Source organism: Sarcophilus harrisii, chromosome 3, assembly GCF_902635505.1.
Source record: "Sarcophilus harrisii chromosome 3, mSarHar1.11, whole genome shotgun sequence".
In the NCBI taxonomy this organism is placed as follows: Eukaryota; Metazoa; Chordata; class Mammalia; order Dasyuromorphia; family Dasyuridae; genus Sarcophilus; species Sarcophilus harrisii.
In genome coordinates this window covers 11,084,590-11,661,305 of record NC_045428.1, presented here as the reverse complement: position 1 = coordinate 11,661,305, position 576,716 = coordinate 11,084,590, and the positions used below count along the sequence as shown (strand labels likewise).

Below are 576,716 nucleotides of genomic sequence, written 5' to 3'. Positions count from 1 at the left end.
GGCATCCCAGTGTGTTAACTGCTAGACAGGTAGCAAAACAGGCCCCTTGGAAAAGCGTAATTAATTCATCCGTTGATCCGATAAGCGTTTGTTCAAGCAACATTTGCATCCCAGCCATGTGTGGGATACAGAAGAAAGCAGTGTGCTGTAGAACAAGTCTGGCAGGGCCTCTTCATGATTCCTGTGCAGCAAGCAAATAATGGAGTGATTGTGGGAGCTCCCTCCGCCTTGACCCTAGAGTTGACCGAGAACTCCATGTAAAAGACTCTGGTTATCCAGCTGCAACCCTCCTCGAACAAAGATGGTGATGTCAGCTTTGGCATTCTGATCCGGTGAAAGGAAGCCGTTGTCCAGAAGCTCCCAAGAAGATAAATCACCCCCCTCCATTGGGTATTTACAAAGATGTCAGCAAAAAATACATGAACCTTCTTGCTAAAAAAGCCTTAGCCACATATGTGCACATAGAATAAGATGAATCCTTCTTTTGTATTTCCCACTGATTGTTTTGAAAATGTTCAGTATCAAAAGGGCCCTCGTTCCTATGCTTTTGATTTACTCCAAAGATTGGACCCTTGGTCCCTTGGAGAATAATGTTGAATATGAAAATCCGACTCTAACTTTTTTCCCCTATGCTACATCCTTTTGTATTTCTTTCTATTGCCACAAACACCAATTAGTGTGTGGGCATCTTCTCTTTTGAAAAGGGGAAAGGCAAAGATCATTCTTCTGACAGTATCTGGGTCAGTCTTTTTTTTGAAAATCCCCATAGAGGTCCCTGGCACCTCTATCAGACTCTCTTTTTGCATGGAGCACAAAGCTTCTATCTGATCCCCTCACTCATTTTCCCTCATGTCCCAGTGCTCACTAACTACATCAGTGTTTTCCTTTCTTTTCCCTTTTTCCCCCAATTCTATGCCAACCTTCCAAATAAATAACCAAGCCTTTCCCAATCACGTCCATTAAACAGGAATTCATTGGATTCTTTAAACAAGTGCCTAATTGAAGATGTATTTCTTTGCCAAATGTATAGAACTCTGACATCTCAAAGCGGGGAAAGAGGCAAAAGGTCTTAGGGACTTTGCGGTATTAATTTTATTCAATTTTGCAAGCTAAACCTTCTACTTTTATAAAAAGTGAAAAACAAAACCCACTTAAAACCTTACAGTTCTTGTGCATCGCAATGAGCATTTTTGGTTTGGGTTGGTTTGTTTATTTCCAGCAAAACACCCAGATTCCTATGTGGTTTGTTTGCCTTAGGGCATTTTAAGAATCCGAGGAATAGTAACTGGCAAACTGTGGTAGGAATACTATACCACAGAAATATGTTTACAAAGTTGGCAAGCAGATTTGTTTCTTGATGACAAACTAACCACTGAGGAGCTAAGCTTTCCCCAATTAGAGAACCGAACAGTGGATTAAAACCACTAATGAGTTATACGTGGAGTTCTACCTCTAAGTATTCCAAAGTGAGTTTTAGATTATTCTCACTGATCCTTACTATTCGCATAATACTGACCCAGAGTAAATATGATTCCCTACAACCCGAGTTTTCTTATTGGAGTCAGGGGATCACGAATGACACCAGTGCTTCACAATCTATATTTTTGATATCACTGAATTCAAGGGATTTAGGTTCAAATGCCAGTTCTACCATAGACTTGCCCAAGAGCAAGCAAGAAAACAAGAATTTATTAATCACCGACTGGGTCTGGGGCTATGACAGATACTGGGCAAAGTGACTTAGTTTCCTCCTCTATAAAATGAGTATTGGACAGATAACTTTCAAGGTGCCCTCTAGCCCTAACTATCCTGGCATCCCCTGTGATGTGACTTGGGGGTTCCCTAAGAAAATACCAGGTCTGGTAGGATTTTTCCTCTGAAATCATACATGTGAAATTGTGCGTGTACGCAAAACCCTTATTATATGGGACAGTATGAAAACTGGCTTAATGTCCTCTCAAATCTGGGCAAAACTTCTCGCCTGCCTCATTTGTCCTAAGGGGAATTTCACACCCTCAACTCTGTGGCCAACATTTGTGGCTTCCAATGAGTTATTTCTAACCTAGAGTTACACCGTGGCCAAATTAGTTTCAGGAATGCCCCATTAAATGATTTCTAGAGTCCCTTCTAGCTATAAAAGTCCTCAGAATATTAAAAGTTTTTTTTTTTTTTTTTTTTTTCACGGATGTTAGAATTTCCCTACAGGGAAGTCCAGTGATCTGTTCTGGGACCATATTATGGGTGATTCAACTGTGTAACCGAGCAGTAATCCTGGCTATTTTTTGTCTAGCATTATGCATCTGCCTTTAGCTAGAGAGTTCCAACTGTTATTTTCCTACTGTATTCCAAGTGGAGCGATTTGGTTTCTTCTCAATTCCTGAAAGTTCTCTCCAACTTCTCTGAACCCAGGAAATCCCATTGTGTTTTTGTGGATTTCTTTGCATTTGGGGACTGTTTGCCTCTCATTTCCCTTCTTTGTCTCAAGGCTTCATTGTGATGTTATCAGTTTCAATGTTACAAGATCAACATAAAGATATTTAAAAGACGTATTTATTATTATAGATTATGGATCCACTTTAGAATAAATAGGAGGCTAAAGAAATTAATTATTGCAGACATTGAAGTTTCTAAGGAAGTTTCTAATTCTAAGAAGTTCTATAAGAATACCTTTACTCAGAACAATGGGCCTAGAATTAGGAAGACAAGTTCAACTGAAGGCTGTCATCTTCTCAATATGTGACCCCAGGCAAGCTACCTAGCTACTCTCAGCCTCAGTTTTCTCAGCTAAATTAGGGATAATAATAGCATCGATCTAATAGGGTTATTTTGAGGATCAAATGACATAATATTTGTTTAACTTTGCAAAACAAAGTACCATATACGTGTGAGTTATTATGATTATGATGATGTTTTTTAAAATCAAATATTTTATCACATTTGGTAAAGTGGGCGAATAGAGGATGATGAAGAAAGCAAACACATAAAATAATCATGATAAAAAGTGTCATTGAAACTCCTTAGGTCTGAAGCATGGTCGTATTTGATCAGTTGTTTCTTAGGTGAGAGGTGTTTCTACTGTTTAAGTTTGGAACCACCTAGAGGTATGAAGCCTCCCTGCAGCCCTTTCAGAACATAAACATGACTTATGGGCATTGTCTTCTAGTGAGAGAAACAACATAAATATAAGTTGCTCCCCAAAACTTAAGGCAGTTCTCATTATTGAAGCTAAAAGCTGTTCTAATCCTTTTGAGATACATATAAAGTAATTGTGGAAACCTGGAAGGATCAAAGGAGACCTTTTGGAGGAGGAGATTTTAAAAACTGTCTTGAAAAGAGGCTGCCCTGGAAGGAGACTAGATAGTGAGTCAGGCAGCCGCTTACTTGGAGCCAAAGTTAGATAGAGCCCAAGTTTGGAGTCAGGAAGACTCATCTTTCTGAGTCCAACACTTACCCAATTGTTTGACACTAGGCAAGTCACTACACCCTATTTGCCTCAGTCTCCTTATCTGTAAAATGAGCTGAAGAAGGAAATAGCAAACCACTACAGTTTCTTTGCCAAGAAAACCCCACTAAGAATTGGATACAACTGAAAAAAAGAGATTCAATAACAAAGAAAATGAATCAGACAGAGGTAAAGAAATAAAGTAGAGCTTTAAGAGTTGTTGAGGCAACACATGGAGAATATAGAATATAGAATCTTGCATAGAGGGATTAATAAGGAGTTCAACTAGATTAGAATGGGAAGGGGGTGAAGAAGGGTACTAGGTCATAAACCTGGAATGATAGGATAGTTAGGAACCAGCCTGGTAAGGACTTTAAATTGAGGGGAAAAAGGAATAAAAGAAGAAAAGCTTGTGCTTTAACTTAGAGGCAATTTGGAGATATGAAAGCTGCTCAAAAAGAGCAGTGATGGGGTCAGGCTTATAGTTTAGGAGAATAAACATGACAAGATGATAGATGAATTGGAAAGAGGAGAAACTAGAGTGAGAAGACAAATGAGGAGATGCTGACAATAGAGGTAATAAGGTCTTGACCTAAAGTGGTGACCATAAGAGTTTGGAGAAGGGACTAGAACATAAGCATGTTATGAAGTTACAATTGGCCAAACTTGGAAACTGACTTGTTAGTCAGTTAAGGTGAGGGAAAGAGAAGAGATAAAGATGCCTGTGAACATGTGTACCTGGGTAGCTGAAAGGATAGTGGGTCCTTCAATGAAACTACAATATTTATAAGAAGGGAGGTTTCGGGGTAGAAGGATAATAAATTCTTCTTGATATGTATTCTATTGAAAATATATTTACAAGCTCTAATTGTAAAACAATTACTTATGGGAAATGTGGTATCCTAAGCAAAATTTTGATATGTGCTGGTTTTAGATCTCCAGGACTCTGCAGCCTTCCTCAATGAGTTCAGTGTTTTATTTACAATTTTGTTCTCCTCCCCAACTCCCGCATTCGAACTTGGGGATTTTAACATATATATTGACACTCCCTCAAATAAACTAAATACTCATTTTGCAGCCTACTCACTTCCCATGAGATACTTCTGCACCTTAATGACAATTTAAGTGATGCTTAATAAATATTTATTGACTGACTGACTGACTGCCGCCTGATGAAAATGTATCTAAGGAGAGACTAGAATCAGATTTATGGCTATATGAGATATAGACCTAAAAGTGAGAATTAAAATCAACTGAGATGATTTTATCAGAAAGGGAAAGTATAGAGGGATTCTGGGCCTAGAAGAAAGCCCTTGAGTACGTTATAGACATAAGGAAAGATGGGGATATGAATGGTGATTCAGCAAAAGAAAGAGAGAAGGAGGTAGCCTGAAAAGACAAAAAATGATTAGACCAAAATGGTGGCTTAAAACTCAGGGAGGAGTTCATCAATTAGATAATCAGTTCAGAGACTTTATTAACCTCCCAGGGGTGCCTGGGCCAAGCACTGTGGTTGACATTGGGGACTCAAATATAATGAATGAAACAATCCCAACTCAAAAGGAACTTACAAACTAATGAGTATTGAAGAAATGGAAGAAGCCATGATCATCAATGTCAAGAGATCAAGAATTGTGGAGATAGAAAAATGACTACTGGATTAACAATTGAGGCATCTCTGGCAATCTTTGGTTTATGAGAAACCAAAAGAATAGAACGGAATGAAGGATCAAACGAAGAGGGAAGAATTGAAATTGAGAGGCATATATATGAAGCATAGATTAAGTATTTAGTATAAACTGGTCCTTATGTGAAGGGCTAAGAATACAAATAGAAGCAAATACATTCTTGTTATCAGGAAACCAACATTCTAATAAAGGAAGACAACACATAAAATAATGCTCGGGAATGGTGGGAGCATATCGCAGGGAGGGCTGTGATTTCTGGTCCCCAGGGAAGCTCATCTCTCATCTCTGGGAAGGGGCAGGGCTAGAGTCCAGGTTTTACATGAGACAGAGTTCTAGGGCAATGGAGAAGAGATTATAGAGTTGGAGAGTAATGGATTATAAGACTGGAGGGCACCCAAATCAAACTTTTACTCTTTTCTAGTTTTGCCCACAGTTAGTCCCCATTGCCTCACACAATGTTCATCACCATGGAGTGACTTGAAGATCTTTAAGAATAGACATGCCAGTGGGAAGCTAGGTGGTGGAATGGATAGAGCACCAGCCCTGAAGTCAGGAGGAACTGAGTTCAAATGTGATCTCGGACACTTAACACTTCCCAGTTCTATGACCCTGGGCAAGTCACTTAACCCCAATTGCGTCGGCTATATATATATATATATATATATATATATATATATATATATAAAACAAGAAGAAGAAGGAGGAGGAGAGGAAGGAAGGAAGGAAGGAAGGAAGGAAGGAAGGAAGGAAGGAAGGAAGGAAGGAAGGAAGGAAGGAAAGGAAGGAAGAAGAACAAAAGGTGTTTTCATTGTATACAATACTGGGGCTGCCATTTGCCACTAATGAACTTTGATGCTTTTCTTTCTAGTTTTATCTAAGTTAATCTCTGGAGCATTAAAATGTTGGGGTGACTCCAAAGAGAATGGTAAGATCCATGAAGAGAACAAATGGCTGTAATACAGTTTCAATAAAGAATTTCTCATGAAATCTATCAAAAGACATGGTGAAGGAAATGAAGAATCAGACAAAAAGATGGATAGATCATCCATCTTCATGATTTCACAGATTTTGAAGTAGAAGTAACCTCAAAGGTAATATAATTCAATCTTCCCATTTTCAAGGTAAGGAAACTGAGATCAGAGAGACTAAACAATTTGACTGAGATCATAGAAGTAGTATATGTCTCTTAGCTCTAAGCTCAGCTCTTTTTCACCATTCCATGATACAATGGACAATAGGGGACAGACCAGCTGGTGCATTAGTATTTACAAAACATTAAAACACCAAAGTGGAGAGGTCTGAAATATCGAAGGGTATTTTATGGGGGGTTATGGAAGGATGTGGGCAAGTGCTGACTGCAATCTGTACCAGTGAAGAGACTTGAGAGAGGACCTTGAGAGAGAGAGACCAAAGTACTCTACTATCTGGAATAGTATAATATATTCTATCATAACTCATGTAAATGAATGGAGGTGGTTTTTACAAGTGGATCAGGGCTTGAAGCTCCTTCCTTTATGAATCCTTTGGATACCAGCAGCTCTGTTTTACAGTCTGTCAAGTTTCATAGAAGTTGAGCATTTTGTTGTGTGTAGCAAAACCTATCTGACTCTTCTGTGAAGGCTGGATGATTACACAGACGTACATTAACCCTCTGATTTATACAGCGCTTTCTGTTCCATGCCTAAAAGAGTTCCAAATACCCACTCTAATATGCAAAGCATTCACAGCTGCCCCTCTCCACTCACTTAATCCATTAGAGGAAAACACCCTAAGAAAGAGCATCTATCTTGCTGATCGACTGCAACATAAAAATTTCAGGAGATATACTCAGCAAATGCTGAAACATAGCTAGGTCGTTGACTCAACACTGTGTGGCTTGGAGGGAGCTTCTTTTTGTATAATTTAGAAGCCAGGCACAGGATGATGAGGATTCCACAATAATCAAGACATAATCAAAGTGAAGAAGGAGGAGATGAACTTTATGTTGTGCTAAAAAGAATGAACAAAGCCCTTTCTGGGATGCTCCTCCACCTGGAAGGCCAGAAGACCATTTAGCAGGTTACTCCTTCCAAGGCACTAAATGGTATTTGGCACTTCACCAAGGTAATTAAAAGAAACTTGTTCATCTACTCAGTTTATTTCCAGAGATTGTTTTATTCTGTCTGGTTTCCCACTGAATTAAACTCAGGTGAATTATCTTGCCTATGGGAAGCTTAGTATTATTTTTTTCTAGCTCACCATTATCACTCCCCACCCTTCCTGCCATAAGTGTTAGCATCTTTCAAGACTCAATTCAATTCATTGCCTACCAAAAAAACCATCCATGGACCATCCCCACTTGTTAATACTCCCATTTGCTTCACTGTGTCCATGTCATTTCCTTTTGGCAGAATATTAGCTCCCAAAATACAGAGATTGCTTCTATTTTTGTGTTTCTGTATTCATGATATCTAGCACTAGTGTGCACCATAGTGCAATCTTAAAAACATGCATAGAACTCGATTAAATTGAAGTTCTAATTCTTTTTTTGTGAAGGGGAGGAGCCTTTTAATTTAAAGCCAGTGTAGCTAAATAGACAGCTATCTTCTTCCTTGATAGGGAGACCTGGGTTCAAAACTGGCTTTGGATACAACTGTCTACAGAATCCTGACCAAATGTATTCATCACTCAGTGCCTCCATGCTCCCTAAAATATCAACTGAAGTGTTGCTAGAGGGAGTTTCCTCACCTGCAATTTCCCTATTCAATAAAAGTTCAAGTTCCTTTGCAATCTCTAAATTTAAGGCTTAAAAAAGGTTCGAGAATAAAGATTCTGACTGTTCAGCATCATACATTTCTTAGGATAGCTAGGTGGCACACCAAGTCTGGAATCAGGAGGATCTGAGTTCAAATCCCTCCTCACACATTTAGTAGCCGGGTGACTCTGTTTGCCTTAGTTTCTTCATCTATAAAATGAGCTGGAGAAAGAAATGGCTAATCACTCCAGTATTTTTGCCAAGAAAATCCCAAATGGAATCGTGGAGGGAATACCACTAAAACAACTCACCAATAACATGTATATTTTCTAATGCTGATGTAAACTATAGGGTTGTTTGATATGAGCTGTAGATCTTAATTCCCCTATCTGAAGTAGTCATGAAAGGAGATAGATACCTTTGAAAAACAAGTCTGGACAGAACTAAGATGGTGGAGTAAGCTAAGATGGTGGAGTAAAAAGATGGTGGGAGTTCTCCCCCACCCTCCCCAGTCCCTCCAAATGTTTTTAAATAATGATTTTGAACAAATTCTAGAACAGCAGAATCCACAAAAAGATAGAGTAAAACGATTTTCCAGTTTAAGACAACTTAGACAGTTGCCAAGAAAGGTCAGTTGCACCAGTTTGGAGAACAAACTGGTCCAGCACAGATCATTTCCATATAGATTAAACCACAGCAAATCAGGAGCCGGTATCCTAACCACTGAATCAGTGGCAGCAGCCATGGTTTCCAGATTTTTCATCCCATAAGTGCCAAAGACAAGTTAGAAAGTCAATAGAAAGTCTCACACATCTAGATGAGAGTGGAGCAGAATCCAGAACAGACCACACCAGCACAGCCCCTGACCCTCAACAACCAGGATTAGATCATGGAAGCCATCACACTGTTTCTGGAGCTCACAGCTCATAGAATAAAAACTGATCAGAAGGAGATTACAGGAGACTCTTAACTAGCACTGGCATAGGACTTAGATGCTTTGTCCATACTCAGATCTCAGTCAAGTCCTGGGTGGCAATCCCAGGGTGAAGAGAAGCACTAGTTTATCAGAGCTTACAGCCACAATGGAATAGGGGACCTTTCTCAAAATTCTAGGGCAGAAAAGGGCATTTGTGGTCAAGCACAGACCAGAGCACAGGCCAGGAGAAGAGTAATCACCTCTTAAATTATACCACATTGGAAGGACTGAAAACTTACAGATCCCTAGAAGAATCTCTAAAAACAGCTGCACAAGAGCCAGAATTTATACCCAAGCTCCTCAGATTCAAAGCTGAAATGTATCTAAGAATTTTTTAATGAAATTTAATTCAAGCCACATTTCTTTTTCAACTATATTATATTTACTCGTTGTACAAGTTTTAGTGGGATGACAGTTTGCTATGACTTTAAAACTCTTCTATTTCATTCTTCTGAAAAGTCTCTTGGTTTGTGCCAGGTTATACTTCCATTTGATTATTATTGCCTATAACACAATACATGATAAATATAATACAGTTTAAATAGAAAATATTGGCCTAAGCTAATGTGGAAGGAAGTGTCCCAGACAGATGGAAATCTTACTTTCTGAGTGCAACAAGAAAAATCCACTCTTGGAATTGACTTGTGAATTCCTTTCAGATTATGAAACCAAGACTATTTCTATCAATTGCATCTGCATCATAGTGTTGTGTGTTCATTCTTTTTTTTGTAAAGGAAGCCTCGCATTAAAGTTAATTTTCATTGTAAATTTTAAAAGAAAAAAATCAGCTACACAAAGTCCTTAATTTTCATTGTAAAGTCCTCAAACTGCACAAAGTCCTTAAAGCTTAGGACAGTGCTCCCTCCACTCTGGAACAGAGCCCTACTTTAACAAAGAGTTAAAAAGTCAAATAACAGCCTGCAAAAATGAACAGACAACAGAAAAAAATTCTGATCTTAGAAAGTTACTATGGTGACAAAGAAGATCAAATTATACTCTCAGAAGGAGATAGCAAAATCAAAGCTTTGCTATTCAAACTCTCCAAGAAAAAATATGAATTTGTGTCAGGCCATGGAAGAAATCAAAAAGGATTTTGAAAATCAAGTAATCAAAATAGAAGAAAAATTAGAAAAATAAATGAAAGTGCTAAAAGAAAATCATGAAAAATGAACCAACAGTTTGGTAAAGGAGACATGAAGAGAGATACTGAAGAAAAAAATCTTGAAAAACAGACTAAGCTGATTGATAAAGGAAGTATAAAAGTCAAGAAACAGAAAAATGTTTTAAAAAGAATGCTGTTAAAAAGCAAAATTGGCCAAATGCAAAGAAAAGCACAAAAATTCAGTGAAGAAAAAAATAAACTCCTTAAAAAATAGAATTGGACAAATGGAAAAGAATGTACAAAAGCTCCCTTAAAGAACAGAATCCCTTAAAAATTAGAATTTAGCAAATAGAAGCTAATGATTTTATGGAAAATCAATAAACTATAAAACAAAACCCCCAAAATGGAAAAAAATAGAAGACAGTGTGAAATATCCCATTGGAAAAACAATAGAAATTCTGGAAAATCCTGGAAAAATAGATCCAGAAGAGATCCAGAAGAGAAAATGGTTAGATTGCTTGAAAGCTGTGATCAAAACAAAAGCTTTGACATCACCTTTCAAGAAATTCTCAAGCAAAACTGCCCCCATTTTCTAGAACCAGAGGGTAAATAGAAATTGAAAGAATCCACTGATCATCTCCTTAAAGAGATCCCAAAATGAAAACTCCTAGCCAAATTCCAGATCTCCCAAGTTAAGGAGAAAATGTTAAAAACATGCAGAAAAAAATAATTCAATTATCAAGGAGATACAGAATAACAGGAGATTTAGCAGTTTCTACAATACAGAATATGATATTCCAAAGGGCAAAGGAAGTGAGATCACAGTCAAGAATCACCTAGCCAGAAAAACTAAGTATATTCCTTCAGGGGAAAAATGGATATTCAATAAAACAGAGAACTTCCAAGCATTCTTGATGAAAAAATTGAGAGCTGAATAGAAAATTTGACTTTCAAATACAAGACTCAAGAGAAGCATAAAAAGTGAATAGGAAAGGGGAATCATAAGGGACTTAATAATGCTAATTCTTTACGTTCTTACATGGGAAGATGATATTTGTAATTCATAAGAACTTTCTCATAATTGGAGTATATATAGAAAGAAGGTACAAGTGTGAGTTGAATGTGAAGAAATAATATCTTTTAAAAAAATTAATGGGTAAAGTAAGAGGAGTTTACTGAGAGAAAAGGAAAGGGAGGGATAGAATTTTCAAATAAAAGAGTCAAGAAAAAGCTTTTATAGTAGAGGAGAAGAGAGGACATGTAAAGGAAAGTGAATGAACCCTAATCTCATCAGAATTGGCTCAAAGGGGGAACAACATTGAGTTATTGGGTATAAAAATCTATCTTATCCTACAGAAAATTAGGAGGGGAAGAGGAAAAGAGAAAGGCAAGGGAGTATCTCTATTGGGCCTGTATCTCAGTGAGATCATAAGAAAGGGGAAATGACCCGCATGTACAAAAAATGTTTGAATCAGCCCTTTTTGTAGTGTCAAGGAACTAGAAACTGAGTGGAAACCCATCAGTTGGGGAATGGCTGAATAAACTAAGGCATATGAATGGTATGGAATATTATCATTCTATAAGAAATGATCAAAAGGATGATTTCAGAGAGGCCTGGAGAGAGTTACATGAACTGATGCTAAGTGAAGTGAGTAGAATCAAGAGAACATTCTATCTAGCAACAAGATTATATGATGATCAATTCTAATGGACTTGGCTCTTTTCAACAACCAGAGGGTTCAGGCCATTTCCAAAGTTCTTTTGATGGAGAGAGTCATCTGCACTCAGAGATGCACTATGATGACTGACAACGTAATATTTTTTGTTGTGATTTGCTTGCATTTTGTTGTCTTTCTCATTTTTTCCTTTTTGATCTGATTTTTCTTGTCCAGCATGATAATTGTGGAAATGTGTGTAGAAGAATTGTACATGTTTAACATATATTGGATTACTTGTCATGTAGGAAAGAAGGGAGGGAGAACAAAAGTGGAACGGAAGATTTTACAAGAGTGAACATTGAGAGCTATATATGCATGTTTTGAAAATAAAAGGTTTTAAAAAGAAAAAAAAAAGAGATATCCATTCTTTGAGAGAGAGAGAGAGAGAGAGAGAGAGAGAGAGAGAGAGAGAGAAGGAAGGGTAAGGTGTGATATAAGGAAAGGTGTATTGGGACAATGGATAGCCAGAAGCAAATCACTTTCAAGAAGACATAGGGTAAAAGGAGAGAGAATAAAATAATTTGGGGGAGAATATGATGGAAAATTTGAAGCAAGTTTCTCTGATAAAGGCCTCATTTCTCAAATATATAGAGAAGTTTGTTAATTTATAAAATAAGAGCCATTTTCCAATTGATAAATGATGTAATGATATGAACAATGTTCAGGCAAAGTAATCAAAGCTATTTATAGCTATAGAAAAAAATGCTCTAACACTATTAATTGGACAAATATGAATTAAAATAATTCTGACGTACAACCTCATAACTATTAGATTGGCTAATAGGACAAAAAAGGAAAATGGAGAAATGGAAGTGAGGGGGGAAGGAGTCATTACTGCATTATTGATGGACTTGTGAACTGATTTAACCATTCTGTAGCACATTTTGAAACTTATGTCCAAAGGGCTGTAAAATCAACCATTCCCTTTGACCTAACAATGGCACTACTAAGTCTGTGTCCAAAAGGAGATAAATAGGGAAAGGACCTATTGCACAAAAATGTTCATAGCAGCTTTTTGGGGGGGACAAAAAATGGAAATTGAGGGGATGCCCATCAATTTGGGATGACTGAATAAATTGTGGTATGTGAGTATGATGGACTACTATTGTTCCATAAGAAATGATGAGTAGGATGCTCTCAGGAGAAACCTAGAATGTCCTCCATGAGCTCATGCAAAGTGAAATGTACTGCGTATAAAGAAGTAGCAATGTTGTGAGATGATAAGCTGAGAATGGTTTTGCTATTATCAGCAGTAATACTATGATCCAACACTACTCCAAAGGACTTAAGATGAAAAATGCTATCCATACCCAGTGGAAGAAATGATTGCATCTAAAGACTGATTGAAGCATACTTTTTTTAAACTTTATTTTTCTTGAGGGTTTTTTGTGGGGAGGGAGGAGACATAATTGTTTTCTTTCACAACATGACTTTTATGGAAATGTTTTGCATAACTTCAGATGTGCCTTCTCAATGGGAGTGAGATGAAGGAGGAAGGGAGAGAATCTGGAACTCAAAACTTGAAAAACAAATGTGAAAAATTGTTTTACATGTAACTGGAGAAAAATAAAATATTAAATTAGATACAAAAATATTTTTACATGTAGCTGGGGAAAAACAAAATACTAAAAGATTTAATTAAAAAAACTCATTGAATCAAATTCCAGAATGTGCAGCCAGAAAAACTGCTGTCCATGTAAATTTTATTAATATGGCTCTCTCTGGCTTGTAGATGTGGATAAAAGATGAAAAAACACCTCTCTTGTGAAGTGTTCAAGGGGATTTTCAAACTCATTATTCTTTTCAATATCAGATAAATATGAATAGAAGAAATAAGCAAAATAACCGATGTTTTTTATTCTTTGGGTCATCATTTTGAATCAACACGGCACTATCTGATATCAGGCAATTTTATGGTATTGCTTATGAACTGAGGAAATCTACTCAAATCTAAATCTCATTAGAAGGCACCTTGAGGGTCATATATTTCAAGCTTTTAATTTACAGATGAGGAAACTGAGGCCCAGGGAACTGAATTTAGTTGCTGATGCTCACACAAATAGTATTGACAGTTCTCAGATGTGAACCTATGATGCTTTTTTCCAACCCTTTCCACTTTCCACTGAACTACAATATTTCCCTTGAGTGATATAACCATGATTCCATAGTTATTAATAAGAAGTCCATGTGGTATCTAAAGAACAACAAAACAACACTTCTATGGATTTTAACCTAGTTTAAAGATGAATCACGTAAGACTGAGGAGTGTCCAGTGAAACAAGAACTGAACCAGTAGGAGATTTATAGAGTCAACCACACTGAAGACCCTTTCATGTGCTACATGATCAAGGGAAAGCTATTCTAAAAGACTTCCTGAGTCTCAGTTGCCTGATATGTAAAAACAGGACTAATAGGATTTGCATCTCAGAACTGTTATGAGTCCACAATGAGAAAATATCATTAAAAGTTTTTCAAATTTTAAAAGACAACATAAGTGCCAGCTTTTCATTTTCCATTTTTTTTTAATTCAAATTCATGGTGTAATGTAATAGAAAGAGCCTTCTAGGCATTGGAAGTCATATTGTCCAGCCCTTTGATTTGATGGATGAGGAAAATGCGAGCAAATAAAAAGGTTTGGTAATTGGTCCAAGATCGTGTAGGTAATGATTAGCAGAAATGGGATTTGTACACTTCCTCCTAACTCCCAATCTCAGCATTTTTTCCATTATGTTACACTAAGGATAGAAATATATTTTAAGCATAGTGTATAGTGTGACTGCCATAATAAATAGATATATCTGCAATAAATCAGAATGATTTTAAAATCCTAATAAGAGACAGAAAAATAGTGTCAATCCCCAAGGTCATTACTAACTAGCTATGTGACTTGAGATAAATGATGCAGTCTCCTTAGTCTTAAGCTTCCTTATCAATAAAATGAAAGGGTTCAGTGAGATGATATGGAGGGATCATTCATCTCTATGACTGTAAATCTGAAGTGGAGATTTTACAGATATCTTAGTCTCTCTTGCTTCTGGGATCCTACACTATTCAAATTTCTCTCCTTTTAGGGGTTAATTTTCCTAAAAGAGCTCTTGTAGTGGAAGATTCCTATTTCAGGTGATGTTTGGACTGGTTGACCATTGTATTTTCTTTCAACTTTGGGATCCAATGAATTTCATTTACGACTTTTCATTTCCAAATCATATATTGTTGTTGACCCACAAATATGCCTTTCAAAATCCATAATGAGTGTATCTTCTGTTCTTGAGGCATTATGAAAAGCACTCATTACTTTCATGATTTTTTACTTTAAAAAAATCTATCCTTATCATTTTATTACCAAGGAGACTACTTGAGTAGAAATACCTTTTTAATCTGTAGATCAGAAGTTCATCTTTAATGTATAGTCTTAAATAGTTCCCTTGATAATTGTAAGTATAAGGGACTTGTCTACTTGGATGTCAAGGACAGGAGTTGAATCCAGATCTTCTTGCCTTTCTGGCCACTCTTCCATCATAAGATCATAGATTTGCTATTGAAAGGAACCTTAAAGTCTATGAAGTCCAAGTCTTCTTCTTTTTTTTTTAACATGTTCCAGAGAGCTAAAACAACTTGTTCAAAACTACCTGGGTTGAAAGAGCAAAGACAGGATCCAAATCAGATCCTCTAGGTCCCCAGTGTCTAGTGACCAACACTACCTCCCAGTATGCCAATGGAGATGAGCAAGTCACTGCTATTCTCTGGCAATTTTCTACAACTAGAAAATCAGAAAAAAAAATTCTGAGATCCTTTTTGAAAAAAATTGAAATCTACCTTTTACACTCAAATATCTGGACTCCAACATCAGCCTTCTTATGTTTTAGTCATTAGCTATACACTGTTCTAAGTTATTACTCTTTCTCATGGCATGAAGATTATTTTGAATTTTAAAAGATGATAAAAGGGGAAGTTTTAGGAAGTATGAGCAGGGTTGAAAGGGTTCAAAAACAAGTTCAGGGACAAATTAAAGTTTTGCCATCTATGTGTTATCCCAGAGAAGTTCAAAGAAACTCATCACTTGCTTGGTTCTCAAGGTGCCAAATCTTCTATTAGAACACCTCTTAAAGATCATCTACTAAATCACAACAGAATCACTGTCTGGGATGCTTTGAATGGTTAGCCAATATAATCATGACTCCTTGAGCATTGATCTCTGATCAAAATTGAGTGAGCTTCATGACTTTACCAAGTTAAATCTGTAAGATCAGAGAGTTCTTAAATGCAGCCTGATTTTATTTCATGGTGATACATGAGCCTTAATTGTTTTTCACATGATTCATTCATTCATTCAATAATCCCTTGAATAATTCTTGCAAGTATAAATAGTAATTTTCAAAGGATTGCTAAAGGAATGGGTTAATAGGCTCCTTGGAACTTGGTTAAATGGATAACTTTCTGAGAAAAATGGCTCCTGAGCTAAGTAAAAGTAGCTAATTATTGAAGCCCCAAGGAGATTTATTCCTATTTTTCTGTTCACATTCTTCATCCTTCAGGACATTGGGGAACTGGATTATTTGTCTCTATAAGCAGCAGAGCCAATAGCAAATGTGATGGACAATTAAGTCTAGACAATGCCTTGGGCTCAGCATATCAGTCAGTGTAACTTGTAATGAGCCAATCTCTGGTAGGGCAACTAATTCCCACTCGAGACTCTGTCTTTTCAATTGTCCTGGGACAGTATTTAATACAGAAACAAAAGTCCATCTTCGAATAGCTTTGGACTGCCTTCATTCACCCATCACTGAGGAAAACATCTCCAAAATCCTAGACTGACACTAAGACTAGGAATAGGGAACTGAGCTTGTAATTCGATTGACATAGAAAACTCCTTGATTTATAATGCCCTTTCTTACCAATGCAGGCAAATACCTTCTCTCCAATTTATACAACAGCCAAAGGGAATTCCCTGCTGGATCCATCCAAATTTGATGTAAAAAAACTCAAAAAGATTTCTATCCAATTATAAAACAGATTTACTTATGTGGAGAGACAGAGAGAAAAAGATATATGGCTGCATTGGCAGAGGGAATTCCCTCTATCCTCAGACAATCCAAGAGCTAAGATTGAAGTTGATAAGATACAATAAATGTTACAAATCCATCTTATGGACCTGCTTACCATGATATTCTAAACAGGAATGACAATATTCTTCACATTGCTACCCCTCTTAAGGTTCAACGGTAATATCTATGAGTCAAAGACTGTTTTTTGGGGAAAAGTTCCAAATTTTTTTTCCAAATTGCTTAGTATGTTAAGATTTCCTTAAGTCTTTGCTAATATGGGCAAAGGTGCATATTTTCCATTAAGATAAATAAATCAAATTAATACCCAACCTAAAAAAGTATTTTGCTCCAAATTTTATTTATAAGTTGGTTGTATTGTACTAAGGTGGGGAAAAATGACAATATGAAATTCTGATAACTTAGATCCAATTTTTCTTTTAAAAATAATTTAATAAATTATATTTGCCTACCACTATCCCCCAATTTGAACAATTAAAAAATAAAATCTTTATAACAAATGTGTCCAGTAAAACAAATTTCCATGTTGGCTATGATCTCAAAATGTATATTTCCTTGACACAGATTTTAAGTTCATCACATTTTTGACAAGAGGTGGGTGATGTGTTTCATCTTGTCAGCCTCCGAGTTCATTATAAAGTAGGGACAATTCATTCCAATGAGAAAGAAGTTGTGAGTGTGTGTGTGTTAGGGGGAGAGTCAAAGAAGTTGTGAGTGTGTGTGTGTTAGGAGGAGAGTCAATGGCAGTTAGTTAATCAATTAACATGTATCAAGTGTCTACTACATGTCAGTTACTGTTAAGTACTAAGACTACAAAGAAAGGCAAAAGACGGTCCTTGTTCTTGAGGAGCTCACAATCTAATGCAGGAGGCAGTGGGCAAACAACCAGCAGAAGGAAGACATGAGCATTAAGGGGGATTGAGAAGATTTGTTATAGGAGGAAGGATTTTAGCTGAGATTTGAGAGAAAACAGGGATACCAGGAGGGCATGATGAGGAAGGATGCTCTAGGTATGGGGATCAACCAGTGAAAAGTCCAGAGTATGGAGATGTGGTGCCTCAAACAACAAAGGCAGGGTTACTGGATTGCAGAAAATATATGGGGGGGGGAGGTAGAGGAGGTAAGCAATAAGCAGATTGGGAAGGAACAGGTGAGGGCAGATTATGAAAAGAGCTTTTCTTGAATGCAAAAAGCTTTTAGATTTGATCCTAGAGGTAAAAGGGAGCCACTAGAGTTTATTTAGTGTATACGTTTTGGGGAAAAGGAGGACAGTAGGGAAATGATTAGACTTTCACTTTAGAAGAAACACTGACAGTCAAGTGAAGGATGCACTGAAATGGGGAAAGATTGGGGTCAGGGTGGGGAATACTGGAGAACAGGCTGTTGTTCTAGATGTTAGTCAAAGAGAATCTGCATCAGGGTAGTGTTAGTGTCAAAGGAGATAAGGGGGTGTATATGAGAAATATTACAATGGAACTTAGCTTCAGATGACATAAAACAGATGGAGTCAGAGAGAGAGGAGAATAAAAATAATTTCAAGAGATCTGGTAGAATCTGAGAGAATAACATCAGAAAACCCAAAGCCCAGGGACAAACTAAATCTTTTGACAAATGTTAATGATCATAAAAGAGGGTTTTAAAAAAATATATATACTGTGTATGCAATAGGGGAGGGAGCAAAAGTATATTTAAAGAAAATCTAGAACTAATACATGGAACAAGGAAATAAATAATGACCCCATCCTCCATCTGGCTTCTGTTTTCTCTTTCACAGAGAAGGATATTTGTAATAAGATGATGGAACGAACTGGCAAGAAATTGAAATCTAAAATAAGTGAAGAGATAATAAGAGAGCATCTAGTTCTCCTCAATGAGTCAGTTAACTAACCTGTATCAACAATATCCCACTGAACTACTATTGGTGATATCTAAAGATTGAGAGTAATCATGGTGAGTAGGAGAAATAGTAGAGGCAAAAAACTCAATTTTTAGATCAGAGAAAATATTTGAAATTATACACTATTGTTATATATTATACATACAAATACACATGTATAACACGCATATACATGTATGTAATTATGCATGGGAAGAAAGATAGAATGTGAGTCCAAGGATCTGGGTCGAAATTTCTTCTTTGTCACTCACAGAATGCAATCTTAGACCAAACTCGGACACCTTCTTCTTCATCTGTAAAATAAAGAGATTGGACTACATGATCTTTGTGTCCAGCTATCTCTAACTCTGTTGATCCTATGAATTTAAAGTCTTTCCCCACCCTAGTTGTCCTCCTTGTTCACTTTCCACCTTATCAGTATCCTTTGTAAAATGTGGCACTCAGAGCAGACTGCCACATGAGTAGGTAATCAATAAATATGTGTTGAATATAATCTTTCAGCAGCAATAAACTCAATTTCACCAGGTTTCTCTTATCTTTAAAATTCTTCCCAGATGAAAAGACTGTCTGTGGAGGAGAAACAGGGAAGCTGCTACAGACTCTTTTTTTCCCATCTGAGATGTACTGAAGCAAGAAATAGAGGCTAGAACTTAGCCTGATGCCTGAAAGGAATTACTAATTAAGAAAACCTGACCAAATCGACAATTGGGATTTTTCGATGCTTCTCCTTCTTTTTGAAAACAAAAATGAGAAATTAAGTCAGACCATTGATGGGACTCCAAATGTAATTGCAAGATATATTTATCCCTTGGCAAAGGGGAAAGAATATTCTTTTACATTAAGAAAGATTGAAACCAAAAGAAAAGCCTAATTCATTCAATTGATAAATGAAGACTCTACTGTTAACTTTATGAAAAATTCTTCACAGAGTTCCTTAAGTCATAATATCCCCTAGTGAGCTGAAAATACTAAAAATACATCAAATGTTTCAAGCACATGTATATTGCTGAAAACCATGCTTGTAAATATTTTAGGGAAACTCAGAAAGGCTTAGGATTACTAGCTCTAATGTGAGATCAGCATAAAAAGCAATTTTTTTTCCATTTGGAGGAAATTTCAAAGTCTTTTAAATATTTATTAAGCATCAACTCGAGTCGATCTTGTGTAGAATTGCCAAAATATCATTCTTCTGTTTGGAATCTTCAATAGCTCCCAATTGCCTTTAGGATGAAATGTGAACTCTTTCACACATCTGTGAAATGTTTGTACCATATAGATTGAGCCTATCTTTCCAAACATCTTTCACACAATTTCCTTTTACACTTTCACACTTTAGCTCCAAGGGCTTCCTGGTTATTCCTGGGCTCAACATTTCATCAGCCATTTCTGGGCTTTGCCTCTGTCTGACTTCCATGTCCTGAATACATCCTCTCCTTACATCAGTGTCTTAGCATCCTTCCTTCTCTTCAAGGTTCAGGCCAGGCAAAACTTTTCATGTGAAGTATCTCCAGAAGCTCCAGGCTGTTGTTTTTTTCCTCTGAAAATCTTCTTATAACTTTCTTAGCTCCTTGCTCTTGGAGGAAAATTTGCATGTCAAATTTGAAAGTTTCATCTGATTAAGAACATTTCCCTCATCACTTTTTAAAAATCTAGTTAATAAAAACATCGAGAAATCAAACCTTCATTTGTAGTGTTTTCTGGTTTCTGAGATATAAATAATCACAATGAAAATTTAATAGCCTACATGGAGTTGTCTACAGCACATCCTTGGAAATCGTACATAAAAATACAAAAATATTCTTTCAATAGAATGCAGAAGTCTTGAGAACAGCATTTTTATGTTTTTTTTTTGTTTTTGTTTTTGTCCCCTCTATCTTCATCCTTCCTCCATTTCCTTTATATGCCCTCTACTTCTGTAATATAATTTCACAAAAATCATTGCTGAATCTGTAGGCAAGTATTGGAATGTTTTGTCCCTGAGGTTTCAGGTCCATGTCTCCACTCTCACTTCTATCTGAATTCTACTATTATATCTGTCTCTTCTTTTTTAATATATGAAACAAAACAAGAATTACTAAAACATGATATCATTTTAAAAGATGATTTCACATGAAACTACAAATCTATGCATAACTTGCTATTTCTTTCAAATATACAATAAAATTAATGTGAATTTCTTTTTATTACACACACACACAGAGTTACATAGGTAACCATAGAGATGGTTACCATTAGACTCAAATAGTTGTGTGTATGTATGTATATATCTAGATATTCTATACATATTTCCATTTATGATTTCTTTCTCAAGATAAAGATAACATTTTATATGTCCTTCATAGTTAATTTGTATATTTAGAATATTCAAAGTAACTTATTCACTCAAAGTCATTTTTAAAACAATATTCCTATTATTGCCTATACTACTTCATCTCAAAAACATTAAGGAAGATATTACTTAATGATTGCTGTTGTTATTGTTGTTCTTTGTTGCTGCAATTAAATGTACATTTCTTTTAATCTGGAGTGTTTGAAAAGCAAATAATTTCTTTAAACTAGTTACCTTTCCAAAAATGTTTCAAATGTCTCTTTTTTATTGAATGTCCACCTTTTTTTTTTCCAGTTGTGGTGAGTTTCAGATTTTAGGATAGGTCATCTTGAGCTGCACTTAGAGGTCCTTGTTCATTAGGAATATATTATTCCAACTCTCCTGATGTTCCTGGTAAGGTACAAAATAATCTTGTGTTACTTGATTTTTTTTCCTTTGTATTTAAAGGTCTATCTCCTAGTCACTTGCAGAATTTTTTTGTTTGTCAGTAAAAATGCTAAGTTAACCACTAGATATCTTAGATTATGCAGTATAGGATTTTTTAAAATCTAGAAACAATCTATGGATTCTTTTAATTGACACTCTGTTTTCTTAGTGCTCAGAAATTCTAAATAATTTTCTTGTATCATTTTTAATATTATTGTGTTCAAGATTTTGTATTTGCTAGCATTCTTCTGGGAGATTGATCATCCTAAAATTATCTCTACAATCCTGTCTTTAAGACCAATATATTTTGCTTAAATGATAATAATCCTTTTTTAATGTGATTTTTTTTTTGCTTCTCTTATTCCAGATTATGCTTAACTTCCCTATTTTTGCATTCTCAATCAGTCATCCTGTCTTTTATTTCTTTAGTGAGAGTGACTACGATGGATTCAAGTTGTTTTTTTTTTTTTTCTATTCTACCAAAAATGGCTGTGCAGGCCATAAATTTTGCTTTCATTATTTTTATTTCTCTTTTATAGCATTCAGGAACATAATGTTGTGACTTCATACTCTCTTTAAAATACACAATATCCTCTGCTTTTTCAGGTATTGATTCATTCTCTTTTGTCTTGCAATATTTATTTATATAAGTTTGAACTCTTTTCCCATATTGGACACCAAAATCTCGTTTGCCATTACTATCTTCTCCACTGCTTAATGTCCTTATGCTCAAGTTATTTGAGTTTTCTTCCTCTGGAGCTATTTAGAAATTTCAGTCTTTCCCCCATTATTTTCCCCTGTTGCTCACTTTCTGACTCCTTCTTCTTTGATAGATGTTTTTTTCTGGGTGCTGGATCTAAAAGAGTTGTGGTGCCTTCCCGCAGTGAGGCAATTCATGAAGAACAGCTTCAGTTTCTGTTCTAAATGATGCCCGAGAAAAGGGCTGAAATGATAATACGAAAGAGAAATATGAAGTCGATTTATTTTTTTTTATTTAATAGCCTTTTATTTACAGGATATATACATGGGTAACTTTACAGCATTAACAATTGCCAAACCTCTTGTTCCAATTTTTCACCTCTTACCCACCCCCACCCCCTCCCCTAGATGGCAGGATGACCAGTAGATGTTAAATATATTAAAATATAACTTAGATACACAATAAGTATACATGACCAAAACATTATTTTGCTGTACAAAAAGAATCAGGCTCTGAATTATTGTACAATTAGCTTGTGAAGGAAATCAAAAATGCATGTGTGCATAAATATAGGGATTGGGAATTTAATGTAATGGTTTTTAGTCATCTCCCAGAGTTCTTTTTCTGGGCATAGCTGGTTCAGTTCATTACTGCTCCATTAGAAATGATTTGGTTGATCTCGTTGCTGAGGATGGCCTGGTCCATCAGAACTGGTCATCATCTAGTATTGTTGTTGAAGTATATAATGATCTCCTAGTCCTACTCATTTCACTCAGCATCAAGTTCGTGTAAGTCTCTCCAGGCCTTTCTGAAATCATCCTGTTGGTCATTTCTTACAGAACAGTAATATTCCATAATTTTCATATACCACAATTTATTCAGCCATTCTCCAACTGATGGACATCCATTCAGTTTCCAGTTTCTAGCCACTACAAAAAGGGCTGCCACAAACATTCGTGCACATACAGGTCCCTTTCCCTTCTTTATAATCTCTTTGGGATATAATCCCAGTAGTAACACTGCTGGATCAAAGGGTATGCACAGTTTGATAACTTTTTGAGCATAGTTCCAAACTACTCTCCAAAATGGTTGGATTCGTTCACAACTCCACCAAGAATGCATCAATGTCCCAGTTTTCCCGCATCCCTTCCAACAATCATCATTATTTTTTCCTGTCATTTTAGCCAATCTGACAGGTGTGTAGTGGTATCTTAGAGTTGTCTTAATTTGCATTTCTCTGATTAATAATGACTTGGAGCATCTTTTCATATGACTAGAAATAGTTTCAATTTCTTCATCTGAGAATTGTCTGTTCATATCCTTTGACCATTTTTCAATTGGAGAATGGCTTGATTTTTTATAAATTAGAGTTAATTCTCTATATATTTTGGAAATGAGGCCTTTATCAGAACCTTTGACTGTAAAAATATTTTCCCAGTTTATTGCTTCCCTTATGAAGTCGATTTAGAAGAACATAGTGACTCATATTACGGGACAAGCCTGGCATAGATGCCATCACAGGTTTGCCATTTCTTGGTTGAAATAGCTCATGGATTTATCAAACATGGCTCAGCAGACTCACATGATTAAGCAAACTGCTTTTGAGGGGACATGAATTGAAAGTCTCAGATCTAGAAGAACAGGGGTAGGGCAGGATCTAAGGAGGAAGAGGAGGAACCAGGAAGGAGTTTGGTTATCTAAAGTTATACTAATTAAGAGAAACTCCAGCTTCATCTCATTCTAAGCTAAGGGAACAATCTGGAAGAAATGACTTGATTATGATAATAGGAATAGGATGGAGGGTTTGCTTTTTTAATCAATTCCTGAGAATAAGTTGGTTTAGAGTTCACATCAAGGGAACAAAACCAAATCCTAACTGGATGCTGGGCCCTTTTTATTTAGGTTTAGTGGAGTGTCATACACCTTTCTGGCTCTATTCCCTCTGATCCAATTCTTTTCCTAGTGGCAAAGAACTCTGTGCACTATTATACATTGTTATTGCAATGTGGGCATATTTATGCTATTTGGACCTGGGCAAGGAGAGAGAAGGAACAGAAAGGGGAGAAGTGGTGGAGTATAGAGTTGGGTTGTATTTCAGTCCTATGAGACAGAGTGTGCTGCCCACCAAAAATACGGTGGGCATGGAGAACAGGGTATTGGATCTTTGCATCTTAGAGGTTAGGAATTATTGGTCTTCTTTTCTATTAAGTTTTATTTTGAGTGTATTCTTGTTTCTTATGGGGACAGATGAAATTGTTTCATCTCTGGCACATAATTCTGATTTTTTTCCCCTGAGACAATTGAAGTTAAGTGACTTGCCCAAGGTCACATACCTAGGAAGTGTTAAGTGTCTGAGGACAAATTTGAACTCCAGTCCTCCGGACTCCACGGCTGGTCCTCTATACACTGCACCACCTAGTTGTTCCCAAAATTCCGATTTTGAAGTAGTCTGAGTGATCATGAGAATCAAAGAAAATGTCTAGTCCCCCATCTTGTTGGCTATGTCCTCTAGAACCCCTAATAGCTCTATTTCAATAGAAATGACTTCCTTTGTAATCTTATGGATTTTATTCTGCTTGTTCAAAAACAATTTTGAATTTTAAACAAATTTCAAGAAACATTATTTGAAACGCTGGGCTTCTGCAAAAGGTCCATGGTACAAATAGGGTTATTAGCCCCTGCTCTAGTCCAACCCATATTGAAGGAAGCTCTTCCTCTATAAGATTCTCAATAAAAGGTTTCTTGGAAACCACTAGGAAGAAAAAAACTCACTACCAAAGACCCGGTTAAGCTTGCTGTAAGGAAATACTACCTAACAAATTTGTTTAAAAGCAGAATGGGCCAAGTTGAAAGGCATTGAGGCCCCACTGAGCCCATATGGCCACTTTTCAAATATGGTGACTGAAAAGAGACAGAGTTTTTGGGTGATTAATAATAAATTTAATTGATTAATTAAATTAATTACTATTAATTAAATCAAATAAATTAAAATAAATTTAATTAGGCTAGATGATAATACATTGATGGTCAATGGTTTCTCTTGCTAACCAAAGATAAAACCTTGAGAATTCCTGAATGTTTAAATACCTTTACAAAATAGTACCCCGACAGGTAAAAACCAACCTTGTTTAATGAAGAGGGTTGAACTTTCAAATAAGGAAGTGGGCTAAAAGTATTCTACTCCTCCTGCTAAGAATATTGTTTGATCATGAGACTCAACCGCCTTCAACAATCTAGACAAAGGAATCTATCTCTATCCAGATTGCTCTGGCTGAGTTTTCCTGGACTCTAATAGAGAGTACAATGACACGGGCCTGACACTTTAGTACTGGAATATACCTAGATTCTTCGATTTATATTATTATAAACAGAAATAAGTTCCTCTAGTTGTGTGGAGTCTGTCCAAGGTTATGGAACTTTTACCCCAAGGATTAGATCAATTTCATTTCGCAGCTTTATCCTTAAGAGACTGGCTGAATGACCACCAGGGCTTTTCCTTGAATGATGAAATAGAAAAAGAAAAACCTTAATCCTAATTTAGTAACTGATTATTAATAGGACAATAATCATTTCTTTCACAGGTAGGCTGTGGGGGGATGTTTTCATTCAGACATGAGTTGTGCTATATGGACTCTGAGAACCATAATAATTCTGAAATTGATTCAGGAAGCATCAATGTTCTGATTTGTGAGTTCTAATCATTAATGGGTAGCCAGGGATTTGGTTCCCCCCCGGAGTTTTTATACATGATTTTCCTTTAGCCCAACTGCTATTGTAGAAATGGAAGTGGGATAGAAGAAGGTGAAAGCAATTTTTCTTTCTTATAAGCAATTAAACTTTTAGGTGAATGAGAAACTTTGGGACAAACTTTTTGAGAAGGAAAATGGACAGTTGCCTAAGGCAGAGAAACTATTGAATAAAACCAAAATGAACATAAATAATTGGTCGTTTTGCTTAAAGCACAATCAGCCAGTGTCAGGTTCTTCTCCAATAGTACATTTAGAGACAGACCAAAATTGCCTAATGTCCATGCTACATTTAAAAAGAAAAAGATCAATTGGAAGAGGATATCAGATCTAGACAGTCAAGTGAAAGATTAGTTAGGACCAATTTTGTGCATCTGGCCTCAAGTCACTTTCAAGCTAAGTCACTGTGCTGGCGAAAAGAGCAAAGGGTTTGAAGTCAGAGGACCTGGCTTTAAATCCCAGCTTTTCCATTTGCTAGTTTTATGACCCTTGGCAATACCACAGGGTCATAACTGACAAGCTAGAATCTTAAATACCCAAGCCCTCATTTTAGAACAGTTCCCAAAAGTTTAAGTTACCTAGACAAGGTCAAGGTCAAAATTCCAACCAAGGTGGCTCAATATCTCTCTGCCTCAAGTTCTTTCACTATAAAGTAGTGGATGACATGATAGGATGGAAAGTGGGATGAATCAGGAATCAAAGAACTTTATAGTTCTTCTTATGATAGCTAACAGGATGAGAGCTTTAGAGTTTTTTAGGAAGGAACCCTCTACAACAGGACTCTGGACTTGAAGTCAAGATGTCCTGTATTCAAATCTTGGCTCAAACGCATTGATCTTGAGTTATGTCACCTAGAATCCTTAATAACAACTCTAGTGCAATAGAAGTACCTTTCTTTGTAATCTCATGGCTTTCATATTCAACATCATCCATAAAGTGAGGAAGCTGCGATTAATGATTCTAAGGTTTTTTCCAGCTCATTATCTATAATTATATGATCCAATAAATGAGCCTTTCTGTAAAGTGTGTTTGTGCCCATGTCTGTATACTTGTGTGGAATGTCAAGAGAAATTGGTTGGGGACAAGAGCTAAAAGAGACCATATTATTGAGCTACTCTTTAGTCACTTTGGGATTTTCTTGGCAAAGATAGTGTAGGGGTTTGCCATTTCTTTCTCCAGCTCATTTTTATAGATGAGGAACTGAACCAGAGAGGGTTAAGGGACTCGCCCAGAGTGATACAGATAGCAAGTGTTAAAGGCTAGATTTGAACATAGCTCTTCTTAACTCTAGATTCAGCACTCTATCTATAGTACCACTTAGCTGCCCCAAAAGGGACTATAAAAATTATCTCATATAAGAAAAATAGGGCTACTAAATCATACATAAACATCTCTGCAGGCCATACATTGGCTTACTTTTAAAATGTAATATTATTTATATTTCACTAGATTTTTATTTATTATGTTAAATATTTCCAGATTCTACCTTAATCAGGGTTCAGTTCCATTTGCAGCCACATGAGTTTGGCTCATGGCCCTATGTTTGGAGGCTCAGATCTAATGTAGCCCTCTTATATTTATGGATGACAAAAACAAAGAACCTCTGGAAGATGACAGGTAGTAAACAATAGAGTCAAGCTTTGGATCCACCTCATCCACTGCCCCAAAGCCAGGGCACATTCTCCTTCACTGTACTTGGATTCTTCCATTGTTATTGTTACATGACTAACTTGAGGCAAGCCAGGAAACTCTTCAAGCCTTAGTTTCTTCATCTCTAAAATCATCTACATCAAGTGGTGATCACTAAAGTCTTTGCCAGTGTTGATCCCATGTTCTCTGCAGCCTCCTTCCTTATAAGCTCAATATTTTAGGGCGTAGAATGTAATAGTTTCAATCAGGAAGTTCTGGATTCATTCAAATCTTGCTCTGGCTATTAGTTCTGTGACTCTAGATAATCCATTTACTCTCAGTCTGTATCCTTATCTCTAAAATAACAAAAACAACAGCAACAATAATAAATAACTCACTGGGTTGTTTCAAGGATCAAAAGAGGAAAAGAAAACATCAAAATGATTTATAAATGTTAAAGTGCCCCCAAAATGTTAATGTTGATGATGGTGATTATGATGACAGTGGTGATAATGAAGCATCATAAAAATCAAAATAAATAATATGTAAAAGTGATTTTAAGCCAAAAAGGAGCATTGTGGAGAAGGGAGAAGGGAGAAGGGAGAAGGGAGAAGGGAGAAGGGAGAAGGGAGAAGGGAGAAGGGAGAAGGGAGAAGGGAGAAGGGAGAAGGGAGAAGGGAGAAGAAGAAGAAGAAGAAGAAGAAGAAGAAGAAGAAGAAGAAGAAGAAGAAGAACCACCACTACCACCACCACCACCACCACCTTGGATTTGGAGCCTAGGCTTGGATTCCATTTCTACCACTCACTACATTTGTAAAGCCATGAAAGTAATGGCTTGCATGACTGTATGGGGTCTTGTAGGATTAATTCTATCATTTTAGGGCCTATCCTTTAGGAGAGAAACTGTTTCTTTTTCTTTTCTTTTCTATCTATCTTTTTTTTTTGTTTTGAATTACCTTCACCTGGCAGAGTCCCCTATATGAAATAAACACTCCTGGAATATTCACAGAATGGAATATAAATGTTAACTATTACGATGATCACTATGATAATTTTAAAATAGCCCCAAACAGTCTATCTTTCTGTTCAAATGCATTGGCTTGTCTATTTCCCAGACAGAGCAGTACTTGATCATAGCATCCAAAAAGAAATAATGAGAGAGAATGTCAAGGAAAAACTAAAATACATATTGTAGAAATTGCCAAGAATATGGCAAACTCACAAAAGCTAGACAGTCTAAACTTTGGCTGTCCTGTTCTTTACTTAACTATATGAAACCTGACACTATATTTCCTAAAATGATCCCCTAGAATGTTTAGTGACATCTAAAAAATATCTATTTGTATCCAAGTTTATTGTGAACTACTTGAGTTTCAAATTTTAGGGCTAATAAATCTTATTATATCCAGGTATTGTTCATTTGGTTTTTAATGACAAGAGGAACAATAATATGATTGTGCTTGACATTTTTCTTATACATTCAGGTAAGTAGGAGGCAAAAACCCGTGAGGCTAATTGAGCTCTGCTCTGAACACCAACTTTAATGGGGATTCACAGATAAGCTGTCAGCTTGTGGGGAACACAGAAAAAGAAAAAGTGAAGGTATTGACAAGCAGAATTTCTTAGAGAAGTTCAATCCATGCAAATAGGTGCTATGGTTAGAATGCTCGGAGAAGCTGTAATATGAATTGAATGAGGAGAAACTTCATTCAGTTCAGTCTTAACTATCAAGTAAACTGCACAAAAGAAAGTATGAGAGAAAGAGGGCAAAAAGGAAGGAGGGAACACACCTGTCAGATTGGCTAAGATGACAGGAAAAGATAATGACAAATGTTGGAGGGGATGTGGGAAAACTGGGACACTGATACATTGTCGGTGGAACTATGAAAGGATCCAACTGTTCTGGAGAGCAATTTGGAACTATGCTCAAAAAGTTATCAAACTGTGCATATCCTTTGATCCAGCAGTATTACCACTGGGCTTATATCCCAAAGAGCTCTTAAAGGAGGGAGACAGACCCACATACAAGAATTTTTGTGGCAGCCCTTTTTGTAATGGCAAGAAACTGGAAACTGAGTGGATGCCCATCAACTGGAGAATGGCCAAATAAATTATGGTGAGTGTTATGGAATATTATTGTTCTGTAAGAAATGACCAGCAGGATTTCAGAGAGGCCTGGAGAAACAGGAACTGATGCTGAGTGAAATGAGCAGGACTAGGAGATCATTATACACAGCAACAAGATTATAGAATGATCAACTCTGATGGATGTGTCTCTCTTCAACAATGAGATGATTCAAACCAGTTCCAATTGTTCAGTAATGAAGAGAATCAGCTACACCCAGGGACAGAACTATGGGAAACGAGTGTGGACCACAACATAGCATTTCCAATCTTTTTGTTATTGTTTGCTTGCATTTTCGTTCTCAAGTGTTTCTTTTTCTTTCTAGATCTGATTTTTCTTGTGCAGCAAGATAACTATATAAATATCTATATGTATATTGGATTTAACATATAATTTAACATATTTAACATGTATTGGACTACTTGCCCTCTAGGGGAGAAGGTGAGAGGAACGAGGGGAAAAGTTGGAATAGAAGGTTTTGCAAGGGTCAATGTTGAAAAATTACTCATGCATATGTTTTACAAATAAAAAGCTATAATAATAATAATTATAATAAAGACAGAAGGAGGGAAAGAGGAAAAAAGAAGGAATGAAGGAAAGGAGGGAAGAAGGAAGGGAGGGAAGAAGGGAGAGAAGGAGGAAGGGGAAAAGTGAGAGAGGGAGGAAGGAAGGAAGGAAGGAAGGAAGGAAGGAAGGAAGGAAGGAGGGAGGGAGGGAAGGAGTGAAGGAGGTTAGGAGGAAGAGAAGAGGAAAGTCATTATGTATTGACATACCCATTCTCAGTCCTATTTGATATTTCCATTAGACAAAAAGATCTGGGCTCAAATGCTGCCTTTCATTTATTAACTATGTGACCATAGTCAAGTCCTTAACCTTAGTCAAGCCTCTAAGATTATCTCCTTTGCTATAATCAGGTCACAATCTCTGAGTCCTGTGCACTTTCTTTGTCCTCCCATAAATTTGATCTAAAACTGGACAACTGCACCATAGTATTTATGATACTGCCAGGGACATGTTGACTTCTATGGTCTCAAAGTGTGTGTGTGTGGGGGGTAGTTAGAAAGGCCTTTAGAAAGGCAAAAGCACAGGTACTGACTCACATAATTGAGAAATTGCTCTTCTCTCAGATAATTTCTCCTTTTCCTTCAAATACAGAATGTAGTTTGGTGGGGCTTGTTTTCCATTTGCCAAATTTCTCCCACTTTCTATTAATTTTTGTTGGGTCCTCAGTTTATCTACTTGGCAGAATCCACCTAAAAAGCTTTCCTGTTGGGTCTCTCATTTTAATTCGAGCTTTTGACCATTTGTGTTTCTTTTATAAAGTAATGAAGCAGCTCCAACAGACTTAGGGGTCCTGTGCCTAAAACCACAGGAAATCCACAGAGCTGTCCAAACATTTTCCCGGTACATCTTGCACAACTTCGCAATAGAATTTGGTTCCTCTTCTAGCTTATTTCTCATACTAAGTTTCTAATAAGTTCCCTCAAGGATTGATACAATGCTTTTATGTTCAATATCATTTCAAATGAGAAAAAAATAAGGTTCTTTCTTTTATTTTTTGCAGAGTCATGTTATTTTACTTTTATTTTTCCCCTTCCAAACCAGACTCCTTCTTAGCATTTATACCAGCATTCATTTTAAGGAGCTGAAAGGAAGCATGGCGTGGTATATAGAGGGCTGACTGTAGAGTTAAGAAGACATGAGTTCAGGTTCCACCATATTGCTATGTGTGATCCCAGGCAGATCATTTAACTTCTTAGTGCAACCAGGTAACTAACCTGTGGGGAAGACATGGACCTTTGACCAAGAGAGTTTTTCCTAAGAACTCTGTATATTGATGACCTCATGGTTCTGTGCTTAAAAGGGGAAGGAGGGTGCTAAAAGAAGCACCAGGCAAGCAAAATGTGCTCACTTCATTCATATTCCAGAATGTCAGAGTTGGAATAATCCTTAGAGATGAGATGGGTCAATTAGAAGAGTCCTTGTATAAAATTGGGGTTATGGAATCATCTGGTTTCTCCTTGAACATTTGTAGTGAGAGGAAATCCCGCTCCTCCTTAAGCAGCCCTCCCTAACTTTGGGAAGTCCTTCTGGTTAAGAAGGTCTCTCTTCTACCTCGCCCAAACTGGCCTCTCTGAACTTCCCCCTTGTTTTTTCTCTAACTCCTTCCTTCTGGAACTAAATATAAAAAGTCAAATTCTTCATCCACATAGAGCCTTTCACGATCTTCCAAACATATAGCATTTCCTGCTTTGAGCATCTTTTTTTCCAGTCTAATTTACCCCAATTCTTTCAACAGATCCTTGGAATGGTCAGACTTTCCCTTCTTTTGTGAACCTGACCATCATCTTTTAGATTCATGAGCTTCTCAAAGTCTTTCCTAAAATATGGCACCCAAAAACAAATGAGGTTTTCTAGTTGTGGTCCTGTGAGAACAAAATGCAGCATTGTTATTAGTCTAATGCCATTATCAAATGAATATGTGAAAGTTCCAGTCTGGACAACCCCCAGCTGACAAATCTAGCCCCCTTCCTTTTCCTTGTCCTCAGGTTTATGAGAGTCCTTTTCCTATCCAAACTTATCAGGTGCAGCATGACATCTGTGATCCTATGATCCATTTTGTATATATACACTTTCATCCCATTGGGTTTCTTTTGGAGGAGGTGAAATTTGCCCATAAAGGAGAGACTCGTTGTTCCTTCTATAGCTGGAATTTGGACAGCTCTGAGGCATTATTAAGTCCTGGGGTTCTCAATTTTTTTTTCAGGTCGTGAGCCCCTTAGATAGTTTGTAAGTACCGATGAACCACTTCTTAGAGTTTTCTTTGAAAGATTTTAAATATAATGATGAGATTTCAAAGGAAACCAATTATATTGAAATATGTATATTTAATCTGTATGTTTCCATGCAGAGTGTAGTAAACAGAGCCATGGAAATAATATAAGTAACGATGACAATAATGTAAATGGAAAGAATGCCCACTAAACAATGAGAAACAAATGTTTCAAAATTACAAAAAATAAGAATATTTTCTAAGAAGATTTAAATGAGGAGCCATCCCTACATACACACACGCATGCACACACACACACACACACACACACACACACACTTCAGCAAAGGTGATGGGATCACAGGCATTGCACAGCATAGATATTTTTAATGTGTTGAGAGTATTTGCTGATTTTTAAAATTTTCTTCTTTCTCTTTAAAAAATATGACTTGTTCTAAGGGGTATGTCTCTGAGAAGGATATGGGGAAGACTACTGAGAAAAATCCTGGTGCTATTACAATTTCAATAAAATTTATTTTAAAAACAAACTTTTCAAAACATCTAATTTGTCCATAACCAAGTTCATGAACCTCATTAAATTCATCGATGTTTCCTTTGGGATGTCAGATTAAGAAACCCTTGTTTTAAAGTGTCTGTATCCACTAGGGTGAAGCAATCAGACTCACCATCTTTGTGTGTGTGTGTGTGTGTGTGTGTGTGTGTGTGTGATGTCCAATGCCTGCAGGTCAAAAAGGGGAAAGCAGCAGTCCTCCCCATGGGCAAAGCATTGAGCTAGGAACTCTCTGTCTGTCTCTTCTGATCCTGGCCTTGCCTTGACTTGCAAAATGATTCTGAATGAAGGACTTAATAATGCCTCAGAGCTGATATTTTCTCCTCTGCCAATATCAGGGAGAGATGAAATCTTAGGGTTGTTGGGGAAACCAAACAACCGGGAAAACTGATCTGAATGTCCCAGTGCCCATTTATAGCAACTACAGACAGCTGTGTAGCTAGCTGGGAGAGCCCTATAATTGGCAGAGGCAGGTGGAGGGGTAATTTAATTATTGTGGTGACCTTCCAGTGTGGAAATCCCCTTCTTGGTACAAATCAGCTGTAATTTTTGTCTCAGAACTCCACTCTGGGCACACTAAGGGGACAGAGACTTCTCCACAATCATGCAACTAAAATGTGTCAAGAATAGCATTTGAACCCAGGTCCTCCCCACCCTGAGACCAATTCTTTCATGCCTAGGACACCACAGTAAAAGTAGTGATGCCATGGAATATTGCTCCAGGAACAAGAAAGAAGAGGGTCTACACCAAAGCAATAGGAAAGTTCTCATACAGTGAGAAACTCCTTAATATCTAGTTGATAACAACTAATTACTTGCTCCTGCGCACAAGAGGTCCTCCCGGTCTCTTTGCCAGCTGGCCATTCCTTGTCCACTAGCCCGACAGAACAACACTCAGGAACAAGTGTTTTAGGTGGCCAATTTGGGGGAAATCTGAGGCATTATTCTTGCTAACCCTGCAATGGCTGAAGACAGGCTTCCCTGACTCTCCCTCTTCAAATTCTGCAAATAATGCCTGAGTCAGTAAGAATAAAACACACAAGTACTGCTCCATTTCGCAGACTGATGGGACATGCTGAGCTGTACTGAGGGGCTACAGGTTGGGGAGAGAGGATGAGACATAAGAACTCTGCCCTCCGAAAAACCTCATTTGGGTGAGCCAGTACATGCAGTATGTGAATAGGACCTAGTCCTGTCTCGATCCACATGTGCTTTTGAGATTGCCTAAGAGAAGGAGATAAAAAATTATCAGTGTTTTCTTCTCTTCTTCCTGCTTCTGTCCATCCCCGTCTCCTTGTCTTTTAGTACTTTGTGCATATTTGTATTTCTTTATTTTCTGTTTAGGATACACATTTGCCCACTATATAAAACACACATGGCCACGTATCCATACACATATATGTTTTAAGCACTTTTATTGTAGTTTACATATGTAAAAACTATATATGTTCAATGGAATTATGTGTAGCTTACATATATTTACATATACATGTATTATGTTCAGTGGATTTATATGTGGCTTATATATTTTACATGTGCATGTGTGTGTTTTATAAACTTATGTGTGACTCACATATTTATATTGACTGTATGTGTATTCTGTGGATATATGTATACATGTCTGTTCTTCAGGCTTATATATGACATATGTTTACATACATCTTCATGTGTGTTCTATGGTGTGACTTAGATGTATTTACATATGCATGTCTCCACATTCTGTGGACTTATGGTGACTAATATATATATATAATGTTCTTTGGGCTTATATAGGACTTACACATTTATATATATCTACATATGTGTTCTATGATGTGACTTACATGTATTTGCACATACACATATGTACTTCTATGGACTGCTGGTGACTAATATATGCATGCTCATATGGTCTCTGGATTGATAAGTGGCTTACACATTTACATTTTTATGCATGTATTCTGTGGACTTATTTGTGACTTACATGTGTCTACGTATGCATTCGAGTTCCTCTGGATCATTTCTTATCCCATGTGGCAGTTCCTACACAAGGTGATATTTTGTTCTTTTCATGTTGCCTTTCTTTCAAATAGAGAAACCTATGTTGTTTCAAAGTTTAAAATTGTTGCTACTTTCCCTCTCCTAGTTGCTCTTAACAAAAATGTTTAGTTTTGTATTTAAGGCAAGCTTCTTGCAAGTAGGGATTGTTTCTTTTTATTTCTTTCTATGTACACACATCCCTAGTACTTTATACCATGCCCGACACACACGAGGTGCTTAATAAGAGCTTGCCCATTGTTTGATCCTCCCTCTCCTGGACATCAGCCCAGACGGTGCCCAAGACCAGGACGGATGCTGCGTGCCTTCCGTGGGACAGATGGTGAGGGTTAGACAAGTGTTATCAGACTGCCCAGTGGGAAGGAGTCCATTTGTAGACTGAGATTTTCGGCTCATTTGAGGACAGTTGGAAACTAGAAAGTAAATGACCTCATTGTGTTCGAGCCCCGGCAGTGAAATAGCAAGTGTGGGTGTTCCAATGAAAGACGAGTCTTTTCTCCCTTGGGTCTGCTTCCTGGGAGCCCAATTATGTGAAAGGGTCCATTTGTAAGCTAAGAGAAGGCGCCTGTTAAAAAAAAACCTCCAGCAGGCATTATAGCAGGATTACAGCTGGAGGGATTCTGAGCTCCTCCAGTCTAATGCCCTGATTTAAGGTCTGGGGGAGTACCCAGAGAAGGTGCAAAGTTAGAACTGGAATTGGGAACTTCTGAGTCTGAAACACTACATTAAATCCCCCGTAAGGTAGAATATATATATATATATATATATATATATATATATATATATATTCTTTTAAACAGTTTATATGGGTACCAGGATTGCAGGCCATTCTGTACAAAGGAACCAGAATTCTAGATCCAAGAAAGAACCTTGATTCAAATTAGAGTCCAGTTCCAGTCCCAACCCTGCTCTTTGCTACCAACAAGGCCATGTGTGTTTGGCTAAAAGATCACAAAGGTCTCTTCTGGCCCATCATGGATGATCCCCAAATGTATTTTTTCAATCTACTTATCCAGAGAGGAGGGTGGTCCCATCAAGACAGTCTAGCCATTGAGCAAAGAGTCTAGAGTTGCTCCCAACTCAAAATCTTCTTGCGGGCAGCAGCAGACTAAACATTCTCTGCTCTTTCTTGCTAACAATAACTTAGCTCTGGTTACTGAAAGCCACAGCCAGTTCCGGAAGGGCTGAAACAGCAGTCTCTGTGAGATGATGCTCACCACTGGATCGCCGTGTCAGCAGCATCTGCCGGGCCAAGATCAGGTGGGCAGGGGACTGTGACCCATATTTTAAGCAAAGATGGGCCATGCAGTGGGAAAGCAATCTACTCACAAGTCTGCAGGCTACCAAGAGATTGGAAGCTCTATTGCACAGGGTGAGGAAAAAAACAAAAAACAGGTTCCAACCTTTCTGGGGTTTTTCCTCTAAAAACATTCAGGTCAGTGTCTGCCATGCTCAAGGGAACAAGAAAATAAAACCAATGGGTTTAAGCTCTCATTCTGCCCAAGAAGCCAGGGATTGGGCACCTTCTCATTAATTGACTTTCATATTCAATCAGAGCAGGGAATGTAAGTCAAGCGTGTGTGTGCTTGCGCTCTCTCTCTCTCTCTCTCTCTTTCTCTCTCTCTCTTTCTCTTTCTCTCTCTACCACCTACCACTAAATATGAGCCTCTGGCCTACTTGCTGCAACCTGATCTTGCCATTCCACCCCCCATCTCCACCCTTTGCTCCTGGCTTCTCCCTTCCTCCTTCTTTCCCTCCTAGCAATAAGAATTAACATTTACATAGCTCTAACTTCTGTGAAGCCCTTTATGTTTATGTTATCTCACTTGGTCCCTCCAAAAAGCTGGTGGGGTAGATTGTAGTGTTAAACCCATTTTACAGATGTGGAAAGTGAGGCTGAAAGAGATCAAATGGATTTCCAAGGGTCACCCAGTAAGTGTATAAATGTATAAGTGTCAGAGGAAAAATTCAAATTTAGATTCCATCTCCTCTGGGAAGAATTTCTCCCCCTGCACATTAGTTCATCTCTGTGTCATGAGGAGGCCATTGTTCTTCCTTACCAGTCCTCTGGGATATGGTGGATCATTTCATTGGTCAAAGTTCTTGAATCTTTCAAAATTATTCATGTTAATAATATTATATAATGATATAGACATATAGGATAAATTGCTCTTCTCATTCTGTTTATTTTCACTCTGCCCCACACAGATCTTCTTAATTTTGACTGAAATTGCCCTTTTTTATCATTTATTTATATAACATTATTTATTCAACTATTCCTCAACTGATGGCCATTCCTTCAATTTCTGGACTTTTTTTTCCCCATCCCTCCTTTCCCCAAAGCTACTATAAACATTTCTTCACATTTAATACCTTTTCTTCTCTTTTTATCTTTTTGGAATATAGAGGTTCTCCAAAGTCTTAGGTCATGTACCATTTAATGACATTTTATGCATTATTCTAAACTGATTTCTGGAATATTTGAACCAATGCACAGCTCCACCAACAATGCATTAGCATACTCATTTGCACACAGCCTCTCAAAGGTTTCTTATCTTCAGCAAAGGCCTGGTTGTAAGAGGAGGTATAGCAGAAGTCATAAACCTTGTCTTCATGACAGGGCAATGATACACCGGAACTAAAATAGTCCCACCCGTGGGCCCAGGAGAGAGGTTCCATAGTGAAAACACTATCAGTAGCAGTGACACAGAAATGGTCAAAAATATAGAAAACCCTGTTGTAGGACTGAAGGAGGACCTCAAAGTTCATAGCAATTGCTAGGGTAATGGGCTATAAAGCAACTGGTATATAGTCCTGATTGCCTCATCCAATTTTTTTTCCCTTTCTTTTTTAGGGAATCATTATCGTACTCTGCATGATTTTATAACCACTTATAATCATAATCAATTTATCAATAATTGGTAAATATAAACCACCTTCAATGGACCAGAAATGAATCCAATCTCCATGTTGTTATACATATTTTTATGAAATCTTATAATTATAGCAATTACTCTTACATTCATTAAAAATATGAGAGTTGTCAAGGGAGAAGGAGCCTTTGATATTTTAGGGAATTTTTTTTTTATGTATGCAAACATAACCTGAATCACCTTTGAGAGATCCAGCTTCCTGGCTACAAGGAGAGATGATCGATAGATGTCATTGGTTGAGAAGTGTGCAACACTATTCAAAGGAAGAAGGTAGTGGGAATAGATGCTTCCCTGCTGAGGAGTAAGGAAGCAGCAATTACAACCATGGTCAGATATATGACAGCGATCCACCTGAGAACTGCAGACCTGATGATAATTACCTGAAAAAATATGCAGTGTAACTGGGACAATATAAAAGTGGAAATTATTGACATAGAATAAACCTTTCTACTTTCTACAGCTTTTAAAAACAACTTTTCATCTGTAATAAGACTTTTCACTACAATCATTTGTTGAATATGATTTGGTGTCATGTTCACAGCATTTTGACTCCTATTCTTTGATTATTCATCATAAAATCAGATATCACATGGGATATTAAGGATTCCTTCAAGGAACAGTCCATTTCTGCAAGGCTAACTTTAACCATCCACAAAGATTTCTGATGGGGTTTAAATCAAGTAAATTTCCAGGCCACTGAAACATATTTTTGTTTTGTTTCTTAACTTTTCATGATATGTAGCATAGTGCAATGTCTTATTATTCTACTCTTTCTCCTGGGAATTTCAATAAGTCTGAAATGATTCTGTTTAAGACACCAATACTTTTATCAGAATTTGTCATCCTTGCAATGAGAAGAAGAATTCTAGGCCAGATGAAAGTTTAAAAAAAAAAAAACAGGGAGAATGATTGACATTGGGATGTAGATGCCCAGATCCAACAGGCCCATTTGGATTTCTCCTAAAAACAACTGGTGTATAGGCTTGGATGAAAAAAAAAAGAATTCCATCAGTAGAAATCACGTTTTTCTAATATTTAATATTCCTGTCTTTATATTATAATACTTCTGACAAGTGCTGCTTCTTCAGAGCAATGATTAGCAGTATTTTAAAGTAAAATCTAAAAACTGACTTTCTTGCTATTCCAATTTTGCTAATTCTATGCTGCACTGCATAAAAATCAGTAATTAGCCCTCCAGCCACCAGCTCTTTCTAATGATTAATTATGTTTGGCAGCAATTATTTCTCAATTATTAGAATTAGTTTTATTTTTGATTTTTTTTACCACACTTTACTTTCAGTCCAACTAATTCAATTTGATTGTTTGATTGAATGATTCTTGAAACATTTGATTCCCCCAAACCAACAGACACAATAATGTTACTCATAATCACTGAAGTATATTCTTTAAAAGATAAAAAACATTCCTATTTTAAAGCAATTTTTTATTGTTCAATCAATTCAGCCATGTCTGATACTTTTTGAGATTTTCATGATAAAGGTACTGGAATGGCTGGCTGGCCATTTCCTTCTTTAGCTCATTTTACAGAGGATGAAACTAAGACGATCAGGGTGAAGGGAGTTTTCTGGTATCACACAGCTTGTTAGAGTTTGAGGCTAAATTTGAACTTAGAAAGATGAGTTCTCCTGACTCCAAGTCTGGCTCTCTATCCATTGTACCATTTAGTGGGGTCCATGCTTTGGAGCAATATGTATTCTTAAAAAACAAAACAAAAAACAAGACAAAAAGAAAAAGAAAGTGATGAAATAGGCATTTGACATAAAATCTAGTACTCATCCATCAGAGAACTAACAAAGGAAAAAAAAAGCTCAGCCAAATGTCAGTAGAAGTACAGACACCACACACACACACACACACACACACACGTGACCATTACTCTCAGACACTAAAACTATATTAAAATTATTGCTTATCCATAGTTCTTCTAATAATCACTGAAGGGACACAGTATCTCACTAAAAGGGATATGAATCCTAAGTAAAACAAACTTAAGATAATAATAATAAATAGCATCTATAGAATATTTTTAAGGTTTTCAAAGCACTTTACAAAATATTCACATCTGACTATGCTCAAAAAGTTATCAAATTGTACATACGCTTTGATCCAGCAGTGTTTCTACTGGGTTTATATCCCAAAGAAATCTTAAAGGGAAAGGGATCTGTATGTGCAAGAATGTTTGTGGCAGCCCTCTTTGTAATGGCTAGAAACTGGAAACTGAGTGGATGCCCATCAATTGGAGAATGGCTGAATAAATTGTGGTATATGAATATTATGGAATATTATTGTTCAGTAAGAAATGACCAACAGGATGATTTCAGAAAGGCCTGGAGAGACTTACACGAACTGATGCTGAGTGAAATGAGCAGGACCAGGAGATCATTCTATACTTCAACAACAATACTGTATGATGATCAATTCTGATGGACATGGCCATCTCCAGCAATGAGATGAACCCAATCAGTTCCAATAGAGCAGTAATAAATTGAACCAGTTACACCCAGTGAAGGAACTCTGGGAGATGACTATGAACCATTACATAAAATTCCCAATCCCTATATTTTTGTCTGCCTGCATTTTTTTTTTCCTTCACAGGCTGTTAGTACATTATTTCAAAGTCTGATTCTTCTTGTGCAGCAAAATAACTGTTTGGTCGTGTATACTTATTGTGTATCTAATTTATATTTTAACATATTTAACATGTATTGGTCAACCTGCCATCTGGGGGAGGAGATGGGGGAAAGAGGGGGAAAATTGGAGCAAAAGGTTTGGCAATTGTCAATTCTGAGAAATTACCCATGCATATAATTTGTAAATAAAAAGCTTTAATAATAATAATAAAAAAAAAGAGTATCAACATTCTGAAATGGAAGCATTGCACAAAACATCATCTCGTGATTAGTATCCACTATTGTCCTCTACATATACCTTGCATATATATATATATATATATATTTTTTTTTTTTTAAGAAGACTTAATGGTTAGACCTGCCTCTTTTTTTGGAGCCTTCCAAATTATTGTTTTTCATTTGTACTTTTGACAGGTAAATATTTAATTTAGTAGACTTTCATAAAGCAAAAAAATATTCTCATCTGATTCTCACAGCTATCCTGGGAGATACATACTATTATAATCTCCATTTTACAACTGAGGCAGATAGAGGTTAAGTGTCTTGCTTAGAAACACACAACTACTAAGTATCTACAGCTAGATTTTAATTTATATCTCCATGTCCAGTGCTGCTCTACTACCTACTGTCCTCAGTGATCTTGGGCACACAAATCATATTTTCATCACTTTGATCAAATGAAGGGAGAGATTCAGCACAGAAAGGCAAATCTAAGATGTAAAAAACTTTCTACAGATGGTGTTCAATAACTGAATCTGAATTTCTAAACCATAGCTTAAAAACTAGCAATCCTGGACTCTTGGCAAGGGATAGACTACAAATATCATTTTTAAAAAAATATTGTTCTAGCACTTGACAAATCTAAGAAAAGAAGTCTTTAAGCTAAAGTGGGGAGTAATATGACCACAAAAATCAGACAGACACAATACTAAAAAGTAAGGAACAATGAAAGAAGAAGGGATTTAGAAAAGAACAATTGACCTTCAAGGGAAATGGTGTTAAAGAAGACAGGCAATAATATAAATTCACAGGGTAAATTATTAAGAGAATAAACTAGAAAGACAAGAGAAAAAGGACAAGCTTAAGTGAGAGACACATAAGAGGGTATTTGGGTGTGGATGGACATGTCTTGTTCAAAGCAGATAGAAGAGACAAAATAAGTTGGAGGAGCCTCACATATTTATGTGAGGAAATTCATCTCATCAAGGGGGAAAACTCAGTTGACAACATTTGGGTGAGGATGCATAGGGGTGATGACATTGTTCTAGAAGTCATCGATGAGAAATTAGATAAAAAGTTTAGGAGATGATTCACAAACTTGGCATGGAAGTATATCATAGTGATAAAGAACTTTAATGCTTCAGACGCCTGCTGATCAAAGAATCAATCAACGAAGCCATCAACAGACATTTATTAAGAACTCAGCAGGTGACGGGCACTTGGGACGATATGTGCCGAGGATGATCTCTGCCAAGAACACCTGAAAAATTCATGACTTTCCTTAATGATAGTTTCATGTCTTAAAAAGTCAATAAAGTGGTTTAGAGAATGGTTGTTCTGAACCCACAGGAGGAAGCTGGTACTGAAGAAAAAGTCAAAGGGGACTTGGGGACACATAAACAAATCACAAAGTTTACAATAGAAATGAGAGAGTTCTGACACCATATTTTTTATTTTTATTATTAATTATTATAGCTTTTTATTGACAAAACATATGCATAGGTAATTTTTCAACGCTGACCCTTGCAAAAACTTCTGTTCCAACTTTTCCCCCTCCTTCCCTTCACTCCCTCCCCTAGATGGCAGGTAGTCCCATACATGTTAAACATGTTAAAGTATATGTTAAATACAACATATGTATACATATTTATACAGTTATTTTATTGCACATTTTTGCACATATGGGTCCCTTTCCCTTCTTTAAGATCTCTTTGTGATACAGGCCCAGTAATAACACTTCTGGATCAAAGGGTCTGACACCATATTCTATAGGAAGCCTTTCCTGATACCCTCAGCCACTTCTGTGCTACCTTCCAAACTATCTTGCATTTAACAACTTTATTGGCTTTATATTTATGTTGGAAGTATTTTTAAATGTACTTGCAGACCCCCCCCATTAGAATATGTTTCTAGAAAGTAGGGATTGCTATATTTTCATACATGCGTCCCCATATTAGCACAATGCCTAGCACATAGTAGATGCTTAACAAATATTGGTTCATTGATAGCTTAATGGACCCTAGATTTGGCTAGAGAAGTTTTAAAAGGATTCAGAGAAAGGAGAGGTATGATGTAGTAGTTTGATGTCATACAGGGACAATGGTCCGAGAGTAGAAATAGGACATTCTCAAAAGGGAAATTTTAAAAACCAAACAAAAATTATTTTGTGAGAGTGAAAAAAGAAACTGCTTAAAGAGACTGAGGAGGATGCTCTGATTTTTAAAAGAAATTAATGAAAGATGGAAAAGAGCAAGTTCAACATGCAAGAAAAGGTTGGATTGCTTATAAATTTTGAGGGTAATATTGACTAAAAAACCAAAGTAATTTTTTATTTTCTTTGATGATTAATTATACCCATAATGGCTAGGAAAGTTTGCTTCTGAACATTGAGCCTTGAGCATTTTTCTAAGGCTGTCTCTTTTGTCTCTCCCTTCACATCTCCACCTTCTAGCTCCTTCATATTCTTCAAGTCTGAGGTCATCTCATCATTTCTAAGCCAACTTTCCATTCATACTTTTCTCCTGAGATTACTTTCAATTTATCACGTATTTGTTCAGTGTATGGGAAGTCCACACAGTGGACCACAGTGGATAGAGTTCTAGGCCAGGGGTCAGGAAGACTCCTCTACCTGAGTTTAAATCAGGCCTCAGAAACTTCCTCACTGTGTGACCATGCACTAGTCACTGTAATTTGGCTAGCTCCATTTCCTCATCTCTAAAATAAGTTTGAGAAGGAAATGGCAAACTGCTCCACTATCTTTTCCAAGAAAACCCCAAATGGAGTCCATAAAGCATCAGATATAACTGGAAAATGGTTTAAGAACAATAGTTACAAATCCTAAATGAGGCAATAATAGAACAGAACAACAACAAAAGCAAATGCTATCAGTCTTAGGTTGTGTCTAGTGTACAAAATGATGAGCATGAAGGTTCTGGATTCTGTTCTGGTTGAACGACATATGGAATACTGAGGTTATGAGACAAAAGAAAGTCTAACATCTGGAAGGGAAAAGATCTGAATACATTTTGTTACTGGTTTTAAAACCTTATTTTATTTTTCTCTGTGTCAAGTTGCCTCATCTCTGGGTCTCAGTTTCCTTAGCCATAAAATGAGACTGTTGAACAAGATGGCCTCTGATGTACTTTTCTCTTCAATCTCTATGAGCCTATGAGTTATGCTCATTTTGAAGAGAATCCCAACGGTATCCCATGCTACCCCTTGTTCCCTCTTATAGCAGCACATACAATACTAGGTCTATAGTACTGGGAATTTGGAGTTTATCTGAAGCTAGAAGAACTAATTAGTCCATTGGCCTTCACAACATCCCATTCCCTTTCATCTGCAAAGTCAGATTTGGACAGCTCACAAAAGACCGGCTTCCTTGGGAGCCTCCCAGGACCTCTGTCTGCCTGCCAGAAACACAGCAGCAGCAGGCTGTCTTGGGATATACTTTGGCCCCCAGCCAAAAACTGAGGGTGGAAAAAAGCAACATCTTCATGTTGATTTCTGATTTTTAGAAAAGACAACATTCAGACTGAGCAAAAATATAAGAGAACATGCCTTTTCTTTTGGTAAATTCTATTGGCCACCAGGAAGGTTAAACTGCAGATGGAAAAAAAACTAACGGAATCATAAACTATGAGGGAAAAGACCGAGCAAAATCTCAGGGGCATCTGACTGCACTTGAATAAGACCAAGATCAGTCAACCCTTAGTCTTGTTCCCTAATTTTAAAAAGAGTAGAAAGGAAATGACAGGTTTCTTCCTACTTTTTCTTGCTTCAAGGAAAAGGCACTTCATGCTGGTTTTAATTAAAATGGGAGGTATAGCTCATATATTATTGAAACTATACCATCAATACATAAAATATATTCCCCAGAAGTGCACAGTGATGCCAGATTGAAGGAAAGACAGATAAAAAGATTGGACTGATCCTCACTGGTGCCCATGGAAACATGACCCAAATGTTATTGCTGGTGAGCCAGGAATACCCCAGAAATGAGGCTTTGTGGCTTCAGAAATAGATTTTTTTTCTTTCTTTTGAGATATGGGAGTGGAGAGATAAAGTGACCACTGCATTTGCACCTGCCATGCATGGGATCGGCGAAGTGAAGAAACAAGAAAAAAAATGAAATGGTAGAGCAGATTTGCAAAGCTGTCTGGGATTTGGAGAGGAGATAGATTGAGAATAGGAACAAGCATCTTTGCATTTCATTCACTCGCTCATGTTCTATGCTTGTGAGCTCTGCACTAGAGATTGAGGAAGAGGTAATAACAACAAAACCAATGTTTAGTGTTTAGGTCGTACTTTAAGGGTTTACAAAGCACTTTCCAAATATGATTTCATGATTCACAACAACCCTGGGAATTAAGTGTTGGGATTATCCCCATTATATAAATGAGGAAACTGGAGGGAGGCAAGAGAGTTCGGGTACCTTACCAGGCCCACAGCTGGTAAATATCTGAGACTTCCTTGATCTTATTCACTGTCACAATGAACTGCCTCACAAACAGTTGCAATGAGACGCCATCCTCTTCATGGAGTTTACTTCCTCTTAGGAGAGTAAGATACTAATAGAAATAACTATAAAACAATATAATGTCCAAAAACTGTTCTGAAAATATCAAGTCATTCTATTAAAATGCCAGTTGTTATTATTAATTTACCTGATATGATAAAATACTTTCTTTCAAATATGGAAAATCATTTAATTGGTATCGGCAACTCCCAGCATAAAAACTCTTTTTACTTGAGGCTGACCAGGAGATTTTCTAGGTGGCTTAGCTGATAGAGCACTGGGCTTTAATAAAATGGGGATGACAATGATATCTGCCTTACAATGTTATTGTGAGAATCAAATGAGATGATATTTGTAAAGTGCTTAGCAGTGTCTGGGCACATACTTGTGCTTATTTATTTTCCCCTTCTTTATGTGAATTTAGAGCTGAAAGGAAGCTTGGAGATCTAACTTAACTGTTTTGCAAATGAAGAAACTAAGATTAAGTCATTCATTCAATATCACATAAGCAGGGAGCATCAGAGATGGGATTTGAACTCAACATTTCCAAATCCATATCATTCATTCTATTGCAGTGTGCAGATGTTCTGAATCTTAAATTACAGAGAAGTGCCCAAGTACACTGAGAAGTCACACAGCTCCCACATGTCAGGACTTGAATCCAAGTCTTGCTGATTCTACAGTCTGTACTGTTCTAGTCATGAAGGTCTTTTCTCTGGGTCTCAGAAAGGCAAGTTTAGCTCCTTGCTTGAGGTTACCTTCCTTTCTTGCTTGTTGATGATTCATACATACTTAGTTGTCCAGTCATCTGAGGCCATGACTTTTATCCTTGTTTCCCTTCTTGGATTTTACCTCTCATGATCTTCTGGGGCCTCAACTGGTATTGAGTTTTCTGTCAGATGTAGAATAAAAATAGATATAGATATATATGTATATGTATGTGTATGTATATACAGGAGTTTTTCTTACCCTCCTTTCCTTTGGACACGCAATTCCAGGATAAAGCTATCCTATACAAGTCCTTCCACTATTTGTGGTAAGGGGCTTTCTGCCCCCTGACTTTCCATGGTCTGCACAGATCCCACCACAACCCAGAGGCTGTCTCTCCCTACTCATCACTCCACTTTTCCCTCACCACAGTGATGCAGGTGGTCAGTAAGAGAATTGAAACCACATTGTTGAACATATTGTTCCCAAGGAATACATTTCTGTTTCAGGCTCAGACTTTGGACTTGGACAGCTCAGTCTGTAACAACAAATTTCAATGAAGCACTTGTAAAAGGCAGGAAAAAAAAATCTTCCCTTTAATTTTTGGCTGCAATTTTATTCTCCAGAAAGCACACAGGAAGGACAAATAGCACTCACTGGGGTTTGGCACAGATGCACAGCTGCTTGGGCGAGTAGCATTGACATTTCCCACCCCCTGACCTTCTATAATCTCTTGCCTTATACTTCTAGGGCACAGTTAAAAGATCCCACTGATTTTGCTAAATTATACAGATATACCCAGCTGTTAAGAGACCAAACTGAACTGATGGGAGTTCATGGAGGAGGCTCGCATAAGTTAGGCAGCCATCTTTACTGACTATGTTACCTTGAATAAATCAGTTAACCTGCAAAGATCTGCTTCATCGAGGATAAAATGAGACGTTGCACTGTTGTTCTTTTTTTTTTTTTTTTTTGGTCCATCTTTCATTTTCAAAAAGGACCGATGACATTACGGGGAGATATCTTGATTTGTCCATGAATTGAATTTAAGTGAGGTAGAATTGTACAGCCTTCAGCCTCATTCACTCTTCCATCAGCATCAAAGTACAGTAGTAGCACAAGAGTCAGGGCAATTGGCAATAGCCTGGGCTGCAGAGTGGATGACCTTGGCTTCTTCCATGTCTGACTTAGTTCTAAGCACTTATTTCAGCCACATTCATGGCCATTGGAACAAATTGTTCTAATCTTCCCATTCCTCCAGAAGGAGACTTCACATGTTTGTGATAGACATTCCTCAAATTCACTAAGGATTTGAAGCTTGATGGCTACCTTTAATCTCATTTATTCTCTTTGCTGAGTCGATTTTTCCTGGGGTGTGACCACAGCCCATACTATAGTTTCTTGGAGCCATTGGTGAAAGTTAGGTGAAAGATGGACACCCAATGTGATAGATAGCCCTGAAAAAAGTGCACTAAGCCCTCACAGCAGAGATGCTAATCTTTTCTGAATGCCCAGTACACAACCTTTTGATTTTAATTATATATGTGTGAGATCATGCAAAATATATTTTCACATTAGTAAAGTTGAAAAATAACACGCAAACAAAATAAAACAATTAAAGAAAAAATGTAAAAGTATGTTTCAGTTTATATTCAGATCTAATCAGTTCTCTCTCTTGAGGTGGATAGGATTTTCTATCATGGATCCTTTGTAATTATTTTGGATTATTGAATTGATCAGAGTAGCTAAGTTGTTCCCAGTTGATCATTATTATAGCATCACTGTTACTGTGTACAATATTCTCTTGGTTCTACTCACTTAACTCTGTATGAGTTCATATTAGGCTTCCCAAGTTTTTTCTAAAAAAATCCCAATTGAATTTTTTTCTAGTACAATAGTATTCAATCACAATCATATATCATAGCATGTTTAGCTATTTCCTAATGGATAGGTATCCCTTCAGTTTCAAATTCTCTGCCACCAACAAAACAAAACAAAACAAAACAAAAAAAGCTAAAGGGATTTTTATACAAAGAGATCCTTCTTCCTTTTATTTTATGTCTTTGGGGTACAGGCCTAGTAGTAGTATTGCTGAGTCAAAAGGTATGCAGTTTTATAAGTCTTTGCCCAAAATTCCAGAATGCTTGGAACACAACTCCACCAATAATGCATTAGTGTCCCAATGTTTCCACTACCCTCTAGAATTTGTCATTTCTTTATAGTCATCTTAGATAATCTGATAATTATGATATGACACTTTAGAGTTGTTTTAATTTGTACTTCACTATTGAGTACTGATTTAGAACATTTTTTCATGTGATTATTGTTTCATTTTTTTTGAAAACTGCCTATTTGAATCCTATGACTACTTATCAATAGAGAAATGGCTTATTTTTAGAATTTATCTCAGTTCCCTATAGATTTGAAAAGTGAGACTTTTGTCAGAGAAACTTGCTGTATAAAATATCCCTACTATCTTTCTAATTTTGGTTATGTTAATTGTGTTTGTGTAAAAGTTTAATTTTGTACAATCAAACTTATTCATTTTACTTCCTGTGATCCTCTTTATCTTTTGCGTGATCATACTTGTATCTTTGGATTTATCAAACAATAAATTACTATAGCCTTTTACTACTGTGCATTGTGTATTGAATCTATTCTACTATTCCACCAATGTGTTTCTTAACTAGTACCATATTACTTTTTTTGATTACAGTTTGAACTTTGGAACTGATAAGCTGCTTTCTTAAGATTCTTTTACATTAACTAAATTGATATTTTTGATATTTTGTTCTTCTAGATGAATCCTTCTGATGTTTTGCTCAGCTCTATAAAATATTTTTAGTACTTTGATTGCTATGTCCCTGAATAAGTAAATTTATAGGTAGATGTATCATTTTATTATATTAACTTAGACTAATCATGATCAATTAATATTCTTCAGTTAGTAAGATTTTCTTTATTTGTGTGAAAAATATTTTATAATTGTGTTAAGATGATCCCTAGGTTTGTCTTGATGGGTAGATTGTCAAGGATTTTATGTTGTCTACAATTAGTTTAAATGGAATTCCTCTTTCTGTCTCTTTCTGCTGGTTTTATGTGTACTATATTGAAATGTTGATGATCAAGTAAGTCTATTTTGCAAACTACAACTTTGCTAAAGTTGTTAATTATTTCCACCATTTTTTTTATTGATTCTTTAGGGTTTTCTAAATGTACCATCCTATCATCTGCAAAGCATGAAGGTTTTGTTTGCTCATTGCTCATTTTTATTACTTCATTTTTTTCTTGTTTTACTGCTATAACTACTATTGCTAGTAACAATATTGAATAATAGTGGTGATAATGGAAATCTTTGCTTCACTGCTGAGCTTACTAGTACAGACAATGCTTATTATTCTTAGTTTTAGAAAAATAGTATTTGTTTTAAGAAAAGTTCCATTTACTACTTTTTTTTCATATTTTTTAATAGAAACGGTTGTTAAATTTTGTCAAAAAAACTTTTTTGTTACCTGTTGATCTAATCATATCATTTTACTGTTATTGTTATTAATATGATCAATTTTGCTGATAGCATTTCCTAATATTTCCAATACTTGCTGCATTCCTGGTATAAAATGCACATGGAAATAGTATATAATCTTTGTGATACATTGCTATAATCTCTTAGCTAGTAGTTCATCTAAAATTTTCTCTCCATTCTTCATTAAGGAAATTAGCTTATAGTTTCTCTGTTTTTTTCTCCCTGATTTAGGTGTGAAAACTATATTTGTATCATATAAGAAGTTTGGTAAGATTGTTTATCCATTTTTCAAATAGCTTATATAGGATTGGAATTGTTTCTTAAATGTTTAGTATGTTTCACTTGTAAAATTTGTCATATCCAGGGAATGTTGTTCCTTAGAAAGCTTACTGATGGCTTGCTCAATTTATTTTTCTATGACTGGGTTTTTAAAGGATTCTATGTTCATTTCTGTTAATCTCGAACAGTTAATATATTTTAAAATTTTTTCATCCATTTCATTTAAATTGTTTGTTTAACTGGCATATAACTGGGCAAAATGACTTCTAATAATTGCTTTGATTTTATTTTCATTGATGGTTCATTCACCCTTTTTATTTATAATAGTAGTAATTTGGTTTTCTTCTTTCTTCTTCTTAAATCTAATTAACCAATGGTTTGTTTATTTTGCTGATTCCCTCCCCCCTTAAACCAGCTCCTAGTTTTATTTATTAATTCAATTTTAAACTTTAAATTGTATTAATTTCTCCTTTGATTTTCAAGATTTCTGTTTTAATGCTTAAATGGAGATTTTAAACTTGTTTTCCCTAGGTTTTTTTTTTTTTTTTAATTGCAGCTCTTTCTCTCTTTTATTGATTTTTGCATGTAGAGAAGGAAATTTTCCCTGAAGTACAGCTTTGGCTGCATCCCACAAATTTTGTCTTAGGTTGTTATTCTCTTTAATGAAATTATTGATTGTTTCTTTAATTTGTTCTTTGATCCACTCTTTTTTTTTGTTTGTTTGTTTTTGTTTTTAGGGTTGGATGATTTAGTTTTCACTGTATGCCTCTATAGCCTTCTATTAAATATAATTTTTATTGCATTAAGATCTGAAAAAATCTATTTGATACTTTGCTTTTCTGTATTTGGTTGTAAGATTTTTATGCCCTAATACATGGCCAATTTTTATAAATCTTACATGTATAGCTGAGAAAAAGCTATATTCCTTTCTATTCCCATTCAGTTTTTTTTCAGAGGCCTATCATAGTTAGTTTCTCTAAGATTCTATCATTCATCTTCTTGCCTTCTTTCTACTTATTATGTGATTAGATTTATCTAGTTTTGAGAAGGGAAAGCTGAGGAGCCCCCCTACTGTAATTTAATGTCTATTTCCTCCCATCATTCATTTAACTTTTCTTTTAAGAATTTAGATGCTATGACATTTAGTGAATTTCGGTTTAGTATTGATGGTACCTTTTAGCAACAGGTAGTTTCTTTGCTAATCCCTTTTTAATTAGGTCTATTTTTGCTTTTGCTTGGCCTGAGATTAAGATTGCTATCCCTGCCTTGTTTACTTCAGCTTGAACATAAGAGACCTTGCTCCATCCTTTTATTTTAACTCTGTGTATCTATTTCGAATATGTTTCTTATTAATAACATTGTTACATTCTGGTTTCTAATCCATTCTGCTATCCTCTTCCATTTTATGTATTGGTTCATCCCATTCACATTTACAGTTATTACTAACCATGCATTTCTTTGTTTTATTTCCTTCTATTTAATCTTTTCTCTGCTTATTCTCTAAAGTCTATTTTGTTTTTCACCATTGCCTTCTCTTATCTATTCTCCCTTTTATCAGCCCCCTTCTTCTTATCTTCCTTCCCTCCTACTTCCTTACTTATATCATTCTTTAGACAACTCTCTATCTTCCTCATGTAGATCACTTCTTCCATTATCCTCAGAATTTTTTCTCCCCAGAACTTCTCATACTACCATTGTCATGAAGTAGAATACTAATCTTGATGAAATAAGAAGGATTTTACAATTAGCTAAGATGATTTCTGAAACTGGGACTTCCCTCTTTTGGGATAGATTTTTGTTACCAATTGAATATATAGATGTAGATGCGTGGATGCATGTGGATACACACATATCTATCTATCAATAGATATTCCCTTTTGGAACCAATTAGATGTGAGGTCCAAGCATTGGCTGTTCCCCCAGTATCATTTTTTTCTTTATTGTAAAGATATTCCCCATTCTTTCATTCCCTTCTTTTTTTTCTCTCTCTCAAGGCATTTGTCTTTCTCATTTATCCATTTTTTAAAACATTATTTCAACATATTTGACTTATTCCCATATTTTCTATGTAGAATTTTCATAAGTGCTCCAATAATTATTAAGATCTTAGAATATACATGAATCATCTTATTGAAAGATACATAGTTTAACTTTATCGAGTCCTTTATAATTTCTATTTCATGTTTCCTTTTTCATGTTTCTCTTGAGTCTTGTACTTGAAGTCAAATTTTCTAATCACTTCTACTCTTTTCATTGGAAATGATTAATATGTTTAAAAAAAAGTGTCATTTCCTTCTCCAGCTCATTTTATAGATGAGGAAACTGAGGCATACAGAGTTAAGTGACTTGCCTAGAATGACACATCAAGTAAGTCTCTGATGTTGGATTTGAACTCAGGGAGATGAATCTTCTCAATTCCAATCCTACAGCTCAATCCATTTTATCTCCTAGCTGCCCACCTAAGCACTTAGTAGGTGCTTAATAAATGCTCCCTCTATTAAAGTTCTTATCTTAACATTGATAATATCATAGACTTGTGACTAGGACTTTCAAGATTTTGGAGTTTTGTCTTTTGACAAAATGAGCCCAAAGAATGTTAATGACTCATTCAGATGCAGAGTCTGAACTGGTCTTCTCTGACTCCAACGACTTGTCCACTATGTATATTGCCTTCCAATCCCAGAAGGATATATAAAAATAATAGGAAGAATTGAAGAATCAGACTGGCAATGTGGGCGCAAGATTCTTTGAAAGTCCCATTGTGCATTTAGCAGAATGCCTGGAACATAGTAGGTGCTTAATAAATGTTGATTGATTCCTTTCAGAGAGGTAAATCTTCAGTGATTGACTTCTAAATCTCTTGGTTAGCAGGAAAATGAATCCAAATCACAATCTCAGAACTGAGAAGCGATATCAGAGACCACCTTCTCCAGTCTCTTTCTCATCAAGATTTCTATCCATGACAGACACAACAGTTGCCCATTTGCCTTTGCTTAAATGCCTCCAGTGAAGAGGCATCTCTTACCTCCTAAAAACTCATGGAGCTGTTAAGTGCTATTAAGGTTCCTTTACATAAAGTCTAAATGGATTACTTGGCAGTTTCCATTTAGAATTCCTAGTTTGTTTCCTGAGAACATTTCATTCATGTCACTCATTTTGCTGTTGAGGAAATTGAGAAGTGGAAAGGTTTGCCCCAAGATCTCACAGGTATTAATGGCAGATTGGGGACTTGGATCCCTGTCCTTTGCTTCCACAGCCAACATTTTCACTGCATTATCGCATCCATATTAATCTTCTGACCTTTCTCTTTTTTTTTTCCAAAATAAATGTCTTAAAAATCCTTTTGCTTGTCTTCAGTTTGCCTTCACAGCTCTAGTGTGCCTTGAGATTTTAGCACTTTAAGGATTATTTGTGCAAGACAATGTTATCCTTTCTCCTTTATTCATCTTTTATCTCTTCTAGATTCCAATTTCTTTACCTCTTTTTTAAGCCTAAATTTAATATTTTATTTCATTCTTTAGACAACTCTCTATCTTCCTCCTGTAGATTACTTCTTCCATTATCCTCAGAATTTCCCCGCCCAAGAATTTCTCATCCTACGATTGTCATAAAGTAAAATATTAATCTTGATGAAATAAGAAGGATCATAAAATTGGCTAAGATGATTTCTGAAACTGGGATTCCCCTCGTCTGGGATATTTTCTTGTATTCACCTAATTGTTGCAGATTTTACTTATCAAATGCTCTTTTAGGTACTCATCCGAGGATAGAGTAAGATAACTTTTGTAAACCATTTTGCTAATCTCAAAGTGCTATATAAATGCTGGCTATGATTATTATTTTTATTTACATATGAAATATATTCCAATAAATGTTGAAATTGAGTCGTGTTTGTCTTCATCTCTCCTGCTACCAAGCTTTACAACTGATTCTTATTATCTTTTGGGGGGAGAATTGAATTAGATTAAGAAATATCTATTCAGTCACTATCAAACAATTAAGAGAAACTAGGCTTAGCAAGTTTAAGGTGCATTTTATAAGTCAAGGATTTGCAGTAGGTCCCAGAAGGGATACATGTTCCCCTTCTACACTGCAGCATGAATGGTGAACAATCTGCTTCTGTAGATATAGGAAATGGACTCCATGCTGCACTTGGTGAAAGGCTGGTTGCAAGAGAATTGAGGATAAAGGGATTTTGTAATTGACAGCAGTAATTGAAATGCCGGACAAGTGATCAGGAGCAGAATAATTTTAAAACAAATAAAGCATCCATTCCATCATAAATCAGAGATATTTGGAATAGCTGCAAGACAGTTTAAAGAAGAATTTAAATTGAAGAGTTGGCAAGACCTTAGTCGATTTGGAAAGGAATGAGAAGGGCACGTGTTGTCTCTCAAACTCTTTAAAGGGTGGTTTGAGCCTGGATGTGGATGAGGCTTGCTGTTCTTAAAGGGATCACCTAATTAGCTCTATATGGATCCTTTATCTCATCATACAACCTGAAATTGGAGTCTCGGGGGATTATTTCTTTATTAATTATTCTGTAAATTGGCAGCCTCTTCTTAGTGTCCTTGCCTTTCTGTTGATATGTGGGCACAATCCCTCTGTCTCTCACCCCTTACTTCTGTCCACCTACTTTCTCTGCTTGACTCTAGGGTGTAGGAGGTGGTGTTCCAAGTTAGAAAGTTTTCTGATTTAGCCAATTTAGCATTACTAGTGAAGGATGATTTGTAGATTTCTCTTTAAGCTAGAATTTCCTGGAAAGATTGAATGTCTGAATTAATTTTCTATGCCTAATAAACTTAATGCTCTTTTCCCAAAGAAGAGTTGGGGTGGGCTGCAGCCAAAGCTCCATGACTCTGGGATATTAAGACTTGATGGTGTTTGTGCCTCCCTTACCCCCTCAAAAAATGTCTTTTCATTTCATTTGAATATATTTATTTTGGATAAAATGATATTTGCCCATATTTTTTCCCCTTCCACCTAGAATAGAATATCTTTACAAAAAAATATTTCATTTATCTTCATGTATCTCTAGCACCTAGCACAGGCCTTGGTACATAATAGCTTTCTAATAAATGGGATGATCCCACCATGTATGACATAACTGGGATATATCAGGTGAGAAAAGTTTTTACTTCAGTCAGAGGACTTCAGTTCAAACCCTGCCTCTGATACTTACTACTTGTGTGACCTTGAGCATGTCCCTTCAAAGTTTTACTTGGACCTCAGTTTCTTTATTTGTAAAATGAGAACTCTCATTGGGCCTCTGAGTTTTCTTTAATCTTTAGTTCTACAGTGTTCATTGACTGCCTCTCCCCATTCTCTCCCACTACACACAAGGAAAAAAACAGTAGTGGGAGAGGAAGGGAGAAGGGAAGGAGGAAGGTTAGGTGGGAAAGAAAGATAATGAAGGAGGAGAAAGAGGAAGAGTAAAAGGAAGAGAAAGAGTAGTGATAAAAGATAGTGGCAGTAGTTAGTAGCGGTAATAGTAGTAGTAGCAGTAGTAATAGCAGTAGTAGTAGTAATAGTAGCAGTAGTAGTAGTAATAGTAGCAGTATTAGTATTAGGAGTAGCAGTAGTAGAAGTAATAATAGTAGCAGTAGTAGTATTAGTAGTAGCAATAGTAGTATCAGTAGTAATAGTAGTAGTAACAGTAGTAATAGTAGGTGAGTAAAAGAATACTTGATCTCACTCAGTTATCTTTCTATCCCTTCCTCAAAAGTTGGTCTCTCTCAGTTATCTTTCTACCTTCCTCAAAAGTTTGAGTTTAAATCTATACACACTTTAGAGAAAAGCCATTTTTGGTTCGGTCCATTAATTCATTCATCAAGCGTACCTACTATCTGCCTGCTGCCATGCCAGTAAAGCAATATGGAAATATCTGCCCTTAAATAGTTTTCATTCTACTGAGGGAAATACCAGATCGCAGAGAAGAAAACATAAAATAGATTCAAAATCATTATGAAGTCATTTTGAAATGGAAAGGGCCCTGACAATTGAGGCACAAGAGGGAGAATCATGGTGGGCCTTATGTGTAAGGTGGGACAAGAGCCTCCTTGACTTTTGACTACCAGTCTTCAGAACTTTGAGTTGTAATGACACAGAGACGGCCTCCATGCCCACAAGCTCTGAGTCAAAATATATTTGACTATATGAGTTTGGGCAAATCATTAAACCTCTCAGTATCCCAGGATGTCTCTAAGCAAGTTAAATGGTTAATACTGAATTGTGTTGACAGAAGAAGCTTTCTCACTAGGTAGTCCCCTAGATTCATTCATTCAGTGAATAAACATTTATTAAGTACCTACTATATGCCAGGCACTGTGCTAAACGCTGAGGATAAGAGAAAGGCAAAGGATAGTCCTTTCACTTGAGGATCTCATAGACTGATATGATCATGTGAACATCAGTGAAATTATAGGTTTGCTCCAAAATAGAAAGAAAAGCTCTCCAAATCCCAGTGCCCTTAAGGATAACCCTTCCTTTATCTGCTTTCATCTTAAATGACTCATTTGCCAGTAGTACGCTATCTTCGGCATATCTGGAGACCATTATTCCTTCAAGTCTTGACCTGACATTTGGTGAGCCTTACTTCCAGTCTGTGTGACTTTGGCTAAATTGTTTAATCTCTCTGGGTCTCGATTTCCCCAACTGTAAAATGAGAGGGTTGCAGTAGAAAGTGTGTGAAGTTCTTTTCAGCCTCACATCTACCATGCTATGAGCCTTCTGAACCAATCTCCAGATGGGAATTGTCAGCTAGGAAGGGAAAGAGACATTACAGCAGCATTTCCCCCATTTCCATGTGATTCACTTCAGCTTGTCTGGCACCCCTCTCGGTGATGTGTCAGCCCCAGAGATCCTTATTCTTGACTGAACTGGAGCAGCTGTGCTGGACCCAGCGCCAGGCAGATGGAGGTGAAACGAGAAACTTGATCCTCTATTGGCCAGGAGCGAGAGGAAGGCAGGATGCTCCGGATGCTCCAGAAGCTAGTCAGAGCATTTGGTTTCTTCTCCGTATCTCAGCCCTTTGCTGCTAGGCACTGAGTTAGATGAAACACTCCACCAGATCTGACAGCCCCTTAATTACAGGCTTCTGGTGACCCAGCAGCTCAGCTCCCTTGATGTGCCCTGCATGTGAACTGATTTCCGTGACAGCTGAGCAGCCTAGCAGGGCCACTTGTTCTAGGTGAAAACATTTGAGGACAGACAGATCTCTAGATCAGCAAAAGCCAACTTACACAAAACAGTCACTTGATGGTATCTGGAACTCTTGGAAGTGCCCACAGGGAACAGCTTGGGAACACTCGAAGCTGGAGGGCAACCACAAAGGATGTGGTCACTCGCTGTTTTTCATTCTGAGCTTCTCGGGGAATCTGCCCAACTCCCAAGAGGATAAAACAGACCCAAAGAGCAAATAAGATATTCTGGCCCGGAGAGATCACTTGGAAGGCTTCTGGGAACAGACACAGAGGTGGGTGCTTCCAAGGTCAGGGGTATGGCTATTCTGTTTTGTTTGGTACTCGTCCTGGTGGTCAGCTTCTAGCTTGTCTCTAATGAAATACAGACTGTGGGGTATCAAGCCATTGACAGCTGAGCCTCCCAGCTGCTCCGCGATGAATGGCTCCCAGCTAGAGCCAAAGTGAGTGTCAGAAGCATGTCAGAGTGGAGCACCGTTTGGCAGCTTAGGCTGGCGAAGCAGTTGTGGCGGGAACGAAGGGGGGGGGGGGGGTAAGATTTCTTTCTGCCTCACTTGATAAGGACTTGTGCTTCCTGTTTTTCCTGGAGCTCCAGAAAGCTACAAGGAAATCAGTAGCCTGAGCAATGGAGAGTCAGAAGATGTTTAGCTCAAAACTGTTTTTTTTTCTTTTTGCAAAATAAAGAAAGAAATGAAGTCTGCGATTTCATTGGTACAGGGAACATCTGGATAAGGAGCTTCTTCCACTAGTGCAGGGCAGCTCCTCCTTTGAAGATCTTTGAAGATCTCGGCACTGGAAGCAGGGCCATCAAACTGAAATAAAAAATGGGCAGTCCAAATGTAAGGATCCCTAAAGGGGACGTGGCACATAGTTTTAAAATGTTATCTATATATTATTGCATTTTTTTTATTTCTTTTGTTAAAGATTTCCTAATTACATTTTAGTCTGGTTTCTGACCCAGATTTATCTTTCTACCCTTGAAAATTGAGAAGGCATTGAAAGATTTCCCTAATATGCACCAGAGCCAAAGAGACTTAAGCTCAGGACTTACAGCTTTCCATCCACCACATCTATCTCCTTCTCCTCTTTTTCCTCCTATTCCTCCTCCTCCTCCTCTTCCTCCTTCTCATTCTTCTTCTTCCTCTTCCTCTTCTTGTTCTTCTCCCTCTCCTCCTCCTCCTCCTTTTTCTTCATTTTCCTCCTCTTTCTTCTTTTTCTTCCTCTTTTTTCATCTTCCTCCTCATGCTCTTTCCTCTTCCTCTTCCTCTTCTACTTCTTCCTTTTTTTCATCTTCCTCCTCATGCTCTTTCCTCCTACTCTTCTTCTTCTTCTTCTTCCTTTTTTCCATCTTTCTCCTACTCTTTCTTCTTCTTTTTCATCTTCTTCCTTTTATTCTTCTTCTTTTTCTTCTCCTTTTTTATTTTTCATCTTCTTCCTCCTCCTTCTTCATCTTCTTGCTCTTCTTTTATTTCTTCATCATCTTTTTTCTTTCTGTCTCTTATTCCTCTTGTATTTCTCTGTTTCTATATGTCTCTCTATGTGTCTATCTCGCTCTCTGTTTCTTTTTATCTCTATCTCTCTGTTTCTTTTTATCTTTATCTCTGTCTCTCTTGTCTCATTAGTTGCATGACCTTTGGCATCTCAATGAGCTTCTCTCTAAGATTCAGTTTCTTTGGCTACAAAATGAGGGTAAATGGCAAGATATGTCCAAATGGCAAGATGTGTCCTCTGGTCTCTTCCGACATCTAATCTATCAATCAAGCAACAAGCATTATTAAACACGTACTTTGTACCAGGCCCTGGGAATATAAAGACAAAAGTGAAAGTCTCCACTATTAAGGAATTGGAGGAAATGACATAGACATTTAGACAGATAAATAGACTGGTAATTAGGAAGAGAGATGAATGAGTAAGTAAATAATGGATAAGTGTATATACAAAAAGAAAGATGAATGGATAGACATATAGATAATGACTGTGTGTATTGAGAGACAGAGAGAGGATAAATAGATGTAGATAGAGAGATAGATGAAAAAGAGAATAAGCATTTATGTAGTACCTACTATATGTCATTGTGATACATGTTTTACAAAAAGTATCTTGTTTGCATATACAAAATAAAAAGAAAGTAGTTGAATGGGGAGGCAACAACACTGGGTGAGATAGGAAAGTCATAATGTAGCAAATGGTACTTGACCTGAATCTTTTTTTTAAATTTTTATTATATTTTTTTATTGACAAAACATATGCATGGATAAATTTTCAAACATTGACCCTTGGAAAAACTTCTGTTCCAACTTTTCCCCTCCTTCCCTCCACTCCCTCCCCTAGAGGGCAGGTAGTCCCATTCATGTTAAAGTATTTATGTTAAATACAATATATGTCTACATATTTATACAGTTTTGACCTGCATCTTTAAAAAAAAAAAAAAACCTGGAAATTTTAAGGGCAAAGGGGAGGGGAAGGGCATTTCTAGATATAGGAAGAATAACTAGTTCAATGAAATGGTAAAGAATCGGAAATGGAATGTGTCATGTGCTAATAAAAAATGCCCAGAGAGGATGAGAGAGTAATAATGGATAATGAGGGTGAAAAGAGAAGGAAGCGCTAGACTTTAAATGCCAAACAGAGACATTTCTCTTTATTTACTCCCAGATTCTTTCCACATGGGAAAGGCTGTTATTGGTAGTACCTAGACAGGGGAATATCTGAGGGGACAATGTGCAGACAGCTGGATACAAGCTGATAGATGAAAACAGCCTTAATTAGTTGAAAACATCAAGGACTTGCTATTTTTTTTATTTTAAAAAGGATAGATGTTGTTTTGACACATCAGTCACTTCCTAATCTCCAAATTCCCATGGCATCATCCCATAAGTAAAACAAATGCAACTGATCTATGTGTCAGTATTTCCAAAAAAAAAAAAAAAAAAGATAACTTGGAAAAATGTTTATGGAGAGTCTGCTTCTTATTCACTAGCATATTATTCCCATTATGGACTCCCTATGGATGCTGAGAGACTCCAGTCTTCTGTTTATGGGAGACATTGTGTGTATCACAACAAAATCTGGGATGCTAAGAAGCCTCCTGCAAGAGATCCACAAGCACACCTTCTCCCAGGTAAAAATAATTGGATAAAGAAGGAGTTTTTTTCATACTATGATGAGTTGTTGCTTGGACAACCTATCAACTTTCTCAATCAGTATATGCAAGTATTATATATGTCAGCACACACATGTGTACACATACATATACACATATACACTTATTGTCTTGGACAACTCAAAACTGAACTACAAGAAGAGAGAAGGTTGGATTGCCCTGGGAAATTACAGCTTTGTTTTATTTTGGTTTTCTTTGTTCAGTCATTTTTCAGTCATGTCTGAATCTTCAGGACCCCAGTTGGGGCTTTCTTTGCAAAGATACTGGAATGGTTTGCTATTTCCTTCTCTAACTCATTTTTACAAATAAGGAAACTGAGGCAAACAGAGCTTAATAACTTGCCCCTAGTCATACAGCTAAACGTCTGAGGCCATATTTGAACTCGGGGAGATGAGTCTTCCTGACTCCAGGCCTGGTATTTTATGTACCATGTTGCCATCTAGCAGTTCTTTTGCAGAAATTAGCAAACCAAGATTTATGATGAAGCATAGAAAAAGATGTCATCAAAAGAATGGCAGAAAGGGAATTAATGAAAAAAAAATCAAATGAAGGTGGCTTAGCTGTACCAGATCTAAAATTATATTGTAGAGCAGCAGTTACCAAAACTATTTGGTATTGGCTAAGGAATAGATTAGTTGATCAGTGGAATAGATTAGGTTCAAGGGATAAAACAGTCAACAAATATAGCAACCTAGTCTTTGACAAACCCAAAGATCCCAGCTTTTGGGATAAGAACTTACTGGGAAAATTGGAAACTAATATGGCAGAAACTAGGCATTGATTCATACTTAACACCGTACACTAAGATAAGGTCAAAATGGGTTCATGACCTAGGCATAAAGAATGAAATTATTAATAAATTAGAGGAACACAGGATAGTTTACCTCTCAGACCTGTGGAAGGGGAAGGTCTTTATGACCAAAGAAGAACTAGAGATCGTTACTGATCACAAAATAGAAAATTTCGATTACACCAAACTGAAAAGTTTTTGTACAAACAAAACTAATGCAGACAAGATTAGAAGGGAAGCAATAAACTGGGAAAATATTTTTACGGTCAAAGGTTCCGATAAAGGCCTCATTTCCAAAATATATAGAGAATTAACTCTAATTTATAAAAAATCAAGCCATTGTCCAATTGAAAAATGGTCAAAGGATATGAACAGACAATTCTCAGATGAAGAAATTGAAACTATTTCTAGTCATATGAAAAGATGCTCCAAGTCATTATTAATCAGAGAAATGTAAATTAAGACAACTCTAAGATACCACTACACACCTGTCAGATTGGCTAAGATGACAGGAAAAATTAATGATGATTGTTGGAGGGGATGCGGGAAAACTGGGACATTGATGCATTGTTGGTGGAGTTGTGAACGAATCCAACCATTTTGGAGAGTAGTTTGGAACTATGCTCAAAAAGTTATCAAACTGTGCATACCCTTTGATCCAGCAGTGTTACTACTGGGATTATATCCCAAAGAGATTATAAAGAAGGAAAGGGACCTGTATGTGCACGAATGTTTGTGGCAGCCCTTTTGTAGTGGCTAAAACTGAAACTGAATGGATACCCATCAGTTGGAGAATGGCTGAATAAATTGTGGTATATGAATATTATGGAATATTACTGTTCTGTAAGAAATGACCAACAGGATGATTTCAGAAAGGCCTGGAGAGACTTACACGAACTGATGCTGAGTGAAATGAGCAGGACCAGGAGATCATTATATACTTCAACAACAATACTATATGATGACCAGTTCTGATGGACCTGGCCATCCTCAGCAAGGAGATCAACCAAATCATTTCCAATGGAGCAGTAATGAACTGAATCAGCTATGCCCAGAAAAAGAACTCTGGGAGATGACTAAAAACTATTACATTGAATTCCCAATCCCTATATTTATGCACACCTGCATTTTGATTTCCTTCTACAAGCTAATTGTACAATATTTCAGAGTCTGATTCTTTTGTACAGCAAAATAACGTTTTAGTCAGGTATACTTATTGTGTATCTAATTTATATTTTAATATATTTAACATCTACTGATCATCCTGCCATCTAGGGGGGGGGGGGGGTAAGAGGTAAAAAATTGGAACAAAAGGTTTGGCAATTGTTAATGCTGTAAAGTTACCCATGCATATATCCTGTAAATAAAAGGCTATTAAATAAAAGCCAAAAAAAAAAAAAAAAAAGAAAGAAAAATAATAGCTTAGGGATAAAAAAAAAAAAGAATGGCAGAACATGTTTAATTTATTTTGGATCGCTTGTTGTCTTGAGGAAGAGAGGAGAGGGAGAACAATTTGGAACACAAGGTCTTGCAAAGATGAATGTTGAAAACTATCTGCATGTATTTGGAAAAATAAAATTATATATATATATATATATATATATATATATGTATGTGTGTATGTGTGTATGTGTGTGTGTACATATATTCCTTTAAAAAGAGAAGGATGGCAGAAAGCATGAAAATGTGGAAAGATCCTTGGATTTGGCGTCTGATGAATGGTATCGAATCCTATCTTTATCCCTATGATCCGGGGCAAAGCCCTTAATGATCATTATAGCACTTACAGAGTATTTTAAGATGTAGGAAGATCTTTACACATCATCTTGTTTGAACTTCACCAACAATTCTTTGAGCTTATCATCTCTATTTAAGAGCTGAGGAAACTGAAGCTCATAAAGGTTTAGTAATTAGTACAGTTGCACATAGCTGGTGAGAGATGGAGGCTGGATTCAAACTAATATATTCCAGACCCCTAGTCCAATCCTCCACTACTCCATCCAGCTTCAACTAAATCTTAAACCAAAGACGAGGGCTTTGATTGTCTTATCTGTAAAATGATAATTTTCTAATATTCTATTGTACTATAATTCTATGATCATCAGGATATGTGAGTAAGAAAGAAAAGGGACTGGCCACATAGAGGGAGGCCTCGGTAATGTACAGCAAAGCATGCTCCATCTGTGTCTTTAGGATGTCAATAAATCCTCTTGCAACACTGAAGGCATTCCCTGGAGTGAATTTATGGGAAGACAAGAACAAGAAGTACAGAAGGAGATTGTTTAATGAGTTGTTATCAGCATCAAGGGAGGGAATACCTACATCAGTGAGGTCACAAGTCCATTGATGTACAACATTATGGAAACCCACATCCACTTTAAATCAAGAAAAAGATCTGAGGGCATTCACCTTTTTTATAGAGGTTCATGTGTTGCTTTAAGAGATGACTTTTAAATGGCATCTAACTTTTAGATTTAAAGGTAAAACATTAATGGATTAAACACTGTTGCCTTATAGTTGGTTCCTAGTTTTTGATAGCAACTAATGGTATCTAGCCTTACTTTTCCCTTCTTTCATAAAAAAATACATTATTCATGTAGAAATTGCTCATCTAAATGTAGGAAAATTCCCTTCTACAAGATTTTGATTGATCTGAATATCCTCAATGTAAATAGTGCTTCTAATGGTGCAGATTTAACCCATTTGTACTATGTGCCTCTGCCCATACCCTTTCATAAATCCCTCCCTGGAGCTACTGTCAACATGCTGAGGGGCTACCTGTAAATCTACTCACATTTTATGGACATCAGTGCCCGATGCATCCATCGCTTGCTCTTGCCACATTTGACCCGCCTGCCTTAAAGGCATGGTAGCCGTATGTTTAGATTGAGATGGAAGTAAAATACAAACCAATAGCATGTGATGTTACTGCTTTTGAATTTGTTGTTGTGTTTGTTTTTAGTATGGAAAAGGTTGATCTAGTCTGTTGCTAAGGCAATAGATCCTAAACCTTGCAGCACCAAAAGAAAAGAGCTCAAGGACAGACCCTTGAGGTATACCCCCCCCTTTTTAGTTCAGGAAGAACCTAATTCCTGATACAGAGAATAAGGAATGAAAAAGAGGAGAAAAAAGGAGAACCAGAGAGACTTGTGTCTCTTCCACCAACTAGAGAAGCTTATCTGTGAAAAGCAATACTATGAGGCAACAGAATTAATCCATTAATGCTTTATCTTTAAATCTAAAGGTCAATGGCATTTAAAAAGTCATCTCATCTCTCCTCCTACTCCTTCTTCTCCTTCTCCTCTTCATCATTCTTTTTCCTTCTCCTATTCCTCTGCCTCTTCTTTTTCCTTCTTTTCCTTCTCCTCCTCCTTCTTCTCTTTCTCTTCTTCCTCCTTCCTCCTTTTCTCCTCTTCATCATCTTCCTCCTTTTTCTCTTCCTCCTCCTCTTCTTCTTTCTCTTCTTCTTCTCCCTCTTCCTTCTCTTCCTCCTTCTTCTTTGTCATGGCTCACCAAGCTTCCATTATAAAATGTACACTTCTCCACCCACAAAATCAAAAGCAAATTGAAACAAAGATGCAGGCAGGGCATTCAGGGTGCATAATTCTAGAGCATCACCTATCACAGATTTGGGTAACACTGTTCTTACCATCATCTGAGTTTATGGTGCTGGACAGGGTGATGGGCTGGCTTATTGTATCACTCTGCTCTGAACATTTGGATTTCTAAACCATGGCCCTGAAGTTCCTCACTTTGGATGTGTTTCTCTATGTAACCCCATGTTATTTGTTTTCTTCCTCCAGGAAGGCAGTATGACATAGAAGAGTCAGGGTTCGGGATGAGATCTTAAGCACAGTCTCATTGGCTGAAGTTGGCTCAGTATAAGGTGAGAGATGGTATAGGATTCTTGAGAAGAAAAAGAAGGACTATCTGCCATTGAGAACGTGATAGAAGAGAATATATAGATAGAAGAGAAATATAGAAAATTATAGGAATAACTTTGTGGTAATGAGAGCCAAGTGGTGACAGATCACATCAAATTATAGTAGGTCCAGTCAGCATGAGTGTGTAATTTTGTTTAGCATATTCAGCAGTCCTTGGGTAGGCTGTTAAGAGGCACATGGTAAAATAAACCTGGCCTGGGATTTAGCAAGTCACAAACAATTGTAGGACAAGGGTGCAACAGATTCAAGGGTAGAGCAGAAAGTTGAATTTATAAGCCAAAGTCAAGATTGAGAAGGGAGAAAACGAAGCCAGAGCAGAAATCATGATCTGAGAACTCCCTGAAGGATGGCAGGATTGGAGGTCACAGGGAGGCTCCATTAAGAGTATCCTACTAAAGAGATAAGAAAACCACAAGGAGCCACAAAGTATTTGCTCAGAAAAAAGTAAAAACAAGAAAATAAAGCTGTTTGTCTAGAGATTTGCAACTGTTAAGAGTCTTTACCCCAGGGTTATTGAAATTATATGATGAGTCTAGTCTTGTTAACCCTACAAAAGGTCCTTGATACTACTTCCTTGACATAAATAATTCTATCCTGATCTGCAATATTTTACATAAACCATAAAGAAATCTTAAACATCAACCAGGGTTTGTCTTAAGAATGTATAAAAGCTGTCAAAAATGCATGTTAATCTTGCCTGGGAGGCTATTCTTTTTGGAATTATATTATATATAACAAACGTATATGGCTCTAAACAAAATATGGAAGTTCTTCCTCCTCTCCCTCCCTGCCCCCAAAAATATATGACCCTAATAATCTGACCCTAAACCCAATATTTAAGATCTTTCTCCTCTCCCTCCCCATTGCCCATAGTATTAAAAGCTATTTTTTTCTAGGTCAGGCACAGTTACATTGAGAGGCATGTGAGGAGATGACCCCTTTTGGCAGAAAGCCTCTAATTCTATGTCTTCCTACCAACCTTTCACCCACTGACCAATAGGCACCAGCTTTATATTCCCCTAAGTATTTTAAATGCCCCATTATTAGAGAATTCTTGCACATGATAATGTGACTTTTAGCAGACATCTGGGGGCTAGGGAGGACTGTCACTCATTATTTTTGGCTTTTCAATTCATTATTCAGTGGAAAACAACAGGAACTCAAAAAGAGATATATGAGAATGAGAAGGCTAGAGAGTGAAGTTACTAACCATCAGCCAAAAAAGAAATATTGTGAAAGCATTTATCTATGAATCTTAACATAAGAGGGTGTCAGAATATATTTTACACACGATTAGCTCTGCATCTGATTTTACAAGGTTAAGGTAATATCTCTGTATGTCTCCTGTCCCCAAAACAGCACAAGAAGAATACCTTCCATTTGACATCCTTTTAAAATTGCTGTGCTAAAAGAGCTTTATTACTGAAACAGTATCATATCATATCACGTAGTAACGATATCATTTGGTAGATTTATTTGACATTAAGAGCCAGAAGGTCATGGCAAAAAGTGAAAGTTCACATCATGACCTTGGGTGCTTATGATTTTGCTACTTAGAATTTCCTTTTTTGGAACTGCTTTCTATATACTTTACAATACTTGACTTTTGAAACCTGGTACGTTGGCAGGTCTTTGTATCTTTTATGATCCAGCTTCAGCAGCAGCCAGTGCCCACTTCTCATTTTTCCTTGCTTTCTCTATCACTAATTGACATTGATCATATGTAAGAAAGACTCATCCTTCACTTCTCATCTCCTTTTGCTTTGAAGTCACTAGTTACTGCCAATTAAGGCCTAACAGAAGAATACAACTCTACAAGCTCGGCCTGAATTTTCTTTCTATCTGTTTATATAAGCTCAGTTTCTTCAGGTGATTGGAACCCAGCCAATAAGGCATGAGAAGCAGACATCTCCCGCTGCAGGCACGCGTCTCTTACTTCCCTTCCACAAACCTTTCCTTTAGCTCTAGTCTAAGTTCATTCTCTGGAAGTTTTCTGGTGACTGTCAAACACTGCAGTTTCTCTGCTTTTGATACACTTATTATGTTCCTCATTCTAGATTGTCTATAGGATGTCAGAAAAGAGAGTGATTTGGATTAGAAAACGTTCCAATTTGTATCCTGTCTAAGAGAACCTAGATTTATGCTTCTGCTCTTATGGGCAAATTTTGAAGCAAAAAAGATATTCAGACTGATAAGTCTGGATCCACCCCTCAATCCACAGAAGATAGCTAAGACTCAAAACATGTCTTTCATCACTACATATTAGCGTTTCAAGTAGTTAAATCCTTTAAATCTCAATGAGAAAATAAATCTCAATTCCATCTATGTTTAATAACAAGATAGCAAGATTAAAAAATAAAACAGTGCCCGATGGCTTTTTTTTGTTCATTTTCCTTTATAGTTATTGGCTCTGAATGCAACTTGGTTTCATGTTCACTCATAGTTTCATGCATAAGTTGAGTTATTTGAAAATCTTACTAATATAACTAGAAGAGATGTCAGTGGGAGATTTCCTCATGCACTAAACAAGCTTATTTACTATTTTGACCATCTTCAGTCTTGTCTAGTCATACCTTTATCAGTGTCATCTTACAGAATTATTGATATACCATGACAGATCCCTTAGGTCATCACAAAACCCAACTCTTATTCTGTGCATTGGATTGCCTGAGGCAGAGATCAGAAGGTCTTACTGGAACTACCTCTTGTAGCATTGATCAGCTTAATGTTGTATCTTCTTGATCCAATTAGTGATGTTTGCTAAGAACCCTTGGGGTTCTTAATCATGTTACCATAGTTATCATCCACAAAACATTTATTGACGTTTATTCTTTGTAGGACGTTATGCTAAGTTTTGTACTAGACACAATGATGTATAAGATGCGGTGTCTGCCCACCATGGCTTTGCATTCTGGTTGGGAAGATGAGAAATAAACAAAAATAGGGCAAAGATACAAGGCTGCATTGGTTAAGCAAGACCCGAAATTAAATCCTCTTTCAGATGATTACAATCTGTGTGATCTTAGACAAATGACTTAAATTCTTTGCTCCTCACTTTCCAGATAAATAGTAAAATTTATTTTATTTATACTATTTATTAATATTAAAATATTCCATTTTATTCTATTATAATATTTATTATTCTATGCTATTCTGTTATACTATTATTTATACTATACTATTGTTATTTATTAATAGTAAAGTAGTTATGACCTACCAAGCTGGTTATGAGGATCAAATGAGATAACATGGTAATCATTTGACACATTTTAAAGACTATGTAAATAAATGCTAGCTATTATTAGGAAAAGGGAGTGATCAATGAGGGCTAAGGTTTGAAAAGGAAATGGGATATGTGAGGCAGAGCCATAAGGATCAATTTTTATAACAGTTCAAGTATTTGAAGTGGTAGCCAGGTGTTACAGTGGATGGATTGCTGGTTCTGGAATCACAAGACATCTTCCTGAGTTCAAATCTGACCTCAGACACTAGCTGTGATCCTGGCCAAGTCAATTAATGCAGTTTGCCTCAGTTTCCTGGCCTGTAAAAATGAGCTGGAGAAAGAAATGACAAACTCCTCCAATATATTTGCCAAGAAAACCCCAAATGGGGTTATGAAGAATCAGCCGAGACTGTAAAATGATTAACAAGAAGCACTTGAAACAATCCTAAGGCTAGTGATTCCAAAGACACTGTCAGATATTGCTGTGTAAGCATTAGGCAAAATGATCATCAGCAAATCAAGGAAGAGTTTACAGGAAAGATGGCGCAACAGTTGGGAGCTCCTGTTCTAAATAATTGCTGTTCTTCTACACTGATGAGAAACAGTAGGGACTGTCACAAGTCTAAACTTTTAGTACCATGAGGCAAAGCCTCATTTGTCCCTACTTAGTTGTGTCTCTAAAATTTTCAGTAGGACAACATGAGTCTTGAAAATCTTTCCAGACAAAGGGAATTTTGGGCAAACCATCAGTCTATGGGCTATGCATTCTATGTGTGTGCACGTTTTTGTGCACAAGTATATGAGTGTGTTGTGATCTACGTGCTGAAAATTGCTATGATTCTAGTTTGTTTGTAACCGTCAAATTAAAACAGACTGAATAATACATGTTTCCTTCTCATGTTATTTATGTGATGACAAAGAATGAATGTAAATGTTATGGAACAGGATAAAAGCATCTGGTTTTTATTATGATTATATTTGCAAATATTTAATTTCGTGCAACCAAAACCTTGGGGAGGAGAAAGAGAAGCAAAATGATTTTGAAGAAAAGGTAAAGTACGAATCTTCTGTAAAGACAAGAGGGCAAGTCTGCCAAAGTCTGAGCAACTTTCTGCAGTTCATATTGGCAACATCTTTTTCTCTCCTTGAAGGATTTTTTTCCTTCCCTAAAAGCCTAATTTTTCAAGTTCTCATCTCTGCATAAAAGTGACATTTGCCAACCATTAAAAAATGAGGCAACAGATGGATTCAGAAACATTTGAGGGAAAAATTGCCCAAACTGATGCAGAATGGGAGGAGTAGAACTAATACAATATATGCAAAAACATTTTAATAACAAATGTCTTGTGAGGCAAAAATTCTGATCAAAATGGGAACCAATAGCAATATCAAGAGACCAATCAATAGTGAAGCATTAGGGACATCCTGACAGATGGACAGATGGACAGAAGGAGGTATATAGACATTTCTGAATGGGGCCAATAGGTGGTTTTGTTTTACTTGATTATCATTGCTTATGAAGAAAAATGTTTTGTTTGTTTTTTTTTTTAATGATAAGAAATGGAAATTAAGGGAAAGCACGAAGCTAACAATATTGGTACATAGAAGAAAAAGCCCAGTCATTGGAATAGAGTTCAGAAGGAAACACTGGCAAGTAAGCATCTTTGAAATAAGTCTATTGAATTTATTCTGTACTTTTAAAAAAGCAAGTGATATATCATATTTGCCTGCTTTTAGTTTTAGTTATCATTTCTACAGGTTCTTTTGTTTCTAGCTTATCTATTTTTCCTATAATTTAAAATATAACCTCCTTAATTTTTAGTTTAGATTCTCTTTTGTCAGCTGCTTATTTTTAAATGCATTAGTTCAATAATCATTTTTTTGATATTTTGTTAATTTCTATTTATAAGAATATGATTTTTCCTCTGAGTAGTGCTGTAAAATGTAGTTCAAAAACAGTATCATTATATTTATTATTATCACTATTTGTATCATTTATCATTATAATTTTAATTAATACTTATAATTAAATAATTAATATAATGATAAATTAATGGTGATAATTAAATTAATTTAATATAATTATTGTTTCTATCCTTTAGAAGTCTCCAGGAGATACTGACACCTCCTTTGCTCACTTACTTCAATGTGGAATTATCTTTAATGTATGGTGCTATCCCTATGAGATGACCAATAGCTGGCAAGCTACCTCTCCAACTATTCTAACATCTCCAGCCATCTTAGAGAAATTGGACAATACATTTCCCACCACCAACCCCCCTCATTTCTAAGAGATGAGTCTTTAGATTTATCCTGCCGGGGGCTGATTTCATGCTACTGACACTTTGTGAAGTCTCCTTGTGTTACCCTCCCTGGCCAAAATACTCCTTTCCCCCCACCCCACACACACCTTCACCATCATTAAAATAGATGCTCCTTACCAACAGGTAAGTAGGTATTATTTTACTTGTTTTTATATTTTCAATGCCTGGCACATAGTAAGTGCTTAGAAAAGTCTATAATGTATATATTATGCATTACATATGTATATCTATAATAATAACATAATATTTGTATAGCTATAATAATAATAGCTAATATCTATATAGTGCTTATATATACTAGACACTGTGCTAAGTGCTTTACAATTATTATTTCATTTGGTCCTTACAACAATCTGCAGGAATAGCTACTATCATCTATCTATCTATCTATCATCTATCTCTATCTATCTCCATTCATCCAGCCACCTATCTATATCTATCTTTCTTATTATTTTTCTTCTTTCTTTCTTTCCTTCCTTTCTTTTTTATTTGCTTTTTTCCTTCCTTCCTTTCTTTATTTCTTTTTGTTTCTCTTATGATTTGGGATTCAATGGAAGCCAATAGTGACAGCTCATTGTGGAAGGACCAGAAAGATCCAATTAGAGCAAAACCCCATCTGCTTCACAGCATGGGTCTTAGGGACAGAATTCTAGCAAGCCTGAATTAAACTCACCTTTCTCTAGGACAAATTACTTTTTTGATTTGCATAATTTCTTCTCTCTCTTCATCATTATTCACTCAAGAGGGGAAGGTTGCTAGTCCAGTCTTCCTCTGCATGTTTTATTCATCTTTGAGAACTTGACCACTTTACAGCACACCAATATGCCATCAAGCACAGGAGAGAAACCCAGTGGCAAAAGCATAAATCTAAAGTTCCTTTCTTCCTTCAATTTTTTTTAAGCTGCTGCTTGGAGCAAAAAAATAAAAAAAAAATTACAGCAGGCTATCCCTATGTGTCTGTTTTTGAAGGAGATTATAAGGGGAATGGATTGTAAATAAGTAGAAATTATTTCCTTTCAACTTTCAGGTTGGAATTTAGGAACATTTGGTCCTCCACCTCCTGCCCCTGGAAAAGACCACACAAGACTAGAGCCTTAGATTTCTGCTGGGGTCTCCCCTGTTGATAAATCTGTGGGATCCTGATAGCTCTCTAATCCCAGCCAGGGGGAGGGAGAGAAGGAAGAGTGAGATAAGGATGGAGTGGTTAAAAGCAGCTGCTAGCTGTGGAGAAAGGGATGAGTATCACATGTTCACTTGTGAGTGGCTGGTTGCTTTTTTAATTTAACCCTTTCTTCCCCATCTCTTTTTTTAAAGTCTTTTGTCACTTGACATGTTGAAGTCAGAAATGGATGGTAAAATTATTTTAAAATTTTCAATCAGTTTGACAAATATTGATTAAATATCTACAATGGCAACACAGAGGGATACAAAGACAAAAATGAATTTGCCTTCTTCAAGAAGCTCACAGTCTATTGAAGAAGAAGGCAGCATTTACACAAATAATTATAAAAAGAACTATGCTTTAATATATGAATGTGTGAATATATTTATATGTACATTTTTATGTGTCCTTAGACACGAGTTCAACTGTGTGTGTCTGTGTGTGGGGGGGGATATTTGTACCCCCACATATACACATAAGCCCATATTTCAAGTGGGAAAGAAACTAATTGAGAGTGATGAGGAATTCACACAGAAGACAACACCTGAGTTATGGATGCCCTGAAGGCAGCAAAGGGTTCCCGAAGGTAGATGTGAAAAGGAAGTCTATTTCACACTTAGGGTACTTCTGTGTCTTTGCAGAGAGTTAAGAAATAACTCCATATATGTGAGGAATATCAATCAAGCCAGTCTGAGTAAAAGGGGAAGTGTTAAGGGGGGAGGGGGGCAGTGAAACAGGAAATATAATGAGAGCTAGATTGTGGAGGGCTTTATGGCACTGCCTAAGAGCTTTTACCTGGAACAGAGATGTCAGACACAGGAACAGAATCACTCTCTAGTGCTGGCTAGACCAGATTAAAATATCATTGGAAAATATTAACAAAATATATACAAATCCAATAGAATATGAATAATATTATTATATTGTTTTCTAAATCAATAGGCAGCCACAAAGATCCTTGTATATGCTTTAATATTTGTGTTTGAGACCCTTCTCCTAGCAGTAAGAGGGAACCATTTAAATTTCCTGGATAGGAATGTAGCTAGATCTGTTTTTGTTTGTTTGTTTAGCCATTTCAATTTGACACTAAATGGAGGATGAATCAGTGATGAGAAAGACTGGAAACAGAGAGGCCAATTAGGAGCCTATTGGAAGAGTCCAGTGATTGAAATAAGGGAAAGGTTGTAATAAACAACAAATAATGTAAATAGAGAGGAAGTGGGCACAAGAAAGTGTCCAAAAAGTAGAGGTATGGGTATTATAGAAGTAGAATTACAATTGGCAACTGGCTAACACTAGAGGGGGCAGCAGAGTCAAGAGTGGAGAATGATGGGATTGCCGGGAGAAGGAAGATGGTGCCTTCAGTGTGGTGGAAAAATAGATTTCTGTGTCACAGAGCGAAAACATGCATAAATATAAAATTGAATTAGGACATTTTCATCCACGTTTCCTTCCAAAAGCTGAGAAGCTATGAAAGAGCCTAACCCTTCCTTGGCAGACAAAAAGGGATCCCATCTTCTACTGACATAGAGTCCTCACTTCAAAGCTCCCTAACTGAGGAGAGCATGCTTCCAAATGAAACATCTGCTGCCCTCTGCTGGAACCAATAAAACCTGAGGGTCCCTTGCCCTTTGGGGCTCACTTCTCCCAACCCAGTTGACCTTATCATCGGTAACACAGAAACCCCATTAACTGAGCTCTTGGGTCATCTCATTCTCCCCATTATCTTTAGAGCCCTTGTTGGTGCCTCTTCCTCTTCCAGATCCTAACTGGAGGTGTTCATTCCCCAGGGCTTTCTCTTGGACATCACTTTTTCTCACCATTCCTTCTCTTGGTGATCTCATCCATTCCTGTGGCTTAAATTAAAATATATATGTTCCCCCAAATTATACTCATAGTCCCAACCTCTGGCCCCTACTCTAGGCTAGCCTTCTCAGCTGGTCATTTTCAACCAGATGTCATGCTAATATCGGAAATTCCTCATGTCCAACTATGAACTCATTTTTTTCCCCAAAGACTTCTTCGTTTTTCCTTTTTTGTTCATAATACCTTGATTTTTCCCCAGACAACAAAACTAAAACTTTTGGTCTGAAATCGTTAACTCATCTCTCTCATTTTCTCTTCACATCTAATGAATTACCAATTTCTACTGATTCTTTCTTTAAATTACACCATAACTATCTTCTATTCCTAATGTTGCTGCCAAGTTGAATTTCTTCTTATGGCTTGCCTGGATTATCTTAGTAGTCAATTAACTAGTCTCTTTTATTCCAGCTATTCTAGGGTTAAGATGGAAACATTGTACCTCCATTTAAATTCTCTACTCCAAGCTTTCCCATAGCCTTTCTTCCAAGTAATACTTGAGAAAGAGAAAGGAAATACATTTGTGTATGTGATGAGTTCAACAACACTGCTGATGGTAAAGTCCTTAAACAGTATGGAAGAAGATACCCCATAATTAGTTTCTACCTCTTGGAGTCCTGAGCAAACTGAAATCTGAACTGTCACTGAACAAATCTCCTCAAGGAAGACATTCATCTCAGTTGGGCTGATCAAGAAGACTTCATTTCAATACAAGGTTCTTTTTTAATCAAAGGTATTTTGTTTTATGGATGGTTAAAACATCCTTTTGAGAAGGAGTCCATAGGTTAATTTAATCAGACTACAAAGAAAAGATTCATGACTTAAAAAAAAATATTTGAAATGCCCAATCTAGTTCACTTTCATTTACAAATGAGGAAAATGAGATACAGAGGAATAGAAATGACTCATCCAAGGGTTAGAGGCAGAGGAAAAACTGTCCTCATTTGGAAGCTAAATTACACTAGGGTACATTCAGCCCCAAACAATATCAGCTCCTCTCGAGACTTTTAAGAAAAGAATGAAGACCTGTCTTCGATGGCACAAATTCACTGACTCACAAAGCCAAGCAAATAGGCTAAGATCTTTTGAGGATTTCTTTCTTCTTCTTCTTCTTCTTCTTCTTTTTTTTAATTAAAGCTTTTTATTTACAAAGTATATGCACGGGTAATTTTTCCAACATTGACCCTTACAAAACCTTCCAAATTTTCCTCTCCTTCCCCCCACTCCCTTCCCTAGCTGGCAGGTAGTCCAATACATGTTAAATATGTTGAAATACATGTTAGATCCAATATATATACATATTTGTACAGTTGTTTTGTTGCATAAGAAAAATCAGATCAAGAGGGAAGAAAAAGAAAAACCGAGAAAGAAAACAAAATGCAAGAAAATAACAACAGAAATTATTTATTTCAACTGAGAGTAAGGCTGACAACAAGAAAATCTTCACAAGAAAGGGTGAGAATGCTTTGTTGTATTCCACATTCAGTTCCCCAATCCTCTCTCTGGGTGTAGATGGCTCTCTTCAAGGATTTCTTAAGAGATCCCTATGTCATTCTCTGAATATTTAGGCTGCATTCAATGCGTTAGTTATTATGAGAGTTAACATCCAAGACTCTGCTTTCTTCTGCTTTATGGGATAAGGTAAAATGTATTCCTGGCAGATAAATGATTCAGTGAAGGGAGAGCTGGGCCTGAAGTTGGGAAGAATATTTCCTGAGTTCAATTGTGGTTTCATTTACTAGGTTGTAATTCTAGACAAGTCACTCAACCCAGTTTGCCTCAGTTTTTCATCTGTAAAATGAGCTGGAAAAGGAAATGGCAAACCACATCTTTACCAAGAAAACCTGAAATGGAGTCACAAAGACATAGTGTGCATAATGTGTGTGTAGTATATTATATATATCTATATGTTTATAAAATAGAAACACACACATATATATATATATACAAATTTTACATATAGTATAGATATGTGTGTTTATATATTATGTATTTATTTAATATATATAAGTATATATTTTGTGTGTGTGTGTATATATATATACACATAATATATATGTGTATATTTGGGAATAGTACTAGTGCCATTAGTAGCTAGAGAAATCAAGAAAGTATTTATAATAAAATTGTTATCATTAATGTGGAGTGCATATATACATGACTGAATCACAACAAAGTAGCCTATACCAATTCTAAAAATTATACACATAAGGGTTTAGGTTTTTGTGAGTCCAACATCATCGTCCAAAGCTAGGCTGATAGAATCAAATGGCAATGCCTTGCTTAAATGATTCAATTACAAAAGGAAATGATTTATTTTGAGGGAAATGACAAATGAAGCAAAGCAAATATATTTGGAGAGATGGAGTTACAGATGCATCATCAACACATCTAGACCAGGAATATGCAAAGAAATACATTTTAGCATTAAAATGATTTCAAACTCCATGTAAAATTTTACCTCTCTGAGAGAGATATATCCTACAAGATTCCTGGTCATGTATCAATTGTGTGCATAGGCATGTACACACACACACACACACACACACACATACACACACACACCTTGACCTGCCCTCCCCAGGGAGAGGCAAAATGCTGATTTATCATAATGTAATACAGTATTCTCTCATGTATATAAATGAAACTATCCCATTAAACATACATGTAGACCCTCAGCTACATAATTTAATGCATGAGTCTGTGTCACTATCGTATTAGATTCAATTCATTATCTGAGACAAGAAAGATGCTGAATTGCCATTGTATCCATTGTCTGAGTTGTCACCTACGTACAAACTGGAAATAATATACAAAATGACAGAGTAACAATGTCTTTCGTTGTGCAGACACCCAAATAAAGCGTGAATAGGTTACATGCAAGTTATCTCAATGAAGAAACCAATTGAAAGAAAAGACATAATGTATATAATATATGGGTATGTGTATGTATGTATATATATATAAACATGTGTATGTATATAAACACAAACCACAAACATATATGTATACAAATTTCATATGAACACATAACGTTATATATAAAATATATATGTTTGTGTATCATATATTTACCTAATATACACATATATCCATCTATCTATCTATCTGTATGTATGTATTGTATAACAAGGTACAAAAGTAGTAGTAGGGTACTACTAGCTGGGAGAAATAAAGAAAATCTTTAAAATAAAAGTGTCAGCATTAACATAAGGTATATATGTTTATATACACTCTATATGAACATATTAATATATACAACACCACACACTCAGAGTACACCTAGGTAGTGAAGTAGATAAAGCATGGAACTCGAAATCAGAAAGGCTCATCTTCCTCCAGCCTCAGATATTTGCTAGTTGTGTGACTGAGCAAGTCACTTAACAGTATTTGTCTCAGTTTCTTCAACTATAAAATGAGTTGGAGAAAGAAATCTCAACAAGGAAAACTCCAAATGTGCTCATAAAGAATTGGATAAGACTGAAATAAATGAACAACTATTTATAAACAGACATATGCACACATTACATATTACATTTATTTCTTGTGACAGCCCTCATGACATTAGGTATTCTTCTTATTCCCATTTTTTAGATGAAGAATGAAGACTAAGATTAAATGACTTTTCTAAGATAACACAATTAATAAGCATTTAAGACAATATTTGAGTTCTAGGTTTCCTAATGTGAGGTCCAAAACTCTAGCTAACATTCAGCCTCACAACCTTATAGAGAGGAATGCAGTTCTGAATCATCTTACTGAAAAATAATGGCTTCCCAAAGGTAGAAATGAGGAAGAAGTACATTCTGAGAATAGAAATGACTAGCACAAAGGTATGGAGATGGGAAAGGAAGTGTTATAGGAGAGCAAGGACACCTATCTGTTTGTCCCAAGAGCACAGAAAGAAGAGTAAGAGTTTTGTTGGATTTTTTAGCTTTTTGTTTGTCTGTTTTTAATTTTTGCTCATTAATCTTTAATTGTAAAAAATATCTTACTTGCTCAATGACATTGCAATGACTGGATAGGTTTGATGGATACTCAAGAGAGAACATGTTTTGCTGAGTGCTTCCTTTGGAAGAACAGACTGGATCTGTCCATTACAAAATCTAAGTGATTAAATGTACTTATTTCTAACTAACAAAGTTTACTTATTGCAGTATGTTCCATGGTGTCCTTAATGTGGAGCACCACCAAAAACTAAAGACAACTCCATTTTTTTTGAAATGGTAGAGGGGAATAAGAATTCATCATTACCTACTGTCTCTTTCACCTCAAAGCTCATTCAACTTTTTTTTTTCAAAAAAATTGAAAAGTAAAAACACATCCTCATGAAACCCAAGTCTTAGACCCATTTTCCTTGGCCACATTAAGTGCCATCCTCGTGGTGCTTTTGTATCTGGATAGTTGGATCCACAGCCAAGGAACTGCAGCAGCTACACAGCTCCCAAAGACAATGCACATGGTAGATTTTTCTTACAGACATGAGAATGTCACTGGTGCCTGTTTCTTTTAAGAGGCAGTCTTTGTTTAGTCTTTCAAGTCAGGAGGCTTAAGTACATTTAAATAAATAAATAAATGACTAAAGCTAGAGAACTAAATAGTACTTGGCGGATAGCAATCAAAGGCCATATTGGACACATAAGAGTTATTGTGCTTCCGCTTGGGACACCAAGGGAGCCCTTGCTTTCCAATTTTCTCTTTTGCTTTTTCATTCATAGAATCCCCTGATCTCAGAATTGTAACATATTCTACTGATCTCTAACATAATTTATGTCTAAAAAAGAATTCCCTCTCCATCCTCTTTCCCCTGCTAGTGATGGCCCATCACTTCCCCCATAATACTGTTCTACTTTGGGATAGTTCATTTAATTGTTAGGAACTGTGTTCCTCACAACAAGACTAATTTTGTCTCTGCAGTTTTTATTCATTCTTCTGATGATTTTTCCTTTTTAGTTTGAGCAGAGGAAATGTAGACCTTCTTCTATGTGATAGACCTTCAAATAAATAGGTTTCAAATTTCATCATTTCCTTTTTTTCTCTAAAGCTTAGTTTTTTCAGCTTATCCTCATATGGGCTAACCTAAAGATCCTTCACCATGGGGGATGTTCTTTAACTTACCTAGGTCTCTCCTAAATGTGCCATCAAGAACTAACATGAAGTGACTAGGAAAGTAGAGATACAATTTCCTTCCTTCTTCCTTCCCTCCCTCCCTCTTTCCCTTCCTTCCTTCCTTCTACCTGATCTATAATTTCACTGGTGTAAAAAAACAAAACAAAACAAAACTCCCTGTAAGAAAATCTCCTCTACTGTATATATAACTATTCAGTTTCAAAAGAAACTGAAAGTCTTAGCAAGTTGTATGGGGCTCCTGAGAAACTAGGTAACTTAATTTGGAATTTGGACTGAGACCTTCCTGACTCAAAGACTGACTTATGTTTGATCTCCCTCTCCCTTTCTCCCTCTCCTTCCCTCCCTCCCTCCCTCCCTCCCTCTTTGTCTGTCTCTCTCTGTCTCACACTCTCTTCTCTCTCATTCTGTTTTTTCATCTCTTTCTCTTTTTACAAAGCCTGTTTCCTCTCTATAATGAGACCATTACTTCCCTATACTCCTTGAGAAAGTGCTTCTCTTTTTTCAAGGTTTGATAATATATTCCCAATTACATGTAAAAATATTCATGCTTATTTTTTAAAATTTTAAGTTCTAACTTTTCTCTCTTCCTCCTCCCCATCCTCCCTCATTGAGAAGACAAGTAATTTGATATAGGTCATACATTAGCAATCATGCAAAACATTTTCATAATTATCATGTTGTGAAAGAAGACACAGACCAAAAAAAATGAATGAAATAAGGTGAAAAATAATATGCTTCAGTCTGCATTCAGATTCCCTCAGTTCTTTCTCTGATCATGGAGAGTATTTTTCCTTTGTGTCCTTTGAAATTTTCTTGGCGCACTGTATTGCTAAGAATAGCAGTCATTCACTGGTGATCATCGTACACTGTGGCTCTTACTACGTACATGTTCTCCTGGTTCTCTGACAGTCATATACCCCAACTTATTCAACCATTCCCTAATTGATGGACATCCACTCAATGAAGATCTGTCTCTCTTAACAGAATCTAAGTTTATACTGACTTTCTTGATTGTCATTTGAGACAGCTAGTTCACACTGAAGTGCATTGAATGCTGGGTCTATAGTTAGGAAGATGAGTATAAATTCAGCTTCAGACACTAGCTGTAGGGGGGAGAGAGAGAGAGGGAGAGAAAAGGAGAAGGAGAGAGAGAGAGAGAGAGAGAGAGAGAGAGAGAGAGAGAGAGGAAGAGAGAGAGAGAGGGAGAGGGAGAGAGAGGCGCAATCTTATGGGCTAAAAAATGTCAGTATGGAAGGCATGAGAAGCTCTCAAGCATGAAATTCTGAAAACAGGAAAAAATAATTAATTGAGAAGGAAAAAAAAGTTAATGTCTAAATCAAGGATTCTCAATTTTTTGGTCTCAGAATCCCTTTATACTTTTGAGGAAAGCTCTTTTATTTATCTAGGTTATGTTACTTGATATTTATGGTTGTTATTGAATCATTTCAGTCATGTTCCACTTCTCATGACTCCTTTGGGGTTTTTCTTGGCAAAGATACAGGAGCAGATTTTCATTTCCTTCTCTGGCTCATTTTACAGATGAGGAAATTGAGGCAAATAAGGTTAAGTAATTTGCCTTCAATCTATAGGATTGTATAGTAAATGTCTGAGATTGGATTTGGACTCAGGTTTTCCTGACTCCAGAATTGACACTTAGCTACTAACAGTATTTACTATCTTAGACATTAAATTGTCTTAATATTATTATGAAGATTATTTTGACCTGGCAGGCCTGCTGAAAGAGTCTTGGGACCCTCCGGAAGTCCCAGAGAACACATTAAGAACTACTGGTCTAAAAAAAAACCAATGTGGATGCATAAGGAACTCATCAATCAAGTTAAATTTTTAAAAGACAGCCTTTAGAAATAAGAGTATACAACTGTGAGCTTATAAGTACGTAGAAAATATGACAGCCCATACAAGTCATCAGTTAAGTTCTTCCTGAATCAAAAACTTAAGGTCCTTGACAGAAATTCCTCCTATAAGTAGCCTGTCAGACAGACCCCCAATATTCTAGTGCCTTCCTACTCTTTTACAGGCACAAGAAATGAATTGTTAATTTTGGCCTTTCTAATGTGGTCTAGTATGTCTCCATGGCAGGAGTGCTCCATCAGGTAGATCTTAGTTATTAACATTCAATCAAATCCCACAGTTAAACAGAAAGTTCATTCAATTCATAAAGTCATAGTAAAAATAAAGAAGCATTAAATATAGTTATTATAAATTGCAACATTTAAAACTTTTGCAGATCTGCCATTCATGTCTAAAACCCCCTTTAAGGTTTGAGACTTTACTGTCTCTTTTTTCTTGAGTTGTAATACTGATAACCCTACATTCATCATGTTATCATAGACCTCTCACCTCCTAGTAAAGTTGAAATGGAAGGCAGGTAATTTAACTGTGAATCAGCCAGGCTCAATCATCTGTCTAAGTTCTGTAGTACAAAAGGTCCCAAATTTAAGGTTGGGAGCTAAGTTCAAATTGTGGCTCTGCTATTTAGTATAGGTCTGCATTCAGTCAAGTCACATCCCTTTCCTAGTTATCAGTTTCCTCATTGGCAAAAGATACCTGATCTCTGAGGTCTCTTCCTTCTCTAGCCCCATGATCCCAGGATTTTATTCCTGAAACTCCAACTCTAAAAAGGAGCCCATTTAAATATCTCATTAAGCTCATTTCTTTTCTCCTTTTGGCATCACAAAGTTGGCAGATCAAGAACTGGCTATAAATGTAGTTCATCTAGGTTACAGTGCAATATTTGACCAAATATCTCATCTTGTTTGTTGTCCTTCATTCTTGAAGAAGACCAAAATGACCTCACTATGATAGAGTCTACTCATAGTGTGTCCGACTGTGACTGAACAGACTCGTATATGCTCAGATTGCTCTACTACAGGTCAGATGCAAATAATCCCTGTGAACATTTGGGTTGGATTCTCTAACTTTGCACATCTAGCATTTCTTCTGAGCTAATTCAGTTCTCCTTTGTTCACAGAGCACAGCACCTTCTCTGATGAGGGCACGCCATGTTGGGCAGCCCTGTGCCAGAGTCTCTCATATCTCCCAAATAATTCTAAAGTTCTTAAGAGAGATCTTGAGAGTGTCCTTGCATCATTTGTTCTGACCACTTTGTGGGGACTTGTGTGAATTCTCTGTAAAATAATCTTTTTGACAAACGTACCTTTGACATTCAAACAATGTGGTCAACACAATGGAATTGTGCTCTCTGCAGTAGAGTTGGTTGAGAGAGAATATCATAGTTCAATAGATTTGGAAGTGTATAGAATTCAGAGAGTAGTCACAAATGGATCAACATCAACATGGAGGGAGGGAGGGAGGAAGGAAATATTTTTTCAGAGTGACCCAGGTACTCATGATTTTTATATATTTTTCATGGCTTATATAAACATAGAAAGCTTCCCTATCAAATTTGTAGATAATGCATAGTCGAAGAGAGTTCCTCACTCAATAATAAGAACCCAAATCCAGAAAACTCTAATGATCTAGAATGTTGGGTTGAATCTAATAAGATGTAATGGATGTATGGATACATTTATATTCTTATGCTTTGGATCAGAAAAAAAAATTGGTCTCTCTAGTTCAAGATGGAGTAGGTATGGTTAGAAAACAATTCATTTAAAAGAAGATCTGGGTGTTTTAGGAGACCAGAAGCTTAAGTCAAAGGTACTTGTTGAATGATCTATGGTCATCGATGTCATTTACCCTCTTATAGGCTCAAATTGACAAGTTTCTAATTCTTTGTGAACTATTCTAGGTGATATCCAGTTAAGCCAAGTCTTTGGTAATTGGAGAGGCATTTTAGGGGGAGGGATGCTTTTGGTTCCACTATGGTCCAGACATAACTGAGAAAGGAGCAAGCACAACCACTAGACTACTATCCCTGGGGATTTGAACACAAATTGTCACTCAAATAACTGAAGCTTTTCCTTCCATATTGCTTTGTTTTTGTTTTGTTGTGTTGTGTTTTTCCTTAGCAAGCAAAGCCCACTTTCACTGGATATTGAACCCATGGTTCTGTGATCCATTGCATGAGTCCTAGATATGTGGATTCATTTCTTAACTTCAAAGACTCTTTGGCCTTGACTTTAACACATAATTCTATTTATTCTTTTGTCGTGGCTTAAATAATATTCCTTTCCTTTACCAGACATATTCTGTCCCTCTAGATTTGTTTATTGTCCTTAATCACCAGTATGATGGCCATCCTCTGTATTTTCTAACCTGGTAGAGGTCTGGTTAAGGAGAGGAAAATGTGTTGAAATCAGAGTAACTCTGAGTTTCATGTAGGATTTTCAGTGCAAAGGAAGACTGGGGCAAAAAAAAAGATGTGTCACATTCACTTACAGGACCTGGGTTCAAATCTGTGCTCTGCAATTTGCCATCTTCATGAATTGAGAAAAGTACTCAGCTTCTCTGGACCTCAATGTCTTTATTTGTAAAACTCAAGGTTTGGGCTAAATGATTCAAAGGAATGAGTTTAATTCTCAATTTGTTTATCATAAATATCTTCTGCTACTGGAACTTCTCTGATAGGAAGATAGAAACTACCATTTCAGGAGACACTCAGGCCACTCAACACTTCATTTCCCAGCTGGCTAAACTCCTTTGGAAGATTCTGCCATTTTGCCCTCAGTCTCTTTTTGTTGCCTTTCCCTAATATATTACAAACTCTTTGAGCACAGAGGCTGCCTTTATTTTTTTTTTTGTTTTTGTCTCCCCAGTTATTAGCACAGTGCCTGCTCCCCAGTGGGTGCTTGATAAATGTTTATTAACTGTTCATTGACTGACTGATCTAATGAACGCTAAGAATCCTGCTAAGGTAATTAGAGAAATATACTGCTAGATAACTGAAGTTTTATCTAATGAGGGTAATGAACATTAAGTAGAATAGGCAGTAGTGTAAGTCTAAATTAGTCTTTTAGAAACTCATACTGGAGCTCAATGTCTCTTAGTCTATTAAAAAAATATACATCGTTATCTGTGATTGCAAGGGAACATTTCTTAAAGTTGTTTAGTATTTAACTAACTCCTGAAATAAAAAGAATCAAATTAGCAGGAAGGCTTAAAAATTCTCAGGTACTTAAAAAGGGTATAGGATTTTTTTTTAAAGAATTAAACTTAATTAACCAAATTAATGAATGTAACTAAATAAAGTTAAAGCTCTTTCAAAAGAGAAAGTGTCTAGTAATTAGAGCTATTTCTAGAATAGTTAAAGGCCTTATAGGATGGGTAATGGATATTTCACTTTAATTTTAGTCTATTCTAATCATAACATGTTAGAGCATCTAATCCAACTTTTTTTGTTTTACAGATAAAGAAAAAGAGGTCTACAAAGTTGAAGTGACATAGCCAAATTCACAGTCAGGGGCATAATTAGGGTGGAAACATGTCTCTCCAGATGGGGCTCTTTTCAATAGCAAGGTGATTCAGGCCAGTTCCAATGGTCTTGTGATGGAGAGAGCCATCTGCACACACAGAGAGAAGTATGGGAACTGAGTGTAGATCACAACATAGGATTTTCACCTTTTTTGTTGTTGTTTGCTTGTATTTTGTTTTCTTTCTCATTTTTTTCCTTTTTGCCCTGATTTTTCTTGTGCAGTATGGTAATGGTAGAAATATGTATAGAAGAATTGCACATGTTTAACATATATTAGATAATTTGCTGTCTAGGGGAGAGGGTGGAGGAAGGGAGAGAGAAAAAAATTGGAACACAAAGTTTTGCAATGGTAAATGCTGAAAATTCTATATGCATATGTTTTGAAAAGAAAAATTTTAATAAAAACAAAGAAACATGTCTTCCTCTATGTTATACAGCACTTTTTCCCCTTATTAAGAAAAAGAGAATCATAGAATTATGGAATTTCAGAGTAGAAAAGGCTCTTGATGGTTTTTAGACTGATCTGTACTTACATAGGAATCTCTTCTACGTGACTAGCAAATGGTCATCCAGCCTTCACTTTAGAAAACCACTAAGGACCCACAGCCTACTCATTAAAGCAGGACATTCCAGTTTTGGACACCACTAATTGTTGGGCAATGTTTCCTTACATGGAGATTAATTAGGACTCTCTATGTCTTCTCCCCATTGTTTTTTTATTCTGCTCTCTGAAACCAAGATAAATGAATCGAATCCCCTTCTCAAAAGATAGCTTCTCAGTGTTTTGAAGACAGCTGCCATGTTCTCCTTGCCCATGTCCCCAATCTCCTTTATCCAAGCCTTCATAACCTTTCAATGATCCTCATGCAGCATGATCTCAAGGCCCAACTGATTTCCCTCCACTAGGCTTTTCTACTTTATCACATGTTGCATGGTCAGGGATCACAATCAAGATCACTATTCTCCTGACCTCACAACCTTAGGCTTATGGATTTTATGCATTTTTTTGATATTGTATAAAATTCTAATAGCTTTATAAAATCATAAAATACCATTGGAATGGTACTTGTTCATTACTCAGCTTGGAATCCTCTAAAATCCTTAGTTAGATTTGATATTCCATTATGACTGACAGCACCCCTAAATCCTCCAAACTTTTGTGTTCCATTACCAATAAATCACCCAGTGTTGTACTAACACTCAAATGACTTCTGAGGATTTCTTGAGGTAGATACTACATGCCAGCCTTGCCTCATTTTTGAAATGTGGGGTAGGCCTCCATACCATACGAAATTTACCATTCCTATTATAAATCAAGTTTACAAGTCTTGTTGCTGGAAATCTATCTAAGGCATGTCACTGCCCCCTTGAGAATGGAGCATGTGTTAAGAAAAAAAAAAGCACATATATATTATGTGTGTGTGTGTCTTTTCTTCTAACAATTTTTTTCATGACTTTAGCCTTGACAGTCTGTTAGAAAACAATTTAATAATTTTGTATTGTATGTTCTAGTAACTTCAAAACATAAAAACATACCAGCATGTCTTAGTAAGATACCCATGAGCCGACAAGCTCAAATTGAGTTGACAAGAGCCCTCCTTTTGGACCAATAAGTTTATTCATTGGTGGGGTAAAACTGATGAAAGAATCATTCCTATTGTTTGTTGTCAGAGTGACTTTCCAGTCAGTTATTATGAAGTCACTTAGACACAGACTCAGAGAATTTCATGCTCTTGTTCTCCTCCTGGAGTCACTCAGAAAAAACCTATTGGCCTTTCTGTAGCCAGAAAATCAGGAAAATATAAAGCATTCTGAGCCAATACTCAAAATCCTCATGACCACATGAAGGAAGCAAGAATCTTCATTTTGATCTTAATATACTCCAGTTGGAAGCAAATTAGGAAAACTGAGAAACTTAAAAATCTACAATTGACATGTGAAAGAAAAAAAAACCAATGTTTATTTTACTTGAGTTTACTTGAGAGAGAGAGAGAATTCTCCCCCTGTTACCCAGGCTAGAATTGAGAGGTCATTCATTCAAGAACCAGATCCCAATACTTAATGGCATGGACTGCTCCACTTGAACTGCTCCATTTTTTTGAAGCTGAACTGATTTGCCATTCCTTAACTAGTTTGGTGACCCTCCACCCCAGGAGCCTGGATCTGGTAGAGCCTCCCAATTGTCTTAGCACACTGCAGTTCAGAATACCCAAGCTCAATTGATACCAGGCATAACATCTTCTACTATAAGAGATGACAGGCATGCACCTCTACATCTAGCTAACCACCAACTTTAGAAAAGACTTTGTCCTCAAAAAAGTTATCACTGATTATTATAATCTTGGGCCAGTATTTCATGGCTTACCTCCCCTAATTGGGTAAACTCAATGACTTTGGGAGACTAACTAAACAACTTAGGTACAAAGGATAGCCCATGCAATATCAAGAGAAGTATAGGAAAGTTTTAAAATTTGGATAGATCCCTAGAACCAAAAAAAAAAAAAAAGGAAAATTTGGTGTGATTCACCTGATATGAGAAGGAACAATTGGGTTATAATCTTCATCACTGGACGTAGTGTTCAGATGGACTCTAAGAATCCTCTAAATATCAATATCTTGAGAGAGACAGACAGAGACAGAGAGAAGGAAGCAAAGGAAGATAATGGAAAATAAGTACAAAAGATCTGAAGACCATCTTCTCTTCTGTTACTAATATCTTCCCTTTTCAATTATATGCTTGTACTCAAAGTTTGAAGTTTTCCTCTCACTGAGATTTTCGATAATGTCAATCTTTTGTTCCTTCATTCACCTTTTGTGTCCTTCTTTTTTTGATAATAGATATTCTAAGTGCTGGATTTCAAAGCTGTCTCAGAATTAAAAGGTAATTCTTCCCATGATAGGTAATAAACTTATCACTAACTTCAACTTTAGTTCCAAATAACTTCTGGGGAGGTCAGAACCGAATTCACCAGTATGCTAATTCCCACTTAGGTTTGGTGGAACAATGTCCTGGTTTCCTCTGTCCCTTACTTCTTTTCTTGAACACCAATACACCACAGCGAGGATGCTTCCATCTAAGACATATAATAGGCTTCTACTTTACTGAATCTCAACTTCATCTGAGGTAGGGAATGGAAGTAAGCTTTTATGGCTTGTATCTTCAAAATGGTAGAATGAAGAGAGGGGATAATGGGAAGGATTATCCATAAGTTCTTCTACTGCCAAGTTAAGAGCTAAGTGGATCCCAGAACATAAGACAGTAGGTCCCATTGTGCAACCCTGTCAGTGTGTTGAGGGTAAAAGAGGGGGTGCTAAATTATCATGTTAGAGATTAAGGATTAGCCTTCTTTGTTGTTAATTCATCAACATAATCTCATAAATGTTCTTGGAATCTAGTCCACAGTAATACTTTTAATTCTTTTACCTCTTGTATATAATTTTTCCTTTGCAGAGCTTTTACATGTCATAAGGATTGGAGAAAATACCCACTCTTCCATCATGTTGATCACATAATCCCTGAGTCTAATTTTCTTTAAAAACAGAATATTTAGCCTGGAAATTTTAGGTCAGATATTAACTACCTGGAAGCTGAAAACTAGAATAAATAAGAAAATATTAAAAGAACAGTTAGTGACCCAGAAAATTGCATTCCAGAATAATGGATTAGCAGAATTGTAATAAGTATACTTGTGATGGCTGAAAAATTGAATACAATTATGTACTTATGTAGAGCTGAAAATGAGTGAATGTTGTCTTGATTTTCAAAAGAAGTTTGGGAGTATGCGATGAATTATACTCAGGTGCCCAGGAAAATTCTCAGATTTTAAAAAGACAGTTAATAAATATCTAGAGGAAGACCAAGGGAACAGAAGAAAGATACTTTATCAAGACAGAGTGACGGTTGACAATCCCCATTTCCTTTTTTGACACTTACTAGAAGAAAGATCAGAGAATTGCTATTGATTCAGTACTACTTACTGGATCTTATCAAGGGATTTTTTTTTAAGTCTCTCATTCTGGGGTAGAATGAGGATATGTTGAATAGATGATGCTATAACTAGAAAAAAATTACAACTAATAACATGCCTCGGCAAGCACATTTCAAAGAGTATTCAACCACTTCTCCTTGTCTACTTGCTAGAGGAGTATCCTAGGGATCTAGTCTTAGTCCTATACTGTTCATCATTTTTGTCAATAACATAGGTATAAGTACAGATAAAAGTTTACCAAACTGAGAGATGATACAAAGTAGAAAGGATTATAAAAGGAAATCTATTATGGATAAATATAAAACCTGACACTATTGTTTGAAAAACAATATGAGTATAGAATGGAATAGTCTAGTTTAAACTAGACATCTTGGGTTTTGAGTGGATTGTGACTCAATGCAAGTCAATAGTATGACATGTCAGAAAAATAAATCTATATTTAGATATTTATATTTAAACTATATTTAAAAAGCATAGCATTCAGAATAAAGGAAGTGATGAGTCCCTGGTGCTGTGTTCTAGTCACACTGTTTCTGAGTGCCCTATTTTAGGAAGGATGTAGAAAAATGGACATGTGTCCAGAGTAATGAGTCTGTTAAGTTGTTTATCCTGATTTTTCTTCTGCTAAAAGCCATGCTGTATTATGTTTGTTCTAAGTATGTTTAATCAGGGAAAGGAGAAGGGTGTCGTAGCTAGTGCTACAGTGGATAGGACACTGGTCCTGGAATCTAAAAGATCCGAGTTCAGTCTAATTTCAGAGACTTAGTAATAGTGGGACCTGGGCAAGCCCCAAGCCCTATTGCCTCAGAAAAACATACAAGAATTTAAATAGGTCAGTGAATTCAATCTGAGTTGTCAGGGTGATCAGAATTCAAGACTGATCTGGGTCACCTTGGTCTCAATTCTTCCAAATTTTGTGCTTCAATAAAAGCATAATAGGCTTTTGAATTAAAATAAACTCTCAAATTCAGTCAATATGGTACATTTCACAGACACATACACACTCAAACATACTCTCTCATACACAGTCACACACACTCACACACACACACACACACACACACACACACACACACACCAGTTTCTAACTTATTGCTCCCTTCATCCAGGGTCCCTGTCCCATTTTCTCCTGCACACTCACCACAAATTAATATTTCCATTTTTATTATACTATGAATTCAATGATAATATAACAAACTTGTTAAAACCCTTAAAGAGTACAGAAGAGTCAGAGTCCCCCATAAAATCCCAGAAACCCTTGGCTGAAAGTTTGTATTCTAATTTTGTTCAAAATTCCAACTGCAGTCCTAGTACTTCCTTGTCCCCATCATCATTCAAATGAAAATAACCTTCATAATTACCATTCCTGATTTCACATGATCACTTATTTGCATAATTCCAGAATTACAGATTTTTGAGTCAAATGAAACCTCAGAGTCTAAACAACACTTGAATAAGAAACCCCACTAGGATATACCTGAGAAGCAGACTTTCAGCATTTGCTTGGAAAATTTCAACTAAGATGAAAGAGGAAACTTAGGGCAGTGAAAAAGATACCACTTTAGAACCAGAATTTCACCCCTGTGACACCCTGTGTGACCACAGTCGCATCATTTCATTAGCTAGGGCCTCAGTTTTCTCAGTTGTAAAATCAGTTGCTGACCTAAATGGTCTCTGGAGTTCTCATCTAGCTTTAGATCTGTGATTCGATGACCTCTGGAGGTTCCCATTCCACTTTTAGATAGATCAAACTTATGGGTCACTGAAAGGGCAACGGGAGATGCATAGTGGGTATGGGAAAGTATAGCATATCACCCAGATATGCTGGACATAAGAAGTGAGGTAAAATCTGCCATCAGAAAGCTATATGACCAGAAGAGAAGGTAGGATAGGCAAGAGACCACTAATAGATATCCCCCATTCTGGCAAAGCTCCCCCATAATTCCAAAGACCCAGAGAAAGGCACATAGAAGATTTAGACATAGAAGATGACAGTGGATGTATGAATGAGTCAGTCAATCATTGAGTTCTAATTAAAGGCATATATTATAGGCTAGGTATTAAGCTAAGGGAAGCAAGAAAAAATGAGTTTTACCTTCAAGAAGCTTATATACTAGTAAGGGAGAAAACATGAAAACAATTATGTACATCTAGCTATGGTATAAATAAAAGAAATTTTCAGAGGGAACGACAATGTGGAAGAAAAGAGGATGTGGCTCTGGGAAAAACCTCTTGGACAAAAAGTATTTTGAATTATGTTTTCAAGGGAGCCATGGAATCTAAGAGATGAAAAAGGAGAAAATTACAGGCCTGGGGGACAGCCAGTGCAAACATGCAGAGTCAGGAGATTGTTTTGTGCTTGAAAAACAGCAGGGACAGTATTACTGGATCCTAGAAGAGATAGAGGAGAGTAAAATGGAAGAAGAGTAGAAAGGTAGAAAGAGACTCAGCTGTAAAGGATGGATTGGGAATTCCTTCATGATTCCCATATACAAACTATCAAAATTCTGTTCTAAATGTACATGTCTACTTACTGAGGACATCTATTTAGAATTTACCACTGATTTAACAAACTATAAAGAACTGTATGCATCCTCAGTTCACAGTCTCTTATTGTTTCTAGTAATCTATTCTAGGGCATCAAAAGAGAAAATATAATTTACAAAATAACAAAGGCAATTAAAATGGAATCAATGCAGATTAATAGGATTTTGAATTTTCAGTGATTCCATGATGATCTTAGTTAGACAATACTATAAGTTTGGGAGGCACGAAGAAGAAATATGGCAAAGAGTATATATTGATCATTGTATTTGATTTTTTAAAGCAATTGAGATAAATTTAAGGGAATTATTGTTGCTTTTATGTTGTAGTATGTCAATGCTAATGCTTGCTAAGTTTAAACAGGAAAATACTAAAAAGTAACAATTTTTAAAATTCTATTTTACTTTATGCATCTTAAATTATGGATTTTTGAGCAATTATTTGTCTACCAATATTTTCCAAATTATTTTAACACATTACCACTTTTTAGTGTCCAGGTTTGGGACATTGATTTTTGGTCCAAAAATGAAGGATATAGACCCCTGGGAGTTGGGGTTGGCTGAAGCAATCTGGAACTGATATTTTATCTGCATATGGAATTCTAAGTGTGGACATATTCTTTCTCAAAGTAAATCAAATACATTAAAAATTAAGGAAAAATATTTTGATAGAGTCATGGAATGTTGGAGCTTGGAGTGACTTTAGCAACAATCGGGTTTAAACACATAGTCTTACCAGACCCATTATTCCTTGTTTGGCTATATTATTAGGATAACTAGGATAGCAAGAAATCGGCATGCATTTTGACTGACACTAACTGTTTTGATTTCATCAAAGCATCTGATGTTTGTGAGGTTTTTTTTTTTAATTTCCTTGTGGATAAACCAAATTGACAAGGCTTGATGTTGGATAAATCAAGAAATGACTGGAGATTAAGGGAATTTTAGCTGATGATTCAAACTGTCTAAAAATGCAATTAAACACCTTACAGATCAGTGTATTCCTCATCCTTAGAGAATTTCAAATTGTACAGTATATTTTCCTTTATAATTTGAAGAAAACAATTTTAATTCTAAAAATAAAATCTCTAAACTTCCTCCAATTTCTTGGAAGGTAAAAAAAAAAGGTACTAACATATATATTATGGATCTGGTAGAAAAAGTCTTGAAGAAACAAAGAAATCTTGTCACATAATAACCACCAGGTGGCAAAGTTACTGATCCTTCCATAAATGACTCATTTTTAAGTTAATGAGATTGTAGACTTCACATTGCATGTTGAAACCACTATTTGCATATTTTCTCTTCCTAAACAGAATTATCAGCATCCTCATGGCAACAATTGGCTTTCTGATCAACTCATCTCTGCCATTTAATGCTCCCCACTGGAGAGGCTTTACATTTGACTATTTCTAGCATCCATACACATATACTCACATCCACAAATACACTCACTCTCACACTCTCACCCTCACCCTCTCTCATTCTCATATTCTCTCTCTCTCTCTCTCTCTCTCTCTCTCTCTCTCTCTCTCTCACACACACACACACACACACACACACACACACACACACACACACACCAGATGCTAAATTTAGGTTGTTTTGTTGGTTCTTTAAGTTATTCATTAGCTTCAAACAACTACATGCATTTCCCTCAAAAAGAACATTATGTTACAGTAGAGAAAAATGTTTGGATGACCTGAAGTCAAAGACCCTGTTTTGGAATCCAAAACTGTCACTTTCTATGTGCTCTTTACAATTCTGAACCTCAATTTCCTCATATATGGGAAAATAGGGGTCTTGGACGGGATGGTTTTTAAGGCCCCTTCTTGTTCGAAAATCTGTTCTTCAAAGATGAATTACTGATGAGATCTGGATTTCTGGCCAGAGGATCTGGGTTACACTGCTGCACTTAGAAACTATATGATCTTGGGCAAATCTTTTGTCAGTCTCTGCTTCAGGGTTTTTGTTTTTGTTTTTTGTTTTTTGGTTGTTGTTGTTTGTTTGTTCTAAATTAAGATGATTCCTTAGGCTTTATTCCAAACTAAAACCAAAGACCCTATGATCCCATGAAGTTTATGATTTCCAGATGTTTACTTGAGCTCAAGCAGACATGATATTTATACCTGGACAGATGAGCATTTTTTTTACTCCATGAAGAGAAAAGCTAAGACTTTTGAACCTGTTTCTGAAGCTAACCTATGATTTTTCAATACTCTATAAATACCAGCATCCATGTGTTATTACATAATTCTCCTTCAGCTATATCAAGCATTTCTACTGGGAGTGTGGGGTTGATAGTAGAAAAACTGAGCATAAGTGATCTTATTAATAATAAAAAAATTAAATGATGTGATTATTTCAATACAGCTTAAAAAAAACTTTTGACAAGATACAAATTTTATTCCTGCTCAAAAGAAAAAAATATACTAAATACTAGGAATAAACAAAGCTTTTCTCAATATGATAAGTAGTGTCTAAAATCTAAAGTCATAGTAGGGAAAGCTAGTGAACTTTCCAATAAGATTAGGATAAATCAAGGATGTCTTTTATTATGACTACAACTGAATATAGTAGATAATATAACTAGCAGAAATGCTATCTAAAGAATGACAAAATGAGAGAATAAACATAAGCAAAGAAGGAGCAGGTTTTCTTTTTTCAGTTGATATGATGGTTTGCTTAAAGAACTCTAGAAAATCCACAAGAAATAAAACTCAAAACAATTAAGAATTTCAGCAAAGATGCAAGATATAAAACAAATCCACACAAGTAATCACCTTCTGAATATTACCAACAAAATCCAGAATGAAGAGATACTATTTAAAAATAACCACAGATAATATAAAATACTTGAGAGTCTTCTTGCCAAGACACACACACACACAGGAACTATATGAACACATTTATAAAATACTCTTTACTCAAATAAAGACAGATCATACAAATGAAGAAATATTTACTCCTCATTGGTAAACTGAGCATATATAATAAAAATCACAATATTACCTAATTTAATTTATTAATTCAATACCACATCAACAAAATTATATGGATGGCTTTATAGAGCTATAAAAATAATTTGATACAAGCCATTCTCCAATTGATAAGTGGTTAAAGGATATGAATAGACAATTTTCAGATGAAGAAATTGAAGCCATTTCTAGTCATATGAAAAAAAATGCTCTAAATCACTATTGATTAGAGAGATGCAAGTTAAGACAACTCTGAGGTGCCACTATACACCTCTCAGATCGACTAAAATGACAGAAAATTATAACAATAAATGTTGGAGGGGATGTGGGAAAACTGGGACATTAATATATTGTCGGTGGAGTTGTGAACTAATCCAAAGATTCTGGAGAGCAATTTGAAACTATTCCCAAAGGATTATCAAATTATCATAGCCTTTAATCCATCAGTTGGGGAATGACTGAATGATTTATGATTTATGAATGTAATGGAATATTATTGTTCTAAAAGAAACGATCAGCAGGATTATTTCAGAAAGGCCTGAGAAGAGACTTATATAAACTGATGCTAAGTGAAGTGAGTAGAACCAAGAGAACATTGTACGTGGCAATAGCAAGATTATGTGATGATCAATTCTGATGGACTCAACTGTTTTCAACAATGAGATGATTCAGGTTAATTCTAATAGACTTGGGATGGAGAGAGCTTATCTGCATCTAGAAAGAGGATCATGAGGAGTGAATGTGGATCACAATATAGTATTTTCACCTTTTTTGTTGTTGTTTTATTTGTTTGTTTTATCTTTTTTTTTTCTTTTTGATCTGATTTTTCTTGCGCAGCATAATAAATGTGGAAATATGTTTAGAAGAATTGCACAATCAATCTATATTGGATTACTTGCTGTCTAGGGGTAGGAGATGGGGGAAAGGGAGGGAGAAAATTTTGGACCACAATGTTTTGTAAGGGTGAATGTTGAAAACTATCTTTGCATATATTTTGAAAATAAAAAGTTATTATTTAAAAAAAAAGAAAAAATAATTTAAAAATTCATCTAGAATATCAAAGGAATTAATAGGGAGAAAGGGAAAACCACAATTCAAGTTATACCCTAAAGCTATAGTCATCAAAACAATTTGTTATTAGTTTAGGGTAGATGAGATTGGGTATACAATATGCAGAAGCAATTGAGCATAGTAGCCTACTAATTGATAAACCCAAACATTCTATCTAGATCCTAGAATTCACCATTTGACAAAAACTGAAAAGCAAAATGGCACAAACTATAACTTATATTATGTACCAAGATAAGGCCCAAATGGATAACTAGTTTAGATGTGAATAGTAACATCATAAACAAGTTAGGGGATAATGGAATAAAAGATTTAGTGATGATGTTAGAAATAAGAACTAGATTGCAAAAGATCTGGTTAAGGAGAGGATTATCTAAATTTTAAAAGTTTGTACAAAAGAATCAATGAAGTTAAATTAAAAAAGAAACTGAAAAAAATTACATCATATAATAGGGATTTTATTAATAAGATGTATATGCAATTGAGCCAAATTCATAATCAAACGCTTCAATCCTCAACTAATAAATATTCAAATGATATGGATAGGCAGTTTTCAGAAGATACCTAAGCCAAAATAGTCAGATGGAAAAAAAATTACTCTAAATCATTAATAATTAGAGAAAGAAAAATGAAAACAACCTCAAGGTATCACTTCATGCTCATTAAATTGGGTAAGTTGGCAAAGAAATGAAAAAGATAAATGCCAAAAGATTTGTAGTAACACATTACATAAATGCATTGTTGGTGGAGCTGTGAACTAGTCTAACTATAATTGAGAATCATTTGGAACTAACGCCAAAAGTGTTATCAAAATGTGTATATATGCCCTTTGATCCAACAATATACCATTATTGTATTTCTCTTAAAGAGATAAAAAAAAATCAGATGAATTGAAGTCAAATCAAAACAACTAGATTTGATGTTTGCTGCTCAAAGAATGGTTGTCACTCAGATAATAATGATAATGGTTAGCACTTAAATTTTAGGATTTCAAAGTGCTTTATAAATATTAACTTATTTAATGCTCCATACAAAAGTCCTGAAAAGTAAGTGATACCAATAACCCTGTTCTATAAATGAGTAAACTAAGACAGAGTCATCAGGTGACTTGCCTAGGATTTTATAGTTAGTGCCTAAGGCTAGGTTTGGATTCAATTCTTTCTGATTCCAAGTCCACTTTGATATCAACTGAGCCACCCAGCTGGCCAGCTAACAGTTAACATTGGAGCTAAGCCATGGAATATATCTTCAAGAACTAGGCAGAATGAGTTCAAACACAGTTATCTTTTTGACAACAACCTTTTGTTTTCTGCTGCCAGAAGAGGAAGATCACAAAAGGATCAGAATGATAATTCATCTGTTGGCAGATACAGATCATGGCATCCTTATCAGACAGGGTTGGAACATGCAACTGCCAACAATAATAGAAGGGAAAAGCTAGAAAATGTCTGTTTTGGGGTAGCTGAAAACAGGTCACAAGAAAATTGCCAAAGCCCTTCCCCTGCTAGCAGTCCCATGAGGTCACTGAAAACATGTCCCTGTAGGATCCCAGAACTAGGACTGGGCAGGACTTCAAAGACCATCTCACTTAACTTCCTCATTTTGTATTTGAGAAACTTAAATGATTTCTTCAAGGTCACATACTAATAAGAGAGTGAATGCACATTTAGTTTTTGTTTTTTTATTTTAAATGCATTCATGTGTTTTTCAAACATTTATTATCTCTCCCACTCACTCCTCCCACTGAAATATCAACAACAAAAACTTAAAAGCAAAATCCTCTTAACACACGTGTAGAACAACAAAACAAATATCCATATGGCCCCTGTCCAAACATCTCATACACATCATTGTGCCAGACAGACTTTTCCCAAGATCCCAGGTACGTGACTGGAAAAAGAAAGAAAAATTATGGCTTTGATGCCACTTTGGGAAAAATCCAAGAGGTTGAAACTTTGAGCCAAGATCCCAAAGGTGCTGAGGGAAGGAGAAGTCATTCATTCTATAACTACATCACTCAAGTGGAGCTCTGTCTATTTCTGCTGACTTGTATAATATTTACTTTTTCTTTTTTTTTTTTTCCTAATCTTCAGTCCCTAGATTTTTACTTGCATTTTCTCTCCCTTTCAATCATCTTTCCTAGTATTGAAAAAAATGGAATATTGTTTAGGATTCAAAATGAAGCAAATACTGGGGGAGGAGGGCTAAGCTAATGTAGAAGCATTTTAGTCATACTCACAGCTATGTAAGGGCAGCTAGATGGCATAGTGGTAGATGGAGGGAAGACATCTTCATGAGTTAAATCTTCAAACACTTAATTGCTGTCTGATCAAGTCACTTAACCACTATTCACCTAGTTTCCTCATCTCCAAAATGAGCTGGAGAAGAAAATGACAAACTGGTACTTTTGCCAAGACAATCCCAAATATAGATTGTCAGATAAAGAATCAGATATGACTGAAACAACAACTATATAAGATACCCAAAAAGTCTTAGTGAAGCTTTAACCTTTCCACTTAAATTTCTTTTTATGGTCTACATAGGGAAAGCTTAGATATTAGACACTTGTCAGTGATAGGATTTTTTAATAATGATTTTTCCTACTTTGCTCTTTCTCTTTTTAAAATTTCATTAATTTTTCTGTTAAAGCCTTTTAATTTCATGTCATTAAAATTATTTCATATTTATTTGGTAATCATTCATATCTCTTGTTTGGATAGGAAAAATATGTTCTACCCACTTCTGTGAAAGGTAACTGATCTGTTTCTTCTCTAGATTTCCTTTATGATATAAACTTAATACTTAGATCTTTTTAATTAATATTTAATATTCTGTGATGTATGGTGTAAGTTGTTATTACAAATTTATTTTCTTCCAGGCTGTTTTCTAGTTTGTCAAGCAATTAAGGAATTTTCTTTTGGGGTAAATTGGATATTGGTTAATATTTTTATTCCTAACTTCCTTTACTTTCTTCTATTAATCTGATATATTTCAACCATTAATAGATCATTCTGATGATTATTCCATGATATGTTGAAGTCCAGGAGTGCTCTTTTGTTTTTATTCACATTCCTTTATCATTATTAACATTGCCATGCTCGACTTTTTGTTCTGTCAAATACACTTTATTTTTTTTTTGACTAACTTTTTGTTACAATAGTTTTGCAGATCTTATAAATTAATTTTTCTAACATTTTTATTTGATTATATCAGAGTGATCTACCCTTATACACTGAATATGCACTAGACATTGTGGCTGTTCTTTTGTTAAGTGCCATTTTATAACTAGATTTGTATAGGTATTTACTGTGTTTTGGTAGAGTGACAAAGACATTTTACTTATTTCACAGTTATTTTGAATGAACTTTCTCTTTCTATCATTCCCTCCTGGATTTTGTTATCATGGTATATGCTGGTGATTCTTATTGGTTTATTTAGGTTTCCATTAACTTCTTTGCAGATTTCAAATGATTATCCTCTTCTTGTCTTTCTTTATAACTTCAGTCCCTTGAGAGAAGGAAATATTTCATTCTTTGTAATTATATCTCCACCATCTAGTAAAGCAACTGGAATATAGATTCTTAACTTTTTGATCATATTTTCAGCTCCAATCCTTCCCTCCAACCCTATTTCAAACTAAGGCCACCATTTGCCACATTTATGTATATCTGTCTACATATTCACACACACATTTAGTTTTATTTAAACTATTTAAGGTGTTTTACAATGTGCCTGGAACACAGTAGGAATTTAATAAATGTTTATTTCTTCCTCTATACTTCCAGTTTCTTCTCCTTATCTTTCCAGTTCCTCTTGCCCCTGTACATGGTATTTTCATTCCAGCTTTCACACAGATCACTCTTTCTACTACGGATGGTACCCTATTTAATTTTTTTAGATAACCATAATATATTACTAAAAAGAAGGTAAATGATTCCATTATATTCAGGCAATTTTGTGCAATTTGTCAAGTACTTATTAAACACCAAATAAATACAAGACACAGCTAGGATTTGGAAAAAGACAACACAAAGATGAACCAATTTTTACGCTTAAGTGGAATGTATTCTTATTGAAGAAAAATGTGTACACAAATAAATATAATGAAAACGGAGTAATGCAAGGTGTTTATTTAAGGTGTTTATTTAAAATATTTAAAGTATGTTGTGGAAATATGTATAGAAAAATTGTATATGTTTTTTTTTCTTTTTCTTTTTTTTTCTTTTTTCTTTTTTTATTTTTTATTTAATAGCCTTTTATTTACAGGTTATATGTATGAGTAACTTTACAGCATTAACAATTGCCAAACCTCTTGTTCCAATTTTTCACCTCTTACCCCTCACCCCCTCCCCCAGATGGCAGGATGACCAGTAGATGTTAAATATATTAAAATATAAATTAGATACACAATAAGTATACATGACCAAACCGTTATTTTGCTGTACAAAAAGAATCAGACTCTGAAATATTGTACAATTAGCTTGTGAAGGAAATCAAAAATGCAGGTGGGCATAAATATAGGGATTGGGAATTCAATGTAATGGTTTTTAGTCATCACCCAGAGTTCTTCCTCTGGGCGTAGCTGGTTCAGTTCATTATTGCTCCATTGGAAATGATTTGGTTGATCTCCTTGCTGAGGATGGCCAGGTCCATCAGAACTGGTCATCATATAGTATTGTTGTTGAAGTATATAATGATCTCCTGGTCCTGCTCATTTCACTCAGCATCATTTCGTGTAAGTCTCTCCAGGCCTTTCTGAAATCATCCTGTTGGTCATTTCTTACAGAACAATAATATTCCATAATATTCATATACCACAATTTATTCAGCCATTCTCCAACTGATGGGCATCCACTCAGTTTCCAGTTTCTAGCCACTACAAAGAGGGCTGCCACAAACATTTGTGCACATAAAATTGTATATGTTTAACATATATTGGGTTACCTTCTGTCCAGGTTAGGAGATGGGAGAAATGGAGGGAAAAAAATTTAGAACATGAGATTTTGCAAAAGTGAATGTTGAGAATTATCTATGCATGTGTTTTGAAAATAAAAAATCTTTAATAAAAATAAAGTATTTTGATGCAATTCAATTTACCCAATTTCTTTTTTAACCACTTTTATTTGCCTATATTTTCCTTAGTTTGGGAATTTTACTTGACTAAATAAAATATAGACAAAGAAATCAACAATATAACTAGTTCTTTCCTTCTTTTGTTTCTTTTCTTTTTTTTATTCAATTAAATTAGTTACTCAAAATCTCTTCTCTTCTTCCTCTCCTCTCTAGAATAATGTTTCATTTCTTCCTTCATATCTATTCCTATTTGCCTTTCCTGGATATTGGTCATTTGCAGTGCTAACAAATCAAACTTTAAACTGTCTGCAGTTTTGTTATAATACCTTCCATACCTGTCTTTGATAATAATTATACAATTGGTCATTATAGTGAAGTTGGTAAGGTCTGTAAATGTGAATTGCATTTTCAGTTCCTTGATTTTTTGCTATATATATTCTGTGGTTTCTTCTGTAATTTCCCATGAGTGTGTAGAATAAGGTACTATTCAAATTTCCTTTCTTTTTTTATCTAAAAATCTTTATCTGATCACTTGCAGAATTTGTTGATTGTCATTGAAACTGGTATCTTTACCAACTATAGGTTTACAGTGTTATTTTTCTGGAGGCAATCTCTGTATTCTTTAGATCTAATCTTTGTTATTCTATATTCAGAAGTTCTGGGTAGATTATACCTTATGTATTTCTCTGAATTCTGATGTTCATATTTTTGTATTTTTGATGTTCTTTTGGAAGACTGATTATCCTCAATGTACCTCTCTTGTCTTCACCGTTAATTGCTTTAGCTTGTGTAGAGTTTGCTTTTAAAATCTTTTCTATTGTACTTCTGCAAAATTTTCCTCCATTTCCATGTTCATCTTTTTATAACTTCTTAAAAAGTGTTTTCATACTGCATTCATATTTCTTTAATCTGCTAATTGACATGAAATTCTGACATACACATGTCACTAATTTCTCTTTTTTAGGGATTTCATTTCTTCTTCTTTTTTTTTTTTTGAATAATTCTGGAGTTTCTCATTGCTATGGTTCCATGTTCTCTTGGGAGTACAGAGGATTCTACTTTCCATCAGATATTATTTCATTTTCCTTTGTCTCATTATGCATGTTAAGAGAATTAATGCTCTCTTAGAATTTAACATATTTTTTTATTTCTCACTTTAATATCTTCTTTATTAATATGTATATTTGTTTCAACTTTGTTTTCTTCACAAAATCTTTGGTGTTTCAGTTCTTTTATTTTTATATTCCCCCCCATCCACTTTCTGAATTGTTCCTTTTTGCTGGTAGTATTACTTGGGGAATGTAAAGCTGCCATAACTTTTATGAATTAGGGGATTTGGATTTCACAAGCCTTGTTTATTGTCCTGAGTAGCTTCTTGGTTGGGGAAAGGAGAACAGGACTGAGATTATACAGGGCCAGTCCCTTTTCCTTCAGGTCTGACACATCTACACATGCTCTGTTGATGTTGTTCAATCATATCTAACTCTTGGGCTTTTCTTGTCAAAAATACTGAGGTGGTTTGCCATTTTCTTCTCCAGAGCCTAATGAAATATGCTACTGAAATGGAAGCAAATAGCATTGAGTGACATATCCAGGTCACACAGCTGGTGTCAGGGATCAAATTTGAATTCAGAAGGGTGAGTCTTCCTGACTCCAGTCCTGGTGCTCCAGACACTGCAGCACATATCCCTTGGCTTGCAACCTTGAGTATCTCCACTTATGTCTAGTCTATTGTTGGAAGGCAACGTGTTTTTAGTCCCCACCCCTATGTATAGCAAAATCAGTGTTTAACCTGTATCTTGAAGAGTGTAATGAGCTAGCAAGGTTTCTGCAGCAGCTAGGATCCCAAGATGGTCCCGAGCATAAGCCAGCAAGTCATTCTGCATCCCTGTATAATCCTATGTAGATCAAGGATTGAAGGAAGGGACACTGAGTGAATGTTATGGATTAAACACTTCCACTGTTGACTTATATGAGTTTTCAGGTTCTCTTTTCTTGATCTGGTAGATTCATATGTAATTCTTTTGTAAAGAGCATAATTCCCTATTTTTTAAATTAAGGAAAGAAAGAAAGTACATTAGAAAACATGATTTTGCCACTCAGGTGAGCAGGGAGACTATCTTATTGGCTGAAGGATACACTTGTCACCATCAAGGATCTTCTCTTTCCATTCTTGCATCTTAGCTGTTTCACAGGCTCCACCTGGAGGTAAATTGCATTTAGACACATTTCTTAAATGCAAGAGTGTGTTTTCCTGGAATTGGTCTACAAGTAAGATTCATGCCCTCAAAATCAAAGCAAATTTTGAAAACTTAGTCTTAGCAAGCCCATCCATATTCTTCTCCAAGCCCTTTGAGACATGAAAAAAGACATGACAAAAAAATTGAGACCTGAAAATCCCTGTCATCCATTTCTGAGTATGTACCATTTCCAGAGCTCAGATTAACTGCTTATTTTCAGTGACTTTGAGTTCCTTAGTTTTCTCCCTTCGAATTTTTGGAGATCTCCAGTGAGGAAACACCTTCCACCAGTTCAGATCATCAATCATTCTGCAACTTAGAGACTTAGTGTGGTCCTATAGGCATGGAAGAGATCAGGTGGATTACCCAAATCAAACAGCTGGTGTGGGTTGGAAGTGGAACTTGAAGCGTGTCATCCTGACTCCAAAGTAAGTTCTCTTATCTTCTCCGCTAAGCTTATGCCTAAGCTTCTAGTTAAAGCTTAAAACATGGAAAAAATCCACTTGTGAGTTGTTGTTGATTTTGTTTTTTAAGTACCAGATACATTCACTGTTCAGGGCTGAGTGTCTTATTGGGGGGAATGTGTTTTATTGGGAATGAATAATGGGCAAGGATTATGGAGACCCTCGCTGTGCACTATTAAATGTACCAAAAGCCTAGGGAAATCACCTTACAGTTTTTAAGTCAGAAATTGCAGAATCTTTGGACAAAGTACTCAATTCTTGCTATGAATTCTGGAAAACCCTTTATGTGAGGCTGAATTTTCTCTTCAGTGGCTATTTCTCAAGGCATTTTTCACATTTGAAATGCGTGCCGATATCCATTTCACCCCTGTAAATCTATGAACTATTATATTAAAGAAGAAAAGCAAACAAAAAATAAATCTATGTGGGCTTCTAAAACCTTTTTCCTCCTAAATACAACCTGGATTGGAAAGGTTAATGCTTAAGATTAGGGGAAATGATGTCTTCCCAGCTTTTCTTTATCAAAGAGGACAGAAAGTCCTTTTCATTTCTCTTATGCCATTGGCATTGTTTTTGATGTTGATCAAAAACAACTCATTTGAGGGATCACCAAAAGATATATATTTTTTTCCCTGATACTACATATCTTTACCAATTTCTCTCTGTGTCCCCAACAAAAAAAAAAAAAAAAACACTTTAAAAAGTGTTTGTGTAACAGGGAATTTGTGTATCCAAGATTTGTGTATCCAAAATGGGATAGACTGCTTTCTGAGATTCCCTGTTACACAAATCTGATCATGTCACTCCTGTACTTATTAAATCCCATGTCTTCCTACGGCCTCCAGGTATAATTACAAAATGTTCGTTTGACAGTTGAAGTCCTTCATAGCCTTCAGTCTTCATATCTTTCCAAACTTCTTACAACTTACTCTCCTACACAGAATGTTTGATCTAGTGACCTCCAGGCCAATTCATGCCAAGTCTCCTTCTCTCAGCTCTCTGATTACCTACCACATTTGGAATGCTCTCCCTCCTCCACTCTCACTGCTGACCTTCCTGACCTTTAAGTCTTAATTAAAATCCCACTTTCTACGGAGAGCCTTCCCTAACCCCTCTTAGATCTAGTGTATTCCCTATGCTATATTTTCCTATGTATCATATCATATCTTTACATATATATAGCTTCATTTGTATATAGTTCTTTGCATGTTTTCTCCCCCATTTTATTGGGTTTTTTAAAAAAACTTTTTGTATCTCTAGTGCTTAGCAAAATCCCAGGTACATAGTAGGTGCATAATAAATGTTTATTTAATTCAATTAACTATCTACCTTACTGAAAATGTTCAAAAGGAGGTGCACAGGAATGTTGCACAATGTATTCCTGAAATGGAGAAGAAATTGGACAAAATGATCTAAATGGTCTCTATCCCTATGATTCTGTAACTCTGTGATCCTAAGAGTTCCTAACTGATAGATTATCTTTCCCTGCCTCCTTCCCTCCTTCTCCCCTTTCCCCCCTCTCCCTCTCTCTGTCTCTGTCTCTCTCTGTCTCTGTCTCTCTCTGTCTCTGTCTCTCTCCGTCTCTGTGTCTCTCTCTCTCTATCTCCGTCTCTGTGTGTGTCTCTCTCTATCTCCATCTCTGTGTGTCTCTCTCTCTATCTCTGTCTCTGTGTCTCTCTCTCTCTCTATCTCTGTCTCTGTGTCTCTCTCTCTCTGTCTCTGTGCCTCTCTCTGTCTCTCTGTCTCTGTCTCTGTCTCTGTCTCTGTCTCTGTCTCTCTCTCTCTCTCTCTCTCTCTGTCTCTCTCTCTGTCTCTGTCTCTCTGTCTCTCTCTCTCTTTCTCTCTCTCTGTCTCTGTCTCTCTCTGTCTCTGTCTCTCTCTGTCTCTGTCTCTTTGTCTCTGTCTCTCTCTGTCTCTCTCTCTCTCTCTGTCTCTGTCTCTCTCTCTCTCTGTCTCCCTCTCTCTGTCTCCCTCTCTCTGTCTCCCTCTGTCTCCGTGTCTCTCTCCCTCTGTGTCCATGTCTCTCTCCCTCTGTCTCTCTCCCTGTCTCTCTCCCTCTGTCTCTCTCCCTGTCTCTCTATCTCTTTCTTTCACACACACACACACACACACACACACACACACACACACACAAATACACACCAATTTAACTATTCCCAGATATTAAGTGAGCTTAATTCAAAGTCACATGAGAAAAATGGAAAAATAATAAGTAATCTATCAAAAGTAGAGTCAGCTCAGAACAGAAACTACGAATTTACATTGGTTGTACACTATCTTTATCATATACCTCCTCACTCTACTTCTATGACCTCTACCATGTCAAAATTTAGTTTCTATCTAGGTCTCTAAAAATGGGGGCCAGAAGAACCCAGAGATCTCACCACATAATGTTAAATGTAGAATAAGTTTTATTTTAATTGAATAAAAAGCAGAAAACACAAAAGACTCAGATCTCAGTTCATAAATAGTCTAGAAAATACATCTTCCTTCTCCATTGGGTCCCCCACTTGTTCAGGGACCTATGAAAGTAGTTCTTTTGACTTATAGAATTATCCTAGGAAGGAGACCTACTTGTAATGGGAAGGTACTTAATATTCTATAGAATTTGGGCCTTTTCTTGAAGCTAATCAATCCACATAAGTCATTATAAATTAGATTTTAAAGACTGGAGTGCTCTGTGCGCTGTTGCTTAATCATGATTATTGATGGATGAAGATAATGTTGACCCCAGATAGGAGGGTTTCAGGTAGGAGTGCATTGGTGAATGTTAACAACTGGCTTTCCAGAACTCCACAACACACTTAAATTTAATCTGCGTAATCCACATGTCTTATTTTCTCCATCACTTTCCTAAATCTAGGCAATCAACAAAGTATATCAGGTCCTGATTTCTCATATTTGCTAATTTCTGACATGTAAATACTTACACTGAAAATTTTATAATCAGCTCATGAACTGGTACAAACTGGTTCCAGCACACCCATTTTATCAAGCAACTTGACATATTGAATGGTCCCTTTCCAGTACTCACAAATGAATTCACATGTCCATCTGTTTATCAGATAGACCCTACAAATGGTAGCTTTCAGGACCCCCTAATCTTAGCTTATATTACACACCCGGGAGTGTGCATGTAAGATGTTTTCTTATTAGAGCACCTTTTTCTAACTCATCCTCATATAGCTGCTGCTTGGTGAATCTTTGTCATCCCATTAATAATCCAGAGCAGGTGACACTAAGGAAAGAAGCAGCCTTTTGAGACCCAGACATCTCCAAATCAATCCCTGTGTCCAAATGTCCAATATTCCGAAAGTCACGCAACATATCCATTCAATAAATGACATTTCTATCTCTCTCTTTTTTTCTTTTGTCAAAATATCCACCAATATATCCCGACTTCACCATCCATAAAGTAAAAAGGTTAATGAGATGCCTAAGCTTTCTGCCCACTCTGACAGATCATGAATCTGTGATCAGATTGAGTGATGTTTATTATTAGACATTCTGGTCTTTATATCTAAATATAAACATTGGTTGGTGTAAATTTCACAAATATTAAAATGGAATCGACTCTACATAAATGAGTATAAATCAGAGAACAATGACTCATTCCCTGTAGAGCCCTCTTCTTTCTCCCTTTCATTTTCTCTGGCAGAAATCGATGTCATTACAATTAGCCTAAAGTGTCTTCATTACTTCATTATCTTGGGGAAAATGACCTATAGGCCAGCTACAGCAGTGAAGTAGCAATTTACCAAAGTTGGCCATGTTTACTAGGCAGCTGAATTTGTGTTCTAACAAAGCAAATCATGACCTGAAATCAGACCTTTCCAGTCTGATAATGAATGGAGATAATGAACTCCTGGTCTCAGTACACGTCCCCACACTTTGGATTCGCAAGGAACCTCCTGGCCGAGCTAATGTCTCTTAAACAATTATTTTAATTGGGAGAATTTGCAGGCTGTGCATTTTTATTAACCTTTTCCACCTTGGTTCCATTGCAGTTTGGGATGACACCATTAGGTGGCAGTAGGAGTTTCTTTGTTTTTTGCAGTGAAATTGATTATTTTCTAAGTTCTATCTCCTGGTATCTTAAAGACTCTGGTCAGTTTAACCTTCCCAAGTCTTTGTGACTTAACAGTCACTACAGATCACTAATTGGTGATCTATCAGTCTGAGGGATGTCCAGAAACATTAAAAAGGAACAAGAAACTCAAGGACTTCTAGAATTTCCACTTCACAACTGGGTGAAGCTGACTCAATCTCACAAATGGTTTTATCCCCCATTTTCTTCATCATTCTTCTTCATATTTAAAAAAAAATCCATCTCTTATTTAATAATTTATAGTAGTAATTGAATACCCATGATATTTCACAGCATTCCATTCTCTTTTATCAGAATGATGCTTAGAAGGCTCAAGAAGGCAGAGCCCCTGACATAGTGCTTATATTCAATAAAAATATATTGTTTTACTACTAGAAATAACACAACATGGTGCATAGGTAATTATTCTATGTCAAGAAAACTGGTTAACTTACCTTACTACTCAAGCTTGAGGTTGCCCCAGGGCTAGTTCTAATTCAATACAGCAAAAATGAGTACAAAATTTGAAAAATCAAACCAAATCGTATCTAATCCAATAAGCATTTATTAAGGTTAAAAAGGAAAGAAAGAGTTGCCCTGCTCTCTAGGATTTTCCATTTTACTGGGGATGGGTGAGAAGAGGACTAAGTTTAAAGTGTAAATAGATTAAGGATTCCCTGGTTATTTGACGCAAGAGGCCACACTAAAATTTGGGTCAGTGGCATATAACAGGTAACACAATGGAAAACTGGGGACTCTAAGAGAAAAGAACAAGGGGCTCTAGGCATGGGGGACATCTTGAAAAAAATCACAGAAATGGTACAAGCCGTTCTTGGAACAGCAAGTAGATTGGAGTCCAGACTTTGCAGGGACTTACCCTACATTAGAGGTGAATATACTTAGAAATCATACAAGTGTCAATGTAATAAGCAGAATCCCCAGTTTTCCATTATATTAATACATAGATTTGGGTTTTGAACTACAGGAGTATCTTTTGTTAATCTATGTAACAGCATTCTTGGAAGGAAGTAGAGATACAGATTCCACTGCCCATCCAGCTTTGATGAATGACCTGAACCTGAATCGACTTCTGGAATTGAGTTTTCATTCATCTCTTGAGGGGGAAAAAACAGCATAGTTTTTGTATCAGAGTAAGACCTTGAGAATCACTCTCAAAAGAGGAAAAACTGAGAGAAGCGAGTGATGGCTTCTCCCTGCACCCACAATGGCAACATCTGGAGAAAGGACAAAAAGCTGCTAGGAGAAGTGTTTTGTTTTTGTTTTTCTCAGCAGCAGAGGAATGAAAGGCTGAAGCCAAGATGGAATTTCCTCTCCTAGGTCAATGAAGAGAAATAAAAGAAAAAGGCACAAATAACAGTCATTCAGAGAATCGGTTTGCTTGACTATGCATATTAGTTACAAGAAATTCATTTTTCTCTTTATGTTTTTTAATGGGACCAGGAATGGGAGGGGGGCATAAAATGAGTTTCTGGTCTTTAAAAAACAATGAGAGCTAAGAGGCTTCTGCTGCCTGTGCTTTCAAATGAGGTCTCTATATCATTAATTTTAAGCCTTTTACTTTTATACATGATATGTCTGAGAAAGTGAGAGTTATCTATAAACATAAGATTAAAACAAAACACATCAATAGAACTTTAAAAATATAAATGCTGAGCCAAAAGACTGAGGCCTTTCCCTGAGACATAAGACTTCCCAGAAGAGAAAAATCCAGAGTCTAACCGATTACGGCAGTGTGTCTATTGGAAGCAACAGCCAAAGGAATCGATGAATGAGGTTAAGAGATCAGCACTGAAACCGATAAGCTTTTTTGAAGGCCTCCTGAGTCAACAAATGAGACTTCTAAATAAAGACCCGTTGTTAAAGTATTTTTTCCAAGCTAAAGCACAATGTGTTATTTATTTACAACTTTGCTCTATAAATTCCTTAAAGCATAAATAGAAGATATTATACTCCCAAGACAAACAAGTTGTCAACTCAGTTAGGAAAGAGAAGTAGAGGAATGGTGCGATATATTTCACTTCTCCCATGACCTTCCAAACCTTGCTCTACAGCGACCCCTAGTGTTTTAAGCTGGATCCTAAAGGATCCATTCATCCATCAGTATCTTTGCTGTTTCTTATGTGGATCCCTATTCCTTCATATACACCCCCTATTCACTCCTCTGTGACCTACAAATACCAAAGTCCAGTAGTGAATCTTACACACTAGAGGGAGTCTTATTTCTCACCATAGTCCCCTTGTTCTGTCTGCGAAAACATCATGATCCTCTTTTATAGGAAAATTAGTGACTGAAGTATCTTCCAATATGAGACGAGGATTTTTTTTTCAACTTTGTGGTAGATTTAGCACAAACCCCGCTGATGGTGAAATGAGAAGGAACCAAGATTTATAAAGATCTTTGTCCTCAAGCACAATGGATCAACATAGAGAGGAAATATACTGGAGAAAAATGTGCCATCCACCAAAGTCATAGCCAGCAGTAAGGAGCAAATGATAGAAATGAAGCACACAGGACAGGAAGTGACTCACAAGGATACACAGCTAGCTAGTGACAAAACAAAGGAAAGAACCTCCTCTTTTGAACTCCACTCCAGAACTCTTTCCATCATAATCTCCATTCAATAAGTAGTTATGGAAGTATGGGACATGGTAGAACAGTGGAAAGGTATACTGGGCTGAGAGTGAAACAGACCAGAGTGTAAATTCTGCCTCAAACATACCCAATTCTGTCATTGTGGAGAAGCCATTTAACCTTTCATGCCCTCAGTTTGTTAACCTTTAAAATGGGGATAATAACAGCACCTACCTCAGAAGATCAGGTTTTAAAAAAAAAACAAATGAGATAATGCATCTAGGGTTGGGCAAACCTTAAATTATTACATAAACACAAAAGCTATTGTTGTTATTACTCAAAGAGATTATAATTTCATCAAAGACAAGACATGACATCATTAAAATTAACACAAGGTATTATTTGATAAAGCATGAAATGGAATATGATCACAGTTCTAAGACAGATGCTACAAATAGCATGTCCTAGAATAAGTTGAAACTCCTGAACCCACTACTTTCCAGTACAGGGTCATCCAGTTTCCAGTGATGGTTAGGCTGAAAGTCAATTGTCCTTTACATCTAATTAAATGAAGATCATATGATTTATGGTAGGAAGGAACCTTAAGTATCTATCCAGTCCCACATACAGATTACGGGACTAACACCCACAGAGAGAAAGTAATTTCCTAGAGACAGCTTGGTGGGTAAGTCAATAGAAGACAGGGTTCAAATCCTGCTCACATATTTATTTACCATGTGACTCTGACCAACTCACCTAAATACCTGCCTCCATTTTCTTTAAAATGGGAGATAAAACCAGTATTTCCTAGGATTGCCATTAGAATCAAATGAGATAATTCATATGTGTTTTGCCTTGTGCTTGGCACACAGTAAGTACTTAATAAATGCTTGTAATGTTTATGTTAAAAATACTAAGACCATTTATTTACATGAAGTATTTACCATTAAAAACATATTTACCATTCATTTCAATATAGTCATCGTGCAGCATAGCAATAACCACATATAGCTTTAATGCATCAGCGTCTTAATAGCCAAAGATTTTTGATTATAACTTTTATTTGACTACAGTATTAAGTTTTATTTATTTTTTTGTTGCTGTTTTTGTTCATTGTTTGTTGTTCATAGGTCACAATTGCTTCTTGGGAACTTGAAACCCAACTAAAAGCATCATGCGTTCTCTAAGAGCTCCCTATAAATCAGATGCTTCCTGACTGCCTCCATGGGGGACCAGAAGTAATGCAATATCCAGCAAATTCAAAGAGCAAACAAATCTCCTTTGTCACTGCTGGAAACCTCTAAGCATGAAACTGTGTACTTACTCATATTATACAACTCACACACACACACTCTCTCTCTTTGTCCCTCTCTGTCTATCTGTCTCTGTCTGTCTGTCTCTGTCTCTCTCTGTCTCTGTCTCTCTGTCTCTCTGTCTCTCTATCTCTCTCACTCACACACACACACACACACACACACACACATGACAGATAAACTTAGAAAGTTCCTTTTTAGAGAGAGCATTTTTTTTCCATTTTAGATGTCACCGAGAGCCAATGGGCTCCTATTGCTTAATACAAAGGTTTTGATGGGGTGTTGTCAAAAGAGCCCTCACCAGGGAATCAAGAGCCCTGCTTCGATCACTGACCACTTGTTCATCTTACAAGACTTTAAAGTCTTTGCTCTCACTTTCCACATCTGAAAATGGAACAGGATTCAGATTTATTGCTTTGGAATCCACAGACCACCAAAGGATTTACACATAGACTTCAAGAGGGCCTATGAATTTAGATGGGAAAAAATAGCATCTTTATTTTCACTATTCTTCTTTCTTTCTTTTGAATGGTTTAAAAGCATTATTCTGATTTCTCGAGTGCCCAAGGGGTCTATGGCACAAAAAAAGCATGAGCTCTAAGACCCTACAAATTGTAAGCTTCCATTATGAGAGACAACACTCTCATTCTAACTTGGCGAAAGTGATTTCTTCAATTAGTCAACATAAAGGATCTTCAATCTATTCCTCTCGGCAGGTATGAAAGAAAAGGTAACAGCTTCTCCAAGAAAGTACATGCAGTTCCCTGGTCTCTCCTTTATAAATATATATATATATATATATATATATATATATATATATATATATATATATATATATATATATATATGGAATAAATGGCAAAGAAACAAGGATTTGATAGAGTCTGGAAGAGCCTGAAAGAAACAGAGACATTAGGGAAATGAGTGTTTCTAAATGAACCTTCAAAATCAATATCATCATCACACTCAGTGGTCCCAGAAGAGGAATGGAAATTTTTACTTGATTTTCATCGATTCAGCCCTTTTTTATGATTTTTGGGCTTCTATTTTGAGGGAAGAGCAGAAAGGTGACCCAGTAGTTACAGAGCAAGCCTGGAGTCAGGAAGACAAATTCAAATCTGGCCTTGGATACTTCCTAGCTGTTTGACCCTGAGCAAGACACTTAACTCTGTTTGCCTCAGTTTCCCCATCTGTAAAATGAGCTAGAAAAGTAAATGGCAAATCACTCCAGAATCTTTGCCAAGAAAACTCCAAATGGGGCCTTGAAGAGTCAAACATGAATGAAACAACTCATAACAAGAAATAATTTTCAAGAGTCCACATCTGTGAACAAGAGGCATTGCATGCTGTACTTTAAGTCAACAAAATGTAGACAGAAATCCCACATCAGACCATTGCTGGATCTTAAATGCTCTAAGCCCATTTTCTCATATATAAATGAAAGAAATTGACCCAAGGATTTCTCTGGTTCCTTCCAGCCCTAAATCTATGATCTTATTCATTAAAGGACAAAACCCTTCTGATAATACCATTCTTAAGAGTCTGTGGACAACTGATGAAAATATTTCTATTTCTGTCATTTACATAAAACCCTGAAAAAGAGAGTGGAATCCTCACTCTAGTGGGATGTCTGACTTAGTTTGGATTTATTAGCAGCAACCCAGGAGAGAGAATTGTATAAGGGATAAGGCTTTGGGCATCTAAAAAATACAAAGAACTGAAACAAAGTGAGCAACTGTTGATGGGGGGATGGCTAAAGAATTGGTTTGAACTGTTATAAAACTTGATTTCATCATAAGAAAGAATGGGGAAAATATCTACTAAGTGTACCAGACATTATACCAGATGCTGAGAAGTACAAATACAAAAGTGAGAGTCAGTGTGCTCCTTCAAGGAGCATTCTAATAATAATTCTAATAATAATCTTCCCATTCTAATAAGGGAATACAATTCATAAAGGGAGTGGTGGCCGGGGATGGCAATTTTCATCTGGAGAATAATAGTCATGGTGTTTGGAACCATAAGGCAATCAATGGATATGTTAAGCAGTGTTAATCTTAATCTGATTACGATTCCCAGGGCAGTTGGAGGAAAGCAGGAGGGATGGTGTGTACCAGCATAGTGACAGGGCAGACGAAAACATGACCCAAGATGTTTCTAAAGTGAAGCATGATTGGGGTGACTTTGCGCTCATCCAACAATTGAAGTCCCCATCACCTTGCCCCTAATCCATTGCAGTAGCCTTCTACTTGACATCTCTGTCTCAAGCTCCTCCCAGTCCTGACCTCCACCCAGCCATCTCCTCTCGCAATTCTGTGTCCATAATTATATTTTTTTCTTTTACAAAATAAGGGGAATAGAGTGATTGTTGTCAGATGGTTGGTTGATTGATCTTTCAGCATTACCTCTTCCTATTTTACCTAGGCCAGAAGTGTATTGGTCACTCTCAAAGCCACCACTGTTGATGAGTATGAAAGCTATGACCTGCCCCATTTCCAATCTGGACTGGTTTTCCTTGTTAGGCAGTCTGGTGGTCCCCTGTTTCCAAGAGCTCACTATATAGATGTCGGATTTAGTGAAGATCCCTGAAAGACTTAAGCCCCACTGTAGCAACAAACTGAAGCTATTTACTGCTTCATCCTCCCCATTATCAGGGATTAGGCAGGTGCCCCCCTACCTGGCTCTAAAACATTCAGAACACAAGAAATGTCCATCATCAGTATCATGAAACTAAAGAATATCAGCTCTAGGAAGGGCAATAGCCATCATCTGACCCAATCCCCTTGATTAATGAAGAACCTGAATAAAAGGAAAGTGACCTTGAAATGCATCTTTGACGATCACATCTGGATGTATTCCCTAACCCTCCCACTCTGACATCTATTGGTGAAATTCAGGTAGGACTTTTTATGAAATTGTTTACTCCCTGAAAGTGTCTGGTGACCCCTGGGAATGTTTGCATCTCCAGATGAGAACATTGACACAGAGCAGTGGAAACAGTGCTAGGTTTGATGGGAGAGCTCATGAGTTCAGATTCGATTTCTGTCACTTCCTGTTGGGCAAGTCCCTTAGCCTCTTGAGGCTCTAAATTCTTCACTGAAAATGTAGGATGTTGAATAGGACCCTTTGAAGCACTTTCTGATGCTTCTCTGATTGATGATTCTGATTCTGAAACAAAACCATTCATCCTCGGAAACCACTCGTCAACTGTTAGCTACCCACATAGACCTAAGGAGGGTTCTTGTCCATTGAGGTCATTCCTAGAGCCCTTGCAATAAGGTCAGTAAAGCAGTCACTTCTGGCTCCAAAGAATGGACATTACCTCCTCAGGCAGGGTCTCTGCCTCCCATACCCCAGCCCAGGATTCATGAACAATCCATGACCAGTGAACATCCACTGATAAGGACAAAAGGTTAAGTACAGGAAATAGTGATTCATTTGGCAACCTTCCAATGTACCTTTGTTTTATTTTTCTTCATAATCATCATTATCATCATCATCATATAATTAAATGTTTCCTGATGCTCAGACCTGGAATTTTGCTTGAAATTCAGAACAAGTCTGAGGTAATATTTCCCTCCTTTGAACCCCTTTCCCCAGTTTTATCTGTGTCATTTGTTTCCACATCAAGTCCCCTTCAGGATATCCCCTTCCCATTTTCCCCCTGCAAGACCATTGAGCTTTCTCATATAATAAAGAGAAAAAATTAGGCAAACCCAATAAACACAATTGGCTCATCTTGCGACAGTATTGTAAGTCATTAAAACTGAGTGGAAACTGGTTTGAAGAAAGAACAATTGATAGTTAACTAGAAGTGAACCTTCATGGGCTTGTCAGTCATAGTTATTATGGAATAGAGTAGAACAAGATAATTGGATCAAAACGCCGGGGCAGGGTGAAGGAAGGAATGAAGCACTATGGGAAGAAGGGAGAGGAAGGATTCTTTCAAAGTCATTCCTTAGCTTTGCCTCAAAGCTTAATGATTTGATTTTTTTAAATCTGAATTGTATTGTCATTAAAGTATGCAGAAGTAAGATCACAGGGTCCCCCAGTCCCTCATGGTTTATATTTTCTTCTGCACTTCTTTCATTACAGAAAATCATTCTGACCAAATAAGGAATGCCATTTAAAAAAGGTTGATTTTTCACTAAGGGTTATAAAATGGGATGGCCATAACATCTACTCTTTCTCAGTAGGATCCCTGGATTTTTGATTTCTCCCTGTCCTCCCAGGGTTCTTCCTTCATGAAAGTTTCCTTTTCCTCCAGAAACTTCAAGATATCTTCCCTTTGCCTCAGCTTTGTCCAGAGAAGCTTAGCAGAGTGTCTGGCATACAGAAGGTGCTTAATAAATGCTTGTTGACTGACCATGCAGGATACATTTGAGGAGACCTGTCTCCAGTCACATATCCATAATTAAGAATTCAATTGTGTGATAAGATCTAAAGAATTTGAAAGGCATGAAGGAAAATGTACTAAGGTTTGGACTCAGAATTTCATGAAATGGACTTAGAAGATAGAATGCTTATAAAGGAAATTGAAAATTAATTGCAGTAGATGGTGGAGAAGACACATGTGACTTTCTAAGCTCCTCTCATCCCCTCACAACCAACTATTAAATTCAGCCTCAAAAATAGCCCTTGACTGGTAAAACCCATGAAGATTAGAAGCACAATAACTCACCAGCCGAAGATAATCTGGAAGATTGCCTGGAAAGGTTTGTCCTGAGGGGCCAGGAACTGACAGCGCAGGCAGCGAGAGACTAGCATCCTAAGCAGACCAGGGGCAGGCGTGATCTCTGTGGCTAGAGATGACTCTCCCATAGGCTAACTGCTCTGCCTTGATTACAAAGCAGTAAACTGGAAGAGATAATTACAGGGTTTATTTTCTTTTTAAGATATAATGCAGCTGGGGCAGCTAGGTGGCATAGTGGATAGAGCACTACCCCAGAAGTTAGGAAGACCTGAGTTCAAATGTGGCCTCAGACACTTAACACTTGCCCTGGGCAAGTCACTTAACCCCAATTACCTCAGGGAAAAAAAAATTATATATATATATACAATGCAGCTATATTTTCTCCTAAATTTTCTTTCTTATTTGACCACCATTATATTCAAAATAGAAAAAAAAAGATGTTTTTTCATTAACTGAGAATGATTATGTAGGCTAGGTATCCTTAGCTAGATGCATTTAGGTCAGGTGATTTCAGGCAGACCAGAAAAATCTTGACATTCAGTTAGTCTTATTCATAATGTACAAAGCAGTTCAGCAGGCACAGATAACTATATGCAAAACTGTACATGATATATGGACTTTTCATTTTCCTGACATTCTGAAGTCATCACTTTGGCTTGGGGGTAAAATCCCTGATCATTTATTTATGCAGTTCCAGGTCTCCTCTTTTCTTGTGGAAAATTAAGTCTGAGCAAATTAAGTCAGCTTCTTTCAGACTCTTCATTTGGGCTGTGCTGAGACCCACCTGGTTTGACCTTCATGATTGACTTAATCAAGTTGTGGAGGCCTCTGAATCTCCAAGGGACAATGATTCCAGAGTCCTGGGAGATAGACTCCAGTTGCTGCCATTGACATCCAAAGTGGTCCTTCTCTTATTTTGGAAAATGTGAGAAAGAAATGGCAAGTAGAACAAAATTATTGTTAATGTGAAGAGCAAGTGAGAGGTCAACAACGGTAAGCATTCAATGCCAGGTGATGTAAGGTAAGCATGCACAACCCATTTGTAGGACAGAACGTTCAGAGCTGTTCAGGCTGGAGACAAAAGAAGGTAACTTTGGAGTCTTATCCCCTTTTTGCAGTCTTTCTGAAGAAGTCTGGTATGTTTCCTTGGTATGTTCATTCTGGGCTTGGGACATATCCACCTGTGATTATGAAAGGTTATCTTATTTCTTAAACTGGCAAATATGATAAAACTGATTGAAAGAAAAAAAAACAATTGTTAAAATTGCTCTGGGATGGGAAGTCCTAATAATATTATCCAGCAAGACCACTCTCAAACTGGACGAGTTATCTAGGATCAGAGCCTCACAATGACTCTTCTTGGGCCCCCTTAAAACAAAGCTGTTCCCCAAACCCCTTCTGAGAGCACCTATTCATCATCTCTAGCCACAAGCCAATCAGGCAGGACCAAAAGCTTATCAAGGATAAAAGGGTTAGATGACTGTATTCCTTAAGACCCGGTAGAAAGTTGACAATGTAAGCACTGGCGAACTGTGTGAAAGTTAAAACTAAGTCAGCCAACCCATTAACTGCTCCATCTTCTTTCCTCCTATTTTCAAACTGACATTTGATTGATATATGGATAGTCTATGCTGCTGCAAAGATAAGAAGGAAATAGAACTGATCCCATTCCCAGACTTTTCTGTGAGAGTCAAGAAAGAAGCTGGGCTATATAAAGCTACAAAAGAAAATTAGGTCCAAAGAAAAGGGGAGACACGTGACATGAGACCAGAAAGCCTGGCTCTGGGAGGCGTGTTTTGCTTATTGTTTTAGGAGGTAAAAGAGGCCATTTTTTGCCTCATTTCTTACCTAGTTCAATTAATGAAGATAAGATGTAGTCAGATAAACTGAGACCTGGGAAAGATCTAAGCTTAAAAAGACCAAGATCTCCTACTGCATCTAGGGCCATGTACAGTTATCTTGTTATGTATCTTGCCACTGAACCTAGATGACTGGAGGAGAGAGTGAGGCTGCCGACTTTTCACAACCCTGCCTTACTTAAATGGAATTCGCTTGCAAGTCAAATCATCACCCTCCAAATGTCATTGGTCATCTTACAGAACAAAGAATAGAAACAATCCTATTCTCTCATTTCAAGATGGATCTGGAGAGACCAATACTTCCTCCCATGGTGGATTATCAGGGATTACGTCTTTGGTTTGAAATTGATCTCCAAATCTCATCCACCTTACATCGATATCAGAACAGCAGAAGTTGGCTGGTGCTTGTTGCATGAGCATTGGCTGTTTTCTATTCAAGTTCAGTATTAAAGAATGTTCCCTTCTTTTGTGCATCCTTCTATGTTAGGTATCAATGTAAACAATGAAGTAATTTGAATAACCCAGCTAGCTAGCTTCAAAAACTTATTAAGACAATAGAAGAAGATGGATGTATTGGGTCAAGCTTCTAAACCATGGGAAGTGCCAAGTTGGAAAGCTGAGAGTGGGGGAAAAATCTACAATTTATGAGTTTACACTGACCCTATCTGGCATCAATGACAAAGACTGTTGGGAAATGGGAGGAGTAGCTTCCCAACAGAAGACAGACATTTTTAGACACTGCTGATTGTATACATGCATTTGTTTTTTGTAACTCTCTGTTGTTTACAAGGATTTTTTTTAATAGAGGGAAGATGAGGAGGTCATGTATCACGAAGAGGGAAAAAAAAGGAGAAAGGGTAAGAGAACAGAAGGGAGTTCAGAAGAATAAAAGATCAAGATACTGCTTTGACAAGCAATTGCTTGACAATGTCTTGAATGTGTTAAATGCATTTTTAAAAGCCAGCTATTCATAATAGATGTAATGATCTCACATATAATCCTCTTTACCTGTTCTGGTTTATATAAATAAATGTTCATTGTTTATTGGGTAGATTCAAAAAAGAATTATTTAAGAAATAAGAAAAAAATGTAAAATGTTTTCAAAATATCAGGAAAAGAATAGAAGGAAATTTAGCAGATAAACTTATAAACAAGGTAACGTTGATACTATAGAACGAAGGAGCAAATGAAATATTTGTAAAGAATTTACTACAGTATCTGGTATATAGTAAGCTTGGTCCCTTCTTCCTATTCTCGTTATCATTTTAAATGTAAAATGAAATTTAGCAGAAAAACAAGTTGTTTTATAAAGATTTACAGTTTCTCATGAAAGCCTCTTTTTCTGTCCTCTTTGTTTATGTTCATGTTTGTTGATGTTTGACAAGTTCCCAACGAAAAAGAAAATTTACCAAACCAAACAAAACAATATGAGAAGGGTAAGTTTCCATTCTTGGCTACTTTGGGCCAATCTTTGGAAGGGGCAAAAGACAAGGGGAACCTTAGTGTCACAATGGAGAGACCTTGATCCAGGGCTCCTTCATGTGAGTCCTAACAGAGAGCTACCCCCATTGCCACTTGGGGAAGACAGAAGAAAGATTTGTTTTTACTTTCAAAATATACTGACCCCCATCTGCTGGAATTACAGAGGAGCAAGTCAAGTCCCTCAGAAGATTTTCGTGGCCACAAAAGGGAGGGGATGGAGAAGGACACCCTGCAATTCTTCTGGATGGAAGTTGGGAGCTTCTAGAGGAGTGGCAGGTGACATCTGCTGAGAACCACAGTAAAAAACAGGCACTAAGGAGGTAGGAGAGAGGGGTAGCACCTTTTGGGAGACTTATTCAATGTTTGATTGTTGGTGACTGAGGTAGTGCAATTGTTTGGAAAAGGACTATCCATTAGGGGTATTGATAGTTCTCATGAAGAGTTCTCGTTGTTTCCAACCTGCAAACAGACTGTTGTTGTTGTTGTTGTTTTCTTGACTTTATAAACTATAAACTTACAAGGGGATATAGTGAAATTTGGGAAGTGGGGAGACTCAAGAGAGTCCACATTTATCACTCTGGGTGCTTGAAGTTGGAGTGTGATAATAGCTGTAAGGAGTCAATTAAAAGTGAAGCAAATAGCCATTTATTCTACATCATAACCCAATACCAGGGAGTTTGATAAGGAACATTAAGAAAAGGGAGGTGCATTGGAAGATACCAATCTCAGGAAACCTGTTGAAGTTAATCTGCAGTTCATGTTCATTTTGGTTGGGCGAAAAGGGGATAATTTTGTCACTTTTCCTACAGAGAACTGATGACAATATCCTCAGTTGTGTTTTATATTTAAAAAAAATAGGGGTAGGTGAATAATAAACCACCAGTGTGAGAAAACACCCCAAAGCAGACCCAGACACATTGTTATGGGAGAGCCTTGGACACAAGTTTCCAGATTTCAGTTTATATGTCTTTGAAAACCCAACTAGAGATAAAAATATAAAATTTTCTGATCTAAAGATCATTTCCTAGGTTTTTCTTTCCCAAAACTATGAAGAAAGAATTAATTGTTTTCTTTCTTCAAGGATACAATAAAGACAGGATGGAAAATTGGTCATGAGGTTCAAAACCAGTGTCATAGAGGCCATCCAATCTAATCCCCTGGTTTTATGGGTGAAGAGACTGAACTTCAGAGAGATTATATCATTTGTCTAAAATCCCACAGGTAATGAGTAAGGCAGAATTTGAACTCAAATTCAGGCCTTTTTATTCTGCCTTCTCTAACAGGACAGATCGGATTAAAGTCAACAGCCAGCAGACTGAATGAGGTACAGGCTAAATGAATAAAGGTCCTTTTGAAAAGTAACCCATTTAATTATGATCAGAGAGAATTGGTGATGAATTTCTTGAGGGAAAAATATTTTTAATTATCTTCATAGATTCTACAAACTTTATTCATATAACTATGAGGACAAGCCCCAAAATATGAATACCAACTCCAAATCTGGAAACATTTAAAGTTTTTTTTTCTCTATTCCATCCCACTTTTTAAAGTTGTTTGTGGCAGAAGCAGTCAAGTAAACAGCCCAAGTACTTCAGAAGATCATTTATTAGCATTTCATAGGGGAGAAGTCATATGAAAAACACTAGGGGGGAGGGGAGCCTTCAATGAAGGGATGATCTTAATCCAGTTGAGAAATGTCAGCTTTTTTGACTTGATGAAAAATAACATGTTCTGAATGAGAACACTTGATTGATGACTTTGAAAAGACATAAAAGCTCTGCTGAGTTTTGTTCTTCTGTCTTTTGTGATGTTAGTGAATCATATAAAATAATGAATGTGCCAAGGTTGTTGGATGGTATTTGAGCAGGCAGAGCAACAGTGAGATTCAAAATTCTCGTCGTCGTTTTTGTTCACATTTGTGAGATGTCCTGGAAGTTTGATGTGCAGTCAGATCACTCACAAAATTCCAAGGAGAGGAAGACAAGCAGGATTTGAAGCAAGAGACAAAGAAAAGACTTATTAAATGCAAGGCTCAGAACCCACTTCCACAAACCGAAGATGCTTTTTTTTTTAATTGCTCGATTTTGTTCATTTTAATATAATGTCTTTATATTTATATCTACACTAAGACAGTCTAGAAGGGTTCTTTTGTTTTACATAGCTACAAAAAAACAAACCATAAGAAAGACAACACACATTTGAGGTCAATTCTCTATGCATTACCATATGATTTATAATTATAGGAGTAGGGATAGGATTGTGGAGAAGGGCGGTAATGGGACCTGAAAGAATTGTGATAACAAGAACAATAGGCAGTAAGAAAGAATGAAAACAGAACTGGGCTCCAAACCAGACAAATATGAATATGAGTCTTGCTTCTGGTACATATTGGCTATAAGGCATGGAATTGCCAGAAGGAGTTCCCCCCACACCTCCCACCAAGTTCCTTATATCACTGAAATCACAGGACTAGATCCAATCCTTATTTATTTAGTCAGTCAGCTAATATTTATTAAGTACCTTCTATGTGCCAAGAGTTCTGGAGATACAAAGAAAAACAAACAATAAAATGAAAGAAAAACCAGTCAACTCTCAAAGAGCTCACAGTCCAATGAATATAGCTTGATCTGTTTGATTAAGCTATAGACAGGATAAATCACTGTATAAAATCCATCTACTTTGAATGCATGATCTACATTATTATTTTTCACATATATTATTAGATCAATCTATGTCCTGTAGTGTCAAAAATTTATTTCCTGGCACATAATAGCTGCTTAAGAAATGTTTAATGATCGTTTTGCTTATTTGTTTTGATTGTTTTGTGGCTATTTTCTCCAGACGTACAGTCTTCCTTTCATGTTTTTAGTCTGTAATTTTAGCCCTTGCCACATTCTAGATAGGCCAGCAGAAACCTAAATAATAATTTTAAAGACCTTTAATGGTCTTGCTTTTACATTTATATCCTAAGGACTTATAAATATAATGAAATATCACTGTGTTGTAGGAAATTATGAATATGAACAATACAGGGAAGGATGAGAAGGTATATAGGAAGTGATCCAAAGTGAAACAAGCAGTAACAGTGAAACAATACATATAACTGCAATGCAAAGGGAGGAAAACACCCAAATGTCAAGTCTGTTTAATTCTAATGACCTAGCTGAGTTGTGCAAAAGGGATGAAAAAATTCACCAATGTTTCTTCTTTGAAAAGTTGGAGGAATAAGGTTATGAAACATTTTGTATACAGTAGCCAGCTAGTGATACTGGCTCCCTCCCTTTCTTTGTGTGTATCTCTCTCTCTCTCTCTCTCTCTCTCTCTCTCTCTCTCTCTTTCTTTTTTTCTCTCTTCCACCTCCCCTCTCTCCTCCCTCCTTCTCCGTCTGTCCCTTTCTTCCTCTCTAAAGTATCACCTCTCTTCTAGTCACTCAGTTTTACAACTCAGCAATCATGTTTCCCTCTTCTCATTCTCGTACCTGTGAAAATGTAAGCAGCTATCAAGTCTGATTTTATCTCTTGAATCTCTCTCATATCTGCCTCCATCTTTCTAATCACATGGTCATCATCCTAGTTCAGACCCTCAATACCTTTCACCTGTTCTATTGTAAGACCCTCCTAATTGATCTTCCTAGTTCTAGATCCTCTCCTTTCTAACCCTAATGGGGTCATGAAAAGTTGGACATGATTGAAACAACTGAACAACAAAAATGAATTTGCTTGCTGACCAGATTGTGATATGCAATCAGATGGACAGCTCATAAAACCATTATACTGGTACACAAATTTTGGACTAATCCTTTTTCAGTCATTTTGGGATCTTCTTAGCAAAGATCTCAGGGTGGTTTCCCATTTCCTTCTTGACCTCATTTTACATATGAAGAAACTGAGGCAGACAGGGTTAAATGACTTGATAGTAAGTGCCTGAGGCTGGACTTGAACTTGTGCCTTCCTGATTCCAAGCCCATCACTCTATCCACTGTCCTAGCTTCTGTGGACTAATCATGAAAAAAAAGGAAATAAATCAGAATCAAAATTGAAACAGAAGAAATTGGAAATGATCTTAAGAAACTTTCTGATTCTTACTTTTATAGTTGCCTGCTCTTCAACTCCAGTGTGTCACGACCTACCAAAAATTATCCATGTATAAGTTTTGAAAATAGTTTTAATAAAAAAGCTAAAAAAATTGATGCCTAATTTTTTATACTAAAACTATTTTCAAAACCTATACATAGATAATTTTCAACATTCACCTTTGCAAAGGAGGAAGAAAAATTTGGAAAAGAAGGTTTTGCAAAAGTCAATGTTGAAAATTATCTTTACATGTATTTGGAAAAATAAAATATTGAAAATTTAAAAATGCAATTGCTTAGAAACATAAATAAATCCTTGAAAACATAAGATAAAATTATTGCCTTTTGCTGATCAATAGTGATTTACACCATTTTTATATGATTACAGATAGCTTTGATTTCTTTGTTTGAAAACTATCTATTCATATCTTTTGATCACTAGGAAGTAACCAGTATTTTCTATAAATTTGACTCAGTTGTTTATATATTTGAGAAATGAGACCTTGTATCAAGATACATGATATAAAAATTTCCCCTAGTTGCTTGCATTGGTTTTGTTTGTGCAAAAATGTTTAAATTTCATATAATAAAAATTATCTATTTTGTAATGCTCTCTACATTTTCTTTGGTCCTAAATTCTTTCCTTTCCCATAAATCTGACAGATAAACTATTCCATGCTCTCCTTATTTGTTTATATCACCCTTTATGTGTAAATCATGCACCCCTTTTTACATTTATATCCTAAGGACTTAGAAATATAATGCCTTTTGACTTTATGGTAGTATACATTGTGAAATGTTAATCTATACCTAATTTCTGCCATACTGCTTTCCTGTTTTCCCAGAAGTTTTTGTCAGATAATGAGTTTTTGCTCCAGAAGCTTGGATCTTTTTTCTTTATCATGTACTAGATTGCTTAGGTAATTTACTATGATGTAATTTGTAATTAATATATTTTACTGATTCACCACTCTATTCTTAAGTGAGTATCACATTGTTTTGATAATTACAGATTTTATAATATAGTTTGAAATCTGTTATGACTAAGCCATTTTCCTTCGTACATTTTTCCTTGATTTCCTTGATATCCTTCAATTTTTGTCTTCTAGATCTTTTTTTTAGCTATATAGAACAATCTTTGATAATTTAATTGGTATGGCAATGAATAAATAGATTAATTTAGGTAGAAATGTATTTTTTTACTTATTTGTCTTGGTCTCCCCATGAACAATTAATATTTTCCCAATTGTTTAGATTTGACTTTATGTGAAAAAATGTTTTATCATTGTGTTCCTATAGTTCCTGGGTTTGTCCTGGTATCCCAAGTACTTTGTACTGTGTACACTTATTTTAAATGGAATTTCTTTATCGCTTGCTGCTGGATTTTGCTGGTAACATATAGAAATACTGATGATTTGTGCGAGTTTATTTTGTATTCTGCAACTTTGCTTTGTTAAAAATTTCAAGCACGTTTTTTTAATTTCTTTTTCTTTCTGTTGATATAGCAAACATTTCTAATACACTATAAAATAATAGAGGTATAACGGGCATCTTTGCTTTATCCAGATTATATTGGGAAGTCTTATAGCTTATCCCCCTTACAGAGGATACTTGCTAATGGTTTTAGATAGATGCTATTTATCATTTTAAGGGATGGAGTCCTCCTACTAGGATGCTAGGGGGCTGGCAGGCCCCAATGGCAAGAAGCAGGGACTCACTATTTCTCAGCAAAGGGGCCAATGCCTTGCTAGAGGTTTGTGCTGAGGATGGGGCCCAACGATTGGGCCTTGCTCTGCTATACCTTTCCCTAGGGGTTTGCTAGTTTGCAGAAGAGGTAGAGTACCCCAGACTTGAAGCCTTGCTGCAGATCCCCCTGCTGTGAATCTGGCTGAGACTCCCAATGTTTCTGTTGCTGCTGCTACTCTCCTCCCACCTCAGAGACACTAACCTTTCCAGATGCTTCCCTGCTCATAGACCAGTTCTAGAGTAGTTTTCTCAGAGAATTCCTTCCTCACTCATCATCTTGGTGACAGAAGTGACACGGACACTTTTTGAAGCACTCATGCCCACAAATAGTTGATTAGAAACGTGACAAGGGGAGATAAATAATCTCTTGCCAATTCACAATTGAAATATGCTATCATGTTCCAAATGGAGAGAGTTTTGAATTTCAGACTGACTCATTAATCATTAGAAGACAACTCCAATCAGTTGGATGTGCATCTAAGTTTCCTTTAGTTCAATTGAACTTGATTGAAAATGCAGCCAATTAAGAAAGACAACCATAAATGATTGGTAAGGGAGGAGATAATAAATACCTTGATCCTACTCATGATTTCATTGATTATTAAAAAATGAGTTCTTTGAAACTCCTAAAATGTTATGACTACTCTGAATTAATGCTGTACGTATTTCTCTCCCACCATTAAACAGTGAACTCCTAAAAGTTGGGTGGTTTGGGGAGGATGTTTTGGGGATTGCTGTTCTTTGAAGGCACCCTTCTTATTTTTGCATTCACATTTCTAAGGATGTATAGATTACTGTAAACCTGCAAATTATTTAACTTACTACATCACCCAAGATGATGATCCAGTTGGGTTTGGTGCTCAATCAATCGGTCAATCATTTATCATCTCTATGATGTGCCAGGCATTGTGCTAAGTGCTGGGGATACAAAAAGGCAAAGTCAGACCCTGCCTGTATAAATGGGAACTAATTAAGAGAGCAAAGGAACTAGAATGAAGAGAAGTCGGGAAAGAGTTCCTGTAGAAGATGGGGTTTGGATTGGGACTGAGAGTAAAATGGGGAAAGAAATAGGAGAAAATGGGGAGGGGCAGTATTCTTGGCATGGGGGTGGGGGATAGGCAGAGGAAATATCCGGAGCCTGATCTGGGACTTTATCCCTGGCTCACTCCCCTTCAAGGCCATCTTCATGGGATGCCTTTGCCCCCTCTCCTTTTTGCTCTCTTTTTGACTCCACAATCTAGCTTCCAACATCACCATCCAATGAAAATGACCAAGGATCCCTTAATTGCTCAATCAAATGACCTTTTCTCAATCCTCACTCTTCTGGTCTTCACTAAAGTCTTTGATATTACTGAAAATATCTGCCCATCCCGCTCTTACCTCTCTCCTAACTTTCAGACTCATACCCCACATTATGTATTTGGACATCTCCAACTGGAGATGTCAATGTCTTAAATTCCATATGTCCAAAACTGAATTCATTATCTTTTGTCAGAAATCCTCCACTTGTCCTTACTTCCCCCTTTACTGTCAAGGAGATAATTATCCTGCCATTCATGCAGAAAGGATTATTTTCTCCTCCTCCAACTCTTGCTGTCTGTCCTCCCCACATCTAAGTTAACAAATCTTGTTGATTCCACCTTCATAATATCTCTCCTATATACCCCCTTCTGTCCTCTGACACATCTACCAAGCTGGTGCCCTCCTTACCTCCTACCTGGACCGTTGCAGTATCTGCCAGAGGGTCTCCCTGTCACAATTGTCTCCCCACTGCAGCCCATTCTCTGCTCAGCTGTCCAAGTGATTTTCCTTAAATTCAGGTCTGTCCATAACAACCTTCCCCCATTCTGTAAAACTTTTTAATATTTAATTTTTTTTATTTTAATAAATAAATTTTTAAATAAAATTTTATTTTATTAATTTTAATAAAATTTTTAATAAACATTGTTTTAATAAAAAATCCTCTGCTTGGCTTTCAAAGTATTTCACACTCTGGCCCCTAGTATTTTCCATCTAATCTATTTTCCAAATCTACTTTTTCAGTTTTTTAATACTTTACTCCTCTTTACCAACTCTGTGATTCAGTGACACATATGTCCCTGATAATCCTTACCCAAGATGCTCCAGCTCCCAACACCAGGCATTTACTCCTCTCCATATGGCTCTCCCCCAAAATGGTCTCTCTCCTGGCTTCCCTGACTTCATTTAAATCCCAGATAAAATCTTATAAGCTTTTCCTGATCTCTTTTAAAGTTTCCGGCTGTGGATTAGCTCCTACTTAACCTATGAATTTTCTATTTGTTTATATTTCCCTCCCATCATTAAACTGTGAACTCCCCAAACGTGGGAGGTTTGGAGGGGGTTGTTTTGTGGATTGCCTTTTTTGTTTCCCTTAAGGCACATGGTGATCAGTATATTGGCCAAATGACTAACCATTACTACTCTTACTCCAGAAGCTGAAGATGATGAAACAGAATGCAAAGCCATGGGTATTTGTGGGTTGATAAGAGACTAGATAATAAACATGTCCCCTAGAGCAATGTGGAGCTATGTTCAAAAAGTTATCAAACTGTGCATCCCCTTTGACCCAGCACTGTTTCTATTGGGCCTCTATCCCAAAGAGATCTTGAAGGAGGGAAAGAGACCCATGTGTGCAAAAATGTTTGTGCCTCCCTTTTTGTAGTGGCAAGAAACTGGAAACTGAGTGGATGCCTATCAGCTGGGAAATGACTGAATAAATTATGTTATGGAATATTGTTATTCTGTAAGAAATGATTAAGAGGATGATTTCAGAGAAGCCTGGAGAGTCTGACAGGAATTGATACTGAGTGAAGTGAATGGAACCAAGAGATCAGTGTACATGGCACCAAGAAAATTATAAGAAAATCAATTCTGATGGATGTGGCTCTTTCCAACAATGAGATGATCGGTGCCAGTTCCAATGTTCTTGTGATGAAGAGAGCCATCTGCATCCAGAGAGAGGACTCTGGGAACTGAGTGTGGTTCACAACATAATATTTTCACTCTTTTTGTTATTGTTCGCTTGCACTTTGTTTTCTTACTCATTTACTTTCTTTTGTTGATCTGATTTTTCTTGTGCAACAAGAGAATTGTATAAATATGTTTACATATATTGGATTTAACATATATTTCAACATATTTAACATATCCTGGATTGTCTGCCATCTAAGGGAGGAAGTGGGGGGAAAGAGAAAATCTGAAACACAAAAGTCTATGCAAGGGTCAATGTTGTCAAATTATCCTGCATGTGTTTTGAAAATAAAAAGCTTTATAAAAAAATAAATGTGTCCCCTAGCCAACAGCCTGTTGTAGACAAACCTCTCTTTATCCAGATTTTCACAGAATCGCACATAGAACTGTGTGAGAACACAAAGGTTTTAACCCAATCCTTGGGTTAAAGGGGATGGGGAAACTGAGGCTCTGAGAAATTGAAGGATGGCACTAAGATTTAAAACTGCATCCTCTGATTCATGACTTTTTATCACATCACATAATCTTCATAAGGCCATATTGAATCCTTGCTTGAAGTAGTAGAATATTAGAGATACCCAAATCATTTCCACATGATTGGCCATAGCAAGGTAGTGAGTAATCTCTTTTCAATCTTTTTGTTTAGTTCTCGAGAGCCTGTTTCTTTTTGGTTATAGATGTACATATAATTATATAATTATGTTTCTATTAAATAAGTATTTAATTTCTCCTCATTCAGCTATTTCTCCTCAACACCTTCTACCTTCTCAATCTAACCCCCCACCTACCCATATGCAAACACAGCCATCAAGGACTCTTCCTTGTTAGAAAAGAAAAACTCCTTTTTGATTCTAGAAAATGTTAGACAAGTACCTTTAACCCTTAATTCTACATTAGCTTGTTCTTAATGCTAATGGATGTTTTCTCATTTAACATCAATGTTAAATGCCAATGTTAAAAACAGCCCTTTGAGAGCATCACAATAATTCAAAAATGTATAGTGTCTTTGGTTCTTTTTACAGTGGACCAAGGAAGCAAACTCCTATGTGCCTCAATTTTCCTTTTCTGTAAAATGGGGATAATAATAGCACCTACTCCTAAAGTTGTTGTGAGAATAAAATGAGATAATAATATAAATTGCTTTGCAAACCTTAAAGCTGTGTCTAAATGCTAGTTGTTATTGTTATATGATCCCCGAGAATGTAGTTTTTGAAAATCCTTGTAGTAACCCAGGTCCAATCTGGGAATAAGCTTCTCTGAATTTAGATGAGTGGTCCTTGGATAACAGATACTGCAGCCCATCTGTGGGCACACCATCAGTCTTTTCTTCCCAGTTTGCCAGGACCCATTAATCAATGCTTGTGTTTGGCTGAGCCCTGCCAGCGACCATGCTTTTTTTCCATAGTTCCATTCTACACGAGAGTTTGACTTTGCACCATCTGTTAAAGAGGTTATTGATGACTCCTCTGGGTTTTGTGTCCTCTAAGCAAGGCGCTCGTTTTTGTCAGAAGCATCATTCATCTTTGGCCTAGATCTTGCAGAGATGGCCCATTTTAAAATATACAGCAAACGATGAGGTCTAGAGAAGATGCTTAGATGGGCTTGAGGACCCACCCCCCCTACTCCCCAGAATGCTCTTTCCCCTCTTCTGGATGATACATTCTAGGGCTCCCCTGGTGGTGTAGATGAACACATGCATCTACCTGCACCTATGCCGATCTGACCTACACTCAGGGTCAATGTAGCAAGATTTCCCTGAGTCCAGACTAACTCATAAACCAGTCCTTGGATCTTTTCTGTTTAACAAGATTAAAAGGAAGACTGCTTGATGGCTGTGTTTGCTATGGATGGGTGGGGGTTAGATTGAGAAGGTAGAAGATGTTAAGGGGAAATAACTGAACAAATAAATAAGTTTTTAATAGAAACATACTTACATAACAAAGATTCAACCTGCTTAAGGTACAAACAGATATTATCAATTCACAACAATCCTGGAAGTGAGATGTCATTATTAGCCCCATTTTGTAGATTAGAAAACAGAGTAAGTGACTTACCCAAGCTCACTTAGCTAGCATTTGAAAATGCTGTTAAACTCAGGTCTTCCTCCCTCTAGGTTTCTTACTCTACCCATGGCTACTTCTAGAACATAGATAAACCTAAATATATATCCTACTAAAGTCACTTATTAATTATATGCTAATAATAATAACAATTTCTAACTTCTCAGAGAATTCGTAATGTTTTTTGTACCATGTCTCTAATTTCATCCATGTTGGGAGCTCTCCATGTTAATGAACATAAACTAACCTTGTTGGAGAGTGGGGAAGCTCAGAAAGGTAAAGGCACTGCCTCAGGGTCACACAGCCAGGCTATATCTGAAGCAGGACTTGAACCCAGTTTTTTTTGGCCTTTAGGGCCAGCTATGCCATAGTAGCCAAGACTTCCCTCCCCCCTCACCCAAGGTAACTTTACCAACAGCTCTTGCTATACCACTTTCATGATCTAAATTCATACTAAATCTCAAGATCAAGGGAGCTTTAGCCTTTCTGCCAAAGGGAAGGATTTTGTTAGGAGGTAATTGGTTTTTTTTGGACCTTCTAGTTGTTGTGTGTGTACTTTGCTGTGTAGAACTTTGCTTCCTCAAATGCAAAAGGAGACCATAGGGCCAGAGGATCTTTGCAACATCTATTATTCACTTAGACACTGACTTCCAAATAATTTGATCACAATTATTGTGGTGGGAGAAGATGTCTCTACTTGAATTTGTGCAAATTTCAAGACTGATTTAAAAACCGATTAAAGATTTAAAAGACTGATTACATAGAAAGGCTGCCTGGAATAGTAGAGGTTAACTCATCTGCTCATCACAGCAACACAACTCCTGGAGGGAGGTGCTGCTCTCATGGCCATTTTACAGATGCGGAAATTGAGGTGGAGAAGTACTTTGCCCAGGGTTACATAGGGAGTTTTCTGGCCCAAGTTTTACTGATCCAGAGTCCTTCACTAGCTCCACTAAGCTACCTGGACAGATCTGCTACCCTTTCCATGCCTCCAGAAAATCCTTTAAGACAATAAGTGAAAGAAGAGTTTCTGATCTGTAATGGAAGAAGGAATTTTTTCACAAGGAAGTCCAGTGCATACTTGTGAGATCACACACACACACACACACACACACACACACACACACATAATCAAAATAATACAGGCTGCAAACCAACTCCAGTTTTATTTATTTGTCTGAAAACCAAAACACAAGAAAATAATTACTTCATAGAAACTAATGCCAGTTATCATTTCTTTGGCGTATGGAGGTCTCTTGGGGATTTTCCTGGGGAAAGGAATGGCCTCCCCAACTTAAAAGCATCCAGAACTTCGGAGGTTTGCTGTTCCCTTCAAAACAGTCTCTCAACAATTCACAGATTTAGTGTCTCTTCTTTCAGGCCCATATGGAATCATTTAGAGTAACATTTTCAATGGTCAACAAGTGTACCAGAAACAGCATCTCAAATGAACTCAAGCAGCTGAACGGGAAATGTTTGTGGATATCATTTCCTAAGAAAAGAACAAATATAAACTATGGGCAGGCCACCCAATCTGCCCTGTTTGTGAGCAGGAGCCTCACTGAAAGATGAGTCATTGTTTCACTTGTCTCTTAAAGACAATGTAAATCCTAGAAACCTAATAGCTGGCATCTATGTCCTAGTATTTTAAGATTCATGAGATTTTCTTTTTGATTTTATCTCATCTGATCCTCCCAACAGCCCTGGGAAGTTGCTATTATGGTTGTTCTAATTTTACAGATGAAGATACTGAGGCAAGTTTGAGTGAGACTTGCCCACAATCATGTAATTGGTAAGGGTGTGAGGTAGGATTTGAACTCACGTTTATCTCATTCTAAGTCTACTGCTCCACCAAGCTATTGTCTTATTATCTGATAAAGAGTTTTTAATAAGGAAGACCCTTTTTCTTAGTTTGTTAGTTATTTTTTAATTCATCCAGAGGTTCCCTGGACACTGAGAGGACCTTACAAAGATATAGGGTGAGAATGGCCAAACTTCACCTGGAGCAGTTCAGCCAGAAGAGCACAGCCGAGAGAATTTGCCAGATGACTTAAGGGGCTCTCAGCAACAATAAAAATAATGATAACAATGACCATGATTAGAGCTCACATTTATGGAGGGGTGTGTGTGTGTGTGTGTGTGTGTGTGTGTGTGTGTGTGTGTGTGTGTGTGTGTGTGTGTGTGTCTGATCAAAAGGCAAAGATGGTGTAGGTCTGTCAGGCAGTCCAGATTAACCAGTATAGGAGCTGGTAGATGAGTATCATTATCAGTCAATAAGCTTTGATTAGAATGGGCTGAGGTAAATAACCATCCAGCCCCAATCAGAATCACAACAATCTTGTGATTGAAAGGATTTCCTGAACATTTCTGATGTGGAAGAATAAGTCTTCAGAACAAAGACTTGTTTTTGCCTCAAACTAAGAGAATCAAATGAGAAAATCAAGTATTAATCTAGTATTTCATATTTGATTCCATTTGGTAATGGATTCTAGTGTATCATTGTCTGAGCTCTGTTTCTTTGTCTCTGAATTAAATTCAGAAGTTCATGAGTCCAGAAGTGTGTCTTCTCTCTAAGGTGAGTTTCTCTATAAATCACTTTAGCTGAAAGAAAATTGTTCTCTCTGTACCATGAGATGCCCTTGTATAATTAGAAGGAATCTGTTGACATTGAGGAGCACAGGCAGATGCTAGGGAGGCTGGTTTGCTATCTCGGCCATACTGACTTTCCTTCAAGAAGGTATTGTTAGGAGACACTGCCTTGCCATGGAGTGGCAAGTCCTATTCAGTTTCTTGCTGTTTTCCATAGTTTTTGATACTTTAGACTTTATAGTCAATCATACTGTTTTCCATCTGTGATGCTTCCTAGTTTTTTATTCTCTTTTACTTTCCCAGGCTATATGAAGGTTAGTAAACTAATCCTTTGTCTTATTTTTTTGGGGGGGGGTTAACTAAAGAGCTGGGAAACTCCTTTAATGGTAATTGTTAGATTTAACAATATTTTTTGTGCTCACAATTTGATTCCTATTCACATATTGCCAAATAGAGATAAGGAAATCATCTGAGACTACAGAATCCACTAGTTATCTAATCTTAAATGAGCTCTCACTTCAGCAAGGCAATCCCTTTACTTTTCTAATTGATTTTTCTATCCCACAAAGACTCTCAAACATTATCTTCTCTTCTCAGCCTTTACATGATACCCTCTCATCTTAGCCAATGGATTCATCTCCTAATTTACTGAGAATATTCAAAGGCAATTTCTTGTAAGATGTCTCTTCTCCATTTATTGATATCTCAGAATCCTTTAATAGCATCCCCATACTTCCCTTCTTTACTCTCATTATGATGAATGGGCAACTCTTCTCAAGGACATGAGTTTCTCTATGTGTACCCTTGATCTTGTCCCCTCCCATTTTCTCCAAAAAACTTGCTACCAGTCTTTTCTGGCTGTTATGAAATCTTTCTGACTAGTTGTTTTTCCTTTACTGTTTATGCACACACTTGAGTCTCTCCCATCCTGGAAAAAAAGAAAATCCTTCAGCAAATGCTACTGCCCCCTTAAAAATAGTGTCTTAAATGTCTTTTCACTTTAGCAGCCAAACTTCTAAAAAAAAAAAAAAGCTGTCTACTTATTACCTCCATTTTCTCCCCTCTCTCTCAATTATCAGCCTCCACAATTTGGCTTTTGCCCTCATCATTCAGCTGAAACTGTTTTCTCAAATGATCAGTGATCTCTTAATTCCAATCTGATCCTACTCCTTGACCTCTTTATAGCTTTTGATCCTGCTGACCACTGTCATCTTCAAGACTCTCATTTTTAGGTTTTCATAATATAATTATTTCTAGGTTCTCTCGCTAGCTGGCTTCTTTCACCTTCTCAGCACCCCCATGCTGGTTTATGATCTTCCATATCCACATGCTCTACCCAAAGGCTTGATTATAAGCCCTCTTCTCTTTGGTCTTATGCTTTCTCATTTAATAACTTTATCATCTTTCCTAGATTTAATTATTTTAATTATCATTTGAAGGTAAATCAGAAGGCTTTGACAATAGCTTACAAATGGAGGAAATGTGCTTAAAAAAAAGAGTGAAGAATCCAGGATCTAAATTTGAGTCAAAGGGATGATTGTTTTGCTCTCTATATTAATAATAAGGAAGGTAGGATGGGGGAATTATAAGCAAAGATCATGAGTTCTGTTTGAGTTTAGGATGCCCATAGGTCATCCAGTTTGAGTTGTCTGAAAGGCAGTTGAAAAAATCCCCCAGATGGATTCATGAAGAGTGGGGCAAACTGAAAAATGACTGAACAACAAACTTATTTGTATATAAGTTTTCTCTCCCTATAGAATGTGAACTCCTTGAGGGCAAGAAGTATTTTGTTTCTATCTTTGTATCCCTAGCCTAGTACATATATGAAAACAGTGGCTGACAATAATAGGTGCCACATAAATACTTAGATTGATTTTTTTAAAAATCTGATCAGCACTGTGTACATAGCAGAAGAAGGGATGTGCCTTTATTTCCCCCCAGAAAGTATTTGTTTTTTACTTAGCCCAAGTCCTTGCTTACTGACCTCAATTAGCTTTTCATGATTTACAAAGAGATTTCCTATTTAAAGATGAGAAACCATCCTCCTCCTCCTCCTCCTTGACACTTTTATCTTTGTCTTAACTGGTTCTCCTCACACAGGAACTGTTAGAAACTGAGAGAATTAAGATCCAAGACCTTAAGAAACAAAGATATAACTGAAAATTCCTCAGTTCCAGATATCAGGAAATATCTTTGTCTTGTGTGTTTAGTGTTTACCCCCTTAATTAAGAAAATAGCCACAGAAAGACTGTTGCTTTTTCAAAAGAAGCCTCTAAACATAAAGGGCTTGACATCAGACACAGCGTTCAGACAAACTATCACGCTTCATTAGGTAACGTGAATCATCATTCCGGATGTTTATCATTTAGGATAAGTTTACATATTCCATTGCATACCGAAGCATAATCGGGCCTGTAGCTGATCCCACAGTTGCTGTGGTTTTGAGTGAACAGACAATTGATTCAAAAGGAATGCCAAAGAATAATGGGAAAAATGCATGAAGAGAAGGATTTCATCCTTTGCTTTTCATTTTTAAGAACTGGAATGCCTCTTTCATTCAGATAGTAAGCCAGTTATGCTAATTGGCTAATGTTCTGAAATCGGAACCATCAGTCAGCCCTGAAAATTCAGAGGATTATGTGGTATTGAGTAAAAGCTTTCTCTTGGCACCAGTCTGCATATGATATTTCATAGGAATCTGGTTTTATATACACATTCCCCCAACTGCGGTCAAAGAGCGTGAAGGGATCTGAATTTTTTATGGGTCAAAAGAAGAAATAACTTTAAACAATATAAAGATGAATGGCTCCAAATGCCGCTAGAGGTATTTTTGTTTTTATTTGCTTGGCAATATAATTTTTGGCCAAGTTATTCTTTAAAAACTTTTTTGTATTTTTTTCTGGAATTTAAAATTTTCCTACATTAAAAGACCATATATCAGACTTTGAAAAATTCAAATCCATTCATCTGCCTTCTCAAAGCGATGACTGAAGATGTCAAAGTGGAGTGACTCTTGTAACTCAGACTTAAGTGGCTTCAATACATCGCTCAAGGAAATTTTCTTCAGTCAAGATTCCCTAGGAAACGCAATCCTTTTAGAGAGCTAGGAAATATAATAATTATTGTTGTGATAATTATTATAAAAAGATCTATTATTTGTATTTTGCATTATGGTCTGCAGAGCACTTTACAACTATTATCCTGTTTTATCTTCATAATAACTGTGAAAGATGGATGTTATTATTATGCCATTTTGTGGAAGGGAATAGACTGACAGAGGTTAAATTTTTATGCAGGGTCAAAAGAAGTACGTAAGGATGACCTTTTCTTCATTACATCCTTGAATGAAAGCAATGGCTTCCTTGTAGTAGAAGATATTGAATCCTGAACTGAAATACTTCCAGGTAAGTCCCTTTCCAGGGATATAACTTTTTTTTTTAATTTTTACAAAATTGCAGTCCACGGAAACTTTCAGTGTCTGTTTAAAGCAACCTACACCTTGAAAATTATACCCTTATTTCCTACCATTGAAGAAGTGATTATCCAGTTCTTGCTGAAATACTGTTATGAAGAACTCACTACTACTCACAGAAATAGCCCATTCTATTGGTAGAAACTGTTGTTTTTAGGGGCAGCTAAATGGCACAATAGATAGATCATTGGTCCTGAAGTCAAGAGGATCTGAGTTCAAATCCTATTTTAGACCCGTAATTCGAGCTATATGACCTTAGGCAAGGCACTTAACTCCAATTTCCTCACAAATATATATATATATATATATATATATATATATATATATATATATATATATATATATATATAATTTTAGAAAGTTATTTTTCCTAATATCAAACTTAACTTTGTCTTTTTTTTCCAACTTTAACTCATTGCTCCTGGCTAGGGATTAGCAGAAAAAGTCTAATTTGGCTTTCACATTATAATTCTTAGAAAAAGCAATCCATACAGAACCAGTGAATGCAAGTTCCATGTCTGGCAGCTCATAAAATGTGCAATGTCTGTTTTTCCTTGTCCTGTTCTTACAACAGGAGGGAAGCAGATTTAACTATCTATTTTCCATGATCAGAATTGTGCATTAAAATTAGTCTCAGTTTGACTACTTTTGAGTGGTGTTTTCCTTTGTGTCACTATGGTCATTGTATGTATTTTTCCTCTGGTCTTATTCATTCTGCATCAGTTCATTCAGATCTTCTGATTCTCCTTTGAATTTTTCTTAGTTCTTAATGGTGTCATAATATTTCATACTCATAGTCCAATTTTTCAAGTCATTCCCAATAGATGGGGACCTACTTGATGTCCTGTGTTATTTGCTACTGAAAAAGTACTGCTTTGAATATTTTGCCATATGTAGAACCTTTCTGTCTTTTGACATCCTTTAGAAATCACTAGATAATTTTTCTTGCCTGAATAAATCGTTTTCCAAATACTTGGTCCAATGCAAAGTTCTGCCAAAAGTATATGTGTTTCTTCCCAAGCACCCATCACCCTGCTCCCTCTGGAACAGACTATTTCCACCTTTTACAATTTTTGCAATTCGATGGGTCTCAGGTAGCACTGTAGCCTAAGCTATCATTATTGGAAACCTTGGTTCTATTTTCTCCTCATTCATTGTCTTAATTGGCAGTTGCTTAAGAACTTTTAAAACCACTTAGGCTTGGAAATTTTCCCATACTACATTTCTAAAAACAAAACCAAAAAAACCCCAAATCCTTATATCTTCTAAAATCTCCATACTGAAGAAGATGGGTTAAATGATTGTAAATAAGATGTTTTTTTGTTTTTTTTTTTTAATCACATACTGTTAACAAGATTGGATTCCGACTCCTATAAGATCAGGGACTTTCTTGAAAAGCACACTGTAATAACCTTGTGGCTCCTGTCTCGAAAGTGAATGCTACCAGTCTAGCTTTCTTTTCTGCCCTTTAACTCAATGTTCTATCTTGACAGAGACTGTGAATGTCAGTAGCATTTCATTATGTCATCCCTGATATAGATTTCTAATTTGGATTTGACTGCTTTTTTTTTTTAAAGCATTGGGTACCAAGGCCATTATTGATAGAATATCATTACTTCTTTCAGCAGTATGATTGAGGGAAAAATGCCTAATAGGGCTAATTTCTATTTTGTTTCTTCAGGATGGTTTAATTTTGTTGGGGGCTTCAAATGGGTTAAGGATGATGTTTGAAGAACTGAGATAATCTGGGTTCTCTTAGCATAATCACTACTTGTCTAAGAGTGATGTAATTTGGGTCTTTACCTTCAAGAGAGAAATATAATTTTCCTCCCAGGACAGAATTTGCTTCTTAAAGTGTTTTTGTTTTTATTTTTGTTTTTTTATTACTGTTCTCTCATTCAAGAGATGGGAGAGAGATGGTTCTGAAGTAGAGAAAGGCTCAGGATCCTGACATGTAAATTATTTGGGCAAAGTTAACAATTAAGCGTCAGGTGTTAAGTCAACATGCAGTTGACAATTAAGGAAAGCTTTTCTATCTCTCCTTAGAATATTGATTTCAGTTATTGTTTGGTTGGGACTTAATAGACTGATGTTCACTTAATTAAAATGACTACACTCATTCTTATTTAACAATCAGTTTGGTGTCTCCATTTACAAACTACTTTTCCTTTATCAATGGGTAATTCATTTGGAAAATGGAGGCGTTAATGACTATTTCCGAGGTCCTAAACTGTAATCTATCAGAATTATATCCAGAATGTGATTTCCCTGCAAGTTCTGTTGGCTTATGCTGTTGTGATTGTTGTTGGAGGACCATGATTTTGGGGGGAGGGGTGCGGATGCTATGACATGCAAGTGAATTGGATTTAATAAAACCCAAAATTGCCTTTTTAATTTGCTCTTTGGTTTGTGAGGATCAGGGGAAAGGGAAAGGCAGGGAAGAAAGTGAGAATTTTTATATATATTTAAGGATAAAGTAGACAATTTTGAGAGATTTCCTAGTTCACGCCTCCATTGTCTCTCAGCTAGACCAACTGTTCACAAATTGTAATCTGAGACACCCCCCAGAACCTTCAGGGAGCCCATGAGATGATACCAAGACCTTTTAATTTGTGACAAATAAATATCAATAGGTCAAATCCACATTAAAAGGGGAAAAAAACTTTTTAGGGGCTTCAGTATCTAAGTAAAAAGAACCTGAGACGAGATAGTTTGAGAAATACTGATTTAAAACTATTGCACCCGTCTCCTAAATTGCCTTCCTGCCCCATCATGGCCCACTCTAAGCCTCCTTTTTTCAGCTGCCAAAATGATTTTCCTAAAATCTAAGCCTCTGACCCTATCCCTATCCAATTAGCTTTTGTGATTACCTGTTATCTCTTGTATAAATATAAATGTCTCCATGAAATGTCTGCATGAGGCCAAATTTTCTTTATACGTTGCATCCAAAATGACAGAACAAATGCAGGGGAGCTATGAGAATCCAGCTGCCGGACATCAAAGAGATTTGCATAAATATAGAAAACAATGTGACTCTTCTCACAATTTTATTTTATTTAGGAAAATGAAACAATATGTTAACATATAATCCAAAAGATAGGTTGCATTAAGTTGACAAGATGAAATTTAATATTCCATCCTAATTAATCTTTACCAATTCATTATGACCCATGTATAATAATGCATTTATATTTTAGAAATTGGAAAAAGAAAAATATTAGGAAATTATATTTTAATGGAAAATATTAAGAAATAATAACATTAATAGAAAAATATTAAGAAATGATACATTAATGGAAAAATATTAAATAACATTAATAGAAAAAATATTAAGAAATGATAACATTAATGGGAAAATATTAATAAATGATACATTAATGGAATTCTTGAATTCCATTTTGCTATTCTTGAATAGCAATAAACACAGAGTCAGACCAGTACCTTAGGAATGTCACTGGCAATTTAGATCCAGGAGAGATATGATTTAGGAAGATCACTTGGAAGGTTGTTTAAGTAAGGCAGAAAAGCGGTAAGCAGAGTCTGGACTAGATTGGAGGCTGTGTGAGTAGGAGGGAGACAGATGCAAGAGATGCTATTGGGTAGAAATGGCAACATCCAATTATTGATGGGATGTGTGAGATAGCGTTAGGAGTTGAAGATGACTCCAAGATCATGAATCTAGGTGACTAGAAGGATGATGGTGCTTTGAGAAAATTAAGATGTTCAGAAGAGGAGTAGATTTGATGGGGGGGATGAGGAAGAAGACAGTGTAAAGAAATCTGAGATATAGATAGCAGTCTATCCACCCCTGCTTTTTCCATGAGACTCACTCTTTTCATATGAGAAAAAAAAGTCATATGGAAGGTAGAGAGGAGAGAAGGCAGTCTTACTGATTACTATTCCAGACACTCCTGATGGTACCTGCCAGAGTCATAAAGTATGGTAAGTATGGAAAAGGGGGGGGGGGGCGGTAATTTCCCATTGTCACTTTAACAGCCATAGATGAGGGTACCCAGGTAGTGGATCAGTTATAATTGCCATAAAAGACCCATGTCTGACACAGAAAAGGTGAGGTTGAGACCTCCATGGATGGAGGAACTACTGAAGGATGAGGGTAGGTGTGATTGTGTTGGAGGCCAATGGCATGTTTGGTCATCAAAGGAAGAGGGGTATATAACCCATCTTTCCACTCTCATACTGGTTCTCATATATCCCTTGGGGTTAAGTCACAGACCTCACTTTGGAGATCACTGTTTTAATAGAGTGACCCAGTGCTGGTGTCCTAAGATTCATGCTATTTAATATTTTACTCATGTTTTAGATTGACATTGGTGACATGCTTTTCACACTTGCAAATAATTCAAAACTGGGACTAAGAGCCCAAATATTGGTGGTCAACACATAGAGACTAAATAATTTCAGCAGGCTATAATTCAAAAGTAAAAATTAATTAAACAAAATTCAGTATCAATAAATGGAAAGTCCTATATTTGGGTTTAACATGAACTTCACAAGTATCTTACAGAGAAGTCATGGCTAAAGGACCATTCCTATGGAAATGAACCTTGGGGTTTTTGTGGACCATAAATTATTGCTAATGACCAACCAATTATACCTATTCAAATTGTTAACCCAATAAATTTTTTCCCTAACTTTCTATCCCACATTTTGAGGGAAGAAATCAAATGTGATGTGATCAAGCCTCAGAATCCATGCAATTCAACAGAAAAGGAGTCAGATGATTCTGCATGTGAATATTCAAGGTTAAATGAATCCAAGAAGGTTAGAAGGTGGTCCAGAGAGTCGGTATTAACCTCAGGAGAGCTTTCTTTGGACCACACGATAGAGACCATCAAGAACAAACCCATCATTCTGTAGATGAGAAAAGTGAAGGAGGAAAGGGGCAGGGATTTGCTCCAAGTCACCCAGGAAGAGGCCCAGGGACTGAATTCAAAGACTGTCTTCTCTTAAGAACTCTTAAGGACGGCTTGTCTGCTCTCACAAGTGTTGGAAACTGAGTCATTGAAGATGCCAGGCTGAAGCCCCCAAGAAGACAACTTTCTTTTGCTTAGTATCTTGGCGTATGCTTTTGTTTTCCAGTACAGGAGAATGGGACAAAAGAAATGGTGCTGTTTTTTAAAGAAAAAAAATCATAACTCTTTCTTTGAATTAATGTGTTAAATTTGAACTTGAAATGACAGTCAACTTTTGTATCAGCAGAAAATGAATTTATATTGACTAATTTATTTCTTCTCTCTCTGTCTCTCTCTCTCTGTGTGTGTGTGTGTGTGTGTGTGTGTGTGTGTGTACTTCTACTCATCAGTTCTCTGCATGCAGAAAGTATTTTTTGTGTGCTTTGTAGTTAATTTGGGTATTTTATAGTTAATTTGGGACTTATTTGCTCAAAATTGTTCTTAAAACAATATTGCTGTACTCTGTATGATATTCTGTTTCTGTTCATTTCCCTCGATTATTTCATGCAATTTTATTTTTCTAAAATAGTTGAGCTCATCATTTCTTACAGCATTAGCATTTTAAAAAAATCTTTGATCCCAATAACTTTATGAAGAGATGTGATTCTAGAACCCAGACACTATTATATACATATGCATGTGCATATATGAGTGTATGGTCACATGTATGTGCGACGCTATTGTGTTATAAGATATGTGCTGTTATTTGAACATATACTATTTACATATATTCGAGCATTAATTGTCTGCTTCGTGCCAGTCCCTGCCCTTGAGGAGGTGACAGTCTAGCTGGTATATGCACAAAACTGATTAGAAGTGGATGCCCATCCACCCATCCCACCACCATCCCTCCCCTGAATTCTAGGATCACACAACCTATGATTGAGGCAGGATCTGATGGAAGGTTTGAAGATCTTGCTGTCTGTAGCTAATAAATAAGAATAAAGGTGTGCCAGCAACCATACCTTTTATTTCATTTGAACCTGACACAAGGTGCAGTTTGAATGTCACAGAAATCACGAGCCCCATTTTGTGAACCGGACACCTGAAGTTGAGATTGAGAAAGTTCTTTGTTCATGGTCACCCAACTTGGCATCGGAGGAACAATCACTGGATTTGGAAAGAGGGAGAGAACCTGGGATTCAGTTCTGGCTCATCCCATGACCTTGATTTCCCTCAGCCATTCTCCACAATGAGTGACCTGGACTGGATGACCTCAGAGATCCTCTTCAGACTTTAAGTCTACAATGCTATGTCTTTCCGCCCTAAATTCAGAGCTTAATTGACCCTTAAGCTCAATTAATGGTCTTAGAGATGATCTGGTGCAACTCCCTCATCTTAGAGATGGAGAAACTGAGACGGGGGAGCTCATTATTAAGCAATGGAAGTATATACATGCAACAAATATGTCTGCAGGGTCAAATCCTTCAAATCCATCATTCTTTCTAGTAAGATATCCGTATGTCCATGCATTTGAGACATTTGCATTTGGGAGCTCATCTTGAGCTCACACCAAATTGTATTTTTCCTAGTGGAGGAAAAGAGAATAAAAATAACTATAAAGGAAGCATGCCTTCAAGCCCAAGGACCCTTCCTGCTTGACCAGAGTTGAACAGCTGAACACAGTGTTCATCTGTTCATGGGACCTTAGAACTGTTCATGGGACCTTAGAAGATGGCTTCCAAGGGCTCATTGGATTACAACACTGACATCTACTGGAACTCAATTGTGACCCAAGATGCAGCTCTTGGGAGCAGTTGGTGGAAAAATGACCAAGCTGGAACGTGGCGGCTGGAAAAGAATATTTGCAATAAAAACCCTGCCATGAATTCGCCCCCCAGAGTGCAAAGGAGTGTGAGCATCTCCTGGCCCTCCTCGTGTTTTATTGGGAACATGATGGTGGCAAACGTGCTATGAGACAAAATGTTATGTAGACTTATTGCTTCAAGTCACTAAAGTCTCTATAGGTTACCTCAACTACAATACATAAAAAATAAAATAAAATATATCGGGTTACAATAACTAGCTCTGAACGCATACCCATCTTAATTCTATCTGGATTAGTATGATTGTAGTGTTTGCAAAAATTCCCTTAGAGCTTGTCCTATCTGATTAAATGAAATATTTGTAACTTTTAAATAAACTGGCATTCTAAGGGTATAAGGACTTATTGAAGCATGGACCCCTCAAAGAGTAAAAACTTGCATAAGCAATAGATCCAGCTCTGGGCACCAGCTTTAAGAGCTATGCTTACTAAGCAGAGAACAAAGAATATCTGTGGGAGGGCAAGTGAAAGGTTAGAGATCATGTAAGATGAGAAAAGTGGAAATATTTAGCTGGAGAATGGGGGGAAAAATATAGTTGGGGGGAGACTATCATATGGAAAAGAGATTAGACTCATTCTGTGTAACTCCAAAGCTAGGAACAACAGATGGGAATTATAAGGAGGCGGATGATTTCAACATAATTCTAACAATTAAAGTTATACAATTGAATGAGCTAATATTAAGTGGTTAATATTATAAGTGTTCAAGAGAAGTCCAAATCATCATTTGTCATAGATAAAAATTCTGGTGTTGAAAGGAGTACTGGACTAGATTATCTTTATGAACTCTGACATCAATCCTAAGGCTCAATGATTAAAACTTTTTTTTTCAAAAGCATAGTCACTCATAGTTATGCTATTAATTACCAACTTAATTGAAATTGGAAAAAAAACATAATGAATATGAATTTACATAAATTTTCATTAAAAAAATCTGTTATCTGAGGGGAAAAAGAAATCAAGGAATTAAGATCAAATTTTATTATAAATGACATTTCTAAAGAATTTACTTATACTACTTACATTCGTCTGCAGTTAGGATCAGAGTTGATGTCCTTTCCTTTAACCATTTCCCATTTTTAGCATCAGTTTCATGGAGGGAGAGGAAATTCAGATCTATAATTTTAGCATGAGTAACCAAACCTTCTAGGGAAAAAAAAGGGGGCTTCTGGGTACTGCCCATCTAGAAGAGCTACATTGTGGGGAAGCAAACAATATATAACTGATAGGGAAGAAAGAAAGTTCTTTCTCTTGTATTTCTAGATTTATTTCTTTATGAGAGTAGGTATTATCCGAGTTCTGTTAGTCAAAGGACAAGATTGGGAGTCTTTTTGGCTCCCTCTAGAGAAGGGGCTGGGTTAATCCAGCACTCCCTGTCTCTGTTGTTCAAACAGGGCACTGCTGATGGAAAAGTCTAATTTCTCTACTATCTCTGTTTCTTTCTGGGAGTTAGGGTCATTCTAGCTTTTTTTTCCTGAGGCAATTGGGGTTAAGTGACTTGCCTTCGGTCACACAACTAGGAAGTTAAGTGCCTGAGCCCAGATTTGAACTCGGGTGCTCCTGACTTCAGGGCTGGTGCTCTATCCACTGCACCACTTAGCTGCCCCTATCCTAGTTTTTAAGATAACATAAGAAGATTGAGCACCTTTATGGTGAAAGTATGACATAGAATTACGAAACACTTATTTACCTTTCTAAAAGCTTCATGTTTGGTTTTCCAAATGGGGAACTAAAACTTGCCAATATTTTGAGCTCATGGAAGGAAGACAACTCATGGAAACATCATGGGGTTTCTTGTGAGGATATTCAAGTCCATTTCCCTTCAAAGTCACAGGGTGACATTCTGGGTAGAAAGGATCTTAAAGGGGAAGGGAGGAAAGTGGCACTCACTGAGATCAAGGAGAATTGGGCTGACTTTTTGTGGGCTCCTGGAGAACTTTGGATTCTCCTTTTAATGTTTGGTGGGAGGTAAGGGCTGGGGGGAAATAAACACCATCCTGTATTTAATATGCATTGATATCTTGAGGGACTTTACATGAGCTGGAGGCCCCTTTAAACACATCTGAAAACCTAGACTTGAGTTACAAGAGGAATATGCAGAAATTAGAAGAATCCCCAGGGGAAGGAAAAATGATCAAAAACACATGAGTGTTGAGAAGGCCCCAAGGTTGAACCCAGTTTATGCAAATCTAGAGTCTGAGGTTCTGGGTTGCAATTATGAAGACACTTTTAGTAAATCCAATGGGGTTAACATAGATTTACTGTGCACCTGTCTTCCCAAATCCTGGAATTCTGGGGAAATGATATCTTGCTCAACAGACTTGAACTTGTTTCTCTCTTTTTTTTCCCATTGTTTCTTGTAACAACTTATCCCCATTCCCTCCCCCCCTCCCCAAGCCACTTAAATGATGAAAGCTCATTCTCTCCCTGTCTACACCTGTTGTAGATGGTAATTTGTCATTCTTTTTCATGTGCTTTGCCTTTCACTGATCTAAAATAACATTTCGCGCCCTGGATGACGGGATGAGCTCAGCTGCCTTAACTGCCATTAAGAACATGAGGTTTGTTTAGCTTCGGTTTCATGCCCTGACCAGTGAGCATCTCGGGGAGGATTTGGGACCAGCTGCTCCAGAGAAAGAAGAGAAAGTCATGAGGGGCAATTCCTTCAATGAGTACTTTCTCTGTCTCTCTGTCTCTGTCCCTCCCTCCCTCTCTTAGTGGCTCTCACTGTTTCTCTCTATCTAGGTCTCTGTGTTTGTGTGTGTGTCTCTCTCTGTCTCTCTTCTGTGTGTGTGTTTGTCTCTCTGTGTGTCTCTCTGTCTCTCTGTCTCTCTGTGTCTCTCTCTGTCTCTGTCTCTCTCTGTCTCTCTGTCTCTCTCTCCCTCTGTCTCTCTCTCCCTCTGTCTGTCTCTCTGTCTCTCTCTCCCTCTGTCTCCCTCCTTCCCTCCTTTCCTCCCTCCCTCTCTTCTCTGTGTCCTTGTCCATCTGTCTCCTGTGTGTGTCTGTCTCCTTTGTGTGTGTGTGTGTGTCTGTCTCTGTTTCTGTGTGTCTCTATCTCTCTGTCCAGATCACTCTGTCTCTCTCCTCTCTTTCTCACACACGTACACAAGCACACCTGTAAACAAACCCCTTCTACTGTAACCGTTCTATTTCTTGCTCTTGTTACCACCGACTTGATTAGTGACTAGAATATGCTGGAGAGTCTAGGGATTAATGATAATTATGTGATCATTGCCAATATTTACACAACACTTGATATGCTTGATCTCATTTGATTCTGTCAATGACTTCACAAGTCAGAACTATGTAAATCCTCATTGGACAAATAAGGAAATTGAGGTTTGGGACCTTAAAATAACTTGCCCTTTGTTGTAGAGTAAGTGTCAGAGGCAAGATCCTCCTACTCCGTGTCCAGCCTCCGTCCCCCTAACCTCCCTAACCCTCCAGTCCTCTGGGTGATTTTTGCTGTGGCTCATTGATCCATCTCCTCCTAAACATGTGACAAATGAAATGGCTCCACCACTATCTCTCCACGTACCCACATCTTGTGTTAGCTCCTGCACAGATCACTCACTTCCCACTGTCCTCAGAGCAGCTGTGTGGTAATTGTTCAGTCCTCTCTCCACAGGGGGAGGGGAGGGGGCTTGCCTGCATAGTTGGTTGAGACAAATATATCCGGGAATCCTGCCAACGCCGTTCCAGCCCATGAACTGAAGACATTTCAGGGCAGCCTGGGGTCTTGACTAGCATTAATCATTCCAGAGAAGGGAGAGAACCATTTTAGTTCCCAATCCATCTTGCCTCCAACGCTAGTGGGATGTGTCCAATGTCTGGACTCCCAGCCTGGGAGTTTCAGTAGAGAGCGGAATTCTGACCCAGACGACGATCGGGGTGATTCACATGATGACGTTCTAGGGCCAAGTGGAGAGCTGCTTCTATTCTTTTCTAAACAAACTTCTTGCCCAGTACAAGGGTCTGTTAAGGGCTCACTAGGAGCCAAACACTGGGAGTCCTCGGGGGAAATTTAAGAAAAAAATGAAGAGAATCCTCCTCATCAAGTAACTTAACATTGGCCTGGGTGGAAATCAATCACATTGACACGAATAATAATAATAATAGTAATGACAGTATCAGACATTGATAATAAAAGGCAGCATTTACATAGCACTTTAAGGTTTGCAAATAAATGATGCAAATCCAAGATATGTAAAGTTAATATAAAATATAATGGTATCTATGTATAATTATTAGATCTCTCTCTATATAAGGTCATATGATGTATATTTAATATAGGTAAACAAATAATATCCAATGATATTAGGAAGATTATATTAAGTGAATTTGTAGAAGCTGAGCCTTGAAAGGAGCCCAAGGGGCTCCAAAAGGTGAAAAAGGATATTGCAGGCACAGGAGGGCTGGATGATAATTGTATAAATATGTATGCCTATATAATGGATTTAACATATATTTCTATATTGTTTAACATATACTGGACTACTTGCCATCTAGGGGAGGGTGTGGGAAAAGGGAAGGAAAATTAGAACACAAAGTTTTGCAAGAGCTCATGTTGAAGAATTGTCCACGCATATGTTTTTAAAAATAAAAAGATTTAATAAAAAAAAAAAAAAACTGGCTGGATTTGAGCCACATGACTTGGCTTAAAATCTTGGGTTTGTTTTGGAGAGCAATCTGGAATTATGTTTAAACAGTTATTAAGTTTTCTGTATCCCTTGATCCAGCAAATTTCCAAAGATGATTGGGGAAAAAGGAAAAAGAACCTTTATGTTCAGAAATGTTTATAGCAGCTCTCTTTGGGATGGAAAAGAGCTGGAAATTGCAGGGATGCTCAGCAATTAAGGAATGGTTGAACAAGTTGTGGTATAGGATTGTGATGGATTACTAGTGTGCTATAAGAAATGACAAGGTCGATGATATTAGAAAAACATGGAAAGACTTGCACAAAGAAATGAAGAATGAAATGGACAGAATCAAAAGAATATTGTATATAGTAACATTACTATTTTTAAGAACAATTTTGAATAAATTAGTTATTTTGACTAGTATAAGTACCCAAATTATAATGGATCTATGAAGAAAGATACTATCTACATCCAGAGAAAGAACTGATGAATAGAAATATGTAGATATGTCTATTTGTATCTAATGGTTAGGAGGAGGAGTGGGGGAAACTTACATGATATTTTTATTATATGTTTAATAACAATAGTTTCGAATGCAATGATTTTTCCCCTTATACTACACTATGGAAATGCTTGTTTTATTCCATAAATTAAAAATAAAATTTTAAAAAATCTTAGATCAGTGGCTTATTACTTATCTGACTTTGGCCAAGTCATTTAACCTCATTTTTTTTTAATTAAAAGGTTGGATTTAAAAAAAAAATGAAAAGGTTGGGTTTAATTAATTTTTCTAACTCTAAATATAGGATGAGATATAATCTGTACAGTCCACAGACAAACACATATCTGCCTGTCTAAAATGTCTTGTTGGTTTGTAATTATTTGCCTCCTGTTCTCATTAGAGTGGGAGCTTCTTGAGAACAGAGACTGTATGTTTGTTTGTATTTCCAGCACTTAGCACAATCCGTGGCACATGGTAGGCATCTAATAAATAACTGATTGTCTAAACCTTATGACAACTCAGGGAGCTCAAGATATTATAGATTCCTCTGATCTTATTTTAGAGATTAAGAAACTGAAGTTGGGGAAGTCAAATAACTTGAACATGGTCACATAACTAGTCTCAGAAAAAATAAGTTGGACATGGTTATATAATCAGTCTCAAAGAAAAGATTTTAACTTGGTTCTTTCTCGATTCCAATGCTGGAATTTTCTGCTATAAAATCTTGTTCAATAACTGTTCTAATAACGTCGATCTGTGTGTGCTTTGCAAGACCTTCTTCCGTATATTGTACATTTAAGGCAACTGGACACGAATCCATACATGAATGATTGAATGGCAGCTTCTCATAGATCTTTTGCTTCCAAGTGGACACAAAGATATTGCAGTTATGTTCTTTGAATGTTTTCAATTCATGGAATAGGGTGGTTACAGGTGGGAGAATATCAACTAGTTTATAGAGTCTGTGTTAAAATGTGAAAATTGATTTTTAGATATATTTTTTAATTTTTTTGATTGATTTTGATTTTCTTTTTTGATATTTTGATTGATATTTTGGGCTAGTTCTGAACCAGATTGAAAGATGGAAAGGGAACATCTCACAACTGTTAAATTATATAATTGTATGTTGGAACTGCAGCACGAAGGGAGAATTCAAGCAGAGAAGTCTAAAACTATTCTTTGTAATTGATGTAGGAGGAAGAACACTCTTCAACGTGAGATTTGGACATAGTGGTGGTGACTCAATTTCAGAAATGGTCAGAATCTAATTATCCAGCTAATGCAATCATCCATTGAACCAAGTAACCCTTCTACGCATTGAGTCATATGGCCTTTGTCCCAATAAGGGAAACCCCAAAGCTTCAATAGCAGTAACTTGGAAAGCTTAAGATCCTCCCTCTCCACATTCCTCCCTGAGGCAGTGAGCAATTGATATAGGCTATCCATATGTGGTCATGCAAAACATATTTGTTGTGAAAGAAAACACAAAACAAAACCCCAAAAATGGAAGAAAAAAGGTGAAAATAGTATGTTTTAATCCACATTCCAACTTCACCTGTTCTGGAAAACAGAATTTTTTATCATAAGTCATTCAGAATTGTCTTAGATCTTTGTATTGCTGGAAAAAGCTGTCACTCCCAGTTGATATCCTACATATAATATTGCTATTACTGTGTACATTTGACTCTCCTCACTTCACTTTGTATCAGATCATATAAGTCCAGGATTTTCTGAGAATATCACGTTTATCGTTTCTTATAATACAATATTATAAGAATATACTATATTATAATCATATAACACAAGTTGTTCAGCCATTCCCCCAACTGATTCACACCCTCTCAATTGCTTAGCCACTGCAAAAAGGGCTGCTATAAAAATTTGTACAAATATGTCCTCTACCTTTTTAAAAATCTCTTTGGGATACAAGCCTAGTTGTGGTATTGATACATTAAATGTGTGTGGTTTTATACCTCTTTTGGCATAGTTCCAAATTGCTGTACAGAATGGTTAAATCATTTGCAATTCTACCAATAGTGCATTACTCTCCCTATTTTCCCATGTTCAATATTTCATTATTTATTATTTATTCACTATTTATTATTTTCCTTTTCTGTCATATTAGCCAATCTGATGAGTGAAGTAGTACTTCAGAATTATTTTAATGTGTATTTCTCCAATAGATAATGGTTAAGAGCATTTTTTTTTCTTTGACTAATGGATAGCTTTGAGATCTTCATCTGAAAATTGCCTGTTAATGTTTGACCCCTTATCAAGTGGGGAATGATTTGTATTTTGGTAAATTTGACTCAGTTCTGTATATATTTGAGAAATGAGTCCTTTATCAGAAACACTTGCTATAATTCCCCCCCCCCATATTTTCTGCTTTCCTTCTAATCCTGACTGCATTTGTTTGTGCAAAAATGGTTAGATTCAATATGATCAGAATCATCCATTTCACATCTTGTAATGTTTTCCATTTCTTGTCTAATAAATTCTTCCTTTATCCATAGATCTGACATGTAAACTATTTTATGTTCTTTTAATCTGCTTATGTTATCACCTTTTATGCCTAAATCACAGACCCATTTTGGCCTTTACATATGATGTGAAATGCTAGTCTATATCTACTATCTGTCAAACTGCTTTCCCAGCTGGGAGTCCATCTCAAAAGCTTGGCTCTTTGGATTTATCAAACAATAGATTATTAAAGTCATTTTCTACTATGTTTTGTGTACCTAATCTATTCCACTGATCTACCACTCTATTTCTTACCCAACAACATATTGTTTTGATAATTACTACTTTATAATACATTCTGAGATCTGGTTCAACTAGGCCACCTTCCTTCCCTTTCTTTCCACTAATTTCCCTGGATATTCTAGACGTTTTTTGTTTTCCAGAAGTTATTTTTTTAGCTCTCTAAAATAATTTTGATAGTTTGATGGGTAAGGCACCAAATAAATAATTTAATTCAGGTAGACTTGCCATGTATATTACACTGGTTTCTCCTACATGTGAAAAATTGATATTTTTCCAATTGCTTGATCTAATTTTTTGTGTGAAAAGTGTTTTATAATTGCATTCAAATAGTTCCTGATTGTGTTTTGGCAGGCAGACTCCAGATGTCCTGTATTATCTACAGTTTCTTTAAATGACATTACTCTTTTTATTGCTTATGGTTGGATTTTGTTGATAATATATAGAAATGCTGATGATTGATATGGATTTATTTTATATCCTGTAATTTTGCTAAAGTTGTTAATTATTGCATTTAGTTTTCAGTTGATTTTCTAAATTCACCATCATATAATCTGCAAAGGGTTATAGCTTTGTTACCACATTGTGTATTCTAATTCTTTCAATAGTAGTGATTATGGGTATCCTTGATTCACCCCTCATCTCATTGAAAAAACTTCTAGCTTATCATTATTTCAGATAATGTTTGCTGGTTATTTTAAACAGATGCTACTTATGATTTTAAGAAAAGCCCCACATATTCCTCTGCTTTCTAGCATTTTTAATATGAATGGATATTGTATTTCTTCAAAAGCTTTTTCTCCATCTATGATTTTTCTCCATATGATTTCTGTTGGTTTTGTTATCGAGATGATCAATTATACTGATACTTTACCTAATATTGAGCCAGGCCTGCATTCCTAGGATAAATCCCATCTGTCATAGTGTATGATCTTTGTGATGTATTGCTGTAATCTTCTGCTAGTATTTAAAATTTTTGCAGCAATATTCACTAGCAAAATTGGTCTAAAGTTCTTTTTCTTTCTTTTTTTTTGCACTTATTTAGGTATCAAAATCATATTTCCATCATAAGAAAAATTTGGAAGCACTCTTTTTGTCTATTTTTTTCTAAATAATCTTATCTAATTATAAATTATATAGTATTGGAGTTATTTGTTCTTTAAATGTTTGGTGGAATCCATGAGAATCCATCAAGTGTAGGATATTTTTTTCTTAAGGAGATCATTGCTGGATTGTTCTATTTCTTTTCTTAAGAGAGGGTTATTTAACCATCCAATTTCTCAAGAATTTATATATTTATTTAAAATATTTATTTTACTTAGATTACTGGGTCTATTGGTATGTAATTGGATCAAACACTATTAACAATTGCTTTAAATTCATCTTAATTGCTAGTGAACTCATTCCTTTCCCTTTCGATATCGATAATTTGGTTTTCTTCATTTGTCAATGGTTTATCTACTAATATTGGTCATTCCTCTGGAAATTCTCCAAGGATTATTTCTCATATCCTGTCTCCCATACCATCATGGGTGGTAATAAATTTCTGGCATTGGTATGATGGGACAGGGAATCCACAAAGAGAAGTCAAGTCTCCATACTTTCTCACTAATAATGTTTAGCTCTGATATCTACCATAACCTCAAACCCATTTTGTTTATATGCTGTTGACTATGTGCCAAGTAAAGTGCTAGAGACTTAACAATTATCTCATTCAGTCCTTATAACACTGGGCGGTAGGTACTGTTATTATCCCCATGTTGCAGATGAGAAAATGGAGGCAAACTGAGGCTAATTGACTTATAAGCACCTGAGGTAAAATTTGAATTCGACTCCAGGCCTGGTCCTCTAGGCCTCAGCTATGTATGTAATCATCTCTCATCTACCTACCAGCATGGATTCTACCACTCCTTTGTGCTTCAGTTTCTTAGCTATCATTCCCAGTTTTGTTCTTTGGATACTCCAGGTTGGCAGCTCTGTACCTTTCATTTGGAAGGACCTCTGTTTAACACATCCGTTCACTGAGACCAATCTTTCTAGGACCAAGAGATGTCCTGAAGTCTTCAAAAATAATAGTAAATCCTTAACTGAGAAAATACCTTATGAATCATAATCATTTAGATCACAGATTTAGAACTGAAAGGGACCCTAGCAGATTTATAATATGACCATTTCATCTTACTGATGAAGAAAATGATGTCCAGAGAGAGTCACTTTGTGTATGATTGAAGTGAGTAAATGGAAGGACTGGGGTTAGAACTCAGCTCCTCAGATTAACCCCATATTTAGAATCGAGACTATCTGCATATGGGTGACAATTAAATACAAAAAAAAAGAATGAAAAACTCAGGAAATTGGTCTCCCCCACTGCCTCAGTTTCTTTTTATGCCTGTGCCTACAATAAATGAGAGTTTGGGACACAAAATGAAATGCTCAATTAAACTTGACTAAGAAGAGAATAATTTTAATTCAATTTAACTATTACAATATTTTATTTATTTTTTTTAATTTCAAACATTTTTAGGTGATAGATGTTCCACAAACTTTGGACCAAGATATAGTAGTAGAATTGATTTATCAGAGTAGCAAATGATCCATAATGAATTTAGAGGTGTGTCATCTTTCTTTGTACATTTGAGTATGTTCGTTAGTCATTTATAAAGTTGTCATTTTTTAGAGCCTAAATGGGAGAATCGACCTCACTTTCAGTCCTATGTTTATAGGATCTACATAGACAATGACCTAGTGTTTCCATCATGAAGTGACTTGTCAAGGGTCACACAATAGCATGCATCCTATCTTCCAGAAGCCAAGACTAGCCCTCTACCATTTTTACTAGGCTGTCTCCCCTTTGTGGTTATATTGCCACAGATGAATTTGATATATGTTTTGTCTCTCTGACTCATGTATCGTGACTTTGTTTCAACACTGAATTATTTATTGACTTTGGAGATCTCATTCAAATTCATGTTTTCACTAAAAAATAAGAGGACTTATCCCACAGCCAGGGCAAATGACATATATGCCATTTCTCTCTTCATATTTCTTTCTTGGACCTAAACTAAAATGTGACCGCTAGAGTGTGAATATGAAACAATTGTTTTTCAAGTAAATAAAAATATACATATTTTTAGAAAAAGGTGAAGCTGTAGGGTTGAAAGTCTCACTCTATGTGTGAATAAAATTTGTCTACTTTCATAAAAATTTAAAATACTTTAAGCTGGTACATTTCATATTGTCTCAGATACTGAACTGAATGTGGTATCAAAACCCAAAAGTTGGAGTTTGCGTATAAAGAATTTTTTTTATGGAGATATACGAGGAATACACAAAACAGACACAAACAAAAATAATGTAACTTTTAACCTCCAGTATAAAAATATAATTAAGAAAGAGAAGTTTTATTAGGGCAATTTTTTACTTTATTTTTCCATACAGCAAAGTCAACTATTGCAATAATAATAAAATAAGCATAAAAACAAATTGCAGCCAAGGACAGAATACATAATTCAAAGCGACTACAAGCAAAAGTAATTCTGTGATTACATAATAGTAAAATCAAGCACGTCTGTCCTTTCAGCAGATGAAAGTTGCAGGGTTGCAAATAAGTGCAACATCGTCATCACCTGATTGGTGTGACTGTCGAATAATACCAATTAAAAACTAGAGCCGAATATCATGTGATACGTGGCTTTTAAATCACAACGTGCTTAATGACGTTGTTCTGAGTGCTTCTGATTTTGAAAATTAAAACTGTAAAATTTGAGGTTTATTTGTTTTCACCTGCTAAAAGAACAGCTCACTAATAGCAATTAAAAAAAAAAAAAACAAACAATCACATAACAACATAGCTACGGTGTGCTGTTTGGTTTGCCTGTTCATGATTTTTAACTTTTTGTGAGAGTCAATACTCATTTTGTAGATTTTTGTTTTGTGAACAATAAACCACTGAAATTGTCAAACTGGTTTGAATAGTATATATTCTTAATATAGTTCTCTTTATTTTTTTTTGATAGTTTAAACATGCAGTAGTTTTGAATAATGTAAGGACTATCTGATCCATGATTTCACCTTAATGGTTGAAATAAGTACCTGCTATTTTTGGCAATGATCTTCAGGCATATTTTGGACCAGAGGAACTGTTGTCAGTCATGAGATCTTGGAAGGATGGCATATCTTTCCAGCTGAAAAAATCCTGGCAAACTACAAGCTGTCCACAAAAAGCAAAGCCGTTTTTTTGGGAGGGGTTTGGAGTGCTAACTCTGCCATTTTTGCAAGCAATTTTGCTCAGCCTGTCATTTTTTTTTTATTAGCCTTAACAAAACTCCTTGTAATTATAGACGTTTTTATTCAAAATAAGATCTCACTATTATACAGGTTTCTCTCTTTTTTTTTTTTGACTATATACAGAAGTGCAAAAAGTCAACCTTCTTTCCTCAACGTTCCAACATGCTAAACTGCAGCATAATCAACCCTCAAGAGTTTGCACACACTAAAATTCTTGTTACGTAAACTTTGAGTATTTGGATTATCAACAAAAAGTCCCTTGATCTATCGATTATGCAGCTTAATTATAACAAGGCCTGATATTCAGGGATTTCAAAAAATATTTAAACAATATTTTAACATTTGAATTGGATACAGTAGAAAATAAATTTTATTCTAATATCTAGGATCTAGATTTTCTTATAATAACTAATTACAAACAAAATAAATCATCAAAATATTACTCAATTGTCTGCCAGGATTGTTGCCATAGCAACAACTTAACTTCTTACTTAGCAATGATTATATAATTATAAGATATCCATATAAAAGATCTTTGTTCTTTTAATGAAAACTAGACAAGAACTAACAATGACTGACATTCTTACACTGTAATATTAAATCCGTAAAATATAAATCATTTAGTTAACAATAATACGAATCCTTATATGACACTACATGTAATTCAAAACTGAGTATGTTATGAAAGAAAAAAAACTAATTTTTTTGTATTTTGAAAAATTCATCAGTAAAATCTAATAAAACAAAATTTTATAAACTGAAATGATATTCAATTGTTAATAGAAAATGAAAACAATTTTAATAAATGTAGGAAATTAAAATCTACCTTTTAACAAGGAAAAATAAGTAATATTCTATAATGAAACTAACTACGATAACATGTGAAGTCACCTATACTTTCTTAACACGATTGAAATTACATTGGTATGGGGTCCAACCCGTAATGTAATAATCTAAGGCTTTAATAGATGTACAGTACAATCAGTAAAATCAACACATCATTCTTATACTAGAAAGCATTTCTCTCGAGCATAAAAACTTGCCGTAAACGTGGAAGTATGGAAGGTTCTATAACGGAACCTCCTCCTCTTCCATTCCACACCACACTACTAGTGACCTGGCCCCCACTTCAGCAATGGTCAGAATTGCTGAACAGGCAAAAAAAAAAATTATACATATACATATATATATATATATATGTACATATACATATATATATATATGTATATCCTCTACTAGCTGCAACATCCAAACCACAAAAAAAAAAAAAAAAAAGAAAAGAAAAAAGAAAGAAAGAAAAAAGGAATTCCTTTGGATGAATCTATTTTTAAAAACTGAATGCACATCTATCTATCTATATTTTTTTTTAATTTTGTAAAAGGCTTTCTAAGGCTATAAGCAGTTAATCAAAACAAAACAGGAAAAAAAAGGAAAAAAAATCACATATAAAATTCACCCAAGTACTTAACCCGCCCAAATACTACTTAATTAAACCTTTACCATATTCATATTTTGGTTTAACATGCATCCAATGACAGTGCTTCTGCCTTCCTTTGTTTAGAGTCACCATTTTGAATGTGACTGTAATGAAGAATAGAAACAAAGTGAAACTATTTTTGCAAAGCATTTATAGTCTTTTGACTTTTGACAGGCTATAAATAGAAGCAAAACAAGTTCCTCAAACATTGTTTTCTTGTTATCGTGTCTCAGAAATGGCATTTCCCTTTTTTTTTCTTTTTGAGTATAATGTTATACAGTATAATATGCATAAATATTACACTACAATGCATTAAAATAATTATATATATAATCTATATATATCTATCTCTTTCTATATCTCCAGTATGTGTGAATTTTCTGTGTTTATTTGAGAATTTGTCTTGTGCTGCCTATGGTTACTGTAAGGTTAAATGGGCCATTTCTGAGACAGCTTTGGTTTCGAAAAAAGAATGGTGCCCTTTGACTGATCGGTATTAGCGAGTAAGCAACGAAACGTGGCTCTGAAAATAATAACACTGAAGAAATAATACTCTACTTTGATGTACAGTCTATGGCACTTCATGAGTATCTTCAACAACATGGTTCTTAAAGCCATGATGTGCTTTAAAATATACACAGCTATGGTTTTGCTTGGCACATTCATCTCTGTCAGATCCCTCCCTCACCACCTCTTACAATCTATAACATTAAAAATATTACTCTTCAACAAAAATGACTGTGCATGCACACTTTTGTCTATAATGGCAATTTTAAATACAAGGTGCACCTTTGTTATTTGTAAACCTTGAAAGAAATAAACTTATTTTTTTTAAAAAAAAATTATATCTTGGTCTACAGACGTACCAATACATGAGAGAATCATGGTTACACCATAGTCTGTCTTTTCAAGATGGCATGAGTATGTAGGAAATTAACTAGGTGGATGCATACCAAAATCCATATGCATCTCTCTGTGCTAGAAAAGAGAGACAAGGTTGTTCTTTTAGACAGGAAGATCACCTCAGCACAAATATCAATTCAATATACAAAATATCTAGGCAACAGTGTGCAGTGGGTTTCCATGTTGTCTTTTCGTCTCGATAACATGCAATAGGTGGATGCTTTACGGCTGAGGGTTTGGCTGGGTGTGTTGCTTGACGGTATATACATTATGGCTAGCGACCTTGTCCTTTATTCTAAACAAGCACACTGTCCTCTTCTCTTTAGGATGATCTAGAGGAAAGGGGGGAGGGCAAGAAAAAGAATCGGGATGAGAAATCTTGGCGGAACCCACAGTATCCCCCCAATTTCTTTCCCCAGTGTCATTCAAAGATTTCATCTGAAAGGATGGACAGTTTGTTGGTGGGAAAGACATTTGTTATTTCTGAATGAGCCCAGCATATCCCCAGTGTTGGAATAGTAAATGGAGAAACTGAGGAAAATGGAATTGGGCTTTTCTAAACAAAGGAAAATGGGCACGGTGCTAAATGGCTTTCTGATCCACGTCCCAAACCATCCAAGAGAAAGGGAGCAAGACCTCTTATGGTTAGATAAAGCACATATTGTGTGTGTGTGAGAGAGAGAGAGAGATAATACTGGTATTAAGGCCCAGTCTATACAGAGTTGTGTTTTAGGAAAAATGGCTGGATTCCCTGCATTTAGTAATTCATGGAATAATGCACTATGTTTCAACAGGAAATCATCTTTACTAATCAGTTGCTTAATAAGTAAAAGAATATAATGGACTTTGGTATGGAAAAACACTTTTTCATTAGTACAAATAATTTAAAGTTCCTCTCTAAAGCTTGAAAATCTCAGAGAAGTTGGTATCTTCAAATCTTATACCAATATCCATCAATTAATTAGTAGACTGTGCTTTTTCCTGGTGTCCATTCATTAACTCATAAACTGCATGACTTAATCAGTTACCATTAAACACAATTCAGTGGAAGAGCAGAGACAGTAGTTTATCATGCATTCCCTGGTCCTTTAGAATGGCAAGAGGTCTTGGAGATAATCTAGTCAAGATACAGCCTTTTATAGATGAGGAAATGAACTTGAAGTCAGGTAATGATGGAAAAGATGCCTCATTGTGTCAGGACATATTTATGAGGCTGTGGTAATTTTTCAAGGAAATGCATGGATCTAGCCAATATGATGCTATTGGGAAGGGAAAAACACTGTGCTCAGAATCAGGGTCTTGAGTTCAAGTGTCTGCTCTGCCACTGGGTGACCTTGCCATCCATTTCCTCATCTCTAAAATGATTGTGTCTAAGAACCTTTTAGCCCTAGAAGTTCAGTGACTCTTATAACTTGAGTCACAATAAAAACTGATATACTAACTTTATCACTGTTCTTATTGATTAGCATTTTTATGTAAGTTTTCTCATTTGATCTTCCTTACAATCCTATGAAGTAGGTGTTCTTATTATCACTGCCCTTTTACATTTGAGCAAACTGAGGCAAACAGAGATGAAGTGACTTGCCCAGTCACCCAGCAAGTTTCTGAGGTGGAATTCACATTTAAGTCTTCCTAATTCCAGGCCCAGTACTCTGTTTACCATACAACTCAGTTAGTTCAGCTCCCGAAAATAGCTTCCTAATGAGAAGTATAATCATTTTCGAACTAACACTTTTTTTGAAAATTGTGATAACTATAATATATAATATAATCAGTTCTTTGTTATTTTCATAAAATGAATTATTCTTGAGAAAAAGAAGTAAATAGTTCTTTAGTTTTCGAATGATTCTTTTCTCACAAATGGACTTCAATATTTAGTATTAAAATTTAATACTGATAGCTAGCTACCTACATCTATAGCCACAATTATACACATCATATATGTAAAAGAATAGGACTAAATTTTTAATACACTATAACTTACCAATCAGGATAAGTATTGCCCTTTCAAAATAGTCACCCTGGGCTGTCTAGACACTTATTCCTACAATGTATTTGCCACTAGAACCAGTATTTAACCAAATAATTAGTTTAGTGCCATTAATGAATATTAATGAATTCATCTGAAGTGGTCAGAGCACTCCTGTTTACTCACCTGATTCAATAGATTTTCTTCCTGACTTTCTTTAAGAAAGGCTCAAATGTCACCTTTTTTACCTCATCTGTCTTAAAACTAATGCCTTCCCTCCAATTCATCTCCCTCATTGAATTCTGAGTTTCTTAAGAACGGGGAACATTTTTGTCTTTTTCCCTTTTTTTAGAAAAAATCGCATTCCCAGTGCTTAGTGCACATAGTAGGTGCTTAACAAAAGTTTGTTGAGTTGTATCACTTATCCCTCTTTCCAAAAGTTAGCCTTCTGAGTCCAAAGACTTCACTGCTACTGAAGATATTAAAAATGGTCCAAGAGGCTTTTCTGAACAACACGTTCAAAGGTGAGATCTAAAAAGTGGTTCACCAAAGTTGCTTCTACATTGTTCAAATAAAGTTTTAGCTTCCCAACATGATTAATTCAAAGAGACAAGACTCAATTGGTTGTGAGCATGTTTGCTTAAAAAAAAAAAAAAAAATGGTCACTTGTTCTTGTTCCCCTCTGACATTATCTCATATCTTATATCTCCTCTTATTTACATGTGGTTTCCCCTATTAGAAAGTGAATTATTTGAGGGCAGAGACTCTCTTTGCCATTCTTTGTATTCCAAGCACTTGAGCACAGTGTCTGGAACAGCTTAACCACTTAATAAATACTTTGGGATTAATACATGAATATATCTATAGTCTTTAAATACAGGGTAGGTATATATGGGGGGCATAAATTATATATAATACATATTTTCCCATTATCTTTCAATGATCTAAAATAGAATTCTAAGATAATAATTCTAAATAACAAATTAGGGCTCAATATTTCTAAATTTTACCTCTAAATTAGAATTAGGATTCATTTTTTTCCTCCCTTCTTATAGTAATTTCATAGCATAAAGGGAAAAAAATTATTTCATATTGCTCTATGGCCTTGATTTAACTTATTTTTTTATTTCTATTATGATTTTTATGACTTATAAGTTTTGGATGTAATCAGCATTAAATACCTGAAATATCTATGGCACAAAACATAAGGGTACTGAAAAAGTAAATAGATTTTTCCCCTTTCCAGAACATATCTAATGTCTATTAAGAGCAGTATTGTATGCTTATGTAATCTTAAAAAAATTACAAGAAGTATACAACTATATATAGTGGATGAGAAACTTACTGTTTGGTGATGAAATTTCTACATCTGGGTAACATACTTGTGGCTAGTCAGATGTTCGGCAGATATTATGGGTATCTAGCAAATAAAAAATTTTTTTTAATGAATGGCCCATGCAAGACAGCCAACAACCAAGCGAGATAACTATCTCATCATTATTAAGTTCTAAGAAAAGTGAAGTTCAGCTGTGAGGTGATAGTTCTTAATCAATATAACAATAAGTTAATGTCAACTTGAAAGCCAAAGTAGCAACTTCATTTTTTTTCTTGGTTTAACAAATCATTGTTAAGTACTACTCCACAAATGTAGGTAAGTGTTACCAGTTGTTTAGGAAGTAAAAGAAGTTAAAATTACAAAGTTCATGCAGTGCAGTCCCTTTTTGTTGGCCTACACACATCTGAGATTTCCTTGGCTTAGAAAATGATGAGGCATAAGAATGTTTTGCTTAAATTGTGCGTCCAGACCTCCGCTTTCCTCTCAACCTGTCCACAAAGGTTTCCAAAAGGAACCCCCAAAACGCAGCCACGAGTGGTTAATGACATGAAAAGTGTGGCCACTCAAGGCTCCAGACAATTTGCAAATGGAACTTTCTAAAAATCTACTTTACTATCGTTCTATTTGAAATAGAATAAAACACGCAGCTGAGATATCAATGTCTTAAAAAACAGACGTGAAAATAGCAAGTTTCCACAATTCAAAAGGACTCTGAACTTTCAATTTGCAGTTTTATCTTTCTCTAAAGCAAAAAACTAGAGGAACTAAGCTGTGTAAGGAAGCATAACCTGATGGGAATAGTTCTGGATGACTTCTGGAACTTTCTGGCTCTCCAATGACTTGATCGTGACAAATCACTTCATCTCCCCTAACCTAAATTTCCTCATCAGTAAAAATGGAGAAAACCATATGTGGCCTACAGATTTCCTAGGTAGGATAAAAAGGACATGGTCTATGTGAAAGCATTTTTCCAAATATTGAACACGCTCTGCAAAGGCAAGGGTGGCCATTAAGTGCTACTCTATATTCTTGCTGGGGCAACTGATTGGATTTCTCCTCGAATGCACATCCTTCAAATGACATCTTGACACAATAGTACAGCATTGTCAAATAGCACTGAAATGGGCTCCAAACAAAATGAAGCTTCTCATACCATTTTTCCTGCTCTTGCAGGACAGGATGTTGTACCCAACAGTGTAGAAGCATCAAGAATGAGACTGCAGAAACATACCAGGGACCTTCAATACCCATCAATACCGATGAAGGACCAGAGAGAACTTTCTCCATGCATGCAGGTTACATTTGGTGGCAATGGCCATCCCCCAGCATTGCTAATGTACTGTTGCCATATACATTGCTATGTATATGTAGATATAATATATATGGTCATATATATGTATATCTAACTTTTCATTTTTTGGTCACGATATTTTTGCCATGTTATGAGGAGCCCGAGAAAGTTATGCGTGAAATGGTCATAGCAAAATGCAAAAAAATTCAGTGTCCCTTGAGCCCAGATGGCAAAGGGATTGTGGAAATTTGTTTCGCCTGGATTCTGCTTACACCAGCAATTCTGCAGTCATACATGGCACATGGGGAAAAGACATTTTGATTCACTGATCATTGCTGTAAACAAGCTGCTTTGGATGCATTTAGAAATGGATTCTATAGATTATTCCTGAAATGCCACATATGCCCAGCTAGTGTTCTTGTAAATGAGTCTAATGGGTTAGTGCAATTGGAAATGAGGGGGAGCTATTGTGACGAGATTTAACTAAAAAAGGAAAAGTAAATGTTTCTTTGCTAAGAATCTTTAAAGCTTGTCTGTCAGAACTTAACAACAAAGTCATTGACTTTTTTTTCATTTTAGGATTATTTATGTGAAGAATAGATAGCTGAGAAATTTGGAATCTGGGGCAAGTTCCACAAATTATGTCTGGATTTGGGAGCCAAAAGTACACTCTCACTTGAGATTGAGGGGAAGATGAGGCTGTGTGGTAGGGAAAAGAACTGACTTGAACTTATTAGGTAGCTTCCTCAATTAATGAATTATTCATGCTAACTAGAAAGAGAACACTACTGTTTTTATACAGCAAGTTTAGTCAGCACTTGGGGCTTTTGTCAGAGGACATTAAATTTACTATCATTCCACCCTAGTTACAGTTTAAAAGTACACTGAACTGAAAAATCCAATGGATGAAATCTCTTACCAATAATTCAATATTTTTTTGACCCTCAAATGGTCTTCCCTTGAAATACAAGAGGTCTACAATGGCCTCTGGCTTGAAATCTTGTTGAATTACACTTTTCCTCTGGAACTTTGCTTTCATAATGAGCAACCAAGAAGGCACTTTTTTGTAACTCCAAAGCTCGCGAATGTAAGCAATTAGTGACTTTGTTTCACCCAGTATATTCTGTTCTTTCTTAGCAGTTCCATCATGAAACCCCAGTTCTGGACAGAGGAACTTTTTCAAAGAGCTGGTCACATTTCTCATCCCATAATTCCCTAAATCTGCATGATTAACAGTGGATGAGAAGCCAATCACTATAGTTATCAGGACATAAGATTCTATTGCACATTAAGGACTATTTAAGATAGGATTCTTCCCCGAATTCTTAGAGATTCCACAAATCTCTTAAAGAGATGCTTCAGAAAACCTGATCATTTCTGTTGAACAAGCTAACTTTCAATTGGATCTGTTGAGCTATGGGGGTCATTTTAAAGAACTCAGTTTACAAGTGTGGTCATTTGTGGCATAAAGAATTGAGTCTGGTATTATTTCTTTCTTTCCCCACTCTTTTTATGAAGAATAGTGTGGGTATAAGCTGAAAAATCCCCTGCACCAGATGGATTTCTTCTCATGGGTACTTTGAAGGATCCCTTCAGATGTCTACATATGGTGCTAGGAATCTCTGCATGAAAGGCTAAGACCAAGTCAGAAATGCTAGTGTAAATCCAATTTAATTTAGGAATGTTGCTGCAACACCCTTGGAGCACTGAGCCAAGGCACAAAAGCATTCTGCCACTCATCTTAGAGAGAAGGTATAGGCCAACAAGAGGAATAGTTGAAACCCCCATGCTTATTAAAAGCACCACCCACAGCCCTCACGGACATATGGTTCCCACTGATCTCAATGGGAACGCCACGTTGCGTAAGGACTGTTGGACTGAGCCCCATTAGAATTGTATTTTGTTTTTGTTTTTGTTTTTTTTTTTAAGAAACAAAGCTGTAAATTAGCAAACCTGGTTGGCTGTGGCTGTTGCAGCGAAGGGAACACTTGTGGCGGATGTTGTTGCAGCGGACACAGTGGCTGGCGTAGCACCGTGCACCATGGGAACTTTCGGAGGGAAAATCATATAAGCAAACATACAGAAGAGTGAAGCAGCATGGAAACCATGGTAACATGGGGAAGACCATCGGGCAGGGCATTTACCACAGCGGTTAAGCCACGTGACGAGGCATCATCACCAGCAAATGACATGCAATCACAGTGCAAAGCAGGACAACATTCCGGGGAGGAGAATGACAGGAGGAAAGGGGAAGGGAGAGGGGAAAATGAAAGAGAAAAAAAGGGGAAAAAAAAGCTTGTTACCATCAAATCAGGAAAACAACACAAACAGCTTATTTGGCTAAGTCAACTTAAGAAACTTAAAATGAGCTCACATTTAGACATTCAAAATCTCAGTGAAAACATAGGTGTTTACTATAGCATGTAGACTCCATTTGAATAAAAGTCTATTACCATATTAACTACTATAATGATAACACAATATATTACTTTTATGAGATAGATTTTCTATAATACCCACAGTCCGATCAAAATCCACTAAAAAGATGACCAGAAAAAAAAAAACAAACCCACTACTGTTTGTAAGGGAAAACATCAATTGCTGGATTTTCTTGATCCGTGTCAATTAAAGACGGACGGTATTTAATTGACAGGTGGTTGTCAGGTCAGGAGAACCGATTTGCCCAGGAACCACACGGGTTAAACTAACAGTGGATTTTGAGGGGCTGTGGGGTGTACCACCAGTTGAAGATAAGAAATGAAGCTGGCACCTACCAACACTTGTAGCGGGTGTCATGCACAAGATTGAGCCTGCCCATCATGCATTGCAACAGGAAGGTGGATTTGAAAAGGGAAAAGAATTAAAACAACCCATCACACGTGTAATTAGGAAATTCATTTGAACAAAGAAGAAACAAAAATGTTATTATGGGAACAGTGGCATGTAACTGTCAGCACAATCCAATCATACAATGGCCCAGTGAGTGAGTGCCCTGGTCCCAAGGGAAGATTAAAAGCCAACATCAGAAGGGGCTGTTCCAATTTGCTTTTTCTTTACTGCTGTCTAGTATCAGTTCATCACTAAATATTATGAGGGTGGGGGAACCCAAACATTTCTAGGCTGCTGTCCAAAAACTGGTATGATAAAGGCTTGCTTTCCTGAATCTGGGCATATAGTAATCATATGTTAACTCTTCCTTTGGATTGTACTTATACTAAATTATTCAAGATGTCATCTTCTCACAAAACGTTCAAGAGTACCATAGACGGAATTGACTTAATCACATAATGATATTAACCAAGCAGAAGTAAGGGGAGTCCAGTAAGCTTACTTCCAAGTCCTTGGTCCTTAGGGCCTTGCATGATAGAGGCACATCACCTGGGGATGGGGCTGTGCAGGGAGTGGGGTTAGTTGGTGGTGGTGGAGGTGAATGCAGTCATTTTCTATACTTGTGAACTAAGATATGAAGACACCATGCAATATAAACTGAGCAAAAAGTCGGAAACGCAAGTCTGGATTTCCTTGGTGGTCAAAATTTAAAGATATGATAATAAAAAAAAGTTTAGTTTCACGTAGATCCAACCTCCTTTACTAGGACTTATGGCCCCAGGAGAGCAGTGATACATCCATGGCAGCGTTATTTCCAGAAGACTCGGATGATCACCTGAGTTACCCATATCAAGGTGGACATTTTGCTGAGTTTATGCTACTTTAAAAAGTGACTGGACTTCAATGCAAGCCTCATGATGCATGCTTTGGGGAAAACAGGTGAGGTTAAGCAGTGAGCAGATAAGGCCTGGCCATTATTACTCACAAATCCTTCCACCAGCATATGTCAAAAGAAATAGGATGAATACCAAGCAGTCCTCTTTTTTTTTTCCCCTTGACACATGAGCAATGAAAATCTAATTCACTTTTAAAAAACCCTCCAGGAAACATTTTCCCATATGAAGAATGATTTTTGTTAAGACAGAGACCTTTTGAAGCAGCTGCATATAAAAAGATCGAATGGTGTTATTTTTTGACCCTGAAACTTGGCATCTTCTATCTTAAATATGATCTGATCGTGGCACCTGGGGTCAATTTTCCTTCAAAAAGCATTTGCTAATGGAGCCTTTCCAGAAACAGTCCTTCAGAACAGCATAATAAATGGTCATATCAAATGAATGTAGCTACAGTGAAAAGAGCAGCTATTGGACTGTAGTCCTAGTGAAGAGAGAACAATCAAAGAAAGCTTGTACCGACAGGCTAACTGGTGTTGTGTGATGGTTTGGGAGTTGGAAGGCATTTTCCCCATAGAAACAGTGTTATACAAGGTGGTTATGTTCTTAGGAAAGCTCTTAATTCATATTACACCTGAATTAGAAGAGCAGTAATAATGGAAATGTCATTATTATTTATCACTATTATGGCCATCATCTCACTAGTAAACTGCCTTATGGTTACAAAACAATTTTCTCCTGTGATATGGCCCAGTAAATTAGTCTGTGCAAAGATTATTAGCCTCATTTTATAAACTAGGATTGAGGAAGAGCCAAAGTAGCTTGCTCAAGGTCACACACCTTGCAAGCGATGTGGCCGTCAAGGGACCAGACTTTTTGCCTCCAAGTCTGCCATTTGCCATGTTGTTTTGGGTGAGATGCAGCACAGCAAATACTTTAGAGAACGTTGGGATTCAAAATGGCAAGTGGAGAAAAGTATTAGGTTTGTAATCTGAAGCCCTACGTTCAAATTTCAGCCTTGTTATTTATTCTCTTTAAAACTACAGATAAGCGAATTAATCTTTCTGGACTTCCATTTCCACCTCCAGAAAAAAAAAGAGTTATTTGGAGTATACATCATTCCCTAAAGGTCCTTCCAGCTTAAAATCAATCATCGACTAAAAGTAGAAATCTATGAATCATCAGGTATGGCAAGGCTTTTATGAGAAAATGCCTTCTGAGTTCCAGGAATATACACCATTTCTCCCTGCTTCCCTTACCCCATCTGCTCTTTTCCATTCATTGAGATGGGTACATTGTCAAGCAGACTACAATAAGCCAGTGGGAAAAAATGGAGGGGCCTACAGGACTTTGTCATTGCAATCCATAAAATGGGCCAATTGGATCTAAAGAAAACCAGGACTGCCGATAGGATTTCAAAGGAAAGATTTTCCAAAGTAGAATAAGATGACACTGCAGACAGTAAATTAGGGTGTCTGGGGGATTCTGCCTCATTATTCTGAGGGGCAGTATTTCAGAGACACTGTCCTTTCAAAAGAAAATAGATACAGAAGTGATTTAGACTGGTAATAATGTGAAAGCTAATGCAAGACAAAACCACAAGCAAAATTTAAGGCTGTAGGGCAGGGAGCGGGAAGTCATTAGTTCTTCTAATTATTTTGATGAAGGGGGGAAGAAAATGTACACACAAAGTATTTACTGGTAAAAAGCAGTTTGGAGATTGTGGAATATTAGATGTTTCTAATTATTCTGTCTATTTCCATATTATAACTCACCTAGTGTATGTCATTCCACACATAATTAGATCTGCGTGCTAAAAACCAGTTAACTTTGCAACGTGGTTCCAAAATGGAATTGTAAAGCTCTTCATTTTGAATTTTAGTCTGTTATAATCAGCATGAAGATGACAATACATGCAAACACTTTGGGGAGGGATCAGTCACAGATGAACATAAGGCAGCAAGGAGAATACTTGCTAGGGGCAATAATTCACCACCAGGAAGACCTAATAGTGTAGGATCCAGTCACCAAGAAAACAATCCCTCGTGAAAAAGACCCTTCATATTCCTCTTTACTTTCAATGGATTGGTTTGTTAACAAGGGGATACAGAGCGCATTGTTTGCTTAACCTCTTTCATTCCCCAGCCTAAGGCAAAACGTTCCAAGTATATTTTCCCTTCACTTAAGAAGTCAAATTGGGAATTGATGACAGAAAGTTTGTTTTAAAACCAAATTTTTGTTCTGATGAAAGGAAAGAGACAGGACGTGTCATTTGACAAATTCCCAGGTAAGGAAACTCCCTGTACCAAGGGCCCCTTCTCTGCCATTTAGCGTCTATGCTAACAGTGATCCAGAGATTCATTATACTAAACTTTCTTCCTCTGATTTTCTAAAGCGTTTCCTAATTGTGCATGAGCAGGGAAAGGGAAAATTAATTTGTAGGAAGGTACTTTTCAAATTGGAGGCTTTCATATAAGGGCAGCTTGATGGATAGATCATCTGTCCCAGGTTCAAATCCAGCTTCAGACATTTACTGGGCAAGACACTTCACTTTGTTTGCCTCAGTTTCCTCATTTATAAAATGGGATTAATAATAGCACCTTCCTCCCAAGGCTGTTATAAGGATCACAGGAGCAGATGATAAAACGCAGAGCAGAATGTCTGGCACAAAGTGAGTTCTATACAAATCTCAGCTATTTTTGTCACTTAGAGATATAAATATGTGTGTATACATGTTTGATACACACAAGTTATCCCAAAACTCTTAAGAGCAGTTATAAACATTAAAAGCTTAAAACTGCCCTAAGGTTTTGGTACATGTACATTTCTAATGAAAGGGGGAAGGGGGGAATTGGAAGAAGGAAAAAAAAATTTGTTTCAGATGGAAATGGGCCAACTATCTGTGATTTCACAGGTGAGGTGCAGATTATAATCGCTCTATATCTCAAAATCAAATGTTTTTTATGTGCTGATGAAACTGAAAAAAAAATTCATCATTCATTGGCCAATATTCTAGTGAGGAGATTCTCAGACCTAAGCAAGGCTAGGGTTCCAGCCAAAGGTCTCATCCTCATAAAGCCCAGATTCACAGCCTTCTGTTCTGTACTTGGGAGGACCACCCAGAACATGCTTGTATTCCACTGCCTTAGTCTAGGAGTTTATAAAGGCCATTTTATCACCACAATTAGATAATAAAGTAAGACCTAAATGGAATGAATGGGAGTACAAATGGGGCAATTTGGATTTAACTAGGTTTCCCAGGACCCTTCTTACACTATAAAGATAGGTAGACATGACAGTAAATGAAGCTTTTATCATAATAAAGTTTTAAATGTACTCAAATTTTGAACCTTTTATTGACCTGGGGTTCAAGCTACAATACTTTCCTAACCAGTTTCAGAACCAGAAAATTTTAATTGTATTAGTGAATTGAAATAAATCATTTAAACACTATTAATTTCTTTATACCCATCCTCCCCTATTTAAGCCAATAGCCTGGAGGACATGAATTAGAATTCTCATTCACAAATATGTCAATTAACATCAGTAGTTACATATATACATATATATAGATACACATGTATCTGCATATATATGTATATAAATTGGACTCATGATTTCTTTGGTATAGAAGGTTTTCAATGAGGACGCTTTCTCCATCAATGCAAACTGGTACTTACTCTACATGGAGTGTTGCTTGGGGCACTGAGAAGGCAGGTGATTTTACCAGGGTCACAAGGCCAGTATGTGCCAAAATTAATCTTATGCCCAGACTTTTCATATTTTTAGGATATATCCTTTAACTATTATGTCTTTTTTCTAGGTATAATAAACCTGTTTTCACTTTAGGGATAAACCAGAATCACAAATGATATTGTTACCTAACTAAATTAATAAATATATTTCTGGAAAAAATTTTCATGGAAGGAAAATAAATTCATCTTCAAATGTGCACTTATAGTTCCAGCTGGTTTAAGGGTGGGGCGGGAAATAAAACCATTTTTGAGTTTTCATCTTTGAAGGAAAATAATCTTGACAGAGTTTTTATCTGTGGTTAAGTTTGAAATTAACTGAGATCCTGGCTTTATGTATTCATGGGGGCAAACAGGGAAAAAGAGTAAAAACTCTTTGTTTAGGGAAGAATAGTAACATTTATTTAAAGAAATAGAGTGATTGGATCAATGGACAATCTCTTTGCAGATCTATGGAATAGCTATGCCTGCTCTTCAGTTTTTCTGTATCTACCTTACAAGGGAGATAAACAGAAAAAAAAAAAAAATCAACCCACTAACAAGGGGCCACTTCAGATATTCCTAATGAATAATTATGAAATTGGTCAGCATTTTAGAGTGAAAAAATATAAAATTAAATAGCTATTTGCACAGTGAACAGCGAGGAAAAGGAGATAGGGGCTTAATTAAAACTTTCAGTTTAAAGAAGATCCTAAATTTCATTTCATATAGTCCATAACACACTAAGGAAAATTCTAAATTCCAAAGAAATCATCTCATGGGAAGTCAACATGAGGCACAAAGTTATTATTCTCTTACTTCACAATCTTGATAAAACAGGACTTTCACATTTGATATTATCTAGTTCTGAAAATGTGTTTGTGAAGGTGGATTGTTTGGTTCATTACAGTGTAACCAGCTAAGCTACAGAAAGGTCATGACAACTCTCTGTAGACAAAGCCCCAACTCCTTACCTGGTGGGAGAAAGGCTGTATGCTGTTGTAACTGCATGTTGGCAAGAGCCTGCTGGTATTGGAAAATACCAGTGTTAAAGACCGCCGTGGCACCATTGGTTTTTTCAAGAGCAGGCCTCTTTGGTAATGGGGGAAGAACAGCTTGAGGGATTCCCTGTGTGGTGAATGAGTATAAAAAACAAAGACCAGTAAAAAAAAGAAAAGAAAAAAGAAAAAAATCAGTAGAAGGCTCAAATAGTTAAGAAGCACCATCTTTTTCCATGAGCAAGCAAGCAGCAGAGCAGACTTAACTAACCAAAAAAAATAAATAAATAAAATAAAAAAAGCAAGATAAAAGCTTTAAAGGAAGCATTACTTTAGTCTAAGAAAAAAAAACACACTAGTTAAAGAAAACATGTTGGAGCCATATGTTATTATGAACTAAAGTGCTTCAAGTTACACAATGCTTCAGGCTTACAGTAGGAAGCCATTATTTTGGAAAAAAACGACGAGCTGGGCTGCTAGCTCCATGAGCATCAACAAATCCAAGCAGGTTAATCATCATCTTACTGATAGAGTGACTGCGACAGGGAAGCTCCATATTATACTGCTCCCACCTGCCCCGGCCCACCCCCAATCTAACTAGACATGCAATCTGTACCAGGGGCATGCAGGTACCTTACCCCTGAGCTACTAACGTTAAAACTATGTAAGAACCTTCCTAAAGCCATGCCAACCAAACCGATCCATCCATAGTCAGTAATAAATAGAACTGTAACGTCCTCTACGTGTTTTTATCAAAACATCTTACAATGCAGTTAAACTGAATGTGGGCCAATGAACTTTAAGAATCTTTGGTTGGTTGGTGGACATACATAGATTTACTTTGTAGCTTTCCCCACTAATCATATCAGGAAACCACACTCAGTTTTCCATTGTATCTTAAAACTTTTACAACAGAAAAAAAGGAATATTTATTTTTAAATAATTAAAAAAAAAAAACTCATATCTACAATAAAGCTACATGCCAAGCTAAAAGGTGAAAGGTCATAGTACCAGGTCAAAGGTTGCCTCGAGGGGTCGCTTCAGTGATTTGACAGCCGACTGAGTCTTAATTAGCAGGCAGCGAGCACATGATGGCAATGGGCCAGTGGGGTTCAAGCGCATTAACATAAACAGCAAGCAGAGGTGCATCATGGGGGCAGCAGTGCATTTTTGGGTAGGTGAGAAAAAAACAAATAAAAAAACAAATCATCGGAATGCCATATACAACGAATAACAAGACTAAGCATGCACAATAAAGGCACTACTAAGTTGTTATTGTGAGGATACCACCTCTATGTAGTTAATTACAAACAAGATATTCTAACAGAAAAAAAGAGTGAAAGAAGAGATAGGAAGAGAGTCTAACTTCTGCATTTTTCTCTCAAGTATCCAACAAGAAACACACAAAAAAGAACTCTCATATCTTACTGGGCTATGAATATCACGCAATAATATTTAACATAAACATTTTCATAATCAAATTAAGTATTTATGTAAAAAAGACAACATTAACAACAGCTAAACAAAGAACAGAGAATGAACCTATAAAAATCAGCTATTAGATCACATTATAAGGTACCTTAAGAATACATTTTCTTTTCATGGTTAACCTGAAAGTTTCTTCAGAAGTACTGTGATCCTTCTACTCTAGAAAATGATAGATTTATGCTTCTCCAGGTTGCAGTTATTCTTAAGTCATAATATTATTCAAGGCATTCAAAATAGTTAAATTTTTTAAAACATCCTACTTAAAGTTAGAGACAATTTGCTTGATGCTGTTTTCCTAAAGTGTTCCAGACTGCATTATTGTTACAAAGCAGGGTAAAGGAAGGAAGAATCTCTGGTGTGTACAAAGCACATACACCAAGGGGAAAAGAATGACCAATTAGAATGAGTGCAGGAATGATGGCAATATGGTTAAATTTTGAAATAAACATGCTGCTTCTTACACTTCACAACTTTTAGGAATAGAGCTGTAACTAGGAAGGTTTATACCTAGAGGAAGTACCAAGAACCATGGTCAATGCAATGTGCATTTATCTTCAGTGAAAATGGTAGGGTCGGATTAGGAAAAAATTCACTTCAAGCCATTCTTTTGAAATCTTTCTCTTTTGTCTAATTATTCTTGCTCATTAGGAGGTAAATTCTATTGCATATATATCTTCCTGAAGCATAGCAAATGGTGCCTAAGACCTCAAAATTTAGCCTGCTAGGGAAAAACCCGGATTGTTCCATCTTAGTTACAGCTCTCAGAATAGAAGAGTGAGTTATAAAGGGTTTTTTAAATTTTAATTTTAAAAATCAATCTGAAACTGTTTTAAGTTCTCTGAAAACATTGGGACACATCTGAACAACTTCATCTCCAGCAAAAATGTTTTTTTTTTAAATACAACAAAAAATAACAATTAATCAACAGTCTATTGTATTTTCTTTTTCAAATTTCTTTGAAAAGAGAAGCTGCTTCTCAGACTTACCATAGCAGCTGCGGTGGCTGCAGCCTGGGCAGCCGCAGCTTGGTTGACCTGGTATTGGGCAGCCTTGATCTTGGCTTGTAGATGGGCAGGAGGGTGGAAATATTTGCACTTTTCCCGAGAGCATCTCCCTTTAATGTAATCCATACACACAGTGACAGTGTTGTCATTGGTATCGATCATAGCACTGTCAGCAGGATGGGCAAATCGGCAGTCATTTTCTCCTCGGTTACAATTACCCCGTTGATACTCTCGACATACCTGTAGGATAATGAAGGGAAAAACAATCAGGAAAGTCCTGCCAAACAGAATTTTTCTCAGCTTGGAATTAAATGTTAAAAACAAAAAGAATAAGAAAATTAACAAATTAACAAGACAAAAACAGAAAGATTCATAATCTGAATCTTGTAGCATTTTATAAATGAAGTACTTGAGTAAGCTGCCAATAAAACTTCAGAAAGAGAAAGATAGCTGAATTGTTACTTAGTTCTATAATTAGTATCCATATCCAAAATCTATCTTTCAAAAAAGAAATAAATGTATTGTCTTAACCATAATGAATAATCTAAGCCATGTACCCTAACTTCTTTCAAATAATCAGAGATCTATTAAGCAAAATTTCTAATATACACTGCCATTTTGTCAATCAACAAGTGCTTATTATGTTCCAGTCATTATGCTAATCACCTAGGACACAAAGAAAGACAATACTTTTCTGGCCCTCAAAGAGTTTATATCCAAATGGTCCAGAAAACATAAATAACTACTACATAAAAAAAAAAAAAGATTTGGGGGAACTCAGGAAGCAAGCTGCTGAAATTAGTGATATTAATACTTCATCTAGGAAAGGGCTGCAGGCTGGTGCATTTTCTATCACAACCACTGTGGGACAGCACCTGCTAAGCTACAGAGGGATTGCAAACTGTGTTAGTGGAAGCAGGAGGACCTGATTGACAAAATTATGGATCCCTGAAATACAGGAGAGGAAATGAGTAAGTGGAAAATGAAATTTTTTTCTATTCTGTTAATTTTCAACAGACTGAAATATGGGTGGGAATGATTAAGGTTAATTAATTAATTGATGATTAATGACTTTTCATTGTTGCTATATACATTATTGTGTATTATAACAATCCTCTGCTATTATATCTAAAGTTATTGTCTTGTATTCAAGGTTTCCATGACGTTAATTTCTAAAATAAAATATTTTTAAATTAGTTAAAATTCACCTTAGAGACTGGGTCACCTTCCAACACATCCCCGTGGCTAGTACAGCGCTTGGCCCCCATCAGGTACTTACTGAGAAAATGCTTGCTGAATAATTTATTTAAGTTCCAATCATGTTGCTCCACATCTCACTACTTAATAAATTCCAAGGACTCTCTATCATCTCCAGAATCAAATATAAAATTGTCTGCAATTATATCTAAAGGTATGCCCTTGTATTTAAACATGATATTAATTTCTAAAGTAAAATATTTTGAAATAGTTAAAATTCACCTTAGTAACAACACATATCCCAGTGGCTGGTATAGCACTTTCCCCCTCATCAGATACTTAATTAAACAAATCAATTAATCAATAAGCCTTTACTCATTAAGTCCAACCATGGCACTTCCCACCTCACTACTTAATAAACTCAGTTGGCTTCCTATCAACTCCAGGATCAAATATAAAGTCCTCCATTTGGCATTCATAACCTACTCCCCCCAACATACACCTTTCTTGTCTTCTAACTGCTTTCACTCTCCTCCATACCCATTGAGTTCTTGAAGCAGGGATACTGGTCTCCATGCTGTTCCACAGGTACTTAATTTCCCGATCCCAACATCATCCTTGTCTATGCCCCTTCCTGGAATGGTTTTCCTACTGGCTTCCAGTATATCCCAGATAAAATCCCAACTTCTTACAAGAAGTCTTTCATCACTCCCCCACTCCAACCCTTAATTCTAGTGCCTTCCTTCTGGTGGTTATCGCCAATGAATGCAGTCTCTATTGTTTGTATGGTTGATTGCAGTTGTCTTCCCATTAAACAGTGAGATCTTTGAGAACAGGGTCTGTCTTGTTCATTTGCATCTATATCTAAAACCAGCACATAATAGGCACCTAATAAATGTCTAGTGACCAACCTGGATGAGAAGGAGTTGCACTGACTCGTCTACTTAGTGAGTTATTCCAACCTTTCCCCACAAGAGGGCCTTCCAAAACATATAATCTCCTAACAACCCTTTTCCATTGGTCCTTTTCCAAGGAAACATTTTCACTTTTGGACTTCCTTTTTTTGTATTTTGGGCCAATAGAGACCCTGAGTTCTTTATTCTTATAACATACAAAGAGGAACTTAAAGCTTGTAGTGCCTTAAAAAGTCAAAGTATTTTCTGATTTACCCAGGCTGAGAAATTAAATTGAAAATCTTTCCAGTGTTTTGTTCCTATGATTATGATTAAAAGCTATATGTCATTGATTAAGAAAAGGGTCAAAAATGGTAGCCCACAAACCTGTGTGCTTCCTTTCATTATTAATTCAAAAATGCTAAGTGAAGAACTGCTCATTTGTTTATCAGTTGCTTGGAATTTGGGAGGCATTTTTGCTAAGGAACATATTCTTTGAGAGTAGGGATCTGTGTGAATCCCCAGGATCTGTACATTTCCTGGCACGTGGGATGCACCACATAAATGCTTGCTGATTGACTGCCTGGAGGAAGATTTCCCAGGACTCATAATTACGCCATCACATACCTGAACATCTGAAGTATGACACTGTAACTATGAGTACCAAGAACATTTCTTCCTCTGGGGCAATGGAACAGCCAGTCCTTCCTTTTCTCCCCTACTGGCTTAGAGATCGGAAGATACCTCAAAAGGCATCTCCCCAGAAGGGTAGAGGCAGGGCTGGTAGGAGGCCTCAGAATCAACTAAGCATTCAATAAATCAACAAAAACATCACAAGTTAGAGATTTTGCTAGTGAGGGAGATGATTAGCTGGAGAAGGATTTGATCCAGAAGTTTGCAATAAAGATTTGCAGAGAGAGATTAGGGCCTCCGGCCCAGGGAAACCTTTGGGCATTAGCCCCTAGGAATACTTTTCAGTGATGTGGCTCCCTATAATATTCCTTGGGGTCTAGAACCTGCCTTCTTCATGGTTCACTGCCACTATTTGCATCTTCCAGCAAGGATTTCTCTCTGTTCTTTGTCCCATCAAGAAACAGAACAAACCTAGCATATAACTGAGTGTTCTAAGTTATTTTTCCAGAGATAAAGAGAGGAAAGAACAAAGTATCCCCCAATGCTTTTTCGTTTGTTCAGAACTTTTGGAAAAATAAAGTCACACAAAGGATGTTAAGAGTGAGTGCTCTGTATATAAGGGATGGCGAAAAGATTGATATGAAATTCAAAGCTAGACTCAAACTGTCACAGCCATTTTAGCTGAAGTAAGAAAGGCAAGGTGAGGAGTTGGGGGCACTGCCCATAAAGATACCTTTAGAGGTGGAGGAACAAGTTAAAAGCTTCTGAAAGTAGGGGAAGAATATTTTTAGCCTTACTCCAAAGCTCTTCCCTAAGGGGGTAGGGGGGGAAGCAAGAAAAAACATGGCTTGGCAATGATTTGAACAAAAATTAAAACGTGGACAGAACAATAACCTGTTGATATAGTAGAGACAAAGGCACAGATACCTACAAGTAAAGGGACCAGGATGTCATAATGACAAAGCCCAATGAAAATTAATGATTGATCCCTATTTGGTTTGGATAAAATTAAATGAGACAACCATTAAGGAACCATGTGCTGATGAACCCAGAATAAACCTGCTAAATTGGATTATGGTCCGTTGATTTGAATACTGTTGGGCCAATGGCACAAGACAATGACCATTGGGACTCGGGTGAGGGAACCTTGGATTCTGTCCCAGCTATGCCATGTACTGCCTGTGAGACTTTACGCAAGACACATAATCAGCTTCCATAAGCCTCGGTTATCTCATCTGCAAAGTGGACACTGAGGTCCCTTCCAGGTCACATTCTCTAATCTTACAATTTAAAAAGGATCCAAGTCAAACATATACATTTTGTTAACAGTTTGGATGACTGATTTTCAACAGGCAAAATAACTTACATTACAAATACAGAATTCTGTTATTAAACTGAGTCAGGAAGTGGCAAACACATTTAACATGTAGCTTTCATATTAAAAAGAATGATACGATATGTGTGATTTTTTCTTTCATATTATTAGCTCTTCTGAGGTGAATGATTTGGGGTCATCTTCTAATTTGCTCACAAAGGAATAAGATGGCAAGTGAATTATTACTCTATCTGATAACTGGTCTTCCCCAGACAAGGCTATCAGGAAAAATAAACTGAAGTGGGACATTTTTTTTATGGGAACTTTTACATGATTTCAAAAACCAAAAATTACATTATTTATTCTTTAATCATTTCATATCCAAACATTTGTGTTCCCATTTGGTGTTTTAGAGATAGAGAAGTAGTTTGCCATTTCCTTCTTCAGCTCATTTGACAGATGAGGAAACCGAGGTAAATAGGGTGAAGTAACTTGACTAGGATCATATACAAGCAAATTTCTCTTGCTGTATTTGAATTCAGGAAGATAAGCTTCCTGACTCCAAGACCAGTGCTTTGTGACTATAGTACCACCTACATTACCATATGATTTAGAATCAGAGACTTAGATATGAAAGGAAACTTAGAAGTCATATAGTAATACCTTTTTCTTCCTGTGAAAGAAATTGATAGCAATGGATTCTGAAAAAGCTTTTGATAAACTTCAATGCATCTTTCTATTAAAAACTATAAATATCAGGGACAAATGGACCTTGATAGAGTAAGTGGCATTTATCAAAATCTAATCACAATTATATGAAATCAAGACAAAGTTAGAGAACTTTCCAATCAGATCAGGGATAAAGCAAGGACACTTTTTAATTAATATCATTGTTTAACATAGGGTTAAATACTAGCAAGAGCAATCAGACAAGAAAAAGAAATCCAAGGAAAAGGCACAGGTAAAGAGAAAACTAAATTATTATTTCTTTAGATAATATGAACATTATGCAGTGAAACCTAGAGAATCAATTAAAATTAATTGAAATCATGTTTTTAACAAAGTTATAGGAGATTAAGATTTGAGATCTCATAAGAAATAAGTTGTATAGCCAGAATGGTGGACTGCAAAACAAGTATTCTTTCCACTATAGTAAAGTAGAAGATTTTAGTATAATTCTTTCAATCTCTATATTCAGTTCTGGGGCTCAGTTATTATAAATTAAATTTTTTTCTTTCTTCTCACAAAAGCTTATTTTCCTGAATTCTTATTCTCAAAAGAATGGCAGTATTTTTCCTTGACACCTTATGTGGCATTCAAAATTCTCAGCATATTGCATTTCTGTCCGGTTCCCTTTCTTACCTTCCATGATAGGCCTAGAAAGTACTATGTTCTCACCTCCTCCTCTCAGGATCCCTAGTTTGTTTTCTTTAAAGCTTATCTTAAGTGCCATCTGCTATAAAAAGCCTATCCTGACCTAGCTTGGTGTTATTGCTACAATTACGTTGTAAATAATTTATATTTACTTATCTGTATATGGTATTATTAGGTCTCCTTTCCCTACCATAGACTAGAAACTCAGTGAAAGTAGATAAATGTCATTAGCATTGAAGGTACATAGTAGTATCTTAATAAATGATGAATGAATGGTTAGATTGATTTTAGAAAATAGCTTTCAATGATTTTCAGTAATTTTCAGAAATGTGTGAACAATAGATTTGATTAAAATAATTTTATTTATATATAAATATAATATATAAATATTTATTTATTCATATTATATAACATATATATATAATTTTGAAATAAAGAAAATTATTAAAATAAAAATGAACAGAATTCAAATCAATTTTAGCTTTTTTAAGGCTTTAAGGAATTCCACATGTTCCTTTGATCCTGATTAAATGGCTGGTTTATTGGATTAATTGGATTAATTAGATTAATGATCAATACTGAAAAAAATTCTCATCTTATCTGAAAACAGCCCAAAGTACAAACTAATTTCACTCTTTTCTAAGGCTTTAGGGAATTCAGCTCACTTTTTAGACTCATTTTCTCTTCCTTCCTAAACTCCTTTATTACTAATATTTCCTATTTATCTACATTTTCACTTAGATAGGCACTTGGAATAGATTGCAGTGCTGATGGGGAAAACAAAACCACATCTTCCCTTTATGAACCAGATTGTGGACATCAAGGGCAGCCTTTAGGAGAGCCAGACTTAAGCCACTGAAGCTGGGGAATTTCAACAAGCATAAGACAAATCCTAGAAGTTTTAGAACCTCATGCCTCTGGAAATCATCATCCATGGAACAGGGGACCAGGCTCTGATTGCTGAGTCAAAGCATCTGACATTGTCTATAATAAAATTGCACAAAACCATGAAGAATGTTTCACGTACGAGAGAAACATCCCTGACATATCATTAGCAAATGACATTAGACAAAGAAATGTATTATTTCTAGAATTTGAGTCATCATGCAAAGGAGGAGAATTTTCAAACCTGTATGAAATAAATTTGGCCTCTTTACTGAAGAGGTACAACATTCTGATCTTTAGAAATGTGGTGTGCCCAGCTCTATGCTGTAGCTAATTAGAAAGCAGATGTTTAACAATGTATTTGAGCCATTAGTGATAAATATGAAGCGAATGCCTATGTTGCATGCTAAGCCAAATTTATATAAAGACATTATCCTGAACAGTATACATTTGTATGAATTAAATTGAAGTGTTCTACCAACAAAACTAATGGGCTTCTTTTATACTATTAAAATAATTATATTAAAGTGTATAATAAGACTATTTTAAAATACATTTCCATTTCTGGGCAAATGTCAGATGAGCAATTCAATATTCTATAAAATTGCAAAGGGAAAAACAGTATTAAAAGATGGTGGAAAGAGCCCTGCCTCTGACACTGGGGTATTTCAGTTTAAAATCAATGACTTCAAAATGAACAGTAGTTATTTTTGTCATTTTCAACTCTCCAAATTATGGTGATTTGAAACCATTAACAAAACAAAGTGCCGTGATATTCTGGCAGATTGGCAAAGGGGAGCACAGATAGATTTTAGTCAAGGTTGAAGAGGTTGTGGGAAGATGGCAAACTAGATACCAGCAAAGCTGTGACTTAATACAACCATTTTGGAACATGCTTTGGACTCGTGCTAGAAAAGACATGAAATCATTTCTACCTTTTCAAACCTCAATCCTATTTTTAGAAATATATTCCAAGGAGCTTTAGGGAAGAAGGAAAAACACTCTATCCTTCATATAACTTTAAAGCAAACACCTAGAAACAAAATGGGTGCTTATTACTGAGTAATGTCTAAACATAGAGTGGCAAGTGAACATGAGAGATATTATTAGATACAAGGCATTGTGTGCACAAGGAATTCTGAGAAGTATAGGAAGATCTACTTAAACTGATGCAGAGAGAAATCAATAGAGCAAAGGAAACAAATTCAACAAAGTTCATAAGACTTAAAAAAAAAAAACAGCATTGAAAAGAAAGAAAATCCAAATTGTGATCATCTATCTTGATCCTAAAAAACACAAGATGAAACACTTCCTTTCTTAGAAGAGGTGAGAGATTATTGATACAGAATATTGTATATGTTGTCTGACAAGTGGTCTGAATGTTGGTCAGTTTTACTTAATGATATATGTTACAAGGTCAGCTGGGTGGTACAGTAGACACACACTAACTGTGTGACTGTGCATGAGTCATTTAATGCAGTTTGCTTCAGTTTCCTCATCTATAAAATGAGCTAGAGGAAAAAATAGTATACATCTCTGCCAAGAAAACCCCAAATGGAGTCATGGAGAGTTAGACACAACTGAACAATAATAACAACTTCCATTACAAAGGAAGGTTCTGTGCAATAGTAGGTATGGAAGAAAGTAATGGTGACATAAAATTATAAAAGGCAATGATCAAACTTTGCAATTGCTTCTTAAAGAAATAGAGCACCAGCATGATAAGTGTGGAAATATGTTTAGAAGAACTGCCCATGTTTAATCTATATTGGATTAGTTGCTGTCTAGGGAAGGCGGGATATAAGGAGAAAGGGAGAAAAAATTGGAACACAAGGTTGTGCAAAGATGAATGTTGAAAACTGTATTTATATTTTGAAAAATAAAAAAGCTATTATAAAAAAGAAAGAAATATAGCATGAATATAAAAAATATCCAGTGCAAAAAATCCCAAAACAAAACAAAAAAATGAATCATACAAGAGGAGGAGATTGAGGACAGAGAGTGGTGGCTAGCAGCAGAGAGCAAGGACACTGCAGAACAGGTGGAGATGACAACAGCCTTCCTTCCCTCTCCTTGCTATTATGGCTAGGAAGTCATTTCCTCCATGATTTCCTCAGTAGAATGATTTCCCCCTAAGTGGCCACAAGTCCTACTTCCTATCCACAATACAGATACTTTTCCAAATAATTGCAAATTTGGAACCTCCTTGATGGTGATTTTCTCTTGCAGCTGCTCTGCCATGCCCACAGAACAGAAATCTCCCTGTCAAGTTCCTAAGAAGGGCGTGACTAATACAATTCCCAGAAATATCTAGAGGGGGCCAAACGATGTTCAAAATCAAGTGAACCCAAAAGCCTTTGGTGCTTCCAAAATGATCTGGTAATGATTAGAATGATCAATGCCACAGCTTTCAAAACTCTACCCTAGCAGCTAGATGGTGCCATAGTGCACAGAGCATTGGGCACAGTAGGCACTCATTAGCTGTGTAACCAGTTTGCCTCAATTTCCTGATCTGCAAAAGGGGATAATAATAGCCTTTACTTCACAAGGTTGATTTTATGTGTCAAAGAAGATAATAATTATAAAGCATTTAGCACAGAGCCTGGCACACAATAAGCCATTAAGAAATATTTTTTTTTCTTTTTGCACATGCATATCAAATTGCTTATTGTTTCATGGAGGAAGGTAGAGAATTTTTAAAAAATGTTAAAGTTGTTTTTATATGTAATTGGGAAAACATAAAATATTATGGGAAAAAAAGACAATTGTTTACTTCTTCATATCAACTTCCTTCTATATTATCCAATCATAGTGGGAAAATGCTCAGAACATCAGAAGATTAGTGTTCTAGTAATGTGAATATAAACTTGGTAAAGGCTCACAAATTTTCATTTGGAAGGAAATTCATGGTCATTTAGTCCAGAAAATCTTGATATTGTTAATTTTTTGAAACTACGTGTACATATATGTGTGTATATAAATATATCATATGTGAACTCTATGTATATCAGGACAAATTGTATTTCAATATTATGAGTTCTCTTTGTAATATTATGTATTTTATTTCAGGCATTTGAAAACATAACTGTGATAAGACATCTATGGACTTCATCCAACTGGCAACCCAAGGGATCCAAAAAAAAAAAAAACATGTGGAACCTTCCAACTGCAGACCAATGTCTTCCTTTTACATTTGAAGACATACAATCTCCTTAAGGATAATTCCCTCATCTCTAGCACAATGCCTGATATACAGTGGACATTTAATAAAATTTTACTGAATTAAGGAGAACACTATGGCATTTACATCATTTGGTTCCCAATACTCAGTTCTCCAATTTCAAAAAAATTAGTCACAGAATGCAAAATACTAGAGAAATAATGAGTTTTGTCTTAGTAAAGAAGTGACTACATTTCAAAGACCTAATTCTAATTAAAACAATTGATTTGCTTAATTTTTTTCTCATTAATATTTTATTTTTCCAATTACATGTAAAGATAGTTTTCAACATTCATTTTTGTAAGATTTTGAGCTCCAAATTGTTTCTCCCTCCTTCCCTTACTTCCTCCCTCCCCAAGACAGCAAAAAACGCTGATATAAGTTATATATGTACAATCATTTTAAACTTATTTCCATATTAGCCATATTGTAAAAGATCTTCCTCAAAGACTACAGTGCAATTTAAGAAAATGAGGAGCACCCCAAAAACAGATTTCAAAAATGAATAAAACTCAAGAGCCCCCATGACAAAACAAACCATCCATTGACATCATATGGTATTCATCCTGCTTTGACTAAAGCTAATTAGGTACTTTTCCCAAGGATCACCTTTTTTTCATTTTCCTACCCACCAATCAGTTCATAATGATTAAGAAGTGACTAATGTAAGGATCAATTTCAGAGAGCGAGTTATAGTTATAAAGAGAATCTGTGGTCACTGGTAGAGGGAACTCTCAATATGGAAACTTCATCTACTAATGAAGGTAAGCACTTCTCTTCCATGTAGCTTAAGAGCCTAGATCACTGAAAGTTTGAGTTATCTACCCAGGATCACCCAGGAAATATGTACCAGAGGTAGAAAATTAATCCTATTCTTCCTGGTTTTAAGACCAACTTTCTATACAATATTACCTCTGCTCTCATAATATAGAAAAGGAAATAGATAGTTTTGCTGTCAAAGGTTTAATGAGTTTTTTTTTTTTCAATCATCTGGGATGGGACCCTATCCCAAAGATTCAAAGTCTTGCCTATAAACCTCGTAAGAAAGGAACATAGTCTCAAGTTCATTGTGGCCACATGATAAAATACCTGTGCCTGAGAGTACAAATATGTCCTAGATCAATTTTATTCATATTTTCTAGTCACAGATGAAAAATATGAAACAATACTGACTTCTGTTTTTAACCACAAATCATTATTTGGGAGGCAAATTTATAACAAGTTGTCAGAGATACCAATATGACTATCTTAAATTCTCAATGTTCACCGGTTCTTTCATCCATCAAAAAAGGCTCAAGGTCATATAACATACGGTTACTGCTGTTAGGCATTTAAATAAAGAAGAAATAACTTTTGCTTCAAAATTGCTGGCAGTCCTATAGCCATTGATCTGCCTTTGGGGTATGTTGTAATCTCCCAGAGAAGCTGAGAACAGTTGAGTTATCTATATACACTCTTGACCACCACAGTGGAATTAGAATTAGAATTAGAAAATGAACTGGGGATTCTGATGAGGCAGAAAAAAAGAAGAAAGGTAAAAAGAACCCCAGTTAACCTACAGTTACCCTAGGGGCAATTTAAGAACCGGTCTGGGTATCGGTGGTGGATGTTCAGAAGACAATTAATGATCCATTCCACAAATATTTACTAGTACAAGATGTCATGATAGTACGAGCTATCATGACAGGTTTTATGAAGGACAGAAAAGTGAATACAACATGGTCTTTGGTCTCAAGGAACTAATGGTCTGTTAAAGGAAATAGGAGGCAGTGTGGTTCAGTGGGAAGAAGAGGACCTGGCTTCAAATGCCATCTCTATAATTACTTCTTGTGTGATCACTGCTTCCCTTCACTAGAACTCAGTTTCCTCATTAGAACAATGATCTGTGGACCCTACAGCTCGAGATCTATGCTCCATTGATTAATGAGGGTTAACCATCTACATAAAGACTCCAGAAGAAATTCAGATGCCATTTGCCCAATGAAGTATGAGAAAGAAAAGGGGCTACTGTCTAGAGAGCCCATTATATCCATCAATCAATGAAGAGGACTCACTGAGAGTTCTCCCAGGAGAACTCATAACAGATTTTTATGAGAATCAGTGAGAACTCATTGAACCAATTTAGATTTTTGAAAGCCACGTTCAAATTGTAGCAAAGGACAGGCAATGGAGAAGGAATACACATGGATGATCGGATTTTAAAAGAACTTCAATACGTCATCACCATGGACAGTTTCTTCATGGGTACTTTCCTCACCTTATTAACTGCTATCCTTTCTATCTCTTTCCAGAAATTCTTTTCATCAAGAATTCCTTCACCATCTAGAGGTTATTCTAAATACATAGGTTATTTAATTCTGCATCCTCTATTTTAAGAATTCTAATTTCTTTTGGAAGATTCAGGCCAAAGTCTTTTCTCCTTATAAACATTCGATAGCTATGAGCCACTGGAAAGACCTTGGGATTTTATTGAACCTTGTTTGGATATCCACAGGATGACTACATGTCCTCCAAAAGTGTTTTGTTTCCCATCTGCATCTCTAAAATAACCTCAGCATCTTAAAGGCTGCCTCACATCAGAGAGAATACTTAGCTCCTTGGTCACCTTACTCTATTGATTCTGTTAATAGTATGATAATGGAAAGGATGGGAGTTTTCTCCAGAGAGGAGTGGATTTCCAAAATCCTATTCCAGTCTGCAGATTTTAAAACAAAGTTTGTCCAAGACTTTTAATAAAATTATCTGAGGAAAGATTTCAACTGTTAAATTTCAATATTTCTCTGAGTATTTCAGGGTTCAGGTATCTGAAGTCGGTTCTTCACTCAGTGATATTATACCAAGAGGTAGACAAGAGGCAGATGTATGTAGAGTGACACATGCCAAACACAGTCCATGGCAAACACTTTATCTCATTCCTTTATGACTTCTTTGGTTTATATATGGTACTATTCCATTATATATTCTCTTTTTCTTACATATCCATGAGTAACTATGATCTTTTGTATTTGAGCAAAATCTGAAAAGGACAGAAGCCAAATAGTCTAACCCTGAGCTATTCAGAATAATAACAAAGCATTCTTAGATCTACACATCGGCCACTGACATCCACAATGTCCACTGAGCCAAATAAAATGAATTTTCTACATATGCTACAAATTGCTTTTCTGCTAAACACAGTTTATAGTTTAGATGACATTACTTATAATATTTTCATTCTAAAGCACCCAATGTCCTGAAACAAAACCATGAATTAAATTCAACTTTGATTAAGTCCCTATTATGGAAAGCAATTGGGTGTTCAAAAAGCAAATTAAGATGATGATCCTTTTATGGGCCATTTGATGTAGGAATTCATATTCCTTGGGTTAGAGGAGATAGTCACCACAAATCTATAAATAACTAATCATTCTGGTGATTTTCAAATACCTTTTTTTTGGTTCAAAACCAGTGGTGACATCAAGGACAGTATCATGTAGGAGTGGAAATTATATCCAGAATACATTGTATCTAGAATGCTCAGAATGTAAATGTCCTCCAAAAAGGAATGTTAATAAAGGATTAAAAATCCTTATAAATATATGTGGGATATTGTGCACATGGCCGAGAAGTAAACTAATAGTCTCAGTGAGCTGGCTGACCCATTTTGTGATATAAAGAGTCAGTCTGGGAGTATCTCCCAGTAGGGATTTTATAAGCATCAACATTTCCTTTAAAAAAAAAAAAATGACTGACTTTTTAACCCCTTCATGGGTCTTGTAAATTAAAGAGCTGAAAAAGAAAAAAAAAAGATAAAAAGATAAAAATCAACTCATTGTTCTGAAATTATACAAAGAAGTGCCAAGATCATAGAAAGAAAAAAGACACCTTTTTAAGGGTCTATACTTGTTTTAGGATCTTGGATTGTCTTCAAGGAATCATTGGGAAATTGGATTTAGTAGCTTGGTCACTCAGAAAATATGTTATTATATAAAGGCTTGAAAGAGTTGTTCATCCCAGAATGAAATATCATAAAGTTGGTTATAACATTAAAATCCTTCTCCTAAGACCTTTAATTAAGCTGTTGGCTGAGGTTAGATGGCTGAGGCATAGAAACTGCTTATAGAATCTATAAGGATCCAAAGAGATCTTTTGGTCTAGTGAATGATTAATGAGGAAACAGGAGAAAGGAGGTTATGTCATTCCCTCGGGGCAAATAAGCAGCCAATCGAAGAGAATAGAATCCAGGTGCCTTGAAAGATCTTTTTACCAATTTAAATCTCCATCTTTTCTCTATTCAGAAAGTTATCCATTGCAGTGAGTTTCATGTCTTAGCTAAGGTCACCTAGTCGAGCTGTGCCAAAGGTAAGAATCAAACCGAGCCCAGATGGACATTAAGGTGGCACAGTACATAAAGCATCAAGCCTGAAGTCAGGAGGCTCTGAGTTCAAATTTGGCCTCAGTCATTTACTAGCTGTGTGATCCTTGGCAAGTCACTTAACCCGTTTACCTCAGTTTGCTGGTCTGTAAAATGACCTGGAGAAGGCAGTGGTCATTTAAGTATCTTTGCCAAGAAAACTCCAAATGGGGTCCCAAGGAGTCAGACAGGACTAATCGACTAAACAACAAACTTTTGGACTTAACCACCCAATTCTCTCTCTCTCCACTGCACCATGAGGCCCTTCTAGTACACTTCCCATTATAGATCACTGCCTGCCCCTATTGTTGTGTCTGACTTGGCAGTTTTCTTAAAGCAATGTGCCTGACTTTTTCTAAGTAACAAAACAAGGACTAGAAGGAGGATGATTTATTTGAAAAGTATTTTGAAATTCTTCAATGATTAACAAGTTGTAGCAAAGCAATCCAATCCAAAAATAAGATAGGACAGAGGGAGAGAGTCTGGCAGAAAAATATGTAAAAACTGGCTAAGATCTTATGAACCAATTTAGAAAAGCAATTTTAAAAAAACTACCCCTAAAGAGCTGTGATATGCTGGAATGTTAAAATATATTGCAACTTTACATGAGGGAACAGGTTTTACCAAAAATAACTGAGCCATGTATCCAATTAGCTGAAACATTGGTGCATTTATTACCCTCTCATATAAAAACTCTGAAAATGAAATAATTTCACGTATAAGGAGCCAAGGTGGATAATAACAACAACGAATGATGTTTATACAGCAATTTTTAATTTTGCACAGTGGTTTACATATATTATTTCATTTGATAAATCCCATAGGGCAGGTTTAAATCATGAGCTCCTTGAAAACAGACTGTCTTGCCTATCACCAAGAGCGTAGCACAATGAGTGCATAGTAGGCACTTAATATTTATTGATTGACCAATTGCATTATCCCCATTTTACTAATGAAAAATTGAGCCTCAAATGAGAAAAAAAAAATGAGATCCAGAGTCCTAAATGTTTTCTTCATGCTCTGACAGCTATTAAGTGTCTCCAGTTCCAGGACTCCATTTTCTAAGACAGCACAGCATGCTGTTAACAGAAAGAGCACTAGATTTAGATTTGGAAGACCTGGATTTGATACATACAGGTTTGCGTCCCCCTAGCAAGTCATTTCTCTGTGGGCCTCAGCTTCTAGGTCTGTAAAATGGGAGTAATAAATGTCAGAGCTCTGAGGAATGTGTTTGTGCAAGCCTAAGAGCACTAGAAAATGTGAGTTATTAATACTAAACCAAAATGCAGGCCCAGAGGTTCTCCTTGTACACAGCATAACGATGTGCTCAAGCCTCATAGTAATGCATTTTGATGACAGGTTATATGGCACTGGTTATATGGTCTCTGGATGCTGAGACTGAAAATGCTACCGGGGATCTCAACGAATAAAGGTACAAGACATGGACAAATAACAGATTAGAGCACTAATGGCCTTTCTTACAATCTTGGTAAAAAGAGGTGAATAAACCTGAAAATCAAGCAGGAGCTCCAGTGGAAACAAGTAAAATAGACAGAAAATGGCCCTGGGCCTGCTCTTAACAGTGGGCCATGCCCCACTCTGGGCTTCAAGCCTCTAGAGGGGACAGCGTTTTATGCCAGGAGTGACAGCGCCCATCAGATTGCCTCACAAACAATAACTTCATAATAAATATTTGATTTAGATCCAGAAGCTACCTTAAAGTTGCCCTTGCCAGTCCTCTTTATGTGTTGATGAGGAAACTCAAGCACCCAAGAGTGGGAGTTCCATCATGTCCAAAGGCCCACAAAGGAAGTGTCAGAGCTAAGACCAGAATCTGTTTTTCCTGAGACCAAATCCAAAAATGTCTGCTAATAAGCATGCAATGATGGTCATTCTCAGATGCACTCTTTATATCACATAATTTCCTGGTTGGAAATGGCCTGGCAAATCAACCTCTATCCAAATCAAAATACCCACTATCCCATAACTCAGTCAATCTTTGCCTGAAGATCTTGCATGTGATAGAAGCTAAGAGTGCTCCAGAAGTCGACCATCCTTGGGGATGACCCTCCCCATTAGGAAAAGATTAGCTTCAATCTTGTAGAAGATTTCTTCTCCTTGATATTGTTTTATTTTGTTTTTCTTGTCTGGTGAAGCAATTTTTTTTATTCATCTATATTTCACTGTTAAAAAAATTTAAATATTGTGAACAGTATTACATGATTTCCTCTTTATTTCTTTTTGAGAGGAGAGAGATAATGAAAAAAATGTTTTGACTATGCCATTCTATTTGTTGGCCAGTGTGCAAATTTTACAATTTAAATAAGCCTTGCCAGCTACTCCTTATTTTAATATCTTCTTTTATCATTCTGATTTTAATTACATCAATCGCTGTTCATATTTTCTCCCTTTAAGCTGTATTTTATTTGCCACTGAAAGAAGACAATTATTTTAAAGGAAAAAAAAATCTCATCTATTTACTTGCCTCTTAGTTATATTAATTTTAATTGTATCCCTTTGATTCATCTTATTGCATATTTGTTTTCATAGCCATAGGTACAGTTAAATTTATAAAAACAAAAAAAAAAAAAACATGAAAATGCAGACAAAAGAGAAAAAAGACACGTACAGAAAAAAACAGAGAGGAGAAAAGGGAGGGGAGATACAAATGGTGTGAGAGATTATATGCCAAGTCCTTAGTGCTAGCTAGGGTAAAAAAGAAGGATAGCTCCTGTCCTCATGGGAGTTTGTATTCTAATAGGGGAAGACACACTAGGGGGTATATGAAAAACTAGGATTAGGGATAGGTAGCAAAATCTGGAAAATCAGAAGGAGAGATAGGATAGAGGCAGAAACAGAGTGAGAAAGATAGACTGGGAAAGAAAGGGGAGGGGAAAGAGAGACAGAGAGATAGAGATGGATAGAGTCACAGAGAGAAAGAGACACATACAGAGACAGAGAAAGAGAGGGGGAAGGTGATAGGGAGGAAAGAGAGACACACACACACAGAGACAAAGAGACAGATACAAAGAGAAATAGAGAGAGACAAAGAGACAGAGAGACAGAGAAATACACACAGAAAGACAGAAAAACAAAGGGGCAGAGCCAGAGGAAAATGACAAAGAGATAGAGACATAAAGAGAAACAGAGATAGAGAAAAAGACAGAGAATGAGGAAGAGAAAAGAAAAAAGACAGACAGGACAGAGAAGAAATAAAGATTTAATAGAGATAAAAAGTTCCCTCTGTTCTGATTCTTATTTTTTTTAGAATTCTATGATTTTCACTAGACCATTTTCATTCATTTCATTCTACATGAATAGGGGTGAACATGGAGCCATGGTCTTCCCTGATATTCCAGAATTGGAGTTGGGTTCCACTACTGGCCATTGCAGGTTGGTGAGCATCAGTTCCTGTTTTAGGTACCAACTACATAGCAATGCAAACATGGAGCCATGAGCAAATTAAGGAAACAAACAAAAAAAAAAGGGAAAAAAAAACATTAATAGCCACTTTAGCTTTGCTGGTCTGCAGTTTTTCCAGACAACTTTCCTTTGAATCACACCATGATGGAGCTAGGTAAACAGGACAACAATAGTATATATGAGTATGGCATCAAATGTTCTTACTTCAGAATTGATCGGCACAAATATCCCCACTAAGGGCACAGATGATGCCCTCTCTCTGATGGGCTAGCGGGTCCCCAAGAACTGGTGGGGCCAAAAAATTCACCAGCTCAAGGCCAAGCTGGAGATGAGCCTCCTAGCTAAATTTAGAGAGCCCGTTCCTTGGACAATCCGTCCCTGGGCCATCCTTGAAGCTATGCCCAGATTAGTGAGATGGGGCAGACCAGCTTGCACACGTGTATACTTCAGTAACCCAGGGTCACCTCTACCCCATGACTGAGGTGTTAGTTGAGTTTTATTTCCTTTTATAAAAGGAAAATAACTATCTGAAATGTAAGTGGTCATTTTACATTTCTGCTATTCATTACTTTCATGAGGCAAAAGTGACTCGATTGTTCCTTTTAAAATTTTGTGCTCCCTCTGACTCGGTTTGCTTCCATTAAAATAAATCTTTACTTATGACGTAGTTATAAGATTAAGTTACAAGCACATGTGGAAGAAAGATTTTATCCATAATCCCCCCCAAAATATTAGCCCCAGAGAAGCCACACAGTATTCTTATTTTTAAGAGCTATGCTTTCTTCCACATTTGTTGCTGTTCAGTCGTGTCTGGGATTTTCTTGGAAAAGACACTGAAGTGGTTCACCATTTACTTCTCCAACTCATTTTATAGTTCAGAAAACTGAGGCAGTCGGGGTTAAATGGTATGTCTAGGGTCTCACAGCTAGCAAGTATTTGAGGCCATGCAGGATTCAGGAAGAGGCCCGGCACTCTATCCTCTGAACCACTGAACTAGCCTTTCTTCCATTTCAGTGGTTCATAATTTGGGGGTTGAATCCTTGTTTTATGATGTTGCTTTAACTACTTCAAAATAATGGGTTTCCTTTGAAATCCTATATACCTTATTCTATGCATTTAAAAATATGATTCTGAAAAGTGGTCTATGGACTTCCCCAAACATTGTCAATAAGCTCCTCTTGGGCTTTAGCTTCAGAATCCTCAGCCAGGTGGATGGACATGAGGCTCTTATTACACACTGGGAGAAAAATGCAAATACCTCCCGAATGAATGAATGAATTAGGGGATTGGTCTGTTTGAACTTTTCCCTGGTTATTAATATATACAAATATAATTTACACAGAGATTACCCAAAATTCTTTGAGTGTCCATAAGTAAGTCTTTCAGTTTCCAACTGGTCCTCACCATTTCACGTTAGTTGATTCTTGCCCAAGTTCAAAATACTAATTTGAGATGGCATGGCAGGCACCCATTTTATAGAATGAGAAGAAAACTAGGTGATACAAATGGACATGGTGCTGACCTCGGCATAAGCAAGTTAAAATTGAATTAAAATCCAACTTCAGATATGCATGCTAGTTCTGTGTATTTGGGGAAGTCACTTAATCTCTGTCTACCACAGTTTCCTATACAGTAAAATGGGAATATTTTCATTGTACCTACTTCCTAGGGTTGATGTGAGGATCAAATAATATATTTGTAAAAGTACTTTACACGTAATATGACAGAAATGGAAAATGACAAATGTTGAAAGGAATATGGGAAAACTGAACTAGTCCAACCATTTTGGAGAACAATTTAGAACTCTGCCAAACAGCTAGAAAACTGTGCTGACCCAGTAATTCCACTACTGCTCTGTCTCCCAAAGGGATTTTTAAAAAGCGTAGGGGGAAACTTATTTATATAAAAATATTTACAGTTGTTTCATGGTGGCTAAGAATTGGAAATTGAGAGGATGCCCATTAGTTGGAGAAAGGCTGAACAAGTTGTGGTATATGATTGTACTGGAATATTGTTGGGCTATAAGACATGACAAGCAGGGTGATCTCATAATAATCTGGAAAGACTTGCATGAACTGATGCTGAGTGAAATGGGCAGAACCAGGAGACTATTATTGCACACAGTAATAGCGACATTTTACAAGAACAAATGTGAACAACTTAGCTATTCTTAGCAACACAATGAAATGACCCAAGATGATCCTAAAAGGACTCATGATAAAAATGCTATCCACCTCCAGAGAAAGAACTAATGTCTAAATACAGCCTAAAGCATACTATTTTTCACTTTTTTTGAGGGGGAGAGAGTGATTCGAGTTTTCTTCCACAAAGTGACTAATATGGAAATGTTTGATATAATTGTATGTGTGTATAGGATTGCTTTCTTTCTCAGGGAAGGGGGAAGGAATACATGGAAGGATAGAATTTGGAACTCAAAACTTAAAAAAAAAAAAAAACAATGAATGTTATAAATTATCTTACATGTACTTAGGGAAAATAAAATATTCTTTAAAAAGTGTTTAGCATGGTATCTGGCACATAGATATTTAATAAATATTTGTTCCCTTCTCATCTCTTTTCTTCCTTTCTCTTACTCTTAAAATTTCCTCATCTGTAAAGAAGGGAATAATAATAGTTCCTATCTGAACTATTATTCAGATAATATATATCATATATATATGTATATGTATATGTATATATATATATATATATATATATATATATATACACACACACACATAGTTCCTATCTCTGAAAGTGGTTATGGGGATAAAATGGGACAATATTCACAAAGCATGTCGTAAAACTTCAAGTGCCATATTAATGTTAGTTGTTATTGTCATTATTCAGCCCACAAAGCATTCAACACTTTGATTAGCACCAGGGACATAAATACAAAGAATAAACTCATCCCTACTTGACAAGAGCTTAAATTCTAATGGACAAGGAACCTGGGGCCCAAGGGGACACCAGAATTTGCCCAAAGTCAAACAGTTCCTAAATTGTGGAACCTCCAGGGGAAAACCAGGTCATTTGCCTCGAAATGCTGTGTTTTTCCCACAAGACCACACTGCCTCTATTCTTCACCATGTTGCCTATGTGGATAAATGAGATGATGTTGCGTTCCTTTTAGTAATTGCTTTCAAAGGGGAAATGATCCCAATATAATATGCAAAATTACGTCAAGTTTCTCGATGTGAAATGCTGAAGGATGCTAATCAGAAAAGGGAACCAGGGAAAAGTGGAAAGTAACTTAATTCTTTTTTTCAAAGCCAATGCCAGATATCCCGGCTTATGTTGCCAAAAATATAATTTTCACTTGCCATGTACTTATCAGAAAGCTTAAGACCTGATCTTTCTCCTCACATTTATAGCAGCCACTTCAAAAGTTTTGTGCTTTATCTATTCCTTCTGATTCATTCCCAGAAAAGCCTGGGTATCCAATTATTATCCAGGAGAAAATATTTCCTTCCCTATTCAATGGCTTTTATCAGGTAATTATTAGATAAACAAAAATGCCATTAACGAGTCATCCAAATCATCCAAACAGTAGTTATCCTATGTATGATATTCTGCCCATGAATCTTGGAGATATTTTGCATACATTATCTCATTAATCTTCATAATATCTGATTAATGAATCATATTAGCGGACTGGTATAATTACCCTCATTTGCACAGCGATACACAGGCTTATTTAAATAGTCACGTTCCTCTAAAGAAAAGTAGGGCTGTTGTCCTAAACACAAACTTGAGTGAATCAACAGGGCATATCCTCCTCCTGGCCCTAGAACTGCTGAGATTACAAAGAACAACCACCAATCATAGCCATACTGTTTCCTACCTCCAGTCTATCTGTCCTCATTAATTTCTGTGCAGCAGCAGCTGCTGCAGCAGGTACTGGGACGCCAGGATTCCCCGTAACCAGCATCGGTGCGGTTGGCAAGATGTCTGCCGGGACCAAGCCTGGGGAAACAGGTCCCAGGTAGGGATTGAAGGCGGCTGATGCATTAGTGGCTAGGCTTGGGGCAACAGAAAACATTGGCTGAAAAAAAAAAAAAAGAAAAAAAACTCTATTAGTATTCATGCTATTTAATGACGCACACATGTTACTTTCTAAATCCCTAGGGCAATGGATTATGGGTATCATTCCAGTCAAGTTTCTTTTGTTTGTTTGCTGTTTTATAAATACACATTTATTGTCAAAAAAAAAAAAAAAAGGCATAACAAAGATAAAAATTTCTTTTTTATTTAAGCAATATGGTCTTGAAATTTTCCACCCTTCACCCTCCCCTCCACAAATTTGCAATCTATGACAGTAATAAATTTTACTTGAAAAGGGATAGCTGTGCTTTTCAGGGCTAAAATACCTTCTAGCCATTGTCCAACTCTTCAAACCTGACCTGATTTAACCTTGGTAATGTATCACAAAGAATTCTTCACAGGGCTATCTGAAATGCTTGAAAGAACTGCGCCTGAGTGCTAATAAGCAATAAGCATCCCATTTTTTGAGAGAATAAATAAGTTCAGAGGATAATGCATTGATATTTCTTCAGTATCTTGAGAAAGGTGACATAACAATATGCCTTCTTAGCAAATGGGCCAAGTCAGTTAGTCAACAAGCATTCATGAAGGGTTTACTATATGCCAGATACTCTAATATGCTAAGGATTCAAAGAAATGCAAAGTTAGGGGTAACAGGTTTGATTGGTCTATCAGTATATTTATGTTTTTGTCAGATATGTAGCACAGCAGATATAGTACCAGGTATGGAATTAAGTGAACAGTTTCTTTCTGAATTCCAATATGGCCTCAGACACTTAGGACCTGAGTGCCTCTGAATAAGTCACATAATCTGTTTGCCTCCGTTTCTGCGTCTATAAAGTGAGCTATTTTCCAACAATGAGATGACTGATGTCAGTTCCAATGGTCTCGTGATGAAGAGAGCTATCTACACCCAGAGAGAGGACAGTGGGATCACAACATAGCATTTTCACTCTTTTTGATGGTGTTTGCTTACATTTTGTTTTCTTACTCATTTTCTTTCCTTTTCTATCCGATTTTTCTTGTGCAATAATTGTATAAATATATATATATACATATATTAAATTTAACTTATATTTTAACACATATAACATATATTGGATTATTTATTCATGGTGGCCCCATTCATTCCCCCATCTGTGGGAGGGGAGTAGGGGAAAGGAGAAAATCTGAGCCACGTGGCTATGCAATGTGTTTTGAAAATAAAAAGTAAAAAAAAATAAAATAAAATGAGCTAAAGAAGGAAATAGCAAACTACATCAGTATCTTTACCATAAAAACAAAAACAAAAAAAATAGATTTACAAAGAGTTAGGCATGATTAGAAAAGCAAATGAACAATATAATATTTAAAAATCACAAAATTCAATTTTTATTTGTTTGCATATGTTTGTTGCTCTCTAAGCATAACATTTCACACAGTGAAAATAGAACACTAACATTTATATAATACATTATTTCCTAAAATGCTCAATTTACTAGACCCATTAGTGACAAATTCAAGATAAGGTTGTGATAATTCACATGTTAATTAACAAGACTTTGAGGCATGAAGTTTTAGTGTCCTATCTAAACAGTATGACTTTGCTCTACCATAATTGTGAAATAAATATATTTGAGGTTAAGAAATAGACTTTACTTAAATTAATTAATTCAACAGACATCTATTAAGGAGAGAGGGAGGAAATTTCAAAGTCAAATTTGTTTTAAACATTAAATGTCTATATTTTTAAATGTTAAAAATTACTGTTTATATGTAATTGAGAAAAATATAAAAAATAAGTGAAATCTCAAATAAAAAATAAAACTATTAGTGTACAAAGCCCTAAAATTTTTTGTCCTTTGTTTATAATATTTAAAAATACAAGATGTTAAATATTTCAGTAGTTGTCAGAAAGATCTGAGTTCAAAAATCACCTGAGAACCAACTACCTGTGTATTAGTAAAGTCACTTCACTCCTGTTTGCCCAGTTTCCTCATCTATAAAGTGGGAATAATAATACCTCAGATATTATTGTGAGGATCCAGTGAAAAAATATCTGAAAAGTGTTTTGCAAACCTAACATTACTAAATAAATGCTAGATCTTATTACTGTTTGTTGAGAATTATAATAAAAGATCTTTTCAGTCCATATATACAACTTGGCTACAAATGAGCATTTTCTTTCAGGAGGGTTCCTGTCTCTCCCACTGAATACAGAAGCCTATATTTTGAATGTTGTAGAAAGTATATGAACTACAATTAGAGATACAAAATAGGGTTTTGAAAAGAGTTGACTAGAGCTAAAATGCATACAAGGATCCTCATTTTTAAACAAATGCAAGGAGGAGGAGAGAAGAGAAAGAGAAAAAAAAGAGAAAGGAAGGAGGGGAGAAAAAGACGAAAAAGAAGGAGAGAAGAGGAGGAAAAGGAGTAGGGGAAGAGAAGATGAGAAAGGAAGAGGAGTAACAGGAGGTAAGGGAAGAGGAAAAAGGGAGAAGAGAAAGAAAGGGAGGAAAATAAAGATGAAGAAGAGAAAGAGAAGGAAGAGAGGGGAGAAAAAGAGAGGAGGAAAAGAAGAAGGCTGCCAATGGCTTCTCCATCCACTCTTCCCATGTCCTCATTACTATACATTAAATAGCAGAAATATTCTTATTACCATTACACGTACCTTGCTAAGTATACAACACTAATGTGTGCAAAGTACTCAGTAAACCTCAGGGAATAAGATTATGATATTAAATTATTAACAGAATAATTATTAATCATTGATCATCATTGTCATTAATTATGAAATCAAAAGGACTTTCCATTGAACTGCTTTGGTGTGAATCCAAAATGATTCAGATGCCTTTATTTTTCAAATTCACTCCAACAGGAATAAATTCTTTCCTGCTGCCTGCTTAAAAGACAGCACAGGAAAAGAAAGACATATTGACAGTAGTTTTCAAAAGGGCTGAAAGTCCAACTCATCCATCTCACATTATCTCAAATTGCTCCCACTCAGAAGAACGAGAGTGATTTCATGAACAGTCAGATTCCCCATCAAGAAAAATAGCTGAAAACCAAGGGACTTGATTCCCACTGGCTGCAAAGATACAATTTCTTCATTTTTAAAAATATAGATTTTAGAAAGCTTTCCTTGCTCTTTTTCTCCAAAGCTCTGTGGTTAGTCCAGGGCAGTGGGTTCTGATCTGGGCAGCCTGAAGCAGAGATCAGTGTGTCCAGCTGCTTTCTGACCTTCAGCCCACCTCCCTCACCCCTCCTGATCCCTGTCAACTGCTAGTGTCTCACCTGTCAAATGACTTTAGAGCTGGCTTGGACCATTTTGTATATATATGTGTATGAAGGTTTTTTTTTTTAATTTGTTTTATTTTTCTCCCCCAATAAAATTTGAAATTGTTGAGGGGGAACGATCATTTTACTTGTCTGAATGTCTCTAGTACTTAGAATGCCAAGCACATTGTTGATTGCCCAACTGATTCCCAAAAATATTCTATAATAAATTCAATTTAATCAGGATTTATTAAGCCCCATGTGATGAGCCCAGCAGGGTACAAACTGCTTGGATATCCAAAGACTAAGCAGCCTCTACCCTCAAAGAAATGAGCTTCTCTTGGAAGGCAATATAGATAATTTTATAGAAAATAAATGCAGAGTAAAGTCAAGTCAATGTGGTGAGGATAGAGAGGGCCCACTTACAACTAGAACCAAGACCTGCCTCTTGTAAGAGAGGCTACTCAAGTTGATTGCTAACACTTCACTAGTACAAGCAGAAAAGAGAAAACTAATTCCAGGCATGGGGGCAAAGGCAAGGTGGCAGATGGGATGAGCAGTCCTGAGCGAAATAAGGTCAACTTGACTGGAACAGACGGTTCTGAAAAGACAGTATGTACAATCAGCCTACAGTGGGCTCACAGAGGAGATGATGGACATTGGACAGACCAAGCATACTCCATTTTATCCTTAAGGTAATCAATGAGCTCAGGAAAAATTATTGGATGGAAGCAGTGAGTTAACTGCGGAAGCTAGAGAAAGGGCTGTCCAAGTGCCCCAGTGAACACTTACTGACATTATAAATGGTCAAAACAAAGACAATGGCTGGATGTAGGTCTTGAACTGGCAAAAGCCCAATGTAAGGGAAAAACAATTAGCAATCTGGCTCGATTCTGTTTACACTCCTATTTTCAAGGCTAATCGCTTGTTGGTTTGTTTCTATTTTGACAGCAATGTTTTACTGTACTGATTGAACCTGGGGCTATGATGTGAAATTGAAAAAAAACATTCTCATTGACTAATTAATACCCACAGCTTCCAAGGAAGCTCAGCATCTCATTGAAAAACAAATCAGTGATTAAGCCTGAAAATAAACAGAAATTTACACTGGACCCTAATTAATGACCGTGTTCACTGTTCTGCTCTACTGCAGAAATTAATTGCTAATACTTGGTTTTTAGACACTAAATGAACCATTTTCCAAATATGTATTTAAGATAAAAGGGAACCTGACAATTTCTACTTCCTTCTTTCTTTTTCCTAAAACTTTCACAACTGGATTCTAATACTATCTAGTCTTTGGGCATTTTCCCTCACCATCCCTCTTGCTTGCAATGCCCTCTGATTCTTTCAAGTCTCAGCCAAAATCCCTTCTTCTCCAGGAAACTTCCTTTTCTGCTCCTTTTTTAATTGTGAGAGAATAGTCTTCTCTCTGTTGCCCATCTCCACTTTATCTTCTACATCTCTTGTTTGGAAATGGTTGTTTGAATGCCATCTCCCCTATTAGGGCACAGAGTGTATCCCCAGGGCTAGCACAGCACCTGGCATATGGTAGGTGCTTAATAAATAAACATCTGTCTACTTAACTTGTTTTGGAATAAATGTTTTCAGACTGTTTGTTGGTCTCTTTAGTATGTATTTCAGTCTAGACAACCTTTTTATGTGGTCATCTTTAAACTCATATGAAACAGGCATTTATTGAACTCCTGTTGTATGCAAGACATCATACTAGGCACAGGCAGCAAAAGGACAAAACCCAGAAGTTTCTTCCCTTATGGCTGTCACTTTTGGGAGAAATATCATATGAAAAGAGAAATAAATGTGATTTAGGAAGGAAGAGAATCCCCAAACTGGGAGATAACACAACAAATATTGCAAATAACAAGAAGCACAATATTCATTCTCAAACTCTACATGACAGTATCATGATTTATGGAGATGGAGTCACTTGAAATTAAGGAATAACATATCAGTTGACATACACATATGTAGCTGCTTGTGTGTAGTATGTGTCTGTTCATATTTCATGCAAAGCTAATAAAATATAAATTGTCTAAAAATGATCTTTTATATGATTCTCCTTCCATAATAAAAATAGAAAATGAAAACTGATTATATTTTTGAATCAACTCTGCCAATCAAAAACCCAGAAATCTTCTTTCTGAGTGTGCTTTAACATTTGACAGGGCTTTCTGATTGGATTTTTTTCTATAACCATTTCCACTACATAGCGAAGACTAAAGATCAGTGAGGTTATTTTGGACACGGGGGCTTCTATAGTAATTCAATAAAAAAAAAAAAAAGGCAAAGTCCCTTCATTGCTTACAAAAGACTACCAGAGGGTCAGAACAAAACAGGCTGTTTAGGGAATGCCTTTTGTCTCTCCCTGCTAATGTTTACCAATTATTCAAATATTACTTTGCAAAAATATTTAAATACAAAAACAGGGAAGTCAAAATAAGCTTTTCCATGAACCAGTAGGAAAGTTTCAAAGCCTTTTAGAGAGGATTCATTCTAATCACATCATTTTAGAGAAAAAAAATTACCTGAAATCCAGTTGGTATTTTCTACTCTACAATATAATAATATGCTTGTTCTCCCTACATCTCTCTGTCTCTCTGTGTGTATGTGTGTCTGTCTCTGTCTGTATATCTCTCCCTCATTCTTTGTCTCCCTCTTTCTGCATTTGTCTCTGTCTCTCTTTCCCTGCATCTGTCTCTCTGTGTCTGTCTTTCTGTCTCTCTGTATGTCTCTTTCTCTCTCTCTTACACACATACCCCTTATTCTCCTATATTCTTTCTGCTTCTCCTCTTTTTCTATCCTCCTCTCTTTCCTCTCCCTCTCTCTGTCTCTATCTCTGTGTGTGTCTCTGAGTGTTTGTCTGTCTATCTCTATGTGTGTGTGTCTGTCTCTCTATCTGTGTTCTCTGTGTCTGTCTGTCTCTCAGTCTCTCTCTCTCTCTCTCTGTATGTGTCTGTGTCTCTGTCTGTGTCTATTTGTGTGTTTGTGTCTCTGTGTCTGTCTCTGTGTGAGTCTGTGTGTGTGTGTCTGTCTGTGTGTCTCTCTGTCTGTGTCTGTGTGTTTGTGTCTCTGTGTCTGTCTGTCTCTGTGTTTGTCTCTCTTTCCCCTTCTCTCACTCCCTCCTTCCCATTTATTATCGAAACACAAGACACAATTATTCCATCATACCATACTATAAGGTTTAGAAAGCATTTGACAGGTACTGTTTTCTTTATTAGGATAACCCTGTGAGATGATTGTTTGATCCAATTTTGTCACAAAGACTCTTCTTCCTGGCTGCCAGGCCAGTACTCTTCACATCCCAGCAAGCTGCCTCCCTTCAAACAGTTCTCCAGTAAGGCTGGCACATTTTCCCCACATTAAGCAGTCCTGCCCACATGACCCAGAGACATGCCGGACACACTTTTGCACAGTCACACTCCCTACAGCAGGGTGGGTGAAAGGGGACACCCTTTTTAGATAAGGAGGTGTTTACTCGGGACACTCAGGGGTAACAGTAAAGCCTCGTCTGGACCACTCCCTGGGCACAGCGAGAAGTAAGCTCTCGAAAACAATTTAAGTATTCTAGGTATTCCTGGAAATATGACAAAGGATGAGCAAAGAACATTCCGCATGACACTGCTAATGCTGACTGAGGAAACAACAAAATGGAGGTGACAGTCAGAAGAGAAGGAAAATGGGATAGAATCTGGGATTTGGGGAATACTAAGACCAACTCCCAACATTTGACAGATGAGGAAACTGAGTTACACAGTAAACTGCCTCAGTACTAAATATCAGGGCAGAATTTGCACCAAAGACGTGGCTGCAAATCCAGAGAGCCTTTCTACACCATGCTCCTGATGAATCTTACCTGACATCATGAAACTCATTTAAAATTATTTCAAGGACTCAGAATGGCAATCCAGCTGCTTATTCATAACCCTGGATTACCCACAGTTGATTCTCCATACTATGGAGTACCTGAAAGGATGCTATTTTACATTTTTTTTGGAATCCCAAGTCAGGTCAGGGGCAGAATGGGACAGAAAATGGAAGATTGGCTTTGGAATCAGCTAGCCTCAGGGTTAAATCACACCACAGGTTGGACAAGTCACAACTTCCCTGACGTTCTATTTTCTCATCTAAAAATTGAGGGTAATGATAGCTCCCACTGTCTGAGTCTCAAATTAGTATCTCTAGGGTTCTGTGTACATTAAATTTATATATAAATATCAGCAATTGTTAGAGTAGAGGCACCCATTGAATGGACCATTCTGTGGACAGACACAGACATAGAATTTAAAAGCCATTCTGAAGTGCATGGTAATAGTAACTGTCACACAGAGACCAAAAATGGTCTATCACACCCCTATTTTTTCCTGGGAGACAGCAGTATCTAACAGGTTTCCCAAAAAATCCAATTTCTCTAAAGGTTATCTGATTTGAAATATACTGCTATTATCTCTTTTAGCTTACATTATGCTATATGGATACACACACACATATATGTATGTACATATTATAGTATAGTATAAGAAGAATTAGATTTTTAAACCTCAAAATTTTAATATAACTCAATTAACAATTGTAGGCAATATGGTTTTGTGGATAGCATACTGGATCCAGGAAGCCTTGAGTTTGAATTCTGCCTTAGAAACTGCTGTGTAACTGAGCAAATTGCTTACCTGGCCTCAGTTTCTCTCATCTGTAAAACATAACAGGGGGACTTGATGTTCTCTAAAGTTGTTCAGATCCAGAATCTCTGATCCAAAAACATTGTGCACATGTCTTTGAAGTACATGATCAAAAGTCCCAAATTAAATAATAATAGCTGGCCTTGACTTAGGACTTCAAAGTTTGAGAACCACTTCCCTAACATTGTATCCTTGGAACATCACAACATCCCAATGACACAGGAACTCCAGAAGTAATAATCATACCCATGTGATGGGTATAATCCCACTTATGATAGGGCAGTTTAAGTGCCTCTCCCATGATCCCAAAAAAATAGGAATCATCAGGGACTTTCCGATTCTAAGTACACTGTATGAACATGTACGATTCTATTTCAGATTATGACCAACTTTGGGAAAAGCTCTTGTGTCTTTGTAGATCAATGCGTCTTCAATTAAACTTTGTCACTGGTTATTTCATCCCTAGCACAGTGGTCTCAATACTAACAAGGAAGTGGTAAGGTCGAGCTTAGTTATTTAGAAATGGAGAAAAAGCTGCCTTGTGGGTTACCTGGTAGGAACGCTCAACATGGATCACCTTCCAATTGTGATAATAGAATAAGATTTGAAGAGTAAACTTGTCGGTCCTATTGTGGATTATGATTAACAGAAGAATCAAGCCCAGTTAGACATATATTGATGTAGTTATACAACGGAAAGGGGATGTGCAAAAATGAAGATGAACTTTTGGTATGTTTCTAACAAAAAGACGGTCTTCCTAAAAGGCAGGAAGGGAAATTTCCCATGAAACACTATGCTATTTGCCTTTTGCTTCTAGACAATTCAAGTATTGATGAAATACTTAATTCTTACAACAAAAGAAAACTGAAAAACCCTGGTGGCTTCCAGGGGATGCTTCATAGATGGGTCAGTACTGCCCATCAGGAGGCATCATGGTAGTACTCAATATTAAGGCAAACAGCGTTTCCTGGTTCTAGTAATGCTTCCTATTGCAATCTGATGCAACAATGTTTTAAATACTTAATTCATGCAACTTATCTAACATTAAGGGAGCTATCATGTTATCGGCAAATTGGGAGCCACTTATAATGTACCTATCAGATCTCCCCAAGACTGCTGGCAGGGTCCAAGAAGTAGAAGGAAGAAATCTGATCATCCTGTGCCAGGAGGGAATATATCTGCATGGATTTCTTTAACAAATGAAAACTAAAGCATAGTAGTTTGAAAATGAGTGGGTTGGCATTTGTGTAAATTTAAATTATAAATGTTTGAGCTGGTGTTTCTGTTAAATTAAAATATATACCACTTAAAAGAAAGTATTCTGAATCATATTTTCTCACCTCAGTCGTATGGTACTGCTAATTGTTATTCTCATTCTGTTCCCAACAAACTCCCTTTCAGATCGATAGTCTAACCACCTCATTTTCAGGAGAATCTGACTCTCCTCTAAAGATCCTTCCTCCCAACTATTGTGAACCCCTTCTTCCAATACTCTACCTTACAGGACCAGAATAGTGGTCCACAAAATAGTGGACCATTCTGCTGTTTCCAGAGTTTCTCTCTCACCATTCCTTTGTCGCCTTGCTTCTCTCATGAAATAGATACAGCAGCCACAGTTGGACCTTTCCAAAGATGGCCCTAGTTTGTGATTTCTAATGGCAAAATGACCATGGTAACTATCCACATACTTGCCCCCTGGATCCACAATCCCAGAGTTTCACAACAAGTATGGCTATTTCTATATTAGTTTTAAAAACAATCTGGCTATCAGGGGAACCATAGTTTTGCCTCTGTAAAAAGTATACTCATTCTCAAGGATGGACAACATGCATTACGATTCTATTTCAGATTATGACCAACTTTGGGAAAATCACTATCATTACAAAGTGATTTCTGTATGATATATTCAACACATGACTGGCAGGCTTAATGACTTGGAACTACTAGAGAGATTAACAAAACTGGAAAATTTTACTATCTTGGACACTAATTTGGAACTTGGACACCATTTGCAGTAATTACGGGAAAAACAGGGTTGGATGCTTGGTGCCATTGGTTTCCAGCAAGTGTTGAACACGTCACATACACCATTTTGATTCAGTTTGAATTCTTCTCCAATGGCCTATTTGAAAAGGTATTGGATGCCAAGACATGGTTGGATAATGAGAATACTATAAGTGCCAGCTTACCACAGGTTGTAGCGGGGCGCCAGGGATCATGGCATTAGCAAGTTGCATCTGTTGGGCCAGCATGGCCATGTTCTTCTGCTGAATCAGGTTGTTGCGTCCATTTATTTCCAACTGTGTTTTTAAGTGGGGAGGTGGGTGAAGATATTTGCAGTTCTCTCTTGAACAGCGACCCTATAACAAAGAAACAATAAACACAAATTTGAAAAAAAAAAACCTGAAATCTCTTCCCATTATTTACAAGCAAACAAGACAATATTCTTGATATTAACTATCTTCATATCTGCAGAAAATATAGAAACAATTCTCTATAATTGTAAATGAAATATATTCTATAAATTGATAAATTCATTGATACTATAAAAATAACTTATTAAGAAATTTAAACATTTCATGATGAAGTTGATTAACGATGACAGTCTTCCCTTGAAACTGCTAGCTATACTATGACATCTGGTTTTAGAGTGTCAAGAAGAGATACAAAATGATTAACTTTGGTGCCAGAATGTGCCTACTGTCAACTGTATTGAGTCTAATCAAACTGAATGCACAACTTCGCAGATTCACAGTTTTCATTCTATCTCATTCTTGAGAAATAACAGCGATTGAGTGACACTGACAGGAAATATAACTTTGGCAATGAGTCCTCAACCAGTATTCTGAAAACCAAAAGAAAAAAACTAGTACCATTACTCATACAGAATGAGATTTTCTGAAATTTCTAAACATCTCATGGCTAGAAAAATGCAATAGCTTCTGGCTGGTCTTTCTGGCACAACATTTCCCACTCCAGTCCATCCTTCATTTAGCTGTAAAAGTGATATTCCTTAAGCATCAGTGTGACAAACTCCAATGGGTCCCTAGCACTGCCAAAATTAAGTGAAAAATACCATCCTCACCAGCCTCATCCCCATTGTCAGTCTTCCCCCACTTTATATACACCCATAGTCTAGGTTGCAATTATTATGATCTCTACTATTTCTCAAATGATTTCCCAACTTCAGGCAATTTCCTTGGCTGCCCAATGTTCCTGAGATGTTTGTTTGACCTTTTTCCTCCCTGCCTCCTGGTTCCCCCAGCTTTCTCATATCCCAGCTAAAATCCCATTTTATATCAGGAGCTTTTCATGAACTGCCTCGATATTGTGTCTCCCCTGTCAATCATTACTTGAGGATGATTCCCAAGTAATCCTAGATGTTGCCCATATAGCAAATCATACGCAGTCAATGTATATTTCTTCCTCCATTGGAGCCATCAACTCCAAGAGAAAAGAGACCTCTCCTTGTATCAGCAATCCTTGTGATATATGCTTAATAAATGTTTCTTAATTCAGCATCAATGACATTAGATGTTTCAAAAGGAAGATGTGCTTGAATTCTACCCCTGGAGATTACTAGCTATAATAACACAGGCAAGATATTGTCTCTTACTGAGCCTCATTTTCTTTACCTGTAAAATGGGCACAATAATACCCCCCAATTTAGATGAGATAGTAGATACATAGTGCTTCACAAGTCTTTAATTTGCTATAGTATTATAGAGAGGGATCTGATCTTCAAGTGAGTGAGTCCCAGGTTCCCTTCTAGCTACATGGTCCCAAGGCAAGATCCTTAACCTCTCAACACCCCAAGACTATAACTATTTACAGCTCTTATCTAATCCACAGAGAAAGTTTAGACCATTCTCCACACCAGAATGGCTTATAGAAATTCTAGTTATGATCAGTATTGGGGCAGTTAGGTGGCACCATTACATACAGAGCCTTGGAGTCAGGAAGACTTGAATTCAAATGCTACCTCAGAAACTTACTAGCTGGGTGACCCTGAGCAAATCACTCCACCCTCTTTACCTCATTTTCCTCATTTGTAAAATGAACTGGAAAAGAAAATGGCAAAACACTCCAGTATTTTTTTCCAGTAAAAGCCCAAATGGAATGATGAATATCAATCAAAATAACTATTATTACTACTATATTATCATACTACTAGTAAAAGTTCATATACTGCTACTATTTCTACTATAACGTCTACTACACTATTACTTCTACTACTACTACTTTTACTATGACTATTACTATACTATTACTTCTACTATTACTACTATGACTACTACTATATTATTACTTCTACTACTACTATTACTATCTCTACTTTTATTATTACTATTACTATGACTACTATTACTACTATACTACTACCTCTACTATTATGTGTACTATTACTACTCCTTCTACTATTATACTATTATTTCTACTACCACTACTACTATTACTACTACTACCTCTACTCTTACTACTATTATTATGACTACTACTACACTATTACACCTACTACTACTACTACTTCTATTACTATTGCTTCTACTATTACCACTACTATCACTATGACTACTACTACTGCTATGCTACTAGTAGTAGCACTACTACTGCTATACTATTACTTCTACTATTAATATTACTATTACTACTACTACTATATTGCTACTTCTACTTCTACTACTACTACTACTACTACTACCACCACCACTCCTACTATCACCACCACTACTACTACTACTATGCTCCCAAATCCTCTTACACCAATGATTCTAATAAGAAGTAAGAGTATGGATAACAAGAAGTTTTTATTTTGTAATTTAACTTAGCAAATCCTGATACTTGTGGTAATTACAAAATTTGCCAGGAAATCTAATTTGAATGATCTGTTTCAGCTCCCTTGGAGTCAAGGAGACAAGGATTTTTCAGCCATCTGTCCCCATACTTGGCAACCTTAGCAACATACATGACCCTCATTTTCACAGCCAGCCAAATGTCATTTTAATAATCTCTGCATAATAAAGCATATCTAATAACGAAAAGGTGCTAGATAATAACTTGAAAACTCTTTTTACACTGTGTACAAACAAGAAATCCTCTGATGAAAAATAGACAAGAAAACCTATAGGTTTTTTTTTTATAATAATCTTTTTTTTTTTACAAGTAGCACTGTATCACAAGGGTCTTAGATCCTCTTGGATTGCCATCTCTAGCATATTTGTGGATCATGTATATTTGGATGAATCATTTAACTTCCCTGATCCCTATTTTCCTCATCCAGAAAATGGGAATCATCAAAGTTCTAAAAATTTCACAGGGTTGTTTTGAGGCTTAAAAAAGGTGTTTTGGGAAAATATTCTATAAACAGTACTCTGCTAAAGTGAGGTATTTGTCTCAGGGCAAAAAACAAAAACAAAATAAAAACCCAGTGAGGTTGGATGCCAAGTCAAACCCATGGGGCCGAACTGCCAACCTCCTGAAAGCCGCAGCTGCTGTGGTTCTGGGCAGGCCAAGAAAAAAAGAAAAAAAAACATTTTATTATAAAAGGGAATCAAGTAGGAAACTTTGAACCAAAGTATTCCTGTATCACATGTCTAACTAAAAATGAGTCGAGATAAGAACAGAAGAATTAAGTGAGACTACGTTCGGCCTTGTTCAATTTTCTGGGCACATTCTATAGGGCTCGCTAATTAGTGCCACTCTGAACACCCTGGTTGTAGTCTTTGCCAGCCAGGCACAGCAGGGAGGTCTACATTAGTAAAAAGGCAAACACCAGCTACTTAGGATGAGATTAGGGAGCTATAAAAATGAGAAATGAACCAGCTCTTGCCTTTTCCTTCAAACACAATCATATTTAAAATCATCAAAGAGATAAATTATTGATGTGGCAGACAGCCCCTGTATCGTCCATGGAGCTGATCTGCTTTTCCTTTGAAAGTGTGAAGAAATGTCTGAATAAGTGATGGTTGGTTATATTGGCTTGGCTTCTTGGAGAACTGAGAACTTGCTGGAGCCACAGCCTGAGGAGAAACTAAGGAGAAACAAAAACCAGATGTGATGCCCGTGCCAGGCTGATGGATCAGCTACAGGGCAGCAGGCAGAAGCACAGGAAAATAAAAGAAAGTGTATGGTGCATATGGTGTGCTACCAGCGCCTTGGAGCAAAGGGCATTAACATAAATAGTGGTTGACTTTTTCCCCTCTGAGCTGGAAACAATGGAGATGGCCCTTGTGAGGCAAAAGCCTAAGTGCTAACCCTCCATATAAACATGGCGTGCTTCCAAACTGGACTGAGCTAGGACCAAGGAAAGGCATTTCTTTTAGATAGGGTTTTGTTGCTCATGTGCCAAGCTGAAGATGCAGCTAACAGTCAGATGGATGTGATTCAACGGGGAGAAATTCCATTCCATTTGCTCCAATATATATAACCTCATCCAACTCAGTATATACTCATTTGCTGCAAGCGTACAGAGCCCTGAGAGAAATGCAAAATTTAAAAAAGATGGGCCTCCCAGAACTCAAAATCTGAATTCAGATCCTGCCTCAGTTCCATATTTTTGGCCAATTACTCAAGCCTTCTTTACTTTTATTTTATTGTCTGTCAAATGAGATGACTGGGTAAGCCTGACCCTAACATCTCTGAAAGCTGGACCTCGAGATTCCGAAACTTCACTGACGGAAAATCCAATGGACACTTTAAGGCAGGCAATAAATAAGAGACATTATTACCTCCAGCAGGACATTGATCTACATGACTCCAAAAAGTCAACTGGGGATTGGCTTTCAGCACCAGGAATCCTACTGAGCTGCTGGGGACAGCACAGTACAAAAGCATAATTCTTATTCTGCATTAACAACCAGAGGTCAATTCCTCTGCTGCTATCATAGGACACGGGTTTGATCCAAAGGTCCTGAGGCAGTAACCACAAACAACTGCTTGAAAAGAAGACAAAAAGTTCTTTTTTCCCCCTTTTGGTTATTATTTTGGTGCCTAGAATCTGTACTTCTCCCCTTTGCTGTTACAGGACATTTCCACTAGGGAGCTTGGGCTTGCTATGGATAATGCCTTCGTTCCATGTCTGGTAGGGAAAATAATGAGAGACATGAAGGAGACATTCGGGTCACCAAATAGGTCAGTACACTGGAACACTCAGAATTTCCAAACCGCAGCATCTGTATGTATGCTTCCTGCATTTGCAGATACCTCCCTTATTTTCACAGGTTTAAATTAAAAACAAGTGTATATTTGCAGGTTTTGTTTTATCTGTTAGAATGGACTGATGATATCACTTAATATAACCACGACTCCATTTCTGGACCTGGTCTGATTGTGATTAATTACCCAAACACTGAATAGAAATGTTTGGTTCCAAGATAGTTCATGGTAGGATTCTGAGGACAACATCCACAACAACACAGTGCATTTTGGGGACACTAGAGACCAAAAAAGCAACAGGAAAACAAGAAAAATCCTAAAAAAGAAGGAGCATCTACTTTCCCATCCTTCTTTCTAGATTTTAGGTATTCTGCCCATGTTAGGAATTCTTTTTTCCTGAATTCTTGTCAAGCCAAGTCCAAAGGAATATGGGATCAGGTTAATGATTATTGTTGTTGAACAGTCGTTTCAGCTGTGGCCAAGCCCATTTTAGAGTTTTCTTGGCAAAGACACTAGAGTGATTTGCCATTTTTCCCTCCAATTCATTTTACAGATGAGGAAACATCAGTAAACAAAGTTAAGTAACTTGACCAGAGTCACACAGCTTATAAGTGTCTGAAGTCAGATTTGAACTGATGAAGATAAAATCCTGACTCCGAGCCCAGTGCTTTTTCCACTGTACTATATAGCTGTTCAAGGAACCATGAGTTTCTCCTTGATTTCAACTGTGGAGAAATTATTTCTTGGTCAAACCTCGAAATTTACATTGAATACAGGCTGACCAAAGCATGGCAGATGGCTACTCAGCTGAAACATCTGCTCTTTTTAAGAGAGAGGCTGTATATTATTTTTTAAACTTCTTTCAACATTATCTGACCAAAAAATTATCAAAAGTTGGTCAAGGAGGGCAGCTAGGTGGTGCTAAGATAGAGCACCAGACCTGAAGTCAAGAGGACCCAAGTTCAAATCTGGCCTCAGACACTTAACACTTCCTAGCTGTGTGACCTGGGCAAGTCACTTAACCTCAAATGCCTCAGCCAAAAAAAAAGTTGGTCAAGGATTCATATACACATACTTTCACAAATATACAAATGGGGAATTAGCAAATAATAAAACATATTAATTCTAACAAACCCATGGGGAAATGGGGCATCAACATAGTTGTCAAAGTAACTTCATCCATCTGGGCTTCAATTTCTTTATGTGAAAAGTAACTACTCAGGTTCTTCTGAAATTATAAATCTATGAGTCTAAGAGACTGTGGAAGTAAAAGTTTCTTTTAGCCACATGGGCTTTTTAAATTTCAGTTTCCACTTAGGGGAGGATTAGCAAAAATATTCTTTATTTCCTTCCTATATAAAGGAGTTCTTAATTTGTAATATATTTAAAGGTTTGGAACTTTTGAATATGGTTATGTCTGATATACTCAATGTCAAATAAAAACACATCTCTTGTATGATAGCTGTGTGTGTATATGGGGGTAGGAGGAAGGAAGGGAAGAAAGAAAGTGGGTGGTAAGAATTAAAACTCTATCTGTATCAGGTTACAGAAATTTTCCATTGAGAGGGAAAAACATAATTATGTCTTAAATGCCCTCCTTCACATCCACTTGTTGAATTCTACCCATCCCAAATATGGGCTCTAATATAAAAAGAATATTTTACTGGGTCAGAATTTAGAGGCACATGATCTTTAACTGCCAAATGGAATACCCCAGCAGGAATAAAAATAATAATAGTAATAATAAGACTGGCCATATTTGTGTACACTGTGGAGGTAAGGGATTCTTGCCAAATTTACAGGAACACTGTCTACACTACAAAGTATTTTTCAAATAAAATAACTCCTCCAGCCAATTTCCAATTGAAATGCTGGTTTGTCTAGAACAGAAATGTTTCTTTCGATTGTTGAGGCAAAACAACATTTCCTTTGAGATGGTTGAGATACTCAAATGTTTTTTAAGCATTTTCACAAGCCATCCTCTGCTCTGAGACATGCTGTGAACTTCCCTATTTGCCAGCAACTCTCAAGGGAATTCATGGTCTTCCTACTTAAAATACTTGTTAAAAGAATTTTTTTCAGATAGGATGACAAAACTATTTAAAACTGTTTGCTAGGAAACCATGTTGGCAGTCAAGATAGAGTCATTTCTGGAAATGCTTCTAAATTGCTTTTTGCTTAGTATTTCTATATGAGAAACTATGATTTTTGGTTTTGAAAAGGTTAAGATCCAAAAGTAAATAATTTTTCGATATATAATTGTGCTGTCTGATCTTATGTGCTCATTGAGGGCTTTAGGAAAATTTTTGCACACAGTAAACCTTTGGTAAAATTTTGTACAACTAAATAGGTATCTCTGGCATTATACTTTATTAAGTTCCCACAATATTGAAAATAAATTCATTGTAATGTGGAGCTGTATTATTTCCTCATATATTAAAAAAGTTTAACTAAAATCAATAAATTATTATCTTCACTTAAAAGATGTGAATGGAGGGATGCAAAAATAGCATATGGCTGATAATCTGAAAATCATTTATTTGTTACTTAATTGCCCTCTACTGAAAGGGAATCCTGTCTGATTTTCTTTGAAAAGTATTTGCATATTTTTTGAGCTTTCCAATATGTCTGTGTCTGGTATTTGGAAACTTCCAATAAATGAATAAATAAAAGATAAAATTCCATCCTGAAGACCTGATTCAAGAAGAGGGGGAACTTTCTCAGCTAAGCCAAGCTGAGCCTCTCTCTATAACCAACTCCTGTCTTGGAATATATACATGAATTCTCCTCTGTGTCTCTGTGTCTGTCTCTTTGTGTGTGTGTGTGTGTGTGTGTGTGTATCTCTTTCTTTCTCTCTCTCTCATCAAAGAATGGCTTTGTATCAAAGGGAAAACCAAGAAAGTATCAAAGGGAAGGCCAAGTACATATAATCAACAAAGGGGTTTGAGAGTGGCGTACCCAGCAATCCTTCCTTCTAGGAATGATACCCAAGGCTGCCCAGCATGATCCTTACTATAGATCCTTTTAAGGTAGGAAGCAATTAAGAAACTTAAAATGGAGATCTACTCAACTGGATTCAATGATCCTAACCAGGATATTCCTGGTTGTTAAAAAAAAAAAAAAAAGACATTTGCTTTCTTGAAATTTTTTAATAATATATGATCTAGAGTCATCAGAATTCCATAACAATTTCTTAGTTATGACTATGACTCTCTTAAAAATATGACTCTCTTATGAATGACTCCCTAAAAATAATGAGCATTATAGACTTTTGTTGACCTATAAATATAAGACCTTGTCTATTCGATACTAAAAATGATTATTCCATTGTGACAACTGAAAATGTTCTTATTGTTTCTGTGTTTTTTTTTCTTTAATTCTGTATATAAAGATTATTTAGAAAAGCCCAGCACTACAGAAAAGGAACAGACCTTGGAATATCATCTGGCTCCATATTCAGGTAAGCAAATAATCACATTGCTTTTAAGCAATGCCTTGCATATAATAGGTGCCTAATAAATGTTTACCATATTGTTTTCTATTGATTTTTTCTCTTCTTAGGAGACCTCTGGAGAGAGAGACTCCAGGGGGTTTATTATATAGTTAGAATTGCACTATGATGCATTACACATCAGAGATATATTAAAATTTTATAAATGGATATATGTATAAACATGTATTTCTATACTTATGTAGAGCACTAATCTTGGATTCAGGAAGGCCAGAGTTCAGATCTAACTTCAATAATTACTAGCTGTGTGATTCTGAGCATTTCACTTAACTTCTTCCTGCCTCAATTTCCCCATCTGTAAAATCTGTAAAATCAAGATCCTATAAAATGGGGATATCTCCCTCTCATAGATGTTGTAAGGATTAAATGATATGATACTTGGAAAGCTTTCTCTAAGCCTTGAAGCACTCTAACTTATTACTATTAATACTAAACCTATCCTCCTTTCCCAAATACTTTTCTTTTTATATTTCTTTCAAGTCCTTGCCATAAATCCATCCCTCTTTAACTTAACCAGAAATGAACGTTCTATCTTTATAAAGTCCACTTCAATAATTGGTGCCTTGAAAGTCAGGTATGTTCTTGAATACAAATATTTATTTAATATTTTAATTTAATTGTTAATTTTAATTTTTTAATATTTTAAATTTATCTCTTATTTGGGGATCTAAAGTGGAAATTAAAAATAGTTTGGAACTTCATCACAATCTTCCATAGACAAGGTCCTCACCTATCCCACACAGCTTTAGTCCTGTCTTTTGAGTCTCAGCTAATATCCCATCTTCGGCAAACTGTCCCAGTCTTTCTTTCCCTCTGACACTGTCCAGATTTTATCTTATTCATGTTTTTTTTTAACATGGATATTTGCATATTATCTTCTCACCTTATACCATGAGCACCTTAAGAGCAGAAACTGGTTTTTTTAATTCTTTTTATTTTGTTGGAGAAAGAGATTGCATTTAGCACAGTGGCTGGCACCCGGTAAATGCTTAATAAACTCGGTGACATGATGTATCCTGAAGTTAAAGCACTGATAAAATGAACATTTGAATAATACCCATACAATGTCACCATTTCTTCACACAATATACCATTCCCATAAAACCATTTCAACCCAAAGAACCTGTACACTTTTTCTAACAACAAAAGAAGATAGAAATGGATTTTAAAAGCTTTTTGAACCATTTCCAAGTAATAATAAATCATTTTCCTCTAGATTTAAAATGTTTTTTAAAAAGAAAATCTATTTTGGTAACAACTTAAGGTTTCCAAGCTTTCATAAATTCTATGTAGAAAAACAAAACACAAGCACAGAAACATAATTAATTTGTATATTATCAGTGGTTCTTCTAATTAAGGAAAATTCTAACAGTCAATAGTTGAGATTCTGCCAAAGTCAAAAGATCCAAAGTTTAGTTGGCCTTTGTGAGTTTTGTGATCAAAGTCCAATCTAGATTAGGAAAATGAGATTTTGGCCTAGATTTTTAATCAATTAAAAAAACTCAAACTTTCTTCCATATGTAGTCACAATCTCTATCTCCCTTTTATGGAACATTCCTGAATTTGATGAGGATTTTTGGACCCTGGACCTAAAGACATTAGAGCACCCCAAAATAGATCCCATGCTGACACAATAGCATCACACTCTGACTCAAACACCAAGATATCCATAACCGGTTCCCAGGGGACTCACGAGGTTTTGATTGCACAATTCTCATTAATCATTTTGAAGACTGCCCAGCTGAAACCCTAAACAACTACATAACTCTCACGTTAGCCCTCAGAGTCAAATTCTGTGCTATAGATAGGAGAAATGGAAAGGAGAAAAGGAACTAGCTAATTCACAGAGATCATTAAGCTTTCTGGTAACCTATTTTGGCACCAGATCGTATCTACAGACATTAAGGACTGCAATTAGTTATGTTCATCTGTTGGACCTCTAGTTGGAGAACATGACATCCACAATCTCATCATCATTGGAGAGAGCATCAAAAACTAAGCCCAACAGTAAGCGTACATTAAGCCTTTACTATATTTCAGACACTGCCTCAGAGTTGAAAATTCAAAAGCAAAAACAGGCCCTGCCCTCAATGAAGAAGAAATATTTCACATATTTTAGTATGCCAGAAAACCATTTTCCCCTTCCTTTCCATTACTATCACTTCCTCTTTCCCCATTAGAACAGGAAGGGAGTTGCAGAATAACGATGTAACCAACAAACGTACTTTTCTTTGTGTCCAGTCTCATTCTCTTCAAGGAGAGGATGACTCAGAATGGGTTAAGCTCACATCACTAATCCAAGTACACCATTTCTTTGACCTGCCCCGTGCCCTGTTTATACTTCAGTGACATTTTGTGGATGCTAGTATCTTTAAATCTTCTGACATTTGTTGCTCTGGCCATCACAAGGCCATAAAATTGGAAGGGCTAGAGCTAGGTATTTTTCAACCATTTACACAGTTCCTGATCCCCAATATGGTCTACAGGCTAAACACTTCTCAAGATGATGGTCATCTAAAGTAGACATTGTTTCGTCTTTCCAAAAGAAAAACATATACATAATAAAAATAAATGGTATAATTATATGACCTGCATTTCTACTAATAAATCATCTTTATTTCAAGGTTTGTTTTTTTGTTTGTTTGTTTGTTTGTTTTGGCTGAGGCAATTGGGGTTAACTGAGTTGCCCAGGGTCATATAGCCAGGAAGTGTTAAGTGTCTAAGGTCAAATTTGAACTCAGGTCCTTCTGACTTCCACTGCACTACCTAGCTGCCTCTTTATTTCAGTTTTTAAAATTACATGAATTATGTATGGACCTATGGAATAGGCTGCTAGAATCCAAACTGTCCTCTCTATCCATGACTCAGCTCTTTTTCATGACATTGCTTCATGCTTCATGATCTTATGCATTTTTCAGTTGACTTCCCAGATTGACTAAAATTATTCCCTGAAAATCATTTGCTTTTTCCCCAAGCTTATGTTTTACATGACTAGAAAAAATGGATATTCCTCTCATTATGAGATTTCAGTGACGGTGCAAAACATTTTGCACAAGAAACATTGATGGCTCTATAGCACTCCAATGGTTCACTGCCATTGAGGTTTGTCAATGGTATTTATTATATTGTGTGATGGAAGATTATTTTTGGAAATGCAAAAGTGATGAAGATAGGAAGACTCCCTCCATTAAAAAGTCCCCAAAAGATTAAGATGAAAAAAGTAAAGCGCTATTGAGTTATTCTTTTGTACATTAGCAAAAGGAAAAAGGAAAAAAAAATAAATGAGGGGGGAGGGAAGGGGGAAGCCAACTAGACTTCCAGATAGCACTTCCAAAAAAGGGGAGACATTATCAACAGTTTGCATTTACGCATTCAACTAAATGTGTGAGAGGCAGCTTGACATACTGGACAGAGATCAGGTCTTGGAGCGCAGAGGGCTTGGGTCTCACCTGACCTTTGACATCTAACAATCCTGAGCAACTCATTTATCCTCTCAGTGAGCCAAGAAAATCTCAAAGACTATAAATGGAAGAAAAGACATTGCTCGACACTGTTTTTTGTTGTCCCTATTCAATCCTATTTGATTCTTCATGGTCCCATCTTGGGTTTTCTTGGCAGAGATACTGAAGTCGTTTCCCATTTCCTCCTCCAACTCATTTTATAGATGAGGAAACTGAGGGAAACAGGGTTAAGTGTTCTTGCCTGGGCTCACACAGCTTTTCAGTGTCTGAGGCCATATTTGGACCCAGTCTTTTTTATCCCAGGCCTACAGCTCTATCCACTGAAATGCCTTAAAGTAAATACTTAACATTTGCAGAGGATTTTAGCTAAATAGATGCAGGAATGACAGAGGGGCATTCGTGATTAATTGAATGGTAAGAACACATTCATTTTTCAAAAGCATGGAATATAATTTCCTACACAAATGGAGAGGCCCACGTAAGCGCTCTCAAAGGAAGCCCTTTAATATATTTTGCTAATCATAGAATAAATGGCCACTGAAGTCCCTTCTCTTTCTACCTCTAGAAGTCTCAATATGATAAGATGACACTTATTATATGATGATAATAATGATAAAATTACAAAATGCATTTGTGATCTGGGCCTGTTTATCTCAAGAGTCTATTTTCACACATCTTGTTACTTCCTCTGTGAGTAGTAAATTTGCAAATCTACTGGATATAAATTTGCAAATATACTGGCAACTGTATATTCCCACAACTGGCTAGTCTTTAATTCACATCTAAGTGAGATTAACAACAATCCAGGGATCAGGCTATCAATGATATGAAAAACTAGTCCAAGAAAACTCTCTCACCTGCTTTGGTGAGACTTTGCTAGGGACTATTTGGGGACATGGCAAGTAGCTGCAAACATTTTTCCCATCACCTTTCTAGCTCAATCCCATCTATGCAACATATACACTGACATCATGACCTACATCTTTGTAACACTGTAGTTAAGAAAATTACAGAAGCTGAGATTTCTCCAAAGTCAAGATTCCCTATAAGTTTCCATTCAAAATTCTCAGCTGTTTCCAGAGTCATGGAAAGATCATATTCAGATAGTTATATTGGTATAAAAAGTAACAAAAGGGGCAAACCCCAGCATTTGGTGTCTTAGGGGTAACATGTTACCAGAATTCACAGATCCTCTCATTTTCACTCTAGCATTCTCTCTCCTCCCATAAGCTCATGGGGATTGTCCAGCTGGAAGTGATTGCTGCTGCTATCTGACAGTGGAAATTGTGTTTTTCCCTCTTGTTGGGAATAATAGAGACAACACAAGGAGAGAAGAGGTGATAAAGATGGAACCACTTCTGGCTTTCAATCTGTTCTCACCTTCTTGAGGAGGCTCAGCTTTGTGCTTTCACAAATCAGGCTTAATGCTATTGGATCTTGAACTGCTTGGAAAACATGTCTTTACCTAAGTGACAGTTCCCTGAAAATTCACTCAGATTATTGAGGATACTGCTGAAAACCAAGCAAGCATGGCTAGCAAGTAGAGACAAACTGGTTGTAGTTCTGGGTCTTAAAGAGTTGGGAACTTTAGCTATTGGGTATTCAGAACAACACACAAATGCACTGACACACAAAGACTTTTTTTTTTGCCCTGGAGGGGAATTGTAATACATATATATCTAGATGATATTGTTTTATTAAAAAAAAAAACCTTGTTTCTTTTGGCAAATCTAACAAACATTTGGGTAGGTAAGACAAAATGGGAAAATTACAAAGTGCCAAAGGAATCCAGTAGAATTTCTAAAAGCTACAACCAATCCATTTTTTTTAATGAAATGAAAATTTCAACAAAAGAAGCAAAGTAAGATTAGCATTTCTGGAAATTAGCACAGTATGGAAGGAGGAGCAGCTCAGGAGACAGGTGACTTTGGTTGGCTTAGCTCATCTTTGGGAGATTGCTTCCTCATCTGGACAGTGAAAGAACTGGACCAGACAACCTCTAAGGTCCAACTCTAAATCTATGATCTCATCTTGGTATACCTCATTCAGGAAAATTCAGTGAACAAAAATTTAGAAAATTCAAAAGGAAATTTTAAATGCCAATATTACTAGCTCTATTAAGATAGAGCATAGACCTGGATCAATAATTTCTCTACAAATATCTGCCACTTTTAACCTTGGGGAACCCTGAGGAAAAATGACATCCCCGAGATCTTGGAGCCCCTTTTTATGGGAGCCAAGACATAAATTCTAGCATTCCTGGCTCCATGTCTAGTTTTCTGCCCACCACACCACAGCTTCTCGTCATTAAAAGCCTAATATACAAAGAGAAGCCAACTTTTTATCTTGTGATTCACAGAGCTCATTTTCTCTAAACCAGGAGTTCTCATTCCCTTTTGTGCCACAGATTCCTTAAATATCTAGGAAAGAAATACTTGTTGTTCTACGCACTCCTTGTCAGAATACCGTATTTTTAACAAGTGAAGGAAATCCAAAGTTTTGCTTAGATGAGAGTGAAAATATTCAATATCATTTCCCCAATCCAAATTCACAGAGCCTCTACAAACTATGGCCTGACCCTTTGGGAGCCCATGAACACATATAGGCCTAAGAATCGATCAATGTATCACTTAGAACCTCTCTGACACGAGGGGGACTGGTCTGAAATGTCCAGCATGAGATACTGCACGGAGTATTCGCAAATACTTGTTTAAAGATGGGAAGTCGGGAGATAGTGTGACTCATAGCCGTGTAAGCCATAGCAACACATTATTTTAATAAGGAAGAATGTGAAAGTGAGAAGAGAAAGCAGAAGACTATCACATGATGTTTTTCTCTTGCTACCATATCAACATTCAGGCTCAGGTCCCAAGATCGGCTGAACAACCAGCTTGGGAGCCTTAAGCGAGAGTCTCCAGCTCCAGCCAATGAAGGCCCTGAGCCTATTGGGAGATGCCTGTCGTGAAGCTGCTTTGGGAGCCTTTGGGGCACCCTGGAATGCCAGGGGAGGGAGGGCGCCCCACTGGCTCTGAACTGGAGCTCCATAACTTATCTGCTTTTAATATGCTGATAATTACATTTGAATAGAATTGCTTTCTTGGCACTCTTCTGCACTTTATTTTATTTTCTGCATTTCAGATTATTCAAAGGCTTCACCACATTGTCCAAGCAATCCCTGATGGTAGGAAGGTTCTCTTCCAATATCCCTCAGCCATGCTTGACTTGGATACTTCTGATGATGAGGGGCACACTACCACCAAAAGGCAGCCCATTTAATTTGGGGATTACCAGATGGGCTTTCCCAAAAGGACATCCTCCCCCCAGATGCATGCCATAATTGGGGGAGGAAGTGCAGCTTTGTTTACCCAGTATGAATAGTTAGAACCATGATTTTTTAAAAGAAGTCCTAACAACTGAATATTTCATGTTTTTTTTTCTCTCTACATCTGTTCAGGGAACAGAGACACAGCCAGATACATGACCTTGGGGAGGACTGGGTACATGGGCCTCCAGGCCACCATCAGCCCTTTTTATGGCCCCATGGTGCCATTTTGGGTCACTGTCCCCATCACTGCTGGGCAAAGGACCTGGGATTAGACCGGTGTCTACTGTAGCATTGTACCCAGAATTGAATGTCCTCTGCCCATCAGGAAGATCATTGGCATTAGAAGCAGAAGACCTGAGTTTTAATTGGCTGCTTTACTCTACCCTGTACAACTTTCAGCAAAACTCTTCACTCATAAAGTAAAGAGGCTAGACAAAATCATCACTAAAATCCCTTTAAGAGTCATGGTCTAAATAAGGAAGACTTCCTTTAAAAAAGTATATCAAAGCTCCGTAGTCCTTCCCAACCTTTCAGTTCTCTGTCTGGTTCCTAGCTCAAAGACTTAGCTGTGGGAACCTGGGTAAGCTACTCAACTGCTGTATGCCTCACTTTGCTCATCTATAAAATGGGGATAATAATAACAGCTGCTGTCAGGATCAAAGGAGATAAAATAAGCCTTCCCTGGTCCTGTTCCTCACACTACACGATTACTCCTAATGTTCTCATCTTCTCTCACCTTCTGCTTTTCTAAGTCTGCAGCAAGACTCCAGTGCCATCTGACCACATACCCTTGGGCTTTGAGTTCCTCCAAGGCTTCTACCACAGCCTCCTCAGTCCCCAAAGGAGAGGTTGGGAAGTAATGGAACAGGAATAGCTTGGTCCAGCCCCAGTTGTGCATCCCCAGGATTTTGCATAGAGTGGGATCCAAAAGAAAATATTTTTGGCTACCTATGCTGATGCTAAGAACAAGAAGCAAGTCCCAGTTGTTATGGGGGGGGGGTGATCACAGCATTTTGTGAACCATGGGGAGATGTGGTGGGAGGACCAAGGGGAGGGGGGTGGGCATTCCTGCTGCTCTTCCCACAGGGTTCCTGACTAAGCCATGGCAGGAAACAGGTGCATGGGGGACTGAGGGATCTCCACAAAGCCTCCAGTTGGACAGCATAGTAGAGAAATGCTTTTGCCCTTTGGTCTAAATTGCTTTTTTTTTTTTTCTGTTCTGCCCCGAGGTCTGCATTTCTAAGTGTTAAATCTCTAGCCCTGACTGCCTTTTCTTGAGGGGCCTCAGTCATGCTTATTTGCCTCCAGCTCAATTCACTCCAGAAGTCACCAACTTCTCAACAGCCACCAGCTGCATTGTGTCAAGGGCTGATTACTCCCTGTGGCTCCTACCTGCTCTGTACCCCCTTCTCCTCCCGAGAGACTCTCTGGCCCTTAGGGCAGAAGCTCTTTAAGGGTAAAAACTGTCTGACACTAAATACAGTAAGGTGTAATAAGTGCTTCATAAATTCTCTCTCTGTCTCTGTCTGTCTGTCTCTCTCTCTCCCTCCCCCCCCCCCAGTCCTCTTCTCCCTCCTCCTCCCTCTCCACTCAGCTCCCTACTTCCTAAGGACTGACTGCTGGAACAATCAATTATGCTCCTTTCTCGCCATGCATATCCAATTCCTCACTGAGCCACTCCACTGCAGACTCCAGCTGATTCTTCCAAGCCAGAAAGGCTTCAAGTATGAACCTGGTGACAGCTGACTGTAATCAGTGAATCCCGAGATTCAGGCGTCTACCAAGGGATTTGGGCCCATGGCAACTCCTGAAAACAGTCGGGAAAGGCAGAGTCATGGAGGAAGCGAGCACAGTGATAAAATTACCTCGGAGAGACATACATTCATTCATACATTCACACAAACGAACCAAAGAGAGACAAAGGATCTCTTGTGTGCAAACACTATACTTGGCTGGAGGAGACACATAAGGTCCAGTCCTGGCCCTCGTGGCGCTTACACTCCGATATTCGTCACGGAACCTAGTAATATCTCGGTACACGTCAGTGACTCGGTGCCGGTTTATGGAATCGGTGAATGGAGGAACGAGGGGAGATAGTGGAATTGACTTGACGGACATTTAAATATACCCCTTTTCTTTTCGTTTGTTTTTGCCAAATATAGCAAACAGTGTGGCTATTCTTCAGAGACAAAAGTGAAAACAGATGTTCACCAGCTGCCCCAACAGAAGTCACTGAATGTGGAATACATAATGCTTTGTGTGGCTTGTAATAATATTACAGCAGAGAGGCAATTTGACATTATTCATCGGGAACTGGATTTGCATCTTGGCCATCGGATAAATGACAAAGACACAAGGGGAAGCAGCTGCAAAAAGGAGCGATTATGATGGTAGCCACAGAGCTACTAGCCGGGTGTTTTCCCAACTTAGTTGCTCCCGATTGAGTGACCCAGAAGGCAAGGGAAAAGGAGAAAATGGGACACATGGGGTTAGGCAAAAATCACACAGTTCTGCTCCAGTCTCAAAATCTTTCATAAAAACCATCAAAAAACTACAGGGAAAAACAGTATCCAAGCACTGGGATACTTCTTCAAGTCTGTGTCTTTTTAGTCTCATTTTGATTCACAGAAATAGATTAAATCTACAAACTGTTTTTATTCTCAATCTCTAATAGAAAGAGAAAAAATCACTGATAAATTCAAAGATCCGTTTGGTGAAGACTAGACAGAATCAAGAGTTGTCATCTTAGCTTTTGATCTATCAATGAACATAATAAATAATAGTAATAGTAACAATAGCTAACATTTTTATAGCACTTTAATGTTTGCTAAGCAATCAATTTATTTAATTCTCATAATAATCCTGGAAGGTAGGTGCTATTATACCCATTTTATGGATGAGGAAAGTGAAGAAGAGATTGAATAAGTGACTTTTGCATGGTCATATAGCTAGTAAATATTTAGCTATTGAAAGTTCAGGACTTGAAATAAAAAAAAAAAAAAAAAAAGATCAGAAGCTGAATCCTATCCCATGGAAGGTCACATACTGATGTTGAAACTAAAAACTTTTGGCCACATAATGAGAAGATAAGATTCACGGGAAACGATCCCAATGTTAGGAAAGATTGAAGGCAGAGGATGGGATGAAAGAAGAGATTTAGATGGATCACATCATGCTTATGCTTATTCCATAGAAACAATCAATGTAAACTTGGACAGACTTTGGGAGATAGTGGAGGGGCACTCTATAGTGCATGGGGTCATGAAGAGGTGGACCCCACTGAACAAAGGAATAACACCATTTACATCAAAAATGATCTTGAACATATCAGTTCATGAATCTCAACTTCCCCTGTAAAATGGGGACATTTGTAACACTGATTTCCCAGAGCTGTAATGAGGACAGAACGAGATAATCTTTGGAAAGCACTTTGTATATAATAAGATGTTATATTAATGCTAGCTATTATTACTTCCATAATATCCAGTATATCTATGGAGCTTTGGGAAAGTCACTTTGTTGCTACAAGACTCGGTTTCCCCAAATGTAAAGTGAAAGGATCAGCTAGATGACTAATTTAGCAAGATGCTTCCACTCATAGGATTCCATGACACACCCTGAGTATGTATCATGAATAGGAGCTAAATTCTTTTATTTTCAAGACAATCAGCATGCTTTGAGTTGATTCATGAAAATAAATAGAGGATGATTATGTTTCAGGCACGGAAGGTGCCAGGTGTTCACACAAGAAAAGCTCTGATTCAAAGAATAACAGCCTTCCTCAGAGGAAAGAACAGCATGGACATTTTGACAGACCAAGGAGGCAAGGTTTAAAAAGATTTTTCTTTGCTAGCGCACCTCCTCAGAAACTTTCATTTCCTAAAATTTAGACTATAATTACAATGATTATATAAGTAGATTTAAATTCTGGGTACTTAATTTGCCAAGGGTAAATAAAATATTTTCTGAAAATGTGAACTACGAATCTCCTTTCATCTAATGCAAATGCTATACTTCAAGCTATTTTTAACAAGCACACAAAAGAAGAGAATATGAACGCACCCTTTTACTTTCCCATAAACACTCTGGTTCATTGTATATATCAAAACATAAATTTAAAAAATTCTACCCTTCCTAAACTAAAAGCAGAAAAATATAGCACTGCCAGGGACTTTGATTGAGTATTGAGTTCAACACCTTCCTAAGTATTCTCTATAGCTTTCCAGTCGTCCATATTTTCTTGGATACAGACAGAAGAAAAAACTCATTACCTCTTCAAGCAGCTGATACCATTCTCAAAAGGTTTTTCTGGATGTTAAGCCTTTCAATTAAAAAGTCAACAAGCATTATCTACGAGAACAACAACTAAAACATATGTCCCATAGTCCTTACCCTAAAGAAGCTTACACTATATCTGAAGAGAGAACTGTATAGAAAGTGGTATGTACAAAAGAGATCAAAAATAAGCAGCTGGGAATACTAGCACCTAGAGGTCTGAAAAGGAGGGACATTGGAGGAGAATCTCAAAGGAGATGAAGAGTTGGAGGTGCAAAGGGGGAACTCTCGAGGATGGGGACAGTCTGTAAGTCTGAAGAAGAGTAAGAAGGTCCATTTGACTAAAACAGAGAGTAATCTGCAATAAGGGCTGAAAAGATAGGTTTGGGCCATGTCATGCAAACTACTGTTGATTAGGGCCATTACTAAACATCACTCAAAATGGTTTCCTTTTTCTCCTAAAAAGTAATAGGGAGCTACAGCAGTTTATGGACATGATGAAATTTGTACTCTGATGCATCCAGAGAAAAGTGAAGTGAGGAAACACAGCTTTCCAGATGTAAGCTGGTCATAAACAGACTTAGGGGAGCACCATGTCTCAGAGGTCTGGACACCATGATTACCCCAATATCAATGAAGATCACGTTAGCTTTATGAGCTGCAATAATCCATAAGAATCAAGAGAGAACACAAAGTTCAAAAAAGCTTGGTCCCTTAGAGTATCACCTTATTAATGACTGATATTCCTTCTGTTTTTGTCCATAGCATAGTCTCCATATCACTTATAGGTCGAACCAGGCGATGTAGTCCGTAATTGGGGATTGCCCTGAATGTATTTTGTCTCTGCTGCCCACAAGAGTGGGCACGAATGAGGAAGCATTGAACTGATTTTGAAAACAAACTGGATCAAAACTATCTGGGATCATAGATTTTGAAATAAAAGATATTAGAAATCAAAGAAAGTGACCAATTATATCATTTGAAGGAGGTTCCCAAAAGCCACTTTTGTGCCCAAGTGGCAAAGCTGCAAGTCAAACCCAAATCCATTTCTTTCTCTCTGAATGATTGGACCTGGAGCCAAAATCTGAATCCTGCTACTTCTTTGCTCTATGGCTTTCAAGAGTCACTTTTTTAGAATCCTTGGCTACATAATACTGTAGTTAGACTACTTAATCCTGAAGCTCCTGTCTGGTTCTCATTCCCATGATGGAACATCAAGGTGGAGGGAGCTCTGGAGTTCTCCAACCCTGGCCAACATCCCAGAATACCAGCAGCCTAAAGAAACATGGGGCACTTTCAAGAAGGCAAAACTACAAAGTAAACATCTTTCCCCTCCTTAGTGCCATCTTTCCCTCCACCTAACTTTTAGCACCTTAAAGGTATGATTTCCCATTGATCTGGATTTCTAGCCCCACAAATTAGCCTGCTTCAAAATGATGCTTCCTTTCCCCTGAAATCAAAACTTCTGTTCACTGCTGCTGATCTCATCTCTCTTGATTAAATCAAGTGGCATTAAGGTGTGAGTGAAGGAGAAGCTTGTTCTACCTCCAAGGAGAATTTGCATCCCCAAAACACCAAATGAAGCAGGGGGGATCTTTGTTTTCTGTGTCTGTTCCAAGAGAGTAGACAAACAGGTTCAACCAGAAGAAAATATTGGGGAGGGGGGAGATTAGACTTCTGCTAGCTTGCACTGCTCTGTGCTGCCATTACACCTAATCCATCGTGATCTCACCCCACCTTTCATGATGTGCTGTGGATTTATGAACATGACTGAAAGGTTTGTTAGTGAAGTGAGTAAAGGAAGAGAAAATCAGTTATAAGCAAGGCTGGAAGGGCTCGTGCTCTTAAAAAGAGGGAGCACAAGATTTAGGGGCCTAGGATCCACATTTTTAGCTGCTCAGAGGGAGCATATTTCCTGGTTCTTGGCTGAATTCTAGGTATGTTGGTTGCCAGATGGTTGAATAACAGAGCGTTACCATTTAGGGAATTGGGACTACTTAATGCTATTCAAGGCATTGCACCATGCACTGAAAAGCGAATGTCGACTACCCAAGACATCCAACCTTCTCATCAAAGTCCCTCATTTTACAGATTACAAAACGGGCTCAGAGACATATGGCAAGCCAATGGGAAAGTCCGGACTAGAATCGGCTTCTTCTGAGGTCCAGAAGGCTCAGCTCACCTACACGTAAAGGTATCCATCCCCCTGCTCAAATTTCGGTTAGAAATGCTTTTTTGTTTGCTGTTTTCTCTCCAGAAGCTTAGAGCATCCCTCTGTTCCAGAAGTGCCTTTGTTGACCAACTCAAGTTTAAACTTCTCTGACTGGTTGTTAAGGCCCTTCTTCACAACTGAGCCTCCCACTATTGCCCATATCCAATCTAAACATCTCTTCTCAGATTGGATACTGTTCCTTCCGCACGGGTGGATCTGAGTCTTGCCTCCCTGGCTAAACCTCCCATCCCATCTTCCCTTTCTCCCTCCTCTCAAAGACAATAAGTTGTGCAAAAAACATTAACCCATTCTGATAGAGGCATTTTCTCAGTCCAAACTCCTGCCATTAATGAATTCTCAGGTCCAGCGTCTGGTCTTTATGCTAACCCGCAAGCATCTGCTCCTCATCCATCATCCAGCCAGCCTCACCAGAGGGCTACTTCTTAAGGAAACTGTACCTGGCTGCACTAATGTCTCATCTCAGTAATTCCTCCTCTGACTTACAACCACACAATTTAGCACCTAATTAGGGCTGGCCCTTCAATGTGCTCTCAATGTTTCTCTCTTCTTACACTGGCCTGGAAATGTTTCATGGACCAGGATTGTGTCTAATAATTCTCTTTTATTGCTACAATGCCTGGCTCAGTGCTTACTCTTAATACATAGAGATGTAATATGGCAGAAAGATTAGAATATGATACTTGGAGTCACAAAGATCACAGCTGCTAGCTAGATGATCCTAGTCAAGTCAATGTAAGCCTCAGGGACATCATCTGTAAAATGGGGATAATGAAAATACTGATTTCACAAGGATGTTTGGGGTACAGGTGAGGTATGGCATGGAAAATATTTTGCAGAACTTAAAGCAATTTTACTACTAGTAACAGGGTTTGTAAAATAAATACTTATTTGAGGGAAGCTAGATGATACAAAGGATAAAGCTCCAGGTCTGGAGTTAGGAACCTCATCTTCCTGAATTCAAATCTGACTTATTAGCTATGTGACCTTGGACAAGTCACTTACCCCTACTTGCCTCAGTTTCCTCATCTATAAAATGAGCTGAGAAAGAAATAACAAACCACGTCAGTATTTTTATAAAAAACAAAAACAAATGGGGTACTCCAAAGAGCCAGATCTGACTTAAACTACTGAACAACAAATGTTTATTGACTGATTTGCATTTTTATAAGCAATTTATAATTAAGGAAATTCACTGTAAACCTTGCATAGCAAATTTCATTATATTCTGGCATTCTTCAAAAGAAAGAATTCATGAGAACAGAGGGGAAAGTTTCAGAGAATTTGGCAAAGGCAAGCAGTGTATATGACTTTTCTGACTCCCCTCTTACAGTCAATAAGAAATATTTTTTTTCTTTTACTTAAGAGCATCTTCTTTGGCCAAGTAGATAATTAGATCAGCTGAGGATATGGATTATGTCAGACTGCTACAGCCTCACAATATTTATCACTACAGAGGTGCCCCCAAAGTATTCAGAGTAAATTGAAGCGATTTAAAATGAAATTGTTCTATGATTTTGGGGTACACCTTGTGTTGTACATACCACAGGTACTTAATCAATACACTTAAACTGAATTTGACAACTGTGTGTGTGAAGACTCTTTTTGGCCCTCATCATATCCATAGTATTGAGCATCCATCAGGACATAATCATTTATCCATTGCCAATATTTCACAAATTAACAGCAAATATGTACTTCCAACACTGATATGTCACATTGAGATTCACCATTTATTTGATCTAAAACTACACATTTTTGCTATTCTCACATCAGGAAAGAATTAACAGTCATTAAAATTAGAATCTCTCAGGCTGAAATAAGTTGCTTGCAAGCACCAATGAGCCTGGCAGTGAAGCAGGATCACTGGAGCATCAATACAAGGAAATTCAACAGAGATCATTAGCCACCACCATTAGAAAGTGGGGACTGGCTAATGACTTTTTTCTCAGCTGCAGCAAGCAGGTCATATTTTTATGCACACTGAATTTTCTCCCTCACTCCTACACACTTGAAAGTACTTCAGAAATAAACCTTTTTGATGGCCTCCATTTTTCCGCCCTCCCAGTGGTAGCTTCTTTTAAGTATAGTGGGCCCAGAAGGGTAGCATTTTGAAATGGTCTTTGGAGATAAGATTCTGAATTTACCTCCATCAACAAAGATGATATCAAGGGATGTTTTCCTTGAGCTAAAAGGATTCCACAAAGTAGGTGAATTTTAATTGAGCTAGAGATCTACTTCATTAACACAAAACTTTCTTAAACTCCTTCATGCCATTGTGAAGCATGTCTTATGTACCTAACATGTGCAAGACACTAGAGACACAAAGACAAGAGATGACATTATATAGGGAATGGAAGGAGGGCCAACATGCACACAGATTAAAAAAAATACACAAAGCAGTTTCGGAAGGAGGAGAGCACTAATCACAACCACAACAATAATAATGTCACATTTTTAGAGCTCCTACTATGTGCCAGGCACTATGCTAAATATTAACCAGTGAGAGAACCAAATTTTGTGACAAGAATAATGGATGGTATTGACCTTGATAGAAACACAGCAATTAGGAAGAGGAGAGGGTTTGAGGAAAACAATATTGAATTCCCTTTTGAACAAGTTGAATTAAGATACATATTTGGAACATCCAAGAGTCATTAAATAAAAAATATGAATTTTCATTTATTGAGCATGTATGAGGTGAAGTGATGAAGCTTGAGAGAGACTTTAGATTACTGCAATCACATCATTAAGAGCAATTAGGTGGCACAGTAGGGTAAGGAACTCATCTTAATGAGTTCAAATCCTTCCTCAAACACTCAAGCTGTGTGAAGTCACTCAACCCTGTTTCCCTCAGATTTCCTCATCTATAAAATGGATAAAAGGAAAAAGCAAACCATCCCAGTACTTTTGCTGAGAAAACCCCAAATGGGATCACAAAGACAACAACAAGAGCACATATTATCTGTACAGGATATTTTATACACATTTTCAGACCAAGTTTTATGACTGAAAAGAATATAACTTTTATAACATTAGCAGTGGCTCAGGATTTCCAGTTGGGGTAATAGAGAAAGGATGGGAGACTAATGTTAAACAAACAACCACATGGAGTTACCCCTCCACCGAAACCACAATCCATCGGGAGCAAAGGCCATTGCATCTTTTCTTTATTTCTTTGAGCAGCTGGCCCAACGCTTTGCACGGAACACTTAGGAGATGTTTGCTGAATCAAATTCTCTGGTAGCAAGTTTCTAATATCAGCATCCTCAGAAGTCAAAAGTATTCTGGCCGGTACTGATGACAAGCAGATAGACTGCTTATGCAAACACAGCTTAAATGGCCCCTGAACCTCAGCCTTCAACATTGGCAAAACTCATCATCCACCGCCTTGGGAATGCAGGCTGGTATTTGAGACCACAAGTCACAGGGAGGGAGTTAGCTTTTCTCAGAAAAGGACTTGGGTGTAATTATTGGGCAGTTGGATCCAATCAAGCTTCATAATACAGCGTAGGAGGTTGTATCCATAGCTTCCATAGCTTCATAAAAGCAATAGCAAAGTCTTGTTTGGGATAGATTCGGGCCCAAACCAATGGGATTACAACCCAATGGTTCTCTGGTTCTGAATGCACAGGTTCAATATATTGTTTAAGATCACGCACTTCAGAATTATCAATGCTCACCATTTTGGTCCCAATTTTCTAAAAGATGGAAGATTTTACAAGCTTGCAATAGCAGCTTACACTTACATAGTTAAATTCTTTCAGACATTTAACCTTGTAAGGCTCACAAGGACTCTCAAAGCTAAATAGGGCAAATATTACAGTGGCGTCTGTAAGATAATGGATTTTTTTTTTACTATGGTTTTGGTCACAATTTCTGTCGATTAAAAGGTTAACAGCAATACATCCAAAAAGCAAATAGCTAAGCATTCTACAAAAATGGAAAATCACTCCTTAGAAAAGTCAAGATTTCAACATCAAACCATTCTAAATTAGACTTAAGATTTTTCAGGGTGACCTATCAAGAAGAAGTGGCCACAAATATGAACAGAATTTTTATAACTTGATTTAAAATAATTGGAATAATTATATAATGATATAATGGCGCTGGCTTTCATGAACACATCCATTTATCCATAGTGACTACTTCTGGCCTGGACCTCAATAATCAAATAACTACAACTATTTTGTTGTAAACATACAATAGGCCAAATCCTGAGCAGAGGAGATTATCAAAAAGAGGTATAAGTGGGGATGTCCTGAAACAACTTCTTAATGTCTTGATATGGCTAAAATTTCAGCAGGAACATGTGAAACTTGATCATCAGCAAAATTAGAAACTCAGGCTTTAGCTATTGTTTTGATACTTGTCTAAATTTAATAAAATGTTAACAGAGATTAAACTTATAAATGTGCCTTGTCAGAGATCTGGTTGTTAAACATTTATACTACAGAATACAAGATGTAGTACATACCATGAAGTGACCTGTAATAAGACTGAAAATCAGGTCCATATCTCAATAGGAACAGCATGTGCTAAGTACGACACGAGCAAGGAAGACTGGGAAAATCCATGTTCAGAAAGATCACTACTGTGAGCTAGAGAGATCAGGGTAAGTTTCTTGGAAGTGGAATTTGAGGTGAATTTTAAAGGATAGGGAGGCTTCAGATAATCAGAAAAAAAGGGAATGGAGAGACTTCAAATGACCAGAGAAAGGACGATGAGGACTCCAGGAGGAGGGGAAACATGAAGGAAAATATGCAAGCAGGGAGGTTCATGACATGCATTTTAGGATCCTGCTGGTGTAGGGTGGAGAGTTCACAGAAAAATATCCTAGGAGACCAGTATAGAAGTGTTTGCTTGCTCTGGGATGACAAGAGGGTCTTGAAGGCTACATTCAGAATTATAAGATCATGGATTCACAGATTTCAAGCTAGAAGGGACCCCAACTACATGCAGTGGAAATCCACTGAAGGAGAGTGGAATGATCAAAGAGGTATTTTAGGAAGACACTTTATATTAAATACGGCATAAATCACATAGATGGTAAGTGATTACACAGATGTTAAGTGACCTCAAGAGTTCAGATACCTCCAAGTAGAACCAGATTATCTCAGACTAAAACAGCATGTTCACCAACATCTGCAAAGGGAAACGATTATGTAACCCGCCTCTGAAATTTAACTGGAATTTGAATGTATGATGGAGGAAAGAAAAGATACCACAATGCTTCAAATTTACCCTTAACGTAGCAGAACAGCCAACAGTGTGCTTCAGAGTATTTCCAAGATATTTGTCTTTCCTAGACAGAAAATGGGGGGAAAAGTGCATTTTCTCAAAATTAAATATAGCTGATCTGGAACATCAGTTCATTAACGTGGAATCTGATTAAAAATGTCCTGTTGCTAAAAGGTTAAAAAATTTACAAATATAAAATTAAATGATAAAGAGAAAAAATAGTAAATTAGGTGATGGAGGGTGGAAATTGGTTTACTTTGACATTGTATTTCTGGGAATGGCACAATAGTTAGTCTGTCCTAGGCACTTAATAAATGGAAAGAAGAAAAATCAAAATGTGGCTAAAATAGTTGGTATATTCTATTTGGCACACAGAATTTTTAAAATGCAAGGAGAAGAATTAAAAAAAAAAAAGATCAAAGAAACTCCGAACTAGAAAGCAATGGAGGGAACACTATTTAATTTCCCAAGTCTGACAATGTGTCCTGCCATTTCTCTGCTGTCACTTGCTAATATTCAGCCCTGTCCCAACCTCTTCCTTCTACAAAGGGAGATGATGAGGTCTGGCGATGAGGAGGGAAGTGCCTTTCTCCATGTCTCATAGCTAGTCAGTTAATGGTAGAGCTGGGCCTATCACCTAGAGATGACATGGGACGAGGCCTATTTTTATATCATAATTAAACCCTAAAGTCGTCTGCAGAGTCTAAACAAAAGACAAATTCCCTTTTGATAATGAAATTCTGCAAATGCTATTAGCAAATGACATTGAATAATTGTACTGTGCCCAGAAACATCCCAGATCCCCTGTGAAATCACAATCACAAAAACCTCTCTCTAGTAATCTTTTCCCAGTGATTTTCTATGGCTACAAATATATAAAATATATAAAATCCAATTCAGCAGGCATTGGACACCTGGGGCATATAAGGTTACAGGGAACCAAAAAGGCAATGGATAGATTTACTATGGATTTGACTTATTTAGAACGTAAGCTCTTTGAGGGCAGGAAATGTTTTCTTTTTCTCTTTGTTTCTATCTTTATATGTATGTATGCATATGTATGTATCACATATGCTATATAAACAAACCAAGGAAATATGGCATTGCCTACTTATCTATGTACATACATACACACACATGTATATATATGTATGTATCATATATTCTACATAAATGAACTAAGGAGATATGACATTGCCAACTTATCTGTCTATACATACATATATATCATCTAATATGCTACATAAATGAACCAAGTAAATATGACATTACTTATATAGCTATACCTACATAATACATACATACATATATATGTATCACACATGCTATATTAATGAACCAAAGAAATGTGACAGTGCCAAAAGCTATACCCATGAATAAATTTATGATTCCTCCATGTACTCTTGACTCTCCCCATTTGGTTACTTAAGGCTTCAGTAGGGGAACAGAATTTGTTGGGGATAAGGACTGATAAATCCAAAAGGAATGGAGGATTACCATTGTAAGAGATGACATGAGAAGTATCCAGGAATGTAGAAAAGGCAGCAGAGAAAGGGAAATAAAAATTATTAACTGAGTCTAGTCCTGGTCTTGCTGACTATAGGGTGTTTTCAGGTCCTGAGATCACGCTAAGTCTCTGGGTAGCAAATGTGCCAACTTGTGCTGGTAGAAGCTATTCTTCCAGGAGCTCCTTATAGCCCCAAAATTGCAGGTCAAAAACCCCAAAAAGAGGCAGCTGGAAGGAAAGAAGAATAATTTTGGGTGTGACTATCTTAGGTTGTACACAGAGTCGTATACCAAAGAGTCAGGATGGTAGATTTTTAAGGAATCAGCAGTGCAGCCTACTGTATTTGGATAATGGTTACGGATTCAAATGCTGACTGCAATCTGTTACCCACGTGATGATGGAGATGAATTTTCATCTCCATTTCATCTGGACTTCAATTTCTCCATCGCTAAAATGGGGAAAGGGAGTCTGACTAGATGTTCTCCGAGATCCTTTTCGGTTCTTGGCATATGTTCCTCTAAGAAGAAGGGGATCAATCAAGGAAGAAATAGGAACTGAGAAGAGGGGAGCTGGGTTGCTTATAGGGGGCATGGAAGATTCATTCCCTTCTCAGGTCTGTCGTTCTTCTATTATCTCACTCCATATGTTATTCCCTGTGTGGAGTGGGAAGTCCTTTATAAAAATAATTCTAACGTGCTATTTTCAAGGAGCAGGACAAAAAGAGAAAGGAAAAAATGACTGTTCTCTTTCACTTCCTAAGTTAGATAGAAGGTCCCCAGAAAAGGGAATAAATGTCAACAAAGACAAGGAAGACATAAAGTGGGCACCAGTGAGTCAAGTCAGACACAGGACAAGAGGGTAAAAGAAATAAATGTGTGGTGTTGGTGCCCTTTGGCCTTGAGCCATCGCACTGATCTTTAGGAGAGACTCAGAACCTGGAGCTCAAACACCAGCCACACTTACTATAAACAGAGCATCAGCTCTTAGTGGTCTTGAAATTGTATGAATTTCAGGAGCTAATTTGGCTGGTTTACAAAGTATAGGCTGGTCTTGGAAAACCATGGAAGAATGAATTGAAGATTGTCAGGAATAAAAATAGACAGATGCTAAATTGGTTGCTCTTGATAGTCTGACAAAAAGACTCTGCAAGTGAAAAACTATTTTTAAAAGAATTGTTTGGGAAGCTTTTGCAGAGAAATCTTATTTAAAATATTGTCTTTTCTCCTATTGAAAACCACAATGTCAGAAAGATCTCTCTTAGAGAAATAGAGGAAGGAGTCCCCTTATTGCTAAGTTTTTTTTCAATACCAACTCCCTGTAGTCAGTGCAGTTCTATAAGGGAAAGAAGAGTAAGATTTATGGTCACCTTTGGCCATCCCCTGCACCTCCAATTAGTCAGTGCTTTGAGGACCTGAGTGTGTGAGGGATCATGTTAGCTAGATGCTATAGGACAGAAAACCACATTTCTGACAATGAGATAGATTGTGTTGGAGAACAGATTTAGAGATAGAAAAACAGTCATGTGGCCCAGCCCTTCCATTTTAAAGATGAGAAAGAGTTCTAGACACTTTGGACTGGCCCCAAATCACAGAGGTAGTAATTTAGGCTCAGAATCCAGGGCCTCCAATGCCAGAACATAAAAGCTCACCATTATGCCCCACTATCTTGGAATAAAACAATTGGTGAAGAAAAACATACTATGTACTAATAGAACATATTTTTATACATAATTTATCTGATAAGCAACAGATGCCGAAACAACTAGGAACCTCCAGAAAGTTTTCACACAGAAAGTGGGGATGAAGAATGGGCAGGATATAAAGAATAAGGAAGCAGAAGGGGGACAAGCAAGAGGAACAGGGGTCACATCAAGGGGGAAAGCACAGAGATGCAATTAGGTGAGCATGATGGATAATAGAAATTATGGGACCAACCCAACTAAAGGATCTTATCACTAATATCAGAGAGATGCAAACACATAGACTACACTGGATGTTATTTAAAACAAGCCAACAAATGAACTAGTTTCTTTAACTAGAAAAAGTCCCAGGCCCTACAGGAAAGGTCTTACTCAAATTGAATGGAAAATCTAATTCTAATTCTATATTATACTGTGTCACAGTTCTCTTATATGTGTTCACATCCTGGATCTTTGACTTATATAGGAATAATACCTGTTCATAAGCATATAACACTTTAATGCTTTTTCAAGTGCTTTACAAATATCCTCTCATTTGATCCTCACCACAAACCTTTGATCTAGGTGTTGTTATTATCCCCATTTTACAGACAAAGAAATCGATTCTCAAAATGGTTAACTAACCGACAAGGTTCATATAGCTAAGAAGTATCTGAAGTGGAATATGAATCCACGGTCTTTTTGAATTTGTGTATTGCTTTACATAAACTACCCTAACTTAATGGGAAAGATGAGCCATTCCACTCAACTGCTATCCTCAAATGTCATAGTGCTCTTAAGGAAACAATCGGGCTATTACTCTGATCTGCAAACGCTCTTCAAGGCCTCAGAGATACTGTGAAGACTGAGAGAAAGACAAGAGAAGGCCCAAGATTTCCAATGCCATCTTATACTCTGTCTGATGGAAGAGAGATTCCATTCAACTTTGAAAGAACTATATGGCTCACTTGAATGAGTAAGCTTAACAACAGGGAATTCATAATAACCCATAAAAAAAGAAGAAATGGTAATTATGTTAAATCTCTAACAATCCTTGGGAGCTTTGGGGAAATATTCAGTTTATCAGGGATCCAATTCGAGGAAGTTTCTCTCTAGAGCAGATCTACTGGGGTCACCATGTACTAAAACCATTTCCAAAGATAGCTCATGGTCTTAAAAGGTGAAAGAATGAACCAGGGATCCAAATATCAGTTAATTCAAGAGTTCTTAAATTGATGAAGACTTACCTCTAGAGCCCTACAGGAGGTGATTTCTAAATTGCTAATTTCCCTGAAAGCTTCCACTCCAAGACAGAGATCAGGATCTCAACAGATTACTCATGGTATTGAAATGCTAGATAAGTCAGGAAGCCATCTGCCCTGGCAAGTAAATTTCACCAGAAATAGAAAAAGGTGCTTCAGAATTCTCTGAACTGAACATTCTCAGAAATTCTGGGTTTGATAGAAAACGGTTTGGGTTTGAGGTCACAAGGCCTCAGCTGGAATTCTGCATCAACATGTCTTGTGCAACTGTGAGCAAGTCACTTAATGTAATCTGTGTACTGCCTTCTTTACACGGTTGTTAACAAACTAACCAAAGAAAAGCATGAAGGACTTCAAATCCAATAAAAGCTATATAAATTTAAACTGAAAATGATTTAAGCTAAAAAATTAATTTTGGGTCAAGCGTGGCTCTGCTTTTTCCCCCTTAATTGTGTGATCTTGAACAAATCCTTTCAGTTTTGAGGAATTCCATTTTTTCCACTGCAAAATGAGGCCCGTTCTATCTGTGGTCCTGGGTTAGCTCTGAGCTTTATATCAAGGAGCATGCTGGCTCCCTGCCGGTGTTCTTCATTCTTATCTGAATGGTAGAAGAAAGCACCTTCCCCGCCTTCCTGGGGTAGGTCATCGGTTGATATTCTAAGAGCCCTCTAAGGTGAAAGCACAGAAATAGGTCTCCTTTTGTTACATGCACTCCTCTATTGTGAGTATTTCCTTCTCATGCAGAGATCATGGCTCACGCAATTGACTGCATTACATAATTTTGCCAAGGCTGCTAGAAATAGAGAGGGATATCGATAGTAAAAAATAAATAAATAAATAAAAATAAAAAGAATAGAGACCTAGTCTTTCAGGAATGAGATTCATACACTTAGAAGATTTTGCTATTCTCCCACTATTGTTTACTTAAACAAAACCAGAATTTCAAAGAAATTTGTGTAGGCAAGGAGATGGAAAAGTTATGCTTTCAAAAGCAAATAAAAAATTGAAATATGTTTTTGAAAAATAAATTAATTAAAAAGAGGTAAGACTTGAGGCAGGGAACTCAATTAGAAGGCTACTTCAAAAATCTAGGGAACAGGTTATAAGGATCAAAATTATGAGGCAACATTGGTTGGTGCTCCATTTATGCTAAATGCTTGAAGAGTGGTAGAGTATATGGGAAAACAAGCAAAGCAACAACAACAAAAAAGAAAAACCTCATCTATTAACTAAGTTGATTTAAGGCAAAATGCTACCTTTCCATTTCAGATCCATTCCACAAATGGAAGGCATTTATTAGCGTAAAGCAGCTCTTTCCTTACATGAATTTAAGTAGTATATGATATAGGCTCTAGTCAAATCAGCTGTGAAACTATGAGAAAAAAATAAACAAACAAATAAAGGCAGCAAGCTGCAGGCAGTTGTTTGTACTATGCACAACCTTAACGTCAGCCTTTTTCTATCCAGCTTGTTTCATGGTTTCCAATGTATACTGTGCCTTTCATCTTGAAGACTGCCAAGGTGCTTTACATAGGAAAAGCCAGAGGGAAGGCACCCAGCATATGCTTAATGGAATATCAAGTTAAGAGAAAACAGGAGAGAGACTGGAGGTAAAATGTGTCCTGAAAATATAAGTGGGAAGCAGACGTCTAAAATATCATGAAGCTTCTGAAAGCTTCATGGGATCATAATAATCACTTCAGTTCTCTACACATATTGCATTAAAACAGTGTGAACCCTAATTTAGAGGAAAGAATGGAACATGAAAAAATACATATCATGGTTATGGGCATCTGTGACTGGCAAACATCGCCTCAAAGTCAAGATGATGAATGAGCAGATCCTTTTGGGATCCCACATAAATCTTCCTAAGGATCCTTATGGAACCAAGAGCCTCTCTTTATGTACTCAAATCAAGAAAGGAATTAATGGAAAAATGCAAAGGAAGTATATTAAATCTCTATCATAAAGTGGCAATTATCAAAACTATCTACTTTTTGGCTAAGAAATAGAAAAGTGGGTCAATTTGATAGAATGGTTTAGTAATCTTTTTTTGATAAACATAAAGAGCTAAACGTTTGGTTTAAGAACTCATTATTTGGTAAATAATGTTGGGGAAATTGGAAAGCAATCTGATAGAAACTAAGAACAGATCAAGATCTTATACCATTTACCAAGATGAGGTCAAAATGGACACATGACCTAGACATAAAAGGAGATGCCGTAAGTAAATTAGAAGAGCATTGGTAAGGAGGCACTGTATGACTTTATCTTCTTCAAGTTAATGTTATTTCAAACTGTCAACAGTGCTAATTTTCTTTTAATTCACATTTGGCAGTCAATGTAGCTAGGTGGTGCAGTGAATAGAGTACCAAGTTCAGAGAGCCGAGTTCAAATCTAACTTCAGACAACCATTTGTGTGACCCTCAGCAAATCACTTAATCCCTGCCTTAGTTTCTCACTTGTAGAATGGGGATGCCCTGGAGAAGGAAATGGCAAACTCTGCCAATTTCTTTGCCAAGAAGACCCACAGACAATAGAAAATCAGAGATGACAGAATGTCAGAATAACCAACAAAAGCCATTGATTTCAGGCACAGGTTAGACCAGAGAACAGACCACTAAGGCCCTTGTACCTCAGACTGAATGTGCCTGTGAACAACGATTTTAATTCTCTAATATATCGTGCATATGATTATGTTACTGCAGTGACACCAATGTGGCAAGGAGAAATGTGCTCAAATAGCAAAAATATCCAGAAATAATTTCATAAAGGGGATGATGGGAGGGTGTAACACCACTAAAAAATTAATAATCTGTCATATTAATCTTTTTGAAAGAGATGCATTCTTTGTCCAACGGTGGCTCTTTCGGAGTTGAAGTGGATCTGGGAAGGGTTCAGAATTAAGCTGCATAGGGCCTGCTGGGTCTGTTTATTTAAGCTATTTTTATAACTCTGCAGTAGCCTCATCCAAGTCACCGAATCCCTGGTCGAGCATTTGGCCCCATGTTTATTCAAGACCTATAAGTTATAAAAAGCCAACTGGCAACAACCTAGTTTTTCATAAATCAGCCAGCGCTATAACATTAAAGCAGACCTGTGGATGTTCATGGATACGATCAACTGAAAACTCCAAATAGACTCTTCATAAAATCTGGAAACATCATCCGAATAAAAGCTCATTCATTCGGCCAGGTGATAGACCTGTCGACTTGGACTACCCGGGCAGGGGGTGAAGAGTGACTCAATTAGTTATTCTTGGAATATCAGCCACCGGTGTCTCTCCCAATGCTTATGGAGCTAGGAGAGGTGGGCACTCTTGGAAGCCCCTTCTGACACACACCGAGTCCAGTGAAATTATTCAATAAAAATAAATTCTTGGCCTTGACTATCTATTATGGCAAAGAACAATGCCAAATCTAACAATTTAAGGCATCCAAGAAAAATATGCCAGAGCTAGCAGAGTGCAATGGTGGCTCTCCAATTAAAAATGGTTTCCATAGCAACCAGATTTAAGATGCACTAGGCAAAATATGAGTTGGTCACGCTATCTTTTCAGTCACTTACGTCTGAGCATTAAAACCTGAAAAGTGTACTGTATACAGAAGTGTGAAGTTCCCTGGGGGAGAATTAAACACATTCTCTTGTTCCCAAGAAATAAAAGTTCTTGGTTACACAGACAGCCTCCATTGGGTTTCTTGAATTTTCATAGGTTAATTGAATAATATAGAGTAAAACATTCTTGATACTAGGCTTTTCTTCCCCTTTCAAAAATATATTATTGGATTTATATTTTCTAAAAAAGCTTTCAAACAGAGCTCCTCCTACTTCTGTGACTGTGCACTCTTTGAAAAAAAATCCAATTTGTTTTGACTAGACTAAAAATCCTTACAAAGGCTCCTTTGTCCTACTATATATCATGTGTCAAATAAAAAAAGATGTCACCCAATATATGTGCTTATTGACACAAGGAATTTATACTGGTTGCCCCTGGGCAAACAAACGGTTCCTCTGCTAGAATTCAGAGAAGACAGACTCTCCAAACGGTTAAATTCTTTAGTGGGATTTAAAATTACTTCCCTTTTATTTTTCCTTAACTACTATATAACTAATCACCCTATGAAAACTCATGCATGAAAATATTATTTGTTCTCCAAGGTGGTAGAGAATGAATAGTAATGTATAAACCTCAAAAAGCTATGTAGAGTATTGTTGATATAATGATGATTAATTCAAATGAATAGACTGAGCACTTGTTAATCCTGTTACTGCAAACTGCAAGGTCCATCTTTTTTATTTCCAAACTCGGCATTTGAAGTGAGACAGCATGATATAGTGGACGTAGAGGTATCCCTGGGTTCAGATCCCATTTCTGATATTTACTACTTGATTGATCTGGGGCAAGTCACACACTCTGACTGCCTCAATTTCTTCACCCATAAAATGCATCTTACTCCTAGGGTTGTTGTGAAATATGTGAGAAAACCTGAGTAAAGTACTTTATACACTTTGAAAAGCTATATAAATTCTTACTACTATTACTACTGTTGCTATTGCTCTTACTATTGCTGTACTACAACTGTATTACAAGTACTACTGCTACTGCTACAAGTATTACTGATATAGCTGCTGCTACAAGTACTATTGCCATTGCTACTGCTACAAGTATTACTGATATTGCTGCTGCTACAAGTACTATTGCTATTGCTACTGCTACAAGTATTACTGATATTGCTGCTGCTACAAGTACTGTTGCTATTGCCACAGCTACTAAAAGTACTACTGTTACTACTGCTGCTTGTACTACTACTATAATAATATTATTGCTGTTGTTGCTACTGCTGTTGCTCTTGCTGCTGCTTTTCTCTACTGCTAATGCTGCTACTATTACCGCTTCTGCTACTGGTAGCAGTATTACTTCTGCTATTGTTGCTGCTGCTGCTATTACTGCTAATAGTACTTTGCTGCTACTACTACTGCTGCTGATGCTACTACTAGGAGTACTACATCTACTACTATTGCTGCTCCTATTACTGCTAGTAGTACTATTGCTGCTACTACTACTATGCTGCTGCTGCTATTGCTACTAGTGATACTACAAGGATTCTACTACAATGGCTATTTTAAATGATTTAAACATTTATTCTTTTTAAGAATCTTCAGACCCTTCTTCACCTCCACAATAAAATAACAAAATACCTACAGGGAACTTGAGACAAAAAGTTTTATAGTATACAACTATATTAGTAATTAGTCTACAAGATTCTAGGTAAGCCACATGATTGGGTCATTGAACTGGAAAGCACTTTAGAGAGCATTTCAACCCAATCTTGTAATAAATGAGAAAACTGAGGCTTTGAGTTGTTAGGCAGCATGTCCAGGATCACATAATTAAGTGAAGAGGATCAGAAGTAGGACCTGAATTAAGGACCAGAATTCCAGACTTGGAATGACCTCAGTGCATACACCTTCTCCCACTCTTCTCCCACAGCAATAGAGATTTTTGGAAAAAGACTGGGTGGCCATATGTTGGGAATGTTGTAGAAAGGGCTCCTGTTCCTACCCAGTTGGCACTAGGGAAGACGACCCTTGAGATGTCCCCTTCCAGCTCTGAAATAAGGCCCTCTAGCCTCTACTTGAAAGCCCCAGTTAGCATTGAACCCCAGTTAGGAGTGCACCACAATCTCTCAAGGCAGTTCCTTTTCCTTTTGAATGGCACTAATTCTAAGGAAATTTACCACCCAGTGCACTCTGTTCTACTCTCTGCCAGCAAAAATAACAAATCTAGTCTCGTTCCCTTTATTGTAGATACTACAGCTTTGCTCACAGCAGCCTCAAATCACCCTGGTCGATTTAATAAGTTTGCAGCTGACAAACTCCTAAGCTGTTTTCTGCCTCAGTGATTGCCTGTCCATGCCATGAAGCTTCTTCTCTAAAACCAGAGAGTAATACATTTTTCTTATTACAGCTTTCCCCCTGTTGAATTCTGTTCTGCTTATGGATCCTATATTCCTTATACTATTACTCATTATTTTCCAGGACACTGAGAACAGTAGACATTTTCATGAATTGTACTTTGGTGAAAAAAAAAAAAAAAAAACAGGATTAAGTCAAAAACAAGAGGGCAGTTTCATTCTGTGGAAAATTAAACAATAAGAAGGATCCCTGCTTCCCCACAAGAAACGAGAGGGTGTTACCTTTGCTCCGATATTCAACTAAATAAAATGAATTTAGGTGGAGCAAAATCTTAAATGCTTAGACATTAACAGTGGAGATCAAAAGGTAAATTCGGTCCCATTTTATGCAGAATAGGTTTTATTCCTCTGATCACCAGACCAAAAGAATACTGCCAACGCGTACCTCTCCTTTAATAGCTTTATTTTGTACTCCATCAAACTTTTGTATTGGATGAGCTGAAAATGCTTCTGTGGTCACTGGATGCTTTTCTCCTAAGTCAATTATAACAATTTATACACCGGATTTATGAGAATTTATCTATTGGAAATCTAAATTTTGGAAACACGCAGATCAATGATCAGAAGACACTGTCACAATGTAGTGAGGAGGAGTCAAATAGGGAGTAGTCGCCTCATGACACCCCAGCCTTACAAAGTTAAGCATTTTTAGAGCCACACAAAAGATTCTCTGTTTTTTCTAGGCACAGTGGAGATCTAATGTATTCCAATCTGAGGTTGGAAAATAGAGGCCACATAAAATGTAGAGCTTTCTTGTAAATGCTCAAACAACCTGCATCCAGTGCCCATCTGTTTTTGTTCACAGAAAATCACTCTCAGTGTTTCTCTTGCAAAAGATATTAAACACCACACTTCTAAGCGAGGTGATTTTGTTTCTTTGCTAAGAGAACACCATTTGGAGATGCAGTGGAGAGAGTGACCATCCTGGAGTCGGGGATACTCATTTCCCCGAGTCCAAATCTGACCTCAGACACCTACTGATTGTGTGATTCTGGGCACATGACTTTACCCTGTTTACTTCAGGACCTTCATCTGTAAATTAAACTAGAAAAATGGCAAATCTTTCTAGTATCTTTGCCAAGAAAACCCCAAATGTCAGGAACAAGTAAAAGGACTGAACATTATTATGGTGACACTCGTATCTATAGTTTCCTGAATTAGCAATTCACAGAGTGTTTTGAAATCATTTCAACAACCTTAGCCTCTTTTCTGTAAATAGGAATTCTATTCATAATAACTTGTGACTTGAAGAAAACCAGAATCATCTTTTTTTAACCTTAGATTGTGTAACAACAAGCTTTCCCCCTCAAGTGCTTCATATCTTGATTTGCATCTCTGGAGTTTAGTCACATTTGTTTAAGTCCATAAATATGCTGCTTTTATTAAGGCTAAATTTTTGACAGTTTAACCCTTTCCCTTCTCCCCAAAACATAGCTCTGATAGAGGGGGAAAAAAGGAAAATGAATTCAATTGTTCAGTGATAGAATGAATTTATCTATATAGAGAAAATAAATTAATCATTCTGGCAAATCATTTTTAAAATTTAGAACAAATAAATAAACCTATGTGTTGAAAATTAATGCTTTCTATTTTGCATAGTTATGCTGTCCAGCTAAAAGAAATCACTATTAGTACCCCAGCCCTCAGGTATGCCGCCCAGGGATTGACTGGATGGAATTGAGTCCACATGAACGCCATAACTCAGGGCCCTGATTGCCATTAATGGGGTTGATCTGGAAATCCACCACCACAGTGCCAATGCTCCAGTCCTATGCTTGTCTGAACATCAATTCACTATGATATATAGCATTATAATATAACATATTTCAGTCATTCCAAGAATATTTCCCAGTTGTTTACAAAATACACTGATTTATTTGGCAGAGATTTAAATGCATCCCAGTGAGAAACAGCATCCACTTTCTCCAAAATTATATATATATATATTTAAAATGAGTTTCCTAGTTTCCAGTTAAATGCTTTTGACTCTCTTCATAACTTAAGAACTGAAATATTCTCAGAGACTTAGTTGACTTTACTAGATCCTTATCTTTGAGGCTGGGAAATGGAGAATTCTTGGTAAAAGCTGGACAGAAATATGCTTAAACAGAAGAGACCATGAGGTGTCTCTCCCCATTTCACCATCCAGCAAGAAAGGATGAACAAAGACCTTCAGAAGGTAAGAATACGACAAAAATCTGTTATAAGGATGGAACAGAAAATAAACACAAAGAACATTGAAAACTGAGAGTGATGCATAAATAAAGCAATGGTGTCTCAAGGGTCAAATGAAGACTATAATGAGCTGAGACTTTGCAAAAGGTCAAGGACAAATGACAAGGGCCTTTATTTTGTTATGGTTTGCTTTGTTCATTTGGCCCCCTCATTCCCCCTTAGCTCAATCAACCCTTGAAATCATAAGCATTTAATACATCCCTACTGTAGACTGGCAACCCCACCCTCTTCCAAGAGCATTCATTTCTCTCTTCCTTCCCCTTTTTCCAGCCTTCCCTTCCCTCTATATATACATAAACATACACATACAGATTTTTTTCTTTGGGGCCATTTGAGAGGTTATGTGAGAGACACAACTTCTTAAACACTTTAAGAAGTCCACAATATTAAAGACAGTAGAGATCAAATTGTCTGACATATCATAGTTTTCCTGGACTAGAATTATTCAAATTGATTTCTGCCTTTTCATTTTTATTAACTTAATACAAAATTCTAGTCTGTCCTTAACCATATCCCACAAGAATAAATGTAGGAATATGGGTTGAGATACAGCTAGAGTGAAGTTATTACATCTACAATATATAAAACGTAGTGAATTCTGGACGCACATTGATGGAGTATATATTCATCCTGGCAAGCCCTGAAAAGGGCAAGTTTTTGTTCACTGGTTAGTCCTGCTTTCAAAAGCATTATCTTAAGCTAGAGGAGAATCTGGCTCATTGGAACTTTCTTATATTGTAATACTCTCATCCTAGATCATATGGAGACAGGCTAAATTGAGGAAAATCACATTCATGACAAGAAAGATTCTCCATCTCGCTAAAGCATTTGTGAAAGGGAACCCTGGGAGAAAACAACTCAGCCTTTCCAGAGGGGTTCATTTGATTTCTTCTTTCGTAACTCAAAATAAATGAGGTAGCTTTCACCATAACTCTACACAGCCCCAATAGGTTTCACGGTGATGAATGCAATAAATATCAATTGTATAAAAAAGATTCTTTTATTAAACAAAAAACATTTTAGAACTGCTTAGAAATGAAGGCCAGAACTAGCCTTACTTTCCAAAGAAAGGGAGACAATGGTTTCAATCTGACAGACAGCATTGATATTGCACCCCAAAATCTGATGAGTGCCTTCAACAAAGCTGGTCTTCTAATAGTGGGAACCTTCTGGGCTCAGTGCAAGATGCATTTTGCTAATGACTACTTCTTAATTTAAGATAGGACTACTAAGACTTCAGAAGATTTTTAGAGCATCTGGCCCTGCTCTCATTTAAACCTCTAGGTATTTTTCTTAACTAATCTTCTCCAGTACATGATCTGCTCTGATCTTAATTTACTACTTTCAAAAGGTAATGATCCCCACTTACACAATTGTGTGGTTTCAATCTGGATATTGGTCGATGTTTCTATGGAATCAACAATAATCCTTACAATTGTTATTTCTATACTACTAGAATAGAAGTTAGACTTGAAGGGGTCTTAAAACTGTCTAGTTCAACATTTTTACTTTCAGGAAACTGAGTCTGAGCAACCAATGGTCTAAGGGTACACCTCCAGCTACTGGCAGAGATGAGATTGGAATCTTGGTTCTTATTTTCCAAATCCACATTGCCATGCCTTAGAAAATCTCACAAAAGAAACAAAGACTCAGTCTGTACCCACAAAACCAAAAAAGGCTTTTCTAGAGAATTGTTTTCCAGACAAATATTGATTGCATGCACTGAGACATTTCCAGAGAGCCCTCTCAAACACTTTTTTGAGCACTAAAATTTGAATAATATTAAATAGTATTAGGATCAGTTCATTATTTATAGATTTAAATGTTTTAATCTCTTCTTTCAGACCTGAAACACCTCATATTCCAAAGGTTGAAGTTTGACAATACCATTCCTTCTAGCTTCTACACTGGCTAACTATGTTCTCTCATCTCCATCCTCCTATAATTCTATACTCTTAACTATATTCTTTCACCTCAATATTCTAATTAAGAAGCTACACTCTCAGTATACCTTTCACCTTTATATTCTATATAATTTAACTCTATACTCTATACTCTAATACCTCAATCCCCTAATTATGAATCCATACTCTAACTATACCCCATTCTTTCACTTTTATACTCTAATTGTAACTCTGTACGCTAACTAAACTCTATTCTTCACCTCTATACTCTAATTATAAATCTATACTGTGTTCTATATTCTTTCATCCCCATACTCTAATTATGACTCTATACTCTATACCCCATTCTTATACCTCTGTACTCTATACTCTAAATATAAATCTATACTCTAACTATATTCTTTCACTGCTACATTTTATACCCTAATCATAACTCTATAACTATATTCTTTCATCTCAATACTCCAATTATAAATCTATATTCTAAGCATACTCTATTCTTTCATCTTTATACTCTACACAATTATAACTCTATACAATATACTCTAATTTTTTCAGTACTCTAATTATAAATCTGTACTCTAACTATACCCCATTCTTTCATTTCTATACTTTAATTATAAGTCTGTGGTCTAATTTTACTCTGTTTTTTTTTTACCTCTATACTCTAATTATAAATCTATACTGTGTTCTATATTCTTTCACCTCTATACTCTAATTATGACTCTAACTATATCCCATTCTTTCACCTCTGTATTCTATACTCTAATTATAAATCTATACTCTATACTTTCACCATTATATTCTATATTCTGATTATAAATCTATAACTATATTCTTTCACTGTTGTGTTTTATACTCTAATAAGAACTCTATACTCTGATTATATTCTTTACTTACCATCATACTCTATAACTCTATACTCTAACTATGTCCTTTGACTACTATATTTTATGCTCTAATTATAACTCTATACTCTTAACTATACTCTTTTCTTTTACCATTATATTCTATACTCCAATTGAAAATCTGTACTCTGTATCTCATTCTTTCACTGCTATACTCTATATTCTAAAATTAATGTTATACTCTATTATTTTACTGCTAAACACATTACTCTCATTATAAATCTATACTCTAATGTTTCAACAAATCTTTCAGTGGCCTGAGTGGCACTCAGTGTAATGACTCTGAAAGGTAAGCGGCCAGTCAATGGGCTAATGGTGGAGTCAAAAGCCTAAGAAAATGTACAGGCACTTGAGTCTTTAGGTAGAGAGATAGTGTGCTATGGCTGTAGGATGGGACATGGCATCAGAGGTATTATTCACAGTTGGGTTAAACTGATTTTCATTGTTATAAGGAAAGTTAGGGAAAAGAGCTGTGTTGAAAAGGAAGTATAAAAAAATTAAAACCATCAATAAAACATTAGAGCCAGTGAATGATAGCAAGAATTTCCTCCAAGTCTTCTGAGTTTAAAAATACTCTCAAGAACTAAGTCGAGGACTAAATTAGAAAGTGACTTCTGTGCTGCAGGAGTGTTTCAGGAGAGGCTGAATAACCACTTGAGGATGTTGTAGAATATATTAATGCACTGAGCAAGACTTGATCTTTCAAGTTCCTTTCTATTCTAAAAGTCTGAGCTCTGAGTTTAAAACACTGAGTTCAAATACCAATTCACTGACTGCTACCTTTATGATTATAAGCAAGGTATTTCACCTCTCTGGGCCTCAGTTTACTTATCAATAAAATAAGACTAGCTAGACTAGTAAAAAAAAAAAAAAGAAAAGAAAAGAAAAAAAAAACATTTTAAAAAAGTAAGTGGCCAACAAGGGTCTGTTAGCTTCTTCAAAACATTTATTTTTGTTGTCAAATAGTTAGATTATCTTATGTGTATATTTTCCTTTACTGTTTGGCATAAATAACTAAACAAGGAAAAATAAGTTCTTACTCCATTGCCAGATTCTAAAGTGCCATGTAACCAATCAATCTGAATTAAGATAGAATTTACATTAATTATTCAATAAATAATCAATGTCTACTGAGGTACTAGGAGAACAACCAGGAGATCCTGTCCTCAAGAAGCTTACAAAAAGGGCAGAACAAATAGTTTCATAGGAAACAAACAAAACCCCCAACAGTCGGTGATTGAGAAATCACTTGTTGGGAGGGGGGGATTTAAAAAATTTGTGCATTATGGCTCCCTTTGCACAATGGTCTAGTAAAGCTTTTTGAACTTTCACTTCTCAGAGTAATGTTTTTAAATGAGTAAAATAAATGTGTAGGCTTGCAAAGGAAACCAATTACACTGAAATATTGATTCTGACACAAGCTTCTAAAATACATTTTTAACCAAGAGACCAAAATAAACTTTGTTTCACATAAAGTATTCTAAATTCCAAACAATTGACTTTCAAATCGACTTTGTGACTTTTTGTCAGGCAATGTGTATATCATACAAATAAATTTTCTTCATCTCCTAATATTGTCATCATCAACTATTGAAAGCACTCTCAATTTTGTGTATGTGTATGTTGTTGTGAAACAAATTGTCCAAAGCATAGATGCTAGTATCCCTTAGCAGAACGAGATTTGTGGAGTTGTTATTATTGTCATTACTTTTCCACATTTACACACATATGCTACAACATATATTTGTTAACAAATCATTTTCCTTATTATACTTTGTTGCAAACGACTGATTTGGACTGGATTTATAGTTGAGCAAGCTAGCAGAGCTAGCTTTTAGTAATAGGAAACTTGTTATAAAAACACTCAGAATAATCCTTATTTTAAGAAAATATGTAATGTTTTTGCCATTTGAAAAAGAAAGAAAAAATATGGAAGTCCATTCTTAAAGCAGATTTGACTTTTTAAAATATTATTCCATTTTTTACTTCTCAAGTAAAGTGTCACGATGTCTAGTAAACAAAAACATTCTAAAACCTTGTAAATTTCTGAGGCGCAGTTATTAAATGAAAGAACTTCTATAAAAGAGAATGTCCAAACATATCGTTATTCAGAAAAAGAACTATTTAAATCTATTGTTAACTTGCTATTAAACAGAAGAAATAACACAAACACAAATCATGATGTGTAGAAACTCCAAGGCCTAAATAAAGTAGTAAGAATCTAAAAGGTGCTAAAGATGGTAACAGTGAACTACTCACTTAGACACAGTCACATTTTTATGTAATTCTTTATATTGTCTAAATACATATCTATTAAAGCATGTTTTCAAAGATTAGTCCAAATCCTAGAAAACAAAGCATTTTGGCCTGCCCTTGCTTGAAGGGGATAAAGCTAGAAAAAAGCAGATATGATTTCATTCAAAACAACTTCTACAGGCTCTAATTCTAGCTACCAATTTGTGGTTTGAGACCATATTTTTATCCATTTTCACCTCTTCCTGAGTTTTTTCTGCTTATCTCTTCTTCCCCTTTGTTCTCTCTAGGTTAGTACCAGATGGTAGTGGTGATAATCGTCTGGGCTGGGAGACAGGAAGGTGGGTGGGCCAGGGTAATTTAAAAGACAGGAGGTGGCAAGGGATTGGCACGTCCAAAGATTATATAAGATCGTACCTAGAAATTATATAACGTCTTCTACCGTGATCTTTGTCGGAATTGACATTAATGGGTGGGAACATTTTAACTCTTCATGTGTTAAAGTACTTGATACTAGATTATAGAGGAAAAATCCATTTGGAAATATATTTAAAATGAAATAAAGTAAAAAAAAATGTGAAAGGTAGATTTCTCAACTATATTGAAATTATATGTAGCTAAGACCACAATCTTTATCCCCAGAGGATTAGAAGAAGAAAAGATATCACTGTCTGTCTCCAGTGGTTTAGAATTTACATATATGTGTCTGAAGACAAAGGATTAGGTGTGAATGGATATCTCTTCAAATCTTTGAATGCTTCATGATTCCAAGACAGATTTTACTTTGAAAAACCTCTCACCTGTCATTTATATCTATCCATTCAATCTATCATATGTGTCTCTACAAATTATTTATCTATTACAAATCTCTTTATCTACCTATCAGTAGCATACATTCTATATCATGAAGCCAGGTCTTGCCTGACTCTAAGATGAGAGAGTGCAGCTTCTCACTCCATGATCTCTTAACTCTCTGGCCCTAGGCAACTCTCTATGATGATAAATGGTAGACTAGGTATTGAGCTTCAAGGGTAGAGCAAGCATTGTCACAGGAAGTTGCCTGTATCAGTGGAATTAAAAACCTAGTATTATACTCATTTTCTAGCGTGAAAACTACTCCATATCAATTAAAGGCATGAAAGGAGACAGCTTGTGTTTAAGTCAGACTGATTTATCATCACTATAGGGGATTGTACCTTATGCTTTGTGGCGACAGATACAAATTATGACTGAACCAAAGAGATGTCAATAGAAACATAACTGCTTTATCTATTCTTTTTTGGTAATTATGAAAATTTCTTCAAAATACATACTCCTATAGGGCAAGTGTTTTTAACCTGTGGTCCACATATTCCTAAAGGGTCTGGAATTGGAATGGAAAAATATTTTATTCCGTCAACCCTTGGTTTCTTTAGTGATCTTTTAAAATTCTTATTCTGAGAAGGTCCATAAGCTTCCCATCAATTGCCAAAGAGGTCCATATTAGAGAGAGATGGATAATATAGATAATTCAGAGAAATTTCCAATGGCACCAGGAAAATGGGACAATATGTTGCGGTAAATTAAAATTCTTCTCAAACAAAATCTGGCACTGCTGTTATTTCTGATTTTTTTAGGGTCCCATTTCCTTATCTTCAAGTAGTTTTGCATTCAGGACTTTTTGTTGAGAGTTCACCATCAAGTTTTCGTGAATAATATCTGTCCACACCGTTGGAACGACATTTTCTGATGCTCCTTTCTGCAGCCCACCATGAGCACTGAGGTTTTTAGTGCCCACAATTTCCATTTCCCCAAAGATCCCAGGCTTGCTAGATTCTTCAGCATTCAGGGGAGCGCTATGTTGTTAACTGCTTGCATCGACAGAAATGGCATTTTCTATTAACTAGTGACCAAGGGCAATTGTCACTATTTTCAGGAAATGTATACTGAGTGAGCCTTACTATACAAGCCAAATCTCCAGAAGAATCATGGCCTCAGGTAAATCATTGCTAAGTCGTGCCAAGTGATGTAAAGTGGTAGAGGAACAATGTTATGATGGATATAGGCCAGGGGACTATGAGATGGGGAGGCCTGAATTCTAATCCTACCTTGAACATTGCAACCCTAGACAAGTCACTGAAATTCTCAGGGCCTCAGTTTGCTCATCTGAAAAATGAAGAGATTGGTTTTGATGACCTCAATGATTCTTTCTCATATCAAATATGTGACTATATAAAACACAGAATATTCAGAACATTATAAGATAGTTTTGAAAACGTATATATACATGTACATATACATATTTATGATTTATTTGAAGCACATTTATATAAAAGAGAAAGCACTAGCTGAGAGTAAGGAGGATTTGTGTTCAAATTCTACTTCAGATACTCATGGCAAATGACTCAGACTCCTCCTAATTCCGTTTTCTCATGCATAAAATGAATGTGTTGGACACATTCCTTCCAATGGAGATCCTATGATTTCAACGATAACCAAATGTCTTATCTAAAAAATGGAATTTCCATTGATCCTTTACAACTTGAATTAATTGTAAAGAGTTGTATGTCAATTTTGCTATTTGGAAAAAATTATTTAAAATGAAGGAAATTATTATAGACAAAGGCATTCATATCTCACTTGAACACGTGAAACATACACACAACCCTGCTGTGACTATAGTTAGTCAACCACACATAGGAAGAAAAACTATTTCAAGATTACCAAGATATTTTGGTTAAGGGCACTGTGGAAAATGACTTTTTCTTGTCTAAGGAAGTTTGAAAGGAAAGATGATCAAATAATAATCTTCTTAATAATAGTCCATCTGGTCAACTGGCCAGTGCTAAGCTAGCTCACTGAAAGAGGTATCTTTGGATATATCGGAAAATGGGCCTAAAAGCAACAAGGATTCCTAGGACTTTGAAAGAACTGCTCCTAGATTAAATAGAAAATCAATATGTTTGAGAACTCTTCTTCTCCTTAACAGAAGGTAGTTATATGTCACATTATGTCATCATATTAAATAATGATAGCATATTGCTCTATGTCATTTTTGAAAAAAGGGAACAAAAACATACCATCTAGAAGCAAATTTGGGGTTTGCTGTGGCCTAAAATAGAAAATCATATTGCTATAAGTGACCTTGAATAAGAAATATTTCGTTCACATAGAATTATATGAATTCTGAATGTTTATTATGAATAAGCACCATTCCCAAAGACTCATTGCAGGCCTTCTCAGCACTCTGTAGGTATGTGATCCAGAGAATCACACCGTGCTATTTTGAGTTTGGAAAGAGATGCGAGGGATAAATTTTTGTTATGCTATTAGAGATTCATGATTCTAAGACCTTGTAAATATTTATATTTGTAATCAGTGTTGTTGATCATGATTAATTGATAACCTCAGGTGTCCTTGTAATTACAATGCCTTTCTGAGCTCACTGAATTCATCTTGAATTTATTAGGAAAAAAATTAGTAAGATGCAGTAGTTCAGTGGAAAACCACATTGGAATCAATTTACCTCTGTGTGAAAATATTTTATTACAGTAAAACGAAGTATCTTTTGATCTGTAGAAAGCAAAAGATCTCATGGGAAGTGGGGCAGATGATGACAGATGTGGTAATTTATATCTACTTTTGCTCATAGCTCAGGTAAGCCCCCCAAGACTTCATCTGATTTCCCAAGTATCTTTGCTACCTTCTGGTCCACCCTAACCCTTCTGCTAATGTTTGGCAAATTCCATCTAAATAAAGGGATGAATGACAGCTCAATTTCCCTTCTCTGACAACCTAATCCTGCCCATTTTCAGCCGATTTCCTCTGACCAGCATGGGACACCATGGGGTAAATGGTCACAGAAAATAAGGCAGCTTCGAGGGAAAAGCTGTCAGCTTGATGAATCTGGGGGACTGTGACACTGTTTGTCAATAACAGATCTGGGGAATAACCATTAACCATTCTGCCTCCCAACTCCCGAGCTACTAAAATCTGACATGACTCAGAAATCTGCTTAGCTGTTTCCAAGACAAGATGCCTCTAAGCAGCTTTGGCTTTCCTTAGCAAGTTCTTTTGTGCACAAATCGACATGGACATTCACCTAAAAGATCCCTGTCACTTCCTGCAGTATGCCTTTTTAAAATTTACATCTTGTGAATATGAAATCTACCACATGTACTATGAGGTACATGTCTCATCACAAGATAATTCTAGGACTCATACCTTAGGTTTTCTTTCTCAGTCTACGTGATTTTCTCATGTTGTTTCTCTTATGTTGTTACCTGGTTCCAAAATAAGTTAAAAGCATTGGCTATACTAAGCTTATCAAAGTATATATTGAAACAAATTACAAAAGATCACCACTTTCCTTCCGAAAATGTCAGGTGATAATATGCAGACTCATATCATTTTTAAAAAGCTTTGTTGATACCTTTTTGTTTTTATATTCTAGTCATTTCTAAATCTATTCCTTCTCTGACCCCAGAATTGAATCTCCTTATATAAAAGAAACACTTAAATGAAGTAATAACGAGTTGATACAATGGCCTTATAGAACAAAATTTACAACATTCATGTTTCCCAATTCCCTGACAGAATAAGGAGGCAAATTATATTATCTGCTCTCTGGGACTTAACTGACTTTTCAGTAACTCAGTTGAGCTCACTTTTAGTAATCTTGTCACTGTCTTAGTTACTGTGGCTATTAATCGTAGTTTTATGAATGTCACAAATTTCGCCCCTTAAAAATATACAATGTGTGGCAGATGACAAAGATAGGGTTATTGCTTAATGTTTACTCTAAAAAGGACAATGCTTTGAAGTATGTAAGCTAACTCATATCATACTCCACAATTTGAATCCAAAAAAAAATAATTTGTAATATGGGAGCATATCATTCTGCCCTTGCCACATTGAAATTCTATTGTGTTTTGTTGAAAAGCATAAAAGTATATTTAATCCTAAAAATCACTGCCATTGGTACAGCTGTGCTTCTGAACAAATTCTTTCTCTGTTAATTAAGGGCAAAAATCTGAAACTGTAGCAGGAGGAAATTTTTCTTAACTCATCATCCAAAATAATTGACATTAGTAAGTAATTAATTTCATGCCAGTCATTTCCTAATGAATAGGAATACTATAAAGGAGGACACTAAAATGACATTCAAATGCTTGTTCACCTTCCTAATTGGCTGTAATATTTTTCTTCATTATTATTCATATCAATTATAATTCAATTTTGCACCATCCATCAAGGCTCCAAAGGTAGCTTTAAACTTGTGCTTAAATCTCAAATGCATGGAGAAAAAGAGAGATTCCTACATTTTCCTTCTAGTCTGTCCCATGACTAGGAATTAAAGTCCCATAGATCATCATGGCTACTTTTCGTAAGGCATATAAAACCAAATGGAAACTCTTTGCTGAAGAGTTCATCCTGGAGATGCTGGACTAAATTTGGGTACCATCTTATGTTATGTCACAAGCAAGGAGCAGAAGGAGGTAGAGGGTGGGAGAATGATTGTAAACAGAGTAAAAAAACATCAAATAATGATACCTCACAAAGGATCTGTAATCTTTTTTCAAGAGTGAAATGTAATGATTTTCTGTCTCAATGTCAAAGAAGATGTTTCTAAAGACAAGTCAATTTTAAGTTAGAAGATTGAGCTATGTAACCCATAATAAGAATCCCTTTGTATCTTTTTTTTTTATTTTGTTTTGTTTTGTTTTGTTTTGCTGAGGCAATTGGGGTTAAATGACTTGCCCAGAGTCACACAGCTAGGAACTGTTAAGTGTCTGAGGCCAGATTTGAACTCAGGTACTCTTGAGTTCAAGGCTGGTGCTCTATCCACTACATTATCCACCTAGCTGTCCCTATTTCTAATTTTTAAAAAATTTGACATTTAGTAATGTCAAGGTTATTTTACTGTTCCTTATCTCCACTGTCATTATTAAAAAGGCTGTCTCTTAAATTTGGTTGCTGATGAATCAGAGAATCCTGTAGGTTATTATTATGGAGAAGATGTTAGAAACAATCCACAGATCAATTTGGAATCCAACAGCTAATGGATTCAGAATCCAAGGACAGTCATTCAAGATGCAGCACCATAGCCACTGCTACCATGACTATGAGGGGATGATATTACCTACACTGGTTTACTAATTCTTAAAATGAGAATGCTAAGCTAGATAAATGCTAGCTCCATATTTCAGATGTTACCAATTAATTCACATAAAAGCAAACACCTCTTATTTACTTATAGAAATACATGACATGAAGAAACATGGTAAAAGGAGATACCTAGTCTCTGTATGAATTTAGAATCCAATACTACACTCAGCCATTTTACCTATGTTCATTACTCGTTGACTATTTTCTACTAACCATAAAGACATTGGTACTTTATACCTACTATTTGGCACTTGAACAGATTCAGAGAGGGATTGGAATGGTTCCAAATCATATACTAGAAATAAAACAATATTGACATCTGACTACTGACACATGGAAGGAAGGTTGGGTTCTGAAAAAATTAGTTACAAGATCAATGGAATTGCAAGTTTTCAAGGCCTACTGAAGAAGGGAGATCATCCAGAAAGGTAGTAGGTGAGGCTCCCATCCCACAGGAAGCAGTGAAATATTTTAAGTCCTAATATCTCATGACCATCTTCTCTGTTTTCACTTTGTACCCTCCCCCTGATTCAGGCCTTCACCACCTACATCTAGACTACTGCAAGACCTCAATAACTGGTCTGTTTGTTTCAAGATCTTCCCCGCTCTCTTTTCAACCACCAAAGTGAATTCTCCAACACTAGCACCATGTTTCCTGGACCATTTATCAGAGCCACAGTCAATAATCACCAGAGCTTCCTTACTACTTTCAAGATAAAAATTAAAATTTGAGGCACTTAAAAGTCTTAATAATAACTCTCTTCCATACAGTTCAGTTTCTTACACTTTACTTCTGTCCATGAAATATAGAATTCAAGTATTCTAGCTTACTTTATACCTTATATGTTAAAATTCCCCTGAAAACTCTGGATAATTCCATACTTGGAATATTTGCCCATTAATCGCTGTCTCACATCTTCTCTGATTTCCTACAAACCTAAAGGATTAGCACTGATGGAATCACACCAATTCCCCTACCACAGCACAATCTTTGTGATATCCACACAGTTTTTCCATCTAACTGAAATATCATTTCTTTTCTGGAAATTTGGTCCCCAAAGTTAATCATCTTAGAATTCCAATCACACAATAACATCTAAGCTATGAACAAAACCCCAAAAGCTATCTAGTCAATGCAGTTACTGCATTCAGTAACCAGCTTGAAGAGGATTCATTGGAGTACAGGGTTACTTCAAAATGAGAGGCAATGTTTTCTCCTTTATGTCTCTTCTTTGGATGGATTTTCTTGTCTCCTTATGGTTTAGCTCCAAAAATATATTGGACTGAGTGTGACAACAAAATTTTTTTTCACAAATTCCCATAAAAAACATTGATTTATTCCCTTTGAGAATCCTTTCTTAAATCTACCCTTATAGTTCAAGAGAGAAAGACAGAAATAGAATCAAAATTTTAATTGAATGGATTGAATATGGAATGATTTTATGACAACAATCCTTGATTGAATGCATTCTTATAATCTTTTGAGCTCCCAGATTTTCCTATTATTTTCCTACAAGGATTACTTAAATATAAAAACCCAATATCATGGGAAATATTCTAATTTGAGTATTAGTCAATGGCTTACATGGTTTTCTTTTCATTAAACCACTTACGTGAAATACCATAAAAAGAACTTTCTCCAAAAAATGCCTTGTGTAATAATAAATCATTTGTCTTATTTTTTATTATTTCAATATCTATGTGACATCAAGTCAAGTCACCAGGCATTTATTAAGCATTAAAGTTGTGCTCCTGCCCTACTTTAAGCTCTCGGGCACTAGGAAATACAAAAAAAAGTGGGGGGAAGCAAAAAAAAAAGTTCCTGTTGTCAAGGAGCTAACAGTCTAAGTACAACAAAATCAGATAAGGTTCCCACTAAATACTTTAAAAACAAAATCATTAAGACATTATTTAATCTGCATCCTACCACAGTTAGGAGACTGAGGTGAAAAAAATATACACACACATGTGAAAGCACACACACACATATATATGGGTTACATAATGTAGTTATCATTATCTAAATAATGAATGTGGCTTGAGCTTCAAATAATAAATCTGATAATGTTTTTTCATATAATCAATCATTAAATATTCATTTATCACCTACCATGGATGATAAAGAGAGAATAAAAAGGGGGGAAAAGATTTTTAAAAATGAATGTCTGTTTCCCTGAGAATTTTACAGTCTATTGAAAGATAAAATACATGCGTTTATAAGAATATAAATGATATATTAAATTAATAAAAATTAATACAATATATTCAAAGGAGGAAGAGAAGCTAGGTGACACAGTGGATAATGTTCCGAGCCTGGAGTCAGGAAAACCCAAATTTAAATCTGGACTCAAACTGTAAGAGCTTGGGGAAGGCCTCTGTCTCCCTCAGTTTCTCCAACTGTAATAAAGAAATAATAATAGAATCTACTTCCCAGGGTTGTTATCAGGATCAAATGAAATATCTGTAAAATGCTTAGCACTCTGCCTGGTATACAATTTGTTAAATGCTTATTTTCTCCCTTCATTTCTCCTTGCTTCCTTTCTTCCTCCCTCCCTTCCTTCCTTCCCCTCCTTCTATTCACCATTTCTTCCTTCCATGGGAAATTGAAAATGGCTCTGTGGTGTTTGTCCTGACTCTTGAAGGACATGAGTGAGTTTCCGAGTGGCGAGGTGAGATGTTTCTATCTACATGCCATCTCTCAGCTTGTCTCTAAAATAAACCCAAGCAGGATGATCCCTCTCTCCTCCCGCCCAAGCCTGTGTGGATCTGCACTGCAGCAGAATATCCAAGTGATGTGATGTGGCCAGAACACTGCTTTGTCAGAGCTTGTGTTATCTGCAAATCAGTCACTCTCAATGGGTTTGATAAACCAAGGAACTTTCAACAAATTACAAAATCCCCCAAACTACTGGCACATTTTCCATGATTAACTCCTTATTTCCCCCACAGAAAGAGAATCTTGTAGCAGAATTTGAATTCCCTTACATCACATTTTATACCTGAGAAAGCCAGGGAGCTAATTATAGGAATTTCCTCTTACAAACCTGTAATAGCAAGAACTGCTTTACGAGGAGCCGATATTTTTCTTAACTTAGACATCACTTAATTTACAACAAAATATCCAGGAGACAAAAGAGTTCTCCCCCTTTCTGTCAAGATCACCTGTCATAAAACGGGGTTCCCTGAATGATTTTAGGGACCCTGCAAGGATATTAACAATTACTTATGAACAAATAATCCTCCGTCCTGCCATTCGGTAGTTCAAAAAGCTGACGAAGTAATATCTCAAAGGGGAACAACTTGGGACCAGAAGCAGCAATATTTTAAACAATGAAGTTTCCATTTTCATATAATCATTTCAAGTGATTTTCCACTAAATATATTGTTTTCTGCTCCTCTTTGGAATCTCCTGTGTTTCCCTGCAGTGTAATTGTCAGACCCCCGCCCCCACAGTCTTCCCTTCAGTGAGGATTTTTTCACCATCCAAACCCTCCTCCTTGTACCCCATGTTCTTGAAACCTACTCACAAACTGCAATTCAGATATCAGGGGTGGGCTCCAGATCCCCCCTCTATTCGATTAAGTCACAAATACATATTGGATTTAAAACAATCTAGGGATTAGAAAATATAGGGAATGCTAGATGAAAAGACAATGTTTAAAAGAGCTGTTTTGGTTAAGGACCCCATTTCAAGCCCCTCAGGGAAACACCAAGAGTAGAAAACTGATCAAAGAAACTATTCTGGACAGTTGAGACCTCCACACCAGGGATTTGGCCCCGATGCTTGGTTACCATGGCAAAGTAAAAAAAAAAAATCTAACTGCAGAACTGACAAGTTAAATCAAGAAGCAGGGGCCACTAGATAGGAGACCTCAGGAGTCAATGGCCTTTAGGTATCAGAATAATTTGCTTTGCTAAATCTGTATCTGAAAGAAAATCTGGATATTGACTTTGCTCTATGGTGCTTTTACAAACGCAACCAGAGAAAACTGTGAGAGCATTGGAAATAGAATCAATTTAATTAGTCCGAATTTAAAGGCAGGACAATATCACCTCAGTCAATTAAGGGCTTGTGTGAGCCTGGAAGTCTTGCCTCCATTTCCTCATCTGGAAAATGAAGGGGACTATACCTCAGTGGCACTAAGTTAGTAAGACTCAAATGAGGCAATCAGTGTCTAGACAGTGTTGCACAGATCTTAAGGCAGTTTGTATCTGTCGCTTGTCCACAGTCTTGTGTAATATTACTGATTTTAATAAAAGCTGAATTTCTATCACACTTGATGAGGTACAGTCACAGTTTGAGGCAAAATGGGACTAGAGCGCTAAATTCTGAATCTCCCAAGAATAGGATGAATGAATGAATGAATGGACAGACAGATAGACAGATAGACAGACAGACAGATAGATAGAGTAACATTTAAGTGCTTTCTATATGCTAAGCACTGGAATAAAAATGCAAAAGCAAAAATAGTTCCTATCCCCAAGGTGCTTATATTCCAATAGGGAGAAAACACAGTGACAGAAAAGGTCACTTAGAGTCACTTAGGTCCTCCAGAGCACTGCCATGGTGAGTAGAAATACATGGGAGGACAATAATTAATAATAGTAATAATAATAATAGAATAATAATAACAGTCCTAAATCAACCTCCTTCCCAACTCAAATGCCCATTTTTTTCCTCCATTCTCCTTTCCTCCCTGCTCCATATCCAACATAATAGAGTTCCATCTTATTAGTTCCAGTTTAAATCAGTATCTAATTGGTTAATGAGATAAAGACTAAGAAAGTCAACTCCTCCTTCATCCTGCCTAGGTGATGTCATCAGACATAAAAGCTTTCCTTTCTGCTCAAGCTGGCAAAGGATAGACATAATGTCAGCTCTTACAGCGGTCCTGGTCAAATGATCGAACAGGTGGGCAAGCTGGCACTCTGCTTTGACAAAAAGATAATTCCTACAAAATCATTCTTCTTCCTTCATAAGCAGCAAATTTACTAAATGACAAATACAGAAATCAAACTATTTCCCTTCAAAGGAGCCTACATTCTAGATCACAAAGAGTCAGAGAGTTATTGATGGACTTTGAGGCAGACTATGGCTTTTCATGTTTAGCTGCATTCAGGAAATGCCTTGGCAACTTGGAAGCCCCTTTTTCTACTGGAGAGAGGAGTGACCTGAGCTGGTTACCGTGCTCATATTTCTGTAATTCTTAGAAGAAAAGGAGGGGGCGAGAATTCTGCAGATGAGGAAACAGAGACCCTGCCTGCCCGGGGTCACAAAGTGAGGAAGTGGAGGTGGAGGTCACCCTGGGGATTCTGACTCAGGGGTTCCATTCACCACTGAGAGCAAGCACGGCGAAATTAGAACTTCTTGCGCAATCTGAGGACAGAATGGAAACTGAATGTGTTCTGCCAATAATGGGGAGGGGATGGAGAAGAGGGAAGGGAAACCTCTCAGCTCACCTCCATGTGACCAATGGGGTTTGCAAGAAGTCTACTCTATCCCCAAACAGGCCAGCTATGATGACCAGGATTCTCTGGTGCTCAGTCTGCTCAAGTTTCAATTCTGAAGAAGGAAGAAAACTTGGGCATCCTAATACGGCACTCTGTAAAGGAAACCATATGCAGGCAAAGCCTTCCATGTTTCACTGACCACTTGACCCATAAGGCAAATTAAAACCTTTTCTTCCAGTGTCTTTGACTCCCTCTTCCTCACCCTTTCTGTACTTGTCCTCCCCTGGGTGTAGAGATGAGCTCCAAAAAGCATGAAAACATACCTGAGAGAGATGGATATGTGGTTTGCTCATGTCAGTCCTTAACAAGCATCAGTGGTAGCAGAAGCACCAAAATAGGGGACATGACCATCTTGTCTTTTCATGACTTCTCCTCTTTCCAGGCTCACTTTCATGACCATTTGACCTCATAGGATCTTAGACTGATAGCTGGAAGAAGTCCTACAAGTCATGGAGTCCAATAGATGGGGAAACTCCAAATCAGAGATAAATGACATGCCCACAGTAACACAGCTAGGCTATGTCTGACACAAAATCTGAACCACTGATTCCAAATCCAATATGGCATCTGCTACAACACACTCTCTCCCTGGATTTCAATACATTTATTCTAATCCTCTTATGTATATATAGCAGGGCTGCTATGGTACAAAGAGTGTCTAGAGTAAAGAAGGTTCATCTCTTTCAGTTCAAATTTATTCTAAGCCTCTTATGTGTATATCAGCACTGCTATAGTACACAGAGTTTCTGGAGTAAGGAAGGTTCATCTCTTTCAGTTCAAATTTATTCTAAGCCTCTTATGTGTATAGCAGGGCTGCTATAATGCACAGAGTTTCTGGAGGAAGGAATTTTCTTTCAATTTTCTCTCAAATTTTGACACTTACTAGCTGTGTGAGCCTAGATAAGTCACTTAGTTGCCTCAGTTTCCTCATCTGTAATATGAGCTGAAGAAACAGCAAACTGCTTCAGCATTTTTACCAAGACAACCCCAAATGAGGTCACAAAGAGTCAGACATGACTGAAAAACAACCCAAAAAATGTGAAAGCACTTTTGGTACAAAGATACAAAAAAAGCCATGTCTGTCCTTAATTAGTTTATAATTTATTTGTGTTCTGAAGTAAAATAAGACACATGTTATGATGGCACAAGAAATTCAGACAATTTATTTAGAGAAAATGTGCTCTGTCTACAGATTTATTGTTGCTGAATCATTTCAGTCTCGTTGGACTCTTTGTAATCCCATTTAGGCGAGTCACTTAACCATTACCTGCCTCAATTTCCTCAACTGTAAAGTGGTGGGGGGTAGGAGGGGAATGATACCACCTTACACCCAGAGTTGTCATGAAGATCAAATGAGATAACATCTGCAGAGCCCTCTGAAAATGTTAAAATGCTAAATAAAATTATATTATTGGTACATATTATTACATTGTGAGTTATATTACATATAACATGTGGCATAACATATATTATTATATGATATGTTATGAAATATGTAATATTATATTATATATACATGATAATTCCTAATACAAATTGGCACAATAAAAACAACCACAACAAAAATTAAATTTGGATTCCTAAAACCTGTTTTCAAAGCCTAGCCTCGTCTGGATGACACAAATCAATTCAATACTGGAACCTCAGTTTTCTTCTTTATAAAATGAGGTGAGTTGCACTGGGGATCTTCTAATGAGAAAAGGGAGGTTGACCTTTTTTTGCACATTCCCTCTCATCCCTTCATAGTATGATGAAGTCTATGGACCCTTTTCAAAACAAGTTTTTATTAAATGTTTAAATTAAAATGCATAAGATTTAGAAAGAAAATTATTGGAATAAAATGTCTCTCCCCCCAGATCTAGGTTATAGTCTCCCAGAAGTCTATCCTAGACTCAAGGTTAAGAACCCTGTTCTAAGGTTTCTATTTTGGTTCAAAAGTAAGATCCAAAGACCCTTTAGCTGGGATTGGGAGATGAATGAGGAACCATGGTTAAGAACCCTGTTTCTGAGGTCTTCGTTTCAAGTCTAATGTAAGATTCAATGGCTTCAAGAAGGACATTTAGATGAGCATTGGGAGGTGGAGGAGGAAACAAGGTTAAGAACCCTGTTCTAAAGTCTTTGTTCCAGTTGTCAAATAAAGATCCCATGGCCTGATAAAGTATCTTTAGAGAATGACAGAGAGAGAAAGATGAGAGGCAGAAAAGAGAAGGAAAGAGCAAGGAAAAGGTTAAGAATCCAGCTTGAAACAAACATATCCCCTTGAAACAATCCCTCACAGCTAAAGGCCCCCATGATGCTTTTCCATATTAAGACCCATTAGGGAAGCAGGAGGCAGCATGGTGGTACTTTAAGCAAGGTCTGAACACAGCGCCCGATTGTGTTCGACATTTGAACTGCTATCCAGAGGCATTCATGGCACAAATGACTTGATAATACAAAATAAATTTCTAGAGGTCATGGAGAACAATCATTCTAGCCTTAAGTTTATAGATTCAGGGCCCCTAGTGGCCACACCCTCCCCAAGGACTCCTTCCTGTTTTGCTAACCCCTATTCTCATCTCTGTTGCAATGGCTATTTTTAAAAAGAACAATCAATGGAATTCTTTTTAATGCCTCTGCTTACTAAAGGGAAATTTATCAAAAAAAGGAGAAAGCATTTTTTCAAAGTGCTCTGGACATCTTTTTAACAAAACTTAGGGTATCCAAGTCACCCCTCGCACCCCTAGTCCTTCAGAAATCCAAGAAAGCCAAGAACATGACTGTTATTTGGATGTTTCTTTTACATTATACCTGACAAACTGGCTTCAGACATGCAGGGTGGATCAGTTATTTTTAAAGGCAGGTTGGATATTGGATGGCATATTGAAGCTTTTTATATAATTAGTGGGAAGAATATATTCATGCTCTTTCTTAGAGGGGCTTTCGTGGGAGAGAAAATGTGCTACAGTATGAAGCCCACCAGACCAGAAATCAAGAGATGCATGATAGAGGGTTAACTCTGCTGCTATTTCTGTTCCCTGCAACAAATTACTCTTGTCTAGAGTGAGATTTCCTCCCCGATGTGATAAAATGTGGGTCCTTCAAACTTCAACAATTTTATGATTCTAGGACATGGAGCTCAGATGCTGTCACCACTACTGTGTAGGTACACACAGTGTGTGTACACACCTCACATACATACTGTTTTAAAAGGTTCTAGAAGTTTAGAGTTGTTTCTTTGCATAATATGGAAGATGTGGAATCATATATCGGATCCGAGATATAGAATCCTGTGTCAAGAACTTGTTCATGAACATGATTCCCAGGAATGATATTCTTCTAATTAAAAATACAGTCTGCTTTTCAATAAACAGCCTGATGAATTGTCAGGTGTGAACCATGGAAGAAAAGCAAGATTGTCCTTCTACCCTATGGCACAATAAACAATCTAATACACTTTGAAATATCCTTGAGGAAGAGGAGAAAATAGCCCAATACTTTGTTTGCTATTAACAAGAGAAGGGATAATTTTTTTCCTATTATAAACCAAATGCCCTGAGAATTACACCTTTGAATTTCCTTGCCTCTTTTAATCAAATTAAATTTGCAGGAGAAAAGTTATATAGTTCCTTTATATATAACTTAAAAGAATATATGTCAATAAAAAGTTATTTAAAAAATAAAAAAAGAATATTCCATATAACATGTCAATACTCATTGTGTATTATTGACCTCCTGTACCCTGAAGCTAAAAAAATTGGAAACAAAGCTGAGCTGGAGAATGTAACATAATTATCAGTCAAAGCTGGCTTCTCAAGTCAAATGGATCTTTGCATTTTAGCCTTCTAGTAGAACACACCTGTTTTTATCAAGGGGCAAATACAAATGGAAGTACAAAATGAGGCAAATTTACCTCACAATACCTTGGCTCCCAATATATGCTATGTAAGAAGAAGTGGGACTTTTGAATCTACCAAATCTCAGGGTAGGGGGAAGGAGTTGTGGGAAGGCATGTCAGCAAATGGTTTTGACCATTTTTGTGTGGTGTTCATATTTTTAAGGCACATTTGTGGGTTAAATATTAATTCATTTTTTACTGTAAAAAGAAACTGGATTTGTCTGCCATACTTAGTCAGCAAAATGGTAGTCTGGTTAGCATCTGTTTTAACAAGGGAAAGGGGTGAGGTAAAACTCAGAGGAGAAGCTAAAGCCTCTTTCACGACTGCTGTCCCCTAACGATTGCCATTTTGCGTTGCAGGATTACAAAGTACAAAACTTGTAAGGGAGCCAAGCTGATTCCCATCTTGCACCAATCTGGAGCTCTTACTCGCTTGTTTATGGGTATGAATTACTCCCATGAGAAACGAGTCACGAAAAGATGCTAGACAAGCTTTTATGGATATGAAAGAAATCGGCTCAATCTCCCCCTCTCCGGTTCTGGAGGATCACTGGGGGCTACTCACAGTTACACCTGTTCTTTTACTATTTGACACTGACTGGGAACAAAAGGGTTCTAGGCACTCCATTGCTACTGCTTCCCTTGGTGACTGGTGTTTGTTTATTTCAAATTTCCATCTATAGTACATCAACAATTGGCTGCTGTGAGTTGTGGATTTGTCCTCTGTTCCATATTTGGTTTGAACCCACTGGAATACTGGGACCTGCTGGGCAAACAGACACTGCAGAGTATGCATTAAATTTATTTGGAAAGGAAATTACATTTTTGTCTTGTTGGTAATTACCTCCTATTTCTGTTTAACCTAAGTATTCCTTCTCCGAGATCAGCCAGTGTGAACAGTGATGTTCATTGTGTTAGAATCCTAAATCTTGAGAGAAATCTAAAAATATGTTAGACTAAGGTAATCACCTGTACATCACTGAAAGCTGGTGACTTTCAAGGTGAATGATCGACACTTAAGAAAAGCTGACAATGCTATGGAAAAGAAAATAGAATCTGGAAGGGAAAAAAAAGGTCATCTGTTCCCATTTTTTTTTAAAAAAGCAATCTAATTTTACTGACAATTCCCAAAGGGAAATGGCCTCTCAAAATGTTTCTCAGCCATTATCTATTTCACTCCATGCTATGACAGGAAAAATTATAAATAAATTGATCTTTAAGCTCAAGTAATATTATCTTTAAGTGATACTCAATATCAAGAAGCTAATAACTAAATATATATAGTAGCAAAGTGTAAAATTTTAATTTGGATGGAACTATGGAAAACATCTCACATTTTCTGCTCATATGGGAAACTGGGACTCTGTGAGCTGGACATGAGTTGTCCAAGAATTCACAAGAAATACTTAAGAACTGAGATTTAAATCAAGGCCCTGTGAAACTAAAATGCAAGCCAGCCATTGAACTGACAAACCCAATGAACCATGGCTAAAGAAATACAAGGCAACAATGCAATACTAACTGATAAAAAAGAGCTTCATGAAGGATTTTGAAGATGTATATTAGTATTGAGATGCAAATCTAACATTATGCATACTATTTCTACTTGAACAAGATAAAAAAGAAAGATAAATGACTAGGGAATAATGTAATATAAGAGTAGCTAATAGCCCATCAGTTGGAGAATGGCTGAATAAATTGTGGTATATGGATATTATGGAATATTATTGTTCTGTAAGAAATGTCCAATAGGATGATTTCAGAAAGGCCCGGAGAGACTTACATGAACTGATGCTGAGTGAAATGAGCAGGACCAGGAGATCATTATATACTTCAACAACAATACTATATGATGACCAGTTCTGATGGACCTGGCCATCCTCAGCAACGAGATCAACCAAATCATTTCCAATGGAGCAGTAATGAACTGAGTCAGCTACGCCCAGAGGAAGAACTCTGGGTGATGACTAAAAACCATTACATTGAATTCCCAATCCCCATATTTATGCCCACCTGCATTTTTTGATTTCCTTCATAAGCTAATTGTACAATGTTTCAGAGTCTGATTCTTTTTGTACAGCAAAATAACAGTTTGGTCATGTATACTTATTGTGTATCTAATTTATATTTTAATATATTTAACATCTACTGGTCATCCTGCCATCTCAGGGAGGGGGTGGGGGGTAAGAGGTGAAAAATTGGAACAAGAGGTTTGGCAATTGTTAATGCTGTAAAGTTACCCATACATATAACCTGTAAATAAAAGGCTATTAAAAAAATAAGAGTAGCTAATAAATGGGTATGGATATGATGTAAAGAGAAATTTTCAGTGTAAGATTTTGGGTATAATTCCATATTTTTAAGTGCACAATAATTTTGAAAAAATGGAATGAATACTGCTCTGATGTATTTGAATATGGATTTTTTGCTTCCAATGCTATTCTCTGGTTCACAGAGATAAAAATCATCTAAAAACATTTGATTTTGGATAATCTGATCTGAACTTTGCCAGAAATCTTTCCCTCTTCCTAGTGTGTACCAACAAGGTTGTCATATAAAAGATACTTAAATCATGCTGTGTTGAGATCACTTGAAATAATTCCTTTTTTCCAACTCTTTATGAGAATGAAGCAAATAAAATATTTCTTAACCATTTATGATGGACAAGGCCCTGTGAATTTTTGGAGGGAAGAGGGGACTTATGATTTTTTGATAATGAGAACTTCCAATGTGGATCTATTCTCTATGTAAATGGGTCATCCATCACTGACTCTGGAATTCCCAGTTTTCATGATCTATTTGTAGCACTTAAAAACAGTGATTGTTCCATGATCCTATAACCAACATGTTTCAGATGTCAGACTTCAAATATGGTCTTTATCACTTAGAGACTAGAATTAGCTCCACTTATTATATTGCCTATATATATATATATATATATATATAATACATATTATATTGTAAATTGGGTTTTCATATCATGATTCAGAAGATTTAGGCAAAATTCAAATGATTTGGGGTCTAAAACTTCATCTGGGGATATTTAAGTGTAATGCTATAGTAATAGACACAAGTGTTTAGTTTCTAGGGTTTTTTGACAAAGCACTCTCCATTCATATGTTAATAAGTCATTATTTGTCACAGGATCAAAATGATATTTTATGTCCTTTATTTAAATGCTCCCCTTGGCTTTCAATTCCTTTGTCCAGTAATTACTTTATGGGATAGCAATTTAGCAATTATTTTGTCCCAATAAGTTAAAAGGGTTCCTGTGTATTGTCTCCCAATGCTACAGTTCTTTTCCTGTCAATGAATGAAGGGGGAGGACAGAGACCAAAGGAAGCAAGAGTGGATTTTATACCAGGAACAATATCCAAGGAATGAGTTGTATCTACCATTCCCGTAATGGATACATACCTCTCTGTCTTCCATAAAGCTCGTTACCTTGCAAAATTATAGAACCCCAGCTTTCAGTAGAAACAATATGGGAAATTTAAATGGTATCTCCACAAAAGAGACAGTTAAGGAGTTAACATCTAGCAAACACTGTGGTACCCTGGATAACACCCACTATGAACAAAAAGGGGAGCAAATAACAAAAGTCTGTGCTGATTGGCACTTAAATGGACGCTTATAATGGTTCACTTTTATGGAACACCCTCAGGTTTTTAATGTGCTATGTATTACGTACACTATCTTATTGGTTCTTCAGAGAGATTTGGAGGGAGAGATGCTATCAGCAGTCCCATTTTAAAGATAAAGGAACAGACATTGAAAATTCATGTGATCTCAGAGTCATACAACTTCTTTGGGAGAAAATCTTGGGACTGAATGAATGCATGGCAAAGGATAGAATGACCAGTTCCAATCAAGAAGAGTGGAACTCAAATCCCGCTTTCCTGACTTAATAGTTATATTACTCTGGGCAAATTCCTTAATCTGAGCATCAGGATACTCCCTAAAGCATAATTAGCAGAAGCTTTCAATCTGCCTCAGCAAGGCGAGTTCTGAAATCATAGAATATTAAAGTGCATTTAGCCACTACCAAAAAAAAAAAAAAAAAAAAAAAAAGAAGCAGCTTTTAAAATGGATTACTTTGGGACAGACACACCTTTACTAACAGATAGATTAGGGAGAATTAGAGATTTTTTTTAAAGTAGCATCTCATCTGTTGCTTGGGGATCCCTAACTTGACTGCCTTTCCTATGTAAATAATAATGATATCATTTGAACATTGTTACTTGTTTCTGGAAGACAACTTCAAAAGCATTTTAGAGATGTCTAAAAAAGAACAGAGTAGGGTATGAATATTGAAAAATTTAGGAACAGAAATAATCCCTTTTGCTTCTTGATATTTAAATAAACGTTTATAGCAATAGTGATTGATACAATTTCTATACCATGTACTTACAATGTGATACCTGACCAACAACAGAGATACACTTGCAAAACATATTTTAAAAATGACCTGAGATTGATTTCTTAAGGCAACAGTATCTGACAACCAGCAGGATGAAAAATGAAATTATGTTGGAGGTGGTTTCTCTCATGCAAGCCAACACCAATGAAATTTTCTGGGTTATTGAGCTGAAGACCGACATCAGACTTAGACATGTTGCCTGGGGTAGAAAACAGGAATACTCCAGATCAATGAATGTGTACTTCTAGGATGTGCTTTGTATTATAAAGAATGAAGCCAAAAACTGACTACAGGATGAAGTTGGAGAACCCATTAATCCGCCTTTCTGTTAATCCAAAGGATCCGAATGCTAATAGACATAATAATATTTTAATAGCAATGCAGTAACTGTCTGTGATTAAGTCATAAAAAGCATGAAGAATTTAATCTGTTTACTATTAAAGCTTCACACAGTGCAACCAGCAAGAGAGAACCCACAAAAAAAAAAAAGATTGGGTAAAACTCAGGCAGCCAAAGGTAATCCGGACCGCTTTTATTAACTGTCAGTCTATCAATGTTATTATCTATCTGCTTCCTAATAGTTTCTCCATGAATGATTCCATTTAGCTACCAATCACATAAACAATTGCACTGAAACTAAATTATTTATTCCTAAATTCTCTTTTAAGGAGATAGCACTCATCCTAAGTAAATGTATTTAGCTTAATTTTATTCCATGATTTCTATATCTCACCCAAGTGGAAAATGATACACACATGTGGGAAAAGAAGGGGGGATTAGGGAGGGAAGGAGAGAGACAGAAAGATAGAGACATAGAGAGAGAGAAGAAGAAGAAGAAGAAGAAGAAGAAGAAGAAGAAAGAAGAAAGAAGAAAGAAGAAAGAAGAAAGAAGAAAGAAGAAAAAGAAGAAGAAGAAGAAGAAGAGAGAAAGAAAGAGAGAGAGAGAGAGAGAGAGAGAAAGAAGTGTGTGTGTAAGAGACAGAGACAGACAGAGAATGAGAATATCTATGTAAATCTACTCTCATGATCCATGAGGACTTTTTCTTCCCTATATTGTAAAATGAATAACAAAAAAGCTTTTCTGAGCATTGATTTTTTTTTTCGAATATAAGTGATATTTATATATCTGACATGTCATATATGTGACATATGATGTCCTGTTTTTAAGGAAAGAGAATGGATCAAAATAATTAATATCAAGGGGAAAAAATAATGTAAGCCCGACCAAGACTGGTTATATGTGTTAAACATAAAGGACTAGATTGATGGCTTACATTGGAAAGAGCTGGAGTTTTCCTGCAAATGGTAATAAAGAACTGTCTGGCATTTTATTACAAATGCATTTTATCTGGGGTTTTATTTCATATTAAATGTGCTTTCTCTGTGTTTTATCACATGCATCCAAGCACACCAAGGGAGACTCAAGATTCAACTTTGTTTAATGTGAACAATTAGCACCAATTTCACTAATTGTTGACCAACTGTTTCACTAACAAGTTTCTATTTTTAGGCCTATTGTGGAAGACAAAGCTGCATTTTAAGTTCAGTGGGTTCTTAATGCCTTCCTACAAATTGTCATTTTATGAAAAAGTTGATTGAAAATTTGGGTCCATTTCAAAATATTAGATATACAAATAATCCAAATGTGCAAAATTTGGATCCATTATCTATATTTGATATCATAAAGAAAAGTTGGATTTTTTGACAAAATTTTCATTGAAAATATCAGGGCAAATAATATGATGTAAATTATTGAGTAGCTTTATTGATAAATCTTTTTTATCATTTAATCATTTCTGGTTTTACTAAAACAAATACTTTTCAGCATTATTCACTCCTCTCCATATATATATATACATATATATGTATATATTAAAAACATACATATATGTATATGTATATGTGTATAATATATGCACATATACAAATGTTTGTATACCTTGTTCCCTCATTATATTCTTTGGAAAAGAAATTTTTTTTTCCCATTTATAATGATGGTTATAAATATTCCTAGAATTTTCATTATTTGGAAAGTAAAGTAGGTCTTACTTGTGCCCTTTAAAAATTTTATAGACTACCTTGAGTTACAAATCATTAAAAAAAAGAAAAAAAAAAGATGGACCATTAATTCAAACATCAGTGTGGCATTCTACTTTAAGGTTGAGGCCTTTATCATTTTTCCAGTAACTATAAATTTATTTCATGATTTTAAGCAAAGCATGTTAGTGAGAAAATTATTTTTTTTCTAATCTCCAACAATTTATACTAATTCTGTAGAAATCCTGGTATTTTTCATATTGTTTAAGAATTTAATTTTCAAAAATACAACTATACAAAATGCATTTCAAAATTCATTTTGCCATAGCCTCTGTTACAAAGAAGAACAACAACCAAAAAAACCAAGCCCTAGGCTACTTTCAAAAGTTATTTCAAGTGTCTTAGGAAAAATACTGTAACCAGAGAATCTCATTTCTTGAATACTCAGGTAAAATTTGGTGAGAGAAGAAAGGCTATACAAGCTTCCTACCAGAGGATCAGAAGAGCACAAATTTCTCCATCATCTTTATTTTTTTCTTAGAAATTATGTTTTTACCTAAAAGAATTTCAGCATATGAATTCCTTTCTTTTATACTTTGAAGTTTTTGTAGAGAAAGGGAAAAAGTACGCCCTATTCTTGTCTAAATGACAGGTTGTACAATAAACTAATTTCAATAATTTAATCTAACAACAGGATAAACTGAGACATTACTCTATGATTGTTCCTTTTGTAAAAACCTTCCCTTATCAATTTTCCCCAGACAGCAACATTAATAATTCATTCTGATGAATAATGCTTCATTCTTCTACGTGGTGTCTAAAAACATTTTTTTGATAATTTGGACTGTTTTTATCATGTGACTTCCTTACCTGAAAGCACAAAGAAACCTCAGATACTTAAACACAGTGTTAGATTTATCTCTTGAGTGGACTTCAAGAACAGTCCATTTTGTTTACCAATTTTCTAAAAAGCTTAAGACTCAGAGAAAAGTATTTCTTTGAAGTCACAAAGTTCATCCCTATATCCTCTGTCTTCAAGCCCAATGCTCTTATCCTGCTGATTACAGCATTGGAAATTGGTCCTATACACCTTTTTCCCCAATGATTTTCCTATCATTTTAAATGCCACTAAGAAAAAAACCACGAAAATTGTATTTTAAATTATATGATAGAGCCTCAACAATTGTGAAATATCACTATAAGCCTCTGACTTCAAAGCACTGGTTACTATCTGATAAATAGTCAACAACTAGAGTTTTCCTATTTTAGAAATATAGCGTGAGGAATATAACTAAAGGCATAAATAAATGATGATGGTAATCTTTAACAAAATTAACCCCCTCATCTCATTCTTCTATATATCAACTCCATTATCCTTTGGGCTTTTTTTCCCCTTTCTCGCTTCCATTTTAGTTTGAGTGATTCAGTTAAATAGAATTACCTAGCTATCTACCCTCAAATTCAATTTTCTTCAACTGCTATAGGCCTATTTTTAGTTGGCACAGTTACATAAAGCATTCTTTAGTAAAACATACTATTCCTTCAACAATCTATTAGAATTGCCAAGGATTTTGGTTGGTCAGTAACTGACTGGCAGTATGCTCCAATAAGATTCATATTTTAATTTGCCATATTGAGAATTCTTGGATTAAATTCAGTTAAATTCAATTAAGTCAACAATTACTCAGTGAGTACCTACTATTGTTGATTTTTTTTAAAAGAGTAAGATTCAAACAATTCTTTAAATTCCCCTAAATTGACAGGAAATTGCAAATTGCCTAAATCATTTTCTGAGGAGAAATTCTCCTATCAGGAATGGACGTGGAAGTTATCAGGAGAGTAACCGACCCCAGATTGAGAATACCTTTTCTTTCCTCAAAAGAAATACAAAGCAAAGAGAGGTCCTTAGCAATGCAACTCCCTTCTCATGGTCTACTGCTAAATCTCTGAATGGAAAGGAAAGTGCTTTTTAATATGGAGAGGAATTCTTTAGATTTGACAGGTCAACAGAAGAAGATTGTTAGTTCTATTTGTTTTCCCAGGTCAGGACAATTTTTTCCCCTCTCTCTTAAATGAAATATCTACACTAAAGTTCTCTATTCTAATACATGAATTTGAAAACTGAAGGGGACTGGTTTCAGTCATTCTTTAACTGTCTACCAATGTAAGCTATGCATGATAATTCACATAATGAGTAAAAAAGAGAGAGGGAAGAAAATAAACATTAATATGGTGTCCACCACATGCCAGGCACGGTTAGCTCTTTACAATTACTATCTCATTTGATCCTCCCTGTGAGGGAGGGGCTGTTTATTATTATTCTGATCTACATCTGAGGAAACTAGAGCAAACAGATTAAAGAATTCGCCCACCAGAACATACTAAGTTTCTGAGTTTGGATTTCACACAATTTCACACAATAGCCACTGTATTTTGGAAGTCATAAAATAGTATCAACTTAATCAACGTGTTAGTAAAAAGAAACACATTTCATTTATAAACCTTAAATGTTTCCTAGATTTCAACAACTTATAAACTGGAACTCAGACAACCATTATCCTGTAAAAACATTATGGCGATCACTAAGCTTTACATAATAGAACTTGGGGAGGCAAATGTATATCTGAAGAAGAAAATCTCTATCATGTATCTGTCGTGATGAAAAATATCAAAGGTGGTCAATTATAATAATAAAAATAACAAAAATTGACATTAGTGCAAATGGCAAAGTCCTTGAGAGGCATTATCTCATTGTGCTTTAGGCCGTACATCTTATTACACCCATTTTACAGGTGAGAATACTTGAGAAGCTAAGAAAGGTTGAGTGTCTTTCTCACAGTCACTAGCTAATTAGTATCCTTTTCATGCAATAAATCATCTTAAATAAAATCAATCAAAATAAATCAATTGTGAGGAAAGCTAGAGATGGAAAGTTAATACATTCCATCTGTGGAGAAAGATAAGCATATGATTCTACTAACTGCAGTTAGTTAATGCTCAATATTGAGTAAAATAGGGTAGAAGATTCTGGGGAAAACTGCACAATTAGATCTCAACTATTCCAGGCTTCTAAATATGTATAATTTCCCAGTTCTGAATACATAATCATTAAGAAATACCGGTATAAGGCCAAAATAATTTAATCATCTCTTTTCTTTTCAAGAAATACAATACATTTTACTGATCATTTCAATTTTCCTGCCATCCTTATCAGAGGATCTATGATATTATTATTCCTAAATTACAGATCATGCAGGGAAATTAAATAAGTTAATTAAGAAAACAGAACAAATTAATGGTTGAGCAGGGATGGGATCCAATTTCCTTTGTCCAGAGTCCTTTCCAAAAGATCTCATTATTACCCAAAGCCTGAAAGTTTCCTCTAGTTAATCGCAAAACAGAACAAAATGAAAAGTCAGGAGCTTAGGTAGTGAAAAGAATTGAAAGGTTCCATTTCCTTTTTCAAATATCTGATAAAACTCATGGCCCATTCATATTATTACTTGAACAATAAAGAAATATGGCTAATTTATTTGTTGAATTAAGCTGTGAATGTTTCAATTTTTATTCAAAAAATATTGTTGACTTATTTGAGCCCTGAATCAGGGCACTAATGGTAACAAACTTTAAAAATAGATTTAAGAATCAGTCCTAAGGTAAATATAACACCCCAAGATAATTGCAGAGTGCAATACTGTTATTCCAGTGGGCTTACGTTCCTTGCACAAATAGCATTTACTTGGCAGAAAGATTAAAAAGCATAGACAGGTGTCTTTAAATATGCCATCACCAACAAGAAATACACCCTTCCCAAGTGCAAATTATGGAGAGATCATTGGACGCCAAAATGATAAGGTAAGAAGAAAATGAAACCAGGACTTTTTTTTTTTTTAACATTCAAGGCATTTTTAGCTAACAATATGGAAACTATTTGACATTCGTGGTGGGGGGGGGGACACAAAAACAAACATTTGGCCCAGAAATTTTCCTTTCTTTTCTCCAATCCCAAATTTTATCAATGGCACCTCATCATAGCCAAAAACACTACTACCTACGGCTTGTAAAGTCAATTTAACCAGTGTTACCTAGACATTATTTAATGCTGCTGCATGGAATGATGGACCTGGAAGATCTGGGGTCAAATTCTGCCTCAGACATTTTCTAGCATCAGTAATGCTCTAGGCCTTCATTTCCCATCTATCAAATATAAGTGTTAGACTTAATTGATGCTAAGATCTCTTTCCAGTTCAAATTCTATGAAACAGGTTTTTCTTCTGGGGGAAGAGCACCAGACCTGGAGCTACACAGAACTGAATCAAAGAGAATATGAGTTTCTAGGCAAGTCACTCCTGTCTGCCTCAGTTTCCTTTTCTATAAAATGGGGATTAAAAATAGACCGCCTTTCTCAGCTTTGTTACAAGAGTAAGAGGAAATAATATTAGTAAAGTTCTTTGCACTTTAAGGAAAGTGCCATATAAATGCTACCTACATATATTTATATGTATGTGTGTATATACATAGATAGATAGATATAGATGGATGAATGGATAAAGATAAAGGTAAATTATCACTACTCTGTGACAAGGTCTTTTATAACAAGTTCATTTGTTCCTTGAAGACTTATATAGACAATAGATTATTGGTAAACATTTGTTGGTCATAATAATTCAGCTTCATAAAATAAGCTTCAAAAAAAAAAAGTGCTAAAAGAGAGCACTCCAGAATCCACACCCTGAGCTTTTTTTTTCCCCCAGTATACACCCTGCCCCATTATGGCAATGAGGATGAGTAAATAGTGATAGTGTGATCTGAATTCCTCTATCACATATTTCCATGACAACCAACACAACAAAGACTAAGAAAAGGAGTAAGCTGCCTTGAAACCTTCTTAGCCCTTCTTTATGATTCACTTGTTCCTCTTTGATGCAATTTGGGGTGTGAGTATAAAGAGCAGAGTTTCTTTCTAGAACTGTGTCAACTCTCTCCTTTTGAGTTTTGTTTTCTGTATTTCTGAGTTGTTCAAGATCTTCCAAAAAAGAGGTGATTTCATATACAAAAATTAGAGAACAGATTACAGCAAAAGATAGATAGATGATAGATAGGAGATGAGAGACAAATAGATTACATACAAATAGATATAGAAGGTACATTGATGGATAGAGACAAGTGGATAGAGATATATGAATGAGAAAGATGAGAGAGATGGATAAATGAATGGATGTATACAGATAAATAAAAATAAAAAATAGATAATGGTAAAAGAGAGAGATGGATAATATAGACAGGCAGACAGACAAATAGACAGATAAATAGATAAAAAAATAAATTAAAAAGTCTTGAGACAGTTATTACTTCTCAAACCATCAAAACTACCTCTTTGGGAGTAAATGCTGAAAACTATCGTTGCATGTATTTTGAAAAAGAAAAAGCTATTATTATTTTTTTTTAATTTCCCCTTTCAGGACAAGAAAAATCATGGATCCCAGCTCCTTCTGTCCAATCAAGGAAAAAAGATGGTTTATAGAAACACACAGAAAAAAAGCTGTCTGGTGCATTGAAGTATTTGAGAAAATAGTATACTATGCTGAAACATTAAGGAGCAAGCTCTTGAAAACTTGGCTTTTATTTTTTAGATAAACTTCCATCACATAGGGTCAAAAACACTTTTTGTTGTCCTCAGGCACAGTGTCAACATAATGATATGTAAAATGCACAACAGACATTTATTAAAGGACTACCAGCTAATTGACTTTTAGATGGTGAATATATAAATACAAAGACTGAAAGAATTCTTACATGAAAGAAGTGAACACTCCAAACTTATTTCATTTATATAAAAAATAAAAATAACTCAAGTTTATATGGCATGAAGGTGGGGAAATCTTTAGAATGACTATGATCATCATAATATTTTTAAAAAATGAAAACTATTTTGTCTATTTAGCATGTTCTGTTTTGGTTTTGGGTTACAGGGTGAGGAGAGTCGAGGTTGTTGCCTCTGATTTCAAACTGGCATAGAAACTCCCTCTATAGCCAAAAAGCAAAAACTCATTAGCCTCATTGGAGGGCTTCCCAAGACATTGTTATGTGATTTACTTGCCTACAGTCCCACAGCTAGCAGAGCCAGAGACACTATTTGAACACCAAATCTCAAAACCAATTTCAACAACAGTTTTTTTGTTTATTTGTTTTTTAATTTGGGTATGTGGATTAATTTCAGGGAAGTTTCTGAACTTGGATAGAAAGGGGAAAAAAAACACTCCATTTTTCTTTCCATTAACTTCTCACTCAAATTTAGCACTTCTTTTCATTATGAGCCTGCTCAGTGAGACATACTTAGGCACAAGGTTCATGTCTCTCTACTTAACAACCAGGAGTTTAAATTATGGTTTTGTTTGCCGTGATTGGAGCTACTGAATATCATTAAACTCTGTAATTAAATGATCACCTCCCTACTCTACAATATTCATTGCTTCTTTATCTTTAGAAATATGTAGGGGACTAAACAGGGATGGTCCATGGTCAACTCAATGATGTCACAGTGTGGCAAGTCTTATGGGGACTCTTCCAATGGAGTTCTCCAATCTGGACGGAACAAGTGGTTTGGACAGGTGAGGTCCCAGCCCAAAAGCTGGAAGAGATTGTAGAGCCTGTTTTCTATTTACATCTATTGAAACTAAAGCCCAAGGACTTCAAATTATTTATTCAAGGTCCCCCAGGGACACAAGGATCAGGGATAGGATTTAAATCCACCTCTTCTGAATTGTATTGCCTGACTTCTTAGAACTCATGCTCTGGAGCAGATTTATAAATGGGAGTTTTCCCTGCAAACTTTGTCCTTTTCACTGTTTTTCCCTTTGGGGAGAGATACAGAAAATAAAGAGGTAAGAGCAGCACCCAACTCTGAGATGCATTAATGGAAGCCTTGAGGTAATGCCCTTTGATCCTCTCAGACTATATATATATATTCCTAGACTCTCCCTTCCTAGATCCTGCCAAGGCATGTAAAATGTATATTTGCTCTCAACCTCGTAGCCCCAAGAGAGGGGAGCCACGTTAGCTATTCAAGAACACATGGATTTAATTAGTCCTCAAGCGGCAGCTAGGTACCAACTTGTCAGTTATAGTTTAATGGGGATTCCCTCCTTGCTCTGCACTTCAGAGATTCTGTGAATTTACTGCAGGATCCTACATGGGGGGACGAAACCCAAAAACACCTACTTTAAAATGAGAGCAAATAGAACAAGGCACAAATTTGCCTTCATTTCTAGGAGGAAAAAAACTCCCCTTCAAGTACTTCAGTAGTTACAGATGGTCAAGATTTTTGCAATACAGCAAGCGTTCCTTCATCAAAACATATTGTTCCAATAACATCCCATACTCACTACCTAACCAAAATAAATAAATAAATAAATAAAAAGTCACATACTGAATTGCCAAAATAAATAAAAAGCAATCACAATGAAGAGAAAAAGACCAAAACCTCTCAGAATAAATGTAGAAAAAATTATCTATGTCCATCTAAATGAACACCAATTCATATAACCACTCATGCACAGACACAACAATCAGGTAATTTGATCTTGCTTTATTGTATGTATGTGTGTGTGTGTGTGTGTGTGTGTACCCTAATATATACTTTTTGCTCTCTATTCAACTATTAGCTGAAATAAAACTCATTTAACTATAAGCTACACTAGATATGTAACAAATTATATTTCCCTTCCAACGGACAAAACCAAAACTTTTTTCCAACTATATCTATATTCGATTAAAAGAACATGCAGCACTGATGCAAACATCTTACTATGAAAAGTCATAAATATATTAGATCTGTAGTTATACACCGTCCCAAAAGTTGGAGTGCAGGTTTAAGTAGCCTTAAAGCGCACTAAGACTTTTGGAACAGCCCTTCTTTCTGCTTCACACTTAAATGATAGAGCTAATAATTTGACTTTGAACATGAATTTTAAAATTCTGTTCTTTGGAGAACATTAAAGTCTCATATCAGCCAACATTTAGTTTCATCCTATCTTTACAGAGACATTCCTAAGCATCCCCTTCAGGTGTTGACCATTGCCCCAGGTCATAGCCAAGTACGTCACACATATTCAGGACATTTAGTAAATGACTTTCTTTTCTGACTTTTGACAGAAAGGCAGATACCTTCTCCTGGTGATAATATTATCTATAAGACCTTTTCAGAGATTTCTTCTAAAACAGTCCTGGGCCAGTTTGAACTGAGGAAGATAAGTCTTCTTGACTAAACACCTGGTCCAGTACCCACCCACATGTGCCATTTATTTATTTTTGCTTCTCTAATGCAGATTGAATTTCCTATATTTGTACACTGGCCTAATATGTTGAATTTGGGGATTTAAATTTTCTGAAACTTGCCAAATTACCAGTATCAATGACTGAAACGAATAGCCTGCCAGATGTCTTCTAACTCCCAAACAAAAGGCCTGCAGACTTTTGAAAACTGGGAATCAGGCTGTCAGGAATTAGGTTTGATTTCACAATCTTATCAGCTGCAAGAGAAGATGATGACAGCTGAAAGTACTGAGGCATGAGACAATTGGAACCCATAGATGACTGCAAGAAGAATTCCTTCCTGTGCAGCCAGGTTAGGGAAAATGCAGCCCAGCATCAAAAAATGCCTTGAAAAATTGGGGCAGGAGGATTCTGCCTACTTGGAACATCATTTGATTTAATAACTTTTTTCTGGATAACCTCAGAAATTGAAGTCTTGACAATGACTAGTGAACCTCATCTAATACAAACCCAATTCATTGACTTTTCTGACATTTTTGTTCATTTTTCAAAATGTTTAAACAAATGAGAATCCCGGATGAAAAAGGATAAGCCTTGTCTTCCTAACTTTAGGAACCAGCTTCAACAGATGGCCTGATTCAGGCAAAAGATCACTAGATTTAGAAAAAGTCTTAGGTTCCATACTGGGATCTCCCACCTGCCACATTCCCTCCCCACCTACAAAATGAGATTAATCTCAACCACTTTTTTCTTCCAATTTCTTTGTGCTAAGATTAGATTTACCTGGTTAATTGTGAACAATTAGTTACTTTCTCCGAAGTATGAGTTTATACATAACATGAATATGATGATAATAATTAACAGAGTACATGTACAAAGAAATAATATTGAAATGCTTAAAATGTACACCATTTTCTAACATCTAAATAATAAGTGACTAAATATCTTCTAGAATTTATGAAGAGATTTCTAAAAGATAACTTTTATTTTTGTTCCCAAATCAATCATAAGGGTTTTTTTTTTTTGAACTGAACAAATAGTGAAAAGAAATCAGCCCACTTGTATTGTTCCCTTTGAAGCAGAGGATGTGAGCATAGGATCTCACTCTACATGGCTTCCACCTCTCAGGAAATAAGATATTTCAAAAAGGAGAATGATTTTTTTTTTTTGGCCCTCGTCTAGATGACACAAAATGAAACAAGTGTGGATGCTCCAAAAGAGGAGCTACCACCTAGTTTTCCATCGATAGAAATTGATTTTTAGTCCTTTGTTGTTGAGAAGAGAGAAGGCTGAATCTTTCCAACCATAAAAAAAAATAACACTGAGAGAATATGAAAAAGATAAGAATTCTAACAAGGGCCAGGAGCTTTCATTTCTCAACCATGTTTTGCTTTCACCACCTTAAAATTCAATCATATTGTTACTTATTTAAACCAAAAAGCTTCAATTCCTCATTAAATGTAGCACAGTGACTCCTGACAGTGGAATCAAACAAGAATTAGTCCATAAAACTATTTTCCCCACAAAACAAGGAGAAAAGAAACAAGCTGATTTGAGTGAGTAGTGATTTTTCAAAGACCAAGATCTAAATGCTCTGATTGTCCCTGAGAAGTGGGGAAGAAGGTATCTTACTGACCCTTCACAGATTATTCCCTGCATAAATAAGGGTTGTGACTCATAAATGGCAGAAGGCCTGCTATTCTGAGTGGATGCCCTTATATGTGTTGCTTATGTTAATGTGGCTTCAGGAAACAGCAACAATTTCAAGGTAGCCTCCATCTAGCTTCCATATTTACATCAATATTGATTAAACCATGTCAAGACAAAGGGGAAATAAGTGAATGGGGAGAGACAGAAGAAAGGAGAAGAAAAGGAAAGGGGAGAGGAAAGGAGGGGAGTCAAGGAATGGAGAGAGAAGTGAAGAGAAGAAAGAGAAAACCAAAAGTGAGTTTCCAATATTGCTAGCCATTTAAATAAAACAAATGTTATGAGCTCCTAAAAGAAATGCAGAAATATGCAAGTCCTATGTTAAACACTGGATTTTAATCAAATATAATTGATCCTTAGTACTCCATAGTGCTGTCAAACAATGGAGATAGACCTTGGACTCTTAAGCGAAATTTACTAATTAAGGCACATGGAGATAGAAAATTTCATTCCACTTATTTAAATTCCAAGTTAAGATCCAATGAGAAATGAGATACTTATAGTTTATTTCAGTAGTGTGGGTACATATTCCACCAAAAGGTACTGGGATGTTCTTTCGATGTATTAAGTAAAAGTATTTTGTTCGGTGGTTCAGATTTCTTTAACAAGTTGCTGAGGCTGAAAAAAGTCCTTACCTTAGAGCACACTATGTGCTGATAAGGACCTCTAGAGTGACCCAAACCTGTCCCTGAAAGACATGTTATCATCAAGGCTGTGCTCAAAACCTGTCTTGATTGGTGGATGGCCCTACCAGAACTTATACTCCACTGAAACATCCATCAAAATTGATCTCTTGCCACACTATATAGCAGCATCAGGTTAAAAACAGTAAAATCCAGAGAGGGGTAGAAATCATGCAGTCTTCTCCCTTTCTTTTCTTCCTTCCTTCCTTTTTTCTTTCTTTCTCTCTTTATTTCTCTTTCTTTCTTTCTTCTCTCTTTCTCTCTCTCTCCTTTTACTAAATAGGCTGAAAGCAGTAATGTCAGAGAGTTCATAGAGTGCCACAGGCAAGGATTATAAAGGGAGAAAAGCATCATTTTTTTTGAATTTCCAGAGTCATTTGAATTCTGTTGTGAACCAAAAAACAGAGGAGGAATGTGGAAACTACCAAAAGTCAAAAATAGTGTAGCCCTTTAAGAAAGTGATCAGAAGCTCCAGCAGGCTCCCTTGGCCAGGACCAAATTGCAGCCATGCATCCCAATTAAATGACACGGCATCTTTTCAGAGATGGAGAACTCCCAAGGTGTTTAATTACTGCCCACAAACCCTAGAACAGACTTACCTTTTTCAGAGCTTCCAAGGAAGGCTTCCCGGTGCCTGGAAGTTGCCTATGTCACCCAATCATTCTCTTCGTTCCAGTGTCTTAAAAGGTGGGAGAAAGTGGCCACAGTCCAACACCTGCTACTACCACTGAATCGGAGCCTGGGAAGACTGTAGGACAAGGGGAGGTACGGAGCCACAGCCAAAGCTTGGGAAGCTTTAACAATTGAGCAGGTGGTAAAGGGCATCTCAGCATCCAGCGCAGGAACTCAAGTAGTGGCAGCAGGGGGGAAGGAATGGGTCCTTCTCTCAAAAAGGCGGGAGTGTCTTAAGAAGGAATGAAGAAGGAAAGAAGGAAATGCCCACCACAAAAGACCCTGGAAATGGGAGAAGAGCCTTGTCGTGTCGGGAGGCTAAGAGAGTTTTAAGATAATGGCCAGGAAACTTCAGTGGAAAATCGGAGAACAAAGGTGACTGTGGGAAGCCTTCCCTTAAGAGCCAAAACCTAAACCTATGATGATGATGATAATGGCGGTAATGACTCAGACATCCATAATGCCTATTAAGCACTTTCCTCACAGCAATCCTGCGAGGGAAGGAATTCAACTACTCTTGTCCTCATGTTACCAATGAGGAAACTGAGGCACAAGGGTTGAGGAAGAAACATGCCCAAAGTCAAACGGCCAATATTGGGGAATCTTGGCTAATTCTAGTTGTATTTCTACCACATCATCGCTGTAGAGCCAAGAATAAACATGACGGCATACTCACTTAGATAAACATTACAGCATACTCACTTAGTGAAAGAATATGAAAAGAATGGTAAAAGCTCCTAAGTTTCAAAATTTATAACAAGGGTGAGTAACCTTTTCATTTTTTTTTCTCCCTGGACAAAAGCCACTTAAGAGAAAAGGGAGACAGATGGAAAACAATAAGAGATTTTAGGGGGATTGAGGCAAGAAGCAGTTTTGCCAAAGGGTTAGAGTTGGCCTTGGGACATAATCACAGTGGTGGCCCTGTGTTCCAAGCAACTCTCTGAGATCTTCAGCTATAGGAAAGGTGATAATGAGGATGGATAGATTCTCTTCATCCAGGTGGTATATATATATATCATTGAATTAACAACTCAAGTCTCTGTACTACAGAAACAGAGATTGTGTGAGTTGAGTTTTTGGTGTAGCTTGGGGGGGGATTGTTTTTTGTGTTTATTTTGGTTTTTTGAGTGGAGGACAAGAAATGATTTATGAGAGGATTTAGCTGGGTGGGTTTTTTTTTAAATAAACAAGACTGAAGATGATGGGAAGAAAAAGTGTAGTATCAAAAGAAAGCTGGACTGAGAGTTGACAGAGCTGAATCCAGCTCCACTCTTTATTACCATTGTGACATTGGAAAAGCCTCTGACCAGCATCATACCTCACTTTTCCCACTGAGACTATGATGTAGTTGAGTAAGATGACCTTTGGGATCCCTTCCAGGTCTAAATCAGAAAGCTCTAATCAAACGTAATCCCATAAAAATAAGAATGTTTTGTAATGTGGTTCAATGCCGTATTATGGGTGGTTAAGAGGCAAAGGGCCAAAGGAAGCAGTAGAAGAGAATGAAGAGAAAGATGGGGAAGAAGAGACTGCTCAGCAGAGAAGGAAACACCAAACAAAGGGGTGGAGGAACAGAGGGAAACAGGTAAAAAATATAGGAAAAGGGGAAAGAGAGACAGTCAATATTTTTGAAAGGACTTATCATGACTGTTATCTTAGGATGTGGCTTCAAGTAGAATGCTAATTAGCCAATTTCCCTAGTGGTCTCAGTTCCTCTTTATTGTTCAAAAATTCACTCTCCCAAAATGAAATTAAGATGGTATTATGGCTTGGAAATCTGTCTCTCACTTCTTCTACTGATCAACATTGTCCTTAACCTCTGGTAGACTTCCATACAGAGTTGGTCTTAACATCAGAAAGGGCTGGGTTCAAGAACTGTCTTGGACATTTTTCACCCAGGCTGCAAAAGCACCATAGATCAGTTTTATTTTGTTTTATTAAATCAGTCATAGAAATTCCAATAATCTGGTACCCTGGGAAGAAGTATGGTTTTGAATTCAAATCCTTTTCCTAAATGAAATATCTTAACCTTTTAGGTCTCTCCTGTCTCTGAAGCCAAAAAAATTAAAAGTTTGTTTTGTGGTATTGTTCTAAATTACATGTAAAAATGAAAGATATTGCAGTTGATTCTTTCTTGAGTAGTGCTTTGGATGAGGACAGAACTAGGTATTCAGTACTAAGAATCTTGTTTAATTTTAAACCAAATTCAACTAACAATTTCTAAGTTTGCTCTCACACGGCCAATGCTAGTCTGATGATTAAACATCATCCAATTACTTTCGTCAGTAAAATATAATGAACAGCAGGTTGGGGGAAACACCATCACTATATGGCAAAAATGGATTAATTAGCTAATTACCCAATACATAGAGCATCTGAAATCTGAAGAATGGCTTCTCTTGATTTCATAAAGAGAGATATCTGGTATATTTATCTGATCAGTGAGCTATTATTACTTCCCACAAGATTTACATGCATTCAGAAATACTAAATCAAATCTAGGGGCCAAAAATCCCATCCAGATTCTTCAGCAGTTTCTAAAGATCATGCTTAAAATGGAAATGAAATATTGTACTGTACAGGAAGCACTTTTGATAGAAGACAAAATAAACCAATCGATAGTGGCTATCACTGATGCTAGAATAACTGCCAATATCTAAAACCGTTTCAATTTCAGCTTGGGTTCAAGGATATTTTATGTGGGCATAGGGAGCAAGAGGTCCATTCTAACAGCTGTTTTCATCAATCCACATATTAGTAAAATGACAACAAAACTTGATTAGACTCCAGCAATGGATCTCCATTGAGTCCTCATTTCCCCCAAATGATGGGCTCAATGTTTGGCTGAATGAATGGAAACTGAATTTGGTCTCACTTGATAAAGTAACTCCTATACTTCATAAATAACATACGGATGATTATTTCTTTCTCTAGATTTGTGCCCCCAACCCTTACCATGCTACCTAGCACAAAATTGATGAATAATAAGTACTTGTTGATTAATTGATTTGTCACAAATCACAGAATGCTAGAAACAGAGGAACTCATCTGAGATCTTTAACATACACCTTGGGAAACTGATGCCTGGAGAACTTGAGTGATTCCTCCAAGATGGAACTTGGTGTAGTGTCAAGGACAAAGGAGTTAGGAACTAGAGACTTGACATCACTTCCCAGTTCTGCATTTCAAAACTTGGCTCAACTTGGATAAGTCATTTCACCCCAGAATACTTCCTACAGTGATAGCCTACAATTTAGTAAGTACATAGCTAATTAGATGATCAAATCACAGCAACAACAAAATAAACACCTCAAAGTAATAGCAATATAAACCATACAGAAGATAACAAACAGTAACACACTACTCATTTCAGTGATCCATTGCAAACACCTCATCCATTTACTCTGACAATTCCTCTTCAATTAAAAACAACTAAGTCCATCCATCAGTTGTCTTGAGTTTCTTCCAGAAAATATTGCCTATTTCTTCCATGAAAATGACATAATTTATGATATTATAGAAAAATATCTTTTTTTGCTCTCCAAAGAATTATCTTCATAAGAAATCAAGAGATTGTGCTTGTCTCTCTGAACCATGTGAATAAAAAAATGTACAGATGCATCAATCACTTCAAAACCACATGGACACTTAGCATCCTTCTCTTCTAGACCCTTGAAACATCTCACCCAGGAGCTGTACAGGATATTGATTTAGGAGTAAAATTAGACCAACATAAAGAGGTACGGTAAGATAAACCAAAATGATCTTTTTAGTCCAACACTAGACATTTGTGAGGTACATTTTAGTCCCTTTCAAAGCCACCAAGTGAAAGCCCTACCCCAAGAACATCTTATACTGATTCCCCAGTCATTGGCCTGATTCACTCACCAGCATCCTTTAGCCACCTCCATGCTTTAATCTTCAAGATATAAGATACAGCTTCCTCACACCAGGGTGCCATGTTAAGGATCCAGAAGGTGCCCCTGAACCCATCTCCTGAGTGGCTGCTGCAGCACCAAGAGTAAAGGGTATGCTGGGTCAGCTACTTTCCCTTGGCCAGCAAAAGGAGCAGCAGCAGCGGCAGCAGCAGCAGCTGGGGCAGACCATTCAGACCCACCTCCTTGCGGGATGCTAGCCAAAGCAATCTTGTTTACCTAGAGAGACTGTACATGTTCCCTTGTACTATTTCCTAAAATAATCCCAAACAGGTGCTTCCCTTTCCCTGATCATGCTTGAAATCTGCTCCCATGTTAATCTGATAGGTACATTGCTATAAAAATACACCGTTACTAGGAAAATTCTGGGCATGGTTTAAGTTATTTGAAGGAAACAGCAAGGAGAACATGATGATTATTATTTTGGCGGGAGAGAGGGGGGCATGCAAGTGGAAAGAACTGTCATTTCCTATTAATGAAAAAAACAAGAGGCACTTTACATTGAGGCATCCATGATAACACACTCATTGTTTGTACCATTTGTCTCAGGGCACTGTGACTCCGCTATCTTTCTGGTAAAGAAGCATTTCAAAGAATCATTTTGACTCTTGTGGGAGATAGATTAGCAGCAAGCATCAGAATCTTAATCTTACTTGAAGACAGGGACTGGGCAAAGAGTTTTTCACTCCTACATTTTGCTGTCACTCTCATGTTATCCATTTAAAACTTCTTTTTTTTTCCATGGCAATGAATTCATTGGATAGCTAGAAGAATATGGTGGAAAAACAGAGCAAAACATAATGGTTTTTAAGAAGGCATTTTCTTGATTCATCATATGTATTATGTATTTCTAAAAACAAAAAGGCAAACCTGCTTGTTTTGAAAAAAAAAAAAAACAACTCTAAAGAAGTTTACATCTAAACCATCAATCAAAGGAACAAGGAGATTAGTGAGAAATCAAGATAATTACTTTACCAATGAAGAGGTTATTAGGGAAGAATATAAACATCAAGGAAATCCAGTCTCCCCAGTGGAGGGATGCAACTCCTTGTTAGCAAGACAAAAAAAGTCAGGTCTATACTTTGAAGATAAGGTAATTGCCAGGGCCATTTTTCACTATATTCACTTCAAGCTTTCAATATTAATTTGCATCCCAGCCATACTCTTCATATATCTCACTTTTGCTTTATTGAGGATTGCCTGAATGACAAACGACTTGCAAAAGTCACAGTTTAAATCCGATAAAGGCCTTCAAAGAGTTTCTCCCTCTAAATTTCTTTTTGTGGAAAGGAATGGAAATCTGGTTGTGAAGAGAGGTTCAGGCGTATGTTCAGTCTCCAAAGAACATGACATCCAAAGACCACCCCCTTCCAATGTTGAAAGAAAGAAAACTTGTTTAAGTTTGACTGTACAAAATAGGCCATGGCAACAGCCCTAACCAAACAATTGGTATGATGCTACTCACTTTACTAAATAAATGGAAAATATTATGTGATCCTTAACCTCTTAGAGCTGGTGGTAAATCTCAAAGACAAAGATTTTCAGAGAAGGTGTCAAACTATATGGAGAGAGGGACTTTCCACATTTGGGAGTTCAGCACACCAGGGAAATCCCACTCTTCTTATGTGGTCCATATGTACAAAGACCCTGTGGGATTGTTAGCATTCATACTATAGCATGAATAAAATAGTCACTTTCGTATCTGTGCATCTTTGCTTGCACCCCAAAATGTTCCCAGAAACCTTGCAGCTAACTGGTCACTTGGATTTTATAACTGCATTTACTGAGGGTAGTCAGGGTATTATTGGCCCAAACTTTCTACTTCAGGATGCCCACAAAACAAAACTAGACCACTAAGGAACTCAGAAAATGCTATAATAAAGAAACATGCTTAAATGGATATTTCATGGAATCCAATGTGCAATTTCTAATAAAAACAATAATACTAAAAGCAGTTAATATTTGCTTTACAAATGGTATCTCATTTTATTCTCAGAACAATTGTGTAAGGGTTATTATTATCCCCATGTTAAGGATAGTCAAACTGAGACAAAGAGAAATCAAACGAATTACCCCAGCAGGTTTACACAGTGAAGGGAGTATTTGAGGTCAATTTTAAAGGTCTTTTTGATGCTGAATCCAGTTTCTTATCTACTACTTCATATAGTGGTTCAATTTTAGGAGTTTCATATACACTTGGAGAACTACATAGAAGGTATAGAGATTGAGATATTTTGGAGATGAAGAAATCGGATCAAATATTGGTGCCCTATAGATTCTCCATTGAGTTTCTTTCAAAGTCTCTAAAGGGTCCCAGAGATCTTAATTGGAACCCAAAGTAAATCCATTGAAGTCTTCCTTGGTAAAGTTCCAAGTAATTTGGATAATGCCAGAATCTACTCACCTTTTTCACTTGGAAAAGTGCCTAACATTCTGGAATCATTCTGAGTTTTCTGTATTTGACCTACATCCCTAAAGGCAACCTTGAGGCTTAGAAGTCCCATAGTTCAACTGAAGTTCAAGAAAATAGATCAGGACCTAACCACCAGCCATAGGACACACCTAGAATTGGTACAATTGGTACATAGGCTTTGGATCTTTGGTGGTCTGCAGTTAGCGAAAAGAACGTGGAATTTATTACTCATTGCTTTTAGAAAAAAGTTCTGGGCAATCTTGTACAATTCCTGGGATTCATAGAAAGCTCTAAGACTTACAAGAGGTTTTATCTCACTTAACCCTCATCACAACCCTAGGTATGTGGGAGATTTATTACTCCCATCTAACCAATAACAAAGCCTGTTATCAGGATACTTCAAGAATCAGAAATATTAAACCTTTTCTATGCTCAAAAAGCTGGAGGGAAGTGGGAGCTGACTCATGGCTTTCTTTCTTCAAGATCCATATTTTTTCCCTATTGAAAACTCTAATCTTCTCTCCCGCCTCTGATGCCATTTGAGAAGTTGTAATGTGCTATACATGGACTCAATTGATTCTCACATTCCCAGTCCAAATGCTGAATTAAGCAAGATTAATGAGAGCCTTTACAAGAACTTACTGGAATTTTTGTCCTTTTTTTTTTTTTTTGAAAGAGTATATATTGTACTCACTAAAGAATGGGCTAATAATGGATCACAATCCACTTGTACCCAGTAATCCAAATTTATGATAAACAATTGATTTTGCTCCTCCACCTGTTCCAGGCAGCTAAAATTTTTAGCCTGTTCCTGGTTCAATATCAGGAGACATCCATAATGGGGAGGCCGATCAACAACATTCTGCTATTTTTATTATTATTATTATTTTGCTGAGGCAATTGGGGTTAAGAGACTTGCCCAGGATCACAAAGCTAGGAAGTGTGAAGGGTCTGAGGCCAAATTTGAACTCGGGTCCTCCTGGTTTCAGGGCCAGTGCTCTTCTACCCAGCTGCCCCTTACAAGCTATTCTTAAAAACAGATGCTATTACAGGAATGACAGTGAAAGCTTCACCTCTGAAGCCCCTGAAGAAGAGGACTTCTCTCTGCCTGATTTCATTTTCATTTTACACAGTAACCCTTGAATACAGTTGGGAAGAAGCCTGCTAAACTGGAGAAAGTCTACAGTGCCCACATTTCTGATTGGCAAAATGTGCAATGATTTCTTCAGCTATCATCAGGGTATTTGGCAACTCTAGTTCAATTCAGTGTTGGTCTATGATGTGGTACAAGGGGGACAGCTAAGTAGTATAGCACATAGAGTGCAACGTGTAGAGTCAGGAAGACTTCTCCTGGGTTCAAATGTGACCTCAAATATTTACTGAGTCTGACTTGGACAAGTCACTTAAGTGTTCCTGAATTTCCTCATTTATAAAAGGAGCTGGAGGAGAAAGTGGAAAGTCACTGCCAAAAACACTCCAAATGGGATCATAGAGAGTCGGACATGAGTGAAATGACTAAACAACAGGATGGTAGAAGTAGAGATTTTATATTCAAATAGATAAGTTCAAATACCATTTAGAACATTGACAACCTGTGAGAGCTAGATTAAATCACAACTTATTTGGATTTGAGTAATGAGAGAGGGGGGAAAGAGAAAGAGAGAAGGAGAGGAATAGAGGGAGGGAGAAATGGAGGGAGGAAGAAGGAAAGAGAGAGGGAAGGAGAAGGAAAGAGGGAGGGAGAGAGAAGGAGAGAAGGAAGGGAAGAAGGGAGAGGAAGAAAGGGAGGGTGAAGCACATCTTTTGCAATTGGTTGTTGTAGAGAGTAGCCTATGACATTCTCAGATTAGTGACTTGCCCAAGAAAACACAGTTAGTACATGTAAGCAACAATACTTGAATTTGAGCCTCTCTCCACTAGACTATCCTGACTCTCATTTTACTGTCTACTATGGGTCATATACCATGGAGCATACATTTTTTACTTGGTAAAAATCCCCAATGATCTTGCCAAGAAAAATAAGACGAGACAAAGACAGGGAAGAAAATAGAAAATGTCATTCTGTTAATACTGGATAATTTAGGGAATTTTCTCTTAGAAGTTTTCTATAAATGGCCTAGAGGGAAGGGATCATATTTGTAGAAATTCTCACTAAAATTGAGGTGGGAGTAGAGGGGGCAGTGGGAGAAAGATGTGTCGTGTTCTTTAGTCAAAAGGAAAATGCATGAATCACAACTTTCAATCTCAACATGCTTTGGTGTTTCACAGTGCATCACACCTAGTTCAAGATGTTTCAGTCACTTACTTTATTTTCCAACACATAGAACTGGTTGAAGATTTAATTTGCTTTAAAGGAAATACTTTTCACTTTTCCTGGTTTTAACCGTTTTCACTCAAGGCAACTCCATTGGGTTAATGACTATGAGCCAATCTCTTATTTTTTCAGGCCTTTCTTAATCCACAATGACAGATTTCCTCTCCTTTTCTCTCTCTATTTTGCTGTTTCATCTGGTCAGTCACATTCTGTTTTTAGCCTCGTGCAGTTCAACCTATTAGATCATCTCTTTCTTTCCCCACTCACACTTCCAATTCCACATTCCTGTTTTAAATACTTCTTCCTTTTTTTTTAATTTCTTGTCTTCCAGAAATGACTAATCTTCCTGTTATTCCACTCTGTCAAATTTTCCCCTGATGTTCTTTTGGGGTTGAGTAACATTGACTTTGCCGCATCTTCTTTAGGAATTTTCCTTCCACTTTATTCATTTATGTTACTTTTTTCTATTTTCAGCATTTGAAAACAGCCAATGTTTATTTGCAAACTTTTTTTTGGTTCAATTCTTGCACTCTTAAGAGTGCACAATCATGCCAAGTCAAAATACCACACCTTCTTTCCACTGGAAAGACTTAAAGCTGCGTTTGTTGCCTAACACATTAAGTTGGGCAAAAAATCCAGGATTGCCAGACACTGCGTGTAGAAGAACACAGTTTGCATTCCCATTCCCTGATAAGGAAGTCCAGGAGAGAAGACAAAATAAGTGTTTAGTCAGGGGTCTCTTTCTCCCTATTATGCCATTTTTAATTTATGAAATGCACTTTAAATAGACTTCTAAAAATAGCATATAATTTATGTGTGCAAACAAGCATTTTGCAATACGATATTCAGCCTTTTGTGTGATATGCTCTCATTTCAAGGTGTTTCCTCTATTTTCAAAATTTGCTTTCAAGTCTCTTCAAATGAACCTGGAGAGTATTTTAAATTATATAAAGCTGGAAGATAAGAAGACTATAAAAAGCTCAACTATTTTTAAAGTGGGAAAAAAATTAGAAATAATTTTCAAAGGAATAATTTTTTTATCTAATTCAGTTATTCTGTAACTTATATCACGACTTTTCAAGGCAATAAAGTCATCAAAAATTTAACATCCTATGTTGCCATAGTAACTTCCTAGGGAAGAACTCAAAATTCTTTAACATCTATTTTCTTCCAATGTTTTTTTCAGAAAATGGAAAGTCATGGAGTAGTAAAGCTATTTTTATATAAATGGTAAACTCAAGAGAAATTAGGTGGGAGGGTCACAGGGAAAGATTTAAAAATCAAAACTTACCAAAAAAAAAAAACAGCCAAAATATGAATGAGGAGCATTATAGTGGTTACCTATCTATTTCCCTTCAGAATATAGCTTCATAAAATTAAAAGTCAAAATGATTTCAGATTATAAACTTAAAATAACATGGTATTTTATGGAACAGAAATGGTTGATTTTTTTTTGAGTCTTGGTTAGAGGTAAGGCTTTCCCCATTATCCTCTCTTCCTCTTAATTTTTCTAAGGAAAAAGGGACTTCCTCTTTTTCAAAAAAAGTATGCCAGAAATGTATTAATACATCTTTGTTGGTAGCATACAAGGTTTGGAGTCAGAAATTACTAATAGTTTATTAAGGATAAAAAGAAAAAAGAAAGAATACCATTCTTGAAATGAAATCTGTAATTAAAAGAATAAAAAAACACACTCTCCACAGTTAATGTTGTCATTTTAAGAGTGGTATTCTTTCTTTTTTTTTTATCCTTAATAAACTATTAGTAAAGTGATGTAGTAAACCCTACAGATTTAATCCCAAATTTGTGAATTAAAACAGTAGCTGAATTAAAGTGCATGTTCTCAGTCAGCAAAATACTTGCAAAATATCTTGATAAAAAAAGGAAAGGGGAGGAAAGAAAATAATTAAACACAGCACTTTCACTAAAAGAACTGAAAGGGAATTGAGAACTATTCATTTCTTTGTCTGGTTTGAACCTTAGCCCACCTTGTCACTGAAACCTATCAAAATCCTAAACAAAAATGTTTCAGGGCATGTAAATATTAGCTTCGCTCCAAAGGTGTGGGGGTGAAGGAGTTAAAATCCAAGGAAGATAGAAAACACTAGGAGAGCCCCAATAATAATCTTTCCCCACTTGTGAATGTTGCGCAGGGTCAGGCCCACTCCAACTCATCTTAATCTCACCATTATCACTCCCTGCCCTAGTTACCAAGGGAAGGCTGAGTCATAAGGGGCACGGGACTGAAAAAAATGCCATCATCTAAAACAAACACATAAAGTGTGTCCGAATGAAACAGACTGTCATGATGCTGAGCTTCTATTCAGAGATCTTCTTTTAGACTGAACTATGCAGGTATATGGCCAATCGGTCCCAGGACCGGGTCAGGAAGCAGGAGATCTTGTGACAGCTGTATTCATCACTATTCTTTTCTCTATGGTGTGAATGTATTCTTCAAATAAAAAAAAAGTCTTTCTGAACTTTGGATGTCAACATGGTGTAGTGAGGATAGCACCAGATCCAGACCCCAAAATTCTGCCCAGACACTCACCAACTCCAACCTAGTCATCTAATGATGATGGTGAGGATAATGGTAATGATGATAATGATAATAACAATGACAATGATAATAGAGCTGGGATTTATACAGAACTTAACTATGTACCAGATATTGTCCAAAGCACTTTACAAATACAATCTCATTGGATCATCCCAACAATCAAAGAAGATAAGTAGTAGTACTATCAACATTTTACAAATGAAGATACTGAGGTAGAAGGAGGACAAATCATTTGCTCAGAGTCAAAAGCTAGTAAGTATCTGAATTAGGATTTGACTTCAGGTCCTTGTGGAGGCTTCCACTCATTAGTGGAAAGAGATGACATCAAAGTTAGGGATATCTGAGTTTCGCTTCAATCCTCTGTGGCCATGAACCCCCAGGTAAGTCACAACTTCTCAGTGCTCTGGGAAAACTCATTTAGACTTGAAATTGCAGGGAAGGTATGACCCTATTCTGGTAAGAGTTTCTTCATAAAAGAGTTTCCTATGTTAAAAAAAAAAAATTAGATTCAGGTCCCAGAATCTATGCCATGGATGTCCAATATCCAATTTCATTGAAAATGTTAATAACAATATAAAGTAAAGGTGACTGTTAATGAGACAAACTGATTTTTTTAATTGGCCACCTGAAGATCTCCCAAAAATCTTTTCTCTTCTCAGAATCCGGTAAGAATTAAATTGATTTATTCACAGAACCCGGTGTCACTTCTGTGCATAATTTTATCCTTCTTATATTTGGGGATGTTTATGGTTATTGAACTCCCCCTATTGAATGAAACTTCTTGAGGACAAGAATTGTTTTCTTCTTTTACCTTTGAATACTCAGTGAGGAGGGAACCCAATCTCAAGAACTTGGTGGGGACCTCAGTACATGCATATTAAGGGGGTAATTGTTTCTCTGCTCTCACTGTTGGCTTCTATCTGTGATTTATCTGATGTGTTTTTGTTTAAGAATGAGTCTCAGTTAGAACATCTTCCTTAGAGGAAGAATAACCTGTTGGAAAATGTTTAACTTTTTAAAGAGAGTTTCCAGGAACACACAGTAAAGGGGGAAAATGAAACTAATGGCCCAACAAATGTGTCTGCTTCTCTGCCATCACCCCACTTTGCCTAACAAAATCTGACAAATCTCTTCTGATTCATCTGCTTTTGTTTCTGCCACATAGCTGCAGTCACTATTTCCTAAGATGCAAGATTGGCGATGGTGAAATATAACTCTTGGTCTCTCAGGAAAACAATTGAAAACAATACAAAAGAGTGTGAAGGACTACTTGGTGGGGACACTTTAGGCTTCTGGGATTTTCCTTGCAATGAGGCTCATTGATCATGATGATAATAACTGTGGCTGTGGGCCTAAAGGGAGCTCACACAGCCAGCCGTTTCTTCATGATTATTGCTAAATCCCTCTCTTCCTTGGAAATCCATTTCATCCTTAACAAAGCATGAACATTTTAAAAGAAATGCAACAGCCCGATTTTCTCTTGGAGCAGAAGGCTACAAAGTGTTAGCAGATATCAGCCACGATGGCTCATTGAACACTGGTTCTTCATGCTGAAGGGAATGACAGACACTAAGTAACCAGCCTTCTAATTACTCTACTCCAGCACATGTGTGATGAGATCAAAGCCCTCCATGCTAATCCTGCTAGAAGAAGATCCTATCCAAAGTGGCTAACTATGTGGGCTCTACTAAGTATTGCCTTATTCCCGTCCCTAATACTAACCTGTAATGTCAGCAAGGCAGCAGTTTACATAATCTAAAGAATTTCTTTTGCACATCTTGAATCAGGCTTTTTCTTAAAAGGCTGAGGGCAAGACTTTAGTTATGATTTGTTTTAGCAACTTCAGAAACAATTGCACTTAGGGAGATAAAACTCAGATTGCTATGAGGTCAGAAGATGCTGAGATTTAAGAAACTAAATGGTGATGGGCAATGGGGGAAGGGAAATTCCCTACAAAGAGCCCAAGTTCCTTTTGTTTTTCTTGTAGTTATTACTACTCTAATGATAACAAATATAATCACTGCAGCCTTTGTCTACCTCCCATAATAAACACCAAAGACTAATCAACATGCCTCTCCATATTCTCACTAGAATCCCTGAAAAATTGTTATCTGATGGTATCATCTACTTATACGATGCTGTGGAAAAACAATTATTCTTCTTGGTGAAAGCCAGCTGCTTCTCCAATAAAGCACGTATAATGGGCAGAGTAACTAACTTGATCAAAATAAATATGGATTAAGTCATTGGGAATATTGCTTCGTTATTTTCTGATGTGTCATTGCCTAAGGGCTGCCATCAAGGTAGAACAATTGATCAATTTCTCATGAGCTTCCAATACAAGATAACTAATAAACACTATGGTAACATTTCAAATATGACAGTGCTCCAAAGGCAAAATGTCCAGGAGACTACCATAGGGTAAGAGGAGTTTAACTGGACTGGCAGATATTCAAAACTATGTGTTGTTAAGAATCCCTAAAGGGTATCAAGCCATAATGGAGTGAGCTCCAAGCTTAGAGCCACAATCTTGATTCAAAGCCGACATGATCATGGGCAAGTAAATCATTTAACCTTTTGTCAATTTCAGGCAATTCTCTAAGAAAATAAATATTATCTTTTAGTGTGATATCTTTTCATGTCACTATAATTTTTGAACATATTCCCTTCCAAGTGGCTATCCCTTATACTAAAAGAAAACTAGAAGAAACAAACGCTAGTTTAAAAATCTAATCAATACATGAAACAAATCTCGACAGCATATGCAATGCCCCAAACCTGTAGTCTCTCACCTTTGCAAAAATTTAACACTGGAACTGAAAGATGAGTTGGTAATTCCAGTAGGCCCAAGTAGTTTCATAATGGGATTTCTCTACACCAAGAAAATTTGGCTTTTGCACCAAAATCAACTAGCCAAACAACAAAAAGAGTTTCCAAAAGAATCTTCTAAAATTGGCTTTGAGGTGCTGACCCAAAGTTTTCCATTATACCTATAACATGATAAGGAGCTTATATGAAGGTCAATTTAAAAGCCTGTAGTTTCTAGCCTCGATTATCAGACTGAGTAAGTAAACTCCATTCTGAATAATATAATCACCCTTTAATTGGCTAGGAATTAGAGCATGTTAGTTCAAGTAAGAGTGAGCACTGGTCTGGGAAGTGAAGGTCTCACACTGCCTTTCTATGGGACTTCAGGTCTCTATTCTATAATATGAGGACACAGCTTAAGGGCTAGAAGGGACCTTCAGGATGATCTAGTCCAACTCTCTCACTTTAGAGATGAGGTAAATGCAGCAGGGAGGCTAAGTAAGTGACTTTCCCATGATAGAACCATGGTTTTACTCATTCTAAGTCCAGGGCTCTAGTACAATAAACAAGGCATTGAGATCAACAATTTCAAAAGTCCCTTCAGGCTCAGTGATTCTATGAGTTTAACAGTCCACCATGTTTTTTCAAAGCATCTTCACAGTTCTATGGTCTCCTAATATTCTCTAAGACTATTTAAAATTTGTCAGTGACCCAATACCTCTTCTGGAAGGGGACAACAGATATTTGTGGAATGACCTCAATCTGTTTAGTACCCCAGCATAACTAAAACAAAAGATTAACAAAGAAAGAAACCTAAAAAATCTGATTTGAAACTTGATTTTAAGGAGAACAATTATTTAATTCAGTCGATCAGGACATTCAATAAAAATCATCATCAATGGAATTAGGTTCAACAAAGGAGAATACACTGTAGCCTCCTATAATTACATATTTTAGCTATATTTTGAGGCACAAAGTAATAAAGATTTAAAGGTATAAAGGATTTCAGAATTCATCTGGACCAATTCTCTCATCTTATCAATGAAAAAAAAATGCATCTCGTCATCCAAATAAAAAGTAGTGACCTTTGGACATTTCACTGAACTTGCCTAGACTTCACTTTTCTCTGAGGGCATTGGACAAGATCTTTGAAAAGGGTCATACCATCTCTCAGTGTCTATAGCTTAACTCAAAATGCTGCTGGCCAACTTGGAAATTGATGGAAATGTTCAACCACAGGAAAAACAAAAAAAAAAAGAATGGTCATTTTGGTTTTATTCTTTAAATTGTAGATGAAAACAAATATTAGCAGCATAGTTTGATAACAGAATAAGATTTCCATGATTAAATATGAATTACAGAAAATCAAAATTAGGAGGGGTCTCAGATATCACCAATATAATTCTAGAAATCTATTGACATTGCAACATCCTGAAAAAAAATTATTGAGGATCAATGAGTGAGAATTCATTACTTCCTGAAGTAGTTGGCATTTTGGGGCAATTCTAAATGTTCATCTAATTTTCCTTCTATCAAGTCAATACCTGTCTCTTTATAACTTCAATCTACTGCTTTTTATACTACTCTTTGGAGCCAATCAAAAATAAAGTTCATAATAAAACTTCCTCAAGAAAGCTCTTCAAATGCTTAAAGATCCCACTCATGATAACCCTAAGTCCTTGAAGCCATTCTTAAATGACCAAATCTCCAATTTTCTTACCATCTTGTACTATTGCTTAGAATATCTTTCAATTTGTTAATATCCCTCTTAAAACTTGGCACTCAAAGTAGAAATGTGTATGTACATACAGTGATACATACACACACATATATACACACACGTGTGTATATGCATGTGAATACACATGTATGTGTATGTGAACCTACACATTTCGATGCACACATATGTTATCTATGCAAAGATATAAATGTGCACAGATATATGCATACATGTATGTAAATGTATATACATATTTCTATTGAAAAGAGGATGTGAGTGGAAGAAAGGTATCTATAATCACTCTAATTTAGGACATGAACACAGCATCAAATCATGTCAGCTTCCCAAATTCTAAGGAAAATACTGACATTTTAAAAATGCTTTCCATACATTTCTCTAGCTGCTATAACAGACTTTTGATACCTGCTGGGTTTGCGACCCAGTAAAGCCCCAGAACTTTACTATTAATCTACTTCTCCAAGTTGAAGTTATAAAGGATTTCTTTTGAGGTTAATTATGGTACTTCTAGATTTATTACTCTTAAAATTTTATCTTATTAGGTTAAGTCCATCTTCCTAGTGTTTCAACAGGTGGATGTCCAAAAAGTGATGTTTTTGATAAAATTAAATATTAATCTTGCTTCCATTGTTCTGACTGACACAAGAGATACTTGTGGATTAGAAAAAATAGGAGATTTCTAGCCCATTCCTTCAAAGATTTCTATAATGATGATAAGCCACGGAGTCAAAGCCATCAAGAATACAAATCTTAAATACTGGATCATTGAATGAATGAGGCTTGCTGGGATATAGGTCTTTTCAAGTCAGTTAAAAGGGAAGGATGAAAAATAACCAAGTGATTTTTAATCAATTAAGCAAATCCTTTTAATTTAAATTAGGCTTCAAAGCACATATTGAAGTAAAGGCAACCTTTAGCTCTCTTAGAAATCTGAAAAATACTATTTGCAGGACTACCCTGCTAGAACAAAACAAATTGAGAAAAGTTAATCTAAAAGGCTTTTGCTTCGAGAGCTGAATGAAAACCGCTAATATCTAAGAATTTCTTACATCAGAAGATGCTCTTCAGAATTATAAGAAACACAAGAAGTTTGCCTATGAAGTTAATATTCCCTTTTAGAGTCACTATGAGTAACCATTCTCTTCCCCCCTTCCCCCCAAGTTATCTGTTTTTCTAAAGAAGAGTTCCTAAGAAAAATATTTTTCAGCTTATAATGACAATGATTTCCTTAAAAGTCCTTTCCTTTCCACTGTTGAACAGCCTGGAAAATTGCTTGCCTTGGCCATAAAGGTAAAAGATATGGCAGGCAAAGATAGACCATGATTCTTCCTGTTTCCTAGAATAAGATAACAAACCATTCCTGATCTAAAGCCAATGTGCTTCATGATTCTGGGATTGTTTTATGGATCAAAGTTTTAAATCCATGAAATAAACTGACACCTCTGCAAGGAGTATTTCCCCAAAATCTATCAATTTGCTACAGAAAGAGTTTCAAATAACTGATCTTTAGAATTTAAAAACTAAAAGATGTCACTTATAACTACTAAGCAAATATAACTATGGGTATATATCTATGTGTATCACAAAAATACTTATGTATAAAATTTTAACTACACATATTCTATGATGATCAAAAGTTAAAGTATATGAAAGTTTCATCTGAATCCTCAAATGTAAGATAGTTTAAATCATCCAAAATCAGCTTCATAACTTCAGATTGATCAACTAGTACTTACTACATGCATTTTTTTTTATGGATCACATAGTAAAAGTTTCTTTTAAATCTTAAATGTACTTTATATAGTAGTTGTGTTTTAAGAATTAAGAATTCTCAAGCCAATTTATTTGACTGACTAAAATATAACTCAATATATTCTTGATTTATAAAATAGCTGAGGGTTTTATAATTATGGGACAAAGTGGGAATGCAAACAAAATTTTAAAAATGGAAAAGATAGAAGAGAGTCATCTTGTTATTAATGAGCAGGAAGCTGCTTTTTGAAAAAGAGTAACATATACAGAAAACACTCAGAGAAAAAAGTTCTTTTTCCTTAAAGCATGTTAGGGGGAAAATAGGAAAATAGAAAGCTGTCCCATCTACATATATTAACTAAGTCAGTGAAAGAGTTGTTTGTTTCCCTGTTAGCACTGTAATTAATTTGATCGAATCTATTAGTATATGAGTATATAATGAAAGGTATATAATCAATTGAGTATATAATCAAAAGTAACATTAATTTTGGAAAGGGAATGGTCAAATTGCTACTCTACAGATCAACTCATTATGCCTATGATTCAACAAACCCAAACTTCCTTCTTTGGTCATCATTAGCCCACATTTTGTTGTTTCTCCATGTCAACTACTAGAGAGAAGGGATTATCTCATTTAAAGAAAAATTGAATCCTCTAAAGTTAGCACATTCAGAAGCCATTAATATATATTATTTTTCTTTCAATCATCCATCCATTGTCTCTGCTTTTTGCTACCAAAAAAGAATCCCAAATGAAGGATGCTAAATTAAGTGATCTCAGTCCTGAATCACATTTTCATTGCCAAGGTACCAGCAAGAGAAAAAAATTATCAATGAAGAACTTTTAAGGTAGTTATTTGAGGAAAAGATATTGAGTTTTATTCAATTCTATATGAATTGAATTTAACAAACATTTAGTAAGTTCCTAATCTGTATTAGGCAACTTTGTGCTAAACTCACCGAGACCGAAATAAATCAGGCCATCAAGAAATAGAGATTGATTAAATTTCTTGATTATTGAATTTTTGAAAGAAATGTAGTTTTTAAAAAATATAGTCTCTGAAAAAGATTCCTTTAAATTTTGTCAACACTTTGGGGTAAATAAAACTTTTAAGATGCCTATTGTTCACATTTGTAAAATGTTCTTTTCCTCTGTGACCACAGACCAATAAAATTTTATTTTATCTTTATTGTTTTGTTTAAAGTACTGATATTATCTGCATTGAGTAGAAAATTTTCCTGTAACTTAAAGTCACTGGTTTGACACTCACTGTGCTGCTTAAGAGAAATAAAAACTTTTCCATGGGTGGGAGCCATGAGGCTGATGAGACACACAGTAGCATTCATTAGGAGGACTACTGGACCATAAGTTCGTTCCAAAGAGAATATATTTTTTATCTTAATAGAATGGATGAATGGATAAAAATTGAAGGAAAAATACAACCAATTTAAGAGGAAGAATCAATCATCTATCAACAACAGATCATGACAAGCTCCTGCTGCTCACCAATTTTTAAAAAGAGCTAAAAAAAAAAAAAAAAAAAAAAAAAAAAAAAGAAAAGAAAAGAAAAGAAAAGGAGAAAATAAATCCCTCATGTCTCATTTCTTTCTTTCTCTTTTTTTCAGCTTAACCTCATCTGTTTCTACTATGGCAATTTTGTGATTCCTACAAGGTCCAGTCACAGAGAGGAAAATCAGTTGGTCAACTTCTCTAAGACAAGCCTTCCACAGAAGAGATATTCTTCTTTGTGGCTGAGTGGGCAGCTGAAGGGGCTCTCATTTTTGCATTTCTCTGTAGAAAGATGGCAAAAATCCCAGGTTTGATTTTATTGCTGCCTAAATAACAACCAGCGGCTTCTCTCCAGGAAGGTCTTACTGCATGGATCTTGGCTGCTACCTAAAAGCCAGACACATTTTACAGAGCTCCCCTCCCATACAGAAGTTCTCCACACTGACTGTTCTCCTCTAATTGCTCCATAATGTGCCAAAAGACTGACATAACTAACTCAATTAAAAGTGCAAGAAGCTCTATCTATGAGCACTTTGAGCCTTCTTAACAATAAAACTATATGGTTCTGTTATTTAAGACATACCAGATCAATACAAAGCACAACAGAACAGGCATAATCAATGGAATGGACAAAAGGGAGGAAATAGAGCTCAATGAATCAAGTGCTGGCTTGACCGGCAACCACAGCTCCCATTCCCCATTCCAATAATAAGCAATTCTGGGTTACATTTAGAAAATCCAATAAAATTAAGAAATCTCTTCCCATCTTCATTCTGTCCTAAACTCTGGAGGAGAAAAATGTGTATTATTCTATTCATAGTATTGGTGATTTTCCAAAATTGGAATTAAGCAAGTTCTTTGAAATGACTCTGAGGACAACAGTGAGGAATCAGTTCATTAGGCAGAGACTGGTTGATTTCTAAGAGGTAAGAAGAAAAATCTATCAGTTAAAGGTAAAAATAATCTTTAAAAAAGAAAGAAAAAAGGCAGGAGAAAAGCAAAGGATGCATTTTCCAGAAGTAATGGTAGAGAATACAGAGACAGGAAAAGTCATGGACTGAGATGATGGTTTACATTCCTATAGAAAAAAAAATGAAATTTTTTACTAAATAAAATACTATCACTCAAAAAAGTAAAATAAGACTATTTAATTAGAGTAGAAATTCCTTCCAAAGTACAAAACTGTAGCCTAATAAACAAAGCCAATCATAAAAAGAAATTGTATATTTGACTTTCTAAGTAGTCATGAGGAAGGAGCCTTGCAGCATATTAATAATAATGTTTGAAAATTTTAAAACAATCTTTCAAATGACTTTAAATATAACAAATGAAATAAGAGGTGAGAAGACCAGCATGAAACTAAAGAAACACTTTGAATTAGATGTTGATTTAAAATTGATGGTTAAAACCGTGTTTGCATTCATAAGTAACATGTAAGATGACTTTTCAGGTAAGATAAATGAAATTAATACAGGAAAGATTAGAGGAATACTGTTTGAGTCACTTGAAAACCTGTAGTACAAATGGCATAGAATCATTTTCTTTTCAAATTGAAGATTAAGTAAATTTCAGGATTACCGTATGATTATAAAAATGGACAAGGTCATTTAGCTTTGCTCTTTGTACATCCAATGCATATGCATCAGCAATGTGATGCGCAAAATGCAAAAGGAACTGCCTTCTCATCTAAAGAAGGCCCAGCAGCTGGGAGAGCAGAAATGCAGATCACTTGCATTCTCATCTAGCTGTCTTGGCTGAATGCAAATTGGCAAGACATCCTCTGCATTATATTGGGAGAATTTTATTGGTTCCAGCATCTATCCCTAATGCATATCAGCCTCAAAGTAAATTTGTCCTAGGCTACTAGTTGTCAGAAGTTGAGCTTGATAACTTCAAAGGATTGGAGTAAGTAGAGTTCCCTCACCTTCAGCCATGCTGAATTAGAGTAGGATGGGTGCCAATTAGCTGACAAACAGGCTGACTCTACCTTTTCCTAAATTAAAAGATAACTATAGTTACAGGAAAAGATAATGATGAACATTGGAGGAGATATGGGGAAAATTGACACTAATACATTGTTGGTGGAGTTGTGAATTGATGCAAACATTCTGAAAAACAAAATGGAACTATGACCAAAGGGCTATCAAACTGTGCATACTCTTTGATACAACAGCATCTCTACTGGAACTTTATAACAAAGAAATCATAAAAAGAGGGAAGGTATCTACATGTGCAATAATGTTTGCAGCAGCCTTTTTTATAGTGGCAAGGAACTGGAAACTTAATGGCTGCCCATCAGTTGGAGAATGGCTGAATAAGTTATAGAATATGAAGGTAATGTAATATTATTGTTTTATAAGAAATGATCAGCAGGATGATTTCAGAGAAAGGGTGGGGAAAAGGGAGGGAGAAAAAATGGGAATACAATGTTTTAAACTATCTTTGAATATATTTTGAAAATACAAAGCTATCATTAAAAATATATGTACAAAAACATCTCAACAAATAATCACAAAAAATATATTCTGTATAGTGTATGAAAATGAGACAACTGTAAGGAGGCGGGGAAAATAGGAGGAAAAAACTTCAAAGCAGAAGAGTGGTAAAATGTAGACAAATATTCTTAAATTTGAACAGTTAAATGAAAATGATGATCTATAAAAAGCTTCATTTTGTTGATTACAAAAAAACTTCAAGAAATCTTATTGTCATTGAAACATTAGACTCACATACCTAGGATTAAGGAAGAAATAGCGATAAGGTGGTACAGAGATCTCAGAACCAATCCATTTAAAAAGTTTGCAAAAAAGGGGATTGTTCCATTTATTTTGTTTGTAACCCAAGAGCATAAAACAGCGCTTGCTTCAGAGCAGGAGCTTAACAAATTCTGATTGAGTGATTGAATAACACCTGAGTTCATTTTCTCCCAGGAGTTGACATTAATGGCTCCATAACCACGAGCAAGTTATTTACATGGCATAGTTAGAACATTAATCCCAAAATTAGAAAAGAGCTGAATTAAAATCCAGCCTCAGATATAACAAACTCTGTGATCTTGGACCTAATCTCCTAATGTCTGTCTCAGTTTCCCCATCTATAAAATGGAGAGAATAATAGCACCTATCTCCCAGTGATGCTGTGAGATAAAATGAGATAATAATTGTAATAGGGGCTTATCTAAATGCTATTTTTATTTCTGTTGATCAAAAAAGTACATTTCTCCACTTCCAATGAACAATTTCTTTAACCACCAGAATGCTTGGGAAATGATCAAATTACATGTTTCACATTCAAAATTATTTAAAGCAGTGCAGTAAACACAGTTATCATGCTCCCAAGATGATTAAGTTTTTAAATTCGCCTTAGAATTTCCCAATGAGAACACTATTCATCCCATTTCTCTCTTATTAAAGAAAATAAAGTTTGGAAATTATTCACCAGGAATTAAATGTTAAACAAAATGCAAAGTCTTGTCTCCAGAGGTAGACATTCATAGCTTTTGATTGCAGTTAACTGGTTTTTTTTTTTTTTTATGCTGCTTCCCTTCGTCATAAGCAGATGAACAAACTATTCATCAAGGAGGCTTTGAAGAATAACTCATTTTTGCAAAATATGTGAAAACAGCAAAATTCAGTATGTGGTCTAGACAGGCAGAAAACACCCAAAAGATTGAAGAAGCCAGACAGTCAAACAGAGTTAAGCATACCTCCTACAAAGAGCAGACCTGACAGAGAAGCTACTTCTCAGCAAAGATTTACAAGTCAGTCTGAACAACATGAGAAATCAATCGAGTTTAAATAATTGAGTAATTAAAAAAGCATATTCCTTTGGATAGTTTGATTACCTTGATGAATTCAAAGAAACAAATAAAAAATCCATCTGCTTAAGTATTTGCCCAGCTGAGTACTTTCAAGATCAATCCATCTAGCAGCAATTATTAAGTTATGCTAGAGCTTTGGGATAACAAAAGATATAATGGGAAAGACCCCTGTCTTCAAAAAGCTTATATTCCATAGGGAGAGAAAAGAGGTCTATAAATGCATGTATAGAAAAGGTAGACTTAAGCATGTGTGATTTTCCGGAGATGGAAGCTGCTAAAGAGATGTTGAGAGCTTCCAGGATGAGAAGGGATTCATGGTAAGCAAAAATGCTTGTCTTCTTGACTAGTGGTTCTTGATTCCTTCTAGCATCTATTTGACCTTTAAAATCTTTCACAAGCCTAAGCCCAAGTACCTTTGCATCCTCATTAAACATTACTAAGCTTCAGGCACTCTATATTCCAGCCCAATGGACCTTTTGACTGTTTTTCAAATGCAACTTTCTATCCCATCTCCACTACTTGTCACTTACCTAGAATGTTGTAATCTTCAAAGCCATGGTTTTAATGAAAAGCTTAGTAATGTTTAAAGACCTTGGGATGGCAGCTGTGTGGAGAATGAAATCTGGGAGACCAAATGGAAGGCTATTAGAATAAGTCAGACAAGATTTGAGGAAATCTAAGAACCCATTGGTACCTGGTGCTCTATTCTGAAGAGGAAAATGATCCAAGTTCTTCAATACATCCGTTTCCCCTTCAACAATAATATCAATCCAAAACAACCAACTAAGCACACAATCTGGGATGGCTCATAAGAAACAGACTAAGAACAGAGTCACAAAGAAGTTCATCATTAAATGTGCAGTGTATACCCAATAGCAAGCACGATTTCCTAATGGCCATCCTTACCATGCTGTATATTGTCAGATTCAGGTTTTCAGTTTCCATGCTGTTTAAATGACTCAAAACCACTCAAAAAGTGGGACAATGACATTTTGAGTTAACAATATTTATTAAGTGCCTACAATGCACCAGACACTTTTCCCCAAAAGGAATGGTGTATCCCTAAATCAGCAATAAAATACCAGTTTTACTGATTTTAAAAAGAGAGAGAGAGAAAAGGATCTAAGAGGAATCAGATTTTTTTTTGTTTGCCATTTGCCTTGAAGTAAAGATTGTTATTTAATTCACCAAGCAATTTTAAAAGGAGATTGAATCAAGAAATGCTGATTAATAACACATCATCTCGAAAGGTGAGCAAAAGGGCATTAAAGAAATAGTGGTAAAAGACACAAGCAACCATTGGAAGCCAATGAACTCGAATGATCCATATATTAAAAATTAAGACATGTATCCATGGATTTTGGAGAGATGCTCCTGGCTAGGTAGAGGAGAGATCTCCTTTAGCATGAGAAAACCTTGTGCCATTATTCTTCAAGGAGTATCTGGATACTTACTGGCTTCTTTCAGATCATGAGAAGTAAAAGAAGGAATCTTACTATTTTTCAAGGTGGGTCTATATGTAGAGAAACAGAATATGGCACCTGTATGATTGCTAGGAAACACCTTCTTGAAGTGTGGAGCAATGAGGACTTCCTCTCACAACACTTCCTAGTATATGGCTGATAGAGTTCTGATCTTTTCATTAGACCCATTGGTAAATGAGAACACGAATAAGTGTTGTAATGATTGGAAATAATAACCTGTATAAAGAAATTAGTAAAACTTAAAGTGCTATATGTTATTATTCCACCAGAGTCTACCACATAGTAGGTACTAAATAAATGTTTACTGATTGATTGATTCCAGGTTCAGTTAAGAGGAAAGAGAGTTGGGCTTGGAATCCAAGGGATGAGATGCTCTGCTACCTGGGGAAAATCATGTGTGGCCTTTTGCAAATAAATTAGCTTTTATGGGTCTTGAGCACACAGAATTGGAGAGCTAGAAGTGTTCTCAGCAACCATATACCCAAGCTACTATTGAAAGGAATCTTCATGATAACAGAGTAGACAAGTAATGGTCAGGCCTCTGCTTGAATAGCACTTCCTCTGGGAAATGGGAGGTTTCAATTACACATTCTCTAAGGCCTTCCTAGCTCTAGATCTCTTAATCCTGTGATGTCACAAAATCAAATGCCATGGTCTCTGTACACAATGGCTGAATCAGCGGAGAGTTCAAAGCTAATAATTTGGATCAAACAGACTATTCAGCTAGTTGATGCACATGAAGACTCAACCATAATTTAACTCACCAGCTTCCTTTAAGAATAATTTCTTGAAAACTGCCCAAAGGCTTCTAAAATCAATGTCAAACCTTTGGAACATGAATATACTTGTAAGTCTGGGAGACTGACAAGACACCCAACTAATGAGCCATATTTTTTAAGCAAATTTCTTCATTTCTCTAGATCTCAATTTCCTTGTCTGTAAAATTGAAGGGTTAGCATGGGTGGACTCTACATTCACATTTTTATGCTGATATGAGTGTCTGAAAATGCGAAGATAGGAAAATTCTGTATTTTTTTATATGTAATAAAGTTAACATTCAAGTTACATTAAATTCCCAACTGGGAACATGCAAAACTAAATCAAGAAATTGGTAACCACGTTTTTGAAAATGAGATACATTTTTAGACGTTATCCAAGAATACTTTAAGGAATGGTCAATTATAAATTGATGTTGGGCCTTAAATGGAAAGTAATTTGGTATTCGACATAAAAGACTTAAGGGATATCAGCTAACACAAAAGTACTGGAGATGCAGGAAAATATGTAACAAGGTATGTATTACGTATTCATTCATTTTATTTTATATGGTTTAGAATTCATCACACTTCAATATGGAAAATTCTATAGCAAGATGGAAGTTTCTCATATCCTTAAAATATATTTGATAAAATAGAATTTAAAACATCATATTTTTGAATCATGAAATATATTATTATAATAAATGTTTCTATATTCAAAAAAATAGTTTGTGCTTTCTAGAAATCCTGTTGGCATTTTTACCTGTCATTAATCTGTCATTTATACCAGAAGCACAAATTATGACTGGCCATTATAATATTTTTAAAGAAAGATACACAAGTATTTTAACTAAATAGATACAACCAGAGAAGAATATATCTGGAAAGAATTTTAAGGATCTTTTCCTCCATAAATACATATAACTCATAAATTATTTAAATGGGGAGAAAGTACAAACCATCGCCAGTTTAATAAAAAGATATTTAAATTTCCACATCATTCAGTATGATATGCAGTTGCCACACTTTTTTAAAACATGGGGTTTTTTTTTGCTCCAAAAATGATATATTAACATATAGAGGGTTAAAAAAAAATTCTAGCAGATTCTAATTCTATCTATTAGATCTAAAACAAAACCATGTTTGTCTCATGACAATGAGTCAAAGACAAAAATCATTCTGGGTCTCATTTTCCTTATCCTTAAAATCAAAAGAATGAACTTGTTTACTTCCATGAACTTTCCTAATTTTAGAATCCTAGGGGCTTTCCAAATTTAGGATTTTATACTCTCATGTTTGAGGATGAAAATGATAAGATTCCTATCATGAATCTGAAGATAAATGGACATAATGCCTAAAATAAGAGAATGCTAAGTATGGTTAGAAAGGAAAAGATTGTGTGTGTGTGTGTGTGTGTGTGTGTGTGTGTGTGTGTTTCAGCTTTGTCTCAATAACCTGAAGCTTTCTTTCCAATCTAACTATGCTTATATAATTTTCCAACTCTCCTGATTAACCAATTCATTACAAGTTTTTTGCTTTTATTTCATAATAAAGAAATTCAAGCTTCAAAATGATGAGTCTAACTGAGGTTTTGTTTTTCCTCCCCTAGCATATGTCTCCAGAATGTGCAGTCAGTGGCTGAAGCTATTAACTAAGGCAAACAATCAATAAGAAAACATAATGAATGATGACTAATTGGGGGGGCAGGTCTGGTGGAATTCGTGGAAAGTTCTATTATGGAGTGCTTTTACAATAAACATAATTGCATTACTTTAAGTAATTACAGTAACTCTAACGGAGTATTGCTAAGGAGTTGTCCTACTGCTTTAATGGCTACACGGAGCTCATTTTTAATGAGCATATTGTAAATGTTTGTATATCTCTAAATGCTGCAAAAATGATTCATAATAGTGTTCTCTGAAGGAGGTTAGACAAATTCTCTGATCTTGTTTGCATTAGACTTAACTTAGCAAACCCTTTTTTCATAGAGAGTACAAAGGTAAACTTTGTGACTAATTTTTAAGTAACTGACTTACCAAATACTGAATTTGTATTATTGCAAAATGCTGCATTAATAATTAATTCCAGGAGGTACTTCCATTGAGAATGAAACAACCTTCTCTAAAGATAGCATGTCATCATAATATCCTTAAAATGAAGTTAACAAGGTAAAGAGACAAAGAATTATTGAGCCCTCCTATGTGCCTGGCACTGTGCTAAGTTAAGTTGGAATGGCATCGCATCTCCTATAGTTGGAAAGATCGCAATCTCTCCTACGGTAAGTATCTTTGATAGGCAGTCATTGCATCACAACTTGAACATCCCCATGAAGGGAGACCTCATTTCACCTTAAGAACAACAAGGATACCTCACATTTATGTACTTTCCAAAATGCTCTCTTAACCACAGGCCTGTGAAGTGGGATTATTAATATTGTACCAATTCTTTCAACCCTAGAGTGTTTAAGATTTGACTACCTGATGACAAAATTTACATATAGCCCTCTAGAGTTTACCAAATATGTTCCCTCACAACTTAATAATTCATTAAGTATAATTAGATAGGTAGATAAGTAGTTAAGTAGATGGGCGGATGAATGGATGGATAGATGGATGGATGCACAGATATCAGAGAGATAGATGTAGTTGTACTGCTATAGCTATATATCCCATTTTAGAGATATGCTCTAGGGGAAGAGTAAGTAGAATTTAACTAAACATCCCATCACCCTCAGATTTTAGTTCAGTGTTCTGTTCTCAATTGGGGATTAAATGCTTATTGAATTTAAAAGAAATGAGGAAATTAGAACAAGACTTGTGATTTTATATCCTCATGATTGGTCCTAGAATAAGAATTCATACATATGCCCTCTGACTCCCACGCCTAAGGCACCCAGCCAGGCAGGTGATTGAACTGGACACAGGGAAAGGGTTAATGCTCTATATTAGAAAGTTCTTAAAATTGTGCTGAAATAGCCCAACTTTTAAAAAGAAGCCACCCAATCATCCACTACAAGTTATCTTGCTATGATGCCCCCCAAAATCTCTCCCTCAGTCTAGAAAGCTCCAGTTGAGCTATTTTTTCCTAATGAATAGCTAGTGAAACTGACTTCTCTTCCTTGTCCTGGACTTAATATTTTTACTGCAATGTCCTAAGCCTGCATTCACTTTCTGAAGAACCTCTGTATCTTACTGGAATGTATTGATCTCACCAGCAACAGAAACATTTGGGTATTTGTCATGGAGAGAAATTTCCCCCTCTTCTGTATGTACAGCTTAGATATGAAAAAAAAAAAAAAAAATAGAACAAAACCAAAAACTCTCTTAAGATTTGAATTTCGTATGTACAGGAGCTGTGACCTCTAAGTAGAACACAGGCCAGGATGGTGAGGAAGCACTGATAGGCTGCTACCTGTATCTCTGGGGGGAACTCAATGGACTCAACAACAATTCCTTGTGAAGATGGGAAAGTGTTCCTGTACCTCTTCCCTGTTAGGATGCTTAGTTCCTTCATATGCAAGTTTGATCTGCCTTTTCTAACGAGAAAGAAAAACAATAATATCCCAAGTTTATATCAAGTCTGTTTCTTGCCTTCTGAATGTAGAAGGGGAAAAAGATAGGGAGAAGTTTTAGAAAAACCTTTGAAATGAGCCAAGCATTTTTTATAAGAAATCTCAATTTGTTCTGGCATTAGCTTTTCTGATATTATTCTGATAGGTGTGAATCATTCTTTTATATTCATCCTTGGTTTTCAAATTTCCTTATATCCTTTAACATTATTCTTTGTGTAACTTCTTCTAATCCCTTTTCTGTTTATTCTGAGCTCAGCCATCTGGGTTTTTCCCTTTACCACCATGTTCTTCCTCATTAGAATCCTTATTATCATATCTTTAGAGTTTTGCTCAAGAACCTTCCAAATCTATAAAGCCATTTTCCCTTTTATTATAATAATACCTAACATTTACACAATGCTTTAAGGTTTGCAAAAGAGCTTTTTAAAACACTGTTAGCATATGTATCTTTTATTTGATTTTTAAAATCTGCTTTTCTGAATGAAGCATAGGATTTATTCTACACTTGGGATTTGGAATTCTGAAATGACATGAATATTTCCTCCCTTGCAAACATCCTATCACTTTCCCTTCTCCCACAAATTCTTACTAGTTGATGGGAAGTGAATCCAAAGACACTTTCCCCATTTGCTTCCCTAATTAGCAGGCTGAGGTATGATACTTACATCAATGTTAATCAATAATTTATCAAGTACTCAGTTTTATTTCTTTTAGGAAAAAAATAATGGTCTAGAAAGTTAAAATTCATCACATTTTCTATGTCATTAAGTCACCTTCATTTAAAAAGGTCATCAATGTTTGCCTTTTGATGAGATCTATGAGGTATTCATAAATTATGTCATTCACTTTTTCTCGTATCATCATCCAAATAGATGTTCTCTACCATACTTCAAATTTCAAAGAAAAATTTCAAAAACAATTAATGCATTTTCACACACACAATACATGTTATCCTAACATCCCTTCCATTACATTATTTTTCTTAAATGTGACCGCCTTCATTCCCTCCTCTTCCAATGACTACTTTTACTAAATAGACAATCATTTGACATATTTGATCAGGTCAGTGTATCCCAAAACTGATCTCATGGAAAACAAATATATAGATTAAAAATTAAAATGTCCAATTGAATTCACTCTCTCTGTGTGTTTCTTTCTATATTTTGGTTAAAACATATCAAAAAAGAGCAAAAATGGACTTCCAGTTTTCCTGCTGATATTCACTTTGTTGTAACCTATTTAATTAGAATTTACTTGAGCCCTGTAACCAGGTAGATAAGCAGTAGATAAGTAGATAATCCATTCTACAGAAGATATGCAATATATACCTACAGCTACTTCCACACTAAACTAGACACAAGGGTATTTATTTGAGCTGTTTTCAAAATCAGTCCTAAACAATTCTTTTTCCCCTCATATAACTTTCTAGAATATTTGTCATCTTCTAATGTTTGAATATATTCCACATAGGTTTGTAGTGTTTCCAAAATAAAAAATACAAAATACAAAAATATAAAATCATAGCATTGATATCTTTTTAATCTACACAGTAATACAAAGATTATCAAATTCAGGCTTCCTAAAATTTTTCCTTCTACATCCTAATATATATTTCAACTGGTATTAGGGTCAAATTATTCCTTCATTTATTATCCATATCCCCTACACTGGAAAAAGTGATAGTTTAACTTTTTCCCAAATCAAAAATGTTTGAAATGCATTCTCTATTTTTTTGTTTTAGCATTAAAACTCTAGTTAGAAAAAAAAAAGTCAAATGCTAGAGGGAACATAGCCTAAGATCAGTAGAAAGGTTTCCAGTGCCCTTATGATCTGTAAGAAAGCCACTAGACCAGTGGATTGGATAAAATATATCACAATAGCTTTTATAATTTTCTGTATGCATATACATATTCACACACATATATAAACATATATGTAGTCCAATTCATAGAATAGATATGCTCCTAAAAATCCTTATCAATTTAACAACCATTTTTAAAAATTAAGGGATAAATATTATTTAAAATAAAACAAAAACAGAAAAAACTTTTTGTGAATCTTGCCAATTCTTTCCTTCCACAAATGCTCAGGATGTGACCCAGAAAAAGTCCAATAATCTCACAAGCCTTATTATGGCCCACAAGATACAGAACGGTTTTAGGTATGCATGGTCAAACCAATGAAATCATAGTATTAGATGAGATAGATATCTAGATAAATACATAGATAAGATCAAAGAATATAACAGCAGAGAAATTTTCTGATGAGTCCTTTTATAATGATATATTCTTAAGTTGGATTGTTTATAGTGAACATCTTTGTTTAATTCACAACCATGTCATGACACATAAAAATGGAAGCCTAAATAGGAAAAGTTTATAACACTGAAAAATAATCAATATTAAACCAGGTGACTGATTATTCCTCATGGATATCCTTATATTACAAAGGGCTCCACTTATTTGAGCAAAGGAATGAGGTAATCAGAACAAAAATGGTTTCTTCAGAATGCACTTTCTCCACAGAACTCCTTAGAAGGACTCCAGTTGGCTCTCTTTAGAGAATATCAGTTCTCACTTCCTAAAGAAAGATTGGTTAATTAAAGCAGTACTTATCAGGGCGATCCCTCACTTTAGCCACTTAACACTAATTTCAGCACTATTATTTTCTTTAAATCTTACTTTGTGTTTGACTTATTTTGTTGGCCAGCCCATCAATCAGAAGAATTTGTTTTTTGTTTGTTTGTTTGTTTGTTTTTGTTGTTGTTGTTTTGGGGGGGAAGGTTAAGCTGTCTGTAAATAAAAATTCTATATCAGTTTAGGAGATTTTCCTTGTCTCATTTTCAACAAATGAAAGATTTTAGAACACTAAATGAGCTAGCTATCTGAGCCAATGATCTTTTGAGTACTGTAACAGGAAGGATGATTTCTAGATGTAATTTATCAGTCACAAGTAGACTGATTATATCAGTGTTTAGGCAGAAAATTGAAAATGATTTTTTTTTAAAATGTCCATTTTCTTAAGCTTTAACTTGTATTTTACTTTGTGAATTTTACACTTCATGTTTAAATTCAGATGTAACGTTTCTTAAACGTTAATGGTCAGAAATCTTGAGAACATGCACATAGAGGACCAAGACTCCAAACTTCTATAGACAGACAAGAGAAGCAATGCTTTAACTGCACATCAATAAAAGGAATATATGAACCTATCATGCTAACAAATCCAGGGGTGGAAATGATGAAGATTAAAGTTTGGCAGGGGAATGTTTGTTTAGTGAGTTTGGTACTGTCACTAGCAGATTTTCTTCTCAAAATTTTCAACACAATACACTTGGAGGCAAACTTACTCTGTTTTTTGTTGGCCAAAGACACTTAAATATAAGCTTTCCTGAGTTTCTGCACTTGAGTACTCTAAGCAGATACACAATGTATGTTGCCATTGACACTTTCTCTGTCTGCCACTTAGAATACCTATCTGCTCTTAAATAAACTGGGAATAATTCATTGGAAATCAACAAGGGATCCAGATTCTAATGATACATTTGAAAGAGAGATTTTAAAAAGGACCCAAATCCATAAGTAAATAGGGAATCCTAGTTCTGAGACTCTCAAAGTAGACTATCCCCAAGGATGATCTATGAAGAGGGAATGAGGGCCAGTAGCCAAGGCAAGAATTGGGAGATGTCTTTCCTCTGCCAAAGACATGTCTTATTTCTCAGTTTGCATACCAGGCAATTTTGCCCAGGGATCAAGCTGAATCATCAATATATTAATGACTTGTCAGAAACTGAAGTAGAAGCCTTTATATCCATGTCACTTAGCCTTGCCATGAGGTGCCATGTTTATTCCCATCCCAAAAATACTGAACACAAAAATCAAATAGCCACATTGTTTACCATATAACCACAAGTTTTTAAAGGAAAAGCTCCACTGGTGAGTTAGGTTCAATTTCAGCACTGAACATATATTGATTATATGAGCTTGGGTAAACAGAAAAAAATAAAAGTATTGATCTACATATTTGGGGAGGGACTGTCCTTACATAAAATTACTTTCTGTGGATGAAACCATAGTTCTTGAATATAAATGAATCAATAAATGAAAAATATAACATATTCAAAATTCTTTCCAAATTTTAAATTGCATTATCACTAAAACAGTGCAAAACTAAAAAAAAAAAAAAATCAGAAAAATCAAAAGACCTGCAGAGCTTAATAAATGAATTCCATTTTTCCTCCTGCTTTCTGTTATCTGAATTATCCCTTAAATAAAAGAGATTGCATGCATGAAAATGTATATTCATGTTAACACAGAAAACATGGCTATCCTATATCAGAGCATATGTATATAATACACTGTATAACACATATTTGTCTATAACATTTTGGTAAAGATCAGATGAGGGCAAATAAGAGACATTTGTTTGTTCCTTCTAAAGATTCCTCTGCTTTCCTATTCATTTCTTTGCTTCAGCATCTGCTAATCAAAATGATTTTGATAGTAACTGACATTTATAGACCACCCTAAGGTCAACTAAGTACATCTTACTTGATCCTTATAACACCATGAGATAGAAATGTTGCAGTTGTAATCATTTCCATCTCACTGATGAGAAAATGGAAAACAGAAATCCAATGCTCTCCCAGGATCACACAGCTTAGCTATCAAAAACAGGTTTCGAATCCAGGTCTTACTCCAAAGTTGCGCTGTTGCAGCTGACCATTCAATCTACTCAGTTCTGGAAGCCTCTGTGAGTGGGGAGTCAGGAAAGGGAGCAGTGCACGTACTTATGCATGAATGCTCACAAACACACATCCAAGCATCCACATATGTGTTGGAAAGCTACAATTAGACTGACTTCAAATCAATCATAGGGTTCAATGAAAAAGCAATATGCTAACATGTTGTTAAGCTTCAAATAACTACTTATTTGAAACAGATCCTTCTAGCTCTTTTGTCTAGTATTCTAGCACATGTTCAAAACTCCATTACATTTGATACTGACCTTGCATCAACTACAGAGTGATGTCCTGAGATGTAATAAATCACAGGAATCATAGACATAGGGATCATGAGTCAGTCCCTCATTTTTCAGCTGAGGAAACTGAGACACAAAGATATGATGCAGGTCCACAGGAAATGTGAAAAAGGATACCAGTCCCAAACCCAACTTCCATTCGTATTGAGAGTTCCAAGATATATATATATATATACATATATATATATATATGCCTATACATATATATATATATATATACACATATATATATGTGTGTGTGTGTGTGTGTGTGTGTGTGTATAAATGAAAATTGCTTTTCAGTAGATGTCTCTTATACTTCTGGAACTCCGTTAGCTTCGTTGAGAGGGTCTCAGTATAAGGAAATAAGCAGCTTTGTCTAATTCTGTAAGAAAAGAGCCATTACTCAGCAGGAAAGGTAGCAACTTAGTGATGGTGATAGTGTAAATCCTCTGCTAATCCTTGACCAGGGAAATGCCAGAGGAAGCTTGCCCTAAAACCAGGTCCCTGGGTGCTCCTCTCTTTGTCCACATACTGTTATTCCATTTAATTTCTCAACGCTGTGCCAAACACCAACCACAATCCCTGTGGATTTTGTACAATGAAGTTGTTTTAGATCAGACCCTGTGCCTGTAGTTTGAAACATTTCCCAGTGGCTAGAAGACACCCCCAAAATGATGAGATTTCTGAGGCTACATAAAGATATAAATTTAAAGTAGGGCCTTAAGTGACTTGTCACAATGAAAGTTTAGCTCAATTATGAATGCAATGGAAAGTCTGGGGTCAAAAAAACTGACTGTTTTTAAATATTTGTGTGAGCCTGGGAAAATGAAAAAGCCTCCTTGAACCTCACGTTTTCTCACCATTATATAAAGGAATGGTAATAAATGACCCTTCTAGTCTTTTCTACTTTAAAATCTGTCAAAAGCTTGGGACCCTGGGTCCCAAGTTTACATTGACACCAGCCAATCCCGTCAGCTAACTGGAGCAAATTTGCATTTGGGACAGAAAATAGGTGTTTAGAGAGAGAGAGAGAGTCTAAATTTGAAAACAAGTTAACTGGTTCTATGATTAGGAGTATGTAACAGTTAAAGAAGGAAGGCACACAATAAGAAAAAGTATGGAGGGAATCAATTTGAGTCATGGCAGCCCAGCACACATATTCATGGAGCAGAAAATTATCAGAATTGTTTTTCTGGAACATAGAGTATCTGAAGAGAATGTAAATACAATCAAGACTAAAAGGGTAAGTTGGAATTAGATTTTTAAGACCCCAGTAAAGAGTATCTATTTTGTCAAGACTACAACGAACCAGCAAAGGATTTTAAACAAGGGAAAGCTGTACATCAGTAGGAAGATTACCTTAGCAGTTCTATGAGGAAAAAAAAAAACAGATTGGATATAGGGAGGCCATTGGGTTTCAAAGGGACTGAATGAGCAAAGTGGTAATGAGTGAGAGGCAAGAGATATTATGCCAGGAAAACTCATTAGACTTGGCAATAGATCGAAGGAAATGGTTGAGGGAGAGTGATGAATGAAAGATAGCACCAATATTTTGAACCAAGTTACAGGGAAAATGACAATGCCAACAAAAGAAATAGGAAAGTTAAAGAGAACAGGATGGTTTAGAGCAGAGCAGATGATGAGTATAAATATATAATTTTAAGATGAGAAATGTTTTAATTTTTTTCAAAAACTAAATCTTTAATAAAAGAAAATTTTTTAAAAAACAGATCTTGATTTTTCTTCCATAACAAGACAAATATAGAAATATGTTCAAAAGTATTGTACCTATTTAACAGATCAGATTGCTTGCCATCTTGTGGAGAGGGGGAGATAAAGAAAGGAGAAAAATTTAGAAAACAAAGTTTTACAAAAATTGATGTTGATAATGATAATAATATATTTAGAAGAAATGCATACATTTAAACTATACAGGATCGCTTGCTGTCTTGGGGAGGTAAAGGGGAAAGAAGAGGGAGGAAATTGTGGAACAAAAAATTTTGCAAAGATGAATGTTGAAAACAATCTTTGCATATTTGAAAAAATAAAAGACTGTCAAAATGGTCTAGAAAATATAAACATATATATGAATATTGAAATCTATCTTTACATGTATTTAAAAAAATAAAATACTATCAAAGTGTTCTACAAAATATAAATATATCATACACACACACACACACACATATATATGAATGTTGAAAAACTACCTTTACATGTATTTGGAAAAATAAAATACTAACAAAATGGTCTGCAAAATATATAAATACATATGTGAATATTGAAAACTATCTTTACATGTATTTGGAAAAATAAAATACTATCAAAGTGTTCTAACAAAATATAAATACGTATTATATAAATATATATATATATATGAATGTTGAAAAACTATCTTTACATGTATTTGGAAAAATAAAATACTAACAAAGTGGTCTACAAACTACAAATACATATATACCCATATGAATGTTTAAAACTATCTTTACATATATTCAGAAAAATAAAATTATTGTTAAAAATAAAAACTGTCAATAAAAAGTTATAATAAAAAAATAAAATAAAAACTGAAAAAAATAAAAAAAAACACCTAGATCTACAGGTTATCTAACACTGAAAATTCCAAAATAAGCTTTTTGAAGAAATAATACTATATTTAGGAACCTTCTTTGTCCCTGAATGAGCAGATGGCAATTTCATTATTTTAAAAAATATTGAAATGTTATATTAAAGATGTTAAGGGCTATATAATGTAATGATAGCAACCATATAAATAGTGGCCATAGTATTGAGAAGGACTGTGCTAAGCAATTTACATTTTTTATCTTGTTGGACCCTCACAACAAGTGTGGGAGGAGGGAACTATTATAATTACAGATAAGGAGAGAGACAAATATAGGCTAATGGAGATATCCAGCACTGTATAGCTAGCAATGCTAACATTTGAACTCGGGCCTTAAGTTCTTTATGAAGTAAAAAAGCTCATCGGATATTGTGGGGAAGACAGACATGTAAAACATTCAGTGCTCAAAATGACACAGTTAATAATTCAAATGTATTTAGTTTGTAATTTGATCCTATGTAGATCTCTAAATTTGATTTAATTAAAGGAGAACTTCCAAGACATCCTTTCTCATTTTTGCTCCTGTTTCCCTGCCTCCCTGCAAGGTCCAGCTAAAACCCCACTTTCTACAAGAAGCCTTTCCCAACTGTCCCTTAAGTATAATGACTTCCCTCTGCTAATTATCTCCTTTATATCCCAGCTACAGCTTGTTTGTACATAACTGTTGATGTCTCACTTTCCCCGTTACATTGTGAATTCTTTAGTGCTGAACTATCTCTTGTTTTACTTTGTATCCCCAGCACTTAGCACAGTGCCTGACACAAAGTAGATGCTTGATAAATGTTTACTATTTTTATGCTACATGTTATTAATAATAATAATAATACTGTGAGGTTTGCAAAGTGCTTTAAATACATTATCTCATTTTATTTTCATAATCCTATAAAATAGGGAATAATCCCCAAACCCAGCAGATAAGGAAACTGAGGCAGGCAGAAGTAAACTGGCTTGTTCAAGGTCACACAGTAAGAGCTGGAAGTAGAACTGGCTTTAGGTCTGCCTGACTCAAGGTCCAACACTTTGTCCACTGTGACATACAAATGTCTTGTTAAAAGAAAGGGAGGACACTTGCATAATCATAGGTGATAAGGTGGAAAGTAATCAGATCAGATCGCTAGACCCAAAGAAAAGAAGACAGGAATTCAATTTTACCATTAAATTGCTTACTAATTCTGAGATCCTGAGCAAGTCACCTAAATTATGTCTGCCTCAGTTTCCTTATCTGTAAAATGGGAATAATAGCAACAAATGTCTTCCAGGTAATGAGGTAATGTTTATAAATTGCTCTGTGAGACAGCGTCCAATGGGAATGCTAGCTACTGTTAGGATAGTGCCCCTCACTCTATTGTGATCAAAGCAATTCAATTCTCAGCTTAGTGCCTGGCACAAAGCAGACGTTTGATGAATGTTGGCTGACTGGGAGATTTGCAGAATCCAGCTCTGCCAACAGGAGCTGGGAGACTGAACTAGAAGAAGAACATCTCTGGGCCTTATACCCTGAAAACCAATGTTCAACTTTGCGATGAAGGAATTCAGACGTCACCCACCTGAACCCCCAAAGCTTGTGTAGAAGTAAAATGAATTAAATTAAAATAAAATACAAATTTTAAAAATTAGAATTAAATAAAAAGAAAATTTTAAAATCACTAAACTATGGTAGAAAAAATCCATGTTTCAATGTTCCATTTTAAAATGAAAATAAACATTAATCTTTCAGGGGCATCAAAGCTTTATTTTTAAACTCAAACTCTGAGTATCCCCATCCATGAACAACTCCTCACAGAGTACTCATGGATGGAGGAAGGTAAGCACGTTGAGGGTCCTGTCAATAGCCCCTAAATTCATCCTTTCAAAATCTGTGGCTTTTGATGACAACTTGCAGAGGGAGGGCCTCTTCCCTCCTCGTTTACCAGTATCTCCTTCAGGAACAATAATAAGAAACCCTCCTTCCATCACAATGTAAAACAGATTTTCAAAACCACTGAGTCTCTGAGATACTTAATGGTCTCAATATGCAACTTGTAAGCAGTTCAATTCTAGACTTAGAGCCGTCAGCCTGAGATGAAAGCAAATGAAAACACTGATTCCAAAAGCAAAATGACTTAAAGGGAGTAAAAAAAAAAAAAAAAGTCTTATTAAAAAGCAAAGTTTTGTGCTGCTGTATTTGCTAACAGTGTCATAGCTCGGGCCTGGCTCGCCTTCACAGTCTATAATTTTACTATATTGTGCATGTTCACACATTTCTCCATTTTCCCCAGCTCCACTTTTCACTCGAGACTGATATTTACAAATTAGTAAGTAGCAAGTCCAATCTAAGTGAAGAAATTCTTTTCAATTAATGTGAATTTACCATAAACAAACCAAAATCCTGGCCTAATTTTCCTCGGGTTAAGATTCCGAAATGTGCCTGTTGTTTTCGTGTAAATAAATGCACAGCTTTCTGAGCTTTTTTTTCTTCTTTTTCAATGAAATGCATTCTCTTTTCCCAATGAGAAACTCGGGTCTAAGACACCTGGGAATCCAGCCAAAGTCAGAGGCAGCACAGCTGAAGGGTACTACCATTTCACAGGGTCCTCTCACAAAGTATTTCGTTTGCCTTCCTAGCATTCTAAAAATAGCCGATTACACAGACTCCATCCATCTCATGCTCAAGAGCTCAGCAGAAGGCTGGCCCACGGCTTTCGGCAGGACCTAGAACACCCTTTATTGAAGAAGTCAGCACATTGCAAAAGTTTGTAAAATTCCAAATATTTCGATTTTGACTTTGTACAAATGGTTCCGCCATTTTGGGGGGAGGGAAGAGAGAGAGGGAGGGGGTTGGCAAAAAGCTCCACAACTCTCCCCAGGAGTAGGGCTTCAAACATGAATACCAGACTCTCTCTAATGATTTTTAAATATGTTTTTAATCTGTGGTAGCCACAAAGCTGAACAATGGAGGCCCGCTATCTCAAAGGTAGGCTATTAAATGTTGTATCAAGAAACAAATAAGGCTTTTCTTGTGACTGTTGATATTATGGAACATATGCTTGCTTAATTAGGGTACTGAGCATTTTTTTAAGCTTTTCTTCATGAAACAGAGGATCACAGCAATCCCTTCAATCCACCATTTCACAGAATTTTCAATGTTTTCCTCTTTGCTTTGCTAAATCCAAACAAATTATTTTTACTATATTTGAGGCATTATTTAGAAATTAGAGATCTTTTTTAAGAACTGAAAAACAATATAAGGAAGGACAAAGTGTACAGTTACAAACTGTTCCACTCAGGTCTTTGTGAATAAAACATCAAAAATTGAAATTAAAAGCTTAAAAAAAAAAAAGTAAAATAGAAAGACACCTTGATGGTCGCATTAGTTAAGATGTGCCACATGCTGAGGTGGAATGCTGGGGCTTTTCTCAAAAGGGGGCCATTTTGTGGTAAGGAGCAAGCAATAACTGAAAAAAAAAAATTTGAAGGATGAAGGAGGAAGCCACTGAATTTTAATGGTTCACGTGGTTCCCAAAGACTTCTGTGAAAAACCTTCCAAGTCTCATCCATAGTGAGGTCTGTCCTTTACTCTGCAGCAGCATGTATGCCCTCAACCGTCTGCAAGGATAAAAACAGGGCTCGCCAAGAATTGGGTCAAACTGGGGTTACTTGTGGGTACAGGTGGATCCTTGCCAAGGGGACGAGCCCCTCACCTCCATTCGGTGGGTACCAGTTGCTGGTAACACCTGCATGCAGTCAACTTGAAATTACAAAGGCAAATGAGTTATACTCTTCAAGACACCGTCGCCTCTCTTGTACCCCATCAAAAAAAGGAAGAAAAAAAATTGCCAGCCCCATAAGTTCCGGCTGTTATACTTAAGGAAATGCTTTTCATTTAGTTCTTCTTTGTGTTTTAAAATTATTTTGTTTCTGTTTCTTACTTTCCAACACTCACAGGCACAGACACACTTGCGCAAGTGCAAATACTTCCCACTTTAAGCCCAGTCTTAAAGTGATATGAAAACATAGGTACTTTTTTTTTTTTAAATAGAGCAGCCAAAATAATGTTTAGTTTCTACAGCTTTACAGAGATGGTCCCAAACTGTAGCTGAGGCCTTGTCAGCAACTACAATTTGCTCATAAGCAAATGAGACTCTTCTATGGCAAATTCACCTTTTTTGTTTGTTTGTTTTTAGGAGAGTCTGAGCAATGCCAGCTCTCTGCTTTAAAAGACTTACAGAATTAACTAAGCTTCGATGCTGTTAACATAAAGGAAAAACAGAGTCAGTGGATCAAAAAGCAATCCCTTCCAGCATGCAGCAAACTCCATCTAACACCCTGTCAAATCAGGTCATTCATGCTGTCTTTAAAAAGACCCGTTTTCAAACATGACACCTGACCTAGGCACCTGACGCCATCTTTATCTGCCAAGGGATAGCAGAGTAAATCTTAGGAGATTGTGGTGCTCACAGATGATGCTATGTGAAACCTGAGAGAGTTACAAATCAAAAGCCAACCATAAATCAAAAAAATACTTTAAAATGGCTAAGAAAACTCAAAAGAGGATTTGTGGAATGTTAAAAAAAAATTTCTGGCGATTAAGATCTCGACACTTCACAAGATTCATGGTGTTTCAATAGGAAAAGCGAAAAAGTTTGTATTTCTCCTAAAACTACTCATCCATGAGATGAGAACTTTCCTAGATATTACCATTTCTATAGGATGGTTTCGTCTCTGCTCTTATATTATTATGAACTTCAACATATAAAAAAAATCACACATACTATAAGATTAAAAAGCTTCAATAGTCTACCCATATTTTTCCTTGCAGGCAAAAACCCATGAATCTCCATCTAATCTCCCAAGCATAAAAGTAGCATCTGAATCACTTACAAGTAACATATATTCATTTTTCCCTTCACCATCGTCAGATTTATGAAGGAGACAGAAAAATGTATTTTATGCATATATATACATACCTATGCACATATCCACATGTATGCAGTAGTACGTAGACATAGACATGCATGTGTATACATTTGTGTATTTACAGACTCCTCTTTTCCTAAATGAATTGAAATATATATACACCTAGATTCATTCTGTGTAATAATCAGGGGACCCAGGACTGATGGAAGGCCCCATGATGGAGGCACAACTCTATTTTAAATCCTACCAGTCGCCTCCCCACGGAACAGACAACAACAAACACCAAATCGACAACACGACCATCCCCCAGATCTAAACATCTAAACAAGACCCTTTGTCGAGTGGCTTCTTTCATTTTTTTTTCCGTTCCTTCATTCAATTCAACCTTTCCCTTAAAATAAGAGAATATTTACTCACTTTCAATGAATCAAAGCAGGCGATTACTCGTCCATTTTCAACTTGGCAGCTTTTCGATGGATGTGCAAATTTACATTCCGTGTCTGCTCGTGAACAAGTGCCCCTTTGGAACTCTCTACATACTTCCAATGTGAGCCATTTGGTGTCCCGAATTGGTGTGACACTAACAGCCATGTTTAGATTTTACAGGTAGTTAAATTTCTTTTTCAGTGAAACAAACGAACAAAACCAAACCGAGCCCCCCCAGAGGCACCCCCCCAAAAAAAGCCAAACTGTTAAGACTGGAAATGATGAAAATGTCACCTCTTGAAATGCTCTGTCCCCAAATCCCTGTTCTTTAAAGGTACATGGAAAATCGTATTGTCAATATCAAGGAAAAGAGATCCCACTAGAAATTCACAGCATGAAACTGTTCATCGAAAGAGGTTTGGGACTTAAGAGAAATGTTAGGATCACGAGTATCTCACTGTTTCAGAGTGGGGCCTGGAACTAGCTTTGTGCTCTCAATACCCCATTCTCAGTGCCAATTTGGAGCCCCAAACACAAGCATGAAAACGTGGCAGACCCTTCGACACAGAATTTCCAAGCTGCTTTCAGCAAATTGTCTGAAAGGTAATCTCCTCACAGCTGAATTTGCAATTGGGTTCTGTGGTGCAATTGGTATTGATTAGTTTGGCATAGACAGATGCAGCAGCTTTAGAGCAACAATCGAGAAATTATTTTTGTTTGTTTGTTTGTTTTTCCTCCTTGATTTTTCTGGCAGAAGATATCTCACTTTTTTTTTTTCCCCAGCAAACTTTTCTCAATCTCTCTCTCTCTTTCTCACTTTCTCTCTCTCTCTCTCTCTCTCTTTCTCTCTCTCTCTCTCTCTCTCAATCTCTCTCTTTCTACTAAAGCAGCCTAAGGCAATGCCAGATACTTAGAGGCTTTCTCTTGATTACAAGTAGAAATGGGGGTGTCTGGGCTAGAGGCGGAGGGTGGAGGGTAGATGTGCTGTCCTCTCAGTCTAGCTGGCAGCAAGCAAGGCAAAAGCAGAGGCTGCTCTAGAAGCGGTCCAAGCAGGAGAGACGTCAGGAAAAGGCACTTCTTAGTACCAACCTGTAGAAAAAAGAGATAGGTTACCATTTACCAAGTAGCACTTCCCCGATGTCCCCCAGTCTCACCACCTTGCCGTGTGACTCTCGGCTAGCCAACATTCTAGTCTCTCTCCTCCTGCCACGCAGAATACTTACGGTGCAGCCCAGTGCGGCCAGCCATCGTAGATTTATTAAAAAAGGGGTCGCTTCCCTTCGCGAAGCAATGCATGATAGGGGGAGAACCAATCACAGATGGGCTTGCAGCAATATTCTGGGCAGAAAGCCAATAGTGTGGGCTGTCTTATGAAAGGTCGCGCCTGTCAGACGTTCATTACTATGCTCGAGCACAGAAAATGTCCATCAGATGGGACATATTCCACGGCAAGAGGACGAGCATGTGGGCTTTGAATTTACCCAACATGCAGTTAGTGGATTAAACCATGTTAGTTTCCAAAAGAGCTCCCCCAGAAGCACGCCAGCCACCGGGAATCCCGGCACGCACGGAGGCAAGCTCTCAGCCCGCACAGCTCCCTTCGCAGACGCCTTCCCTCCGCCGCTCTGCTCTGCTCTGCTCTGCTCTGCTCTGCCCTGCTCTGGGCAGGCTCCGGGAGCCAGCCTGCTGGCCTGACACGTGAATCCGAGAGGAAAGGGGGTGTTTACGAATGGTACATTCTCCCGACCCAGCCAATTCACTTCCTTCCAAAGGCTCGCTAAGACGTCCAGCCGCCCTCCCCGCAGCTCTCGGCTCTCCTGGAAAACTATTCCATTCAGCCCGCAGACACTTTGTCAATATATCACAGGCGGGCCAGAGTCACAAAAGCACCCTTTATGCCAGCAGTTTTTCGAGCAAAAGCTGAGGTCATGTGGGGGAAAGGAGAACTGCAGCGTTGTCAGTATGTCTGGCAAAACCTAAGTCATCCTCCTCAAGGGAGAAAGCGATTCCATCACAGGAGCATCAAATATTCAACAAGAGAGCCCATTTGGACGACGGGAGGGACTCCGGAGGGACGCTTCGTGGGGAAGGGGCTGGAGGCCGCCCGCCGCCGCCCGCCGACTCTGAACTCGGCGGCACAGGCTCGCTCGTGGCAAATCTGTCGCTCTTATTACAACAGGTAAATGGCCAACTGCTCTCTGGAAATCCACTGTCTGGGAAGGGATATATGTCTTTGGAGCTAAATCATCACAGAATCTTAGAGCTAAAAAACACTTCCAAAAGCCTCTGATCCCACCCTAGATCTCCACAAGATCCCCTTTAATCGAGTCGATCAGCATTCATTTAGCGCCTTTTGTGTGCCACGCACTAAGCTAAGCCCTGATGAGGGCTCCTCCAACCTTAGAGGAAGGAACTCGTTCCCTCCCCAAAATGGTCTATTATATTCTGGGACAGCGGACAGTGTTGGGCTGTTTTCTTCATGTCAGCCCATTCCCTTTGGGAATAACTCCAACTGCTAGGAAGCTGCTTTCCTTCTGTCGAACCTCAGCTTGGCTACTTTGGAACTTTGCCAACAAAATGAAGAAAATTTAGTTAGAATTGAAACTTAGTAGATCACTCTGACCTACAACAAGCGACACTGAATGTCTCTAGTTAGCTCCTTTGTCTACATTTCTCCCAGCAGACATTTATCAGACATATGCCATGCCACACAATACCCTGGGCTCATATAAGAATGAAACAAGAAACACTCTTGGTATTTACAAACCCTGAGGATACTAATGGGGGATTGGGAACACCACCTAGGTATGATACAAGATAGGGTATGAGACTAGAAAAAGGCAGGAAAAGGTACCAATGCTCAGAAAAATGGCTATAAAAGAATGAATGTAGAGATGAAGAGAAATGTTTGCAATCTGTTTCTGATTTTTACCAGGCTGATCAGAATAAGTTCCAATTTTTTCCATCACAGCCATATTCAAATCCATCCACTAAATTACATTTTATTTGTGGAGAGAAGGACCAAAGCTGTGAAATGACAGGTCTCTAAAGAAGGGGATTATTGATGAAAATAATGGCTTTTTTTCTGTTTCATCATCGTGTTTTGTTTTAGCTAGAAGATCCATCAGACCCAGAACACATTGCCTTCTCCTGACCTTTCTGGTCCTTCAAAGCTCAACTTTAAGACTTGGACAAATAAGCCACTTGTTGTATCCAAAACCTACCATTTATTACCTGCGGTACCTTTGCCACAAATTTTCAAAGACCACTGAAAAGGATGGGACTAAGCTTCACAAACACATTGAGTCTTTAGTCTCAACCCACCCTATGCTCACTCCCCCTCCAATCCTCAGGAAACCTTAGCTGACCAGATTCCTTTTTTTTTCCAGAAAAAGTGTCCTTGATCTACAGTCACTTTGTCCAACTGAATGAGTTCTCTCTCAAGCTCAGAAATTATTCCAAAGCATTTAATCTAGAAACGATCTGCCTGGCTCATTCTTTATCTTGTATTATACTTAGAAATGTTCGCTACATTTATATGTATCCCCCCCCACACACACACACAAAAAGTAAACTCCTTGAGGAGGATTTGGGATAAGCCATTTAGAAACCAAAACATAGTAGTATATATATTTAGCCAATCAATTAATCAACAACTATTTATCAGGAGCTTATGTGCCAGGCAGTGTGCAAAACAATTACCTTAGGAACACATTAAATTGTTTGAATGACCTGAAGGATTTTATAAAATACAGTCCAACGCCAACCTAAAAAAGCTCATTGTTGTATTGATTGAGAACAACCATAGGGGCCAAGTTGTATTTCTGAGACAAAAAGAATTGACAAAAAGAAAGATCTTGATACAAGAGGCCACAAGACAAATGTCAGGTCTATTCCCAAACATCACCATTATATAAAAAAAAATTGAAACATGTTTATTTATAGGACTGGATAGTACACCAAAAGAAGGTACATTTATTATTCAGACTCCATAAATATGTAGTGGTTTAGATGGCAAACATTCTACAAACATGGTTTTGCCTGGAAGAACTACAATGTGACTTATAGGCTTTGGATAAATCAATGTCATTCACAAAAAGAAAAATCTCTTATGAAATGATATGACACGAGAGAAAAAAGTCTACCAAATTTCAAAAAATAGATATCTAGTGAAGGTAAATGCTGCTTTTTTGAGCCAAAAAGGCAACTTTCAAAACTTCAAGCCCTAAAGGATGATTTGGGGAATTGAGAGATTAAGTGATTTTTTTTTTTTTTTTCCGTGATCATGCAGCCAGGATGTTTCAGAGGAAGATTTGAACTTTCCTGACAGGAAAGTCAGGCCTTTATAAACTCTATCCTATGGATTCTATAATTGGATTCTAAACAAATTGTCTGTTGTATGTAATCTCAATTGCTACAAAGGGGTCAGCAACAATCCCATTGTAATAATCTTCAAAGAAGACTAAAAAGGGATGGACTCCAACTTCACAACCACAATGGTGTGTTCTTGCCGACAAGAGACCTCTCAAAATGGGCTTCTGTCTGTCTGTCTCTGTCTTTCTCTGGACTTCAACTCTCTCTCTGCCTCTGTCTCCCTTCCTCTTTCCTGCCTCTCTTCTTTCTTTCTTTTCTCTCTTCCTCCCTTCCTCTCTCCCTCCCTCCCTCTTTGTCTCCCTCTCCCTTTGTCTCTGTGTCTCTCTGTCTCTCCACCTCTCCCTCCCTCCCTCTCTCCATCTCCCTCCCTTCCTGTCTCTTTTCCCCACTTCTTGCTCTCTCAAAACCTAAAAGGACATTTAATTCAGTCCCTCTTTTTATAGGAGAAATTAACTGACTCACCCAAGTACTGTCAAAATGACACCATTTCAGAATAATTATTATGAACACTTATTGGCACAGAGATGGCATCATAAATGTCGAAGAGGAAATAAACATTTATATAGTGCTTACTGTATGCCAGGCATTATGCTAAGCAACTTACAAATATTATGTCATTTGATCTCCACAACAACCCTACAAAGTAAGTGTCATTTTTCATCCCCATTTTACAATGGAGAAAATGGAGGCAAACATTAGTGACTTACCCATGTGACCATGGTTAATAAGTGTCTGAGAATAGATTTCAACTAAGTTTCTTCCAGCAAGAGGCTTGGATTTCTTTGTCTCCTCACTCATGAAAGGTCAAGAGATCTGCTCTGGCAGGACTGACCTTGTACCTGTCCTATTTGGTCGATTTTCTACCATATCTCTGCTACTAAATTGTGTATATGTGATTAACTCCTCCTTCAGAGGCCAAAACATGGAAAGATAATTCTGGATATATGTAATTATGGCTTACTTGAGTTCCAGTTTACTGAAATTTTACCCTCTGGATATAGCCCAGAAATTCTATTAACAACCATTTCCATGAAAACATAGTTTGATCAAATGATATATGAGGCATTTGGTTCAATAGCAATAATGTCAAATTCAAAATTCATTTCTAATATACCAAAATTTACACTAAAACTTAAAATAGAAAAAAAGGAGATGAAATAAATTTTACCTAACTGGAAAAGGGGGAAAGCTCCCCTGAAGCAAGCCCCAAAACTGTTTTTTGCTTAGTTGACCTTGTTGCTCTACATCAGAGGGCAAAAAATTCTCCAAGATCAAGGTGAAAAGATATTAATCATAGAAGATATTTGTTTCCTTAAAGTTTATGATATATTACCATTTTTAATTGAAAATAGATTTAATTAATATTAAATGACTCATACCTATAATTCAATCAACTATTCCACCAATTTGAGTCAGCCATTTAAATGTCAAAAAAGGTGAGAAAAATAAGGCTACACACACACACACACACACACACACCACACACAGACTCATACTTTTTTTTCCTATTCCTACATTGTTGTATTCATTGTCCAGGTTACAGAAATACTCGGAAAAAAACGCTAAAGAAATTTATTGTTTTTAAAGGAGTCACTAAATTCCATCCTATATTTCAGAAATCTTCACTATTTTTAAATAACAGTGAGACAAATATTCATCAATACACTTTGACAAACTATTTCTGTTATAGAACTGAAATCCCACTTCATCGCTTTAGTTTGACTTGGGCTTGTCCCTAGATTACCAAAGGCAATGCTGTAGGAATACTTCAGCAAATCCTACCATGCTGAAAAGGCTTTATGTGTGGGCCTAACAACAATCTACTTGTCTGCATTTAAGGATCAGCCTAGCTAAATTCAAGAAGATTCGATTCTGGCAATATGGATACCATGTGGTGCTTTGTAGATGGGGGAAGTAATCACAGAAAGTCATGAATAATAAGATATACAAAGATGGTGGGAATCCCATTGTTTGAGGGGGTGCCCATTTACCCCCACAAGAAATCACAGCTTTTTTTTTTTTTTAAGGGAATGAAAAGAGTAAATATTCTAGCGAGAAGGGAATTACCCATTTTGTACTGAACAACAACAGCTTTATTAATATTTTTAATTTTCTGTTTCCCCATCCCTGAAAAGCCTTTTTTAAAACTATGCCCCACTGGAGATATCAGCAGCTGAATTCCTCATGCTGAAAGTATATGACACCACAATGGGCTCACTGCCATATTTTATAGCAAGCTATCACCCGTGGATTTGAAAGAAAGCTCTAGCACAGGGATCAATAATCACTTTATTTCTGAGCAGCAACAGGAGCTAAAGTAATGACTCTGGATGCCTCTCACCAGTTTAAAGCATTAATGAGGAAAAGAAAGGAAATAAAAAAGCAGACTGAGAGATGGGAGACACAGAAGAACAGGAAGACAGAGACCAAATAGAAATAAGGCTATTATGGTAAGCTAGAGGAAACATAAGCGTGTAAATATATATATAATAAGATATAATCTACTATGATCTGAGGTGCCATTGAGGAGGGAGGGCTAGAAGATGCCCTCCTGCTCCACCTGAATAAGTCAATAAAACACTAAAATAATCCACCCCAGTTTGGGTGACATGATAAGTGGGCATGAGTGAAATTAAATTTCTTGACAACATACAAATCAACAAATATTTGACTGTTGATTTCATCTCTCTTAAGATGAAATATGACAATGTAAGTATTTGGGGAGCCATCCTGGATACAATTCAATTCAATCAATATTCTGCATCTATCACTGTGTGCAAAGAGCTATGAATATCAATCAGCAGGAAGACAAGATATTCTTTAGAAGCACATTGGATTGGGTTTCAGAAAATGGGGGTTAAAATTGCAAGCTTGAGTCCTTTTGTTTTGTCATTGTTGTCTTCCAAAACAAATTCGCTTCATAGAATCTGCCCTCCTCTAAATTATGTTGTAGTGGAAAGATAGCCAGAAAATGCTGGATTCAAATCCATCCTCCAACATGCTGCCCATGTCGGGCTGCCTGGGTAAACGCCATGACTTCTGAATGTCCAGTAGAGAAGATGCTACTTCACTTTTGTAGGGGGAGCTCCCTATACTTCCAATCATAGCTCCATCCTCTTTCCTTTTCCCACCATCTTTCTCTACTAGAAATCACGACCCATTTTTCCATCCTTTCCTCCACTCAATTTTTTTGCATAAGCTAATTCATCTGTCTACTTTCAATACCTCATTCTAATAGTGATTATCCTACAATGATCATTACACTTCTAGTGGCTCTTGACCATTTGATTACAGACATACTAAAGTCTCACCAGTGCCTTTCATAACTTTTCTTACACTTCTCTCCCACTCAGATGCTATCCCATCTCCCTCCTCCCCCTGGAAGCCAATCCTTAGTCCAAAGTCTTTTCTCCCCTGTCTCTCCACTATCTTGTTAGCCAGTCTTCTGTACCCCAATAAGTCACTTCTTTCTCTGAAATGTAGATTTATCATGGGGAGAAGAAAATAATGTCAGATGTGCCCTTCTTATGGCTCTCTTGGTCCAATGAAAAGTACTTTACATACCATGGTAAGGAAAGAGACGTGTTCCACTAACCTATAAGACAAAGTATATTAATGTAGGGAAGTACCTAAAAAAGGTCAAAAATACTAAAAGATGAGGAAAAATAAAAGATCAAAGGGAAGAATGATCACCTCTGCTGGAGAATTCTCAGAATATTCTCCATGAATATAATATGGTAGTGCAAATGTTTCGGGCCTCAGATCATTGACCAAGTAGCAGAATTTATTTCTTCTATTCTATTGCTGTCATATTGTTCAGTTAAGTATGCTGGCCTCAAGACAGCAGATTAAGGCTTCTAATGAGCCAGTTGCTCATATGGCAAAATGAGTTTCTGAAGAGCAGGAGGCAAGTCAACTCCCCTCCCTGAAACTAAAACAAACAAACCCACTTGTACCCACATGTCCTCACTGAGAAATTCATCTTTTCAACAGGCTAAAAGTTCCCAATTTAACAATATTTTCTCCTTTTGAATTTGAATCAGAGCCTGATGTTGGCTCTGCAATTTAACAAAGTCTGGACCAGACACTACAAATGCATAAATTTCTTTGTGTTAGTACACTGGCTACTTATTGAGGCTTTAGGGACTTGGGTTAGTACATTGGTCATTTATGTAGGCTCTAGTGACTTTTTCCCCCCAAGAGCTCCCTGAACCAATGATTCCCTAATTGAGAACAGAACAAAGATCCAAAAAGGTTCAGTGTAGCTTTCAAAGTACTCGGCTCTCAGTTTGCAAAAGAACACAATCTCTATTTAATCATTAACTTGCTGGCAGGTTACTCTGGCATGGTGCTGACCTAAAGCACCAGAAGACCAACTGGGACGGGAATGAACCCTTAGAAGTCCTGCACTTGGGCTTCATAGATAGATTTCAGGGAGACCATGAACTTATGGCCAAAACTATATCTTGATTTCAGTGGAATGGCTTTCCTTTTGCCCATCCTTTCTGAAATGATTTGATTCACCCAGAAACATGTCACCTAAAGACAATAATCACAGAATCAGAGGATTTGCTAAGTCTCCATTTCTTCTGGTAATAAAAACTCTATGAGAATGGGCTTCTTCATGGCCTCCTTTGGGAAACCTCTGGGTCCCTGCTCAGAATTATGCATTCAAATAACTAAACAAAATGCTCTATTTCACTTAGAAGTTAAAGAAGTAAAAATAGCATTTTTTCCTATCCCAGTTCCTGGAACCCTTGAGGATCCCTAAGAATCTCTGACCTACCATATCCCAAAGTGGTTAAATAAAAAGCAAAAGGGCCTATTTGTATAAAAATATTTGTAACCATTATTTTGTGGTAGTAAAGAACTGAAAATCGAGGGGTTGTCCATTATCTGAAGAATGACTAAACAAGTTGTGGTTTGATTGTGATGCAATATTATTGTGCTATAAAAAATTATCAGCAGAATTGTTTCAGAAAAATGTGGGAAGACATTAACTCATACAAAGTGAAGTGAGGAGAACCAGGAGAACACTGTACACAGTAATAGCTCTATTGTAAGGATGTTCTACTATGAAAGACTTAGCTGATCAAGACAATGCTATCTTCAGAGAGAACTCTAAATGCAAACTGAAAAAGATTTCTTTTTACCTTTTTTTTTGTTTGTTTGTTTTGCTTTTTGCAACATAGCTACTATGGAAAATGTTTTTCATAACTTGACAGGTATAATCAATATCAATTTGATGACTTTGTCAAAGCAGGGGGAAAGATGGAAAGATTTTGAAACTCAAAATGTTTAAAAATAAAAAATGACTGCTACAATTTTTTACATGTGTAAAAAGGTAATATTAAAGAAAATAGATAAAAAGAATTTTTTTAAAAATCTCTGACCTAGTCAGACTTCCATATTCTATAGATTTGGAAACTGTTGTATCTATTAGGCAACAAATAAGTGTTGGATGTGTAATGCTTCATATATGACCAAGAATTATAGACACGGATGTCCATTGGTCAGACGGCTAAGTGGTGCAAGGGAGAGAACCCAGGATCTGAAGTCAGGAAGACCCAAGTTCAACTATAGCCTTAGACATGTTATGAACCATGGCAAATCATTAACATCTGTTTACCTCAGTTTCATCACCAAAAAAATAAAATAATAAATCCTTTTCATTTACTAAAATAGGGATAATAATCATGCTTACTTCTCAGAATTATTCTAATGAAGAGATAATAAAAGGGGTGATATTTGCAAAGCACTCTGTAAACCTGAAAGTGTTCTGTAAATAAAAAATTTTATTGTTATGGATTGTGTCCACGCATCTATCTTCTTTCATGAAAAATAGAAACTCTCTACATAGATTGAAAAAAGTTATATTGTGTCTATTGCCACTAATTTAACCAAAAGTAAATAGTGTAAATGGGTTCAAGGCTCATAAGAACTACAATGTGTGCTAAGTTTTAGAATATATTCATATCAATAAATTAATCAATAAGTATTGATTGGAGGCCTTCTGTGTTGCAGGGACTGTGCTAAGCACTAAGAATCTAACTGCAGAAAAATGAACAATACCAAATCACAGGGAGCTGACCTTCCAAGGGGGAAGATGCCAAGGACATTTTGAAGTATAAGCAGAAGAAATCGAATAAAGAGAAAAAATATATATAAAGTAGTTCATTCAAGGCAGCTTGGGAGGAGGAGTTCTAACATTTGGGGGATCAAGAAAGGCTTTGTGTAGACCACAGGTTCTTAACCTTGAACCCAAAAACTTTTATTAGCAAAATTGAAAATTGTGTTTAATATAATTGGCATCCCTTCTAATCCTTTGAATTTTATTTCATGCTTTTGAAAATATTATTCTGATAAGATGCCACCAGAGTGCTAAAGGGGTTCAATTCATATAAGAAGTTCTTAACCTCCATAGTGAAGGAAGAGAAGGATTCTATGAGGCAGAAGTAAGGAGGGAGAATACTATACCCATGAGGATGGTCACACATAGAGATGGGAAGCAGGAGATATAGTGGGGAAAAAACAGAGATCACTTGATCTAGACTATAGTGTGTTAAAGAGTACTAATAATGTACAATTGGAAAGAAAGATGCAGAAAAGAAAAAGAAGGCCTTTAAAAACTAAACAAGGGAGTGTGATTTTATTTTAGAGGCAACAAGAAGGTACTGGGAGGGAGGGACCCTAAACCAATGTTTCAGAAACATTTGAGTCTCAGGACCCCTTTAAATTCTTAAAATTTACTAAGGGCCCCTAAGAGCTTTTGTTTATGTAGAATGAATCTATTGATATTTATTTTATTAAAAACTAAAATTCTTATAATTTAAAATATTTTTTGATTAATACATTTATAATATTAACAAGTCCACTATATGTTAACATGTGACATGATTTAATTAAAAATATTTTTTCTAAAAAAAAATGTGAGAAGAGTGAAATTGTTTTAAATATTTTACGATGTCTCTAAAAGAAGAGAATATTTATATTCACCAGCTGTGTCAAAAGCAGGCCTTTCCACAAGGGTGGGATTATATTCTTTCAATTGGTAAGTTTATTGTTTATTTCTTGAAATTTCCAAAATGAGGCTATTGGAGCTGTAGCAATTTATTGTCTAAGCTGGTGTTCTGATAATGGCATATGAAAAAAAAAAAGATCTGACAAATTAACATACAAGGCATCAGACATATCATACTCAACAGATGCTCTATAGTACTTGATTTCGCTTCATTTTTATGGGCTGCCAAAACTAAAAACATTGACAAACTGATATATATTTACCTAGTCTGGTTATTAACAGAATAGTCTCATCCTCGATGCTTTCCCAGTTAAATAGGAAATGGCAGACCTTAAGCTCAGTATGGATAATTAATAATAATAATCATGAAGAGGAGGAAGAAGAGGAAGAGAAAGAAAAGAAGGAGGAGGAGGAAGGAGAGGAGGAGAAGGAGGAGGAAAATAGCTAGCATTTATAAAATTCTTTAATGTCCATGCAGCATTTTACCTGTTATCTCATTTAATTCGCTCAACTATCATTTTATACATGATGAAATGGTGAATGGGAGTCCTAATTACTTACCCAGAATGACAAAGCTGTCAAATGTCTCTAGCTGCATTCAAAATTGGGTCTTCCCTGCTTAGACTTGGTAAGTATTTCATCTGCCTCCCTCTCTAGCTTCCTCCCAATAAGAGCCTTCTATTTTTCAGGGTGACCTCTCTATCACAGTGAAAATCCCAAGTTCCTAATTTTACAAAATCAAAATGTATTTTCAACTCTTCAGAAATATGCCACTGATTATTTTGCTTTTTTGTCTCTTTCCTAATTTCTCTCTCTTGCATTCTCACAGAATGACACAGTTAACATCTGATTGATAGAAATGAAGTTGGTAGGTCCATAGATGACCAGACTATGCTTGCTCTAATTATTCATCAGAGAATAACCTTACTTAGTTCTCAGCTTATCTTCTAAATTGCTGAATTTTTTTTCTTCTTTCTGTGAATCAACTAGTTATTTCTATTCCCTCCAGTTAGGGTCACTAATATTTTAGAAAGCTATAGTAGCTGGGCCACCATAGAGGAGAAAATTATATAAAAGTTAAATAGACGAGCAGATTATCATGTGCTCAAGTTCTGAATAGCAGAAAAAAAAGGTAATTTCAGAGTCATGACAATTTTCAGAAAAAAATGAAAATTGCCACAATGGGAATCAAGGTTTGGGATAATACTGGAATAATTTAAAGAGCATCAGTGAAAGCTGTTACCCAGATCAAGGGAGCCACCAATCCCCACATTAGGCACTGATTAGACTCCAGCTAGAGAATCTTGCTCAGTTTGAGGTTTCACATTTTAAGAGGGATGTTGAAAAGACTAGATAATATCCACAAGTTGAAGGGGGTCATGGAAGCATAACATGAAGAATGGATGATGGAATTAGGGAGGTTTAACCAGTAGGAAAGGTATTGTATTTGTAGTCTAAAGACCTCATGGCCCTACCCTGTGACACCGAACAAATGTCCTGAACCTCTCCAGACCACAGTTTCCTTTAAAATGAGAGGGATTGGCTCAATGTCACATTGTAAAAGACTTTAAATTTCTCAACCTAAATGGCATAATAAATCGGTAAATTATTACTTCTCTGAAAGGTGGGGGCAGGAAGAAAGGGAAAGAAAAAAAGAACAGGACTCAAATAATTTAACATTTTATTTTAATAAATCCCTTATTGTAGTGCTAGTTGATATGTATATATACGTATATATATTAAATTTCTGACTTCAATAATTGCCACAAGATGTGTTTTTTTTTAAATAATATAGTCAATTAAGTTGCATAATTGTGTCAGATCTGACTCAAGATCTCAATTTTGCAAGTTCCTACTGGCTGTTCTACACCCCTCACCGATCCCTCAGAGAATCCCTCTCTTCCTTTAAGACACAAGGCAAACACGACTTTCTATATGTGAAACTTTTTCTGACCTTTTCTCCCATTCATCTACTCCCCCCTTCCTCCATAAATGCTCATGTTCAATTCTCTTATACTGATTTCCTTCATAAGAAATCGGCATGAAAACCAGCTAGTTCTCCTGATACAATATAAGTTCCTTGAAGTCAGGGGCAGTTGCAATTTTTTTCTTATGCCCAAATTTGGCACACAAACGATACATAATAAATGTTTATTAATTACAATGAGTTCTGCCATTGAATTAGAACTATAAATACACTTGGCTCCTTTTTTTTAAACATCTGAGTACAAAATCATTTCTGCATTTGCATTGTTCCAAATCCACTCGTCACCATGTACTCCAGTTGTAGGCCAAAAGATAACATGAATACAAAGTCCACGGTTTAGTTTAAAACCCATCTTTTCTATGTGGTGACCACATCACAGGAATTTCAATTGCTACTATGATGGAGAACACCTAAAAGATTAAATACTAATTGCTGTGAGAGAAGTAGGTAAGTTCCATATTTCTAATTAAATATAATAAGAACTAAAATAACTACTCTAGAAAATCCAATAAATAGAGCCAATTAATTATGAAGGAAGCTTGTCATTACTTGACTGCAGCTTAAACAAAATGGAATGGTGGGCTTTCATGTCCTATTACACCTCAGGGGCCAGGCGTGAATATGAACTGATAACTTTGGGAGAGAAGCTATTAAACCAACATTCTGGTTCCATTTGAACCATGGCTAAACTCAGTGTTGAAAGCTTCAATCCACTGTGTCTTTGGCAATTGCAGAGAGCCTTAGATCATGGCTGAAAGTGAAACATCCAGTCATTCTCTTCTATTTTCAGCTCCCTACTCAGCAATTACTATATTCTGATTGACTCTCACTTGACATTGTTACCATCAACCTGGAAAGCAATACTATATAATCACAAGCCCCAAAGAGCTCCTTTTTGGGGGTTAGAGCAAATAAATAAAAATCATTCCTTATAAGAAAAGAGTAATTAAAAGAAAATCAACAAGTATTAACTTATATGTACTTTTTATGTGCAAGTTCATATCCTACACCTGTCAAAATTAATATATTCATTTTCAAAATGGTAATATATAATCAGGCACTGAGGAATACAAAAGAAATTTAATAACTTTTCTACATGTAACTTTATGTGAAATTTTTGCTATAAATTCTTTTTTTTATTCTAATTTTTCAAGAGGTTTATAATTTTATTTAGGTGGAAGTTCCCTGTATCAATGCTGACCTCAATCCTGATGTAATGGATTACTGTGATAAAAGAAGGAAATGAAGGAGGGAGGGAAAGAGGGACAAAAGGAAAAAGGGAAAGAGGGAGAAAGGAAGAGAAAAAGGGATGGAAGAAGAGAGAGAGGGAGAGAGGGAGGAAGGAAGAGAAAGAGAAAAAGGAGGAAGGGAGAGAGGGAGGGAAAGGAGAGAAGGAGGGTGAGAAAGAATGAAGGAAGAGAGGGAGGAAGGGAGGGGAAAGGGAGAGAGGGGAGGAAGGAAACAGGGAGGGAGGAGAAGAAAGGAACAGGGAAGGAGGGAAGGAAAGGAACAGGGAGGGAGAGAAGAAATGGACAATAAGGAAAGGAGGAAAAGGAAATAAAAAGGTACTTGAATCTATTTTCTGAATCTATCACTTTATCTGATGATGGGTAGTAAGGACAGTATCATGAGTCTTGAAGAATTGTGTCAATCAGTTCCCAAGTCTTCTGGAGTTGATTATCTTGACAGTATTGTTATCGTATGAATTGTTTTCCTGGTTCTGCTCACTTCGATCTATATCAGTTCATACAAATCTTCCCAGATTTTTTTGATACCATTCCATTCATCTTGTCTTAGAACACAAGAGTTTTCCACTGCTTTCATAAAAGATTTATGCCTAGCCCACCGAGCCTGAATGACTCGCCTAGGATCACAAAATCAGTACACAGCACACAGAACCAGATCAGATTCAGGTCTTCTGACTCTCAGAACAGACTCTATCTGGGAGGCCATAGTGACCTTCTTCTTACATTTTTATTTTTAAAAATATATAAATTATTTTAAGTCTCAAAGAATTCAAAACTTGAATTTACAAAGAAGCATTGATTTTCTATGACTTATAAAGAAGTATACTCTTAAAATAATTATCAATATGAAACATAATAACTATAGGTTGAATGCCTATTTAGATTTAACCTCCCCCCAAAAAACAATTCCCCAAATGACTTCCATCAGTTGTTTTCCTCACTTTGTTATTGTTTTTTCAACCCTCAAATTATGTCCTTTTCTTTACAAACATGAACATGTATCAATCCTAAAGCAATTACCTTTAGCAATATAAGTGAAACAATAATAATAAAAAGACATATACTTTCTAATTTAAAAACGTATATGTCCTTGAACTCTAGTCCTATTTATAACTAACTACAAACTTTTGGTCCTTTTTCTCATGTAGTAACTTGGGGAAGTCTCTCTTCAGTATCCCTATTTAGCAGGCCATTTTCTTTGGTATTGATGAGTTGGTGACTTCTGGAAGAAAATTGCCATTTTCTACCATAGGAATGGACAAATATTATCAAATATGGTTATGTAGCTGTGACCTTCCTATAAATAGATTTGATCCACTGTCACTCTTACACAAATATTTTTTCAAGCATTCCTACAAGTTAGCTTTTCACTTAGCAGCCAACCATCACAAACTTTAGCAAAATGATTTTTCTATTCATATGACTTAAAATATATGGTAATTCTGATGCAATAAAAATGTTTAAAAGTATTTGTATTTTGGAAACTCCAATAAAAGCAAGCATCTGGTGTCGGAAGACACAGAAAATGACAATAGTTAATTTCCTGTTCTTCATAATAATAATAATGAAAATGATACTAATAATAATAAGTAAAATTATTTAGCTGTATTCACAAATTGAGTTACCTTTAAATGTACTTGATGATATAAGGCTAGATAATGAAGAAAGATAATTAGATATTTTTCATATAAATTATTTAATGTATTCTTTTTTCAAGGGCCTAGTAGACTAATATAAAAGGGTGGGAATATTACAAGTATCTTCATTACAAACTACTCTAGATGAATTTGAATGATAGATCTTTGATCTCAGGTCTTAAGGCTAGGGCACTCATGAGTGTTTTCCTCCTGGCATAGTCATTATTTGTGGTTAAGCAAAGGTATCCCCTAATTACCAATCTTCACTCTTTCACATTATTCAATCCAGAAGATTATTTGAACTATTTAGCTTCACACTCAAGTAATCCTCAGACTGCCAAATGTCCTTCCCTCAAACTACCATGTGCCTCAAAAGTGGAGAATCGAGATAATCTGTAGAAATGTCTCCTCTCCTTCCTTTGTTAAGGAAGATGCCCATTATTAGCTGTTGATGAGCCATTTTATTTCCTTACTCTAGATGTTATTAAATATAGTTTTATGAAGGGGAAGTCACTTTTGAGAGACTTTGAGCTAGATTGCCAAATGTTTTAAAGCATAAACTTGGGGCAACAATCTCGTTTGGAAGACAGAAGGCTTAACTGACTTTTCTGCTGACATTTGAGAACAAACACTATTTCAAGCCTTTAAATAAAGCAGAATCTCCAGTTCGGGAGATCAGGAGTACATATTTTTAAACCAGAAAGTATATTTCTTTTTGTTATTATTATTGTTTCACTGATATTGCTAAAGATTCTATTTGTTTGCAAGAAGCTGTCACACAAAGATAAGTTTCTTAGGAAATCCAAGACACACAGAATGATAAATCTAATAAAAATGGAACTCCAAAGAAAGATGCATAGGATTGCCTTGCAAAGCCATGCATGGCTTTCCATAGCAATTTGTGATAGAATCTAATATGTATTTCTCTCCATATGTTTTGAGGCCACTTTTGTCTTCTAGAAGCTCATCAGCACCAAAGAAAATGACCTGCTAAATAGGAACACTGAAGATACAGTTGCCCAAGTTACATCATGAATAAAAAGAACTAAAAGCTTATAGCTAATTGTAAACAAATAAATGAATAAATGAATGAATGACTATGTAAATATATGAATGAATGAATATGTAAATATATGAATGAATGAATGAACAGAAAAGAGATCAACTGCAAAAATCACATGCTTGGAGACCAGCATTTGAAAATAATGCTCTGATTAAGAATAAATTGATTAGTTACTATTTGCTCTTTAGAAACTACTTCAAGAAGAGTAATACAAAGTCAAGTCGGTGTTCTATTATTATTCATTATTAATTATTCTAGACTTTACTCACAATACTTTCATGGAGACTCTTCATGTATGTATTACAATATACCTCTGTTTTCAATCCTGACTCACTCTAGGTTTTAATCTTACCCAGTTGTGGAGAACACTACAAGATATTTTCTAATGGCACCTAATTTTTCTTTTGGTCCTCATTTGTATGATTCTAATAGATTTATCTAGACTTTTTTAACTTAAATTTTTAATTTGAAAAATCACATTTTTTCTTAAATTCTTCATTTAAAAGTTAACCATCATTTTTTAAATATTTTTCATGTTATGTCCATACTTTATAAAAAGCAATAAAGTAATGTAATTTATATCTATATATATATATATATATTTTACATCTACAAATTATGTTATCAAATTATTTTACTTGTCCTACTTGCTATTAACTATCTCAATAGTAAAATGTGGGTAAGCAATTTTGGAGTTGGTATATTAAAAAAGAACTACTCTTAGTAAAAATAAGTTATGAAATTCCCCCTTAACAACGAGTATTACAAAAAGGGCTTCCTTTTGTTTCATGTATTAGAATGAATTTTGATAATGGAATTCAACTTCCACCTCATGGAAAGGGAACCTATCAAACTTACACTATTAAAATAGAAGTAAAAATAGAATGGTATTCTGGATAATCTGGAATTAAAATAGAAGAAATGAATTCAAGGCTAAACATCTAAGATATAGGATATCTGACCCAGGACAGTTAGTTACTTGACCTTTCTATATCCCCAATCATTGAGAAGTAATAGGTAATATATAAACTATAACAATAGGTCCCAGTTAAGTTCTAAGATTTGCCTATTGAGTCCCTTCTGAATCAGGTCCAGTTAAAAACATCTCACTCATTTCCTTTATAATTGCTTATAAATTGCCTTCTTGTGATTAAAAAGACACAAATTAGAATTGATTTATTTGCCAAGTACAATGGTAGTTCTGTATTTTTGTATTCTGGCTAAGACCTTGATGTTATTTAGTAATCTTCCTGGATTTTTTCCTCATGTTTTACAAACAACATCTTACCATTTCTACCTCTACAACATTCATCCCAGCTAATTCTTTCTATGAGCCACCACTTCAGCTCAGACCTTCATTATTTCTCATCTAGAATACTACACTATCCTTCTAATTGATGGCTATGCCTTTATCTAGTCTCTCATCTCCAAACCTTTACTCCACTCTACTTGCCAAAATAATTTTTCTTCAGTCTATATGTGAACAAGTCACTCCACTACTTAATAAACTCCAATAGAATAAAGTATTAATTCCTGTTTAGTTTCTCAATCCTTTACAATTTGTCACTAACTAATCTTTCCAGCCTCATTGTATATTGCTGCTCCTCTCTAACTGTAATCCAGTCAAATTAGCCCTCTTACTTCCTCATCAAAAGCACTATGCTGAACTTTCCAATGGCCCCCTCTCATGGCTGGAATCCAGACCTTCCTTATTTCCACTCACAGAATCCCTCTCTTCTTTCCAGATCCAATCAAATGCCCTTCTACAAGAAGGCTCTCTTTATTTCCCCAGCTGTTAGTGCCCATTCTCACTAATTACTGTGAATTTCACAAACTTGTATTTCATCTTATCATCTATGTACTATTTGTTTTCCCAATATAACTAAAGTTCCTTGAAAGTAGAGAATGTGTGGGCAGCTAGGTGGCGCAGTAGATAGAGCACCAGATGGGAAGTCAGGAGGAACTGAGTTCAAATTTGATCTCAGACACTTAACACTTCCTAGCTGTGGGCCCCTGGGCAAGTCACTAAACCTCAATTGCCTCCAAAAAAAAAAAAAAAAAAAAAAAAAATTAAAGAATGTCCCTGTGAACTCAGTAGATTTAAGATTTAATCAAGCTAGAGGTCCTGCTTCTTATCTAAACACAATATCTAACTCTATTGGACAGATGGGGGACAATGTGGATGGTCAGGTCAACAAGAATTTACATAAATCAAATTATATATGTGTGTGTCAAGAACTGGGCTAAGTGCTAGAGATACAAAGAAAGGCAAAAAAAGAAAGAAAAGTCTCTGTCCTATCCTAAAGAAGCTTATAATGTAATTGTGAATTAAGTAACTGGAATTTGTTTACATGGTAACTTGTGAAAAAACCATCTACTAATATCACCATAACTAATCCCATCTATGTTCAAGCAACCAGGCAGAGTGAATTCAGAGGTCCTGGGTTCAAATGCTGGTTCTTTTACTCTGTGATTTTAGAAAATTCACTCCCCCATTCTGAGATTGACTCAGTTTCCTCATCTATAAAATGATGATGGCTAGAATACTTTTTAAAGTGCTTTTAAATCCACACCAAACATCCATGTATTCCATTTTTTAAAAAAATCTTATATAAAACAATTCATTATTTTTCATTTTTGCTCATATCTTCTACCTTTGTAAGAATAAATGGTTCTGAATCCAACCATTCTGGAGAGTAGTTTGGAATTATGCTCAAAAAGTTATCAAACTGTGCATACCTTTTGATCCAGCAGTGTTACTACTGGGTTTATATCCCAAAGAGATTATAAAGAAGGGAAAGGGACCTGTATGTGCACGAATGTTTGTGGCAGCCCTCTTTGTAGTAGCTAGAAACTGGAAAATGAATGGATGTCCATCAGTTGGAGAATGGCTGAATAAATTGTGGTATATGAATATTATGGAATAGTATTGTTCTGTAAGAAATGACCAACAGGATGATTTCAGAAAGGCCTGGAGAGACTTACACGAACTGATGCTGAGGGAAATGAGCAGGACCAGGAGATCATTATCTACTTCAACAACAATACTATATGATGACCAGTTCTGATGGACCTGGCCATCCTCAGCAAGGAGATCAACCAAATCATTTCCAATGGAGCAGTAATGAAGTGAACCAGCTATGCCCAGGGAAAGAACTCTGGGAGATGACTAAAAACCATTACATTGAATTCCCAATCCCTATATTTATGCCCACCTGCATTTTTGATTTCCTTCACAAGCTAATTGTACAATATTTCAGAATCTGATTCTTTTTGTACAGCAAAATAAAGGTTTGGTCATGTATACTTATTGTGTATCTAATTTATATTTTAATATATTTAACATCTACTGGTCATCCTGCCATCTGGGGGAGGGGGTTGGGGGTAAGAGGTGAAAAATTGGAACAAGAGGTTTGGCAATTGTTAATGCTGTAAAGTTACCCATACATATAACCTGTAAATAAAAGGCTATTAAATTAACAAAAGAATAAATGTTTCTTCAGAGAGGACACAATCGACTCTGACTAAGGTGTTTGTTGAACCATCTTTCCCCTTCTCCCTCTTTGTGCTGTATAAGTATGTCTTGTAGCATAAATATTATGTAATAAGTTTTTTGCAAAACACTTATACTGAGATAGTATACAAATTAAAATTCATTAATTAATTGAAAAAAAAATTTCGATGAGCTGCAGGTAGTAGTTTAAGGAGAATATCAGCTTTGGGTGTTGATATTCCCTCCTCCCAGATGTAGTATTCAAGGGAAAAGAAGTAATGGACCAATTTAAAATATTTTATTTCTTAAATACCTCTCTTTCTGCCTGTTGAAATATACAGAACCCTTCTTTATTGAATGGGAGAGACAGGTACTTAACTGAACCTAGGTTGAAAAAGTTATGTTAAAAAATTATCATAAAAGGAATACTCTGCTTTTCAACTTCTGTTGTTTTCTCTTAATCCAGGTAAAACATAATGAAAATAAATGTATAAAGAAGAAAAATAAAAGTTTTCAAGAAAAAATAAATGGTTCTTTTCTACACATTTAGAAATAAATCTAATAAAATATTAAAATTAATTTTAATTAATAATATGTCTTAGAGATTCTTTTTATTAGATGTTTGTTGGAATGGAGATATTTATTAGAAATAAATAGCTCACCAAAATTTAAAGACTGCATAGTTGCTGAGGTGGAAATAGACATTTTGGGGACATAAAGGACACTTGGGTTTTGTTAATATGCTATATTGCAACATGAAACGGGGTTAACATAAATCTTATCATCATCACCACGAAGACGGTAAACATAAATATTATTTTCAGAAATAATATAAAATTTATCATGTGTTCCATTACCATTTTTAGATGTTCATGAAAAAGCTTTAGTTGAATGGAAGCCCACAGTTAAGAAAGTTAGAAAAGGAAGCAACTCTTTGCAATAATTAATCTTGTCTTTCATTTAAAAGATTGAAATATGGTCACCCATTAGTTGACCGACTCCCTTTATAGAAGTGTCCCTTGATATGTGCTCTGAAATTCATGTTCTAGTGAAAAGTTAACTTACAAGGTCAAATTCCAGTAACAAGAAGAATCAATGAACTGCTTCATTTCTTCGGGTGTGTTTGTTTTAGAAAGAGCTCAGACTTACTTGAAGGGAACAAAGATGTTATCAGAGGAGAAACCTGGACATCAATATGGTCAATAACAACAACAATAATAATAATGACAACAAAACAAAGAGGAGGACTTAAAAGTTTTCACAGTGTTTTTCACATAGTTAGGTTCTTTGATGAAATTCAGGCAATTGCCTAGTTTTGTATAATTCTTCATTGCTGATGGCCAGTCTGAGTTAGGGAGGAAATCAGTAGGAGAAGGGAAGGGAAAATACTAACCAATGAACGCAAAGCAGAGTGGGCAGCTCCTCACCCCCCTCCCCAGCACTTCATCTAGCCCCATCCCATGCTACATTTTTGTAAGCATTTTGCTTGATTTTGTTTGAACTCCTTTTTGTTTTGTTTTGTTTTGACCTTTAAGGTCAAAAAGTTGCTTTCATTTTATTTTCTTAATCATTTTTTTTTCTTTTTTGATCTGATTTTTCTTGTGCAGCATGATAATTGTGGAAATACGTATAGAAGATTTGCACATGTTTAACATATATTGGATTATTTGCCATCTAGGGGAGGTGTGGAAGGAAGGAAGAGAAAAAAATTTGGAACACAAGTTTTTGCAAGGGTGAATGTTGAAAATTATTTGTGCATATGTTTTGAAGATCAAAAGCTTTAATAAAAAAAATTACAAAAGAAAAGGGGAAAAAATGGTTTTACTAGATGATAAATTTAAACTGATCTGTCGCCAGAAGTGAAAGACTGGGTTTAAGTTTAAGTTGTAAACATCAGGATTTTACTTGGTCATGCACTCCCTAGAAATAAGTTAAGAATATGCAAATCATTCACAGCTCTAACTCTTCTGCCCTAAACTTTTCCCTAATGTCTAGTCTTACATCTCTGACTTTTTGAAAGTGAGCTGGAGTCTCCCAGACATCTTGAACTCAATAAGTCTATAATTATTTTCCCACCCCACCTTTCAAACCTTCCCTTCTTTTAACTTCCCATTAATGTAGAGAGCACCATCATTCTCCCAGTCAGCCAGGCTCCAAACCTACATGTCATCCTATGTTCCTTATTGCCTCATATCCATCCCTCCTATCCAAACTGTTGCCACGCCCTGTCAATTTTCCCTTCATCTTGCATAGACACCCCCGTTCTCAATTCTGATACTATAAACACCCTGGTGCAGGTCTTCATCAAACCTTTAGGCCTGCAATATTTCAACTATTTGCTGGTTCCATTCAGCTGCCAAAGCAATCCTCTTAAAGAACATTCTGGCCATGTCACACACACCCTATCCCTGCTCCTATAAATCTCAGTGGCTCCGTATTCTCTCCAATGTCAAATATAAAATGATTTGTTTGATTTTTAAAGACCTTATATCCCTCTCCCTTACCTTCTTCCCCCAAATGAGGTCAGTGACACTGGTCTTCTAGCAGATATGGGATCTGGCTATCTCACAAACATCTCACAAGGTATGGGATCCCCTAATTCTGCTATTTTTACTGACTATCCACCATGTCTGGAATACTTTTACTTTTTATCCCTGTTTCTTGGCTTCCCTCTCACCTAAAGTCCCAATTTCTACAAGAAGTCATCTTAGATTTCTTTAAACTTAATGCCTTTTCTCTCTGATTATAATCATTTTGTACACATATATTTTATATATACATATGTGCTATGTTTTGTACACATATATTCTACATTTCATATGCCCACATATCTACACATATATTTAAATACACACACACATATACATACATGGGTTGGTCTTACATCGTCTAATCCTTTAGCCTGTGAGTTCCTATAGAGAAGAGACTTTTTCTGCTTTTCTTTGTATGCCCAGGTCCATATAGTAGGAGCTTAATAAATGTTTATTGAGTTGTTGACAGACTCCCTAAAGACGGCCCCAGGAATAATCCAGGGAGTTAATGCCTCCTTTAAAAAAGAAAAACTAACAAAACCTCCCACAGTTTTTCTCCACAAAAGTTTGTTGATTCATTGATAACAAGGCACTAAGCACTTAATGACTAATTAGCTATTATCTGAATGGATGCTTTAGTGTGGATTGAGGTAGTGAAAAGAACTCTGACCCGAGAGTCTAGAGGGAGTGGCCTTTGAAGACACTAAAACTTTCCTAAATCTTCTTTTCTTCCTCAGAAAAATGGGGGATAACCCCACAATTTTTGGTACTTATTTCATAGGATTCTAAGGAAGAACACAAAATGTCCCTGGGTAACACTAAAGTTCTAAATAAATGTCAACTTTTATAATCATTGACTGAAATGAATTTTTTTCAGTCAATAAGCATGAAGAAATTACCAGGTACTAGACATTAGATTGGGATACCAAAAAAAAAAAAAAAAAAAAAAAAAAAAAAAAAAAAAAAAAAAAAAAAAGAAAAAAAAAAAAAAAAAAAAAAAAAAAAAAAAAAAAAAAAAAAAAAAAAAAAAAAAAAAAAAAAAAAGAAAGAAAGAAAAGAAAAGAAAAAGAAAAAGAAAATGCTTCTACCCTCAAGGAGTTTGCTTTTAGCAAAGGAAAAAAGGGAGACCTGGCCCCCAATGTCTGGGTTAATCATTAGAAGTAAATTCTTTGACGATCTATATTATATCATTAAGTGAGAGTTAAAAGAGAGCATTCCATTCATCTAGCAGATGAGCAAAGTGAGATGCTAAAGAGCCCTAGTCCTATAAGTAGAAACTAGCAAGCCCATGATTTGAACTAGAATTCAGCACTCTTTCTACTGCACTGAGGGAAGTCTCACAGCAGGAATCTTTAAGGTATGTAAATCGGATCTCACTTTCAATTACATGCTTAGAGCCGAGTTAAGAGAGGATATTCAGAGTATGACTGATCTGAAAGTCAGATCACTAACGCAAGACTTCCATAGGAACATCCTAGTTGGAGTGCTGATGATGGAGCACCATTCCCAGAGGCCTTCTCAAAGTGTAAGGCAGGTGGCTGGGAACCACAGGCTCACAAGGGTGAGCATCTGATTTCTTTGATTTCTAAGAAAGCCAAGTTGGGACTCAGGGAAAATGGGACAGTAGGACAACATAGAAATCAGGAGGAGAAAAGTAAGAAAATTAATGTGGTCTCAGGGAAGAACAAGCCACAGACCCCAAGATCTACAAATGAGAAAGCTGCTTATTGCATAACAAAGCTTATCCAGTCACTATTTACTGACTGCTTTGCATGCTGTATGCTTATCCATAAAATATCTGGTAGAGAGAACAAATATAGATTTTTTTAATGGACAAAGATTTTCTTTGCAGAAAAACTTCTTTGGGGTCAGGAGGAAGATAGTGGAGTTCTTTATGACTAGGCTACAAACTTAACTGGGAAACTTAATTGGGGCAAGTGGTGCAGTGGACACTAACTGTGTGACCATCAACATTAACCTGATTGCTTCCCCCCCCAAGAAAAAATAAAAGAAACAATGCATTTAACACATGACTTTTGTTATATTCTGTATGATCAAAAAAGTTACATGTTTAATCTAATAAAAGCTAATCCATTCAACTTATTCATAATAAAAATTATATTATAAAAGATGAATTTGTGCCAGTAGAATGTAATGTTATCTTTCCCACTGTCCTTAGAATATAAAAATTAAAAATCAAAATAGCTTATATTTTAGAGAGTCCCCAAAACAATTCCTGGTTAGGATTATATCCTGTTTGTCTGTTTATCTGTCTAAGACTCTAAGAGTCACTGTTATAATCATTGTTTATCTGTCCTCAGTGCCTTCAATACATTAATTTTTTTATATACAGTGAGCATTATCCCCAAGCATTCAATGCAAAGTACTTGCAAGTCAATATCTACCAGGACAATTTGTTAATAAAAGGAGGGTGAATTACAGTATAGAAAATCCATGGCAGCTACAACCTCAATATGGTTTCATGATTCCAAGCATAGAGTGATGGCAGGTGCCAAATACTTATTCAATGGCTGAATGAATGGAGCTGAAATTTCTTACTATTCAGGGTGATCATAATAAAGTGACCACTACCAGGAAACTTCAGTCACATGTGTAAAAATTAAAGTAACTGGGTTCCTAAGATCTTTTCTCATGCTCATTCTTTCTACCTAAATATCTTTCATGTCTTAAACAACCGGTAAAAATTAATGCTTTTAGAATATGAATTCGTGTTTTGAGGATACTGTTGGGAAATATTAAAGAGTTATAGACTGACATGAAAGATCCAATAGTAAAAATCCTTAATTCTCTAATCAAAATTGAGGAAACAATATTAAGAAGTATTATTAGATAATTCCAGGTTTTTCAGTCTCACCACTTGCTTTTCTTTTATTTTGATCATTATATTTATACATGATTGAATACTTGGAGTTCTATTTTATTTCATACATTTAAAAATATGATTCTTAGAAAGACTACAAAGATTTCAACAGGGTGCCTGAGGGGTATCCATAATACATAAAAAGGTTAAGAACCTTTGCCCTTCATCCTAATGACTTAATATAAACAGATGCACACAATGAAAGCCAAATGTGCATGGCATTGTCTTCAGAGGTATTGATATTTATTTCTCATTGACAACAACAAAATACACTCTTCTGAGAGTCCATTTCAGAGCATGAAACTGACCCTGAGTTCTCAAAGGCAATGCTTTTGCAAGTTTCCACCATGACAAAAAGCAGTCCTAGAAATATACAATGTCCTCTATCCAATGATGAGTAGAGCTAAGTATGAGCTACCAAAGGACAAAGACTTGGCAATGGATTCCATGTAATTGGCAATTCATGAAACAAAGAAAAAGGCAAAATGGTGGTCTACTCTGGTCTTTCTTTCCCTTTCTACAGATATACTAGCAGAAAGGGGGTGCAGAGATCAGCCAGAATCATCTTCTGACTGTATCACTGAACATGACCTAACCTTTTCTGTCACAAAACATTTCAGGAAGAGTGGAGGAATCATATTACTAAAACAACTGAGCCAGATATCAATTCTGATGAAGTCACCATAAATGAAACTGGAAGACAAATGGAAAATATGGAAGGAAAACTACAACACTTACCACCACCAACAACAACAATATAAAAGAAAGTCAAAATGTGGGGTTGCAGAATTGGCTTTATCATGCTTATAGAAACGTCAAGAAATATAATTTTATGGAATTCATCGTTATCTTGTATAGAATGAATGAATGCTCATGATAAGTATTTTTAAAATGACTACCATGAAAATAGTTGCAGTTATGTGCCAACATCTGCTGTAGATGATGAGAAAGGGAAATTCGATGAAATATTTGATGGCACAGCCAAGTAAGTCATCATACACTTTAAGATTCAGTGAACTCAATGAAAAAGTTAACCATTGGAGAAGATAGTGAAAATATGTCTGAATAGAGACTAAAGGAATTTTCAGTCACATATAATGAATTTTTTATTCAAGGAGAGAATCCAGAGATAGCAGACATGGCAAATTTTAAATAATGTCATTTAAAAAATTAGCCTGAGTATATCCTGATGTAAAGAAACAAGGTGCCAATGGGGAATTTGAAATGAATCACGAAATGTGAATCATTGTGTACTGCCATACCATCAACTTCTTAGGACAAAAATCAAAATGCTGAATTAGAATATGAAAAATGAGATGAGCCAGTGTACATTTGAGGAATTTCTAACCTGACTCACAGAGTAAAAACTTGGAAATATACAAAAGAACAGGTATTGACACAGACAACCTCTATTTTCTAAGAATCTTTAAAGGAAGTAATAAATCAATTACCAAATGAGGAAACCAAAAAGTCTAGAAACCATCTTAGACCACAAATAACTGACATCTTGGAAAAGTAAATGAAATGCCACCAAGTGAATATTAAGGTAGAATAGAATTGTTTTATAAAATCTTATCAACAAAGATACAAGGAAATTACGGGTATTTTCATCTCATTAAATAGTACCTATTGGTAGCAGAAAAAAAAAAAAAAAAAGAAACCTACAAGAAAGCATGATGAAAAGACATGGTACAGAGAAACCCTACCATGATCTATGACAAATCATCCAGAGGCATGAAATTGAGACACCAAAGAGACAAAAAAAATGGAAAAGATTTATCAAAATATCTCTAACACTATTCATCATCAGTTATGCAAAAGTCATTGCCTTTGGACTCAAATTAGAAGAAAGAAAACAATGGAAAACAATGGAAAGAGAACGGTAGTTGGACTACTCCAAGTAAACATATAAAAAACTTATGCTGAATGTGGTAGAGATTTAAGAAGACAGAATTATCAATTCTAAAATGGTTGAAAGGATACAAAATGTCTGAAAGAAAATAGCAATTTTTTAAAAATCAAATATTCAGTTATTACAGGAAAAGATTATCCCTAAAATAATAACAGCAAATGACCCATATGCCTACTTTCTCTTCTTTATACACTATTAGTGATTATCATCTATATTATGGAACATGATTGATAAAAGACTGAGTAGTTAAACTGACAATTTTCTGCTAAGATGAAACAGTAAATCACATCTTTATGGTCAGTCAAACCTCTGGCTCAAAGGAACAGACAATATAATATCTTCTCATGTCTATTTGTTTACTATTAAGTATTTGCTTCAGGAGAACAAACTGCTTCCTAAAAAACTTCTTCTCCAACAAGGGATCTTTCATAAATACGTGAAAATCATCAAAGATCCACTGGAAGAACGAATACCAATAATTGTATGAAGACATTCTGATTACTACTATCAATGGAGGGAGAAAATGAGGAGGTGTGTATATGTTTGCCAAAGATGTTGCCATGGGCATGGAGGACATCCCAGGCAGAATCCAAAGGGGATGAGAAATCCCTAGAGAACAAAGACTTTTTAACAGCTTTTGTGGCATGATTTCTTTGAGTAGTCTGCTGAAACCTATGGAGTTCTCAGATATATCAAATAATTATACAGGATTAAAAAGGAAAACAGTTTTATCAAGATAGTGTACATATGTGTGTGTATATATATAATATACAATAGAAATATATATAATAGATTATATATATAGATCTCTCTATATAAGTATATAGAGATCTATATTTATGAATATGTTACATAAACACACACACAAAATGAATATATACCTAATGCAGATATGTATAGATATATACATGCATATATAAATATATATATATATATATGTTCTGTGCATATATACATATCTGTACATATATTTATAGGTGTATATATGTGTGTGTATCTGTGTTTGTATATGTCTCTCTATATATATACACATAGGTGTATACATATATATATATACATTTATATGTAGATGTAGATATTGTATGCATATATGTATATTTAATATTTGTATGATATGTATGTACAAGTGTAGATGTATAGACAGATCTCAACCAAAAACAAGTTCCTGGATCCCAGGTGGTTGAGAAACACTTTTATAACTAATGAGGCTCTTCAGAAGCTCTTATTTGTAGATAAAATTGCACTAAATGAATTAAGCAATTTTGCAGAGCTTCCTAAAAGAGATTAAATAATCATTCAAAAGCATGTGGTATAAAAATAACCATAACTGTATTTCAATATAATTATATTTCAATATAATTCACAATATCAATTGCAATCTTTTGTCTTTTATTTCAGACTTTTACCAAAATAATTCTGATGAGGGCATATTGCTAAAGGGGTCCAGGATATAATAAAGATTATGGATTCTGCCTGCCTAAGGCATCATAAATAATTTTTGAACTTTTAGTAGTAATTCCTTTCTTCTTCCTTATAATGTATAAAGGTACTTTTGAATACTTATATTAAAATTAAAAAGTAATAAATTTGTAAAATAATGTTTGCAACATATTGGCCAGTGGTGGAAGTTAAGTTTAATTTTATATTATCTGTGAGAAAAGTTCTTGTAAATTAATAATTAGCTGAATGTTGATGGAATTCATATGCAATGACTGGACACATTACAGCTGTTTTATCTACTCACTGATGCTCTCCTAAATAAAAAAAAAAAAAAAGTAATATTTACAAGCAAAAAATCCCTGGACTCTAGTTACTTTATATACTTGAAAGCAAAATATTTTCTTTAAGAATGACCTGTAAATCATGAATTGCCCAAATCAGACTGCTCATACCATACATCTGAAAATAATGAGATTCTAATCAAAACAATTTATTGCATAGAACAACTGCTTTGTTTTCTTCTAAGTACCTGTCTGAACCATGCAGATGGTTTACATCATGATAACTGAATTGTGAGAGCCTAATTTTTAAAATTCCAGTACCATAAAAACTGGACAAAAGAACAAAATTTGAGTTTCTTTCTACAAAAATCAAATGCATTCTTGAATTTTTTTTGCTTTCACCATCCCCCTCCCCAAAAGAAGAAAATTAAATCTTCTGTTAGTTACTGGCTAGCTTTAAAATGATTCCAAGGATATATATACATTTCTCTAATTCAATAACTGGACTTTCTTGTCTAGTTACAATATGGAGAATTAAGGCCTAACATCAGATACTATTACACACACACACACACACACACCAATAAACAGATTTTTTGACCTAAGTCTATTGACTTTGTTTTTTTTTTTTTTAAATGAAAGGCTGTGGTCTACACTACAATAGTTGGTACCTATCCATTAAAGATGCTATGTTATTATATTCAAAACTTTTTTTAGACTTTTTAAAAAAAATCTTTCTAACTCTAAATGCCTAGTTGATATTTTCACATATTCATATTTGTAAGCAAAGCAAAGGGATATGCTGTGATCTGCAATATTAAATATAGATACCTGTGAGCAAGACATGTATGCAGAGTTAATAATATAAAAGGTTTTTTCCCCTTTTTTGAGCTCATCCAGGCTCAGCCTTTTACTTTACAGAAGAAACTAAAGCACCAAAAGATAGAGTGTAGTCAGTGAGTGTTATTTAGAAAGTAAGCAATAACAAGGAAAGGAGGGAGGGAGGGAGGGAGGGAAGGAAGGAAGAGAGGGAAGGAGGGAGGAAAGGAGGGAGGGAGGAAGGGAGAGAGGCAGGAAGGAAGGCAGGAAGGAAAGCAGGAAGGCAGAGAGGGAGGGGGAGGGAGGGAGGAAAGGAGGGGGAGAGCTGTTAAGAGACTTTAGTTGATGAATTTCTTCATTTTTTTTTTCTTGTTGTCAACTCTATCTACTGTTAAGTCTAAATTCTACATGCCATGGGCATGTTCACAAAATAGTCCTAAATTAATGACATGTATCTATGAAATCAGTTTAAAGCCAGCCAATGACCCAAAATACTAAATATATTTCTGTACCCACATACAGTCAAGATTTAGTCAATTTTTAAAAAGTAGCTTTTTGTATTGTGTTGTTGTTGCTATTGTGTGGAATAGGGGGTGAGATTGAGATTATTTCAGTCATTTTTCAAATGAGAGTGCTTTATTTTAGGAGATTAGAGTTCTGGAAATTGATGTCCAATATTATTTTCTTTGAGTCTTTACCACACTAAGAATGGTTACTTACTTGATAGATATATTTGAAACTTGTTTTACTTTATTTTAAAATAAATTGGGAGGGTTTAGAAACAACATTTTTAGTATCTTCAATTATTTTAGAATCAGAAAGACTACTGCCTATTGATTCTGACCTTAATTCACTTAGTCATTCACTGACACAGGAAACTCTCTGAAATGGTATTTAAAAAACATTTTACCTCTAAATTATAAGACAATCACTTTTTACTGGGTGATCTTGAGTTTAAAAAAAAATCTTTTAAAAGACAAAATATCATGATTCACAAGAGTCTGGTTTCTGTTAAAAGCCCTATTGAACTACTTAATTTAATTGTCATTTTCAGGTGCTCTGATTTATTTATTTCCCTTTAGGGAATCGGTAGGAAGAGGATTCAGGATCATTCATTGATGTCTCTTCTTTCCCGAAAAGCTCCATAACTGGGGGGAAAGGGATGGGGAACATGGGGTGGGGAAGGAAGACTTTATGCAGTGTTCTGGGTGCTGAAACATATCAGTTGGTATATATTGATCTCTTAAGTAATTACCAGAGAAAATGAACAGTATCAATCAGAAGGCACAGAATTTATAAAAAATAATGTTTGATTTTGCCTTTCTACCCAATGACTTTGCAAAATATTTAAAGGCATCCTTTTGCTTTATACTTTGAATTTTGTAGTCCTCATCACCTCTTAAAATTATATTTAACTGATTTATGCTTTTAAAACTTTGCCTGATACCTTTTATATCTTTTTCCCTTGCTCAAATAGCCAAGGAGGGAAGATTGAAAGCATGAAGTTTTTATCCACTAACTGACGACTTGAGTTCTGCATGCCCAGGACTTCACAACATCATGTTCTGTCAGAGACAGACTCCTCCTCCACTTTGCTGGCTCTCTCTCCCTTCCTCCCTATTTTTGTTAGTCGTTCGCTCCTTGTCTGGCCCGAAGTCATCTCTGACATGGCCCTCCCCTCCCCTCCCCTCCCCTCTTCATAGCCAATGAATCACATTTTGGATCCAAGCTAAGTGTTTCCTCCATGACTCACACTACCTTAACACTCTCACTTTCCTGTAATCTAACTCAAGGACTTGCATATGGTAGCATTTAATCAATGTCTAATCAATCAGCTGAATACTATTCTCACCCCTTAACTCATCTTTCTTCCAAACTATCCTGCACAAAATCATCAAATTGATCTTCTGAAAACAGTCTTACTATTTAATACACCTTTCATCGAAAATCTTTAAGGTCAGATTCAGGTTAAAAATCTAAGCATCTGTTTGGCATTCGAGGCCCTCTCCAACCTAACCTCAAACTACCTATTTTGCCCTTATCTCATTCACTACCTTTCCTTTATATATCAATCAACTGGACCAGACCCATTGTACACAGAAGAGGCTATACTTAGCCTGCAAGGTCTTTGTTCCCAACACAGCTCCTCCATCCCCCACTGCACAAGCACATACATGCCAGGCACACAAATCCCTTAACTGCCTATTTGCATACTAACAGCACTCCTTCCTCCCCAGCATTTTTCTGGTTCCCCATTCTCCACTGAGCCCCTTCAGAATATTCCAATCCAAAAACAGAACTATGGCCTTGGGAATCCCCAGTAACTTCTCACTTACTGTATTCCTTTGGAACTTATTCTAACAATAGTCACTAGTGTTTCTCTTTTCATCTGCATATATTCTAATTCAACATCAGGACTGGAAGGGGCAGGGCTTCCTTCGTGAACTTGGGGTACTTAGCAAAAGAGAATGTACTGATTGTGTATCACATGTTAACAAAATGACCAGGTAACTTTTCAATGGAAAAGAAGTCAGGAATAATATATAAAAACCTATTATGATTTTATCATCCTTATTGAAATACGGATAAATATCATATTTCCTATATTATTAGCTACTAATATGAAATTTATATTCTAAAGAACTTTCCAAAGAAAATCTTTATTGAAGCAACACAAAATAATCAAAAAATTTTGTCCCCTAAGGGAAAAAAACAATACCTTGCACATTTTAGGTGCTCAATAAATGTTAATAGAATTGGATTATGATGTTTTCTATAATGAAATTTTCTAACACTGTCAGGTAATATTATTGTCATTGGAATGACAGGGTGACAGGTTGCTGGGTTGTCAGATAAAAATTTTCACATTTTTAAAAAAATCATATGACACCTTAGGAGGAATGTCAATAAACATTTATCAAACACCTATTAGGTGTCAATAAACACTTATCAAGTACCTACTAGGTGTCAGGTTCCATGCTAAGTGAAGGGGATACACAATGAAAGGAAAAAGACAATCCTTGTTTTCATGGAACTCCTCATGTTTCCTCTACTCATGTTTCCTACTACTTGGGTATTGAAAGTATAAGTTCTGTTATATTAATTGAATTTCTCAAAGTCTTTTGATATGGGAAACTGTCAGGTTTTTCTTGTTTGAAGTACTAGAGTAAGAATCCATTCTCCCCAAAGTTCATACCTGTAGAACTCTAATAATCTAACAAAATTATTTATAGTTAAGTCATAGACTCCACAAATGTCAAGAACTGAATGGGAGCTTATAAAGTAAGACTAACTCTCTAGTTTTACAGATTAGGAAACTGAGGCCCAGAGAATCTAAATGACTTACCAAAAGAGGATGTGGACTGAAACTCCAAGACCTCTAACATCCCACTGTATTTAGATAAGCGGCCCAAAGGAGACAATAAGCAAAACAAAACAAAGACCTAATTTGAAGGCTGTGTTATCTCTTTACTCATTAAAAAAAAAAAAAAAAAAAATACCTTCTATGTATATCCTCAGAGACAGAGAAACAAATGGAATTGCCACAGTCACAGTGGAAGACACAACTTCACAATTACACAAGAGTAATCAACTGATACATAGGAAAAAAGTAGCCCTGCTCCTAAAATGAAGTTTGGGTTCATCTGTTTTCTCAGAGTATTTACCAAAAACTCCAAAGATTTCAGCCAGGACTACATGGGCAGCCTGTGTTTACTGCTAAGCCTATAAAGGATAGTATTTTAGCACTACTATAAAAACTAAGTAGCACATTTCAAGTGTTTCTTGTTAGTGATGATACATAGTCTACATCAAGAAAAAGTACTGTGTGTTTAATAGTGAAATCACATTGTGCAAAGCCTTCTTGATTTGATAAGGTCATCTATATGAAAGACACAATATTATCCATCATTTCATGATACAGACTTTTTTTTTTTCACTACCAAAGTACTGCTCTCTTCAATTATTATCAAAACATGTAAAGAAAGTCAATGCAAATAATGCTTACAACAACAAAACTTTCTATGTGATGTGGGATTAACTTGTTGGAACTTAATAGATTAATTAGATATTTTTCCCAAGAGCAAAAGTATAAATGGCAGGACTTGCCTGAAATTTGAAATTCAATGAAGTGTAAGTTTTAGATGCATAGTAAATTAAGTATGCTTTCACTCATTCATTCATTCATTCCTTGAGTATTTACTGAGTACCCACCAACAGGTCATGGCACTGTCCTAGTCTCTGGGAACTTGACAGGGATTTGAGAAAAGAGAAAATAATTCCTGCCTTCAGGTAGTTCTTCCATTTTGAAAAATAGCATGAAATTCACAAAAAAGTAAAACTACTAAAATATAGGCAAATTGTGAATGTAATGTCTTCTATTGTTATATATGCTTTCTTGAAATGGAAATTTACTGTTACACATTTTGAATTCTGCCAGATGTTCTGATGATGTTCATGACAGAGTTTTGTTGTTTGTTTTTTCTTCTTTTTCTGTCTTTTTTTTTCTTCCCATTTTTTTTTCTTATTTTGTATTTGTTTTAAATAAATCTAATTTTAAAATAAAATAAAAAGTAAGAAGACTTGATAAAAAGTAAAGTCAGTAGAAGGAGGCACTTGCAGCAATTTGCCAGAGCATGCATCAAAAAGAGACTATATAGATTTTCTATATAATAACTAAAAGGTAGAGAGAAAAGACAGAAATTTCAAAAGAAAAAAGTTATTCAACAAAGTGATCAACACATACACTCTCGAGTTGTTCATCCAGACCTTAAACAATTACTCAACTACTTGGAAAACCTGACAATCTTTGTGGTTCACCAAATGTCTGTTACTAAAATATATTTACATTATAAGAATAAGAACAGAGACTGTGAAAACTGTGTTAGATAATTGTGGTCCATCGAAAAGTTTTCCTTCTGAAACACTTTCCATGTGCTAAATGCTGGCTTCTTGCAAAAATGAAACATGTAGCTGACAGTATTTTTCAAAAGGGATAGCTACTGGATCTGTGCTTGCATTGTTAGCGAGAAACTTCCTAGTGAGCAAAGTCCCTCTGCCAACGTAGGCTGGTCTTTTATTTACCACCAAGAGAGTCTTAAAACTTGAGAAAAAGCATTCAAGCAGTTTACAAAGCCAGAGCCACAGAGATAACAGAGTATGCTATGAAGGATAGGTTTTGAACCAGCATTGATCTGTTTCTGAGACCAGCCTGCCATCCACTAGGGCACATTCACTTCTAAAGCATAAAAGTAGATTATGGATTGAAAGCAGAGCTATTAGTAGAAATAGTTACATGTAGGGATTAAATTTACTATAACATATTTCAAAAGCATTCCTAGAAAAACACACACACACACACACACACACACACACACAATTTGTTCAGTCCTCTCCTTAGAAAAAATAACTATTCAATTTTATTATTTCAAAATAAGTTCAAAACCTCTCAGGAAAAAAAAAAAGGAGATTTTTCTTTTGAATAGGACAGCCAAGACCTCTTGATTACTTCTACAGAGAACCACAAGGGAAGGGGAGCTCAGAGTTTAGTTGAGTTCTGAAACCTTTATTTAAAACTGTGTTCTCCAGAAAAAATACAACACTTCCCTTTTCCAGGAAAGCCCAAGTCATCAAATGAGAAAAATGGTAAGAGTTGGAAGAGGCTTTCCTCCACATTGCTTTGATGAATATTCTAAGTAAATTTTACTATTAGAAGTTTCCATTTACTAAAGTCATTGAAAATGTGAAGAGATGCAAAGGTATCAGATGACTGGCCCTAATAGGTCAAAGAGGAATGAAAACAAGACCTAGAACAGCAGAGAAAATGGAAGCCGCTGTATCATCTGGAAACTACGTGGTTTGGTCAAAAGAGAACTGAATATGGAATAAAAAATAATTTTATCTTTCTGAGTTGAAATCCAGCCTCAGCCTTACTAGCTGTGTGATGCTGGGCAATGCGCTTCACCCTTTCTGCCTCAGTTTCCTTATCTGAAAAATGATCTGGAGAAAAAAATGGCAATTAACTCCATAATCTCTACCAAGAAAACCTCAAAGGAGATTTCAAATAGTTGGAAAAGACTGAAATTATACAACAATAATATATAGTTTTGAAGGCAGTGAAAGGCAGATCACCCTAAAATAAATGGACCAAAAAGACAAAGAACCCTTTCACTAAATGATCTATTCGTGGTAAGAGCTAATATCTTTAGGTTAAAAAGAACATCAATTCTGAATCACCTTACAAAAGATACGATAAAATCCCTCTGAGAAAAATATGGATTAAAGTATGATCTACATGGATATCTGCATGATACCTATGTGAATATGCATACAGACATGTATCCATCATAAGGAGAGCTCCCATTTTATAATAGCTCCCACTTACTTATATCTTTAATTACAAAATTAAATATAAATCTGCTTTATTCAAAGAAAAGGAGATAGAAAAAATACAGCAGACAGAAAGCCTAAATTAGGTTTCTGTTTAGATTTTTATTTTTTAGACTTTTTGTTAAAAATATTAAAACACTTAATCCAAAAAAAAAAAAAAATCTTGAGTTGTAACATCTGCCAAAAAATTTAGTTTCCGGATATGTTGAAATATCCAAAGAATTTTATTTCAAGGGATCAGAAATCAAGAACTGGAATGGGCTTTGGAAGTTACTAGATAGAACAAGTCCTTCATTTTACAGATGAGGGAACTGAGATCCAATCTGACACACGGGCAGAAGGATCTATAGGAGGATTTGAAATCAGGCCCTCTCTACCTACATAGTCAAGGTTCTTTCACATTAAGATTTGAAACTTGGCCAGTAGTTTTGTATATTTAGGCTTCTAATCAAGGCATGGTCTTAACCTTCAGATGGATGATAAAAATAGAACCATTGTTCTCTCTGTGTATGTGTGTGTGTGGTGTGTTTTTTCCTTGCTGTGGCCATTAGCCCAGATGACAATGATAAGGCTGTCATTAGAGACTGATGGGAGTAGGAGAGGTAGAATGACTTGAAAGAACTTTCTTCAACATCTATTTCTTAATGATATCCCAAAGCATGAAGATTATGTTCCTCATTGGCTGACAGACTGGTATATGGGAGACTGATTATGAAATAGCTAATGGAACTCACTCATTAAAAAAAGAAATTGATCATGGATATTTTTTTTCTATGAGGGAACATATATGAATTTAATTTATACTATACAAATATATAATCCATATTATATGAATTTATATATAAAAGCACATGTAATATAAATAGATCATATGAATAGATCATACATCTGTATATAAAATACCTAATAGTTACATAATACTTTAAGGGTGGAAAACACTTGTTATACCACAAGCTTCTCTAGTTTACTAATGAGGAAATCAAATCTGAAAGAAATAAAGGGACTTATCCAGAGGAGACAAGCCAGGAAGCATCTCCGTAAGGCTTCAAATGCAGTCCAACACTCCATCTCCTATGCTCCCAATCTACTGTCTAGACAGTGGAGCTACTAGTGTATTCAGAGAGATGTACACATAAGCATACATATTTGCATGCACACGTGTTCCAAAAGTTCTCAGTACAGTTTAAGCTTTATAAATACACACATACACACAATTATATAAAAGCAATAGTTCTTTCTATGTCTCCCCAATCTTTAGCACAATGCTTGGCACACTTATAATGAATATTTATTGACTAACCCACACACATTCTCATATTCTCTCTCTCTCTCTCTCTCTCTTATACACACACACACACACACACACACACACACACACATATATACACATTTTGAGGAGAACCAGACCTATGATTTCATTGTTTTAGAGAGCTCCTAGTGATAACACTCTCTTTATCAATGCAGATCAGTCCTTTTCTGCAATAAATGTCCTTAGAAAATCACCTGGAGAACTCAGAGGTTAAACAGATTGCCCAAGGGCAGAAAATCTATGTGTGTCAGAGATGGGTATTCATGGGTATCCCAGAGACTTTCAAAATGCACTATGTCTTTTGGGACACTCCGTGAATATGTATTTTATGTGTATTCTCTAAAATGCTTATCAGTGTATATAATTTTCTCTTTTTTAAAATAAAATAGAACTTCATGTATATCAAATCCAACCACCTCAATTTCCTGATAGAAACAGACATGTCAGCTGGTAGGGTAATTGGAAAAACACTAGGGAATAATGAGCTTCAGGTTCCAGAGCCTGAACTCTGGAGTGGAGTCAGGAAGGTCTTCTCCAGAAAAGAATCTCTTCCGCTCTGTGCTGGGGAGCGTTTGAGCAATTCTGCTGTGTCCATGTCCAACTACCTCTTGGCTGATTTAGCAACTGATTAGCTAATGTGGGATTTATTCAGGCTTTGTTCCTCTTCCTCCTAGTGCCAACCTCTCGACTATTTCTCTGTTCATTATTAGCCTTGGCATCAGAAAATGGGAATGGGAAAAAAGAAAAAGCAGAACAGGATATGATTCCAAATGCTCTCTTCTGTAATGTATTCTTCTCCCCGGGGAAAGTGACCAAGCCTGACACAAATTCCAGACCCGCTTCTCCACCAGATTTTCTCAGACTGGTAGAGGGACACCCCCAGATCCCTAGAAAACAGAGTGTTGAGTCAGATAATGGATATCAGCTCTTGGTATATGGGTCATGGTTCAGAACGGTCAGAGGCCTGACATCAGGATGAGCTGGCTGGAAAGGTCAAGGCTAGGGATCCTTCTAGACTGAAGCTGACAGTACTTCCAATAGCACTTCCAAAGAGAAACCCCCTCCTTTCCTTTTCCCTAAGTCAACAGTCTTTTTATTTCCCAAATCATTTATTGTGTCTCTCTACACCACGTGCAAAGTTTTGCACTGAGCCAGAGATAAATAAGACAGGCTAACTCTTAGAAAACTTACAATCTCCTAGGGAAGATAAGATATTTGTGTGAATTACTATAATACAGGGCAGATAGTGATAAAGACCATGGCAGAGGTACAAAGTCCTACAGGAGAAGTGGGAAGAGGGAAAGATTACTTCTGCTTAATATTAGAAAAGCAGTCAGAGAGGAGGCTTCATTAGAATTCAGACATGAAGGGTAAGGAGGAGTATAGCAAGTAGAAATTAGGGGCAAGAACATCCTAAGGAGAAAAAAATATTAGCAAAAGCACAAAGGCAGGAAGAGGAACCAGAAAGCAAACCCTAGGGTACCAGGAACTGGAAAGGCAGGCTCCCTATCTGCCATTTTTCAGTCATGTCCCATTTATGTTTTCTTGGCAAGGATACTAGAGTGCTTTCCCATTTTCCTCTTCAGTTCATTTTACAGATAGGGAGAATGAGACCAAGAAGGGTGAAGTGACTTGCCAAACATACCATAACTAGTAAGTATCTGAAGTCAAATATGAACTGAGGAAGATGAGGTCCAACATTCTATCCACTGCACCATGCAACTGCCTAGCTACTTAATACTGACCTTTTTTTTTTTTGTCTAATAACTTTTTTTGAAAGATCTAACAAAAGGGTCCAATGAAACATATGTCTGATGACCTTTTATTAGACAGCACTTGTCAGCCACCACCCTAAAGGGGGAAACTACTTTAAGAAAGAGTGATATAATTGATAAAACTTCAACTTAAATGATCTATAAATAATAATTATTGCTATTCTGACTCCATTTTCATTTGTAGAGTTGAGTGAAACTATTTAAGGTGATAATATTGATCATTCATTTATTCATTCTCTCAGCAGAAATGTCTAGAATACTTTTTATGTATAAGCCACTGTGCTGGGACAAAAGTGGGAACAACTAGTCTAACACTGCTTTTCAAGAAGCCCGTACATCTCACTGTTGTCCCCTTGCCTTACTGTCCCTGCTTCCTCACTTCTGCCTCTTAGATTCCCTGGCTTTCTCTAAGCCCTGGCTAAAGTCCCTCCTTTCACAATTCCCCTAAATACTAGGGTCTTCCCTCAGTTGATTTTCTGCTTTCTCTTGTACACATCACATTTGTACATAATTTTTTCCATGTTGTATCTCAACATGAAAGACTGGACTGTCTTTTCCCTTTCCTTGGCTCCTAATGCTCAGTACAATAATGCAGGGACAAAGTAGGTGCAGGGGAAATGATTGACTGACAAGAGCATGACAAAATACTACCGAAGTTTAGAGGAGGGAGACAACTTATTCATCTGAGAAAGGGAAAGCTTAGAAAAACTTCATGAAAGAAGGACATTGACAGGGTTTTTGAGAATGAAAGGATTCATAAAGAATCTATAGTACAACCACCACTTGAGTTATTCTTGAAGGATTTGGGTTATTTTTTTAAACATTCAGTTTTTACTTGCAGCTTTACATTCTCTCTCTCCCTCCCTCTAGCTCCTCCACCCAATAAAAAGGCATGTAACATGATCCTCACTATACATGTGAAATCATGAACAAAGTATTTTCTTTCATATTAGCCACGTTGAAAAAAAAAAGTGAGAAAATATGCTTCAGTCAGTACGCAGTTTCCCGGTTCCTTCTCTGGTGATAGTCAGTATTTTTCATAATCATCATATGATGAATCTTTTGGAATTGTGGTGGATCACTGTACTGATCACAATACCTAAGTTTAAATCATCCTTACAATATTGCTTGTACTATATAGAATATTCTCCTGGTTCTGTTCACTCCATTTTGCATCAGTTTATCCAATTCTTCCCTAGGTTTAGGGGTTTGGGTTTCTCTGTTTTGTTTTGTTTTCTTTTTTTCTTCCTGAAGCTATCCCCCCTCATCATTTCTTATGACACAATAATATTCCATCACATCAATTAATATAACTTGTGAGCCATTCCTCTTTTGATGGACGACCTTCAAATTCCAATTCTTTGTCATAATAAAAAGAGCTGCTACAAATATTTTTGTACATATGAATCTCCATTTTTCTTTGATCATTTTGGGATACAGACCTAGGATTTTGATGAGCAAAGTTCCAAGAGAAGAAAAGATATGGGGGATTGCAGGAGGAATGAGAGCAATGGAAGAGAGAGTAAACGAGAGAAGTTGAACTCCAAACAAGGAGAGTTTTAAACATATTCTTATGTAATGGCTCAAGAATTACCCCCACAGATTCTTGTTGAAGTTCAGCTTCCACCCAACCCAGGAGTTTGCCTTTTCTGGAGTAATGTTATATAATACACAAAAAGGGATTTCCTAAATATGAAACAGAAATGAATGTTTACAAGGATAATACTTTCAACCACAATCTTTTTCCTTTTTATCTACATACTAAAATCCATGGTCCTCTTTTTTAGCCTCTTATTAAAATATGTTTGCCAATGTCCATGTTTTCCCCTGCCTTTCTTAGAGATAAAGACGATTTGGGGTTAGGATTTCCCTCTGACAAATACTAGTAACTCTGTAACACTGAGTTGTTTACAAGTTACTGAAAGTACAAGGGAAAGAGTTTCAATATAAAGAGTTCCTGATCCTGATATAAAGGCATCAAGGTAGTACCACAGTGGATAGAGAACCAGGTTTAGAGTCAGGAGCCTCATCTTCCTGAGTTCAAATCCAGCCTCAGAACTTACTAGCTACATGACTTTGGGCAGGTCATTTAGCTCTATTTGACTCAGTTTCCTCATCTGTAAAATAATGTAGAGAATAAACTTGAAAATCACTCCAGTATCTTTATCAAGAAAACCCAAAAAGGTCTCAGAGAGTTAGACACGACTGAAAAATACTGAATATCCTGATGGAAATACAGGACTGGACCAACCCTCAAGCTCCAAATTGATACATGTTTGGATCAATATCCTTTCTTGAGTGAAGCATCTGAACCCCTTGGGATAGATTGATGCATCACTTATCTGCCTGTTAAGTCACCTTAATATTCAAGTTATTATTATTTTATTTTTGTTTGGGGGAGTGTGTCTGGGGATAGCCTCCCTTTCCTACTTCCATTCCGTATTTTCTCAACATTTATGACCCTTTCATTGCTTATTATGTATCTATTTGTTCCTAGTAAAAAGACAAACAAAAAACCTTATGCTGAAAGCTATTCATCTTCAGGAACATGAGGTTGAGAACAATGTATCTTTCTAGTAAATAGAGGAGGATGTGTTACAATAAGCTCAAAAGAATAAATGAAGGACCTCTTCTTTGTTTAGAGGGGAAAAAAACTGGGACAAAAATAGCCTACTATTTTTAATCTGAAGCAAATTAAATAACAATAATAGAATAATCAAAGACACACAAAACTACTGACTGAATACTCTAATAACAGATTAAGAATTAAATAAGATATTAGAAAATTGATAAAGGCACATAAAATTGAATTAGAAAAACATAATTCTCATTTGCCCAAAATGTATGTAATTAATATTTATAGCATTTTATCATTTTTTCTTTATTTTTTGAGGCCATCAGGATTCAGTGACATATTTAGGGTCACAATGGTATTAAGTGTGTGAGAAAAGATCCTTATGACTCTAAAATTACTCTCTATCCACCACTCCATCATTTCTCTTTAGGAACACTGAAATCACAAGAAAGATTCTCGCTCTGTCATTTTGTTTTATGAAAATTTAGTTATTATGCTTACAGATATAAATATATATAAAAAGATTCTCCCCCCTCCACAAAAAAGCTAAATATTGATAAATTGACGATGTCAATTATTTATTTTTTACAACTGCATTTAATCCTGAAATCCTAAAATGTGGATTTTTCCCTCAATTGCTTTTGTTTTTTTTTTTTTTAAAGAATAGCCATCTTGAGCTGCCTGGATCTATTACATCATCTGATAAATATAATTACAGATAGCAATCAGTGTTGAGGCATATTCAAAAATAAGTCCTAGGTATTGGGGGTTACATCACTTTAATTTGTTAGATTGAACTAAAGAAATTTAGCATAAATGCAAAATCAAGAACCTGAATGTAGAAAAGCAGAAATCTTTGCTGCATCCTTTGAATACTCCTCATATTTTTCATAATGTGATATCATAAACTTCCAAATGACGTGAATAAATTCAATGAAAATAATTTTCTATTTTGAAAACAAGTGTACTTGAGTGTGATGTGCCTAGAAAGAGCCTTGATATTATGGGGTCTAACCTGTTACCTACATCTTTTGGCATAGAAAGATGTACTTTTCAGTTTCTCCCACTCATGTCAAAGCAGATGACAGTTTTTTGTACGGACATAGTCACTATTTGAAGCATGATCCTATTTCAGAGACAGCACGTCCACGTTTTTATAATAATTGATCTCAGAGGAAAAGTAATTCTCAAGAAATATGACTAGATTTCATCTTGAGATTAATATACCTGTAACTATTATAACAAAGGGCAATCATACAGAGACTTAAGCAAGATCTCCAAGAAAAATAAGAGAGGAAAAGTTCTAGCCATAGAATGCATAATATAAAAATGTAAATCCATCAAGGAGACACCATTTTAAGGCAATCACAAGCTCCTAGAACAAGATAACATCTGTGAAAACACGAATGAACCTGTGACATAGACAAGTCAGGTTCTGAACCATAAGCATAAAAGATTTATTTTTTAATGAAATAATATATTTTTTAATTTCCTTTCAGAGAAGCCAGAGCTATGTCTTTCACCTTGTAGGGAATTCTCAAAAACACAAAACTACATAAAACCTACTCCATGGATTCTTAGTAACTAAAAACAAAACCAGCTCAAGATATATAGTGTCATACAACAAAGATTTCTTACTGAACCCTCTGCCTTCCACGTGCTCAACGAGTATTCTGCTGCAAGATAGAATTTCACCGGGGTTTAATCTTCCACTCAGTGAACATGAGTTGGTCTTGGACACTGAAGGGAAATAATTCTCAAACTTACTTATTAAACGATACATCCTTTGGACATGGATAATCCACTCTCACCAAAACAATACACTACCCTTCTATTCTTCAAAAAAAAAAAAATAAATAAATAAATCTTATAATTTATAAGTTTAGAAGAGGATTTAATGACCATCTTTAGCCAAAAACCAAATGAACAGCTAGCTATCTAAAATGTGAAAAACATTTGGAGACAGTGTCATAAGGGAGGAGGCCCATTATCTTTTGTTTATCTGATGGATACTTTCTCAAGAATGAGAATCAATTTCCCTAGAATTCTAAAGCAATCCAGTATAGTTGTGCTGCAGCAGAAAGAGATTCATATAGCCTTACCTCTTAGAGCAACTATTATCTACAGGAAAAGGCCATTCTTTTGGTTAATTTTATTAATATTGGTTCAATAGCTTTCTTTTTCTCTCTAAAGAAGGAAAAAGTCAAGGGAAAAGAAAGCACCTATTAAGCATTTCAAGATAATGGCTATTTACTGAAAACTCTATTTTAAAATAAATTTGAAGTTCAGGACAATGATAACTATGGTGTTTCTAAAGGATTCCTAAGTAGTAATCAGAGTCTATTCTGGCCTACAAGAGGTGTTAAGACTCATCCCCTAATTATAAGCCTCATCTCTGTTATTACCACCTCACTATTAAATCTCTAAACTAAACAGTAGTTTCAGGAAAATAAAAATAGAAGTAAGGAGATGAGTTTTTATCCAGTAAATTGGCGACTATCTTTATTTTGAGGGAGAGTTCTAGATCAAGTACCTTTCCCCTCCTTAACAAAGAAGTTGGGGGATTTTCTTTTTTTTTTTTTTTTTTTTTTTTTAGTTTTCACCAGGTCAAATCTCTAAAAGAATAAAGGAAGTTTCACTCAGACTTTCTTCCAGGATTCTTGTTTCTGACTTTTATCCTTGATTGTCAAAAGCATGACATTCACTTTCTCCAGCCTAAAAGACAACTTAATTTAGAATCTTTTCAGAGAAACATTCTTTCTAATCGATGCCACTGTTTGGATTTTATAATGACTCATGGATAATTGCTCTTGAGCTGAGATGCATGACCCTCCTGAGGCCAGGAGTGCTTTAGTATCTTCCCTGAGGTCAAGAGATGGTAAGCACCATGTCTGGAATTTAGGCCTAGGTCCTTGAACCTGAGTCAGGGATGCTCCTTGCCCTGCCCACATGGGACTGAAATAAATGAACTGCTTCCAACTCATTCTATCCCATTCTCTTTTTCTTGAATATCCCCCAAGTCTTGAATTTCCCTTCCTTTTCCCTGAAATAATCCTGGCTATCTCTCTGGGGCTAACCTCACCTTCCCATAGTTTAAAACTAACCATTCTCTATTTGTTCCTATAAATCAATCTTAGTGAATAAAATTTCATTGATCAACTGAGAGCATCTAATTCTGTGAAGAAGAGACCTTCACTGCCATCTTGTTAACTCTTACATTACAAAGGTTTCAGATATAAGAAGCAATATTTTAACCCCTAGTTTCCCAAGAGAAAGCATAATATTCTGTTCCTTATTTTAGAATGAAGATAGCTTTTTTTTCCTTTTTTTTAATCCCATTAAGAATCCCATGACTAAAGGCAAGACTGCTAGCCAGAACTGAAATAGAAGGAGGAACATTTAAAGGTGATTGTTTTTGAAGTATGCAAACCTAAACACAATAATGATACCCCAAAGCATATTTCCCAGTTGTTCCTGTTGTCAGTATTGCCATGTAAGAAATGGATCTCTTAAGACATATGTGCTTCATAGGACAAAATTAAACCAGAAAAGAAAAGAAAAACCTGTCCAAAATCATGCAGATGAGGATTTTCTGAGTCTCCAGATAATAATAAAAAAAAAAGTGCTTGTGCTTTAAGTGTCACTGTAACTACAGATTTTTCTGGGGCTGACGACCTCTTCCCTAAAACTCAAAGGTTATTCTGGTCGCCCTCCCTCAGTAAAAACACCTATCATTAAGTACATAAAACTGAAACCTTTGATGAGGCCTCTCCAAATCCCATTACCGAATCTATATTTTCAGTTGGCCATCTTCTCTAGCAAGAACCCAGTGCTACCTGGGTGAGAATCCATAAGAAAAGAAAACAGATGAAGGCCCATGGAAACTGGAACCCAAGAGAAGCTAAATCTCCAGGGGGGTGACACCTCCAATTTTATTCAAAGACTCTGGGTGACAGTGATGGGATCTCCCTAGCCAGTGGCTTATTTTTCTGATTCAACAGCAAAGTCCATGCGACACATTCACATGGCCATAAACCCGTATTGAAACTGTGGTATTTTTAAAAGATCTACACAAGATGAATTTTCCATTTCTGAACTTTGGTTTGAAAACACGGCCACAATAACAGTTCATCTCAGAAGCAATTACCCATAGAACCAAACCTCCCGAAGATTATTGGGGGGGAGGGGGGGGCTAACATGGAGTAGGAAAGAGTGCTGTGGAATATAAGTCTGAATGAATCGTCTGTATATAACCTGCAAACATACAGTTGGTTCAAAGAGAGGACTGAGGAATAGTATGTCCGGAGGAGGGGGGGTGGGGTGTAGGATTTCAAAGCCCAATGCAATGGGTCTGCAAATCCAAAGGCATTAATTAAGGCTCATTTTGAGTGTGTGTGTGTGTGTGCATGTGTGCGCATTAATTTGTTGCTCTTGTTGGTTTTTAAAGAAACATCAGGGCAGGCCTAACTTTGTCACCCTGACTCCATTTTCCAGCCATGGGCTTGTGTCTGCCTGCGTGAACGCCCTGCAAAGTTAATGGTGATCAAGTTTGTGATGTGCCCTCTCGTGTTTTAATCCAAGAGAACATGTACGGCTCAGAGCCGGCCTCTCCCCTTGGGCTCTGCAGAGCTCAGAGCACAAATGGTTATTTTGTCTGCACCCAAACTACTATGGGATGGGGGTGGGGGGGGGATTGTTTTGAAGCCCTCCACCAGAGACCCACCACTGGAACCAGCCAGGGAATCAAAGTCTCCTCACACGACACAACAGCTTCCAATAAAAGATTCCGACTCCATTTAGAAAAGGGGGTGGGGGGTGGGGGGTGAGGGAGAAAGACAACATATTTTTCCCTGCTTTTGTCCAGACCCGAGAGCCCCCGGAGGGATTATTGATTACTTCGCTTCACCTTGAGTGAAAGCCAGGAAAAAGCCACCTCCGGGGTCCAACCCAGCTCGGCCACTTGGGATTTTTTATGGGTTTTGAGTGACGCACTAGAAAACTGGGGAGAAAAAAAAGCGAAAGAAAGAAAAGCTCCTTCTCATTGCAGGGCGGCTTCCGCCCCATAAACTTGGCAAAAAGCAAACTGTACTGAAATACTCCACTCCCCAAATAAGGCAGCCCAGCTAAACATGTCATGCGTAATTTATGTTCAGGCGGCGGAGAATTAACCTTTCGGTGAACATATTTGGCCCATATGAAAAGCAGGCTGAGGGCAGGGAGGGAGGGGGCTGAGAAGCCAAGCTCTTTGGGGGCCACGGCTCCGGCTCTCCCTCAGAGCCCCGGGGGCAGGCAGGCTGGCTCTTTCTCTCTCCTTTCTCTCTCTCTCTCTCTCCGTTTCTAACAAAGGTCAGTAAGTTGTGAGCACACTTGCACGCACCTGTTTTCTCTCTTTCTTTCTTTCTCTTTCTTTCTCTCTCTTTTTTTTTTTTTTTTTTTTTGAAACTGCAAAACTATGTCCAGGCTGGTCTTTGACAGGGTCTGCAGGGCGCGCGCATACACATCCACACGCGCGCGTACACACACACACACACACAGAGGAAACCCAACTGCAGCTGTGACCTTCTGCTTTCTTTAGGGCTGGAGATGGTGTGTGATAGGAAACCATGGAGTGTGGTGAGCCAGCCCCTGCCTGCCTGCCTGCCTGCCTGGTCGGCTTCGTTCTGTTCTCCCCAGAGCTTAATCTCACTTCCTCGTTCAGCCACCTCCATTTCTCTCGGCCCCTCCAGAGTCCCAACGGCAGAGTCCGAGACGAGGAGGAGGAAGAGGAGGAAGAGGAGAAGAAAGGGGAGGGGGGAGAGAGAACAACTATGAAAATGGAAACTTACCTCTCACATTTTTTTCAGAGGCAATCAGACTGTAGACGGCTGGCCCAAGGCATTGTGGGATTCATTCTGACAAGATGACCAAGATTGGAAATTGAACTTGTCAGTCCCTTGTCACAGGAGCATTATGAGGATGGCCACAACTCATTCAGCTGCAGTGAAAGGCTGTTGCATGGAGCTGGGCAGGCTCTTATCTCTGAAGTCTGGTTTCCGTTGCTGCCTGCACCGCCCCTCCCCCATTCAGCAAACCCTACCAGGAAGCACTGGGCGTACTTGCTCAAGCCTCAAGAATGCACACACAGGGAAAAAAAAAAGCTGGGAAACTTTCATCTGCAGGCTCGCCCGGCTGGCACTCCCCCCACCCGCCCCCCGCGAGCCAGGCAGGAAGAGCCGCAAAGGCCGTTCCATCGGCGCTGCCGCTCGGGGATGACGGAAAAGGGGAAAGGGAGACCCTGAGCTCCCGAAGAGCATCCCCTCCCAAGCCCTAGTGGTATCTCCCATCTTATATGTAAAACATTATAAGCTGGGAGTGTAAACGGGACACATTCCCGCTGCCCGCCCGCGCCTTTGGACGGCCCGCCGGACAAACGCATCCACTGGGAGGGAGGCCTTCGGAGGGCACCGGGCAAGAGCCTCCGGCCAAGGTTAGGCTGAAGCTTAGGAAGAAACCTTCCCACTTAGCGGGGCTGCCTGACCGTGCAGAAGCAGCCCCGTCCATAGCAGACACCACATCTGCAGAGGAGGGAGCCCAGGCCGTCGGGCACTCTGGGAATCCTGCGACTGGCAATTCCTTAGCAAACCTGGCCGTGACCCTCAAGACTTCCCAGCATTAGGAAAAGCCAGAGTTTGGCTTCTCGTTCATTTGGTGCAGAGGTTCTTTTAAGCTATTTTGGGCCACGGACCCACCCTATCCTTTGTCAATCCCATGAAGCCTAGCGACCTTTGCTCACAATCGGGTCTTTAAATACATAAAAACATGAAATTAAATATGAAGAGTTACCAAAGAAACCAGTTATGTGCAAATAGTTGTAAAAATGGTTTTTGAAAAGTTTATAGACGGTTGGTTACGAATCTTTGTTCCTTAACAAACAATATTCTGTGTTAATATCAACACTGGACTCTTAAAAAATATGGCAACGTTTTGTAAAACATCAAAAACCCTCAATATCAACACGCTGGAGGAAGGGATGGGGTGACCAGAAATCACCTCATAGATCCAAATGTCATCTTATTAACTCAGGTTCATCCTCTTGGGAGCTCATGGTAAGGCCACTAGATGAAGTCAGCAGATACAGGTTCAAAATCTGCTTCTGATGTCACCTTAGCCAAGTGCTGACTTATTGGGATCATGAATTTTTCATTTAAAAATGAGGAGATAGATTGAGATCAGAATTTCCCAGCCTATGGTCCATTTGATATTTTAAGAACTGAATTTGAATAGAACTGGTCTCCTTTGTAATCCTCTGTATTATATTTTTTTTGAATTGAAAAACATGATTTTTGAGAAAAGTTTTATAAGTTTGGCAAGAGGGCTAAAAGAACGCAGAATACAAAAAAGTTCAAGAACCCCTAGACTACAACAAGCAACAGACATTTATGAAGTGGCAAGCATTCTGTGAGGGACTCCCTGACCTCTGGGATCCTTACCAGTATTAAATCAACATTCCTAAGATGCTAAATACGAACGCTGCATCAGATGGAAAAAGTTGATTTTATATTCTCTGCACATGAGAAACAAGCAGAACCTGAGATTTCACTGGTCAAAAGATACTCCCTGTATCTCTCTTTATCTCTCTTTATCAATGGAGAATGCTCATGTTCTACCCCTCAAAGTAAGATGCTAAGTCATTTGCTCAGGGTCAAACAAGAAGTAAGCATTAGAGGCAGGATTTGTTTAGCTCTGCTTTTAAATATTCTTATTTTCCATGGACTTTAAGTCCATGGAAGTTTTTTTTTTTTTACAAAAAAGTTTTGTACAAGTTTTTGCACAAGGGGATTTGAGGGGCAGTACTGCTGAATAGGTAAAATTTCCCCAAAAGGTAATGGCAGGATTGAGTTAAGAGGGATGATGGAACCAGGCTGGGCTACTTGGATTTGGGGATATTTCTACAATGTAAGCCACCTAACTCTTAGTGTCCTCCTAGTAGGCATGAAAATAATTGGTTTGACAGACCTCAGAATAGAATTATTTTTAAGTAAATTAATATAATCTTTCTGTGGGATGGGAGAGGCAACCAGAATCACTGGGCTTTTGGATTATCTGGAAAGACAAACACATCTATTATTAAAGAGGTTCTCTGATGAGTCTACAGAAGCTTCTGGCAAAAGTGCTAGAGAAGGAGATGAGGAAGAAAGACATTCTATGGAGATGTATAATGTCTCATATTTCCAAGATTTCAATCACCCCAAGGTATCAGAGGTTCATAAATAACTAGGGATGCTCTTCTAAGCACATTAAAAATGAAGAAAAACCAAACCAAACCAAAGCTGCTTTAAGAACGCCCAAGTGGAGAGCTTCCTTCATTTTCTCTTTACTCTCCTAGAATTCTCCTCCCATTCCCTGCTATTGTTTCAGCCTATTCCTTCCCTTCCATTCCTGCAATTGTTAGGGGTTGCCTGGAGCTGTTTCCTGTTCTTTGCAAGCAGTAGCATGATCCCGGGGTTGAGTTTAACTCCTAGAGCATGGCTACTCCTTACTAATATTTCCTGAGGAACTTAGGTTTTGAAAATGATGGGAAATATCACATTAGCAAGATGTCTGAGCGTGTAGACATGTTGAATCTTTCCAAAGGAAAAAGGCAAGTTTGCCTTGGGAACAGTCCAGAGAAGCAAAACTAGGATGGGATTTGAGAGGGCTAACCCAGTCAACAAATCACTTCTAGCAGGAGGGTTACTCGGGTTGCCATTACCTTCTTGGCAGGATAACAGTATTCCTTCGAGGTACTTCTCTCATATCATTTCCCACAAATGTAAGCGAACAAGCATTTGTTAAGTACCTACTATGTCTTGTATCTTCTGGAGATTGCCAAGGCCATCAAGGCAGCTCCCCTGTTTAAAGATGAGAAAGGCTCACGGAGCTAAGAGGACAGGCCCCAAGTTAAAACAGAAGTGACAGAGTCAGGAAGCAAAGACAAAAACAATTCTTGATCCCAAGTAGCTTGGGTGATACACGAGATCTTCCCTTTGGAATGGTTAAGTCAACCTTCCCATGTTAAAAACCAGTATCTCAATGAGTTTTGATTCTCCCAAATTTCCAACAGAAAATTTTAGATTTTGTTTTAACTTTGGATTTCTGGGTTTAAAAACAAAACAATTTGCCTTTGAATGGAAGAATGTGAAAAATCACAATTTCAAACCACATATAATAAAAGGAAAAATGTTTTCACTATCTCAATACTGGGGAATAAGGGAAACTTCTGATACCCAGAGAAAGGAATTAGAGACCCATCTTCTGCTCCAGTGAACAGAATACATAGATGTACAAGCAAGACCCTGGAAGGTCAGAACCAGTACAAAGTCACCACCCCATGAAACAACAAAAGGGAGAAAAGAAAGAAAAGTCAGAAGATAGATAAAAATATGATGAGCAAAAGCTTCTCACTAAAAGAGTAGACAGGCTGAAAAATAAAAAATGAACTCAAATCAACTAGGATATTAAAAATGAGTAATGATATCAGCCTAAGGGAGCAACTATCACAGTTTCACAACAACACATTAATGACATCTTTTAAAAGTTCTGAAGCTATTGGAATCATCACGCGATATGATGAATGTCTGTTTGGAGACCACTGATAAAGAATGCAACTGGCAACCTCCAGTCCCATCAAGGGTATTCTCCTCTGATCTTAAAATCATGGACAAGATGAAGAAGAAATCCAACAATAACAATAAAAATATCACTTATAGGTTTTAAAGTTTGCAAAGAATTTGACATATAATTGTCTCATTTAAACTCCATGTCAACCCTGATATCAAAAACCACCTTCACAATTTCCTAAGAAAATTATGCTTTCTCAGATTTATGGAATCAAGGTTGTGGTATATCCTGAATTATCAAAAGGAAGTCACCTGTTGAGTAACAAAGAACATGGTAGAAAACAATAAGAGATAAAAAATAAGAAGTTATTTTTAAAATGAAATATTTTGTCCACAAATGTCTGGACATCACCCTCATTCCATCATTCCATCATTGGGTAACTTCTGGGATGCCATATGGGTCCAATATTCAACATATATAGGATTGCTTGCCATCTAGGGGAAGGGGTGGAGGGAGAGAGGGGACAAATTAGAACAGAAGTAAGTGCAAGGGATAATGTTGTAAAAAATTACCCTGGCATGGGCTCTGTCAATAAAAAGTTATTATAATAAAAAAAAAGAATATGGGTCCAGACAGAGATAGATTTTTGACCTGAAGACCAACCTAGATAAAATGAACTTTCCAAAATCATTATCTCTATTTTTTTCTAAAAATAATGAGAAAGTTGTACATGATAGTGTGTCCTTGCTCCTGGGGAGGCTGAGGCAGGTGCATCAGCTCTGAGCTGCAGTACATTTAGGTATCTGCACCAAGTTTAGCATGAGTATGGTGGATCCCAGACCCCTGTCTACAAAGGAGGGGTAGGGTGCAATAAAAACAGACGAGGCTACCTAAGGAAGTGAGAACCAGTTCAAGTTAAAAAGTGAGAACAATGTGTCATGTGATTCAGCAATGGAACTGGGTTTCTAGGGGCTATTAGACTTCTAGCCTGGGTGAGAGAGATTCTATCAAATGAAATGAAATGAATAAACTAAAATAGTATAAAAATAATAAAACACAATGAAATGAAGTTAAAATAACATGAAACCAGGGAGAAACAAAATGTGAATCCCCAATCTTTTGAATGTAGGACCTTTTTTGCATCCACTCTAAACCTTAAATCCATTGCATAGAAATAAAAACGGGGATCAGGATATGGGACAATGAATGATTAAAATGATTCTAAAAATGACCTTTTCCTATAGTTTTCAATGAATTAGAAATCTAGAAAACCACAAGAAGGAAGGAATAATGAAAAAAAGAGCTATATTTGGGAGAGAAATATCCCAGGTAAACCTTCTAGCTCTGAGACTGTGGAAAGAGGGCTAATTTTGGGGTCACAGAACCAGAGTCAGAATTCTGGATCTGTCACAAGCCTATGTGATTTTGGGCAAGCCCCACTTTGGGCTTCTTTAATTTGCTTCCCTATACAGGGAGGGAAGTGAAATTATATTTAAGGCCCCTTCAAACTTAAAATCTATGAGCCAATGATCTACCAAGGATTCTGATCAACAATTCAGGGACTTCCTCCTATATACGATAAATACCTAGGTGTGAGGTAGATCCAAGTTCAAATCCTACATCAGACACTTACAGTCATAGACTCTGGGCAAATAGTAATTTAACTTCTCTCTGCCTCAGTTTCCTCATGTGAAAAATATAGAGAATTATAGCAGCTGCCTACTTGTGAGATCAAATAACCTAACATGCATTATAAAACACATGTAAAGGGTTTTATAAACCTTAAGGCAATCTATAAATGCTATCCGCCCTTATTGTTGTTATCATCTCATCATCAATCTTTGCCAGAAGGAATTGTGAAGCACCAGCTACTGGATTCCCGTCTTGAAACAGGAAAGCATTATCTCCATTTGACAAATTGAGGTAACGGAATCCGAGAATGGTTAAATGAGGACAGAGCCACTTGAGGACAGAGCAGGCTATGGAAGGGGATGCCGGATTGGCAATTGGCAAGCCTACTTTTGATGTCTGGCTTTGCTCCTTCCAGAATCTGGGTGATCTTGGACACTCACCTCACCTGAGCTCTAAAATGGGGAGGATGAACCAGGTGGTGTCTCCACTTTATTCCACCTCAAAATCAGTGATTCCAGGGTGGAATGAGAACCCAATTTCCCTTCCTTTGCACATCTTTCCAATATGATGTGCTACTACCTCTTATGCCCCCAATTAAGTTGTCTTAAGTAGATTTCTAATTGTGCTGCATTACATGTGAAAAGAAATTTGTATTTTCCCTTGGTTTTCTTAAGGAGGAATTATAAATGGCAAAAATAAGCAAAGAAATGGGAAACACAACTTGAAGCTTAAAGTATGTATAATATCCATGAGAGTCAACATGGCACCATGGGTAGAAATTGCTCTTGGAAGCAACAGAAAGGCACATATCTGATACCAAATGGCTCCGTGGCATTGGCCAAACCCCTTGTAGATCCCTTGTACACCCAGAAAACTCTGAATAACGAGATGGCCAAGAAGGGCCATCACCGAGAAGTGTGTGTGTGTGTGTGTGTGTGTGTGTGTGTTTAAGGGAGAGAGCAAAAGAGAAAATGTATGAGTATGTGAGTATGTATGAGTGTGTGAGAAAGAAAAAGAGAAAGTGTGAGAGTATGAATGTGTCTGTCTATGGGTAAAAAGAGGAAAGGAAGAGGACAAAAGAGGGAATGTGAGGGAGAGGGAAGAGAGGAAGGAAGGAGAAACCTGATTTCCTAGTGATAGGGAGCTTCAGACATATACTGCCAGTAACTTTAATGTTACTACTGATAAATGTATACAACCCTTTCTCCTTTGTTAGAGTAGAATTATAAACATTCTGTGGACAGTTTACTTTTTGTCTTTTAATGTTGTACATGGTAACAACAAGATTATATGATGTACAATTCTGATGGGTGGGGCTCTTCTCAACAATGAGACAATTCAAAACGGTTCCAATGGTCTTGTAAGGAAGAGAACCTTCTACACCCAGAGAGAAAGAGCTGTGGGAACCGAGTATGGGTTATATAACACAGCATTTTCACTCCCTTTGTTGTTGTTTGCTTGCATTTTGTTTTCTTTCTCATTTTTTTTCCCTTTTTGATCTGATTTTTCTTGTGTAACACAATAAATATGGAAATACATTTAAAAGAATTGTACATGTTTAACCTATATAGGATTTCTTGCTTTCTGGGAGGGAAGGCAAGGAGAAAAATCAGGAAGACAAGGTTTTGCAAAGATGACTATTGAAAATTATCTTTGCATATATTTTGAAAATAAAAAAATTTATATTTTAAAAAACCCTTTTTTTCTCTTTATTCTCAATGCCAAACACATGGTTGCTGATGTTGTTTAGGTGCTGCAGTCATGTCAGACTTTTCATGGTTCCTTTGGGGAGTTTCTGGCAAACTTACTGGAATGGACTCCCATTTCCTTATCCAGCTCATATTACAAATGAGGAAATGGAGGCAAGGAGTTAAGTGAAGTACAAAGGGTCCCACAGCTAGTAAGGATCTGAGGCCGGATTTGAATACAGGAAGAGCCCCAGTCCTGACACTCAATCTAAATAGATCACCGAGCTGCCCCCAAAATGTCGTTGCCATTCAGTCATGTCCAACTTTTTATAGCCCACTTGGGGTTTTCTTGGCAAAGATAATGGAGTGATGTGCCATTTTCTTTTCCAGTTCATTTTACAGATGAGAAAAATGAGGCAGAGAAGGTGAACTGACTCATTCAGGTTCACACAACTAGTGAATGGCTAAGATTTCCTTTGAACTCAGCAGACTTCTTCCTAAGATCAGTGCTCTATCCACTGCTACCTATCTATACACAATATGCATTTAGTAAATATTTCTTGACTGGTTGAAAACTCCTTCTACCAATGGAGATCAGCAACTCATCTGCCAGTCTAATCTTAGAAAGGTGCCTATGCAGCTGCACTTGGAAGAAAAAATAAAAGCAAAACTACCCCTGTCCTCCCAAACCCCCCCCCCCCAACAGGCATGTGTGTACATGCAGATATCATTGGGAAGGATATGGGAGACTCTAGTCACTGGAAGGAGAGTTCACCAGGGAAGACATCCTGGGAATGACCCGAGCTGAGTCCTTAAGGAAATCAGAGTTTCCAAGAGGCAAAGGCAAAGGGGAGGCTGAGGGATGTGCCCAAACTCACACAGGTGGTTGACCTCAGAGAGTATATCCCCCACGAGGATATATTCAGTATAGTGCATAAACCCAGAGATATCTATGTCACATGACCAGATACAAACATGGCAGCCCATCCAACCCCAGCTCTCAGGTGGCATCCCAGGGTCATGACTGATCCAAGTTCCCAATCCATCCAAAATACACACTCCAGATCTTAACCATCTATGTTTAGGGGCTTAGGTTTGGAAGACCCTAAAGCCAGGTTTTCACCCCTCACCCTCCCACGCCATTCAATCATTTAGGCTCTTTCATTCAATTACTCTGAAGGTTGTGCTCCAAGCTCTCTGCCTCCATGTTGGTTACCATTTTCAGTGAACTGGATGAGAAGAGACACCCCTGGACCAGCCCATGGTCTTTTCTAGGTTCCTCATGTTTTCATATATAAATGAATACCTCAAAAATCTTTAAAAATACAAAGTAAGGGGGCAGCTAGGTGGCACAGTGGATAGAGCACCAGCCCTATAGTCAGGAAGACCGGAGTTCAAATCTAAACTCAGACACTTAATACTTCCTAGCTGTGTGAATCTGGGCAAATCACTTAAGTCCAGTCCTCAGGAAACAAATAAATAAATAAATAGGTGAATAGATAAACAAACAAATAAATAAATGAAATAAAAATTTAAAAAAATAAAAATACAAAGTAAGGCCCTCAGAATCTGAAGGGGGCTTTCTTTCCTATATATGTATGGGGTATATCTGTACGTTTATATTTACACACACACACACACACACATACACATGAACAGAAATAGGGAGCAGGCTGGTGATTTTCTTGATGTCTACAATGAATTCTTCAATGAGGAAACTAGAGATGTTTGACCTTGCTCAGGATGACATAGCTGGTGGGAAGCAAGGGAAGGGTTTGAAGCCAGGTCTTCTACTATGAACTGGCTCACTCTCCACCATGCCAAACTGCCTCTCTATACACAAAGACGCACATTCATATTTATCGTCAATCAGTCAGGCACTCTGCTAAATCCTGGGGATACAAATGCAAAAAAGAAACAGTCTCTGCCCTAAAGGGATAGAAAAAGGTAAAATGGGAAGGTACCCAGCTAAGGACAAGAGGAAAATGTCCAAAGGAGTGCAACCAGATAAAATATGAAGAGCCAATTGACATATTGGCCCTCCTCAAATGAAGGTTTAGCTTTGTGGAACAAATCTGTGTTTGATACTCCATTCAGAGAGGCCCCAGGAATAAAGGGTACTTATCAGACTGTAAGCATCTTGAGGGAAGGGACTTTTTACTTCTTTGCCTCCCTAGGCTTAACAAGTTTCCTGGCACACAGTACACTTAATAAAAGTTTATTCAATGAAAGAATGAAGATATGAGTCCAAACTTAATTTAATCTTACAGGATGATGAGGACCCAGTGGGCATGAGGAAAAAAGTCTAATGTGGCTCTTTTCAACAGCAAGATGGTTCAGGCCATTTCCAATGGTTTTGTAATGGAGAGAACCATTTGCACCAAGAGAGAACACTCTGGGGACTGAGTAGGGATCACAAGATAGTATTTTCACTTTTTTGTTGTTGTTTGCTTGCTTTTTATTTTCTTTCTCCTTTTTTCCCCTTTTTTGATCTGATGTTTCTTGTGCAGCATGACAAATGTGGAAATATGTGTAGAAGAATTACACATTTAATATATATTGGATTACTTGCCATCCAGGGGAGGTGGGAGGGAAAAGGGAAGGAAAACAACTTAAAACACAAGGTTTTACAAAGGGGAATATGTTGAAAATTATCTATGCATATGTTTTAAAAATAAAAGCTTAAAAAAAGGAAAAAACTTCAAAATAATTTGGCCAGTTATCAATACACATGCATGTGTACACATACACAAAACACACATACATACATACATAATTTGGGTCCAGACTTTCCTCTATCAAAGATTCCTTGTCATGGTCAAGATACTAGGAGTTAATCACAATTATTTAAACATTATCTAGTATCTCTCCTGTGGACCACCCAGCTTCAATTTCATTATTTCAACTTGGGAAGCTCTAGGAGCCAAAAATATCAATGTGAACTGTATTCTAGGAATGGACTGAATTTCTAAGAAAAGTACTGGTAATGTCCTCAAAAGTAACTGAAAAATGTTAAAAATCACTGAAACAAGTTTTCTAATTTCTGACATTTGAAGATAAGATGTCATTTATTAAAGAATATTTTTAAAATTTTTATGTAAAGCAGCATTTTTCAATAAAGTTTTATGTATGTGTGTGTATATTATAAATATATTTATATAAATATATGCAATGTCTCAAATATATTATGTATAATATTCATTTTTATATTATACATAATATATAGACACTATATAATACACATATACATACATATATTTCCCACTGATAAAAGTAAAGTTAGACAATGCTACTAAAACAGTTTTGAGAGAGACAGAGATCGAGAGAAACCGAGAAAAAGAGAGACACAGAGAGAGAAACAGAGGGAGAGGAAGAGAGGGAGACAGAAAAAGAGAGACAGAGACAAAGAGAAAGAGGCAGACACACCAAGAAAATGAGGGAAAGGGGGAAAAAACTAAGAGAAAGAAAGACACATAGACATGCCATTTACATATTGTAAATATGTAAATATGTCTTTGGAAAAACAATATTCATAATTAATTTTAGGAATATCTTGCAAGGGAATGTATCCAATTTGGCCAGTGCTAGTTTTTATCTTCTATTTCATTAAAATTCACCTTTTCCAAAGGTCCTGATGACCTTCTGACCCTTACTCTAGCCATCATTTACTCAACTTTGCTGGAATTTGGGGCCTTGCTCCCCATTTCCTTCTCCCTGAAAACTTCAGCTTCTTAACTGTCATTTCTTTTCCCCATCTCCCCTCCATGACTGTGGCGATCCTTCTTCTGTTCAGATGGGACCTCATTTGGAATACTGCTCTTAGATCTGAAGGTCACATTTAGGAAAGACATTGATAAGTAAAGAGCTTCCCAAAGACAAGCACGATGGTAAGTTCACACTTATAGGAGATAAAATGGAGAAAGTAGAAGTACTCAGCTTTTATGGGCTGGCCTTAGAACAAGATGACATTTCCAATAGAGTTTCCAGGGATAAATGTTTTTAGTCACATGATAAATGTGGGGGCACAATTGCTTAATAAGTCATAAATTATATGAACACAAAATCTGCTTTTTTAGATTGAAAATATCTCTTCACTCCCATTTCTTTGGCTTTTCCAGAGAAGCTCAGCAGGCTCAGCATAAGGAGTGACCATAAGGAAGTTCTGATGAGCTCTGGAGAGACTTTCTCAAAGGGCAATCAGGCTGCTTGAAAATCTTGTAATCTTGCTTCCTAGGAACTTACAGCACAATAGCTTTATCAGAGAGAGAGTTTGGTATAGTAGGTGGACGGTGAGATCAAGGAGATCTAGGGTGAAGTCTCCCTGTTGATAATTACAAGCTGTGGGACTGTTGGCAATCAATCAAGAAACGGAGGCACTGGAATTTTAATCGATTACCTATAATGTGCAGCTTGTAATTATCAGAAGGGGAACTTCAGACTAGACGTCCCTGATCTCACCATCTACCCTCTATGGCAAGCTCCCTCTCTGATAAAGGTATTGTGCTTTAAGTTCCTAGGAAGCAAGATTGAAGGATCCTTCAAGTAACTTGAATTCCTGAGCCGTAGTTTCTTTATCTCTAAAATGGGATGATAATACTTATGGATCCGGCTCACAGATGATTGTGAGGTTCCCCTGAGCTTATGTTTCTTAAATGCTTTTTTTAAATGTTAAGGAGGATTTTAGCTTATGTTGTAACCTCTCCTAGAAGGACCAATAGCTAAAACATTCACTATTTCAAACTCTGCTCCTTTGATCACCTGCCATATTGAATCTCTTTGGACACATATTCACTCACTACTCTCTTCTACACATGTGATTGCTCCTTGATCACTAAACATCTCTGTGGATCAGCTCATAGAAAGACTGGCCATGAAGCTGCCAGTGTGGTGCTAATGGAAGGATATTACATTTTTTGTCTCCTAAATTCTAAATGGGACTCGGATTTCAAGAACCATCGTCATGACAATATTGACGGTGAATTAATTACCACATTTTTATATTATTGGAATTCTACAATATTATTTAGTACAGAATTCCCACTTTTCATGGGCTATGGTATATTTATTTCATTTCTGGGGAGCTGGAAAGGCTTTAATCAAAAAGTTCCTGAGGGTATATCCAAAAGAAGATTATTTTCCAAGGCTTCAGTTTATGTTTTTTTCATTTATTTCCCAAGTTTAGTCAGAACTCCTGCTTCCAAGCTTGGGATAAATATTAGAAGATAGAAGTGAAAACTCCCTCACAATGACAGAAAAGGAAAACATGAAATATTAGAAGGATCTATGGGAAAATTGGGACACTGATGGGCAGTTGGTGGAGTTGTAAACTGATCCAACCATTCTGGAGAGCAATTTGGAAATATGCCCAAAAGGGCTATAAAATTGTACATACCCTTTCATCCAGCAATACCAGTACAAAGTCTGTATCCTAAGGAGATCAAAGAAAAAGGCAACAGAAGTATATCTACAAGAGGATTTGTAACAGCAGATCTTTTTATGGTAGCGAAGAATTGTAAATTGAGGAGATGGCCATCGATTGGGAAATAACTGAACAAATCAGGATATATGATTGTGATGGAATGCTTCTGTGCTATAAGAAATATCAAATAGGATTCTTTCAGAAAGAACTGGAAAGATATGTCTAAGCTGATACGAACTAAAGTGAGCAGGACCAGGAAAACTTTGTACACAGTAACAGCAATATTGGAAAATCATCAACTGGGAATGACTGAGTTATTCTTAATACAATGATCCAAGATAATTCCAATGACTCATGATGAAAAATAGTATCTACTTCCAGAGAAAGAGCTGGTGGATTCTGAATGCAGATCAAAGCATATTTTATTTTGCTTTCTTTATTTTTCTTGGGGTGGTTTGTCTGTCTTTTCTTTTGTAGCACAGCTAATATGGAAATATGCTTTGCATGACTTCACATGATTAATCTATATCAAATTTCTTGCCTTCTCAAGGGAAGGGAGGGGAGAGAAAGCAAATCTGGGATTCAAAAAATTAAAAAAAGCCAAATGTAACAAAAAATTTACATGTAATTGAGAAAAATAAAAAATGAGAAGAAAATTACTCATCCTGTTTTTCCAATATGCCCATGCTGACATTATGGTAATAGTGGGACAGCAAATGTCAGTGGAAAGAATGTTGGAGTTGAAGAAATGAAGACCTATTTTACAATACCAAACTTGAAAATTAAAACCTGAATGCTTCTTTATTTGCATTTCCTTGTTTCCTTTTCTCTCCAGAATAGTGCCTTTGTAATCAGTAAATCTATAAGCATTTATTAATTACCTATTATGGATCAAGTACTGTACCAGCTTCTAGGGAAAGCCCAAAGCCTGCTAGGTCATGAAGCTGAGTGTCTATTGGTGAGTTCACCTTAAGATCCAACCACTGCACTTCGGATGATGGAAACCTCTTCTATTCTTCTCATCTTTATCCATTTCCTGTTCCTATATACCTCCACCAACAATGGGGTAAAGAGGACAAAAACCTGAAGTTTTTGCATCCTTCAGCTCCTGCTAGCAAATTGGCTTTGGGAATTGTCATCTCTTTAGCCCCACATTTTGGGTTACTTTTTAAATATTTGAAATTGTCCAAATCCTTAATATTTAAGTGTCATGCAAATCAAAATAATCCTGAGGTTTCACCTTATGCCCAGAAAATTGGTTTAAAAAGTGATTAAAAAACCCAGAATAGTCAGTGTTAGAGAGGTCTGAGAAAATAGCTATGTATTACTTGATGGAGTTATAAATTGACATAAGTCTGGAAAGCAATCTGTAACTATGCAAATAAAGTTATGAAAATGCTCATGCTCTCTAAATCAGAGATTACCTTCCTGAACATATATACCAAGGAAGTTAATGTCAGAAAGAAGGGTTTCATATACACCAAAATATTTATGGTAATATTTTTCATGGCATCAAAGAATTGAAAGCAAATGAAGGAAAGAATGGTTCTCTACATTGTAGAACGTGAATGTAAAGAACTCTTGCTGAATTATAAGAAACAATAAACACGAATAAGGTAGAAAGAGTTGAAAGGATTTATGTGAATTGATGCAAAGTGAATGAGCAGAAACAAGAAAATGATATGTACAATCATATAATAACAATAATAGCAATTATACTTTATAAAGCACTATAAAAATATGGACTTATTTTATCCTCAAAACAGCTTTGCAAGGAGGTGTTATTATCCCCATTTTACAAACACATAATATCATAATTAGAAACAGTATTAACTGTAGAACAATTGAATACTGTGAAATCATAAAGCACAAACTTGGCCCCATTGTTGGAAATGACACATCCCTTCCCTCCATTACATTGCAAAACTCAGAGTCTAAGTCTGGATAACATCACATACAACGTTAGCAGCTTTTCTATGTGTTAATTTGTTAATTTTTTTTTTAATTTCCTGGGTTCTTTCTAATCCTCTCTTTTAAGATCAGTTCTCTGAAAAGACATGAGTAATTTATAAATGGGAATTTGAGTAATGAAAAATTAGATGTTTTTCGATAAAATTATTTAAAAAAAAAAAAACACCTAGTATTTTTAATCTTTGTGTTTCAAAACTACTTATCAGAAAACATTTGGGAGGATTGGGAAAAGATTTAGAACAACCTAAAATGAAGGAGTTATAAATTATTGATGGTTTGCTAACCATTTTGTGGATATAATGTGACACATTATTTTAAAATAATTTAATTAATTAAAAATAAGTTTACTGATTTTATTAATTGCTGAGAGAAAGTAAAAAGCAGAAACACAGAGAAAGAGAAAAGAACCTCAATGAAAATACATAAACTCAAACTAATTAGAAGTAGGATGACACTGAAATTTTAGCTTACAATAACCTCAAATTACAAAGTAACAAAGACTCCATTTGTGCCCATACTATTTAATTACTACCTATCAAGTCCATTCCATATAATGCTGCTTAACTGCCCCCCATTTCTTGAAAATCACTTTTTTCTCTTTTACTTTTTTAACAGCTACAAATTTCTTTAAAGATAAAGATAAAGAATATAGTCCACATTAGAAAAACCGGACATTATGGAGAAAGAATCTAAAGAAAGCCAAACTTAAAGGCTTAACCAGGACAGATTAAGCTTTCATTATTGTTTTTGGTCAGAAAATGTGTTTATTCATACAAAATGCTTGCAAATTTGACTGAGAGATTCCTTAAATAGGTCATTCTCTTCATTTATAATTCTCAATGACACCTGGGAGATGCTAGAATGTATTGGGCACCAAAATCTAGTTTATATGATGGAGTTAAAAAGGATCATTAGGGATAAGGAAGGCATGGGTATTGCATGATAGCATAACTAGTTAACTTTCCTTCCTCACTGAGAAAAACTATTTGTGGTTTATTTTGTGTATCATGTGATTAAAAAAAAGAACATGGTAAAATTCTATCTCCATTGGCCAATGGCCACTTCAGACATCTAGGCCCCTTGACGGGTAGAGCAGCCAATACTATCAGCCTGTATTTCTCACTCTCCTGCTTCTTTTTCTCTACTCACCTTGGTACTTGGCCCAATCTCAGCCATTCACCTCCGTTCAAAGGAGTCCACTCAAAAGGAAAGGAGCCAAAACTGTGGCATGCTATCTATTAGGACGTGGTCAACCTCTGGCCCGTTTCCCATAGGCTTGTCTAGAGCATGAGTGGGCCTTGTCCAGAGGAGCCAGCAATTCGACTTACTCTCCAGACACACCAAGGCCTGCTTCTGGAAGTAATGGCCTGTTTACAATGGTGGATTAAACGTCTATAAAGTACTGATCACCTTTGCAGCCCAAGACCTTTCTTGCACTTAGTAAATGCTAGGGGAAATAAGTCAAAGCAAAGAAGTGAGGGATTAGTGGCCAACTCAATAAGCATTTATTGGGCTACATGCAGGGCACTGTCCTGGAGTTTGTAGTCAAATAGTTTCTACTTTCAAGGCCCTGTAGGGGGAACTGGAGTAAGCTCAAAGGAAAAAAAAAATTCTAGTATTTACTAAGTGGGTACAAAATGATTTGAGAAGGGAGGGAACATTAATACCTAGATAACTGAGAAAAGTTGACTTTCAAAGCATAGAAATCTGATGGGAGAGAGATTCTCAGAGGCAGAGCTGAGAATAAAGAGAGCATTCTGGGTCTCCGGAAAGAGTGGATATAAAGAACAAGGTGGAGATCATAAAATACCAAGAGAGCCACTTAGAGAAGTGATATCACTCCTTGATACCTTTCACATTTCTCAATGATACTCCATGAGTCAGAAGACCTATATTCAATCCTGACTTTTTCCCCCAATCATCTTATTATCTTCTAAACATTGGCTTCTCATCTATAAAAATGAGTGTGTTCAGACTAGATGACCTTTAAGGTCTCTTTTAGCTCAAAAGCTAAGATCCCATGATCCCTCATTGCTGAAAGTAGCAATACAGCTGTGGAAAAATCCACTATGGCATTCCTTTGAGTTTGCCTTCATGATACAAAGAAAGAACAAAAGGAATGTCATGAACTAATCCAGGGCCCAATTGCCTCTGAAGCCGATTTTAAAGTGCCAGTATGATTGTCTGGGTCAGGGGGAGGTTCAGTGAATAGTAAACAGACCCTTTAAAAACAAGACACGTGCACGCGCACATGTGCACAGGTGGCCAGAAAACCATTCTTTGACCATCTTTCCCAAATATTTTATTCATGGGAGAAAAAACAGAGAACATAAGAAAAAAATCCATGCAAAACAAAATCCCACTATTGGCCTTTTAAAAACACCAGCAGAAGATGTCAGTTTCCTCATTAGAGTCACAGCTAAAATTTCATTCAAATCCAGTGTGACACATTATATCAAGGATGGAAATGGAGGTAGAATGAGATTGAGAATCTCTGTTATAACCAAAGATCCTCCACAGATGTAGTTTCATTGGCTTTTTCTCTTATTTATTTGCCTGATTTTTACAAAATGATTCCCAAACATCAAAATTGAGTAAATAATAGTGATTATATGTGGCTAAGAGTTTTTTAGTCAGTAACAAATGCTTGGGATTCAGGAAGGTGACAATTATCTTTAAAAAGACACACATTTTACACTTGGGGAAAAAAGAATCTTTTCAAGCAAAGTTAACTCACAAGAGGCAGAAAAGTGAAATGGGTTGGACAGAGAAACTCCTTGGCTCTGGATGAGGCATTCTAAGTATCTCTTTCTGGAAGTGTGATGAAGAAGAAGATCTCATTATCCCCATGATAACCCAACATGAATTTAATCATGCTATGATTAATCCTCCCAATTAGCCTTCCCTAACTAACCATGGGAAATCATTCAGATTCTGGTTTTTGTCCATGACCTTCAAACCAAAAACACTTTGGGAGCCAACAAGAATATTTTTGCAAGGTGAGAATCAGAGCAGAGATCAGTTGTAAGTGACTAAAATGAAGATGTTTATATATATATATATATATAGAGAGAGAGAGAGAGAGAGAGAGAGAGAGAGAAAGAGAGAGAGAGAGAGAGAATTGAGAGAGTTTGATGATGAGATATAAAGATATAGACATAGATACAGATATATATATGTTATGGTCAGTCCTTGAAAGTTGTCTCTGCTCTCTAACTACACACAAAATCATCCCCTTTGTTCTTTCCTTTGCCCAAATCTTAGAGATGGCATATAAGGTAACCCTTCTCCTCTCAGAGGAGCCCTTCAAATTTGCCCATTGATAACATCTTCTCTTTTCCAGGAGCAACTCCCTTTGATCATGAACTCTCCCTCTCTCTCTCATTAATATGCAATTGTTCTTGATCTCCTAGCTCTTCCCCCAAAATAGATCAACTTATAATTTGTCAAATTTTTATTTATTGTTTGTGTAGCTTAACACAAAGCAAAGCACTGAAAATTCTTACATGAGCTTTAATAGTTCCACAAGCACAAAGGTTTGGTCCTGGCCTAACCATGCCAATAATTTCCTTTTAGACCAAAGGTATCAAACAGACATCAACCCACAATACCGGAATGAGGCTCAAAGCAGATTAAAACGTAATTGGAAAACATTTAACAAAGCAAGCAAAAATACAACAAAATACAGATAGTATTAATATATGTTTTTGTTTTTCCCAAGTCATTGGGCCCATATGATCTTTTTGGTGCAGCTCACTGACTTCCTTTCTATTTAAGTCTGACACTACAGCTTTAGACCATATTATCAACTATCCCCTTAGGCTAGATTTTAATTCTTCCTCCTAATTCCAAACCCAACTCGATCCTATACACCATCTAGTTGCCTTAGATAGCTATGTTAAGATAAATTACTTAATATTATATTTCTATGCTTCCATATAGACATACAACAATATGTACAGAAAGACACTGTGTATATATATATATATATATATATATATATATATATATACAGTATATATATGCACATATATATATACACACACATACAGAAAGACAAATAAGATATTTGCTATTGTTATTATGCGTATGTGTCCATATAAATACATATTTGCATAGAAAGATCCCATCATATATTGTGTCATACTCCTATGGATACAGTAATTCTTTAGGTCAAACCGTTTCTATTCATATGTTGTAGTAAATGGAGTATCTTTTTAACATTAACATCTTCTTCAGGCATCCAGGCTCACATCCTCCCAGAATTCTGCTCTTTTTAATAGATAAGTTCACCTTTGGTACTAGTAGAACACCCTCACTAGCAAGGAAATCTTGAATGGATTCTCAGCCTGGCAAAGTATGGCACAAGTGGGCTTCTTGTTCTGAGACTGCAAAAGTAGAGTGGAAATGGTAATGGTGCCTTCCAAGTACTCCCCTCTGCACATACGTCCAAAACCCTCTTTTTTCCAAAGAAGTAAAGTCATAAGGGAAGTGGCAAAAGCAAGCTCCTCTGACTTCATTTTCTATTACACTATACTCAGACAAGTTGCTTTCCATTTTCTCTGCCTATATTTTGCCCAAAAGGATCTTCCCCAAACCCAGAAAATCTCATATATTAGCAAATCATGGCAGATCTGGATTTAATTTCTGAAACTAAAAATGTGATTATTTGAGGGCATTTGGATTTTTAAAGAGAAAAGATATTGTTTATAATTAATTCTTGGGAAGGCCCTAACTTAAAATAGATTTATAGGCAGTGTCACATAGTAAATAACCAGCACCAAGGGACAAGGCAGGGGAAACTCAGAAATGCAGGCAGAGCAGTTTGAATGGAATCAGCAGTGTTAGTTCTTAGCCAGAAACCCAAGAGGGAAAACCCAGCTTTTCCTGGGATCCGCTAATAAGTACCCTCAGGCTTTTTCTGTTTCTTATTACTAAAACCAGGGAGCAGTTCTTCAGTTCAATTCAAACCAAGCAGAGTTCCGGTACTGACTCTGGATCAGGCACAAGGTTAGACTGGGAATGCTGAGTGCCAAGACAAGTAGGGAACTCCAGGAGTATATGTTCTACTTTGGGACAAGAGCACAGACTCAAGTTCTCGGTAAATATAAGCTATATATAAAGGACACTGAAAGATTGTAGACAGAGCAAGAATGAGCCTTCCAGGCCAAATTGTCCAATCCTTCATAGATTGGCAGATGGGGAAACTGAGGTCTAAAAAGATTAGTCCAATGCAGAATCATATGGGAAACTGCTGACATTGCAGATACAGGTTTAAAAAAAAAAAAAAGAATCTTTACCCTCAGAGCACTTACATTCTACTAAAGGAAAACAATTCACAAAATTAAAGGGAATGTGAAAAAGGTGGGGATGGGGAGAGGAGAACTACAGGGAAGGCAAAGCTGGTCCAGACCTTTTCTCAAAGTGAAGGTTCAGGTAGTAACTTACCAATGAGAGAAAAAGATCCCAATGGAAAAAAGGAAGAGGCACATGAAGCAATGGCAGAGTCCAGAGGAACTCAGAATGTCCCATGTCCAATACTATGCTTTTAACAAATGAGTAAACTGAGGACCAGGGAGAATCAGTTAGATCACACATATACAAATTCCAAAAGTGGAACTGAAGCTCTATTCTGAGGTTCTGAAAATAACGCCTTCCCACCGAAGTGATGTGTTCCCCCATTCTGTTTTTCTTAGATACACAGAATACCTGGATGTCAAAGAAGCCTTTCCCATCATGCCAGTCTAACTCTTGGAAATACAGAGAATATTCTATATTGTGTTTGGGTCTAGACCTGAGATTTGATTAAGGAGCCCTAGGTGAGGAAACACTTTCTGTTACTGCAGGTCAGGGCCCACTCAACTACTAAGACAGAGAAAGATCCTGAAGGCCCAGGAGATTCCCACGATCTCTCAAGCAGGATGTGCCCCTGGGCAGGCTGAAATTCCCTACTCCCAGCTCAACTCCCTATCGACCAGAGAATGCCCGCCAAGGGGTTTTATGATGAACCTTTAAAAAAAAAAAAAAAAAAAAAAAGGAACCGAAAAATATATTGCCATGCTATGGTTAATATGACCAGCAATGTCCCGGCATGTGTGCAACTTCCTGTTTCTTGTGAAAGAAAAGGGCTTCCTCTTAAGTGCAGGCCATCAGTCTCACACACAACGTGTGAGTTTTCGATATCTTAAAGTGAGAATAGAAACTTTGGGCAAGGGTTAAAATCCCAACCTTGAATGGCTCTTTCACTTAGGGAATTTACAAACCAAGAATACATGAATATCGCCTTCTTGCATCAAAAGGCTAACAGTGGAGGAAGGGCAAGTATCAAAGGGAGGGCCTGGCGCCATTATTGTGCAAACTAAGATTAAAGCAAACACTCCAGTCCATTCTCTGGCTCCTTTTTCTCATCTCAGCCTTCTCCCAGTAAGCTCCTGTGTTCAGGGCACCGTACTCTCTGGAATCACAGCATCTCATCTTCACACTCTTTAGCACATGGCATATGCTTAATAAATGCTACTTGATTAATGAGGTGATAGTTCAAGGTCTGGCTCAAATATCACCTTCAATCAATCAATCAATCACTATTAGATTTGTCAAGTACCTACAAGATGGCAGAAATCCTACTAGGCATTGAATATAGTAACACACATGTTGAAGGGCCTCCAGGGAGGAGGCACAGTGGGCAATTAGGTGATGCAGTAGAGTAAGGGCTGGGCTTGGACTTAACTTTCTGAGTTCAAATCTGGCCTCGGGTACTTCCTAGCTATGTGATCATGGGCAGAACTGTTTGCCTCAGTTTCCTCGTCTGTCAAAGGAGAAAGACACGGCCAATATCTTGCCATAAGAACTCCAAAGGAGATTACAAGGAGTAAGATGTGACTGAGATGAATGAATAGCAACAAAATGCCCTCACTACCTTTTCAGCTATTTTTGGTATATTATCTTCCCTCAATTAATTCACTTGCATGTCACAGCCTCACCTCCCTGATAGCATGGTCCTCTCCAAGAATGAAGGACAAATGACAAAAATAATATAAGCTACTTGAGGAAAGGAACTGAGAAGATTGCTTTGTACTTGACCTTATGCCTCGGCACTGGAGAGCACCCTATACATAATAAACACTCTGAAAATGTGATTTCCTTCTATTCATACTTATTGGTCCACACTTCTTATCTTTCCTACTATTTTAAGATCTTTGAAGAGATTCTTCCCCTCTGCAACTGTCAGAAATATTCATTACATATCTATTAATTAATCTAAACATCTAAACAGGATACACTGAAAGGTAAAAACAGACCTTGTCCTCAAGGAGGTGATATTCTAATAGGAGAGACGTTATGCAAACTATATACAAATGAACTACCAATAGGGTTACCTGGTGGTGGTGGCAATTGAGGGTTATAATTTTGAAGATAGAAGTCGTGCTTCATGCTCAAAAAAGATCAAAATGAGATCCCTGGCTTGGAGTCCAGTGTGTCTGACTGTGACTTGGTCAGACCAATCTGAGCTCAGAAGGCTCTACCACAGATCAGGCACAAATAACCCATATTAGGAGATGATCTCAGAAGTAAAACACCAGCATTGGGGGGAGGGGGTTGAAGAAGACTTCTGCACAAGAAGGAATTTTAGCTGCGACTTGATAGAAGCCAGAGAAGACAGTGGGCAGAAATGAGCAGGGAAAGGATCTCAGGTATTGAATTCTCTAAGAACATAGGATGTCACTGAGGTTTTCCTACAGCTGCAATATGGAATACTTGGGATCTGAGCAGCTCCCTTCCAATTCTGAGATCCTGTGAGTGGGGTCTTTTTCATCTTGATGCTACCCAACCTGCTCCCCAAGTTTGGATTATCACTGAGGGAACATGTAGTGCACACTCACTAAATATTTGATGAATGAATCATCCCTGGCCGAGAGAAATCTATACTTAACAGTAAGTGAGCCATTTTGAAAAAGACATAAAAATGAATCAACTCCTCGCATCCGATTCAATCCAGTCAGACAGGAATTGGGGAGGGGGAGTGACAGAGAGAAGCACATTTACACCACCCTCAACTATTTAGAGAAAAATCACAAAGTGACATGTAGATGACAAGTAAAAGAAAATACGAAATCAATGACAGAATAAAAGTAAAAGAAGCAGCCGATGACTCAGTGGAAACAAAGCATGCTGGACCTGGAATCAGGAAGAGCCAAATTCAAATGTGATGTCAGACATATACTAGCTGAGTAACCATAAACAGGTCATTTACACTCTTAATGGTCTCAGCTTTTTCATCTGCCAGATAACAGGACCTATCTTACATGGCTGTGGTGAGAATTAAATGAGACAATATTTGAAAAGCATTTTGCAAAATGCTTAAAATTTGCTATCAATATTAGTCATTATTATTAGGACCAATTAGGAAAAGCTCCTTGGAGTTGGTAAAATTTGAGTCACATCTTGAAGATGATCATAATTATGAGTTCATGGAGATTATTGGGGGAAGCCATCAATGCTAGTTCAAGAGAGTGAATGGAAGAGTAGATGTGGGAGCAAAAAAGATCTGTATTGAGGTTCTGCCTCAGAGGTATGCACCTGAATGAATCACTTGGCACAGAATTGGTAGCAGTGTTCATGATCGGGACTTTTCTGGCACCTGAAGATCAGGGATGCATTGGTAATTAAGTATGACTTAAACAGCTAGAACTTCTGCCTTGTTCCTTCCTTAATTTGTTTACTTCGGATCACTAAGAATGAAACTAATGTGTGAAAAAATAACCACGCTGGTTTGTCCAGAGAGAAAAAGAAAGATTGGTAATAAAATCCTTGAGACTAATGTTTTTACAAACCCAGGGCAACTTAACGGCTTGTGCTTTTTCCAGAAGGAAATGAACTTTGTTTCTAAGTTTAGAAGGATTTGGCAAAGCATGAAATCTCACCTATACAGCCAAAGTTACAAACCATGAGACTCAAATGAAATTTCCATAAGGCAGAGTCAACATAGGGAGTATGGGGGAAAGAGGAATAACTCTAGTTTAGACCAAAAAGGATTTGGGTTCAAATCTAGTTTCTTGGACTGTTTAGCAATGGATCTAATCATCTAATTCTCACTAGTTATCTCTGGGACTCAGATTCCTTATCTGAAAATGAAGGCTTGGACTCCATGATCTTTAAAGTTCCTTCCATATCTTCTCCTATAAGGAATCTAAAGAATCCATGAAGTTTCCTGATGAATTTTTGAAATTTAAATATAGAAATTGATGAAAACTTTTCCCTTCATTAATTTTTAACTTTTTTTCAATCCCCTTCTCCATTGAAGTTTAGTTTCTGGGACTGATCAGATGACTTATGTATTTTCCTGTATCATGGCTTGTCCTCCAACTGAATTTCATCATCTTTGCCAAAGTCCCCTATTTGCATTCAACTTCAGATTAAAGGGAGATTGGGCAAGACAGGATCTAGGACTGATCCTTGAGATAAAACAAAAAATGATGTTCCCTTCTCAATTCATAGCTTTAGGGTGAAATCCAGACAATTCCACTGTCTGCAGGGAGCTCTCTCCAGGCCTCCTTAACCAATCACATTGCTTCTGTTGATTGTTTCCAGTTAATCTTGTATAGAGCTTCTTGATCCATAGCTGCTTCCATCCTGAATCTATCATCATATTGGGAGCTCCTTGACAACAGAGCCTGACTTTTGCCTTTCTTTGTTTCTCCACCACTTAGCAAAATGCCTGTCAAACAGCAGATAATTCATGAGTGCTTATCGACTGACTAAAGGATTTTGTGTAGTTTACATTTCTGACTCAAATGCCTTCTTTTTTGTGATGTTGAAATTACCCAACTGGCATTTGAAGCATTTACATTCACTTTCCAATATAGTTGGTGGTTGTTTTGTTTTGGTTTTTTTTTGCTTGTTTTTTTAGGGAAATATTGGAAACAAAAATATTCATCTTGAAACTTGGTGAATACATATAATCAGCATACCTCAGGGCATTGCAGGGTCAACCCAAATTACCATTTCAGGTTGTTGTTTAGTCATTTTCAATTGTGTCTAACTCTTTGGGACCACATTTTGGGTTTTCTTGGTAAAGATATTGGAGTGGTCTGCTATTTCCTTCTCCAGCTCACTTGACAGGTGAGGAAACTGAGATAAACAGGGTAAAGTATCCTGACTCCAGACTAACACTATATTGATTATGTCACCTAACTGCCCCTATAAACAGTTAAAAATTGTGTTGCTCTTTTATTTTTAAAAAGCTACCCACAATTTCTCCCTTGTTATTGAAGAAAAAAATGGTTAGGAATTTAGAATATTATAAATATGTGTACATACATATTTATAAATATAAATGTGTTTACAACTATGCAGGCATATGTAGGCACAGGTACATACATATGCATATGTTCACATTTAGGGTTAAATTGTACACATATATATATATATGTGTGTGTGTATATATGTACATATATATATATATATACACACACATGTGTGTGCATACACACAGGGATATAAATATTCTCTATATAGTAGTTTATTTTCCTACATTGCTTTTCCCCTTTTTAAAAAAGAAAAAACCTTCATGAAGAAGGAAGGTTCACTGAATATGATGGGTTAGGAGATTTATTCAGAAATGAATAAATATCTATTTTAAAAAAACAAAGCAAAATATAGAAAATATATATGCCCCATGCCTTTATTCTTTCCAGTAGAATGGCTGTGTGAATTATCACAAGTACAAACTCAGATTACATTTAGTATTTAAAGCTTAAATACTCAAATCTAATAAAAACAACCACCCCTTTTCTGGTCTTGTTAGACTGCTTCCTCGAACCAAATTAATCTAAATATTCTATCTTAATGAAGATATATGCTTCTAATGCCAGATAAAAGATATATTGTTTAGATATGTGTTTTACCTTTTGAATAAAAAGCATTAATATGATACTGACACAATATCAATATATTAAAGAATAAACATCAAAGCTTTCCTGCCAATTGCTCTGCTGTTCAACATTATTTTTACTAAAAGCATTTTTTCAATCCAGAGTCTGCTCCTTTACTTCCTTTGTACAGATTTTAAGTTTTCTTTTCTAGGTACGATGATGCCTTAAGTGTATATTTCTACATAACATATATGTATGTGTATATAACATATAATGTGATATATATGCATGTGTATGAGACAGTGATAGAAAGAGACTATATAAATATATTGATATTTATATTATTGATATTGATATTAAATATATTGATAAATATATGCATATGGCTATGCATATGTGTGTATTCATGTATATGTGTATACATATTAGTTATAAGAAAAATCTAAACTGTGTCTTCACACAATCATTTCTCTAAGTAGGGAGAAGGGGAAGGGTTAAAATATGATCGAAGAAATTTGCATTGATAATGGGGTTAACCATATTTTCGAAGACAGTGATAAATCATCCCAATACGGGGCTTAACAATCACCCTATTACAATTTTGGCGGGAAATACTCAATTGTCTGTTTCACTTTGGATATTAATGGCAAATAAGCATGTTTGAATGAAACCTTGCATCTCTAATTCTCACAACACTCTCAAACTTTATACTGCCTGAGGTTTAAAATGAACTCAAGACTAGTTTTTAAATACTAATGTCTCCAAGTGCAGATCTATCTAAAGTCTAACTTAATCATGGACATTTGTTTCTGTGGGAAGATCCACCATATTGGCCCTTTGTGAAGTATGCCAAAGAACGAAGCAGTATTACAGTTTTTCCTGCCCTTTGCCTCATAATGGTTAAAATGGCCTTTTCAGTCATCTTTGTCTCATGGAACACTCATCAGTATAGTCAGTATTAAAACTTAAGTTTTCCAAATATTTTTTTCCAAAATAAAAAGAAACAATCCATTGGCCAAAAGCTGGAAGATACAAAAGTTTCACAACTAAGAAATCATTATTCAAAATTGACCTTGGAATAAATAATATTCTAAATTGTGGGTGGCAGTTTTTACCTTTCTGAACAATACAGATGCTGATTTGGAGTTGCACTCACTTTGGGCCACAGCTTACTTTCTTTTGTGGCAGATTTTCTCTGTGGCACATCTTGTAAAAATGTGTATTTATATAAACACATGAATGGGAATAAATGCTGTGTGTAAAACACTATTAAAGTGCATAGTCACTTAAATATTTATTAGAATGAAAAACCTGATAATTTAAAAAAACAATGCTTCAATTTTGAATAGAAGCAAAAGAAACATAATTGTGTAATATACACAAAATTTGTCCAATGTAATTAACAAATAGTGTAAAATTATGGATATAGAAATCGAGATTTTCACATCACCATCAATTTAACTCTGAAATTCTGACAACTCAATGTGTGAATTTTTTTCTAGAATTTCCATCTCCATACTTAAAGCAACAACAACAAAACAACTGAATAATCGACTTCCTCCTACCTAAAGCCAAACAGTAGCCATTTATGTGAACATACACTGCAATCATAATTACATTAAGATATTGGTAGACTATTTGATTCTCCATTCTATGTTCTATAGTTAAGACAGCATCAGTTACCATTTGCAAAATTAACTCCAAAAAAAAGGGATGTATCTCTAGCTGAAACCACTTATTGATGGCAGAAGGCACACTTTTATCTTTTTTTTTTTTTTTTTGCAAAAGAACACAGGTTTAATCTCAACAAAATCTTGATGTTAAGTATTAGTCTTTAGCATACTCTTCATCTGATCCTGAAATTTTAAAGATTTATACCTATCATCTTTTACTACTGATGAATCTACAAAGTATGGTTAAACTTAACTAGTCAAACTTGTAGGTGAATACCCAGGAATTACCCCCTCCTTGCCATTTCTCTACTGTTACATGCACTAATAAACTTATTTTTATTAAAGTAGAGAAAAAATTAGAAATATTATTGGTTCTTATATTTAAAAAACACAAAATACAAATGTTTAGAATACACAAATAGTCTATCTTTTAAAAAACAAATACTGTATTACAGTTAATCTATAAGGAAAGCAAACTATATGAACAGAAATTTGAGGTTTCATATACAACCAACTTTTAAAAAAAATACATATTGAAGTGTTTACATTTGCTAGACTGAATTCATAATAAAAAAGAAAACTATAAAATGAAACTAGCTTCTTACTTCAGTTTCCCTCTAATGGTCAATGATTATAAGAAAAGAAAACATTAATGATAGCAATTCCATGGCATTTCTCAAAGAAACACCTTTTTAAAGAGATGATTTCAGAAAACTCCATCAATGAAAAAAATATGAAGGTCCATTGGCATGTCACTGAAAACCAAACACTTATTTTTTCTTGCCAAATTTATTGAAGAGCTCTTTCCTACTGACAGATAACAGTCAAGTTGATTTGAGCTTATAAACTAATTAGGAATCCAGAGGCAGAATCCCAGAGAATTTTGTTGTAATTTTTGCACCATCTTTAATTCTTAAATATCAGTGGCTATTGGAAGCATATTCACTTAAGAACAGAAAATATGTTAAAAGATAAGGATTTCACTTGTAATATCACTTCTCTATCCTAAGAAATATTTTCTATAAAGTCTCAATAATAAGAAAACAGAAAAAGCAGAAACTGAATTTGCTTCAGTATTTGTATTTTTCTTTATGAAAATAAAGTCAATAATAGATTAGCAGAAAAACAACAAATACCCAAAGACTTGCTGAAGGAAGACATCTGTCTGTTTGGCCAAGAGCATACAAAAATGGGAAAACCAAAGTACTATCTGATATAAATGAGGAGACAAGAAAATTTTCAAAAAGTCCTTTCAAAATTAAAAAAAAATTCAGCAATATGAAAGAATGCATTTCTATGATTAACGTCAAAATAATCAGAAAACACAGTTAGAATTTGGAATTTTCTATTTGTTTTTTTCATAACTCAAAATATGAGATCTATGGGCATTCAACATATTTCCATGAAAAACATCAACACCCCCCTCTCCAAGCAGTTCCACCTCCTCCCCATAAATTGGCCAATAATGGAACCGTTGTGACACAAATACCAATTTGTTAGATTTTTTTTTAATTGCCTTCTTACCTGTTTGCCTTTGTTGTACTTTAAGATGCAAAGCTGCCTAGTTTGTTAATGTTACCAGCTCTCAAAGAGATGTGTTCTGTGCAGTATAGTCTCAACTAATTACCACATTCTCTTCCTCTTCCCTCCCCCCTCCCAGTAAATGATGATGGGCTAACGAAAGAGGAAGTAGTGAAAGACCAGAATAATTATGCTTTTCAAATCCTATAGAGAACATGAAATTAACTACTCACAGCTTAAAATAGTAACCACGGCAACAGGCTGTGGTTTGCATGTATATATGATTTTTTTTAAGTCAGTGATTAAATTGTGATATTTGGTAAAGAAATCGTATTTCCCTTAAAGATCTCTCTCCCCCATGATAATCACCAAGAAATAGATTTTGTCTCCAATCGAAAGGTGATGAGCTCACGGAGAGTGGAATCGACACACTTTAAAATCAACTATTGTTAAGTATTCATGGTGCGATCCAAATATTAATCTGAAAGTGAACATCTGCTTTGAGAGGGGAGAAATGGGGGAGGAATGGGAGGTGAGCAAGGCTTTGCTAAACTCTTTTTTTCTTGGAATCTGGATAGAGGTTTCTTGTCCCCAGGTCTTCTGTTTCCTGCCTCCAGAATAGCTGTCTGCTACTCAGAGATAGAGCATTGAGAAACTGCTACTCTTTCTTATCAAAAGTTATCTTCTCCCCCAGCTTCAGTAGTAAGATTACCAGTCAGGTGTGAGCTCTAGAGCTGGGGAACTTTTTTCTTTTATTTTTGTAGAGCCAGACTCGGCCTCCCATTAGTTAAACTCTTGTCACATTATGGTAGGAAAAGAAAACACTGAAAAACTGTAAGAACAGGGACCAAAATGAAATAAATGATGTCTTAAAGGCCCGAGCTCATCTCTTATGCCGGGATTGTACAAGCACAATTACTGTGCCAGGGCAAGCAAAAGAAAGCACTCAGATTGCTCCCTCACTACTGAGCTACCCAGAGAGCAGAAGCCATGAGTGGCGTGTGTCTGCATGAGTGTGAGCAAGAATGCATGGGAATGCATGGGGATACACTTGGAATAAGGCTTGGATTTTCAGGAGAGCTGAGAAGATGACCACGGCCAAAGCATAGGAACCATGCAAACTTCTATCCCCTTTATATCTCAAAATTTTGTGTGTTCCTCCCAGAAAGTGCCATGTTCTCAGGACATTGATTTACCTAGTCCATTGAATTTTAACACTGATTAGAAGCTTCTTCATCAATTATTCCCTTCTTCTGCATAGTAGCCTACTGACCAGTGTCATTTCTGAAATATAAAGTCCTAAACTAGACATTTTATAAAATGTAAAGACTCAGATTAAAGAAATAAAAGACTTTACATGATCTAGTAAGGCAGAATATGGAAAGACTACCATTGTTTCACTCTTAGAAGTTATTAAGGTCACATCACACTCATAAACATCTTAAAACTCCACTAAGAACTTGAACTTTTTTTGGCTCAAATAAGCTATTTCTTAACAAGGTCTCCCTCACCCTTCTTGAATTTGTAAACCTGGTTTTAAAAAAAAAAGTTTATTTTGATTTAGTTGTTTATATTTATTTATATGTAAAGATATTTTTTTACCATTCATTTTTGTGAGATTTTGAGTTCCCAATGATTTTCCCTTTTTCCTTTACCTTCCCCCTTCCCAAGACAGAAAGTAATTCGATATAGGTTATACATGCACAATCACTTTAAATATATTTCCACACTAGTCATTAAATCTGATTTTTAAAAAAACCAAACTTCATATACTTTCTGAAAAGAAGGTCTGTATCTATAGTATACTTCAATAATAAAATTATTCCATCTTTTTCTTCCACTGAGCTTTATCAACATGCTCCCTGATGCTCCTGTTTCCTGGAATTCTTTGTATAAATATTCCTTTTTGATATATTCTTTTTCCTTACATAAGTTTATCCATCCAGGGTCAAATTCCAATGATATTTTAGATGGATTCTGGCAACTAGTTTCAATATGAAGTCATACTTACTGACTTGTTTCAAGACCCCTAGTTCATCTTGATACCTAAACTTTGTGAATTTGTGTTTAGAAACTGGAGACCAAGAGTTTTTTTACTGCCACATTTCTGAGATTTTTTTCCTATGTAAACAGCTGATTTTCTTATTTGTTTTCTTTTCTGAATGTTTTCTGTGTTTTTAATAATAGGTTATAGATCTCTTCTAGGGAGTCCAAGTCAATTACACTGGCCTAGAGTATGAAGTCACCTCTTTTGGAAAATCAGCATTACATTGAGCCTTTTTCAGGACTGTGGGCCGTCAGTCACTCTCTGCTCCTAGATGTGATCGACACTGCTTTCTTATATTCCTTTCCTGTGTGTCCATTTCTGCTTCCCAGTCTCCTTGGTGGATTTCGCTCCAAGTCATTCCCAGGGATGCTCCAAAAACTCTAACTTGGACACTCTTTTCACTCCCAAATTTGACACTTGGTACAGACTCCATTTCAGTCCTATGGGCCACATTACCCCATTCCTGGGCTATGCTTATAGACTTGCTGCCTGGTCTCCATATTTCCAGTCTCTCTCTACTCCAGTCCATAGTCACTGATTATTGTGACATGAATATGATCACATCACTCCTCAACTCAATAAACTCCAATGACTCCCTAGTACCTTAAAGAGCAAATATAAATTCTCTGTTGAACTTTCCAAGTCCTATGCAAAGTATCTGGTTCCATCACTCCAATCTTATTAATGTCCTTTTCATTTGTACTATTCACCTTCTTGCACTCCCTCATACTCTAGGAACAATCTGAAAGTAGTAGTAGCTGCCCCATTAGGGACCCATTGGCCAGTTTCAGTTGGGTAATGCTGCTCCTTCCTTCCTTCCTTCCTTTTGTTCTTCCTTCCTTTCTCCCTTTCTCCCTTTCACTATTTGTCCATCAATATCCCTCCCTCCCTACTTTATTTATTCATTCCTTTCTTTCTTTCTTTCTTTTCCTTCTTCTTTCCTTTCCTCCATCCCTCCTCTCCCACTGATTCCATATCCTTACCTGCGGGTACTCTGTCCAAAGAAATACAAATGTTGATTACTGAAGCCTCCCAAAATATCATGGGATTTATGGGCTAGATTTCTTTTTTAAGAATATGTCTTAGACCCATATCACTGGCTCTTAAAGACTGGATAACATTAGGTCCTGGTCCAAGCTTCACCAGGACTTTGGGTTCTGATGGCTCAAAGTAAGTATGAATAGCATTTTTTTCTGTTTTGTCCAGAAATTTGAAGGTTCTTTGCCTCCCAGATTTTTTTTTAACTAGGTAAAAAAGGCAATTCTTTGCTTCATTTCTTACCTAGTCTTTGTCACTGAATGACTTGTGTCAGACAAACTGAAACTGTTAGCTTAAAAAGGCCAAGGTTCCCACTGCATCTGGAGCCCTCTCCAGTCATCCTGATCTATATTTTGCCACTGGACCCAGATGCCTCCAGAGGAGAAAGGAGATGGGTAACTTTGTATGGCCCTCCCTCACTTAAATCCAATTCACTTGCAAGTTGTGGTATTACTCTGCTGATGTCATTGGTCCTCCTGGAGAGCAAAGGACAAACAATAACAAACAGACTCCATCTCCCTAATGTATTTATCTTCACTGATTATCACCCTTGTTTGGAATGCTCTCCCTTCTCAGTGGCTTTCATTAAAACTGTGTTTAAATCTTAACTCCTGTAGAAAGGTTTTTCCTATTCTCTCCATCCCTTTTCCCTACCAAGGTTAATGTCTTCCTCTGAGAGATTACCTTTCATTTACTCTGTATAAATCTTGCATGTAGATTTTTTTTTTAACATGTTGGTTCCCCCAGCTCCCTTCTTAGAGCCAACCAATGAACGAATTTAGAAAGTGAACTTCTTGAGAGCACGGACTAATTTTTGCTTTTCTTTGTATTCTAAGAACTTAGTGTCTGCAACAGGATGATTTCAGAAAGGCCTGGAGAGACTTACATGAACTGATGATGAGTGAAATGAGCAGGACCACAGCAGTACTATATGATGATCAATTCTGATGGACGTGGCCCTCTTCAACAATGAGATGAACCAAATCAGTTCCAATGGAGCAGTAATGAACTGAACCAGTTACATGCAGGGAAAGAACTCTGGGAGATGACTATGAACCACTACATAGAATCCCCAATCCCTATATTTTTGCCTGCCTGCATTTTCTGATTCCTTCACAGGCTAATTGTACACTATTTCAAAGTCCGATTCTTTTTGTACAGCAAAATAACTGTTTGGACATGTATACTTATATTGTATTTAATTTATACTTTAATATATTTAATATGTATTGATCAACCTGTCATCTGAGGGAGGGGGTGGGGGGAAGGCGAGAAAAAATTGAAACAAAAGGTTGTCAATTGTCAATGCTGAAAAATTACCACGCATATGTCTTGTAAATAAAAAACTATAATGAGAGAGAGAAAGAGAAAGAAGAGAAAGAAAGGAAAGAAAGAAAGGAACTTAGTATCTGATGCCCAGTAGATGTCTAATAAAAGCTTTTTGACTAATTGACCCCTGATTTCTTTCAAAGATCACAGGCACTAATTCAGCTGGGACATTTACTAGTTATCTCAGTACTCAAGAAAACTTCATCAAAGATGGACACCTGTGTTCATTCTTACTCCCTCTCAAACAACTCCAGATCAAAGATTATTCAATTTTGCCAGAATCAAAAGGAGAATGAGGGGGTGAGTAACTCTCTCCCTTTTCTTATTATATTATCCCATCTCCCCTGAGCGGTGATCTTTTCTTTTCTCTAATATCACCTTCCCCCACCTTTTCATCATCCATCACTATCCTCCTGAGCCTCCTCATTCTCAGCATTAGTGCCCCAAAGAATCTTCTCATGGGACACAGGCGTGTGTTTCTACTTATTGGCACTGCCCGTGTATCCACGTGTCTCTGTAGACAATGTGGCCCGTCTTTCTCATCACAAATTTCTTACTGTCTTCAGAATTTCACACGAGAGTTTTCATCCCTCCTGTTGTTTTTCCACTTAAGTACCAAGAAAGCCATTTATTGATTTTCTCATCTTTTTAAAATCACGAAAGAATTCAAAAGAAATTTCAATAAAATCAATAATTTTATGCTTTTAAGATTCCCTTTTTTTACCGACCTAGTAAACCTGTCAAGAAAAGAAATGAAATTCATTTCACATGATTATTAAAAAAAAAAAAACCACACAGTATAGCTCCTGGTTATACCACTGTCAATTCCAAATTTCCCCTAAGAATCTGTTTAGAGATATCCTAGAGTGCCTTCTAGTCTGCTGTTCCTGAAAGCAGTCCATTCCTTGTTTTCCAGACTTCTGGATCCTTCTTTCCTTTAATAACTTGATTTCTCAAAAAATCATTCACTCTGAGATCACATTTACAAATTATTCTTTCAAATAAGTTTATTATTATTATTATTATTATTATTATTTAACCTGCCCTAAAGACTTGGAAGAGGCTTCTGGGGTATACAGTGATAAAATGCTGGACCTGGAATCAGGAGACTTTAGTTCAAATCCAGCCTCAGATTCCTAATTAACTATGTGATTAATCTATAACTAAGTCAGTTGTAAAATATCCGTAAACATATCAGCACCTACCACCCAGAGTTGTTAAGAAGGTCAAATGAGATATTTGTAAAGCAACTTGCAAGATTAAAAAACAAATCTATGTAAATGATATCATTATCATTATTATTATCATTGTATACATGTAAGTGTGACTGAACACTTCCACTGGTTGCAACTTTAATTCCCTCCCTGGCATTAATATTCATGCCTTTGCCAGTTTGAAAACTGCTTCCTGGAGGAAATGGAAGCAAAAGACAAGGGAATTCTCCTTCCTTCTGTCAAGAGTCAACATTAAAGAGTTGGCTCCACCCCTTAGCCCAGCATCCTACAAAGAGGAGCAAAGTACTTAAGAACTGTTTCTTAAATAGCTGAGTGCCTCCAGTGGTGGATAAACTGAGCATCTCCAATAAGCCTTTTTTGATATTTGGCCTATTTCAGCAAGGCTTGCTGTGACATTTGTGGTGTGGTAGAGAGAGCTCTGGGCTGAGTTCAAATTCTATGTCAGATGATTCCTGGATATGTGACCCTGAACAAATCACCAAAACCATTTGACTCAATTTCCTCAACCACAAAATGAAGATGATGACTTATAAAATCCTTCACATGCTACCTAGAACAGAGTAAGCACAATATTAATGCTCATCTCCTTCCCCACACTTTCCTCTTATTTGTCTTCAATTGTTTATCTCTCGTGGCATCTTCTGAATGTTCTCTTAAAATCTCAATTCAGACAACATCCCTCAGTAGCAACAGAGTCATAACTGGAAAAAAAAAATCTTAGAAAAAGTCTCTTACAAGCCTTTTATGTGACATTAGGAGGAATCAGAGGCCCAGAGATGATGCTAAGTGACTTCTTTGTCTAAGGGAGTACGTAGCCAATACGAACATGATTGTTTTGGAAAGAACTTAACATTTTACCAACTTTACATTTTTGTGAGCTTTTTAGGTTTTCTAAACAGAAATTTTTTTCTGATTTTATCCAAAACTTGATTTTTTAGTGACTTGAAAATCATATTGGAGTCTTCCCATGATTCCTTTCACCTGGTAAAGTTTTGAATTTTGATATTTTACATTATCAAATAGCTCTCTTTTGTTGATTGACCACATGCTCAGCATAAAAACAAATAAAAAAATAATTCCTTTCATTACTTCTTCTAGAATTTGAGAGATGAAATTGTCAACAAGACAAGTAAAAATAAATTCTTAAAATCTTTGTTTTCAGCAGTAAAAGACTCCCAGGAGATGTCAAGCTAAATCAACATGTGATCACTACTAAACCTTTCCCAGATACCATTTTTCATCTATATTAGAAAAGCATCATCTATAGTTTTCTTCTTCTACCTAGGCAATCTACTAAAAAGTTACTAAAAGGAATGAGATCAAGGTGGGAATTTCTCTATCCCTTTGCAATAGTTCAAGATTTTCACACAGAGAATCCTGGAAGAAATAAGGACATAAGATAAACAACAAGAAAAATCTAAGCTAGTAATCAGAACAATTTATAAACTAAGGGCAGTTTCTTAGCAGAGACCCTGGGTTTCAAGAGCAGTAGGATTAGCCAACAAAATAAACGGTTCATCTACTAGTCATAGTTGCTCAGATAAGAGATAAAATTGCTATATATACATACAATAGCTTCAAATAGTCTTGTAACCATGTGGAACCAGATCATTTATTAATCACCATTCTATTCTATCAAAGAAATTAAGATCTATTTAAATGAATGCATAAAAAATGTGGGAAAAAACATTTATTGAGTGCATGATATATGCTAAGTGCTAAGGATACAAATAGAAAAGCTAGATAGTCATTTTTCGAGGATCTTATTCTCTTCCTTGGGGAGATAGCACATAAAAGCAAGCTAGTCAGCAATGCAAGCTATTTTTCTCTTTCACTGGCTTGAGGGTATGGATATTGTGTTGACTTCTCCGAACTTTTATAAAGATAAGACTCTTGGGAAAAAGGTAAATGAAGCTAGTTTTGAATCAGTCAGTGGTCTACTCCTAATCTTAATGAATGAAGCTAATAATTCAGTTTTATTTGACTTTATCCAAAGAATCCCAGAAAACAGAATCCCAACACACAGTCCCTGGTTTCTCAGTGACAAGAGACCATCACATTAATGCTGGAGTGTAAACATGAATATAAAGATTCTGAAGATTCTTTAGGAGATATACCAGTTCCCATAATGTACAGCAGGGAAGGACATTTAACATCGGGGATGTTGAGAATCCCTCTTTCATACAATCTTGCACTCACACAGTCTACCAGATTTCACAGTGATTCTTTGCTGCATGATGTGAAGTGAAGTGGCTAAATCAGAACCTAGATTTATGTATGATGTGGTTATTTTCAAATGATGAGGACTTGAAAATATTATCACTTGATTAGGTCAACTTCTCTTCCTCTCACCTGACCAGTATTTGAGAATCAGCTGGCCATCGTACAAGAGCTAAGCTCACATGGTCTTTAAAAAGAGTCACTTGTGCCTTTTATTCTTGGACATTACAATTTTCTTTAATGTCCTCATCTATTAAATGAAAGAGTGGAATTCAATGAACTCTAAAGCCCTTCTAGTTCTAAATCTATGATCCCATGATCCTTTCTCCCCTCACTCACCTGTTTAGTTACAAAGAAAAAATTGTTAAGGAAAACCAACTGATACAATAACCACATATAGCAGCATCCCATTCCCATACTCCACTACATCACGAAGAAATAACAGGAGCTTTACCTACTCTTTCTGGGGTCCACTGGTAATTGTAACAATACAGTATTCAGCTTTTTGTATCATCTTTATTTACATTTTCCTAGTATCTATGTGCATATCTTCCCTAGTTCTGCTTACTTTACTTGGCATTAGTTCACCCGAGTCTTCAGAATAACTCATGTTTTTCATTTCTACAAACAATATCCCATTTCCCCCAAGTTGAGAACTTTCTCTCTCATCTCCATCTCTTGAACATTCATTCATTCCTCACTTTGCAGAATTGCTTCAGGTGTTAGCTCCAGTCTCACCTTCTGAAAGAAGTCTTTCCTAATCCTTAATCTCAGTCCCTCCTTCTGAGATTATACCCAATGTATATATCTGTTTATATTTTGATTATGCATAGCTTTGTCTTAAGTTGTTTCCCTTTTATTAGGCTATGAGTTCTCTGGGAGCAAGGACTGATTATTGCTTTGTTTTTATGCCATCTGAGTTGTATTTCAAATTATATCTTGACATTGTATATTGAATTTTTTCTAAATTCCCTTCACTTTCAAGATTTCTGGACCAGATCAATAGGTGTTATGTCAAAGCCGTTCTTTCACCTCTACACAAGGTGTGCCATTGCCTGATAACATTCTCTTCCAGGAGCATTAGAAACTGGAGTCCAGAAAACATCCTTCTCTTTCACACATCATCACAAGCAGCTTTTCTCTTCCCATATGCACCTTTCCCTTTTGTAGTCACAACCACTGCCTTCTAAAAAAAATGGAAGCATTTGCCTGGAGTTCTTTTTTTTTTCTAGCTAGAATTTCAGCATCTTAGAGATGTGGATCTGGATCAAGATGCAATCTGGAACTTTTCTGACTATTGTTCATTCCCCTATGAATTATTGGAAGTGTTTAGGAATCCTTATGCCTAATAAACTGAAACCTGATGGATCATGGGAGACTCTGTTTCAGAACTTAGATAAATAATCAATTCCTGATTGGCTAGATCAGCTCCTGAGAAAGGAGATCCCCAAACATGATATGGCTCTTTTTCAATGGGACAATAATTGGATCCTTCTCAGGACTAGTTTAGTTTTTAATAAATCTCCGTTCATTTCCAATGGATCCCAGGTCAGTGGGATTTTTTTTTAAAGCCTCTAACGTTACTTTCCACTAAGATAGCCCACTGGGTGGCTCAGATGGAGCAGAGTTTTTTCCATTTTTGCTACACTGTGTTCACAGCCTTCAGCAATCTTCCTGCCCTGGGATTTCCCTCCTCACTTTCAAAATGCATTTTTCTGGCTTCCTTCCCAAATTCTTTCTTCTATCCTAGCTACAGACAAAGAATCATATATTTTCAGAGTTCCCAATCATGGTTGCTGGCCTGCTTCTCCAATTTATCAATGGTCTCCCTAAGCTATTGTACCTACATGTCAACACATATTTCAGAAGTGGTGTGACTAGGGAAAATACAAACCATTACCTCCTTATGCCTGGAATATGGGCTTTTTCCAATGTAGCTGGGCATTGAATGAGTTTCCTTGGACACTGGATTTCTTTGATGACTTATAGTGCAATAACAGTTCACAAAAACCCCTAGGCCTATTGCTGAGACAATCTGCTCTCATATCTTTCCCCCTTCCTTCTCTTTATATATGTGAAACTTATTTTTTCTGTAGCCAAATGTTGACTCCCTAGAATTTTTTTATTTCCTAACTAAAGAAAGCATAGAATCTTGTCTATATTTGTGCATATCCTATATGATATGCTAATCTACTTATGTGCTGCCATCCCATTAAAATATACTCAGATTTAAAAGTACATTATCTTAGATGATATGGATTTTTTGCTATGGTGATCTAAAGATCAACTCTACTTATGTAAAGATCTTTTTTTTTTCTTTTATTTTCTGACCTATATTTACAAGTCATTCAAAATTCATAATTATTGGAGAGGAAGGGCATCCAAAGGAAAAACATGGCTCCCTCTCCCCCTACCATTAGCAACTGAGAGCACATTACCTAGGAGGCTAGAAAGGAATCAGAAAAACTCAGTCCAATATCAGACACTAACTGTGTGACCTCAAGCTAGTCACTTAAATTCCTTTTTTAGTTACCTCATTTCTAAAATAGGGATGATAATAACACCTAAGCTCCCAGATTATTGAGGATAAAGTGAGATAATATTTATAAAGGTTTTTGTAAATCTTCAAATGCTATAGAAAGGTTCGCATCAGTTCTCATAGTGTTCAGTCCTTAACTTTTATCAAGACAGGATTGTATAATGGATAGCGTTGGGCTTAGAAACAACTGAGTTCACATCCTACTACTCTAACATTTTTAGTGTCACACAAATAGATAAGATAAATAATTTCTTTTAGCCTCAATTTTTTGACCTCGAACATGGAATTCTAAAGCCTAAACCACAGGATTGCTGAGAGACTCCAAGGTAAAACATTAGGCAAGGCTTTAAATGTTACATAAATCTCTGCTATAATTTTGTTATAATACACAGCACAAGTTTGTGAGATGGACACAATGAAGCCACATTTGAATGGCTTTATCAACAGCTTCTGAATATTCTAAGATACTTTGTATGGAAATAAAAATTTAGTCTCGTGCAGTTTCCAAGAGCAAAACTGTATACACACTTATATGTTCTTTCTCCCTTGAGAACTGATGTTTCTTGAAAGCAGAAACTTAATATAGATTTTAATCTCCATATGACTAATAATGTTTTGGGAAATAGTGGATCCCTTTGGCCATCTGGGAAAGTCAAAAGACCCCTTCTCAGAATAAGATTTGAAAATCCAAAGGAAGTTAGTTATATTAAAATATAATTACCATTTTTAAAAATGATTTCATGGCTTCAGAAATAAGAACCTCTATCCAGGGCCTAGCCCAGGGCCTGGCCTATAGTGCCTAACTCAGTGCCTAGCCTATAATAAGCACTTAACCAAAACTAATAAAATCAAATGGAAGCAATAACTTCTATTTCAAACAATGGTCTTTTCACTAGCTTTTGATGGGGGGGAAACAGGGAGCTTTTGCAAGCAACCAATATCCTTTATTAAACTGCAGGTCCTTTAAAGGGAGTGTCCACATGGCTTGCTTTCCAAAAAATGTTTGAAAAAAGCATGACTTTTTTTTGCCTCCACATTTTGTTTTGTCCACACCCAAGTTTTACCTTAATCTACCTAATCACCTGCATTCTTTGAAACTACTTCATCAGCAAACTTCAACCCAAACTGAACAAACCACAAGTTACCCAACACTCTGCAAGCAGAAATGTCCCTTTCTAGTTACGGAAAGAACCTTGGTTTCAGGGTCTGAGGAGCATAGAACATTTCAAGCTAAAGGAGAGGTACCACTGGCAATCCTTTTCATTTTACAGCAATGTTTTTTTTTTTTACAGATGAGGAAAAAGAAGTCTACATAAATGAAGGGATGTGACTCAAATTACATAGAAATCAGGACTGGGATTCGAATTCTGGTTCTCCGACTTTCTACTGTAGCATGCTTTGGATTTTGGCACCCAGGAAATGTGAGATTTTGGGGATGACACTTTCCTCCTCAAGACTCGGGTTCCCTATTCTGTGATTAATCAGAACTCAAGATATCAGATTTTCCCTCAAACAGATAGAATTGAAAATAGAATGAATATAGTTCTAATATTTTAGAGCCACATGGTCTCCTGAGCCTGATTTCTTGGAGGCCCAGGGCCTATCAGTGGCCAGTGTTTGTTTTCATAACTATTTGAAACTGACTGAACTAGCAACATTTGACCTGCCATCTGCATAGCTGAGGGATGGGGCGAATATTTTTAGCTTGGTGCTTTCATTGCGAAATTGTAAGAGTCATCACGTCAACATTTATATCATTTAGATCTGAGAGAAAATTGGACAGTAGATATTCTTGGACTTGGAAGTCAGGAAGACAAGTTAGAATCCAGCCTCAGTGATTTAGGAACTGTGTGACTCTTGGGTAAGACACTTAATCTCTGCCTAGTTCAGTTTCCTCATCTTAGCAACTATCTCCTATACTTTTGTGAAGACAAAATGAGATGAAATTTACAAAGCTCCTTAAAAGCTTTTTAAGCTCTTTAAATACTATATAAACATCATAATGGATTATTATTATGCTTCAAGAAATGATGAGAATAGGGTATCTAGTTGGGGTAGTGGCTAGAGCACCAGCCCTGAAGTCAGGAAGACCTGAGTTCAAATGACCTCAGATACTTAACACTTTCTAGCTGGGTGACCCTTAACCCCAATTGCCTCAGAAAAAAAAAAGGGGGGGGGGAGGAGAGAGAGAGAGAGAGAGAGAAAAGGAAGAGAGAGAAAAGAGAAAGAGAGAAGAAGGAAGGAAGGAAGGAAGGAAGGAAGGAAGGAAGATCAAGGAAGATGGATTGAGAAAAGCTAGAAAGACTTACATGAACTGATGCAAAGTGAAGTGAACAGAACCAGGGGAACATTATACACAGTAACAACAAGATTGTGAGATGATCAATTGTAAAAGACTTAATTGTTCTCAGCAATACAGAGGTCCAAGACAATTCCAAAGGACTCATGAGGGAAAAAATTCCATCCATATCCAGAGAGAGATCCAAGATGCAGATTGAAGTAGATGGTTTCATTTTCTTTATATTTCTTGCTTTTCTCAGCAACATGGCTCATATGGACATATTGTTTGCATAACTTCTTGTGTATAATTGATATAAAATTGCTTGGGTTCTCAAGGGAAATAAAGGAACAGGAGAAAAAAAGAAAAAGTTGGAATTTATAATTTAAGGATTTTTCTGTTTGAATAAAAGAGAATGTTACAATTTTTTGAAGGACTATATAAATCTCAATTATCATCATAGAGTCTTCGGTTTATACCATTCTAAGGAGCCAGATAGGAGGGAGAGACGGCTGTACCTGGATTCAGGAAGACCTGAGTTAAAATACTTGGTAACTGTGTAATTATGAGCCAGACTATTAATCTCTCTGAGCTTCAGGCAACTCTGAGAATCTTAATTGAATAGAGGAAGAGATCTTTTGGGGAGAGATTCCTCCATATTGTAAAATTGGGAGGTTTAGAGAAAAGAAGGAAAATATAGGTAGGGTGATCTGGTGCCTATGTTCTCTCTCAATCCTATCTTGCCAGTGTTACCCTGTTAAATTGTTTCTATTCTTCTTGAAATATCTCATATGCCAGCTCCTTCCTCTTTCCTGAAATATATATAATGCCCATCCCGACCCTTTTCTAGCTCGTATATTTCCCAATGTCTTGGTACTTCCTCCCCATTGCCCATAATGATCACAGACTACTAAGAGACGCATCCTTGGGGAGTTTGGATGACACCAGCATTTGCAAGGACTTCCTTTTCAGTCTCATTTTCTTCTCTATTTGATCATTACCATGATAACATGAGTAAATCTCAGAGAGTCAGAATTTCCTAGGTGTTTTCCTTTTAAATATCTGAGCAGTCTGACAGTTGAACTCCTATCCATAAATTTAAAAACATTTCTATTTGGCCGTAGCTCCTCTTCTGTCCTGTATCTTGGTTTCCATAGCAGTGAGGAGCAGGACTTTCCAGTTGCTGCCAGGAGCTGCTCTCCTCTTACCTCCTCCTTCTTATATATGAGAATGTTGCCATAGAGACAGTAGACATCCCAGAGAAAGCCAGATTGTGTAAGGTGAAGGATAATGATCAATTTACATGTCTCCAGTGAGATACACTTCAGTGAGTCATCATAGCCAAGAGTCTAATTTCAGGGACCTTCTTCTTACGTAATCTTAAAAGTTCATCTAGCAACCAGTAGCTTTTTGGATATTCTGATTGAAAGAAAGCATATAAAAGAAACTGATATAAGTTTAACAAATGTATTATCAACCATCAACCTCTTCCAAATTATTGAACAGTTAATAAACGAAGTTTTCTGAAAAATAATCCATTCATGTAATCTAGGGTTTGAATTATTTCAAAATTCAATTTTGACTTTATAGAAGATATAACTTAACGTACTCCCCTCTTCTAGGTAGAAATGGGGCATTATGGGAATGGAACATTTTCTTTAAGGCTTTCAAAAAACTTTACAGGCATTATTCCTTTTGATACTAGGGATAGATGAGTCATTTGAAAAGTGTTTTGCAAACTTTAAAGAATTATATAAAAACTATGACCATGATTTTGATGACAATGACAATGATTATTACCAGTATGGTATTTTTCTTTGGTACAAGGGTTAAGTGTTGAAGAAGAACGAAAGGGTAGGAAGTACCCAGAAATGAAAAAAAATTGTAAAACAATCAAAAAAAAAAAAAAAAAACCACTACTCCCTTCCTTTGCTGTTTTAAAGGTCCAATGAGTCATTGCAGATTGTTAGATTCATTTCCCTTCAATAAAAACACCTAGTTTTATTTTGTATGACCTTATTTATATACAAGTTGTCCCCATCTATATAATGTAAACACTCTAAGGGCAAAGCTTGTTTCATTTTTTGCTTTGTATTTCCAGTTACTAGGAAAAACAAAGGAGGTGCTTAATTAATATTTGTTGGTGATTGATCGATTACAAAACTTACTTTTCCTTCAATATATTCCTTATAGCTCAAATCAAGTGGAATATATTATATAGAATGTCCCAAAAGTCTTAGGGTAATTTTAAGCTGAACTATTTAAGCTTAATACCATTCTAAAATATGTGTGACATACTCTTTCATTCTATTTATTTTCTGTTTAATATCCCCTTTCTGCGATTTCATTTAGGGATGTTTCATCTTCATGCTGGGATCATCTTTAACAAATAGAGTAAAACTCACAGTTTTTGTCAGACAACATACTTTTAGAGGTAAAGTCTTCCCCGTTCTAAGTAGAAAGGTGAAATATACACCCCAATTTTAATTAATAAACTCTCTCGCTGTATCATTCATTTTTTATGATGGCAATTTGGATCAACGAGCAGAGGGATTTCAGATATATCTGGGATATGGTCCAATCTGTGATGTAAAGGGGAAGTCAGAACGCCAAACCAAGCCATGATGAGATGAATGGGAGGAGGCAAAGTATGTAAAAACAAAGGATTCACCAGTCTAAATGATCCCCAAATGTAGGTGGGTATCTCAAAGAAAAGTCAGCACAGTGGAAGCATTGCATCTGGCCTTCTCTAACTGAATGTTTCTTTAGTGTAGAGACTGTTTAATTTGGGTCTTTGTTTCATGTGTATCCTAAGCAATAAATCACATAATGACATCATAAGAAATGAAAGCCCCATGTTAAAATTTGAAGGAATATCCAAGTTGGGAAGTTAAGAACAGAAAACTCTGATTTTATGACTTTTAAAGACAGATTTCAAATAAATGTGTCCATTTATGAACTTTCCTGGGTTGTATCCTAATGAGATGACACCCAAAGCCATGACTTAGGCTTGTCATGTCAGTCTTTCAGAAAGAATGGATTCTTAGTGACTCACAAACTCTCCTGGAAACAAAGGAGGGTCTGCTGACATATATGCCAGGAAGGAGTCGCTCCTGTATTTGGGGGAAGGAAAACATTTTAACAGAGTGTTTACAGCCACAGTTGGCATGGGAGAGAGAGAGGTAATATATGGTGAAATGGCAAGATCTGCAGAGGGCACAGGGCAGGTGCGCTCATGTGTCCACAAACAGCCAATAAGCTAAATACATGGGTGGCAAGGCCTTTGGCCTTGTAGTCAGCATGGCCAGCTTCCTGTGTTTGCTCAGACAGCTACCAGCTGGGCAGTGTCACCATTCTGTGTATCAAAAATAAAAATAAAATAAGACTGGTATGACCGACCTTGAAGGGCTGGGAATTCACCAAGAGGGAAAACTGAAGGATTGTGTTTATATACAGAAAAAAAAGTCCCTTAGAATATTTAGTGTAAAACAGAATTTCAAGAAATGTCATGCATTTATGATTATTATTATTAAGCTCACCTCTAGCTCTAGTAAGATTAGGAAAGTGCTCCTTCAAATCTGATGTCATTAAAATGCAGTTTTAGAAGATCTTATGATCTAGCATTTTGGGGGACCTGGGATAAAATCCTAACTCTGTGTATGTGTCTAATCTTCAGCTCTCCCAGCCTGTTTCTTTCTCTGAAAAATGGGAGAGGGATCTCTTCTAACTTTCCACATAGGATGTTCCAGCTTCCAAAGAAAACCATCTCTAATTGATCTGTGGATATGTTGTCTCCTTGAGGAGATTGGAAGTGATTTGAAAGCAGGACCTGTTTAATATCTGTCTTAATATTCCCTGAGGTTTGTGGTAAAGAAAACACTTTCTAAACCTTAAAGTTTAGAAAAGCTATGGAAATACGACTCTTGGTAGGTTGAGTCTAACATTTGTATGCTGCCAACAATTGGAATCTTCTCTTAAATCCTCGATTTACTGATCAGTTGCACAAGACTGCCATGTCGTGACAGCCTATTTGTTGCTGAAAAAACACATCCAGCTTGTGAAATCTACCCACTTGCTCTGCTCTGAGGGCATACAAAGACACTTCCAGGATGCAGGACCCCATATTGGGGGATTCACCTTGCACCAATGTGAAGCACAGTGTCTCCATTTCTTAGCATGTGCCTCCCAGGATTCCTTGTGGCTGAAAAAGTGGCTTCAGCTAGTGGTCAATCCTAGCAGATGAGGCTTTGGGAATTGAGCTCAATGGCTCCATATTGTCTTGCCTGAGGAGTACTCACTACTTTATGGCTCTATCAGTCCCCTGGAATCATGGTTGGTCAGAAGGTCTTTGGACCCTGAGCATTTCTAATTCAGTATTGTACATTCAAATAAATTTAAATCTGCTTTTGTGATGGCTGAACAAGGTTGCGGTCTTGGCAAGAGTTGACAGCACTTCTACATCCTTTCTATAGATTTTTTTCCCCCTGAGGCAATTGGAATTAAGTGACTTGCCCAGGGTCACACAGCTAGGACGTGTTAAGTGTCTGAGACCAGATTTGAACTCAAACGGTCCTGACTTCAGGGCTGGTGCTCTATCCACTGCTCCACCTAGTTGCCCCTTTCTAGATTTTTTTTCTACATCCTTTTTATAACTTTCAAGAATACTGAGCCTATTCACCCTTGGTGAGATATCAGAATAGTTCTAGATTGGAAGGCACAGGATAAGATTATCTCTTCTCTAATTGTCCTTCTGTGTCTTTTCTGAATAATTTTCCTTCCTAGTTATTCTAATTCAGTCTTTTGTTCTCTTCCAAAAAACGACAGAGCACAATTGGGGCAATTATATAACATTCTGCCTCCATGATGCAGCCACTTCCTAATTCTGGAAGCTTATCTCTGACTTTTCCTGTGCAGTTACATGTTCCAAACTATGGAGCATATCCTGCTTAAGATTAAAAAAAAAATTAGCCTTCTAAGCAGGAGGAAGGAGAAGAAATATCCAAATGACAATTTTTCCAGCACACCTCCCACATAAAGAAACCCAATTTTTCAATGAAAACAAAGCACAAATTAAAGTCAACAAATGTGAGACTAACACAACAAACTAACTTCAACTAATAATGAACGCAGTGTTGCTATTCTTTCTTTTTTATTTAATTTTTTTTTAAATTAAGAAAAAATCTATTTTCTCTCCATTATTTGACCCACTCCTGATAGAAGGAGGGGGAAAAACACCTTTGTAACAAATAGGCGTATTCCACAAAAACAAATTTCCACCATGGGCTTGACTCCAAAATACCTGTTTCATTCTGCATACTGAGTTCCTCACTGTCTGCCAAGTGGAGGGGGGAAGGGATCAGTCCCCTAGAAATACGGTTGGCCATAAGGTCTTTGGACCCTGGAATCGGGCATTTCTAATTCAGTATTGTACATGCAAATAAGTTTAAATCTGCTTTTGTGATAGCTGAACAAGGTTGCAGTCTGCCACTATATCCCTCAGTTGGCTCTTGAGTCACAATGAATGGTGGAAATTTCCAAGTGCAATTTTACATACTGTGGACTACACACCTTGCTAAGCAGAGAGCATAAAATCACAAAACCAAAACGATTCCAGGCTTCGTGAGTTTTGTGTGGGAATAGAGGGAGGCCATCCAGGTCAGGGGTGGAGAGAGGAGGATGGTTAGGGCTGAGAATTCAGAGAGCAAGCGAGCAGAGTCACAGTAGGCAATGAACTGCTGAACTCTTTCCAGAAGCAACATTAGTATTGATTTGAATACAGTTTCCAGGGAAATGATGGAAATGCAAGACAGAACATATGTGATGTCAAGAAAATGGCTGATGATAACAGTTAAATGGGAGAAACCAACGTTGTGCCATGAGACTTCTTGCTCCATGTAGAGGTGAAGCATTTCAACTTGAAGTAAGACTATCATGGTATTGAGATTATAAGTACTATAGTGTGTTTGTTATAGAGTCATTCATTTACGTTAAGTATATATAATAAGCTGACCCCCCCCCCAAAAAAAAAGTATCTTTAAAACTTTAAAAGCAGAAGTAATTCAAGAATGGTTCAAGAACTGTTATAAGTATTGGGAATATTCTTCAATTAATCTGTTATTTTTATCACATGTAATTTTTAAGTACAAAAATATCTTTTTATGATGTGTGAACACAAAATCCACTTGAAGGAAGAAAGCCCTCTTGGAAAAAAGGAAAGACAATAGAGACAGAGTAAGGGACGTGAAAAAAAAAAAAACAGAAAGCAAAAAGCTGAAATTCAGAAAACCGATCTTCATCACTAGAATTGATTTGAAATTTTCTGAAATTCAGAACACTATCCCACCACTAGAATTCACAAATATTTTTTTGATGGAGAAGAAAGATCTTGTAAGTAGAAAAATATCTGTTTGTGATGTATGAACACAAAATCCATTTGAAGGAAAAAACCCTCTTAGAAAAAGAAAACTATTAAAAATAAAGACAATAGAGACAGATTAAGTAAGGGACATTAAAAAAAACAGAAAGCAAAAATCAGATTCAGAAAACATGATCTACTATCTTCATCACTAGAATTCACAAATACTTTTTTGATGGAGAAGAAAGACTTCTGGCTTGCATTGTATAAATACTTAATAAAGGCTTGGAAAATGCTGGAAAACACTGAGAAAGAAAAATATAATGGCTCTAGACCTCAAGCAAGGAAGTCAGAACAGACTTGAATTACACTTGTGTTCATGATGCATGTATGAGCCACAGCTCCTAGATCATTTCTCTAGAAGTTAGGAAGAAGAGTTCCAGACTGTGAACCTCTGGAACTCAACCCCAGCTCTTTTTCAGTGCTGATGGGTTCTATAATGAACACTCTCTCTAAGGGATTTAGCTCACAACATACAGGTCAGAGAGAAGTGAAGGAGGTAAGCTAAGACTTCACAAGTTTCTATCTGCAATCTCAAGTGGGCACTCACTGACATAAGGCAATCCTTGTATGTCTCCCTAACCAATTCACTACTCACCAGAGTGACTTTTCCAGACAGTGTCATCTCTTTTCAATCTCCCAAGACTCCTCCTTCCTCTATTGTGTCAGCTAATATCCTTGCCTCATAGATCAATAAAAATAAATAAATGGAAAAAAAGTCTTTTAAAAAGGCCATTGGGAGTCCCTGTAGTATGAGGAGATGGCCTTTCTCCATGACAAGGCAAATCTCTCTATGTGCAGGAGTGATCCCAATTTATCTCATCTTCTCCAGCAGATTGCAGATTAATGAGAGTGAAGATAGAGCAGACGATCTTTCACTATCTATTCTCTGTTTTTCTGCTTCCACGATCACAAAAAAATTAGGTGTATATATATATATATATATATATTTTTTTTTTTCTTTTGAAGGGGAAGTTGAACTACTCAATCATCTTGCCTCCATGATCAAATACAAAATCCTACATCTCTAGTCTTATCACAGCCTACTCCTGTCTGTGTATTCTTTGATACAGCTCCACTGGCCTCCTGCTATCTCAGGAACAAGATACTTCATCTCTTAAACAAGGCATTCCATCTCTCCACCCTGGGCATTTTTTCTGGCTTGTTGGAATGCTCTCCCTCCTTATCACTGACTACTGGTTTATCTGACTTCCTTTAAAATAAAGTACAATGAGCCTTTTTCAACTCTTTCGATTCTATTGCCTTCCCCTTTTAAAATTGTTTTCCATTTTTGCATATTATTTGTTTGCTTGTTTTCTCCTCTTAAGATTGTAAGCTCCATGAAGGCAGGGACTCCTTTTGTCTCTTTTTGTACCTCCAGTGCTTAGCACAGTGCCTGACGCACATCAGGCACTTGAATGCTTCTTTATTGACCTCAATAGAAGCATTTACAAATCTTTCTCATACTAAAAATAAATAAATTAATGTGATTAATTAAAGCCTGTCTATCCATCATTCTCTCTCTCTTCTCCCTTTCCTGGCTAAATCTCTTGAGGAATTCATCAACATCTATACTTGCTTTCTCATTTTTCCTTCTGAACTTTCCTGTAGTCATTGACACTACCAATCACCCTCTTCCCCCTGAGAGTCGCTTCTCTTCAGGTTTTTTGGATACTGAATTTTCCTGGTTCTCCTCCTAAGTGACTGCTCATTCTCAGGAGCCTCTACTGGATTAGAATTTAGGTCATTCTTGCAAAATGCACGAATCCACATAGGTTCTGTCCTGGGTCTCCTGATCTTATCCATATTTAATATTTCATTTGGTGAGCTCAACTCCTATGAATTCAATCATTATTTTTATGCAAATGATGCCAATTATTCCGGCTCTCTTTTGCCCTTCATGGTTCCAAATGCCCATTGGACGACGTGAACTGTCTATCTCATAGAATCTTACATTTTATATGTACAAAAGTAAAATCATTATCTCTCCTCTTCTCCAAATTGTCCCCTAAACCTTACTCTCTGTACAATTTTTGGGTGATTCCTGAGAGTGCTGCCATCTTACCAGTTACCAAGGCTCAGAAACTAGATGTCATCCCTGACTCGTTACTTTTTCTCACTCCTATATAAAATTAGCTGCCAAGTCCTATCATTTATATCTCTTCCATGCACTCCATTCTTATTGCTAACACTGCTACTGCCCTGATTTAGGTCCTCATCACCTCACCTCAGGATTACTGCCATAGGTTCCATGGGTCTGGCTGCCACATGGTTCTCCCCATTTTAATTCACTCTGGATCTAACTATTGAAATGATCTCTCTTGAAAGCAGATTTTACTTTCTCCTCCTCTCTTTCACACATATCCCCATACACCCACACATATTCACTACTCGGGAATCTCCAGTGGCTCCTTATCACCTTCAGGATCAAACAGAAAACTCTGGGTTTGGCTTTCAAAGCCCTTCCTAACCCAGCCCCTTCTTACATTTCCATAATCTTCTAATAAGTCTTTATCAAGAAGTCTGAGATACAGTGACAGTGGTCTCTTTGCTGTTCCTCACAACAACCCCTCCTCCTGACAATTCATCTTGCAGTTCCCATACCAGGAACTGCCTCCTTGATCTTTGCCTCCAGGTCTGTTTAGCTTTATTCTAGAGTAAACTAACTTTCCACTTTGTGCAATGTGTGTGTGTGTGTGTGTGTGTGTGTGTGTGTGTGAGAGAGAGAGAGAGAGAAAGCGCGAGCCCCTGTCTCATTTATAAATCTTATTGCTTTTTCTCTGAGAAAATCTCCACTTTCTCCAGTAATCATCTTATCTATACATAGTTTTCATATGCTGTGTCCCTTGTATTAGACATAAGTTCCTTGAAAGTAGAGACAATAATGTTTAATAGAAAGCAAACATCAGTATATTGCCTTAAAGATTGCAAAACATTTTACAAATATCCTATTTTATCTGTACAACAGTCCAGGAAAGTAGGTGTTGTTCCCATTTTTACATATGAGGAAACGGAGTCCTCTCTGACTCACAAGAATGATTTGTCTAAAAATTACAGAATCATTAATTGTCTAAGGCAGTATTGGAACTCTGGTCTTCCTAGTCCAGGTCCTGCACTTTATCTTATTCTCAACACTTACTAAAACAATTAGAAAATAGTAAGTACTTAATAAATGTTAGAGATGAAGAAACTCAGGCACAAGGAAGCTGAATGCTTTCCTGAAGGATGCAGACACTTTGAATCCAGGTCTAGAATCAATATTCTTCTGACTGTCCCATGAAAGTTCATTTAGAGTTCCTCATTGGTGGCAGATGGGAAAACATGAACCAATAAATGGTGAGAATTATTGAAAAAGACTTGCTATTTCTGACATGGGGCTTAACAAGCTCACAGTTATTTCTGTTAAAGGTTTTAATCATTTCTGAGATTTAAAAACCAAATCAAATTAATAGTCAGCTTCATCAGGTATCCAGATTGGGCCATTGTTGAAACATAGCCATATTCAATCACCCTTGTTTTAAAATATGTTATATAATAATAATATACAATATATACACATATCAATAATAGTTCATTTGGAAGTTGCCATTTCATAAACATCATCTTTTCTCAGGGAATTTCACAGGCTTCACCATTCATTCACCACCAAAGACAGAGCTTTAGGAAGCTTCAAATAAAACTATTCTTGTTTTGCAGCATCTGTGAATCATAAGAACACAAAGCCTCAAAGGGCCTCACCTGAAAGCTGAGTTTCTTGTGCTCACTCCTGTAATCACTGATTATAAGAATTTCCATGGGCACTGTGCTGCTGGGCCCCTGCCCCAAGAAGTTTTACTTGATTCTCGCCTGCCCTCTGAGAAGTCTGTGGTAGAACAGACCGCCTGAGTGGAAAACATACATGGAAAACGGCAATCTAAATCAAACTATACCAGGACAGCCAGGGACAAGCTTATGAAAAATTGTATTACAACAAAAAGAGAGGAATATTTTTACCCCAAAATGGGTTCTGCAGAGAATGACCATATATTGACCTCAACCAGATCACATTATTACTGTCGCACTTCCAACTGAGCAGCATAAAAATACAAGAACCCCTACATTTGCTTCAAATATTTGACACAAGGCAAAACTCATCTTTAAAGGCTCCTCTTGAGAGCAAGTGAGAAAGGTCTGGGACTGTGTGGTGCTCTAATATGAATCAACCCTGTGACTGGCAGACAAGAAAGCTAGGGGGACAGACAGCAGGCTTTTCCAACTGGGGAATAGTGTTTAGGTCCTTCCCATTGGAACTTATAGGGTTGCTTAACTGATAAAGGCTCAGGATGAGGTCTTTAGAAAAGACCCAATTCAGCAGAAATAAATCAAAAGAGATGGTGATTAGTTCTTAAACCAGAAAAAGAATCATGGGCTCCTTATTGTTTCTCTCAGGTAAAGTACAAATCCCTCAGCCTGATTGTGAAAGCTCTCCACTATGGAGCTTTTTTACCTTTCCTTGTCCTCCCCATCAGATTGTTATCGGGCTGCTCTCTAGCTGTTCCCTCCTGTACGGCCAGAGAAACTCGGATTTTCCTCATGGTGGTCTATAGGTCCTCTTTGGTGTTGATTAATACAATCTCCTGAGCTTCCTCCTTGGGTGTGCTTTTACCCAAGGCTTTTCCAGATATCTCCAGACAAATACACTTACTTGGTCTTTAATAATCTAGGTTTATGTGTATTCTACCCCTCCCCTAAAAGAACCTCAGAACACGAGAGTCACAAATTGTTCGGTCTTTGTATCCCCGCCTCCCACCAAATACATGAGTACATGGGCAGGGAGCAGACCCAGAGAGATACATAAGTGATTTTCAAATTTAGTAGAATGATCATAAGAATCAAGTTGGATTTCAAAAGGTGAAACATTTACTAAAGTGAAGGAAGGAAGCAAAGGTAGAGAAGAGACTGAAATGATGTGGAAAAAAAAGTCATAGAAAGAAAGGATTCCATTGGAACAGGACTTCTTTAGCCAGAATCTATGGACTTACTTTGCAAAATATTTTGCTAACGCCATGGAATTGGTTCCCTTTGTAATTTAGGCTTTTTTTTTTTTTTTCCAATTAAAATCATGATTCTGAGAAGGAGGCTATGAGTTTTCACCAAACTGACTGCCCAGGAGCCTATGACACAAAAGTGAAGAATCTCTGCATCAGAGATAGCTAAGGTATGACTCATGACAGATGGGAAAGGGGGAAAAAAAGATGAAAATTAGCTTACCAGAATGATTTCAGATGAGAGAAATTAATTTTGAAAAGGGGGAGAAATCAACCAATACAGTATTCCATATGTTTCTGACAATTCTCCAAGGCTTTCTTCAGAAATACTGGTTGTCTTCCAATAAATGGATTATATTTTCATGCCAGTCATTTGGATGTTGGAAAGCATTTGTCCCAAATAGCCCACAAAAACCCATTTAAGCCATAATATTGTTGAAAGTCATCTAAAACCCCTGAGTCCCAAGTTTCCTTAAGCTACTAAAGAGTTCTAGGTTTTAGTCTTAGAGGGGTTGAATCCCTCTGATCTCTAAATTGGGATTTAGAGCTTCTTTGAGCCCAGAGGGAATGAGAAGAGCAGTGGGAGGGTGGGGAAAGGAGAAAAGAGCCCGAAGGCTTGGGTTTTGGGTCTTCCAATCTCATTACCTGGACAAGCATCTTTTAAGGACCTAAAACAATGGACAGTATTGGGATTGAGGCAAAAAGCCACTATATCCCATGGCTTTCAAGGAAGTGACATTGGAGAAGGAGCTATGGCAGGAGGTGAGTGATTTCAATGATAATATCAGAGAGGAGAAAACCTAACTGAGAACGATCAATCTCCTGAACTGGGGGATCTTGGGAAGCTTCTGGGAGAAGTTAAAATTTGAGTTTCGGAGGAGAGAGAGAAGTGAAGGAAGTGGCTTTGCAGACACAAAACGTGATTATGGGTCAAAGAAATCACAAATGTAAGAGGCAAAAATATGAAGCATAAGATGGGGCGACAGTTTGATTAGAGAGCAAAGGGGGAAAATGTGAAATGAGATTTTAAAGGCAAGTTGGAAATGTACAAAGCAAAATGCATGTGTCATTTCATTTTGAAAAAAAGAGCACCTTGGGAGGTAAATCATTCCTCTCTCTTTTATCCCAGAGGAAGGTCTCAATTCCCTCAATTGTTAAAACAAACTAAGGAGACTGAGGCTCCTTGTCCTTCCTCTAAGGTCTTTTTATTCCTATGAATCCTTCATTCAAGGGATGGCTTGGTAACAGGGGAAAGAATTAATTCAGAAATGAAAGTAATTGAAAAACAAAATACCTTAATAACAAAAAAACCAGTATCCTCTGTTCTACTCTGCAAAGAAAAGGAGGTTGGAAACAGACCATGGATCACTTTTAAGTATGGGCAGAAGAGACTTACAAATAAGACTTTTTAATTTTAATTTTTGCTAAGGCAATTGGAGTTAAGTGACTTGCCCAAGGTCACACAGCTAGGAAGTGTTAAGTGTCTGAGACCACATTTGAACTCAGATCCTCCTGACTTCAGTGCTGGTGCTCTATCCACTGTGCCACCTAGCTGCTCCCCAAATAAGACTTTAAGATTTAGAAAGAGCCAATAGCAAATCCAGTATTGGGCTCTCAAAGGCCTCCACAATCTGGCCCCTTTTTACCTTTCCAACCTTCTTGCACCTCACTCCCCTTCCACGCAATCTAGTGACACTAGTGACTCTTTGCTCTGACACTGGGCACTCCACCTCCTAACTCTTCCTGTTCACTGGCTGTCTTCCAGGCCTGGAAATCCCTCCCTTGCAGTCTCTGCCTCTTACTTCCTTCAGGTCTCAGTAAGTTACACCTTCTGCAAGAAGCCTTTGCGGGCTCTCCTAAATCTTAGTGCTTTCTCTCCGAATTGGCCCCCTATTTATTCCCTCTGGGTCTCTTGTTTGTAAATTGTTACGTCCCCTATTCTATTGGGATATATTTGAGATCAGGGTGTGTTATCAGGTTGTCTATATATCCTCAACTCACAGCACAGTACTTGGCACAGAGTAAAAGTGATTAAGCAATGCTTGACTTGTTGGAAGGGATCTTAGAGGCAAGAGTCCAATCTCCTCATTTTACTGATGAGATCCAGAAAGGTTAATCCAATCACTCAACAAGCACATATTAAGGACCTGTATGTACCAGGCAGTGTTCTAGGTGCAGGAGGGAACAGAGGGAAAGCCTGGAAAGGTTCCCACTTTCAAGGACCTTACATTCAAACAGAGGACATATCCAATGCATGTATCAGCATCTGCAGAATAAATAAATCTGCAATGCAAATGAAAAGCAATTAAATGCACAGTAAGGTAGGAGAGAGGGCACTAGAAATTGGGAGATAAGGAAAGGCTTCATCCAAAAATGAGAGAAACTGACTTGTCCAAGGTTACTGAGACAGGGAGAAGGAAAGGGAGAATTTGAACTCGGGTCTCCTGACCTCAGCACCAGAACTTTTTCTACCTTAACACTCATCTTTTTCGGGTACACTTTTAGATGGCACTTGAAGGTTTGCCAGGAACTTTCCTTACAACTTCTTTGTGAGTAGGGTACAGTAGTTCTGACTATTTCTGAGAGTAGCCAAGCATTTATTAGGCACCTACTGCATACCAGGCACTGTGCTAAGAATACAAAGAGAAAAACATGGTTCCAGCCCCCTACTCCTAATGCAGAAGACAACAGGCAAACAATGAGGTATATTTTGTTGTTGTTCAGTCATTCAATAACGTGACTCTTAGAAATCCATGGCTTATAACATGCTGAAGCTCTTTCAACAAAAAATGCTATGACCTGGGAGAGGTCAAAGCAAAGGAAGAAGAGATTGGAACTCTGGATTCCAGGAGGAAGGATTATGAACAGGGGAAATTCTAGAAAGTCTTTCTACTTAAATCACTAGCCCGTTGGGGAGGCCTTTGAGAGCCCAACAGGCAGGAGTTACCTGTATTTCAGTGATTTTTATCTATATATTATAGATAAATAAAACCAATTTATAGATTTCAGTCAGATTTTTACAGATATCATTTCCCTCTTCAAATTATTTTATAAATAAAATATGAAATGAAATATCTGAGTGTCTACTATGTACAAAGCATTGGGAAAGGTCCCCTTTTGATGGAAGGAGATAAACTCCTTGGTGAAGTTTGATAAAAAATGTATACATTTTTATGTATACTACATAAAATTATAGCTACAATAGAATTATTTACTGCATAAACTATAACTGATTTTCCTGAAGAAATTATACATCAAAACGATCCACTATCAAACCAGTGTGGGAAATTTCCAAAAATACCTTTAATATGCTTAACAAATCCATTTGCATAGATGTAGCATTACTCAAGTCCTTAAACATATTCTCATCTACTCATGATTCTTTAGAGATATATGCTCATTTTTATTCAGATAGATCTTACTATCCACATGGAGCAGAGCTCAAACTTTGCCATCAGTTTAGACTAAAAAGACATAATATAAAGATAATTTTTTTGGAAAGACATCAAGGTCTGTACAGAAGAAAAGTTTTGTACTCTCCAATTGAAAATATTCCATGTTGTAGTGAATTCTAGATAAAATATCCATGGAACCCATATCAGAAAGGAACTCAGAGATACATTTGCTCTCCATTTTCATGGTGGGAATCAGATAACTCCTCTCCTCATCACAAGAATACATTTGGTATGACAATCCATTGGATTATATACTAGTGCTGGATAGTACCCAAGATACTATCTGATTCCTTTCTCCACATTTTGCAGATGAGGAAATTTGAGTTCCAGGGAATTTAAATGAGTTCCTTGGAAGTAGAGATTATTTCATTCTTTGTGTTTGAAACCACTTTGTTCCTAGACACAATTCCTGGCAAAGAGATGGCTACTGATAAATGGTGATTGACTTACCCAAGATCACAAAGATATCAGAAGCAGAATTTAAACACAGATTCTCTGATGCTAGAGTCACGCCTCTTCTTATATCATGCGGTCTGAAAAGAAAAGTAGTTCAAATCAACAGATATGTGAAAATCTACTGTTGACAAGCATTTAGGATAAACTGATCTAACAAATATGTATCCTTTAAAAAAAACTAATCTATATCTTTCTGGATAAGAAGTGTTTTAAAAATCTCCCTGAAATATTATTGTTCTATAATAACAGACCAACAAGATAATTTCATAAAAATCTGGAAAGATTTACATGAACTAATGCAAACTGAAGTGAGCAAAACCAAGAGAACCTTATACATGCAGCAACACTAAGATGAACAACTATTAATGACTTGGCTCTTCTTAGCATTATGATGATACAAAGGACTCATGATGAAAAAAATTCTATCCCTCCTCCAGAGAAAAAATTGATAGCATCAAAATACAGAACAAAATAATCTTTTCTCCTTGCTTTTACTTCTTTCCCTCTTTCTCTTCCTCCTTCCCACCCTTACTTCCTTTCTCCTTCCCTCCTTTCTTTCATAAAATGAATAATATAATAAATTTTTTCATAATTATACATGTGAAACCCATATCAGATAGCTTGCTATCTCAGGGAGAAGGATAAAGTTAGGAACTCAAAACTTTTTTTTTTAAGAAAAGAATGTTAAACCTTTTATATGTAATTTGGGAAAAAATAAATATTATTTAAAAAGAAAAGAAAAAAGTGTCCCTGAAAAGGGCACGCAATATCATTGATGACTCAACTCCTGTGAGCACACTTCATTTAAAATGATATATTTTGATATAATGATATAAAATGATAAATAAAAGATAAAAATCTTATGGGTTTTTTAATGTCTTTATGTTGTTTATCTGTTTGTTTTTCCTTACATAAATGTTGGAAGAAACTAATGGAAAACAACTAAATAATGTTCTGTTTCATTTGGGCTATATTTGAATAAGCAAAAGGGAATGTTTCAATGAGAAAGAAAGGTCCAACTAAGTTTATTGCCTATGTTCTGTTGAAGTATGAGGTAATGGGAACATTTGACTATAGAAGCAATATCTGGTTAGTGTAGCGTTCAAAAACAGACAGAAGAAATATTCCACTCAGCCTGACTGACAACTGCATTGATTTCCAGATTAAATTACAGCAGATTCAATCTCACATTTAACAGTGAGCATCTTCTCCACTTGCCCTAGATACTGTCTCCAAAGTGCTACATCTTTGGAAGAAGGTACATTTGTACTTTGCTTTTCAGATATTTATTTGACACACTTCTCCATCATAAATGTTCCACTTATACACTATTCTGACTAACCTCTATTTGACTGCATTATGTATGCCATTTTGACAATATCCCTCTTTCTGGTTAAAATATTATAAAGCAAAATAATAAAGGCTGATATTAAAATATAAATCTCATGAGTACAAATTATTTCTCCCTATGTACTTTTATCAGGTGTCTAGTACACAGTCTGTGTAGATACTTATTCTTTGGTTGATTTTTTTAATGCCAGATTCAACACTTTCCCAACTAAACCAAATTTCCTCTAATTTTAATTAAAGGTCATGTAGAGCTATCTTTACAAACCTGAATAACAAAATAGAAGCATGTAGGTGATACAGTGAATAGAGCCTCGAATTTAGCATCCAGAAAAACAGAGTTCAAATCCAGCTTCAGACACTTAGCAAGTATGTGATGCTAGATAAGGTACCTAACCTCGATCTGACTCAGTTTCCTCATTTGTGATGTGAAAATAATACCACTGATATTTAGATCCTGATTAGTGGAACATTGGATTCCCTTAAAAGGGATTGCATTATTCAAATTTGTACGATATATTTTCATTGTGCTTGAACCAGTTCTCATATTTTATATAATCATAACTCTTAATTGTGCAATTTGAATACATTCAACCACTTCAGGGCATATTTGCTTTAATCAGGATTTAGCAATCCTCCTCAGGGTCTTTTCAGAAAATAGTGAGATGATAGCACTTTGAAAACCCTTTTAAAAAAAACTTCATAAATGCTAGAGTTGTTGTAGTCATTGCTCCTTCTGATGCTGCAATGAATACATTTGGACTCGCTGCATTTCTCTCCATCCCCTGCAATATCAGTACACTTCAAGGAGCAGAGAAAATTGTGATGGCTCCATGAGTAATCCTTCTTGTTCTGATGAATAAATCCCTGCTGGGTTTCTGGATTCCACAAAGGATGCTTATAGTAAATAATTAAATTGCATTTTGTAATTATCAACTATTATACATACTTTTTTGATCCTCAGGAAACTAAGGCAAGATAGATGATGAAGATCAGCTTTGGAATAAAGCAGAGATAGAGTCAGTCTCTGTAGGAAGCTTAACCTAACCATATAATGATATGAACAACCACTCTCCTTTAAGAGAACACCAGACAGCTCTCTTAAAGTTGCAGATAAACTTGCTATTTCCCTTGGGTGGCTAGAGTTTCAATACTGATAAAATCACACTCTAATGGTATCTTAGGTGTGGATCTAAAAACAAGAAAAGCCAACTGAAAACAAAACAAATCCTAACTCCAAGGGAGCTTCCACCGGGATTATTTTAGAGATAAGAAAACTGAGGTTCAACAAGTCAAGCAGCTAGAAGAGGTGGAGATAGAACTTTAAACTTGATCTTTTGACTTCTAGTTCTTTTTACTGTTTTAAAGTGGCCTTAGAATGGAAGGTGACCTTAAAGAGACAATCTTCCTGCCTGTCCCGAAAGACCTTATTATTGGGAAGGCACCACTTGGGAAAATGTGGTAGTCTAGGAAAGATCTGGGTGGGAAAAGCGATAAAAATGGCAAGCGAGTGGAACGTGTGGAGCAATCCACATTGATTCAATCTCTGCAGAAGCAGTGGCAGTTCTGATTTGACTAATGTTCCAGAAAAGGCACTTTTTGTTGTTACTCAGTTGTTCACTTGTGTCGGACTGTTCGTAACCTCTTATGGAAGTTTCTTGGCAGTGATATTGGAAATGTTTCCTTCTCTAGCTCATTTAACACAAAAGGACATTGAGGCAAATGGGGTTAAATGACTTGCCTCATGTCCCATAACTAATGAATGTCAGAGGCAGGATTTGAATATTGATCTTCCTGACTTAAATCCCAAGGCTTTATCCATTGGATCAATCTAGCTTCTTCCAGCTAGGAAGGAATGGAGGTGGGCATTGGAAGTAAAATGAACAACAGCAATCATCCTTCTGATCACTTCTCCCAGGACAAAAATTCTAGAATTTAAAGGGTTAAATCCACCTTCAAACCTTCTTCTGATTACTGAATCCCCAAAATTGTAGCCCCAGGTCTTCTAACTTTAATTTTCCTATGTCATGTTTGCCTTCCTACCATTCATCACCTCCTATTTATCCTGTGTGTATTTTGTCTGTACGTAGTGATTTCCATGTTATCAAATTGGTCTGGGAGCTCCTTAAGGGCGGGGACTGACTTTTGCCTTTGTATCCCAATGCTTATAGCACATAGTAATGGCTTAATAAGACATGGTTGATAAACTCGTTGTGTTCACCAGTCTGCCAATGGATAACCTTTTTGGCGTGGACTCTCTGTTTCCTTTTTGTTCTTCTCTGAAACAGGAATATGTCATCCAAAATTCAGTGAAAAGGGAAAAGAGATGTTGCCAATTGGAAAATAATGAGAGGTGTCAAGCAAAGGAAACCCCCTAGTCCCAGACACAAATTTTAATTATAGTTTTAAATGGCGAATTTGGCCTATAAAGCATCCAGACTAGAATCCTATTCAGGAGCCTCCAACTCTCTATTGCCTTGGAAGAAGGTTTCTCTTACTCAGAACTGCCCAGTGCATTTGGGATCTGCTTTCTTGGGTACTGTGGCTAGAGGTTATTGATTCCTTAATCCCAGAAGTATTCACAACCATTCAGAAAGTCCCCCTTCCCCTCCCAGGAACAGTCAATCCAGGGGATTTTCTCACACAATGCAGTCTGGTCATTAACTTTTAAACTTCTCAGGGACAAATACACCTGACAAAGAGAAGGTTGTTACTGCCTCCGTATCAAAGAGTCAAGGGTCAACAAGAAAAATGGCTCACATTCTTATGGTATTTGAATGTTTACAATGTGATTTATCACCTCGTTTGGGCCTCACAATAATTCTGTAAGGGAGAGACCCAGGAAATAATGATTCCATTTTACAGACAGGGACACTAAGGAGAAAAGGAAGAAAGAGAATGAAGGAAGGAGAAGAGAACAATTGTTTATTAAGCACTTAGTAATGTGCCAGACACCACACAGAATGCCTTTTACAAATATTACCTCATTTGATCCTCCCAACAACCCAAGGAGGTAGAAGTTTTCCCATTTGACAGTTGAGGAAACTGAGGCAAACAGGTCAAGTCACTAGCCTAGACTCCCATAAATCAGCAGTACCCAAGACTGGAAATAAATTTATGTTTTCCTGACTATCGACTCAGTGCTTCTCCAACTGCCTCAGACTAAGGATCAGAAATGGGAAATTCCCTCTCTGTGTTCCAATTAGGTCTTCCAGACTCCATGTTGACATTGCTTCTACTAGATTACAAAAACCTTTGAAAACATAAAAATGTCCCTCTTTTTTTAAATTGCCTCTTTTCCCATGTTCCTGTGGCCTCCTTTCCATATGAGTCGTGATGTTTTAGGAATACAAACTTAAAAAACCTCCATGTTTGGTAAGATTTCCCCTAAGTCCCCTTTCACCTTCTTCCCTCCATTTTATATTGTTTTGTTTATGTCACTTTGGGAAGGGGCAGCTCCTGAGAATTTGTGATCCTCCAGAAATATTGCCTTGCTCACTCAGCATGAAAGAACATGCTCCCTGTGCTTGGCCAAATGTGGATGAAGGATCAGTTCTGAACTCTGCCCAGTGAAATGTACCATTCACATCCTTGTCAGATTTCTTTACATCTATTTCATTTAGCACGGCCATGAACATTATTAAAGCTGTCACTCAAACTGTAAAAGACCGGAAGTCTGACTGAGTCATAGCCAGCGATTTTCTATGAAAGGAGGGATTTGGGCACAAGGATATTTCTAACTTAAGGACTAGTTAAAACAACTTGGACATTCAGAGATGTCGGCTCACATCGGATAAGTGGGTAAAAAATAATGGAAGTTGGGAGTGCTTTGCAAATGTTTGGAGAAACATTATGGAAAATAATAAGAATTCAGATCTCCATTGGAGGAAGGATGCAAGTGGAGGCTATCATCTTCCAAAGTCACAAAGTCATAAATTGAGAATTGAGTAGGACCTTGGAACTCAGCTAGTCTCCTGTCTCCTGATCTAGAACATCAGGGGAACAAAGTGGAAGTTGGCTCAATACTTTGCTCAAGATCATATAGGTAGACAGGAAATGTAGGATTGAAGCCAGGCTCTCAGACTATAGAGCCAGTAATATTTCATTTAAAAAAAAGTCTTATAGATAGAAAAAATATTGATGATAACAATTTTTGGTGAGAGCAAGAAATTGGAAACAAAGTGGCTGTCCCTACTAGGTAAACTGACTACCCGAGAAGAAGTACAAGAAAGCAATGCAATGTTACTATAGAAAAAGACAAGAAAGACAAGGAAGACAAGGAAGACAAGGAAGACAAGGAAGACAAGGAAGACAAGGAAGACAAGGAAGACAAGGAAGACAAGGAAGGAAGGAAGGAAGGAAGGAAGGAAGGAAGGATCATTTACCCAATGATCAAAATAAAGTAAAAAAAATATATATATATCACAAGATACCAGAATTCAGATCAACATAATGGTCGATCTTGATTATAAATATCTGATGTTCGAGCATCACTCCCCCCACCACTTATTCGAAATGTGGTAGGCTACAGATGCAGCATCACACACTGTCAAACATGATTAATGTAGCCATTTGTTGTGCTTAACTATACACAAAGGTAAATAGTACTGGAAAATAAATTCAATCTTTAAAAAACAGGATTTTTTTTAAATAAAGGGAAAAAAATTGCTGTGAAAATGCAAGAAAATTGCATAAAATGCCTGAAAAACAGGAATGATGGGGTTAGGATTCCCATGGGTCCTGCCTATTTTTTAATAAAGCAGAGCACACAATTCTGGTCTGTTTCAAGGAACCCTCTCAAGTAGACAGCAGCTGAATCCCCAGAGTCATTCCATCACGGTTTCTCGGAGCTAAATCAGGTTCATCGTCCCTTCTCCCTTAAACCCAAACAGGGAACCTCAGAGGCCAAAATGGACACAAAAGCTTTTTCAATTAGAACAGACGAGATGAGGTATTTTGATTAATGCTACTTACTTTAAAGATTATTGCACATGCTGTGAGATTTGAAGAGCATGGGATGCTTACTGGATGGTTTATATGACTCATGCAATGACATGATTAGCTAACTATGAATGTCAGTGAGAAAGATTTACAGGGGATAACACTCAAAGATAGCCATGGACGCCACACCCCAGGACCCCATGGCCTGCCAGGTTCTGCGTCAAGAAATCTGTTTTAGAAAGATGCTGATCTCCAGGACTAACTAACAGTGAGACAAGACAGACCAATTAGATGGCAGGGCAGCTGTATTCTGTAGAAATAACACATACAGAGGGATGTAGACTAGAAAGGCTAAATAACAATCTGGTTAATGGTTCAGGGGAATGATGTCATTGAAGGCAATGCTACCAGTAATTGATTTTATTTATTTATTTTTAGTATTTTCTTTGCTTTGCTTTGAAAAGGGGGAAATGGGAGTCCTATTCCCTAACTGAATCAGCAGCCATTGCCGATTCCGGGTGGACAATAACTAAACTACTTTCCATTGGGTTTTCAGAAATATTTCACACAAAGGTTCTGTCCCTTAATATTCAGTTCAAGTTGAAGAAAACAGTTCTCCTTCTCCCACTTCCCAACCCCAAACCCCCACAAAAGGCCAAAAACTATCATCTCTTTGTTTTCTCCTTAGTCAAGGGCAAAATCTAGACAGGACCAAACCTTAACTAACTCATTAGAGAATTCATATCTCCAGCGAGTGAAATACATGCAGTATTCTTGGTTTGCAAACAGTTGGTTAGTTCAGCAGTCTTCTGAAAGAGGTCTCACTACTCCATTTTGCAGATGGGAAAAGTAAGACTCAGGGATTTATTTCCAAGATGATACAGCTAGCAAGTATAAAAGGCAGGCAAACATGAGATGGTACAGATTCTTCCTTGGATAGACATGTTCACACTTTTCCTAGAGACTGATTTAGCAATGCTAAGGTCATCCACTGAATTCTGGGCCATGACCATTCCCCTAGTCTTTTGCCTTCCACTAAACTTGGGTAACTGGAGGGAAAGAGTAAGATTGCTGACTCTGCCTTTTCTCAGCCCCACCTCATTTAAATCCTATTCATGGGCAAATCAAGACATGCTCCCTCCAGTCCTCATCCAACAAAGGAATAACAATAACACTTCTCCCAGCTCTTTCACTTTCCCTCTTTTGTCTTCGGATCCTAAGAGCCGGTAACACACAGAGGTGCTAAATAAATGACTGACTGTTGAATTGATTGTGTTGTTGACCTGATTTTGCTTCTACCTTCCTCCCCGGGGCTTCTACTAACAAATCTCTCTGAAGTCTCTGCAAGAACACAGCTCCAAGCAAGTGACTTGATGGATTCATAGCAACTAGCAATATATAAATGTATATATGTATGTACACTTGCATGTGTCTGTACTTACATTGCATATGTATGTGCATATGCATAAATGCACACTATGTAGAGTGTACATTGCCTATAAATAACACATATATATGCTCAGTCCTTCAGAATGTACAAAAGAGCTACGTTCATAGGAGGCAATCATTGATTCTGCTTATCTTTAGCTGAGTTTTGTAAATCCGTAATAATTAAGTGCTAGTTGATATTTCTTGAAACATGTATAGAGGAACTGCAGATGTTCAACATATACCATCAGATCACTTGCCAACTGGGGGAAAGAGTGGGGGAAGAGAGAGAAATAATTAGAACACTGGGCTTTATAGGAGTGAGTGTCAAAAATTATCCCTGTATATATTTCAAAAATAAAAAAGCTTTAATTTAAAAAAATTAAATTAAATAACTAAGTGCTAGGCCCAGAATCAGAAATTCTGACTCATCTACAGCTGAGTTACAATCTAGTTTCAAATACTTATGGCTTATGGCCCTTAGAAAAGCCACATATCCCTGTTTGCCTCAGTTTCCTTATCCATAAAATGAGCTAGAATAGGAAATGGCAAACGATTCCAGTATTTTTGCCAGAACAAACAAAACAGCAAAAACAGCAAAAACAATCCTCAAAAACAGCAAATGGGGACAAGGAAAGGAGCAACAACTCAAAACAACTCAAGAACTAATTGCTGATCTGATGCCCACCCACTCCCAAGTTGGTCAACATGCTAGTGAGTTAAATACATTAAAAACAGACTTAGGAAACGATATCGATATCGACTTTTAAAGGGAGTTACTTTGCAAAATTCAAGAACCATCTTTCTGTCTAATAGACAGATATCTCAGCTTTTCTGCCTCTCCATTATGGGGTTCCTTTATCTGTGGGCCTTTCAGCAGCTTTCACAAGAGAGCATATGTTTCTGTCTGATTAGATTCCTTGAGGTGCTATGAAGATTGATAGCGGTTTCAAAATAAGTAGCTCTTAAAGAAAGCTAGAGGCTTGAGGCCTGAAATTAACTCCTCTCGGCAGGACAACACACGCTTCCAAAGTCAAACCCCAGAACGATGAGGCTGGATACTGCCCGAAGGTTTCCAGTTCTATGAAGGAGCAATGCTTAGCAACCATATTCTTCTTTTTAAAACTCAGAGGTTCTTACCCTTGGAGTCTTGGATGTGTACCTTAAAACTGTGATGATTATATTTCCAAATAATGGTTTTCTTTTTGCATCCTGTGAATTTTATTTCACGTATTTAAAAATACAGTTCCAAGAAAAAGTCCCATAAGTTCCAGTGGCCTATCTAAAGGTTTCACAGTGCAAAGGAAAAGGTTAGGAACTCTTCTCAATAATCTAAGGAACTCAGTTTTCCCTTTTTGACCTGATTTTTCTTGTGCAGCAAGATAATTGTGGAAATCTGTACAGAAGAATTGCACATATTTAACATATTCAATTATTTGACATTTAGGGGAGGGAGAAAAAACTTGGAACATGAGATTTTGCGAGGGTGAATGTTGAAAATTATCTATACATATGTTTTGAAAATAAAAAGCTTTAAAAAAAATTAACCTAAGGAAACTGAAATGATTAGCAGTCTGCTGTGCATAGCTTGGCTCATTTTGTAGCAGCTGTAAGGTCAGAAATGTGGAGAATACCAGAGCACCTGATTGGGGAACCTTAGACCTGGAACCTAAAGACCTAACCTCAAGTCTAGGTGGGCTTTGACTCAATGTGGGCTTTGAGTCCCTGGACAGTCACTCCAAATGGGTCCAACAAATTCTAAATCTGTACTTGTGGAGGCATTTCCTTACTTTGGGACATCAACAATCTATTGATTGGAGCATTTACTGTACTCATGAAATGTAATGTAAGGAACAGAAAAGTAAAGAAGGATGCTTTGCATGAACATGGGAAACTTCTAGAGAGGAAAGATACATTACTTCTGTTGACAAAAGGGCAAGAAATGAACAGGACTTTAAATGTGAACACTGCAAGAAGGAAGGAGTACCTAGAGCCAAATTAGAATAATTCTCTAGGGAAAGACAATGTGGATACAAAAAATTGAGTGGGACGTGAGCCAATTCTAAATAGAAGCGTGTCTGCCAAAAATAAATGCAATCTTAATGAAGACAAAACAGATTTTATGGTCTATAGCACCCAAAAAAGATACCCAACTAACAAAGAAAAAATGAAAACTTGCCCTGGAATCAAAAACATGTCATGACTATCTCAGATTCTCCTCCCCCCTCCCCAAATATGAATCTTTGCTCCTCCCAACTTTAAATGGTTCTCAGAGACTCAGGGCTGACAACAGAATTAAATCAACTTTTATTGTTACAGAATTTTGGGTGGATCCTCCATCTCAAATATCAGCAGCCTTGCCGAAGGTCACTGTATTTCAAAAAGAATTTTCATTAAAAATTGTTTTAAAATGTTAGCGTCTGAGTTATTGCTAACCATACTACAAATGAGTGAATCCAAGGCAAAGAAGCTGCAAAAGATAGGCCAGGTAAGCAGGAAGAAACCCATCCAATCATAGCTTGTGGTGATACCCCTTCCCCCACCACAAGATCCTGTTGGGATCTGCTGGGGAAGCAGATAGTTGTTATGTGGGGGAGTACAGAGTGGGGGATTCAGCTGCTGCGAGTCTGAAGATCACTGGCAGTTTCTAATTTGAATTATTTTTATAAACTTATTTCTAATCTGCCAAAAGTGAGAAAGTATGGCCCAAATATGTGTAACCAATTCAACGATTGCACAATTTACTAGTCTCGTCAATGTTTGTGTTTTCAAAATTTCAGAGCTTGTGGGTGAAGACTTAATTTTCGCCCCCCTTCTTACAGTTCAAGACTCGTTGAACCAGTATAACCAAATGGAGAATTTGCCAGCTTCTCTTTAAACATTGCAACAATCATGTTATGGAGGCAGTGACATTTTTGTGCACAGTCAGCCGCAAGAAACCTCAAAGCTGTAATTTGAAAATGCTTCAGGTCTTTTGGTAAATCAACACTCAATCCATCAGTAAGAATTTAGTAAGAACCCACTTTATGTAAAACCCAGTTCTAGACACTATGAAATAGGAGGAAAGGGGAAAATATGGTTTCTGGCCTTTAGGAGCTAACTTTGCCATTTATGAAATTAATTTCTTTCCTTTATAACTTGGGATAAAGGATATCCCTCATATTTGTCCACCTTTCCCTCATCACTTTTGCCTCTTGGAATTCTTCTCTTTTCAAAGCTTAACTCACGTTTCATAAAAAATTACAAAGGTCAACCCCATATTTATTAGTCTCCTGATCTAAAATTACTTGGGCTTTACTTCGTATGTGTTCTGTATTTAGTTATGTAGCAAGAATGATCAAGGGAATGCCCTCATTTTCTGCAGGATACTTCTATAGAGCTGAACATGAGCGCTGGTAACTGGTGAAAGGACACGTGAACTTGGCTAAGATGATATTGTTTGTCATTTTTGTGTAGATGTTTCATTTATGTCCAACTCTGCATGGGCCTGTTTGGGGTTTCTTAATAAAGATACTACATGGTTTGCTATTTCCTTCTCCAGTTCATTTTACAGATGAAGAAACTGAGGCGACAGGATTAAGTGACTTGCCCAAGATTACACAGCTAGTAAGTGTCCGAGGACAGATTTGAACTGACAAAACTTTATAATTCCAAGATGGTGTTCTATCCATTGAACTACTGAGTTGCAATATCTTTTTGATGGTTCTTGCATTTGAAAGCTTGTATTGAAGATTGGTGACTGAACAAAGAAGAATGGGACACTTTCTGCACTTGATGAGAACCTGATCAAAAGTGGATTCTCCCTTTTTGTAGTGGCAAAGAACTGGAAACTGAGTGGCTGTCCATCAGTCGGGCAATGGCTGGATAAGTTATAGTGTATGAATATAATGGAATATTATTGTTCTGTAAGAAAGGATCAGCGGGATAATTTCAGAGGTCTGGAGAGACTTAGGCCAACTGATGCTGAGTGAAGTGAATAGAACCACAAGAACATTCTACACAGCAACAATGAGATTATGAGATGATCAACTCTAATGGACGTAGCTCTTTTCAACAATGGGGTGATTCAGGTCGATTTCAATAGACCTGGGATGGAGAAAGCCTTCTGCAGAAGCGGGGGGACCAAGTATGGATCACAACATGGTGTTTTCACCTTTTTTGTTGTTTTTTGCTTTTGTTTTTTGTTTTCTTTCTCATTCCCTCCCCCTTTTTGAACTGGTTTTTCTTGTGCAGCATGATAAATGTAGAAAAACTGCACATGTTTAACACATATTAGATTATTTGCTGTTTGGGGAGGGATGGGGAAAGGAGGGAGAAAAATGGGGGGAGGGTACACAGATTTGTAAGAGTGAATGTTGAAAATTATCCTTGATATGTTTTGAAAATAAAATGTTATTATTTTTAAAAAGTGGCTTCAACTCCAAGTGCTTTTTCTCCCTGTAGGGTAGGGCAGGACTTCTCTCCCCACCCCATCTCTCTATAGCACATGGACAGCAACCATGGGCTAGGTTGGCCATTTTTTTCCCTGCCATTTGACTCCTTGAGCACAGGTCAGTGGGTAATGATTCTGAGAAACCAGACAGTTCAGGCAGTATAACTCAGGGGGTTCGCGAGATACCCAACTCAGGCAACAATGTCCACAGAAGATGATTTCTAGTATGGCATTTCCCTCGCCCCCAGAGAAGATATGGAGTTCTGTCCTTTGGGAGTGCTTAGGCAACCAGGTCTAGGGTGAATGTAAAACAGCAATCCCACAAAATTTTTTTGACTCTCCCGGGAAGCGTAAGGAAGCTACTGGATTATGATGTATGTTTGAGTCACTGGTGTGTCTAGCATTTTCTGTGGCAGAAAAAAACAACCCACAATCCCATACTGGCCACTAAAAGGGACTTAATTCCCCTTGCATTAGGCAGATGCTGGTTAGGAGCCAGAATCCAAATCTGCTTTGCAGATCCTCCCGTGGAGTTCTCTAAGGGTCAGAGCTGCAAGCAAGCCAAATTCAGAGAGAAAGAGAGCCTGCTGTCACCCTTGGGAAGAGCTCCCTACCACTATTCCCCAGAGATCCAAGTCTGTATAAGGCCAGAGATGAAGCCCCCCAGTAGTAGGTCATGGCTCACAATCCTGAGTCAGGCAAATATGGTTTCTTCCAGTGGAAAGTAAGCTGCTTGAAAGCAGGAATTGCTTCATTTTGGGTTTTACATCCCCAATATTTAGCCCAATGCCTGTCACATAATTAATTCAAGGTCAACAAGCATTTATTAACATTGTACTGGGTTTATGACTACTAAAGACTGGAAATAGAAAAGGCAAAACATAGCCTCTACCATCACAAAGCTCACATTTTGGGGGGGGGAGTCAACATGCAAATAATTCTCACTGGACTTCAGACATGTTGGTTGGTTTGAACTGAAATTACTCTTCCTCCTCCCCCTCTTCTGAATGGTTTGGCCATGAACCTCTAAGATCTTATTGCCCAGAGCTGCAAAGGACATTACAATTACAGGCTGATGAGGCTGATAGGGCTGAAATCATAAAGCCAACACCTTCCTACTTTTTCCAACCTCTCTTTTTTTTCTTTCTTTGTTTTTGATCCCCTTTGCTCCCTTTGTGGTTCAAAGTCCATCTTTTCCTCTCGACCATCCCAAGTGACACTTCTGAGGGCTCACACATAATAGACATGTCAACAAACCTGATTTTTGTACTGTGACTTTCATATTTCTCTTCTAACTCCATTCTGCAATTTATGAAATCATATTACTATAAAGTAAGAGCTAAAAGGGAAGGTCAGAGTGGAGGTGTCAAATGTGTCCCAGGGGGCAGCAGTGTCAACTGCTACCCAAAGCAGATTAAAATATACTTGGGAACTAGATACATACATTTATATATACATATATATATATATATAATATAAATATAAATATAAAATAGCATTATAATTAAAAACCAAGTTAGCATGTAGCCTTTTTCCATTTGTGGTTTCTATCTGAGTGTGACCAACTGGGTTAGAGAATACTCTGAGGATTAGGGGATGATGATGTCTGCTGGAGTGAAAGAAGGGGAAGAAAAGGGTAATTTTGTTCTTGACTCCACCTTACACAAATCCCACTAGAAAGATTATTCAGAGCTTTCACTGCTTAAGAGTCAAATGATCTTTCCCATTTCCTACAAAATGCCATTGGGTCAAAGTTGCATGCCTTGAAGAGAGGTGCTCAATCATGATTTTCAGTGATGATGCTAGAAGCGAGTTATTTACTCGTCCCTTGAGAGAATATGTGCCATGTTTAATGAGACCATGTCTCGAAAAAAGGACACTATGTCTTGGAAACTCCCTCACTTAGAAGTTTCTAAAATAGATAAGCATCAGTTTGCTACATGGAAATAGGGGTCAGGCAACTTTTTTTTTTTTATTTTAAATTCATTTAAGGTGAGGTAACCTATGGGTTATTTCTAAATTCAACTTTTTCCTCTTGTTCTAAAAGATTTGGGTCGTTTTCTTTCATGATTTTTTTTTGGAAATATGTTATCTGTACTTTACATACACACACACACACACACACACACACACATACACCTTTTTTTTAAAGTTATGATTCTGTGGTGATGTTTAGTGATTTTTTTTTTAAGTTGTCTTCCTTGATTATTTTTTAAGTTAGTTTTTTTTTTTTTAATAAGAAACAACTTAGGTTTTCTTTTTTCTTTCAATCATTTAATTTTGTTGTAATATTTCTTGGCATATCATGAAGTTCCTGTTTGATCCATCCTAATTTACAAGGATCTTATTTCTTAGTTTTAGGTCTCTTACACCAAGCTATTAATTCTTTTTCCAATTGTTTTCTCCATCTCTCTCTTTTTCTTTCATCCGGCACTCACATTTCACTTACAATACCATTTTTAAAAGCTTTTAAAAATTCTTGCCTTCTTTCTTCTAGGAATTCTCATGAGCCTCGTGCCCAAGGTGCAGTTTTTGTTGAGGTTTTCTTTGTAGGTTTGTTAGAGTTAATTCTCAGCACCTGGATTTGTGCCTTAGATGTTCCTGGCAGAATAACAGCTATTTGGTATAAGAGGCTTTTTTGTTTGTTTTTGTTTTGTTTACTCATTTGTCCAGCCTTATTTCCTGAATTGGAACTTTAAGACCAAGCCCACTGCATTTCTGGAGGGAATGTCTGGGGCTTGTTTGGTCTTGCTTTATATTCTCTGGGATCCTGTTGTTGTTTTTTTCTGATTATTGAGTTCTCTGTTCTTTGAAAGTCTCAGAGGCAGCTAACAGAGCTGCAAACTTTCATTGAACCCTGAAAGATTGGGTAGGCCCCTACTAGACTGTCTAGATTCCAGACCTTGCTTTAGTTTTGGGAGACATAACTGCCTACTTTCCAGTAGTTCTGCCTAATAAATGATAATATTTGCCCCATTCTCATACCCACCGAATATATATTTTCTCTTTTCTTAGTCTTAGGGCACCACAGTGTATAGGGCACTGATCTTTGTAGTCAGGAAGACCTGAGTTCAAATGTGAATTCAGATGCTTGCTTGCCTCGTGACCTTGGATAATTCACTCAAACTCTATACCTTGGATAATTTGGATAATAATAATACCTATCTGCCAATGTTGTTATAAAGATAAAATAACGATAAGTCTAAAGTGCTTAACACAGCCTGCCACACAGGAGGCACTATGTCAGCATTAACTATCATTATTGTTGCTGTTCCGTTTGTTCTTTGTTCTCGAAGGGAACCATGACATCTGAGAGGAGATCCCATGACATGGAAGTGAATTGGATTTTTAAGAGAGGGAGGTCTGGGCAAGGTCACCTGCATTACTTTCCCCATCAGTGGCAAGATAACAGACATTGGTCTATCCCTTTCCTAATTAAAGTAAAAAAACCAGGCCCATAGTCCAACTCTGGGTTCAGGGAGACAGCATTATCCCAATTGGACCATGGCTGATCAGAGTCAAGGGGCTTAATTCTTGATTTTCATCCTAAGTCAGAGCCAGCAGAGTTTCAGGCCTCCCTCTTTTCCCCTTATTTGATCACTTGCCTATGGACCACATTTGTGGTCCTGATTCAGATTGTGAAAAAACAATATACTTTCTCTTTAGTTTTCTTGAAAACTCCTTAATCTGGTGCTTTTAGATCTTAAATAGGTCTATACTGGATAACTTGTGAAGGAAGGTAGGATATATTCTCATGATTTTTGGCCCTTGAAACTGCATTATTCTGAAATGGGTAAAATTAATCATCAGATTTAACTAATTAAAGGAAATTTAGAGTCTGATTTGAACAAAAGGAGGCACAAATATTTTAAGAAATATTTGAATTTGAGTATAAACCCTACTGGCCTATGTATCATTTTGATTTGGGATGAGTTTGGGAGAACATGCTTTCTGGAAAATATTATTACTATGAGAGTGAGGGAGGAATATATTTGATAAGATTTGTTTTAGGCAAAGTAAATCACTTTAGTGACTTATCAAAACACATTTGCTGTCACTTATTATAGCATGAAAGAGTCAAAAACAACTGGGAAATAGCTAACAAAATAGTATCACACAAATGTACTGAAATATTGCTAACTTATTAATGTTCTATTATTTATTTTCCACAAGAAATGGAAAATAAGGAGAACATTGACAAGAATGAGGAAATTTATATGATCTGATACAAAATAGTCAGCAGGACCAGGAAAGCAACATAAACAATGATTGTAAAATATAATTAGAAAATGAAATAATAACAAAATGATGGAAACCAAATATTTCAAAATTACTGTGTGACTAGACTCGTCCAGAGAGAATAAAACGATGATGATGGTGGCAATTAATATTTATATATTGCCTATGTGCCAGAAACTCTTCTAAGAGCTTTACAATTAATATCACATTTGATCCTCATGAGTACTATCCCAATTTCACAGATGAAGAAATTGAGGCTTATAGAAATTAATTTGCCTGTAATCACACAGGTAATGTTTGAGGTAAGATTTGAATTGACTGCAAAGATCAGTGCCCTATACACTGTGCTTGCCTAGATTAAGAAAAGGGAAAATTCACATGTATTCTGTGAATGTGAGAATGGGGCATATATTATCATTTATTAGGCTAAACTACTTAATCTGTGTGTATATGTGTGTGTGTCTCACTGTCTGTGTGTGTGTGTGTGTGTGTGTGTGTGTGTCTGTCTCTCTATTTCTCTTTCTCCCTCCATCCATCATTCTCTCTTTTCTCTATCTAATCTTAATATTTCATCTCTACAGATGTTTATTCATCCATAGAAAACCAGGATTGGCCTGGAGGCTCTCCCAGAAGCTTTCTAATACAAAAATGCTATAATTTTCTAAAATACTTCTTTCTTTCCCCAAATACCTAAAAAACTCAGCATTTCTTCCTGCTTTTCAAATTGTGATAAAAAAAAACCCAAGTTAAAAAAGTGATAAAATGACATATTAGCACTTACTTAATTAGCTACTGTGTGTCAAAACATATGTTTGCTTTCACAATCTGTCCCAGAATTTCCCTCATCTTTTCCTGCTTTCTCTGCTTTTACACTCCTCATCCTATGTAGCAATCATCTATATGAGAAAAGCAGATTTTAAAAATTAATACTAATGAATCCCACTCATATATAAAACCATTTTCTTAAGTTTTAATGAAATGGAATGGGCTTTTTTTTCTTTCCAGTGTCCCCTCCTCAATCCCTGGGGCAGCCACTCAGACCTCTCCTACCTTTACAATTCCTCCTTCTTGAGGAAGAAATTCAGCTGACAAACAAATTCAAACCATGGGATTCGTAATTCAAAACTTCCATCTCTCTGAAGTATTCCCACATCTCTTCCTCCAACACAGTGCTGTTTATATTCCTCCCCTCTACCCTAAAAAAGTTTATAGATGATTCTGTGACTGATTACAGACCATGAAAAGAGGGATCTCTTGTAGTCAATAAGTCTTGTTAATTGGATAGGGGAGCTTTTTCAAGTTTTGTGTTTTGCAAACATCTAAATCTTATTATAGAGTTTTTCAAAAGAACTCTGCTAAGTAAAAAGCAATTAGAGCCCTGAATAATGAGCATAGCAACAAACATTTTAAGGCCACAAGTCAGAAATAGTTATAATTAAGGGACAAGAGTGTTTGCGAGATTCTCATTACAAACTTGGTGAACAATTACACTTACTGTGTGAGTGACAAGAAACTATTTTCTATTCAGATGGTATAGAGTGATCTTTGATGTTATTTGGGCTTTCAGGCCTTTTCCCAACAAATCTATGTGAGTGACTACTTCCTTCTGATTTAATTTGTTAAATTAGAAGGGAAAAGTAGGGGGGCACGTAGCATAGATGGTACATTCATGACCTACTAGATGACATTCTGGGTTTGAGCTGCCCCTCCATTAATCATGAGGCTTTGTATATTGTGTGGCCTCTGTTTTCTCTTTTGTAAAATGATAATAATAAAACCTTCAGCAGCTCCAGCAAAAAAAATTTTTGGTGGGGCCCAGATGAAGTCATTAATGAAAGCAATGACATATTTGAAGTGTTACTTAAATGGCAACATTAATCATTTGTGATATTGTGATTTTTATGTTTCTATTCTACTTCCATGATGTTTCTTTCAGCCACCTCTCAATTTTCCCTTCATAAGACCGTTCCTATAGTTTACGACCTCATCATCTGTCACCTAGACTGTATTGCAATACAGTGTTCTTGTCTCTTTAATCTGACTCTTTTACTCAATTGCTAAATTGATATCCCTAAAGCACAGATCTGACCAGGTCACAACTCTCCTCAAGAAACTTCAGTGCCTCCCTCTTACTTCCAGGACAATATACAGATTTCTCTGGCTTTTAGAGCTTTTTATACTCTGGCTCTTGTCTCTCTCTCATGACATATAAAACATCACTTTCCTTTATATGTTCCACATTTTTGTCAAGATAGCCCACCTGCACTTCCCTGTAGGTCACATATATCTCCTTTCTTCACACAAGCCATTCTCCTTACTTAGAATTCAGTCCCTCTTGTTTTATGCCTCATAAAAACCCTAACTTTAGTCCAAGGTCTTCCTCTTCCAGAAAGCCTATCCAGATCTCCCTGGTTGTTAGGAGGTTTCCTCCAGAAATTATTTTGTAGCTAATTGGGTCCTCTCTGGGTGAATTTTTCCCAATTTTCAAAAGCAGATTAGGTCCCAATGGAACAATAGTCCCAAATTAAAAACATTCTATGGGGCCATTTGTTATGTCTCAGAAGCTCCTGTTAATTAATATTTAAAAGTCAGGCAGCTGCCATAATTGTCTCAAAATAAAGGCTTTTACTAAAATGAACAGGACTCCATATAGCACCCAATCAAAAGAGTGATGTCTTTCTTCTGTAATGTTCTATCACTGCTCCCCTACAAGGCATAGTATCTGTTCTGGTCATATCACATGGTTCTTAAGTAAAGGTCTCCAAACTTGTAGCTTCCAGCTTGACTGATATCCCAGTCAGGGATATGTACCTTTGGACCAAACTGTAGCCCATCCCTAAGGATCAAGAGGAGCCTCCATCATTGTCTTCCCTCAATTTCAGCTCTAGGATATGGATGTCTCCAGAATAGTAAGGTTCTAGATTTCAAGCACTACCAGTCTAGGGTAATATCTCCTGTTTTAAACTCAAACGTTCCCATTTGCTCACATAATTGAGCTGAAAAGAAGCAAATCTTGGCAACTCCTTTTCCCCACTTTGCTAACACTTCCTTCTGCAAGTGATGTGGTCAAAATTGCAAAGATCTCCCTAAGTCTGGATGGGCCCAAAGTCTAAGTCCTTACAAAGTACACTCAAAAATTTGAAAAGCGCTTTCATACTCTCCGATCTATTTCACATTTAATTTTCTATATACATACTGTTCTCAGCCCCATTTTCCAAGCTTCTGAAGGACTAGTAGGAGTTTCATTTTTGTCTTTTTATCAATACTTGCTAATAGAAAGCACTTCATAAAAGTTTATGGAATGGAATGGAATTGAACTGAATGGTCATGTTTCTCCTTGTGGGGAAAAAAAAAAAAACTATACAAAAAAAAAACCTGACTTCCTCTTCCCCCACTTCTGAGAGTATTTAGAGCATATATTCTATAAATAGAATTTACCATGTAAAGCAAGAGTTAATTGTCTCTTTAGGATAAATTATTCAAAGTGCATAGTTTCAGAATTATTATAAACAATATGCTCATCCTAAGGAATAAAGAGCATGGGCACAAATCAATATCAATAAATTCAGCTTGAAGCTTCAAAATTCAACCAATCCAATTCTAGTATCACAGCCTCTTTCCATGCATCCACATAGCAAGCTTTAGTCTTTAGTATAGCACTTGGTATTTAGTAGGCACTTCATAAATGCTTATTGACAGAATGACTGGAATGAACTTAACATATCAGAATCATAAGTACAAGGAACCTCAGAGACCTTCCAGTCTGTTACCTGATTAAGAATTCCCTTCTTTGATACAGCCCAAGCAAATGTCATCCATTTTTACTTGAAGATTTTCAATAAGATAAGGAGAGAATGCTACTTAAATAGGTATGGACTGGGGAGGAGGAGATGTACAACCTCCCACCTTTAACCAATTTTTTTGCACTAATCAATCTGGGATACTTCATGAACCCCTCATCATTTATTCATCCATCTATCCATTCATTCAATCAATCACTCAGTCACTCACCCTTAAAGCCCACTCATCAGATAGCTATGAAATATTGATGCTTATCATAAATCATGGGACCACAAATTAAAGACATTAATGTGCTATTAGTAGAATTATGAACGGATTCCACCATTCTTTAGAACAATTTGGAACCATTCCCAAATACCCTTGGATCCAGCAATACTCTGTTGCGTCTAAAAAGAGGTTTTAAAAAAAGGGAAATAACTTATATAGTTAGAACAGCTATTTTCTCGTGGCAAAGAACTGGAAATTGATGAGATGCCCATCAATTAAGGAATGGATGAACAAATTGGAATACTATTGTGCTATAAGAAATGATGAGCAGGATGCTCTCTGAAAAATCTGGAAAGACTTATATGAGCTGATGCAAAGGGAAATGTACTGCATTCAAAGTAACAGCATATTGTAAGATTATCAGCTGGTAATGACTTAGCTATTCTCAGCAATACAATGATCCAAGAGAGCTCTGAAGGACTTAATGAAAATTGCTATCCATCCCCAGACAAAGAAGTGATGGTATCTGAATGCAAATTGAAACATCTGTTTTTCCCTTTCTCTGTTTTTTCTCCTTTTAGTGAATTTTTGGACCTCTTTTTCCATTTAACTGGTTTTTTAAAGATGTTATTTTCTTCAGTATTTTTTGTCTCCTTTACCAAGCTGTTGATTAGTTTTTAATGACTTTCTTGGATCACTATCATTTCTTTTTCCATTTTTCCTCTACCACTCTTACTAGATTTGCAAAATCCTTGATGAACTCTTCTATGGCTTCAGACCAAGCCATATTTTTCTTGGAGGTGTTGATGTAGGAGGTCTTTTTTTGTTATCTTCTGAGTATATTTTGATCCTCCTTGTCACCATAGTAACTTTCTGTGGTCAGAATTTTTTTTTCCTGTTATTTGCTCATTTCCCCAACCTATTACTTGATTTAATTCTTTATTAACATAGGGCTCTGCTTCAGGGTGGAGGACACATTGTCCCAAGCCTCAAAGGTTTTGTGCTATTGTTTTAAGAAATACTTCTAGAGACCTGTAAGTTTTTAGTTATTCTATTTTTTTTTTTTTGACTGGAGAAATCTTACTTTATTTATTTATTTATTTTTTTGATGATTTCAGAAAGGCCTGGAGAGACTTACACGAACTGATGCTGAGTGAAATGAGCAGGACCAGGAGATCATTATATACTTCAACAACAATCCTATATGATGACCAGTTCTGACGGACCAGGCCATCCTCAGCAACGAGATCAACCAAATCATTTCTAATGGAGCAGTAATGAACTGAATCAGCTATGCCCAGAAAAAGAACTCTGGGAGATGACTAAAAACCATTACATTGAATTCCCAATCCCTATATTTATGCAAACCTGCATTTTTGATTTCCTTCACAAGCTAATTGCACAATATTTCAGAGTCTGATTCTTTTTGTACAGCAAAATAACGTTTTGGTCATGTATACTTATTGTGTATCTAATTTATATTTTAATATATTTAACATCTACTGGTCATCCTGCCATCTAGGGGAGGGGGTGGGGGGGTAAGAGGTAAAAAATTGGAACAAGAGGTTTGGCAATTGTTAATGCTGTAAAGTTACCCATGCATATATCCTGTGAATAAAAGGCTATTAAATAAAAAAAAAAAGTTTTTAGTTATTCTAAAGTGGAATGATGTAAGGAGAAGTGTGTTTACTACTCTCTTGGCCTATGCTCTGGTCTGTGAATGACCATACCCACTCTTTTCTTCCCTGGGACTGTGAGGCAGGCCTCTGCTTCACTATATGAAGTTTTTCACAAATTCTAGTGTCTTAGTGTTCTTTCTTGCTCTAGGATCGTCACCCAGGACACTAACCTAAAACTGAGAGTGAGCAAAGCAACAGAGTCCTGCTCCCCAGTGCCAGCAAAGAGACGTCTATAATCTCCTTCTGATCAATTGTTTGAAGTCCTTAACTCTGTGAGCTAGGAAGTCTGGAAACTGCCATTGCCGTCAGTTATTCAGTTGTCCAGAGCCCTGTTCCTGGTTTGTTGGGTCCGGGTCTGCACTGGCAGGCTGCTCTTGACTGTGCTCCGTGCTCACCCCAGACCTTTCCTGCCAACCTTCTATGTTGCGTTTAGCTGAAAAATTATTTCAACCTGCCCGTTTGTGGGTTCTGCCACTTCCAGAATTATTTTATGGAACTATTTAAAGGTGTTTGGGGAGAGCAAGGGCAAGGCCTTGCTCTTTGTTGCCATCTTGGTTTCACTCTCTCTAGCAAGTTCCAAGAAGCAGAACTGAGATTGAAGCCTCAGGTTTCTGATTTCATTTCCTTCTACTAGATCTTATGATCGCTTTACAAACCCTACATGGACTGAATTTGGATGGCTTCATCCAAAAGAATGATACAGTTGCATCTGTATAAAAGACTACCCAATAAGGGGAAGGGAGTTATTATTCAGAATTTATTGACTTAATTGACATCCACTTATAATAATCTTAATGTACTGATTTCATAATATACACATATACATACAAAACACATAATAAACAATACATAACTCACCGATACATAAGAAAATCAGTAGCTCAATGGGATTAGGAAAAGGCACATTGATAGAAATGATATCTAATAGCCCATCAGTAAGGAAGGTGAAATAAAATTTAATTATCACAAAATAATAATTCAGGTCTCAATGATTCTGATTCACCAATTTAAAAAAAAATCAAAAGGGTCCTTATACTGGTTTACAAAAAGCAGAGAAATAAACACACAAATATATGATGTCCTGTAATTCCATGAGAAATCAATCTACTCTCTTGGAAAGAATTCTAAGTACCTTTGGTCCTTTTTCCAATTATGCTATCATTCATTCTTTTCTTAATATCCCCAATTGCCTTCCAAACTGATATTCTGCACTAGTTCTGACTCTACTCCTTGATAATTGCTTTGTTCCAAGCTACCCACTTCCATCCAACTTCATGCAAGTGTTTGCTAACTGCCTACAATTTGCCAGTCACTATATGAAGTGCTACTACTACTGCAGAAATAGCATCCTAGACACATGGATGGACTCTGTTCTCTGTCCAGGGCATCACATATTATCATCTTGTCATTTTCTTGAATCTGGGTTTACAAGGAAAAAGATACCACACAGAAAGTACACAGTAAATAAATCATTTAACAAACATTTATTATGCCCTACTATATACCAAGTAATATGTTAGGTATTGGGAATAAAAAAACAACAACAACAGAATTTAGGCATTCTCTACTCTAAAGGATGTTGCATTCAGTCTGGAAGAGAAAACATGTAAACCTTTCCTGTAGGTACATAGAAAAATATACCATAATAACAGATTTGTAATGGGAGAAACTAGAAAAGTATTCTAGAAAAAACTTTAAATGGAGACAGATGAAATAATTTCATTGCTCCTTAAATGAATAAAGTTCTATTATCTGGAATATTAATTTCAATGGGATGTTTATTTCCCCATAATTCTGAATAAAGGCAATATGAAAATATTTTTCTGAAATGGCTGGAGTTTTTTCCTTCCAAACAATCTGCCTCTAATTTTTAAAGTATTAAGACAAAGTCTCCCAAACCTCTGGTTTGAATGTCAGAAGAAGACACAATGGTGTAGGTAATTCCTTAGGGACAAATAAAATCTCATTCCATTTTCGGTTCATTTAAGGACAAAACCAAAAGATAAATGAATAGGTCTGTGCTTATGAAACAAAATTGTATGAAATTTCAAGAAGTGACATTCAGATTTATATCTAATTTGTCCCATGCAAGCGAGAAGGCCATAGCAGTATTTAAATGTGACATATAGAATAAAGTGGAAAAAATAATAATAAAAACACAGATGAAGCTTCTTTTTAAGACCCAGAGAGCCCAATGAATCATAATTATGAACCTCTCAGTCCCAGCGTCTTAGGAGGAAAAATACTAGCTGTTAAACCTGATCATTTCATAAGAACTAGAAATGGTGGGGGCAGAGGGGGATGACTTCCAAAGGGACAAAATATCATTCACTTATATAATACTATCTATTCAGTAGGAATATCTCAAGTTGAATTTCAAAATAACATAAAATAGGGGCAACTTGTGAGAAGAAAAATTACATACAAGTATGAGAATATCTGTCTTGAGAAACAGATTATTTAAAAAGACAAATCCTTAAAACCCTGAACTTTTATGAGGTTTGATTTTTCCAGAAGCACTTTTTTCTGATGTTGAATATTGTTTCCCAAGTCAACATGTAGCAACATCCAAAGCAGGGGGCGGGGGGGTGATTTTGTCAACTTGGGGAACTCCTTGTATGTGGAATCCCTCAACAAATATAGATGTAACCACTCTGTGGGCATTCTATGCTTACACTGTTCCAAACATGGTCTTGAGTTATCAGGGATCCAAAGAAAAGCCCGAACAATCCCATACCTCATGAGGCTCACATTTGTCATCTTAAAAATAACTATGGATCTAGAGATGGATTGGAAGTAGTCTCAGAGTGAAGATACTATTTTTAGGAAAGAAAGGGAGAGGGAACCAAGTAAATGCAAGGTATTGTGCTAAACAGTTTTTAAAATTCTTTCATTTGATCCTCACAACAATCCTGAGACTTAAGTGCTATTATTATCCCCATTTCACAGTTATGGAAATTGAGACAGACAACAATTAAATGACTTGTCCAGGCCAAGTCTGAGTAATTGTCTGAGGCTGAATTTGAATTTAGATCTTGACTTTATCCCCTTTGCCAGCTAACTGTCAAAAAAACTAGTCTATGAAATGTCAATGGTTAGGTCTCAGAGAATGATCTGAGATAATTTACATTGGAAAAGGAATATAGCATTTGCAAAAATGTTTCATTATCTCATTTGATCCTCACAAAAACCTTCCAAAGTACAATTATTAGTCCCATTTGACAGATGAGGAAACTGAGCCTGAGAGAGGGTGACTTGCCCCAAGTCACATAACTAGTTCATATCTGGAGTAAGATTTTTCTGATCTCTCAGCTAAAAACCACCATTCCACAATCCACTTCTCAGTCAACAGAATAGAGAAACATTACAGATGTACTATATATACACATGAGGAACACTGATTAGTCAGGCTAAATTAAATATGACTGATAGAAAATTAAGATATATCTTATTAAAAAATAGATTTGGAGTCAAAGGAAATTTTGGGTTCAAATCTCATCATCACTTTCTGGGTGACTCAGGCTAAGTTCTCTAAACTTTCTCTCCCTTGTTTTCCTCATCTGTAAAATGGGAGGGTGATCGCTCAGATTTCTTACAGCTCTAAATTTTGCAATTCAACAGACCCTATAATTTGCACATTCATTCTCCAGACTGAAAACTGTGAGCGTTAACGTACAAAATATTCAACCTGAAGCTTTTGTCTCTTACGATTTTTCTTTGAGGATTTCCCAAGACTGTGCATACCTGCCAAGAGCTAAGAGGGAGCTCTGCTTTCATTCTTCTGCTTACAGGAGATGAACTACTGTCCCTATGACAAGTGACATCAAAGCAAAGTGAATGAAAATAGAAATGTTAGGTCATTAGTTACAGATGGGATCACAGAATCAAAGCTGCCCTTAACACTTGAACAAGAATTCAGAGAAAAGAAAGAAGGTATCGTTGGGCTAGAGGATTTTTTTAAAGGGGATGTTTTCAGCAATACAAGTGCTGTTAAGTGAATAGCAATTATGGCTAAGTGATGCTGTACATGTACAGATAGGACTCTTGAACAATGGATGCTGGGAGGATGCATCATTAGCGCAAATGGTGTTTTGTCAAGCCTTCACATAATTTTCTTAAGCCATACATATTGAGACAGGTGCTCAAATTTAATATACTCTAGATAATGCTATCATTAAAAAAAACGTTGCCTAGATTTGATCTCAGTAGGTTAAATGCAAAATCTGTCTCTAAATCATTCTTCCTCCTAATGAATAAACTAGCAGTGTCCTCTTACTGCTTTGAGTGGGACAAAGACAACGTCTCACTTTCTCTAGGTCAGGAAATAGAAAAATAATTCCACGGTGATCCAATCCTTAATCTTCTATTCATCTCCCACCTTTTTCAAGTAGGCTCAGAAAGATGCAATTTAAATAAGAATGATAAATGAATGCAGAAGTCGGGCAGCCATCTAGGGTCATAGAGTTGGTAAGTATCTGAAGCCACATTTGAACTCAAGTCTCTCTGGCCCTTGGCGTGGTGCTCTATCAACCACACATCTAGCATGTGCTAAGTTCAAGGAATACAAAGAAAGGCCAAAGAAAGCCCTTTTTTAAGGATAGAGGTATACAGACATCAATTTAAAATATACACCCATCCATCTGTGTGTGCATAGTAGTATAACAACTATATGGATATTTTTGGATCTGTAAATCAACAACTATGTGTATATATAATAGAGACAGAAAGATAGAAATAGATCACTTGTAGAAGAGACAAATATAAAAATTGAAAGAGATAAATAGACATATAGAAATAGAAATAGTGAGAAAAATGTGTATGCATGTGTGTGTATTCTATGTTACAAGAGTTATTGGTATAATTGAATGCCTTGCATATATATATATGCATACATACATACATATGTACTACTTTTAATATTCCAGTTAAAGAATATTCATGATTACTTCTGGTTAAATTAATAGCCACAAAATGTCTCCTTGACAAACAGTCTTATGGCCAGAAGTTGAAAATGGCTTTTATTATAAACTACTTAAATGATATGCACTGTTTTAAAAATTGATTCCTGGATGTATTTTCTATAACCTACCCCAGAACCTTCTGCTATAATTGGGAATTATTCTGACAACTTTGAAATGAATTCATATTTATATTAGAGTCCATCTTAGAAGAAGTGTTCTATTACTGGTTCCTTAAAGGAATCTCATCTTCCTAATTAAGGAGGGAGAAATGATTGATACCATGCATAAAAATTATCTTCTAATTTTCTGTTTGTTTTTGAGTTTCTTAAATATATCAACATGATAATGGACCAACCTAAAAATGTAAAATCTTTGATCTAATTCAAATTTAATTTTATAATAAGAAACATAAAGATTGAGTTCACTTTTATTATTTGATCTGATTATTGGCAAAGTAACTTAAAAGCTGTGTTGAGACCAATTTTATAGGAGATTTTAAACAGAGAAAGAGGCTCTCTATAAGTACCTGAGTCTAAGAAGACTTGGTCAGCTGGAAACTGCTCTAAGACCACACCCAGACCGCAGAGTGCAACAGATGGTGTCCCAAGAAATCAGACTGCCGTATGGTGTGAGACTTCTGAGCCTTAAATAGACATTTTTTTTTACTGTTTACTTTTTCTTTTCTGTCTTTTGATCTATAAGGTTTACTTACTAAAGGGAACTGCCCCCTTTGGTTTTCTCAATGTGTCTATAAGTTTCTTCCCTTTCTTCTCTTACACTGTTATCCATTATAAAGAACCATTATAAGGAAAGGGTTAAGAACCCTCCATGAAGTGTTTGTAATGTCAATTAGTGATTTCATTGAGGAGACTTCACCTCTCGATTAGAATCAAATGGGGGATATGAGAAAGGAATATTTCTCTTCTACTTAATAACTAATGATTGTATTAGAGCAAAGTTTTTCCATTTTTCTACTTCCTCATTCAGAAACCAACCACTGTGGGAATTTGTCTTAAAAGATTTACCAGCCCAACGTCTAATCAGACAGTAAAAGAAATCCTAAGTATGGCCTCATGGGCATAGTCCTGCTCATTATGTTTGCTCATTCAGGCCTGAGGAAAAGTTGATTTGCCCTGTTAATAATCAAAACAGGTGATATGGAAATTGATTTGTCTTTGACCAAGATTTGAGTGACCTAAGCTACAAAGCCCAAGACCTTCATTTTAATTTAGTCCACACTTATCTTTATACTAACCAATCTGAGTTAATTGCCATCCCTCAGAACTACCTTTTCCTCAAAAGGGCATATAAACTGTGATCCCATCACCAGATTTTAGTCTAAGAGAGACATCCAAATGATCATCCTTTTATTAATAACTTTTTGGTCTTACTAATAAAAAGATTAAATTACCCAGAAAAAGAAAGAAAGGAAAAAAGTCTAGCTGGGTCATTGATATGGCCATGTATCCTATATGCAAAGTCTTATATCCATTCTCAGCTTTTGAATTTTTTGCCCACTGAAGCAAAAACCAACCACATTTCAGCTCTTAACGGAATTCTTCCCAGAAGATAAAATTACAAAGTCTCAATGTTGATGAACATATCATTCAACATACACCTGATTAAGAAATCCCTCTATAACATCCTGAACAAATACAGATCTAATCTTCTTTTAAAGATTTCTAGTAAAAATCTTGAAGTATCTATGTCTCAGAACTTGATGGTCAACAGGAAATATTAGTCACATCGGGGTGAGATTACAGACTAGCACAGTATTGCCCCGGCAAATCAGCAGCAGTCCTTGGAGTAAGTAAATGAGTAATGGCAGCAGTGGCTTTGAAAACTTAGAAATGATAAAAGGGGAGACAATCGGTAAGAAGGACATTACAGGGATCCCATTACTGGCACTAGAGAGCAGAACTCTGTTGCATTGTCCCTATACAGATCTAAGTCACAATCGCAAGGTGAGGAGGAACATTGGCACACCAGAACTTGTGGCTGTGATTGATCCAAGTTAACTAAAGGAGGGGCTAACCAGCCAGCTTTGATGCAGAAAATGTTGACTTAGCTGGGGCTAAGTTGACTGTATCTTGTATCTACCAAAAAATAAGAGGACCTTTTCTAAAATACTATTGTTTAGGAGTCGAAAATATACCTTTGTGTTACTTGAAACATTTTTTACTTTCTCAGAGACAGAAGGAGAACCCTTAGCCTGAGTGTATTCACTTGGATCTGCTTTCCCCTCAACACCATAATTAGGATCAGACAGAGAGGCTGCCTTCCCGGCTTTCAGGGAGCTTGGCAGCAATTACCAGGAACATCCCCTTGAGACATCCACATGTCACATGACAGCAAATGTGTCATCTGAAGATACAGCCAAGCCCTGGTGGCCACTCCCTGGGGGATGCCAACCCAACTGTTAATCAGCCCCAAGCCCGACACATCAAATCCAATTACACAGAAGCCGGTCGCCACAAGTCTGGTACAGCACAAAGCCAAGCATTCTCCTCCCCTTTATTCTTGGTATCCTTTCCTGTACTTCTTTTGCCCCCCACTGGCCTTGCCCCTACTCCAAAGGCCTCATCCTTGAAATTCAAAAGGATAACTCAACCCACCTGTAACTTATGACCTCAAAGTAGTCCTAAGAACATTGACAGGATGTTGATGGTTCCATTGCCAGCATGTTGCCCAGTCCAGAGTTGCCTTCAGGGCATCTTGATTCCAGAATGACCTTCCATTCCTAGTTTTTCCATTCTCCAATCAACTCTCCATCCTGAAACAAAGATATGACCATTTCACTCCCCGATCCAAAAAGCTTAATTAGGTCTCTTACCTCTAGGTTCAAATACAAAATCCGAAGACTAAAATTTAGGACCTTCACCAAATGGCTCACACCTCCTTATTCCACTCCTTACACATTCTGTCTACTCCATTCTAAGTGATCTACCGACTTTCTCCCCTATCTGAGCTACCAAATATTCATGCAACACTCTACTCCAATTAGATTAAAATATAATTGGGAAGGATTTAAGAAAATCAATTAAGCAACAATAAAACCCAAATAATATTACATTTCAAACCCAAAGAGATCTCCATGCATGCCTCAGTGGCTCCTCACTTTTGTTTGTTTGACACCATTGTCCTATGCAAGCTGCCACTGCCCAAGTGACATATACAACATGCTCCATCCCCACTCTGCCACTTGGAATCTTAAGCTTTCCTGAAACTTCTGACATGAATTTCCTGATCCCCATCTGCTCATTAGCTTTGTCTCCTTAACATTTTAAAAAATGATTGCTTAGTGTATAGCTTACACTTATTTATCTTTGTATATATTTTAACTGTCCCCCAGTTAAACATAAGCTTGACTGTTATTCACGTCAATTTGAGAAAAATACACATACACAGAGGATCTATGTCAGAGAAGTTCACGTCTGCACTTACATTTTCTGTTAATAACAACAACCAATTTTTGCAAATTATTACTTTAACATTTGCGAAGTACTCTACGCAGACTATTATTACATTTGATCCTTACAACAATGCTGGGAAAGAGATGCTATTACTATCTTCATTCTATAGACATAGAAACTGAGTTTTCAGAGAGTTTAAGTGACTTGAATCACACACTACCAAGTTTCTCTGATAGGATTTGAACTCAGGTCTTCCTGATCAGAGGTCCAGCATTCCTTAATATACAATGCAATACCCAGGTATCTAACACATTTTTCTTGGGGATTAAAAGGTCTGTGTTTGTTGATGTTAATTTAATTCATAATAATAAAAAAAGAACATTTTTAGAAAAATAAAGAATGTAAGGGCAGGAAAGAATGTTGTCCTTCCTCCATATTTGTATTCCCAACATGTAGTAGTTACTTAATGACTTCATTTGCAATGCTGAATTGCATTTGAAAAAAAAGTATAATTTAAGTTTAATGTAAATGTAGAAAAGATATGAGAAATTAAAGCTTTCCTAATGTAGAATGTGTTGTCTTGGATAATAGAGAGCTCGTCCTCTCTATAAGTCTGCAAACAAAATCTATAGTCCTAGCTTGAGTATACTCTAGGGTTATTGGTTCACATTTAGATCTGGCTCAATGCTAAATCTGTGATTCTATGACCCTTTCGACTGTGAAATTCTACGATTTTGAATGCCCCAGCATAGAGACATTATACCTCATATGAGCAATAAAATACAATTTAATGCAACTTTTGCTAGTGCTCATTTTATTTTGTATAAATAAAGTGGCTGCCTTCCTCTCTCTATCCACCAATCTTTCTCAATGTAGACACATTGGGTTGATCACCCCAGTTGAAAGAGAAAATCAGAATGACTACCGAAATGGGTAACTACTAAATTAACATATGAATCCTCAGACTCCTGTCACTTTGGAATAAAAAGACCATTTATGGAGTGTTTTTAAAATTGATTTTCCAACTGGCAATGTGAAGATTTACTCAAGTCAGAATCACATAGGGCTGGCTAAGCACATATTTAACACAATATGGGACTGGCTGGTTCTCTCTGAGTTCCACATTAATCCCTGAGCTTCCTTGGTTAGATAATGGTGCCCAAATTGGACTGTATTCCATTTTCTGAATAGGAGCATTGAAGATATAGAGAACTTGAAGAAATGATCCCCTAGGAGGTAACACTAAAAAGGAACAATAATAATATTTCACCATTATATAGCTCTGAGGTTTGCAAAATGTTCTTCTCAGCCAAACCCTATGATACAGCTTATGCAGTGATCACCATGCTGCTTTAGCGACATGAAAATAGGTGTAGAAAGGTTTAGTGACTATTTGCCCAAGAGTAAAAGGGTATCAAGCGAGGAAATCAAACCCAGATCTCCTCACAACAAAGTCAGTATTCTTTCCCACTTTGTTCCAAAGACAAGAGCACATTGAGAGGGGAGCCTAGTGAGAGTCTGTCTATTCAACAAGATTTGCTTCTATCATCCCTTTTACCTCAACATGACGGGTTCCCACATAACTGCCCAAGTCTGTTGAAGCCTGTCTTTTCCTTCACAAGTTCAATCAATTGCTACCTCCTCCATGATGCCCTCTTGGCTTTTCCCTTTCCCCACCTCACCTTTTTTTAAAAGACCTCTCCTAATTTCCACAATTGTTAGCTCCCTCTCGCTTTCATCATTTGTGTATTTATTTATTAGTTTTCTAGTCACTGTGTTCCTTCCCACAGAATCCAATTAAATGGTAAGCTCCTTGAGGGCAGGATCCGTACTACATGAGAAATGGTAGAATGTAATGGAAAAAAAAATCCTGGATTTGGAATCCGGGGTCCTTTATTCAAGTTATGACCTGCTATTTGGTATTGGTCAAATTTATTGCACCCAAATCTTAGCATTAATCCTTATCTGCACCTCAGTTTTAGATCAAATTAACTAAATAGCTAAATGCTATCCAAGGTCCCTTCCAGTCTCTCACTTCCATGAGTTACTTAGAGTTGCCAACAAAAGGATCCTGGGGTCTGATGAGAGATGTAACAGGAAATGATACCACCTTGGAGCATGTCATAAGGAGGGATCCTGGGACCTGTACTTCTAAAGTTATTGACAAGGGAGGACAAATACCCATCATGCATGCCAAGTTGTACATGGTTTCACATAGAATCAGTCTTCAAATCAATCAATATTTATTAAGCATCTACTATGTGCTAAACACTAGGCTAAATGCTAGATGTGCCAAAAGAAGCTAAAAAAGCCTATGGCATCATATAGTTTACAATGTAATACAAAAGAAGGAGGCTGGATGAGGCAGCCTTGAAGCAAACCTTTTAAGTCCATACTAAGGAAGGATCTTCAGAAATTCAGGAGGACACCAGTACTTTTTTTTTTAAAGACTTTAACACTGAAAATGCTCCTTGTCCCAAGATTGCAAGGACACCCATCTCCAAAGAAGCATAAATACTTATTTAAGGAGTTTATTCAATCACCTTTCGAGGAAATATTTACCATTATAATTGAGAGATGGGGAAATAGTTCGTTGAGCAGCTGAAGTGATTTTAAAATTCTCCCCCCTTTTAGAGAAAGATTCTGTGTCTTTTGTGATTAAATGGACAAAAGTACAGGGTATTCTACCCTAAAGTTACCAGTCTTATGTATTACAAGAAGTGATGCTGCAAGAAGTCAGTGTCTAAAGGAATTAGAAGCAGTTTAAGAGGTCTGAAGATGGGAACTTGTGCCTAAAATAGAGAAGGTAAATTACAAAAGAGATTGCTGACTTCTGCAGCATTCAGAAAAGATAGATATCAGACTCTATGATGTTTTAATTTCTTATACATATTAAATGTGGCTCAAGTGCACATGATAAACCCCTGAAGAGTGCTTGGACTATAGAGACCCCTAAAAAGTTCAAGCTACCACAACAGTCCAAAGTAGTCTCTTTTGCTGCCATGATGATTGGGAAATCATGGAAAGGAATACAGAAGAAATGAATAATTATATTGTATGAAATGTCATCAAGTTGTTTTTCTTGCTTTTATCAAGAACGGTAGCAAAAGCAACCATATAATGTCATTACTGAGGCACATGCCTACTTTCTCATTTCTACAAAATCTTCAGAAGAATGGTCTATGCAGGGGCAGCTAGGAGCACCAGCCTTGAAGTCAGGAGGACCTTAGTTCAAATTTGACCTCAGAAACTTAATTCCTAGCTGTGTGACCCTGGGCAAGTTACTTAACCCCAATTGCCTCAGGGGAAAAAAACAAACAAACAAACAAAAAAAGAATGGTCTATGTACCCATTATTGTTATCCATTGTGAAAGAAAATAAAAGATAACAAGTCCTATTTTTGAAATCTATAGATCCATTTGAGACTCTTAGGTCAAGGGCTATCTTTTGCAGGAATCCTTTCTTGATTCTCAGTATTTACTTGGCATAGTATGTTTATTTAGCTACACACATGACCATAAGCTCCCTGAGGATGCGACTTTCTTGCTTTTTTTTTATTTGTATGTATCTGTGTGCTTGCCATGTAGTAAATGTTTAAAGAATGATTAATGACTGATTTTAAAGAGACTCCTATATTTATATAACTGATTGATGTAAACAAAAAAGGTCTAATTATTTTATTCCATAGAACATAATTTAGTCCTGAAGGATTGCTTTAGATTATAGAGGTAGAGCTCAAAGGCACCTTAAAGATCAGTTAGTCTAATGTTTTTATTTTACAAATGAGGATACTGAATCTGAAAGGGGCTAAGGGAATTCCCCAGTGCAACTCGGCATTAAGCAACAAGAGTAGGATACCTTAGCACAGAGTTCCAAAATCTATGTCCCAGTCACTAGAACTCAGTATGGAAGCTTTGTCCTCAAAGCTTGGATTTCCTGATTGGGATCAGCATGAGATAAATTGAATGTTTGAATGGATGAACAAATGAATCAATAAAGCATCATTATTTAGGATCTCCTGGACCATACGTCTTTCTGAGCAGTCATATATACCAGGGCCTTTTTACTATCTGCCAGACTGAAGCCCCAACAACTACAAGCCACCCCATACAAATCCCACTTGTGGAACTTAATAATCAAATGAATAGAGCCACTGCTTTTGGCAATAACACGTTAAGTGGTAGACTGAATTATGGGCCATTAAACATCCCTTTAATTCCCTTCACTGAAATGTCTCTTGGCCACCATTTCCCTATCTTCTCCTTCATAAATGTTTTTTGAAAGCAAGGATTGTATTCCTTTTTAAATTTATATTCCCAGTGACTGGTGCGTGGTAATTGCTAAATATATGTAGCATTGTCACTTTTTCATTTTGTAAAAGGAAAAGGGTTGTGAGTAATTAATTTGGGCAATCAGGTCATCCAAATTGGACCAATGTGGCTTGGATCCCCTTACAAGTCCGCTATCATTTCTCTGTTCCTTGATCACAGACTTTTCCTCTTAAAATTTGCTCCTAGATCCAAAAGGGTCCAGACAAGTGGGTATTCCTTCAAATCCATCAGCACTATTATAAAAATAAAGTATATGGCTTATTGATGTTATGCCATTAGCAGCATTTTTTTACTGAAAGGATGAATAACAGCTGGAATTTATATAAAGCATTGCAATAAATTTTTCATTTGACCTTTCAAAATATCCTGTGAGAGGTGCTGTCGGGATTATGGTTTTCATTTTAGAGATGAAGCAGGAGAGACTAAGAGAGTCGTGATATATTTATGGCTCCACAATAAACCATCCAAATCAAGATGAGAACCCGCTAGAAGGTCAGCTCTTTATGCACTATATTATGCTGTGTCACTATCATCCCATTTATTAGAAATCAAGTATATGACAGATCTCATCTTTAGATCAAAATAAAGTTTCACTTAATAACAAAATGAGTCAGGGATAAATCTGTTGCTTTTTTCCTTTTATTCCACTCTTAATATGACCTAATTCATATTATCTTTTTTAACAAACAAATTCTAGATGACTTGAACATGTGAGACAAATAGTCCTCAAGAAAATAAGCAAATGTTCATCCCCAAAGAGGAAAGCATTCTTCCAAAGCTCAATTATGGAAACTGTAGCTAACCACTCATCTAGGCTCTGAGAAATGTCAATGTGCAAGCCCATTATATAACCATAATTCTAAATGTGATGAGTTGAGTTTGATGGCTGAATGGTGAAAGTAATGACCTAGAGAAAAAATGAAAATATTAAACTAATTTATTTGTTGGGTTAATATCAAAGGGAGATGAGATATTTTTCTAGTCCAAAGGTTGGATATACCATTGAACAGATCTAAATATCCAGATCCAGGGTTAATGATGCTACTCAAAATTACTGCCTTCTTTCTCCTTCACACTTCTATTTTGTGCCCAGGCATTTGACTTGGTCTATTTGTCAACCATTTATACTACATTTATATTCATACTTCACAGTCTTTCTAACATGTCTAAATCAAAAGGAATCAAGTAGATTAAACTTTTGACTATCAATGCCTCAACAGGGGCACTTCCAACCAAGACTAATAAATCAGCTAAATAAAAGCTAAGAGAGATGTATCATAGAGAAGCAGCTAAGGAGCTTTTGCTACAATGACAAAAAAAAATTTCAAGATCTTTTCCCACTTGAGAAAATCATATCTCAGGTAAAAGAGCATTTGCCCTTTTATGTCTCAGGAAAATGGATCAGATCTGATTAGAGCTTGTGAAGAGAGTTGTGTTGTATTTGGCTGTTCAATATTTTCTGTTTTTAACTTTCATTGAAGTCTAGAACTACAATTTTGATGCATGATGATGATCAGATCAGATCTGATGACAGAAATAATCAGATAACACTTAACTCCCCTAAATCCCTGTTAAAAGATCCTTGAAAGGAAATGGCAAAGCACTCCACAATTAAATGACCGAACAATGATAGCCCATCTTCCAAAGACCTTAGTCTTCCAGGGGGGAGCAACATATCGACAGTCAAGTAAATAGAATATTGTAATAACCGATTTGGGGGTCGAAAGGACTTAGATGTCATTTAGACCATTCATTTTAGAAGTGAGGAAATATATTCCAAAAAGCACTTGACTTGTTCAAGGTCAAAGAGGTAATGAAAACCACATCCAACCATCTTTGACTCCAACACTATTTCTGCCACACAGGCCTTGAGAACGCAAAAATGACATAATAAATATAAAGCATCTTGAAAAGCAAATGTCATCATCTTTGTATTCCCCCATAGCTCTTGGGAAAATGCTTTGCATTTAGTATGCATTCAGGAAAGATTTATTGAATTATTTAAATGAATGTTGTTGGTATACAAACCAATATTTCTCCAGATAATGCAGATCTCCACTCACTCATATCTGTCCACATTAATAACAATAAGTAAGATTTCTCTAAAAATGCTTTCAGATTTATAAATTGTTTGGCAAATGTTATCTCACTTGATCCTCACAAAAAATTTGAGAAGCAGATACTATCATTATCTTCTCTTTACAGTTGAGGAAAGGAAGGCAGACAGAGATTAAATGATTTGACTAAAGTCATACATCTACTAAGTGAGCATAATCATATTTGAACTCGGGTTTTCCTGGGTCCAAACCTACCCCTCTATCCACCAAGCTAACTAGCTGCTGCCTTGCTATTCCATGTGACTATTTTTTATGTCCCTCCATAAATATACAATGGGAGTTGCCTAATGTGCTGAGAATCTTCCATGAGTTCTCTATCTATGTAGAATAAGGAAACCAATGGAAAATAAGAGGTCTCTACCAATGATCTTTTGCTTCCTTATTGATTAAACTTTAAAAAAAAATTAAATCCAAACTTTCATTGATGCTACTGATATATATCCTTAACTAGACATTTTTGAGCACTAGTTCTTCTAGGTTAATTATAGATTTGAAAGCAAATATGAATGGAAACTTTGTTCAAGCTATGAGTTTCATGAAGTTTCTTTAAAAACTCTGCCCCAACGTAAAGTTAGTTGTCTAGGCAGCTTTCGTAAATTTAGCATTTTACTCCTGACCACCATCCCTCTCACAGATCAAGTATTTTGAACAAAAGTTTTTTTTTTTTTTCCAAGCACTTAGGTATGTTACCAAATTGAAAAAAAAAATCAAGGACAAATGGAGGCGACTCTGTGGGTAGAGTGATTTCTGTAAGGGACATAGTGATCCCAGGATTCCCAAGGAGAACATCCCAGTGTAGAAAAATACAAGGTTAGGATATTGATGATGGAGGTCATTCCTAGAATCAAGTTTTAGGACAAAGTAATGTATGAACCTGACACGTTGGGAATAACCCAAACCACACACGAAAACCCAAAACAAAACAGAACAGAGAAAGAAAACCCAAAAACTTGCTTCAGTCCCTATTCAAAGAATGGTAACTGGTTTTTGAACGTAACAAGGTATAATATAACAGAGTGAGTCCTCTGCAGAATTCTTTCCTTCTGCCTTCTTCCTCCCACTGTAAACAGGGATGATTTGACCCTGAGTAACAGGATTCATACCATCTTGTTTTTCTTTTTTGCAATAGTGCATCTAGTATACATTAAGTACCCACTACCCGGCCAGGCTCTGTGAATACAAAGAAAGGTAAAGCAGTTCTGATGGACCTGGCCATCCTCAGCAATGAGATCAACCAAATCATTTCCAATGGAGCAGGAATGAACTGAACCAGCTACGCCCAGAGGAAGAACTCTGGGTGATGACTAAAAACCATTACATTGAATTCCCATTCCCTATATTTATGCCCACCTGCACTTTTTATTTCCTTCACAAGCTAATTGTACAATATTTCAGAGTCTGATTCTTTTTGTACAGCAAAATAACGGTTTGGTCATGTATACTTATTGTGTATCTAATTTATATTTGAATATATTTAACATCTACTGGTCATCCTGCCATCTGGGGGAGAGGGTGGGGGCGTAAGAGGTGAAAAATTGGAACAAGAGGTTTGGCAATTGTTAATGCTGTAAAGTTACCCATGCATATAAACCTGTAAATAAAAGGCTATTTAAAAAAAAAACAAAACAACAACAAAAAAAAAAAAAAACAAAGAAAGGTAAAGTCTCTACTCCCCAGAAGATTACAATCTAAGCGAGGAGATAACATGCAAAGAGTTGTATGCAAATAAGATATTTGCAAGATATATTATGAGGAGTCTCAAATGGAAGGCTCTAAAATTAAGGAGGACTAGGAAGGGCTTCTTGCAGAAGATAGCACTTGAGTTGAGACCTGTATTACATTAAGACTTTATCCGAATGTATACAAGGAAGGAAATATTAAATTTACAGCCAGCAAGACTCAAGTTCAAATCTTACCTCTGATATTTGCTATCTTCCTGCATTATCCTGGGCAAGTCACTTCATTTATCTGTGCCTCAGTTTCCTCATACATAAAATGAAGTTAGATTCCATCTTCCCTACCTGTAACTTTATTATTGTGCCCTCCTCTCTGTAATCCCTTGGAGGTTTTCTTGGCAAAAATAACTAATGTATTTCCTTTTTTTTTATTTATTTAATAGCCTTTTATTTACAGGTTATATGCATGGGTAACTTTACAGCATTAACAATTGCCCAACCTCTTGTTCCAATTTTTCACCTCTTACCTCCCCCACCCCCTCCCCCAGATGGCAGGATGACCAGTAGATGCTAAATATATTCAAATATAAATTAGATACACAATAAGTTGTATTTCCTTCTTTTCCATTTCCTTGCCATTTGCCAATTTCTTTGCCAATTCCTTCTCCAGCTCATATTGCAGAAGAGGAAACTGAGATAAACGGGGGAGGGCCACACAGTTAGTAAGTGTCTGAGGCCAGATTTGAACTCAGATCTTCCTGATTTGCCTGGTGCTCTATTCACTACAGAGCCACCTAGCTTACCTACTGACTAAATGCTCCCAAGAAATAGATATTTTTTTGGCCCCCAAGTCAGAGCAAGAAGGGTAGAGAGTCAATTTTTTCTAAAGTCAATGGGACCTCACTGAGCTCTCAAGGTGGCCATGATTCCGGAGACTCAACAAAAATACTGACCTTGACTTTGCCTCTGAACAAATACAGAGCTGCTGCTACTGGACATGTCAGAAAGCCGAGGCTGATCCCTGATAGAACTTGAAAGATATAATCACAGCAAATGTAGAGCTTTGTTTAGAAGATTTTGCCATTTCTTTTTCAATTGATTTACATCAATGGAAAAATCATTTAATAAGATAAACAATTTCCATTTGGAGCTCGATTCTGTTTGTGTGTACACCCTTTAGTTCTTGAGAAAATGGAGGGATGAGGTGTTACATTGATTTATAAAGTGCTGCAGATAGGAAGCATCTTAGAAACTGTCTCATCCACCCCCACATTTTCCTGATGAGGTCCCTGAAGTTCAGGAAGGGAGCATCATTTCTCTATCCAAGGTCAGATTCCAAATTGTGCAGAAAACATTGGGGGATGGGGTGGGAGTGTGGAAAACCATCCCAGAAGACATTCCTGGGCTCGGGATGGAAAAGCTCTGTGGGTCCTACTTCTGGGCTCTCCCCACCCCAGCTCTCCTCTGCAAACAAGCAAATGCTCAGCATTTAGAAACACAGAGCCAATTGTTTCAAACCTCCGCAGTCGATTCCATTTATAGAGCTGACCCAAGGGGGTCATTTGCATAGGAGCACAGCTGTACATCCCGTCCAGTCAGAAGCTACTGAGGCAGAAAACTGAGGTTCCCAGGCCATTCTAGGAAGCTGGTGAGGAGAAGGGGGTGAGGGGAGGAGAGATGCATCTCCCAAACACGAACTGAGTATCTTCAAATGGGATTTCACATTGGAATTTAAATATTGAGAATCATTTGTTTTGTGAAAATTTTCTTTTAAAGGCAATTTCAGGAAAGTATCAAAGGATTTTTTTTATTTTTTCTGGGGGAAAAAAACAAACACCACCAGAGATTTATATCCCTGTTATGCCTGGGATAGAACATGATTGAAAAAATTGTAATTAGAAAGGAATTGCCAAGTAGAAGTGACAAGTAGTCCCATAAAGTGCTCATGCTTCCATTAGGAAACCAGCAAATGTGTCATAACAGAATACAGCAGTAAACCATTACTTAGTTACTGGCAATGCCCAAGCTGGTGTGGATTACTGCAGTGTCTGCAGAAACACAGCACCGCTGGCACACGGTTCCAAAGCGAGAATATGCTGGCATTTTAGCCAAGCTTGTCGTGTGTGTGTGTGTGTGTGTTTAAATCTAATATATAAAGCTATAATCCAAAGTCACTGTATTTTGCTAAGAATAAGTAAAATGGCTTAAAATACACAGACATACAGAGAGACACAGACAGACAGAACTGGACAGAGACAGAGTGACAGCCAGAGAAACAGAGACAGAGAGACAGACAGCCAGAGAGACAGAGACAGACAGCCAGAGAACCAGACAGAGACAGACAGGCAGAGAGATAGAGACAGAGAAAGAGAGACAGAGAGACAGAAACAGACAGACAGAGACAAACAGAGAGACAGAGACAGACAGAGAGACATAGAGACACAGAGAGACAAACAGACACACACACACAGAGACACAAAGAGACAGAGGCAGAGGCAAAGGCAGAGAGATACACACATGCTTTCAAGATGGGAAATTAGCCAAGCTGACTCCACAAGAGATAGCATTCTGTGCAGAACAGTCAGATATTAGAGAACCAAGTTCACCTTATATATATATCAATGAGCTTTAGCATGATTGAAACCCTCATGTTTACTTTAGAACATTATGAATTCATGAAAGGGCTCAAAATAGTCACTGTGATCAGTTCACAAAGGTAGACAAGAACATGTCCACTGCCTAGAGAGATATATGGTTCCATTGTTGACATGGCCATACTTGCAAAATAAATAATTCTTATAAGTCAGTAAAAAAAAGTAGCCTTCTGATGACAAGTCATAGTTCATATTTCCGTAGCCAAAAAATAATGTAATCTTAACCAAATAAATGAAAAGATCAACAAATGCTTGATTTCCTTTGAGGACCTGGTTTTGAGATACTCATCAAACCTATTCCCTTCTTTCTAAATTTCTCTTGGGCTTCTCCTTCTCACCCTAACCCCCATAATTAACTGCTTAAGACAAAAGAGTTCAGTTAACAACCCAATAACGCCAACCCTCCCACAAGAACTAAGAATCTTCTCGGCTGCAATGTCATAAACTCTTTCAGACCGAGCTGGCAAACAAGATTTCTGCTACTCTCCTATTTTAGCTTTGCAGCTAGTGCCAGCAAAGGAAATTATATTCCTTCCCTTTTTTGGCTTTCTGCTCAGGCCCGGCTTGGACCAAAGGCATTTGGTAGGTTGCTTGTGCTAAAGTTGATATTAAACAGCTTATATTTCAGTGACCAATCCTTTATGGGGTAAATCTCTGTCATGTTTTTCTATCATCCAGAAGGCCCCTTCCCAAGTTATTTTGTTTGTTCGTGCTGATGGTTGTCTTGCCCTTTTTCTTGGAACGGATATCTGTTTATAAACCTTAGGAGAAATCATTTTATTTGAAAGGCCAATTAGGGGACTCATTTGACAAACAATCAATGTTGAAAACAAAGCCCCTTTTTAGAGAGGAAGGGGGGTATCCTGAATAATATGATCTCTTTACTTGGGAGAAGTAGATGATATCTTAGAAGCTTGTGATAGACAACGGAAATAAATACTAATCTTGCAAAAGAGCAATAGTCAAGAATATATTGTCATTCCTTGGTTTTTTTTCCTTGTCATTATGACTTGTCATGATCATTTACCATGAAAAATGGTCAGAAGGTTATTTGGTTAATGATAGATACTCTTTAGTAAAGAACATTAGAATGAAAAATGGTCAGAAGGTTATATGGATAAGTAGAGATACTGTTCCTTACTAAAATAAAGACAGAAGGCAGTGTCTGACCTATTTTAGTATGTTCTTTAAAGGCTATCCTAGAAAACATTTAAAACATGATTTAAGGGTGTGTCTCTTCAGATAAGATAATATTATTGTGTGTTTTCTAAAATCTCATGGTGCTCATCATCACTGTTTTTAGCTTTTGTTTAATGATTAAAATGGGAAAATATCTATAAAGTGCATACTTAATCTATGCAATTTTAAACAATTGGTTTTCACTGACCAGATTTTTTGCTATATTGAATTTACACTCAAATATTGCAATAACTAAGCAAGAGATATCTGAATAGAAAGTCTAAAGTGTAAATGTTATTTGATGCTTTCAGAAAAGTGTGTCTTATAATTTACTATTTCATAATTTACTGTCTGTCTCTCTGGCTGGCTGTCTCTGTCTCTCTGGCTGGCTGTCTCTGTTGCAAATTTTTCTTACTTTTTCACAGATGCCATAATCTCTTCATTTTCCTCTCAGATCTCTTGTCTTGCCTAATTAAATTATTCTTCAAAACCCAATCACTTATCAAATATCTACTCTGAGCTCTAACACTTAAATAACTTAGATAATTGGACATCACAAAACATCCTTTTCTATGCATTTCTTGTTCTTATAAGTCAAAATTTAAGCTCTTTGAACCATAGACTTTGAATGGGAGCTAGCTGAAGGCAGGAACTATATGTAGTATTGTTTATATGTGCATCTCTACTGCTCAGTTCACTGCCTGGCACACAGCTAGAGCTTGATAGATGAATGATAAAATTCATTAACGATATCAGAATGATAGCCAAGATATTTGTATTGTTCAGTAGGGGGTAAATAAATTTCAAGAAAATGGTGATTTTCCTAATCACAGCAGGTACTGAATATTCATGAACATCTTCCAAGCAAAAATATAATATGAAATTATAATTCCTTGATGGTTCACTACATGATGTTGACTTTTGAACATTTTAATGCATTTTTCTGGATCAAATTTGTTATTCTAGTTGTTAAGATAACTCCAGGTTGTTAGAAAAATAAATCAGAGCTTTAAATATTATTGTAAATTAATCTGATATTTTAAGAGTTTTTAACTCATCGGTTTTTAGATACATTTATCTCTACACATAAACACCCATGCACTTGTAGATAAGTATAAGGTTTGTACATGTGTCTATATGTGTAAACATACATATGCAGACATCTACAATATATAATGCATATACACATACATACTTGCATACATATGCAATGAGAGGCATTAAGGCAAAGTGGATAGAAAACTGGACTAGACCACATCACCATGGTCAAGGCATCCTTCAATATCTAAGGCAAATTTCTAAAATTCTAAACTGCTAAACTGCTGATCAAAGTGGTGATCTACTTTGGTAGCAGGAGGTGGTCGGCAGACCTTCCTTTTAAGAATGAAGTCACAATTTCAGACCAAAAAAAAAAAAATGGTTTAAACAACTTTGATGTCAAAGAGATCTTTGGATTCCTGACCTTTTTCTGGAGAAGGATGAAAACATGAAACTGGAATGTATTTCTATGCTATGTATTTAAATCTGTACTGCTTACTTTTACATATTTGTGTGCAATTTTCCCCTGAGGGGCCTTTGGAGTCTGTTGGAAAGAGATAAATTTAAGAAGTGAACAATAAAACAGGGCCAACTATTAAACCATGAGGGATTTGAAAGATTAAGAAGAATCAGAAAGAAGAGGAAGGGATAAGCATCTAAGGAAAAGAGTTATAGAAAAATGAGTATAAGATAACTTTAGGAACAGGTAATAAAGGACAGGCTGGTGTTTTTCCTCTGTTATAGGATTTGTAGATATCTTCAGAGATATCTGATCCAATCCCTCCTTTGGAGAGAATACCAGTTACTGACTGGACTCTTTATTGCAGAAGCCTGGCCTGGCCACACCCTACAGCCTTCGCACAAATGAAAAGGAAGAACATTTAGGTCTCTGGCTTTTTTACCTTTGGAGTTCTTTTTAAAAAGTAACTCATTAATCATCTGGTCTCCTTTCTGAGGAAGTCATGAGTCACTTTTACACTTAAAACCAGAAGGAGGTTTGATGGAAAACAGGGAATCGCAGGCCTGAATTGAGAACATGAAGGTGGTGCCTTTCATCAACAATCTTTGATGTCAGTTGTTACTTTTTCAATTTACAACCATGCTTTTGTTTCATCCAAGTATTAGCAATGTCAACATAGATAATAAACGGAGCCATTTAAAAACCTATCTAATATTATTAAACTGAAGTGAATTGGGATTGGCTAACAACATGATGATTGTAAACAGTACTAAATTATAAATGATTTCAGAATGATTAATGAATCCTTCTGTGCTTGGTTTAATTCTCACATCAACATTTTCTGGATGAGTGAATTGTGTGGTCTAGTAAATAGGGGTCTAGCCTTAGATCCAGTAAGCAGTGGTCTAGCCTTAGATCCAGGAAGATCTGGGTTCAAATTCAATCTTTAACACATACTAGCTTGTTTAATCATTTAACTGTACAGTGAATCAACCTATTGTCCACATTATATCTTTACAAATAAGTTCCTCACATGCAAAGAAGGAGATAATTTCGAAAATAATGAACACCTAAGTTAGAAATAATAAAAACAAAAATCATAGATTTAGAACTGAAAGTGACCTTGGAGACCAATCTGTCCAACTCCTCATTAAGTTCAGAGCAGTGAAATGATTTGTCTAAGGTGATACAGGTAATGAAGGAAAAAGGTAGAATCTGAACGCAGGTCTTCTGACCCCTAATTTATCATTTCCAGTGTATTACTTTTCCTCTCAATGAAAAGAAGTCTTTATATTTGTGATGGAAAGAAAAGAAATCACAAATCCACCAATTGAGGAGAAGGCTAAAGAAAGAAGAGGTGAGATCTTTGGTGTGGCACTTCCAAATAAAGTGTTCAACCTTCCAGACCTCTGTATCCTCATCTAAAAAATTTCCGAATTAATTTTTGAAAGAAAATACTCGTAATTTTTTAAAAGTAGAAACCAATATAGACACATCCTTTTGTCGATTCAAGGACAGCACTGTTTTTGCAACTTAAGAGCTAACTGCCTAAAACATGGAAAAGTAAAATGACTTATATAGAGTCCTATAGCTGGTATGTGTCAAAGGTGGGTCATGATTGGGGGGGGCAAGCAGCTCTATGATCTTCTAAGCTCCTTCAGCTCTAAATACTGTCATACTGATGACATGCATGCCATGTGTCTTTTCCATCCTACAAGAGCTTTGTCAATATAACGATATTATTCATTGCTCATACTATGCTGCAGACCTCCCTGGCTTTCATTCATCTATCCATCCCTCCATCAGTCTGTCCATCCATCAGTCTGTCCATCCATCTGTTCGTCCATCAGTCTGTCCATCCATCAGTCTGTCCATCCATCAGTCTATCCATCCATCTGTTCGTCCATCAGTCCGTCTATCTGCTCATCCATCTGTCCGTCCACCCATCCATCTGTCTGTCCATCCATCCAGGAAAGAAGTGCCTATGACTTCTTATAAGGGATTTCCAAAACTTTGGGAAGGATCTGAAACTAAATTTCATTTATCTTCACAAACTATGAATAGAGCTCAAAAGTTTTCTAAAATGTAGACTTTTCTATGTCACCCTCCTAATCAACAAATTCCATGGCTCCCTATTATCTCCAAAAATAGGTAGATAAGTTCTCTGCATTTAGAGTTCCTCTTCACCCAGCCCTATTCAATTTTTCTAGTCTTCTTACTCTTGAGTTCCTTCCACATACTCTCTCTGACCTGATGACATCGCCCTCCTTATGATTCCTCTCACCTTCAACTCCATCTCTGCCTTTGCCTGCTCTCCATGCCTAGAACTCCATCTCTCCTCATCTCAACCTTTTCCTTCAAAACAGTTCAAATATGACATTCAGTAGAAAGCCTTTCCTAGAATACCCAAGCCCCTGCTAGGGCAGTACCCTCTGAGGCTACTTTCCCTTTCTTCTCTATATAACTTGTATTTATCTATTTCTTTACATCTCCAGGGTGAGGAAACTCCTTCTACCAAGAGCATCATCTCTGCATCAAAGAGTTTTAGAGTCTCTAGTATGAGAAACTTACCTACAGTCACACAGTCAGAGGTGAGCCTTAAATCTGATTTCAAGGATAGGATCTTTCTGGATTTCAAGAATAGGATCTTCAGACCCCTCATTTCATTGGTTCAGGGAATTCTTTAAAAGGAAGACTCCCTCTAAAGATAGAGATTGGATCTACAACTAGTGACCAGCTTCAAATCATTAAGCTCCTTGGAAGTACTGAGTAATTCAATAACATGTCTACCTCATAAAAATAACATGGCCAATTTATTTAGAAATATTTTAAAATGAGATAATATTTGTGGAAAAAAATGCTTAGCATAGTACCCCACACTTAGTAGGTGCTATATAAATGGTTGTTGTTCCCTTCCCTTCCTCTTCAGATATGAAACTTGAATGAGGTCTGACCAATCCAAACTTGGTTCCCTAGTTATTTCTCCATGGTGTTTCTTTCCATTTATAGAGATCATAGGGGAAAGTCAGAAAAAATTTTCTAATTTATGGAAGAACATAAACTTAACTTATTAAACTTCTATAGTCAGCAGTAAGTCAAACATTTAGTAAGTGCCTACTGGGTACAAGTCATCGTGCAATAAGTTATCACTATGTTTTCTTTGAAGTTTTTATAAATCAATAAATTCTTTATATAGAACGGGAGATCCATAAGTAACCAGTTGAGTCAACATTTTGCTGTTAATTGTCCTTAATAGATTGTTTTTCTATTTCTAAATCACATGAAAATTTTAGTCTTTTCTCAAATGGAAGAGTGTTCTCCCCCTCAATCCTTTAACCATTTCAGAGTTCGTTGGCTACTGGTTCTAAACATGTCTTTTCAGAGTATGATCAAATGCATGTGAGTCATACAGATTCTAGTGGAGAGTCATTTTTCATATTCTTTCAAAAACCACTCAGAAAAGAAAATAGAACTGAAGCTTTGGGGCCCCTGCTCACCCATTAGAAACGACGAATGACTGAAAAGGAAACTTTCAATGTGGTTAGCACAAACCGTGAACCAAAGGGTATTTCTCAAGTTAAACTTAATTTACACCAACAAATGCTGTGCTTGGTGTTTCTGGGTTCGCTCTCTAAAGAGTTGGCAAAGAGAAAGGAGGCTATGCTTTCTTTGTGTTTCTGAGGGTTACCAAGTCAGATCTCAAAGTAAAATCTTTTCACTTGCTCAACAGGAAATGCTCTCCTTATCTTTGTTCTTGCTGTTAGCCCCACCTAAAGTGCCCTTCCCCTTTGCCTCTCCAGCAGTCCCAGCTTCCTTCTTCCCTGCCAGGCTCTTTTGTCAGGACCCGCCCCCACGGAGCCTTTCTAGACTCATCCCATCCCTTCTGCTTACAATTTGTACCTTTTTTTTTTTTTTTTTCACATTCAATTAGAGTTACTGGTTTGGACGAGGGCCACATGCTTCTCTCAGATCAGAGGCTTTAAAACTGAATGCGACTTACAACTGGTGCTACTTTGCCCTATCTTGTTTTGCTTTCAAGAACATCTCTCTGGTTCAATCAAAGCATTGATAAAGCACTTAATTCGGTCCAAATTTTTTGCTAGGATGCAGAACACAAAGAAAAAGTAAGTAGAGCATTGTCTTAAGGAGTTAACATCCTATGAAGGCATATATATATATATATATAAATAAAGACCTATGGAATAAATGAAAGGTAGCCATGGAGGAAAAGTCACTGTCAGCTGCGGGAAATGGGAGTACCTTCTACAGGTGGCAGATTGAGTCTTAAAAAGAAAACAAGGACCCTAAAGGGGGGGGGGGAGTGATGAGATACAGCATTTGGGGCATAGAGAAAAATCAGCATAAAGGTATGGAAGTGGGAACATCATAAGTGAAGAACAGCAAGGAAGCTAGCTGAAGGTTATCACTGAAAGACAATTCACACCACCTAGTTTATGTTAAAAGGCTTATGGTTAATTCAAATGAGGGTTTTTTTTTTTTTTGTGGGGGGAAAGAAAGCAGAGTGCCATAATGTAAAGAGTGGTGACTTTGGAGACAGGGAAACTGGGTTTGTACCTTGCTTCTGTCACTTACTACAAAGTATTTCTCTGGGCAAAGTCATCAATTGTTTCTTAGTTCCAAATCGAATGCCTTTTCTCAATACTCATTCATCAAACACCATTTTCTCCTGAATCCTCTCTCCTTTTTGGGTCTTTTTTGACATTACTGTAGCTTGCTTCTCCTCCTATTTCTCTGACTGTTCTTTTTCGATCTCCTTTACTAGATTTTCATCCAGGTCATCAACTCACTGACCTTCAAAGCCATCCTTGGTCTTCTTCCCTTCTCCTTCTATACAATCTCACTTGGTGACCTCAGAAGCTTCAACAGATTTAACTATTTCATCCATGCAGTTGTTTCTTGGATCTATTTATCCAGCCCTTACTCTCCCTCCTGATCTCCAGTCTCCCATTGCTTCCTGTCATTGGATATGTTGAAATAAACATCCTATATACATTTTAATCTCAATATGTCAAAAGAAAAATAAAATCACTATTTCTTCCAGAAATTTTCCCACATCTGCTACTCCCCATCATTTTCAAAGGGCCCACTGTCCTTCCAGATATCCAGTCTGAAAACCAGGATGTTGTCCTTGACTCCACCGGCACTCATCCCTCATATCCAATTTGTTACCAAACCCTGGGATTTTTATCTTTATCACTTGTGACACTTCCTTCACTCTTTAGACTCTCCCACAACTTCCATAGACCCCCTGGACTACTGCAAAATCCCCTACTTTCCATGATCATGAAATCTCACTTTCTACAAGGGACCTTTCTGTGTGTCCGCATCTCATCATTCATTATGCCCTCTGAGATGAGCCTCCCTCGACTCTGTATATATCCTGTATGGACCTAACTGTTCAATTATTATTTCTCCATTAGGATGTGGTCGTCTCATTTTCAAAAAGGACCAAAATGACATAACTATGTCAAGGTACAGTGTGTCCAACTATGGCTCATCAGCCTGACATGAGCTTGGAAGATTCTACCACAGGTCAGGTACAAATAGTCCATAGCACTAGATCGCAAACTCCCTAAGAATAAAGGCTTATTTCTGCTTTTTGTTGATTCTCAAATATGGAGCATAGTACCTCACACAATGTAAAAGCTTAATAAATATTTGTTGATCTACTGAATAACTTTGGGAAGTTCTGAGTCTCACTTAACCTCATCTATAAAATGGGGTTGGACCATGTGGCCATTTCTCTAAATCTATGGTCCCATGATGTGGGCTGTGTCTACAATAGCTAAAAATAGGATGACTCCTGACTACCAGTGACCTATAAGAGACACTCAAGGTATCTGAACACATGAATCTAATGGGATTTAAAGTAACAGAAGCAGCAGCAAACAGTTTCTAAGAGGAAGACGGGGCCCCACTGACTGTGGAGTACAGAATGGACTGGCCACCATGAGCCTGGGAGAGCCAACTCTGAATCTTGTTCCCATAGGAACCTCGATGGAGGCAATCTCCATTCCAGGCACAGACAAATACCATACTGGCCATGAATAAGAGATTCCCAAAGGCAGAGAAAGGTTTAATGATTGAGCAGCCCTAGCTGGGGCTTGGAAGTACCTTAGAGAATTCATAATGGGGAAAAATCAAAAACATGTTTCGCTCATCCACCAGTACAGAGATGTAGACAAAATCCCTCTTGGCCTGTGCTGCGCTGATGTGACAGACGGAGCCGAGGTTATCTCTCTGGTCAATGATCCACCAATTACAGCCTTGCTAAGTGCCGCTCTCGGGACAAGCTCCATTAGTTGAAAAGGAGTTTCCCAGTGGCTCCTATCAGTGAGTCACAGGAAGCACCCAAAGAGTAAATAGGATTAAATAGAGAATAGCTCACAATCCACAGCTTGTTGACAGAATGAACAGATTCCAAGTCGACCACATGAAAGCACTTGAAAGATACCGCCAAACAACTTGATGCACAAGGCAGAACATTAAGAGAGAGACAGAGACAGAGGGGAGAGATGGAGACAGAGGGGAGAGATGGAGACAGAGGGGAGAGATGGAGACAGAGGGGAGAGATGGAGACAGAGGGGAGAGATGGAGACAGAGGGGAGAGACAGAGACAGAGGGGAGAGACAGAGACAGAAGGGAGGGAGGGATGGAGGAAGGGAAAAAAGAAGGAAGGGGGGGCATTTTCTTCTACAAAATTTGATCTTCTCCATCATTGTCAGTTAGGTAACATTTAAGAATTAGAAAGCACAGTACATACATTATCTCATTTAATCCTCATAATCCTGGGAAGGAAATGCTATTATTATTCCCATTTTACAGATAAAGAAACTGGTTTGAGAGAACATGGTTAAATGTCAAGAGTCATAAAGTTTTTTAGTATCAGAGTTAAGACTCCCTTTTTAAATTGAACTTAGGATCATCGGAACAGAGAACTAGCCTGAGAATGGTAATGATAACATTTACAGTTTGCTATCTGCTAAGTACTCTAGAACTCTCATTAGAGTTGAACTTTACAACAACCCTAGGAGATAAGTATTATTCTTATCATCCCCATTTGACAAATGAGGAAACTGAGGCAGTTATGTGACAGTCCAGGATCACTGAGTTCCTAATAACTGTTGAAGCCCAGATTTGAATTCAGGTCTGCTGCCCTATCGACTCTGCCACTTAGGTAGTCTAATCATGTTTAAAAGTGAGACAAATGTGGCTCAGAAAGATAAATGACAACTCTAAGGTCCTATTCAGGGATGATGGGTAGAATACTGGGCCTAGAGACAGGAGGGCCCAGAGACAGGAAGGCCTGAGAGAAAAATCTGGAAGCATCAAAGGTGACTTCTTGTTATGGCTGTTGTTACAACCCAGTCACTAAGCATGGCATTTCCACTGTGTGCCCACAGCCCCATGGAGGGCATTCATTTGTCTCTGGGGAGCCCCCTCCCCCTCAACTGGCTGTGAGTGTATTATTTGTGAAATTTTATATCTGCAGGTTCTGGGGTCTTCAGAGACAAGAGGGACCTCAGGAGTGAACAAAACACCTTTTAGACGAACAGGGAGACTGAGCCTCAGAGAAATTTAATCCTGGCTCAAGGACAAAGAGTTAATTCTGGCATGATCGTGGCAAAGATCCGGGACATCAGACTTCAGTTTAATGGCCTGGCCAGTAAAACCACAAGGGAGCTGCACACCTACTTGATGCAACATGAGGAGTAGTTAGGAGGCTGGAAAATCTGGGCTTCTTGCCTCTGTCACCTACCAACTTCTGTCACCAGCCCAAGCAAAACATGTCACCTTCTCAGTTGTCCCAGACAACTAGCAAAGAATATGAGGGGCATGGGAGCTTCTACCCCCCAGAGATAGAAAAAGTTTGCTCAAAAGGACTTCCCGACAAGAATATCACAAGCCCAGGGAGTCCCCCTCCCAAACTCCCAACACACAAAGGAACAAGGCCCTAAACTGGTGCTGGTAACATCAACAAAAACACAAAACTACCCCCCCCCCCCCGACAATGAGCTTGTACCCTCCTGGAAAGAAAAACATAGAGCAAACATCTCTCTTTCCATAACAGACAATGGCCTACCTACTTGGGAAATAACTTGAATCATTTCTCAACATTCACAGCTCTCTGGCGTCCTAGACTGAGAAAATATATCCCAGAGGATTGAACCTTCTCACTCCAGAACTTCCAGCCTGGGTTACACAGGGACGGCTTCATAGGGCCATGATGTCTACCCAGCCACCGTCATGATTTTCTACTCAAGCATCTCATCATCTGTCCCGCCATCTTGCATACATTCTACTCCTCTTCTCTAGCTTCTTTCTAGTTCTATGATCATAATCAAATCAATAACACCATTGTTACTGGGAAGAATGTGGACAACACCCTTATTGCTTCACTCACTATCCTCGAGACTTTTCAATGCCCAAAAGTCTTTACTGGCCAACACTACCCATAAGATTTTCTCCTCCAATTAGAATGCAGCTCCCTTGAGGAGAATTTCTGTTGTTCATATCCAGTGCTTGGCAGTTAATAATTATTTACTAAAATACCCCTTTTCATTAATTACCTCAGTTATAAAACAGACAATAAATAAAAAAATATGTACAAACAAATGTGATTTTTTTAAAAGTGACTTTTGAATATTGACAATCTAAGAATTAGAATTCCCTTAAAATGGAGCTAGATACCTGAAAAAATTGACTAATAAATCAATAAGCAGTTATTAAGTACCAACTAGTACCAGACACTATATTAAGTGCTGAGAAAACAAAAGACAATCTCTGCCCTCAAAGAACTTACAATCTAATGTTATCCAGATAAATAGAAAGTAATAAGATATTAGTATTAAAAGGATTCCTGCAGAAGGTGGATTTTTCAGCGGGACTTTCAGGAAGCAAGGGAGGTCAGTAGCTGGACACCCTCTTACTAGAAATCTTCAAATGATAGGGTTTTGTCCCCAGGTGGGAGATACTATATAGGGAATTTTTGTTCCAGGAAATGGTTGGACTTCAGAGATAGCTTCCATGTTTGCATGGAACTGTGAGGTTCTGTGACTGTGGTATTCATAACCCAAATGATTTTGGATGAAATTTGTCACCTCTTCTGCCTTTACGTGGTCTATCCAGCATTGGCTTTGACTCAACTGAGAAGTTTCTGGATAGAGGAAGAAACATGAGTATTTGTTCATGTGTGAAGTTAGAAAGTGAGCAGAAAAATAGGGACAGAAAACATGGCTGTCCAGTTCTGGGTGCCAGGAATATGTAAAATTACAAAGGAAGGAAGGATAAAGATGATGGCTATAAGCACTCTATCATTACCTCTTTGAAGGTTTCCATACTATTTGAATTCATAGTGTCAGGTGAGCTGGCTTTACCCCAAATAGCATGGATATCTGTAAGATGAATGGATTACTACAAAATAGATCTTTCTCCCCACTCCCATCTACACCCTCCCCCCCGCCCCCTTACACACCTCGGGCCAGTTCTGGCTGCAGGGATCTTTGGCTGCTTGGAGGAGAACCATTGTGAAGAATCAAGATCAAATGAATTTAATGGGAAATTGGAACTATTTTAACTCCCTCCTGTTAGTGGCCAAATGACGGCCATGTTACTCCTTCAGCCTATAGTGATAACTCTTCTCGTTAGTGAAGGGAATTGAAAGCAAATTCCTTTCCGCACCTCCAATTTGACGTGTGTACAAGTGTACGTGGCAGGATGCCAAAGCAGTGATTTAGAAAGAAGGCAAAGCCTTGGCAGATGGACATCAAAGCATGCTTTTCTATTGAGAAAAGAATGTTTAACATAAACAAAATCAACAGAGATTGAGTCAAACTCTTTTCCTTCTATGTCACTGCAGCAAGAAAATGAGACTTAATCTATGTTCTTGGAGGGAAAATTATAAATACTTACAAAGTAATCAAAACTTTTTCAGTAAGGAAATTTCATTTGTGAAAGCATTTGAATATACACCTCCTTAATACCTCCTCCACTAGCAAGCTAAGGCCAGTTTTCTATATTAGAAAAAAAAATCTCAGCAAAATCAAGCTATGAGACTTATTTCCCTGGGTCCTCCAATTTATACCCCGCCCCTTATCTGATCTCTAACAAATTCTTGGAAAAGTTTTTAATGATCCCCACCATTTATGGAGCAGAATTCTAATCCTTTTGAGAGAAAGATTCAGAATTATGAACTGATGAAGATACCAAACATTTTTAAACTTTGTTTTCATATTACCTTCATTTCCAATATATTTCTCCCCAAACCAGCATGACATCCCTTATAGCCAAAGCACAGTAAAGGTGGGATGGAGATGGGGGAGTAATTGGCTAAAAGCTACCAACATATCAATTGACTGGGCTCATATACATAGCCTCCTACACTGGGTATTTCATCTACACAAAAGGAGCAGAGATAATTTTTTTCTTTTTCCCTTCTTCCAAGGTAAATTTGGTAATTCTAATCATACAGACTTATTTTTTTTTAATTCTTTCAATTTACATGTTCCTGGAACTGTGCATATTCTCTCGGTTCTGCTTACTTCACTTTTCACCAATTCATATAGCTTTCCTATGCTTTTCTGCATTCTTCAAAATCAGTACTTAAATCCACATACCATGATTTGGTGAACCATTCCCTAATCAATGGGCACCAATTACAAAAAAATGAATCATTTGTAAATGCATCACTGACTCTACAGTAAGGAATCAGTGGGTTTTTATAAACTTTGAAAATGATATATCTTTTCATTTTTATTTTCTACTCCTTTCCTAACATTTAAAAGGTTATATTTATGTATTCTGAGATGGTATTTCCATGGCAGACTTGGTTGGCAGCTTGAGTGGCTTTGTTTGAGTCCCAGATTGAGAACTATTATCAGAAGGTGATTGCTATACCATACTTAACTTTGTAAAAGTAGAACTTGGTCACAGCGATTTTATGATTTTATTTTCAGAGTTGGGTGTCAACAATTCTAAAATGAACATCATTTCCCCACCCAAACCCACCATTTCTTCTAACTTCCCTGTTAACTCTTGAGAGAATAAATATGCTTCTGGTCAGCTAGGTTCAAGCCTCAAAGTCAAATATAATCCATTTTTCTTCATGTTATTCTCCTCTGTCTCACATTTCGAGTAGACTGTCAATGATCTGAGTTTAAAGCATAGTCCTTAAAAAAGAATCAATCTGTCTTTCATTGACCGACCAACAGTAAGTCCCAGGTCAAGTCACTTGGCCATTGTTTGGATCCAGATTGCCTCAATGAATGTAAACAGCAATTTGGCCAGAAATCCTAAAGGTCTTTCTCTCCCAGAATGTTTTTTTTAATCAGGTAAAAGAGGCCATTCTCTGTCTCATTTCTTACCTAACCTTAATCGCTGATTGGGCATTGCCTGAGTCAAGCTGAGACCTATTTATGAATTTAACTTAAAAGGCCCAGGTCTTCCATTGTGTCCAGGACCATCTCCAGTCGTCACCTCTACCTCAAAAGTAACGTTCACAATCATTGACTTTTTCCTTTAATCTTGTTACAATTCTAGCATTTAGCACAAAATCTTGTGCCCAATAGGTGCTTAAATCAATGTTTCTGGAACTAACTTGGATGAGGAAGACAATGTAGGTTTAAGCCTTGTCTATAGCATGTCAGACATCAGTAAAACTCTGACCATTAGAGAAGTTTCTTCAATCCCGTTGCCATATGGGCTGATGGCGGAGGAGAATTTACATTTCATACATTCACTCTTTTCCCCTCTGTGGTAGCAACACAGACAGATGCTATTTTTAGTGAGCTCTTTTGACATTTCCATTCTTCAAATCACAGCCATCTTTAGTGAACAACTAGAATCGCAGGACTTCTAGACTCTATCATAGATAAATAGAATGGAAGAATCACACAATCCTCTCTCACCAGCATTAATCAGTAGAGGGTTATTGGGTGCTTATTGTGCCCAAATGATGTTTTGGGGAAACAGATACATATTTAAGAGAAGAAAAAGCCCTTATCTAATGTTTTGGAGTTTGCGGTGCAATAGGGGAGATAAAATTAACATACAGGAAATGATTAAGGGATAAACAAGATGGCAGCAAATGCCAAATGCATTGGGAAAACAATGGTAAAGGCAATATTTAGGCTTGGCCCTAAAAGGTAGATTAAATTTTGAACTAGGAATTCTCCTAGAGCAAAAACACAGTTATAATGGGCACGATGATGATAGAAAGGACAATATGACCATAGGCCAAGTGGGAGAAGGTACTTCCCTCAAAAAATCCTACTCTCATGGGGACTGGGAGGAAAGTCCACAATGATATGGTCTTGGAGGCCATGCTAAGAGATGAAAGAGAGCTATGTTACAGATATATAAACTATCAAAGGTCAAAAATGGCCTAAACATAGACAGCTGAAGGCAGAGAGCCCACTATTGACATTTTAGAACAAAGCCCCAGTCACCTCCCCCTAGTCCTAGCTCTGAAGTTTAAGGAGGGAGGGTTAAATTGGCAAGCATTTATTAAGTGTCTACTATGGGCCGGTCACTATGCTAGGTGTTTGGGATACAAAAAAAGTCAAAAACAGATCTTGACCTCAAGGAGTTTACCATATGATGGGGGTAATAGCATGTGAACACTCAGAGGAAAAAGATACATTCAAGATAAATCAGACATGACCTGGAAGGGAAGGCGGGAATATTCAGCAGGCCTGAATAAGTCCTTCTAGTAGAAGGTGAGATTTTGGACAAATTTTTTTTAATAAAACTTTAAAAACTTGTCACCAATAAAACATTTATTAATATGTTCCATTTTTTTTGTCTCTCTCTTCCCCTCACCCCTTCATTAGATGGCAAGAAATACAATATATGTTAAACATGCAATTCTTCTATACATATTTCTACAAATATTATGCTGCACAATAAAATCAGATCAAAAGGGAAAAAATCAGAAAGAATATAAAATCCAAGCAAACAACAACAAAAAGAGTGAAAATAGTACTACAAAGGAAGGATGCAGGACCCTGAGAAAACCCCACTGCCTTCCTTTTTCAAAGGTAATGTTGAATAAGGTGACTGGTCTGGCTGAAACATAAGACTCATTGGTGTAATTGAAACACAGGACTCATGTGCTAGAACAGAGACACATAAAAGTCCAGGTATAGACTTGACGATGCAAGGTCACAGAAGTCAAGGAGAAACTTGGGCTTCTGGGAGGCAAAAGGACCCATTTGAAGAAGCTCAGCAGAAGAGAGACTTGATGAAAGTAGTGTTTAAGCAAGATTAGTCTGGCAAAAGCAGCACCAGACAGTTCTCATTAGAGGGAAAAAAGACCAACAAGAGAGGCTCCCCAGGAGCTTGGTGCATTAATCTTGGCATGAGATATTGGAGACCTACACTCCAAAAGCATCCACAGGGATTAAAGAGTGAAGGGAAAAAATCCCACGAGTATCTTAAAGGAAGAATCAACAGGATTTGGGAAAAGAATATATGTAGAAGATGTCTAAAAGAGAAAAAATTTCAAATATAATTCTCAGGCCCATAACCTGGAAGAAGAGTCAAAGAACATGGGGAAGGAAGAATGGGATAAGACAAAAATAAATATAGGAAACATAGCACTTAATTTACAATGCACGTATTGAGTTTGAGATGATGGCAAAATATACAGCCTGTGGGCAACTTGCCAAGGATGTGCAATTTGGTCAGCGGTTCCCTGTGACCACTTTCTCACCAGTGAAGACTTAGGTCTAAGGCACATGCTATTGAAAGGAGTGTCAAGAAAACCAGAGAAGAGATCCAGTCATAGGGAGTTCCATTGAGAAATCAAGAAGAATGATCATTAGATTGAACAAGAAAGAGGTCGCTAATGACATTGGAGAAAACCATTTTCATTAGCTGGTGGAACTGGGAGGCACAGAGCAAGGTTGTAGAATCCTTAGAGAATTAATTTTCTCTAGAGATAGAGAATATCCACCCTTCACAGCTGAGACACATTTTAAAAATAAACTCACGGCTATTAAGAACACTCATTTTCTGTAAATTAAGACAACTCTGAGACACCACTATACACCTGTCAGATTGGCTAAGATAACAGGAAAAGATAACGACAAATGCTGGAGGGGATGTGGGAAAACTGAGACACTGATGCATTGTTGGTGGAGTTATGAATGGATCCAACCATTCTGGAGAGCAATTTGGAACTATACTCAAAAAGTTATCAATCTGTGCATACTTGTTGATCCATCAGTATTTCCCAAAGAGATCTGAAAGGGAAAGGGACCTGTATGTGCAAAAATGTTCATGGCAGTCCTTTTGTAGTGGCTAGAAACTGGAATATGAATGGATGCTCATCATTTGGAGAATGGTTGGGTAAATTGTGGTATATGAATGTTATGGAATATTATTGTTCTATAAGAAATGACCAGCAGCATGAATACAGAGAGGCTTGGAGAGACTTACATGAACTGATGCTGAGTGAAATGAGCAGAACCAGGAGATCATTATACACTTCAACAACAATTCTACATGATGATCAATTCTGATGGACATGGCCATCTTCAGCAATGAGAGGATCCAAATTAGTTCCAATTGATCTGTAATGAACAGAACCAGCTACACCCAGAGAAAGAACACTGGGAAATGAGTATGGACCACAACATAATATTTCCATTCTTTCTGTTATTGTTTGCTTGCATTTTTGTTTTTTCTTCTCGGGTTATTTTTACCCTCTTTCTAAATCCAATCTTTCTTGTGCACCAAGATAACTGTATAAAAATGTATACATATATTGTATTTAACATATACTTTAACATATTTAACATGTATGGGACTACCTGCCATCTAGGGGAGGTGGAGGGAAGGAGGGGAAAAGTTGAAACAGAAGTTTTTGCAAGGGTCAATGTTAAAAAATTACCCATGCATATGTTTTGTATATAAAAAGCTATAATAAAGAAATAATAAAAAGAACACTCATTTCCTTTATGCCAACTCATACTTCAGACTGTAAACTCCTTGAAGGCAGGGCTTAAATCATGTATATTTTCCATTAATTGCCCAGCACTACATAGAGAGCTTGGCACAAAGTGGAACTGAAAAATTCATAAAGATGGGAACCACAGTCTCTCTTTTAATCTTGAATACTATAAGTTAGATCTTCATTAACCTGTTAGATCAATTATGGTGTTAGATCAATTAGGTAATTAGCCTATTGACAATGCTCATCTCAGGAGAGAATTCAAGACTGGGTTATGGTGTAGTGAAAGAAACACAATAGTGAATTATTCCTTGTACATTAGTTTACTCCTAGGTACATATTCATATCCTTAAGAAAATAATTACTGATGAGTCCGCATCATATATTGCCACAATTTTCTATGAATTGCCTACTTTATATTTGGGAATCTTTATTTTCTTATTATTCTGATTGAAGGAACAAAATTAGGCAAGTACTACAAATTAACAAAAATGCAAAACAGATGTGACCCTGAACCATCTCGTACATCTCTCTGCCCCACAAAAATCTTACTTGTGGGAACAGAGAGAGGAGCTTCCCAAGCCAAGTGTTTGAAAAGGCCTCTTGGAATTTGTTGGCCTCTATTCTATATTCTAAAAATTTGTTTCATGGATGTCGGTAACTAGAACGACTTCTTAAATGACCTTGGGAGAATTTCAAAGCCGGTACCTCAAGCCCTCCAGTGGCCCCTGATGAGTCCAGTGGGAAGCGATTCTCAATCCTGAAATAGAGGGGGGACTGGATGGACACACATTGTCTATGGAGTCTTCATTCCAGAAGAGGAAGGATTCATTCCTTTGGCCAGCCTTGTTTAAAGCTCAGCCGCAGTCTGGGAGTTGAAAGAAATTCATGACAGTTCCCCACAAGGCCTGTTCCAAGACAGAAAGCAGCAGAGACTGTGCTCTGGTTTACAGTTTGCTGCTGAAAATAGGATATCGTGGTTTAAAGAAAATATTTAGACATTACTTAAGCTTATTATTACGGGTTTGAAATAAAGGTCTAAAATGTTATGACTGGAGCTACACCCAAGTTTCCAAAGCTGCTTTTGTAACAGATTCAGAAGCTCTTCGAACAAGAGTTTATACTAGAGCCGACTGGAAGAACAGAGAGGTGGAAGGTGGGAACAAACTCCTGTAAAAATCCAATCAAAATAGTGGATATGATATCGATCTAGTTTATTCAAAAATGTGATTGGTGAAAGGTAGTTTAGGATAGTTTAGCTCTAATTACTGAAAATGTCCTTGATAAGCTTGGTCCTATAAAGCTAGTATAGTGAAGCAGAAAACTTGAAAGGCAATAGCAGTATATGAACAGATGGGTGGATATATACAGGTGGATATAGACAGGTGTTACAGACACACACACACACACACGCACACACACGGCGGGGGGAGAGGGAGTGAGAGAAGGAGGGAGGGATAGAGGCAGAGATACAGATGGATGAAGGATGAGCAGATGATGAGTTGATAAATGGGTAGATAGAGATACACAGAAGATAGGTGGGTAGATGGATGGATGATGAATGAATGGATAACAGGTAGGTGGAAAGATAGATAATGGGTTGATGGATGGATAGATACATGGTGGATGGATAGATAGATGAATGATGGATGGGTGAATGAGAGAGAGTAAAAAAAGTGAGAGATATAGAAAAAGAGAGAAAGAGATAGACAGACAGACAGGAAAGGGAGACAGGAATGATAGGAAAATAGGTAGATAAATGGATGGATGGATAAAATATCAAGCTCTTATGTGCCAACCACTTTGCTAAGTTTTATGGATTAAAAAAACAAACAAACAAGAAAAAAGGATGACCTCTTCTCAAAAAGTTTATATTTTAAAAGGGGAAAACAAAACAGAAAGGGAGAAGAGGGGTAAGAAAAAGAATGACTCCTGGACTTGTAGTAAGAGAGATTTGGGACCCAGTCTCATGTCAGATGTATACTACCTATGTGTTCTTACCATAGTCACTAACCTCCTCTGTACTTTAATTCATTACTCTGTGGTGGGCTCTGCTGAATGACCTCCAAGATCCTTCCTAGTCCTAAATCTAAGATCCTAAAACTTGGAGTCAAAAGGAAGGATATGACTCTGAAGCTCAGCTCAGCCTCTGGTTAACAGTGTGACCTTGGGCAAGCCATAGTCTTTGTAAGCCCGTCTATAAAACAAAAAGGGTGATCATAGCAGTTTCTTCCAGCTCTGAATTGATAATCCTATGATTCATTTTCACAAATGTGACCATTAGGTTACCTGTTAGAAGCACAACTGCCAACATTTAGGTGCAAGATTCTGATCTGCCATACTGCTGAAATCAAGACTGTCATAGACCTATCCTAAACCAGTTTCACTTCAGTCACTCTTCCTCTTCCTGAATTCACATATCCATTCTACATGGCTCTTGGGGGAGAGATATAAATTATGGAAGCCATCTTATTCACCCTAGGAATGGTGGGGGTTGAATTGGATTTGAATCCTTACTTCTCCATGGATATTTTTTCTCTCAATTTTGTTTTATAATCCTATGATCAATTCAGACTCCATGGGAAGCCTTTCCTGAATGGTGAGAGTTATAATGGATTTGTGCTCAAAGCTAGATGTACAGAAAATGTTTCTTCTATTTTCTTTAATTTTATTTATTTTATTCTGTGAATGTAAATTCACAGGGAAGCAATGAAGGCTACCCTCACAAAGAAAGCTTAGTTGACATTTGGGAAGGGATTAAGTTTTGTTTAATGTTATACTCTGTGGATCCAGCTTCCATGGAATGAAACTCTTGGGAGAGTTTGATGGCTAACATCTTATTTTTGTTCATTTTTTTCCGAAGGTGAAGGAGCATGTGCATCATTTTTAGAAACAACTCAGGGAAAGATGATCCAATGAGGAAGGGCTATTGTGCATGGAATGCTGATCTTGGAATCAGACAGACCACAGTTCAAACCTGCCTTCAATGCTTCCTACTTGGGAGATGTAGAGAGGACATGTAATTTTCATAGGACTCAGTCTACTCAACTTTAAAATGAGAAGGAGGATATCCAAAGTCTTCGCCAACTCTAAATCCTTGATCCTAGGAATCCAACTTGCCAGATTCCAGGGGAGCAAAATGACTTAGGAAGAGAAGGTGGGAGGGTAGCAAGGAAGAATGGTAACATTTCTGTAATCTTATCTTAGCATCATGAAGCTAAAAGGTGATCACTAGTCCAACCCCTCATTTTTAAGTGAGGAAACAGTCCCAGAGCAGCAAAATGATTTCCTAAAGTCACAAAGGCAGCCAATGCAGAAGTGAGATTTGAATGCAGGAAAACCCACTCGAAATCCAGTTCTCACTGAACCAAGCCAGTGGCAGGGAGAAAACTGTATGAAGCAAAAAGCTGGTGGCAGGAAGAAAACTGCATGAAGCAAAAAGTTGCTGAGCAGTCACCCAATACTCACATACCTAACACAGTCCAAGGATGAATGAATGTAGAACATCCCCTCGGGAACCAGTTGCCCACCTCCACTTAAACTCCTGGGCAGGGATCCTCAAAGGGTCCATCACCATTCCTCATGGGAAAAAGGATATTTCAAATGAGCTGATTTTTTCTCCCACCACTATCATTCATTAGCCTCTGATGGGGTGTTTTTGATATTCAGTCAGAAGTCTCAAATAGCTTATAGAAAGGGTATTTGCTAAGTAGATATCCTAAGAACAGTTGGTAAAATCCTTCCAAATCAGGTATGCACTCATCGACTGTGCACACAAAGCATCTTGGGCAGACAATTCATACTTGCATTAGGAAGGGAGTTAGGTATCCATATAAATAATGTATGAGGAAAAGGGGTAATTCACAGCTCAAGGTTACTAGGAACCTTTTTTTTTCCCTTTATGAAATGCTCAGTAAGTTTGTTTTAGGTACAGCTCTCTGAGGAGCTCCAAGGATTGGTGCCTTTCTAAAGTTCATAATCATCATTTCTCTCTGTCCAGAGGCCTTAGCTGACTTTCCTTGTTATAATCTTTGCAACTATTAGGTTGTAGCTGTGTAACTTTGAATAACTTAAAGAACTTCTCGAAATCTTCCTTTCCTCAATTAAAAAATAAAGAAGATGAAATTCTGAAATTCCAGGGTGGAAATACCGTGATTCATTTACATTTTAGTGTGAATGAATTTCATGCCTTTCCTAGTAAACTGATGTTGATAGAGGTAGAAGAAAGGGAGAAGTAATTTGCTTAAAGAAGGGATGAAGAACTGGCCAGCTATGGCATCCCGAAGTAACCTTATTAACTTCAGATTTTACTTATAGCTAATATTTGTACCACTCTACCTGAAATCTTACCTACTTCATAATTTTATTGAGAACTAATACTTGTGCTTTTCTATGCCAGAAACTTTACCGACGTCATAATTTTATTGAGAGCTAATGCGTATATTGCTCTTCACCAAACTATTGACATGTGCTTCTCAGAAGTTCAGAAATATCTGGCAAGGGCAAAATGATTCCCAAAGAATCCCAAAGAATGGACAAGACCATCTATGTTTTTCCAAAAGTATTTTGAAAGATAAATTCAATAGCATCCTATGAGGATGTATCATCAGGACATCATAATTTCTCTGAGTTCTCAAAATCTGTGCCAGAAGAAAACAGATTCTTTCAATCCCTACCAAGCTGGACTGATGGCCCCAAGCCCTAACTCTTCTAGCAAGGGCTGCCCTACTTAAGTTTGAAGAGGCTCATTCAACAGGTTGACTGAAGGAACCTCTAATTTTGGCTATTTCTGATAAGCTAGGAGCTGGGGGTGCTTTTTCATGACTAGAAAGAATATTTAAGCCAAGTAAGTCATGGATCATGGACTGGTCCAAAATAAGCCATAACAACCCTATAAACTCAAAGTTGTGCTCATACCAAGATGACTAACCTTTATATGGTACATTAAGGATTATAGATTCTCATGTATCTCATTTGTCATTTCTAACAATCCTGTGCGGAAGGTGCTATGATTAACCCCAATTTCTAGGTGAGGAAACTGACTGAGAGAGATAAAAGATCTTGTGTGGGGTCACACAACAGGTAAGTGTCTAAGGCAAAATTTGCACTCAGTTTTTCCAGAGTCTAAGAGTCCATTCATAATCCCAGCCTCGATGCTTCCCGATCAACGTATGAGCCGAGGAGTTGCCAGGCCAAATGTTACCATGGAAAAGTCTATACTGAAACCATGTTGGCCACAAAGCTGCCTCTGGTATTCTTAAAGGGAAGAAGAAGAATGTCCCAGACAGGTAATTAAGCAGTAAACTGAGGATTCAAGGAAACATGGGTTTAATACACCTCAAACACTTCACTTCTGGACTCTGACCAAGTGCTTCCAACTGCTGAGTCTTGGCTTCCACCCCTGTAAAGTGGACATCACGACGTGTTTGCCCTTTAGGTCTGCAGTTGTAGATGGAAGGCACTTGTTGAACCTCAAAGTGGTCTGTCCATGTGGTTTACTATTATCATTATTAACAAGGCTCTACAGAGAAACTGAGGTCACTCCACTCTCGAGAATCTTGGGGAAGTACTTTTTCCTGATGATGGGACTCAATGGAGGAGACCCTCATGTCAGAAAAGGTTTGACGTAAAAGGAGAAAGTGATGGCAGAGAATGAGATAAAAAAACGGAGTGTTATAGAAGCAACCAGCATGAGCTGGGACAAACTTCAGACTATGGTGGAGGGAGAAGGGCCTAAAATGCCATAGCCCACAGGTCACAAAGAGTCAGACACGACTGAAGAGATGAACGAGAAAAAGCACAGTGTCTTTGCTAGGATTTTATGTCTGTATTTCTGGACCTGGAAAAAAAACAGAATTCTGATTGTAACAGTTACAGGGCTGGCTGGAAAAGGGGTCATTCCCCTGGGCCATACACAGAAAGTACAAAGGCATTCCTTTCGACATGTCGCCGAGTCTCTCAGACTCGGAGAAAGGGAAATCAACAAAAACCGATGCTGAAAATTCCCTTCTTAACACCTGCCAGGATGAAGGCACTTTTACCTTTGAAAGGGACCAGCAAGCTGTGATTTTCAGGCTACGTGTAGAGAAATGCCTATTCGGAGGCGTGCCCAAACCAAGGACCCAGGTTATCCAAACTGCTTTGTACCCTTTTCACATAAACTGAGTGCTTCTTAGACAAATGTTTTTCTCGTGTTGAGAATGGTTCACAAAGCCTTTAATCACAGGAGTGTAACAGGACACCTCGCAATTATGGGCTGCCGGGATGAATAATTTCACAAGCTGAGGGGAAAAGATAAATTAAGTAAATGCTCTTGCGAAACAAATGCTTATTAAAAAAAATTGGGAAGGAAAGTGAGTGGCAGTGGAAGGTGAGAGCGGTGACTGCCTTGTAAATGAAGGAACATGAAAACTGCTTTGGGAAAGGGATTCAGACCTAGGGCAAGGGAGTCTGGCTGTATTCTCTTCATTAAAAACCATCCTTTGGGATTGGGTGACCCTGGGTAAGTTGCTTAACCCTGACTGGCTCACCAAAAAAACCCCCAAAACCAACAAAAGAACCCTGCCTCTAGAGGTGAAAGCGTACTGTAATTACTTGTACAGCTGGCCATGTGAGATCTGCCATCTCTTTTTTTAAAGCAGTAACAAAGACTGAGAATGAATTGTGTGTTGATTGTATGCGATGTTCAAATTAGCTAAGATTGAGAGCTAGAGTTTGTATGTGTGCACATCCATTTGATCCTCACAACAGCCTTGTAAAGTACCTGCTCTTATTTCCAATTTACAGATGAAGAAAATAAGACTGGGAGTTAAATAGCTTGCTCAGGATTCCATCATATAACTAATAATGTCCACTTTGGCACAGTTCACAGAGAATATGGGAATGGACTCAGGAAGATGGGTTCAAATCCTGCCTTGGACTAAAGTACATCTAGGGAGCCAAAGGTTCCCAGTTCTCCCCAGAGGCAGAGTGTATAACTATCTGGGTCAGAGACAGTACTGGATGGCAGATAAAACACTGGACATGGGTTCAAATTTCTTCTCAGATACCCATTAGTAGATATTTATAGACAAATCGCTCAACCTCTTAAGGCATCAGTTTCCTCATCTGTAAAAATAGGTATGATACCAAGTTTGCCACTTACTTCCAAAGGAGCTCGTTAGAAACTGAGAGGACAAAACTAACCAGGCAGGTGGGAAACTAGATGGCACAATGGACAGAGCACCAGTAAGAACTCATCTTTCTGCATTCAAATATGATCTCAGACACAAACTATTGTGTGACCCTGCACAAGCCAGTTAATCCTGTTTGCCTCAGTTTCTCCATGTGTAAAATGAACCAGAAAAGAAAATGGCAAACTATCCGGTATCCCTGCCAAAAAAACCCTGAATGGACTCACAAAGAGGCAGACTAAAATGACTGAAAAGCAGAAGACCAAATGGGTCTGATGGCTTAAGAGATGGGAGCCAAATGAGTTCTTGGCAGATGACCTAACAGTTAACAAAAGGAAGTTTACTAAACCACAGCCCAGGAAGAATAGTCAGAGCTCGGGAAGGAACTTTATTTAGGATGCAGTTGATTCAGTTAGAAGAAGATTCTCCTCCCTGCCACTTTCTTGAGCTTTGTCAGCAGGAAGAGCTCTAATCTCTAATCTCTCCTAGTCAAGACTAAAGAATAGAGGAAAGGTGATGTTTTACTTAGTTCCAGTCAAGAAGCATTTGTTAAGCACTTACTATGTACGGGACAATGTGTTAAGTGCTGAATATAATCAAATGATCAAGACACTATGTCAACTATTATAACCAAGCCAGAACATGGTCTTCTGCCATTAATCTGACTTCTATACAAATATGAGTCATTGTTCTTCTTCACAACAATCAATTATTAAGAAGCTGGGGTAAATTTGAGGAGCCAATGGTTTTTATGAGAGCAGAGGAAGACAATTCTACTCCCAAGGTGTCTGGGTAAATAAATATTATAGATCCTCAGCTTAAGGCTACAACGTAGTGAAACAAGCAAGTTCTGGTAAAGTGGAAACACAAGGGATGCCCATGATTCGGGGAATGACTGCACAAATGAAGACTGAGAACAAAATGAACACTGTTGGTCCGTAAGAAATCATGAAGGGGTTAGATTTAGTGAAATCCAGGAGGCCTTATGTGAACTTTGGGGAGTGAAGTGAGCAGAGGAAGGAGGACCATTTAAAACAAACAACATTGGGGTGGGGTGGACGGGGGATTAGCTTTGAAAGACTTAATTCTGATCAATACAAATAAGCATCCATGACTCTAGATCATGGATAATAGATGATATTATCTCTATGATAATAGAGAATGAGAATGTTATCCATCTCCTAGCAGAGAAGTTAAGGTCGCAGGGGGCAGATTAAGATGTGTGCACATGACCTACATGAGAAATACTTATGTTCAAAAGGGTCTATTTTTTCTTCCCATCATATGATGATAAACAATAACATTATCTGTTCAACATTGAGTAAATAGTGTCTAAGTGTTTATAGAATTTGTTGTTGTAGTTAAGTCATGACCAACTCTCCATGATCCCATTTGGGGTTCTCTTGGCAGAGATACCAAAGTGTTTTGACATTTCCTCCTCTGGCTCATTTTATAGATGAGGAAACTGAGGCAAACGGGATGGAGTGATCTGCCCAGGATCACATTACTAGAAAGTGTCTGAGGTCTGATTTGAATTCAGAAATATGAATCTTCCTAACTGTGGGTCTGAGCACTCTATCCCTTGTGCCATCTAGCTGCCCCTCTATTATTTAGTCAATACAATAATCCCAGAAGTCTACAAAGGATTTTTGGACAAGCCCTGAAGGGTGGAGAAGACTTGAAAAAGAAGCTATTTCAGTGTGTCAGGGGTGGAAAGTAGGTGAGATTGAGATGGATATAGACATGAATCAAAAGAGTTTGTGTTTAGGTGAGTTTGTATAAAGGGGCAATAATAATAGAGGAAAGCTATATGGTGCTGTAATAAAGGGATAGGCACAAAGTTCAAATCTGGCCTCAAACATTTACTAGCTATGTGACTGGGCAAATCATCTAACCCTGTTTTCCTCAGTTTCCTGATCTGTAAAATGAGGTTCTTGGAGCAGGAAATGGTAAACCACTTTAGTAGCTTTGCCAGAAAAACTCCAAATGGAGTCACAAAGAACTGGCCCAGAATGAACAACAAAAATAAAAAGTAGCATTTGTATAACACTTTAAAGTTTGGAAAGAGCTTTATAAATATCATCATGTTTGATCCTCACAGCAATGTGAGGGTAGAAGGGTAGAGCGTAGAAGAAGAAGAATGGAAGGGTAGAAGATATTATTCCTATTCTACAGATGAGAAAACTAAGTCACACAGAAATAAAAGGATGTATCCAGGGTCACACCACTAGAACATGCCTGAGCCTATATTTAAATCCAGGTCTTGCTGGCTCTGGACCCAACACTTTATCACTGCAGCCTGGCTGCTTCTGGTAGAGTAGTGAGAAAGAACATTAGGGACAAGGAAGACTTGAATTTCCAGGCTAAGGAGAGAAAACTGTGATTTTCATTCTGAAAGGCCATCATTCTGCCTGAGATGTCCAACATCAGAAAAATAATTGAGAAAAAAGTATTGTTAGAAAATTCTATTTAAAAACACACACATTGGGAACGGGAAGGCGAGGGAAGACTTTCATCTCCTGGTCACTTTTAAGCACCCAATGAATTGTAGATGCTCCAATATAGAACAGTTCACAAATTAATAAATTAACATCAGTATGAATTACTCTTATCAGATAAGTTACCTGTCATATTAGCAATCGGTGAACAAGCAGGACATTTGTGATAGAGGAATGAAAGGAAGGGGTTTAAAATATTCAGAGCCTGGAAAGCTGCCTGAAAAGGAGGCAAAGAAGGGCACTTCATTGGAACATTCACATCAGCTGAGTCAAAAAGAACACCAGGTGTGAGAGACTTGACAAGATGGGAGGGCAAAAAAACCTCAGGTGTTTTTACGTAGTCTTATTATAGATGCATCCCTTCTATTAACTAAATGCATGTCAATCACTCTTTTTTCTCTTGGTACCAAACTGGAGGTGAAAAAGGACATTCCTTAGACAGTAACTCCAGTCAAAAAGACAAAGGACTTAGGCACTTCTCTGCAAAGAATAGAATTTTTAAAATACTATTTTTTTTTAATGTCAACTTCATCTCTGACTGTATTCTTCTCCTACCCTCTCTCCCTAAAAAGAAATAATTTTTGGTAGTTCTTTTTCATATTAAAGTTTTTTTTATTTTCAAAAAATATATGCATGAATAATTTTCAACATTCACCACTGCAAAACCTTGTGTTCCAATTTTTTTTCCTCTCTTCTCCCCACTCCTTCCCCTAGATGGCAAATAATCCAATATAAAACAGATAATTTTTAAGAAGAAAATTCAATAGGCCCAATCAATTATTCAGCTAAGAAGAATAATACAGTCTATGATCCACAACCATAGTCCTTCCACTCTGCAAAATAGAGATGGATATGTCATCTCTTCCTAAGACTCAAGTTGACTATTATAACATCACAAAATTTAGCTTCTTTTGTGTTCTTTTCATAGTCATCATGTATAAAATCATTCCAGTTATGCTATCTGCATTTAGTATTAGTTTTTGTAATTCTTCTGATGTTTCTCTGAATTCTTCAGAGTTATTGTTTCTTCTGGCACATTTCACCACATTCATGTGCCATTTTTTTTTACCTATTCCCTAATCAATGGGCTTTTATACTTTTTTTCTGTAGCATTTCTATAGATACTATATATGCACATATATAGTAGATATATACAATAGATATAAATAAATATCCATATCTATAAATAATTCATATAGGGTTTTCTTGTACTTCCTGTTAGAGTCTCTGACCTCTAAAAGGCTTTAGACTTAGCAGTGGACTTTCTGGGTCAGAGGATAGGGATGTTTTAATCTATTTTTTAAAAAACCATAATTCTCATCCAGACGGATGGACCAAATGCATTACTCTGCCAAAAGATGTTAGTGTGCTATCCATGACAGCCCCTCCACTATTGACAATTTCCATCTTTTTTCACCTTTGGCAATTTTCTGGGAAAAAATATAATATTCACGATTGTGTTGATTTGCATTTCTCTCACTAGTGAATTGAACACTGCTTCATAAGATGATCAACAATTTGCAGTTTTTGTTTTGAGAAGTGTTTGTTAATTAACTTTTGACTTACTAAAAGAATGTTTCCTAGCCTATTTTGTTTTCCTGAATACAGTCAATATAAGAAGGGATGGGAATTTAGGAGGATATTTGATGCCAACTAAAATAATCCCTAAATTGACACCTTCCCTAATTATCCTTAGTTGCATCAATCTTGTTCATCAAATTAAAAATAAAAACTTTTAATTTCATGTATTCAAAATTTCCTATTTCATTTTTATAATTGCCTCTATTTCTGATTTGATTAATAACTTTTTCCTGTAGTGAAATTTTTAAAGGCAAATGATTTTTGTTCTCAACTTTCAAAAAAAATGATTAGTTTGACCTCGTACATTCAAAGCATCTTTCAAATCCATTGTGGTATATGGTGAGAATAGCCAGAATAAAGCTAATACTGCCAACCTGTTTTCTAGTTTTCCAGTTCTTATATTACCTAAATAATTTGTATTACTTGGATTACATGGCAGTTATTGAATGCTATGGTTTCTGAGTCTTTCTCATCAAGCTCATTCCACTGATCTACTTTTTGATTTTTACATGTTTGATAAATAATTTTGATGTTTAGATGCTTTAGAATATAAATTCGGTGTATAAGTTGGTGTTTTGTTGTTTTAGTGTGTCTCACTACCATGACAATACTTGGGGTTTCCTTGGCAAAGAGACTGGAATGGTTGGCAATTTCTCTCTCCAACTCTTTTTTTTACAATTGAGGAAACTGAGGCAAACAGGCTTAAGTTACTTGTCCTGAATCATACAGCTAGAAAGTTTTTGAGACAAAATTTGAGCACAGATCTTCCTGATTCCAGAACTCTATCCATTGCATCATCGGGCTTCCCAAGTGTCAATCCCTCCCCTCTTTTTTTCCACTACTTCCATTGTTTTCCTCCAAAAGAAATGTTTTTGATAACTCCATCAACTTTCCCTTTGATAACATGGCTGCTATTGAAATAAATATGAATTGTTTAAAAGAGCCAATCAAATCTATTTCCAAGTAAATAAGAGATTGATATTGGCCTAGAGTTCAGTTTTGACAATTTACAAATATTTACATCCTGAAACCTTCAATGGACCCTTATTGCCTTTAATGGAAAATATCAACTGCTTAGTCTGACATTTTAAGCATTATATAACATGGCATCCATTGGGTTTCCCTTTCAACTCTTTGCCTATGGTCAGAGAAATTGGCATTCTTGCTTACATATATAAGACACTATATGCCTGTGTACAAGCTGTCTTTGTCTGTCACTTCCCTGCTGCATTGGGAAGTCTCCAGAATAAGACAAAACACACTCTTGTTTCACAACCGATGCGATTCTGAATGGCCCGGTTATTGGCATTTTCTCTTTTTGGACACTCAGGTGCATCTTGTGACCAGAATGTTAGATCCAGAAGGACAAAGACTCTTCCTTATTATCTGTAGCCTCAGGGCTGAGGCACAGAACTTTGTGTTCAATAGGTGTATTTAATGTTTGTTGACTACAGGCAGTCAGGTCAAGGAAAGATAGGACTGAAATCCCACATGGGATGGAGAAAAAAACCCAATTAATTATAATGACTTACATGAAATTCAGAAATCCTCCTATGACATTTTCCCTTTGCTTCGGGGAGAAAAATTAGCAATAGAAGTAAAGAGCTTATGTCACTCACTTTCCAATGACTTTGCAGCTGTAATAAATTATAATGCTTTATTGTAACTTGTACATATTAGGATAAGATACGGTTTTCTTTCCTTTGGGATATATGTGTATAACTCCATTGGGCAAAAATATATTAAAGCAGTGGTATTGGAAGAAGGAAGCTTGGTAAGTGGGAGGATGCCTCAGGCTAGTTGATGTAAATGTCTATATCTCTATCTACCATCTATTTATATCTATGGGCAAACTATCTGTCTCTCTATCATTTATCTATCTGAAAAAAAGAAAAAAAAATCTGCCCTTATCTTCATATATACATGAGTATACTAACATATATATTCATAATTTAAATTTAAAATGTCCACCCAAATCTTGACCTATGTATTAAAATGCACTAAGATAATAATAGCTAAGATTTATATAATTTAAGATTTGCAACATACTTTACAAATTTTATCTCATTTTTTTCCTTACAACAACTCTGGAAAGAAAGTACTATTATTGTCCTGTTTTTTTTTTTTTATATAAATGAGGAAACTTTGGCAGATAAATATTTAATGACTTGCTCACCTTCACATAGCTAGAAGGTATCTGAGGACAGATGTGAAATCCCAACTCTAGATCCAGTACTTTATGCATCTGACAATATGCCACTTGGCTGTTTTGAGTCATTCCTACAAGGCAATGAAAAGAATACAAGGTGATGTCATGAATTTGTTTTGAGGAGAAATTAAATCTATCCTGAAGTAAATGAGAAAGTGAATTCAGCTAAAAGTAGAAATCTGACCATTTGGGGGGGAGGAGGACAAGAGAGAGAAGGAGGGAAGCAAAAAAAGATATTTGATTTTTGTCAAAAATATTATCCACAATTTTTTTCCAATCTGTGTATTTCATTGCTGTGAAGAACAAAGCATTGGAAAGAAATTTGTGAAAAGTCAAGTGTAGAGATAAAAGTGAAAGGGAGAAAACTAGAAAGAGGGAGAAGGAGTGAGGGATGGGGAAATAGAGGGAAAGAGATAGAAAAAGAGAGAGAAACAGAGACAGACAGACAGAAAAAGAGAGACACAGGGAGAGAGAGAGACAAAGAGACAGAGAAAGATATAGACAGACACAAAAAGAGAGACAGAGACAGAGATGGAGAGGGAGAGAAAGGGAGGGAGGGAGAGAGAGATATCTTTGGTCAACACAGAGCTTCATTTTACAATTTATTAGACTCGCTCTATAGCTGACTGGGACATTCACTAATTTGATGTGAAGATAATGATTTGTAGCTACAAGACTAGTCATTAATGCAGTAGGTTACTTAGACTACTGTTCTTGGATGTTTAGTGTATTTGTTCTTTTTTGTCAATTAGTGATTTAGGATGCATGTCAACTTTTGGCATTTAGAATTCGTTAATTGGCTCGTTTTATTCAAAGTTCAGAGAAAAAGAATAGTTTGCATAATTTTCTCATGTACAAACATTCCCCAGTGTCTTCCCTGACATACACGTAGGTGTGCTTTCCCATGGATTAATTGTGAAACCGCATGGAGAATTGTGCAATGGGAATGCTAGCCTGATGATGTTTGGCCAGAACAGGACTGAAGAAGGATTGGGTCTCAAAAGGACAGTGTAGTTCTCGGACAAAGGTCATTAGACTGCACACTTGAACAGAACACAGATTTTCAGATGAAGAAATTAAAGCCATTTCCAGTCATATTAAAAAACAATGTTTTAAATCACAACTGATTAGAGGAATGCAAATTAAGGTTCAGATTTTTGGACATGGTTCCAGGAATCTGCACCGGAAGGTGTGAGGGAAGATTCACTTCCAGCTTTCAAGGGGTGACAGAGAAATTCTGTTGCTTTATCAAGGGGCTAAGCCATGAGAGCATGGTAGCTGAGAAAGAAAACATTGTTGCTCAATTCTACTAAGAGACATTGTAGTAAAACTTCAACTATTGTCTCTTCCCCCATCCCCAAGCAAATACATTGTGTCAGATTCCAACATTTATTCTTTCTCTTTAAAACTATACTATTTGTTTCCAGTTTATTAGCTTTGATTTTGTCAGCTATATAAAATAGTTATCCATGATATATGTGTATTTCTTTCTTTAAAAAAAAAGGATTTAATAGTATTTTATTTTTCTAAATACATGGAAAGATAATTTTCAGTATTCACCTTTGCAAAACCTTGTGTTGCAATTTTTTCTCCCTCTTCTTTCCTCCTTTTCCTCCCCAAGACAGCAAGCAATCCAATATAAGTTAAACATGCACAATTCTTCTAAACGTATTTCCATACTCATCATGCTGTGGGGAAAAAGGCAGATCAAGAGAGGAAAACACAAGAAAAAACAAGCAACAACAAAATTATGCTTTGGTCCTCTCTGGCCATGAATGACACTTTCCATTGCAAGTCTATTGGAACTGCCTCATTGTTGAAAAGAGCCAAGTCCATCTTGATCATCACATAATCTTGCTGTTACTGTGCACAGTGTTCTCTTGGTTCCACTTACTTCATTTAGCATCCATTCATGTGATCTTTCCAGGCTTGTCTGAAATCAGCCTATAATGAAAGTAATGGAATATTATTGTTCTATAAGAAATGATCATTTCTTATAGAACAATAATATTCCATTACTTTCAAATACCATAACCCATTCAGCTATTCCTCAACTGATGGGCATCCACTCAATTTCTAGTTCCTTGACATTACAAAAAGGGCTGCTACAAACATTGTATTTGGCCCATGTGGGTCCTTTTCCCTTTTTATGATCTTTTTGGGGTACAGACCCAGTAGATACATTGTTGAATCAAAGTGCATGCACAGCCTGATAATCCTTTGGACATAGTTCCAAATTGTTTTCCAGAATTATTCGATCATTTCACAAATCCACCAACAATGCATCAGCATTCCAGTTTTCCAACATCTCCTTCAACATCTATCACTGTCTTTTCCTGTGATGTTAGCCAATTTGAGAGGTATGAACTGGTACCTTAGGTTGTTTTAATTTGCATTTCTCTAATCAGTTGTGATTTAGAGCATTTTTATATGACTAGAAATCATTTTAATTTTTTCATCTGAAAAAATTTTCTGTTCATATACTTTGGCCTCATTTATTGGAGAACGGATGATCTATGTATTTCATTGATCTGAAGAGATTGGGCAGAGATTTGTGAAAATCAATAGTAGAGGTGAAAGTGAAAGGGAAGATGTTTAGAAACTAATCCATTTATCAACTCTGATGGATGTGGTTCTTTTCTACAATGAGGTGATTCAGGCTAATTCCAAAAGACTTGTGAAGTAAAGAGTTATCTGCACCCGGAGAGAGCACTGTTGGGACTGAATGTGGACCACAACATAGTTTTTTTTTCACCTTTTTGTTGTTGTTTGCTTACTTTTTGTTTTCTTTCTTATTTTTTTCCTTTTTATCTGATTTTTCTTGTGCAGCATGATAAATGTGGGAATATGTATAGAAGAATTGCACAAGTTTAAGATATATTGCATTACTTGCTGTCTAGGGGAGGGAGTGAAGGGAGAAAAATTTGGGAAAAAGGTTTTTGCAGGGGTGAATGTTGAAAATTGTCTTTGCATATAAAACCCATCTGAATCGGGGCTCAAGAGCTATAGAAAACATACTGCTTTTAAAACTTTGCATGAACTCCTTAAGGAAGGTAATAAACCAAGAGAATCTAAACCTTGGGATTCCCCCTTGGGCACAAATAAAGTTTTAAAACAGTGTTTTTAGGGAAAAGACGTTTAGCAAGTAGAAAGAGGTCTGAAGAAGGTTTGCTACTAAGCTGTTTGCTCTAAGCAGTCAGGTGTCCTCTATGGCTATGAGTGAAGGATCAGCTTAACTCAATGGCCAAGGGAAATCCTTGCCTATAAGGATGGCACAAATGAGGTGTTGGGAAAGAGTGTGTCTGCCAAGTCAAAGGAGAGGTTCAACTAAGAGGAAAAAGCTAATTTATTTATAACCTAACCCCCAACACCAAAACCCTGTTAAAATTAAGATAATGCTTGAAAGATCTGACCACAATTTTTCTGCCTTTTGAGTTCTGTGGGCATTAGACCCACAACAAATTATTTCACTTGTAGCTAAACTTGGAAGCCATTTGGAAATTTCATCAGGAATAGAATGAATTTAGCCAGTTGGTGCCTAAGTAGCACACATCTTAGCTATTTGGGGCTACCCCTTCTTATTATATATAAAATTCCATTTCCTCTAAAAGTGTTTCCTAGAGAAAATACAACACTATTTCTGTGGGTTTTTGGGGGGGGGAGATGCTCTCTGCTTTTTTTTAGACAAGGTGAAAGAGATTCTTTGCCTCAATTGCTACCTAGCCTTAATCACTGAATGGGTGTTGCCTCAGGAAAACTGAGAATAGTTGAAGACCTTATCTTAAAAAGGAAAAGATCTCCCATTTCACCCAGGGCCATCTCCAGTTGACTCAATCTATATATGGCCACTGGATCCAAATGGCTGTGGAAGGGAGAGTGAGGCCAGTGACCTTTCAAAGCCTTTGCTCTCATAAATCCAATTCACTTGCATGTTATGGCATTATGGCATCCCTGATGTCAAGGTCCTGTTCCAGCAACAATACCACCACTATCAAGTCTGACTAAGCTGCCTTAGTCAGTATATTTAGTCAATGTATTTAGTATGCCTTTATTATTACTAGTTATTCAAAATGCATCCACCTCACCATTAAAAATGAAGCTCTAAAAGCTGTAAACAAAGAGAGGTGGGTAGTGACTGTTGATGGGAGATAGATGAGAAAACTTGTTGTCTATAAATATAAATGAATGTATTGTGTGGAATAGAATAACAATTTTGAGGTGCTCAGAGGAACATGGGAAAACTAATCAATTATGCAAAGCAAAATGTACAGAACCTGGAGAGTGATATGTACAATCATCTCTATCACATAGTTATGGGGGGGGAAAAGAACTATGGGAAGATTTAGAATTCTGATTAACCTGAGTGACCTTTCATGGTCCAGAGAAATAGATAATGAATCAGGTGTACTTCTTGTACCTGTATCTTTGTAACAAAAATAAGTTACAAGGGAGGGAGAATTGAGAAGGAACAGATCAATTAATAACTGTCGAGTTTTTAAAAAATAATGCCAATAATTATTGTCAAAGGAATATTAAAGTGTTCTGGTTTCCTTGAAAAAATTAAGAATTTTGGGCCAGGCATGCCATTTTATAAGTCCTTAAAAACAAACTCACAAAAGCAAATACAAAAACACCAACAGAATGATGTAACAGACTAACTTCTATGTGTGGGAGTGGAAGAGTTAATTTTTTTTTTCTTCTGTAGAGAAAACAAGCCATCTAGAAGTCTCTAATTCCCTGAGAAGCAGCTGAAGGGAAGATTCAAAACCAGTAGGTCTTCTCCAGGGAACTTGCCTCCTTTGGGGAGAATTACATTTAACCTGGCCTGTTCTTTGAGATCGAATCTCTGTGGAAGGGGGGGAGAAAGCCCTCTATCTGAAGCTTTGATTTTGGAACATCAGAACACAGTCAAACAGATGCTGCTGGTGCAAGGTCACTGTCCTAGGCTGCTTGATATTCTGAGCAATGGAAACAGGAAAGAAGGAAGCTTAATGGTGGTCAGGACAATCCAAAGCCAATGGTAGAAGCCATGGAGTGCTTCATTTTATGTATTTATATCCTAGGAAAGCAGGTGCTTAAAAAAATCCTTTTGTAATTTGAAATCTCTTTTCAAAGCAATAAAGAAATAGGTGAGGAACCCTTTTAGAAGGCAACAGAGTCTTCTCACATTCTGATTTTTCCAAGCTGTATTGCCTTAAAGTGGCCAAACCAAAATATGTTCCAGCATCAAACTATGGGTCCCCAGTGGTCTTTTATAAATGCATAGGGTGTGGCCTTTGCAACATGCAAGGCAGAGAAAATCCATGGTGAGTCCTGAGCACTAACAGCTTGCCAAAAGAGGAATGGTCTAGCCCAAGTTAGAAACCAAGCAGGTCAAAGTCTCTATGCTAATTGGTAGTGGGATCCAGCCTAAATCAGAAGGTGATATTTCCAAAATAATAAATAAATGAAAATAAAAATAATACATACGATCAATGGGGAAATTTTCAGTGGCGATCCAATCCATTTACCCCCTTCCCTTCAGCTCAAGGACATTTCTGAAAAAGATCCAAAAGATTGAGAATCGAATATATCTGAATCTCACGTGGATTTTTTTTTACTAGTGAGCCATCCATTACAATTACACATCCCAGCATATATTTTATTTATATATATATCCCACTCTGACATTAGATTTTCTTGAATGTAGACATACTTGTTTTTTACAAGACATTTCCTTGCTCCTAGGATGGCACAAAAGGTCATGAATTAAATATGCTGTTGAGGCGATACAGATCATCTAGGAGTCCAAGTCATGTTATGCTACTTCTAATTATTAAGCTATGACAATTATTTTTGATTCAAATCCAATTCTCCTTTAAAATTATAAGATGCAGGACTTTAATCTGATGGTAAGGCCCTCTTTTAAGATCACAGCTTTAGAGAAAACAAGACATGAGTTGGGTTGGGGAATACAGGAAGCCAATAACTTGTCTTTAGGGAAATCTTGTCTAAAACCTTTATTCTTCTCCCTCAGGGTTCCAAGTTTCATCATGCTTTCCTGGGGGAGGCCCCACTGCCCTTGTTCTTCATAATCAGTTCCAGATTCTGATAGCTATAATTGCTGGGAGTCATTATAAAAGAAGGCACCAATAGAGAGAGAGAGATTTTTTCCTGAGAATTTATAAAAACCACTTTCTTTAAAGATCCTGATACCTCATCTAGGCTGTCCTTAAGTCCCAACTCCAAAGCTCCCCATTAGTTCTCTTCTAAAGCTCGCATGGGGGAAAATTCAGGCTAGATCTAAGGCAATGGTTCTTAAACTGTGAATTTTAAAAAGGTAATTACTTCAAAATATTTGGTTTCCTTTATAAGCATCTGTATTTAAAAACATGATTTTGAGAAAAAGTTCTTAAGCATCATAATGTTGTCAAAAGGGACAGGACACACTAAAAATTGGTTAGAAGCTCCTGTTTGTAGGGAAATATAATTCTGGGGATGGCTGGAGGAGGGAAGGTTACTGGAGAAGGCTGGGTCTTAGAAGGTCACTCTCCTTTCCCAATCACAAGGGATTGTGGGAAGGTGACTGGCAATCATGACTGACTAATGCAGTCTACAGACGTCAATTTCCTCAATTTCTGGAAAGTGTACACAATCACGGATGCGTATCTCTATTTATGAAAACACTTGTGTACAGATGTCAAACCTCTCAATTTGTATCAAAACTAATATTTCTATAGTTAAATAGTTGACTATTTAACAAGTCACTAAAGCTAGGTTATGAGAGGAGTGCCATTCAACTCAACAAACATTTCTAAAATATCTCCCGATAAACAATGCTAGTTGCTGAAAATCCAAAAGGAAGGAGAAAAGGGGAAAAAATCATTTATTAAAGTACCTACTATGTGCCAGGCACCATGCTAAGCATTTTACAAATATATTTCATATGATCCTCACAACCCTGTGAAGCAGATGCTATTATTATCCCCATTTCACAGTTAAAGAAACTGAGGCAGAGAAAGATTAGGAGACCTTCCCAGGCCACACAGCTAGTCAGTATCTGAAGCCAGATTTGAAATCAAGCCTTCCTGTTTCTACAAGTGCTCTGTCTCTAGAACCATTCAGACAAAATAAAAATGGCCTCTTAACCTCCAGAAACTTACTTTCTATCAAGATGAACTACTCCTGAGGCTTGTAACCTTAGTACCAGAATAATTAGTGAATAATCACCAAATTCTATTAATCTAAAAACTTGACTAAAGCAAATTATATTGTTTCAATTAAAACATGAGGGGGGAAAAGGTCATTTAATAAAAGCACCAAATATGGGCAAAAACCATCAGAGCCTTGGTATTGGGGTTACTGTACCTTAAATAAGGCAATCATTTCTCCTTGTCTCTTATAGTACCATTTAGCCACAGGAAACATGTTGCAAAGAGTACCCCAAGTTGTACAATCCAGAGGATGACCTGGGAGGTTACTGCAATCGGGTGGGGAGACCATTGGGATGACCAGTCAGAAACCCATTTCAATGAAATAATAAGAACAGACAGCTCAGGAGAGGCAACAGAACAGTCCCAACAGGTTGTAGTAGAGACAGTCACAAGTAATCTAGGAGAGAAAGGCCAGCCGAACAGCCGATTGGCCAAACTGGACTTGTACAGGGACCCACCAGTTCAATACACAGGGCACGTTGTGGGTAGTTTTCAGAAAAGGCTCTATTTAAAGCTGTGAGCCTGCCCTGGCTCCTTCTTCACGGTGGTGCCCTTGGATTTTTGCAGCCTGTCTGGAATTCTGATAGTTTTGCCGTGCCAATAAAATGACACGCGACCAGGGCTTAAAAAACAAAACAGAACAAAAATGCTCCAGGCCTGGGTAGTTATCATGAACCCTTGTGTCTCTGCAAGTGTATTAAACCTGGGGGCTTAGGCTGGAGAAGATGGGAATCAAATAGAATTTTAATCCTACTTTTGGTCAAGTGTTTTTTTAATGGTCGTTCCCTGGCCTCCTTAGAGATCCCAGTTTCTCCATGGGGAGTACAAGGCAAACTCCTGCCCAGTTCCTCATTTTAGCAAACCTCCTCCTAAGTGGGGAAAAAGCTGAAAACTTTCTGACTTTTAGCCTTTTTTGGAGTTCAGTCTGTCTGAGGTTTCTGAATCTCGCTGTGCTATGGGTAGAAGTAGTTTTCCTCCTTTTCCTCCTCCTTTTCCTCTTACTTCTTCTCTTCTTCCTCCTTTTCCTTCTTCTCTTCCTCTTGTTCCTTTGTCTCTCCTCCTCTTCTCTTCATCCTCCTCATCCTCTTTTTCTTCCTCTTCCTCCTCCTCTTCTTCCACCTCTTCCTCTTCTTCTTCCTCCTCCTCTTCTTCCTTCTCTTCAACTTCTCCTCTCTTCTTCCTCTGCTTCTCCCCCTCCTCTACCTCTTTTCTCTTCTTCTTTCTCCTCCTCCTCTTTATCTTCCTTCTCCTTTTCTTTCTTTTTCTCTCCCTCCTCCTCATTTTCTTCCTTTTTTGTCCTCTTTATCTTTCTCTTCCTTTTTTTCTCCTCCTCTTCTTCCTCCTCTTGTCACAGACTTATTGAGGACATAATATTTCTCAATAATAGTTCAGAAAATGAAATTTTACTTGGTCATCATATAGATGAGAGCACATGGAGTAGAACAGGTGGAAAGCTGGTATCAGGAGCCTAGAATCCCTGAATGGCCTTTACTTCAGACACATACAGTCTTGGAGACCCTGGATAGATCCCATAACCTTTTCCTGTCTCAACACAATAACATTCTCTAAAACAGAAGCTCTTAAAAGGTTTTTGTGGCGTGGACCCTTTCTGCATCTGGCAAAACCTTTGTAATTCTCAGAATACTATTCTTAAGTACATAAAATAAAGTCAATAAGCATTTAGTAACTGCCTATCATAGGTCAGGCACACTGGTAAGCTCTCAGATTATAAAGAAAAGCAAAACCCAGACCTGGCTCTCACAAGCTCATAGCCGATGGGAGACAGAGAATACAGAAGATTACAAAGGAAAACAATCATGTGGAAAGAGAATTATCAAAATATATAAAAAATTAGAACCTGCTCACAGAAGTTCTGAAATGTCTAGTCCCGGGTTAAGAAGCTCCATTCTAGGCCAGTTGGGTGGAGAGAAGGCACTGCCTTTCACTGCTGGAGGAAGTTTCTCCCTGAGCCAATGGAGTCACAAATCCAGTCAAACACTCTTCTCCATAAGTGTAAACTTAGGATAAAAATCATCTTCAGGAGGCATGATGATTTTTAAAGTAAGCATATTAAACTTTAGCAAATTCAAGACATCTTCTTCCCTCACTCCTCCACTTTTGATAAACTGACTTGTGCCCTTGCCACATCCTTGACCATGGTCATCAATGACTTCTTCATCGCCAGTATAGATTAATGCACGTTTCTTCAGAGCCCTCTGCACCACTTGCCTGATTTGGGCTCCTTTCCAAGTCCCAACTGAAAGCCCACTTTCAACCAGAGGCCATTTCTAATCTCCCTTAATTGAAGTACTTTTCCTCTCCTGATTATCTTCAATTTATCCTGCACGTGTCTGGTTTCTACATAAATGTTTGCAAATTGTCTGACTTGTTTATATCCACAGGGCTTAGCAGAGTAGCTAGAATATGGGAGTTGCTTAATAAATGCTTATTGGAGGATGATTTTGGAAAAACACAGAAAGATTTACATTAACTGATGCATAGTGAACGGAACCAGAAGGCCGTCATACACAGTAACAGCAACACTGTTTGATAAAGAACTGAATGACTTGGCTGTTCTCCACAATGTCCTGATCTCAGACAATCCCAAAGGACTGATGATGAAGCATGCTGTCCACCTCCAGAGAAAGAACTGATAGTGATTGAATACAGACTGAAACAGACTCTCTTTTGGTTTCTATCTTTTTTTCAAGTCTTCTTGTACAAAAAAAAAACTAATATGGAAAAGTTTTACATAATTACACATGTATAATCGATATCTGAGTATTTACTGTCTCAGGGAAGGGGGAAAGAAGAAGATGCAATTTGGAACTCAAAACTTTAAATAAAATTTTTTTAAATTAAAAATAAGTCTGCTGAATTAAAAATAATAAATTTTGGTTAGCTTGACTTGGTTATTGCTTGTTTTTTTAATATTTTCATCATCTCTGGCTCCCATGGTACTACTTTTTCCAAGATTACTTTGACCTCTTCTAGCTCTCTGGTTCATATTTTGGGTCCCAGTGCTTAAATTTGGGTGTGTCTGAAAGCTCAGTTCTCAGTCTCAATCTACTCTTTCCCCCTGACTCATTCTCATGGCTTCTATTATGATATTTATGCAGATGACTCAGCTATAGATACAGCTAAGCTCCCTAAAACTATTTTCTGTAGTTTTCAACTACTATGTTTCCAACTATTTTCTACAGGGGAACGACGATAACAGGAACATAAATTTAGAGACCTCCTTTTTATAGATATGTGAAGCTCCCTACTCATCATCTTCCTCCAAAGTCCTGCTTTTCCTCTTGAAAATTGGAGACATCTTTGATTTTCTCTCAAGTTCACCTGCTAACCTTTCATCAGCTGCTTTTATACATATGCCCACCTCTCTTTCATATCACTCCCACCCAAATACAGCCCTCTTCTATACCACTGAAATGAGTCCAGTAGGATTTCTGCCTCTTGACCCCTACTTCTCCAAACTATTTGACCCATTGCTGCCAAAATATTTCTCCTAATGCAGTTCTGATGATTCCATTCCATTGCATCAGTGACTCCCTGCTCAACCAAGGAACATTCAACTGGGTAATAGCCATTCAATAAATCAACAAATATTCATTAGTTAGTATGACAGAGTAAAATGAAAGCAAACTGGTTTAGAAATCAAATTGTTTGGTTTGAAATGATGGCCCTGCCTCTCATTAGCGGCAAGCCATTGGGCAAGTCATTTAGAGATTCTGTGCCTTAGTTCCTTCATTTGTAAGATAAGGGTGTTTCTGTTGTGAACGAATCCAACTATTCTGGAGAGTAGTTTGGAATTATGCTCAAAAAGTTATCAAACTGTGCACACCCTTTGATCCAGCAGTGTTACTACTGGGCTTATATCCCAAAGAGATACTAAAGAAGGGAAAGGGACCTGTATGTGCACGAATGTTTGTGGCAGCCCTTTTTGTAGTGGCTAGAAACTGGAAACTGAATGGATGTCCATCAGTTGGAGAATGGCTAAATAAATTGTGGTATATGAATATTATGGAATATTACTGTTCTGTAAGAAATGACCAACAGGATGATTTCAGAAAGGCCTGGAGAGACTTACACGAACTAATGCTGAGTGAAATGAGCAGGACCAGGAGATCATTATGTACTTCAACAACAATACTATATGATGACCAGTTCTGATGGACCTGGCCATCCTCAGCAATGAGATCAACCAAATCATCTCCAATGGAGCAGTAGTGAACTGAACCAGCTATGCCCAGAGAAAGAACTCTGGGAGATGACTAAAAACCATTACATTGACTTCCCAATCCCTATATTTATGCCCACCTGCATTTTTGATTTCCTTCACAAGCTAATTGTACAATATTTCAGAGTCTGATTCTTTTTGTACAGCAAAATAATGGTTTGGTCATGTATACTTATTGTGTATCTAATTTATATTTTAATATATTTAACATCTACTGGTCATCCTGCCATCTGGGGGAGGGGGTGGGGGGTAAGAGGTGAAAAATTGGAACAAGAGGTTTGGCAATTATTAATGCTGTAAAGTTATCCATGCATATAACCTGTAAATAAAAGACTATTAAATAAAAAAAATAAGGGTGTTTCTTTGGATGATGGCCCTCAATCTATGATTCTGTAGTTTTCAGCCTTATTTTATATAATTCCCCTTAATTCACTCCCTATTCTAATCAAACGGACCCTTAAATGTTCACTGATCTTGGATTATTTCTACCATTTTCCCCTTTCTTCCCTCCTTCTCTGTCTTCCCTCCCTGCCTTCCTTCTATCCTCCCAGCCTCCTTCTTTCCTTCCTTTTTCTTTCTCCCTCTCCTACTTTGCATTCTCCTCACAGTTTCCCCCCTCTGTCTCCTCCTCCTTCTCTCTTGGCTTCTGCCATCTGTCTCATTCTCTCTCAAGACCAATTAGTACTGTTGATTCTCTTTCTATAACTCACTTTGAATCCATCTTCCTCTTTTTGATTTCCAAGATATTTGCCATATGTTGAAATCAGAAGATCTGGTTTCTAATCCCTATTGGGTTATCCACTAGTGGGGTGATAACAGTTGTCAACCCATGGCTTCTTAAAATTTTCCACTCATGATCCCCCTCTTTTATATGACCACAGGTATGTAAATATATTTGAGTCAAAGATTTCCTGATAATAAATAAAAATTTTACAGCCTCCACAATTACTCCATAGTTATCCCACAGTTTAAGGCGCTTTGACATAACCTATTAACGCTAGCTGTTTCTTCCTGGTGAGCCTTAGTTTCCTCATTTGTAAAACAAAGCACATCTTACCTATACTGCCTACCTTTCAGGGTGGCAATGAGGAATAACTGAGATGAGATGTAAGGGGATTTTTAAGAGTGAAGGTGCTATGTAATTATAAGCCATCATCATTCTGATGACCACCTGCTGACCTACTTCAACAGCCTCTTAACCCATGTTCAGACTCAGGCCAGTTTCTATTGCTTTCTTTCATTTTCTTTATCAAAGTGTCACCTACGTTACTTGTTTTCCTCAGTTTCCTCTTCTGTAAAATACACTGAATAAAGGGAATGGAAAACTACTACAGTAATTCTACCAAGAAAACCCCAAACTGGATCCCAAAGACTCAGATAAAATTGAAATGATTTAACAATAATGACCTCGCCTCCAAAACAAGTGAGCACAAGAGCCCAGTTTGTAGAGTTAAATGGGGTGGATTCTTTCAAATGTGAGATTTAACTGCATGGGGTACGACTTTATTTCTACAGGAAATCCCTTGCATAGAAAATCTCACCAATAGTCCCCATCCACAACTAGTCATTCACATAGCCTCAGTACTTGTCTGGTGCGTTAGGAGTTTACAAAGGCTTGCCCCACATAAAAAGGATGTGTTAGAAGGAAGAATAAAATCCAGGTCTGATTCCAAGGCCATCTATCTATCCACAGTGTCCTAACACCTCTCTATCAAGCTAGATCACCATTTCCTTTTTGTTGTAGGGCTCTGTATTTTATACACACAAACTCAAGGTTCACCATGACATCTTTGGGGATGACCCAAAGACGCATCACATTTTAAAAAGAAATATGTGGCTTTCTCACAGTTTGCTGCTAGAGCAGCAGTGGTGGTAGTGGGGACAAGGTGACCACCAGAGCTAAACAGATGTGAGAGGTCTCTCCCTTAGCGGACGAGTGTGACCTCGAGAATGTATTGTGTGTCTCACCCCCAGTAGGAGAAGCCGTCCCCTTCTGTGCACCAGCTGTGCAGAATGCAGCGTTCTAACATCATGTCTTTGGATCGTGAGGATGAGAACAAGTGGAGATATCCAGGTGTCTTCTAGCACATCCCTGGCTCATAAGTGTGTTCCCAGAAAGGACTGGTCATTGTGTTTGAAGAAGGGGACACAGATAATTATTTAAGACTCTGGCTCTCAGGCTCCTTCCTCATCTACCAAGGAAGGCAATTGGAGTGTGTGTTTGGGGTCCCTCTAGTTCTAAGTCCAAAATTCCACTACTTAATAAAGGCTTTGGGGTGGGAGTAGATTAATTGATCCTATAATTAATTGCTCAAGGGAGCTTAGAAGCCACTTAGTTCAGCTTATTCATATACAGGAATCCCCTTTATAATGGCTCAAACAAATAGTTAGGGAAGGGGAATAGAACTACTTCTTGGTCGGTTCTAATTGCCATCTTGGATTATGTTTTTATTTTCCTTAACTTGAGTCTAATTCTGTAATTTTTTGCCCATTATTTTCAGTTCTGCCTCTTGGGACCAAGTAGAATGAGTCTGATCCCAATTGACAGGATGACCCTTCAGACACATTTTGTCATTTTGTCAATCAATTAACATTAATTTATTGAGCGCTGGTTATCCCGTGTTTTTTCTTTGTCCAAGTTCTTGAGTTCTTTCTTATAAGGGATTTGCTCTGATGCCCTCAGTGTCCTCCACTGGGCACAATCTGACCTGAAAGGCCCATTTCTAAAACATACTTCCCCAGGGAAGTTAGATGGCCCAGTTGGGGAGAACAAGTCGGTGTAGTGGATAGAACGCCAGGCCTGAAATCAGGAAAACTCATCTTACCGAGTTGAAATCTGAACTTAAACACTTACTATATTTCATATCTGGAAAAGTCACTTAACTTTGTTTTCCTCAGTTTCCTCTTCTGTAAAATACACTGAATAAAGGGAATGGAAAACTATTCCAATAGTTCTACCAAGAAAACCCCAAACTGGGTCCCAAAGACTCAGATAAAATTGAAATGATTTAACAATAATGACCTTGCCTCCTAAACAAGTGAGCACAAGAGCCCAGTTGTATGGCCTGACTTGGGTAGTACAGTCCCACATGATGCAAGCCAACCTGGAAGTGCAGGCTTGAGTCAAGAAAAAGAGCAGCTAGTTTCTGAAATCAGAGAGTTAACAGAAGGAGGCTTGTTTAGCCAAAGCAAAGGAAGGATAGGTTTTTAGCAAGAATACAGCTTGTTCTGGATAGTTTGACAATCCAAAACCTGAAAGTGGAGCCATGCTACTATTTGTGAGCTACTTTTAGTAGCTGGGCTATCAGGAAGTTCAAAAGTCTAAATGTTTAGTTCCCTGGCCAAGTAAATCTGCAATACCATTTTAATGCCTTTTAAGGAAAAGCTAGCTTCTAGGCCGGCTCATGGAAGATGGACCTTTAGAATGCTGGTCCTGGATCGGGAAGAGGAAAGAAATTCTAATCTACCACATTTTTACACATCTTTGGCTGCAATTTTCTGAAGAGGAAGGTATCTGTGATCACCCTGTTCACTCATATGGAGCCTAGTAATCCTGACTGCCCATCCCCCTGCCACCATCCCATAAGGGATATATGCCTTAGTAATACCATCTTTACCTCCTGTGAGAACTAAACAATCACAGAAACACCAGAATTAGAGGGTTACCTCTAATCCAAAGAAAAGAGGTTTACCTCATCATCACCATAATGTGAGCATGAGTGTTTGGAGACTGAGAAGAAGGTCTTTACCTGACTTGGTTACTTTTTAGAGATTTAAGTGATACAAAAAAAACAAAAAAAAAAAAAAAAAAAAAAGGAAAGGGGAAGAAAGCAACTATGGAAAAATAAGTTTTCCTTCCTTCTTGATCTGATTTTTCTCGTGCAGCAAAATAACTGTGTCAATATGTATACATATATTGGATTTAAATATTTAACATGCATTGGATTACCTGCCATCTAGAGGAATGGGTGGGTGGAAGGAGGGGAAAATTTGGAACAGAAGGTTTTGCAAGGGTCAATGCTGAAAAATTACCCATGCAGATGTTTGGTAAATAAAAAACTCTAATAAAAATAAATTTAAAAAATGTTTTCTCCAAATATATTTGGACTCATAAAAGGTAAGACCCTGCACTTGAAACATGCAGGAGAAGGTGAGGAGGGAAGGAATAAGAATGAGAGCAGTAGCCTGAGAAAATATCCAGATCCCTGCCATTTCTAAGTCAAAGATACAATGGGATCTGTGAAGGGGACTGGACACAGAACCCCAGCTTTGGGATAGAGATTGGCAGGCCCCATGGGAGCAGGAAGGAGACATGCAGTGAGACCAGCCTCTGACCTTGACACCTCAGCCATGCCGGTCTCTCAGACAATCATTAAGTTTTCCAGCAGCGGATAACTGGGAAAGCTCGGCTAATATTGATTTTGACCGAGGACCAAAGTTTTACAGGAGAGGAAGAAATCTTGCTTTGTTGAACCTGACCTGTTTTCCACCTCTGAGCTCATAGGCAGGGAGGTGCCAGTTCCTTGGGAAGCTGGAGTGTTCCAGAAATGGAAGACTTTTGTTTCATGGGGCTCAGGGTAAAGGCAGATGGTTGGCGATTAGAAGGAAAGGGGATTATGGACACATTGTGCAAGAGACACAGACATCTCCCGAGCCTGAGAAATTTCAGTTCTGAAAACCAAAAGTTTTCCATCCTTCTTCCTCACAGGGAATAACAAACACACTCTCTGGGTCGATGAGTTCAGAAAGCAGTGATGAAACAAAGCTTGGCCCCAAGCTGATTCTTCAGAATCTCCATCCCCCCTTTCCCCCCAGCCTGCCAGAGCTCCTAATGAGTCTTGATGACAGAAAGGGGAAGGCTGTTGTGAGAGCATTCATACTTCAAGTCTAGACAGGCAACGTGGGGCTTTAGTACACAAAGGTGGGAGAAATGGGACCCTCAGTGTGAGGAGCCGGAGAAACCCTAAGCTTTGGAAATGTGATATGGACGGAGCTAAGGACTTGAGGATGTCATCACTCACAATCAAGAGGTGATGGGACATGACCCAAGGAGCAATTTACCGTTGTTAGTGGTGCCAGTGGGGGAAATGGGGAGCGAGGGAGAGCAGGGATGCATTTTAAGGAGGCAAAGTCTACAAGAACAGTGACCAGACCAACTTCCCCAGGCTGATCATCGGTCCTCCCAGAGGCAGAAAATACAAATGGATGCTTGTAGAGCACATTCAAATGACAATTACTCTGTGACCACAGGCAAGTCATTTAACCTCCAAGTGCCCCAAAGAAGCTCTCAAAGACTATAATTTACAGTTGAGTGGCTGATCTAAATCAGTGAAGGGAATTTCCATTCAAAGGAGTTCCCTACTGAGATTAAGTCACAAGTGGGTGCCATGTCTTTCCCCCTATATTTCCCAAAGAAGGGTCTTTAAACATCATCCAATTCAGATACAGTGGATGGAACTGAAGTCGGGAAGATCTGAGTTCAAATGCAACTTAGACACTAAGTTGTCTACTCCTAGGCAAGCCACTTCACTTTGACATACCTCCTTTTTTTCTTATCTGTTGTATCTGAGTAATAACAGCAACTACCTGCCAGGGTGGTTGTGAGAATCAAATAAGATATTTGTCAAGAGCTTAGCACAGTGCCTGGCACACAGTAGGAACTTAATGAATACGAGTTCCCTTCCTTTCATTTATCCCCCTGAGGCATGAACAGGGGAGATGATTTGTGGGAAACATTTCACCTCTCTGCCTCAGTTTCCTCATCTGTAAATTGGGCTGGAGAAAGCAACATCAAACCACTCCATTATCTCTGTCAAGAAAGCCCCAAATGGGATCAGGAAGAGTCAGAAATGATTAAACAATAACAGCAAAAGCAAGTCATTTCAGAGCTAAGATCTAAATGTAGATCCCTGATTCAAAACCCAGAGTTCTTTCCAGTTCCTCTGTGAGTTCTAACCATCAGCATTTTAGACTATGTCAAATTGGTGGGACCAAGTTGCCTCCACCATTAAGAAGAGAGGAAATTGTTCCCTGGACTAGGCAAGCTCCTGGGTACTCAATGGCACAGTTTGGTTCTCCTTCTACTCTCCCTAAAAGCTCAGGGCGCTATTATAGTATACCTGTACTCTTTTTGTGTGTGTGTGCAAAACTCATGGCTAGTTTATTCATCATTGTTGCTACATATTTTTCCCGATGAATAGTACTGGGTTTTTTTTAATAACTTTTTATTGACAAAACATATGCGTGCATAATTTTTCAACATTGACCCTCGCAAAAACTTCTGTTCCAACTTTTCCCCTCCTTCCCTCCATCCCCTTCCCTAACCGGCAGATAGAACAATACATGTTAAATATGTTAAAGTACATGTTAAATACAATACATTAGTATACCTGTATTCTTTAAACAAACAAGCACACACACAAAACACACAAAACAAACTTACCAATCTCCTTGTGGGAAATAGAATCACCCCTTTTTCACACCATCAGAGCAGGAGGCAAAGATCAGTTAGTGAAGTTTCCTTCATTAAGGAGGGAATCCTCCATATCCTTCTAAACAAAAGCCAGAATCCCTTGTAGGAAAGGTGGTTTCTGATTTTAACTCATCCTCAAATTTTGCCAACTGAGAAAGTATTTATCCTAAAAAAATAAAATCCACTTTTGAAATTTGCAGTATGGGACTTGACGATTATTACCCATCTCAAGCAGAACAAAAAAGTTCCGAGTCAAACGTAGGTGAATCGTACTGGGATATAAATATAAAGAAAATGTTCCCTTGCAGAAAAAAGGGTACTTAATAAAAACAATTCGGGATGATGAAAAGACCCGGTTCAATTTCTTCAATCTTCTTAAACATCAGGTACTGACCCTTAGGAAATACCCTGGGTTTTTTGAAACACATAGTATATGCTAATGGATTCTTATCATAAATTTCTCAGGTCGAGAGTGTAGAAGGTCTGGATGCTTTCAATGTTCACAAATTATTTGGAAAATGTATTGTTCATTATTCAGTAAAATTGGAGAGAGTATGAAGTACTTGTTCTAAAATTCCACGATGAGATGTTTATTTTATTATCGTACAGGACAATGTTTGGGCAGACGATAACATGAGCCATGAATCAAAGTTGCCACCACGGGTTCAATACAAGTTTACCACTAGCTAGTGGAGCAGTTTTAAATTATACTTCAATTCCCGATGAGTTTCTTCTTTTCCAAGCAAAACATCCTCAGTTTCTTCAACTGGTCCTTATATGGCCCGGTTCTGGGTCTTCTCACCAGACCAGTTGCCCTTCTCTGGACATATTCCAGGTTCTCGATGTCCTTTGGAAAATGTAGTACCAAAGATTAAGTACAGCACCCGAAATGTGCTATAAACAGGGAAGAATTCAAAAGAGAAGAGAGACTCCTTGACTCTGAACCCTTTACTTCTGAGTTGAATTACATAATGCAATTAGTCTATTGTCTTGAAGCTGCCAAGTCACGGTGTTGACTAAGTTTATGATCCACTAAAAAACTTGGGTAATTTTTAGATGAATAGTTATCTTGTCTGAGTCAGTTACTAAATATTTATAAAGCTCCCACTATGTCAGGCACTGTACTAGGCACCGGGAATACAAAAAGATCAAAGATAATCCTTTTCTTCATGGAGCTGACATTCTAAGGGAAGAAGAGAAGGGTAAAGAATGAGCAAACAAACCTGAAAAAACAAGCTGCACATAGGGAAAATAGGAAATTATTAAAAGAGGGAAGACACTAGAAGTAAAAAGGGTTGGGAAAGGCTTTCTGTAGGAGAGATTTTAGCCAGGACTTGAAGGAAGACAGGAGACATTGATGAGGAGAGAGAATATTCCAGACATGGGGGATGGAATGTCCAAAATTGGGAGATATAATTTTTTTGTTCATGGAACAATCAAGAGAGACCAGTGTCGTTGGATGAAGACTTTGTGTAAAGTAGTGAATAAAAGGTAAGAACAACTCAAAAGGTGCACATGGGGGGGGGCAGTTATGAAGGGCTTTGAATATCAAATGGAGTATTTTGTATTCGATCCTGGAAGTAATAGGAAACCACTAGGGTTACCATGATCAGACCTGAACTTTGGTGACTCAATGGAGGATGGATTAAAGTTCAGAGAGACTTGGGACAGGAAGACCCCATAGCAGTGTTTATAATAATATAAGAATAAGACAATGAAAGGGCCTGACTCAATTTCCCCATTTTGTACTTTTATAGTAGATTTTAAATTAAAGACCTTGACTACATCCCTACCAAAATGTATCTTGTTAAAGTAGCCCTTTGTATTGGCATCTTCAGATCTCTGCTATATTAGCTCTCCCTCCTAGCTTCTTGTCAACTTAAAATCTGATGAGCCTGCTCTCCATTCCTTCAACTGAGAAATAATGAAAAATATGGAAGAGCTCAGGTCCAGTGTGAGATGTCACATCCTGTTAGGTTTCCTTCAGGCTTGATTTGGTCTGCCTATAATCCAGCTCAGGGCTTTCTACTCAATGCACAAAGCTGTCACAAAACACTGTTTCCAATGCCTGATAAATCTCTGTCCTGGTTGTCCACTCATTCATGGAAGCTTCCTCCTCTTCACTCATGCATCTTCCCTTGCCTGCTTTTGGGATGTCTCAAATCCCAGCTTTTAAAGGAAGTCCTTCCTTCTGGCTGTATCAGCTGCTATTGTCTGCCCTTTCAGAATACTTTGCATCATATGTATGTGTGCATGCATGTATTTTATATATCTATGTACATGTGTGTGTAACATACAACATACATATATGTGTGTATATATACACCATACACAGTACAGACTCGCTCTGTATATATATCGGTGTAGAGATACATGTGTACATATACAGACTCACTTTCCATATGTATGTCTATATGTATTCCATATATTTAATACAGTTTGTACTGTTTGTATATATGTATGATATTTATGTACATGTATATATGTAGGCAGCAAGGTGGCATTTTACATGGAACACTGGACTAGGAATCAGGAAGACTCATCCTTCTGGAGTTCAAATCCAGATTCAGACACTTAATACCCGAGTAACTTTGGGCAAATCATTTAACTGTGTTTGCCTCAGTTTCCTCATCTGTAAAATGAGCTGGAGAAGGAAATGGCAAACCACTTCAGCGTCTTTGTCAAGAAAACTCCAAACTAGGTTACAAAGAGTTGGATACAACTTTTAAAAATGACTCAACAGGGGCAGCTAGTTGGTATAGTGGATAAAGCACCAGCCCTGGTCAGGTCAGGAGGACCTGAGTTCAAATCTGGCCTCAGACACTTAATACTTCCTAGATGTGTGACCCTAGGCAAGTCACTTAACCCCAATTGCCTCAGCCAAAAAAAAAAAGACTCAGCAATGACAAAATGTATACGTGTATGTGTGTATCTATGTAGAAAGAGAATTTGTCCCATGTTCATACCTAATATATGTATCCAAGCATGCATGTTACATGCAATCTAAAAGGTAAGGCAACAGCCAGTATAACAAGTAGAAGAAATATTCATATACACACATACATGGACACATGCATACATGTGTGTGATAGGTGTATATCTGGGATGTATACACACACATATATATAAAGACATATACATGACATGTATATATAAGTATCCTGTGACATACTGTCTCTCCTTAGAATGAATGTTTCTTGAAGGAAGTCTTCATTTTTCCTGTCTTTCTATTTCCAATGTCTAGCACAGGGCCTACCAGCACCTCTGAAAAACTTATTGACTACTTACAGATAAATGGAATTCCCCAAATCTAACTTGTCAAAAAAGGAAATGGTACTTGGTCTGTTATGACTTATTTCTGAAGAACCCAGCCAGACTCAGATGGTCTAGAGTTTAGCCAATCATTCAAGTCCAGCTCATCAGCCTGCAAATAAGTGAAATTACCTTATTTCTCCTTCTGAAAAGTGGGACTCTGATTTTTCACTAAGCCTGACAGTAGCTCAACAATTACATTTCCAAGCTCTTGCAAAAATTATACATCAGATTTGCCCGGAACTGGGAACTTGAACTGATTTTGAGGAAAGCTATATACTCTTATCATGGCTTTTGGTTACCTGGTAACCATCTTTGCTTTATGGTGACCAAAGATCACATTTTCTTCATAGAGAAATCTAGAGAAATAGGAGATGATTATGTTTTTCTTCTTTCTCTCTCTCTATATATATTTTCTCCATAGCAAAGAAGTTCTCCAGTTCTTTTATCTTTTCTTCAATATGAATAAGAGCAAACCAAACCCATTCTGTTGTCTTCAATATTGATGTAAGCTCAACCTCTGCGTTCAAGTTTCTGACCCCTTTCTCACAGGAGCAGTCCACCTTTCTAGATGCATCTTCTTGCTTGCAAATTCTATGTATATTGTTTAAAAATCTGCTCTTGTTTTCATATTCTGTAAAGATCTTTAAAAATTCTTAATATTATGATGGTTTTGGTTTTGAGTTTCCTGTATAGCTACAAACTGTTCTCATCTAACATTCTGAGAATTGTTTTTCCTCATTTGAATTTGTATCATTATTGAAAGTATCTCATCCTTGAGCCAAGCTTTTTTGTAAAATAATGAGCTAAGGTATTGTAAGTCTTTTTTCTCTGAAGCATTACCTTCCAAAGTCTGGGGGTAACACCAGACAATGAATGCTATTTCTTTCTTTATCACAAAATCCAGTGGCTTGATCACTTCCTCCAAAGATCTTTGTCATTTTCCCCTTAGGGAATTGGTTTTTCCTTATTGGTCAGAAATAGATCCATAATACCTATACTTCCATCACATCACCTTTGTGAAAGTGATGTGTGATCAGCAAGGCAGTAAAGAATTCATCAAACATCAAAACTTTGCAGAGAAATCTTTGGCAGTTACTCAAAAAGTGAAATTCTTGATTATTGCTATAAATTGCCTCCATGCCAACTTTTATATTTGCTTTGGGAACTCAATATCCATGACTTCTTTCTGATTGAGAGGTCTTCAGTGTATTTCTCTTACAACACTGATTATGTTTTCCCTTTATTTTCCATTCATCAAAATGCTCTCTATCATGATTTCCTGCTTCAGTTCATAAACTTCCACATGGGGTTGTATGTATGCTTATGTATACATCTTACAGACTTTCTGTCTGTGTGTATATATGTATATGTGTATGTATATATACACATTATGTATATTGTACACATGTGTGTATATATGAGTGTATACACATTAGGTGTGTATAGATACATATGTGGGTATGAGTATACACATTATGTCTATATATTTATGTGTGTGTATATATGTGTATGAGTATGCACATGTTAAGTATATATATATACATATGTGGTATGAGTGTGTATATATATACACACACATTATATGTGTATACATAAATGTATGTGACACCATATGCATTACATGTGTGTGCATGTATGTGTATATACTCATGTGTGTGCATTTATACATTATATGTGCATATAAATATATGTGTGTGTGTGTCTAGATATAGATGTTCAAAGTAATTCACACTCATTTCTCATTTAATCATCTCCTTTGAAATAAAGTATACTCCTCCACTGATATAATATTTTACATCCCATCATGGCTCAAAGATGATGATGAACAAGTGATTTAAATTCATGCATTTGGATCTCCATCTCACCTGTCTTTCCCCTAAGCTTTGTGCATTATAGTTTAAATAATTATTATACACCTTCTTCCTGAAAATCATTTCATATGAATGACTGAACGCTATCATTCTTCTTCTTATTGCTCTACTGAAATACCTTTTATCTACCAATTACAACTGCAATTGTAAAATGATTATCATTATTCTAAAACTTTTTTTAACCAAAAAGATAGTGTGTCAGCCAATGAATTTCAGGGTAAATTGGGCATTACCAAGGATCTTAAGATTTTTAGAGCTGAATGAGATATTAAATATCAGGTATCCCAGCTACTTAATTTTTAAAATGAAGAAACTGAGGCACAGAGAAGGGATGTATAAAGTTCAGGATTTTCTAGCTAGAGAGCAGCAAAGCTATCACTGAAACTCAGAACCTGGGACTACAAAATCAATGTTATTTTCACAAAATCAATTCACCATATTGAATATTGAAACATACCATTCCAGGGTTAGAGATCCAGCATCCATGTGTGGTTTGGGGGCTATAATGGACAGGAAAAAACCATTTTACTCTTTCAAGAGTATTCCTAATTACATCTGGCAGACAGGATCTTTGCTGTTGAAGTCTGTACTTATTTATACTGTTATTTCATGCCTCAACATAAACTTTAAAAAATTTAAACCAACATATTTTTAGAGGTAGTCTTCCTTCCTATTCCACAAGAAAGGATTCAATTTGTGTTGCTCTCTGCAAATTTCCACTGCAAGGATTTCACTTTTTGAAACAGGGTCCAGAAATTTAATATTTTGAAAACTAGTCATGGGACACTTGTAAATTGTCAGCACCCTGAGTCCACAGATGTTATTATTTCTCACTCCCAGCCAATGTTCATATAATAGTAACTGTTAGTGACATGTCTTGCTCTGATGGTTACAGAGATATATTCAATAGTCTTAAAGGACTGAGTTCAAGTTCTGTCTCTGAAAAATACTGGCCGTGGGACCTTGAACAAGGCATTTAATTTCTCAGTATGATCGGAAATGCTCTAAGATTATAATACTGGAGTTATATGCAATATATTGGCTGACCCATATTGGCTAAGAGAGAATTATCACTGGGAGAATCCCAAGCCAATCAAATCACAATATCAGTCACTCCACAAAGCCCTGAGGATAGAAAGAAAAAGCAGAAGCAGTTCCTGCCATGACCTGGTCTGAGTTTCTGTCCAGCCCATTCCCCACAGCCCCACGCCTCCTGCCTGACGTAACCCTCCAACTGTTAGTGTTCTCATCTTATACACACTTTTTATACATACTTTTCTGCACATGCTTCTATAGTACTTGTCTCCAACATCAAGCCATCTGAGACCAGTAACTTCCATTGTATTTAAATGTCCCAGATCCAATTCTGTGTCTAGCACAGAGTTGGGGCTTAAGAAATGTTTGGTGGCCAATAGCCAAATAAAGATAGGAAGAGAGAAATATCTGGAAATGAAGGTGATCATAACCCCAAAACTATAAATGAGCAATTTCCCCCCAAAAAGCAACATCATCTCCTCCATGTCCTCTAGTTTTTTTTCCCCTTTTCTGAATGTTTCTTAAGTAGCATAAATTTAAAATATATCATTTCAGTTGCTTTTCTCAAGATCATCTCATCTTTCCAGTTTCTTCGTAAGCATTTATATTCATCTTAGTTAAAACATTCCTATAAAGTTGGTATTGACACAAACATAATTGTAAGCTTTCTTTGCAGTGTTAGTTTTTTTAGACATAGCAAAATTGTATGGGTTTCATTTTATAACAATCCAATAATGCTGACTAATGGGCAATATGGAGTAGGTAGGTGGTACAGTGGATAGATTTTTGGGTCTGAGATCAAAAAGACTCAACTTCTTGAGTTCAAGATGGATGTTTTAACTATGTGACCCTAGGCAAATCATTTAACTCTGTGTACCTCATAAGAAGGAGATAGCAAACAAGTCCAGTATCTTTGCCAAGAAAACCCCAAATGGAGTCATGAAAAGTAGGACAAGACTGAACAATAATAATAGGCAATATCCTTATGGAACGTTTTAGGCAACTAGATGACAATTTTTTTGGGGAAAGGATGAACAAAACAGGTACAATCCCAAATTGAATTTATATATATATATATATATATATATATATATATATATATATATATACACATACATATATATGTATGTATGTATATAAAAAAATTTTATATAAATAAAATCAGATTTCAACTATTGGAGAAATATTCATTGTACATGGGTAGGCAGAGCCAATATAATAAAAATGACAGTTGAACCTAAACAAATTTATCTATTCAATGCTTTTAAGTTTTTTGATAGAAAATTTATCCAGACATTTAACATGTACAACCTACTTCCTTGGAGATTAAGCATGTTCTTTGTACCATTTAGAATTGTGGTTCAGAAGGGAGAGCAAGGGCTAGATTTGGATACTTGGGTAGCACCAGTCTCTACCCTGTAAATCATGTCAGTAATTTATAATTTTTCACCTTGAAGACTTTGATGTCTTGTATCTTGACCTCAGGTTCTTCATCAGTAGCATGAAGAGACTGAGCAAGATGACCTCTGAGGTTTCTTCGAAAAGTTCTAAAACTATGATGCTATGATTTCCATCTTGAGGATAAAAAAGAGAGGTGAAGTATTTGTTTTCAAATAATCAGATTCAGTTTTCTCTAATCCATTATGAAAAATCAAGACAGTGAAATTACAATTTGCATTTCTTTTCCTCTCATATTCTTGTGCACCTGAGACTCCAACTCTCCTTGAAAATAAATAAGGAAAATATACATGGAAATGCCCCTAAAGAGAAAGCAGAGCAAGTAGGTGATTATAATCAAATGTGATCAAGGAAAATTCAAGGGAAACTAGAATCAGGAAGGAGCCAAATGATGACTGATGGATGGATGGATTGCATAGTTGTATACAATAAAAAGACTGGGAAGAGCATTTTAATGGATGCAGAAGGATTTCTTGATATGTATGTAACTGTCTCTCTGTGTGTACACACAGCCTGGAATTTTCTTTTCTTGGGCTCACTTAGGAGAATATATCTTTAAAGATATTTGTATGATTTTAAAGTTTTCCATTACTAGAAGTCACTAAATGAGAATCTGAGTTGCTTTAGAAAAGTAATAACTGTCATTTATTTCATGCAGCTTAAAAGATTTAAGATGTATTTTAGCATGGTGGGGAAAGAAAATATTTTGGCTAATTAAGCATCACAGTAGTTAGAATGTTAACATTTTCCAAACTTTTATTACTTACTTCAATCATTGCTTCCTTTGGCAGATGTTCCCTTACCCCACACTAAAATCAACCTCCTGCAAGCGTTAGTCGAAGGTTTTGTGAGTTATTAGGACCATAAACCTGCATGAAGTAATGGTGATTCCACAGGTGATGAAGCTCATCCCACAGATAAATGTAATCATGATAGTCCTTGAATAACAGACATGTAGCCCATTAATGGGCTCATATTTATGAATTTTGTTTTATCTTTTGTTTTCTTAGTAATTTATGATTTTGTTGATTATTTGTTGTTGGTTAAGGCATTATTTATGGAGATCAGGCACTATTCAGCAAATGTATGGTTTTAGAGAGTTCCATGGAGCCCTAGGAGGTTAACCCAGTTATCCAAAGTCATGTAGGCAACCATTATATGGCAGAAGCAGATCTTAAATTTAAGTCTTCCTGATTCCATTGATAAGACCATGCTATGACTCTATTCATGGATGACCAATAAAAAAATCAGAATATATCATGATATACTTAACATGAGATATAATACATATAATCTCAATCTCATATCTCAGAAAAATCTTTGGGAGCGTCCAGTGCCTCCTGAACACTTAATTTTGTACCAATGAGATGCTCAACTTCCAGTTCACATATTTGTTCATTCATTTATTCTATATAAGAATTATTAAGTACTAACACTATAACAAATAGCATGCTATCATTGGGAGCAGAAAAGTACTCTTAAATGCTATTTTATTCCAGCCTTCCAATAACAATAATATTATATATATATATATATATTATTGAACCCAATTTCCACATGAAGAAATTAAGGTGTAAAGAAGTTAAGTAGATTGTCCATGATTATTGTTAATGTCTGTCTCTCTATGACCCCATTTGGGGTTTTCTTGGCAGAAATACTGGAGCAGTTTGCTATTCCCTTCTCCAGATCATTTTACAGTGGAGGAAACTAAGGCAAATAGGATGAAATAACTTGCCCAGGATCATACAGCTAGTAAGTTTCTGATTTCAGGGAGAAACCTGAACCCTATCTACTACAATACACAGCTGTCCTGTCCATGGTCATATAGATATTAAAAAGTCAAGTCAGGATTATTATTATAATATAATGAAAGAGTTCTATAACCTGTCAGAGGGTCTGAACTTTCCATTCACACAGAAAACACTCAATGGATGAAAAATGTGATGTGATGACCCAGGGAGATAGTAATATAATTCCTATTTTACATAAAGAGAAACCAAGACTCAGTAAAATGACTCTCCCATGGTCATACAGAGAGTGACAGAGGTATGACTTGAATGCACATTTCCCAGCCCTTTCCTAGCTCAGCCCTAACTTGCCAAAGAACTGCAAAACAACACTGGAGAAATGGCTGCCGTTAACAACAGGTTTCCATTTGCACATGAACGTGGATTGAAACAAAAACAAAATGGCGGGTCTGCCAGCATAACACATGGCCACTGATGTCAACACCCTGGTGGATGAGATTCCATCCAAACTCCAGGAGAAGAAAAGCCAGGAAGCAGCTGCCATGAGAGACATTCTCACTGAATTTCTTGATGACCTGGCAGCTCTGCTTTATCCCATTTCCTCTCACAAATTGTGCTGCTCAACTCTTCTGACAAAGAGAGGAAATTTGGCCCGAGGCATGTTCCCTGGGTAAACCCTCCCCCCTGAAGCTCCTGTGCTCCCCTAAGAGATGGAAAAGGTGGAGATGCAAAGTCCACGGGCACCTGGGAGTTTGTACATCTGGGCCATGCTCTTCTCTGAGAACAGCCCTCTGCAAATATTAACAGGGCCCCCTTGCAGGAGAAAAACCAGAAGAGATGCTTGGATTCTGCACCATTTAGGCTCCCAGCATGCAGAAACAGTGTGTTTTCTTGTGTAGAGACCACAGGCACCTTTGTAAGGCAGGTTTCAGGTTTGTTTTGTTTTCTAAGTGTGAGTGCTGATGGAAAGTATTTGTCATTTTTCTCTTCCTCTGAAGGGCGGCACACCCCCGTGGGGAATCTGGGGAATCTGAGCTTAGAGATTCCTTGTACTGGAGCTCCCGCCCTGCCTGGGGCACTTACCAAAGGCTTGGTTTCGGGGGTATGGAACTGGACGTCCCCTCTGCTTCTGATGGAGCTCAGGGGAAAGGGGGGACATGATAGAAATACATCTTCCCAACTTCTCCTGTCCAGTGGGGCAAAGGCACGTGCTGGAAACTGTACAGGCTAGTTCCTTTGGATCGCTCATCCCTGTTTAACACCTGGAATATCCAAGTCATCCCAGTTTCCCTGGCAACTGGAGTGCAGAACAGTGGGAAAGAACTGGGTCTCTTGCCAGACTATTTGGGTTCAAATCCCTGCCTTGATTACTATCTCAGTGACCTTCAGCAAATCAGATTATCTTTCTGAGCCTTGGATTCAGTAAGGGATTTGGACTAGAGTCACCAGCTGTGGGACTCAGCAGAAGCCAGCAACCGTATTTGGGTCTCAGTTTCCTCACCTGAAAAACGGGAGTTGGGCTTGACTCTCCCCAAGATTCCTATTACCTCTAAATCTTAAATGCCAGGATCTATTACTTTAAATTATTAAAAACAACCTTTTCCCCCCTATAAAACTTTATTTCCTATAAAACCTTTATTTCCTATCTGTTACAATAACAAAGAGTTTAGGAAATATTTTATGTGATGTGCCATACCCATCTCCTCTCCCTTTGCAGAGAAAGGGCAGATTGCCTTATCTTTTTTTTGGTTGTTTTTATTTGGTTTGGTTTTTGAACACAGCTAATAAGTGTTAAGTGTTGGATTGGTTCCTTCTAGGTCACAAATGGATGATTTATGGTCATTTTTTTAGCTGAGGCAATTGGGGTTAAGTGACTTGCCCAGGTTCACATAGCTAGGAAGTATTAAGTGTCCAAGGTTGGATTTGAACTCAGGTCTTCCCAACTCCAGAGCTAGTGAGCTATCCACTGTGCCATCTAGCTGCCTGATTTATGGTCATTTTAAAAATTCCAGTCTCTTGCTATCACCACTGTCACCATGAATCCTTTCAAAGAATTACAGAAACAATTGTGAGCTCATGGATCTCTGGATGGGAGAACCCCAACGCCCTTGAGTTCAGTCCTTCCATTTTAGATGAGCAGACCAAGGCTCCAAAGGATGTGACTTTCCTTTCTTACACACCTGACACTCCAAACCAGACATTTTAATTCCTGATCAAAGTGCCGAGATCCAAGGTCCCTCCTGGTTCTGAGATCCTGGCACTTGGTAAATCAACTGCGGAAGGGACAGATCCTTGCAATTGCTGAACTTTGTCACTAATTTATAGACAGATGTTAATTGGAGGAGTTATTGAATGAATGGCACCAGTTCTTACTTCTCTAGTCCAAGAATCTGTGACTATTCTTGCAGTGACTTGGAAAACCAAGGCAGACCTCAGCCCTGTTTTAAGAAAGGAGACAGATTTCCAGAGACCATCCAGATAAAATTATTCATCCCCCAGTGCTTATTGTCAGAATAACAATAATTAATAATTATGATAATAACAATAGGTACCATTTACATAGCACTTAAAGGGTTGCAATGCCCTTTACAAATGTCATTTCATTTGATTCTCACAACCTCAGATATAGATGATTATCCTTTTTTACAGATAAGAAAACTGAAGCTGACAGAGGTGATATTACTTGCTCAAGGTCACATAGCTACTAAGTATCTGAAACAGGATTTGAATTCATGTCTAACTCTAAGTCTAGCCCTCTATCAACTTTACCACCTTGATAGCAGACAGATCATTTCTGGGCCATAAAAAAAGTCATGGGAGCTTGGTAGGACCTGTTAAGAGTTGGCAGTGCTCTGGGCTGATCATAAAAAGCATATATCCATTTCACCATCGAGAAGCACCAGTTCAGGACTTTAGGAAAGGTAACAAAGAAAAGGAAAGCCTTTGCTTTCAAAGAGTTTCCAATTTCCCTCTAGTTTACAGTGAGCTAGTGAGGAATAATGGAAGTTAGAGCAAAACCCAACGGATAGATAGCATCTTCAGAGAATCTCTCCATGACAACCCAAGTGATGGATGGTCCTATCACATGTCCCAAACACATATGGGACTGCTCGTCATTTCTTTTCCTCTTTCCCATTCCCATGAGAAGAGAGAGGAGAACTATTGCTCTCTCCAGTGAACATAAATATGGCTACCATTTTTGTGAATCCTAGATCAAAATTCATGGACTAAGAACATCTATACTGATTTGTCAATCAACAAACATCCACTGAGTGCCTACTGTTGAGAACTGGGAATTTAAAGTAAAAATGAAACTCTTCTTGAATCCAAGAAGGTGATATTATGTTGAAAGAATAAAGCAAGGTCTCTAGAATAGGAGTCTTAGAATTTGTAAATGTTTAAATACACATACACACACATATATATGTAAATTACATATAATTTTTATATTTTTTCCAATTACATTTGAACATTTAAAATCTCTTTTTCCTAAATTTTGAGTTCCAAATTCTCTCCCTCACCTCTCTGAGAAGGCAGGCAATTTGATACAGATAAAAAGTATATTTTGAAGAGTATTGGATTCCTTTGTAACTCTATGCATTTTTGGTAGTGCATTTAAAAACATAATTCTGAAGAGGGGTCCATAGTAGACTGTCCAAGGGGTCTGGGATTCCAAAAAGGTGAAGAGCAGCTGCTCCATCCAGAAGCCATTCTTCATCCACTTAACCACATGGTTTTTCCTGCCTAGAACTAAGGCACTCCCAGAATTCCACCATGCTCCCCTTTCCCAGCCCAACAACCCATAGCCTTCTTGAGGTTGAAGCCTATTTTTATCTCATTTTTGTAAGTAGGCCCTGATCTCAGGACAAGGTCTTTAAAAGGATGCCCATAAAGGCTCACTAGATTTATATAGTTTGTCAAGTGAATTTCCTAATTTGAATGTCACCACAACTAGTCTTCTGTGAGTTCATCCCACAGATTAAAATAGGCTTCCTAATGCTGTAGAATTCGGTCCTCTATTTAAAAAAAAGTAATTAACCAGGAGCACAGACTCAGATCCAAAAGAAAACAGACCATATAGTCCAATCTTCTCATTTTACAAATTGGGAAACTGAGGCCCATAGACGTGAAAGTTTTTCTAGAGATCACATAGGTTTCTTGGAACTCTAAATATCTGAACAATAGTGATTAGCAGGGAGGTCTCTGTCTTTACAGGCGTCAAGGTTTTATGGCTTAACTTTCTGAAACCAACAGGCAAATGATGACCCTTAAAGAACACATGATGTGCAAATAGTTGCCCCTTCTAGATCTGGAAGGAGGGAAGTTAAAATGGATATACTCTCCTCATAGATGGCTTCCTCCAAGAAATTCCCATTTAATTGCTTCTGCTGACCCATGATATATGGAAACCACACTGGGGAAAGTCACAACATGGACGGGCTAAGTGTAGAAGCATCAGATTGGCCACCCAGAGAGTTCTTCAGTGTTCCTATTCCAATGGGAATGGGAGGGTGTCAAACAAGCAGAGTCAGACTTCATGGATCATAATATTTCAACTCAGAAACAAACCTGCTTTGGGCATGGAAACCATTGATGGTATGGTGTCCGTCTGCCTGTTGCTGATGCCCCAGGAGTGTGACACTCCGGGGAAATGATTAGATTCGGGAAGCAGAGAGATATCAGTAGCATTTAAGCCTCATGAGTTGATGCAGCTATGGCCTTTTGCCCTATGAAGTCTACAATGTACAATTAACAAGCTTTTTTCCCCCCCATGGTAGTTTCCTGGGAAGGTCTCCATCATCTGTGCTTGTGGTCACTGGGAAATCCCAGCAGGAAATGAGTCCTGAAGTAGCTCAAACTGTGCCATGGTGAGGCCCCATGTTATATTTAAAGGTAGAATACTCCTGCCAAAGACTGGTCACCAAATAAACCAGAACTTGTGTTAATCAGACAGACATTAAGCATTTCTTAAGCATCGACTCTGTCATGAAAAAGCAGGTACCAATGCAGGTTGCCACACTAAGGGGTTGGATGATTTGCCCAACACATTGTCAGTATGTATTAGGGATGAAAGCCCGAGCATCCTGGCACTTAGACCAGCTCTCCACAGTCTCTACCACAGTCTGCAATAATTGCTAATAATCAAAAGTGGCATTTATAGACCTCTAAATGTGATTGTGTCTAATCCTCACAACAATCCTGAAGGCAGGTCCATGATTTTCTTCACTTTACTCATGAGGGAACTGAGGCACAGAAATAAAACAACTTGCTCAAGATCATAAAGCTAACAAGAATTTGAAACAGAACTTAAATTCAGATCACGCCAACTCCCAATCCAGCATTCTAACCCCATCCATATTTGATATAGCTCGTTAATGCTGAATTGTTAGAATCCTTACAAAGTGATGTCAGTTGCCTAATTTAGCATGGTACTTAGCAAATTCTCTAGCTCACTAATATATTTAAGTACTCATTGGAGTTCACACTTTTGGGAGATTCACAAGTCAGTATTCAGTATGAGATTCACAAGTCAGAAACCCACAATCCCACTCTCTCAGAGGAGGAGTCAACCTTTGAGTTCATACTTCTAAAAGAGCATAAAAAGGAGCTGAGTTAGTGAAGTGAGTCAGTTCAGAAGAAGCCCACTCTCGGAGGCAGAACCAGATTCATTCATCCCATCTCACACCATTGTGGTGTCAGGCTCTCCTCCTTCGCTTCTCCACTGAAATATAGGCCTCTAAGAAAGCTACTCGGGCCCAAGGAAAGAGACATATTCATTAAGGGCCCTTGGTCATGCTTGAAATGGGATAGAAAGAGACTAAAATGGAGACTTCACAGAGATCTCCATCCTAGTTGTATATGACTCAAATCCTAGCTTAGTACTTCTGGATGAAATTCTTCCCTTTTTGGAGCCTCAGTTAATAACAACAAAATGGGCCAGTAATGTCAGTAGAATTTATTCATTAGGGCTATTGTGAGAAGATGAGGGAGTATTTAAAAAGGCCTCCTGGCTTAAAGCTTGCACAAATGTCACTTCTCTCTATTGATCATGCAGTACCAGGCTTATAATTGGAGCTTAATAAATGCTTGTTTATTTGACTTAATTCTATTTGGTCTCTCCAAGCAGTTGGAGATTACACTCTAGAAGTCCTCCTGTAAAGTCACTGAGGAAAAAGCCATCCTCATACAGGGAAGGATATTTTATGTTAGCTGTTTGTCACGGGATAGCTTGATTTTCTAGCTATTGGACCCACATCTTGTTATCAAGTTAAGCTTATTTTCAAATAACCAAATGGCTCATGTACTGGATGACGAATTGCCCCTTATTTTTATTCCATTTACCAGAACTTCAAATTTTCTCGTTGTTTTGTTGTGTTCTCCATGCCTGATTCTTCCTTCCTGGGGCCGTATCCAAACACAAAATTGGTTCAAGCATCATCATGGGCAAACCAAACATATATTCTTTCGTTCTCTTGGAATGTCCTCCAACTAGCCACATCCTCCCCGTACCCACAGGCCTGTGGAAATCCTACAGGCTCACAAGGTAGGAGCTTGATGAATCTGTTCCTAATATCCCAGTGAGCCTCTTTGCTCCAGTCGAACCAATTATAATAAATATCTATGTATAATTCTTGTAGAGGGAAATCTGGAACTAGTAGATCGAGAGATAAACTTGGAGTCAAGAGAATCATGTTCAAATCTGGCTTTGGGGATTTAACAGCTCTATAAACTTTATAAACTCTATGTTTCATCAGCTCATTTTTCTTATCTGTATGATAGTTATCATATTATTTATGTTACTAAATTTACACAGTAGCAGTGAGGAAATTAAAAAAAACAACCCAACGTGCTACACGTTTAACCTATATCCGATTACTTGCCATCTTGGGAAAGGGGAAGGGGAGGAGGGAAGAAGAAAAATCTGGAACACAAGGTTTTGCAAAGATGAATGTTGAAAACTATCTTTGCATGTGTTTGGAAAAATAAAATACTATAAAAATCCAAAAATGGGGCAGGTAGGTGGCACAGTGGATAGAGCATCAGCCCTAAAGTCAAGAGGACCTGAGTTCAGATCTGCCCTCAGACACTTAACACTTCCTAGATGTGTAACCCTGGACAAATCACTTAACTTTAATAGCCTCAGGGGAAAAACATGTCTATATAAAAGGGTACTTTTGTGGCTTTAAAGTAATATCATATATTCTAGTTATAATATTTGTGTAATGTACAATTAAAAAGTATTCTAACACTTTTGTAGATAAATTGACACCCCCAATGAGAAAGCTTATAGTTAAGTAGTCAGAAGGGACCTTAAAAAAATATTTAGTTCAATGCTCTTATATTATAGATGTGAGAACCAAATTAGAGAAAAAAAAAAGATATGGCTTGATTGACATCACATGGGAAGTCAACAAGAGAGTCAGAATTCGATTTGAGGGCCTCCTACTCCATATTCAGCATGCCTTCCCATTGAGATATCTCTCTCTAACAAAGAAATCAAAGACAAACACTGACAGTAACTATAATAACTGGATATAAAACCAGAGAAATCAGTTGTTGTAATAAGTCAACAAGAAGAGCCAAAAAAAATCACCTCAGCTAGCAAACATTTCATCCTTTGCCAAGAGGAAAGGAATGGCTTCCAAGGGCAACATCAGTTTAGAATATGAAATTGTTTCTTATGGAGAAAGTTGGCAAAGATTATGAGTAATATTACTTTATAAAACTGCCTGAAATATAGGGAAAAAATAAGCTAGTTTTGAGAAAGTTTGAGAAGAGACTTCAAAGTCATCATGAGAGTATTCTGGGTGAAACTAGAAGGAAAATAACAAAGAGGAAAAAATAGAAAAGATCTGCAATGGTTTTCTTTTTTCTTTTTAGTGACAAATCATTTTTACCCTTGAGGTCAGTAAAATCACCGCATTTGGGTCCCGATATCACAGACCCACATGTAGTTCTCTAGAAAGAGATGACACATAAGAAAACAAAGATGGCGTAGCATAAGGACTAGTCCACATGCCCCTCTTCTATTTCTTACTAATTGTGTGACTTAGAACAAACCCATTCTTTGCTTTGTGCCTCAGTTCCCAGTATTTAGCAAAGTGCCTGGTACTTAATAGGTGCTTAATAAATCTGGTTTTGTCCATACCCTGACTGCATGTTTAACCCCTCTGCTCTTAGTAGAATAAATAAAGATTGACCCTGGTTGGAGGATTTTTAGTAACTCTACAAGTCTTCAGCTCTCCCTGCTAAGAATTCCTCTTGATCATGAATCTCAGTAGCCTGAAGGCATCAGGACAAGGGAAGCCATTTCCATCTAGGCCTGAATGGCTAGTTTTCTCCTTCATGAGCTGGATTATCCTAAATTAGGGATCAAGAATGGGGTCCTCTCCTAGACAAAGGCTTCCCCAGCCTGTATTCTGTTTAGACTCTAAACAAAAGTCAGTTTTCCCAGTTGGGTGGGATCCTGCGCAATTTAATTCATTAGTAAGTGCCTTGGGGGCTCAGAACACTCTTCATTTAGCCAGCCCTTCAAAGAAGGACCTTTTCAGGAGTTGAGCCTTAACAAAAATAAAAGGAAAAAGGTGGATCACAAATTAATAATTGATTATTAATAGTCTAATATTAATTTCTCTCAAATGTAGAAAGTAAAAGATCCCTCCATGCTTATTATTTATTGATTATACTCTCCACTGGACACCTTACCAGTTTCCTTCCATCCATGAGGTCCTGGTTTCATGACTGGTGTCTGCTTCCCTCCATCACTTTCTCAAGAGGGGTTCCAACTGTGAACGATCAGTCCCAGAAGATTCACTCTCTAGATATCTCCACTCTTCAATGAGTGGATACCTTTTCTCCCTTTGCCTCTTCTCAGTTCCTCCATTATGTTTCTCTCCATTAGAACCTAAGGTCTTTAAGAATAGGAATTGTCTTACTTCCTTATATTTTTATTCCCAAAGCTTAACATGATAAGTGTTTGATAATTTCTTATATCTACAAAAAAGTCACAGAGCAAATTGGACCTTTAAACATTCGCCCATACACATGTCTAAATTATACAAGATCCTTTTTAAGAGAATAATAACACTTACTTTATCCAATGATCCATGGAGTTATCAAAATAAAATGAAATATAAACCACAATTGATGCTGTTGTGAAGATCTTCACGGAGTCCAGGTTGCAAAGAGACTCTCTCCCTATAGGTGATGACAAGGTGCTTCCAATTGCAGCTAATATTTTGCTGATTCTATAACTATGGATCATTCTACAGACTCCTAGAAAAACAAATTGTAATCACTCAAAAGGATTTGGCCTAATTATCCACACAGGAAAAACCAATTGAATGAAAAACATCTATTTCTATAGATGAATGTGCCCCTTTTATCTTGCCCTTTTGTATATGTAGCTTAGTCAAAATGCAAATGGACCATGAGTTGAACATAGAATTAAACAGTTAGGAGAGAGAGGGAGTGATTGCCTTACATGACTTTCATTGTTCTTTTATTGAATTCCATTTTCCTCCGAAAGAAAGGCACCATCTTTTCTTTGTTATTTGGGGGCCAGAGCTGTGATTTCACTGGTGGAAGAAAGTTGTGATTAACAAAGTCCTGACCAAAGCACATTCACCTGGCTCAGACTAGGAGTAACTAAGGATGGACTGGAGCAGTTTGGGAGAATCCGGCTTGATCTGGGACACACAACTGCCAAGTGTGAGATGAAGCATTCAAACGGATGTCTTCCCAGCTCCACAGCCATTCTCCTCCACTAGGTCCTGCTGCCTCTTGAATCCTTCTTCTAAAAAAGATGTTCTCCCAATGATACTAGGCAATATACACTTAAATGTCACAGCCCATGGAAGTCTTTGAAGAACTGTTGGCAAAAAGTAAAAGCGAGCAGAGTGGTGCATTTGAATGATTCACCAACCATGAATTATGCAAACATGGAGAAAGAGATGTTATTCCAAATACAAAAATGATCATCTATATGAGACTGGAGAGGAGCCAATGGACAGCACACTATTCTGTCCCACCGTTAGCTATAATTTTATGATATAGAATAGAATGGAGAAAAGGATGAAGTCATAGGGGATGAACACCCATGGATGGGTTGCAATCTGGGATTGATATTGTTATTAAGGAACTCATACAACTACTAGAATCCTGCGGTATTAAGTTACTTGGGGCGTTGTGGCCCAGTGGTTAGAGCACTGGGCAAGGAATAAGAATTTCTCTTCAAGAGTTCAATTCCAACCTCAGACACTTCCTAGCTGTGTGACTCTAGGCAAGTCACTCCACCCTATTTTCTTCGGTTTCCTCTTCTGTAAAATGAGCTAGAGAAGGAAAATGGTCTCTGCCAAGGAAACCCCAAATGGAGCCATAAAGAATTGGATGTAGCTGAACCACAAGGTAATAGTAATATATGTGGTACTTTCACCCACTAGACTATAAACTCTTGAAGGCAATAGCTGTGTTTTCTTTAATTTGGGGGACACTGGGAGGATCTGTTCCTAGTACCCAGCAAAATGCTATCCATAGAGCAGGTCATTAACACACACATACACGCACAATCACACGTGCCCATGCACATTTGGAGATTCTGTTTTCCCCCTTTGAGCTCTAACAAGCTGTAACCCTTCTCTCATTTTCATAATAGGCCCACAGAACAGGCAACTCACAGAAGCAACAGAAAGCATTCTCCTGCCCTTTGTCTTTGTGGTTCAGTTTAGAGATAATGGCTAAGCCCCACCCTAGCCTGGCATTTTGGGGGGTTGCCCCATCAGAACTGGCCACACCAACAAGAAAGCAGATATGCAAAGTCTGATTTATAAAACATTTTTATTGTCAACTGCACGCCATTTTCCTAATTGTGTCTCACTTCTGACTTTGATTTCTCCTTGAGGCTATCTTTAGCTCAATATAAAAATTTCATAGCTCTCCTCTTGCTTTTTGGAATGCTTTATTCATGACCTTATGCAAGATGTCAAGGGAAAAGCCCCATTAAGTCATCGCAACCATCCTCAGTCAGTGGGAGCTGCAGTCCATTTTCTAATACCATCCATTTTTTCTGCCGACTGTTAGTAACCCTCTCTCCCCTCATCAGCACTGGAGAAAATAAGGCTCCCGCTTCTTCTCACAAATGACTATCATATAATTTGCTGGCCATTCAAGGATCATTTTCTCCTATTTAATTATCTTCTTGAAAAAAATGATTTTTTTCTTTTGAAATTCTCACTCCTCAAATACCTTCAAACACTTTATCTCCCTTTTTAGCTACCATTAAATGCTTTTTCACTTTTAATCCTTCACCTTAAATTACTCCCCTTGACTCTTTAATCATTCTAGATGCTCTGCTCAGAAAATTACCCTCCATGCATCTGCCTCATGGAGAAATGAGTACCACGGACTAAGCACAGCATCATGGGATGCTGGAAGATAAAAGACAGAAGGTCATTGGAGCACAGGTGGAAATTATAGGAATTAAGGAGAAAAAATTTCACATGCCCCTGTCCTCTTCCTTCCAGCATAAAGTATCTTAAGAAATGCAATAAATAAATAAATATATAAATGAAATATATAATATATATATGTAATGATAAATATAAATATATAAAAAATAATATATATAATCAAATTATATATATGTGTGTGTGTGTGTATATATATATATAATATAAATAAATAAATAAATAAAACTCTCACAGAGAAGGATTCCCACAAAACCTCCAGGTCCCTTTCAGTCACAAGCTACTAATAAGTAATAATAATAGCTAGCATTTATATAGTGTTTCATAGTTTACATATCTCACGTCCTACAAGACTGAGTTCGGATTAAGCTACAAAAGTTCTGCCAGATTAAAATCGCACTAAAATTTTTGGGACATGCTGTATTATTTCATATCATCCTTACAAAAGCATTGTCATTCGGTCAATTAGTCGTGTTTGATTCCTTGTGACCCCATTGGGGTTTTCTTGGCACAGATATTGGCGTGGTTTGTCATTTCTTTCTGCCGTCTATATTACAGAGGGGGAAACTGAGGCAAACAGTGTTATGTGAGTTGCCTGGGGTCACACAGCTAGTGAGTGTGAGGCTGGATTTGAGCTCAGATCTTCCTGATCCAGACCCAGTGCTCTGTGCACTATGGCGCCACCTAGCTGCCTCATACTATCACATATCACCCTTATGAAAACATCCTGAGATAGAATCCATGTTTTTGGCTGATGTTATCAGCTGAAATTCTGTGGCAAAGCATCTTGCATCTGTGGACCACCCTATAAAGCAGCGATATCTCCATTTTACAGATGAGGAAACTGAGGTGCAGAGACCTTACGTAGTATAACGCAAAGAAAAATAGAATTTGGAATCAAAACACCTGGGTACGGGATCCCACCTTTCCCACTCACGGCTTGGTGTGATCTTGGATTAAGTCCCATAATGCCTCTCTGCGTCATGGCTTCCTCATCTGAACATGAAGGAGTTGGGGGGGATGGCCTCTCAGGTTCCTCCCAGATCTAGCCTGATCATCTTTTGACTGATTTTTAGGGACTCGTGCTTGGTTAAACAACTGAGAAAGGTCTGATGCAATATTCCAAGCCAGGTCTCCCAGACTGCACCACGATCTCTTACTCTGAACGACCCTCATGCAACTCCATTCTTTCCAAAAGCTCTTGTTGGCAGCAAGATAACTGCTTTCCCTTTCTTCTTCATTATAACAGAAAAAAAGATCTTGTATTCTGTCCTGCTCCCACAAACCTGCATGCAGTACAGTCAGAAAGCAAAGTGGAAAATTTATCATTCATCCTGGAGAAGATGTATTTTGATGGATGGTCCCAGTGATTCTCCTCTGGCTGTTGCTGCAAATCACCTGATGGAAACAAGAAGGATGCCCTTTGTTAAGCTTCCTTTAAAAGTAAAAAGCTTCTGCCTGTTATGTGCCATTGGCTAAGTGGGGAAAGTCCTTCCACAGAGTTCTCCCAAACCAATCTAATTCATGTCTCTAGATGGTACTATATAGCAGGATCAGTCTCAGAGAATATCTTTTTTTAAATTTATTTTATTGGGTTTGCTCTTTTTATTGAAGTTTTTTTATTTTCAAAACATATGCGAGGATAATTTTTCAACGGTGCCTTGTTTTCCAATTTCCCCCCATCCCACTGTCTCTCCTAAATGGCAATTAAGACACTATATGGTAAATATGGTAAAAATATGTTAAATCCAATATAGGTATACATATTTATATAATTATGTTGCTGCACAAGAAAAACCAGATCAAAAAGTAAAAAAAAAAAATGAGAGAAAATAAAATGCAAGCAAATAACAAAAAATGTGAAAATGTTATGTTGTGATCTATATTCAGTTCCCACAGTCCTCTCTCTGGGTGTTGTTGGCTCTCTCCATTAAAGATCAGTGGAACTGGACTGAATCATCTCATTGTTGAAGAAAGCCACGTTGTCATTCAGAACTGATCATCACATGATCTAGCTGTTGATGTGGATAATGATCTCCTGGTTCTGCTCATTTCCCTCAGCATCAATTCATGTAAGTCTCTCCAGGACTAAATCTTGCTGATTATATCTTATAGAACAATAATATTCCATAACATTCATATACTATGACTTATTCAGCCATTCTCCAACTCTAACACCCACAGAGAATATCTTCATCTAAATATGGAATGGATCCAGATGGCCATTTAAAATCACCCCCTGGCCCAAAATGGCACACAGGTAACAACCACCTCCAGGAGATAAGATAAGTTTTAATAATAAGATAATAAAAAGTTTTCAATGACAGTTCCGGTTAATGGGCTATTTGGGAAGTAGATAGCCAAAAGAGTGTTGGCTTTAAAATGGGGGTGGTCATGATCAGCCCCAAATCCAATAATTCAGAGCTTTTCCAGATCACCTCTGCTACAGAAGGGGGAAAGGTTAAGTAGATGACCAAAGAAAAGAGACATGAAGTGATTTCCCCAAATCACACAGCTATTAAGTGACAGAGACAGGACTCAACCTCAGAGGCCCAGCGTCAAGTACCATAATCTTCAATCTTCTTACCACTGACCCAGAATGGAAGCTTCTTAAGGAAAAAAAACTGCCTACCCCAGTAACACTGAAAGTAACTGGCTTCCAGAGTTGTTGTCAGCATAAAATGAGATGATATTTGTCAAACACTAAGTACCTGGCACATAGTAGGCACTGAATAAATTCTTGTCCTTCCCTTCCCTCCCTCTCTATGCTTAATCAAGGAATCATACACGCATGCAATTATTAATCATTAAGCTTGGAATGGAATAGTTCCTTGTGATTGATTTCTGAAGAACTTTACATATATTATTATCTCATTTGATTGTCATAATATCCTGCAATGCTCAGTGAGATGAGTATTAGAAAACCTGTTGAGAAGCTGCATCCCTTTCCCAAAGTCACACAAGTGGAAAACAGGAGAGCATGGATTGAATGAGAATCTCCCACCTCCAAATGTTTGCCCATTGCATCAAACTAAGGCTCAAAAGCCCAGAGCCAAGAAACAGAAGGTCATCTGATGCACAAGGACCAGCAAGCCATCAGTTTGCCTAGAATGTGTTCTAAGGACATTGAAAGTTGGGAAGGAGGAAAATCATCTGAAATCAGTCTCAGAAAGAAAGTTAGAGCAAGATTGTGAAGGGTTCTACAGAAGAGTCTGCATTTTTCTCAGAGGTAAAAGGAAACCAGTGGCATTTCTTGAGCAGGGGAATGGCCTGGTCAGATCCATGTTTTAAGAATATTAATTTGATCATGAAAGGAGAGGGAATGGGGCTGGAATCAGGGGGATACTATGAAATGAAAAAGGTGGAAAGTGAGAGGACTTGATAGAGAATGGACAAGGGGGTGCATCTGAGAGATATCACAGAGAAAGAATCCACAAGATCTTATAGCTTATTGGACATGGAGACATGGAGATATCCAGGATGACTCCAACATTGACAATATAGGGGATCCAAAGCATGTTGGTATTGTCTGCAGAAACAGGGAAGTCTGAAAAGGCTGGATTGAGGAATAAAGACGGTGAGCTCCATTTTCCATGTATTGAATTTGAAGCAGATCTAATTCCAGGTTTGAAAAGTTCTACTACAACTAGCAGTTGCACTCATCCCATTAAGGAATAATGGTGGTTAAGAATAAAATAAAAATCTTATTTTTCTTTAAATTCCTCTTCAACAGTGCCTTGTTTTCCAATTTTCCCCCCATCCCAATGTCTTTTTTAAAGGACTACTGAGTTATCAGGATATAAATAATCATTAAATTGTTTGGATCTACCCACTTAATAAAAGGAAATTTGGGGTATTTCTTTTGGCCTCAGGGTTCCATAAATAAATTAAAGAGAAACTAAGGTCTCTATGAAATGAGTGAAATTGGAAACCTCTGACTTAGAAGTCATATGAAAGCAGCATCCCTTTCCCCATCCTCTCTCATTTTAAAAGCTTCTTGATCCTCACTTCACCTCTGTGGACCTCTATGTTTACTGTTCTCAGTACATCTTTTCACCCTTGCTCCAAAGCCATAATTTCTCAATCATAAAGCTGTGATTGAGACAACTCTACTTTCTCATTTATCACCCTTCTCTTAATTTGCACTTCATTTTACCTTCTCTTCTTATCCCTTTCCCAAATGATAATGAATGGTTTTGATTACGATGATAGCAATCTGCCTTAACAGAACAGTTAGGGATGAACAAAAAACTTATTAAATTTTAGGCCCCAAGGAGTGGTAATGGAAGCACCATGTTTATCTCTAAGGCCTCCTATCTTCTTGCCAAGATGCCATTATCTCTGGAGATCAGGGGTTTTTCACCTAGAGTCTGGGAAATTACTGTTAATTCTCTTTCAATATGTCCATAATTATTTCACTAGAATTGCTTTCCTTGATGCTTCCATGTACTTTATTTGATGTTTTTTAAAAACAAGATTTTGAGAAGAGGCTTCCACAGACTGAACAGCCAAGGGTCTATAACACATTAAAAATATAGACATCTTTCTACTGAAGTTTTCCCAGAGCTTCCTTTATTTTTCTTTTTTGCTGAGGCAATTAGGGTTAAATGACTTGCTCAGTGTCACACAGCTAGGAAGTGTTAAGTGTCTGAGATCAGATTTGAACTCAGGTCGTCCTGACTTTGGGGTGGTGCTCTACCCACTGCACCACCTAGCTGCCCCTCAGAGCTTTCTGATATACCTACAGAGAACCCCAAGAATCTTCACAAGTAGAGTTTAGTCAACAGCTTTGATGACTCTATATATGGCTGGTTTTGAGGGGAAAAGGAAAGAAAGGGACTTTTGGATGTTTGCTTATCTTGTTCAATATGCCAGCAAATCTGGAAAATCCACAACAGTGGATCCTGGATTGGAAAAGATTACTTTACATCCCAATCCTGAAGAAGGGCAATGGCAATGACTTCAAATTAGCAAACAACTGAGCTCCTTTCACATATCAGGAAGATTATGCTTAAGATTCTTTAAGCTTCAACAATATGTGAACCAAGAATTACCAGAAGAGCAGGCTGGTTTTCAGAGGCAGAGGCACTGGAGACCAAATTGCCAACACCCACTAGATCATGGAGAAAGCAAAAGAGTTCCAGAAAAACATCTGCTTTTGCTTCATTGACTACACTAAGCCTTTGACTGTGTGGATCATAACAAAATGTGGCAAGTCTTCAAAAAGATGGGAGTGCCAGATTATCTTATTTGTCTCTTAGGAGCCTGTGTGAAGGCCAAGAGGCAACAGTGAGACTGAAACGTGGAACAATTGACTGTTTTGAGATTCGGAAAGGAGTATAACAAAACCATATATCGTCACCTTATTTATTTAAGTTATAGGCAGAGTACAAATTGTGAAATTCCAACCTGGATGAATCAAAAGCCTTAAGGATGCCAGGAAAAATATCAACAGTCTTAGATCTGCAGACAACACTACTCTGATGACAGAAAGTGAAAAAAATTAAGCCTCTTGGTGAGAGTAAAAGAGGAGGGTGTAAAAATTGGCTGGAAGTTTAACATCAATAAAACTACGATCATGGTAACTGATGCCATCATTTCCTGGCAAGTAGAGGAAGAAATAGAAGCAGGGTCAGATTTTGTATTTGGGGGCTCAAAGATCACTGCAGATGGTGACTGCAGGCATGAATGAAAAAACGCTTGTCCCTCGGAGGGAAATCTACTGCAAATCTGGACAGCAGACTAAAAAGCAGAGATCACGTTGCCAACAGAGATCCATAGAGTCAAAGCGATGGCTTTTCCAGTAGCAAAGTATGACTGAAAGTTGGACTATAAGGAAAATTAATTGATGCTCTCAAACTGTGGTGCTAGAGGACTTTTGAGAGTCTCTTGGGCAGCAAGATTATACCTATCAATACTTAAAGAAATTAATTCAAGCAATTCACTGGAAGGCCAAATTCTGAAACTGAAGCTTAAAAACTTTGGCCACGTAATGAGAAGATGGGACTTGCTGAAATGTTGTGAAAGATTGACAGCAAAAGGAGACTAGGAAAAACAGAGCATGGGATGGAAAGAAAGTGCATGGACGAGATGGAAAGAAAGTGCATGGACGTGATGGAGATGAGCTTGAACAGACTTTGAGAGATCGAGAAGAATAAAAAAGCCTGGTCTACTACAGTCCATGGAGTTATAGAGATTTGGCCACAACAAACAACAAATTATCTTGCTTTGTTTTTGTGTTGTTGTGGCAGGGAATTAGAAATTATTTAACTATTGAAAAAGGGGGAGAAATAGTGAAAATGTTTTTGTTTGTTAGTTTTAAAAAGCTTGGTATCATTATGAATAGAAGGAAGAAAGGGGTGGGAGGAGAGAATGGAAGCCAATTGACCAACTAAGAGGATGTTTTTATAGGGTGTGAACATGAAATGATGATTAAACAATCACTTGGTCAGCTTGGTGATGCAGTGGATCAAGTGACAGAACTGAAATCATGAAGATCTGCTTTGGGTTCCTCATCTATAAATTGTGAATCACAATAGCACTTACCTCCTGAAGTGGTTGTAATAATCAGATGAGATAATTGTGAAGTGATAATATTTACAGTGCCTGGCACACAGTAAGTGTTATGCCAATGGTACCTATTGTTACTAAAAGATGATCCTCAGAAAATGGAATCCTCTGGATTTTTTAAACAGAGTCTGCAAGTTTAAAACAATTTTTGTGATTTCCTTTTTCCCTCTCATCCTTTCATTGATATGGTCTGATTCCACTTCAGAGCTAATGTTTAAGAAATTATCACTTGTAGAGTGCTGGTGAGTATTGAAAATGTCCACCAATTTCTGAAAGAACTCCTCTCGTACTCCTTTCTTTTCTCACTATATGTCTGGGTAAGGTTGGATTTTCTTCATATCCTTTCATCAAAACAATGGATCTACACAGAGAGAATGCAGAAACAGCAGCATCTGGCTGCCGTCTACCAAGCAAGTCATTAAAGAGATCTGTAAAATTGTAAAGAAATGGCACTTTCCTCAGTCATTTTTTTTCTTTTAGAAAACATGAGGATTTGTTCATAAAAACATATTAACATGTAATATATTAATGGCTTTAGATAATTAAAATATTTTAAAATAATCAGTTTTTATTAGGGTAAATATTGATAAACAGAATCCACGTTAAAATATGCTTTGAGAGGCAGCTAGGTTGTGCAGTGGTTAGAGCACCAGCCCTGAAGTTAGGAGGACCTGAGTTCAAATCTGACCTCAGACACTTAATAATTCCTAGCTGTGTGATCCTGGGCAAGTCACTTAACCCCAATTTCCCTCAGTAATATATATATATATATATATATATACATACATACATAAATATATATGTGTATATATACATACATAAATATATATGTGTATATATATTACACACATACACATATATACACATATATGTGTATGTTCAAAATATGCTTTGGGGTTCTCAGAAATTTTTAAGAGTATAGAGAGATCCTAGGACTGAAGAGTTTGGAACTGCTAACAGACTATGGGGGTAACATTGGAAATCGACCACATGGTGAATAGCTCAAAAACATTCTAAAACAAATGGATGACTGATTTGAAATAGAGAAGGGGGGACAGAGAAGAAAGAATTGGATAATTATGAACTTTGAATTTCACCCTTGGATCACTGAACTGAATGTTCAGCTTTTGACTTACCCTTCTATTACCTTCTTGCTACATCCTGACCATGCCATCTGCTCTTAAGCCATCATTTTCATCTTCCTTCCCCCACCAGAAGCTTGACCTCAACCTCTTGGTTCTGATAGGTCAATTTTCCCTCATCTTTCCCCCAGGATATTTCCCATCACCTCCTTCCCATGTTCTCAGAGGATCTGCCCCCCACTCTCCACATTGGAGAACACAGATGGGTGCCATGTTCCAGCACTAAAATGTAAGCTCTGTGAGGGCAGGGATTGTGTTGCTCACTTGTCTTTGCATCTCCAGCTTATATTGAGCCCCTAACAAATGCTCTTTGAAACTATTAACTAATGTCTTATTCTGATGGAAGTGAGCAGTGGGATCTGTACAATTACAAGGAGCTAGGAAACTCTGGACCAAGTCTGGTCCCTTCCTGCTTGCAAGAAGCCCCCAGAGATCTCAGACTTAGAGGTTCATTCCCTGGGGCCACAGGCAAAATTTGCTTCGTTCCTGCTCCCAGGGCTCAGCTTCCCTGACTTCTTCATCACAGGCCCACCCCCTTTTTTTTTTTTTTTTTTTTTTTTTTTTTTTTTTTTGCTTTAACAAGTTGTTCTCAAATTCAGCAAGGATGACTGGAGTTCTAATTGGGACAAACACCATTACTTCATCCAAATGTGGGCAAAAGAAGATCAGCAAAGGTCTAAATAGTCTGGTGAAGTTCTTGCCTTTTCAAAACCCTACCAACAAAAATCACATGTCTCCTACCTGCCAAACAATTAGCAATGCCATAACACATGTAGAGAGCCACCCTATGTGTCAGTTTTTATTATTGTTTTATTCACCAATCATTACTGATTTTTTTCTCTAGGTCTCTATGGGCATCGTATATTTTTCTCATGATTTTTTCCTAATTAATTGTACTAAGCTGCCATCCCTTAAAGTACCAAAATGGGACTAGTCACCAAGGGATTATAAGGAATATGCCTGCATGACAGTCATTGGCTTCCACAGTAATGAATGAATGAATGCTCATAATATTATACTTGGGTGACACTTAATCTTCAAAGGATTCTACAAATATGAATTAATCCTCCCAATTACCATGAGCTGCAATTAAAGCCAATTACTCCCATTTTTTAGCAGGGCAAAGTGAGTCAAAATGATTTATGTCGTTTCTTTGCTAGCTTTTTAAAGTACATTTGAATCTCACCGAAAGACTGACATTAAAAAATTTAAATGATTTAAAATAAGATGATTTAAAATCACACATATAAGTTATTCACAGTAAGGATTAAATGGTTTATTATGAATTATTTCTCTCTACCATAAATTGTACATTTAAGAGCCACAAAAAATAAAATAAAATATTGAAATGAGCCCTATCCGTTTGTAGCCCTATTTCAACCATTTTGTTTTCCTGAATAAACATTTTAAATACAAATGTCCATTTTTTTTTACTTTGCACTACAATCATGTATATCTACAAGGCAAATTAAGAATCCTATCTATTTTATAAAAACATAGAATCTACAAGTCACAGACCAGTCAGGGATGGATGAACGGCAACCTGCATCATCAAAGGGAATGATACTCATGTTGATGACATGGCACCCATCCCCTGGTTCATTGGAGGGAAACTGATAAATGATACAGACTGGAGGAAGGATTGAAAACAGTAGAGTACAATAGTAAAGAACTCATCAGAAATATATAAAAGGCAAATAAATCTTCCTAAAGAAGGTGAGATTGAGTCCAAAAGGCATGAAGGCTTTGGTTTTGAACAATATGGCTGCTATAGCGCTGCCATGGTGGATAGTATTGGATGCAGATTCAGGAAGACTTGTATTTAAATCTCTCTATACTTCATCTAGGAGGGACATTGGGCAAGTCACTTAACTGGTCTTGGCCTTGGTTTCCCCATGTGTTATCCTAGCCTCTACATCTGTGGTTCTATACAATTCTCATATTTCTCATTTGTTAAGAGAATAACATAATCCAATATTGAAAGTCTATCTAAAAGCTTGAACCAACCATCTTTACATAAAAGATGGATTACAAATATTTGATATGACATTTTGCATCTATAACTGAGATTCTAAGAGGCAGCATGGAATAAGCATCAGCAATGCCCAAGTTGAAGTTTTATCCTTACCATATCCTGACTTATGATCCTGGGTAAATCAATCTCTTGGAAACTCTCCAAAATTTCCAGTTGCAGAAAAAACTGCCTTGATAGAGAGAATTTTCTTAGCTGGGAGTAGCCCATAACCATGAAAAAGCTTGTCCAGCCCTTAACCCTAATGACACATTAAAAGTTTTGCTTCCTAAATCTGACTTCAATCCTTCAAGGCCAGAACCTGGGGCTTTACAGGTGTAGAAGCCACCTCCACCAAACAAGGATCACAGGATCTTAGAATGGGAAAGACCTGGCTGGTCACCAAGTCCAACCATCACAGATACCTGTTGTGGCATCCCCCACAGGGGTGAACCCTTAGCCTTTGCCTGAAGCCCTCCTGGAGGTTTTCAACATGTTGGTTATCTTACAAATAGGACTGAGTTGCAACATCCAGTGACAATCCAAAATATTTAGAACCTACAGTCTTAGAAGAGTTGCCTGAGACTTGGGGAGAGTCTGTAACTTATATAAGAACAGAAAATTCTATTCAGATTCCAGTTTCATGACCAGTATCTTATCCATTGCCAATAATAATTAGCAATCATGTAGCAATTTCAGGTTTGTAAAATACTTTACAAGTATTCTCTTGTTTGATCTTCACAAAAATCAGGGAGGTACCATTGTTATCCCCAATTTACAGATAAGGAAACTGAGGCAAGCATCAGTTAAATGATGCCCAGAGTCACACAGCTAGCAAAGTTTCTGAGGCTGGACCTGAACTCAGTTTTTCCTAATTGCAGCCTAGCGTTCCATCTGCCAAACCACCTACTTTCCTGTTATAGCATCTATTAGATGCATACTTACTAAGATTATTTTCATGGTGTTATGCCATATTCTGTCTTCTTTCTGCTTCCCAAAAACATCACATGATTTTAGGCAGAGGTGGCCAAGAACAATTTTAGGTAAGCAAATTATACATCTTCTCATGCACTAATTGCTTCTTCCTCCTATGACTATTAAGAAGACTCGAATATTTTTCAGATCATCACTTAAATTACTTTATGGGAATAATAACAATTAGATTTGAAGTCAATTAGTTATTTGTTAGCAGCTTATTTTCTTTCAGGCCATCAACTATTGAGAATGACAAGCAATAATCTTGTGCGTGATACCTAATAATAATAGTCAGATTGGAATTATATTTACATGAGAATGCTTTATTAATAAATAGTGCTATATTCACAGCCATGGTGTGAGATAGAGATAGAGAGATAGAAATAATTATCCCCATTTTACACATTTTGAGCTGCAAATCATGAATCCTTTAAGCACCATTATTGAGTCTGAAAATTAGATCTCCTGACTCTCTAGTTGGGTTCTCTCCCATTCTAACATCAATCTCTACAAACCGATTACACTTCCAGATGTTGAGATGATTTTCTTGATGCTGAACATCCGCTGGGCTCTGTGCAACTTCCACTTATTGCTCCCAGGACTGTTTTTCAGCAACTGCCTCCAACTCCCCCCCCCCAAAAAAATCCAATTTTTCTTATACAAGAGAACCATGATCTACCTCCTTAACTTTCTTTTTCCAGGTATAATATGCCCATTTCCTTCCAATAATCCTCAAATGACATGGACCTTGGGTTTAAAGTTATCCTGGTTACTCTCCAGCTGATCCATACAAATGGATCACACAATGTGTGTTACACAAAATGGAACATGCTTTTCCAGATGTGGTCTGACCAGACCAAAGTATCATGAGTGATCGTGACCTTGTTCCTGAAAACTCTGCTGGTCTTACTCTAGCCTATGGATAGGGCACTGACCACTCAAATCCACTGAAACTTTCACATCTTTTTTTCAAACTCCCAACATGTTCTGTCTGTCATGTGCTTGTGGAGTCGATTTCTTTAACCCATGTATAAGGCTTAATATTTACCTCTACTAAATTCCTTTAGAGTCAGCACAAAGGTCCAACTCATTAAGAGCTTTTAGGATCCCTACTGCACTATCCACTGTGTTAGTTCTCACTCTCTCCTCAGCTATCAGGGAGATGTACCAATAGTCAGAATCGAGGCCTTTTTGTTCCCATTAAGGCGATCCTGGGAGACTAGTTGACCTATTCCTCATTTGTTTGATTTATAAATGAGTAAAATATATGATCTTATTAAAATCTGTGCTAACCCAATGCCTCCCTTGGTGCCATGAGTGCACTGACAGATGGACAAACATCATAGTTCATCAATTCCAGTGATAGGTTTGTGGGAATGGACAAAATGTGTCCAAAAGTCCTGAGAATTCCAATTTTTTTACATCCTGTATCTTATTGGCAAGATGTAGCAGAGTCCAGAGAGAAGGAAGTTGTAGCTATATCACGAGATTAAAAGAACAAGATTTGGGGCATCCAAGTCAGAGACCAATTCAAGGAAGCTCTAAGTCATTATCACAGACTAGGAGTTATAAGACAGCATCTGGATTAATTTATTCAAGTTACAAATGAGGAAACTGAGACATTTGGTGACGTATTCAAGATCTGAGAATTCCATGTAGATGGAACAGATATGGTCATCTATCTATCAAGATGGGTTCAGGATTCTAAGAAAATGATATTTTCTCCAAAATATGTTTCTTTTATGAGGTCACTGATGCCAGAAATCCTTTTAATTTGGAGAGGGAAGACTAGGAAGCTTTTTATCTCCTAATTAAAGAATCATTCAAAAATGTGTGGAAGAGGCAACACATGGATTTGTTCAGTCATTTTTTTTTCATAAAGTCTGTTGGCCTTTGTGACCCCATTTGAGGTTTTCTTGGCAAAGATGCTGGGACAGTTGGCCACTTCCTTTCACAGATGAGATAACTGAGGCAAACAGGGTGAAGTGACTTGCCCTGAATCACACAAGTAGTAAGCATCTGGGTTTGGATTTGACTCCAGACCTGGCACTATTTGCTGTGACATTTAGCTGCCCTCAAACACACGGACTTAGGTGAGCTCAAAATATAAATACCTGCCATTATGGACCTTCTTGACAGCATATTTAAATTGGATAAGACTTGAGAGCATAGGGACATATGGTGGGAGGAGGTGAGTGGAACACCCTAAGAAGAAAAGAGATTGAAGGCTTTAAACATATTTTAAATTGCTTGAAATTTTAGCATTAGTATTTGGGCGTCCCAGAAGCTGTGTTCTGGATCAGGGGCTTCAGACTTGGGAGAGTCTGGATAATGGAACCCTGCCATCGTAAGATCTTTACTAAAACTACTGTCCCAGCAGGACCATCTGCTTTTCCAAATGGTAGGGTCATCACAGAAGTGGAACCATATGCTAACCCAAATGGAAGGCATTACTCCTAGGATACTCCAAAAGCAGTTGTTGGAAGATCACAAAGAGTAGAGTCAGCAGAGTCCATAGGAACAATCTGATCTGCTCAGAGACAGCTGGAATGAAAGCTGGCTCTGGAAGCAGAGACTGTGAGTGCAAATCCTGTCTCCGTCATATAATATCTGTCACCCTGTGGAAGTCCCTTAATCTCTGTAAACATCAGTTTCCTACTTGCTGAAGTGAAGAGATTTGGCTAAATGATCTCAAAAGTTGCAGCCAGCTGGAGATCTAACCAGTTACCCATAAATCTATATAAATAGGACTAAAGGGTCCTGTTTATAAGCCAGTCAAAGGGACTAAGTGAGAGATTTTTTGCTTGTTCCCACATGACTGGCATGTTCATTTTTGGTGGGAAAAAGTGGCGACTTCTAATAGATTTTTTAGTATTGAACCTGTAAGATTGGAGTCTCTGAAACTCCTAAGAAACTGAGCATCTCGATTTCCAAAGAATTTATAGGCTACCATATGCTAGTCTTTTACTTTGTAATAAGCTACCACTCATTATTTTCTTCTCTTCAAATATTCAAACATCTTTGTGATCTCCTGGACTTTGGTCATGAATTTGAAAGCTTGGCTCTTTCTCAAGATTCCAAGGCTTGACCACCATGGGCCCAGCAGGCAGATAGCACAGTTTTCATACTCCTCCATGTTTTGCCATGGCATGGAGGAGTGCCTGATCTTGTGCTGCCCTCCAAAGCCTAATAGATTATCCAGGAAAGAGCAGATTCTTGAATGGTTTGGCAAATCAATTGAAAAATTAATTATGATACCAAAGACTTATGTACTGCTTTAAGGTTTGCAAAATGCTTGATAATATGGGTTAACTCATTTGATTTTCATAACTACTCTGTGAGGAAGGTGCTGTTACCATTCCCATCTTACAGATGAGAAAAGGAGGGGTCTGGTGAAGAATTGTAAAGAGCACTGACCTCAGAATTGGATGATTTTGATTTGTAGTAGATGTAAAAGCTTGGGCAAGGCACTTTTAAACTCTCAGTTGTTTATTTTTTTTTAATCTGAATGTCAACCATTATGGTCTTTTCATTTGAAGGTAATTTCATTCATTTATACTTCCTTAACTCATCCCCAACATCAAGACGAATATGACTTTGGCAAATATTAAAGAACAAAGAAGACAATGTTAGGGATTAATGAAGTGATCCATAAAGTACTTTGAGCTCAAAGTCTTAGAGGACAGAGTACTGGCCAAAAGAAAGAACACCAGAGTTCAAATCCACATAGTTCCCTGATGTGTGACTCTGGGCAAATCACTTAACCCGTTTGCCTTAATCCACTGGGGAAAAAAAATGACAAACCACTCCAGTATCTTTGCCAAGAAAACCCCATGGATGTTAAAGATCTGGACACAATTAAATAACAACAACAACTGAGATCCCCTGGGGGAAAGGATTAAATATAAATAAGAATTGAAATGTTATTATAGCCTTTTAAAGTTTCCCCAAGATAGAAAAATCCTGATAGCAAAGAAAAATTAAGTGAAATTCCTCCACTCACAAACCAAAAACTCATACCCATATGTCTTTCAACACACGCAAGTATGATCTGCTTTTCTGTGGGACATTCTAATGGTCAATAAGCTTGAAATGAGATCAACAACTACCATTATGGATCATTGCCTTTGGCAGTACATTAATCTCCCATAATTCCTATTATCCATGGTTGGTTAGGACCTAATAACAATAAATGCACAGCCATCTACCAGATGCCTCAGAGATCTGCAAGCTTCCTCTTCTTGTCATATCTTTACCACCACTGTAAAGGCCTGGCTCGCAAAGGGGACTGGGGCAGGGAGTATGGATAAATCAGTGTGTATCTGCTATCGCTTCTGGGAGGGAAAGAGAGCTGGGTTAGTATCAACACCTGTGCATAGGTATCCGTTATTTTTCTTTGTAGGAACTTGGGTATTTTGTAGCTTTCATGGGAATTCAAGCCCCTTGTTCTAAGGTTAAAAATTATGGTTCTCTAGGTAGTTGGGTGCAATGGGAAGAAAGGAAGAAGAAAAGGAGGAAGAGATGAAGGAATAAATGAAGGGAGAAATGAAGAAGGGGGGAAAAGAGGGAGGAGGGGAAAAGGGAGAAAGGAAGGAAGGGAAGAAGGCAGAAGAAGGGAGGGGAGAGGAGGAAGAGGAAGAAAGGAGCAAAAGAGAAAAGGAAGAAGGAAGAGAGAAAAGTAAGAAGCAAGAGAGAAAAGGAGGAAGGAAGGAAGGAAGAAAGGAAGGAGGGTAAGAAGGGAGGGAGGAAGGAAGGAGAGAGGGAGGAGGGAGGGAGGGAGGAAGGAAGGAGAGAGTGAGGGAGAAAGGAAAGAAATATTCAAAATAAATAGAGAATATTATTGAGTATGTAGAGTTTGCTAACAAACTCAGGAGGAAGGTTGAATTAAGGTCCTCTTGAAGGAGGTAACAACAAGGAGGAGGCTAAGGATTCCAAGAGCTTCTTGGAAGGCAAGGAGAGTGTTTCGGTCATGAGTTATTTCTTTGCAAATATGTAGAGATGGAAGATGAAATGTGGAGGTTTGCCAGGAACATAGAACACGTGAGAAGTTGGAGGACAGAATCATTTGGACATATCGGCTGAAGGTGGGGAGACAGAATCATTTGGACATATCGGCTGAAGGTGGGGAGACTCATGTTCCAAACTGAGGAGTTTACATTCTGTCCTCGTAGCCATGGGGAGCCACTAAAGGGAGTGGATGGATAAACCCCAATGACTTGTTGACAATCTGCTCTGAAAATAAAGGTTATGAAACACAATCTTATTGAAACCCATGTCACTCAGATTCAGAGCTTTGTATATCAGCCTGACATTATTATAGGCTGCTGATAAGAAATGTGCTAAATACAAACAAAGCTCACTCCCAAGTCATGGAAGAGGAGGAAAAAGAGAAAGAAGAAAATAGGTTGAGAGGAAGGAGAAGGAGAAAAGGAGAAAGAGGAGGAGGAAGAAAAAGAAAGCTGAAGAAAAAGTGTGTTGGTGTTGTGTGTTTTTGTTGGATGTTTTTGCTTCTTTAAAATAATAATATAAGTTCTCTCTGGGAGAAGGTTGGTTTCTTGAGGAGGTTTTCTTGAGGCAGCCTTAGTTTCAGTTGAAAGTAAATAATCACCCAAAATCACAGCCAGCTGATAAAAGTTCAGATCTTTTATTGCGCCCTTCAATATAGCCCAGTTAGCTCAGAAGCCTATCTCTCTGCTTGGCTCCAAGAGATCTTGCAGCTTTGTCCTTTGTGTCTGCCTCTGCTTTCTTCAGCCTCCAGCCAGCACCAAGGTGGAAGATGCAATGAATCTCTCTTGCCTTGAAGAGAGGGCTTGTGGGCTTCCTCCCAGAGTGCCCCTCTCTGACTTCAGTCAATGTTCCGGAGAAATTCTTTTTAGCTCTAAGAGCTTCCTCCATATATATGATCTCCCAAAGGTTAACTCCTCCTTCTGGAGGCAGGGCTTAAGGGAGGTGTAAATTCGGATATCTCATACTAAACCGTGTGAACTCCAATGAGTACTTAAATATTTCTTCCTTTTCTGAGCTCTCTAAAGGTGTGAACACAAGCATCATTTCTATCGGTTGTACTTAGTACCTTGTTTCAAGTTCTGGCCCCAAATAGCTCCTTGTAAGATCAAGATCAATCATATTGAACCATGCTAAATTAGATAATTATTGTCTCTATCAACTCTAATGGCTTAACACTTTGTAAAGATTCCAACATGTTTTCAATGTTGTTAATCACTTTCTTCCTCTATTCTTCCAAAAGGTTCCCTTCTCCTGCCTCTCCACAAGCTGTAGCCAAAGTTGAGAGGGTACATGCTTAACATCATTGAGCTTTGCTGAATAAACATCTTTAAACAAATAACCGAGATCTTAAATAGCAAGACCAGGCAGTCGAGAAGTGCCCAAAGCCAAAGTAAACTCGGGGCTGCTTCCATTTAAAGTCAGGCTGATATTGACAAACGTGGTCAGTTTTAGACCCTGCCAAGGATCTCAAGTACCCAACTCCTGCACCCTGGTACAGACCACATTTCAAAAATGAGCCTGGGCCACGCCAGCCTGGGGACCGCACAACACCTGCTACAGGAATGATCCACCGAACCCGGCCACAAAGTCTTACCTAACTAGGCTGATGCTGGGGGCAGGAGCTGTGAAGATTCTCAACAATGGCTTTTCTGTGCCTAAAGATTGAAGGAAACCTCTTTGAGGGCAGAGATTATTTTGTTTTAGTTTCCTAGTGCCATCAATTTAATTTGCTGTTGTTCAAACTCAAGATTTTATGCAAGGAAACTGTTCACTAGTACAGAGAAGCATGTCTTCTGTCACTTATCATTTTCAAGAGTTTCTTAAAGGAACAAAAAGGAAAATTGACTTGCTAGTGATGAGTTACTAAATGATATGAGAATCAAAACTTGAACCCAGATCTTTATATATCCCATAGCCTGGCTTCCTAACTGCTCCTTGATGGTTCCTTGACTGTTGGTTGGGTTGAGTCAGCTGAGTGATCAGAGAGCTAGAGAGCCAGCCTCAGAGCCAGTGAGATCTCAGTTTAAGTTCCAGTTTTTACACCAATTGGCTTTTTGACTCTATATATCAATGTTCCAGGCAATATTTGAAGAGAGAAAGTATGAACCTGTGTTGGTAAAAGAAATTGCCTCTTCTAGGAGTTCCCTATATCAATGAAATCACGAGTTGTATAACATCATTGAGGTCCCTAAATAAAACTCACTAAGTATGCTTCATTATGCTGTGATGGTGACCCTACATTATTGAGAATTATTCTAGAGGAAAACCCTCCCTGACCAAAAGAAAAAAGCTTCCAGTATGGACACAGTGGCTGAGAGGGTGTCTGCCATCAACACATCAGCGTAGCTCAGTGCTCAGGCTTGGTTATCATGACGATGAGTTTGTGGGTTTATTTATTGACTACAGACAGCCGTGAAAATCACTGACTAAAGCATGGAACGGCTTCAATCTTTATGTGTGAAAGAAAACCCCTGCACTTACAAGCCTTCAGAGCTTCTGAAGACTGAAGCATATCACTTATAGACAGATACACAATCACCCTCACTAATCCTCACAATCTGTGGCTCTACCTAATGCATTGTTGGTAGAGTTGTGAACTGATTCAATCATTCAGGAAAATAATTGGCACTATGCCCTAAGAGCAACCAAACTACATATACCCTTTGATCCAGAAATACCACAACTAGGTCTGTATCCCAGAGATCATAAAAAAGATAAATGGACCTACACATCCAAAAATATTTCTATCAGCTCTTTTTGTGGTGGCAAAAATTAGAAAATTTGAGAAAAAAAATTGTTAATCCCCATTATTTAGGGAATGGTTGAATAAGTTTTAGTACTATTGTGAGGGGGAAAAAGAGCAAGCAAATTTCAGAAAAACCTGGAAAGACTTGTATGAATCGATGCAAAGTAAAATGAGCAGAACCAAGAAAACACGTACACAGTAGCAACGACACTGTCAGATGATCAACCATGGGTGAGTTAGCTCTTCTCAACAATACTATGATCCAAGGTCATTACAAAGGACTCATAATGAGAAATGGTAGCCATACCTAGATAAAGAATTGACTGGATTCTAAATGCTGATCAAAATATACTCTTCTCACTTAATTTTTTTCATGATTTTCCCCCTTTTATTCTGTTTCTTCTTTCACAAATGTGACTAATAAAGAAATATTTTACATGATTGCATATATATATATATATATATATATATAAAACCTATATTAAATTGCTTACAATTTAAGAAGAAAGGAATGAAGAGAGAAGAGAAATTTAAAATTCAAAGTCTTATAAAAATGAATGCTAAAAATTATCTTTACATATAATTAAAAAAAAATAAAATACTACTTTAAAAAAAAGATCTTTGGCTCCAGTGGCAGAGCTCCGGTTAGGCAGTGCTAAAAATCTGAGGGAAGTCCCACAGAATCTGTCCAAGAGAAACATCATAATCAGGCTCTTATTTCAACTTTATAAGACTAATTCAGGGAGAGAGAACCCTTGAATCTCAGGTCACCATACCTAGTCAGGGGAGACCTCTCTACCACACCATAGTGCTTCTAAGAAGTCTATGATGAGACAAAGGTAGCATGGCCAGGAAGGAGTTCATCTTAAAGGAAGAAACACAAATTAATCATTCTTTGTAATCAAGATCAAGTACAACAGTTCGTAAGACTATCAGGCCTGGTCATCCTAGATCAAACTCTGAAGTTGCTCTAATAGTGGACCATTGGATTGCTGGATCTAATGGCATATCTCATGGGATCACTGGATGTAGGGTAGAGAGAAACTAGATTGGTCACCTAGTCCAGGCCCTTGATTTTTATAGATGAGCAAACTGAGATTCCGGGAGGAGATCTACTCAAGGATACAAAAACAAAAAGCACAGCAAACATTTGAAATAAGAATAATAATGGCAACTATAACAACAATATTAATAAATATCTGGCACTTACATAGTGTATTAAAGTTTGAAAAGCATTTTAGGGGTTTTATCTCATTTAATTCTCTAAACAACCTTGTGGTTTGAGTGCCATTTTTATCCCCATTTGACAAATGAGTTGACTGAAGGTCAGAGATGAAGGTTCTTGTCCAGCCAATAAGGTGTAGTAACTAGAAGCAGGAAGCCCTGGCTTCAGGGGTTCATCCTAGCTGTGTGATACTAGTGAGTCACTGAACATCTTTAAAACCCAGTTTCCTCTTCTGTAAAATGAAGCTAATAATAGTACCTACAACATCTTAGGACCGATGTGTGGTTCAAATAAGATTGTGGATGTGAAATGTTTTTGAACCTCAAAGCATGAGCTAAATGGGAGTTTCCCAATCATAATTGATTCTTTTACAAGAGTTATATCAAAGCCACAGCATGTTTATACAGCTTTCCACCATGGCCAAAGCCACTTGATTAACAGGAAATCAGTCACTCAGCTCAAGAGCAGTTACTCAGTGTTTGGGTAATTACTAAGTCATTGAGTTTTAGTCTGTAAAATAGATGGTGAAAGTACAGTGTAGACAAAGCTGACTTGAACCAAAAAAGCTAAATAAAGACAGTCCTTTCCAGTGGTAGCTTTTTTCTCTCCCTGTAAAATTAAGTGATCCATGGTAAGAACACTGGAAAGACAGAAGCTAGAGAGATGTTTGATGTTCAGTAAGATCAAGGAGAGGATGCTTAATACTCCACTGCATGGAAACCCTGTGTTGGAATCAAGTTCAAATATCATCTCTGGCATTTAATGCAACTTAGCTGGACACTGGAAAATCACCTAAACTCAGAATTTCAAACAGCTCTCCAATACCAGAATTGCTAAACAATCTGTATTAGTGGAGGAGCTATCCCCAGTGGGGAGGAGTTTCCCATATACAGCTCAAAAAACAAAGAAATGGAACAAATTATTAAAATGATCTTAAAAATCTTCTACATGTGAGTCATTATGCCAGGTGCTGAGGGAAATGTGATATTCCTATGAGATGAGAGATATCTTGCCCTTATGTATCTTACAGCCTAGAGAGAAACCCAACCCAGAGAAGAATTATAGATATATAGATATATATATAGTATGATTGTATGATATATGTACATATATAGAGTATGATATATACACATAAATAGTAGGATAGTATATGTATGATATCTATATATATACATATATATTGTATGATTAAAACATTAAAGAATTACAAAACAAAGTGCTTTGTGACGCTTGGAGGTGAAGATCAATTCCAATGAGGAGGTGGAGAGTATAAAGGAAAGTTTCAGGGATGAGATAGCATTTATGTTGGATTTTAAAGATTAGCTAGGAATGGAGCAGGTGAAGGGGATAATAAATGCTGCTAATTGTCAATAACAATACTCTATCTTTCCTTACAACAATGCAACTCCTAACCAGCTTGCTGCTAAGGTAGATACAACATGGGGGCTGAAGTCATGAAGACTCATCTTCCTCAGTTAAAATCCAGCTACGTGACTTTTGAAAAGTCAGTTAACCCCGTTTGACTCAGTTTCCTTACCCATAAAATAAGCTGGAGAAGAAAACAGTAAATGACTCCAAAAAAACCCCAAATGGGATCAAAAACAGATGGACATGACTGAAATCACCAAATAGCAAAATTAATTCTTCTCATTGTTTTCAATTGAGTTCAGACAGAAACAATGAATCTGGTGCAAATTGCCATCCTGGTATTATTCTCTATGAGGTAACATTCTGTGGATGACTACCCAAGTGGAAACATAACTACTTCTTACTATTGGATAAAAGAGTTGGGATCAAAATGTCTGCTGATTTTCTGTGGGCTTCTTAAGAGCATCCCCAAGACAAGTCTAGCAGCAGACCTGGCAGAATACATATTCCTCCTCTTTTCCCTATAGTGGCTTAATTTATTCCATCTGATCTTCATATTTTGGAAACTTATTATTCCCTATAATTTGGAAATACTAAGTATTCCATAATGCAATATCTATTTAACCAACATCCCTAAATTTTTTATGTATCAACATTATATTCACTTAATAACAGGTTACAGTTTCATCTATGATACTATTCAGTTTGAGGTCAGCTCATTTGCTGAATTCTCAAACAAAATTAAGAGTTTCCATATGTTAATATGTCACATATTAATTCAAGAAAAATAAAATTCTGGCTATTTCATCATGGCTAAGATTTCAGTAGGTGCTACCTTTTTACAAGCTGCATTAATAAATTCCACAGTTCCTACAATTTTCTTGAATGATCTGAACTGATCCAGAAGTTTGGGTTCCTAAAAGATGATAGTTCCCTAGTTGCTATTGATAATAACCTGATCCTAAATTTCTATCTATTTCACTAAACAAATCCATATGCATCAGCCAGTTAAAAAAATTCTTTGTCAATATATTGCTGGTTGAAGGGAGGACATTTTGATTGGACGGTTTGCTGGATTTTAGCCCATTTTCAGAGAGAGATTGTATAGTAGTTAATTTCTCTAAATCAGCATTTTTATCTATCTTTAGAGTGACCAGTTTGGTAAAGCATGGGGACCTCCTCACAGAATAATATTTTTACATGCATAAAATACGTAGGGTTACAAAGGAAATCTATTGTGTTGAAATACAGCTTTAAAAAGAAAAAGTTCACAGATTCCTAGTGAAAAGTTCCTGCTCTAAAGATATTTCTTCTCATTGAGCTCTGACTGCCATATAACAAATGTCTCTCGACAAGCAGAACCACAGCTCTCTCCTTAATCACTTACTCTTGATACAACTTGCCTGAAGAAAGATTGAGCTATTTGTAAGTGTGGGCTTTTGTCCACTGGTTTAATATCATGATCAGACTCCAACCTTCTGTCTCTATTTTCCCTTGGCATATGTTAAGAAGTTTTATACCTATTGAATACAAAAGACATCTTGCTATTATTGGAGTAAGATTCCAGGAGATGGGAAATCTATTAAAAGTATATTTTTAGAAGAGTCAATGAACTTGGTGTCCATCGTGTACATTAAATGATCTATTGTTGTTATGGATCTCTTCTACGACGTTATTATTCATTGGTATTCCTGCCACCTTCCTATCCTTGGGTCGTCCTCGAGATTTTTCAAATTGCTTTCACATACATGATCTCATTTGATTGATGTGAAAAGCCCTGCTGTTTGTGGGAACCATGACAACCCTAATGAGCACAGGGTGGGGCAAGTCGGCCCAGCTCTCCTTCCCGCTCAGCTTTCACTGCCAGCAGAACCAACCACACCAGGAGGACATACAGAAGCCTGCAATTCCCAGTTTATTTTCAGCTACCAGAACAGCAGAGGATGGTTCCAAATCTCATTCTACACGATTTGTTTTCTGTTTAATGCATCTCATTGGGATTCCAGAATCATCCAGGTGTCTGTTCTGTATGAAGTGCTGGATCTCGCTTTCCTCCTGTTCCTTTTGTAATTTGCCTTTCACTTGACAATAACTGGATTGAGGGAGACAGATATGGAGATCCAATGGAAAGAACCGGTCTGTTCACCAAGTTTGGCAGATTTCTTCTTTGTGTTTTTCAAACTGTTTTTGATTTCTCCTCCTGCACTTTCTCATATTTTCCAAATGTCTTCTGAACTAACCTAGTTTTTTATACTTCATTTACTAACAGCCAGATTTATTGATGCTAAACTGGCTTCCCTGGGCAGATCCAGCATCTTATTACTCATTAGACCTATCATCTGATTGACTCCCCAAAGAAGCCTTGCCAATATTTCCCTCTTCTATAGACATTTACTAAGACTGTTTTCTTCTCTTGTAATTTAATCCAGAAGTTTCCTGCCTCCTCTCTCCTTTACTGGTCTCCCTTGAATTCTAAGTCCAGTTTATAACACACTGTCTTCCACATGCCTGGAAGTGGAGTCACACCAGCTCCCTCGGTCCAAAAAATATCATATGTGGATCTCAATTGCCTGCTGTCAAAGCCAAAATAAGGCAAGGGCTTCAAGTTGTCTCTGTTCTTCTAAATCAGAACATTTACCTTTCTGTATCTGTCAGTAACTCCCTTGAAAAATAGGCCCTTCTCTGAATCATGTTTCTAAAGGCATCAAAATAAAATACATGTGATGACCAATTATAGTGAAGGAATTATCGTGGTATTGAAAAACTAAGATCTCCTAATACAAGTAAAAAGGGAAACAGAAATAAATCAATTAAAATCATATTTTATAGATTAGAGGCTCATCAATGGTAGAATCTTCCATTAAGCTAAAAAAGAGAGCCTATGCCTCTTTGTGGAGGTTCAGTAGAGGAAGAGAATACTAGCCAATTAATGGAGTGACTGGAAAATTCACTGAAGTGGTAATGCTTCCCTTTCTGTATCTGTCAATAACTCCCTTGACAAATAGTCTGATGAAGCTCCTTCTTCAAATCATAAAAGCAAAATCCATGGGATGACCACTTATACTGATGGAATTATCATGATACTGAAAAACCAGACTAAGATCTCCTAGTATAAGCAAAAAGGGAAACAAATAAATCAATGAAAATCATATTTTATAGATCAGAGGCTCATCAATGGTAGAATCTTCCATTAAGCAAAAAGAAATCATACACCTCTGTGTGGAGGTTCAGTAGAGGAAGAGAATATTGGCCAATTAATGGACTGACTCTGGAAAATTCACTGCAGTGGTAATGCTTTCTAACTTCTAATTATGACTACAATTTCAGTCTTCCAAACAAATGAAGAGCACTTATCCGATTGATTACTTTGATAATTAAAACTTTGCTAATTGTAAGTCATGTCTTAAATCTAATTCACATAGAAATGACTTTAATTTAATACAACAAGTACTTATTAAACACCTACCAAGTGTAGAGATATCTAAGTGGCACAGTGACAGAATACTGGACCAGGAATCAGTAATAACGATGATCAAATCAGATCTGACTGTGTCACACTGGGCAAGTCACTTGACCACCGCCTGGAAAAGGAGGTTAATTTCAGCATCTTCCTCCCAGGGTTGTTGTGAGGGTAAAGTGAGATAATAGTTGTAAAGTGAAAATGCTATATAAGTGTTAGGAAGAGTAGCAGATAAATCCTCAGAGTCAGCTAGGCCAGGATTCAAAATCTTGACAAACACACAGTAGCTGTGAGACCTTGGACAAGTGGATGGCCTCTCAGAACCCTACTGGGCAATTCTCTGCTGCTATAAGCTGCTTAACAGGTATCAATCAGCATTAGGGGAGAGAATATCTTCCCCAGAATTCCAGTTCTCCTCCTTTCTATTCTGCTGTAGAAAAAGCATTAGAATATAACAAAAGACAAAAAGAACACAATCCTTGACCTCAAAAACTTATATTCTGCTGTAGTGAAACCAAATGTCAAGAGATATATGTAAGATATGAACACAAAGGTGAGGTTTTTTTTTTTGGGGGGGGGGGAGGTCACTAACCACTAGCCATTCAGAAAAGTCATGATATTGAGATGACACTTGAACTGAACCTTAAAAGAGGATCCTAGAAGTAAAGAAAAGGAGGGACAGCGCTCCAGGCCTGAGTTAAGATGGGGAACAGCAATGGAAGTAGCCTGAGCACAGAGCGAAAGTTTAAGGTAGAGTCTTATCCCCAGGCTGGTTGGCTGGGAGGTATCTTTTAGACCATTGTACCCTTGAAGTTTCTCTCTCCAACTCAAGAGGAGTTGTCATTTTCACCAGTGCAGAAGGCACCAGTACAATATTGAGTTATAAATCTTGTTATACCTATGTTCCAAACATCCAACTAGATTAAAAATCTCTCTAGTAATTTCTATCACTAGCACAAAAGCTATCAAATCTATGTCCCAAGTATTCTTATGCGTACTGCCAAGCTGTTGTTCCAATTAAGATTCCATCCCCCTTTCATCTAGTCCAACAATAAGAGCCAAGGTCACACAAGTAGAAAATGGCACAATTGGAATTTGATTCCAAATCTCTTTTTCTTTCTACTGTATCAAAGAGTCTCATAGGTATTAGTAATGGTTGGTGGTATCCTCATACAAAATACTGGGTGGTGACGATTAACATGTTGTTAATTTTGATCCAATTTAATTACCTAGGAAGGTTTCTGAATAACAGCTTGTCTGGTATTGAATTTATTGTTTAGGATAGGATTTTTAGCCTTTTAAAAAATCCTTTTGTTCTTGTAGAGCATCTCTTCAAAAAAACACAAATTCACCTCCTCAGAATGACAATCTACCCTATTCTCAAAACGAATGTGAATTTTTATCTCTTGGATTAAATTGATTTGAAATAAATATGTCCTTAAAATTCTAATTCGGCATTCATAGGAAAAGTCACTCCATTATGAAAGCCACTTTCCCATTTCCCTATGAGAGCCATGGGAGAGATTAGAATTTCTACTTGAGTTTTTACTCCTATTCAATTTCCTACCCCAGATGTCAAATTCATCTCTCACTTGTGACTTTCATGAGGAAGATATGATAGGTCTATTGGCAGAGGGAAGCACTATATTTATAATTGTCAGTGTTTTTATAGCAACAAGCTGCTGAATCCACAAAAGACAGCTTAGACCGACCCATTCGTATTTTGCCACTATCTGGTCATTTTCTTTCGCACCTGTGGTTAACATCTCCTTTATTCAAATTCCCTTTTCTGGGCCTCTGTATCTTAAGAATTAAGTCTTTTTATTAAGAGACAGAGAAATTTTATATAAAAAGAATAGACAGGCTGTTAACATAACACAGAGAGCAAAGAGACATATCCCAAAAGGAAAAGAAATATCATGAAACATTTTAGGGAAGTGAAGGATTCAATGCTATGTTTTCTAAAAGCAGCAAAGAAATTGAGGTCCTTGATTCTATCAAGAATCATCACTTGTTAAGTTAAAAAATGCATATTTATGCATTGCCAGTGTTTAAAATGAGGAGGTTCTAAGAGGGGATCAAGGAGTGGTTGCTTTAAAAATACCCTCATAGCTCTCCCTCCTTCACTGGAAGACTTCCTGAAATAGTGAGCCTCCAGAATGAACCTTTTCCTGGGTAACTTAAGAGGAATTTGAAATTTCTCTAGCTTATCACATTCTTTCAACACTTTCACTGGGTTATTTTCCTTATCTCACCTTACCCCTCTCACTACTTTATTCTGCAGCTGCTGAAAACAGATGTGAATCCAGTTGTGGGTTATTTTTTTTTTGGTCAATCTTATGTTGGTCCAAATTTTCCAGGCCCTCAGCCCCTACGCCATATGCCCTAAAAGGGGAAGTTGTCTCAGCTAGGGCTTAATGGCTGGCATCTATCCAGGAGCTGGATGTGAAGTTATTGGAAAATTCCCAATGGTGCTACTGTGTCCTCGCCTTGGGTACAGTGTGATTGCTTGGCCATGGGCACATGAGATCCCCCCAGGGAGGACTATATTTCTCTTCTTGGCCCGCTCCCCTATGGCTGGTCTATTAATGATGCTCCCAGACGCGTACAGAAAAACACACACACACATGCAGAATACTGCAGCTACACTGATTTAGTTAGTGAAATATCCCCGGCTTTGTTATTTACTGCCCTTCAATTCAACTCAAGAAACACTTATTAAGCATCCGTGGTGTACTTTTGAGCCCCAAGATATTAAAAGAAGGAGTTCCTACACTCAAAAAGCTTCCATTCTCCAGGCTCAAGCTTATTACACAACATCCTCAGGGTTCCAAAGGGCCAGCTTCAGGATACAATGGTATCCTGCCTCCTCCTCTGAAAGACTGGCAGCATTGGAAAGTGTAGGTATGGATTGATACAAAGTGAACTAGGCAGAACCAGGAAAACAATATACACAATGACTACAATGTATCACTAGAAGAGAAAGAAGAAGTAACACCAGAATACAGATCATTAGGATGACAAAACTTGGCCCTGGAGAAGAGCTATGAAAGTGAACCTTCCTTCCTTGTTAGCAGCCATAGAGGACTAAGGGTTGAAATGTTGCATTAACATTGGACTTGGCTCATGTTACCTTTGCTGAAGTGTTTGGGGTTCCCCTCTTTTCTTTTAAATTTGCTGTTCTAAAGGTTGGTTTTCTGGGTCAGTATGGGGTGAGAGAGATAAATTTGGAAGTGAATTTGATATAAAAACAAGAATTATCAAGAAATTTGGAAAAAAAATGAAAACAAATCCAGCTTCAAGCAGGCTCTGTGTGGATGCAAGTATGGGAACCATATATTTGTGATTCCCCTTGAACTCCTTGAAGCTTTTGGCTCTGCATTCTTAACAGATTATTTTAGAGCATTACTTCCTTCGTTCATAATCTTTTCTATGTCATGGACTTGTCGGGACCATGGACCCTGCTCAGGATCAGCCTTTGAATGAATAAAATAAAATGCATAAGTTAATGAAAAAAATCTGGTTATTTGTATCTACATTTATAGCTTTGATGACTACATTTCTTCTATATATATTCTAAGTTTTCAGAATCTAAGCAAGGAACTCCTGTTTTATAGAGAGCAGATTATGTAATATGGGGTAAGTCAATCTTACCTTGCTAAAATTCAGTTTCCTTATCTGTAAAATGAAATGGTTGGTCCCTTCTAGCTCAAAATCTATGATCCTTTCTATGTTATTCAAGAGATTGCCATCCATTTTTAATAAATAAAGAAATTAAAGGTTAAATCTAGTTCTTAAATGGCCTCACCACCATCTCTACCTATCACTAACCAATGGCCACCAAAGAGTAATTCAGTCCAAACCACTCCCCATACCTACAACTCTACCACCAGTCTTCCCCATATCTCTAACCATTAACTACCAACTCTGCTGCCAGCCTGGCAGCCAACCCTGTGGATATCAAGCCCATTCTCAATTCCTTAGTAGCCAAGAGCTATTGAAGGTCTAGAAAAATTATTCTTGACCCCCAACTCCTTGACCCCCAAGAGGTTCAAATTAGTAATTGATATGATTTTGTCAAGAGAAATGACATTAAAAAGATGGACTTTTGTGTCTTTTACTGCTATCCCCAATGACTGAGAGATGTTTCCTTTGGCTTCTTAGACGCATAGCCTCCTCCATAACCCTTCTCACTCTTGTTTTCCTGTTCCCAGTACATAGCACAGAGTTTTGCAAACAATTGACACTGGATCAATGTTCTCTCCTGGTTCTGTTCCTACTTGCAGTACCTTTCCAGTCTCTTTGCTGGATTTTGATCCAAGTATGTCCAGGTAACCCTCCAGCTTTGTCAATCCCTCTCTTTTCCCTCTCCCTCCTCTCTACTTTATTTGACTTTGTGATCTCATCAGTCCTAGGGAGTCAATGATCATCCCTATGCAAATGATTCTCTGGTCTACTTACCTGTCCAGTCTTAACCTCCCCACTTAAACCTCCAGACTCTCATCATCAAAGGCTTGTATACATCTTCAACTCAAAATCAAGACTCATTATCTTTTTTACAAAGCCTTTTTCTCTTCTCCACTTCCCTATTACTATTGAGAGTCCCATCATCATCCCAAATGCTAAGGCTTATAATCTTCCTGTCATCCTCAATTCTCTCACTGTCCAATCAATTGTGAAATCCTGTTATTTCTACAAGCTTGGTGGCACCTTGGATAGTGCCAGTCCTGGAATCAGGAGACTTAGCTTTCTGAGTGAGTTCAAATCCAGGTTCAGACACTTATTAGCTAGGCAAGTCACTTAACCATGTTTGTCTCAGTTTTCTAATCTGTCAAATGATCTGAAGGAAATGGAAACCACTCCAATATCTCTGCAAAAAAAAAAAAAAAAAAGTGGGTTCATAAAGAGTCAGACATGACTGAAAACTCCAGAACAACAAAACCCTCATAACATCTCTCATATGCCCTCTTTTCTCCCCTAACACTGACACCAGCTGGGTGTAGGCTCTAATTACCTCATGTCTGGACTATTGCAACAGCCTGATAGCTGGTTCTAGGGCTCAAGTCTCTCCCATGGCAGTCTATATTCCACTCAGCTCTCAAGCTGAGTTTCCTAAAGCTCACAACTGACCCTGTCATTTCATTCTTTATTAAATGAACTCTAGACTATTACCTCCAGTATTAATATTTATTATTATTATAATGTATATTATATAATAATTAATATTAATAATAATAATACAAATATTAAATCCTATGATTAGGATTCAAAGATCTTCACACTGTGCCCTCCCTCTCTACTCTATCTTTCCCACTCTTCCCCCACTTCACTCTACCCTTCCTAACTCTCCTCACTTTACTTTATCCTTCCCACCCTCTCCCACTTTCTTGGCAGTACAATGACACTGACTTCCCTTGGGGATCCCCACTCTTCACTCCAGACTCTTTTCCTGATTCCATGTATTTTTCTCTCTTGCCAGTAATATTCCCTCTCCTCTCTATCTGCCCAGTTCAGAGTCAGTTATGGGATAGCCATTAATTGATTCTCTCCAGTTTATTCCACTTATATCTTGTTTGTCCATATTTGTTTATGTGTTTCCCCCTTGTTAAACTGTGACCTCCTTGAGGATCTGGAAAGGACGGAACACAATACCTAACACATAGTAGGGTTTTTTTTATATAATGCTTGCTGACTTGAGGTGCCTCTTCAATATGAGACAGTTAAGCATTTCTGCAACCAGAGCTGCAAAGCCACAAAGATTTTCCCCTCTCTTCACTATGGAGCCCTGGCTATGTCATTCCATGTGATTTCAATAGGGGTAAGATAGCTTTCAAGCTCCTTAAGGGAGATTTGAGAGAACTGTAGTCTAATTAGCTGGAGCTACTGTCCTAACCACCCAGGATAACAAACCAATACTCTTTCTCCTTCTTCTTCCATCCTTTCTTACCTCAGCATCTTGCATGCATTCTGCTTAAGGGACACTTGCTGATATCAGTCTGAACAGTAGCAGCCTGTCACTTGTGTTTATTTATATTTTTGCTTGTTCTGCCCCATACCTCTTATACTCTAATCTCCAGGCAAGCAGAGATCCATTAATTATCCCCCAGTGTTCCTTTCCCTCACCAGCTAGTTCATAGTCTGCATATAGAGGGCTGTGGAAAAAAAATGGATGGGTTTTGCATACATGAGCAGTACACAGAAGCTAAATTGATAAATATTCAAGTTCATTTTGGAAGAAGGTTCCAAGGTTTATCTCAAAATAACTCTAGCAGGTAGCCAGTTCTATCACATGTTCATTGTTCAGTCATTTCAATATTCACCAATAGATAAGACAAATTTCTTTTGTTGCTCCTTGGTGATTTCAGTAATATCTGATTCTTCATGAACCCATTTGGAGTTTTCTTGGCAGAGATAATAGAGTGGTTTGTCATTTCATTTCCCAGCTCATTTTACAGATGAGGAAATGGAGACAAACAGAGTAAAATGACTTGCTCACATTCATACAGCTAGTAAGTATCTGAGGTCAGATGAATTCAGGAAAATAAGTCTTGGTCACTCCAAGCTCAGTATTCAATCCATTATGCCACCTATCTGTCCTCTCCCCATTTTACCAATGAAGAAACAATGACCTCAAGAGATGAAACTCTTTGTCCAAAGAACTCAGGGCTATGGGTCTTTCCTTCTTGGCCCACCATCTGTGCCCCTTCTCCATTCATCAAGACCCCAAAGACTCTAAGGGACTGAGTCAACCTATGGATTTCCTAAACACAAGTTTTTTGTTTTGTTTTGTTTTGTTTTTTGGAAGGCAGACCCAGAAATTGTTTGAGGGAAGATGGGAGATTGAAGTTTGGCTATCATGAATCGAATGGAATTAGAGGGAAATTTCTCATCCTAAAGAGAGACTTGCTCCTTTGAAAAATATTTTTTCCAGAAAATCTGAAATCTAGATAATTTTCTCAAACCAGAGACTTTCTTGCTAAGTAGAAAACGTCTTAATGTTGAAAAGGCTCATAAATGGAAAAGTCAAATGATGTTGCTTTGTAAGAGAGGTTAAGAGGTTCCCTCCTTTGGTAACGAAGGAGTGCCCTGTTCCTGACCTTGCCCATCATGTACACTCAAGTCCAAATGACTCACACTGCTGTCAACAAGAAATTGCAAGCAAAGAAAGAGGTTTTTTTTTTAAATCCTAAATCCTGAATTTAATCACCAAATTCTAGTGATACTGGTTTTCAAAAGCAAAAACAAACCAAAAAATATCCGTTTTATTTTGTTCAGGCTTCACTGAATTCAATGAGTTGGGAGAGAATTATCAGAAAACTTTGCTTTTCTTTCCAAATCAGCATTCTAATTGACAACCAAAGGCATGTTAATCCATAGACCAACCTTCTGAGTCACTGGTAAAAATGGTTACAAAGGTCACCTTAAGTAGAAACCCAATTTAGTAAGTCTCTTGACATTTAAAAATTTAGAAAATCAAGAATCTACCCCAAATTGGAAAAACATGACCCACTTGCCCTTTCTTCCAATTGCACTCCAATAAAACTCCATCTATCTCACTGCTCAAAACAAGTATTTTGTTTCCATTCCCTCTTAACTACCTGAGAAAGACAAAGTACCTTAGCAAGCATCTATTAAAAATCTACCCACTAGTTCTAAAAAGTGTTATATTAAGACTCACCACTGATGGGAAAAATGGGTGAAAAAGTCCTTGAAATTGGGCAGGCCTCTTCCAAAGGCAGTAAAGAAACAACCCAACAGGATTTCTACCTATTTGATATTTGGATTTTTTAAAATTTTGCTCATTTTTCCATCATGATAAGTTTTACCAAGGTGTTGATAAATAGAAAGGATAGTTTAAAGGCATAAGAAAAAAGGAGTAGATGGAATCTAAACAATAAAAGGTGGAAAGGATTAGTGGATGGAAGATCCTCAACACCAACCACAAAGAGCACCTTACTTAAAACTTTACTTTATAGGTGAGGTCAGGTGAGAGTCAGGCAACTTGTCTAAAGTTGGACTGTTGCTAAGTCTCATCAAATTTCAAATTTCTGAATTCAGGGATGTTTTCTGGGATATGACTAAAGAGAAGAAAGATGAATTCATGAAGGAGATGCAATGTTAGAAAGGTGACAGATAAAAATGGGAAGAGGGAAAAGAATAAAATAGATGAATACTGCTAGGTTGATAGAAAGTTTGCTTGAACCCTAATTTAGTTGGGAGGGTTGATAAATAGAAACTATCCATGCTTAAATCTTTTTTTTTTCCAGAGGCAATTGGGATTAAATGACTTGCCCAAGGTCACACAGCTAGGAAGTGCTAAGTGTCTGAGGCCAGATTTTAACTCAGATCCTCCTGACTTCAGGGCTTGTTCTCTATCCACTGTACCAACTAGCTAACCTCTACATGCTTAAATCTTACAACTGTATTTATAAATGAGTAAATCCAGCTTGGAAGAAGGTGACTCTGCTACTCTGTCTTGACTGGGCCCATTTGGGACTCATTCACTTTTCCCCATTCGTTTTCTTCCAGGCTCCCACTACGAAGGCTGTGCACCTCGGTGGGCTCATGGCATCTGTGACTTTATCCAAGTAGATACCACTCCCTCTATCAATACTGAACTCAACCCCTCCATGGCCTGACATTGTAGTTGGTCCTCAAGAGTTGATATGACTGAACATCATGCAAACCAGGATGATGAAACATTCTGACCTTGACTATGCTGATCCTGAATTAATAGACATATAGTCAATCCCTGAATCCAGATCTAAAGCATTTTCAGCTTCTCAGAGCTTTTTGGGTAGAGCAGTTAGGACCCACAGAGCTGAGTCTGGAATAAGTTAAGTTCAAATCTTATCTCAGACACTGGATTTGTGACCCTGAACAATTCACTTTAACTTTGTCTCAGTTTCCTCATCTGTAAAATGAGCTGCAAAAGGAAATGTCAAATGACTCTAGTACTCTAGGCAAGAGTATTTTTTTATTTAAAAAAAAGATTGCATTTCAAAGATTTCAAAGGCCTTAGAATTCTAGTCCCCATTGCACTTAGATTCATTCAAATCTTTTGGTAAACCCAGTGCCCCTTTGAGCCTGAACTCACATCTCACCCAGATCCTACACAAGACCTTTCTTTCTTATCCCAGTGATTTGTATTTTTCCCTCAATAAAAATAAAATACACAATAAAACACATCATGTTAAAAATATGGTCTTCCAAGCCAATGTGTATCTGTAGGAACCTATTTTATGTAAGGATTGGATATAGAGATTAGAAAAGGAAGGTTTCTCTAGACAAGAAAACACCAAGTATGGTCATGAACAGTCAGAAATGACTAAAAAAAACTGAAAAAATTAATATCTGAAGTAGAATATTAAATGTTTCTCATTTTGAGATGATTTTAAGCTGCTTTTCTCTCCCTGGAACTTTTAGCTTCTAAATATATAAAGCCTAGCTTTTCCTAACCATTTATTTTTAATAAATAAGACTTTCCAATGAATGGTTAGATTTAAACCCTTTTCAATTCACCATACAAATGAAAGAAAATGTTATTGTATAGTGTTTTTCTCTGCCTCAAAACCTGTTTAATATTTATCATTTATCTGATGTCAGTGCCTTTATCTGTCCTTCCAACCTGCCCTTGAAATAAATGGCAGCAATGAAATATCAAAGCTGGCTTTCTAATTGTAGCTTTTATTCCTGCTGTGTAGTTCAATGAAAGAAATACAATTTCAATTAAGCAATTACTTGAAGAGTTAGTTGAAAGCCCCCAACGAAGCCAGCGTCTCTCCATGGTTTGTTCCCGGTCCTCATTGACCAAACGTGAATTTCTTCCTTTCATACTCTGAGCTCTAGCAGAGTGGATCACTCCATATTGACACTCATGGAATGGAGTACCACCACAAGTGGTCTAATTTGGTATTCATCCTCATCTCTGAGCTTCAGTGGCTGTGACAAGGACAGAATAGGGATCTGCAAGAGGTATGACATTTTCAATGCTGTGTCAAAGCTGGGCAGTCATTAGGCCTGGACTGATATGGAAATGACTTTATCCTTAGAGTGCAAGCCAAACTCATATGTAGATTAGCCCTGTAGAGTACCAACCTTTTTGTATTCACTGATTCCTATAGGAGCGGTAGGCACGACGCACAGCCATGCTTATTTCCTCCAGAACAGGCTTAAGAGACTTGTTTAGGAGAACTCTAAAAATAGTAGGTTGACATCAAAGTTCAAGGAAGAAGCAGGTCTCCTTCCAGATGCCAAAGCATCTTCCCATTAACCCCGAGGTTAGGATCCAGCTCCCTAGGTTATCCTTGAGGGCAATTACTCTGCCTTCAAATCCACCAACATCAATTACTTCATCTTGCGTCCCCTATTTGCTTGGGAGTTCAGGAGAATGGGTAATGGCTTATTTGTTTTTGCCTTGATTTTCCAGGACTTAGCACGGTGCCTGGTCATAATAAGTGTTTAATAAATCCACATTTACATACATTGACAGATTGAAGAAATTGTAGCCAAAAGAATACTATATACATTGATTACATTTTTAAGATATTAAAGATAACATTAAGCTAACACCAAAAAACAAGAAGATTCGGATCAAACATGATGGGAAATGATGGTTCTAAACCATTAAAATTAAATCAAAAGTCTTCTTTTTCTTGATTTACAAAATACAAAAGTAGAAAATAACATGCACTAACAATAACAAGCACCAATCATATGGAAGAAAGGACCACTTAAATTCCTCAGAAGATTATTTGGATATTTCTTGGGAAAGGTCTGTTACAGTAATAGAAAAAAAAAAAAGAGAGAAAGAAAATGAAATATTTACTTGGTCTCAAAGAAAATGTAACGATAAAATCAAGTATTTATTAAATGCAATCGGTACATGTAATGAATTTGAGTCCCTCTTATCAAGCCCGGACCTTAATTTTACTACTTTAAATGACTCCAAAGATTCTTAAATTAATTTGTTTTCATGCTACAGTTCATCCTACCTAGGCCCTAACATCACATTTCTTGGTCAAGAGTATCAGTGTTGTTGGGGAAATGTTTGTTACTTTTTGATGATGTGTTTTACCCCTCCCGCCCCCCCAAAAAAAGGTCCTTGGAAGATTCTATGGTGTGAAAGTAGAAACCATTTTTTTCATTTGGGAGTCAGAAAAATGCCAGTAGAAAAACTACATTAGAAAAGTACTATGGTTAACTAGAGATTCCTCTCTATGTGGAGAGACTTGGCCCATGGCCTAAACACATTCAAAGAACAATCAGCTGCTTGGGGAATAAAAAGAAACAAACATTGATTGATGGATGTATAAATAAGCAAATCATAATTCCCTTTACTTTTGAATTTTCATAGAATCTCATAATAGATTTCCTAATGAAGTCCAATCAAGACTCTTTAACATTCAAATCACTTGTGTATCATAAAACATTGTAAAAAGAGTCTTGGATAAACTAAAATAGTCGTGCTGTGACTTAAGATTGCATTTCATTGAGTGGATGCCCATCAATTAGGGAATGGTTGAATAAGTTATGGCATATGAATATAATAGAACATTATTATTTTATAAGAAATGATGAGCAGATTGATTTCAAAAAAAATCTGGAAAGACTTAAACATAAAAGTGATGCTAAGTGAAGTGAGTAGAACCAAGAGAACATTATACACAGCAACAACAAGATTATGTGATAATCAACTAGGCTCTTTTCAACAATGAGGTTATTCAAGACAAATCCAATAGACTTGTGATGGAAAGAGCCAACAGCCTCCAGAAGAAGAACTATGGAGATTGAATGTGGATCGAAGCATGGTATTTTGACCTTTTGTTCTTGTTTGTTTTCTTGCTTGTTTTTTTTTTTCTTTCTCATGCTCTTTTTTCTTTCACTTTTTCATCTGATTTTTCCTATACAGCATGATGAATATAGAAATATGTTCAGAAAAATTACACATGTTTAATTTATGGATTACTTCCTGGCTATGGAGGGGAAGGAGAAAAAATTGGAGCAAAAAATTTTGCAAAGGTAAATGCTGTAAATTATCTTTGGATGTATTTGAAAAAATAAAAAGCTATTAAAATAAAAAAAATCACAGTATTGTGGATTTAAAAAAAAGATTGCAGTTCAAAGATTTCAAGGGCCTTAGAATTCTAGTCCCCATTGCACTTAGATTCATTCAAATCTTTTGGTAAACCCAGTGCCCCTTTGAGCCTGAACTCACATCTCACCCAGGTCCTACACAAGACCTTTCTTTCTTGCCCCAGTGGTTTGTATTTTTTCCTCAATAAAAATAAAATACACAATAAAACACATCATGTTAAAAATATAGTCTTCCAAGTCAATGTGTACCTATAGGAACCTATTTTATGTAAAGATTGGATATAAAGATTAGAAAAGGAAGGGTTTAAAGAGATCAATTTGAAGGAAGAGGTGCTGATAATAGAAATTGTAGATATAGAGAAAAGTAATTGAATTTGAGAGATATTGTTAAGACAGAATCTAGAAGACATTGTCATCATCACCATAAGCAGCTGACATTTTAATAGCAT

The 576,716-nt window shown here is 36.9% G+C and overlaps 1 protein-coding gene and 2 long non-coding RNA genes across 18 annotated transcripts; 1 reads left to right on the top strand and 2 right to left on the bottom strand.

Moving 5' to 3' along the window:
* Nucleotides 1-155,771: 155,771 nt before the first annotated feature.
* MBNL1 (muscleblind like splicing regulator 1) lies at nt 155,772-400,588 on the bottom strand. 15 transcript variants are annotated; one of them, XM_031957537.1, is made up of 11 exons: nt 400,495-400,588; nt 323,397-324,494; nt 203,718-203,888; nt 193,377-193,577; nt 172,182-172,439; nt 170,719-170,772; nt 169,684-169,837; nt 164,031-164,066; nt 163,210-163,304; nt 159,975-160,049; nt 155,772-156,992 (listed from the first exon to the last, which is right to left on the bottom strand). In XM_031957537.1, exons 2-10 carry the CDS (start codon nt 323,568-323,570, stop codon nt 159,993-159,995), a joined length of 1,200 nt encoding a protein of 399 aa, XP_031813397.1. In that variant the 5' UTR covers nt 323,571-324,494; nt 400,495-400,588; the 3' UTR covers nt 155,772-156,992; nt 159,975-159,992. The 15 variants fall into 15 exon arrangements, with proteins under 15 accessions (XP_031813397.1, XP_023356621.1, XP_031813394.1 ...); XM_023500853.2 differs by lacking the exons at nt 323,397-324,494; nt 400,495-400,588 and adding exons at nt 285,665-285,783; nt 371,963-372,294; XM_031957534.1 differs by lacking the exon at nt 400,495-400,588 and adding an exon at nt 371,963-372,291.
* LOC116422183 lies at nt 283,146-301,588 on the top strand. The gene is made up of 2 exons (XR_004232732.1): nt 283,146-283,361; nt 300,922-301,588. It is a non-coding gene; the product is annotated as an uncharacterized LOC116422183 (long non-coding RNA).
* A 12,760-nt stretch (nt 400,589-413,348) lies between the features above and the next one.
* On the bottom strand, nt 413,349-538,447 carry LOC116422182. 2 transcript variants are annotated; one of them, XR_004232730.1, is made up of 9 exons: nt 537,687-538,447; nt 537,295-537,478; nt 536,909-537,114; nt 506,337-506,404; nt 500,835-500,938; nt 458,181-458,338; nt 428,525-428,607; nt 423,331-423,473; nt 413,349-414,596 (listed from the first exon to the last, which is right to left on the bottom strand). It is a non-coding gene; the product is annotated as an uncharacterized LOC116422182 (long non-coding RNA). The 2 variants fall into 2 exon arrangements; XR_004232731.1 differs by lacking the exon at nt 423,331-423,473.
* Between the last annotated feature and the right edge of the window lie 38,269 nt (nt 538,448-576,716).

Coding starts and splice junctions, on each gene's coding strand:
- MBNL1 (XM_031957537.1), bottom strand. CDS start 323,570: ATGGCTGTTAGTGTCACACCAATTCGGGACACCAAATGGCTCACATTG. Junction 193,578..203,717: donor GCGCCCCGCTACAACCTGTG/GTAAGCTGGCAC, acceptor TTTTTTTTTCAG/CCAATGTTTTCTGTTGCCCC. Junction 169,838..170,718: donor TCGAGGCAACCTTTGACCTG/GTACTATGACCT, acceptor TTCACCACACAG/GGAATCCCTCAAGCTGTTCT.